Below are 440,851 nucleotides of genomic sequence, written 5' to 3'. Positions count from 1 at the left end.
TAAAAAAAAGACACATACATGTAAATAAAGATAAGAATAACAGCAGACATTTTGTCTGAAACTAAGCAAAAATAATAGACAACGGAGCAACATTTCCAAGTACTGAAAAAAAAAAATCTGGCCCCCTATAACCTCCAGCTAATGAGTCCTTTAAAACTGAAAATGAAATTAAGACTTTTTTTCAGATAAACAAAAGTGGAGAGAATTCATTTCCAGCAGAACTACATTATGAGAAATAGTAAAGAAAGTTTTTCTGGTAAAAGGAAAACAGTACCAGGTGGAAATTTGAATCTATACAAGCTATGAATAAAAACTAGAAATGTCTTTCAAAAAATTAATTTTTAAATTTTAATTTAAATTTTCCAATAAAAAAACTTTTTAAAAGATAATTGACCATCTTAAAACAAAAAGAACAATGTATTGTGGGGTTTATAGCAAATGTACAAGTAAAATATATGACAACAATAATACAAAGGATGAGAAGGGGGAAATGTAAATGTACTATTATGAAGTTCTTTATCATAATACACATGAAGTTGTGTAACATCAAAGGCAGACTGTGATATCACAACAAGCGAGGTGAAACTATTTTCTCCATAGAATTATCAGTAAATGTTTATGTACAATTTTGGAGTGACATTCCAGGCTTCAGTGCTTTTGCCAATGCTGTTTCCTATGCTAGGAATGCCTTCTCAATTTGTTCCCACACGTCCCTCTTCCTTTATGTTTCTAAAGCTCCATTCATGTCATTTCCTCTAAAAATCCTTCCTGTACCCCATTTCTCCTGCTTCTTTTCTCAATTAATCACTAAATCCTCCCTGTTCCCAGAGAACTTTACAAACACCTCTACTAGCACATATTTATTAAAAATTGCATTATATAAATATGTGCCTGTTAGTTCTCAAGGGTAAGGGCACACTTTTCTTATTTATTTCTAAATATCCCCGGTAACTGGCATGTGCCCAATAAGTAGAAAGTTTTTCTTAAAGCAGTCTTTGAAGAATTTTATGACCAGACTTCCCTTGTTCTTGTTTTTGCCCTTACCAGAATACTGTAAGTCAGTTCCAGAAACTTCTCTCACCTCTACCCTGGTTAAAGTAAGAGAAATGAGTAGCCATGTAAGCATCTGTATGTGGGCAAGGGTCTTTTTACTATTTTTCAATCTTTAAGGCTATACATTATTTAGCTATTTTAGTATTTTTAAGTTTCTTAAGTTATAACGTACAAGTAAAACTTACTTCTGTCATTAACTCTAACGGGGCATGAGTATCCTTATTAGTGTTCCCGTCTTCCTCATTATCTTCATCAACGGTATCATCTTCATCATCATCGTCTGTTGATTCAGACAACTGGATATCATCAATCTCCTGAGGGCAATATCCATTCTTTTCCTTCCGCTCTGCAATGATTACATCTTTGTTCATTTCACCTAAAGCTGAATATATGTAATTTAATCACTAAATATTGAAAAATATTCAAACATTAAAAATGGTTACTCCTAAATTATAATGTAGCTAGTGTACATGTTTACTATATGTCTTCCTGATCTGGAGGGTTTTGTTTTTTTTTTCATGACTAAACAGCACTGCAGTAAACATACCTGACTTCCATTTCCAAAAAAAGGTATTAAACCTGCTAAGTCAAAGAGGAAAAAGCCAGACAATAACACTGAGTGGATGTTAGTGTTAATTGTTTGGTGCTTGAAATGGTAATTAATGGAGAACAGTTTTGTTTGAAAAGAATATAATACTTTCAAGAAAAAAGAAATCAATGCTATTCTATCCACAGAAATTAATTTCTTAAATTGCCCTAATAAGAATGTAAATAAAGAAATAAAGAGCTTACAAAGTAGAAGTAAGACTGGAGAGGTTGAAAAGTGAATAATTATTAGGCATGTATGTCACTCCTTTGATCCTTGAAAATAAAGTTTTCTCCCTTTCTCTACACACACACACACACACACAGAATAGGAAAAGATACATGTGAAATGTTCTAGATACAACCAGATGTTACATAACATTATTGATAATTTTTATTAATGTCAAGTCACAGTACCTATGACCAAACATATATGACTGAAAAATAAAAAATAAGCACTACTGATTACTCATTCAGTGCCCAGGAACACAAAAATAAACCATCGCTGACCTCAGGGCACTCGCTCACATTCTAACTGTGGAATCAGAAACAATGGATAATGGTAACACTGTATGGGAGTACATACAAGTGATACAGACTTGTATCAAAGGAGAGACCCATCCTGGCCTGAGAGGACCAGTTTTCCCAAGGAGAGGGGACAGCATGAACCAGGGCAGAGAGAATGTGTGTGGAGCAACACTTTGATACTGCTTACGGGTCAAATTTGAGGCTGAAATGGTGACCAATGTGACCAGATGAGCAGGCAGGGGCAAGCTAATAATGGAGTCTTGTGGCCCAGCAGCCTTGGAGTCAGAACTTTATCCTAAGAATGAAGGGGCTAGTCATGAAAGATTTAAGTAGGGAAACAAGTATGGTCAATTCTGCATTTCTGAAGGAACCCATGGATACCAGGCTGGAAAATGTCTTTGAGGGGAAACCAAAAACAAAAAGAGCAAGGAGAGAGGTTAGAAGTCTCTTTAAAAATCCAGATGAGATAGACGGTTGATAGAGCACTGTTAAAATAAGGATGGAGAGGAAGAGATATATTAGAGAAATATTTAAGAGGTAAAATCTCCCTGGCATAAGCGACTGGAACATCTTCCAAATTTCAGTAATTCTTATACTATCTTCATCCATTTTGCCACCTGAGAGTATCACCTATACTATTTACTTAATACTTTTCTTTGAATCTACTTTTTTAACTTAGAAATTTTGCCAGATCATATTATCATCCATGAAACTGATGGAAGTATTTTTTAAATAAAATAACATATAATCATAGCAAATATTATGTCATTACTCTTCTGAATACTACATATATAAACTCATTAATTCAATATCCCAATGAAGTATGTACAATTTTTGTCCCATTTATAGTTGAAACTGAGGGACAGAGAGATTAAACAACTCACCTATCTTCACACCACTAGTTAAGGTAGATCTGGGAGTCAGTTTGGTTTCACAGTCAATACTCTTAACCAAGACTTGTATTATTTTTTTCTAATACACATTAAAATATACCACTTTTAAAGCAATTGCTTAAACAGTTTACCCTGTGTTTCCTAAAATTATCTCTTTGGGAAGCACTACTGAGCTTGCCAACTCCTTTGGCTCTACAGATGAACTTCACAGTTGCAACCTGCACTTGTGTTATCATCATCGCCTTCTTGTAAGAGTCTGAGTGTCTGGAAGTCTTGTGAGATGCCTTCTTTGATGGGAGTGTGGCCATGAGCTAGTCTAAATAATGTAGAAACACTAGGGTTAGAAAGAAGAAAATAAGGAAATGTAGGAAAGTGTGAGAGAAGACAATGTTAAGAAAATGCAGACCAAAAAAAGTTGGGCAAACTGTTGACTCTAAGCAAAAGTGCTATCCTCAAAAGGGATACAAAGTCCTTCCATGAGGGGGATGGTGGGGCTAGTCAGGCCATCTACCTGTTTCCTTTACAGTTGCCATCGGCTCACAACCACCCGACTCTTCCAATGTGCACCCAGCCTGTTCACCGACTTATCACAATGACATCACCAGGGATGGTCATAATAGGGGATTAAGAACTTTATGTGATGTCACAGGGACTCATTCAATTAACAAACACTCAGGATCATAAGATAGCTTTCCTGATTCCTAGATCTAAGGTGTCTTCCCTTCCTAGGGGCTGTTTATTTACATTACAGCACCCATCCCAACCTGTCATTGTCTTGCTTGTTTGTGATTGTTTATCATTATTATTTAATAGTTGGCTATCTTCTGAACTTCATAAGGGGAAGAACACTGCCAATTTACTAACTATTGTATCCACAGCTTCTAAACAAGTGCCTGGCACTCAGTAAACCATGTTGAATAAATAGAATTCGTTAATGCTTTCACAGGTATTTCAATTCATTCTGAAATGTATGTATATGTATGACTGAAACATTATGCTGTACACCAGCAATTAACACAACACTGTAAACTTAGACTTGAATTAAAAAAGGGAGAATTTTTTTAAAAATCTAGTACCTATCCTTATCATTTTATGTAATGTATACCCATGGATTCCCACCTGAGTATTGGAATCATCTGGTATACGAGGTTGAAAAATTCCTCATTCCCATGACTTATCCCAGACCTATAAGCTGTCAATAGCTCAAAGGTCCTAGAGCAGGAGGGCTGAATTAGAAGCTACAGTTACTTAAATAAAACAAATTATTTCAGCATGTTATTACCTGTGTTTTCTTTTACGAAGGAAGATGACCATAGCTTAGACTGTAGATTTGTTTCTATAGCTTTATTTTCAATCCTCTTTGAAGATACTCTGTTTTCAGCATTCTTTAAAGAGACTTTATTTTCAATATTTCTTGAAGAGATGCCCTTCCTAAATGTTAGAGTGGAAAAATACTTTTCTAAGTCACAATTATGTTTAAGGTTTTATATGGATTCATACACAAACATACATTTAATATAAACACAATATAATACACCAACAATAAATAACTAAAATGCAATTATCTTTGTGGAGAAGCATTAAAAATAATTTTTACTAATGATTAAAATTCTATTTCTACTAGGCATTTGTCACTGCGTAATGATTTTAGAATCTTTTCAGAGTTAACATAGAGCATTTAAGCGATCTATTATATGAATATCTCTGGCACATCATTGTGATATGACGGAATAAAATTATTTAAGGAATACATGCCTTCTGGGTTTTTTTTCTTTAAGTCTGTAAGTCAGTTCTTACCATTACGAAATGCTAGGTTTATTGGGAGAGTCCAACCCTAATACTAATCCCTGGACGTATTATAAAGCAGCCTGCTTTTTCGTTGAATGGCTAAAATTTAAATGGGTTAATTTTCCCTTTTAGCCTTTAAGCCTGAATTCTCACATCAATAGATAATGCATTGACACAGAGGATTCTTGTGTGGTCCACTCTTTTTACAAAGACAGGCATCCACCCTGGTGGAAAAAGAACCTCAAGTTCATCTTAATATTCTTTTACTGTGTCTCCTTTACTGAGTTTAAAAAATTCAATTTCTAGTTTGCATGGAAAGATATAAAAAGACGTAAAGTATATTTTCCCCCAAAGTTATGATGACTATGTTTTATGTCCATTGAAATGTGAATCTAGAACATTAGTAGTTAAATTAGTGGTTTTGTACAGTGAGTTAGCAAATACGCTGAACAGCTTGTTATATTTTTAATACTATGAGAGGGAATGGAATCTTCACTTCCCCAGTATGTGCTGCTAAAGCAAAATCCCTCTCTGGTAATGAAAAATGCACAGCAAAGATGATTTGCATTTGTTCTGCCTCTACCCTCCCCGATTTTCTAATTGTGAAAGAAAGAATCCGAGAAGAAACCCCACATATGAAAAGTTGAGAAGTCATTTTAGTACTCAATTTCTAGCATGGTGGGAGTCCTATTAAGCCAAAGGTCACCACAGTGATTACTAGAATTCATATGCTCTAATACCTAATCTATATAGGAGACTTTACTGCCTTTCCCACCATCCCCCAACCCCGGCCACAAATTACAGTATTTCATTGAATCTAAGTTACCATCTATTTGTTTCTCTCTTTTTAAAAAATTGAACTATAGTTAATTTACAATATTGTGTTAGTTTCTAGTGTATAGCAATAGCAAAGTGATTCAGTTCTACATACATACACACACACACACACACACACACACACACATATATACTTTTCATATTCTTTTCCATTATAGGTTATTATAAGATATTGAATATTGTTCCCTGCGCTATACAGCAAATCCTTGTTATTTATCTATTTTATACATGGTAGTCTGTATCTGTTAATCCCAAACTCCTAATTTCTCCCTCCCCCAACCCTTTCACCTTTGGTAACCATAAGTTTGTTTTCTATGTCTGTGAGTCTATTTCTGTTTTATAAATAAGTTCCTTTGTATTATTTTTTTAGACTCCACATATAAATCATATCATATATTTGTCTTTCTCTGCCTAACTTAGTTCACTTAGTATAATAATCTCTAAGTCCATGCAAAGATACCACATTACAAGACATACTGACTTATTACAAGACATACTTACAAGATATTTAAGAAAGAAAAAGCTCTAAGATCCCATCAATTGTAAGAGATGTTAAAATACAAACAAAATGTGTGTGCTTCAGAATCTACGAAATATGGTAATTATATATTCACTAAGTTATATCTCTAAGGAGGGAAATTTAGCTAGTCTAGTTCTTGGTATGTGAATAATTTAAAATACCTTTAATAATCTTAATGACACAACATACTCAACGGCCTGAAGACAGATAGGATATTACTATTTGGAAGCAGTGAATATGCCATAAAAATACATATGAGAAAGTGACAAAATCATCATTTTAACAGTAAAATATGAAATCCTTTTCTGCTCACTTTCTGACAGTCTTTTCTTGTATATAGTTTCAAAGTAGTAGAGGCCCAAACTCCAATCTCCTCTTCAACTGATGACTTCACTTGAGAATGTGACATTATTTATGGTAACAGTACCTCTAACCATTTAAGAAAAACAGATAACCAGTAGACTCTAAAAGATCTGTTTTCTTTAAATACAGTTTTAATTGAGGAAAGATTCAAATTTTTACTTTGAAGATGAAAGGCATTTAATTTAGTATCTACTAAGGTTAGAGAGTCAGTCAAGTTAGATATCCCACTGGAACATATTTATGCTAGAGAGCAGATAACCTAGACTTTGGAATTATTTCTTAGTTGGGGAGGGGATAGCTCAAGTGGTAGAGCGCATGCTTAGCATGCCCGAGATCATGACTTCAATCCCCAGTACCTCCTCTAAAAATAAATAAATCTAATTACCCCCCACCTCCACCAAAATAGAATAATTAGATAATACAACAACAAATAAATAAAATATATATTAAAAAATTATTTCTTAGTATGTTGAACACATTGGACATGTTTATGAAATGTCCCCAAACTTCTATTGGAGTTAATAATTTTTAAAAGAAGTTTATATTTTAAACTTTGTTTTCAAATGATTTATATTTATCAAACATAAGCCTGAAACAAAATTAATTAAAACTTACTTTTTTGAGGCTGTCTTAGATACAGTTAGAGAGACCTGTGTTGGTGACATAGAAAGTTTGCTTGCCAATCTTGGTCTGCGTCTAAAGAGGCATTTACTTAAAGTATAAAAATGGGAATAAAAAATAACATGTCATACATTTTAGAAGACATAAAACATATGATTATGGAATAACCTTTAGATGTAGGTTTTCAACCTCAAAGGGTTGAGTGCTGTGGGTTTGCTTTAGCAATTTTCCCCTCCCATCTTTAAGTGTACTTGAAAGCTTGACCAAAAAACCAACAGATCAAAGGTCTAAGACCTAGAAAACTTTGTCCAGCATTAAAGACATATGCTACTTTTACTGTTGAAAATAGTTTGCTAATTAAGTGCAATCTGTTGGGTAGATAAACTCTTTGATGGGATCCAGGAGGAAAAAAGGAAATGAGAGATTTGGGCTTTGTGTGCAGGGAAGTTTGAACTCCTAGTTTATAAAGTCCACATAGTCCTTGTGACGCAGATTAGAATGAAGAACCAATCAGAAGATTAAGGCAAAGAACTTGTGGGGAAAGAAAACTTCTCGTTTTCCCCACCCTAACCTGGCCAGGACCTGGTAGGAAATTTCACTTGCCAGTCACACTGTGGAGCCAGAAGGCAGGTGGAGAGTGGAATGTAAGTTACATAGAGAAAATACATCAGCTTTGCAGGTTAATCACACTGTTCCCCAAGTAAAGTTCCCCCCGTGATTTTCTGTTTTCCTATTTAATCTTTTTTTTTTTCCCCAGGATTGGCTCTGTTTACCTTCAAGTCTGGGTGAGGTACCTGAGGTGACAAAGTCACACACCTATGAAGTTTATTGGCTCCCTACCCACCCCTCCAGCTCCCCCACTCCAAACAACCAAACCCAACCAAACTCAAACTCTTCTCTGCCAGTAACGTGGCGGGAACATGATCATGCTGCCCTTGCAAAAAGTAGTCTGATAAGCAGATACAATTATTAATGAGGTCAAGAGAACAAGGAGCCAGTCTGCTTTCCTATTCTGGCCCAGACTGCATCTGGTTTATCCTCAGGATGTGGATTCCCCCTTGCTCCAATTCCAGCAGTGCTCATCACAGTCTAGAACACTGGGGTTCACAGACACAACAGTAATTTATTTTCATTAACGACTACTAACTCCCATTATTATTATTGAAAGTTATATCATATTTCCCTCAAAGACTACTAAAATTTTCTTAGACTTTTAATTTAAATGTTTTCAACCATGTAATAGGATATATAATACATAATTACATCTAGATTAATATACTTAATGGGGCATTAAATTTTTTCTGGTTGTCTATATCATTTAATCTGTAATAAACACAGATTCTCCATCACTGATCTGTAATACATTACTTTCTCTTTAACATAAAAATATATATTTAATATACAATTTACAACAAAAGCCAAGGTGGGCCATAACTTTAATTTTTACCCTTGACAATATGAAAATTAAAATATATGCTGCATAAGGTAGAATGTTCCCTAGCCAATAATATTCAGAATAAGTCAAAACAGTATCAATTTGAATAGAATCCCACCAGAATGGCACCTACCAATCTGTCAATAGTTGATCCCCATGAATATATTTTTACGATCAACTTTTCAAAGTGTAATTTTTCATGGAATAAATAATTGAAGTTTTTTTTCAGGGGGTTGGAGATGATCATATCAGGAAAGGCTTTCATAAATTATCAGAATCAGTGCCTTGAACAAAGCAGGTAGTTAATATTTAGCTATCAAATTAAAAATGGACTATAATTCTTTTTAACACCAATCTGTTCAACTAGTTGGTGTGATTATTTTCCTTACTTGATAGTAATGGTTCTTCTCATAGTAAATTAAGAATCTGTTTGATTTTAAGGTAAATATTCATTTAAAATTATATTCTCAAAGAAATGAGCAAGTATCAAAGGGAAATAGGAATAAGCAATGAAAATTATATAAGTAAAATACAGAATACTTGATGTTTAAGGATTTTAAAAGCAGATTTGAATATTATCCACACCTCTACACTTTTATAAAAATTCCTTTTTCATTTTAGATGTCCTTTTATCTAAGTAACAATTGCTTTGACTGAAGCAAAAGCTCAGTGCTAATCCATGCATTTCTGGCCTTTCAAATTTAATTGGGTGACAAATGATTGCATTATCTAGTTCTAATTGCTTGAAAGGCATGTGATAGATCAGATGCACAGCCAGAGACATCTTACTCTGATATTGCCTCATTTGGTTCAATCACCACTTTTTCTGAAAGAGAAGAAAAAAAAATCAACTCAGTATTTTACCAATAATGATATTCTTAATAGAAATTCCTGACTGGCAAATATTTAGGCACTGTTTGAATGACAGGCAATATAATAAAGGATTTAATTGCTAAGTCTTTCAACCACACTCAACCATCCCAGTAGACTGTCTTCTTAATATTCAGGACAAAAGGGTGGTCAAATATATTCTTTTTCAGTAATAAATCATTTACCCTTTGGATCAAGCACTGGCAATCTGCCATTCTGTTGATATTTTGGTGCCTAAAATAGAAGCAGAAATAAAAACTAGTATTATCAATATTATTTTAGTTTGCAGTATTTGAAATAATTCATTCATAGCCTTTATATAAACATTTCTATTATCTAGGCTAAAATGTAATTTTATACTTAAGCCAATTATTCAAAAACTATATAAACTGATGGTAAATTAGAAGTGAAGCATCCTAAAAAATAGTTTATATGTTTACCTTCACAGCATCTGTCTTGTCTAGATAATTCCTACAAAAACCAAACTATTTACTTCACAAGTCTTTAAACACTAGTATAAATTTATTATTATAAATACTAGTAAAAAAAATGCAGTATTCAGTCTGTTGGCATGGTAGTAAACACATATTTTCCTTTTGTATTTAGCAGCATTATTTCCATCCTAAGTGAAAAAAAAAAAAACAAACCATCATTTGTCTGGATAATGAAATTAGTTTAAAAAAAATTCTAGAGGAATCAACCCTTCCTCTTCTTCCCATTCACCTTGGAGTTTATGTAAAAAGAGTATAGGAATAATTTTATATGTTAGGAAAGTGATATATTAAATTAGCCTCTAATTCTCCATTACCTTTTTGGTTTTACGTAACTTGGACCCTAGATGTAGATCCAAATACAACCAATGGCAGGTTGAGGGCTCCCCTTTCCTACAGAGCTGACCCCAGAAACCATAAATTGAGCGTGGTGTATGTTTCTAACACCGCTTTTCTCCTCCCACTTTAACAAAGCAAAACAACATGTAACCCAAACCACCTGCCACACCCCAGTTCATCCATGTTATGAAAAACACCTTTGAAGAGTGTGTATTAGCCAGAACAAGATATTTTTCCATGATATTTCAAGAAACAGTATTTTCAATAAAATATTATTTCAACAAACGCATTTAAAAATTAACCTTTGATTTTATCCAAAGATACATTTTAAAATACAATTCTTACCTTATACATTCCGTCATGGGTTTATTAATATTTTCAAGTTACAATGTTTTCTCTGTGAAGGTTTACCTTTTTAAAGTTGGCCTATATAGACTGAATTGCCTACAATTTAGTTCTTTATATATCTGAATCAATTCCATTCTAATTGTAAAGATCAAAAATAAACTCTCAAGGTGTTGGGCTTTTTTTTTTAATGTGTGAGAGATGCCACACTTAAAGTTTTCGTAAGTAATAATTCACTTGCCCTCTCCTCCCCTAACATTTGTCCCCAGATCCCAAGCCAGGCTTTAAAAATTATTAGTAGTACACACCTAGGGATTTCTGGAATACAAAATTCAGGGCCAAAACTATAGACAATAAAGGAGAAGCTTCACTATTTTGCATTAAGTTTTTCTCTTTTTAAATCTCCCTCACACTGATTTTGTAACCATACCCTCTGCTGTAGCTCCTCTCTGAAGTACCCAGAGCATAGTATCTTATGTATATTTCAGATATATGCTAAAAACCACCACCCAAGGGAAGAAACTAACTACTTGATGATCGAAAGCACTTGGTCCCCAGACCTCTGGCACCTAGGGGTTGATAGTGTTGACCTCCCTGTTACCTCAACATCAACCAATCAGAGAACTGTGCATGAGCTGATCACGTACCCTATGACCCTCTCCCTTACCTGGCCTTTAAACATGCTTTGCTGAAAACCTTCGGGGGAGCCACCCCATCCTCCTTGCTTGGCCCTTCAATAAACCTTTCTTTGCTCCAAACTCATGTTCCAGTTTGTTTGGCCTCAAGGTGTGCTGGGCACATGAACTTGCCTTTGGTAACAATTTGCACTCTGGAGTAAAGCAGTATACATAAACTTTTGCCTCAAGCTTTGTTTTCTGATCTAGCCAGATATTATATATGTTATTAATTTGATTATCCCTATGAGAAGCTCAGAGAGAGAGCTAAAGTCCTTCAGAAAAGCAAGGCCTCTTTCTGGGAAAAACTGTTGTAGAAGACCAAACTCTAGGATAAATGAAAAATTTTACTCCTGATTCTCTAGGGCAGTAGAGCTCAGGAGCTGAAACAATCCAATAAATGAACCAAAGAAGGCCTTAACAAAAGATATCTGAGGTGGCCTCTCATGAGAGATACTTTCATGCTACAAATTTCCACAATCCTGTGGGTACCCATATGTCTGGTTAGACATCCTCTTTATATTTAGAGCTTTCTTCTCTTTCCAGCCCTAGGATCTTTATGGATTGCTACATTCTACCCTTTACCTGGATGAAACGTCAATGCATATAATTCTCCTCTCATTTTCACCTGATAAAGAAAAACCTAGGATGTGCAGATCCCAATCCTTGGTGGAAACCCAGTCTCTGCTAGCTCTGGCCTAGGAAAATGTTCATTTAATCTCCTCTCATAAAATTGAATTCTTGGTGGGGCGGGGCCTGCAGTATAGAGTAATACTCAAGAGTTGGAGCTCTTCAGAAATAAACCCACACACCTACGGTCAATTAATTTACCACAAAGGAGGAAAGAATATACAATGGAGAAAAGACAGTCTTTTCAGTAAGTGCTGTTAGGAAAGCTGGATAGCTACATGTAAATTAATGAAACTGGAACACTCCCTTTCACCATGTACAAAAATAAACTTAAAATGATTTAAAGACTTAAATGTAAGACACAACACCATAAAACTCCTAAAAGACAAAACATTCTCGAACATAAATCATAGCAATATTTTCTTAGATCAATTTCCTAAAGGCAAAAGAAATAGAAGCAAAAATAAACAAAGGGGACCTAATCAAACTTAAAAGCTTTTGCACAGCAAAGGAAACCATCAACAAAATGAAAAGACAACCTAGGGAATGAGAGAAAATGTTTGCAAATGATGTGATGACAAGAGGTTGATATCCAAAACACAAATAGCTTATATAACTCAATATCAAAAAAAAAAAAAAAACAAACATCTCAATCAAAAATGGGCAGAAGACCTAAACAGACATTTCTCCAAAGACATATAGATGGCCAGGATGCATATAAAAAATGTTCAACGTTGCTAATTATTAGAGAGATGCAAATCAAAACCACAATGAAGTATCAACTCACACCAGTCAGAATGGCTGTCATTAAAAAGTCTACAAATAATAAATGTCGGAGAGGATGTGGAGAAAAAGGAACCCTCGTATTCTGTTGGTAGGAATGTAAATTGGTGCAGCCACTATGGAAAAAACTAAAAACAGAGCTACCATATGATCCAGCAACTCCACTCCTGGATAAATATCCAGAAAAGATGAAAACTCTAATTTGAAAAGATACATGCACCCCAGTGTTCATAGCAGTACTATTTACAATAGCCAAAACATGGAAACAACCCAAGTGCCCATCAACAGACAAATGGTTTAAAATGGGGTGTGTATACACACACACACACACACACACACAGTGGAATACAATATATACAATGTAATATTACTCAGCCATAATAAAGAATGAAATACTGCCATTTACAGCAACACAGAGGGACTTGGATAATATCATACGAAGTGAAGTCAAAGACAAATACCGTATCACTTACATGTGGAATCTAAAAAATAATAGAATTGAATCTATATATCTTAGAAACAGACCCACAGACAGAGAAAATAAATCAATGGTTACCAACCAGGGTGCAGGAGGGATAAATTAGGAGGATGGGATTAACAGATATACACTACTATACATAAAAAAGATAAGCAACAAGGATTTACTGTACAACACGGGAAATTATACTCAATATCTTGTAATAAACTACAATGGAAAATAATCTGAAAAATATATATATATAACTGAATCACTTTGCTGTACACCTAAAACTAACACAATATTGTAAATCAACTATACTTTAATAATAAAAAAAAAAGAGTTGAGGCTCTTGAGTGAAAGACATTGGTTCACATCTCAGTTCTGCCACTTCCCTTGCAAACCTGGGTAAGTTATTCAAGTTCTGTGGGCCTCCGTTCCTTCATTTGTAAAACAGGGATCACAATGGTGCCAACTTCATTGGCTCATTTTAAGGATTAAATAGGATGATCTGAGTAAAGTGTTTAGCATAGTGCCTAGCATATAGGAGGGGCCCAGTAGAAACAACTAGATGGTTTATCTAAAAAAGAACTGGAAAGATGTCCTATGGGGCTAAGATTGCTTAGGGAAACAAAAAGGGGGCTGTATTGTTACTGAGACAAGCAGACTGGCTCTAAGGACTTTTAATTAATTAATTAATCACATAAATCAAAGTAATGATACTTGCTTAGAACGACCACTGACTCCAGGGAAAAAGAGTAATCAAGAACACAGGTAAAGTTAAAGCAGAGACTGATAATCGATCTGAATAAGGTACAGCCATTGCACAGATAATATGTATTTTTTCAAATGACTATTAATATGCAAAAAATATTTCTGAAAAGAAATGCTTTCAGAAAAGAAACATAGTATTGGTTGACTCTTGGGGAGGAAAAAGGGATGGCTGCAGGACTAAGGTGGGAGGGAGCTTTTTACTTTACATCTGTTGTTCCTCTTGAAATTGGAATAAAATAAATGTATCATCTATTTAAAAAAAAACACAACTTAAACTTTGCAATACTATTTGTGCCCACCTCTTTGTTTATTCACCTCTTACACACATGTGAGCTTTCCTGTTGGCTTTGTGCTACTTCAATTCTCTTCTCTACCCAGTGGTGCCTATTCAAATTGGGGTCATGGTATTCAGAAAGAACAGTATGTAAGTGCACACCCTGTAGATTCATAACCACTGATTACAGTTAATGTTAACATCACAACATTCATTTCATCAGCACTTTGAGTCTCTACCAAGTGCGCCCTCTGGCTTTTGGTACATGGGCAGACTCTCCTGATGTCTTTCAAAAATCCTGGTGGTAACAGGAACACAGGCTAACTCCCAAGTTTCATGTAATATTCAATGTCTATTTAAAACAAACCTTTGATGAGCACCTACTATGTATCAGATATGTCTTTAATAAGCTCTGGGGACACACGTACTAACTTCCTATGTATGTGGAACAGACCGAGCCTCAAAGTACTATACTAAATGCTTCCTTCTAGGGGCTCCAATGTAATTTCCATACTGCCCAAACAGGATCAGTCAAATCCCTTCTTCTTGGAGCTCATGGACTGGAGATATCCAAGGCGAGTCAGAAGGCAGAGGAGGCAGAATTGGAAAGATAGATGGAGAGACAGTCCAGTCAAAAGAGCTGTCCCTGAACATCCTTCCAGTTCCAGAATCCAGTTCTGAGGCCTTTTCTCTGGGTTTGCCATCCTCCCCCAAGTATTTTAATTTCTGCAAATATCCCTAGAATAAAATTTTGTCTGCCTATAGCCCATTCCCCCTTATGTGGTTGACAGATTCAGCCTTCCCCAAACACAAGAGCAGTACTACCCTAAGACAGACCAATCATGGTAATTCAGAAGCTAACACAGGGACTGGACCAAGGGCTGAGCCTGTGATCTGAGCTAAGCTCATCACAATCTTCCTCAGAGATTTTTCCAAGTGGAACTGTCACAAAGGGAAGAGAATATGAGTGCAGAGTTCCCAGCAGCCATGGTTCTAGGTTTCAGGGGAAAAGCAGCCTGAGAGTGTAGCAGAATATACAAAAGAATCAGGGATGAGAGATGAAGAAGAGAGAGAGGGACAGGGACGGGGGGTGGAGTGGGAGGGAGAGACAGACATCCCTGATATCTGAGCCCCTGTTTCCAGCTCAACCTCTGCCTTTACCACGGGCCAACTGATTTCCCTTTTTGCCAAAACAAGCTGGAGTTGTTTTGTCATTTGAAACCAAGAGACCTTGACTAATGTGGCTCCTACTCTTTGAAACCACAAGAGGCTAACACACCTGCTATCACGTAATAAGAGCCAGGACACTAGAGTTAACATAGGCCGTGGCAGCACAGAGTAAGAAGTGACCAACTCTACCTGCAGTGGGAAGCCAGACTGAGTCAGGCTTTGAAGGTGGCATTTACTTAACCAAGTCAGGGTCAAGTGGTCAGTCAACAGGAAGGAAGGTAGTCCCGCAGAGTGTTAGAGAATGGCAACAGATGAAGCCTATCCTGGTGGTACAGTCATTCCATCACTCTGTGCTTATCTGTCTACATTTTGCTTATGTGCATTTCCTTAACAGATATTTTCCTCCACCTGTGAGGGAATGGAAGGTGGAGAGACCAGTTAAGAGGCTGGTCCAAACAACAGCCCAAAGCAGGGCTTGGCAAACTACCATCCATGGACCAAATATGACTCACTGCCTATCTTTATAAATAAAATTTTATGTGAACTCAGACATGTTCATTTCTTTGTACATTGTCAGTGGGTGCTTTCAAGATACAATGGCAGAGTTGAAAAGTTCCAACAAAGACTGTAATGCCTACAAAGCCTAAAATACTTATTATCTGGCCTGTTACAGAAAAAGTCTGTCAAACCCTACTCCAAGGAAAAAATGATGTCCAAAGCCAGGAAGGTACACTCGGAACAAAAAGTGAGGTGAAACTGAGAGTCCATGGGCATAGAAGTGAGGGAGAACAAAAGATTTTGATGGTTCTAGATTGGATGGCCAGGATGAGTACCAAGAAAGGAGTACATTCTGGGGGATAATAAATTTGGTTTTGGAAACTCTGAGTTGGAGATACCTGTAGTCATCTGAAATCAAGTGTTCTAGTCTACTGAAAAGAGAGTTAGAACTCAAGAGAGAAGATGATGTATGAGATAGCTGTGAAAGAGTGGAGATGGATGGCATGGGCCATGCAGAATAAGAAAAGGCCAAGGATGGAATCCTGGGAAATACTAACATTTAAGAATTAAGAAGCAGGATGAAAAAAAAAAAAAAGAAGGTACAGGAAAAGAATCCATCAAGAAAATGCACATATAGCTTATGGTAGAATGACTGTACCACCAGGATATAAGTTTCTGGAGAGCAGAGACTGGCTCTTACTCATGAGTGTGGGTGCTGCACCACTTTAAAGGTATGCAGATACTGATTGAATAAAACCATTGGAATGATATAAAGCAATTTAACTGGCTTAGAATGCTCTTATAGTGAAAAAGAAAGGCCCATAGAATAGGGAGGGATGATTCTAAGAGGGGGGAAAAGCAGATATAAATTTATTTTTATTAAGGAAAAAAGTACTGAAAGAATTATATAGAAAGATGGGATAGTATTAATCAGAACATGAATGTATCTACTTAGGTTAAGTATATAAAATGTTCATGACAAAATGACTGAAAAGGCATAATTATATGATTACATATGTTTGAAAATATTCTGTGTATTATGTAATAAACACGTACTTTGGGGTTCAGGGCACAGCAGGGTGGGGGACATCATGGGCTCATTTCTAAAAGAAAGGTCATAGGTTTTGGCTTCTTGGCTGTATGAGCCTGGACTCTTGGTTGCAAGTTACAGAAACCATGCTCAAGGTAGCGTAAGCACAAAAAAGGAAGCGCTGGCTCATAGAACCCAAGAGTTGAATACTTATCTCTGTGGAAATCAGGACACAGTGGCTACAGGTGTGGTCAGGGAGTGGGGTGGGGCTTGCACGGGGGCTTTCCCTTGTTCACCTCAGCTTTTCCCTGCAGGTGGGCCTCATTCTTCTTTTTCACTGCAGACAGATTTTCTACACATGGTGTAAAACATGAGGCTCCCAGCAATTCTTAAGTTTTAGGTGATACAGCTCTAGCCTTCAAGGGAAACTTGACTTTCTCTCTCAACAACCAAAACCCCAGTCAACAGCCCAATTAGTTCAGCTAGTTTTTTGGCCTCAAAGAACAGATAAATTCAAGCCACTTAAAAAAAAAAAAAAATCTCTAGTACCTAGTGCACTCCATGTCATACAAATTGGTGCTCAATAAATATTTGTTAAACAAATGGAACAGGAAAGAAGAAAACAAGAAAGCAAAGGAAAAGAACATACTAAACTAGAGCTTTGCTGTCCAGTATGGTAGCCACTTGCCGTATGTGGCAACTGAGCACTTGAAACGTGGTTCGTTCACTTGAGATATACACACTAGATTATAAAGACTTAGTACCAAAAAAGAATGTAAACCATCTCATACCCCACTCCTCTCGGATTAAGTACTCACTAACTAGCAGCCAATAGTGCCAAATAGGTTCTATCTGGATTCTACAAAGCTTCAAAAAAAAAAACTTTTATAAAATGAGTTACCCATATTTAAAATTCAAATTTCACAAAATTCTCATTTTAGGTTTCTCTTCTAATACTGAAAAATATATTTTTTCTTCATCCCATATGTGCAATTATTTTATCCTGTTGTACTGTTTTTATAAGCTACCTTTTATTCTAATAGGCAAAGAATGATTTTATAAATAGTTACATGCTCAGGGCCTGAAATTGTTGTGAGAAGGAGCGACAGAGCTGATTAAGCACCATTGTCCATCTCAGAGAAGCTTAGTGGGGAAACAGGACAGCGGGCAATATTTCACTGCATAGTCTGAAACATGTATAAAAATGGTTTCAGAGACTATCACTTACATTCATATTTAAAAATGACTACCTATAAGTTTTATATATTTCCTTTACAGCATAATGTAGTGCTAGCAGCCCAGCTCTGGAGTCAGATTGCCTATGTTCAAATCCCAGCAAACTGTGTGATCTTTAGCATTAATCTCTCCATGATTCACTCTCCTCAACTGTAAAATGAGGTTAAAAACACTATCTCAGAGAGTTACTGTGAGGGTTAATATAAATAGCTGATAATAAATAATAGTATCTATCTCCTAATACAATTATAATTACAACTCCTCCTCTTCCTCACAGCCTAGCAAGGACAGTGCTGAAATTGAATTCTAAGGAAGCCAGTTCTACGTGCACAATTGAGTCTGGATGGGGCAATGAAGGGTGAGAAAACATTGGAGACTGAGCTCAAATGGTGGTAGTGAGGGGTGGGGGTAGGAAGCACTGGAATTCTATAGAGTGATGTAGTGGAATCCCTACAAATGTGTTGGAACTCAGCTTTGGTAAACTCTTAACATTGAAAAAGCAGTGCTGTTGCTTTCCTGAGATTAAAAAAACCAAAGCTTCAACTGGAAAAAAAAATTAACAAGGTGGATTTGGGGAATCATTATATCCGGTTTTTAGGGGACTGTAACAAATCAAAAGACACTTTCAGTGTCTTTTTCAGATTTATTTAAAAAAAAAAAGCAACTTCCAGGGGTCTCTTGGGGTAAAGAACAGATTCATCCAGTTCACCTGTGCCCTCTGGGAAGCCAGACGATAAATCTGTAATTATGCCACGTGTTAATTTAGATGCTACAGAGGCACAGTGTAGCGTAGTTTCAGTCAAAAGACCACAGTATCTTGATTTTGGAAATCTCAAGTCAATTCGTTCTCTCATAGAAGGCTGAAAACTGACCTCAGAAGTGATCCGTTGTCCAAGCCCCTCATTTTACATAAGATGAAAAGAAGGCCCCGGGAAGTTTAAAGATTTGTTCAAATTTCTCAGAAATTTTTTATGGTCGAGCAAGTCGTCTAGCGAGTAATGACGTAGTAGCTACAGCCATTGGCTCGCTCCTATTGGCCATTAAGCCGTTTCCAAAAAAAAAAAAAAAAAAAGTTAAGAAAAAAACGGGAAGGGGGTACCTGAGGCTCAAGGGAAGCTGCCGGAAGCCCTGGGATGGAAATTGGCCATTTTCATTGTTTTTTGGGGGGTGGGGGTGTGGGGGGGTGGGGGTGGAGGAATTGGCGCGTGCGAATCGGCAGATCAGAGAATGATGGTGTAGACACGCCTGTCAGAACTGCCCAGTTAGCACACCCACAGAGACTCAAGTATCCCTTCCTCAGTGCCCGACTACAGCCAGAGGAGGACGCCAAGTACGAGGTGTACCGGATCCTACCTTCTCGCGCGCCGCCTCGGCTGCCGTGGGGCGCCAGAGCCCGAACCTGGAGTGGGCAGAGAAGTTTGCGGGTTCAGGCGCCGGGCCTGGGGGAGTCTGAGGAGAGGGCTGGGTCAAGCTGCTCGCGGGGAAGGGGAGAGTGCGACCGTGGTCGACGCGGCGCCTCTTACCCGCCTCTCACGCCGACCATAGGAAGAGTAGACAGAAAGTCAGAGCAGCTCCTGGTCGGCTCCGTGTTGGGAACGTGGAGCGGTAGACGCCGCGTTGCCAAGGAGGCCAGACCGCGCACAACAGGAGCCCCGCCGCTGAGGAAAAGAGAAGAGGAAGGGGCGGGGCGCTCCCGGGGCAGGGGGCGGGGGCCGCGAGGGGGCGGGGGCCGCGAGGGGGCGGGGGCCGCGAGGGGGCGGGGGCCGCGAGGGGGCGGGGGCCGCGAGGGGGCGGGGGCCGCGAGGGGGCGGGGCCAGGGGCTGGTTACTTTCCGCGAGTCTCGGAAGCCAGTGACCCAGGTCCTGCAGAGGCCGAAGGTTAGAGGGATCCTACCAGGCAGAGAATTGAGTGCATACACCTTCGGACCCTCGTCTGCACGTGCACTGGTCACTTTGAGAAGGGCAAAATGAGGGGAGATGGAATTTCGATGTCCAGAGCTGCTTCTGTTCTTGGCGGGAAGAGAGGAAAAAGTCGGGTGGCCTCATTAGTGCTTTAAACCTATGGAGTAAACGATGTCTTGAATTGGGAGAGAGGATTGTCCCTGGATTTGGATGAACAAATGTCCCCTGCAGGACTTGGTCCCCCAACCTTAGGTCACCTCAAGAAGATTATGGGTTTCCGGGGGTGAGGGGGATCTTCGGACTCGTTTCTCCAGAGATCAGATTTGAATGATTAGAACCAGGGACCCTCTTCTCCCACTAGCAGGGCCCAAGTCCTGGGATGTGAAATTGACATTGGACCGTGGAAGGTTTTACTGCTTTAAAAACTGCTTTGGTCACAGAAGAGCATAGGGAGCATTTCTATTAGAAAATTCTAAGGGTCCCTCAAGCTTGGCTTCTAGGAAAGAATTGGTTGTTTTTCTCCACTTGGGATGCGGTCAGGCACCAGGCAACGTGTTTTGAAGGAGGGAGGCGCATTTATTGGAACAAGATCTGGATTCAAATTTCACCTGATATGAGATATAATTGCTATTTAACCTCTTAGGCGCTCTCTAAGGGGATATGTGCCTTTGTAGATGGTTGGGAGCTTCGAATGACATAAAGTATATAAAATTCTGACATATAGAGATGCTTAAAAATGGTAAATTTTATAATTATTATTAAAATGGAACCAGGTGGACCATTTCAGGAACCAAGAGTATATAGAGATTCTGTTACTTTAAAATTCTCTTAATCATCTCTTCACATTCACTCTAAATCTCCTTGGAGCCCTGGATGGCAGGAAAGAGGCAAAGGAAAAAAGCCAGAATGGAAGTTTCAGAACGGAAGTTTTTAAAAGAGCTCAATGAAGTCATTGAAGAACACATCCCTAGCCTGATAAGGACGTAGCAAACCACTATCTCCTCTATGACACGCATACCCTGATGTCTTAAGTTTGACTGAAGACATTTTGTTCAATAAAGGCAAAGGGAAATTCATTATTTTCTTGATCAATACCTTTTAAAACATTAGTTTTGATGGATTTGCTTTGTACTGATAAATGGGGTAATGTCTGACTGGCCATTCCCGTTGTCCTACTTCAAGGAAACGTAAGAAAGCCCCAAATCTGATCTGATTAAATTTCCTCTTCCTACCTCTCTTCCCTGCAACAGAAGAGCTCAAGTCCATTTGTAGAATGCATTGTGTTCCACGTTTATTTATTTTTCTTGAAAGAGGGACAAAAATGGTTTAGTGACCTTGGAGAATAAAAATATTTTCTCCACATGGAGGGGTAGTTAAGCAGATAAGGCTTCCACTTTGGGCCTCAGGGTCTTCAAGTGCAAAGTTGGGATGATAACGCTGTTTGTTCAGAACATGAATGGAGAGAAAACGAGCCCCTGGCACAGAGCCTGGCACAAGATAACTGGTCAATAATGCTTAGCTATTATTATTACTCTTACTACAATATTATGTATGTGAATAAAAGCACCTGCTTCCAGGGTAGTTGTAAGGATTAAAGATCATTAGGTAGAGTGCCTGGTGCAGGGCTTATCTGAACCCATGTTGGTTATTTTATTTCTGATAAAAAAACATTCCATTTCATCTTTGTGTGTATAACTTTAGAAATTAATTAATCTAAAATATTTTTTTCTTTATAAAAAATTTTATATCTACATGAGATGATGGATGTTCACTAAACTTATTGTAGTAGACATTTCATGATGTAGATAAGCCAAATCATTATGCTGTACACCTTAAACTTACACAGTGCTGTACGTCAACTGTATCTCAATAAAACTGGAAGAAAAAAAAAAAGAAATTATGAGAGAGACAGATAGAGAGACAGAGGCCCTGCCCTTCAATGTCCTGTGATTAGATGTCACCAGTGGTGTAAAATTTCTACCAGTTATGGGTTCTCTGTCACCATTCCTCAAACACTGAGTGAATCTAGCCATTTCTGGGGCCCTAGACCTTTGATGCTTTGTAGAACTTCACACTTGCAAGCAAAGGACCAAGCAATGAAGTACAAAATAAGCAGTATATTTTATAGTAAATAAAAGGATGGTAAGCCAAAAAAAAAAAAAAATGTCCATTAGTTCATCTACCTCTATAACTTTTGAATAGAAGTTATTTTTGGTGAAATTCTCGAAGGGAGAACACAGTTTAGCTCTGGCTGGTACATTCAGGCCACTGAATAAATTACCAAAAGTATCTATCTAGTGAGTTTATCCTAACAAAGTGAAAGGGAAAAGCCAAACACACTTATACAACTATCTAATTGCCCCACAACAACGATCTTTTATTAAACTCCACAGTTTTTAATGGCTGAATTTTCATCACAGATCTAATTGTTAGCAGAGCATCGTGGAAAAATGTTTAACAAAGTGTTTTTCTGATTATAAAAGTAATACATGCTCATGAAAGATAATTTGCAACATACAGAGAAGCACAAAGAAAAAAAACACCTCAGTCAATAATTTTATTTTTCCTACTAGCTTTTTTGTGTGCATGTATGTATTTAATTTATAAAGCTTGTATTAGATAGTGTACACATTGTTAGCATCCCTCTTCACTTACCATTCTCTCCAATGTCTTACTGTTTCCCCAGTGTCTTTGATAAATCTTCAAAAACATTTTAAATGGCTATATGTTATATAATATGTATAAACCACAATTTGTCCATAATTTATTCTACCAGTCTCCAATTTGGAAATTTCCAAGCTCTTCTCCTTCTTTCAAGAGTATTTATTGAGTGTTTACTATATATTAGACACTATGCTAGGCATAAGATTTAAGTAGTGAACAGTCACTATAAAAGTAAGGTTTTGATGAACATCTTTGTAAATAAGTCTTGAATGGCATTTTTCATTCTTAGACTGAATTCCTAGGATTATGAAAACGGAGCTTCAAAAAGCATTTTTTTCCAGCTTCAAAGACAAACTTAAGGAATAAAACTGTGAAATATTAACTTTCTGGAAAATTACCAACAAAAGAATTAATATTTATTTTGTGCAAAGTGTGAACTTACCCAGAAGATGCTTTCTCGTTAGTGACTGTGAAACATCAAGGGTATTTGAAGTGTATTGACTTTGGTTTTTACCTCTAATTCTTTCCAGGATTTGCAGATTTTCTCAATAGTGTGAGATTGTTTGAAGTCTATGCAAATTGCCCTACTTCCTCTTTGCTCAGTTAAAATGTTAACTATTTTATTTCCAAGCTTTCCTCTTGTAAACATAAGGCTTTTCTACAGTTCTTTCATTTGCCTTCCTGTGTGAAACATTTTGTGTCTTCACACTTTTTAACCTGAAGGCAGATTTTTTTTTCTTCTAAACCCAAGTTATAATGTATACATTTCTATAAGACACTGAATTTAACATATTCTGTAGTTAATTTTGGCCAAGAAACATCATTTAAGTTAACCAATGTATTTAGGGAATTTCATAATAGAGATTATTAAAAGTAATAATCAGCTCCCCAAACACACACATATACCCTGCTATTCTTTGACAATTAAATGTTCACATACAAGGTTGAACCATATAAAACTGCCAATTATGGATTACAAGTGGTCAGTTAATGACAACTTCATATGGTTCTGCCTATATAAATATTTCATTAACTAGTTTATAATTTTTCAACTTTCTCTGAATAGTGAACTTCCTGATTATCATACTAAGGATATCCTTTATCATTGCACACGATTATGTCTGCTTTGACTGTCATAAATGTTGGAATCTAGTCAGGAGAGCGCTGTAAAATGTTTGTTTATTATTGCAGAGACAGTAGAGGGAGCCTGGAGCCAAAACATTGTTATTTTAGGTCTTGCGTAAATGATGATTTTCTTCCAATTCTGGGTGTGTGGATGAATTTAAATATGTGTGAAATAGCAACCTTTTTTTTCTTTTTCTCTTTCCTGATAAAAGTTGGTTGTACTTAATCACTTTAATAAGATGGGACCGGGAAGGCTGGCTGTCAGTTCAGGTTAGACCCCATCAGAGTCCACAGTGGAACCAACCTGGATCCCATTGTTCTCTGCACTTCTCTGAGTCACGCTGGAGACAGCCCACTGCCAGGCTGACAAATCTATGCTCCACAGATTTCCTTCTTTCAGCCATAATGTAGATCACCTCATTTCCATGGGCATTACATCCTGATTCTTCTTTATTCAAGCAGAACTTCCAAAATACAACCATCACCAACTGTGTGTCTTAATTTAAAGTGATTGTAGTTTAGTTGATTGTTTCCTCCAGACACAGAGTAAGGAGGCACTTTGATCCTGTCTTCAACTCACATCCTTCTGGGAAGGCTTCTAGTAAATTACCAGTCCTTTCACAGAGCAGGGAAACTTCTTTTGCTTTAATTAAAGACATTGTCTCTTGCTGACCTCTCATTGACCACCTTTATCCTCAGTCCAGTCTTTTGCTAATTCCACCCCCTACCCTGGTGTTACAAAGGGGTGTCACCACTATTTGTCACTGTAGGTAGTCTAGGGAGGTCTCCAAGCCCCCAAGGTAACATGAGTCCCTAAATCTAGAGATAAGATGAAGACCATCTCTATTGTAAAATCTTAGAGGAAGTCACAGAACCTAGGTAGAAGCAATTTGCTGTGGCAGGGTTTCCTAAACTGGTGTTAAGGGGAAATTCTTTTGGTATGTTAATAACATCCAGAGAAAAAGAGATAAAAACCAAAGTCAATACACTGGGAAAATTTGTTTGTTAAGCAGGGGTTTTTGTTGTTGTTTGGTTTTTTGTTTTTGTTTTTTGCTTAAGGTAGGACGTCTCAGAGGCTTTAATATGCTGATATACTATGTCAGTTTCCAAGAGAGATATTCAACCTATAGCCTTTCTCAAGTTTGACCAGGGAATTTCATTTCTTTTTGTAGCGTCATTTGGGAACTCTTGAAATACTACATACTTCCTCTGTGATTCAAAAATAGCTCCAAGTGAGAAAAATGCCCTGTCCCTCCCCAACTTAATCAGGAATCAGCTAACCTAAAATTCTAATAGAAACAGCAAGTATATCTGGGAATTTAACCAACTCTATATTGAGAGGAAGGGTGATATTGTAAAGACTAAATACAAGTATAAGGATTTTTCATGAAAGCTGGAAAAACAAATGTTGGAAAACATATCCCGTTAGACCGTAACCCTCCATTTTTTTCCCCTACTACTTCTTTCTTCTCAATTAATAAACAAGCTTAAGTCAAAGGGCCTTAAAACAAAATGAATAAAAAAACAGAACACTTGGGCCTTGAAAGTGCCCTCTTTCCCTTGTCTCTCTGTGAGATTCTCTTTACCCCTCTACATCCATCTCCTAATGTTCAGTCATTGCCCAGCTTTGCTGAAATGCTCTAGCAAACAGTGCCAGATTCAGCAGGGGACCTTCTGGTCCTCTCCTGACTAGAGCAGAGGCTGCATCTGACACACTTTTGAAACACTAATCTTTGTGCTTTTGTGCACAGCTTTCTCCCGGTTCTAATTCATGGGCTTCTTTGTGGTGTTTTCTGCCAGTGTAGACCTTCTAAAAACCTTGGTGTGCCCCATATCCCCTCCCTCTCCACATCATCTTCCTGGGGAGCTTGTCTGCACTAATGGCTTTATCACCTCCATGCTGCCTAGTCCTAAACTTTCCACTGAGCTTCAGGCTTATCCTGTCTAACTACATGATGGACAGAGGTACTAAAATAGGCATCTCAGACTCTGTCTAAAACTGAACTTACCAATTTTCCCTCTGTCCTAAATGTCACTGAGTAATCACAACCTGCATGACATTAAACCCAATAGGAATTTTTCATCTTATTTGACCTTTCAGCCATATTTGACACTATTGGTTTTCCCTTATTCACCAAACACCTCTTGGCTTCTGTGGGTCTATTTCTTGTTGCTGACACCACACCTTCCTGATTTTCGTCCCATCTCTCTAGTTACTGCTTTCTTTTCTTTTTGCCAGATTTTGCTTCTCTACCCAATATTTAAATATTAGAGTTTCCCAAGACTCTTTCCTGGGTTCCTGCATCAATGAGTGGTCTGTTGCTTCATAACAAACCACCTCAAAATTTAGTGGCTTAAACATAGCAAATATTTTATTTGTTCATGATTCAGTGGGTCAGCAAATTGGGTTTGGCTGGGCTGAAGGGTTCTGCTGCTCTTGCCTATGGTCACTCACTATAGCCATCTGATGGCAGACTGAGGCCTGGATGATCGAACATGACTTACGCACCTGTGTGTGTTAGTGATGGCTGTTGGCTGAGCCCCTCTCATTGTCACTTATCCTCAAGGAGGCTCATCTAGGTATCTTTTATTTATTTTTTTTAATTGAAGTATAGTAGACTTACAATATAGTGTTAGTTTTGAGTATACAGCAAAGTGATTCAGAATATATGTATATTTCTTTTTCTCAGATTCTTTTCCATTATAGGTTATTCCAAGATATTGAATACAGTTCCCTGTGCTATACAGTAGGTCCTTCATCTAGGCTTCTTAGCATGGCGGTCCCAAGGTCAAGAGTGGGAGCTGCAGGCCTCTTGACATCTAGGCTCAGAGTCCCACAACATAATTTCCCTGCTCTCTGTTGGTCATAGCAAGTCACAAGGCTCGTCCAGACTTAAGAGATCTGGAGCAATAAACTCCACCTCTTAATGGGAGACAAAATCACACTGTAAAGGGTCATGCAAAACAGGATGAGAGGAAAATGTGGCCTTTTTTTTTTTTTTAACAATATACTACAACCCTCTTCCCATCTTACTCTGTGTTCATTTCCTAACAGAATCTACCCATTCATTTGGCTCATTGTTCATGAATATACTATCAACAATTCCCTAATATATGTGTCCTTCTCAGACCTTACTGCAAATTCATACAGCAGCTGCCTCCTTGACCTGCCTCTTCATTTGGGTAGCTCAATGATAATTCAAGCTTAGTAGCTCTCAAAATATAGTATGATCTTCCTCCAGAAATGTTGTCCTCTTTCAGTGTTCCCTGTCTTAGTGAGTATAACCATAGCAGAAAGCCTGGACAAACACCCCTGTTTTATTCCCCATTTCCATTCCATAACCCAGTCATGTCAATTTTACATCCTGAATAACTCTCAACAGAGGCAGAGTGATCTTTTAAAATGTAGTTTGAGAACTTTTTGCTCACGATGACAAACTCTGCACATGTTTATATCCTCTTCCTGTCAATATTCGTATTAAGATCATATTAGAATAAGAAATGGTTAAATCCACAACAAAGAAAATGGGGGTGGAGGAGTAACCATAAGATAGACTGGTCGTAGAGAGTATGATGAGTCAAAATCTATATAAAAATATATTACTGCAGAATTCAGTAGTGTACCGTGATTATATTTCTTTTATGAACAGTCTTTTTTTTTTTTTTTTTTTTCCCTGTTGTTCATTGTTTGCCTGTATCACATCTTTAAATCCTCAAAACCACTTGCTTGGTTAAATCCACAACCCTGGTTAAAGCCATTTCTCTACCTTCTTTATGCCTGTATCAGCCCAGCAGACTGTGGCTAATGGAAAACACATGATTAGTTTCATTTTCTGTTCATTACAGTGAACCTCAAGGGGGTCCTCCATGCTGCCCTACCATCACACCACGTGTCCTCAGTCCATCTGCTCTCCCTCTCTCCTGCACCAGTGGTCTTCAAACTGTCGTTACTTTCTAAGAAGAAAATAGTTTAAGGGAATCGGTTGGCTCCTGGATCCTCTATATCTGTACGGACCCTTTCCTAAATTTTTTCTGCTTCTCCCCTTGCTTTACAAACGAAAAGCATACCTCTCACACATCTCCCATCTCAAAGGTGGCCCCCGTGCTGTATAAACCTCTTGGACCAAGCCAAAGGGCAGTGACTTTTCGTGATGGATCAAGTCATCATAAACATACTGGATTGCCGATCTTCCTCTGCTCTAAGTATATTTCAGTTAGAGTGAAACCAGCATTAGAAATAGGGTATTCTGACCCACACTGAAACATTTTCAGTTGTGATACATCATAGAGTGGAGTGGTAGAAGAATGACAATTTTTGTTGAAAGATCTAATCTCCTCTACCCCCAGACTTCTGTCAAGAACATAGCTCATTCCTGGGGAGAACAAAGAGGATTGGTGAAAAATATTGAATGCTAAAAATGGCTTTTAAAATGTATTTAAATATTGGCAAATCTTTTTAGCTATTCTCAGTACTCATCCTTAGTCTAGTCATTAGCTAGAAAGAAAAAAATCTGAACAGGAAATCAGTGTAGGTTAATAACACTGATTCTTCACAGTGTAACTGGAATGATTTCTGGGACTACTAATTTTTAATAGATGCGTTAGATAAAAGCTACCAATAAAATTTTAATGTGATTTCCTTTGGATTAAGTGTACATTATTAAATACTGTAGTTAGTACCTATTTTATTAAATCATACCATGAAATATTTATTTCAATTACAGTTAATCCTCATTTTCTAAAATGTTAAATATTGTCTACCTCCTATTAAAAAACGGTTGCTAGATTCAGGTTTTTTTTCCAATTGGCTATATGTTTCAATTTCATTAAACAAATAGAAAAATGTAATTATGGTAGACAATGAAATGGAGTTATTTCAATTTTTATTTGAAATCTTTATTAAATTATTCTGAAAGCAGAATGCTAGGTATCAATATATGCACATAAATATAAATGCTGTTATTTAAATAAACAATAACAGGACTAGTAACAATGGCAATTAGAAATTATTAAGAGTAAGGCTACTTAGATAATATGTAGAAAAATACAACAATATTTTAATAATTCTTATCAATAATAATTTTGATATAGTAATTTAAAAAATCTTTTTAAAAAGTCTACATCGAATATTTCAATTTTGTAGACTACATTATTGTATATTTTTAAGATATGTAAACATATTTTAAAAGGAGAACATCAGGACAAAGTAATAATTAAACAGATATTACCTGTATTTAGTAAATAAAAAACAATGATACTTTCTTCTGTAGTAAGTTACTTTTAATTTGTTCCCCTTTCCAATAATGTTTCTCTGAACTGCCTGCAGCCTTTCAGATATCCATTTTTTTCTTTTATGTATCGGTAAAACTGAACATGTGCTCTGCCACTGAGCTATATCCAGCCACCCCTCTTTGCTCTTGTTAGAACACAACAAGCACATTCATGTCTCAGGGCCATTATCTTTTCTGTTCTCTTTGCCTAGAATGCTGTTCCCTTTACCTAGACAGTTGTTTGTCTTACTTTCTGGAAGTTACCTTCTCTGCTCTGTCTTCCTCACAGTACTTTCCTTACCTATCACACTGTACACTTTACATATTTATCTTGTTTATTGTTTGTCTCTCCACTGAAATGAAAGCTCTGTAGGGGCAAGGATTTCTATCTGTTTTGTTCATTGTGTTATCCCCAGAGCCTAGAGGACAGCGCCTGAAACACAGCAAACTCTCAATGGACACTCATCATAGTATATGCACTCTATTATTGATTTCCAAATATAGAATCAGCACTCAGGAAAATAACAGAAGATAATCACAACTATAGAAGAGAATGAAAATGCTCTCAACCTTAGGGATGTGAATGTATGATGCAGTGGTTTGGAGGTAAAAGGAGAAGTACAAAGAAGAGAAGGTCTACCAGTGTCTCCATCCTGCAAAATATCAGAGACAAGACATACTTTCTGTGATGGTTGGAAAAAGAAGTAAAATTCTAAGCACAAAATCAAAAGTTACAAGCATTTAACTAATAAAACTAAGAACAGTGAGTTCACTATAGAAACACAGGAGAAAGATGTGAGTGATGATCCTACGTCATAGATGTAAGTCAATAGATAGTATTGGCAATATCTGTCTCAGCTGATCCCCCTAGAAAACAGAGCCTGAGGCAAAGCTTAAGGGCTAATGCTTTATTAGGAGGTACAATCTCAGCTCTGCAAGAGTTAGGGGGAGGGGAGGACAGGCCGGGAAGGACTGACAGCAAATACAAGGTGATGCATTCCTGCACTGGCCATTGCTTCCTAAAGTGCCCTGAATAACCATAGCTGGTTCCTTAGCAGGTGACTATTCCATCACAAAGAACGTCTTTGGACAGTTTGGAAATATTGTGCCTGGAGCAGCCATCATAGGGAGAAAGGAAGAGAAGTGTATCTGCAACCTGCCTTTGCTTTCTCTCTTCCACTGGTCAAAATTTGCTGCCTGGAAAGTTACCCTCCCATGCATGCAGGTTGTGTCACCTGGCCCCTTTAGTAGCCACTGGGGACATAGATCTGGGCATGTGGCCTGACGGCCTCCTATGGTGGAAACAGAAGCTCAGACTGAGTTGGTGAGCACTGGGATGTCCTGGGTGGGGAGAGCTGAGAGACTAGGAGAAAGGTAAGTCTGAGGACCTCTGAGTAAGCATATCTGATGTAACCGGTACACTGTCCAAATTTGATAAATCAACAGACACAGATATAAGCATTTTTTTTTGTAGATAAGGAGGAAACTATCAGAAGAATAAAACCAATAAAGAGTTGAAGTGGTTGCCTCTGGGGTGGGAAAGAGGTTGGAGAGCAGAATGTTGCCTTATTATTATTATTAGGTCTTCTGTACAATATTTTTAATGCATGAATTATATTGATAAAAACTATTTTTTAAAACCTCACAAACTATGTTTTATCATTTCCTTTCCCCAAATTCTTCACTGATGTCCTATTGCTCTTAGTATAATTAAAACATGTTGAGCAACATTATTTCCAATGAAAAAACTAGCTCTGAGACACTGCAAGTTAATATTCTTGCTATCTCTATAGTCTAACTTTGTTCTATTATAAATGTACTATTCAAATATCAGTGATTTTGTATTAACCCTGCCACTGGTGCAGTATTTAAAGAAAGAAGCAGGGCAGGGTATAGCTCAGTGGTAGAGCACATACTTAGCATGCACGACGTCCTGGGTTCAATTCCCAGTACCTCCATTTAAAAAAGTAATAATAAAATCAAGGAAGAAAGTGCAATGGCCCATTTTGGATTTTGGAGGTTTCAGTTCTGCACTAAAGCCCCTGACTCTCATGGGTCTGTGGGCCTCTCCTGGCCGATTGCAAGCTATTGCCCCTAGCTTTCTGCTCAAAACATATTGGTTACCTTTCTGTTTTTTGGACACCACCCCAGTCCTCCACCTCAGGGTTTCTGCACCAGAATACTTCCTTTACTGCCCACGACCCCCCTCCCCACCCCATCCCTTAACACACCAAGTCCAGTCTTTACACTGAGCTTCAGGTATCCACCAACATCTACATGATGTTTGCCTTTTTTATGTTATGCCTACTGTATTATTTTATTTTCCATCTTTCTTTAAGTTGAAAGCTTTGTTAAACTTAAAAACATTTATTTTACAAGGAAACTTTATCTGCCAACAAAAATGGAAAACCAATTAACACCTGTCATAAACTGCACAAAAGTATACAATAAATATATAGTAAGGACAATAATAATATATCTCTGTACCACCAGTGGTTCATGCGACACCTTAGTTTAGTTACCTGACTTCTTCCTCATCTTTGGGTTATTAGCTTAGATATTGCTTTTTGTCAGGGAAATCGTTAATTCCCTAGGTAGGACCAAGCTCCTGTGTCGTGTACTTACACAGCTCCTGGGCCATTGTGGAGTAACACTTAAGAGCTTAGAGCACTCGTGGTTTTATATTTGTGGAATTATTTTTAAATGCCTGCCTCCCCAGCTGGGCTTAAGCTTCATGAGAACAGGACCTGTGTTAATTTTGCTCACCTCACATCTCCAGTGTGGAACCTACTGTTAATGCTTAAAAAATACTTAATGGAATGAGTAAATGAATACCTGTATGAGACTATCACCTGACATCAACCAACTTCCATCGTTTTGTCTCTGTGCCCACCAACCCATCTTCTAAGTACAACTGAGGGTCTTCAAACTCCTTCTGAAAGGAAGCAGGGTAAAAACAAGTAATATACGAATGAATGAGTAGAGGGGTGTCAGGAAGGGGTGGCCAGAGGGGCGGGTCAGGGTTACCAAAATGGCTGCAACAGTATCCACTATCCCATGTGTACTCATGCAGGGGGGCCCTGTCGCTCTCAAATTAAGAGGTGAGTCTAATTCCCTCCCCTTGAATCTAGGTTAGCCTTAGTGACTCACCGGAACCAACAAACGTGACGTCCAAGGCAAGGTCTGAAGAGGCTTGCAGCGCCCACCTTCCTCTCTCAGACCCTTTCGTGACTGGCTGCGTCTCTCGGGACACTACCTCACAGAGCCCAGCCACTGTGCGGTGAAGAGCCCAAGCCAGTGCTGCAGCCCCTGCTGAGCCTAATCTTCAAGTCACGCACCGCACCCCCACCAGGCATCAGAATATGTGAGTAAGGCAACCTCCAGGTGGGTCCCATCCACAGCCATTTAAGTTTTCCAGGCTGAGGCCCCAGATGTTGTGGATCAGAGATAACCATTCTTATTCACCCTGTCTGAATTCCTGACCCACAGAATCTGTGAGCATAATAGAATGCTTGTTATTTTATGGCATTAAATGCAATAGATAAACCAGAACACCTGGCTATATACACAGTGTTTGTAAGAATCATGCCATTTTAATCAGGAAAGGACCTCAAGAGATCATCCAGTCCCACTCTTTCTGCTTTTCAGATAAAGAAATTGAGCCTCACAGAGTCACATGACTTGCCTAAGGTCATGCCATCAGTTGGTAGCAGACCGAGAGCCTGAACCCCTCTTCCACTGCAGGACAGATGCATCTACCAGGCAGTGCAGTCACCTTTGACCTGGAACAGCATCAGCTGCTATTCAAGAAAGTTCCAGCTCTCTGGAGAGAGAAGGTTGTAGTTTTGGGCAAACCTTTAAGCTGAAGCTCCCCTTGGGGCCTGTCTGAAGAGTCAGCCCTTTGCAGGGGTCACATTACTAGGCTGGCCAACTTGCTTCTTCCTTTTTCAATCTTCCCTGGTCTCTCTCCCTCTCCTTCCTGTGGCTTCTCTGACTCCACTATTTCTTCCCTTTTCCTTTTTCAGCACCATGTCTTGAAACCTTGAAACCTAGCAATGAATGGCCCTGAGGGGCATAGATTATGCCTGGAGTTCAGGGAGTCCAGGCTCATGGAGGAGTGGAGGGGATCATCCAGCTGGTTGACGGTTATCAGAGCAGCTCAGGACACCTCATCTCCAAGGAGGCTCCTGAGGCATCTCATCAGCCACCAGGGGATTTGGAAACTCCTTAAGCTCCCTCCCATTTATAGATGGGGAAACTGAGCTGAGAGAGGTGAAGTGATTTGTCTATGATCACACAGGTCTTTGTGCCCCTGTGTGGTTCTCACAACTGAAATCCCCCCAAATCAAAATAGGTGCTTGTATTTTTCCCCTTAAAGATCTTATCTGTGGAAATTTAATATTCAAATCACTGATATTCAAAGAGTACATGTTCAAACACAAATTTAGACTGTATAGATAGTGGCCTGAAATTGTAGGGTTTAATGGAGTGTATGTATCTTCTTAAGATAGAACTTTAGTTGGATATGAAGGGAGGAAAATATAAATGAGGACACCCTTTCTAAAGGAAAAGAAATAGGCCTTATGAAGAAACAATACAGAAATTCAGATTCTTAAAGCCTGGGCTGGGAAGGTATTTGGGGTTGTTTAAACTCAAGTGTAGAGGTTGGCAATTAGTCCTGCTCCAACTAGGGAAGTAAAATGGAATCATTAAGTTTAAACCTAGTAGAACTCTTTTGGCTCTGTGTTTCTGTTTTCATCTGTATTTTCTAAGAAGCTTTCACATTTCTAGGAGAGAGAGGAGTGATTTAACTAAACACACAGATGGAAAGATTGGAGCACAAAAAGGCAAAATTATGTCATCAAGTCAAGGAGTGGCCATTTAAATCACCGTTCTGCTTCTGGATTATGAGTCTTTTAAAAATGTAACTAAGCTTTGGATCCCTCTCCCAAACAATGAGTACATTAAGAACTTGGCCATAAATATTAGGATAAATACAGACAACAGAATACCATAAAGCAGTTACAATGATGAACTTCATCTTCTATGTTTTGAAACGGAAAAATGAACATCACTGAAAGGGTTCAAGAAGTAGACCATAGAACAGCTACATATAAGTGGTATAATCCTGTTTATATAAAAGTAAGTATTTATATTATACATATAGCAATAGTATCAGACTTTTTAAACTAAATGCTTATTCTAAATTATTTGACCTATATTATCAAATTTAATCCCCCCCAACAGCCCTATAAATTAGGTACTATTTTTATACCCATTTTGCAAATGAGGAAATTGACCCTTCAGGAGTTAAGTAGTTTGCCTGAAATCATATAGTGAGATGTGGTACAAGCAGTTTACAAACCCAGGAGGAGACACACAGACACTTAAACTGGAAGCAACATGAGGTTAGGAACCATATTCAGTTTATTCAGCATCAAGGACAGGGCTGGGAACACTGTGAGAGAGCAGTAGAGATGTGCTGATTGAAGAAACTGAAATGTTGATAATGTGGTTATTTATGAAGGGTAAGGATAATGTGGCCCTTTTCTTTTCTACTTTATATATTTTTTATTTATTTGAATTTTCATGATGAGTGTGTTGGCAGAACACTGCTAGTGTTCAAAATATATCCACATGCATCTCTTCTGTTTTTCATCCCCCATGCATCTAGGTGTGTTCACAGGACTAAATCTCACCAAAGGGAAGTGGGTGGAAATAATGTGTCCCCTTCAGTCTGAGGCAGTTAAGAGACAAGGACTATTGGGGGCCATCTTTTAGGCTGGGTACCATGGAGACCAAGAACTATCTAGCAATGTGGCTGAGACTCAGTTTGCCTATGTGACCCTGTAGGGCAAGTGAAAATGAATTTCAGGTTGTTGTTTGTTTTATTTTATGATTCCCTGAATTATCTTATTTGTTGGTTTATTTGTTTACTGTGTCTTTACTGCCCTACTAGAATGTCGGCCTCCTGAGAGCGTAAAGCTGGTCTGTCCTGTTCACTGCTGTGTCCTCAGGCTCATGTGTTCGCCACATGAGAAAATCCCCATAAGTAGTGGAATAAATGAGTAACTGAATGACTGAAGCCCTCTGTGTATCTGAGCATGGGCAAAGCTGGAAAGCAGTGATGGAGATTTCCATAGCAGAATCCTAAGAGGATACCCGTTCCAGGGTGAGAACTCATTTTGAGGACTCCAGCAGACACAGCGTAGGTGGAGCTGGAAAGGTGACACAACGTGACATCTTTTAAAGGGATGTAATTCACAGCTGCCACAGGAAGACTCAGCAGGAGCCCTGCTAATGCCTGCCTCTGGGAGCACTGTATGATCCATCAGTTAGGATGTTGGTTTAGCTACTGTAACAGACTCCAAATTACAATGGCTTAAACAAGAAGGCTTACTTCTCTCTTATACAGAAGACCAGCTGGTAGGCAGCCCAGGAAAGCTGGGCTGCTCTACTTCAAGAGTTGGTCTGGGAACTCCCATTCCTTCTGTTTTGTTTTTCCACCTTCTTCCAGGATGTTGTGCTCATCTTTATGATTGAGCTGGATGCCCACCACCATCTCTGCATTCCAGTCTCAGAAGGAGGTAAGGAAGAAGGGGAGGGCATGCAACTTTCTTTGAAGGATGGTACTCGGAAGTGGCATATATCACTTCAGCTCACGTCCCATTGGTGGGAACTTAGTCATATGGGCTGTACCTGACTGCAAGGGAGGCTAGGACATGCAGTCTCTCGATGGATGGTCATATGCCTCCCTAAAACTTGGGGATTACTATTACTAAAAAGAAGAAAGAAAAGAGGGATGCTGGGGGACAACTGGCAGTCTCTCACCAGCAGGAAGCATCACAGCTGTGCTGAGAAACAATCTGTCCAAACCTTTATGGCCTATACATGTGACACCACTATTTTTTATTATTTTTGACAAGCAGTGTCACAGCGGGTGATAGGCATCCTGTAAAATGACTCCCATGGTTCCCACCTCCTCATATTCAAACCCTTGCATAATCCCCTTCTTTGGAGGAACTCTCTTCAAGTGAATAGACTGTTGACAGGCTGTCACTCTGCTGAATAGACTACAAAACATGTGCTTCCGACTTTCTCGTAGTCTGTACTGCCTTCCCGGCTTGCTTGTTTTGATAGCAAGTGGCCATGTTGGAGAGACCCACATATCAAGAAACTACAAGTAGTCTCCAGGCGACAGCCAACAAAGAACTGAGGCCCTCAGTCCAATAGCCCACAGACAACTGAGTCCTGCCAATAACCACTAAAGTTTGGAAGCATATCCTTCACCAGTAAGGCCTTCAGATGAGACCCCAGTCCTGGCCAAAACCTTGACTGCAGCCTTATGAAAGACCCTAAAGCAGAGGCTACCACTAAGCTCTGCCTAGACTCCTGGTGCACAGAATCCGTGAGAGAACAGATGTGTGTCGTCTCAAGCCTTTAAGTTTGTGGTGTTTGTGTGCAACAAGAGATAACTAATACAGGGGAATCTTTGCCAAGACTGTTGCCAAATGCTCTGGATCCGGCCTTTATTAAGAGCACCCTACCTGTCTCTTCTAAGGTGTGGTCCTTCTGTCTCCCCACATCCATCAATCCTCCACACGACACACCCACACTACTAGCAGCCCTTCCCAATCTGAGATGCTCTCCTCTCCTCAGCTCTGGCTTTTTCTACCCCCTGCCCTTGTGGGTTTTGCCTTTTAATAGTCACTTAACATAATCTTCTAAATGAGTTTAGATTTTTATAATAATAGCCAGGAAGACTGTGTTGGGGGGATGTCTTTAAAAGCTGCAGCAATGTGACTCAGGGATGCAAGAGAATGACTTAAGGCACTGGGAAGTTGAGATTCCCTCAGAGAAGGCACCAGACCTAGGGTACTGGATGGGTAGAGGAAGCCCAATAGCAGATTCCTAGGACCCACCACCCTACCTCTGCCCAAACAGCTAAAGGCAGAAGGGGATCCTGGTCTTTAACCCTAAGACACTTCTATTAGATGCTGATGGGGAGGGATAATCTTAGTTAACCTTTGGGATTCTTACTACACTGACCACACTTATCATACTACATTATGTTCAACTACAAAGATATGTGCTGAGTACATACTATGTGCCAGGCACTGTATTAGGTTCCAGTAAGCAGTAGTGAACAGCCCCTACTCTCCTGGTGCCCCTAGACATTGCCTGTTGACTTTCTATATCTCCTACTAGACTGTAGACTCCAGGAGAGCAAGTATGATGGTTACTCATGGTCTTTGGCATCTGTAAACATTGCATAAATATTTGGGGCATAAATGATCCTGCAAGTGAATGGAGTAGTAAAGAGGTAAGACATTAGGGAAGAGGCTAAGAATTACAACGCTGATTTTACTGAAATGCAGACTCCAAGAGGGCTAGAATTTTCTTCACTACTTGGAGGCAGAGGAAGAGGCTTATTCACTGTGAAAAACTTTGGAGCTATTCTCATTTATGTTACAAGCTTCCCTGGTACTGGTAATTCCCAGCATCTTTCTCTAATTCCAAAGGTCAGAGATAAATGTTTTTCAAAGAAATGTTACAAAATCATGTTCTGGTTTGAGACACGGCCTTGAGGTTTGCCTTGAGCAAGAAAGATCTGGTGAGGAGGAGAGTGGTGGGCTGATGCAGTGAAGCCAGAGGAATTGAAGAATCTGGGTTTAGATAAATATCTATAACTTCCTAAGTTTTGGCCTCTACAGAGGAGCCCTAGGACTCTACTTGGCTGTGTTGTGTTGGAATAAAAGCCATTTTAGCAAAACAGAGGCTTGAAGCAACTGCGCTTGTCTTTTGGATGTGCCATCACCACATTTCTGCAGCATGGAGGGTACACTCTTATACGTGCCCTAAGATAATTAGTTATTAGTCATAAAAACCAAACTGCTCAGTTAGCTGAGCATCCCTTTGAAGAGAGCAGAGGTGGTAAAAGTCACTGTTCCCTTTTCTGGGGAAAATTCCACTAAAATATAAAATATGATTTATGATTCAAAAACATAAATCTTCTATTTGTATTAAATTCTACTATAAAAGGACAGTTATCTACATAATTGTATGACATGCATGGAAGAATCACTCTGTAACTAAGACTACTGTTGTTTTCTTATCAGGTGTTAGAAAATTCTCAGTTGAGTGTCTCGACTGGGTGAGGGATTTCAGCCCAGTGGCCTTTCCATTCTCTATCCCCTAGAGGAGCTTGTCAGAAATACGTTAGATGTGAATTTGCTTATTTTCCACATGTTAACCTTACTTATTATTAAATGTACAATTTGCTAAATCAGTGTTTCTCAAACTTTGCTGTGCATTGGAATTATCTGCAGAACTTACTAAAACACAGATTGCTGGGCCTCATTCTCAGAGTTTCTGATTTAGTAACTCAGAATTGGACCCAAGAATTTGCATTTCGAACTAATTCCCAAGTGGCGTTAATGCTGCTAGTCTGGGGACCGCACTGTTTTGGATTCTCGGTCTGTGGAAAACCTAACTAGATTCTGAATGCGGTGGGTAGAGTTTGTGGACTGTTGTTTCTGAAAGCAGAATATCCACCTTTGGCATAAAATGGTTTAGCATTGTTTTACCTGAAGTAATTTCTCTTTCCTTTGTGTTTTAATGGGAATTTCGTTGGTCCTTTGTAGTGAGGCCTTGTATTACATGCATTTGTGTCTATGTCTTATCTCCTTTACGACTGTGAGCTCTTTGAAGGATTGTGTTCATCGTTGAATCCTCAATGTAACTTACATCATTGTAGACATCAAATAAATGTTTGGTGAATTGAATTTAGCTGATGTATACATGTTTTGAATTTATTTTGTACCGGGTCTTCTGCATCTAATAATTATAAATAACAAATACTGAATTAAGTATGCAGCTCATATATTCTTAATTTTATATATCAACTTGACTGACTTCGAGGATGTGGGGAAAGAATGGTTTCCTTAAATTTAGCCAGGTCAAAGTTTGTAAATCTAAATAATTATATCTACATAATTATTGAAGAGTTACCTATACTTTTCAATCCTGTCAATGTACTATGAAATGTCCAGACACAGAAACAGGACTTGGTGATGTGCATCACAGTATAGCATTTACAAAGACTGACCACCTCCCCCCCGAAGTGTTATTGTCAAAAACCAGTATTAAGATCATGTGACTACATTCTGATATTACTTGCAGAGAGGCTAACTGATTTGTTCTAAATTACTTTGCTCCTCTTTAATATCTTTAACTATTTAAGAATAAGCTATATTTTCAAAAAGCATATTTCCGAAATCAGAAGCCAGAATGCCAGGAATATCCTAGACACTACTGTTGCATTTTTAGTAGCCATAATAAAATGCATTGGGATTTTTTGATTTGCAGATTTTCAATTTGAAGCATTTCAGCTTTGGAAGCGGCCATAAAGATTCTCCAAGTCCAAATATTTGTCCTTAGTCAAGACCACGTCTCCTCTACAGCCAACTCATACCCATCTTTGGTTTAAAGAGAAGAGAACAGCCTGGGATGAGGGGGGGGCACTTCTCCCCCTCCCTGGGGGTCCTTTCTAACTTTGAGAAAGTGACCAAACCTTTCCTTTCAGCTTCTACCCAATGGTCCTATTTCAGCCCCTCTAGGAATATCCTATTAAACAAGATCTTCCAAATGTCGGTTAGTCCCCATGGTCATGTTATTCCCCATGACCTGTTTCCCTCTGCCCTGCTTCTAGGTCTCAGTGCTACAGGAGCAAGGGGGCAGCCAGAGCCCCATGCCTTTCCGCAGCTACACTAGCCGCTCCGGGTGCATGGCTTGCTACTGACAAGCCTGAATCCTAACTGATGAAGGGAGTACTTTCTCCTTAGATAACTTAACAACTTTCTACTCCAAATCCAGGCTCAGTACAAAATCTGTCACCACAATGACTTTCTCAGCAGTTGTCTACAGTACCATGGAGAGATGACATGGACTTCATCAAGGATCAGGGAAGAATAAAGGCTTTGAGAGAAAAAGAGGTCTCCATCAAATCTAATAACCTTAACAAGGAATAAAAATAGCTAAATGCCTATAGGTCTTAGTTCACATCCCCTTCATTAAAACTTTAGCTTAATCAATAAATGGACGTGTTTACAGATTTAGGTAATCTACTTCTTTCGTATGCTTTTTGCTAATTAAAATCTATCCAACCTGGTATTACCTCAAACCATAATCCTCTGTCATATTTTACAATTTTACTTTCCATTGTGTTGGAAATATTTTTCTGATGTTCACAAATGCACAGTAAACATCAGCCTAAATAAAACAGAAATAAAAAATAAATAGAACTATAAATGTAATTCACTCACATGCAAAATTTAGACCAAGGAATAGAAATGTCTATCAAAAATACAACATATTTTGGATAACTGGAGTTTAGAATCCTGTCAAGTCCTGCATTATAGGAAACAAAATCAAATAACAGGCACAAATAAACCCAGAGAAGAAAGAGAGACACATGACACAAAATGAGTTTCCATGCTGGAGATGAACATGGTTATACTGAAGACATGTGGCATCCACACATAGGGAGACACACAGATTGGAAAAAGAAAACAGTATACAGAATATAAGAATAAAACTTACAACGACAGAAATAACAGAAAGAAGTTTTCACAGTACCTTATGTAGAGTTTTAGGAAATTGCCACCAAATACTTTTCAAATTAAGACACATTTTCTCAACCATAAGCATAAATGAGGATTTAGCTTTGATACTTGCCCTGTGAATTGGATGAAATTAAGCTGAGGGCCAGATGTTCTCCATCCATGTTTTGGATTATGATAAACACAAAACCATTAGAAAGCATCCATGTGACTGAACGGTTTAACCTTGTGTTAAAAAATCAGGTGACATCTAGATACTGCTTTAGACCTCAGAAAATTTTAGTATATTCTTGACATTAGGATTTTGGCAAGTAATGAAAAAAATTAGATAAATAACTTTGCTGTAAAACAAATTCCATTTTATAATGGGCAAACTGAATCTTCATAATGCTGAAATAAATTTTTGAGGAGTGAATGCTGCAGATTTTTCATATACAGATGCCCTTGACTTAACGATATTTTGACTTGATGGTTCGAGTTATGATTTTTTGGCTTTATGATGGTGTGAGAGCGACACACATTCAGAGGAACCAAACTTGGAGTTTTGATCTTTTCCTGGGCTCATGATATGCTGTAGGGTACTCTTGTGATGCCAGGCAGTGGAGTGAGCCCCAGCTCCCAGAGAGCCATGTGGTCGTGACCAGGTAAACAACCAAGACACTTGCGATCATCCCGTACCTATATGACTGCTCTGTTTTTCACTTGCAGTACAATATTCAATAAACTGCACGAGAGAGTAACACTTATAAAATGGGCTTTGTGTTAGATGATTTTGCCCAACTATAGGCTAGTGTAAGTGCTCTGAGCACATTTAAGGTAGGTGAGGCTAAGCTATGATGCTCGGTAGGTGAGGTGTGTTACACACATTTGCAATTTATGATATTTTCAACTCATGATGAGGTTATCGTGAGGTAACCCCATTGTAAGTCAAGGAAGATCAGTATCAAACTAGGAGCTTGATTTATTTCCCCTGAACTGAATTTTGGTATTAGGTAGACAACCAAAATATATTAGTTAATATAGTTTATTATGTGTTGTGCAGAAACTACTGCAGTTCACATGCATGGACTGAATTATGAATTAAGTGTCAAATACTCCACTGGAGATTATGTTTCAGCATAACTGCTGAAGACATGGAAGGGAAAGTATAATAAAGTCTAGAAAGGGAAGTCATCAAAATGTCCGCATGAAAATGAATACTGTATCAATCATCACGTGCAAATCTTCAATTGGTCATAAATTGTAACAGTAAAACAACTGTGAAACTATCAAAAAAAGTTATGATGGTTCATAGCTGTTTGATTACATCTTTGCTGAACAATATCGATTATTCGTTATAGGAAGGAACGTTATGTAAGTTACAATGTCCATAAATTAATCTGAAACATTGCAGATTCTTCAGCAACAATCAAGGGAGGAGCAACTGACACAAAAATTTTTATGCAAAAATGCGTCAAGTCTGAACACCACCAGAGAAAAAATTACTGTTTACATTTATTGAATACCCCATTAATCAGGTTACCACTATTGGCCCAATAATGAAATTGTCCTTTTGGTGTACTAATCTAAATATATGCCTCCTTGCCAACATACATCTTTCTATCTAGATGTCTTCCTTATTTTTTCCTAGTTTATCAAACTATGTTGGCACATGTCCTCATTTCAAAGCTGCCCTTGGTCTCATATTCTTTTATGTTCCCATTTATCATGCAAACCAGAGGAAGCCAATGATATTTAATAGAACATTAGTATGATGTGTTTTGAGTGGCCCTCAATTTGGGACATCAGCAAAGCGTAATTATATTTACTTTTAATAAAACAAAGCTTGAGGGTTGAATCTGATTCCACATCAGATTCTTTCCCAGTGAGACAGTGTCAGTTTATCACAACTTGTCATTATTTAATGTGAGCTAATGCAATCGTTTGCAATTTTACAGCCCTAAACAACTTAGAAGGTGTTCACATGAGTGTGAAGGCATAGCTACTGCTACAGAAACATTCTGTGAAACTCTCTCCGCAGAACCAAAACAAATGGGAAACTCTGAAGATGCTGCTTTAAACTGCTTACTTAAAACCCAACAGTATTAGAATAGAAATGGAATGCAAATTGGGGTGAAAAACTGCCTTGTCTACAAATACTGCCTTTTCAAATAGGTTTCTGCAAGAAGCATGCTCAAGATTAATTTTCTAATTGGTATGTGTTGTTTGACTGTCTTAAGGGAAAGTAAATTAAAACAGCATACACAATATAGTTAAAAGTTTTAAACTCTAACTGAAACTAGAAAAGACTAACACATGGTGAATAATGCAGTGGTATTTTCTTTAACATAATTTAATTTCATTCATGACCAGAGCTATTCCAAATTAGTGGTCAGCTAAAGATAAATTTGCACAATTTTCTCTTGAGAAAAGTAGAAAACTATGGAGTGTTGTTAACAAGTTCAGAAACATAGAATTCCAAATTACCTAAATTACTGATAACTCAATTTCTCCATGTTTCTAAGTTTTTGGTCAAATGGTTCATTTGTCAATCATGTTAAATTTAATAAACATATCACACTAATTTTAGAATTTTAAAAAAACATTACACTTTACATTACATTTGCATGCTACTAAAACAGTTGTTTAAAAAATATAAAATGTCTATTGACATTTGTGGCCATTGTTAACATATTTTCTTCAACTGTTTTAAAAACTCAATTGTATTGGGTGCTGAGGTCTTTAAATAAAGCCTTGGATCCAGCTGGTAGATTAAACTTCTTTTTGATGTTGGCAAAATTCCAAATAAAAAATAAATTTTAGTTTACATTTAATAGTAATTTACTTCTGAATTTCATTAAATTTTCTGCTAACTGTGCTTAATTTACATCATTTCTGCATATTACTTCTTGCATATTGATTTATTTTAAAATAATTTTTAAAGTCCTAAATGAATGGTACTGTAGTAGGTTGCAGTTTTATGAGCCAAATAAAGCATGCAACAGCAATTCAGATTTTAACACATTTCTGCATCGTCAAACTTGTATTTCTGGGCATACAGAATTATGATTAGCTTTTTTTCAGTATAAACATGAAATGCTTTCCTACACTTGGATAATAATATCACATTATTGTGACCTCCTGGCTTCTACGTCGATACAGAAATATATTTGTCTAAAGTAAGTGGAACACAGACTTGCACTCACAATAAGGAACAGTCTTTCAGCTGTACCAAGGTTGTCTAGAGACTCTACTTTTACCAAACTTTAAAAATTTGCAGGTTCAATTAAGTGAAAACATAAGAACGTTATTTTGTCATCAAATGATTTCATTCTGCTTTTAAAAATTATATATATTGTATTTTTAGATAAATTCCATATATTTTATCTTTCTCTTAACAATCACAAAGTTATAAGGAAACTTTATCTTCAACACTTTGGATACTAAACAATCGTAGCTATCAATGCTAGCTGGCAGCTTCACTTCAAAATTGACATTTTTCTTTCTCTACCAAGGGCATTCTCTTTCACATAAGAGGAGCATTTCAATTTCTAAGTCCAGAGTCCTTGGTCTTTTCACTTTCTAATCAGGACTCCTCTTTCCCTATCACCTACTCCAAAATCTTTTCTGGCTCTGAAGTCGATCTCAGGGTGTGGTTCAGATGTCAGAGTTTCTGAAACTCTTCATAGAGATGATTCTCAAGAATCTTGATGGAGATTAGATTACACATTTAGATGTATATTAATGTTACTGTGTAGCAACTTTCTCATTACTATTTTTCTTTTTTGCAAAACTGTCAAACCCTTGAAGATTTAGCTAGCCCAAACTGCCCTTCCCAGGTAAAGAACCCTGAAGACTCACATTCCAATCTGCCATTAAATAGTTTAAAAATCTCTAATGAGGGTAACTGGTTCTAAGGCGTATTTCCACAATGATTTTAATAGTTACGACCTTGTCCCAAGTTACAGAGTAAAAATGCTATTTCTTAGGAGTATGAAAGTAATTTTCATCTCAATTATGTTGATGGTTGAGTTTTACTTAATATAGTAAGTCTCAAGCACAACCCTCCTGGCTTTTAAGAATTTACCCTTTGGTTTTACTTCAAACAAAAGGCAAGGTAACAGCAGTGCATAAACTGAAATCCTATCAATTTATATACACTTCTACTAACATGAAAAGATTATTCAGTTCCGTCCAAACTTGGCATTAATGATGCAGTCAGCTTAACATAGTAACAACATTTACAACAATTTCTTTTCTTTGCTAATTCCAAACCAGAAGATTAAGGTTTCAGTTTCAGGTTTTTAAAGTATTAGGAAACATCAGGGAGCCAGCTGAGTTGAGACACTTGAAAATACACCTGTAAAAGTCACATTGAAAACTTCACATTTTAGAGACATGTGAGAAATCTAGATAGGAGCATTCCTGGCTCCTCCCAGAGAAAATCTTAGTCTACTGCAATGACTGAAAAAAGAAAATCCCCAGATACAAAATGGGACTAAACTTCCTGGCCTAGGCAGAAATCACTAAGCGGCTACTGTGAAACAAGGCTGTTAAGACTTCCCCAGCAAAATGATTGAGAAGAAAACAAGCGAGACAAGGTTGTGCATCATGACGGGGCTGAAATACAGGAGTGGCGCTTCTTTCCCAGGCAAAGACCAACCTGAACAAGGGCCCCCAGTTTCTCTGCAACCCTCCAAAATTTCATCCGTGAACAGATCCTTGAGTCTCCAGCACCTCTCAAGACACCAGCATAGCCGGCTGCCAGGAAGGAGCAAGCGCAGCTCGCCTGTGACCTCTGTTCCGAGAGTACCCACGAATGGAAAGCCACAGCCAATTCGCCAGGTAAAAAGAGCGTGCATTGTATGTGCAGCAGGTATCAACTTTTAAGAGAAGCCCGACAGTCTCTGGTCAAGCCCTAAGGCCGCGTGAGAAACTCATCGTATGATTGGAAAATCTCACCCTAACCTCTTTACCGCAAAACTGACCCTGCCCTCCTTTCTGCATCTTTGCACTCAGCACGCTTGCCCAGAACCTTCCAAACCAAAGAAGCCTCAGACACAAGCAGCCTAGAGGAACCTTCAAATTCCCGGTGAAACCTGACCGTTTTGTAAAGCCTCCCGGAAGAAGAAAAGATCAAATGAGACCGGCCCAGCGGGGTCTTCCCGAGGTGACCCCGGAGTTAACGTATTTATTTTCACGCTGCAAATGCCGATTGCTTTACAGAGACATTTCATGCTGTAGCTCTGCATGGAGTTGAGGACAAAAGTAACATTTTAATTAACGTTATAATTATTATAATTATTCTATAAGAAAGCTATTAAATAACCTGTACAAAGCCCGGCCCAGTCCTAGCAAAAAACTCCCGAGCACTATTGCCAATCTCTCAAGGTCCGTTTCCTTTGCTTCAGCAGTGTTTCCTATATACAAAGGTCAGCCCAGGGTAGTCCCCCCAAACTGTAGGTCTTCCAGACGGTGGGAATGGTTCAGAGTCTGAAACCGCTCCTTCGTGACGCAGAGCTCTCAACCCTACCTCCCCTGCTCTTCCTGGGCACAAGGCCCCGTTCCGCAGGCCGGGCCAGGGAAGCTGGGAGCCGCGCGTCGCTTTGGGAGGCAGGCAAGCAGGAAAGGGCAAGTGCCTCTGCTGGGTCTCCCCTTGGCCGGCTGCCCACAAACCCCCGGAACCTCCCGGAAGAGGAGCTGGAAAGGGAGTCCGAGGCGGGAGAGGCCTTGAGTCGCCACCGCGTGGGCTTACAGGTCCCGCGGGTCCTCCCGCTTGACTCCGGCCTCAGCAACTTTGAGCTTCTTATTCTGGTGCGTCTTGACGTGCTTGGCGAGGTGGTCGCTGCGCATGAAGCGCTTCCCGCACTCGGGGCAGGCGAAGCGCTTCTCGCCCGTGTGAGTCCGCAGGTGCCGCTGCAGCTCGTCCGAGCGCGTGAAGCTCTTGCCGCAGAAGAGCCAGTTGCACACGAAGGGCCGCTCGCCCGTGTGCCAGCGCAAGTGAGCTTTCAGGTGCGACGTCTTGCCGTACACCTTGCCGCAGCCGGGCACGTGGCACACGTGCTGCTTCTTCTTGCCCGGCTCTGCCTCTGGAGCGCCGCCGGCCGCCTGGCAGTTGGGGCAGCGGCAGCGGCGGCACCTCCTGGCCGTGGCCGCCAGGGGGGCCTTGGTCTGCAGCAGCGCTGCGATCTGGCTCTGGTACTGCGCGAAGTCCGACGGGCCCAACACCAGGCCCCGCTGCAGGGCAGCGGCGGCGGCGGCAGCAGCGGCCGCCGAGGCGTGGAAGCGAGGTGCATGGGGGGCCCCGGCACAGGCACCGGAGAGGCTGCCCCCTGGAACCCCCGAGGTTCCCGGACCGGTGCCTGCCTGCGGGATACTCCACCACGGGAGGTCGTCGGGGGCCGGGTTGGGGGACAGCTGGCGGCACGCGGGTGGCGGTGGCGGTGGCGGCGGCGGGGGCAGCAAGTTGGAGTAACCCGGCGGTAGCGCGGCCTGGGCCGCGTAGGGCACGTAGGCAGGCGCGCAGCTGGCGGGCAGGGCCGCCATACTCGAGGGCAGCATCTTGACCGGTGAAAACTCGTAGGGGTAGGAAGGGTCGGCAGGGGGTGTGAGCGGCAGCTCGTGCGCCGCCCCGAAAGATGGCTGCAGGTGCGTTTTCTGCGGTGTCAGCCCCAGGCTGGGGTGCGGGGGCGGTAGCGCGCCCGGCGAGTGCGCGGGCATGTCCGCGGTCCACGGGTGAAAGAGCCTGGAGGGCGATCCCAGCGCGGGGTCGTAGGACACCGGCAGGAAGTCCGGGGGCGCCGCGGCGCCGGGCTGGCCTATACGGCTACAGGTGGCTGCTAGCAACGCCAGGGGCGAGTGCTTGCCCAGGTCCGGGGAGGCGCAGGGGGTGCGGTCCTGCATAGGCGGCGGCAGGGGAGGGCGGAGAAGAGACAAAAGGTTAGCGCTCCAAGCGCGGTCTCCCGGCCGGCCCGCCACCCCCACGCCAGCTATTATACCGCCGCCCCTCCCCCGTCCGGCTGTCCCTCCCCCGTCACTGCACCCCACGCACGCACCCACCAGTCCTGGGAAACTTTCCGTGCCTGAGCTACCTAAACGGGGAGCGCACGAGCGCTTCCTGTTAAACTACTTGGTGCAAAGAGTCGCCATCCAGCCTCAGAGGAAGCAGCCACAAAGTGGGAGGGGAGAGGGATCCGACGGGCCGCTCCCGGCTCCGCGATCGGAAAGGGTCTAGAAACACCCATGGCCTGCCTGCCCATTCGCCTTCCCTCCCATCCTTTAAGGTCTCTGTTCCACGCTATTCTCGAGCACATCCGCCGGTCTCAGGAGGGCTCAGCGGGGTGAGCTGCGGCCCGATTCTCAGCCAGATGCGCACCTCCAAATAACCCCCCGATCTGTGGGTCCCTCCCCAAAAGGCCACACTCTTCACACCAAGGTTAGGTGTGAAGTTGGTGTGGGCACCCCTAGGTCTGACTCCAGCGGCATCCACTGAGCGGGATTCTCTTTGAGAGTCAGGGTGCACAGAGTACCAGGAGAGATCTGGACACGACCCTTCCCACCTTTCCCGCGTCCCCTCTGAGCCCAGCCCTGACCTGGAGAAAGGCCTGCAGCGAGTCGTTCCGGAGGACGGCCACGGCGGCCATGGCTACGGCTTGCGGGCCGTTGGCTGCGAAGCAGGGCGCTGCCGAGGCATGGAGACCCGAAGGCGAGGACGAAGGGCCGCCTACAGTCCCTCCCCGGCGCCCGCTCTGCGCGCGGGGGCCCTCCCCGCCCTCGCCCCTCTCCGCACCCGGCTCGCTCGCCCCGCGCGCGGTCTGAGCGCTTCAGGATCACCTCCAAGAATTTGATAAGGACTTTGCTGGGCCGCCAGCCAGTCAGAGGGAAGATTTATGGCTTTGAAGTTTGCCGCTACCCAATCATCAAAGAATAGCGGCTCTTTCAGAAGCGAAAGCAAATCCTTTGAATCCACAAAGCTCCTATGGTGTGTTTGTTGGTCTGGATAAAAGAACTGATTATTAGGGGGGATGGGAAGGGAGGAGATAAAGGCGGGACAATTAATGAAGTAATCACTATGTGGGAAATGTATATACACAAATAATTGGATTTTCCTGATCAAAGGGGGCCTTGCCGCCTGGAGACCCGCGCTTGGGTTGCTTGAGACATTCGATCCCCTTTCCCCCCCTACTCCCCTGCAATTAAAGATTTGCACCGAGGCAGCGCCCAAAGTGACAAAGTGTCTTTGTTATCTCCAGAGAAATCTGTCTTCGGCTTCCAGGCGCGGGATTTTGAGACGAAGATGAGGGTAAATCTCTCCACCCCCAGCCCCTGTACTTACACACCCCGCACCGGACAGCACACGCACCGGCTGGAGCACACCGAGGACTCGAGGGAATTCCCGGGGCTGGGCGTAGGCCTCCTTGCGCCCCGCCCGCCTCATGCCCCCCCCTCCTCTGGCCCCAGCCTGGCCGCCACGAAGCGGCGGGCAGCGCTGTGACCTGGGGCGGGGCCGGGTGGCCGCCCAGGATGGCGGTGGGTGGCGCGCACGCTCCAGGGCCGCCCGCAGGACGAGCGACTCTCTTGCGACATTCTTGCTGGCAACCTGGAAGTTTTCTCGGGCCACAACTTTTGCAAATATCCTGGGAAAAACACCCTGGCCGCGCTGAGCTAAGCTTGGCAGGACACCCAGAGTAACCCGAGGGAAAAATGTTTGCTATCTTGCTCTTCTCTCTTTGGGTAGGCAGCTGGTCGCTATTAGGCCCCACCGAAAGCCTCCAGCGATGCTAGAAATCCGCCCCTCATCCCCCATCCCAAGCCCCGCCAGGCGAGTGCGCGCTCCTGCAAGCCGCACAGACCTTCAGGGAACTACTCGAAAAAAAAGTAAGGCATAGTGAAGGAAGACTTTAGTTGTTGAGCAAGCCACAAATAGTACTAGGGTGGCTCTCTAACCGGAAAGAAAAGTCAATAAAAACTGTTGTTTCCTTCACATTTGTAAAGAAAAGAAGGTTCTTCTGGCGCGGGGCTTGCTTCGCCGGGGTGGGGAAAACGATCTTCAGGGTGTGTTCCCACCAAACCCTCGCTGCCCGCCGTGCCCGGCCGAGGAGAGACAGCTGGCCACCTGCATTCCTCTGGCCCAGGGCTCAAGGAGCGTCCGGCAGGGGAGACGCGGTCACCCAGATCTCCTCACCCGGGAGAGGACAAAGGGAGAAGCGGGCGGGACGCCGGGGTCCTCATCGCGTTGGAGGGCTATAGGGGCCGGGAATGGCCGCTGAGGCTTCCCGCAACTGGCCATGGTCCACTTTGCTGCACTGCGGTTTGGGCCGTCTCGGCTTTGCCGACCCCGCTCCACGTGCGGCCTTGGGGTACACTGCCTCCTCTCTGCGAGGCCGCCGACGGTGCTGGGATCCTCCGAGCCTTCTCGCCTTGGGCCTTCTTGTGCGTGGTCCTCCCGGGGACCGCACAGTAGCCAGGACTGACACGCGAGGACGGACCCGGGGGCCCAAAGCACCGTGCGGTGCCAGCGGTTAGCCCAACTCCAACAGGCTTCTGAGACGAAGTCAGGGCTGTGTATTGGTGTTCGCCGCACTCCCATTAGGGGTCGGGACACTACGCCACCGGGCCCGCATTTCCCCATGCCCAGGGCCCGCCAACGAAATAAATATCTTGTTGGAGACGAACGGGTCGCATGAGAGCCCCAATACTAAGAGCACTTTTCATGCCGCGTCCTCGGACGTCCCTCTTTTCTACAACAAGGCCTCACCCAGGAACAGTAAGCCGTGACGGCACAGCTAGTCCCTCGCAGTCTGGCTCATGAAGAGGGGGTCCGGGTGCTCTGCAAGCCGGGAAAGGGAGGGAACTTAGTATTTTGCTCCGAGGCCCGGCACACCTACACATTTCCGCACCAGGTCCAGGGATCCATTATCCGCGAAGCCTGGGACGGGAAGGAGCCCCTTCCAGCATGCACGTCACGGGCCAGGGACTCAATGGCGCACACCCGCCCAGGCACCTGTCCGCACTGTCGAAGTGGGTCTGGTCCCTTGGCGAGTTTCCTCTCGGGCTACTTTGAGCTTTTCGACCCCCGCTATCGGTGGTTGGGCGGGGACGAAGCAGGATAAAAGGCATTCGCATTTGCCAAATTTGTACGCTATTTTAACAAAAAGGCAAGAGAAGCCAATTCACATCTGCACAGCTGTTACAGAAGAGAAACTTTTCTCAAGGATGTCCCATTAGCCAATAAACCACTGTGGGGAGAGAGAGAGAGAGTAGTAGTGTGGTGTTAAGAGCTCTGACTCTGAAAATCTGAAGGCAGGTTTCTAGTTGCCACTTCCTGGTTGGTGACCTTGGCCAGCAAGTTACTCGACCGCTTTGTGTCTGTTTCCCAATTTATAAAATGGGGTTATAGCAGTGCTCACCTTGTAGAGTGCTTGTGGGCTTAAAAGAGGTATCATATTCAAAGTCATATGGGCAGTGCAGGCTAACTGTAGGCCCTCCCTTGACTGTTCCAAGTCCTGGCTCTGGGCCTCACCTCCATTTGTGAAAACCCGCCAGGATTCCAGCCCTCCCGGGCAAGTTTGGAGAGAGACTTCTACGAAGTGCTGTTTAGCCTCTCTCCCTGTGCACTCGGGGCTCCTGAAAAACTTATTCTTAATGAAGTAATGTTCGAAGCGTCCATTAAAAATGCAACGCCGGGAGATCAAAGTACAATATTTATTTTAGAAATTTGTTGCAATCACCAAGAGATACAGGTATCAAGGCCAAATGTCAGTTCCGTTACACAAAGCCTCGCGCCCGGGAAGAGCGTGTGGCTGCTCTGCCATAATGTAAAGAGACATCAAAGACCAAGCGCGCTGTAAAAGTGCGCAGCCGGGAGGAGGGAGTGAGCCCGGGAGGGCCCAGCGAGCCCCAGACGGCGCGGGGGCTGCGGGGGCGGGGGTCAGTTCAAAGAGGTATCCGCTGGGGCGCAAGTTCACAGGAGGGAAGATTTAATGGGCTTTCTTTTGTTGGTGGGTGTGTTTGTGCACCGAGGACCCAGGAACTCCTCTGTGGTCCTCCAGCCCGAGGGAGGAGGCGGGGGCGGGGGTGGGAAGCGGCGAATGGGGAGAAAACTTTAACCGCGGCGGGGGGCGGGTAGGTTGAATACCAGCCTCCCGGCGGCGACTAGCGCAGCGGAGCCGCTCTCCTAGCAGCTCTCCAAGCAGCAGGGTTCCGAGGCTGGGAAGTTTGCCTCGCGGTTTCTTCGCGGGCAGGCGGCGAGCGCTGACCGGGTGCCACCTGCGAGGAGAGGCGGGTAGGTGAACCCGCACAGGCATTCACCGGATGGACGGACCTGCTGTGGGAGCTCCGGCATCCAGTACAAGAAAAAAGTGTTTACTGAGAGCTCTGGGGATGCTACTTCGCGCCCAAGCCTAGTACCTCGCCTCGGGCGTTTTCTTGCAGCAACCTGGAACCTACACCTCTGGGATGAATCCAACCGGCCCCTCGTCTTCAGCTGGTTTTTTAAAAAGTGTGTACACTATTTAGGTCATTTCAACAAATTCTTGATTTATTGGCTCTTTACAGCAGGGCGTTGCTTGACAGCCCAATCTCTCTCGACCCTCTCTGCCAAAGCCTCGACCTTCCAAGATGCTGCATCAGCCTAGTTAATATAGTACCAGTCTTTGCTTTATTAACGGTGCTGAGAGGGGAGGGGGCAGAATTTCCCTCATGCTTGTAGAGCAGAGTCGCAGGATGCCTGTGCGTTTCTTCGGTCATCTGCAACCAAGTATTCTTAGAGCAGTCACTTGGCAGCCTTCTGAAGTTGTGTTCAAGCCGAAAGCTGCTATTGTTTTCAGCTCTCAACAGGGAAGGGATCAAACTTTGCCTCTTCAATTTGAAAAAAAAAATTTTTTTAATGGTGGTGGGTGGGTAGGGGGTTTGCGATCTGACACACTCTAAGTTAACTTTGAGGATTTGGAGCTGTCTCGCAGTTTAAGTTGCAGACCAAATCACAGATGCCTGAACACTTGCTTCTGAAACAGGGCCTGGATCATTATTACAGCCAAGAGTATTCAGTTGCAAGAAATTACAATGCTGGGAATCTTTGGAAAACACTGACTTGGTTTTGGAAAGTTTCTTCAGCTGGAAACTTTGAGTTAACTTTATGAACGAGTGGAATTCTAAATCTGGGGGGGGGGGGCGGCTACTTTATCTTATCCGATTGGACTCCCCCATTTGATGGGAGGAAGAAACATTGTTGGCATATATGTGTCATGCCTGTACAGTGCTATGAACTGCAGTAGCTGTTCAATAGATGTTCATTGGTGTTGGGTGATACAATGGAATTTTGTGGACCAACATCTTCTACATGATGATTGGTGCTACAGAACACACAAATGCAACAGGGACTCAGGAGACCGCTGGTGAGGGCTGGAGTAGTTAAGGGAGGTCAACAGGGAGCTGGGGTTTGGAGGGGCCTATAAGGATGTATGGAATTTTAATTGGATGTATAGAAAGGAAGGCAATGGAGAGGGGAGAGTATAGCAAGGGAAGAGTACAGCAAGGAAAGAGAACTCCCTTTTAGGCAGGAGCTGAGTAACCATGAAAGAGGAAGTTTTGCATCCTTGATTTGCTGGTGTAGACAGGGTGGGGCCATATTAGAGAAGTCAGGGAGAAGAGTTTGGCCTGGTTGCTGTATGCAGTAGGACTTTATTATGGGCTTCTGAGCAGATGAATTACATAAATTCAATTCATTTCTTAAATGTTCTTCCTTAGGAGGGTTGGCTTGCTGAGGGCCTGGAAGGACAAACGCATATGCAGTTATCCAGGGGTGAGATGGAAAAGGCTTCGTCTGGAAGCTGGTGTGGTAGTGAAAGGGTGACAGACATTTTAAAGGGAAAAAGAGCAAAACTTGGTGACAGGTTGGAATAAGAGATAAAACAAAGGGAAAAATAAAAAAGATCCCTCTTTTGACAAATGGTGCTGGGACAACTGGATATTCACATGTAAAGGAATGATGTTAGACATTTTCCTTACACCATACATAAAGTTAACTCTAAATGGATCATAGATCTAAATGTAAGAGTTAAACTATAAACTTACAGAAAAAAACTTAAGTGTAAGGACTCATGACTTGAGGTTAGGCCAAGCCTTCCTACATATACCAAAAGCACAAGTGGCAAAAGAGAAAAAATAGAAAGTGGAAAGGCCCATAGAATGAGAAAATATTTGCAGATTATGTATCTAATAAGAGATTTGTATCCATAATGTATAAAGAACTCTTGCAACTCAACAGCAAATAACCCAACTGAAAAGAAGGCAAAGGATTTGAATAGACATTCTCCGAAGGAGATATAAAAAGGGCAAATAAGCACATGAAAAGATGCTTAACATCATTAATCACTGAAACACAAATCAAAACCAAATGAGATCCCAGTTTATGCCCTCTAGGATGGCTGTGATGAAAAAGATAATAACAAGAGTTGGCAAGGACATGGTAAAACTGGAACTCCCTATGTACTGTTGGTAGGAATGTAAAATGGTGCAGCCACTTTTAAAAACAATTTGGCAGTTCTCAAAATGTCAAACATAGAGTTATAATTCTACTCCTAAGTATAGATCAAATATAATTGAAAACATACATACACACAAAACTTGCACCATTGTTCACAATAGCCAAAAAGTAGAAACAACCTAAATACCCATCAACTGATGAATGAATATATAAAATGTGTTACATTTATACAATGGAATATTACTGAGCTTTAAAAGGTCTGAAATACCAATCCATGTTACAACATGGATGAAGTTTGAAAACATTATGCTAAGTGGGAGAAACCAATCATTAAAGATCACATATGGCATGTTTCCATTTATATGAAGTGTCTAGAATAGACAAATCCAGAGATACATGGTAGATCCGTGGTTATTAGGGGTCTGGGGGAGGGGAGAATAGAGATTGACTGCTTTTTTCTTTTGGTGGAGGTAAAATCATCTAAAACTGATTGTGGTGATGGTTGCACGACTCTGTGACTATACTAAAAACCATTAAATTTTACACTTTAAATGGAGGAATAGTATGATACCAAATTATAGTTCAGTAATGCTGTTAAAAAATCAAAACTAACCTGTGAGGGGGCAAGAATGGTTCAGTTGCTGACAAAAGTGGGAGATTAAGGAAGAATAAAGAGTGCTGAATTCAATTTGGTGCTGCTGAGACTTAAATGTGGGCTAGCTGTTCATGGGGAAATGCTTGTAGAGAGTTAGGAGTATGGGGAATGAGCAGGGCAAGGCAGAGATAGGGCTAGAGATAAGGACTTGCACATTTTGGGGAAGTAGTGGTGATGGAATAGATGCCCACTGCAGTGAGTGGAGGTCAAGCAGGTGGAGAAAAGCTACAGTAGAATTGGTGAGGAGACCCCAATCAGATGATGAAGAGAGAGAGAGGAGCCATCAAAGCAGCCAAAGGGTGGGAGCAGGGCTTGCCTAAAATGGCTGAGGTCCTGGGTTCAATCCCCAGTACCTCCTTTAAATAAACAAAGAAACAAACAAATGAATAAATAAAACCTAATTACTTCCCCTCCCACAAAATAAAAATTAAAAACAAAACAAAACAAAACTACCCCAAAGCAGCCAAAGGGAAGAGTCAGGAGTGGCCAGAGGAAACAAAAAGAAGTAGAGGTGGGAGATGAGCAAGAGGACTAGACAAGACCAAGAGAAGCTGGGTGGGAGGGTGAAGGGGTAGAGGAAAGGGTCACAAGAAACAGAGTCCATCTGGTTCAGGAGGAAGCTTTGAAGGTCCACATTCAGAGCTGAGCTGGGGACAGGAAGCAGATTATGAGTCTAAGCAGCAGCTAGATCAGATAGCAGGGTCAAGGCAAAGCACCGCGTTTGTGTTTTAGGATGTGGTTAAAAGGATGTGTTAGAAAGAGGGGGCAGTTGTAGGTGGGGAGCCTGGAGACTGGGGGTTTGCAGTGGAGGTGTGAGGGCCCCCTTTAATGAGGAGTGGGAGGGACCTCTTCTTCCTGGCAGAGAGAGGCAAGCGTCACTGCAGGAGGGAACTTCTGATGGGGGTGGTGCCCAGTGAAACTCAAGGGGGAAGCGCCTTATGTATACATTTAAAGGTATAAGGTAAGTAATTGCTGAGCGTGAAAGGAGGGGCATCCCACATTAAAAGTGCAGTCGGCGACGATGAGTTGCAGACCAGGTGGTGCTTACACCTCCTTGTGCCAGGCCTTGTCCTTTGTGTTTTACATCATCATGTTCAGGCCTTGCCCACTTAAGCCCTGCCTTCTAGTCCATTCTGCTGGCATTTGGATTTCCTCAGACAAGAATGCAGACCCTCTCCTTCCCTTCCTTTCTTGTAAAGAGAGGGCAGCACTAATGTCCTGCTGTGGGGCTGTCATGTGGGGCAGGGGAAGAAGCCTTGGGGTGCCACCCACCTTCCATGGGAGGGAGGTCTCCACAGAAACATGCTTTTTGTAGGGGGTATATCAAATTGGCTTTTTTGGGTTGTAGGCAAAAAAATTTCTTTCAACAGCACTGCCATGGACATGTGATCTTTTTTTCTTTAATGGAGGTATTGGGGATTGAACTCAGGACCTTATGCACACTAAGCGTGTGCTCTACCACTGAACTATACAGCACCCCCAAACATAAGAGTGACCTTTAGGTGCAGATGAGGCCCCCTTAAAAAGGACATGTCCTGGAAAAGATAGTACCAAACTTTCTTTCTGCAGAATATCTTTTCCTATTTTAGTTTATCCATTACTATTCATGTTTTTAAATGACCCTGTGTTTTGATTTGTGACAAAAAAAATCACTGGATGGCAGAAGACATAAAGGCACAAAGAAATGCAAAGACTGAGGTTACTGGAGGAGCCTGCAGAAGCTCAGGCTCATTCTGTGGCTCATCTCCCATTCTTCTTTCTTGGCACAAGGAACCAAATCTTTATTGAGTGCCGGGGATGTGTGTGCAGGTGAGCTCAGGTATAGTGGGGGATTCCAGAGATAAAGAAGATGTGCTCTGCCCTTAGACAGTCTGGAATCCAGTGCTGAAGAAACGAGAGATGGGAGGGGAGCCACAGCTGGGTCACAGGACCATGGGGAGGATACTGAAGGCAGATGAAGGAACTGAGGCCCAAAGATGTGAGTGGCTTCCTATGATCACAAACCATGATGGAAGAACTGAGTCGTGCGTACATTATTCTTCAATGCTGGAGTACTGAAAGGAAAGATTTTCCATGCCCTATTACCTGTTTGTGGGGGCATTTATTCCCTTAAAGATAAGAAAGTGATAAATCTTTCTTTTAAGCTACACAATAATGTTACACAGGAATTTTTGGAAATTTGATCTGGATATAGCAATAAGATGGAAATATACATTAATATATAGGAGAATTACTTTGGATGCAAACCTAATAGAGATTCTGTCTGCATATCAAGAAATGCAAATAAACTCTGGACCCTTGTTTTTACCTTCTAAGTCCAGCCCCGCTGATGGAGGGGGTAGGGGTGGCTCACGGGCTGGAGAAAGGGATGCTGGTGACGTGGTTGCACCATGTCTCTCCGGCGTGCTGGTAGTGGTCTCTGGGGGCAGTGGTGGGTGCACTGTCTGTGCACTGGGTGCTTTCACTCACAGTATGCTTATGTGACCATGTGCTTGGGGCCACACTGCTGCTGCCCATCACAGCAATAAAGGGTCTCACCCATCCTCTCACAACCCTATTTTATAGATGGGGGAATTGTGGCAAACAAGGGTTAAGTTACTTGCCCAAGATTCCTACCTCTTGTTCCTGGAATTGGACCTAGGTGGTGTTACTCCAGAGGACAGCCTTTTAACCCGCATGATAATGTGCCACCCTGAGCAAATGCAAATCTATTATTAGAAAAACAATGAATGTGTCTGTGGGGCTGCAGCAATAGAATTAAAGGAGAAGCCTGGGTAATTCATTGGCCATAGTACAGGTTGTTATTTGCCTTGTGGTTAAAATATCAGACCCATATGAGATGTCTGCTCTCTGTTTTACCCAAGGAGAAAGACAGCTTTGACCTCAAGGAGGGATGGCCTAGATCCATGACCTTTCTTTCCATGACCTTTTCCACACCAAGAGTATTGTTTGTGCCCTCTTACCCTCATCCCAAGCCACCAGGGGACACACAGAATCAGCTATTTACCTTGGAAGTTTTAAGGCTCCAATTTTAAGGATATGAGTATTAGTTCAGTATCTTTAGGGGTCCAGCTGGGACAGACTAACACAAACATCAGGTCTCTGCATATCCCAAGTTCCATTTAAAAGATCAGCTCACCCATGGGCCTGATGGTCTTGAGAAACAACACCTTTTTATGCGGGTTCTAGGATCATGGTTTGATTTCAAGTAGGATCTGTTCTTTCTATTCTGTTCCTCCTCCTGCAGAATCACTCAGACCTAGGTGTTCCCCTTTGGGGACCAGGATTGATCACTGATCCATTTGCTCTCTTCTTCTTTTCCCTTTTCATGGCTGCTCCCTAAAATCTCATTTTTCTAACATTAGCTTAAACGGTTGCTACTGGAGGCTCCAAGTCCTACACCAATATCCATACTGCCTCTTGCTTATGGTATTGGTAAGGGTTCAGTTAAGTGAACAGAATCCATTCTACCTTGCTTAAGAAGAAAGGGATTTATTACAAGGTAGTCTGTGTCTTACAGACTGACTAGAGGGCTGAAGAAACAAAGTCTCAGCTGGGCTTTCAGGAATGATTCCCAAAGCCACACCACAGGCCTGGGTTGACAAGGAAACCACTGCCTCTGCCAGGATCAGGAGACTGTGGAATTAGAAAGCTGCCCACCTACTGGGAAGCTGCAGTGACACCTGCCCAGCTTCAGAATCAAGCTGCCTCTACCAGGGTCTGTAATTTGGCTCTTGACAACTATGTACATGGGGCTGTGACATCAGGACCTCTATTACAACTGTCATAGAAAAAAAATGTACAATCACTGTGCTTACTACCTCATATTTGTTTACTCCTGTCTTCCAGATTTGGTAAGCTTCATCTGATCAGCACAAAATTGTAGATCTGGAACCCTAGCTGCAAGAGAGTCTGGGAGATAGAACTTTTAGCTTTCTGGCCTGGAAAGAGATTGGAATAGCTCCTGAATCAATCCAAGTATCTTTTACTTTTCACTGATTATGAAGTTGCTTCACTTTAATTCCTGGTCTGCATTCCCAGATTCTTGCTTCTCCTTTAGGGAATTGCCCAAGGACTGATATACTCTTTCTTCTCATTATAATCAGTAATTTTGGTCTAGTCACTCTGGTTCCAGCTACAGTGGGATTATGTTATTCAACCAATATTTACTGAGTTCCTACCATTGGCACTCCCTTGGCCATTTCCTTCTCCCACGACTCCCAACTGTCTCCAGTTTTAACCTTGACCTTTCTCTAGAGCTTCAGCCCTGAATTATTAACTGCCCTTCTTGATATCTCCTCGAGAATGTCCCATTAGATCTCCAAAACAAATATATCCCCAGGAAACAGCTTCTCCTCCCACTTTCCAAACCAACTTATCTTCCCAAGATTTCTGATTGGTGATTTTTAAATATGTTCATGTCCAAACTCAACTAGGCTTCCTCCTTCTTTACTCCCCACTTCTATCACTGCTGTCATCCATTTCCATTTCCATCCTGTCATCCAGTTCTTACTTCTTTCCATTTTCCTGGTTGATGCCTTCATTATTTTTCAACTCCCATTTTATGGCCCTTGTGGCAGACTATATTTACCAGAGATGACCCTGACAATATGTCTCATCCCACAGTCTGGCTGGCCTCAGTGACTTGCTTATAACCAATAGAATGCAGCAGAAGTGACTTCCAAAGTTGGGTCAGTAAAGGTCAAGCGGCTTCCACCTGCTTCTCTTGGAGTCCTCTCTCTCTAAATACTCCCCCTTGGCACACTCCCTCTTGGAACCCAGCATGAGAAACCTAAGCCACATAAGAGGCTACCTATAGGTCCCTTGGTCAACAGTCCCAGCTGAAGCCAGCCTTTGGGTCATCCGAGCCCAGGAGCCAATATGTGAATGAAGAAGTCAGGGGTGATTCTAGCCCCCAGCTGTTTCAGAGCCTAGCTGAGATTCCAGACATCAGAGAGCAGAGATGAGCCATCCTTTCTATGCTCTGTCCAAATTCTTGACCCAGAAAATCCATGAGCCCAATGAAATGGCTGCTGATTTACTCCACTAATTGTAGGATGATTTGTTATACAACAATATGTAGTCAAACAGCCTTCAAATCCATATTGCACATTATCCAATGAGCCCCTTTCTAAAATACTGAGCAGCTCATATTTTTACCTCACTCAAAAAACTGAAATGTCTCCCCACTGAATATGGAATGAATTGTACATTTTCCAGTCTTGCATTCAAGGTTTTGCATTCACAGTTTTGAATCTAGAGCCTACCTTAGCTTTCATGTTAACTCACTACCCATCTTTCATTCCAAGTCTTACCAGATGTTAAATCTTCTCTGGGCCATGCCTGCAGCTTTCCTCCCTCTATGAACTGTCACATGTACTGGACTTTGCTTGGAATTTTCGCTTTCTATATCTATCAAATTCCTTTCTTCCTTAAAGCCCAGCTCAAATGTCACATCCTCTATGACTGTGCTGTCCAATAAAGTTAAACTAATTAAATTGAAAATTCAGCTCCTCAGTCTTCTAGCCACATTCAGTGCTCAGTAGCTATATCCTACTGGATAGCACTGCTCTCAGAGTCTCCTTAGCTTTACCTTTTCCAATTAATCTCTCCTTTCCCACAGGATCTTAAACAGCAGTTTTAGTCATTTTGATCTGAAGGACATTTTGAAGGTCATCCAATATCATAAAATTACAGATACATCTTGGCTTTCTACTATTCTAGTGCATTGCTCTGTATATAGTAGGTGGGCTCAAATATTTATTGAGTTGCAAGGCAGTGATGATGGATCTATCCATACTAAGGGGTTTGGGTTAAATGACCTCTTAGGGCCTTTTCAGTAAAACAGTCAACAAACAACAAATCATATGTCTTCGACAACATACAGTCTTCTGGGAGAGCTACTTCTCAAAACACAAAGGATTTGGGGCGGGGTCTCTTGGGAGGTGCGTCTAGGTGTAGTCTTCCCTATTTCTCCGCAGCAGCTCGCTGTTTCAGGGATTTCATTATTTTGGAATGTGTGTTTGTGTGTGTGTATGTGTGTGTTTTGCCTCAAAGGATGCCAATTTTTTGCCTTGCCCTCATGACATCTTATTCTCCATGCCAACTCTACATATCATATCATAGAACCCAGGAGGAATTTCCTTCACACTGTCTCCTCTTTGACCAAGGAGAACATGGTACCAGCCAATTACAAGGTGGATGAAATTTTATTCAGTTGAAGGTCATTCCCAGTCCAAGTTATTAAATTCATACAAACAAGACACACAAAACTAAACTCTAAAATCATATACTATGTAGTAAGACTCCTTCATTTTGTGTGTGTGTGTGTGTGTGTGTGTGTGTGTGTGTGTGTGGAGAGAAAGAGGAGAAATTTTAAGGCTCATCATCAAAATTTTCACTTGTTCAATAAAGTGTGGTTATTAGGGATGGGGTAGATTCACTGTGTTCAGGAACACAGCCTTCCACAAGCTTTGCCGATGTTTATATGTGACACTACGTGTTCGTGTTAATAAGTGTTGGTTGTTACTATTGCCCTTCACTCATTATCATAGAGTGAAACTCCTATTTAACCTGGGGGCATTTTTGAAGTTAATATTTACTTAATCTAAACATTCTGTTTTAACAATAAAACTTGGACTCTGTACCAGAAGCAGTTTTTCAGTTACTAAATAACTTTACTTTTATCTGACAGTAATAAATGGGAATTTAATTACCTGTTTCTGGACTAGATGCTGAAAATAAGGGCACTGCTGCCTGGTTTTGGATTCAGTCCTTTTGAATACCTTTGGGCCACTCTCCTAATTTAGTTGTTCCTTTAGGATATTATGATTTCACCCATAATGGCAATAGTTTATGCTTATTTAGGTAGGATGAATTTTTAAGATACAGAAAGCATTGATTTTTCTTGATAGTTTAGAAAGGTGCCCTTAGGTCTCAGCACTTTGATGCAGCACTTCCCGTAGATGCCTTTGGGGCAGAGGCAAAGCAAAGCCCCCACCTGAAGCATCTCAGTGAGGCCCAGGGCAGGTAGGTCACTCCTGCCCCCCTACTCCTGGGCACCCACTGAAGGGAGGGCATCTTTGTCTTTCTTTCTCAGGGAGCCTTTGCCAAGTGGGTGGTGCCCTGAACTCCCGCCCTAGCGCCAGTGGAGGGTTTTAGTAACTTTCCATATCATTTGCCATCATGGTGGTATTCCTATTCAGACATCAACAATGTAAGACTATGATGGCTTAAATTTAAATATGAAAGGAAGAACTATGTAAAATACTGTGTATTTGTTCTCCACAAACCTAACTAATAATTGACAAAAATACATATTGCTCTGTTCTCTTGGCATAACATGAAGCGTTAACTTAATTTTCTTCTAAAAACATCAAGTTCTTTAGTTAAAGATTACAAAATAGTAAGGAGTCCAGCCCTCTGTGCCTGCACACTGGCACAGCTGTGTGACCCTGGGCACAGCTCGACCACTCTGGGCCTCATTTTCTTCATCTGTGTAATTAGGGACTATATATACATATATATATATATATATACATATACACACACACACATATATATGTATTATATATATATTTTGTTTGTTTGTTTGTTCCTGCTTTTCTGTCTTTCTTGTTTCCAACACACAGTAATAACCCTTTTTCTGGTATGTTAAATTTGAGCTTTTTAAAAAAAAAGTTTTAATTGGGCAAAAAACACAAAACATGAATTTACCGTCTTCATCTTTTTAAGTGTTCGGTTCAGTAGTGTTAAGTAGATTCACCTTGTTGTGCAACCAATCTTTAGAACTTTTTAATCTTGTGAAACTGAAACTCGGTACCCATTAAACAACAACCCCTCTTTCCCCGGCCGTGCCTTCGCAACCATCTTTCTGCTTTCTCTGAGTTTGCCCGTTCTAGGTATCTCACGTGAGTGGAATCATACTTGTCTTTTTGTGATATAATGTCCTCAAGCTTCATCCAGATTGTAGCATGTGTCAGAATTTCCTTCCTTTTTACCTTGGAAGCAATGATAATCCTTGTGTTTTATTTTGTTTGTTTGTTTTTTAAAGAAACTTTGTTCCTGAAGGTAGATAGGATCAAAACTTCTAGAGTACAGTCAGGCCTTGAAATCCAAGCTATTGTTTTACAGATGTGGCAGCTGAGGCCCAGAGAGGTTAAGTGAATCATACAAGGTCACCCAGCAGTTCCATGTAGAAGTCTGGGCCAGAACGCAGGCTCTTGGGACTTTCAGCACAAGTCCTCTTTCTACCACAGGAAGTGAGGAGCTGCATTTCAGTACATTCTGAGGGAAGGGTTATGAGATTTTTAAAGCAGCATTAGGTAGAAAGGAAAACAGTGACAGTTGTTCTGGAAAACAAAATGTGCACCTGGGAATTTGGGGCAGCACCAGGGGAAGGGATTAGAGTCTGAGGAAGAGATGGGAGAAGAGGAGTAGGAAGACTGACATGGGGAGAGGTCAGTGACCTGGGGGAGAAGGAGGGTGGGGGGAGAGAGAAAAGAGGGAAAGGGGAAGGAAGGATAGAAGCCAGATGGGAACTGAATGATGGTCTAAGACCCACACTTTGGAAGAGGTTAGGGAACCAACCCAACCTGCAAATACCTCTGCCCTAGAGCAGCTGAACCACATTGACTTCAAGCTCAGGGGCTCCAATCAGCTAAGTTTAATGAAAAATCATGGAGTCCTCTGTCGTCCACCCCACCATAGCCACCCATCTACTGATGCTTGAAATAACCTGCAAATAGGACAAAGGCTTAAAGTCTTAAACTGCAAATGCTTAGTTAGGGTAAGTCGACTGGCACTCTGCTCATTAAAGTATAATCAACCAATCCCTCAACAAGTGTAAGTGATTTCATCAGAAACTTTGGTGTTTGCGGGCAGAGAGTGAGCAGAAGGAGTGGGTTGCTGGGGTTGCTAAGAAGGCGGGTGTTAGTGCAGGAGAGCACGGGAGGGGGGCCAGGAGGAGGGAGATCGTGCACCCCTGTGTGGGCTGGGCTTCATTTGCCTGCAGTTGTTGTGGGTCTGGGCATTTGGAGGTAGATCTGCCTTGACCAGAACAATGGCTCTGGACCCAGAGGTTCACTTGATTAATGAGGATTTTACTTTTTCAACCCAGTTAATTCCTTTCACAAGAAAGTTTGTCCCAGATGATTCATAAGTAGTGGATCAGGCAACACGTGTTCCATGATATGTATGTTTTCTAGATACCCGAAACGCATTCGGGCACACCCTGGGAACTCTAATTGGATCTTCATTTATTTTGAGAGTCTTTGTTTTCCAAGAACTAATTCTTCAAAGACTTGCAGAAGAGAGCAGAAGCCACCTTTACGGTGGACACAATTTTCTTTCTCTCCTATGCCCGAACTCCTTGGCTGGCTGTAAAGCTACCAGGCTCATTTCCATATCAAACAAAGAGAAGGCAGAAAAATACTCCCCTGATCAACATAAAAAGACGCATGCATTCCTGGAGATTGTCTAAGAACTTGTTTTTATGGCCAAAATTAGCAAATTATTCACAGGAATAGGTGAGTCATATGACAATAGTGTTTAAGAGAACAAAGCCACTCATCAGGACTCCGACCCCAAATCTGCCCCACGGCGGGTCCCCAGCTGCCAGAACATCACTGCGTTCAGACAGCCAAGAGGCTATGAAAAAAGAAAGAAGAGGCAGCCAGGAAGTCTGCCACTTACCCAGATGCAGCTACCAGAAAATGCATTCCAGGGCTCACTCCTGCAGCTGCCCAGAAGGCTCCGTGGGTGGCCGCTGTGTTAATATGTGGACACACGTGGCTCCCAGCTCGCTAGTGGTCCCAGGGAAACCGGGGAGCTTCAGACGCCCCCTATCTATTTTCTTTTTGATTTGAAACTCTTCGGAGGTTTTGGAGACTTTCTGTGGAAACCTGAGCTGTCAGCTGCCAAGGATAAGGGCTTGATTTCTCGACCTGCACTTCATCAGTACCAATTTAATAACCCCTTGGAAAAGGTTAACGTCCACTGGGTTCCAAGGTGGTGAGAACACGCTTGACACCTTTCTATATGAGATCTGTCCCAGGGACAGCTTATCACCTGGTAAATCAGGGCTGGCCATCTGGGACTCAGCAACCCTGCCTACCTGCTGTGGTAAAAGATTAAATAGACAAGGCCTTGAAACTGTTCCTGGGGACTGGGGCTTCCAGAAGGAAAATCTTAAGGCAGGACTTGGGATCCATCTGTGGGCACCTGGGCTAAGACTTGCAGCGGTAACATCAGCAAGGAACTCGGCCAAATGAGCAAACTGGGAATTTCATGCTGCTAATCGCTGACCATTCCCTCTGCTTTAGGACATTCCTCCCTCCCCTCATAATTAATGAGGATCTGTCTGGTGTCCTGGCCTCTCAGAGACATGTCCTCTGCCAGGCGACAGCTAGCGAATCTCATAAATTTCCTCTTACCTTCTATCAGGGCCTCTTGAAGATAAGATCTCCACTCAAAAGAGTGCCTCCAACCACAGGATTCCAGGCACTGGTTCAGAGTAGCTCAACTGGCTGCAGGTGTGAATCACTGAGGGCACTTTTCAGGATACTCAGGCCCCACCCAGACACATTAAATCAGGATCCATGAGACACAGGTGCTGGCATTTTAAAGAAATTTTTAATTTCAAAATAGTAACAGCTTCAGTGGATGTTGCAAAAATAGTTCAGAGATGCCCCGTGTCCCCTTCATCCAGTTTCCACTGCGATTACATGACTGTAATATACAGAACCAGAAAACTGACACTGGTACGGTGTGTGTAGCCCTATGTCACTTCTTCGCATGTGTAGGTTAGTGTCATCACCACAACACTCAAGATACATAACTACTGCATTGTTGCAAGTCTCCTTCCTGCTACCCTTTACGGTCACACCCAGCCCCCACCCCTCACCATCCTCAATCTCTGGCAACTGCTAATCTCTTCTTCACCTCTCTGACGCTGTCATTTTGAGAATGTCATATAAATGAAATCATACGGTATGTGGCCTTCTGGCATTGGCCTTTTTCACTCGACATAATGCCCTTCAGTGGAAGCCATTCAAGTTATTGCACGGATCGATCGTTTGGTCCTTTTCACTGCGGGGTCCTGTTCTGCTGTATGGATATAGCACTGTATATCCATTCACTTCTTGAATGACATATTGGTTGTTTCCAATGTTTTATTATTACAAATAGGGCTGCTATAAGCATTCATGTACAGGATATTTTGTGAGGATGTAAGTTTTCATTTCTTTGGGATACATTTTTTTTTTTTTAAACCTCCAGTCATGCCAATAGGAAGCAGAGTTAAGAACTCTTGGACCAGGGGACAGTGAAAAAGTGGCTACCACACATCTCAAACATTTGTTAAATTCTCTGTGTGACATTGTGCTGTGCAGTAGGGAGTCTAGAAGCATAATACGAACACAGGTCCTGGAGTCAGACCGCCTGGGCTCAGATCCTGGCTCCACGGCTTAATGGCTTGACCTCTCTATGCCTCAGTAGCTCATCTATAAAATGGGACAGTAACACCAACCTCTCTGTGAGCATGCAATGAATATTGCTATGGACTTCATGTGTGTGTACCCCCAAGTTCACATATGTGGAAGCCCCAGTCCCTAATGTGATGATATTTGGAGGTGGGCCCTTTAGGAGGTAGTTAGGTTTCGATGACATTGTGGTTGGAACCCCCCTGCTGAGATTAGTGCTTCTATAAGAGAACCTGCTCTCCTCTCCTCTCTCTCTCTGCCACACGGGGATGCAGCAAGACAGCATCCCTTGGCATACCAGGAGAGCTCTCAGCAGGAACAGAATCTGTGGGCATCTTGACCTTGAACTTGCCCAGCCTCCAGAGCTGTGAGAAATGATTTTCTGTTGTTTAAATGACTCAGTCTATAGCAGCCTGAGCTGACTATGATAAATATAATTCAAATATAATTCAGGTGGAGGCTTAGAAGATAACATTAATAGCTCAATGAATATTAGCCCTTATTATTATTAGGCTGGGAACTGAACTTAGGGCAGGTAAGGTCCTGGCTTAAAACTCATCAAGGACTACTTAATGCCTCCCCTCAGATGTAAGCCCGCCTGAACTTCGCTGTCACACCCTACTCTGGACCTTTCACACGTGCTGAGAGCTGAGGTGAGAGCAGGAGGCACTTTCTCCCGAGAGCCTTCCCCTGGTGGCTGCCCCTCTCTGAGCTCCACAACACCCTTGCTTACCTGGCTCTCTTACACTTCCTGCTGGTCACTGGAACTGCCTCTTAATGTGGTTGACTTCACTGTATGTTCACTGTGGGCTCCTCGGTGGCTACTTGCTCACCGTCAAATCACCAGTGCTTAATATTGTGCTGGTCAGTAGGTTCCCACTGAATGTACGTTGAAAGAAAGAACAAATGAACGAACCAAGGGCCCTGTTATCATGTATGGCAGGAGAGGACTCAGCTCCCAGCTAGCTCCCTGAGAAGGTTGTGATCTCCTTGTTCAGGTGGTCGAGGTTAGGGAAGTCTGGGCAGAAGGCAGAGCCTTGAGTTAGTCACTGACCCCTGTGATGGGAGTTTCAAGGCTATACTGGGTCATATAATCAGTCCTCGGACAGGCTGAGAGGATGCAGACAAGGGCACCCAACACCAGCATCTTGAAGGCTGTCCAAGCAGAACAAGCTGGGACTTAATGTTAGAAGAGGCAAATTCAAGCTGTGTGACTTGGAGTAAATCAGGTAACCTTTCAGTGCCTGGGCTTATTTATCTATAAAATGAAGAAAATAACTGGTGTTATACTTTAGGCACAGATCCTGGAGCCAGGCTGCCTGGGTGTGAATCCAGCTCTGCCATTCACTGCTTTGTGACCTGGGACACTTTACTTAACCTCTCTGTGCCTCATTTTCCTATCTGTAACGGGGGGATAATAATAGTACCTACCTTACAGTGTTATGATGGTTAAAACAGTTCATAAATGTAAAAGGGTTTAGAACAACACATAAAATTAATGTTAACTACAATTTTAAACATACATACACAAATACAAGGAGAATAAAGGATTGTTGTGAGAATCAAACAGAAGGAAACTGAAGCCATGTTGCCTATGATTCTGGCAAGTCATCCTGAAAAAGATTTTGGGTACTATTTTAGACTACATTCAAAATTCCACACTCTAATAAATACCCGGAAAAGAGTGAAGCTGTCGTGGGGAGCCGGTGGACACCATGTACCCGATCCGCTCAGGAGGGACCAGAAGTTGCCACCATCTGATGTCTGTCTTGTGGCCGCATGAAAGGAGTTGGGGGTGTAAGTCCAGTTCCTAGTGGACAGGTGTTTGAAACCCAGAGCCATCCTTACAATTGGCACCCTTGGTGAGGTCTCTGCAGACTGGCGAGGATTAAGTCGAGGGGAGACCAAATTGCTCTTCCACCTGGAGCTGGTGGCCCCAGCAGGGCAGGGCTGAGGCTCGGTAACAGAGACTGGGCAGCCAGAGTTAAAACCTTCGCTGTTGTTGTCTACATGCTGCTTTGCAGAGAAATGTCAAGTTCTGGTCCCCTGGGCAGTCAATCCAACAACTTTCATAGATACTGTCATTTCACATTCTACTTCCATCTGGTCCCAACTGTTTCAAAGAATTTGATGCATCTCTTTTGTTATCAAAAGAATAATATAATTAGTGCAAAGTTTTAGGCTCTGAATTCTGCTGTCAGATATGAAGTAAAAAAAAGCAGTGCCCTGGACATTATCTTTTCTTTAGATGTCTTTATTTCAGCCAAAGAAAAGAGAATGCCAGGGAGGAAAGGAGTTTTGAAGTATTTTGTTCTTGTTTTCTTAGGAGTTCACTTTTAGAGTATTGATTTTTATTAATATACAGAGATTATTGCATTTTTGGAAATCTCTCAGACTACCAAGAAATTACTTGCAAATATGAGGAAACTGATTTTTCTCTCTGAAGTCTCATCTGACTACCACAGGATGAGCAGTACTCTAATTACTGGCGTTTTGCCCGCCCTCAAATGATGCTGTAAGGTCAGAGGATCATGGTGATGTGAATGCTGGGAACGATCTTTACGAATGAAGTATCTGTCAGTCAGGAGAAGATGCTGCTCAGCCAGCCTGACAGGAGCAGTCCTGCCTTCTAGGAAAACATCTCCCCAGGGAAGAGGGTAGTTGATGGAGCTGGTGCCCCAGGTCATCTGAACTCCACACCCTCTCCTCTGTGACAGACCCCCTTCGGAGAGTGTGCCTCAGCTCAGATTCCTGGGCCCTGACCTTGGAGACTCAGGTCAGTAAGCCTGGAGTAGAGCTTAAGGAAGTCCAGGCTAACTTTTACTCCTACTAGCAGAGTTTGAGAGTACACATTTTTCAGTATTCTCATTAACACTGGGCACTTTAAGGAAAAAATGGCCATTCTGAAAGAAAAAATGGCATTTTGTTTTAATTTGTTTTTACTGGAGTTTGACTACTTTTTCCATAGGCATCAATTTGTATTCTTCTTTAGTGAACTGTCTGTGCAGGCTCGTTTTCTTCATTTCATTTTTGGGATGTTTTTCTTTTTCTTAATAGTTTGTGGGAGCTCATGGATCTTGAAAGCAATACTACAACATCTTGATTTTTATTATATTCTTAATGCATCATAACAGTCAATACACATTTGTTGAATGAAAAAATAGTAAGGAGATTAATATAATTTATTGTACAGTGTCTTTGACATGGAGAGGCTTTAAAATTTTATATAGTCAAATGTACTATTCTTTTTCCTTTAAGTTGCCCTTGATAATACATTTAGAACAATCTCCCTTCTGAAAAACTATGCGAGCATTCATATACCTTCCTCTTAGATTTTATAGTTTCTTTTTCCTTTCTTTCTTGTTTTACACTGGATTCCTTCTTTAATCTACCTAGGATTCTTTTTAAATAAAGCACTAGATAATGACTGTTGGGAGAGAATTCTCCACGTGTCTCTCGTGTTGCTGCATGTCTTATGAGCAGAGGTGCTGACTGCCTTTGTTCTGAACCATTTTTTCAAGGATGCTTGTATAGTCAACCGCCTGAGAAAACAGGGACAGTGTCCTCTTAGGAGTAGAGGGTAGTTGGATAGGTTGTCCAATATAATAAAGATAATGCCTCATCCAGAGCAGAGGTCAGGCAGGCTTACTGCCCATTACAAAAGAATCAAGTTCCTTGAGTTTGGAGTTCTTCTCCATAATACACCCCACTGTATGTGCTAGTATTCCCTGGCTCTCTTTGCATCACCCTGTGGGAACTGGGGCTCGGGGAAGCAGTGAAATGCTGATCCTCCAGCTACCACTACTACACTTTGTCTCTGATCCAGGAGTCCTGTATCTTCTGCTAACGTCATGAAGCATGGCAGGCTAACCTGTTGGTTTGCAAGTGAATAGAAGTGTGAGACTCCTCACAGTTCTTGATAAAGACTGAACTTTCTTTTTTCCAAAAATTTAATTAATTTTCCCAGCACCATTAATTGAATCATTTCTCCACTGATTTGGAAGTTTAGCTTTATCATAAGAGATACTTAGATATACTTTTATTTCATATTTTTCTTATCTCTTCCATTTAAAAAATTTGCCTATTCTGGTGCCAGTAAGATTGTTATTTTTTGGTAATTTTATAGCATATTTTAATGTCCCCCTTTCTTCTTTATTTTTCCTCTTTCTTGTTTTCTTCTTTTTTCCCTATCATATAATCCCTATCATATAACTAATCCCTATTTAGTATTTTTTAACCTCTTTGTACCAGATGAATGGTGTCTGCTTTGTTCACCATCCTATCTGGCACATAGCAAATATTTAACAAGTATCTTTTGAATGCTATTAATAAAATTGAAAGCTATTTTGTCAAGTAGTCTATCCCTTTTGAATGTTTATAATTATGTTAATTATAGCAATTAAACTGCAAATAATTTAATTTTTGCATGCACTTCTAATTTGTTAACTAATTTGTTAAACTATTCCTTTAAATGTTAAGAATTTAATGGTTACTGATTATACAATTTAAGAAAATAATTTATCTTCTTAGAAAATGCCTAGTATAAACATAAAGGGTTCTTACACTATTTTTTTTTAATTTCAGAGTTTCCTGGATATTTGGAAATTCTGAAATTAATGACATTTCCTTTATGTCAATATTTATTTAATACCTTTTAATGGGCTTTATTATTTCATCATTCCCACTTTTCATTTGAATACAATTTTGCTTTTGTCTTTGCTAGGAATGTTACCATTCACTATCTCAGGAAAGATTTCTTGGAAAGAAAAGTGATGTCACAAATAGCATTTATTTATGGGAGAGCATTAAGGAAGCAGCATAAATATGTGGACCTAGTCTGTGATAAGAGCTTGGGTGCCACTGAGATTATTTCCAGGGTTGCTCCCTTTTCCATGAGCTACTCTGCTGGGCCAGAGCCACTGCTGGGACTCTGTCTGGCAGCTGTGGAAGTCAGCTGGGCAGCCATGGCCATGGGAGTCTAACACCATGGCCGGCGGCACAACCTCTGGATGCTTATCTCACCGACAGACAGGAAGCCTAACTTTGTTAACCTGAAGACATTTAAAGTGGCAACCAGTCCCAAATTCCATGTTGTTCACGAATCCCATATCCCCTGTTGATTTGATGTTATTCAAAGACAAAGTGTACTACTCTAGAAACTGAAGAATTTTCCAGCACCTGTAAAATCCACGAATTGCCTCATTCTTCTCTTGTATTTGTGGGAGCTACATTATAAATTCTGGAAAGTCTGGTAAATTGGTGTCAGTATTTAAATTGACTTTGGAACTTGTAAGTGGCTCATAATATATCAATGAAGGCATTGAAATTTTGGAGGTAGAGACTGGAATTAGATGAGAGAATCTGCCTTCCAGTCATGAGACCAACCTGGTTCTCAGATGCAGTGTTAATGCTTCTGTTTCTAGAAAGTAAAGCTCCATTAAAAATTTCTTTTGCCCACTTGTTTAGTCCCAATAATTTAGAAGAGCACTCTGTCATGTGTAAGGATAATGCCTATGACTTCTGGATGATCCTAGTTTAGTGAGGGGCTTATCATGTCTGTGTGAAACCAGCGACTGGCAAAAAAAATCAATATAATGAAAAGCCAGAGGCTTCACTAGAGGTTGCGAGGAAGAACCAGCAATTGCTTCTATCTCTTCCTTGATGGTTTTCCACTGCAAGTGGAAGCCAATCCCTTCTGCCTCACCTTTAATTGTCAAACTCATCTGCATCATTTAGATTTTTGTTAGTTGGAGAGAGCTTTATGTTTCTAGCATTTCTCTCATTCTTATACGGTGAAGAAATTATGAGCAGCAGTCTTGTCTCTATCTCGTTCACCTTGGGATCTCCAGCTGCTGGCAGAGTGCCTGGCCAATAGCAGGTGCTCATTAAAAATGTGTTGGATGAACAGTGGTCTGCTGTTACAGACTCTAGAGAAAGTACCCTCTAAGAACTATAATTTATCTAAAACATTTCACAAATCAAGTTAATTGGGGAAGCAGAAATGGATATCCTGTTAACTTGGGGACTAGCTGGATAACTGAACTTATCCTAGATGACTGAGCTAACTTATTCCAGGTAGAATTAGTCACTATTTCTTTCTCCATCAGCTACTCCTTGCTAACTGTTTAGAAGCCACACATCACTAGCAGTCCTGAAAAGAGGCAAGCAGGAAGCTAAGCAAAAGAGATTTACTAAATACAATGAAAGTTGCATATGCTTTAGGCATCTAAAAAGGTGTGTCTCATTTCTGCTAATTTAATAAAAGTTTACATTTTATTGTTGCAGTTTATTTGAGACAAACAGTCTAGGATCTATAATAGGCCTGTGGACAGAATAAAGCTTTGTCAAATGGAAGTGGCTATTGCTCAGCCAGGAATCATGGAAATTTGCAAAAAGGGTTGTGTTTGTGGCCAATCAGGGGAGATGCTTTGTAAATAAATGCTCTCTCCCATAATTGAGAGGTGCTGTTTAGTGGGGAAAAAAATGCCAATTTTACAAAATATTTTAGGCACAAAAGAAAATCTGTTAGGTCCTGTCCTGAAAATAACTTGACGTGAACATTGTTCCCATCCCCTGAGGTCTGGAGCTGGGCTCTGTGATGTACACGACATGATTAGGAGGATTCCATGCCATTTTAGACTAATGATGTAAGTTGGAGAGAATTCACCCCTTCGTTCATTATGACGAAGTATTTACTGCCTATGAACACTAACTTCTAATAAATGTTTAGTTTGCTTCTTTTTGTAATGCTGTGGATAGTTGCCTTAGAGTGTCATTTGTCAATGAGCAGTAAACACTATAACCAGGCAGCTCTTTTTGAAAGACTAAAATGAACATCCCAGATAAGGACACAATCCTAGATAAAGACACCGATACAAAATAGATTTTGCTGGCAGTGAGTCACCTAATTTGGCAGAGGGGAATTTGTTTTTGAACAAATTCCTTAAATGATCCAATGACAAGCACATAGTTGATTAGATTTTCCCCTTTAACTTTTCAGAGTATTTCCAGGCTTCACTACTTGGCAAAGACAATTCGGGACAGATTTCTTTATTTTCTCCTCTGGCCTAAAACAAAAAACCCCCACTTTCCAAACTGTTACCACCGAAGAGTTTATTAAATGGCTGAAAAAGACAGCTGGTCCCACCATCTGTTAAAATTTTTCAGGGGCCAAATAAAACAGGTTACACCTTTAGCCATGCCAAGTCTTGCAATACCCCCTTCCTCTCACAGCCTGGGGAGGGCTAATCTGAATTTCACGCTCTGATTTTGCTATTGCTAATGCCTGAGCTGCTTATGTGCGCTTCTCCGTGTTGCTTCTATTACCACTCTTTTTCAGTTACAAAGCGATTCTCACATTTCAACCAAGCTTATTTGCCACCATTGCCTTACACCTCTGTAGTTACATCCAGCAACTAGAAGCGAATCCACAGACACCTAATTTCTGACTTTTCAAGCAAAAGGGGAGAGCCGAAAGTACGTTTCTGTTGTTTTGCAACCATTTTTCTATAAATGCTAATGGAGGTAATTCAGGTTTTGGAACAAAGGCTCAGCCCACCACACATTGCAGGTGTGAGAGGGCTGAAACAAAAGAGATGCTAACCCTAATGGTATTTCTTGTCATTAACAATTCTTTGATGTTCACACTGGAGCCTCCCTTTTATCTTTTAGTTTTCCAGCCATCTTTGTTAACACGCAGCTCAATTGAATCTTTTTTTTTTCCACCTCCCCCTGGTCTTTAAAGACATCTGCAAAATGTTTATGCTAAGTTAGTTTCCACTGCATCTTTCAGTACCAAGGCAAAGTAAGAGGAGATAAAGCTTGTGAGGTTATTATTAAAACATCAGTAAGTTTCTATCATTAAGCTGAAGGGGAAGATCAATAAAAAGGGAGCACTTAATGTTACTTTAATAAGGATGAGTTTCCTGTAACAGGACTTGGGATTAACTTTAGTATTACTGAACTTGGCTTTACAATAAGGACGTTGCTGTGATGAGAAGAGTTTGACTTGCCTTTACCCAATTAAACGCTCTGCGAATACTTTGAATGTACTTGATCTATTCTTTCCTGTTTTATTGAAAGCTTTCATGATACAGCATATTTGAAGAATATCTGACTATAGCTTTTCCTTCCCTGTAAATCAGTCACTGGCAAGCTGTCAAAGACTTTCAAAGCCAGGTTTGCCTCCGTCTGTCCTTCTGTCCATTTCAGATTGGGGGAGGGAAGAGGTGTGATGACAGGGAGAAGAAATGCAGCTTCAAGAAAAGTTGAACTTGCTTTGATGACAAGAAAAGTAGGCAACAGTCAACACTACATAATGTCCTTGTCCTAAGCTATTCAGTAGCAGAATCTGCAGCTGGATACATGGTGGGTGCAAAGTACAATCATATTTTTCACACTGAAACAGCTCGGCTGATACTACTATTCATTAGTATATTTTGCATTGTTTTGAATAAAGCAGAAATGTTTATTAATTGCTTCTAAATTAACACAGCTTTCCTGTTAAATGTTGGATGGGACAAAATGTTTTGTTTAACTAGTTCATGGTTCAACCAGTGTAAGTGCAGATCTCTCTGGACAGTTAATTTGTTTCCACGTGACTCATTTCTTGGCAAGTATTAATTTGGAGCTGAGTTAATACTACCGTTCACAGCTATCATAAATGTGGCAACCGCCTCAGCCTTTATATATATTTCAGCCCCAAATGCCAAATGCTAGGAAGCAGATAGTAAGAAAAGATAAAATACAAATTAATGTTAACAATGTATCTGTTTTATGATTTTCCTCTCATATTATTTAATAATTCTTAGCATTTATATGATGCTTTTCATCTTCAAAGCACTTTACAAATGTTAGCTAATTAACCATGAGGTAATGAGGCCTGATAATAATGCTGCAGTAAATTCTCTCTAGCTCAGATTATAAAGTAAAAATGGAGATGTATGTATCCAGACATTTAAAAAAAATAACATTAGGTGGTCTTAGAGATTTTCTGGAGTTCGAGACTCAGGCAATTTATCTTCTATGTGTAATTTATATGTCTCCGTAAAAAATCTTGGAAAATTTAGATGCTCACAAACTGTAAGAATTTTCCCATTTGGCAGGTGGTTCGCAAACTTTCTTTCATCTTAGCCTTTGTCTGTTCTTATTCTTTGTTATTTTCACCTTGATCTCTCTCCTCGTATCCAATAACAGAGAAAGGTCCAAAGGGAAGGACATTCACTATTAGGAATTACGGATAGACACCCTTTTTGTTTTTCCCAACATTCTCCATGTTCTTTTCCCAGATGTTCCCCATGTAGTTTTCAGCTTGTGGACTACATGCTAAAATGCTTGTGCAATTTTACATTGTTTTGTATAATGGCACCAGTGAAGGTAAATTTCATTACTTGAGAATGGGTGTATATGTGCACTGTGACAGTCTGACTTTGTGTAAGTCCTAAATTACATTGTTTTTCAAAAGAAAAGCATACTTTATCCAATATGAAATATTACCATCTGATATAAAATGGACTCCAGTAAGGAAAATAGTTACTATTAAAAACACTGCAGTTCCTAGCAGACTTACCTCGTAAACTAATAAATACACTGCTTTGTAAGACTGGAGAATGAACTGCTACACTCAGGCTCTGAGGACAAGTCTTATTTTCCTGAACCCTTAATTTGGAAAAGCCACTAAAGTTAATAAGACTCTTCTTAATCATGAATAAGATCTTGACAATTCAGAGGGAATTTTATTTGAACCACAGAAAGTCCTATCCACTCTAGGTTAGGGAGATTTAATTTATCCACTCTAGGTTAGGGAGATTTAATTTAGCAAGCAGTTGTCCTATTTGTTAAAGGCATTCCCCTCTTCTTCCTATGAGTTATGGTATCGAGCTATGTCCATATAGCCCAAACCCGAGACTGATACGTGTAAGCTTCAGTCTGGGCACGCTGTCCTTCTGAGACTTGGGGAACATGCTGGTGCTATCTGGAAAAAGCCAAACGATGACTGGTGGTACACAGACCACCACGTCCAGATGACGACTGAACTTTTTCACTTCTCAGTCTATTTTTGAAGTCCTGAACATCCAGTATCAGCCTGCCTGCTTTCACAATATTAACAGATCATCAAAGAGAAGAATCAATTGCTAAGATATACTGAATCTGGTCCTATAAATGTCTCAGTGATATGGCCTCTTTGTAACGGAGCAGGACCTTATGGGGCCTTCCCAGGACAGACTCCACCCCCAAATCCTCTGCTGTAGCTCCTCTCTGAAGCACCTAGAAAACAGTATCTGATGCATACTTCCTGAGTTGTTTTACAGATGCTAAAACTACCACCCAATGGAGGAAATTAACTACTTGATGATCAGAGCCCCCAGACCTACGGGCGCCTAAGGATTGATCATGTTACCCATCCTGTTACCTCAACATCAACCAGAGAATTGTGCCCTAGCCGATCGCATACCCTGTGGGCACCCTCCCACCCGCCGCCACCTGGCTTTTAAAAATGCTTTGGTAAAACTCTTCAGGGCGTTTGGGGGTATACTGAACATGAGCCACTCCTTCTTGCTTGGCCCTTCAATAAAACTTTCTCTGCTCTGAACTCCAACATATTGGTTTGGCTTTACTGTGCATCGGGCACATGAACTTGTGTTTGCTAACATCTTCACCAGTGCCTGCTGACAGACTGCACATAAAATGGACCGTTATCATAGGACTAGTTTGCCCCAAAGAAATGAATTATACACTTAATTTGCTATGGCATAACTTGATCACCTGGAGCTTACAATACAATAGTCAGGGAGAAGTGTTTCTATTATAAATCATGACCTTGTCCCCAGCCTTTTATCCCTAAGGATACCCTTAGCGTAGTGTGTCATTGTGATGGCTCCCATCTTCAGGTGGGGGCAGGGGAGGGGTCAGGAAGAACAAGAAACGAAATCAAGACTAATTTTAATGTCAGTGACACCTACTTCCCCCTTTCCTAGTTGCAGGGGGAAAGGAATGAACCTCAGTGAAGATGGGAACTGAACCAAGTGCTTTCATGCTATTCCAATGAAATCTCTCAAACATTTCTTCACTAACTGATTTTGCTTCTGTTGAGATGGTCATTACCACGTATAACAAGAAACTAACCTGATCCAAAATGCATAGGTTAGTCTGTGGTTAATTAAGAAAATACTGCCAGAAATATATGTTGAAGCCTTATAGAACTTCAGACTCTCACAGTGTTTAATGAGAATTGTTTCTTGTTATATCTAGCCTTGTGTGTTTAAATATTGGGAAAAAAGTTTTTATTTTTGCTCCCCTCCTTTTGTTTTGAACTATACATGGCCCAGTAAAACCACAAGAGTGTGTGAATGAAGAAAACATTCTGTGTGACTCAAAAGACTAGCATTCTTTGCTGTCATTGATCAAGGGGCTGGTTTGGAGAACAGTAAATACCAGAGGTTTACATAGGTGGGAAGCATTACCCAACTAAATAAAACTGCATAGGCTCTCCCCAGGTTGTCAGTGATTCATGTGTGGCATGTGTAAATGCATAAAGTCCCTCTCTACCTTTAACATAAGTTGAGTACACTGAAAAGGTGATTTGACTGGGCATGTCAATGAAAACAACCAAACTGGTGTTTACACATAGACTCAGTCTGAACTGATGATAAGGTCAGTCATTCAACCAACTAGCCTGATCAATAAACAGTCCTTGACTTTACTGAGAGGTCCTCAATGAATCAAATGATTCAAACCACTGGACATGATTAAATATGGCACTGTGAATGAGTCATGGATACAAATAAGAATATACTTAAGAGGAAATACCTCAACATCCCTTTAAAATTTCTACTTCACACAAATTTGACTTAGGATGAAGACCAATGTAATTCAGTAATAGCTATGTAGAAAAGGGACACCATATGTAATTAAAAAAAGAAGAAATCCCCAAACATTTATTTTAGGAAATAGTCTCTGAACTTTGAAATGTATACATAAAATGGTATATATGATATAATAGTCTCTTCTTCTTGAAGTTTATGTTAACTGTCATCAGGGAAGTAGCAATAAGTACCTTATGAAATACCACAAATCAACAGTGGCAGTGTGAAAAGCCAACAAACACAGCCTGAACAAACCACCTTTCAATGACTGCTTTAATGTCAAGTGTATTACAGTCCAGTTATTACAATGATTTTTCACTTTTGAACCTCCCCTACTTCATTAACATAAAAAACTTAATCTCGCCCATCTCCAGCCTAAACCTCAATTCTAATCCTTCTCTTCAGCCTCTGATTGTTTCCATCCTAAAAATCTGGATAATCATAAATCTCCTTGAATTACCTTTCCACCCTTTTCCTTCTTTTTCCTACTAAGCTTCTGGAGAAGTAGTCTGCTGCCACAGGAAACTGAAGTGACTGTCCTAGTTACTAAATGATAGAAAATTTCAGATCTTAACCCATTTCTTCTGCATAGGGTCATCTTTAATTTGTCCTTCTCCACCCCTTCCTATCCCGTCCCTATCACTGAGCACATAAATGATATTTTTGCAGATGTATTTGTTTCATACCCCTTTCTATTCTCCTTCCATGACTTTCGCTCAGGTCTTCATGGCCTTTTGCTGAACTGCCACGTAACTCGTCCAGCTGATCTCCTTGCCTCTCACTTCTCCCTTTCTCGCTACTGCCAACAAGCTTTTGCCAAATCCCAGCTCTGTTCGCAGCATTCCTCTGAACAAAGCCCCCAGTGGTATAGACTTTTTTTCTGCTCAGTAGAGAACCAACTCCCTAGCACAGCATTCAAAGTCCTCCACAATCAACTCGCCAGTTTCACCTTTTAGACACGTTCTATGCTCTAATCAAACCAGAAAAGGACCCGAATTTTCCTGCTGCTTCAGACTGATTGGGCTCCTCCGGGACACGTGGTTGTCCTAGTTGCACAAGGGGGACTGGGATGGTGGGAGGAGGTGTTTTTCTAATTTACACTGAGGGCTAGCAGCGGCCCTTCAGTTTCACTTTATGGGATGCCAGTTTGTCCTGCCTCTGCCCGTCTCTCCTCTACCCACCATTCAAGATTCAGGGTAAATAATGCTTCCTTCATGAAACATTGCTTTATGCTCCCTCCTCTGATCGTGCTTACTCTGCCATTTCCTACTAAATATCTATGCCTGTGTCACATCTCCCTTTCTATATTGTAAGCTCCTACATCAGTTCAATGATGGTGTCTTAAAACAGTAATATCTGGAGGTTAGTCATGAGGTGTAAAACAAATCACCTATTTTTAATAATTGTTCAAATATATTTTACTGTACACTTTAAAATGGGGGAATTGCATGGTATGTGAATTACATCTCAATAAAGCCGTTATAAAAATAGAAGTTCAAATGTTATCGTAAATGATTTAGAATCATTTAAATAATTTTAAATCATTTAAAAAATTTAAACACACACATTTGTATCTTCTATTTCTTGAGACCTTATTTAAATGGCAGTAAAGAAGAACTAAAAAGAATAAACTCAAAATAATGATGAGAATAGAAGATGAAATCATCAAGGAAAAGATTTTAACATATTTCTGGAAGATGAAAAGTGAACAGAAGAAGATATCTGGTTCCAGGAATAAAGGACTAGATAATTCAAGCTACCTTTCTTTGAGGCCAAATACTAAGTTAGGACAAATTTTAAAATACACCTAATTGAAGGCATTGGAAAGCTAGCATGAGAGTGAAGAAATACTGTCTAGGAGAAGACAGAAATTCTAAGAGGATAGCTCAGCACTAGGGGCCCCTTTTCTTCTGGGAGACATTTGTCAATTCTAGAAGAGAAAACTAAGAAGCTGTTAGAGCAGTGTGGCGCCAAGGGGACAAAAGTTGGAGTCTTAAACACCTGCCTCCAACACACACACACACACACACACATACTCAGTCTTGGGACTGCCAAGAGCTCTGCTCTAGCAGATAGTGAACCAGATGTAGGTAGTTCTCACAGAGACTGTAGGTCGGTTTCCAACCATCCCAGGCTCTGAAGTTAAAGTGGTCCTGATTTATTCATGACCCCAGCAAATACTACTGTCTTATGGACAAAGAGAATATTATCCTGGGCTTCAAATTATCTCTATAAATAATTTTGCAAATATAATTGAAAGCATGTAACAAATAATAACCAACAAAGGAAGAAAACATGAATGAAAACCACATCATAGTAAAACTGCTAGAAACCAAAGAGAGAGGAAACCTTAAAAGCAGTCAGGGAAAAAGATTACCTTTAAAGGAACAACAATTTGGCTTACAGCTGACCTTTCAACAGATTCAGTGAGAACCAGAAGATAAAGTACTATCTTTAAAGTTCTAAGAGAAAATAACTGCCAATATAGAATTCTACACTCATCAAAAATATCCTTCAAGAATTAAGGTGAAATAAAGATATTTTCAGTTAAACAAAATCCTATAGCAGCAGACTCACACTAAAGGAAATACTAAAGAAGACTCTTTAGGCAGAAGGAAACAGATTCCAGAATAGAAGGTCAGAGATGTGGGAAGAAATGAATAGCAATGAAAACAATAATAATAATACCTTGTGGGACATAAAATATATATGAAATTAAGATATACCATAACAGTGGTGATATAATCAAGGAGGAATATATAATATAATAGATAGATAGATAGATAGATAGATAGATAGATAGATAGATAGATAGATACCATAGATAGTGTTTTAAGATCTTTGGATTCTTACATTATCTAAGAAGAGGGTATAAGTAGTCCAAATAATATTAGATTTTGACAAGTCAAGGGTGCATAAAGTAATTTCTTGGGTAGCCACAAGAGAATGATAAAAGTGTGTATTTATACCTAATAAAATAATCTTAAATTATGTAAAGAAAAAATTTGACAGAAATAAAAGGAGAAATAGGCAAATTCATAATCAGAATGGGAGGTTTGAAAATATTTCTCTTAAAAACTAATAAAAAAAACCCATTGAAAAAATCAGTAGATGACAATTACCAAACTTGACCTACTGTGCATATATTGCAGGCTGCAGAATACACCTAATTTTTGAGTATATATGGAATATCTACAAAAGTTTTATAAAAAAAATCATATGCTGGGCCATAAAGTCTCAACAAATCATAGTGAATTTGTTCTCTGGCCATAATACAATTAAGCTAGATTCAACAACAAAAAGAAGAGAAAAACCCCTGGGTGTTCATAAATTAATAAATAAAATTCTGGAAATCTCATAAAAAATGTAAAAAAAGGAATGAATGTTTGAAAACATTTTGAGCCAAGTAATAATAAAAAAAATACTTGTATGTTGCTGCTAATTTCATACTTAGAGGAAAGATTATAGCTTAAATGAATATGTTAGAAAGAAAGGCTTAAAATCCTAAGGTAGGAAAAATAACAGCAAGTTATATCAGAGAAAAGACATAATAAGTATAAAAGCAAAAGTCAGTAAAATAGGAATCAAATAGGTAATAAAAAGATGAACAAAATCAAAAGTTGTTTTCCTTAAAATACTAATAAAAATGACAAGCCTGACAAGACTACACAAGGAAAAAGAGAATATAAATTGTTACCATCACAAATGAAAAAGTGGACCTTACTACAGATTCTTCAATATTAAAAATATCTTAAGAGATATTTGGAATAATTCTAAACAAATTTGAAAATGTAGAAGAAAGGGACAAATTCCTTCAAAAATAAAATTTACCAAACTGACACAGGAAGAAATAGAAAATATTAATAGCCATGTTATTAAGGCTGTTAGTATTTGATCCATAATTGAAACTTTCCTTATAAAAAACTGCAGACATAAATATCTCCCTTAGAGAATTAAAAGAATTTTAAGAAGGAATTAATGTCATTCTTACACAAACTCTTTCAAAGAAAGACAAATTGGATATTATGAGAATTAAAATTTTACATCATGCTAATTTTATCATGAGCATAGCTATACAAATTTTTTTAAAAATTAACAAATCAAACGTGATAATATGTAAAGGGATAATACAACATGATTGCAAGAATGCAAGGTTGATTCACATTAGAAAACCAGCATAGCTCACTACAGGAACAAAATAAAGGAAAAAAATCATAGGTTATTTAAATATATAAAAAATAAGTATTAGATAAAATCAAACATACACTTATTAAAAAAAATTCTCTTAGGAATAGAAGGGAACAGCAAATATTTAGCAAAATACTGGAAGTTTTTCCTTTTGAGATTGGGAAAAAGACAAGAGTCCTACTATTAACCCTCCAAATCAACACTGTACTGGAAATATTAGCCAGGTCACTGTGGCAGATTGACTACAAAAATGATTCCAGCTTTCTCTCTCTCCCTGTACCCATGCCCTCTGTAACATAACTGACTTTGTAGCACCTCCCATCAAGGGATGGATTCTATTTATTCAGCTCTTGAATATGGGCTGGCCTTGTATTTCACTTTGTTTAAATGAATGTGGTGGAAGTGACAATGTGCCCCTTCTGAGCATTAAGAGTCTCCCCTCTCTCTCTTTCTCTCTCTCTCTCTTTTGGAGACAGCCACTGCCATAGGAGATAGCAGACAACTGAAGGATGAGACTACACTGAATAGAACTAAGTTAGCCCAGCAGTCCCTGCTGTGGCTCTAGATATGTGAGGAGCCCAGTCAACATCAGTAAAGCTGCTCAGCTGACCTGCAGCTAATTGCAGATACACAAGTGGCCCTGGCAAGAGCTCCAATCAGCAGAAATACTCAGCCAAACTATAGACTTGTGAGAAATACGTGGTTGATCTGGGTGGCTTATAGTGTAGCAGTAGATAATTGATACAGGGAGTAAGTCAAGAAAAAACAAAGAATAAATACTGAAAAGGAAGAAAAAGTCCATAGTTATTTGCTGAGGGTTTAATTGTGTATGTAGGAAAAAAAAATCTACAGATACAGTATTGGAATTAATAAGTAAATTTAGCAAAGTTGATCTCAAGTACAAATGATCAATTGCATTTCCATATGAGGACAACGTCTTAGTCTGTTCTGTCTGCTACAACAGAATACGACCGGCTAGGTAGCTGAAATAACAGAAATGTATCTCTCACGGTTCTGGAGGCTGGGAGCCCAAGATCGGGCGCTGGCAGACTGGTGTCTAGTGAGGGCCTGCTTCCCGGTTCACAGACATCCATCCTTTCACTGGGTCCTCACACGGCAGAGAGGCAAGTTAGCTCTCTGGGGTATCTTTCATGAGGGCATTCATCCTATTCATGAGGGCTCCACCTTCATGACCTAATCACTTCTTAGAGGCCCTACCTCCAAATTCTGTCACATTGGGCATTAGGTTTCAGCACATGAATTTTGTGGGGACACAGATATTTAGTCTATAGCAGGCAACAAATACAAAAAATTTGTTTAAAAAGTAACATCAAATTGCATATGGTACACAGGAATAAAACTAACAAAATATGTGTAAGATTTCTCACATAAAATTATAAACCATTATTGAGAGAAGGAATAACTAAATAAATAGAAGGCTATACCGTGTTCATTGATTAAAAAATTCAATATTGTATACATGACAATTCCTTCCTAATTGACTTAAAAGACTCAAGATAACTCCAAAGAAATCTCAACAATTTTCTTTTCCCAGAAGTTGGCTATTTAATTATATAATACACAAAGAGTGCAAACTAATCACGAGTGTTTTGGAGAAGAAAAACAATATTGAAGGACTTAACTCTGCTATATATCAAGACCTATTATAGAGGTATGGTATTTAAGGTAAGGATAACAGATAGACCAATGGAACAGAAAAGAGAATCTGGAAATAGACCCATGAACACTTGATTTATTTAAATGGTAGTAGTTTACAGCAGTAGGAAAAGGATGGCTTTCTCACTGAATCGGGCTGAGACAACTGAATATCCATTATAGAAAACCTGGAAATTGACCTTTACTGCACACCATTTGCAAAGTCAGTTCTGTGTGGCTTGAAGTGTTAAACGTGAAGGGCAAAACAATAATGCTTTCAGAAGATACTAAACACAAATATCTTTATGACCTTGGAGTACAAGATTCTTAACGGGCTATAAAAAAGCACTAATCAGAAAGGAAAAGACTGATAAGTTGTACTATGTTAAAATTTAAAACTTTTTTTTCAATCAAAAGGCACTTTAAGAGAAAGAAGGGGCAAGCCACCTAGTGGAGGAATTATTTGCAACACATATGACTAGCAATATATAATTCATTTCTTCAAATTAAAAGAAAAAATAGTTGATCAATTAAAAATGCACATGTAACAAAGGAAGATACTAAATGGCCACTAAACACATACAAATGTGCTTAATATCATTATTATTCCATGATGTGTGAGCTATAATCACAGTGAGATTCTACTATATACCCATCAGAGTGCCCGTATGAAGAAGACTAATAATAGCAAGAGGTGGTGAGAATGCAGAACAACGGGAACACTTTTCTATCACTGGTTTGACTCTGAATTGGTACAATCACTTAGGAAAACAGTTTGGCATCATCTACTAAAGTGAAGGTATGTGCACCTTAGGACCCTGCAATTCTAATCCTAGGTATACAGCCAACAGTGCATGCAAACATACACTAAGAGAAATACACAACAATGTTTGTAGTAGAAATTTGCAAAATAGCCCCAGATTGGAAACAATTCATATTTGTCTATCAAAAGTAGAATGGGTAAATCAATTATGGCATATTCATATACTGGAATACTATTACAGTAATGAAAATGAATGAACTACATTTACATTTCACAACACAGGTGAATTTCACAAGTACAACACTGAATAAAGAAACAAGACTCCCAAAATTATATACTACATGATTTTACTTATGTAAAGTTCCCCAAACCTACCAACAAGAGGCAAAACCTAACTATAGTGTTTAGGGATATATGTGTTTAGGGATATATGTAAGTGGTAAAACTATAAAGACAAGCAAAGTAGCGTTTACCACAGAAGTCATGAGATGCTTACCTTTGGGGAGGCAGGTGAGGGAGTAGTGATCAGGAAGGGACATGAGGGAGGCTTCTAGTGTGCTGACAATGTTCTGTTCTTGACTGTAGGAGTGGTGACCTAGATACTCACTTTCTGATAACTATTGAGCTGAGTCTTCTGATTTGTGCCCTTTTCTGTATATGAACCAGACTTTAAAAATTAAGTTAAAAAAGTGAATGGAGGCATATTTGCAGATGAACCCAAAATGGAAGAACAAACAGCAGCTTGGAACATGAATACCAGTAGTGAAATTTTAAAAGGTTGTTCTATTCTCAGAATTATTTCTATTTTGTCCAGGGACCATAATCCTATTTGTCTTGACATTACCCTTCAGTCTGTTGATTTTCTTCATGTCAGGTATCTCATAAAGATACTATCTAAGTGGCAAAGAAAAATTGGTGTTTAATTATATAATTTAAAAGGAAATAAAAAAATTTAAACACAAAATTGTAAGCACCAAAAGAAGCAGGAGAGAGGGGAGGCGACATTGCAATAAATGCACATCTTTCACAGATGGGGAGAGTAGATATTGTTTAAAATGATAAATCAAGAATGTTGAACCAAATTATTCGGAGACATGATGGAAACCATGAAAAGAATTAGAAACTGTAAAAAAAGGTTGCTTCTGGGAGAGGGAATAAGGTAGAAGCATAGAGAAGACTGTGTTTCACTATCAACCCTCTGGACTATTTGATTTCTGTTTCGTTTTTGCCATGTGCGTATTACCTTGGTAAATCTAGTAAGACATTTATGAGATTCCAGTTTATGTTATTCTCATCTACTGATTTAATACTCATTTACTGATTGCTTTCTGAGTTTGCAGCATACCAACTAGCCCAAGAATAATACCTACAGTCTGTCTTACCTATGCTGTAGCTGAATAAATACCACTTCTAAAGTACTATTAGGAGTTATAGCTGTGTCAATGACCAATTATTACAGAGCTTCTGAATTATGATTTTATAATTACTTCTATTTCCTATTATACTTTATTTATAGATTTATTTTAATTAGAAACAAGGCAGGTATACAATTACATTGTATATGGACAACTGGGAAGTTAGGAATATTATATTCAACAGTTTGAAAAGGCAGCTATGTTACCAAATCAAAAGCAGATGAATCAATGATAAAAGTGAAATTTCCAAAAACACTTATATTAATAATAATGCTAAAAATCTATACATTCTAGATACTATTTTCTAAACAATAAAATAAAATTTATTTGGGCTTCTGCTCTACTTGCATATCTTGTGAGCTGTACCTTGGGGGATAAAGATCTAGAAAAAAAATCAAGATTCATTTTTTAAAAAAAACTACTACATTTAACTACTGAATGATTGACAGTATTTCTTTTTCTAGTAAAATTACAATCACTGAGATTTTTAAATGCCTCATTTCATTATTTATGTTTGTAAAATGCTTCTTAGAACTCTCATTTAAAATTCTAACAATTTTTTTCTATTTCTTCAAGCTTATTTTTCTTAAAATCTGGTACTCCCATGTGTAGTATCTGCCAAATATTTTATAGTAAGAAAAATGTTAGGAACATCTTTTCCAGAGAAAGGGTCTTGTTAGGTTTTGACATCACACAGCAATCTCACATATTGTTTTGCACAGAGCAGTTACTCAAAAAAAGTTTGTTGTATTGAATCACATTAAGTAAAACATGATATAATATCATAACAATAGGACTAGCCCAAACTTCAATGAAAAATCAGAGCTTATGGTATAAGAAAAGTGATTCATCATGTATAACATAATAGAAAGTAACTTGCCTGTCAGATATGTTTGTTCTTCTTTTCTTTCTTTGAAAAGCTTTTTTAATGGGGGGAGGTAATTTTGGGTTTATTTATTTATTTTTTTAAACAGAGGTACTGGGAATTGAACCCAGGACCTTGTGCATGCCAGGCATGCACTTTACCACTAAGCTATACCTCTCCCATCCAGATATGTTTGTGTAACTAAGTCTCTCACTCACTGAAGGGTGGGTAGTCACTGGATGTCTACAGTGTGCCAGGCACTGTGCTAGGTTCTGTGCCCACAAAAAGCTTCCTCTGCTGCTACTCAGAGCCTTGTGGAGACAGCCAACGAGAGAATGGAAAGTTACAAAACAATGTGACACGGACTCTGACAGGTCCAAACTTTCTGTCTCACTCCTTTCTTTTTACTGCAAAGGTGATGGGGCTGTCTTGGTAAGGCAGAATCAAGGGGCAAAGCCTTTATCAGCGTAATAATTAGCAAGAGAGGGTTCATTTGCCTTACAGGAAGAAACTGAAAGATTCAGGCCTCTCCTCGTAAACACAAAACATTATCCTTGCCTCAGAGCCCTTGAGCGTAGCCCTCCAGGATGGGGACACTCAGCCACAGAGCCATGATGCTGGGGAGAGGAGGGAAAGGTAGAAAAGATCAGCAAAGGGGAAGGCAATGCAGTGGACAGGGAAGGAGGAAAGGGACTTCTAGATTTTCACAGGGGCAAGATTCTGCGTGGAATGATACGGTGGGACAAATAAAGAAATATTATCAGTGTTCATGAGTGAGATTGTTACCGCGTTAGATGTTGGGGGCATGAATGATAGTTGTTGCTGTAGTGGAGGTGGGCTCAGTGTCTCACAGGCACCCATGGGATGAGAAAAGGAGGGGCTGCCCAGCTTAGACTACAAAGCGGGTGTGGGGAGGGTGATGGAGGTAGGAGAAAATGGTTCAGAATCTGAAAATTATAGAGTAAGTCTCTGGCACAGACCACACGTCCAAAGACACTGACCCCGCGGCAGTGCTTTCTTATTACGTGCCCATCAGTTAATTACCATGATTGTTCTTACCCTCAGCAGACTTAGGGGCAGGAAGTACAGCTCAGTGCTGAGCAAAAGATGCTCCTTTTGAGGATGAGGGAAAGAAGAAAGGGTGGGTTGAATCATCCTCAGGGATAGAGTCCACAGGTGACAGTGACTTGTAATATTCATCTTCCCTGTCAAGCACTTTGATTTGGCTGCAACAAAGAAAGAGTTTCAGAAAAAAATGAAAACAAATGTGACAGTCATCAATGGGGTGGGTCCAGTCGTGTGAGTACTTGGAACAGGGCTGGGTCCCTACCCTGGGTCAGGGTAGGGGGCAGCTTAGAGTCCCCCAGCACTGAGGAACTGGGGTCTGACCCTCAAAGCCCTCCACCTCTGGCTCACACATTAATAATGGGCTCAATATAGCTGTGTCTGGAAGTTGTGATCAAATTGCAACTCGATTTCTGTGAATTAACTTGTCTGGTTCCCTCTAGATGAGAAAGTTCCCCTCCTGCTCTCCTCTAGTTCTCAAACTAGTACCAATTCCCTACCTCATTCCTATTCTCAGTCGCAATGCTAACAATCGAATCAGTCACAAACTCCTTAGTGTCCTCTGTCTACTCACTGGGGGAACTTCTCTTCGTGTACCTTTAAGGCTCAGGGGTAGGGGAATGTGGGAGGAACAGCATTATTTGCTCTTACTTGTGTGAGTGTTTATACAGCCTGATACATGCCTCAAATTCTGAGGAAAGTCCGATTCCCTAGGATAATTATGAGAAATAACATTTACTTTTTGGTGGCAATTTCAGTCTCTTCTGACAGAATAGATTCAAGTTTTGTATACTTGCTACTGTGAAAAGTAGTTTCCAATGCCAATAATAGTGGTGATATCCCCACTGCATATTTTTAGAAGTCTCTCTGGAAAGTTTGGCGTTTTCTGTAATATCACAAAGGACCCCTTCTGTTTACAGTTGCTTAGAACTAAGAAGACAGATATTTACCCAAGTTTTCTTGGCTTCCTCTTGCTCCCTTGATATTCTAGAGTTCCCTGTGGAGAGGGCCAAGAACACACAGTCAAAGCAAAGCAGCAAGTCGTTAATTTTTAATTCAAAGTGATTTTGTGTTGAATGCAAGCAGATGCTGATAATATCAGAAGTCACAGCATAATTTTTTTGATCAAAGGGCTCAAGTGAGCCTGATGAAGCATGCATCTTGCTCGTCTTTGATAAACCACATCAATTATTCACCGTGAAGGCACACATCCTGACATGAAAGCAACAGATAAAGAGCCTAAGCACATGTTCAAGACGAGAGTATAAGAGAGTGGGGGTGGGGCTGCAGGGGCTGGAACAGGTATTAATAACAGAATTATTAACTGGAAACAAAGCCAGGGAAACAGCTTTATGGCCACCTTGAACTCACATTTAACTGGTTATAGTACATGGTGTCCTCAGGGCTACTCAACATTTTGGGCTGCTGACATCTTCGGCGAGGTGTACGCTGCTTCTGTGCAAGATCATTTTTTGAATCTGCAACAAGACAGCAAAACTTGACTGTAAACCATAGGAAGTTTGGGGAAAATTAAGTGTAAAATTGCTCATCGCATAAATACACTTAGTAGAAACTGTGTCTCACTGTAATGGGCATGTTGGAGCTTTGCTAATAGTAGGAGAAATATCACTGTAAACACACACACACCCACGGGTGGGTAAGCGTAAACAAGGGCAGCTGTCGTCAACTTTGGCTTCATCCTTCTTATCTGAGTCAGCCGTCAAGAATGACGGAAAGCAAATTGGTTTGTCCATGCTAGTGAAGTAGAGGTTGGTGGTCAGCCTTTGTAGAGGAGAAGAGAGAGAACTCAGTTAAGGCAGTGAAGGCAATCTGGGACCGTCTGCACCACATCCTACAGTGAGAGTTTAAAGACATCTGGAGCACACACACCCTTGGGTAGATAAGAAGCAAACATTTTGGTGGGATACATTTTCAAGGGAAAATGGTTTGTGCTAGTATTTTCTGAAGCGCTTTGAACAATGCCATTGAGCCGTGCAGTCTCTGGAGGCAGCGTAAAGGAGAAAGGGGGAAGGATGACTGCATGAGTTCATGGAGACGCCTCTCCATGTTTGTCCTGATTTCAGAACCCTGGACCAAAAGGGCACTGGAGATCAAGAAACCATGTGTCCAATGAAGTCATGATTTTTTTTCCCTTCTAAGCTGATGATTTTCGTGAAATCTGCTGTCCTTTTGGCACTATATCTGAATGAGGGTTCAGGAGTTCTCACTTCTTACCAACACACACACACATACACACAGAGCTGATACAGAATACTGTTCATGAATGTCATAGTCTGGGGAAGAGATATCACTTCCTGGACCAAGGGTATATCATAATTATTTATAACAAAGAGTTGGAGATTTGTGGAATCATAGTGTCTTTTCATTAGAAGTTCCTCCTATACAAGGAAATTCTGGGGGAATTTTCTAAGTGAAGAATGACTCAGCAAGGACCAATGTGAATAGGAAATGATCAGTTTCTTTATCAGTATGAAGTTTTGCATCTTTATTTTTTTGAATTGGAGCGAATCTATGTTTGAACAAGACTATTAGAACCATACAGGACTTTAGGAGCCATCCATTTTTAAATACCCATTTTTTTTCAGAAAAGGAAACTGAAGCCCATAAACATTGAATGACTCACCCCAGAGCAAGTGGCAGAGTGGGGACCCAACCCTAGATCTTTTAACTCCTGTTTTGGCAGTTTTTTGTTTTTTTTTTTTTTAACTACAGCATATTGTCTATCTTGTTAACAAAAAACATTCTTTTAAAAAGTCAAAGTTCTAAGTAAAAGTAAGCGCCATGAAGAAATACTAATTAGCATAGCAAAGTGATGTTACTCGTAGAGGGTTCCAGTAGCCTTAATAGACACCCCTGACCACATCTTCAGGAACTGTGCAGAGGACAGGACTCCAGATGCTTGAACTGGCACTGTCCTCAGAGTATAAGGAATCCAGAACTGCAATGGGTACTTTCTGAGAGTTCCAACGTGTATACCTCCAGATGCTTTGCAAAGTCCATATTCTGTAAGATGGCAGAACATGAAGTTCTGAGGCTCTTGTATGTTATTTCCTCTGTTTCACAGACTAATGAACAGAAGTGTCTAGAGTTAAGGTTGCTGGTGTGAACATGCATTGGATATCTGACATCTACTCTCTCTTAGACTTTCTACTGTTATGGGACTTCCAACCTTGGCAACTCGAAAGACTGATCTTAAATAGTTTTTGGGTTCAGCTGGAGTTCAGCCCAGTTCAGTAGGACTTTATGTAAAGTTTACAATTGATTAAAAGCTTTTATTTATAGTCTCAACTGGGAATGCTTAATGTAAGATGTGGTTCTCAACTTTCGCTCTTGATGTACTTGCTGTTCCATAGGTGGGTATTCTTTTCCTGATTCTTAGAAAGAATTCAGTTACTGGAGAGAATTTTCTCTATGTTAACATTTCTCAGATAAATTAAAACAAACTGTTGGTGTCTGATGGTATCTATGCCATACTAGAATCTAGTGTAAGCTGGTATCTGATTTAGCATCAAATTTTAATTTTCATTATTTTAACTTTAATACCTCCATATTTCATGATGCTTTGCAAAAAGTGTCAAAATTTCCAGGTGCTTTGCTGTTGAAACAAATCTGGGTATCATTGATATATATGATTAATCACAGGAAACCAAATAAATAATTGGGAAATGTATCATTATTCCATTAATGTTATTGGAACAACTGGACAGCAATATGCAAAAAATACAACTTAAATACAGATCTCATTAAAGTTAGCCTATATGTAAGGTATGTTGCTGGATATTGTGGGGAAGACAAAGAGAAATAAGACAAAGTCCCTGCCTTCAGTCTAGTAGAGGACACTGAGTCTTAAGAGGTTAAATGATTTACTTACAGCCATAGCTATTGCTGCTGGAATCAAAATAGTTTTTTTTTTAATTCTAAATCTTTTACTTTTTTCAATGTACTTCTTGATTCTCACAGGCCACAATAAATTCCAGATGAGTTACACAGTTATACATTTTAAACATCCCCATAAAAACTTTAGAAGGAAGTGAAATAGACTATCTTAACAGTGGAAGAAGATATTAGGGACAAGGATGGGTTCAATCGCACTAAAGTAAAATATTCTACCTGGATGGACAGTAACAAAAACTTAAGATGAAAGAAAGTACAACAGAAAGATAAAAACAAATTTAAAAATATACACATAAAAATCTACTATCCATAGTGTGGGAAGGCTAAGGTAAGAGAAAGATGGAGAAATATTCATATATGTTGAAATGCAATTATTAAATAAGATACTGAAAAATGTTCAGCCACCCTGACAAACAGCTTCAATTAAAACAATTACTACTGCCTTTCTATTAATTAGGATAAATCAAAAGGTCAAAAGACATCATGGGATTAGACTCAGGTACATAGATGAGTCCATAGGCTCCACCTCCCCTAAAATAACTTGATAATAGATAACAAAAGCTAAGCAACTTGTTCCAAGAAACATGTCCCAATAAAGTAAACCAAAAGAGAAAAAAACACTACTGTATGAAGATGGATATGAAAGCACTTCCTGCAATAGAAAAAAGCTAGAAACATGGTAAATATTTAATAATTGGGAAAAAGTTAACTCTGAGATAGAAATACGATGTCATACCATGAAGGTATCTATTAGGATAAACATAGGTATGAAACTGATATATATATAAATTCAAAATTCAGAAAAAGAAGCAAAATATAAAATAGCACACAGCAGACTGATTAAATATGTGTGCACTTTAAGAAGTTTATCATGATTTTTTTCCCTTAAAAATAAAAAAATCAATGAGGCATGTAGGAATAACAATATTATCCTTTCAACTTATAAAGAAACTACAGGTAAGAAAGGCTAAATCTGCAAGTGGCAGAGTGGAAGCCTGCATCCCTGTCTTCTGGCTCTTGAGCCAATCAATTTGCTCATAAGAGTTGCAAAACAATAGGGTTATCTGGCAATTATCTAGTTCTTTTGACTAGTTTATATAAATAAACTGGCCAATTCAAGTTTGAAGATATCCATTAGAATATGTGTTATTTATTTTGAAGACAATGATGTTCATATTCATAAGTAGCCAACTTTCACTTCATATAAATATATCTAAGCCAAGCCACACTCTCCAGTTTGTGATACTCTGGGTACTACCTACCTATATCATGTTTTAAAAAAGTATATCATGTTATGAATACCAGTTTGCATTTAACATAGATCTCTTTCCTTTGCATTGAACTTAGGTCTTTGCATATGACACAGGTCTCTTTCCTTTCCAAGAATCCCTGAAACTTTTCTACCCCCTGAACTTTTTGATTTCTTGAGACCTTGAATGCATCTTTCTCTTCTGCGTTGTCACAGAATTCTCCAACACCCCAGACTTCAGACAATACTACAGAGCTACAGTAATCAAAATAGCATGGTATTGGTACAAAAAGACCGACATATGGATCAATGGAACAGAACAGAGAGCCCAAAAATAAACCCACAAACTTTTGGTCAATTAATCTTTGACAAAGGAGTCAAGAACATACAATGGAGTAAAGACAGTCTCTTCAGCAAATGGTGTTGGGAAAACTGGACAGCTGCATGTAAATCAGTGAAGTTAGAATACTCCCTTACACTATATACAAAAATTAACTCAAAATGGCTTAAAGACTTAAACATAAGACAAGACACTATAAACCTCTCAGAAGAAAACATATGCAAAACATTATCTGACATAAATCTCAGCAATGTTCTAGGGCAATCTACCCAAGAACTAGAAATAAAAGCACAAATAAACAAATGGGACCTAATTAAACTTACAAGCTTTTGCACAGCAAAGGAAACAATAAGCAAAACAAAAAGACAACCTATGGAATGGGAGAAAATGTTTGCAAAAGATGAGACTGACAAGGGCTTAATTTCCAAAATATATAAACAGCTCATACAACTTAGTAAGAAAAAAGAAAAAACCCAATCCAAAAATGGGCAGAAGACCTAAACAAGCTATTTTCCAAGGAAGACATACAAATGGCAAATAGGCACATGAAAAAATGCTCAATATCACCAATTATTAGAGAAATGCAGATCAAAACTATAATGAGGTATCACCTCACACCAGTCAGAATGGCCATCATTCAAAAGTCCACAAACTATAAATGCTGGAGAGGCTGTGGAGAAAAGGGAACCCTCTTACACTGTTGGTGGGAATGTAGTTTAGTGCAGTCATTATGGAAAACAATATGGAGACTCCTCCAAAGACTAAAAATAGACTTACCATACGATCTAGCAATCCCACGCCTGGGCATATACCTAGACGGAACCTTAATTCAAAAAGATACGTGCACCCCAATGTTCATAGCAGCACTATTTACAAAGCCAAGACATGGAAACAACCTAAATGTCCATCGACAGATGACTGGTTAAAGAAGGTGTGGAATATTTATACAATGGAATACTACTTAGCCATAAAAAATAATAAAATAATGCCATTTGCAGCAACATGGATGGACCTGGAGAATGTCATTCTAAGTGAAGTAAGCCAGAAAGAGAAAGAAAAATACCATATGATATCACTCATATATGGAATCTAAAAAAAAAGACAAATGAACTTATTTACAAAACAGAAACAGACTCACAGACATAGAAAACAAACTTATGGTTACCAGAGGGGAAAGAGGGTGGGAAGGGATAAGTTGGGAGTTTAAGATCTGCAGATACTAACTACTATATATGAAATAGATAAACAACAAGTTCATACTATATAGCACAGGGAAGTATATTCAATATCTTGTAGTAACTTCTGGTGGAAAAGAATATGAAAACAAATATATGTATATTCATGTATGACTGAAGCATTGTGCTGTACACCAGAAATTGACACATCGTAAACTGACTATACGTAAATTAAAGATATATATATATATAATAAAAAAAAAGAAAAAAAGAACTCCAACAAACTGGAGATAAATCTGTCAGAAAATGGAAGAAATATAGAGGAGTTTCAAGAGCACCAGGAAATGCACACTCTTTTATTTCCTAATTCCAAATCATTACACTGTGTGGCTGCACAGTTGACCAAACTCTTGGAGAGAGACAAACAGCTGAAATCAGTTGACAGCTTTGTTACATAACTGTGAACAACTGGGGTGGAAATTTAATATTTCAGTTTTCTTTATTGAAGGTATATCCCAACTAGAGTTGCCAGATCAAATACAGGGTACCTAGTTAAATCTGAATTTCAGATAAACAACCAATACCTTTTTTGTGTAAGTATATCTGGTGCAGTCAGTATTGGGGACATACTGATGTTAGAGAGTACGTGGTAGTTTATCTGAAACTCAAATCTAGCCCGGTGTCCTTTTTACCCTCTGATTCAAACACAATTTTAAGTCACAAATGAGGCTTATTATTCTCTCCCAGGAGATGACTTCCTCTACTCTGTTTGACTTGCTGAGTTATAGCTATTTTGGCCACAAATGCTCTTTCCTAACACTATCCCCTAACACTGAGTGTATCACTTTCCATCACGCACTCCAGATACGTTAGGTCTGGTAAATTTCCTGGCAGGATTGCAGTGAGGGAAAGGCCAACCCTAGGGAGGGCAGGATGGGGCATACAGCCCAAACATCCCCTGGTTTGGTGGGACAGTATGGATTCCAGGTCCCTGAGGAATGGACAGCAGTGAGCAGGGTTCCTGGGAGGGCTATAGTCTTTTGCATCCTCCCTGAGGGCTTGAGCAGACATGGATACTTTCTGAGCAGTATGACTGCTGAGTTGATTGCCTTTGTGTGGATGAGGCAGTCCCAGGGTCACTTGCCAAGTAAAACACCCTCGTGAAGCAGAGTGTTCAGTGTTCTAGATTTACAGATGGCAAATCCTATACAGAGTTATGAGATACACTCTACTCAGGGTCATTTTCTTCACACTACAGCAGCTGTTCAGCTTTTGAAAATACTAATGCCCAGATCAGGACCTACACATTGGTTTAGATATATATGGGTATATATATATACCCATATATATTTTAAATCTCCCTAGATGGTTCAAACATGCAGTCACGGTTGAGAGCCACTGTATTAGGCAACACTGAAGTTTTCCTTTCCAATAAGAACCATATTGGCAGAAAGTCTGCCATAACCTACACTATGTCAAAAGTGCAGTCTATAGAAAATTGTGGAATTATGACATCCATGAAATTAGGGTTGCCAGATTTAGTTAAAAAAAAAAAAAGACACTCGGCTAGATGTGAATTTTAGATAAACAACCAGTTTGTTGTAAACCACTTGTTCCTGATATGCCCTGAGGCATGGGCTCTGTCAAGGATGCTCAGAGCTTTGACAGGGAGCAGGAGGGGAGAAATCATGCCCTGGAAGTTCAAATTTTGAAAGTTAAGTCATGTCATGGAGGATGATAAACCCCCGTGGTTTGGCTTCTTGCTTTTACATCTAAGGGATCTGAAGCCCAGAAACCTTGGGCCCCTCTGCTGGGTCTGGGCTTGGACTTCAGACTTTTTTTTTTTTTTTTTTTTTTAACTTTTAAAGTTTATTTAAAGATTTTTTTGGGGTGGAGGTTAATTAGTTTCATTTATTTATTTTTTAATGGAAGTGCTGGGGATTGAACCCAGGACCTTGTACATGCTAAGCACAGGCTCTAACACTAAGCTATACCCTCCCTCCTGAACTCAGGTCTTTTGATTCAAACCCCAAGGCCTAGGCCATGGTTTCTGTCATTATACTTGTTCTTTAACTGAGATGTTTTTCTGAGTTTTCACCTTACCACATCTAACTTCAGGAGGGACTAAGGAATTCATTGGGCTTTTGTAAAACACACACACACAACCAGAAAGAGAGATTTTCTCCTGGGGTGCATGTAATTCAGATCTTCCTTTCTAAGATGAAAGGAAAGCTACAAATTTTCCCACTTGCCATGTTATGTCATGAACAATCTTCTTCAAAATTGCAAAACTGCTACAAAGAAAACATCCCTGAGTTAAATTAGTGCCTGTGGAAGACGGTGGAGTTATAAATTGTCTATGTGGAATTTTCTCCTTTTTAGTTAGACAAGAGGTAATAACTTCCCCTGAAACTGTTTCATAGCTCAGGGTTTGGCACACAGTCAACAAATAATGAATGAATGAACGAATGGTGACTATTCATCATTCTTGTTAAGATCTGTTTCATCAATATGGTCCACTCTTTGTTTCTGTCAATTGGGATATTATTGCCAAGGACTTTCCTATCCCGAGACACCTCTGGGGAACCTAAACCTACCAAGGAGGGGGATGAAATGAGCCTTTTAAAAATAAGGTTCATTAAGTATTTTTTCTTAATATCCTTTCAACATTTTTTAGGAATATGTTATTTACTTTTTTTAACCAAAAAACATTTAGTTAATTCATCTAAGTTGTTACTGCATTTCTCCACAATAGAGTCATAAATATTTTTCAATATTAACCTATTTTCAACACAGTATCACACTTTTAGAGTTACATTTTTTAAAGTAATGAATGAACCTGATGTTCAAATAAGTTAATAGTGAAAAACTATCTTTTACCCACCTCCGATCCCTTTCCCATAATAGTAGCAAATGCTGGAACAAGTTTCTTCTCTGCCTTCCAGATTAGCCTAAATGCCATCATTTCTGTTTATTTGGGGGAGGAGAGGTAATTGGGTTTATTTATTTATTTTTAATGGAGGTACTGGGGATTGAACCCAGGACCTCATGCATGCTGAGCATGCTCTCTCCCACTGTGCTATACCCTCCCCCCTCTAAATTGTATCATTTCTAATAGTTGCATGCTATTTCATTTAATGAATGAACCATGACTAACTTGTATAATTTCTTATTTTGGGGATGGAAGTTGTTTCCAATGTTCTTCTACAAAAAGCAAGGCTGTTAGGAACATATTCATAGTTTGATCTTTGATAATTCACATTATTTTCTTAGGATAAATCCCTAGAAGATAGAATTACTGGCTGAAGACTATACATAATTTAAAATATTTACTATTTTTCTTTCCAATTGTATAGGAATTGTGTAGCAAAATATACTTCTACCACCTGTGCATGAGATTACCTGTTTCTGAAGGCCCTTACCAACATGGGACAGCATCTTTAAGAAACAGCCTGACAATTCGATATGTGAAAAAATGGCATGTCATTTGTTTTGATTTGCATTTCACTGATTACTTGAGAGGGTGAATGTCTATCGTTTCCCCTCCCCATGGTTCTTACCCATTTGTAATAAAGATTCCTCTTGACCTAGAAGTAGCAGCAAAGTTCAAAGGTCCTGGCTGGACCAGAAAGGATGGAACCAGTTGCCTGTCTGGTGTGATGGAATGGTAGATGAGCAGTCCCATTGACTAACAGGTGTGGAGATGCCTATTTTTAAAATTGCCATGTTGTAGGAAAGTATTTCTTAAACTTCTGTCATTCATCTGCCACTTAAACTTTTTTTTTTTTTGCTCTCTTCAAGACACCTGTACTATTCCTTATTTAATATTTTAAAAACCAACCAATTTCTTTTTTCACTTAAATACATTTCTATAAAAATGAAACTTTATTCACTACTGTAAATGGAAAACAAGTGTCATTTGCTATAAAAAGAAGTAAACCATAAAGTCAAGTCAATGAGAACTAAACAATACTATCACACCCGAGTTAGATTCTGTTTTCCACAGAATGTTCTGGGCTCCTTAAAGATTTGTTAAAAAGACAGGTGAGTAAATGTGAGAGGAATTTAAGACATACTAATACCACTATGACTTTCTTTTTAATTTGAAACATTTAAACTGAGAATTGTAAAATGAGCAACTTTCTTTTACATAATTCGGTGTTACTTAAGGTCATACCCTCACACCATCTAAAATCAGCTAATCAACTTGTGGACTACCAGAGATGCATGTCCCACACTTTGAGAAACATAAATGTTGCAAAAGAAAAAAAAAACAAACCAAATGAATCAGAAAAACTTGAGTAGGAATCCACTCTCCAGCACTTGTTAGAGATCTGAACTTGCTGCTGATGATAGCCCAGGTAAAGTTGTAATGAGGGTGACAGATGACATATGAAAAGAGAGAACATGGCACCCGAGGCAGAGGACGGGTTGTCATAATTCTTGCTGTGTGAGAGTGGTTCTCCACCCTGGTTGTACATTACAGTCACCTGAAGGCCTTTTTAAAAATACAGATGACTCAGCCTTATTGCTGGACATCCTAATTCAGTTGGTTAGGATTAGGTCTCTGGCATTGTTATTGTTTTTTTTCTTTAAAGTCCCTAATCCTTTCCGATGATTTTAATTTGTAGGCAGGGTTGGGAAAGCCAGGGATTTAACCCTTTCCTAAGAGGTGAGGTTGATTTTGCAGATTAGCTAGCTGCCATCTTGAAAGGTGGGCATCGGGTCAGAGAAGTTTTGGCAGAGCAGACAGAATTCTGGGAAGGGGAAGCATCTCCAGCACGGCTCCCGGCATTGTCAGGCATCGTCTTTGCCCTGGAGGCCGCCTCAAATGGCTTGAGCCCTGAAGCCAACATTCATTTCCCTGGACACCAGGAAAATAATTTCTTATTCCAAGAGGACAACTGTGCTGATCATGGAAACAAGATGTCCAGTATCCGGAGGTCTGATGCTGCTCAGGGCTCTCCTGGAGGTTTCGGTATGAATGCCTGACAAAGCCAAAAAGCCATTTGGACCCAGTAAGACTCCCTTTAAAGCAAAACGTAAATGTAAGGCAATAACTCTGAGGTGTCAGGAGGTTTGGAACTAGTCAAAAGTGTTTTAAAAGGCGCAAGTTTAGAATCAGTTATAGAGATTCCAATGGGTGGCTGCTGTTTCCTTTCTTTTTGTTTTGCTTTGTATAGTACTCAGAACATCTGCATCATGTCCCATCTCTCTGCTTGTCGGAGTTTTTTAACTGCTTATTTTGAGGTCTCACAATATTCCTTTCCAGCTAGGTGTCTTCATGCAGGGATGGCTGACATCATCTCTACCCTCCCCGACAACTGTTCACTAACTTTGGTCTTCTAGAGGGGCAGGAAGTAAGGCCAAAATGGCCACCCAAACTGTGCCCCGTGGGAAAACAGCATTAATTCAGCTTTCTCAAAAATGTCAACAAGAAAAAAATCTGAGACCTGGATCTGATGCTTAACGGACCCACAACGCCAGGCAGCAGGCTGGGAGATGTCATTTCTGGAGCTCCTAATGAGATGCAAATCACCTAGTGAACTACTCGGGAGCTGGGAAACAATGTCCTGGGTAAAAGCAGATAAAAATGGAATGAAAGAATGTCTTTGAAGATTGGAACGACATTTTAAATGCTGGACGATATGGGACACCAGATAGTGCTGGTTTTACTAAACAAATTGTGACGGGGTCTTTGATTCCTTGTGGCAGGGGATCCTGGGGCGTTCATCCTCGGCTCTGACTTGCTCTCTAAGTTGGGGACCTGGTTCCAGTTCCTGCTGTTAGTATACAAAGGGCTGGTCAGTTGTAGTGAAACTAGCACTGGACTTGGGGTCAGAAGGCCTGGGCATAGTTCAAGTTTTGGAACTTACTGGTACGTGACCTTGGGTGAGTTGCATACCCTGCTCTAGGCTGCCACGTTTTATCTGTGACAAGGGGTTTGGACAGGTAGAGCGATTTTTCAACAGAGGATGTTGGTGTGGCACATCACATGTGTTCTTGCCTGGAGATTTGGAGCTGTTCTCTGTGGAGTCATGCGCCTTCCCAATGCAGGAGTGTTAGTGTGCAGTGGAAGACGTGCTGAAGGAGATTTGTTGCATAAAACCTACATCAAAGCAGGTAAACGGTGAAAATCACTAGCCCAGAGGCTCTTTAAGGTCCCATCCAACTTTAAGATGCTGTGACTACGAAGCTCCTGCCACTTGGCCTCTTAGTACCTCATCTGCAAAATGGACATAAATGCCATTGACCCCACTGGCTTGTTGGAATTTGAAGACAACCAATCAAGATGTATTCAGGCTTCAGGAGGAAAAATTCTCCACAATGACACCAGAACTTCATTCTAACACAATTCACTCATTTAAAAAGCAATGTTGCACAAGGTGGCCTCATCCTAACCCTTTTCTGAGTCATTTGGTTACTGATGGACCAAAAGACTACATTTTAAGCTCACTTATTTAGCCTTTTCCCAGCTGTGAGCAAAAACTGCAATGTACTGGTTAATATCGTACAGCTGTACAAACACCCACCCAGGTTCATAAATTCTAAAATATTTTTACAGGTAGAGAGAGCAGTCATTAGGATGAATGAGTTGGTTTGGAGGAGATTATACACACAAATGACTGGCAGGTGTGTGTGTACATGTATGAGAAATAGTAGAGGATGTGAATAATAGACAGAATGAAATCACAGGTATGACTTTTGTTTGTATTAAACTAATGAGATGCAAAAGTGAAATCAATGCAGTATTAGTGGTGAAAACAGATCACTCTGGTTCTTTCAGTTTTAATCTCCAAAAATCCCAATAAAATAGGAAGTATCTGGGGGAAACAAAGTTGAATAGAAAATAATTACATGTGGGTTATTTTCCTATTTTGTGTTTCATTTTGGAAAAAAATTTCTTTAGTACTCTGTCAATCAAATCTGGTCCAACTACCAGTAAACATTTAAAGATTTATAAAAATAGTGAGACACAAAGCTCTCAGTTCTCTCCTCAGATCAAGAGTTTAGACTTCAGTTCCTTAGGGTCATACAGAACTACTAAATTTCTTTGCCTTGTTTTCTTACAATTTGATATGAGGTTAATGAAAATCCACTGTGGAAACAATACACAGAATGATGACTTTGCATGCCCTCCACTTCCCTTTATTTTGTCATGAGGTGGTCGTAAGAGACCTGAGTTTCTCCAATGGACTCAAGATCTCTCAACAAATTGTCATCCACTTTTTTCCCTTTCCCTGGGTCACCTGACCAGTACAACTATAAGCACATTCCAGCATGTTGTAAAAAACAAGCCAAGTTCAACCAAAGTAAATACTGGCAATTCTTATCAGAATATCTGAAAAGGGGTATCTCCTGTGTTGTACAGTGATTTAGGCCTTGATACGGAAATTATCACCTTCACTCAGGCTTCTTTGCAGTGACTTTGTATAGTGACACATATGAGCTGCTCCGATTACCAAGGTCGACCAGACTGTAAGACAGTTCTCATGGAATTTAATTTTAAGTTTCCAGACTAACATATTTCAGGGGATTTATATTAGTAGTCCTCAACCTTTGAATCCTAAAGGAAACACCCTGTCAGGGTTTCCTGGCTTAGCCAAATGAAATATTAATAATCAGAAACCTGGTAGCATTTATCTGACAATACAGTGAAGATTATATTAACAGTAGCTCTACACTGGAGCAATGCTGGGCATTCACGATGGCGCTGGGAAATGTGCCACGAGCTCTGAATGGGCGGGAGGTCCTGGATGACTTGGCACCTTCCCACTTTCAGCTCTCACTGCCTCTCACCCTGCGTGGGGTGGGAACCCAGCAGAGAGGGGTTAAATGGGTTGAGGAGCCAGTCCAGCTGGGGGTCATTAGCAATCAAGGACCAGCATTAAAAGGCAGCAGGAGACTAAGGGTCTCTGACAGGCTTGGCTCCATGCACCATCTGGAAGGAAAGAGGCTGCTGGAGCTGGATTTAAAAAAGGACTTCATGGAGACCCCTCCTTGGGGAAAGAAACATGAACAGGGATGTTATTTTCAAAGTGGGTTCTTTCTTTTTGAGAGTAGGGCCAGGTAGCCACATTTCCACGTCAACCCCTGGCCATAATGGACCAGTCATTGGTACCTGGGGTGGGACCAGCCCAGGAAACTCTTAACAGTTTGATAGTAGCTAGTGATCAGAACATCCATGCTGGATAATGAGGTAACGGGCATTATGAGGCCTGAGGTGCCGGGAAGAGTTCATAGCAAATAACACATTTAACTGTAGTCTATGCATTAGAATACAATCCGTGACTAAAAAGAGAAAACCTGGTGACTTTACTTAGGATGTGCCCAAGTTGATCACTCAAGTTGTAATTTTTGACACAATAAAAATTTAAAAACAAGCCAGGGCTCTTTCTAAGATCATTCTAAGGCAATCTGCACATAGCAGTGGCAGATATAGGCAGTCATAGATGTCACATATTGCACATACCTGGTCACTGACTGGGTTCACATTACTCATTAAGTTGCTTTTCTCTCCTTTTCTTTTTTTTTTAGACTGTTGGGTGCCCCTCCCCCTTCACCTTATCTATAAATATGTGAGAAAAAAATGTTTAAAACACAGAATTGTATTTCTTTTCAGAAAAAAGGCTTCCAGAATAAAGAAGCCTCATAATGTGACCTTTAAGATATATTACAATACTAATTTAGAACAAGCTGCTAATCTCATTGCAAGAATCATTAATAGTATGGCTGAATTCAGAGAAATTTGCATTCCAGCTCATCATTGTGTGGTTCTAACATTTGACTTCAGTATACCTTTAGTTCCGATAACAAAGCAGCCAGTGTGAGGACTCAGGGCTATATTTGTTTTGACACGGTCAATGTATTTTTCTGGTATTGTTAAGAATGAATAGTAACTAAAATTATTCTCATGAAGCTTCTGGCAAGTTTATAGATGCCTGGGAAGAAGAAAAAGTAACAGGGAAGATCTAGGACACTGTAGAGATTCAGGGTTACCAGAGTAGGGTGGAGGGTCAGGCGACATTGGCTGTTGACTGAGGCAGTGGACACCATTTGGAGAGGTAATCAAGGGGGTTGGCAGACCAGCAGAAACATAAGATTCTGAGAGGTGGATGCGAATCATTTTTAATCATCCTATCCTAAACTTCAGACAAATTTATATTCATTATTGGCCAGCCTGTTAGAAACAGTGTTTTAATTAAAGGTCCTGTCACACAGGACAGAGCTTATTTAAAAAGAGACATGCAAATCCCCAGAGACAGAACCTTGTGGACATAAGGCATGGAGGAATCCTGTCCTGAAAGTTCTATAGTTGGGCTCGTGCTGATTTTGAGTTTTCTTAGGTGTATCAGTGTGACTATGTGAACGTGACTTTTAAATCATGGAAATCCAGCACTAATTAGAGCATGATTCTACCCCTAAACCCTCCCCCATCCCCAGGTCCTGCTGGATGGGGCTCTAGTCAAGACTTTAGGTGAAATGGTGGCCAGAAGAAGGGATGGGTCAGAGGAGAGGAAACCCAGAAACAGTGGGATAAGCAATGAGAGCACAGGGTGACTAGAGTGCCTGAGTTTTGGGTGGTGGCCAGTGGTGACCAGCGTGCAAGGCAGGCTGGAAAAAGTCAGCTTAAGCTATCAAACAGAATAATCTCTGAATCTATTCTGTTCACTGTGAAGTCCCATCAGCCAGTGTGAACTCAGATCCCTGGCAGGTGTGAGAAGTAAGTACCAGCAAGCAGGATTGTTCAGCACTCTAAAGTAAACGTTGGTGAGAGGTGGTTTTCATGCTTCTGAAAAGTAATTACTGAGTATGGCAGTGAGGTTAATAGAGATTCATCTAGGGTTGGTACATAGACTAGTTTATGAGTGTTTAAAAATACTGGGGTTGAGAGAAGGCAGGAGGCTACTGAAGAACTCCTTTCTTCCTCGTTACCAGATTCGTCTGCTCTGGCTGCCCTGAGTTGTCACCGTTGGTCATAACTGCCCATCTGGGCCTCTGCCCTTACCAGGGACAGATCCCTTCTTCTGAACCCAGCCTGTGGGACCTTTCAGTTCTCAAAAGAAGAATGTTTGAGTCTTTTGTGAAGTGAGGAGGAAGATAAGCACAACAGACGATGTGTCATGTGCTGCTAAGAACGGGTTGCTGGTGTCCTGAAATATTATGGAAATAAACAGACCTCTTGCTCATTTCACAAACATGGTGTCTTCCTCCCCTAGAGGACCTGCTACCAGGCTTTGTGGGGTGGGATGAGTTCATTTATCGTTGTCATGCTGGACCCAGAATCATGATTCCCTTCTAACCCAGCTCCATTGCTGAGAGTGGGTCAGTGGGTCCTTTCCTCCCTGATGCTGAAATCCTTCCCGTACTGCTTATTCAATTTTATTCGGAGCCTATTCTGTGCTGGACCTTGTTCCAGACACTGGGACTCTGGCAGTGAACAAAGATCTCTGCCCTTAAGGAGACGTAACAAACAATAAGCATAATGAATCATATGGTATATAAAATGTTAGAAAGTGATGAAGATTATTTTTAAAAAAAGAAGTAGTAGGGCAGGACCCAGTGAGTAATCTGCTTTTCCAAAGGTCCTGAGCACTGGCACTGCTGGACTTCCTTTCTCAAGGCCCAGTGACACCACTCACAACACATAATCATTTAAGACATACGACTTGTTCATAGAATCTTTATTTAAACACAATTCCCTAATCATGTGTACTGCATCTATGTGACATTACATTAAGTTATTTTGAGGCAGTGTCTGAGTCAGCCAAATCTCTGCTTCATGAGAATCTAGATGGTGCCCATCTAATTGCCAACAGGGCTGACCTGCTAATTCTAATCATTCCAGAACAGTTTGTTTGCAGTGCTGATGACTTTGCTATGCTCTTACCCAGGGCTGATCTGCAAGTCCTACACGAAGGTTAGTGAAGTCAAGCTATACTTATTCTCCTTCCCAAATAGACTCAGTGGGTTTTTCTGGCCTCCCAGGTCTGCAACTCCTTGCTCCAGAGACTTCTGTATCTTTTCTGTGATAACATAGCTTTGAAGAGTATATTTCCAGCTTTGTCTCTGTGTACTGAGAATTACATAAACTAGCTTCACAATATATAAATTGCTCAATAATTAGAACAGGCATCTCACATCAAAATATGCAATTCAGATTTTATCTGCTACTCAAATGCAAAATCCTCAAGAGTGCCGAGTTATGAAATTATTCAAATACAGAAGTATTTTAAAAGTTCTCAACTGATAAAAAGTACTGTACCCTGTTTTTTTCCCCTGGGTATGCTATAGTAATGGTAAGTACTAAGCTGTGTAGTACAAATATGTTCCATGAAGTAGAGTAACACTTAAATGTGTACAGGGATATAAAAAGAAAATGATTGTATTGGAGAGAGCCACCACAGCTGGAAAAGATGTCTCATTTCTGCTATTCCAGGGAATGAAACTGGGAGTTTTTATTTAGAACTTGATAGAAAAATTACTGACCACCTGATAGAGGGGTAATCAATTTTGTCAACAGAGCACAGACCTGCTGTGTAACCACAGAGATCTCTGCCTGAGCCTCTCCTTCTGAAAATTAGCTACATTCAGCAATGGAGCACGAGGAATATGATAGAAATAAAATTTTTTCCAAGTGGACACCGGTTGTTTTGCTCTAGCATCTCTCCCCTTCTGCTTTGGTAAAAGAGTTTTCTATTTTACCAAAGACCTGCCAGGAATTTGGATATAGTTGCCCTCCTCTCCTCTGCCTCTTTCCCAGACCAGGCTGAACATATGGCCCAGCCCTGGCCCAGCAGAGTTCCCCTTTCCCACCCACTAGTGATGAGTCCAGAGGTGGACACACCAGCCAGACAGGGCTGGAGTTCCTCTAAGAGATCTAAGATGTGGACACTGGAGGAGAGAGAGCCCTCTGTCCTTTGGGATCTCAAGTTCTACCTAGGGAAGTAGTCTCAGGACTGGCAGTGGCCATTTTACCAGCATGGAACGTAACAGCCCAAAAGGAGTAAGCAGCATCGGGAGAGGGAGAGAGACAGGGGCCTAAGGACATGGTTTAAACCCTAATCAACTGCATTACGGCCTAAGCTAGTCTGAGATGGGTTTCCGGTTCTCGGATCTAAATGAGTCCTTACTTAGTCCTTCCAGAGGAGTAACCTGCACCCAGTTACTGCCCTTCCTGCTAACTGTCAGCACTGACACCACACCTACACCCAGGGTGGGGCGCACCAGGGTCCTTTGTCAGCAAAGCCTCTTGGATGGGTATAGTCTGTCACGGGATAGGTCATGAGGTCCTTCTGAGGCACTAAAAAGTTAACACACAGAGGTTCCTTAAGAAATAGCATGCTTGTCTGGTGTGTGTGTGTACATGTATAGAGCATGTCATTATTTTCGTATTAGCTACAGGTGAAACAAGCTAAATGTGCCAGTGTGATTTGTGAGACATCCACTCCTTACTAACGAAGTAAACAGAGGCATTTGTGGGGAAGCGTGAGCAAGGCACACAGCAAGCACATGGGCGATTTCCCACCTGCATCAGATGAAGCATGAAAGAGCAACTCTTAATTACAACCAAATATTAGCGCCGGCTCCTGGGGACTCATCATCCCGTCTCAAGGTCTATCTTTATGAAAATTTAAGCAATGTCTTAAAACATGTTAATTTGTTCTTTGTTTATTTCTTTCCCTGACAGATTAATTTATTCCAAGGGACTTTGGTTCTCAAGCGCTAATGTATTGATCGGGCCCACAGGACGACATAACTAACAGCCTGGGGAGGAGATTTTGGTGGAAAACAAAAGTCTTTCTTGTAGTTTTCCTTAGGTAATTAACTTTGTACTTCTGGGCCCTGGAAGGCTTCCAGTTTTCTCTGGATTTGCATCTCTGACTTTTGGATCAATGGCAAATTTCATGAGAGAGAGGCTGGAAGCACCAGGGGGAAAAAAAGACTTCAGGCTTAAATGAGCCGGTCAGAGCACACTGAGGCCGGAAGAGAAGTTATGTTTGTTGGTTTGTTTGTTTTTCTACTGGTGATGTCTTTCCAAGAGCTTCTATGTATAGGACATTTAGACAGGAATTAAAACCTAAGTACTGGCTCTGGAGAAGGGATAGTGAGGAGGGTGTGAGTAATGCTATTTCTCATCGATAGAAACTTCTCTTGGTGAATTTTGGATCCTTCCATCTTGTCTAGTCCCACTGGGAAGTCAAAGCAATGACTTTCAAAGTGCCATCCTTTTAATGTCTATTTATCGATTATCAGTTATTTTGTAGCCCATGAACTGGACTGAGAAGTCTGTGGAACTTAAATATTATAAATGTCTATGCCTGGTAGAAAGGGAAAGTACAGAGCAAGGAAGAAATGAAATTAGCTCCATGCTGTTTTCCCACACCAACCTAATACCTGTCACTACTTACATCATGAGACTAAGTTAGCAAAGAAAATAGCCTTCAGAAATGTACCTGCTCCCAAATTTCAGGTAACTTCTTAAACATCCCTGGATTTTGTCTGTAGGTTGTTTTAAAGGTATACATGTTTTTAAAAGTACATCAAAGTCAGTGACCCCTAATGATATGATTTCCCCTTTACTAAACTAATCTTTCAAATCAGCGAGTTGAGTGATTTCTGTTACCCTTTAGAATTCCTGATTTCTATAAGCTTTGTTCCTTCACCTAGAGCTTCTCATTAAATACAACAAACCCACATTATTACTTATAAAATGCTAAATACAAGTCTGAACACTAAGGTAGATGTTTTTACTATGTACTATTGCTTTTGCAAATGGGCTAAATGGCACAAACCTAGTCCTATATACTGGTAGGACGTTTACCTGAAAGGTAAGGACCTACTATCAGGTGAAAGCAGTAGCTGCTCAGGATTACTGTAACAGATCGTGTTACTTTTATACCAAATATTCCTATTGCTATCATTGAAGTGCCCCTCCCAGCATTATCTAATCTATCCTGACACAATAGTTTAAACTAGATACATACATTTTATTTAACTATTTATTGGCTTGCACCTTATAAAATTGCCATTGGTAGTAAAAAATGATCTAATAGCAGTGTTAGAGCAGGCAGATAGCTAGATATGAGCAGAGAAAGAGGGGCATGGGCCAAATGGCAGAAAACTATACATCTTGCAAATAATGGGGTTTCTTGGGCAGACAAAGAAAAGCAAGAACCTTTGGACTGATAAGAAATGACATATTTTGGGTTGACAAGTGTCCTGGAGGAAGTCAAAGAAAAGTGGGATAAGGCAGGAATCTCCTGTATTCAAATGTAACCTTTTGCTTATTTTGCCCTTATTACAATAAAATTAGCCTTGCAGATTAGAAGTACCCATCATGTACCGATGCCATGACACTTTCAACCAACACTAAATAAGGGTGAGGATGGTGTAGCTCAGTGGTAGAATGTGTGCTTAGCATGCATGAGGTCCTGGGTTCTATCTCCAGTACCTTCATTAAAGTAAATAAGTAAATAAATAAACCTAATTATCTCCTCCCAAAACAAAAACAAACAAGAAACAGATGAAAGTAATTTTTAAAAAAGACCAAATAAGGACAAAAATCCCTCCTTCCTTTCTTAACCTCCGTGTCTCACGTCTGAATTCTTTTTGTGATGAGAACTTACTCTCCAGTATATGATTCAACTTATTATAACTGAGAAAAGCTTGAATATAAATTTGTATTCATGAATGTTTTTTCCTTCTAAGCTATAACTGCTTATTAAGAGAATAGCATAATTATTACTTTTATTTCCCTTTTATAAGGAACATCATAGCAGAGTTAGAAAATAGTCGCAATTTAAATACGCATGCCTAAATCCAGAGCAATATCAATGATCAATCGAATGTCTTCCATATGTCAGTTCCTAGGGATGCTTTGGTGAACAAGAAAGACACAATCCCAGCCTTCATGGAGATTTCATTTATTCTAGTAAATGGAATTCAGTGCTAAACAGGTAGATTATTACATGTGATCTTAAGTGCAAACAAAAAAACAAATAGGTTGTTTTAAGTCAGAATTACATAGGAAAGGAAAGGGAGCTAAAGGATAGGGTGGTTGGAGATGGCTCCCCTGAAGAGGTGATGGTTAAGATGAGGACCAAAGAAAGACAAGAGCCAGCCATGTGCTAGGGGTCGGGGAGCATTCCAGGCTGAGGGGTCAGCATATGCAGGCACCATACTTGTGTCCTCCAGGCAGATCAGATCCCACCAGTGTGGCTGGACCATAGTGAGGACAAGGACTATAACCTGAGATAAAACTGGAGAAATAGGCCATGGATGGCTCATATAGGGCTTTGACAGACACACAGGGAATTTTTTTAAAAATTATTTTTATTTATTTATTTGGGTGGGTGGTAGTTAGGTTTGTTTGTTTGTTTGTTTAATTAAATGGCAGTACTGGGGATTGGACCCAGGGCCTTGTGCATGCTAAGCGAGCATTCTACCCATGAGCTATACCCTCTCCCTCATACAGGGAATCTGAATTTTATTTTAAATCAGTGGGAAGCTACTGAAGGAGAATGGGAAGAAAAATTACACGAGAGAGTTTATTTCCTTAACAAAGATCATTTTCTCTGGTTGGAGTCCTATACATCTGGAGGCATAAGTAGGGAAGCAAGGAGACCTTGGAGGAGGCGACTAAGTCAGAAGTGCTGGTTGTTTGAATCAGGTTGTGGTGATGAAGAGGAAGAGAGGGGGGCAAAATCAAGATACGTGTAGGAAGCCACAACAAGAACAGACCAACAGACCTTGTTGACAGATGGGATGTAGAAGGTGAGGGAAAGGGCATGATCAAGAATGACATGCAGACTTCTGGCTTGGGTCCTTGAGTGGAGGGCACACCATTTATGGAAATGGGGAAAAGCTAGGAGGGTGAGTCTTCACACACACTGGGAAGAGGGAATGGCTTATGACGGCCATGGGAGGTGGAATAAGAAAAGGACAGAGAAGGTCCTCTAGATCTAACAAACTGGGGGTATTCGGAGACCCTGAAAGTGTGTTTCAGGAGAGTGATGAGCGCAAGGACTTCTGAAGGGGAGGAAATACAGGCAATAGGTACAGCCAAAAATGTTTTAAAATTTGGCTAAGAAAGGGAAGAGAGAAGAACGGTGAGGGAGGAGAACTCAGAATTAACAGTATTTATAAAAGAAAGACTATGAAAATTTCTGGACGTGACTGAATTTACCTGGAAGCTACCAGATTATTTTCTACCGGCAGCAAAAATGGAGGCCTGGGAACCAGTTAACCAGTTATAATCTTGCACATGTGCATTGTGTGGCCTCTTTTCTGAAATACCGTGTTCCTCAAGCACCATCTCCTCCTCCACTTTCTTTTCCTGTATTTATGAAAAATGCTGACCTAGCTGGTTTCTGTATCTCTCTCTGTACAGTTCACTTCCCTCTTAGCTTAAGGGTTATTAAATGAGAATAAATTTTCATTATAAATTTTAGTCAAAATAATGTTTAATTAATATTTTTAATTGAAAAACTTACACACTTTAGACATAGTAAAAAAGACAGTAATAGCACAAAAGATTATAGAATGAATAATAAGTCCTCTCCAGACCCCTAGTCCTCGCTCTAGAGGAAACCATTAGCATTACCGTATTGTGTGAAGTATTCTGTGTAGATACAATTCTAAAGCTATACCTCCTACTGTTAAAGCAAAACAAAATCCCCCAAGCCCTGCAAGTGTAAGCATATTTCTATATTCTATGCCATGCTTTTCTCATATTTCAATATAATAGGGAGGCTGTTCCATAGGAATACATATGGACACAACTCATTCTTTTCCGTGGCTTCATAGTATTACATTTTTATGGTTTTGCCACCCTTGTACTGATGAAGATCTAGGTTTTCATCAACACTTTAAAACCCTAAAATAGAAAATGTTTTTAAATGATTACACAAAAACTTTGCCCAAGAATACACAAACTTTTGCCCAATATTAATTAAATAATTGTTATCCCCAATCCTAAAGAAGGTTAAACTGGGAACAACTGCTATTTTCATAGTCTATGATAAGCAAGATGGCTGGCGTTTTTGTGACTTTTTCATCTATGACATCAAGAGATATCAGCAACCTCAGGCTTTAGGAAAAATAAGCAAAAGCCATAAGGAAGGAGTGCATATGAAAATTTTAAGACATTTAGAAAAACAATCCTTTAGAATAAAGAAACTTTATATAGGCTATCAGATAGCTTACATAGCACGCACATGGTGCTCTTTTTTTCCCCTTGGATAACACGTTACTCGAGTTTTTCAAAATGGCAAAGTTTTCTAAAGATGCTTTCTTTCATACTTTCTATTACATGGACAATTAATATTTTCAGTTTCAAACAATAATACTGCTTTTATTTGAGCAAGATTTTTCATGGGTCTAATTAATGTAATATGGAAGCAAAGGACTCAACATGCCTTCCTGTAGTATCACCACTAATTAGGAAGGTATGTTTCAGGGGCAGGGAGGTGGAGATTTGTTTGGAAACACATAAAATAAAGTTTGGTTGTAAAGGTTTGGAAGTCAATCTTAAAGATTTTGTCTTTTATCCTGTGAGCCCAAGAGAGGCAGTGAGGTTTCAGATCAGGACAATGGCATACAGTAAAGTCGACCCTCCTGTACCTGTGGGGGCACTGATTTGGGAATACCCCATGGACACCATGATCTGCAGATGCTCAAGTCCCTTTAGAAAATGGTGTGGTACAGTCATTCCCCACCAGCCCCTGCCAATCCATGGGTTCTGGGTCCATGGACTCAACCAACCTGCAGATGTGGAAGGCCTACTGCTGTAATTGGCAGTGGCAAGTAGAATGAATTGGAAGAGGAGCAAAAGGGAGACAGAAAGGACACGGTAGTGTGAAAAGTGAAAGGGCCCTGTGAGTGAATCTTAACCCTTTTTCTCTGCTCTAGCAACCCTGAGAAGACAAATCCCATTAATTAATAGCGATTCACTCTGTATTCAAAATTTCATTGTAAATGCAGCAGAAAACCCAATTAAAATGCTCAATCATTAAAGTGTGTCACAACAAATCATTGAAGTATATATAAACAAGGAAGCGACTGTCTTCAGTCTATTGCTCATGCTGAACGGGCTGCTGTGCCTTCTCTGACGCCTTCCAGGAGCCATCACTGCTATAAAGTAGCAAGGCAAGACCTCCAAGGAGGGGAGAGAGTCAGCAGTGATGACTGATTCATGGAGCTAATCATCTGTGCTAGGTAAATTCTAGGTAGTTTAAAGATAAACATTTTAAAGATATTGATATTAAATCGAAATGTTAAAAAAGTTTTGAAAATGATAAAAGATATGGGTGAATATATAATTAGGGGGTGGGGGAGATCTCTGTAAGCATGAGACTAAAGGCAGATACTCTAAAAGGAGTTGACTACATTAAGACGAGAAAAAAAAAAAAAACCACCACCAAAAAACTAACAAAAAAACCCCAAACAAAAACAGAAATAAATAAATGGCAAACAATAAAGTGGAAAAATATTTGTAACATCTATATTTGACAAGAGATCACTATGCCTATTGTATAAAGAGCTATTATAAATCTTTGAGAGGAAGAGATTTCCGACTCAGTGCTCTCTCTCTCTCTGCAGAGAATAAAGCAGACTGGACACGCCTCAAATGCCTCTCCTTTGATGTAAAGGCAGCTATAATTATCCAGAGTCTGGCCAAATGGATGCTCCCAAGTACTGACAGAATTATACACCTTTGCTTGATATAGTGCTTTCTACTGGTTAGTAAGGAGAGGATGACTAAGGACATGACACGGAGGTGGAGGAGAAGGTCTTACAGAGTGAAATGAAGACAGGATGCATGGAAACATCGAAGAAAATAGTAGAGAAATACTAAATCTATTTTTCAAGCCACATAACACAGTGCGAAGAATGTAACAGCATCTAAAACATAGAACCCAGCCTGCAGTAGGCACTTTATTAAAAGTGTGCTGAATTTAAGCAAAGGCATGACATAACTAGAGGCAAAGAGAGAGAGATGCAATCAGTCCTGCCTTTAATAATAATTACAATAATGGCTAATGATATTATTATGCCTTACCAGGTACCAGATTCTTTGCTTAGTTCTGACATGGGTGATTTCATTGAATTCTCATAACACCCCCTGTAAGACTGGTACTATTACCCCATTTTACAAATTTGGAAACTGAAACTCAGGAAACTGAAATGCTGTGTTAAGGTTCACATGACTAGAAAACGGTCAAGTGATTAAAATTTGACTCCAGAGCCCAGGTTCTTACGCTCTGCCTCCTTGTGGGCTAGCTCTCATTAGCAGGGAGACCACATGGGGTCTGAATGGCCCAGGTCCTCAGCCTGCAGCCAGCCACAAACATAGTTCCTGGTAGAAGGGCCATAGTTCTGAATTTCCACACAGGATGGCTGGATTCCCCAAGTGCCATGAAGCATCAGGACAGGCTAGGAGGGTGAGAAGCTAAAAAAGGAAGACTTGCCACAAAAGAAATGGTCCCTCTGGACCTTCTCCTTTCCAGTGACCAAACCACACTCTGTTTATTCAGATGGAGGCAAGCCCTAGAGCCAAGCACTGTCCATTGCATGGGAATTCGTTTGTGAGGCCCTTTGATGTCACGTGTACCCCAGGAACACCCAGCTGAAACAGGGAGAGCTGCTTCATGTTTATGCCTCTAAACAGAACCATTTGAGTACACAGACCAAAAGACCTGGTCCGGGAGTACTGCGTTTTCTCCAATAGAGTGATTCATTACTAATGTCTTCGTTTTGGACACTGCAGTTGAATGTGAAGCCATATGCTTTAAATTAAAAGCACACTAAGCAAATCACAAGTTTCTCAAGATGGTGCTTAAAGTCTGTTTTGGCATCTGTTGGTTGCCAAAAGACCCATATGATCCTGTAATTAAACAACAAATATTTTCTGCAAAATCAATCACTTCTCCTGTCCCCAAATGCTATGATTACGTTTAGATGCTATGCCGAGAAATAAGTTGCACAACTAGATCTTTTTAGAATTGTTTGTTCCCTACTCCAATATTGTCCTGCTGTTTCTCTAGCCATCTTATTCCAATTCATTATATTAGAACACAAAGCTTTTAAGTTACATGAGCAATAGAGAGCAGAGCCACAGAGCTAGAAATGTTGGCAGCAGAACCACCACTAATAGATGTTGTTATATCTACTTAGTCAGAAGATTCCTTCACCACGTGGCTGACACCAGAATCATCTACAGGTCTTGGTTCCAGTCCTCAGAAACCAACTGAGATCATCTTAAGTAAAAAGGGGAATTCACTGGAAGGGTGTCATGACTCACAGAATTGATGGGGCGGTAGGAAGCTCAGTCTGGATAATAGGCAGGACCCAGGGGCACTGGAGAAAGCCAGGGAGTGGAAAGCAGCCTAGTGGCTGCTGTGCTGGTGACTCCACCTCCCCAGGTCTTTGCCTGGTTGGTTCAAGAGTCCAGGGGCACCAGCTTGGCAGGGCTTCTTTTAAGAGCTGCTCCATGGCTGCTCTGTAGTGGAAGAGAAGAGGGGGTTGTCCACCCAGATGGCAAGGAAATTCCCCAAGGAAGATGGGAGTGCTGAGAGCAAGGCAAGGTCCACGCTAGGCAGTCAGAAATTCTGGTGCCCGCTCCTAACATGGAGACCATTTTCCATTGTCAGGCCATGCTTTCCTACCCACACAGAAAAATGAGTGGTAGAAAACCAACTCTAGGAAGGTCACAGAAGAGGTAAAGGTAGGATGCAGCCCTAATGAGCAGGGGCTGGCAGATGAAAGAGTCTCCTTCCCGAAGGAATCTAAACTTATTTGATAAGCCTGTGGCTGGTGACTATGTGTTAAGAACAATGGCTTCTTAGGCCTGCTTCAGCTTGGCGGTTGCCTTCTACAAAATGCATTATTTCTTATCCCTTTGAAGGGCCTCCTCCACCCTGGAGGCAGTGAGGTGGGTAGGGGAGTAGTGGTTGAGGGGCAGAGGAGGGAAAAAGAACAGAGGAAGAGATGCTTATTTACAATGGGTCGTTCTCCCTGCTACGAATCTTATGGGTAGGAGAAAACATATAGTCAGAATTAAGGAATTTCATGGCCAAATCAAGGTCAATTAGGAATGTGCAGTAATACTTAGGTATGTGGAATAGCAAGAAACAGCGTTCTGCACCATTTACGTAGTATTCTAAGGCCCAGCTGAATGAACTTAGGTAAAAGCAAGCTTGAATGAGGAGCAGACAGACAGAGTCCCTGGGGCTGGGAACTGTCAACAGAGGGACCACCTAGGAGGGGAGAAGTGAGGAGCTGAAGGGTCAGCTTTCTCTCAGGCCTGGAACCAGAAACGATAGCTGTTTTTGAGGAGGTTGAGGTAGGGTGCCCCTCAGAATGGTTGTGATGGGGCTTCTTAAGATTATTTTCACTATTCAAAAGTTTTGAAAAACCAGGCCAGCATCATAAACCGGCTGATTAGAACTTCAAATGTCTTCCTTTTGGCCTGAAATGAACTCAGTGTAGTGCTGTTGACTGTGTCATGCTGGTGGGTTAAGCCCTAATGGCAACCATTCCCATAATTCATAAAGTGGGGAAGTTAATTTTACTAAATAAACTATACCCTTGGGAGAAAATACAAATTTCAAAATATATTATTCACAAGAGAGAACAGAAGGTGCTACAAGTGGCAAGAAATGTTGAGAATGCCTGGATTCGGGCATTTTGACTACAAAAAGGTGCTCCACTAAGATGCAACCAGACTGAAGAAGAGTAGATTCAGTAGCAATAGCGACTACAGAAGCCTCAGTCATTCACTAGATGAGCTGCAGAATGAGTTGCAGTAAGAGTGAGAAAGGAGGCCTATGAAGGCCCAGATGGTATGTCCTTCGGAGCTGGGAGACCCTGGAATACCCTGAGAGCACTTAGAGAGTACCAGTAAACAAGGAGGAGTGGGCCACATCAGGGGATGGCAGACATTTAGGGCTAATAAAGGCTTCTACCTCATAATTTAGTCTGGCCAGTCTAAAGCTGAACTAGACAACTCACATCCTCAGTGGCCACGAACTTCCATCAACCATGCTGCCATGTTTAGTTAAGGCAGCAGTGCAGGAACGACCGCCATTTTCGAACACCTTCTACATGCGAGGGGCTGGACTGCCCAATTGGCAAATACCATCTTTTCTCCTCCCCACAACTTCCTGTTTTTACAGATGAAACTGAGGTTCCAGGAGGGTCGGTGACTTGCCCCCTACCCCAAGGCTAGTGACCGTTGGAGCCAGCGGTGAGCGTGAGGCTCCGGAGCCTGGGGCATCACCCTGTCCTTAGGCCCCCTCCGCCCAACCCTCTCAGCTGAGCCAAGTGCGGCCAACGAGGCTTTAATGATCACCTTCTGTGCCTGGTACAGGCTGCCTTCAGTCAAACAGAACAGAGACAGATGAAGGTGTGTAAGTGCAGCATGGCCCTGAGAGGGTGCATATACTGGGAGAGAGTGCACAGGCACGGAGCAGCAATGAAAAGCAAGGGGAAAGCTGCAAGGAGGCGGCAGGGACTGGAACACAGGTGGGACTGTGGTTGGTGTCTGAAGGGCTGCTCTTCAATTGAGACACAGTTTTACCTCAACACACCTGCCACCGGGTGGGGTGTCAGGGGCTACTTGGGACTGGTCACCTTCAGGGAAGTGATTTCGTAGCACAAATTGAGCCATTTTGTCCCCCTTACCCCAACACCCAAGGCAAAATTCCCTTTTGCTATTAGATAATGTGTTAGCTCAAATGATAGAAACCATTTCCAGTTTGTTTACCTGGCACAGGAAACACTGGTTTACTTGACAAAATAGTCTGGAAGGATGAGCTGGCTTCAGGTATTCCTGGGGGCTCACATCATGGAACCTGGATTTTCTTTCTCCTACTGTCTCTTATATGCTTGCTGTCCCCTTTTTGCTCCATCCCTAAGCTCTCTGCATTGATCACATTCTCTTTTACTTCATGCAGCCTTTCTCTACCTAGTGGAGGTGGTGGTGGGAGTGACAGTGCAGGAGGATGTGATTGGGGGGTGGGCGGTAGCCATACATAAACTCTCAGGTGGGCCTAACCTGAGACATTTCTCCCACCCTGGACTAATCACAGTGACCAGGCCTGGATCACATACCCAAAGTTTTGCCCAGAAGTTGGCATAATTCACCTGAGAGCCTCATCAGAACCACATGAAGGGTGCATGTTGGGGGACAATTTCCCAAAGGAAAAAGGTGACATGATCAGAAGCAGGGGAGAAGGAATGCAGACAACACTACCACTTGTTGGTTACAGTGTCGTGAATATCGCAGTGTATAAAATCAGTGAGCTCCGTGAAATAATATGGATCCTCTAGGAAAAATGGCCAGACGTCTCATGACACAGGAAAATCTCACAGATGCTCCTAACTAATGACTAGCAGGGTGCTCATCAGAGAGAATTGGAAACAAAACAGTGGAAAGCCAAGGCCGCATCGTGTTCCAGTGTATGGAGCTCATTTATTTTAAGATGTGCAGTTCTCTTTTAATTATTGATGATACCTCACAGCATATTGTAGGTGGATCCCAGTGTGTTTTGTGAGAATAATGACATCGTAGGATTAACAGACCTCACTCGGGTCTCTGTTGTCCAAGGCTTGCTAAGAATTGGGAGAAAGGCACTGAAAGTTGATATTCAGATCTGTTTATCTGCTTGGAGATGTATCTTTTCTGTGCTGATGTGTGACGCTATGGGCTCTGGAGTCAGTGGGCTTAGGGAAACTCTGTGAACCTGGGAAAGCTAGGTTGGGTCACTGAATCTCAGTTTTCTTGTTTGTAAAATGGAGATGGTAAGACTTCCTTTCAAGCTGGTTTAGGGAATTAATTCATTACTATGTTCAAACAGTGATGTTTACTGAGCAGCTAGCATAGCTGTGTGATGGGCACCAAGGATGCATCACTAAACAGCATGGACAGGATCCCTGCCGTCAGTGAGGGAGACTGATGAAAAGAAATGATATTTAAAAGACACCTGGCACTGAGCCTGGTACACAGTAAGTGCTCAATAAATGTGAATTGTCTTCCCTTCCCTTCTTCTGCCAATCCACTCACTTGTCTTGATCTAAAAATGGTGACAAATCTCTTAATTTCTTTGAGCCTCAGTTTTCCCATCGGTTTATTGAGAGGTTTGGAGAGATTTTCTCATGTATCATCTTGCTTTAAAATTCTGCAAATTTTTCATTCCCTTTCCTCTTCACCCAAGGCACAGAGAATGGGCTTATTAAAGGGAATCTCACTGGGGATGCGCACCTGAATCCTGTCTTTAAAGGGCAGCTTTTATTACTGTTGCAAAGCTGATCCCTACACTGTCAACCTGACCCCAATGTAAAAGCTTGTTAGAGATATTTTTACCCCACCCCACCTAAAGCAGTCTCAAAAAGCACTTCTATCAACATAAAGGCACAAATAAGAGTGATTTTACATTACACACAAAAGGCAGTGTGGTTCTGATAAGGGCTTTCATTCAGATAGATTTGGCTGAACTTAGCACTATTCAGGGATTTTGGACAAACGACTGAACCTCTTCATGCCTCATTTTCCATATGTGTAAATGGGAAGGAAAAAATACTACTTCCACAGGGATATTGTGAGGACTGAACAGGATAATGCACAAGGGGTGCCCAGTGTGGAGTGTATTAGCAAATGGAATATATTACCTTGGGTTGAGAAGTGACAGCATGTTACTTGTAAAATGGCAGATGTAAGGGATTTCTGCTGGAAAGTCAAGCACCTGCAGCTGGTTCTAGATTTGTACTATTAAGCTTAATGTGTTTTAAATGAGTTTAGTATGTAATATTTGTGCAGTCTGTGTACATGTTACTCTTTTAGCAGAGGCTGGGGAAGAGACACTAATAAAGTTAACCAGAGTGTGGTGCTCATCTGTGACACAAGAGGGCTGGACGAGATGAGCTCATGGATCCCTTTAAATTCTGAAGTTCTAGGATTCCAGACTTTGCTAAAAATCTGCGAAGGGATTTGCCAAAAAAAAAGATTAAAAAAAAGTGTTTTGTCCTGCTCTGCTTCACTGTCTCTTCCCACAAGGACTTGCCAACTGATGACTGTTAGCCATCCTTTGTTATCGCTGACCTCTGTTGTCATTAACATCACGTTTTCATAGAAAATTTTTTGTTTGCTGAAATGTGAAAAGGTGTGATTTGCAACCCTAACACCTCTTTAATTTTTTATTTTTGACCTCAGAGAAAGTGGTTTGAACTCATTTAGCATGATCATGAGAAATAACAAAGGCCCCATGTACCTTGAACACAGAGACCCAAGAGTTCTCGGCCTCCTGAGAATGAGATCAGTGTTTGTGAAGGTCTAAAATTGCAGGCACATATTGATACTGTTAAATCCATAGGAATCTGCTGGTGCTCAGAGGAGAGCAATCAAAAACCTAAATTAGTAATTGTGTCAATAGATTTTGCTAAGGAAAGAAAAAAATTATCATGCCTGAGGCTATAGGAAAAAAAAGTTCCAAGTAGGAAGAGAGGTAATAAAATATCCAAACACCCAGTTTGATGATGTTCAATTTTCAATGTTGAGAGCAAACATGGTTTTATGACCTCTTTCTTCTAGCAGCCCACTGTGGCAGGAATGTGTAGCTTCTGAATATTGGGACATATTCTTTCAAGTTAATTTATTCAAAGATCCCATTACAAAATCAAAGTCTGAGGGAACACGAGTGTGGAGAGAGAAGTTCAGAGAGTGTTCTTCCCAGCAGCACCTAGAGGTCCTGATGGAGAGAAGCCATTTGAACGCTCCAGTCCACACTCCAGGAAATTCTACGCTGGCCTCAAAGTGTAGCACCACCTCCCCACCCCACCTTCCTGGGTTTGAAAGAGAGCATGGACCATTTTCCCCCCTCCAAATTCTATGTCCTTCATAGAGACAAATATTCAAATGAAGAAAGGTCTTTCGGGTAAATGGATTTTGTAGGTTCAGAGAGATTTGAGGCAAACAAAAGAAAACAAACAAAAAAATGTTTCCCGATAATTGAAAGGGAAATGTTTGAAAAAAAAGTTTGAAGACATTATTAGCCTTAGCTGGTGTGAGAAGAGGAGTATTTGGTTGGCTCTTGGTCTACTTTGTGCCTGCTTCACTTATTACAGGTGGATTAAAAATAAGTTAATGTGGAGGTGGGGCCATAATGAGGAATTTCATTAGCTGTAAAACCAAAATGTGGAAGAGTATCTGTTTCCAGACAGTTTAGGATGTCAATTCTTATTCTCAAGGGAGAAAAGTTAGGATAGAACTTTTGAGAAAAAACTCTCAATTTTTAAACATTTGTCCTTTTATTCATAGGAAATATTCACTCTCCTGTGTCTTTTGGTTGATTTCAGAGAAAGTAACTATACCAAGAATTTTGTCCTGGAAAGTAATTTCTTATTGTTTTTATATATATACATATGTATATTTCTATCTGTATGTATACTTACATACTTATGTATGTATTATTTTTATATATATATGCTTTTATTAATAGCTATAAAGGAAAACACAAGTATACATATGTGTATATGTATGCATATATGAACATAAGAGTGTGTGTTCATGTGTGTGTGTGTGTATAAATATCACTTTTGCCTCTGAGTTCTCTATAATTTGGATAGTAATTGTGATAAAGAATATTAACTACAGAAAGTGACAAGTTTGAGGCATATTTCGACCAACCTATTACAGACATAAATCCTCTATGGTTTTGTGTTTGGGAATAGTTTTCTTTCCTTTACCTGTGTTGGTATGAACTCAACGAAACAATTAAAAACCCATGTCATGCACTGTTGCAAAGGCAGGTATATAAAGTTATCTAAGCATTCTCTGCTACAGCTGGTTGATTTATCTTTATCACAAAGTGCCCCTTCAGCAAACATGCTGAAATTCTCACTTTATTGGGAAGATTTGGCAAGACGGAAAACTAACATACTCATTTATTTTATTTTATTTTTTAAATATGAGCTGAGTTCTAAAGCTTTTACTTAAGTGTTGTTTACACAAACTGTTAAATATTTGGATAATCAACTGTCAAAGTAGCAGTTTCTGGAAGAATTACTTTCCACGAAGCTCCCCCAAAATCTGATTTTGACATCAAAATTAATTTCACAAAATTTAACATTTAGTTTAAATCAAATTGAGATTTGATTCAGAGCCTTCAATAAGTAAATTTTATGAGCACCCAGCAGAATTTCTAGTGCTTGGCAAAGTCTTCAGGACCACTGAAACTGAAAATTCCATCATGTGATCTTTATGCTGGGGCAGCTCTACTTTTAAATTAAGAACTTTTCATCTCACAGAAAATGAAAAATAATGAGCAATTTCTTTGGATCACGTCTCTCTGTTGCCAGAAAAAGAAAAGACATCAAATTTTTCAGTAACATACATAACAGGCACCATTTTTGCTTTTATGTAAAGTATCAATTCCACATGTAATTGGTGAATATTTTCTAAATTAAGAGCCCATGTGGTTAGCGGGTGCACACAAAAAGATAATCGGAAAAATCTCAGCATTAAAATATAGCCTGCAAGTAAAAACACATAAATCACTCTGTGAGGCCCAGGCCTGCTGTGCAAATGACGGCTCTCAGCCTCGGATTTCTGTTGAGTTTAGTGCGGAGGAACCCCAAATCACTGGGCCTGTGAACTTAAGGTCACAAGGTAAAGGCAACCAAAACAAACGGCCACATAGCACGAAGTCAAAAACCAAACGCAAAGCAACACAGAGACCTGCTCCTGGCTTATAACAGAGTCTGTGCTAGAAGAAGACTTGCAATTCCAGCTTTCTGCTTTTCATTCCACCACTTAGTGAACCCACTTTCCCAAGTGAGGATAATAAAACCTTCTCTCTCTGCAGAAAAACTGTGTGATTTCTTGAAGTGACTTTCAACTCCAAGAGCTGTGACTTTGCTTATTTCCTTATTTGTTTGGTTATTCAGAGCCTGTTGCTAATGAGGCCATGGCTCTAGGTTTTCTGATCACCTGGATCTGTTCCATTGTCCACAAATGGTACTCCTGATGCTGGCTTGTCATCTCACAAATGTCATCAGGGGCAAGCCTGAGAACATGTCTGTGCCCGATGTGACCCTGCATCCACTCCTGGAAAACCACGAAAGGGTCTCCAAAAGTGAGGGTGGCTTTGGGAGAATTCAAGGCTCTACAGTGCAGTGGGGGTGGAGGAGGTGAGCAGACTGCTCAACTACACTGCTTTCTGTTCTGAGCTTTCAGAGGATGAGCAAGGTATAAGAACTGATACTTTTTCAGTCCTCCTTAAAAGAAAGGCATGTTCAAGTGACTCCTGAAACTCTTTTGGCTCAGGACACAAAGGTTCACCAGAAGTAATGCATTATTCACCTGGGATGCATTATTCAGGCTAGTAGAAACATTTGCAACCTGAGGACATGCTGCGATTTCTGTGCAAGACTTATTTATCAGGTTTCCTCTCTGTGCATATCCCTAGAGCTGTAGTTTTCAGCTTTGGCTGCACATTAGAGTCATCTGGGGAACTTTAAACAGTCTTGATGGTCAGGCCATACCCCAGAACAATTATATCAGAATTTCTGGAGGTGGAACCCAGGCAGGTTGATAGTTTTTAAAGCTCCCCAGGTGATTCCAATGTGCAGCCAAGGCTGAGAAGTGCAGTAATAACAGGAGCACAGACCTGGTTGCTGAGAAGTGTGGAAATGGTTTTAGTTATGAAGACTTGTTAAAAGCGTCCCAGATTTCTGGAGTAACTATCTAGTGTCTACTGAAAAGTTATTTCAGTTTTCCTCTTTAAGAGTCAGAATCAAAGGCAGACAGCCTAAAAATAACTCAGCAGCAGCTTATTGCGCTGATGGAAATTTTGGAAGTTCTAGGTTGCTTTTTAGCTTAAGCTTATTGCCTTCTTCCTTGGAAATACTTGAAACATAAAGAAGCACCTTACAGATCAATGAAAGGTCTTCACTATGTTAGCAGGTGGGATTGTTCCAAAACAAGAGCCATTCCCTATGAGTATTCCCCAGTACTGACATAACCCTCTACCTAAAATGCAAGAAACACTTAAAACAGCAAAGAGAGTTGAAGAGAACTGTATTTCCTTAAAGGAATGACGAGTGATACATTTCCACATCAATTTCTATCTGCCCTTCATCTCTACAGGCTCAATTAATAAAAGTTATGCATAAATCATAGGAGAGATCATTAAATCAACCAGTTCACAGTGCTGACTAATTGGTAAATAAATACTTCATGAAAATGGTGATGGGTCTACAGATTCTGCTTTTCTTTTAAAAAGAGAAAAAAAAAAACCAGAAAAAAAGCTTTATCTGTAGCTTTGGCGGAGACACCCACACTGTACCCACCTCGACTTTATACTCTCTCTGAGTTTGCTGGAGGCAATTATACAAGAACAGAGCCCGCAAGGTGCCACAATCTTGAATGAAAAGTTTATAATTAAATAAAAACTCCAGATTCGTTTAACAAGCCAGATGCCCGGTAGTATGTACATAAGACATCCTCAGTCTGGGTGTTACTGCATTTTTGTTTTGGTCTAGTTGTCATTGTGTGAATATAACTACAGATAGGAAAAGAAAACAAGACAGGCACAGGAGAGGATGCAAATATCTCTGCCAGGATAACTGAAAACAAAAGAGGTGCTGTGTAAACTACCTTACTTTCTGAGGTTTAATTTTTTGATCTTATAGGGTTGCTGCTATATATGAAACATAACATCTTCAGAGAGAAAACCTTTTCTCCCCCTCACCGTGAGACCTGAGTTTGCGGTCAGGCTGTACTGCTTGCCTACTGTGTGACCTTGGGCAAGATACTAAACCTCTTTCCTCATCTGGGAAGAATAATGGTACTACTTGTAGAGACACTGTCTTATTTAAGATATTGCATGAAAAACATTTAACCCAGGAAAAGACACAGAGGAAAGTGCTCAGGAAATAGTTATTATTGTTGTTATTTACTATGGATAGACAAGCCTAGTACCCATCTTGGTTTTTCCAGAGAAATGCAATTCTTACAGAAATGGATCCCTCAGAGCAAAGACCTGGATTCAGATGTGAACAGAGATCAGTGACTGTAAGTAAAACGAAAATTTAGGAAAGTGATGTCTCCAGCCTTGACCTGTCAGGCAAACTGAGAAGGGATGCAGTGTTCCTAGGGTCCTTGGCAGAAGGCTCAGAGAAGGAGGACCTGGCCGCTACCCGAGGGCCTCTGCCTCATGATCACAGCGAAGCGGAGCTCTCCTCCGAGCACCTTCTCTCAGCTCAGGCCACAGTGAGGACAAGCGGTAGAATGAAACTTGGCCCCCACTCTCAAGAGTCTGTCAGTCTTGTAGGGGAGACCGGTGTTGGCTACACACACAAACAGGCTCAAACACTAAAACACCCATCGAGTTCCATGAGGATGTAGGGGGTGGGCTCTGCGGTCCAGGGACAGTGGGAGTGACTGGAGTGGCCAGAGGACCCAGGGCAAGACTGGGCCCCTAGTCCTCTGGCCATGGCTTGTTTTGCATCTGCGGAAAGCTCCTCACCGAGCTGTGACTTCTATATGCTTTGAAGTGAGGGGTTGCCGAAAAGGGTCTGTTCACCTCCAGAGAGTAAGCTCAGGAAAACATTCTGTAGGAGAGTGAAAGAAATGGCCCCACTGATCCTTGTCCTTGGGCTCCAACAGAGAAAAGCCACAGTGACGACTGTTTTTCTTAATAAAAGGTTTACGTATTGAAGGCTGAGAACTTATTTCACTATTCTGGGGTACCTGAAAGTCACAACTCCTGCTGGGATTTTTGTTTTTTAAACAAAAGGTGAGAGAGAAAGAAAGAAGCAGAGGGAGGAAAAGGAGCAAAGAGGAGGAAGGAGAACTGAGAAAAAAAAGTGACTGCGGGAGAGTGGAGAGTCCTCACTGGACGCCTGGCTTGGGCCGCCCGTCTATCTCGGCAGCCCTCTCGGAGGCAGCGGTTCAGCGCGGCCTCGCCCGGGGTGTGCGGTGAAACACAGCCGCCCCAGTGACAGGCCCAGAGCTGGAGAGAAGGGCGGAGAGGTGTCTCTCCTCAAAGACACTACTCTCCCCTCAAGGCCTGACCCCATCCTGTACACACTGGCCCCAAAGCCTGTATTATTTTGCTTCCTCTCCAGAGTCTAAGAAAGGAAGCAGTTGTAACTAAACTTCCCATCTCCACCCTCAACCCTTCCCAAACTGCTTCTCTGACTGACATCAAATCCCAGAAGCTCTTGTTCCTTTGCTTCCGGGGAATTTTCCAGACCTACTGGTAGTGCGTCTCCAGCCATCACCAATTTCAATCTGATTACAGTCCAACAACCTCTTCCTCACAGTTATGTTAAATGAAAGAGACTTTGCCCCTGCAAAGGTTTTTGTGTTTTGTTTTTCTCTTCTTGAAAAGTGAATAGAAGGTAATTTATAAATCAGCAGGGTATCTTACAACTGCTGGCCTGTCCAACCTTGGGGTATATCTTACATTAAATTAAGATGATTCTTGACTTGTGGGGTTGTTTTTACTTGCTAATAATGACACATACCTTTTAGCTTCTTTCCATTACATATTTTTAAATAGCTTTATTAAAATTGCCACAAATGATTCTTACATGAAAATTGCTAATTAACATACACTATCATCAAAAGCATAACATTATTATTGTACTTAAAATAAAAATTAGCTTTTATAATAAATCAGATAGAGGTTAAGTTGCTTAGCTAAAACTGTGAGGGTTCATCAAGACCCAGATTTGCAGAGGAGGCTGCAGCCAATCAGAAGGCCAAATGAGAGTTTGGGGCACAGCTCTAGGGGTCCCTCCCCACTACCTGCACCAGTATCCCTTCCACAGCCCCACTGTGAACAGACAGTCTTAGTATAAGCTGTGGGCCTATGGTGGAAACGTGGCTTCAATGCTAGTCTCCTAGCAGCTCTCCAGTCAGGCTGCAGTCCCTAGTATCTGCCCATGTGGGGATTCTGGAGCCAGCAATGACTATAGCTATCTGAGGAGTAGTGTTTGGAATTTTCCATTTACTGAGATGTGTAGAGAAAAGGAAATCCAATTGACTTTTGTATTATTAAATCGTTTAACAAACACTAATTAATCTGCCAGTAAGCAAGGAGCCCTATTAAGGTGTCATGTATAATATCCCAAATCCTTAGCCTGTTCACAAGACCTGCCCCTTGCCTCCCTCTCTAGGCTTATGGTACACTATGCACCAGGAGTACTGGACTTCTTCCAGTCCTTCAAGTTCCATGAATATTCCCTGCTTTCTTTTTTCCTCCCAGCTTTTGCATCATTCCCTGTGCCTGGAACACATTTCTTGCTATATTGTATGAGACTAATTTCCCTTTAAATCTAAGCTTATACTTTTTCTAGGATAGTCTTCTCTGATCCTTTGGACTAGGCTGTGTTAATTTTTGATCTGTTCCCATAGCCTCCTGAACTTTCCCTTTCAAATAATCCCTTTCGTGTATATCATTGCTTGAATCTCTTTCTTCCCATCTGAAATTTCATGAGGGGAGAGGCTCTCTGTCTTGTTTACAACTATGTGCCAATAGCCTAAAACTTCATGTCTAGCACATAATAGTTGCTTCATGTTTATTGAATTATTTAATTGAATAGAATGATTCCTACTTACAAGGGCTCCTACAACAAGAGAGGAGAAAAAAAAGTAGATAAGTGCTGGAGTGTATCTCTGTGTGCCTATTTAAGTATCCAAAATTAAAACCCAACAACAGCAATAATGAAGAAAAGAATTCCAAACCAAGACTTGGCAGTTTCTGGTTCTCCTAATATTGAGTAATATCATATGGGTTTCAATTCCTACCTATGGTCATTGCTATGCTTGCAGATATTTAGCCAGTGTTCGTGAGAATGTATAAAAGGAACTCAATCTCAGAGTACCAAATCTTGTTCCTCTATATACTGCAAGCTTAAAAATATACTTTTTCAGGGACAAAGCATTCAGTCTTCACTTAGCTTTCCCCACATAAGCAAGTTGTGTGGACTATTATGACTAATAGTGAGGTGACAGCACAGGGGCTCTGGCAGACCAAAAGCACCACAGTGAGAGAGCACCCGAGAGCTCTGTCAGTCGGGTTCTGCATACAAACCTCTGCAAAACATTTATTTAAGTCTCAGATTCCACAGAACTGTGTTAAGCTCTGAGGAAAAACTAGAAAACTATAATGCTTTATAGCATTATAAATTCAGTAGTGTATAAAAATACATTATGATCAAATAGAATGTCAGGATTTCGAGGATGGTTAAATATTTTTAAAGTCTAGCAATATGTAATACCAATATGCTACGCTACTTAGAAAGTTAAAGAACTTTAGTTCTGTGGTTCACCTAAATAGATGAAGAAATAGCTTTCGACAATATATAACACTCTTAAGTATTATCAAACTAGGAATACAAGATGATACACTTAATCTCATAAAGTTAACTTATTAAATTTATAGGAAAAATCACACACAGTGGTGAAACTTCAGAGGCATTCTCATTAAGGTCAGGAAATAGTCATACTCATTAGTTCTGCTAATACTGAATTATATTGAAGCTTCTAGACAATGTGATAAGGCAAAAAAAAAAGGAAGGGTATTATTGGAAATAAAGAGATAATTTTTTCTTATTTGTAGCAATGTTATAGGTTATATAGGAAGCCTGAGACAATCTACAAACTATTGAAACTAAGACGAGCCCAGCAAGTTGATAATCAAAATCAACATACAAAAATCAGTAGTGCTTCTATATCCCAGTAATCACCAATTTAAATATATAATACAAAACAGTCCCATTTAGAAAAGTAACCAAAAATATAAGTGTGGCAGCCTGCCTCCAAGATGGCCCCCAATGGATCACCTTTTCCCTGCCTTCCTGGTATTCCTGTGTAATCAATAGGATACTACAAAAATAACAATGTGTGATTTCCAAGGTTGGGTCATGTAATATACTGTGGCTTCAGCCTTTCTCTCCTGGATCCCTTATAGGTGGAAGTCAGTTACCATGGCATGAGGACACTAAACCAGCCCTAAAAAGAGGCCCAAGTGGTAAAGCGAAGCCTCTTGCCAACAGCCAGTAAGGAACTGAGGCTTCCCTACAATAGGCACCTTGGAAGCAAATCCTCCAGCCCCAGTCAAGCCTTCAGATGACTGCAGCCCTGGCCATACCTTGACTTAAATCTCATGAAAAATTCTGAACCAGAATCACATAGCCCAAACTGCTTTTGAATTTCTGGCTTACAGAAACTGTAAGATAATAAATGTTTCTTGTTCTAAGTAACTAAGTTTGGGGCTAATTAGGCAATAACAGATAAATAATTTTAACATAACTTTAAGAATGAATTTAAGGATAAATATGAAAGACTTGTAGAAAAAAAGTATTTTAAAAACATTACTGAATGACATAAAAGACAAACTGAATAAATACAATATTCTTTACTTAAGGATAGAAATTCTTTCCAATTTGAACTACATATTCAGGGCAAAATCCCAACCTACTTACTAAGCAGCTTGATGAGCTAATCCTAAAATTTACATGGAAAATCAGAAGAGCAAGAATATTCAAGAAAAAAATTGAAGAATAATACCAGGTGTGTAGAGGGGGATGAGGCTTGTCTCTCAGATATCAAAATTTATTATAAAGCTGTTGTAATTAAGATGCTATGGTACTGGCACAGGATAGACAAATAAAACAATGGAACGGAATAGAAAGCCCAGAAACAGACTTGGAACCTTGATCAAAGTGGTAAGCAGAAAAATGCCCACTTCCACCTACCCACCAAAAGATGTCCACATTCTAGTTCTCAGAATCTGTGAATATGTTAGGTTACAGAGTAAAGGGGAATTAACGGTGCAGATGGAACTAAGGTTGCTAATCAGCTGACCTGACTTTAGAGTAGGGAGATTATCCTGGATTATCTGGGTGAGCCCAATGTAATCAAAAGAGTCTTTAAAAATGGAACTGGGAGGAAGAAGAGTCACAGTCAGACGGATGGCACTGTGAGAAGGACCTGGCCTGGCATTGCTTGTTTTTAAGATGGAGGAATGAGGTCATGAGTCAAGGAATGCAAAAGGCATCAAGAAGCTGGAAAAGCAAGGAAATGAATTCTCCTCTAGGACCTCTAGAAGGAATGCAGCCCTGCCCACACCTTGATTTTAGCCCAGCAGGACTCATTTTGGACTTCTGACCTCAAGAAGTGTCAGATAGTAAATTTGTGTTGTTTTAAGCTACCAAATTAGTGGTAATTTGTTACAGGAGCCATAGGAAATGGATACAATCTATGTTATAAGTCAGTAGGGATAGGAAGTATAATTCCACAAAAGGAGTGGGACCCAATAAGGTTACCCATATAGAAAAAAAAGAAATTAGATCCCTCTTTCACATTACAGACAAAAGTAAGTCTGAAGTGGAGTGAGTACCTGCATGTGAAAAGCAAAATAGTAAAACTTTTAAAAGACATAAAGTTTAATATTTTTATGAGCTTGGAGTGGAAAGATTTTCTTAAGGCACAAAAAGCACAAGCCATAAAGAAAATAAATTGGTAAAACTATACTAAAATTAAAACCACATCTGTTCAGTAAAGGATGCTATACATAAATATAGAAAACAAGACAAAAACTAGGAGAATATATTTGTAGTGCATCTAATGTGCAAAAATTAATGTCTACAATATAGAAATAGTTTTTATAAATGAATGAATGAAGGACAACTGAACAGAAAAATAAATGAAGGACATGAATAGGCAGTTCATTAAAAAGCAATCCAAATGCCCATGAACATACGAGAAAGTAATATCCTTATTATTACTCAGAGACAAGCAAAGAAAGTCATATATCATCAGTGTTTCTGACTGGAAAATTTTTTTAAAAAATCTGATCATTCTAAAGATTGGTGAGGATATGGAGAAAAGGAAGGTTCACAGTTTTTGGCATGAGTGCAAATTTGTACTTTATTTTTGAAGACCATTTTGATAATCTTCTGAACAGTATTTGTGTATCTTGTGTGACCCAGTAATTCCGTTTTAGGAAGGTGTATGCCTTTGTACTTGTCCATAAGGAGACATGCACAAGAACATCCCTCACAGCGTCCTTTGTAACAGTGAACGTGAACAACCTAAACGTCAGCAAGAAAGAAAACAGAGGCTGTAGTGCATTCATGAGGTTAATAAAACAGTGCTGCAAGTATCAATGTGGAAAAATACTAGGAGCATTTCAAGAAAAAAATAAATTTGCAGAGTGATAAACAGATTCTGTACTTAAAAAGTTTAAAAACATTTACTATTTATACTTACACATATAGGAGATTTTGTGGGACCTGAAGCTTATATAATTTGGGGGAGTCCATTAAGGAAAACATTACAAAGAAAAGTTTGAAATATAAAATAGAATATAAAATTAGGTACAAAATTGAATATTAATTTTGAGTAAGAAAAACACAAATGGTAATTGTAAAAAGCTGACAAATACCATGAACAATAAAATCCAGAAAAGCAAAGTAATATTAATTATTTGATGTATTTTTGTATTTTTTCTTACATTTGTTAGGTTTATTCTCTTTGACTCCAATTTTGTAAAATTTCCTATAGAGAGTGTAAAAAAATCCCACCTTTTTTTCTAGTATGGTTGATCAGCAAATATAAGAAAAAATAATCCTTTAAAATAGATCCTTGTAGCATCACAACTCTAACTTCTGTCCATCTTGCACAGCAGAATGGTCATTTGACCTCTTCGTGCAGGGCTCCCAGGGCAGCCTGGATCAGTCCCTGAGGAAGGAGCAGATTCTTCTCTCAGGTGGAGGGGAATCAGAGGTACAGGGTCCACCAGCAGCAGAACAACTCTGGCTGCTGGGAGGCGACAGAGGTTGTCCTGGCAGCCCCAGGGCCCCTCTCTCTAGGCCCAGAGAGGCCCCCAGGCTTGGGTGGTACTCTAGACTTCCAGCCTGTGGGTAGGGCTGCTTCCCTGGCAATCTCTGGGCCTTGGAAGAGCAGTGGGAGGGGCTGCCCCTTAGCCTAGACTTCTTTAGTTTCAGGATAAACCAGCTTCTGCCGACTGTAGGGGAAGAAAAAGTTTTTCTCAACCCTCTTAGGGTCCCTGGCTGGGTCTGAAAATTAGACTGACAAAGATAGATTAACAGGAGAAAAGCAAACACATTTATTTAATATAATTTTACATTACATAGGAGTCTTCATCAGGAAATAAAGACCCAAAGAAATGGTTAAGCCTGAGTGTTTTTATGCTAGGTTTGTTGAGGAGTAGAAAGATGTGATTGGACAAAGATGAGCTACATGTAGTAAACTGGGGGGACTCAGCAAGGTGTGTTTGATAGATTCCTCTCTGGGTCCCTTCCCTTCAGAGGTAACCATGCTCCTTTCCCCCAGGCATATGGAGGGCAACTCCTGTATGAGAGTTTTACGATCTGCTTCAGGGGAGGGGCAGAAAGTCCTCCCTGCATAGACCATTTCTCAAATTCCTTCAGCTTGAAATAGTCAATATACCAAGGTCCCATATTTTGGAGTAGTGTGTCCTGAACCATGTCACTACACATTTAGCAAACTGTTAAAAACATGTTAGAGAATGAATGAAAATTCAGGACAGTGATTATCACAGGGATAAGAGAGGAAGGGTAGGACTGGGATAGGGTAATGCGGGAGTTTCAACAGTATTTGCAAAAAAACTTGAAGCAAACAGGGTGAGATATTAAAACCTATTACCGGGGTGTTTCATACTATTTTTCTTCTTTCCTGGGTGTTTGAAAGTATTTTATTACTTTATATATACACATATAAAAACCAAAGCACTGACTATTGAGGTTGTAACTGGCAGTGCCCCCATCATGCTCAGATAACTTGAAAAGGTCTTGTTTAAATAAAACATTATTTACAAATCACAGACCTTCAAATTTGCTGATGCTGATTCTCTAGTTCTTGCTGGTCATAGATTCTCCATTTTATTACACAACCAAGAAGTGTATTTTATTGCCTTTATATGAATAACTGCTTCTATAGTGACAAGCTCTACAAACAGGCTGAGTAATAAAATTCAATTCATACACTTTTAGTTTGCCCAGGATTCATGGACTAATTAGAAAATGAATTTCTTAAAAACAAAAATTTGTTCCCCATACTATGTAGAATTCCTGTAACAAAGTCATTTCTCTAAGAAAGGGCTAAGCTCTTTGGAGCTACTGCTACAGATTCAAGCCTTCAGTAAGCTTTCTGGGCCCTTCACGTAATGCCACCACCAGTGGGGGGGCAAAACAATTCCTTGGGGGTGGCAGTCTGTTCACTTAGACCATGATATCTACTCTTTAAAGCAAGTTTCACAAGAGAACAACTTGAAAATTTTAGCAGTTAGTTCAAGGAAATGAGTGCAGAGTGTGGATAATACAGCAAATATATTAACAGCCTAGGATATTTAATACATTTTTAACAAACTATAAATTATGTAAAATGCAAATTTTGACAGTAATTAGGAGTATTCACTGTATTTACCTTAGGATGCTTTTGAAATCCTTTAACAGAAAAATGTTCACTAACTTTCCAATACCCTCTCACAGGGAACTACTTTTGATATTATTTATTTAAAACAAAGTACTTTATAGCAGCTCCGGAGAGGGCAAAACTTCAAATACAGAACAGCTGTTCTGTTCTTAAACTTCAGGTCAGCCCTTAAAAAAAGGTGTGCTTTCGTATAACAGATCTAATTAAAATTAAGCTACTTGGTCACCTTTCTGTCCACCCCTGCCTCTTCCTCTAAAACCACTCATGTTGGGTCCCCAGACGTTACAGCCCCAAGAGAGCACAGCGACCTTGGGCGCATGGGGATCTGCTTTCTCGCAGGCAGACAGCTGGGCTGTGTTTGGGGGAGGGCACATTTCCCTCCCACTTCTTCCCAATGAACCCTTGAGAATACCCCAGACAGGTATTGTTTATGCAACTTTGTTTAGAGAGGGTCTGGGCATAATATTAGATTTATGCCAGAAGTATTAAACAGGGAAAACGCACGTGCATGAGTGTGTGCGCATGCACACATGTAAGTACACACGTACACACACACACACACACACACACACACACACACACGGCATTCTCACATACCCTGCAGTTGTAGAACACTTTGCAGTTAGAGCAAAATCTTTCCTCTTCGCATTTAATATCTGGAAATGCTTGAGGTTTGAGGAAAACATTTTCATTAAGTGTTTGATGTTGTGAAGGAGCTCCAGGCAGTGGAAGACTGCTTTGGTTCACATTTCAGAATCTCCTCAGGATTTGGGAAGAGAAGCTAATGAAATATTTCCCTGTTTCAAGTCATAGGAAAATGAATCTTCTAAAATTTAAGATATTCCACTTCAAAGTGCACAGTACTATTAAACACTCCCCGAAAGCCATGACACTTTGAAAGGGAGTAGGGAGGGACCCACCATCTCCTTTGGGGAACTCACATACTAATCTTCAACCCAGTACTGATAAATGGGGTGCTGAGTCACAGTTTACTAGAATTTATTCATAAGTCCCGAGACTGAAGGAACCTAGCTTTCATGTGTGAGACAGCAATATTAAAGTGAAAATGAAGGAAAGGTTTAGTTCTCTGGATACTCACCAGTTAGCTCATATCTAAACCATCTATCAATACATTTGGCCAGCATTTACTGACTGCCTATCAGGTTCCAGATGTTATAAAGGCTCCACTGGGCATACAAATATAGACCAGTGACAGACTTTGCCCACCAGGAGATTAAAGTCAAAGGTAAACATATTTTTCCAGGGGAGTAATCAGAGATAATGGGGCCATTCTGGAATTTTTTTTTATTATTATTACTTCCTAAGTAACTAAAATAGTTTTATATAGAATTTTTGCTTCTTGTCCCTAAACTTTCACTTCTCCTTATTTGAAGGTCTTGGTACCTAAGAGAGGAATCCTTCCACCAGGAGCTATCACAATGGTTCCATGCAATTAGAAGATGTGACTGCTCTTGGCATTTTGGGATCCTTATGCTACTGAACCAACAGGTAAAGAAAGGGATTGCTCTACTGGATGGATTGATGCTGACTGTCAGGGAATTGGGACGACACAATGGAGCAAAGAGGACTTTGTCTGGAACTCAGGATGTTCTTTGGGTACCTCTCAGTACTTCCACGTCCAACAGTAAAAGTTAAAGGAAAACTACAGCAAGGAGAAATATGCAGAACCAGTGAAGACTCCGACCCTTCGGGAATGAGGTGAAGATTCTCAAAAGGCTGGGCTCTTGGCTGAGAGACCACAGGGTAAGGAATAAGGAAATTATAAGCATCAACTATGGCTTTATGACCATTTCATTTATAGTAACAAAGACTACAGCAGATTTTCTTCTTGCGTTTCTTATGCACAAGTGTGTATACACAAGCACACTGACTTCTTTCCTCTCTCTTCTCGCGCTAATACTGTAACTCTCAGTTCCACGCTCTTTGTGCTGGTAGGATGGGACCTGACAAATCATATTTCTCCTTTGCTATGTGACTTCCTATTAGGTTCTGCCGACAGGGGGTGCCAGAGGGAGACTGTGATGCCAGAGGAGAAGGTGGGACTTGCTTCTTCCTGTTTGCTTCTTGTTCCTATCTGCATCACTGTAGCCACAAATCTTCCTCCTGGCAGCACTGGTTGATTGCAGCAGTCACACTCAGTTCCAGTTTGCAGTTTGCAGTGTCCTCACACTACCAGAACCAGCCTCACTGTATCCCCTCGGATACCAGAACCAGCTGGACAGAGAACCTACTCAGAGGTCTGGACTTGAGCTCTGTGAGGCCCCTCATCCAAGCTTAAGTTCTAACAATCACAACATCTTTTGTTCCTCAAGCTTTAGGAGTGGAAGCTGCTTCCTAAATTTACCATCTCCAGGATACCGTAGTGTCTCCCTTTTGCCTTTTCAGTTCTCTGATACTGATAACAACGGGAGAGTTAAGTTCTCTCTGTTGAAATAACTGGTGTGGTTTCTGTCTCCTGACTGGACCTTGACTAATAAAATGAACACTGTTGTCTCCCCTAAATACAAGCCACCCCTTCCACAAGGTATAGCAGTCATATTTGGGAGCAATGGATCTCGCCCCTGACCCAGGGATGGGCTCTAATAGGTCTAAGTCAGGGTAACCCCATTCCTTTCCTTACAGTAAATGGTGCATCCACCCCAGGCACCAGCCAATTAACTCACAGCATTCCCCTAGCCGCAAGGATTGGTTAGGGGTTGTCCAGTCCAATTGTGGGACATGGAAGCTCTGTCTCCACGTGACCAGGACTTTGTGTAAATGTGAAGTCTACAACTGCAGTAGCCATTTTGCCATCTTACGAAAAATCAAACTGACGTTGAAGCTGAACCAGGCAGGATGGCAGAGTTAAGGGAATCGCAAAGAACAGAGCCTGAAGTCCTGATCAAGTCATGCCTCATGACATTTCAATTAAGTGAGCCAATAAATCCTCTTTATTGTTTCAGCTAGTTTGAGTTAGGTGTGCAATTACTTGCCAGCAAAAGCCTTACAATGAAGTCATCTTGTAATTAAACATATGTGTGACTATAAAGGACCGTACAGGCTTATATTATGATGCAGTTTTACATCCATGCATTAAGTGCTCACAGGGTATATAACCCGTATGACGTGAATACAGTAAATATTAAAGAATGAAGAAGTCCTTCACTTTTGATTGGGTCTGTCAACCAGAATTATCCTTTATAATCTGTCTTCCCTCTGCACCTTAAAAATAACAACACTTTTATCTGAGTAGGAAAAGTTTTTATGCATCTTTTCTTTGTGGTCATAAGGACATAGAAACTTATTTTTAAAATTTTTTGGTTGGTATTTCTAATATTCCAGGGATATGAATTCAGAGCCATTTGAACACATGCAAGTTCAAATGAACCACAACTAGAAACTAACTTCCACCAGCTTTGCCTTCAGCTCCTTGTGTTGGCATGTTGATAGGCCTATCAGGAGGAAGGGACCTGTGGACAGCCTGCTCTTATGTCTGGAAACCTGAGATCCTAAAACTCCCCCAGGGCCTGCCGCTGCTTTCCTTAAACATTCATAAACACTGCGAAAGCCTCAGCTTCTGGTCTTTGACTCTTTAGTGAGGAACAAAGGCACCAATAATAAAAATCATCTCATATTCACATAGTGCTCCGATTTACAAAGTATGTTATACAGATCGTTTAATTTGGATACCCAAGTCCCTCAGAGGTGAACAGGAGAGTTACTGCCACTTTACTGACACTGAGGGCCAGGGCTATGACCAACTTAGCTTTCTGTCTCCAGGCCAGCCTAGCCAAGTGACATCGAGATGATTATAGGTGATCAGGAAATGCTGGTGAGTGAATGAAAAGGAAAGACAAGAGAGCTATGGCACAGCATCTCTTTCCTGAACACATTCTCAGGACTGTAGAGCTAAGTGGTAGAACTAGGACTGGAACAGAGACGCTCCCCTGGCAGGGGCTAGTTAGAGACACATTCTCACAGGGGAGGGCTGACAGTCAACAACTAACTGAGCCTTTATAAACTGACTCTTTTCCGGCAAAGCTGACTGTACAAACATTTCTTCTTCTAGCTGCCTCATTCCACACGTGGGACTCGCTGATGAAGGATTAGGACACCAGGTCCCCCTGGTGTTTTTGCATAACAGCCTACAGAATTGGCTGTGGGATTTAGAAACAAAAACAAGAACAAAAAGCAACTGCAAAAGAAAGGGAACATACAAAATAAAAGTGATTTGGAGACTAACAACAACAACAAAACGATGGCCCCCCTGATCCTGCCTACCGCTTATGGTGCCCAGGGAGGAAGAAGAAAGAGCCCTGGATGGGGAGGGAGGCTGGGCGCTTGCAGCCAGCTGTGTCTCTGCCGCTGATTACTCTGTATCTTGGGTGAGCTGTTAAGTTTTGGGAGTCTTCACTTTCTTTTGTAACACAAAGGGTTGGACTATTCATAAATCTCTAAAGACCCCTTCCACCCATGCAATTCTAGGGGGCAATGGGCATGGCAGAAAGGGGTTCTTTGTTCAAAAACTGCCCCTGCCACTTACCACTGGTTAAACTTGGACCAATTCTTTCTTTTAAAAACTACTTCTTATTCTTTTTTTTCCTATTATTAAAGTGTAATATATGTACTATAGAAAATATAGAACATATAGGCAAGAATATTAAGGAAGATAATAAGGACCTCTCATTGTTCTGTTACCCAGAGGTCACCAGCTCCTTTTGGGTGTTTCTTTCTATGGTGAAAATCAGGGGTTGGCAAACTACGACCCTACGGCCAAATCTCGCCCACTGCTGTTTGCGTATGGCTGGTGACCAAAGAGTGGTTTTTACATTTTTAAATGGTTGAAAGAAAATCAAAAGAATAGTAATATTTTGTGGCACATGAAAACTGTATGAAATTCAAATTTAGGTGTCCATAAATAAATAGATTAATTAGACTACAGTCATGCTGATTATTTTATGTACTGTCTATGCTGCTTTTACCCTAAAATAGCAGAGCCTACAGCCCAAAAACCTAAAATATTTACTATCTGGTTCTTCACAGAAAATCTTCGCTGACCCCTGATATGGATAAAATAAATATAAATATGTGGGTATATGTAAATGTATATGAAAATTATATAGCTTATATTCTACTCTTAACAAATACAAACACTTGCTGGTAACTGTAAATATTCTTTGTAAATATGATTTAGTTGCTTCTTAATATTACATCATTTAAGATGTACTATAATTTAAATATTCTTTTTGTTGGACATTTGGTTTATTAAAAATTTTCACTTAAAATTGCCACAAATGTCCTTAGGGATAAATATTTGACCACATCTCTGATTATTTCCTAAAATTAGATTCCTAGAAGTGTATTCCTGGTCCAGAATAAAGTGTATGAATAATTATAGAGACTCTGAAAATACTGTGCCAACTTACTGAATAAGAGTCTTATCTCTCCATACCCCTATGAGTAATCATCGTTAAAGGAGATGGGGGAGAGGAAGGGAGAGGATGATGGGGAGAAGGAGAGAGGGAGGGGGAGGTTAAGACTGAGGCTGAAGTTAGGTCCAGGTTCATTTCCTCTATGAGCATATTTCCTCAGTATATGGGGTAAGGGTTCTAGAAACTAAAAGGTATGCTTTGAGGGTCAAAAAAGATGTGAAAGCACTTTGTAAACTGTTAAAGCACAATCACTGTCTCAAATTATTATCATGATTCTATGAGAGCTATATATGTTAACTAGCCTGCAGTTCACCCTGAGGGGGGAAGAAACAACTCACCACAACTGTCCTTTTTACAGGAGAACTGGGTCTTAACTTTACAAAGAGCATTTCATCCTTGTGTTACATTCTTAAAATTAGGATCCATGTGTTTCTTTTAATTAGTATTTGATACAGTATTAATATTCTTATTTATCTTCTGCATGCCATATGGATTAAATTCTCATTACCTTTGATCTTAATACTTTTAAAATATGTAAATCAGCAGACACCCTCTTTAAAGCAGTGTTTGCATCCCTGTCTATTATTGCCTTGGGCAAAAAGGAAAATATCTGCATTGCAAAAAATCCCCAAATTGTGTTGAAATCCTGCAAACCATGGTCAATCTCAATAGATTAAGTAATGGCCAACTGAAAATGAAGCCAATTAGAATTAAATATTGCTTAAATCTGACGAAGGTTAATGAGAGCCCACCACGCACGCACTCCATCAAGATGGTCATGTTTCAGAGTCAAACTAGTTAAGGCTTTGTGATTCACCTAACTTCAATAAATAGAACACAGTAAAGCTTTTCTGATTAACAAGGATGTGCATGCTATATTAAGTGCGTCAGTGTTCTGAAGCAGCATAGGGTGAAAGTCTTTTTGTCTGTTTTGAGCAAGTCATTTCACTTTCTCAGACCTTAGTTTCTCCCACTATAAAATGGGGTGATTAGGCTGGTGAATTCTAAGACTTATTCCAGCTTTAAGCACTAATTAGAAATAATAACAGGGCAGTTATCAAACACACATTTTAAAGGAACTTTAAACTTAACTGGAACTATAGTTACTAATTAACTCAAGAAGGACTGGAGAGGGAAAAGTACAACTATGATGGAATGATGTAAGTTAATCCTAAAGAAGACCATTTATATATCCTATTTATGACCACACAGGCTTTTAGAAGGTTTTTTTTTTCTTTCCTTAAAAAATGTATTGTGAAACATATATTGGCATTATCTTTTCATCTCTTAACTTAAAATATTCTTCTAGCTTATTCTGGACAAGTCATTTCTTCCCCTTCAAGCTTATTCAATTAATGGTATAAAATATTTTTAGGGAATTTTGCATCAATCAAAGGTCCATAACTTGTATGCCACTAAATGCCACAAATTACTTCCTGCTTATTTTATAAGTTTCATTGCCTTTAGTCAGCTGTTCATTTTACTTGGGAAAATAGTTTCCCAGACTTATAATGGAGTTGACATCCTTCCTTACCGGAAAAATGCAATCGTGTGTTCATTTTGAATTAATCACCTAAATAGCCACTCTATAGTTTATTGGACTTTGACAAGCATATTACATCCTACTAGTTACTAGATAATGTGGTTTGATTCTCAATTCAGCCAAACTTTGCTGGTATAACATAGTCTACATACATACAGTATCTCTTGAAGCAGTCCCACTCCAGAATCACAAATGTCTTCTATAGAGTGTGGTTCGCTTTAGAGAGTTTATTATCTATACACACACACACACACACACACACACACACACACAGCTTTTACTTGAGCCCTATCCCTGACTAGTAACACACTGAGATCAGCTGCAAGGTGTAGCTGCAATATCAAGTATGGAAAACTGGAGTTTATATGATGAATTACTGAAGGGATAAGAGTTCTAGGCTTATCTTCAGGAAAACCAGTTGTGACAGATTATTTCTCATAATAGATTGGCCTGGAAAAATGAGAACCAGGCATAGACTCACAACACATATTAAATTGTGTATTTGTTTCCCCAATTTAGCCAAATATGTTTATAGATATCTATGTTTGTCAAAATTATTTCAAGAAGTGTATAGCTCAGTGGAACACCTGCCATGTTGCACCAGGGGTGTACTGCGTAAGTGGAGGCCAACTTTGACCACGATGGAGGGGCCTGTGCTGTTGGTGGGTGGAGGAAATGCCAACCTTTGATGGCCTTCTCCATTTCTCTACCACCTGACCACCAATGCTTCAACTGTATATTGAAAGACTAACCATTGGTTCACACTTATTGCTCTAGCATCATTTCATCATAACCTTAGCAGTTGCCACTGAGATTCACTGCCTTAAAAAGTTATTGAAAAGCCCTTTTCTACAATGTGTTCAGGAAAAGCACAAGCCAGAAACAAAGGAATCTCATTCCAGGTTCTCCCCACTACTCCCGACCATCTTATCAGTCACCAGGCCCTGTACATTGCACTTGTAGCCTCCCTATGGGAATCATTCCATCTAACTCACTGCTTTTTTCATTCTTACTTTTTACTGAAGTGTAGTCAACTTATAATGTCAGTTTCAGGTGCAAAGCAAAGCAGTTCAGTTATACATATACATACATAAATATAATTTTTTCTATTACAGCTCATTACAGAAAAATGATCTCACTACTTTAATTCAGGCCCTCATCAACTCTTGCCTGGACTATGGTGACAGCTTCTCCACTAGTCTCATCTTGGGTTTTGCCCTCATCCTATCAATTCTCCACGTGGTAGCCAGAGAGAACTTTCTAAATGAGTGTGCCATTCCTCTGCTTAATATTTTCACTGGTTTTCCACAACTTTCAGAACTAAGATGACACTCTTCAGCTCAGCACACAAGGTCCTTCCTGATCTGACACCTACTTACCTCTACAGCTCATTGCCTGCTGTTCCTCAGAGCTCAGCCTGTGCTTCAACACACAAACTCCGTCTGTCAGCCCTGAAGAACCATCTCAGGCTCCTCTTCTCCTAACCTCCCTAACTCATAAGTGCAAGTTGAATGTCCTAACACTGGGCTCCCATTTCAACCTCTATATATCAACATAATAACAATTATCCCACCTGACAGCAGGTATAGAATCATATTCATCTTTTTATTTCTGTGGATTAAATCAAAGCAAATGATAAATGAGTGTATATTCAAGAAATGAACAAATCTTTTAGTTGCTCTTGCTCAAAAACATCCACCAACATCCCCAATTCCTTTAGAAATTACTCATTGCTAGATGAAAGCCAGCTAGTCTGAAAAATTAAATCTATCTAAGTGTTATCTACCTTGAGGAACATAAGGTTATGTAAATGGCAGGCTTTTCAGAGATAATCCTAAATCAGCAACGGAGATGTTATTGGTGTGTCTTTCAGGAGGATCAGATAGACTCATTTATTTCACAAAGATTGAGTCCCAGCTATCTTCCTAGTCGCACACCATGGAACAATGACAGCGAGAGGCTTAAAGACAAGGCTGTGAGAATTTCAAATTCCTGCCTCTCACTTACAGATGGGCTGCTGGGGTGCTGCTAAATTGTAAAATAAATGTTTATATGATATCTGTGTAGTAATTGAGAACTGTCTGGAGATCTGCAAAATCACAAAGAAAAATTGCAAATAAAGAATCTAAAATCTTGGCCAGAATAAAACACAAATGGTTATTTCTTCAAAGACCAGTAATCAGAATGGTCATTTGCTAAATAAAATCAGCCCTGCCAGCCACGCAACATGATTAAGGAAAACCACCAAGAAGCAGGGTTAGATGTCTGCTATGACTAAAAGTTTGTGTCCCCCCAAATTCATGCATTGAAACCCTAACCCCCAACGTGATGGTATCTGGAGCATGGCTTTTGCAAGGTGATTAGGAGCCCGAAAAGGGCTTTGCGCCCTTATTAAAGAGACCCAGGGAGGTGAGGGTAGCAAGACCCCTGTCTGTGAACCAGGAAGCAGGCCCTCACCGGACACTGAATCTGCTGGCACCTGAATCATGGACTTCTCAGGCTCTAGAACTGTGAGAAATAATTGATTGTTGTGTAAGCCACCCAGCTTATGGTATGTCTGTTACAGCAGCTGGAACAGACTACGACAGTGTCTAACGACTTAAGTCAAGAAACATATGTTTGCCATGGCAGACGACAGAGCAATGTGGTTCAGGGGCCACACTTTTCCATGAGGAAACCCCGTGTGGAATCTTGGCTCCTGGCTGTGAGTGTGGGCAAGGCACCTAAAGTCTAGGAGCAGCAGTTTCCTCATCTGTGAAATGGGGATAGTCTGCTATTTCACTCACAAAGATCCAATATAAAAAAGATTAATTTTATCTCTAGTAACTTAAGGCTATATACCATAAGAGAAGAAGCTAAATAAAAAGGAAGACCCCAACACCCCAACCCTGTCAAACCAATGTTTTACAAGGAGGTTTTCTTTCCTTTAAGCCCCATTTCCATGCTCCTGTTACAGCAGCTGGGAGAAGCCGGTTTTCTCTGCAAACTGGAAAACTCTTTTTCTTCAGCCAAGAACTTGTGTCTGAGATCTAAATCTGATTTCACAACATTTGAAACAATAGTTCTGGCAGCTCAGTACATCAATCTTGGCTCTTCCTCCAGGATCATAGCAGTGTCTGAGTCTCCTTAATCCTCTTCCAAATTAGTTAAATTAGGTTTAGGTGGATGAAGCATTTACCAAATACTCTCGTGTTCAAATAATCCACATCACCTTATAATGAGGACACTTAAAAGAGCTAGATTCAGGAAGAAAAAAAAACCCAAAACAACAACCTGTGGTATTTTTTTGGTATCGTATTGAATTCTAGAATTTAGAAAATAAAAGAGCAAAACCTTTCCACAACTCTCAGTTTTCTATGGATCACAACTGAAAACAAGATAACCCAGTTTGGTTTTTCAGAGTCTCTTTCTCTCAAGGTCCCCGGAAGGAAATGACTCCTCTGTTTAGGGGTTAACACATAATTCAAGTGCTGTGTCGTAGCTTCCAGGAAAACATCCTTCAGAGGCTGTTGGTGATTAAGTACGTGTCTTATTATGTAACAGTCTTTACTGAGACATCAACCATATTAGTATGAAGAGAAGAACATATTACATGAATATTGCTGGAAGTTGCATTTTTTGATGGCAAAAAGCAAGGCTGAGACACTGACTTTAGGTAACTTTTGGAAAGATGAGTGAAGAGCCATGAGGTTAAAAGCTAAATACAGACAAGAGGAAACAAAGCTGGCACTCTAATGTTCCTTGGAATAATATTCAGGTCCCAGGTATAGGTATAACGATTAACAAACAAAACAGTGATGTTCACAACTTTATGAAGTTTCAGAATTAAAAAAAATTTTCCCCCTCTCCTCCCATCCCCTTCAACACCAAGGTTTTGAAGGGAAAAGTAACAGACTGGATGTCTAAAAGTACCTTTGGATATTAAACATCAGCTTATCTAATAGGACACATATGTCACTGACTTCATTTGTGTAGGCCTTGTCCCTGGCCATCCAATTTTTTAAAGAAACAGTTAGCTGGCTTTGTCAGCTCTAGTATCATGACCAGATTCCTACTACACTAATTGCATTCTGGAATCTAAATATCTAAGTTTTTGAGTCCATGGTCCACAGAATTTTCACAGCCTCCATTTATGCCTTAACCCTAATATTCCAAGATCCAGCTGAAACTACTGTTGAGAATCACTGTCACCTCACTGACAAGCGAAGGTGTTTCAGGGACAAAAGCTCTACCTTTGCAAATGTGGGGAGGCAAGTTACAGAATACAAAGCTGGGAGCTGGAGGCTTCAAGAGCCATGGTTCTCATCTCTTTTTTGAGCAAAGAAAGATCCAAACAAAGTCACACAATAGCTAAACCAATGCCATCTGTGTGGAAATCATATTTTAAACACAAACAAAATCAAACACTCCATATGCCCTCACTCCTGAACATATACTAGAACATTTCTGAGTATTTATTGTTGGAGAGTCGGTGCTGGTCAAGCAAAAGAAGCAAAAAAGCCCAACGGGAAGGGAAGTCCCCTGGACCCCCGCCACGTCCTTCCTCCACACTCTTCGCCTGTTATCACCACGCATGCCATGTGTTCTATCTGGGGATGAGACACTCTTTCTGCCTCTGTTTATTCACTCATTAAATAATTTTACATGTCTTTTGGAATTCAGGGATCTCTGCAAAGCAGGTTTGTAAAGCAGGCTTGCAGCCTTTGCTATGTCGTGATACACACAGGAAAATGATACTATTTCTGTGGCACAACCACTGAGGCACTCCGGGCACCCAGTTCTGCCCTACTGACTGCTTAGATATCTTGGCACAGATGTAACCCCGCCCACAATCCACCACGGTACCACAGTGCATCTCTTGAAGACCTACTGTAAAATGCATTTGTTTCTGGGTGATGTTAATACTACCACTTCTTTTAAAAGCTCCTAAACAGAATATGAAATTTTTATTTGCAAGCACGTAAGAATGTGCATGACCCTTCATCATCCCACTCCTAAATCTCATCAAGCTTTTCACAGATTGGGTCTGTGTTAAGACTACTGAAGACTTTACTTTCCAAATACTTGTAGTTACTTCTATTCCCATAAGAAGCAATAAAAGGTTTGGTTTTCCTCACAGTGACATTCACGTTGTGACTCTGGTCAGGCGTTTTTTAACATTGGACTTTCTGCCTGGAGGCATCTGAGCATTCTGAGAGGAGCGGTTGGCAAGTCATTATCTACCAGCCTCAGCCAAAGGCCCCAAACAAAGCATCATTTTGCTGATCAGAAGTGAAGCTCAGTGATTTGTTCTTTGCTGCTCTGATTGGATCTGTACCCCGTTAACTTTTTTAAACATTTCATTATGTGATTTTTTACATGAGCAAATGAATGTCATGTTTTCAGGTCCAAAGAGAGCTTCAAACATTTCTATAAATCCTTTTCTTTGAATCTCCCACAATCTTCAGTAACATCACCTAAAATCCATTGACAGTGGAGAAATTTAACGTTTGCAGCTGAGAAACTGAAAGAAATTCACAAAGATCTTATTGAAATTCTTACTGATTTCATTAACACTCATCTAGTTATGATTTTGGTATTAGAACAACAGTTTCAGTAAAATGTATTATAATTATTATTACAAATATATTATTATAATAACCAAGCTTATAACTCAACATCAAGTTTACAACTGAAATCATTTCCTCTTCCTTCTCTATTGCATCATTTTCCTTTTGCTCTCAGAAATAATCTCTGTAAAGACAAGACACCCTCTTCCTGACAATAAATGCAATAAATACAGCTCAAACTGTTGTTTTAGCTGAAGTTGCTTGCAAAAATTCTACAATCTGTTTCCCACATGCCACTGGGCTGAGTGTCTCATTTAAGACTCTGACAATATTAAAGGTTAGATGGCTGACAGATACCCGTGCTGAAGTTCTAAGGATCTGAGTCTGACTCGGGCATAGCCTGCTCCAGCTCCTCATCAGGTTACTGCTGTCCTCTCACACCTGCACTCAATCATGCCGAGACATGAGGAACGCATGCACTCTGCTAACCTTCCTGACTTTCAGGAGGGACCAATAAGACAGCAGGGAGCTAATCAGAAACATGTGAGCTTCAGAATTATATAGAGAAGATTTACTTACTGAGAGTGAGCCCCTCTTCCAAATGCCAAACCCATTCACACTTTGTAAGATTTTTTTTAAAAATTGAGCTTTCTTTTACCAGTATGATCTGATAACACCACAGATTCCAATACTTTTAATAAGGTCAGTGCAGAGAACTTTAATAAATTAGTCAGTGAGAAAATGCTGTTGAAGAAATTAGGATTTTTCTCACCAGCCACTTGTAACTTTCTCCATAAGATAGATAATAATATTTAGTTGTTGGAGTAAGCAGAACTTAGAAAACTTCAAATGATAGAATTCTAGCTAATGCATATTTAACATGAAACTCAAATTTAACTTTATTTTCACGTTATTGCCTACACGAGTCACATGGTAAAAATTCTCAGGCATTTACAATCAGTAAAATAATAATGTCATAGCCACATTCCAACACTCATTTTTTTTCTTTAGACACCATGTTATGCACCTACACTGCATTTTCTATCCAAAGAGTCCTTCTAACACAGCAGTGCTACATCATCCTTCTCTTTGTAACATAAACAGTTAGGAACAAGTCTCAACCTATTTTTGATGCTTTCTTACATTAAGTGATTTAAACACATTCTGTTGGGAATTGTTGAGAAAATAATGAAACTTGCAGAAGTTTCTAATTCAACATATTTTCATCATTAAAATCCAAGCATATTTTAATGCACTATAACCTGCTGATAGGAAGACCAATATTTCAAGTTGTCTTCACTGATTACTGTAGCCAAATTCTTTTGCAATGAAGGTTTGGGGATTTTTCTGGTGTGTTATGGGAAAAGTGTTTGAGCAGAGGAGGGGAAAAGACTTTAAAGCAAGCTACACCCTCTTTTCAGCAGGGCCTTAGACTATCTCTCCAGACTATGCAAATTTATCTAAAATGATTATGCTTGTCAATAAGATGACCTAGTTTAATTTTCTCTCACCCAAAACACTGCATAAGCTAAGCAAACCATAGAGCAGTGAGATTTGGTCTACCTGCCCCCTACAAGTTCACTACTAATCTCTTTCTCCAGTCTTGCTTGGAGACCACATTCATTTTGCTAACTGATTTTTACAAAAAAGAAAAGAAACGAAAGACAGATGAGCAGAAAGAAATCTCATCCCTGAAAGTCTCCCACTGTTCTAGACAGATGGCCGTGTCCCATCTCCTAAGCTCAAGTCCCATGGCTAAAGATGTTGAACAGAAATATTTACAACATGCGGCTAAAATACTTTGGGGGACAAAACTAATTTCTCCCATCTGAATTAATTTGTCATTCAATAAACAGTCATTAAGCACCTACTGTGTGCTAGGTACCATGTCAAGTGCTTCCCTCTTTCTCTAATTATCTACCAATATCTGCAGTGACTGGGAATGAACATCACTGGGCTCTTTTTATGCTTCAATACAACTAGTCACAGTATCGTGTAAACAGCTTTCAATGTGCTTATCTGATTCTGTACAGAAGGTAAGTTTATGGAGTAGGTATTGCTGGGACAAATGATATATTGGCAGATTTGCACTCAAAGAGGCTGCTGCCCCCACAAACGATACTATGAATGCCCTTGCTTCCTCGTTTTCCTGACACCCCAGGTATTATCTTTTTTCCATCATAGCCTGTTTGATAAGCAAAAGAGAACTTTTCATTTCTCGTATTAAATTTTGAGGTTGAACATTTTGGCATACAGTCATAGGTCATTTGTATTTTTCTTTTTATGAATTGCCCTTTAAAGCTCTTGGTCAGTTTCATTCTAAAGGGGTGTCTGGGTTTCTTTTCTTGCAGTCTGAGGTTCTGACAGACAGCAAGTCAGGAGCATGACTGCAATGGAGTAGAGTGTATAAAACCTACTGTTTATACTAGGTTGGGGGCTCCAGCCATTTCAGCTGGATATTAAAGGAAGAGAAACCTAGAGGACTGAGATACTCAGGCTAAACTTCATCAGAACCTTAGGCTATTACGGTAATAAAACCAATTCTCCCATGCTATCATAAATGCTTTGTAATGTAGTTTATAGTTATATACTACTCTATAATACAGCAGTATTGAATTAATTGTTCTCTTTAACTTTTTCTAGACTTTTTCAAAAGGCTGATTATGAGTAAATTATTGGGATAAAGGATCTGACCATTTTTAAAAAGGTCCCTCAATATACACAGCAAAATATTTGTGCACAAAAATTGATCCTTTATACTTGCACTAGCATGTCAGCAAAGTGTGTCTTTTCCATTTCTCCTATTTCTAGACTCAGATCAGAAAGAGCTTTATTTTGTTTGGACAAACTGTTTCCACAAGACACACTTGAATTTCTGCCTTAGAATTTTAAAAGCATCTCTTATAAGTGGTCTTTCTCTTGCCTGCAGGCCTTGGTATTCCATGAAGAATGATCCGAGGCTAAATCTGATCATTCAAGAGGGAATATTCATATAACTTAAAAATTCTCAAGTTCAGAAACCAGCATGAAACTATGCCCTTAGCATATATGCCTGAGGTGATTAAATTCTATCTTGGGTAGACACTACTAGCTGTCTACTCAACATCCATTTTTTCCTGCTTCTTTCCCAACAGAACGCTTATATTGTAGGGGCCACAGTGTGATGAAGTCAAATATGTTTTTTAGGTTCTCCTGCAGATAAAGGAGATGTAAACAGAAGTCATTGCATAGGGGCTCCAGGAAAACCCTTTTTGCCCATTCACAAAGAATGCAGCCATGATGACTGGAGCTCCAGCAGCTATCTTGGAACCATGAAAAAAAAAAAAAAAAAAAAAAAAGCCAAGAGAATCACAGAGGCTTGGCCTTGCCTGACATTTTTGATCTTCTGGATCAATACCAGAAACTGCCTACTCCACTGGAGTTCTCATAACATGAAGACAATATACATTTATCTACTGATGTCACCATATTCTGGTATTGGTTTATTTAAGCAGAGAACAATTCCTAACGGAGGCACTATTTATAAAATATCTTTCAGAGAGGTATTTTTTGTCTTTGTGGGAGAGGGGTGTGAACTTCATATTAGGAATTGAAGTTATGTTGGGTCCTTTTAAATGGTGTAGCATTCCTTCCCAGCAGATCCATTCTCCATCTATTTCTACCATGTTCTCTGACTCAGAAGATGACCTGTATGCCTTCCAGTGGTTTGGGCAACAGAGAGCCCTAGCAAGAAATCAGAAGGAAGGAAGAAAGTAAGGAAAAAGAGAGAAAATATTCTCTTATTCTGCAGCTCCTTTCCTGTGGGATTGTCTTGTATGGACTGTATTCTTGATTGAAGGTCATCTCTCTTCTCAAGACCCCTATACTCACATGGCTCTCTCCTTTTGGGTTCCAGATGCCATACCTTTTCCATGCCCTTTAGGTGTATGTGCTAATAGTTCTACTCTCACTAGGCTCCAGGGTACATAGGATTTGAAGAAAGGCCACAGGCCCATACCTGCAGGCCTCCATGTCAAGGTCAAGAGCATTAGTTGTAATAGGACAGGTAAGAAAACACTGTTAGGGGTGAGTAGACTCAAAGAAAGTGCATAAAATGTTATAATGGGGATCACAATCAATTTCTGAAAAATACTTTTATTTTTAATTGGAGTATATTTGATTTAGAATGTTGTGCTAGTTTCTGGTGTACAGAATAGTGATTCAGTTATACACTATATGTATTCTTTTTCATTATAGGTTATTATAAGATTTTGAATATATTTCCCTGTGCCATACAGTAGGACCTTGTTGTTTATCTATTTTATATATAGTAGTTTGTATCTCTCCCTCCCTTTGCCCTTTGCAAGAAATTCTGAGGTTTTTAAATTTTTTAAAAGGGATCAAGTTGTTTTTCTTTTAAATGAAGAAGGGACCACTATTGGAACCCGCCTTAGCATTTTTGAGAATGACTGCTCTATCTTTTTTGGACTACATGCATGTCTTCTACTCCCAAGGCTTTAGATCCTGGCACAAAAATTGAGTACAGCCACAGCTTTTAAGGGTTATTTGATGAATTAGAGAGTCAAAAGCCCGAAAGAGAAGTCTGAATGAGAAAGCTAAAACCATCTACAAATATTTGAAGAACTACCACATGGAAAAAGAAATAACAATTTTTTTCTTGTTCAGTTACTGGAAGCAAGAAGAAAAATCCTTTTATCAAGCTTTCTAACCATGAAATTGATAGTCTTTAACATTAGTCAGTTACTCTCACTAGCAAAGAGATTCTTAAGCTGGGATGGAGGCCCTGATGAAACCATGAAGATGTTTGGGGAGTCCTTGACATTATGTGCAAAATGTTGCAGTTGTGCATTTGCCCATTTTTCTGGGGTTAGGGTGCACGGATCACATTAGTTTCTCATAGGGGCTCTCACAGGTCTGCAAAAGAAAGTGTGAGATCAGCCTGGATAATGATTTGTCAGGAGTGCTGCAGAGAAGATAACTCTAAGGTCAATGCTTATAATTTAATGGTTACAGATAATGCAAGCAAAACCTTTATGTAGCATATATTCAATCCTCTAATCTCTCAGCAATTATTTACAGATTGTTCCCTATGACCATATGGGTTAATTTACTCAGAGTAGTGGGTGAGAGGGAGCATCTTTAATTTCACCTTTAAGGGGCGAGACAATGCAATGTACTTTTTTCCAGTGCCTTCCCCCAGTGTTAGGTAGAAAATGCTACATGAAGTGGGGGCTTCATTAATTAACTGAATAATAGGACGCAGTCTAGAACAAAGAATGGCAGCCCATAAAAGATGAGAAGAACTCGGTCCCCAGATGGCAACCCAAGCTGAAAATCAGAGGGCAGAGTGCAAGGGTGATGCTGTGAGCTGAACTGCTCTGGGCATGGGTAAATATAGCAGTGAATGACAAACAGAACCGACACTTTGTAATGTGACCCTTGGAGATTTGGAGTGGATCCTTGGGTGCTCTGTCCCCCACCCACACCCCAAACACTGAGGCCGTGGGTAACGAGTTAGCATGCCAACTGTCCTTTTGGAGGATGAATCAGTTAAGAGCTGAATCAAGCCTAGAGCTCTTTGCACTTACCTGATTTCTGCACAAATGCAGACTTTGGCATTTCAAGTTGGTGTGTGCTCATTGGGAGAGCCCAGCCATTGTGTCCTGGCATCAAAACTTCTCCTTTGATATCAGGATAGTGTGTAAACTCATCCCTTGAATGCTTTGCAGATCTCTTGCATTGTTTCTGGGGCCTGTTTGAATTTGTTCTTTTAAATAGGCTGCTTAGAGAAAATTCCTGGCACCAATGTAATGAAATGGGATATCATTAATTTCTTCCTTTCAAAAGGAAGGGTCCCTTTGGGACCACTGATCTTCATGTATATTAGGTCAGGCAAACCTAGCCTAATGCCAGGGTAGACTGGTTGTTCTAATTATTCACTACCAAGCAGCCTAACAACCCCTCTGGATAGCGGAGAAAGAAAATGGGGATCTGAGTTGGTGAGAAACCTAAATATTCCTTAAACCATTTAGGTGGATTAATGAAACATAACTCCTTCCCATTACACAAGTTGCCAGGCACAGAAAATACCAGCAAATTAGTCCCAGTCTTCTTAAATGTGGAAAAGGTTCAAGGTGATAAACTCTTGAGACTTGTGGTGATATCGAGCATAAACCAAATGCAGGTTGTAGAAATGTTAGTATACTCCATAAGACTCGACAATTGAACAGAAGGAAGGAAGGAGTTGTTAGCTTGAAAATTAAGTACTTTCAGAAGTGATTCTCATTTGAGGAGTTAGAAAACACAGCAGCAGCAGCAGCTAAACACATTAGGTGCTTTCCATATGCCAAGCTCTATTCTCCTGTATTAATCTGGAGTCTTATTTTTGAAGGGCAATTCCTGACCCAGAGTCCTCCCAAAGCTGCCAGAGCATCATACACACACATACACACACACAACACACACACACACAAACACACACACACACACACACATTCTTAGGAATCTAGGAACACAGGCCATAGAGCAGGGAAGTTCAGTGTAATAAAAGGCTTAAATACCAGCAAAGTGCTGGAAGGATGGGCAAAATGTGGGAGTGGAAAGGTTTGGGATGTGATGGACAGAACTCAGGAAGGCTCTGGTTTAAGATAAGAGTACCGTGGCTTGTAGGGGATCAGGTAGTCACTGGGAATTGTTTTCAGTTGGGAGAAAAACTGTGGGCTCATTTGATATCCATTGCTTATTTTGAAGTTCTCTTTCCTGTCATTATCCCACCTTCATATTCACAGTTTCATAAGAAATATGTCTGTTCCCTTTTTAAATCCCAAGTAATTGAAATCTAAACCCAACAGCAGTCAGACCTACATAAAACACTTAACACCTAATGCCAATAATCCCCCAGGCATGGACTTTATGTCCCTTATTTTGCCTTCTTGCCTTTGAGCCTAACCAGGATAGAGCTTGTGAAATCCTAAACTGTGACCAGTGAACAGTCAAATAACTTAAGCATAATGCAGCCGACTTCAGAGTCTACAGCTGAACTACAGCTAAGTGTTCAGGCCCTTGAGGTTCCTCTTTTTCCCTGTCTCTCTGCAGAGCAAAGGGGAAAATACATGGAAGAAGCTAAAATGGCCATCCAAAGAACCATCAAGAATGGCCTGGGCCCTAAAAGCTGTTCCAGAGACATCACTTCCTTGATATTTCTCTAGAGCATCGCTCTGGGTTGGGTTCTAGCTCTGGGAATACCAACTAGGACTCAGTTTTCTCATCTGTAAAATGAAAAGGTTGAACAAAAGGATCTCAACCAGATGCCCAGACACAGAAGGATGGATTCATAAAAGGGGATACTGTACAGCACTGAAAATAAATAAATTAATAATATTATGTTAAGAAAAAAAGAAGAAAGCTAGAAACCAAAGAATATATGCCGTGTGGTTCCAGTTATACTAAGTGTAAAAGCAGTCACCAGGAAATTACGACATTTAGGACGCATTCGCAGGAAGGTGGGGAGAGTCATCACCAGGAAGGGGCAGCAGGAGGCATCTGTCTTCTAATCTCAGTTGTAATTGTGTGGGGACTTTATAATAATTCATTACACTGTCCATCTCATTTTTAAACTTTTTTTTCTGTAGCATATTACATTTCAGGATTTTAAAATGTGTAAAAAACAAAACTACCACAATCTCATGCCACTTATGAGCTTTTCCTGGTGTGGAGAGGAAACAGGCAGAGGGCCAGAAACAACTTTCTGTATTCTTTGTCTGCCCAGTTCCTGCTCCCCCTTCACTTCTCAGGTTTGGTAGTAGCCCGTCTGACCCTTCTCCGCTCCACGAGATCCCGAGAGTATCCTGGTCATAGCACAGCTCCAGGGCTCACTCTTCTTAACCCCCTGGCCAAAGGAGATTGATTTCAGACTTACTTGTCCATTCCTCCCTTGGAACGTAAACTCCCAAGCGCAAGCCTGGACCTTGCTCCCTTATATACCACCAGCAGCCAGTGTAGCACCTGCCCCTTAACTACTACTCGATAAGTAAAGCTGACTGAAGCCCTGAGTGAATGAATGTTAAAGGTGCATTTCACTCTCTCCCAGCCTTCTTTGAATTTAAACTGATAATTTCTCTCTTGCTAAATACAGTTTTTATTGGAAGCAGACAGCCCTAGAGTCTTCCTGGTCATTCTCGGAGATCTAGTTACTTAAGGAGCACAAGTAGCAAAGAAACAGGAATGTCAAGTAAAAATGAAAACTGAGAGAAAAATCTTACCATGGTCCTGCACACCATCATATAATCACAGTTTTTTGGACTATGTCTGTCTTGCCTCCTCATAACACTTACACTGATCACATTTAATTTAGGGAACACACTTGTGTCATGGTTCTCATATGCTCAACTACCGAATAACCAAGTATCTTGTTTTTCTCAGGCTGTTTCACTTTCTTGGATAGAGAGTGGGTGCCATGCTGACAGTCAGGTATATTTAAAAACATTTTTCTCCCTGATTATAAACATGAAAAATTCATTACTGCTACAAAACACACTGTTAAGAGAATGAAAAGACAAGCCACAGACTGGAAGAAATATTTGCAAGAATATGTCTCTCACAAAGGACTGGTATTCGAAATATTCAAAGAACTCTTAAACACTCAAAATAAGAGAATAAACAACACAATTTAAAAATGGGCAAAAGATCTGAACAGACACTTCACCAAAGAAATTTTATACATGGTAAATAAGCATATGAAAAGATGCTCCACATTATATGTCATCAGGGATATACAAACTAAAACAACAAAGAGATAGTACTACACACCTATTAAAATGGCAGAAAGCCAAAACACTGACATGCTGGTGAGGATGAAGAACAAAAGGAACTCTCATTCATTGCTGGGAGGAATGCAAAATGGTGCAGTCACTTTGGAAGACAGTTTGGCAGTTTTTTATAAAACTGAACATACTTTTACCATATAATCTAGCAACCACACGTTTTAGTATTCAACCAAAGGATTTAAAAACTTACACCCATATAAAAACTTGCACAAAAAATATTTCTAACAGCTTTATTCATAATTGGCAAAACCTGTAAGTAACCAAGATGTCCTTCAGTAGGCGAATGGATAAACAAACTGTGGTATATCCATGTAACAAATCATTTTAGCAATAAAAAGAAATAAAGTATCAAGGCATGCAAAGACATGAAGGAACTTTAAAGGCATATTGCTGATTGAAAGAAGCCAATCTGAAAAGGCTACATACTATCTGATTCCAACTATATGATATTCAGGAAAAGGCAAAACTATGAAGATAGTTAAAAAAAAAAAAACAACACAGTGATTGCCAGGAGCTTAAGGAGAGAGAGGGAGGGATGAACGAGTGGAATGCAGGGGACTGTTAGGTAAATAAAACTATTCTGTGTGATACTGTAATGGTGGATACATGTCATTACATATTTGTCAAAACTCACAGACTGTACAACACAATGAGTGAACCTTAGTACAAATAACGGACTTTGTTAATAAAAATAAATCAAGATTAACTCATCATTGTAACAAATGAGCCACACTAATGCAAGATGTTAAAAATAGGGGAAACTGTGGGGAGAGGGAGAGGTAAGGGAGTATACGGGAACTCTGTACTTTGTCCAATTTTTCTAAAAACCCAAAGCTACTAAAAAAAGCATTAATTAAAAAAAAAAACCTCAAAAATTTATTACTCTTGATCTTGGAAAACAAACAAAAGTAAAAAGAAGAAAAATCACTCCACTCCCACTACACAACTGTGTATTTCATTTTAAAGTTGAAAAGAATCCTTTAAAATGAAACGAAAGAGGCAGCCAAGGTTAACAGTGAGCTTATGCAGTTTCAAACACATCAAGTAAGAAGGGAATTTAAAACCCAAATTCCTCTCTGCACATTTTATAGCCATGCCTTCGACATCCAATGCTGGAAGCCAAGTACCCTAACTGGACTCACACGCCCTGCCCCAGTGTTGTTTGGCAGCTGCGTTCTTGATGTCCTGGGTCAATGCCAGAGCCCAACTTGGCATCCACAAAAAGGGCATCCTGAACTCATAGACTCAGGAAAGCACCGGAAAAGTTCCTGCTGAACTTTTCAGACATGCTTGCAGTAACAACCTAAGCAGAAAGAATGTCCAAAAACTACCCAACTCTGTAACATGCTTTAACGGGCTGCGGGAAGGATTACAGGCTCTCACAAGTCTTTCCATGAGGTATGTGGCCTCAGGAACTGGGGCTAACAATTGACCTCCACAGCATCTACCTATCAGCCCTCACAGAGACAGCCACTTTCCTCTCCAGCCTCAACTCCTCAAAGGGAGCCAGAATCTCACCGGCTCAGCAGCTGAGGTGGTGCGAGGGGATGCAGTGCCGACCTATGTGGACCACATCCTTTCTTCCTATCATCCACACCCCCAAATTTCAGGGAAAATGGCTTGTCAAAAGGAATCTTTCCCTCTTGGTAGGTAGCCCACAGAATTCCTTCATTAAGCCGCAGTTCTGCGGAGCCTTCGGTTGGTGCACACCGCCATGACTACAGTTGAAGTCCCAGGCACTGGGCTTGCTCTCTCCCACCAAGACAAAACCACACTCAACTACCAGACGAGATCTAGAAAACATGAAGAAAGTCTTTTAAACAGAACAGAGAAGGTGAGCAACTAATATGAATGGGGCTAGGTTAGAAATTAAATTTTCTCCTTCCATCCCTCTGCCCTCATGTCCTCAAACCTCAAATTGTCCATTCCTTATGCTGGCCTTGTCTAAATTCTTCTGCAAAAAGCCAGGGCACAAATGTTATGGGAATGCCATACACATTAGAAATATGTGCAAATACTCAGATCTGATGGGCTTTACAGCAATTTTGCCTTGTGGAGGGCTGGCAGAGGCAGCAGAGTTTATAAAATAGAGATATCATTTAAAGGCAATAATCCCTAATAATTTTAGAGACTGAGACACGTTAAAAAGTCTGGAATACTCCCCTCCACCTCCACTACAGCAAAGTTACAAGTAAATGTAACTTGGTTCTTGACAACTTCCTGAGAATTTAATGACACTACTTGAGATAAATATGGACACTAAATGTGCTACCAAACCTGCTTCGGAAAATAACAGCTGCAAAGACCAAGATACTAGAATTGCATTTATCTCTTAAGTGTCTTGTTTCACTTCCTGGCCTGTGGTTGACATACAGTAGGTGCTCAATAAGCATTTGTTGAACGAATAATAGAAAGTTATATATATAAAGTTCACTTTTTCTACTTCAATGTAGTATCATAGAGATAGGGGATGTGGTTCTTAAAGGGCAGTCCCCCAACCAGCAGCACTGTATCACCTAGGAACACAATAAAAACGCTAATCTCCCCTCTCCCCTACCTCACACAAAATCGTAAACTGTGGGATAGGCCAGTGATCTGTTTTAACAAGACTTCTGGTGACTCTGACACTTACAGATTGAGAACCAGTAGTCTAAAAAAGATCCTTTATCAAGGAGGTGTTTTTTCTACCTCCCATGCTAAAGGTAGGAATTCTATGTCTGCAATTCCTTTACCATCTCACTGAGAAAAGTCCTGAGAGTGAGGCTCCATGATGAGGGTTTATGGTGAATTCCATGGCACCCAGGCAAGAAGAAAAGATGGATCAGTCCAATGGGAACCAAAAAGAGCAGGGATTCAAAGCACCAGAGACTACCCATATGTGAGGGTCCAAGAGTGGCCTCCAAGTCTTGTATGTGGCTTCCTGTAGTGGCATTGGGTGTGGGACAGGGAGGCCCAGTAGCCTTGCCTTTGTAGGGTCTGGTTTCCATGTGCTTTCCCGACAGGGATTATGTTGCCTTTGAGCCTCTGTAGTAGAAACACGCTCTCCCTGTCAAATGGGTGACATCTGAGTCCTTTATGATCACATTGGTTGCTTTTTGGCAAGCTGCTTGCATTGCCTTCCAAACACAGGCAGCCAGTGTAAGGTGATTCTGTAGTACAGGTCTAAGGCTCAGTCTTGCCTAATAGAGTGATCTAATTAAAAAAAAGTTCTCCCCCTATCAATTTCAGCTTTCAGTATTATTATCAGGTGACCACTTGTCCCAGTTTGCCTGAGACAGTCCTGGTTTTAGCACTGTAAACCTACATTCTGGAAAAGCTTCAGTCCAGGGAAGATCGAGATGTTTGGTCACTCTAAGGACTAAGAGTTTCAAGGATGAAATACAGCTCAAGTTTGCCTTCTGATAGCTGAACTTCTGCCAAGATCAACAAAATTTAGTAATGAGGAAAGGTAAGGGAAATGATGAAGTGATGGCATGAGAGAAGCAATTGTGTGAAAGGAAGTGTGTATGATTTGCTCAGCAAATCTGAAGAGCTGAAACCAGATCACTAAGGCCCAATGCTAGGCACTCGAGGGGACGGGGGTGGGGCTCTAACACCCCCCCAACATTACGCATGGCCAACTGCATAATGGAGGCTGGTACAATACAGCTTGCTCCTCAGCACCCTAGAAATGTTCCAGGTCCATCTTTAAAATGCAATGTAGTTAAAGTTACTCTCGGCAAGTGCAATGTTCCAGAATTATACACTTTATAAATACAATTTAAAACTTTTCTGTGGCTCAGTGACTCAGGATTTTCATTTCATTTCTGCTTCCATTATATTTCATCACAGCTTTGGATGCTGAAGAATTTGATTTGGGGACCTAGGCTAAGCTGTGAGAAGAGAATTCAGAAATGAAAAGATATGACCCCAAAGAGTTTAAAATCTATTAGGTGAATGAAAATAACTAATACAAGGCAGGATATGATTAGTACTAAAAGAAAAGTCAAAGGGCTCAGAGGGAGCCATGGTGGACTCTGAAGAATGGTGAGGACTCTGAGAATGAACAGCAAAGGATGACAGGTGGGGCAGACAGAGCAGCATAAACAAAGTCACAGAGGAGAGAAAGAACACACTGGGCATGCTTGGAGTATAGAGAGTAGTTTGGTTATTCTTAAGCTGAGAATAAGGGAGTGAGATCAGTGGAAGATAGAGCTAGAAAGGAAGATTAGGACGAGAACAGAGACAGCCTTGTATGTCATGCCAAGAAACTTAGAGTTGATGCTGAAACAATGGGGGGGCCACTGAAGATTATGGAGGAAGAGAATGTTATGATCAGGGCATGCTTTAGAAAAACTCTTCAGATATCTGTGCATGAGGAAATACGAAGAAGGAAAAAAATTGAAGCAGGAAGAGCACTTAGAATACTGTTTGTAACAGTATAAGAAGTAACGGTGATGGTGGCAGACTCAACGGAAAACCATCTAGACTGGAAGGAAGGAGCAATTCTGACAGAAAAGCGCGTGTGAACCATTTACAGCAAATCAGATGTGTAACTTACAAGTTTGAATTTGGGGTATACTTTCCTAAAGATGGGGAAAGATGATTGTAATCCAACAAGTCTCTTTAGTAGTTAATTCAAACTGTAATAAATTTTTACTCTTCCTAAACTATACCACCAAAACTTAATGCCTTACAATAAGAAATTTATATCTCTACCCATTTTTCATACTTATAGATTACCTTTGCATTTATATAGTATCAACAGTAATAACTATCACTGCAGCAGCTGACATTATAATGTACACTTAACTAAGAAACAAGACACCAAACTGTGCCCTTTACTTCTACGAGCTCATTTAATCCTTAGTACAACCCTATGGCTATGAACTACCATTTTCCTCATTTCACATGTGTAGGTATTGAGGTAAGGAGACGTTACATAGTTTCATTAACACTACACAGGAAAGCAGAGATTTGAATTCATGCAAGTCTGATTCCAGAATCTGTCTCTTTGGCTATTTAACCATACATTAAGTTTTTCTTTTTACATGTATTTTAAAGTAGAATGCCAAAAGAGAACAAAGACCAGATGCGAAAAATAGAAAACAAACAGCAAGATGATAGATATAAACCAAAATATATCAATAACCACATTAAATGTAAGTTGTCTAAACATCCCAATTAAAAGGTACAGATTATCTGTTTGGATAGAGAAAAGTGCCAACCAAATTCTTACACAATGGATTCTGATTCACCACACTATCTTTTCCCAAATTTTCCCTCTTTTTTTGTACTATTCCTACCTCTACCTCATTGTGGCCTGAACATTATCTGGCTGTGGGGAAAATCTTCTCTTGGACAGGTTTATCATTTTCTGCATAGCCATTTAAGAGGTTCTGCTGTAATACACTAATCTTCTACTGTCTTACTCCAAGAGTTTAAGTTCCATATGGACCGAAGGTCCTAACACATTTATTATGCATTTCCCACTTCACAGTCTATAGCTTTTTCACTGAAAAACAGGCTAAGAAGAAATCTGAAGAGACCTAAGAAACTACTGCATATTTCAGAAAAACAAATGAGGTTGACCATAAGTATAGTATCACTATTTTATGTTGAAAAGGTTTCTTTCTTTGGAATAGTCCACATTGTGCTTAGTATCTTCTAGGTCATGAATATTTCTTATGATCATGCTTCTATTTTATCTTCCAGAAGTCCTGATTATAGCCACACATAAGCCCCAAGCTGACTTTTACCATATTCTGTAGGAAAGAATTTAGAAAAGGGGCCAAAGATGCTATGTCCCAAAGGAGTGTGGCAAGATGTCTATATTCTTGCTGAAAGGATGGCTGTGTTGCCAAAAGGGCAGAACTACTCTTTAAATCCATATTCCTTACCAAGCCCTAGATTTTGACCCTGAACTATCCGCTCCACTGAAAGCTGGTCAACTGTTTATCTTTCCTTTAAGAAAATAAAGTTTTAAAGCATTTCCCTAACTTGAAGTTCTTACAAGTGAAGGGAGAAGTATGGCCTTTGATATTCATTTTCTTCCTTCAAAAAACTAAACCAGTGGCACAGGTGGGTGGTCAACTGCTACCTTTAATACCAGTCTTGCTTCCAGCCTGTATGGCTTCCCAAATCTGAACTTCTTGCTCACATTAGGTCATATTACTATCTGAGTTTTATCTTCTACACAGTCCTGCCTAAACAACTCATTAAAAAGTACAAAAGCTTGCAAATAGTAGAAGCAGCACATAATTTAAAATGTTCTTACCAGGTTTTGCAGGGGCTCCTCTGGAGGGACTCAGTCCTGGGTGGTCTGGAGCAGCATGGCAAGTCCGAGAAGACAGTGAACCAGTCCCAGAAACAGGGTGCTTCAGAAAGACCCATTAAAAGAAACATTATTTTTATCCTCTGATTAGGCAGCCTTAAGGACATGGCTTCCGTATAACTAAAGGACCCTTAGCTCCAATTGTACTGGGGGAAAATCTAAGTATCTTGAGGTCATGTGGGTCCTTTCTTTGGGGAAATTAGTTGCAAAGTCTCAACACCTTTTGCTTCATTCATTTATTTCTTCCTCTGAACAAATCAACCTAGCCCTCTCCTGAATTAATTATAGTCCATACAAAAACAGCTATATGCCGATTTTCTCTCATACTTAATTTTTATTCCTAAGAAAGAAAAAAGAAAACCTATAGGAAGGTATTAATCTACTTAACATTTCTAAGTACATCATCCAAAGGATTTTGTTTTTTTAATCTTACATATGCTCAGCAGAGTTACTGGCAAAAACTGTACATTTTCTTCATTTCATCCTTTCAACATCAAATAGTAGGCAGCAAAAATTGGATCAGACTTCAAAGCCTGCTGTGGGCTCCAAGTCACAGAGAGACGCCTCCATTTCACATATTGAATTCGAGCAGGATATCAAAGTGCTACCAAAGAACCTCAGGTCCTTACTCAAAAAGAGGCTCTAACATCTGTAGAGAGTGGAGTGCACAGACAAATCACCTCAGGGAGCAGCCAGCATTTATTCTCAGCAGCAAATTTCCAGGCTTTTGATTCTATCTTCACTGTACCTCCCTGTCTCTCTGCTGAACCAAAATTCTTTAGTGAGCTGGGCTTTTGTCTCAAAGACTTCAAAATATCACTAACAGTTCATGTTTGGATGGCCCAACCAAGCAGCCACAGACAGGCTTCATGACCACGGACTTGGATGAGTCTGTAATAAGGATACACAGTTACTTCAGAATCAAGATGTCCAGCTACCTTAACTGAATGTCCTGCGAAGACATTGTACCCTTTTGAAGAACTCTGGGCTTGTGAATGCCTAAAAATAAAAAAAATTATAATTTTTAGAACTTTGGAAAATGGTAACGAACAACAAAAAGAACTTATAAAGAGGAATATTTTCCTCCAAAAATGTATCAGAACATACTCTAAGCTTCCATTGTTTCCCATTCCAGTCCTTGGTTAAAAAGGACCTGGTCAACTTAAGGAAATGCATCCTACCTGGTGCTGCTCCTACATCCACAGTCAGCCTGATTTAAAAAACTGCCCTTTTTAAAGCTGTGTGATCCAATCCAGCTTACTATTGGGCGTTCACAAACTTTACCAAGAAGCCAACCAAGCTAGGCTGTACTTCCCACCCAGCACATTAATCACATTGTTAAATAATTCAAGATAGATTCTGTAGTCAAATAAGTTTGGGAAATGCTGAGCTGTACATAGCCTAAGAGGTTTCCTTACTGCAGGAATGATCTTTTACAATCGTAACGTGCATTTATGGATTTCTAAAGTTGGGGTGGGGTGATGCAGAGTTTTCTAAAATAAATTGATCAAAAATTTAAAAAACTGATAACCTATTAACATTTATTAAAACAGTAATGTTTCATGGAGCAAAGTTTGGAAAAGCCAATTGTGCTGTGTCCCAATTTCCAGAAATTAGAACACATTGTATAAAAATGTGATAATTATAACTCACTGATAAAACAGGATTTTACAATCCCTGTCAGATGGAACCCAGGAGAGTGGAAAGCACTGACCAGGGGAAGGGAAGTCTGGGTTCTAACTCCTGCCTCAAGATCCTTGGTCTCTCTCTCTTTCTCTGTCTCTCCACACACAAACATGACTGGGCAAACTTTTCTAGTATTCTGGGTTCTAGTTTTCCTCATCTATAAAATGAGGGGATTGAAATAAATTATTACTCAGGCCTCTTCTAGTTCTACATTTAAAAAATCTTATTCTTTATTTCAACTGAAAAATTCATTTTCTGAAATGGTATTATCTTCAAAATGCATCATATATATATAGATTATATGCAATATACTCATTTGAGAAGTATCACATCAGTACCTGGGAAGAGGGGACTGTAATGATATATTTATTTGTGTGAATATTTGTTTATCATGTGTTTCCCACTATGGAATGTAAGTTCCAAGAAAGCAGGGACTGGATCTGCTTTATTCTGTACTTTATACTAGCACCTAATTCTGTACCTGGTACACTGTAAGTGCTCAATACATATTTGACAAGTTGAATAAACAAAAGGATGACTAGTGGACCCCCAAAATGTGGGCCATGAAGATCAGTAATACCCTCTGAATTAAAATTAAATTAATTAGCATTTATACAGCACTTCATAGTTTTTAAAATGCTTCTACATAATTAATGAGAATTTCTCAACCATTTGAACTAAGTGGTTTAACTGTCCCAATTATACAGATGAAGAAATCAGCTCAGAGAGGGTAAGGGATTTGTCCAGGGATCATGGCATATACCTGGTAAAGCTAAGACACTTAATCCTGTTAGTCTGACTCCAAATCCTCTGCTCTTCCTCTGAACAATGACACCCCTTGTGCCTTGGGTCTCTGTGCATTGGCCCAAGAACTCATTCCTGTCAGCTTAGGCAAGTCCCAGTGGCTCTGGGACACCTATAGGACAGGTGGATTCAGGTCCTCTCAGAGTCCTGGTGGGCTTTGGAGAAAATCTGAGAAGAGTTTGGCTGCCGAATTACCATGGGGTCTCCAATTTTGCCTTTCCTGCCCCAACAAGGATATATAACTTTTTAAGAACTCCTCAAGCTTGCAAGGCTTTTCAGGATCCAAAGGCAAGTGCAGACACATTCCACCTCTTCACTGGGATCAGCTCATCAGTTTGATTACTTCCTCACTGAAGCCTCTGAAGAATCCAAGGCATCTCAATATAATTTTCACATGTCTTACTTGGTTTCTAAAAGGCAGAGGCAGGATGAGTAGTGTACATAGGCACTTGTACTTGATTTAACAAAGTTAAGCAGGTTTCTTTCCTAAGAAGATTTCCAGAAACTTTAACTTAATAATATGCACAATGGAACCTCAAGAATGGAAAAGAATAGGCAGCATTTCCCAGATGTAATCTTACCAATGGAACCCATCTCCCCTGAAGCATGTCAAGGGCCCTGGTTCTTATAACACGCCTTAGCAAACACTAATCTTAGCAGCCTTTACTTGAAACAAATTCCAGTTTGCCTTAAAAAATGGTGTAAGTCAGGTTTCTTCAAAAGTCTAACAGCCTCAACTGCTCTGCAGCAATTTTATCAGATACATTGTCATATGCTCCAGGGACCTGAGACTGGAAGCAAGTGGATGATGTTTTGCAAGCTGTCAGTTCCAAAATGAGGAAAAGCACATTCACAAAAATCAGCCAATGCTTAGTGCCTGCACACATGTCACCAGGCCACGGACAAAGCATGGATGCAGGGTTATCTCATCTACTATTTCTAACAACCATACTCATTTTACAGGTGAGGGAATTAAGGATCTAGAAGCTTAATGACTTGCTTCATAATTTGTCATAACTAGTAAACAGTGCAGCATAAAACCTGCTGACATAGAAAAGGAGATTCCAAAGGGGAATTACTGACCCAGATAAGAATTATCAATTGCTGATAAAACTTTATAGACAAAAGGTTGATGGTGAATAGAACATTCATATGGTGCCAAAATGCCACCACACAGATTCCTTCTTCAGGTCACAAAGGGAGCAGGGTAACTGCATATTGGAGAAATCAGGTTACCAGCTCAATTAGTGCCAGTCTTAGCACCACTAATGCCTGGACGACGTTGCCTTGTGATGGGAGGCAATATAAAGTATTTGGCATCACTTAAGATATTTCTATTTTTTTCTTTTGGTCAAAAACATTTAACTTAATCCAACCAAAGCTTTAGATATACCAAAACACAGGGTATAGAGGGAAAAGCTAAGACCGAAAAGAATCAAGCAGACAAATATAGATGGTGAGTTATTTTATAGGATAATTGGTTCATTAAGTCAGTTTCATGAAAAAAGGGAATACTGTATATCTATAGAGATTTAGGGACCTAACAACTTGATATAATGTCCTAGATTGGATCTTGGCTTGGACAAATCATTGTAAAGGACGATTCTTAGAATAATTGGGGGATGTTGACTGTGGGTTGGTATTAGACGATATTAAGGAATTACTCTTCTTAAAGCATGATAGTATTTTGTACCTGTAGGAAAATTTTTTTAAAAATAATACTATTCTCAGCCTCTGCTAGGAATCACATGACAGAAGCCATAAATTTGGTTATCAAAGAGTGGTGAATAGGAGGTAGTTGTCTCTCTAGATCTGATTCACTGCATATTTCTAGGGCTCCTCTAGCCTCTCAGAAGCCATAACTAAAGTCTCAAGCAGACCGCCTTCCAGGGCTTGGCCACTCTCCTACTTTACTGCAGTCAGTGCATTGAATTGTGGGTTCTTGGGAAGATGGAAACTCTGTCACTACTGAGAATCCTTCTGCTGGGCATCTGCCCTGAAAAAGCCCCCCAGACAAAACTCACATTGAATTCTCTTTTCTTAAACTCCAATCCCAGTGTGACCAGATGAGAGGCAGCGTGGAGGCTGGCTCCTGAGCCCATGGGGCCTGAGAATGCCCCAGCATCTCTCTTCTGCAGCACAGATCCACAAGGCCAGCTGGCTTGGTCATGCTGGGTTGGTGGCACTAGGTGAAGTCACCTTGGTCCAAAACTAGGGCTAAACTTTGCAGCCTCCAAAAGTCAGTTTGCTAGTTCATTGAGGGGTAATGATTTTTGGGGGGAGCTGAGTTGCACTAACCAAACTCAGAAGGGTCATACTTGAAAAGTAGAATGCCAGTGTGTGATTTTGTAGTGAGTACCAAAATCTGGACTATACTTTCCCTCTCACTAGTTGGCTGATAAACTCTGGAAACCAAATTACAACTTAGAATTAAAACATAGGAAGCAGGGTGCTCTTTGGGGATCTGACCAATCAGGCTGGTCCTGTAACTGGTCTTTTTCTCCTTTAGGGTTAGAATCAGTAACTTTTTTCTTGAACAGGAATAGAGACATGCTGACTACCCTTTGACTCTCCATTTTCTAATCTTCATTTAAATTTCTTTGTGTGGTTTTTATTAACTTTCATAAAATTTGTAAGACTGTGCCTTATCTTTGATCAATTGTAATTCAGAATGGCTTCTAGACAAACTGAGAAACCCATTAGTCGTTCTTGAATGAAACCTATTAGTCATTCACTTGAAAGCATATTCTAATTTCAAATCGGGCTAGGTTGTAGCTAATTCATTGTGGGTTGATTTTTGTTAGCTTCCTGCCATCTCCAGATTTGGGAGTAGTTCTCATGGTAAACTCCAGTCTTACTTGGTAGCCCTGGGAGAAAGGCTAAGCAGCATAACCAAGTAAATTTGTTCCTGCCTCTTTAATACCTCAGAGAAAAAAAAAATCTTCTGTACATGGAGCTTTTACTAAGAAGAGGTCAATCTGTTTTCCCCAAGAAGCAGCAGCCAATCCACCCTGCAAAAAATATGCTCAGACCAAGACACTTTAACACAGTAGGAGCCCCATGAATCTTGACGGAGGCAAGTTTCAGACAAATAAGTCATACAACTTTCCTTCTGGAAGTTATTACCATGAAAGATAATAGAAAACATAAACATCTTCAGAAATGGTTTCAATAAGTTCAAGTTCTGAAGGTAAATTAAGACATTTAAGGAATGACATCAGAGAAGAGGACATGGCCCTTTGTAAAAGATCCGTGCTAACCTGAGCGCTAACAGGGTTTCCATATGAACTGGTCATAGGTCGAACCCCAACTGGAGATTCGAACATTCTCATTTAGTTCCTACGAGGAATCTGAACAGTCTAAGGGCTGAGGGTATAAATGTGGAACACCCAGATCTGAATCTACCCACACTGTCACTACGTATCAATTCTTTCTTGATTTATATCAGCTAGATGTCCTTGCATATTCTTCTTACTGCTTAGATTTATTTAAATAACTTTGAAGACACAGAAGACTGGAAAATAATAAAATATTTTAAGAACATAAATTATCGTGTTAAGTTCGAAGGCACCCAAAATGTGTCAGTTAATGCATCTTTTATTACAAAAACTGGAAGGTTAGGATTTCTAGAATGCTTTGTTGTTTTTCAACTCACCACCACCATCACAATAAATAAGTATTTGCCAAGCACACACTAACTTCCCAGGGTTGTATTCAGACTTCTGTGCTTTTGCCTGGAATAATCTCCTCTCTTGCCCACCTGGCCATTGCATCCTTACCCTTTAGCTCAAGTGTCAGCTCTTCTGAAGAACCTTTCCTGCCCCACCCCCATCCCAGCCACCTCTTCCGGGCAGAGTTGGAGGCTTTTTGCTGTGTTCCCACAATCTAGTGAGCACAACCACACTGAAAACTCGGTTTTGTACCTGACTCATCTGGTGCCACATCCGGACCAATTAAAACTGTCTACAAATCATCTGCTGAAGGTGAGCTTTATCAAATTCTGATAAGGGGGGAGAACAAAGAGCAAGTACCATAAATCATGTGGCTTTTGAGATACCAGAGCTGTTCCTATTGCTGTGCTCATCTTTTCTTCTTTATATTTTATTTAATGAAAATGCTCCACACTCCCAAATGGTCTGAATACTTACCAATCACTAATCAATGAAAGTATAGCAATATCTTTCTCCCTAAAGTAAATGACAAAAAGAACTGGTGGCAAAATGTTTCCTTTTTTAGAAATCTTTTCTGATTAAAAAATAATATATACCCACTGTTGTACTGTATAAAATACAGATATTCATGAGAAGAAAATAAAGATCAGGGAGACTCTCTACACCCAGATATAATATCTTGCTGTATATATTTTCAGACACTTTTCTATGCATGTAATATGCATTAAAAAAATGATGGCTCAAGAAACATTTGCCATTTTCACTTACCTTTTGTATTATGAGCATCTTCCCATACATCTGTGTGGAATACAACATATGTAAGTGCATGTATGTCATATTTATAACATGTATAATATACAGCACACTGTATAATATTACAATGTGCTATATAGTATTACACTGGTTGATTATCATAGGTGATTTACTAATCTTTTTTTAAATTGAAGTGTAGTTGATTTACAACGTTGTGTTAGTTTCAGGTATACAGTAAAGTGTCTCAGTTATACATATATACATATATGTCTAGTCTTTTTCAGATTCTTTTCTATTATAGGTTATTAAAGGATATTGAATATAGTATCCTGTGCTATAAAGTAGATCCTTGTTGTTTATCTATTTTATATATAGTAGTGTGTATATGTTAATCCCAAACTCCTAATTTATTCCTCCTGCCCCTTTCCCCTTTGATAAACATAGTTTGTTTTCTATGTCTGAGTCTGTTTCTGGTTTGCAAATAAGTTCATTTGTATCATTTTTTTAAGATTCCACATATAAGTGATATCATATGGTATTAGTTTTTCTATTTCTGCTTGTTTCACTTAATAATCTCTAGGTCCATCTATGTTGCAGCAAATGGCATTATTTTATTCTTTTTTATGGCTGAATAGTATTCCATTATATATATACACACGACATCTTCTTTATCTATTCATCTGTCGATGGACATTTAGGTTGCTTCCATGTCTTGGCTATTGTAAATAGTGTTGCTGTGAACACTGGGGTGCATGTATCTTTTCAAATTAGAGTTTCCTCCAGATATATACCCAGGAGTGGGATTGCTGGATCATATGGTAGTTAGTTTTTCAAGGAACCTCCATACTGTTTTTCATAGGGGCTGCACCAATTTATGTTCCCACCAACAGTGTAGGAGGCTTCCTTTTTCTCTATATCCTCTCCAGCATTTATTATTTGTAGAATTTTTATTGATAGCCATTCTGATTGGTGTGAGGTGATACCTCATTGTAGTTTTGATTTGCATTTCTCTAATAATTAGTGATATTGAGCATCTTTTCATGTGCTTGTTAGCCATCTGTATGTCTTATTTGGAGAAATGTCTATTTAGTTAGGTCTTCTGCCCATTTTTGAATTGAGTTGTTTGTTTTTTTGATATTAAGCTATATGAGCTGTTTGTATGATTTGGAAATTAATCCCTTGTCAGTCATGTCATTTGCAAATATTTTTTCCCATTCTATAGGTTGTCTTTTTGTTTTGTTTATGGTTTCCTTTGCTTTGCAAAAGCTTTTAAGTTTAGTTAGGTCTCATTTGTTTTTGTTTTTACTTCTATTACTCTAGGAGATGGATACAAAAATACATTGCTGTGATTTCTGTCAAAGAATGTTTCATGTTTTCCTCTAGGAGTTTTAGAGTATCTGGTCTTACATTTAGGTCTTTAATCCATTTTGAGATTAATTTTTGTATATGGTGTTAGAGAATGTTCTAATTTCATTATTTTACCTGTAGTTGTCCAGTTTTCCCAGCACCACTTATTGAAGAGACAATCTTTTCTCCATTGTATGTTCTTGCTTCCTTTGTTGCAGATAAATTGACCATATGTGTGGGGGTTTATTTCTAGGCTTTCTATCCTGTTCCATTGATCTATGTGTCTGGTTTTTTGTGCTAGTACCATACTGCTTGATTATTATAGCTTTATAGTATAGTTTAAAGTCAGGGAGCATGATTCCTTCAGCTTCGTTCTTCTTTCTCAAGATTGTTTCTACTATCCAGGGTCTTTTTGTGTTTTCATACAAATTAAAAACATTTTTGTTCCTTCTGTGAAAAATGCCATTGGTAATTTGATAGGGATTGCTCTGAATCTGTATATTGCCTTGGGCAGTATGGCCATTTTAACAATATTGATTCTTCCAATCCAAGAATTCAGTGTATCTTTCCATTTGTTCATGTCATCTTTCTTTCATCAGTGTCTAATAGTTTTCAGAGTACAGGTCCTTTCGCTCCTTAGGTAGGTTTATTCCTAGGTATTTCATTCTTTTTGATATGATGGTAAATGGATTGTTTCCTTTTTTTTCTTTTTCTGATATTTCATTGTTAGTATATAGAAATGCAGCAGACTTCTGTATATTAATTTTGTATCCTGCAACTTTACTGAATTCATTGATAAGCTCTAGTAGTTTTTTGTTGGCATCTTTAGGATTTTCTATGTATAATATCAAGTCATCTGCAAACAGTGATAGTTTTACTTCTTCTTTAGATTCCTTTTATTCCTTTTCCTTGTCTGATTGCTATGGCTAGTACCTCCAATACCATGTTGAATAAGAGTGTAGAGTGGGCATCCTTGTCTTGTTCCTGATCTTAAAGGAAATGTCTTCAGCTTTTCACCACTGAATATGATGTTAGCTGTGGGTCTGTCATATATGGCCTTTATTTTGTTGAGTTATATTCCCTCTATGCCCTCTTTTTGGAGAGCTTTTATTATAAATGGATGTTGAATTTTATCAACATTAACATTTATTTTTGATTATTTGTTTCCAGTTCTATGACATTATAAATAATGGATTATTAAAGTTATGTGCATATAGTTATGAGTACTCATCTAATTATTTGACTAGGATAAATCTTAATTTAAAGCTATTAGGTTAAAGAGTAAACAAGTTTTCTATTTTAAAGTTTTTGAATTGTATCATCAAATTCTCCTTTAAAAAGCAACAAAAATTAACATTCACATCCACAAAAGGAAGAAAGGACCCATTTGCCATATCACCAACACTGGGTATTATCAGTCTTTTTAATCTCTGCTTTAGCAAAAAAAAAAAAAGAAAAAAAATTCCTCATTATTATTTTATTTGGCATTTCTTGATTTCTAAAGAGGAAAAAACATTATTCCTGGGCTTTAATATATGATATGAAGGAAATACAAAGAGTATAGGAAAATGAATATAACCATTATGCAAAATAAGATCACTATTACTGTCAGGAAAAGTAGGGAAACAAAAAATGATAATCACAGCTTTTGTATTTTTTTTCTCATTGGGTTTGGCTACTTGGTAACTTTTCTAACTATTTTGAATGCATATCCTGTATCTCACCCGAGTGTCATTACTGAATGAGCTGAATATACAAGTTATACTTAAATATATGGATATTTGTTTGCTCTTGGACACATTTTAAGTTTCAAAACATGGCTCAAGGACAAATTCATCATTGGGCTCAAAAAGGCTGATAAATGTTTCATAATGCCATTGCTCTAAGGTAGCACTACTAGTCTGATTTATGTACTTATGCTAATTTCCCAAATCCCGTTGAGCTCTTTAAGTTTGATTATATTTGTCTGCCTCATTGCTCTTCCCCAACTGTGAGCCTATATATCCTTAATCTGCCTGTTCTTGTATTCTCATTTCTTTTTTTTTTTTTTCTCCTTTAGTATTTTACTGCTGTCAGCGTCACTGTGTAAAGTCTAAGGTAGGAGCACAAGGCTTTTCTTCATTCTGCTGAGAATGCTTGCTTCATTGAGGAAAAAAAGAACACTTGACGGAGGGCCCTTAAAGTAACCCAAGCTTAAAGTAACCTATAAAGCTTACTTCAGTTCTTTGTCAGCAACCAAGGGAGCCAAGAGAAAACTCAGCTCTAGGCCTGCGGATGGAATTAAGATGCAGTAGTGAGAAGAGCCGTGACCCGAAGGAACACATGGCCATGGGCTGAGGGCCACAGCAACAGCCATAAGAACTGACCAATGCTTCACCATGCAGAGGACCTGACTGGTTCATCTCATTCCACCCTCACATCAGCACCAGCAACATAGGTCCCACCAGGGTCTCCATGTCACAGATGAAGCCTGGGCTGCTTGAGTGGCCTGCCAAGGTGGCACCCAGATACCCAGATACAAACCAAGATCCGAAGGACACAGAGGGTGTGCTCTTAGCCTCCAGTGCCATTTTGTCACTGGGCTCTTCCAGATATTCACACAATCGTATTTGGGACCTTAATCAAGACACCTGGAGTGACTAACATTTAATTCTGGAAAACTTGCCAGGAGGCAGATTAAATTAAATCCAAACTAGGTCTGAAGATAACCCTTAACCCCTGTCCTGCTGACCTTTTGCTTACCTTATGTCTATGGACATACATTAAGATTGTACACACCTGTGCTTCACTCAAGGTTCTAATTTGGTGACAAGCCTTCTTGAGATTCTGCACAATTATAAGAACAGCATATATTACATTGTGCAATTTAAAGTCCTCTGTAGCCTCCCAGACAGCATTCATTCATTCCACATGTATTTATTGAGCCCTTTTGCCCCATATCGTTACTGGGGATAGAGCAGTAAATGAGGAAATCTATGATTCTGAAGTTCATAAGAACCTACATTCTAGCGGGAAAGGCAGACAATAAACAAAAAAATAAGCAAACATGTAAGCATGTTAAATAGAATTAAGGGTCAAAGAAGAAAATTAAAGCATAGGAAGTGCTGGAGGCAGGGTCTGCAATTTTAGATTAAGTAGTTACAGAGATGACACTTGAGTACAGACCTTAGTAAATAAATAGGAATTGATGTCTTCGACTATGTTTTCAATTGAAAGCTCCTAAAGGGTAAAAAACATTAGATATTATGGCACACAGAGGCAAGAGGACTGTTGTAAACACTTAGTCAAAGTTTAGCAACACATTTTACAATATGTATTCATGATATACACATATATATTCATGATATGTTAGTGTCAAAGCACTTTGGTTAGTGTTGCCATATAAAATACTGGACACCCAGTTAAATTTGAATTCCAGGTACACAATGAATAATTTTTTTGGTATAACATTGTTCAAATACTTCATGGGACATACTTATGCTAAAAAGAAACTTGTTGTTTATATAAAGTTCTAATTTAAGTGGGTATCCACTGCATCTTTCTTTGCTAAATACAGCAACTCAAACTTGGGCAAATCAGCACCTTAGCTTCTTCATCAGCAAAATATAAATAAAAATTCTTGGCCAGTTGGGCCAAAGTGATTACATTTATGCTTTCTGGCAGAACATAATAAAAATATGACAGTAGGATTTTTAAAGGATTAAATTAAAAGGCCTATACTTGGCCTGAATTCAGAAATAAAGCACACACTTAGCAAAGTGTTATACTTGTTGTTTACAGTTTTGACTTCTGAAGGACAAACCTCTGAACTTGGAAACTTCAGGCTCCACGGGATGGAGAAGGACAATGACAATTACAACGACAATTACGTGGAGTGGCTTCCTTTCTGTAAGCTTTGTCTCTCCTTTAGGTGGGGTCACAAGGTAACTTGTGGGTTGAATTACAGTTCTAGCACTTTAAAGACTGAGTTAGGCCAGGCATAGATTTGTGATGGCAAAGGAAACATCATAGACCATTTACTACATTTTTTTCCTGCTGTAAGCAGGGAAACTGAGGCCCAGAGAGGTGATATGACTTGTCCAAGTGAGTCAGAGGAAGAGACAGGTCCAACATCCACGTTTCTTGGATGATGCTCTTGTCACCAGTGCATCTCCAGAAGATAACATTTAATCCACTTTTCCTCCTTTAATTCTGAAAGCAGTGCTCAGTTTGAGGAAGAGAAGCAAGAAACCCTGCAGTGAAGTGCATGACAAACAAGGAACTGAGGGATGGGACCCAAAGATGAGGGAGGGGGCATGAAGGTGGGGAGGAACACTTTAGGGAGTTTTTTAAAAACAAAGTGAAAAAGTCTAAACAAGATTGTGTGTGGCGGGTGCTGGCCAGTCAGTGATGTCACAGTGGAGAAGCTGGAGGACAGACCCCAAGCAGTGCCATGCTGATGTGGACAGACATGTAGGTGTGGATGGAGAAGTATCAGTTTCTAAAGAGAAAGTGGCTGATGAATTGCCCTGTTTAAAGGAGGAAAAAACCCAATCCAAAAATGGGCAAAAGACTTAAACAAGCAATTCTCCAAGGAAGACATACAAATGATCAATAGGCACATGAAAAAATGCTCAATATCACTAATTATCGGAGAAATGCAAGTCAAAACTACAATGAGGTATCAATCACCTCACACCAGACAGAATGGCCATCATTCAAAAGTCCACAAATGACAAATGCTGGAGAGGCTGTGGAGAAAGGGGAACCCTCCTACACTGCTGGTGGGAATGCAGTTTGGTGCAGACACTGTGGAAAACAGTATGGAGATTCCTCAAAAGACTAGGAATAGACTTACCATACAACCCAGGAATCCCGCTCCTGGGCATATATCCAGAAGGAACCCTACTTCAGGATGACACCTGCACCCCAATGTTCATAGCAGCACTATTTACAATAGCTAAGACATGGAGACAGCCTAAATGTCCATCAACGGATGACTGGATAAAGAAGAGGTGGTATATTTATACAATGGAATACTACTCTGCCATAAAAACCGACAACATGACGCCATTTGCAGCAACATGGATGCTCCTGGAGAATGTCATTCTAAGTAAAGTAAGCCAGAAAGAGAAAGAAAAATACCATATGAGATCGCTCATATGTGGAATCTAAAAAAACCAAAAAACAAACAAAGCATAAATACAAAACAGAAACAGACTCATAGACATAGAATACAAACTTGTGGTTGCCAAGGGGGCAGGGGGTGGGAAGGGATAGACCGGATTTCAAAATTGTAGAATAGATAAACAAGATTATACTGTATAGCATAGGGAAATATATACAAGATCTTATGGTAGCTCACAGAGAAAAAAATGTGACAATGTATATATATATGTTCATGTATAACTGAAAAATTGTCCTCTACACTGGAATTTGACACAACATGGGAAAATGATTATAAATCAATAAAAATGCTTAAAAAAATAAAGGAGGAAAACAGCACTGTCTTATTTCTTAATTTTAACATTTTATTTGGACTTAATTTCATATTTATAGAAAAGATGCAAGAATGGTATAAGGAATTCTTGTGTATTATTCAGCAGATTCTCCGAATATTAGTAATGTACACATTTGCTTTATCCTCCCTTGCTCCTTTTCTTGGTACATGGATAACTGATAACCATACACACAGACAAACACACAAAAAGTTCTTCTGAACGATTTGAATGTCAGTTGCACCTGATACTCCCTTAACCCTAAATGCTTCAGTATGTGTTTTTAAATCAAGGGCATTCTCTTAATATGACCATAGTGCAATTATCAAAGTCAGGAAATTAATATTACTACAATGCTATTGTCCAATGTATAGTTTGTATTCAGATTTTGCCAATTGTTTCAATGTTGTCTTGAGACAACAGAGAAAGAAAATTCTGGATCACACACTGCATTCAGCTGTCATGTTCCTTTAATCTCCTTTCATCTGGAACAGCTCCTCAGTTATCCTTTGTGTTTCATTTTGAAGCCTACAGGTCAGTTATTTTGGAAGAGGGTCCTTTTGTTTGGTTAGCCTGCTGTTTCCTCATGATTGAATTCAGGTTATGCATATGTGGCTGGAAATCCATGGAAGGTGATGTGTTCTTTTCGGTGTAGCCTATCAGGAGGCACATGCTGGCAATTTGTCTGATTACTGGTGATGCTAATTTTCATCATTTGGTTAAGGTGGTGTCTGCCAGATTTCTCCCACTGTCTTTTTGTAAAAGCATCTTAAGCAGATTTACTCTAAGATTATGCAAATAGCTTGTTACTCCTTAAACTTCCACCTACTAGTTTTAGCATCCATTGATGATTCCTGCCTGAAATAATGATTATTTTGGTAGCTGCCAAATGGTGATTCTCTGCTTTCATCATTCCTTTCACATTTGTTATTTCACATTTTATTGCAAGGGAAAGCCTACCGTTTCTTTCTTCCTTCCTCCCTCACCTTTCTTCCTTCCTCTCTCTCTCTTTTCAATCTCCTTCCCTCTCTCCCTCATTTCCCTCTTTCCTTCCTTCCCTCCTTCTTTCTATCAAGGTAGATTCCTGAATTATTTTATTCAGCACATTATATTCTTTAATTAACATTATTTACTTTGATATTGAAATTGTCCTCAATTTGGCACTGGCTTACTTTCAAAGGGTTGGGAGTAACAGACGTCAAAAATGAGGACTTTTGAGATTTGCAAATGTTAACCACTATGTATAAAGCTAGATTAAAAAAAAGCAAATTTCTTCTGTATAGCACAGGGAACTATATCAATATCTTGTAATAACCTTTAATGAAACAGAATATGAAAATGAATATATGTATGTATATGCATGACTAAGACATTATGTTGTACACCAGAAATTGACACATTGTAACTGATTATACTTCAATTAAAAAATAAAATTAGATTTAAAAAATTTTAAAAATGATTACTTTGGAAAGGAATGTATAATATGCAGGATTACATGAAGAAAGGTGAGTCCTCAGAAAGAACAGCAATAACTCCCCCAGTACTACTATTTATGAATGCTTAGTGTGTCAGGTGAGATGCTGTGTGCTTTTTCTTTTAAAATGTTTTTTTAAACCATTTTTCTTAAACTTTATTACATTTTGCGGGGGAGGTAATTAGATTTATTTATTTTTTAAAATGGAGGTACTGGGGATTGAACCCAGGACCTCGTGCATGCTAAGCACATACTCTATCACTGAGCTATGCCCTCCCCCAAGGTGCCATGTGCTTTGTACATGTCGTCTCATTTAACTTTCATGACCTGGTGAGGTAGACATTGTGCTGTTTTTATCTTCCATTTAAAGATGAGAAAATGGAGGCTCTGAGAAAATAAGTTCATCAAGATTTTACTTAGTAGTAGCAGGCCTAGAGGACTCCAGGGCCCCTGTTCTCAACCACCAGGCAATCCTACAAATAAGTGTGGAAACCTTCAGGCAAGGAGAAGGTCTGAGAAGCAAGGCTGCACTGTTACTGAGCGTAGCTGGACATTTGTTCTCGGATCAACAGCATCATCTGAGCTTTCTGCATTTTTATAAATGGTGCGCATTTGGAAACTGCCTACAAGCCTATCATTAGTCTAGGAACTTCCCTAACCTGCATTGTGGAAAGCATCCAACCCTGCCTAAAATCCTGGGAGGAAAGCATAAAGAAAGTGCTTATTTGTGCCAATGTCAGCTAACACAGATCCAGAAAGACACGTGTCGGCCAAGTCACCCAGGGAAGCCTTCCCATCGTTCAGGACAAGTGAAAGCCAAATTCAGGCAGAGAAAACTAAAGGAACAGTAGAGCAGAGATTTTTAAGAAATTCAGTGTCTGTTCAACTCTTTAGGTCCCAGGTGAAGACAGGGCTATATGGCCTCCCCCCTAGGCTAACCTACTAGATCATTCTTCCTATTACAACACCACCCCTTGTAATATCAAATTTCAGATTCTTTGAGAATGAACTTGGGTGAAAGAAGTATGTTGTATGCTAGTGAAACTAATGCAAACAACTGCCCTATCCTAGAGGAAAAAGCACAGTTGGAACAGAGAATAATATCCTTACCCTCCCAGGAGGAACAAACTAAAAATAAAAGTCAACAAGGTGCTCCCTGCCAGTCAGTAAATCCAATAAGCAAAAAGATGCCTCAGCCTGGCGCTGGGTAGTCAACAGTCAGCCCAACTCCCTCCACCGGGGAATGGCCATGTGGTTCTCAGAGCTAACAGCTGCCAAGCAGAACCCTTCAGATTAACCCATAGGTGGTGTTGAACCACTTCCCATTAAGATATTTGCAAAGTAAACAAAAATGATAGCCCCATTCTGAGCGCTGGGAGCTGGCCAGGAGCGCTGGCTGTTCTTGTTGACACAAAGAGCTCTCCGGGGAGGGTCTGGGCTGGAGTGCAGAAAGCCACTCCTGCCTGCGTCTCCAGACTGTGTTGATCTTAGGCCATTAGAATCTTGGTATCAGGGACTGTTTATTATCTAATTTCCTATCACAGCAGTTGCTAGAGTTCTGTTTCACCAGACCTCTCTATTCCTGTCTCCCTGACCTACACCATTCAGATGAAAAGAAAAAACTCAACCCTCCTCCTGTTTTGTCTATTCATCAAGGGGACAAGTCTGAGAAACTCCTAACATGCACATAGAGTGTGGTATTACTACTGCCAACAGCTTCTGTGGCAAACCCTTGCTCAGGTTCCTTCTTAATTTAAAGCGACTGGGGTGATGCTAACGGGAAATAATGGCATATTTGTGTTCTACAGGGAGGAGCAACCTGCCATTTAATTCACTAAATACACTTGGAACTGAAACACTAATATTGTCCCCTGGTAACCCAGAGAAGAAAATCAAATAAAGTTAATGAAGCTGTGGACACATACAGCTAATTTTCTTTCAACCTGAAGGGTTATAGTCTCAGTTTCTTGAAACACTTTTATATAGAATTCATTTTTACAAAAATATTGTTTCCTGTAATATTTTCAACCTGAGTAAGTTTTCTTTTCTTTCAAAACAGCCTCAATATGCAAAGTTCTTTTTTTCTTTTCTGTCAAAAATCCTCCACCTGCATGGGGTCCCTGCACACAGTGGGCAGGAATCAAACTCAGATGCTGGTAGGGGCTGGTCATGAATTAAGCGGGCCGGCAAGGTGGTATCAATGGAAAACAGCCTGTACTCAGTTCTAAGAGAACTGCTATGCTGCTAGATACTCCAACTTTTCAAGAGCCATCAGAAATTTGAATTATTATATGAAATGTTTCTATTTTTATATGTGGAAAACTGAGAATTTCAAAAACATTGTCCAGGCCAAACAAAATATCTCTGCAGACCATATTCTACCCGATGACGGTGGGGGTGCATCTTTCGCCTTAGAGAATAAGGTCCAAAATATTCACGCAGCTTGTAAGGCCTCCCATCCTGGCTCCCATCTGGCTTATTCCCTGTAGTTCTCTCTATATCACACCACTCCCACACTGCCGTCAGTCTGTGTCCCACCGGACATCTCACCCTCCCCAAAGTGCCCCTCCTCACCCCATCCTGCCTCTGCACCATGATCACTCTGTTCTGCCACCTGAGCTGCTCTTCTCCTGGCTCTGGTCTGCTTCAAGGCCTTGTAGGTGTTGCCACATGGTAAGACCTTGAGGGATGGTTAAATATCACCAGGTAAAGAAAGAACTGGCAAGGGAATTCTATTCAGAAGGAACAGCATGAACAGATATACCGAAAGAGGAAAACAAAAGATATTGAAAACCACCAAACAGCTCCAAATATTTTAAAAGAGGCCTCTGGCCCTTGGAATCTGGTCCTATAAAGAGAACTCTGACTGCTGACATTCTGGACATCCAAAATTCTTCTAAAAGGGTCCTTTGCATAAGGATCACTGATGATTTAAGGTTTGTTGAAATAGTTCAGATAAATATTTATGTACAGCCATAAGCAAATCCACAAGGAAAAATATAACTCAAAACAGATTTTTCCTTGAAGCTCTTTTCAGCTGGTGATAAGGTTTCTGGCTTCAAAAAGGTTTTGAAAATAAATGTTACCAATTAATATTTTGAGAATCTAGAAACTCTAAGAAGGCTCTAACAATCAAGGAAGTTCTGAAAGTTATTATTGGAGGGTGTGCCAGTGAAATCCAGGCCATATTGACAAGGGTGAGTCTTGGTTCCAAAGACGAGCTCAGATTTATCCCTGAGAAAAAAGCCAGGAACACAAGAAAATAAAATTTGGCTCTAAAGTCCAGGCTGAGTGTGAGCATAGTTCAAAGTGTCTAAAGTGCTGGAATCCTCAATGTTTACTTTAGTCCACACAGTGCTAGAGCTAAGCCAGAGGGGTCCTGATCCTTCATGTCCAGTTAGCTTTACAGGAACCTTTAAATACTACTACTGCTACTACCACCATTACTACTGCTGCTACTACTACTGCTGCTGCTGCTGCTGCTGCTACCCTATTACCACTGCTTCTATCACCACAGTCAGCAATGGCCTGCTATCGTCCCTTACTGAGCACCTACTATGTCTAGAACTGTGCAAGTTCCTTTGCATTGATTCTATCTAATCCTCACAATTATTCCCTTTTTGCAGCCTAGGATACTGACATTCAGAAAGATGAAGGAACTTGCCCAAGTCAAATCTCACAGTTTGTAAACAGTTGAACTAAGATTCAAACCCAAAGCCCATCCACTTTCTACAGGAACAAGATAACCCACAGCATCATAAACACTTGGTAAAAGGAGGCTGCCACCCCTACCTCCACTCCCACACCTGCTGCCTTTTCCATAGGAGGTTCCCTAGAAAGTCCTCTGATGCTTTAGTGCACTAACTTGGCCACAGGGGCAGGAAATTTGCTGAAGGGCACACCCTGAAGGAGTGAAATGGAAGCAGAAGGAAAAATTAGCATGGGAATTAAAGAGTGGGAGAGGAAACCTCCTTTCTATACTGATACAAAAAGAAAAGTTTGGTTTTGTTTAATCTCCTTAGCACTGCCCCATATTTCTATAACGACCCCCCAAGCAGTCTGTCAAGATACGTGGCAATCTGTACCTCACAGCTCACAGGAAAATCTGGCTCATAGTCGGCTCTGACGGGGAGGCTGTTTCTCTGGCTCATCAATTCTGAGGTCAGCCCAATTGGCTCTAAGCCCTGGGACCGCCAGGATGACACATGGGAGAAATACGTGCTCCTTTTCCCCTCTTGTGAGGTGCCAGCTCCCCTCAAACTGCCTGAGTCATGAAGCCTCCCACCTCTTTGAGTCTGAATCCTCACTGAAGTGGCCCACGACGAAGCAGCTTCTCTGGGGGTGTGTTACCAGCGGCCGTGTAAAAACATCTGCACCAGCATTATCAATCTCCTGCCTCCCTCGTAGGCGCTTCTTTTTACATGACAACGGGCTAGCTGTGCTAAAGAATGTCAAATAAAAGCCTTGTGAGAGCTTTGCCATATGCAGGCCAAATTAAATTAAGGGGCATAATCCTCACTATTGTACTTGTCAGCATTAAAATGGAGGATTACCATCATGGGAACAAAGCGCCGTGACATAAAAGACTACTTCCATCCTGTCATTCACTGTACAGAGTTGCAGGCTCATGTAGGGAATGGGGCAGAGAAGTGCCAGGCCAACCAATGACCTCCACTTGCAACATGAGGTTTCCTTCTGGCCAGCCAAATTAACCCCACCCCACTGTGCTTGGGTGGGAACACCCTTCCCAAGAAGCCAGAGGCTTTCCGTGCTGGAATTTTTTTCCACCAATCACAGGGTGAGAGTTTTATGACTATCAAAGTTTGTTCCTTAGCTGGATGTGTTTAAGGTTTGCTGCAATGACAGTTACAGAGAAGACAGAGTACAAAAAGCCTTGGGCGAGGCATCTGGAGCCTGGAACTGAGACAGGCTGGGACTTGAGACCTGCGACCTACCTGTGACCTCGGACCCTGGGCTACAGTGCTTGTACTAGGACAAATGTCTTCTCAAGCAACAGAATACAAAGAAACTATAAGGGACTAAAAATAACTGTGCATATGCACAGTTGGGGCAAATTGTGACCAAGATACAAAAAAAACAAAAACCCGACTGTCACTTCTAGGGTGTCTGAGCAAAAGTAGGGTAGTGTGCATGATCCCTGCACACAGCACCATCAGGCAGGTAGGGGGGCAGACCACCTAAACAACCCCTCCAGCCAGACCCCTGGACCCACTCCTACCCTCACCCCATTTAAGGGATCAGATTACCTCCCCCTTGGCAAGCGAGCAAGGGAACCTATTACTTGTTTTCGCTCCCTCCTGCTGCAGCACGAGTCCCAGTGCCCATAAAGCCTTGCCAGAGTTTCTCATCTGGCCTCTTACCAGTTTCTATTAAGGAGATCAAGAACTCTGGTCAATAACAGAACCTAGAGAGGCAGCAGAATGTATTGGTTAAAAGCATGGGCTCTGGAGTTAGAAGGCCCATGTTTAAATCTTGACTCTGTCACTTTACTGACTAGGTAACAATGACAAGTTTCCTGTGCTCTCTAAATGCCAGAAACTGTAAAATATGTACCTCTCCCATGGGTCGTTATGAGGGTTAAAAAGAATTGTGCATGTGAAAGATTTAGCACAGTGCCCACCAAGTTGTTAATGAATATCAAATATTAGTTGTTGTTATTATTGTTGGAGACAGATCCAGATGCAAACCTCAGACCTGCATTTATTCTCTGTGACACTGGGTGACCCCCATGCTAGCTGTCTGGGTCAGGAGTAGGTAAATCTGATGCCTCCAACCCAGCACTGGTCTCTGGTCCAGCATTTGTAAGCTACCTGATTAGCCTTCCCCAGGTTCAATTTATTTATCAGGAATACCACCCAAAAGACTGGTGTGAGAATTACATGAGGTTGTGGGAAAAGACTTGGCATCTCCATAAACGTCGGGTGAATCAAAATGATAACCCCACAAGCCCCTGTCGTTCTGATTCTTGCAGTATTTCTTGTCACGTCTGGGGGTCCTTACGAACTCTTCCCTCTGATTTTGCCTTCCCTTCATCTTTTCCCAGTACCTATCTGCTCCCTTCACTTCCCCTTCTGGACTCTTCTGGAACACTTTATTGGTTGCTTCCCCAAACCCTTTCTTCTTTGCCCACTTTCTCCTGCAGAAGCTGAAAATGCCCGAGCTCACTTCCCCAGCCTCCCTTGCAGCTCCCCTGTGGGGCCACCTCTGTAAATTCTGGCTGATGAGATGTGAGGGGAGTGCCCTGGGGACTTCTGGGAAAGGTTTCCTGCCTGTCAAACAGAGAGAGACTCCTGAGGAGAGCTCCCTTTCCATCCACTGCTTCCCCTTCCTGCTTTGGACAATGCCATGCAAAGAAGTGATACTTAGCACACTGCTTCAGCCACCTTATGCCCATAAGTGGGGATACTGCTGACATGCTAAGATGCTCAAGTCTGCAGAGGACAACAACCCCAGCTAAAGGTAGGCTCAGGTCACTTAAGTCAGCTCAGGCCAAGCCGTGGAACCAGCACTGGACACTGGGGGAACTCACAGGCTTCCCGTGCTTCAGGGGAGCCTTCATAACCTACCTTCTCTCAGGAAAGGTTTCCAGGCCCCAGCACCCATGCCACCAGGAGGAGGACAGACTACAGGAAGGAGTGGACCATGGCAAAGGGAGGGTCTGACTAGAATGAAGCCTGTCAGAAGGGGGAGAGATCTAAGCAAAAGGGAGCGAGGCAGCAGAGAGAGAAAGAGGTGAAAGCAGAGGGCGGGCTACCCGACAGCGGCAGGGCCTGGGGGGCAGGACACCACAGAGGAGAGGGCCAGGAAGAGAACTGTGGTCTTCCAAGGTGGGAGCAAAGGAAGAAAGGCCAGCTAAAGACAAGGAGTGACTCTATGGTGGAGGGCAGGGTAGTAGAAGTTGCTCGCAGCGACTGTCCTGACCTTCTGAGTGAAGTCAGTCAGCATCTGAGGTTGACGCGAGTCAGGCTGGGGCTGAAGCCATTTACCAAACTGGTTCAGTAATTTGTCGAAGATTAAAGGGCTGGAAAATGCAAGCATTAGGACCAGAACCCAAGTCTCCCACTTGCAAAGTTTAGTGGTCTTTCTGCTGCAACAGAAATTCTAAACTTTGTTAATTCTAATATAAGATAGCAGGCCTATAACATTTTGCCAAGTACCTGTAAACGAGCTATTCTGACTATTTGGGAAAGTACAATCTGCCATCTGGACCTGTGGGTTTCACGCAAATTCAAGGTTAGTTGAATGTGCAGATGCAAACCCACAGATACGGAGGGCAGGTTGTACCAGGACATTTTGTATGAAGGATTTGAGTATCTCTGAGTTTTGGTGTCCATGGAGGCTCGAGGACCAATATCCACAGATACCAAGAGAAGACTTTAGTCTACTTTAAAAGTAGCTCAAATAATTTGAGACCACTAGAGAAGTACTGAGAATTTGTCAAGTTTCAAAAATATTAATAAGATGTCTCAAAAAATTCAGAATTATTTTTTAAAGTTACAAATCAAGACCACCTCTTCTTCCAGGCAAAAAGTTTCTAATGGCCTGTTTACTTCTCCAAATCCTGGAGTAAACTTTTAATGAGAGTCGCCACAGTCAATGTGGGGAGAATAAGAAAGGCAGGCTTCATTCTAGTCAGACCCTCCCTTTGCCATGGTCCACTCCTTCCTGTAGTCTGTCCTCCTCCTGGTGGCATGGGTGCTGGGGCCTGGAAACCTTTCCTGAGAGAAGGTAGGTTATGAAGGCTCCCCTGAAGCACGGGAAGCCTGTGAGTTCCCCCAGTGTCCAGTGCTGGTTCCACGGCCTGGCCTGAGCTGACTTAAGTGACCTGAGCCTACCTTTAGCTGGGGTTGTTGTCCTCTGCAGACTTCAGCACCTCAGATGTACACTGACAACAGTGCACGATGGCCCTGGGCAAGCTCTGCTCTAACTCATTTTGAATTATAATTAACTAAAACTTGTGGGTAAACAGGAAATGATACTCCTTTTTTTGCATTAGCTTAAGCCCTCTGTTTTTTAACCTCAGGACTATTGTCATTTTAGGCTGGCCAAGTCTTTGGTGTGGGGGGCTGTCCTGTGCCTTGTAGAACATGTAGCAGAAACCTTGGCCTCTACCCATTAGATGCCCTTAGCACAAACCCCCCTTGCAAAAGTTGTGACAATCAGAAATGTCCCCAAGGGGAGGAGGGAGAGGAGCAAAATTACCCCTAGTTGAGAACCACTGCTTTAACCAAATGAGGCCAAATACAGGTTTCACCATGAGGAGAACCAACAAAGGAGGGCTGTGTTCAGGTTGCCCTATAGAATAAAGACTTTTGCCGACAGAATAAGGACCCCTTACATGGGAGAATCTGATGCGCAACATTTTTTGGCTCCACTCTTTCCAACTCACCTGAGTAACACAGCGTAAGAAATACTCTGTTTCATTGTCCATTGGAATGAAACTCTTGAGTTTAAGACTGGGAAATCTTACAGATAAAACTCACCAGTTTTTCTCAGTAATAGCAGGAGAGTAGCTTGAAGTCTCTGCATGGCAATTGTTGGATTCTGCTTGTGGACTGCTTTTATGGTCTATAGAGCCCCTCAGAACTGACAAAACAAACAAACAAACAAACAAGTACTTAGAGATCTAAGGATAGATTCAGAAACAGGCAGGGTTCCATCTCAGAGACCCACCTCCCCTCTCCGCAGCACCCCTCTCCCTGTGCTCATGCTGTTCGTGTGTGGCTGTGCTGGACAGAGTCAGGAGACCAGTTCCCAGTCCCGGCTCAGCTAGGCAGGGCTGCCTACTGATGAGGACAGAAGGTCAAGAAACACTGTCACAACGTGAGTAGGATTGATGTAAATAGGGAATCATTCCAGGAGCAACTCAGTTCTACACAGTGATTGAGGACAGTTTACTGATGAGGTTCTCAAGAGTGGGATGGGTGACAAATACGATTCCTCCTTTCTGTGACCACAGCAGCCATGAGTAATTAACCACGGCCCTCTTCTGCTGGACTTTAATTCGGCTCCAAGTTCCTTTCTAGCACAAGGCTTTACATCAGTGGTTCTCAAAGTGTGGACCCCACATCGTCACAGCTTCTTGAGAACACAGCACATGAAGCATCAACATCACCTAGTAACTTGTTAGAAATGTAAATTCTTGGGCCCTACCCCTGACCTAAGAGAATCGGAAAGCCCAGGGGTGGAGACTGGCAGCCTGTGTTTTTGACAAGTCTTTGAGGTACCCAGGATCCATGCTGGTGTTTGGGAGACATTTCCCCAGAGCAACAATTCTTAATCCTGGCTGTACAGAAGAACCACTCAGGATGATTTTAAATATTTCTTAGCCCAGCCCCAGAGATTCTGAAATTGACCTGGGGTCAGGTTGGCCTCGTTTTTCAAAAAGCTCCCTAAATAATTTTAAGGTGTGGCCAGGGCTGAGAACCATAGATCCAGAGTCACCATCAGTCCATCTGGGTAGGAGAGAGACTCTGCACCTCTTTGCTATCCTTATTTTAGATCATCTAGAAACAGCCAAACCAAAATACAACCAATGAAGATAATCTATAAATCTGTCAATTGTGACACATTGTGGAAGATGAATAAAATATAAAAGGTTGATGTTATAATGATGAAACATATAACAAAGATAAGAGTATAGGAAAAAATCTGGCCATCTATTGTTTTTGCCTTGTCTATTCTGGGAAGACTATGCTTTGATTCTCTGTTATTGGTTTGTTTCTTTAGAGATATTTATGTCCTCTGTAGAAGAAATGTAATCCTTTGAGCTGTCAGTGGTAGCTAAGACCATCTGTTGTTGTTGTTATTATTATTGCTATAAACACCAAAAGGCTAAAGAGAAAAATTTTAATGGAACATTATTACATTTTTATTATCACTCACACACAAACATTATGACCAAACGGTAAAACAACAATATTAAAAGAAGGGGGAGGAAGAAGCAGAAATCAAGAAAAATAGAAAGAAAAATTTCACTAGATGATTCCTTCCACTCCCCTCCCTGCCTTCTCTTGGTGGATGAACTCCTCCAGTTAGAGGACCAGGTAGGCTTCCCTGCTCCTGGGGATTCTAAAACACTGTTTGGCCCAAGCTCACTTGTAATACTGTGATAAGCAACATAAAAGCAAGAACTGGCATAAAAAGAAAAAAGAGACGCCCACTTCAGGGACACAAGTATCTGTTTCCTTATTAAGAAGGAAAATCATTTTTAACCTCGTTCTCTGGCCCAATTCAGCGGCACCAAGAGCTACCACTCACTGATCAAAGCCCAATGTTGCCCGTGTGGGACACTGAGATTGCTGTTGTCTGCACCTATTTTGAGATCCTTAGTTAAAAAAGGAGCAGTAGCAGTTTAACAGCAATTCAGAGAGGAAAAAGCTGTGTCCACCACCAGGAAGAGAGAAGGTGGCAACACTTCATGTGAGGCTTAGCAAATGCCCCCAGTTACTTTGTCTGGGTTTCCAATAAAAACCAATAGAATTTCTGTTTATGTAATTAAAGGGAAAACTTATCCTATGTTTCTTATTCACTTGCACTTCAGTCATCAAAGTATTGATTTTTGAGAGTTATCTGAAGTATAAAAACCGACAGAAACTTACAGAACATTCTTATTAAAGCTCACATAAAGTCTGCTCTTCCATCCCCCAGCTTTGCCAGAAGAGCAGGGATAAGAATTTGAGTCAGACTAAAGAAAGAAACTTAAATAAGAAGGAAGTAATCATTATGTTGTACACCTGAAATAAATATAATGTAGGTCAGTTATACCTCAATTGAAAAAAAAATTTTTAATGAATAAAAAACAAGGAGGTTATCAAACCACAGAGTTCAAAGCAAAATCCAAAACTGTCAGATATTTTTAACTATGTCCTGGTGACAGCTGGAATCACCTGGCATCTCTCTGGCACGGTAATTGTTAAACAAGAGATTGGAGATATGGAGAAAAATGGAAGAGTAAATTAGGGTGACTCCTTCTAAGTTAATAGATCAAATTAAAGGAATTAGACCTGTGACATGGCTGAAAAGTCAAAACGGTAAGCCTCAATAGCACAAATGTCCACAAAATACCAGACCTGAGGTACGCGCAGGTGTGATAACAGAGGCCTCTGAAGACATGGGTCTCCTATCTTCAGGGAAGCTTCCCTGAGGGTTCCTTCTGGTTTAGTGAGATAAAGAAACCCTGGGAAGGACTTCTCTGGAGGAGTTGAATCCTTCCAAAGTCAGCTGAGCTCTAGAGGCATTCATATTTCCCAGTAAAATTGATCTAATTCTTCACTAGACCATTTTGAAACAAGTTGAAAAAACATTTGACTATCAGGAGAAAGAAAAAGAAAATAACCCAGCAGGTGCTGGGAACTCAGATGCCTCTGGGGCCACTCAGGTAACACAAATGCGTGCAGTGTCGCGCAGAGGGTGGGGAGTGGTGGGGTCTGGGGTGAACCAGAGAATATACATCCCATCCAAAAACATTCAGGTTCAATGTTTTGTTGTTGTTGTTGTTTTACCTGTGTCTGGGCAAACTGAGCATACCTGTGTGCAGTTTACAACAGGAAGACCTTCTATTTCTGACTTCTGCTAGGGGGAAGGGGTCTAGATTGTATGTCAGTTATAGCTAGACATCCTTCTTTTGAGAATGAAGTGTCTGCCTCCATCCCCAAGTCTCCTCAAGTTCAAGAAACACCACTGCTCCTTGGGCTCCCCCTCTCTTTTTTCCCTATTCCCTGACCTCCTTGCCCCACATAAAGCTCCAGTTGTATAATTTCTTGAAACCCAGGCTGGGCAGCAGATTCCAAAGGAGCTGGAAGCGCCCAGAGCCCCACTGCTGGGCCTGCTGAGGAGACTGTCGCTACAAACTCTGCCGAAAATCCAGGGCTACTCATCCTCACTTTTCATAAAATGCTATAGCATTAGTGTTCAAGGTCGTATTTTAAAACTTGTAGCTTCTGCTTCAAGCAGAAATCCAGGAATCTTCAAACTGAAAAAAAGGAAGAACTCTAATTTTTTTTAATGTTTAAAAACCACCGATTCAGTCCCATTCTCTCATTTTACAATGATGTTAACTAATGAAAGGCTTAGACCAGATACCCAAGTTTTCATTTCCTGTCCACAGTGCTCCTTCCCCCCATGAATGTTCTCAATATGTACAAGGTCAGGGTCACTGGAAGGCCTTCCTGAGAGGCTAAACTTTCATAAGGACTTGAAGTAAATCAGATAGAAACATGGCAGCGTCTTCCCCAAGAGGGTGGGTTGAAGGGAGGCAGCTGGTAAGGAGAGCTGTGACTAGACCAGTTCCCTTAGTGGACAGCTTATCTTGGTCTACTCTCTCCACTTCTGTGAACTCACCTTGCAGGATCCCCCACAAGGCTGCCCCTGAATTTAATCAGCTGTCATGTGTAGGAAAAAAAAAAAAAGTGCTAGACAGAGGTCCATATCAGGTGACCATTTCCAGCTCTGGAGCCTTCTCTGGAGTATCCACAATTACAAGACACCCATTCTAAACCTCTAATGACCCCACCTTTGTGGTTGCCAGGCTCACGGCCATCCTGAACCTGGACGGTTCCTCTGGTGCCTGCTGCGACAGCGGGATGCAGGTCATGGTTCTGGTCTGAAGGGCGCCCTGTGGAATGCAACAAAAAAAGATTTTCTCAAGGTTGTGCTCCTACATCTGGACGAACTACCAAAGTGGCTGAATAGTATGACTAGGGAACTTGCTTATGGTTTGAGGCTCTGAGGTGATGAATCTCACCCATGGATTTGGTGCTTGTTTTGAAGATTTAATAGGGTATGGTTGTGAAAGGATATTATTATAGGCAACAGGAGAATTAATAACTGTCTTGGCTGGACTCCCTACTAGCTCGGTGACGTTGGGTAATTTGGGTAACCTCCCTGTCTCACTGATTGCATTAGTCCAACAGGGAGCTGGGTGGCAACAGAGGTCGAGTGCACAAGAACAGGGCTCCTGGTTTGACAACTGGATGGCTTTCCCACTGCCTTTCAGTTCTCCAGCCAGAGAAGCCAAAAAGAGGGATAAGGCCTCCTTCCTCCTTCTCTCCACACCTCTGCCTCCCGGCAGGCCTCTCCCTCCCTTTCATCTTGCAATCTTGTCCACTGTCACTGTGGGTCAACGCCATCATGGAAAAGGCAGGCTGCACACTGTTCTTTGTTGAGGAATGTCGCAATTGCAGCTTTTCATGGTCCAGTCAGCTTACTTCATGTTGATAAACACTTAAATACTTCTCTACCAAAACAGCTGACAGCTTGGGTGGAAAAGTGCAGAAGGGAGGTTCCCCATTGTTACATCTCATCTTCCATGCTCTGTGACCCTCAAACTCAGGATGGGTTGAAGATGTTCTAACATCTCAGACTGCCCCAAGTATCTGGAGAGGCCAGGTTCTTTCCAATTTGATCCCTTGGCTTTAGAAGAAACCATCCTGGCAGGGGCCCCCTCCTCTCCACAGAGGAAATGTTGTTCAGGCTCTGCCCTGAGGCATCAGCCCTAACTCTGTGCCATCTCCCTTCTCCCTGACCTGGGATCTAGAGCCTGTTCTCTCTCATTCTGCACCTCCTCCTGACTTGGGCAGTTTCTAATTCTGCTGGCAATACCATATTAGAATATTTGGGATCTCTGGCCTTTTTCCTTTTTTATTTCCTCAGATGTGTGTTTTTCATCCTGTCCCCTCCCTCCTGCTGGATGGCTCTCCTTCCTCAAGCACTGCCCTTCCACATGGTACCATGTCCCTTCATTCCTTTAAGGGGGCCCAGCAGACATTTCCATGTTATGTAATGGCAGCTGCCTCAGACCGCATGTAGGGAGGCACAGTCCCTACCCCCACAGAGCTTATACTTTGACACAGAGAGTTAGAATAAACACGGATGTCCACCTGGGAAGTCAGAATGTGACCTGACTTGGAAATAGGGTCTATGCAGATATAATTAGCTTAAAATGAGGTCCAACTGGATTAAAGTGGGTCTTAAATCCAATTATTAGTAACCTATAAGAAGACCATGTGAAGACACAGAGACAGAGAATGCATGTGACAACAGAAGCTGAGAGCGAGGTGATGGGCCTACAAGCCATGGGATGCCGACGATTGCTGGGATCCACCAGGACCTGGGAGAGGGGTGTGGGAAGGATGCTCCGTCAAAGCCTCCAGTGGAAATCAACCTGGCTGACACCTTGATTTTGGACTTTTCGAGTCCTGAACTGAGAGAGAATAAGTTTGTTGTTTTAAGCTACAAAGTTTGTGGTAATTTGTAGCCTTAGGAAACTAATATGAGGAGAGGGAGCTGACAGATATTAAGGATTTAAATAAAAGAAATAGGAGAAAAAGATCAAGTGTGTGTATTCAGCTTGAACTGGCTGGCAGGGTGGGGATGGGAGTGGCAGGTGGAGAAAAACTAGGAACAGGAGCTGGGGAAATGGCCATTATTTGTATTTAACAAACACAAATGTATGAATTATTATGTTCCATGCATTGTTCTAAGCCCTTTACAAAAATTAACTCATTTAATTCTCATAGGAACTCTAAAAGATAGAGACCACAATCATTCCCATTTTACAGCTGAGGAAATTGAGGCACAGGGAGGTTAAATGATTTTCCCAAGAGAGTTACACACAGCTGCAGATTGGCAGAGCCAGGAGTCTAACCCAAGCAGTTTTGTCCTGAAGTCTGAATTCCTAAATATTACAGGGGGCAGCCCCATTTACTTAAATATTTAGAAATCATTAACTCCCGCCTCTCATCTTTTCCTTTATCAATAGAAATAAAAATTCAGACTTTATTTCACTCACAGGCCTAGGCCTTTAAGGTTCCCACAGATCAGCCACTGCCGGGGGGCGCTGGCCTGGCCTGCTGTATGATGACCCACCCAGAGGACAGACCCCAGCATCGTCTGGGTAGATTCCCTGGTTGGTGATCTAGGCTAGGTAAGCTTTCCTGCCCTCACAATGGAGCTGGCAAAGGGTGCCCACTGTACCTAGCAGAGAGGGCACATACAGATGAGGCTCAAAAGCCAGCCTCCCCTTCTAACCACTGCTGGCCGATTGCATGAGAAACCGGTGTGGTTTCTAGCTGGAATGACAGCTGGTCAGCAGCCATCTTATCAGAGTTTAAAGAGGCCAACTTGTGGGAGGTCCAGAAAGCAAAGCCACCAAGAGCAACACAAAGTCGAATTCTTTTCTTAAAGTGGCACACTTTTTCCCCTTACGGCTACACCAGAATCCCTGGCCTCCATCTCCACCACACAAAACAGAGCTAGTAATTTTAGGACCATGAGAGCACTTTCCTCTTTGATTCTCCACTACTTAATTCATCATTATCCCAGTCAAACTTTGACAGGGTTCAAAGAAAGTCTTGCCTGGTTAATTGCTCTCTGTAACGTGGGAGCTAAGGAGGGAGGTGTCCTCTCACCCCAGAGCTCAGACTCCTGCCTGTCCTGGAGCATCACTGAGAAATCCCCTTTACTTCAGGCATCTAGGGACTGTTACTCTCTTCTTTCCTGACTCCCAGCCGCCTCAGACTGCATTTACTGCTTAAAATTTATGCCTTGCCAGCTTCCAAAAAGGCAGGGGGAGCTTCATAGATCATTTGTATCTTGTTAGCTGTGTCATTTGGCCCTCGCTTAGTACTCCTTTCCAGCCTGTAGTAGGTTTGTTGGTCCTGGTTCCATCTGAGACTATCCCCTCTTGTGAAAAAGTCTATTTTTAGAGCAGTTTTAGGTTCACAGCAAAATTGAGGGGAAGGTAGATTTCCCAAACACCCTCTGCCCCTCCACATACATAGCCTCCCCATTATCACCATCTCCCATCATCTGTGCATTTGTTACAACTGATGAAGCTACACTGATACATCCCAATTACCCATAATTACCCAAAGTCTGTAGTTTATATCACAGTTCACTCTTGGTGGTGTAGATTCTGAGTTTGAACAAATGTACAATGACATGAATCCATCATTATGGTACCATATAGAGTTTTTGCACTGCCCTAAAATTCCTCTGTGCTCTGCCTGTTCATCCCTCCCAGCAGGCCCCCGCTCCCTGACAATTATTGATCTTTTTACTGTGACCATTGTTTTGCCTTTTCCAGAATGTCATACAGTTGGGATCGTACAGTATGTATCCTATTCAGACTAGCTTCTTTCACTTAGTAATATGCAAGTAAGGTTCCTTCAAGTCTTTTGTGGCTTGATAACTCATTTCTTTTTAACACTGAAAAGAATATTCCATTCTGTGGATATGCCACAGTTTGTCCATTCACCTACAGAAGGACATCATGGTTGCTTCCAGGTTTGGGCACTTATGAATAAAGCTGCCTTAAACACCCCTGTGCAGGTTTTTGTGTGGACACAAGTTTTCAATTCCTTTCGGTAAATACTAAGGAGAGCAATTACTGGATCATATAGTAAGAGTATGTTCAGTTTTATAAGAAACCACCACACTCTCTTCCAAAGTGGCTGCACCACTTTGCATTCCCACCAGCAATGAATGAGAGTTCCTACTGTTCCACATTCTCACCAGCATTTGGTTCTGTCATTGTTCCAGATTTTGGCCGTCCTAATAGGTGTGTAATGGTATCTCAATGTTTTAATTTGCATTTCCTTGATGATATATGATGTGGAGCATCAGACTGTTCCCTCTTTGAAAGGGAAAAGAATCCAGTATTTTTATGTTGTTTTTGTGACCATCACAAAAGCTGCCAGCAGAGGGTTTTGCATAGACAGGATGTTCAGAATATGTCTTGAGGCAAGGACAGCGGATCAGGAGTTAGGCAGTCTGAATTGAAGGGCTGTTTCTTAGCCACAGTCTGTAAAATGGGATAAAATTCCTAACCTACTTCTCAGGATTACTGTGATAATTACAGGAATAAGGTTAGTGGAAGTCCTCTGTATGAACTGCACACTGCTATGCAAAAAGTATGCTATGAAAATAAGCATTTCTGTTGGTTAATCAAGAAGGAAACAACTACTTCTAGGATCATCCTGGCTTCCTATAAAGCAAAGTTATTTACTTTCCTCTAAATTTTTCTTAAAAAGATAAAGTTCTGAACATTTATAGCAGTTTTATTCATATTCATAGGAACTGGAAACAAGAGTCATTTAGCTGGCAAATGGACAGAATTGCGGTACATCCACAGACCAGAATTCTGCATAGCAACGAAAAAGAAGAAACTACTGATAAATGTAACAACACTGACGAACCGCGAAAGCATTATGCGAAGCAAAAGAAGTCAGACTCCCAAGTCTACATACTATGTGACTCCATTTACGCGACACTGTGGAAAATGTAAAATTATAGGGACAGGAAACCCATCAGTGGTCACCAGAAGGAGGGTGTGGGGAAGGAACGGATGACAAGGGGCACTAGAGAACTCTTTGGAAATGTTCTTTTTCTTGACTGTGGAAGGGGATACTTGACTCTATACGTTCATTCAGTTTTATCAAACTGAGTTTTATTGTATGTAAATTGTACCTCAACAAATCTGACTTTTAAAAAGTTATCAGAATTTTGAAAAATAAAAGAACAAGGCCTCCTCCTCAAGCTGGATTGTTCCTGGAAAGCAGGATCAAATGGCTTCTAACCCACCAGGAAGAGAGTCTGGTGGGGAGAGCCTGGCTGTTGACGAGGGACCCTTCATGACTGTTTGCATCGCTGATGGTAGCTGGTTTTGACACTAAGCACTTGGCTCAAAGTCCCTGAAATTAGCAGGCTCTGGTTGCTTGTACATCTCAACCATCACAACTTTATTGATGAGAATGGCTACCAGCTGTCACCTCCACCTCCGCCTCTGTACTTGGTGACTCAGACTTAACGGCCTCAGCAAATCAAGCCAGGGTCCTGCCATGGCTCTTCGTGTTGGGGTTTGAACTTCTGGCCAAATGGCTGTCCCTCAGCTGTTATGCTGCCAATCAGCCGTCACTGTGGGTTAACCATGATCGGCTCACCGACATCTTCCAATTCTGCAGCCATCTGAAAGGCAACTTGCTTTCCACACCAGCAGGGAGCAACTCTGAGTGATGTCTAACTCCTGGTTTTTAGACTTTCTAACTGCTGGAAGGAGGTGACAAGGGGACTTGCTAATTCACAGAACAAGTTGCAGAAGGGCCTCCAACCCATGATGTCAGTGGCACACCACCTAAGTCTTAACAATTTTGAGGTCACTGAAAAAAATGTACCTGCACAGACACCTTGTGGTTGCTCTCCCTTCTGAGTGAGACGGCCTGCACTCTGCCTATGGAATGTGTATCTACTTTTTACTTTAAACTGAGCACCCAACCCCCACACCTCATGGCCTTTCTCTTGCCTTCTGAAACAGCCTGCATTCTGTCTATGGAATATGTATCTCTGAATAAATCTACCATTACTCAAAAAAAAAAAAAAAAGTATCTGCACAAACGAATCAAGTTCTCAACATGATGGAGTGTAGCTCTTCACAAAAACCAAACCACAACATAACTACCTGAAATCTTTTCTGTGCTTTTGTTGTATTTTAATTTTTCCCTGTTGGATAAGCGAGACATAAGTTAAGATTTGGAAAATTCTCTCTTTTATAAAGGTTTTATTGTAACTGTATTTGAAATTTGACAGGTACTATTTTTTTCCTCCAAAAGTGAAAGAAATAGCTTCATCTTTTTGAAGTTACAATATTATTATGCTGATTATAGAAGAGTATTTCACAGGCTGATTTTTTTTCCTCTGTTAAGTTCATACGTAGGAAGAGTAGGAAATTGACAGAGAGGAAACTGACATTTACTGAATATCTGCCATGGGCCAGGTACCATGCAGGATACTTTGTGTACATTATCTGCTATCATCTTCACAACAGTCCTGAGAATTAGACCTTAAGGAGTCCCATTTATAGCTAAGGAAACTAAGGCTCGGAAGTTAATTTTCCCCAAACCATATGACAAGTGGTGGTATAGCCAGGATTTAAAGTCAACAGTTTTGATTCCAAAGTCCACATGCTTAGGATAGTATATAAGAGTCTCCCCAAAGCTTTGACTGTACCCTATGCCCATGTGCCACATCCAAGATGGAAACCAATCATAGAAGACAGTCTACAAGAAAGAGCACTGGGTGAAGACTCAGAAGAAGACTCCGATACCAATCATTAAGCTCACATAACACATAAGGGGAGACAATTTATTTAAACTATCTGTGCTTGTGTCATCTGTTTAGGGAGAAAACAAATTCTGTCTTTCTACACAAACTTTTGAGGAAACAAAAGCCTGATAACTCTTGCCATAACACAGTTAATTTTTCCCCTAAATATTTCTTTACCATTATATGGACAGAGCCCAGTAACTAGTAAAGGTTATAAAATGTGATACTATATTTTATGATTCTATATGAAAAAAATAATTTAAAGACATAAAGGCATCTCAAGTGTGTTGTGGATACCATTCCTGATCAATTATAATTGATCATAATAATGTTGCCTCACTCAGTGGTGAGGTGGTAAACATACCATTTTGGGCATTGCCTTTTTGTAGTCAGATTCTGGAGCTCTATGTGAGGTCCATAATGGAGAAATTGATTCAATACTGAACAGATTCTATTCATGGGCTTCCTCTGAAATTTAATCTTGAGTCTTGGGGTGCCAACTGCTGCACCAAAGTTTCATCTTAAGCACATTTCCATGCCAGGTCAGTATATCAGGCACAAGAGGACCTCAAGTCCACACTGGCTTTGAAGCTTCTTCTCTTTCCCCTCAATGGTACATTCACTTGACCTTCCTCTACTGTTTGGCTTGTGGTCAACAATCTGCTTATGCACAGCCATGTGAGGATGTAAAATATCTAGTGTGGTCATTTTTATCTTCAAGAAGAATGGACCAATGAGGATAATATATCCCCAGCGATATTTTATAATGATTCTGACTCTGTGTTGCACTGGAGTTTTATAGAACTCCCTTCCATTGAGTGCTGACAATCTAGAGCACCTGATTTACACAAACAGCATCCATTTGAGGGAGAGTACTTTTTTTAGGCTTCTGAATTGAATGTGGAAAATCTGCAGCCCCACATTAAATGCCATTGTTCACTATGGTAGCAGCTCTAGCATAAAGTAGGTAGCTGAATAAGTGAAGGAGAGAAAAGAAATTTCCTACTTTAAAATACAGTTATCCTGTGCACCTACGGATATTTCTGGAAATCTAGTTTCAGGAAATTATTGCAACCACCTAGTCATTGCCAACCCACCAACAATGATAAACGAACCAGCCGTTTAAAGTTAGAAAAGATGAGAGAAAGCCTTACTCTGAGCGAGGTTTAAAAGTTTACAGGCAGTTCTAAGCACTAAAAACTCAGTTCCGTCAAGTGTTGGGTCAGGCTTCTAGAAATTAACCCAGAGGAGAGGTAGAGCCTGTCTGGATGCGATGCTTGCTTTCTTCTCGGGAGCAGCATTTAAAACCGCTCCCATCAGCTGGCCTCATGTGATGCGCCCAGGGGTTCCAGCTGCAGCCGGTTTACAACGTCCCCTCAGTCTTGGCCGGGCTGAGGCTGCGGCTCCAAGAAGCATGCGCCCCAAAGGGCATCAGAAGGAGAAAGGGCTGTGGTTTTTAGTGCCGTTATCTCCTGGAGGGCCAAGGAGGGCATTAAGTAGGAAGCTGATCAGAGGACCGAGGGGAAGAGAAAACTACAGCCGCCACAGCACTGAAGCAATCAGCCGGAAAGTGCTGTAAAGCGACCGATGGGCTCTTCCTGCTCCTGGGGGCTGGGGGAGAGGGGAGGAAGGGGCTGCAGGAACAGCTCCTCCTGGGAGATACTAAAGTTCCATTCCCAGCCCCTAGGGCTCCACCGCCACCTACTCGGGGCCTTTCCCCTGTGAAACGGGGAGGCTAGCATTTGGCTCTCCCTTAAAAAACAGATCGTGAGTTAGAGGGCAATCTTAAAAAAAACTATGCTTTAAAAAACTCAAAGAATGAGACATTGCAGATCTTTAAAAAAAACTTCATTGCAACTTGTTTGTCTTGGTAGTATTTATTGAGGAATGTATGCATTTCTAGTTGATGAAATCTAGCTATATTCACTTTCCTAAACTTAAGAATTCATTTTAAAAAGTGACAGTTAGTAATGAAATGACATACAATTGTTAGTTTTTACTTAGAATACCCCATCTATCAGAGCACTAATATGTGCACAATTTTATTTTTCTCATTGAAAAAGTACATATTTTAAATTCTCTGGTGTTTAGAGGAGGGTTTTCCTATGGGAAGAGCCTATTATCAGCATTAACCAATAACAAAAGCAGTGAAACATCTCACCAAGGTGACATTCAAAGTTGTTCCCCGCCCTCTTCCCCCCAAAAAGAAACTGATTAACTGTACTTCTGCTCAGATCCTTGCTGGCTCTCCGTGTGACCCCACCACGTCTCATGAAGGCCCTTTCTTGGCGGCACAATGGTGCGCGCACGGGAAGTGTGTGAGCATGTGCCTGGCGTGTTTCCCCGTTTGTTTTCTTTTCCAGCTTTGCTTGCCGGCTGGTGAACTGTTCGGGCCCACAGAGATCTCTAGACCACCAGCTCATGTATTTGAAAGGCATCTGTTTATTTTGAAAATGCAAATGTGGCCTACCTCAAAGACTGGCAGGCAAAAAAAGACCCACTGAGCAAGGGGAGAGGTTTCCAATCTGGAGCCCTGTCCCTCCCTCTCTCACACCGAGATCACTGGCTGTCAGAACCACTTAAACAAGCTCCCGGAATCTGAGCGAAGGGCTCACAATTAAGATGAGCAGGCTCATCTCTCCCAAGATAGTCAGCTCATCCCTCACTTAGTTGAAAGTAATGATGAGGTCATGTTCACAAGGGCTCTGGGCCTTTGGGATGGTGGCTCCTAGGCTGAGGACTGCCTGGAGGAGGGCCCTGTAACTGGGACACCGGCCTCCTAACAGCGGCAGCCCGATCCTGTGGACGGATTCCTGGAGAAAGCTCGGGAAGGTTAATACCCTGACTTTGATCTCTGTCAAGGCATACCAGCAAGAATTAATTTACATTTCAGATGAAAAAGGTTGACAGCATGAAAAGGCATCTTGTTTCTGGTATGTGAATGTGCAGTAATAGATCGGGAATTCTGAAAGGAAGTTCTGAGGAAGCTAAAGGGATAAGCCGTGAGGCTGCTTTTATTGGGAAGGAGATGAAAGGAAAACAAATTTCAATACGCGCTGCTCTGCAGCAACATGTAGGCCAAATGCTTCCTTAATTTCAGGGGCTGCTCTTTTAGAACTATATAACATAGCTTAGCAATACGATTTAAAAAAAAAAAAGACTATAGGCCAAATCCTGAAATATAAACAAACACGTCACACAGGCTCTAAATTTCAAATGAAATGATTTATTGAAAAAAATGATAAAGAATAACCTTAGAAAACCACCAGAAATGGTTGCGCCGTGACAACGTCCCTAAGCTACTTTGCGCAGCCTTCAAAAGTAAGGGAACCCTATGTCTGGGGCTTACTCTACTCCACACGTCCTTGTAGCACGAAGAGGAGCCGTAATAAGAGGATTATGCTTTGGGAAGCACACACCCCAAAACAGAGACGTTGGAGTGAGTTGCTTTGCTTTTTTGATAAACATACCTTGCCTTCACACCTAAAGATAAGGAAAACGTTCTCAAAAGTAGGCTGCCCATAAAATTGCAAATGTTGTTATCCTATCCGAGTATCTTTACTACTAACAAAACCCGCACCTCAGTTCCTGTCCCTGGTGTTGGCTGAAGGGCAAAGAGACTCCTCCTGCTTTTGCTGTGGCTGCCATGTTCTCCTGACAAGAGGGCGAGGGAGGTGGCATTAGCACCATCCTCAATGACTTCCTGCCGCCCTGGCCCCTGTAGTTAATGGAAGTTCCCTAAGCAGGAATGCTGGCTGCCAGGCTACAGAGGGGGATGCTTGCAAAGCTAAAAAAGAGGAAGCTCCTTAAAGAAATGTGTTCTCTCCAGTCCCATGAAACAAAATCATCTTTCCACCGTACCTGTCCCATTGGTGCTGCATTGAAAAGATGCAGTCCTGACTGTCCTGATATGATGATGAAGTCCACTTGCCTGTTCTTATGCAGTGTTCACTTGGCAATAACTGAGTGCAAAAAGGGAGCCCTCTAAAGATGATTTTCAGAGAGGGAATATTTGATTTATGATCCTACATACCTTATGATCAGTGGATCAACAATATATAAGCTTAAAGTTTATATCTGAAAATATATGTTGGGCTTTGGGCCAAACTGCAAGATCAGTCCAGTATCCTCTCTTAACAAGGGGATTGTGCATGTGTGTGTGTTGGGAAGTGGACAAGTACAGAAAAAAAAATGCCCTGTTATCTTTCTTAAGCTGCAACTAGAATTGCAGTCCTTGTCCTGATGCTTTGAAGCTGTAGAGCTTAGAATTCCCAGGGGATGGTGTTCAAAGTTACACATTTGGATTTAAATGGTACGCTTTCCTCCCCAGTATTTTGGTTTTGAATGAAGACATCAGGCCTCTACAGAGCCAGAGAGTTCTGAAGAGTATCCCTGGAGCCAGGTTCTGGGCAGGGACCTTCTCAAAAAGATTGCAGCTGTTTTATTCAAAAGTTGCTTCAAGCGCAGGAGTATCTGAAACCCTATCCCTCTCCCTGCTGCTAAGTCCACTGGACCGGCCCCTTGTCTCTCATTCTGTCTCCAATTTCTTGTGCTCTCAGTGCTCCTGGTGTGCTCCGGGGCCTGTTTCTTCCAGAGCTTCAATTCGGCACATGCAGTTTCAGATGAGAGAGGGAGCCCAGCCTGGCAGTTACCGTGGTTACTGCCAAACGCAGAAGAGCAGCATGACCTGGGGGCTGGGAACCCGAGCTCGCAGGCAGCCCATGCTGAGCCACGTATGCTCACCTCAGCCATGTGCAGGCCTGAGTGCAGGAAACTCGGTTTGCCAAGAAGGTCCCTGAACTATTTTGGAATATAATCAGAGAATTCCAAGGTTGGAAGACCCCTTTCAGACCTTTTGAGTCACTGTTCTTGTTCACAGACGAGGGGCATGTGACTCCAAGAGAGAAAGGGATTGGTTCAGTGGGCGGTATGCAAAGTTGACTCCATCCAAACTGCCTGTGACCAAACGCTGGCTCTGCCACTGACTAGCTGTGTGATCATGGGCAAGCCACTTCACTTCTCTGTGCTTCCGTCTCCCCATCTATAAAATTAGGAACATAAGAGTACTGATTCGGAGCATCTTTAGCCAGGTTTGGCAATGGCCAGAGCTCACTAAGGGTTAGCGCCATCATCATCACCGGTGGGGGGTGTATCAGAGTAAGCACTAGAATCCCCGGCTAGAACTCTTGACTCCTATTCCAAGTGCTCCTGAATTATTAACCTTTCCACTTTTCAAAACTCATATGAACTTAATCACAGAATATTTCCAAGTGGATGCCATGAAAATGATGTTTTAATTACCTGCTTGAATATGAACAGCAGACTCATTCCTTCTGTTGCTTATTTTCTTAAATTTCCTCCGAGCATCATATCCTCTCCAGGCTAAAAATATAAAACCATGTGCAAGGAATGACATTAATTTCAGAACGTGCCAGAGAATTGATATAAGCTGTTCTCCCTCCAATCTATTACCCCTCTCCTCCTCCCTCCTGCTTCCTCATTAAACAAAATAAGCCAAGATACGTGAGCGATGGTGGCGAAGAGAGGCCTCTCTGTACTCTCAGCTTGGCTTCCAAGATGCTCTGAGAAGGAGGTATTTTTGTTCAGGCAGTGAGTTTCCAGAACAATCTGGATCCCACTTATGAATCACTTGGGACCCCTATCCAGGGGAGGTGGGTCCCTGTCACTCCCATCCATGGAAGGAGCTCTGTCTTCAGGACTTGGGAGTGGGAGAGGACTGAACAGCCCGACCCAGTCCATATTTTTTATGGGGAGGAAGGTGTAAACATGAAAGTCAAAGGAGAGAAAAATAAAGAATAATTATTAGTAGCATCACAGTTGTGTGTGGTGAGAAGGAACTATGTGCAGAATTGTGCATGGGGAGAGGAACGGGTTTGATGGAAAGGGAAAGGAAAGGTAAAGGGATGGAGAGAAGAAGAGAAAGAGAGGGAACCCTGGGGGCAGGGAGAGCATGTTGAGTCCCTCAAAGAGGGAACCGGGGCACTGAGCCTCCCACCAGGAGCGTGACCATCTCTCCGGTTTGCTCCCCCAGGGAGCATCCCATGGCTTTCCACGTCACTGAGTGAGGTCATGAAGTCCAGGAGTGGACATTATGATTCTGGGTTATAAGAACACAGAGGAAATCACTTGCTATGTTTGAGATCAGGGGCTTTCACAACCACACGATAGCACCAGAGGGCCAATGCCGTTTGTAACACAAGTGACGCACACATGGATGCAAAGAGGCACTGACTGGGCTGGGCGCCTGACAGCCTCGTGACTGACTGGTTCCTTTGGCTGACGAGCTCTGTCTGGGCTAGAAAAGCCTGGATGTGGCAGTCATCATTCTGATGTTGAAAACCCGGTAACGGACGTGAAGTGCACATTATGTCAGCTATCTGGGAGCTGGGGCACATGTCTGGATGATTCAGGTTTTACATCCATCCACCCACTGCACACCGTCTCCATCTTGCCACTCATCATAGTGGGTAGGGATGACTTTTTTGCTTATCCGCAGGTCAAGAACCGTGGTGGTTGTGCTCTCAGCTAGATCCCCAGCACCTAGCACAAGGCCTGGCCTGCAGGAGGTACTCAGTAAATATTTGCTGAAGCAAGGAATAAGGGAAAGAAGAGGGAAGGAAAGGAGGGAGGGAGGGAGGGAGGAGAAGAAACCACTGAGAAAAGCAATGAGTGAGTGGCCTCTAGAACTGAATGAAATGCCATGATTCAGGACCATTTACCTGACTGGATGGCAACGGCCCCCTTCTCTCTCTTCTCTCTGACTTTTTTGTATCTCCTGGCTCCAAGCCATCCCTTGGCATACGCCTGCAGCACAACCACTCTGCCTATGACTTCCCGCAGTAGCAAATTTAACTGCTCAACATGGTAATACTTGAGAAAAACCTGAAATGAGACGTGAGTTTTAGCATTACATATGGGCTCCCAAACAGAAATTCACTCTGCTCCAACATATTCTTAATATAAATATTAAAAGCATCATCAAAATAAAGTTTACAGTGACTTGATTTATGCTAACATTACTGACTTCTTGGAAGCAAATACAATTCCTCTTCTAAGGTCGAGCCAAAGTGTGACTATTGATATAAACAGACGATGAGGTTCACAGGGTTTTAGGAGATCCCACATGTTTTCCTGGCCAGCCTCATTTCTGCCACAAGTTCCATTTTCTCAGCTTGATCTCTGCTCTCTTTCCCCACAGCTCTGATGGAGGTCCCAACCAGAAAAACTGACCCACAGCTGACAGAAGTTTGGAGAGAGTGGGACCTGGGTGACACAGTGATATAACTTCCACCGAGGAGGGGCAGTGTTGTCATCACACTCAGGCTAAGACTGGCTTTATAGAGCAATTCAGAACGGACAGGGAGAAGGTATAGCTCAGCGGTAGAGTGCATGCATGCATGAGGTCCTGGGTTCTATTCCCAGTACCTCCATCAAACAAACAAACAAACCTATTGACCTCCCCCAAACAGACCATAAAAACCTGGGTTTCCACCAGGATGTGATGTTTCCCAAATGAAAAGTTAGACACGATGAGACTACTAATCAGAGTGTTCAGTAAATAACATGAGTCCAAAGAAAAATGGACAAAACTAAAAGATACTCATTCTTGTCACTAATATGACTTGTATATTTGCCTGCGGTGCTGGATCTCATGCTAGAAATGCTAAATGGTTCTCCAACTACATGCAGAACAGGAGGCAAACTCTCCTCCTTTGGTCCCTGAGGTTCCAGGACTCCTGAGCTAAGAACAGCAAAGATCACTGTTAGGTTAGGGTCTTGTTTGCTAAGCTACACAACTTACAGAGCCATTCATGTCATTGGTAAGAGACAAAGGTACACAGCAGAGCATCATGGGGACAATCTAAACAACAAAGAAAGAACTACCTTTGTTTTCCCCAGCAGCCAGTGATCTAATCTGGATTTTTCCAAGATAGCAACACAGCTCTCTTTGCTAGCAAGAAGTGTTTGATGTGTCCTGAAAGCCAAGTAATAATACCTACAAAATAAAAGAGTGAAATAAAGCATTTTTAGTCACCATTTGATTCAGTATAGTCAAATTGCTCTGGGCCCATTCACATGCCTTGATTTTTTTAAAGCAAGTATTTCTTGAGCATCAATAATCGCGTAGTAGGTAGTGGAAGATATACAATTCATGTTTATTGGCTCTTACCTACTTTTATATTTTCTGCTATGTGTATTTTCTTTTAATATTGCTTTATAATTCATATTCAGTGCATACTTGGCATCTTTTGCATGCAAAATCAAGGTATCTAATCCTTTCAGAAACTGAAATTTAGACAGCTCTCCTAGTGAAAGTCATTTTCAATGTTAGTATTACTATCATAAAAATAATTTGTAACCTCATTGTATAAATTTTGACTCTGCTTTGAAAATCCCACCTGAAGCAATGTGTAGATAGCAAAAAAGATCACAGCCTGACACTACTGATTTTGTCTGCTAAACTACATGTCTGTCTCAAGGTGAAGAGTTGTTTTCCTTGAGACAATCACCAAAACCACGTCTGTCATCCTAAATTACTCATTTTAATGAACTTCCGTACTTCCAGATGAGAGTTTCTGGGTAGATACAAAGAACACCACAAAAAGGATTTTTCTCTCCTTTTCTTTCTTCCTTATTCTCTTTCTCCACCCACCGCCCCCCATATATATATACACACACACATACATACATACATATATGTGTGTGTGTATATCCACATATATGTACATGATGCTGAATATATTATCCTTTTAGAGAAACTTTAGTTTTTCTTTTAAAAACTTTCAAGGATCTCTGCTCTTTGCTACCATCTATAATTAAATTAAACCCCCTGGAAGTTTAAAAATAAACTGAATTTCCTTGTCAGAGGATTTTCCTGCCATTCCTCAAACAAGGCTGATCTGTTATTTTGGAATTACTTTAAAATATAGAGCTCTTTTCACTTTTAATAAAATCACCAAAATATAAAATATGTCCTTCCTCCTGCCAAATATCCCCATGTCTTTCTGTTTATGGAAAAATAAATGTACCCGATTAGCACTTGAGTCACTGAACTTCATCTTTGTGCTACAAGATTTGTTTTATAAGTTAGGATATAATGCTGAATTTGCTGAAAACATTTGCATCCAGAGATCCTGGGAATGTTTCCAAGGCTCTGAGTCTCTGTTGCCACCTTTGAGGAGAAGGAGCAGTGCTCTCTCAGAACCCCTGATTGGTGGCCAGTGCCACACTAGGCCATGTGGCCAACCCAGGAACCTGCTCACAGCAGATATCTTCTGGAGCTAAGTGGGAGGAGGGACAGCCAGGGGTCAGGCTTAGGTCTGGGCAGTTTGTGGCATCGGCACAGATTCTTCAGCCCCAGGTTCTCTAGGACTGTGGTTTCCGTCATGGCTTCTTGGATTTGGCTTTGGCCAAAGCAAAACGATTGTGTCCTGGAGTGCATGGGGATGGTGGGAATAAATGGCAAATCTACATGAAGTGAATGTCTTCGGAAAGCTGAAGTAAAGATAGCCTAAAGTGTAAAAGTCAGATTTCCTACTCTCTTTCCTTTAGGCCTGGCCGCTTACTACATGTGCTCCCTTAATCAGCCAGGCTTGTTCAGGATGACTGCTCAATACTACTTGTGATGAAGTATTTAAAGAGAATCTAATGAATGACCAGCACTGTGCAGGATATGTTCTAGCTCTCCAATCAACGATTTATATTTGTTTTTCGGGCATTGATGGATGGTTCTTAGCAATTTCTAATTTCTAAATAGGCAGGCTGTATCTTGAACTAACATAAATATTAGAAATTAACTCTAATCTTTTGATCCTTCAACCCAAATCTCTTACTAATTTATTATGATGGTAACATTCAAATCTGGCTTTGTTCAGAAAGAGATGGGTAACAGTACTGCAAAGATGTGAAGGTTTTAAAAAATATTAAGGAAACATGTAAGTGATATGTCTACAGTAATCAGGTCAGGTAAGTGTAATGTGTTTCCTCCACAAAGTAATTTTGGATTCTAACAGATACCATGGTTTAAAAAAAAAAAGCACTTTGGCTGAGTTTCTGTGTGTTTCAATATAAGGGCAAAATTGAAAGGAACCAAGATAAAAGGTCTGCCAGCAAGGAGAGCTCTTTGGGGGATTCCACTCCCTTCTAAAAGCAGCTTGATGAGCTAAATAAGCAAGAGATATACAACAGCAAAATAATACATGTAAAGGTTTGTCTTGAGGGTCTGGGCACTTGAGAGCATTGCAAAGACCAGTTCTGCCCTGAGCTGTCTCTTGGAGGTAGAATTCATTTCTCAGATTGGAGTCTGAGCACCGTGTTAAGAGTGAGATGATCTCTGTCTCTAACCGTGGGTAAGTCACTTACCTCTCTGCACCTGAATTCCCACAGGTGGCAACGGAAACCAGATAAATGGTTCTTAACCTTATTTTTTTTTGGAGGCAGGGAAAGACTATGAAAATCTGGTAAAAGCTGTACATACTCTTTCTCAGGAAAATGCTCTTAACACAACACATTGCATACAATGTCAAGGGGTCCACATATCTCCTGTCGGCTCTCCGAGGACCTAGGAGCCATTTCCTGCTTCAGAACTCCATGGAAAGTGATAAATTTCCCAAGGTCTCATTTTATTAAAACATATAAGCTACAAAAATCACAAATATCCAGTTGGAAAATATCTCTATTCAAAAATGTTACTTAGTTTTCTGCCCAAAATGTTTTGTTTTATGGAATGTAAGCATTTCAAGGAAGAGCTTTTAAATATAACAGGCAAAGCAATTTGTAAAGTACTAGTAAAAACAATAGGCAACTAGAGACACATCCTCCTGGAATCAAATGGTAGAATCATGAACTGGAAGGGTTGGTAAGATCCTAGGATATATTAGTTTTCTATTGCTACATAACAAATTACTCCAAACTTTAATGGTTTAAAAAGTAGACATTTATCATCTCAGAGTCAGAGGGTCAGCAATTTAGGAGGCTTTATCTGCGCAATTCTGGCTCAGGATCTTTCATGAGGTTACAGTCTAGGTGTCGGCCAGGCTGAAGGCCGACACCTAAAAGCCTGACTAGGGCTAGAGGATCTGTTTTCAAGATGGTGCATCCCCAAGGCTAATGGTAGACAGCTTGAGTTCCTTTCTGGATATTGGCAGGATGCCTCTTAGTTCCTTGCCACATGGGCCTCTCCAGAGGACTGAGTATCTCCATAACACAGAAGATGGCTTCCTTCAGAACAAGGGAACCCAGAGAGAGAGCAAGAAGGAATCTGCAATGCCTTTTATGACCAAGGCTTGGAAGTGACACATCATCACTTCTTCTATATTCTTCTATTCATTAAAAGCAAGTCACTAAGTCCAGGCTACATTTAATTTAAGTTCTACCTCTTAAAGGGAGGAGTATCAAATAATTTGTGGACATGTCTTTAAACCACCACAAAAAATCTCTCTAGATCATCAAGTCTTCACTTTATTGATGAAAAAAACTGCTCTTAGTGAGACAGAATGGCTTGTCCAAAGATAACAAATAAATGACAAAGGCTAATATTATTATTTGTCTCTTGACTTCCATGTCATTAATTTTTTTAAAAAAGAATTGATATTAATCTAGCTGTTGAAGTTTAATTTTTGATGTAAGAGGGAAAAACAAAAAAGAGTAAAGGTAAATACTACTTCTTACTAGAAAAGATTGATAAATTTGCCTATATAAAAATAAAATTTTTCTACAGTGGTTTTTTTAAAAAATTACTATTATTATGCTCTCTCTAGGGAGCTCCCAACAAAAGGTATTGCTTGGATTGTAGGCATATCCTCCACCAAATCAATGGTGGTGAATTCCTTAGGCTTACCTTCAAAACCTATTTAACTTATTAATTTGAATAGTACCTTTGATGCAGAAAGGGGTTTTTATTTCTCCTCATTTCTCCCTTCTTGCTCTCACAGTAAAGAAACAGAGACTTTATTAAATACACTAAAGTTGCCCTATGAGACCTGGTCCATCTCAGCAAGGGGAAGGCTTTGGGGTCTCTTTCATGTTCCACTCAGAAAAGTGTGAGGGAATGTATGTCTAAGAAACCATAGTGACCAAATGTTGCCCTTCCAGGTTGGAGCCAGGAACAAAGCCTATCTGATCCCCAAGAATTTCCAGGTTTCCCCCAGAAGATGTAGGACTCTCAAGAGAGGGAAGAGAGGTAGAAAAGACTGAGGTGACTATGGAGAAGGAGTGAAAGGGAAGGTGTCCCTGTACTCTCATTGAGATGGGCTCTGTGTCTACTGAAAGGAAACTTACTTGCAAAAGAAAAGAAATATTTTGAAATTTTGGAATCTGGGTGTTCCTGATTAGCTGTTAGCAAGATTATCTTCTTTATTGTAAAGAGCTAGACTGGAGTTCTTCTAGACCCAATGTGGGCAAAACTGAGGGTTTACTCTTGACCAATCAGACTTCAGACTCTACCACCAAGTGTTGGGAGACAATGTAACCAAGTCAGCTAGAGTATGCAGGACAGAGCACCAGGAGAGAGCTACAGAGAGACAGAGAACCCTAGGGGTCTGTGGAAGGTACCTCAAGTAATAAGTAGCATAGTGATTGGCACAAGCATGGGAGGAAACTACATGGGAGGAAAGCTGGGGAAAGAGCCATTTGAGAAGATTAGAAGCACTAGTCCTGATGTTCATACAAGGCTGGGAATAGTATCTGTTTCTACCAGCCAGACCGGTTAACTTCATAGTCACAGGACAATGCGTACTTAGAAGGATCTTGCTTCAGTAGTGAGGAAATAATAGCTCTAAACATGGCTCTGCTTCTACCTAACAGATCTTAAAAACAAGATCCAAAAGGATGAAACTGTTTCCAAGTAATTTAACTGCATCTCAGAACAAAGCACAAAGATACTTACAGAGATACAAAAATACCCACCATCCAAAAAGATAAAATTGATAATACCTGGCATCCAGTCAAAGATTCTCAGGCATACAGGAAAATATGACCCATAATGAGGAAAAAATCAACTAATCAAAATGGATCCAGAAGTGACACAGATAGTGAAATTAAAAACAGTTATTTTAACTGTATTCCACATGTTCATAAAGTCAATAGAGACACAGAAGATATAAAAAAGACTGAAATAGAATTTTTATATATAAAAACTACAATGTCTGTGATGAAAAATATACAGAATAGAATGAGCAGCAGTTGAGATTGCAGAGAAAAGGATTAGTAAACTTGAAGACATGACAACAGAAACTACACAAAATGAAACACAGAGGGAAAAAAATAAAAAAATGAAAGAGCATCACTGAACTGTGGGACAACTTCAAGCAGCCTTAACACATGTAACTGGAGTCCCTGAAGAGGAGGGAAGACAGAAATATTTGAAGAAATAATGGTTAATATTTTCCAATTTTGATGAAAACTATAATCTAACAGATCTAAGAAGCTCAATAAAGTCCAAGCACACACACAATAAAACCTGAAGAAAACTACTCCAAAGGATATCATACTCGACTTGCTCATCAAAAGTAGTCATAAAGAGAAAATTTTAAAAGCAACCAGAGAAAAAAGACAAGTTATATACAGAGGAACAAAGATAAAAATGATAGTAGAGTCCTCAGCAGAAATAATGCAAATCAGAAGACAACAAAGCAGAATCTTTAAAGTACTGAATTCTACACCCAGTGAAAATATCTTCCAAAAACAAAGGCAAAATAAAGACTTTTTCAGACATGCAAAAGCTGAAAGAAGTCATCACCAGATGACCTCAATTAGAAGAAATGTCAAATGAAGTCCTTCACGAAGAAGGAAAATAACATCAGATGGAAATATGGATCTACATAAAGGAATGAAAAGTACCAGATGGTTTAAGTATGGTAGTAAATATATAAGATGTTTTTCTTATTATTTAAATCTTTGAAAAATACACTTGACTGTTTAACAAAAATAGTAACAATGTATTGTAGAGTTTATTACATACAGATACATGAAATGTATGACAACATAACATAAACAGTGTAAACATAACAATGGCATAAAGGCCAGGAGAAAAGAAGTTGAAGTACCCTATTGTAAGATTCTTACACTATTTGTGAAGTGATATAATATCCTTGAAGTTAGGCTAGGATAAGTTAAAGATGTATACTGTATACTATAAAGCAACTTTTAAAATAATAAAGCTACAGCCAATAAGTCAACAAAGAAGATAAAATTAAATCATACAAAATACTGAATAAATCCAAAAGAATTAGAAGAATAAAAAAAAGGGAACAAAGAGCAGTAGAGGCAAATAGGAAACAGATAGCAAAATGATAGATTGAACCTAGCCATATGAATAATAACGTTAAATGTAAACAGTCAAAACACCCCAACTTAAAGGCAGAAATTTTCAGACTGGATAAAAAAGCAAAGTGGAACCATATGCTGCTTACAAAAAATGCATAAATATAAAGATAAAATAAGTTAAAAGAAGAAGATATACCATGCCAACACTAGTCAAATTAAAACTGGACTGGCTATATTAGTATCAAAGTATTTTTCAGAATAAAAATATATTACTAGGGATAAAGAAGTTTATTTCATCATGATAAAGAGGTCAATTCACAAAAAGAACCTAAAAATTCTAAGCATGTTTGCACTTAATAGCAAAGCTTGAAAATACATGAAGCTAAAAATGTTAAAACTGCAAGGAGAAATAAACAAATACACAATTTTTATAGTCAGAGAATTCAATACCCACTTGCAATAATTGATAGAACAAGTAGGCAAAAAAAAAAAAAAATCATCAAGGATATAGAACGTTGGAAAAACCAACCTGACCTAACAGACAATTATAGAACATTCCAGCCAACAATAACAGAAGACAAATTATTTCAGTTACATATGAAACATTTACCACAATAGACCATATTCTGGGCCATAAAATATGACTTAATAAATGAAAAATATTCAAGCCACACAAGGTATGTTCTCTGACCATAGTGGAATTAAGCTAGAAATCAACAAGAAGATACCTGGAAAATTCCCAGATATTTATGAACAGACTTCTAAATAGTCCATATATCAAAGAAATCAAAAGAGAAATTAAATTTGGTCAAATGAAAATGAAAACACAACCTGTCAAAATTTGTGGGATACTGCTAAAGTAGTACTTATAAATGTATACCATTAATCACCTATAATAGAAAAGAATGGTCTCAAGGACATGATCTCAACCTCCACCATAAATTAGAAAGTGAGTGAATTAAATCCAAAGTAACCAGAAAAAAGGAAAAAATAAAGATCATAGTGAAAAATCATTAAAAAAAAAAAGAGACAATGAATGAAATTAAATGCTGGTTCCTTGGAAAGGTTAATAAAATTGGTAAACTTCTAGCCATATAGATCAGGAAAAGACAAGACGAAAAAAGAAAGAGAGAGAAGAGAAAACAAAACAAACCAAAAGTATGAAATTACTTATATTCTTTATTTTACAGACATTAAACATATAGTAAGGGAATGTTATGAACAACTTTATGCCATGGTAACAAGCTAAAAGAGAAAAAGCATATGGCCTTAATAAATGAGGGAAAGTATTTGACAAAATCCAACATCCAACCATATTTAAAAAAACCAAAACTTTTCAACAGGTTCATACTACAAGGGAACTTCCTCAACCTGAAAAAAATAGTTTCTATGAAAAACCTACAGTTAGTATCATATTTAACAGTGGAAGACAATGATGTTCCCCTAAGATTAGGAACAAGTCAAGGATGTCCTCTATCACCACTTCTACTCAGCACTATAGAGGTTCTAGCCAGTGCATTAAGACAAGAGAAAGAAATAAAAGGTATCCGTATAAGAACGGAATAAGCAGAATTGTCTTTATCTGAAGATGACACAATTGTATATATAGAAAATCCAATAGAATCTACCAAAACATACCAGAACTAAAAAGTGAATTTAGTAACACTGTAGGATAAAGATCAATACCCCCAAATTACTGTATTTCTATACACTACTACAATTGAAAATTGACGCTGAAAAAACAGTCTCATTTATAATATTTTAAAATGTGAAATACAAATGGATAAATCTTGCAATAAATGTGCAAAACCTACAGACTGTAAGTCATAAAACATTGGCTAAGAAAAATTAAAGAAGATCTAAATAGATGGAGAGAGGTACTATGTTTCTGGGTCAGAAGAATTAATATTGTTAAATTTTGACTAAAGCAGGTTACCCTCCATGATATGGTGAGCCTTATCCAATCAGTTGAAAGCCTTAAGAGAAAAGTCTATGGTCCCCCGAGGAGTAAGGAATTCTATCACAGTACTGCCTTTGGACAGAAGACTGCAACATCAACTCCTGCTGGAACTTCTAGCCTAATAGCTGATAGCTAGAATCTGCTTTGCAGATTTCTTACTTGCCAGCCCCCACAATCATATGAGCTAATTCCTTAAAATAAATCAACTTCTCTCTGAGAGAGAGAAATCTCTATGTATGTATGTATATATAAATACACACACACATCCTATTGGTCTGTTTTTCCGGAGAACCCTAATACAGTTCCAGGTCCCCTTTGCTGTTATTTAAACACACTGAATGGAGACAGAGCCAACTTTAGTGAGAAACTTCCTCCAATGTCACTGAAGGCAGAGGTAAGTCTTGTGCAAAACCAAGAGTTGGTAGGTTTCTTTTTTTAGTAATTTCCTTCCCTCTCTATCATTTCTTCTCTCTTTGTCACTGAACTTCCTAAGTTTCCCACAGATGTTGGGTTTCTGTACTGCATACTGGGGGTCCAGGACATCCAAATCCAGCTGCTTCTCCTCGTGTTCACAAACAGATCTTCCCTGTCCTGTGTCAAAACTCTCCGTGCCTGGGCATTGTTGCAGGGCCATCTGTGCAAGGGATTAGTCGGCTCATCTAATAAACATTTAGATCCTGAAGGGAACTTAGAGTCATCAATAAAAATTCCTACTTTTTTTTAGAGAGAAGGCCTGAGAGCCAGAGCAACTGGCTCAAGGTCACAAACTTAGTAAGAAAAAGAGCTGAGGCTTACCCAGGTCTTCTAGTTTCAAGTTCGAGCTTCTTTACACTCATCTAACCTACGTCTACTCTTAGCTCTTAATGTATACACTTGGCAGTATCTCTGACTCTCTAACAGGGACTTTTGATCTGCCAGCACTTTCCAGCTAATTGGAACTTACGAATGTCCATAGCGATCTGGAATATTCGGCTTTTGACTTAGGAGAGGTGTTGATTTCCTATGTTTGAACATCAGCTGTAAGGCACACCTTGACACGTGTGAGAGATTCAAACAATACTCTATTTGGATTAGTGTATCAGTAAGGTGTTGGTGTTTCAATGGAAAATCACATGCATTGTCTTTAGCATGCCCTCTATGGTTATCATATTCTAGCCCTGTTCATCTGTAAGTGATTTTGCAACTCTTTCTAAATTGTAGGTAACTGATAGATACATAAATTCTGTCCATTCTGGTGATTTTAATTTACTTCCTTTCCACTGTGGAAAAACCAGTTTTGTCTCTATTTGCAATTCATCTCATTCCTTTATTTCATCGCAGATCTTGGGTTACTGTTACCACATTTGGATCAGTCGGAAGTCTCCCACAGAAGCAGGAGCACCTGGAAACTCGTGCACATACCTCCCTACTGAATCAGACACTCTGGGGGTGGGGTTCAGCAATCTGTGTTTTACCAGGACAGCCTCATGTGTGAGAAAGCTGAAAGACCACCGACTTCAAGAAACAGAATCCCATGAAAGTGAAGTGACTTGCGTATAGTGACATAGTCTATTAAGGAAAGAAGCTGGCTCTTCTGTCTCTCTGTCATCTTTTCTCTTATTAGGCTCAAATGACTTTCTGGAGCACATCATTCTCCTTTGGGAAGGGCAAGTGTTCAAAATCTATCCTAAAGAAATTCTCACGCATATTTAATATTTAGGATTGTTTATTGAGCCTTGCTGGCAAACAACTGGACACACTGTCAATATCCACCAGGAGAGGAACGGCTAAATAAATATCACAGATTTCAGTGAGGGAGTTAAAAGGAATCTGTCAGAGCTACAGAACAAGAAGGATTTATCTCCAATACATATTGTTAAACAGTAAAGCAAGCTGCCAAGTGGTATAAATTGTGTGATCAAGTTAAGCTAAAAATTTAGGGCTTTTTCCCTTTTTCAATCTCTCTCTCTCCCTGTGTTTGTGTGTGTGCATATATTCGGAAAGGATAAAACTACCCAAAAAGATAATAGTGGCTACTCTAGAAAGGGGCCAGGATTGAGACAGGATGCTGGGAAATGGAATGAGGGCTATACAGATTTTACATAGATTTAAAAATTTTAGAGGAAAAGGTATTCATACATTATTTTTGCAATTAAAAATTAATTTCAAACATTATGTAAAAATTATTACAGTTTAATTACAGTGGGCCCAAATCCTGGTCAAAGTATCATGTATCACTAGTTTGATTAATCTCTCTTGCATCTAAGTAGGAACATCCTCAATCATATGGCAAAGAGCATCAATCCTTTTCCTGTTCCTTGAGGGACACTAAATCTATATCAGTGACCACCCAGATTGTCTACTCAGACACCCCAAATATAGGACAATTATCTGAACAATTCAATCCATGTAAATAATTTTCTCTTATGTAGATAATGGAGGGAACTGAGCTATTTTGGCTTGGATAATTTGATAATTACCTCCAATTGCCCATTTCCTTTTAGTGTGTATAAAAATCCAGATTTAGTTTATTAAGTTCTCTCTCATATTTACCATAAGCCCCTTTATTTTAATTTTTTCCTTTTGTGTTTGGCCTTCAGTTAAGACAGAACAGCTGGTTACCATCTGCTACCAAAAAAAAAAGTCATTATGTCCATTATATCCTTAGGAAGACTCTTCAAATTTGGACCTTGGGATAAAAAGTCACATTGATCTGTGCTATTAGATTGTGGAAGACCTGAGATTATAAATTCTTTCGAATTCAGTATTACTCACTATAGCATTTGGCATACACAACAGGTGCTTAATAAATGTTTCTGGTGCTATTGCTGCCTCATCATAAGCTCTAAATGAGAGGCTTTCTAAAGAAAAAAAACAAAATTAGATATTGAGGCTGAGTTTATTCACAAATTAATTTGTAACAGAAAGTTAAGCTTTAAACTGATTGTTCTATTTTACAGTCAGTAAAATTACTAACGTATTTTTTTTCTGACTGAATACTACAGATTGATTTTGTAATGACTTTTTGGATGTGTTCAACTGTGTCATTTATGTATTTTGAGGGGACAGGCTTTGAAATCAGATCAACTCTCACTTCATATCCTGATGCGACCACACACTATCTATGTGGCTTTAACCAGTTCCCTCATTTGTAAAACTGGCATATTTTCTTGTATCTGTGGTCTATTACCAGTGTTAAGTGAGACAACACATGTAAAGCACTAGCATGAAGCCTGCCATAAGCAGGTGGTCAATAAACGCTCCTCTCTCCTTTCTTCCCTTCCTTTCTTTGACAAAAATTTATTTTTCTCTTTCCCAACCCAAATGGTCTAAGAAAAAGTAGCTAACAGTCTCTCCTCTGAGTCCTCCCTAAGCCATGGTGCTCAGGGGTGGGCAGATAGGGACTGTAAAGTGAATGGAACATGCTAGAAGAGGAATGGCTAAGCGGTCAACTGCAGGTCAGCGGATGGACTGGGCAGTGGTTTCCTAGAGCACCATCTTGAGAGGAGTTCCAAAGCCACATCTGGGCTCTGAAGGAAATGTGCCTTGACTGAGGCACCAGGTCTGCAGCTGGGGCTGGAGAGAGAAGTGGTGGGCATTTGCCAGGAGGTTTCCTCGCATCCTCCCTCTCCTCTTCCACCTTGTCTCCTTTGTGTTCATTCTTTTCTTTGTTCTTTCTTTTTTCTGCTGCTTCATTGCTATTACCCCACATAAACTAGTCCCACTGAAATTTGTTTTAAGGAATCTCCAAGTAGGGACAGAGAATTTTAATTCAACCACTGATCTTCATAGAGTAAGTGGGGCAGCCAATCCAAAAGTCCAGAGTAGCCATCTTCTCAACTGCATTGATACTGTCCAACACCTTCATAGCATCTTTCTTTTTGTTTTTCTCCATTATTTCTTCACATACTGTTACCATAGCACGGCCACTCTTCCCTGTGTTCCTGTTTCTACATGGATTTGTCCCTATAACTGAATTAGCTCATGAGGCTGCCCACAGAGCAGACATTAAGGAAATCAGGAAAGATAGCCTGGGCTTATTACTCAGTATCATTGCGACTCAGTATCTTTGGAGAGCAGTGGGACTGATACTACCTCTTGTATCCACTTTTTGAATCACCAATGCAGACTTTAGGCTAAATTTGCAACTACAGAAATGATTTTTCCTAATACTTGAATAGATAAAAAGACAACTGTCAAGATATTTGAATAGATAAAAGACAGGTGTCAGCTGGGTGACTGTGGGCTCCCTGAGAAAGGGAGGACCTGTAAAGAATGAGTTATGAGATTTTGAATCGTCTACAGGCAAACTGAGAGGGATCCTTGGGCCAGGTATGGCCAATTTAAACCCATATTGCCCCCTAAGAATGAAGACAAGGGGTCACAGAAAGTCTCTTCAGTCTATAAGTAACCTGGAGAGTTACTGATACACCACCTCCTGAAGGTGGAGCCTGAGGGAAGCTACTTCATCTTTCTGGTCTCAGCTTGCTCATCTGTGAAATGGGAAAATTGAACCAGGCCATTTCTTAGAGTCTTTCAACGATATTGTCAAAGGTACTTTTAGAATGTTTTTTGTTTATTCACTAACCAAGGTTTTAACAATGGTTAAGAGAGAAAGGAAGTCATTCAAGGTCTCACCTACATAAAAAGCATCAACACACACAGTTGGGGAGGGGTGAGCAACTTAGTCTCTCAAACAAAAAAGAATGGGAATGACAGTGTACAGGGACAGCAGTTGTTAGAGATCCCTCTCGGAGAAAGCTACCACTCAACTGCTGCCTTGAGAAGGTAAATGCAGACTATTTGCATAAGCATGCAATGTATTTTACTCACAATGTTGAAGCTGTCCATTATCTTCCCTAAGTATTATTTCTTAACATGTCCCTCACTACTGTGTAAATCAATTTGCAGGGAATTAAGGATTCTGTTCACTTAGCTGCAGATATACTAGCTTATCTGAACGGCACATTAAGATCTATTTTATGTTAGGCTCTCACCTGTGTGAGAAAAGGTGGAAGAAAAAAAAAATCCAGGAATGTCCTGCAAGAAACAAGGCATGGCATAGCCATCCTAGCTCCTGGAGGATTTATGTTTTCTTATTCACTGCTGACTACTCAGAGAAGAAAGTAGCAGTTTTATTCTCTGAAAATTGAAATTAAGGTTTCAGTCTTTTCTTGAGATGGCTGGATCCTTCTGTGATGCTGATTATTCTCTCAGCTCCTGTCCTATGAGCCAGTACTAACCCTGGGTCTCTGTAAGGGGATGTCAGGGACCGTGTTCTCATAGGTGAAGTTTTCACAGTGATAACTGATGATATTCAGTTCACTTCACAAGAGCTAAAAGAATTTGTTGCAGGCTTAAAACTGCAAACACACCTCTCCATGGGAATAGGATTAAAGGGTCCTCAATTTTCTTGCCTGCTTCTACTCAGGCACTTTTTAATTCTTAAACTATAATCCCGAGAAAGAAGCTGGGTAGCAAAGAGTAGAAATGAGTGGGTTCTGAGGAAATGGAAGTATCTATTCAAGTCTATTCAGCCCCTTAGTCATTCAGTCACTCCTTTATTCAACTAATAAACTTTAGATTACTTTTCTATAATAAGCATAATTAGTGCCTCTCCCATTTCCATCCCCACTTCTTCCTGGCTAACTGAACACCAGTTTTTCTTTGGGTGACAATGAGCCCAGCCCCAGTCCTGTTCCTCACTTTGAAGCCCCTCTTTGTAGTTAGGAATGGTTATATGACTCAGTGTAGGCCAATGAGAGGTATGTGAAATGGTTTCTGGAAAGATGTTTTCTTTCCTAATAAAAGCAGGGCAAATGTAGCTGCCCCTTTCCTTTCTTTGTACCTTAAATGCAGACATAATGCCTGGGGAGGCAGCAGCCACCTTGTGACCATGAGACTATAAGCTAACCCATATACTAAAGACTGTAAAAAGGAATGAGAGGAGGTCAGAAGGTATTCAGGTCCCTGATGACATCACTGAACAGCTAAACTAGCTTATCTCTCAATTCCTTTTTGTGAGAATGGCAATGGTTCTCAATTTGGGTAATTTTGCCCCCAGGGGACATTTAGCAATATCTGGAGATAATTTTTATTGTCACGACTTGAAGAGGGGGGCTATTGGTATGTAATACGTAGAAGCCAGGGATGCTGTACACATCTTAGAAGGCACAGGGATAGACTTACACAACAAAGAATTATCTGGTCCAAAATGTCAGCAGTGCTGAGATAGAGAAACTCTGGCTTAAGGCACTAAAAATATTTATTTGTTTGTTATTCATACTCAAATGGATTCCTGACTAATAAAGTCCCTCATCTGGGAAACACTAAACACATCATGGGCCAGACACCATACCATACAAGAGACTAGGGATACAAAATAAGTACCAAGTCAAGGGTCATAATCCAAATATGAAAGACTTGACAACAAAGGTCACTCTAAAAATGTCTAGATGTCTAGAGTTGCTCCAGACTGGCTACTGGCAAAAATATCTAGATCTCAAAGGATTGCTCTAGAACCCAAGAAAGTCATCTGGTCAACTCTGAAGATATCCTCAGTAAGGAGTTTTGTGGGTATTGTCCCTTAGAGTAGAAATAGAAACTTTTGTCACGGAAATACTAAATCATGGCAAGAATTTTACAATACAAAAGGGAAGAAGCAGCCTTCTTGAGAAAAGTAATTACTAAAGACTATACTTAAAGTACAAATAGAGGCCAGGAGAAAGACTCTGACAAAGGAATGTGACATCCAACACAGTCCTACGTGGGACAAGAACACCATGACCCATACTGATGAAGATCAGAAAAAAATGCAAGAGGATGAATTCAAACTGAGCCAGAAGAGATTGTGAGTTTTTTCTAATCCCCAGGTGAAGAAGAGCTAAAAACTGTTTTCAGAAACCCACTGTATAGTACATCTGTGGTTCAAAGAACAACCCCTCCCCCCACCCCCCAAAAAAGCCAACCATGCTTAGGTTAACTTAATAAACTGTATATAGTTCTTATTCCAAAGCTAATATTGTTATTGTTAATGAAACTTTTATTATTCTTAGAAAATTTTAAAGACTTCCTCTAGGTAAATAGCTACCGGATTGGGGTGGACCTTTCTGCACTGTTACAGTTGATTCCAGGTAAGAAATGGTCAAACGAGGGGTAATGACGGCCTATTGCTACAGCCTATCCACCCTCCTCCTCTCCTTTCTTTAACAGAGCCCCTCAGACCATGGTTCAAATGGTACTTGACCAAAGACCCTGCCAGTCATTCTTCTGGGCACAGTTACTGGGTTAAGCATGGGCACGTGACCCAAGCCAAGAGACAGCTCCTCCTATGGGGACTCTCAGGAACTCGTTTGCTGCTGCTGTTACTAAGCCTTTAGGATGTTGCTAAGCCTTTAGGATGCTTCCTAAGGAGCTTCTTTGTCAACATGTGGGGAAGAATTCCTAGGTGACAAGAAACTCAAAAGAGGGAAAAGCAAAGCTGCTGAAAGGAAGACAATGGCTTGGTGCCCTGGATCCAGACATATCTTTGGACTTCCTAGTTATGTAAGCCAATAAATTACCCACTTTGAAATTTTGCTTCAATTCGTAAGTTTCAGTCACTTGTTATTGAAAGATTCCTGACTAGTACACCAAATAAGCAGCCTGCTTTTATATAGGCTATGGCCATAATAAGGCATATGTTGTGCTGTGTTCGGGAACTCTGACCGATTCCTTCTTTCTGGAGTGTCAGCCGAGAGGTGGGCAGACAAGAGAAAAGAGGCTGGAAAGGCAGGGAGAAGCCAGAGCAGAGAACCTCCCTCGTCCTATGAAGTTGGTGTCTTTCGGGGGAAAAAACATCAATGTTTTGTAGACAGAAAGAAAGCAAATGTGTTTAAATGTCACCTTTTTAATGTATTAAACTCTAATAATAGCATTTTCAAGCTGGGTTGGAGGCTTTTTATTAACTTTTATTGTTTCTTTATCTTTTCTAGATTAAGAGCTACTTATCACTTACCTGAAATTTTAAGGCTCTAACAATCTAGTTTCTACTTTACAATGCAGATTAAACTTAACCTCAACAAAGCCAGCTCCATATGCCTGTCATGCACTTCAAAACCACAAGGACCAAAGAATCAGTCAGGAGATGGTTAAAGAAGACAGTGATGAAGGAGAAGGAATACAAGTTTGATTCAATCAGTAAATATTTACTAAACATATTTTGTATCAGGCATTGTGCTGGACAGTACAGACAGGAAATTGGCTGAAAAATATCCCTGCCTCCGAGGTGGTTAATGTTAAAGTAAAAGACAGGCAGCTAGTTTCCACCTCAGTACAGAAAGTGCTGCCAAAGAAGCTCATCAGAAGGACTTCTAACTCAGCCTGGGAGAGTCAAGGAGGGTGTTCCAGAGAAGACAATGCCTGTTCAAAGTCCTAAGGAATAAGCAGGGTTAACCTGGTTAAGTCAGCCAACTGAGAACTTGGAGAAGGGGGATTCAGGCAACATAGCATAAGCATAACATGAGCAAAAGCACGGAAGCATGGAATGACTTGGGTGTTTATAGAACTTTAAGTAGTTCATTTTTTGGCTGGCATGTAAGCCAAGAGGTGGAAAGACAAGAGAGAAGAGACTGGAAAGGTGGGCAGGGTCCGTATCAGGGAGACTCCCCTGTATCAGGCAGAGAGGCTGGTGCTCACTAAGTGGAGGTCTGGATGGTCATTTCAACTAGGGATTTTAATTAAGGAAGAAACATGATTAGATAGGAACTTTCGGTAAATTGTATTCTGGTGGCTCTTTTGAGAACAGAATAGTCCATTTAGGAAGTTATGTCAAAAGGGTGAACAAAAGAGGTTTAAAAGGCTTGGAATAGACACAGATCAATGGAATAGAATTAAGAATACAGACATAACTTATGGCTGATTTATGGTCAAACTGATTTTTAACAAGGATGCCAAGACAATTCAATAGGGGAAAGAATAGTCTTTTCAGCAAATGGTGCTGGGAAAGTTGGAGATCTATGTACAAAAGAATTAAGTTGGACCCCTATCTCACACCATCCATAAAAATTATTCCAAAATATGAGAGTTAAAACTATAAAACTCTTAGAAGAAAACATAGGAATAAAGCTTCATAATCTCAGAATAAGCAATAGTTTCTTAGATACGACACCAAAAGCATAACCAACAAAAGAAAACACAGGAAAATTGGGCTTCATCAAAATTAAAAACTTTCATACTTGAAAAGGTACCATCAAGAAATTTAAAAGACAACCCACAAAATGGGAGATCACAAACACATATGCAAATCATATATCTGATAAGGAGCTAGTATCCAGAATACATAAAAAATCAAGAATTTAATGAGTAAAATCAAAATTTCTTCAAAGGAGATGAAAGAAATGATCAATAAGCACATAAAAAGATGCTCAGATTAGACAGCGGTGATGGTTGCACAACTCTGTGAATATACTAAAACCACAGAATTGTGCACTTTAAAAGGGTGATTTTTATCATATATGAATTATATCTCAATTAAGCTGTTGCCATTATTACTGCTGTTGCTTCTACTGCTACTACTATTACTGTTACTACTACTATGAAAGGCCTTGGGAGAAGGGATAGGGAGATTCCCAGTGGGACCTCGTTGAGAAACTTCAGCAGGTAAAGTCAGCAGGACTTTTGATGGACTGTTCCAAGAAAGTGGGGAGAAGATAAAGGTGACACCTAGATTTCTGGAAGAGAGAAAGTAGAGGAATAGAAGGGAGAATGAGATGGAGATACCAGAGGAACATGGCTTTCATGCCATAATGAGAAGAAATGGAAGTTCCTGATGAAAGAGAAGAGGCAACAGTTTCACTTTGTTCAACAGACACCGATTTAACAACTGTTATGAATTGGGTCCTGGGAGATGCAGTTCTCTCCTGTGAGCTCAGCTGGGAGGAATGGGCCTTTCTGGAAGACTCAAGAGACTAAGGCCCAAGAATCTGCATACAATCCCTGAAAATCTTTAGGATGTGCACTCTGTGTATTCCTATCTTCATATCATGTAGATGGTGAAACATCTTTTATAGAAATGTTAGGTTACTTGCCAAATACTGTGTCCAAAAGGAGACTAGAACTCCGATCTCCTCGTTAAATTATACTATTTACTATAATAGTTCAATAAACAAACCATACGACTTTGAACTAAGTCAAGTGTGCTGTCTGACCCTTTAGACATTTGCCAGAACACATCCCAGTACATGCAGTCATATGTGTTTGCCCCAATATAGACCTTCTGTTGGACTGTATTTCAGAGCCCATTGATTATGAAGCCAATGAGTGTTCACAGTCATTTTCTGTGATGTCTTAACAGAATGATTTCCAGGAGGTTTCAGCTGTCAGGTGGCCTCTCTCATGCCTACCTGAGAATAGATGAATGCTACCAACCCACATGGCCCCACTGATGAGAGGGTGTCATAAATAACCCTTTCCTTGAAGACTCCATGAATGGAAAAAAGGGAAGAAATGACACTTCCAAGTCATTTTGCCAGAAAATTCAAGGATGATGGGGCAAGGAAGTATTCTAGGTTTGGCCAAGTCTGTAGACTGATGACTTGAGGAAGTCTTTCCCCATTTGGAACCCGACAACATAATCCTCAAAACACTGCCTTTCAGGTGTGCACATCAGGATTTCAGTCCTGAATGCCAGAAAATACAAAAAGGTAAAGAGTAACATTAAACAAGTCTTTATCTTTTATTTACCTCCACCCGATAAGCCCTGCCTTTGATTGTTTTGTCTGCATATTTCCTGCTAAGAGTTTACAAAACAGCACTCCTGAACGGGAAGATAAGAGGCGCACCTATTTGTTGAATAACATCAAGAGGGAAAACTGCTAACTCATCCATTTTGTTGTTAAGTTGCTCAAAAGGATCAAAATACCAATTAACTTGCTGGCTCGGAAATCTTTGATACCCTCAGATTTACTGACATTTTGAAACTCCTGTTCATACTTGCCTAATGGCTTTCTGATTACGAACAAAGAAGTGCCAATCTGTTTAGCATTTGACCTGTTTTCTTAAATATTTTTATGTATTCAATACTTAGTGGCTAAAAATACTTGACTGGTCACATTCATGAGCTAAAATAATCTTTTTTTTTTGTTTGCTCCACCACCAAATTTAAGAGGAAAAAAGAGGCTCAAAGATACTTTGTTTGAAAAAGCCATTTTGTTCTTATTTTTAATTTAAGAGCTCTCATTGCAAGAACTTTTTTTGCCCCTTCTTCTTCATGGAATTTAGTGTCATTTGGAAGACCCATGAAGCAAACATATTAGGATCCATTTTTCCCTGAGAAAAAAATTAGAAAAAATGACCTTGGGTGTATGCTTCAGAATGGTGGTAAAAAGCAGCTTAACATGGCTGATGGGGTACAGCAGATTTTAGCCTGAATTTTAGGTTTCCTCTCTGGATAGCCTCAGACAGGAGTGCCTCTCAGAGATGGTTTGTTGTTGTTGTTATTGCTGCTCTTTATTTCGTCACAGAAAGTTTCATGAAAACTCCATTTATAACCATATGCACAAGCTTTGCATTTGCAAGGCATACCTATGGCAGTTGTTCAGAAAAGAGCAGCATTTCACTCTTAGGTAAAGGCAGTTTCTGGGTCTTAAAAGCTCTACAGCAATTTATTTCAGTAAACATTTACTGAATGCAGTAGACTGAGGAGATTCAAGTGTGGCTGCTGAAGTCAGACTTCCTGGGTTAAAATTTTGGCTCTACCATTTACTACCATGGGACCTTGGTCAAATCACTTAATTTCCTTCTGTGCTTCAATTTCCTCATCTGTAAAATGGGGATAATAATAAAGCCCAGCTTACAAGGACCAGAGGAGATTATATATTTGGGATATTTTAGGTGCTCTGTAGATGTTAGCTGTATCATATTGTGCCAGACCCTGGGAGAGGAGTGGGTGCCTGGGTGCATTTACATTTGCCAGAATCTTGATGCATTTATGGAAGGATGCTTTCATCATAGCAATCAAATAGCTGCAGATTTTGAAACCTAAGGACATATACACTTAAATATCTATGGACATTTTAATTTTTCAAATGTGATCAGAAGGGAGCTCCACCCACCCCCCAGATCACTGTACTTTAGTTGGAGCACAATAAAAACACAACATTTAAACAAGTAAATGGTAGTTGGTAATGAGCCAATTATGAGTTTGGAGGCAAACGGGCAGGAGGAGCAATCCCAGGGGACAGAATGGCCTTGGCAGAGCTACATTTAATATAATGTACTTCCCAAGATACCAGCCTGACCTTTTCACAAACTCTTCAAAGAGAATGCGGTGGGAATACCCCTGCTGGCGGATGCTGACCGTCTCCAGGATCCCTGTGGAGCGGAGCTGGGCTAGCACTCTGTCTCTGGAGAACTTCAGGGCCTCTCGGTCATCATTGGGTTTGATGCAGCGTACAAAATGGGGCTGCCCGACCACCATTTTGGAGAGCAGATCCATCAGAGAATACTACGAGGGGAGAAAACACACAACGAGGTTACCACAAACATAATGGATAATTATGAAAACAGGCCTGCTGGGCCTCCAGCACAGTTTGCTGGCTTGTAAACAAATCATGGAACTTTTTGAGGCCCAACAAGAACCTAGCAAAAGGAAATAATAATATAAGTTCTGAGAAGTACTTACAGCTGCCTGTGGACCCAAAAGCATTCTTTAAACATCAACCTAGGGCCAACAATATTCCCATTTGGCAGAAACTCAGCTGTCTAAGAAATCGCTTAGGTTTTCTCATAACTCCATCACCAGCACTAGGTTGTCTCTTATATTCCAAAGTGATGCTCCAGACTGTATCCATAATTTAAAATGTCCAGCTTTTAGGGAAGGGGTCAGTCGCCTCTTCAACCTAAGAACACCAGAAAGTCTAAGAAAATCTTACCGATACCACTGGCAACAAGGCAGAGGAAAAAAGAAAAATAGAGGGCAAAGAAAACTGGAAGGAAAAAAGGAGACGATAATGAAGATGAACTAACATACAGAGGGCAGTTGGCATGGGGCTCTTGCAGAGAGAACACACAGAAGAGCTGAGGGGTGGGTGCTGGCTGCTCCTCGTGGGCATCCCCTGTGGGAGGCTTCTCTTTTGGACATGCCTTCAGGGTCAATTACAAGGAACACACAAAATCAGTCCATTGTTCAGTAATCCTACCTCCTGCTGATTCAAAATGGTGTTACCTAACTTGGCAATGTGCCTTTTTTCTCAGATTTAGCATCTGGGGACCAGTATTTTGAGGACACCCAACTGGTTGTCATGGATATATTTCAGAAAATAGTAAGCTACAGGCTTCTTCTACTGAAAAAAGGACTCTCAGATCTTGAAGATGACCTCACAGAGTCAATCAGAGCCTTCAAATCCCATCACACACACACACACACACACACACACACACACACACACACACACACACACTAGGAGGATATAGCCAAGCCCCTAATGGGACAGGAGCAGGGTAGGTCTCAAGATGAGAAATAAGTGGTGATAGAGATTTCCAACTATGAGGGTGATGATGCATGGGCTGAAAACCCAGCTGCTGCAGAAGCTGTAGCAGGGATGGCTGCATGGATGGACTGCTGGACCCAAAGGCCACGGGGCCTCTGCAATCCACATCCTTGAGGCCAGTTCTAGTCTGCCTCTAAAGCACAGTTGCTTAGGTCAGACTTCTTGGCTTTAGATCTTTCTTAAACCTGCTAGCTTTTGGTGGAGCCTTCTGTCCATGGTGCTGGGTCTCAGATCCTGCCCTTCAGCCTGCCTGGTAACTCCAGCTCATGACCCACTTGACTGACCATCCATGCCAAGCCCCTTCCGTGGCAATCCCACCTTATAAACTTATTTTGTTGTCCCTGAGTTCCATCTTAGGCCTAACAGCATCTCCATCATGAAGCAGCCTGGACCTCAGTTTCCAGGGGTAAATGATCTCTAAGGGGCTCCCAACCCCAATGTTTCATAATTCGAAGATAAACAAACCTGTACAAATTAGTACAAGTAACTGTGTCTTAACTTTCCTTTCTAATGTGCATGTGACAGAGCCTTTCCAGAGATAATGTTTTTACTCGAAGGAGTCATTTACTGGACGAAATATCAGCAATTAGGGTAGCAGAGATGGGAAATAATTGGGCTCAGGCAAACAGTCTTGCAATGGGTCAAATGGATCTAGGGAAATGAAGTCAAAGCTAAGACATATTCTTTCATGAACCTGATAAGCCACCTTCTGGAATTTTATTAACTACTTTACTTCTCAGTAAATATGCTGAAAAGTGGCTGACTCCAGTACATTTAAGGCCAAGAAGCAGCTCAAATGCTAATAGAATCAGCACATTCAATGCACAGAACTATGCACCAGCGGCAGAGAGCCCTCTGCAGACACTGGAGATTTTATCTGGTCTTTCTGAGATCAAGATCACTGTATTTTCTCTCCCACACCCCCACCTTTCTTAACAAGGTCCTGGGCTTTGCTCTTGTTTCAGGGACTCTATGGTATCTGGGTCTCTTGTGGAAAAGGTTGGCAAGTCCTTTCTGAAAATAGGCAGAAGAGATTGAGAAGATTCCATACCCGGAAGTAGGAAGCCACGGTCTGCCCCTTCATGTTGGTGGTTTCCTCTGGATGTCGTATCACTTCCAAAGTGTCTACCTGAAGCACAGACAGAGGGAAGGGATTTGAGGATATAGACAATTCATTTTCTGACATCTCCCGCAATCTGAAAAGTTATTTGGCCAAATATTTGAGGAGCCTTGATGTTCAGGACACAATAGTACACAGCATGGGGGGAAGTTTTAAAGACATCTAAGAGAAAAATAGAATTTGCACTGCTCTACTCACTTGAAAATGACCACACTCTAGGAAGAACCATATGGTCTCAGTACAAGCCCCCATTAGTGTTATGTGTGTATTTATCCATGTTCTAACGGGTCCCTGTTAAGTTCTCCAATAATGTCACGTGAGATCAAACTACTTCTTAAAAGAAAACAGGGAACAACCCATGAGGCTGGGTAATTACAAAGACACAGGCCCAAAGCCCAGGCTGAACTGCAGGGAATTAGGTGAGCTCCTTGGCTTTCCTGCCATCAGACTCTCCTCTTCCCACAGTTCCAACGTGCTCACTGCATAGCAGAGCCTGGGATCCACCTGTGCCCAATCATCTACCCCAAAGACCTGGGCTGGCTGGAAGGAATTTATGAATGAAAATAATTGTAGCAAACAACTGCAAGCACCCTGAATTCTGTCATTTTACGTCAATAATGAAATCCCCTCTCCTGCACACACAGACCTATTTGGTTTGCTGGGTGCGTGTGTGGCGTTTCAGCACCAGCCTCCGCCGTGGCAGCTTCCCATCTGCTCTGAACAGGTGGCAAGGGTAGGAAGCAGGGACATCTGAACGGGAAGATGCTGCTGTCAGCACGTGTGTTCTGCTCAGTGAACTGCTGTCCAGGCAGCCACCTCCCCATGGGGTGAGGATGTATGCAGCCTTGTGCAACAAAAGTGAAAAGTGGGTGCTAGAAGGGATGGGGGCTTGGGGAGGTGAGTGAGTCATGAGGCTTACCCTGAGAGGTATTAAGAAGACTGTGTGCAAAATGGAAGAAAATGCTTCAATTGGCGTGGATAAAGAAAACAGGTTTGCTTAAGAAGGGGAATAAATGTGGAGCCAAGTTTTCAAAAACTAGAAAAGCAACCTAAATAGCAAGCAAGAATCTGAGGATATCTCTGAGTGAAGTGATGTCAGGGGAGCAGCACAGCGTTCTGTCTCTAGGCTGCAGATTGGATGCATTCCCAAAGCCATCATTTCATTTGAATGCAGCTGAAGCAAGAGTACAACTGCCTGTAGGATTGACTTTGGATTTTTTTTAATGAGGAAGAAGGAAATAAAAGCTCTGTGTTGCACAGAAAAGAGAAAAACACAACACACCTGCCCACCCCCTGCAGAGGTCCTATGCTGCATAGAAAGTTTCTTCCCCCATCAGAGCCCCACTTGGAGGACAGAGTTCAGAGCTGGTGAGGTTCAGGGAAAGTTAATTAGGACTGAAAGAAAGATCTTGGCTAGGGTCTGCCTTTGACCAAATTAAAATTCTGAGTTTTTAAAAACATTTTTTCTCCTATTTTCTCCCCCTCCCCTCCACCTTATCTACACACACACACACACACACACACACACACCTTTTGAGAATTTCCCCACTACTTTTTATTCAGAGATCTTCCCTGAAGAACTACATCTTGCTTTGAACCCTGCATTTCCTCCTTCATTTGCCTCCCTTTTTATTCAAATCAGCCAGCAAGTGCCAGCTTCTCAGGCTCTAATGCCCTGTAACAGGGCAGCTGAAATGCTCATCTGTATTTCTCTTATTAGTAGAATTTACCTGTTACCCATCCTCAGAATGACGGTGGACACTTGGCATTTGAGAATTTAACAGTTTAGTGATCAGAAAAATCCTTGATGTGTATTAATTCTGCCAAGACATAATTTTAAAAGTACATGTATTGTTTTCAAGATCAGTACCCGTTCCCTGCAGCAAATTGGAAAAAATAAAGAATAAAGCATCGATTTGCAATCCAAAAGCTACAAGGCTGGTGGGCTCCTTGGTCTAGCTACCTTACAGGACTTTAAATCCTGTCCTTGTGTTCACATACAGAATAACTCTTGGGAAGTAAGCAAAATCCTGTTCTCTGTTATATACAACTTAGAAATGTTAATGCATGTCTATAGTTCATCATCTAATTATTTGATACTATATTTTAAAGAATAAACAATATGCTATTGGGATATCTTCTAATTTAGGAATTTGGAAAGGTCTTGGGTTGGTCAAGGGTCACTAGGTTCTCCTGCACATGGGACAGATCTAAAAGAGGGAATTTTGGACAAAGGATATAACAGAAGGCACCTTCTCTTGGTGCCTCCCTTCAAATTAGGAGACCTCTGTCTGCACTGGGCCTGTCATGAACGCTGAAGAACTCCAAAAAATCAAAATCTAAAGAGACGAGAAGGTTGTTGTCTGACCTAAGAGCTGTCTTTCTGAGCTAATTTAGTTAGTGGTAGCCTCATTTAATTTGAAAAAAAAAAATCTCTTAGAAATAATCCAGAAAGTAGATTCTATTAAGGTCATCATCTAGCAAATAGTTCTTTCCAAAGGTGGGGATTTCACAATAAAAAGACCAGTCCTCTCCATAATACCCTATAAGTTTTTAGCCCAGATAGGAAGAAAAGAGATAGGCAGAAAAGCCTCCTGGGCTCAAGGGATAAGGACTGCAGAACACAGAGTGTGGAACTGTAAACACTGGGTTCAAATTCTGACTCCGCCGCTTACTAGCTCTGTGGACTTGGACTTGTTATTTAACTTCTCAAAGTCTCTGTTTTCCTCATTAGTAAAAGTCGTTAGTAAAAATCACTGCCTTGCACACAAGCAAGAAGCGGTCACTCAGTTCCCCTTCCATCATTACCATGCTTGGTATCATTACGGTTTAGTAATCAGTATTAAGGATGCAGGGTTTTGCTCCATGGAAGAAGGTACATCTTAGGTCCCATCCAACACAGCAAGGAAATCTTTTTTATTTATTGGGAGAGAAAATACTTCCAATGAAACCAATTTCAAAATGATCAGTAGAACCCATATTCTGGATAAAACCACTGTCTGTCTAACCCAGTATACCTTTCTTCTACAACCCAATTTATACAACAATATAAGCCAACTGGAGCTAAGAAAGCTTGCTTTTTGCCCACATGCCAAATGTCCTGCCTGATTCCTTGTGAGAGGTGCTGGTTGGCCTTCCAAGTAGTCATGAGTAAGCTTTACAAATTGTAGTACAGACCCTAAGCCCACAGAAAACGAGCAAGTTTCCATATACACATGGACTCCACACACGGAATTTCAGATGGCTATCAAAACATGAGAAATAACACATTTATTGCTTCCAATGTGAAATCACTATACTAAACACTTTGCCTACATTATGTCACTGAATTCTCAAAATGACCCTATAAGGTAAGCACTAGTATCACTCCTATTCTAAATATAAGGAAGTTAAGGCTCAGAGATTTTAGGTAAATTTCCTAAAGTCTTGCAACTAGTAACTGGCCATGCCTAGATCTGAACCCAGTTCTGTCTGACTCCAAAATCTACTTCTTAAACATTAGACACTGCCTTTCTACGTGGCTTGTTGTGACTTATAAAATTAGTCTGAAAGCATGGCATTATTAAAAAGATTTGTCTCATCTGTCAACTAAATTTACTCTAGGATAAAGACACAGACTCCAATGTCTCATAAACCATCTAGATTACAGCAATAAACAAAAAAATGAAAGTTTTTTTTTCTGGTCTTGGTAAGTACCCACTATTTGCATTCTAGAGCCTCAGAAGTGTTTATATTCATCTTCTTCACAAGACTTTTGTAAAGAATTTTTATTACTAGCAAGTGATCTGTCCGTCTCTTAAGGAAAAAGTCCCTACAGCAACCCTCCCCTCCAAGCCTCCACAGCCCTGAACGGGGAAGCAAGGCTGGCACTGACGCCGGCCAGTGTAGGGGTGCTGCCTGAGGTGGAGGGGATTTCCTGCAAGGCCACTTCTGCTGTTTTATCTTGGATAAGGCAGAGAGGAACTGACAGAGGTTTTTTATTGCTGTTGTTGCCTTAACTAGAACTTTCAACTCATCTTCTTTCCCAGCGAAAATAAATCTCTAGTCATTTTCACCTCACCTCTATATGTATTTATTACAATGATGTAAATATACATGACCCACTCGAGGGCACACTTCTTACACAGGCAGTGCAGGGAGGGAGATAACAGTGTGCTGATACTGAGTGTGGAAGGCAGGGGAACAGGTCCTGGCACAGTCCAGTAGTCAAAAACATCAAGCCAAGGAAAGGAAGGGAATATGGTTTGACAGAGAATATTATACAGGAGTCTTTCATCTTTTTTTTTGCATCATGATCCCTTTTAGAATCTGGTGGAAGCCAGTGACTCCAAAAACCATATATACAATTGATCCTCATTATTTGTGGATTCTATGTTTGTGAACTGCCTTCTTGCTGAAATGTATTTGTAACTTCCAAAATCAATCAATACTCAGTGCTCTCAGGGTCATTTGCAGACATGCAGAGCGGTGAAAACTTTGAGACACCTGATGTGTATGTTTCCAGCTGAGGTTGAAAAAGGTGACCCTCTGCCTTCCAGTTTCAGCTCTCATGCTGTAAACAAGTGTCTTTTTCGGTCTATTTAAGTGCCATGATTTTGCATTTTTGTGCTTTTGGTCGGTGATTTTACTATTTAAAATAGCCCCTAACCTTAGTGCTGAAGTGCTGTCTAGTGTTCCTAGGTGCCAGAAGGCTGTGGTGTGCCTCTTGGAAGACATATATGTGTTAGATAAGCTTCGTCCAGGAATGAGTTATAGTGCTGTTGGCCTTGAGTTTAATGACACAAACACTGTACTTGAAATACTGTGGTATGTAGAGAAATACTGCATATAATTAATTATTTGTAAGAAGTTTCTACAGTTGACCCTTGAGCAACACAGGTTCGAATGCATGGATCCACTTACGTGCAGATGTTTCTCAATGGTAAATAGTACTACTACATGCTCCATGGTTGGTTGAATCCACACGCGCAGAACTGTGGCTACAGAGAGTCCACTGTAGAGTTACATGTGGATTTTCGACTGTACAGAGAATGGGTTCCCCTAACCCCTGTGTTGGTCAACTGTATTAAATAAGGTGTCTCCAAGTAGAAACACACATAAAACAAGATTGTGTATTAATCAGTTGACAAAAGTGTTGTGACCAGAGACTTGCAGGAACTAACCCCTAGAAACAATGCTTCAATATTTGCTTATTCAGTGTTCACAACGACTTTATAGAACGTAACTTTCTTGAATAATGCAAATCAACTGCACTTAACACAAACAAAATTTTACATGTAATATCAAGAGGCTCTCAGAACCACTGAAACTCCTATGTAAATCTCTTCTAGGGGTCCATATAACTCATGTTAAATAGTCCTAATGTCTTGCCACAGACTCACAAGGTTGAAAAGTAGAGTATTCCGCTGGATTGTAATAACAATGTGGGTGTAAAAATCATTGTTAACAAAGATGCTCTGAATCCCTATGATGTGTAGGTCCCTCATCCTCAGAGCGAGTACGTAGAGACATGTATGTCTTTATCCATTTGGGGGTAATATTCAACAGTATTACATGTGGCTGTACTGCTTATTTTTTACTAAACAAATTATTTAATATTCAATGTAGACAAAAAGCTAAGGACACTCAGAGATGTGACCTGTTTATTACTCCATCACCTTCAAGATCACTGTTTCTCGGTGTCAGTATAGACAATGAACATTAAGCAGCCAGTCCTTGAGATTCTTGGTAAACACTAGCAGGAAGGATGGAACAGTTAAAACATTTTACAGTGGGGTATCTACTAACACTTCCACCACCCCCTTTGCACGGACAAGTGCACCACTCATTTTTCAGAGAGCAATGTGGAACAATAGGAAAGGGTTTGGTTTCTTTCCTCCTGCTGACTCCATTTGTTACCTCCCCTGCAGGTTGGTGATAGCTTCAAGGAAAAGTACTTTATCTCTTCCAAGATGGACTTTATTTTCAAGTGTCATTGTTCTGCATCTTAAGTGATCTTTCTGAGAATCAGGTCTGAGAAGGGGCCCAGAATATGCCATAGAGCATAAGGATTATTTTGAACTAAAGACATGTAAGAATCAACAGTTGCAAGAAGCAGCTTTTTCTGAACTCCCCTTAACTGCCTAAAAGCAGAGCCTCCCAAAAGAATTCAACTGTCCTAAATCCTCTCCCTGGGAGTTTTGCGACCAGGGAAGACTGACTCCTATCACCAGAGATAAAATGTCAGCACTGGGATAAGAAATTGCCTAAACAGACATTGTCATAAAACTACTGTACCTTCTATTTATTCTCCTAAAGGACCATTTATTTTCCCCAAAAGTCATTTGTTGTCTCAGAAATGTCCCTCTGCCTCTCTTCATCTCCTATTAAGCCTCAAAATCTAACTGCCCCTTTGAGTCACTTTTTTGGGTGAATTCCTTTATGTATATAATTAAAATACATTTTTTTCTCCTGCTTATCTGTCAGTTTGAGTTTAATTCACTGTTCCCCAAACACAGAACTTAAAAATAGAGGAAAAAGTTTTTACCCCTGACACAGGATTGCAAAGGATTCATGACGTTGTTTCAGATTTCCTAACCCTTGATTCCTAAATGCCTTCAATCTCTTTTCCAGATTGCCCAGGTAGTGGGTCAGATAAAGGAAACTAATGTTGCCCACCTAGGATAATCCCTAGGCCAGGAGCATCCTGTGGTCCACAGTATTTGGGGCAAAAACCTATTACTCACCTTTGGTCTCCCGGCACTGAAATGCGGAGGCAAAGATCTTGAGGCTGCTGTTATTCTGGCTCTTGTCTGGGCCAAGTTACCTGAGCAAAAAAACACAAAGAAGTTAAGACAAAGGAAAATTTAAAGCATAGCATCATGAGTAATTTTTCCCTTTGTGTCCTTGTATTTTTCAGAATGTTTTAAATGATCTGCTCCAAACTGGAAAAATTTGGAAAAATCTGAATTTTGAAACTTCAATGATATAAATTATAAGTCAAATATAATAATTATAAGTTATAAACAATTCATAAGAAAAATTGAATTTATATTAGCTTAATAAGCAGATAAGAAAGAACAGGAAGTCTCTAATTCACTTAACAAACTAGGAATAGAAGGAAATTACTACAACATAAAACGCCATATATGAAAAGCCCACAGTTCATGTACTAAACAGTGAAAAATTGAAAGTTTTTTCTCTAAGAGTAGGAAAAAGGCAAGAATGTCCATTCTCACCACTTCCATTCGACATAGTACTGGCAGTCCTAGCTAGAGAAATTAGGCAAGAAATAGAAATAAAAGTCGTCCAAATCATAAAGGAAGAATAAAATTATTTCTCTGTTCATAGATGACATTCTCTTATAGGTAGAAAACCCTAAAGATCACACACGCACACACGCACACATACTGTTAGAACTAACATAAGGATTCAATCAAGTTGTAGAATATAAAATCAACATATAAAAAATCAGCTGCATTTCTATATATTAACAATGAAAATCTGAAAAGGATGTTAAGAAAACCATCCCATTTACAATAGCATCAAAAATAATAAAATATTTAGGAGTAAACTTAACCAAGAAGGCAAAAACTTGCACACTGAAAACTATAAAACATTCTTGAAAGAAATGTAAGAAGACACAAATAAATGGAAAGCTATTTCACTACAGGGTACGAAAAAAGTCTTTTTTCCTCTACCTATCTTAGGTTTATTGGCTGAGGCCCTACAAGTCAGACTGTCAGAAGACAGAGTAACAAGAGAAAAACAATCAGAAGTTTATTAACACATGCATTACGCATATACACAGAAGTACTCAGCGATAAGTAACTCGCTGAGGGGTTAGAAAAGGGGTGGTTAGAACTTGGGCTTATGTAGCACCTTAACAAAAGAACAATAAATTTGTAAAGAAATGACAAGACAAAGGAAAAGAACTTTGAGTTTCTAGGGGCAGAAAATTGTGGGAAGGTAAATGGGGAAGCTAATAGACAATATATGGGGAATTTGAATAGACATTTCTCCAAAGATGACATGCAAATGGCCAACAGATAAATGCAAAGGTGCTCAGCATCACTAGTGGTCAGGGAAATGCAAATCAAAGCCACAATGAGGTATCATCTCACACTTGTTAGGGTGGCCATTATAAATCAAGTGGAGCAAAATACGCCTCTCTGGCATATTGATTATTTTAAACTGGTTGTTTTTAAGAAATAGCAGACACAGGTAATGCCCTGAAAACAGTAGAAATTACCTTTTTGTAAGGAACATGTACACTTATAAAGGCAATCTCCATATGTAAAGGTGTCGCCCTCGTGATACTAGGAAGAGAAGGATGACTCTAAATCTCTAGAAGCTCTTATCAATGGAGAAGGCACCAACTTAAATCTGTGAAACACCTTGCCCTCGATTACTGTGCTATTCCTAGTCATCACCCATAACAAGCCTCCTCATTCCCCAGCATCTTTTCTCTTTAGCTGGAGATAATATTTAAGGTGGTGCTTGGACCATTTTGGGGAGTTAGTCACGTTTTCCTGTGTATCTCCCATGTATACAGGAAGTAAACAGGTAAACATGTTATTAAACTTCTGTTTGTTCTTCTCCTGTTACTCTGTCTTTTTATTTCCAGGGTGTCTCAGTCAACCACCTAGCAGGGTAGAGGGAAAATTATTTTTCCTCCTTCACATAAACAACAACAACAACAAATAACAAGTGTTGGTGAGGATATGGAGAAATTGCAACCCTTATACACTATTGGCGGGAATGTAAAATGGTACAGCTGCTATGGAAAACAGTATGGAGGTTACTCAAAAAATTAAAAATAGAACTTCCACATGACCCAGTAATCCCACTTCTGAATATTTATCCAAAAGAACTAAAAACAGATATTTGCATTCCCGTGCTCATTGCAGCATTATTTGCAATAGCCAATCAGTGGAACTAACTAAATAGTCATCACAGAGTGAATGGATGAAGAAAATGTGGCATGTACATACAATGGAATATTTATTCAGCCTTAAAAAGAAGGAAATCATGCCATTTGGGACATCATGCATGAATCAGGAAGACATTATGATAAGTGAAATGAGGCAGGCACAGAAGGACAAATACTGTTTGGTTCTTCTTATATGAGGTTTCAAAAGCAGTCAAACTCATAAAAGCAAGGAGAAGTTAGTTGCTGGAGGATGGTGGGGGGTAGGGAAATGGGAAGCTGTTGTTCAATGGGTCTAAAGTTTCAATCATATAAGATGAAAAAGTTTTAGAGATCTGCTGTACAAAAGTGTGCATATAGCAAACAATATTGTATGGTGCACATAAAATTTTGTTAGGAGGGTAGATTTCATGTTATGTGTTTTACCAAAAAAATCTCCAAATTAAGGTACTACTAGTCACTGAAAGAGACAAACATGGAAGAAAAAATAGATTCTGGGAATTTTCCTGAAAGAGAAGGTGGGCAATATTGCCAAGATTTAAGATATATAGACACCAATGATCTGTTGGTTCAGGTCCCTCCCATATGGGGTGGGGGTGGGAGTTGGGGGAGGGAGGAACATGGCCACTTGCAGTGAACCGGCTGATGGAGGGAGGGAGGGAGAGGGGGGGAGAGAGAGAGAGAGAGAGAGAGAGAGAGAGAGTGAGTGAGTGAGTTAGGTGTGGGGAGCAGCCTCTGAGTCCTAAGGGCTGACCTCGAACAAGTTAATGAGTATCTCAGAGCTTCAGTTTCTCTCTCCATAACATGAAGACTGTACTACCTAATTCTCAGAGCTGTTATGGGCATTCAGTGAAATAACTCATGAAAAGCACTGTCAGCACAGGGCTGGTACAAGGTAAGTGCTCACTTCATATTACTAGCATTGATGATGATGATGACGATGATGATGATTTGCTGTGAAGAGTTCACAAAGGTCTCAGAGAGAACAGGGAATCTCACTAATTTGCTACTGTGAGCCCCAGTTTGTCAAAAAACAAATAACAGATGAGAAAAATGACAAGGCAACCCCACTTTGAATCTCTATGTCTTGGCCACTCTGATGCCTACCACTTTTGCCTTTGAAGGGTCTGAGTGGCCTCCTCAGACTCTCTCCTCCCCTCCTCACCACCTACCCTTCATCTCCTCTCTTATCCCTAGCCTCTCAGACGAAGAGATCTGTTCGTATTTTTACCTACAATGTCATTTGATTCTGTAGCCAAATACAAAGTTGTCAATGAAAGGAAATGCTGCTGTTTGTGCATATGCAAGACACTCAAGATTTCAAAGTTTTTAGCAAGTCTAGCACAAAGATGTCCAAATGTTTTCTCTGGCGATATCTTCAGAGGCTAAACTGTGATTAATAGCCCAGAAAGAACCCTTTGAAGCAGGATTGGTGACATCAAAGTCGTAATCCAGGGGTGGCAGGAGCTTTATAATGAGTGGGAAGCATTTTAACACATTTCAAAGGATTTACAGCATGAATAAACAATAGACCTCAGCAGATGTGCCACACACACCTTTCAGAAACATAACCTATAAGAAGTTTCCATTTTAATTTAAATGTAAATACAGTGTTCACACTTCTTTTGAATGTTAAGCATCCTCAGCACCTCACCCCCAGACAGCCTCATTGTCTCAGGATGCTTTATTGCCCCAGAGCTCCCTCCTACGCTTCCCAAACTGTGAAGAGAGAGAGAGACGACGAAAGTCAGAAGCATCTGATAGAATTTATATCCTATGTGGGAACTGGGTTAAGAAAGAATCTAAAATGGAGCTTGCAATGATCCCACATAATTTCCCTGCTTCCAACTTAAAGGGAAAGAGACAAGTGGTTTGAAGACAGAGCTGAAACTTTTAAAAGATGGCAATTTCCTGCCTGCTTCAGAGGATTTTCAGCTCTTGGAAGGTACCCAGCACCCATGATTTCATCTCCAGTTGCTGTTTAAGAATTGTCCAAAATGATGGGCTGCTGTTTTAAATAATCACGCTTGGAATTTGGCTTCCCTCTGCTGCCCCCTCTGGGTTTAAGGGAATCGGTTGAAGGGTTCTGGTGGTGACTGCTGGTGGGCATTTGCTTGAGAAAGTTTCCTGTTTTCATTTTCGATAGCACAAGGAAAAGGCTAATGAGCTCATAAACAATTATAAAGCAAGGCTGAAAAGTAAAAGGTGTGTGTCAAATTGCTACTCAAAAATGAGCCCCCCCCCCCCCCAAATCAAATGCTTCAGCTCTTCTGTTACTAGACTGGGTTATCTGAGTAGGCCTGAGAACTAAAACCAGGTATCCTACAATCAGCTTGGATACTGGAAACCAAAACCACACCTTCCTGTCTACATGAAAATAACCTTGTGCTAGTTCTGTCTCCATAGCATGACTTGCTTTTTCCAGGAGTCTCCTGTCCAGGCAAATGGTTTGATTGCTCATCACAAGAACTTCCTGAAAGACCCATGACCCATCAACACTTCAATGGAAAATGTCCACAGACAGCTTAAGTAAGCCCTGTGATTCTATGAATCTTTCGTTTCAGAATTCTCACCTTGCTGTTTCCACTGATCATGGACTCTTGTGTGTGCTCCTTACCCAAGCACAATCAAGCCTTCTCACTTAGAAAGACCAGCCTCAAGTCAAACTTGATCTCTCAACACATTCTGACCCTGCCTTTCTTTCTCCAGGACACTAACAAAGCTTTGAGAGGTGATGGTCCCCCTTACTGCAGTAAGCAACGAACTCCACTTTGTCTTATCAACAGGTATTGTGAGTAATATTCAGGGAATCAGCTAGGGACAGACCTATGTTGGTGTGATCTTTGCAGTGAATGAAACGTTCTAATTTCAGTTAATACCACTATGCAAGAATAAATCCACTAGTAAAAATGCAAGAAGTTAAATTCAGTAGTTGTATAAAACATTATAGTATTTTACATGATTTTTTAAAGTTTGTCTTTACATAACTATTTATCCTAAATCTATGTAACAAGGACTTGTTTTAGATTTGATACACTGAGGTAACTTAAAATTGTGACAAAAAATATGACATAGTTGCATGTACCCAGGCCGAAAGAAAAGTGTAATGTTAGATATTATTATGCAGTTTTAACTTTCTCCCTTGGTATTTATCTACGGCCTTGAGTGTTAATATCAATAAGTGGGCAGAGGGGAGGGAGGTAGAAGAGGTCCCAGCCCACTTAGTCTCTCAAGAAAAGAACATGGGTAACTTATATATACATGGAAAGGGCTGTAGTTTCATGGAGGGGAGAAATAAAGAGTAAATAATAGATCAGGCTGTTTTCATGAAAAGAGATATGCACAGATAGCAAATTCACTCTCTATTCTGAATCTGGTCTTTATCATGAATGTGGGAAGTTCAAAGTCCAAAAGAAACATCATCCCCATTTCTATATGAACTTTTAATTGGCATTTGTCCGGCATCTTAAGGAATCTCTGCATAATGAACACTTCTAGACAGTCTCCTTGAAGGAAGACAAACCAAGGCTTTTGCTGATTTTTTTTTTTTCATTTAATATGGGAACTACTGCTTTAAAGATCTGTGACCTGGAGATTTCAAAATTGTAGAGCTGAGAAAAAAAAAAAAACTCCTTCTTTCCTCCTTAAGCTTTAAAACTCACAAGCAGGATGTCATACCAGCAAAAAACTGTACCAAATCATCAAAATGTGTCAAGGGGGCAACAGGCTTCCCCTTCCTAACTCAGTCAATAGTGGAGCTGAGGCTCTCTGCTTGCCTTTTATTGCTGTGTTGGTGGAAGTTGCCAGTTCAGTCTCTCTTAGTAAAGACAGAGCCAGTTAAAAAAGCTCTGGGTATTGTTTGCCTTCCCCACATTCCTACAGGGAATTTGCTTGGAAATAACATGGCTGCCAAATGACATGACATGTGTTCCCAAAAGGACTGGAGCCTAGACTGCTGACATCTATCCAAGAAGCCTTAACCCATTCAGAGAAAAATGAAGTTCACACACACGTATCTGCCAGCACCCACGTGTCACTGACAAGTAAGAATCGTTTATTACAATCTCAGATCAACATCCTTATGAAGCAGAGTAGTTTTTAGTCCAATCAGGGCTAGTCCTGGACAAAACTGTTAATTTAGGCAGAGGGTGTATTCAGGTTCCCCAACATGCCTTCTTACATCTCTGCTTCCACTTCTGAAGCTGCAACATGGCTTGAGTGCTGTGTCTCTCCCCAACCCCAGCAACCAATCCTCTCAATTTCCTTGCCCACCCTTGAAATCTTCCAGGAAGACCTTCTCCATAGTCCCATCAGACCTTCCTGTCTGTACCAAACCTTCAGGTGGCTACTCCTCCCTGACAACTAATCCAGATCCAATTTGTTCATGGATAGATAAATATATTACTCTACTCAGGTGAGCTGTTTGCATGTGAAGGGGAGCATAATTTGCTACCCTGAGATACACCTCTTTGGCATAAGTATTATTTTAGGCTGATTATTTTTTTATGAAACAGCAGTCATAGGAGAAACTCTGAAAACTGAGTAGAAATTATCCTTTTGCAAAAAAATTTTGGAGGGAGAAAACATGGGAAGGAAGGCTTTAATAAGGTATCCTAAGTTACTGGTGGGACCATGGACAAATGCTTTGCTATTTTGCTTTTAGGTAGATACTTAAGATACTCATCCAACTGTGTGGTCAAAGGTGAATGGCCTGGCTTGGATTCCAGCCATGGGAGACTTATGCCTGTTAGTTACTACAAGAGTTAGTGAGACCATAGCCTTGAGTAAAATTTCATATGGGTCAGGTTGTTGCAACACAGGAAACTCACATTCCACAGTCCAACTCTAGAACCCTAAATAAAATGCCAAAGGAAGAGAGAATAAACTATTATGACAGATTAAAAATATCTCTCCCTAGAAGTGCTGCTCAACACATCTGATCTATTGATCGTGGGTCAGTTATATGATTTCCCTGCGTAAAGCATAGCATTATGTTTCCTTGTGTTTTCAATTAAGACTGAGGAAGCCACACAGGGCTTCAGAAAACAAGTGGCTGTTAACTTCGCATTGTGTAGCATGATGACTGAGTACTTGGAAATGTAAGTGCTTCTTTAAGTTTCCCTCTTTAGCCTGGAAGCAATGAAAGAACACTAGACTTGATATTGAGACACCTGAATTCTTATCCCAGGGTTGCCATTTACTTTAGGTCACTTCTAGGCTCTGTGATTCACCTGTATTACACTAGTGGTCCTCCACTAGTTTGCCGAAGCATTCTGACATGGCATCCATGGAAGAAATGCTTAGTGCTATGCAGCTGCATCTAGATCAATGTGTAGCAATGTGGTGTAAGAGAGTTGGAACTACAAGGAACAGCGTAATGTTGACCTGGTACCAAAAAAGGATTGTGTGACATCTGTGGCCAGGACATGTGAGAACTTCACCTAGGCTGCAAATTAGAGAGCTGGTCAGGGTAGTAAACAATACTGTTCAAAAATCAACATCACTCACAAAGAAGAAAAAAGAGAGAGCACAAATAAGCAAAATAAGAAAGAAAAATGGAGAAATTACAGCAAATAACATAGAAATACAGAATATCATATGAGAATATTATGAAAAACATATGGAACCAAAATGGCTAACCTAGAGGAGATAGACAAGTTTCTGGAAACACACAGTCCACCAAGACTGAACCAAGAAGAAACTGACCACTTGAACAAACCAATTACTAGAAATGAAATTGAATTAGCAATAAAAAACCTCCCTACAAATAAAAGTCCAGGACCAGACAGCTTCACCGGGGAATTCTACCAAACATACAAAGAAGAACTCATACCAATCCTTCTCAAACTCTTCCAGACGATTGAAAAGAAGGGAATATTCCCAAACTCATTCTATGAAGCCACCATCACCCTGATACCAAAACCAAGCAAAGACACTACCAAAAAACCGAATTATAGGCCAATATTACTGATGAATATAGATGTAAAAATCCTCACCAAAATATTAGCAAATAGAATCCAACAGCACATAAAAAAGATTATACATCATGATCAAGTGGGGTTCATCCCAGGGACACAAGGCTGGTTCAACATACGCAAATCAATCAGTGTAATACATCACATCAACAAGAGAAAGGATAAAAGCTACATGATGATCTCAATAGATGCAGAAAAAGCTTTTGATAAAATTCAACACCCATTTATGATAAAAAACTCTCACCAAAGTGGGTATAGAAGGAACATATCTCAACATAATAAAAGCTATATATGACAAACCTACAGCCAGTATAATACTCAACATTGAAAAACTCAAAAGCTTCCCACTGAAATCTGGGACAAGACAAGGATGCCCACTATCACCACTCCTATTCAACACAGTCTTGGAAGTCCTAGCCACAGCAATCAAGCAAGAGAGAGAAATAAAAGGGATCCAAATTGGAAAAGAAGAGATAAAAGTGTCACTATATGCCGATGACATGTTACTATATATAGAAAACCCTAAAAGGTCCACATAAAAACTACTAGAGCTGATTGAAGAATTCAGCAAGGTAGCAGGTTACAAGATTAACGTTCAAAAATCAGCTGCATTTCTTTACACTAACGATGAATCAAAAGAAAAAGAAAGTAAAGAAACAATCCCCTTTAAAATAGCACCCAAAGTAATAAAATACCTAGGAATAAATCTAACCAAGGAGGTGAAAGAATTATACATAGAAAACTATAAACCATTGATGAAGGAAATTAAAGAAGACTTTAAAAAATGGAAAGATATCCCATGCTCCTGGATTGGAAGAATCAATGTTGTTAAAATGGTCACACTGCCCAAGGCAATCTACAGATTTAATGCAATCCCTATCCAATTACCCAGGACATATTTCACAGAACTAGAACAAATTATAATAAAATTTATATGGAACCACAAAAGACCTAGAATTACCAAAGCATTACTGAAGAAAAAGAAAGAGGCTGGAGGAATAACTCTCCCAGACTTCAGACAATACTATAGAGCTACAGTCATCAAGACAGCATGGTATTGGTACAAAAACAGACATATGGACCAATGGAACAGAACAGAGAGCCCAGAAATGAACCCACAAACTTTCGGTCAACTAATCTTCTACAAAGGAGGCAAGAATATACAATGGAATAAAGACAGTCTCTTCAGCAAATGATGTTGGGAAAACTGGACAGCAGCATGTAAATCAATGAAACTAGAACACTCCTTACACCATACACAAAAATCAACTCAAAATGGATCAAAGACTTAAACATAAGACAAGATACAATAAACCTCCTAGAAGAAAATATAGGCAAAACATTATCTGACATAAATCCCAAAAATGTTCTCCTAGGACAGTCTATCCAAGCAATAGAAATAAAAGCAAGAATAAACAAATGTGACCTAATTAAACTTACAAGCTTCTGCACAGCAAAGGAAACCAGAAGTAAAACAAAAAGACAACCTACAGAATGGGAGAAAATTTTTGCAAATGAAACCAACAAAGGCTTGATCTCCAGAATATGTAAGCAGCTCATACGACTTACTAAGAAAGAAACAAACAACCCAATCCAAAAACGGGCAGAAGACCTAAACAAGCAATTCTCCAAGGAAGAAATACAAATGATCAATAGGCACATGAAAAAATGCTCAGTATCACTAATTATCAGAGAAATGCAAATCGAAACTACAATGAGGTATCACTTCACACCAGTCAGAATGGCCATCATTCAAAAGCCCACAAATGATAAATGCTGGAGAGGCTGTGGAGAAAAGGGAACCCGCCTACACTGCTGGTGGGAATGCAGTTTGGTGCAGCCACTATGGAAAACAGTATGGAGATTCCTCAAAAGACTAGGAATAGACTTACCATACGACCCAGGAATCCTGCTCCTGGGCATATATCCAGAAGAAACCCTACTTCAAAATGACACCTACACCCCAATGTTCATAGCAGCACTATTTACAATAGCCAAGACATGGAAACAGCCTAAATGTCCATCAACAGATGACTGGATAAAGAAGAGGTGGTATATTTATACAATGGAATACTATTCAGCCATAAAAACTGACAACATAATGCCATTTGCAGCAACATGGATGCTCCTGGAGAATGTCATTCTAAGTGAAGTAAGCCAGAAAGAGAAAGAAAAATACCATATGAGATGGCTCATATGTGGAATCTAAACAAACAAACAAACAAAAAACCCCATAAATACAAAACAAAAAGAGACTCATAGACATAGAATACAAACTTGTGGTTGCCAAGGAGTAGGAGGTGGGAAGGGACAGAACTGGGATTTCAAAATGTAGAATAGATAAACAAGATTATACTGTATAGCACAGGGAAATATATACAAGATCTTATGGTAGCTCACAGAGAAAAAAATGTGACAATGAATATATATATGTTCATGTATTACTGAAAAATTGTGCTCTACACTGGAATTTGACACAACATTGTAAAATGATTATAACTCAATAAAAAATGTTGGAAAAAAATAAAATAAAATCATTTATCCACAAAAAAAAAGCAACATCAGAAAAAAGAAATTGAGAAAGACCCATCTGATAAAGAATTATTATTCAAAACATATAAAGAACTCTTGAAACTCAACAATTAGAAAACAAAAAAAATCAGACTTAAAAATGGGCCAAATATATTAACAGATACCTCACCAAAGAAGATACACAGATGACAACTAAGAATATGAAAAGATGCTCCACATGATATATCATTAGGTAAATGCGAATTAAAACAATGAGATTAAACTATGCACCATTAAAAAGGCCAAAATTCTGAACAGAGACTTCATCAAATGCTGGTGAGGATGTGGAGAAACAGGAACTCTCATTCATTGCTGGTGGGAAGTGCAAAATGGTACAGCCACTTTGGAAGACAGTTTGGTGGCTTCTTACAAAAATAAACATACTCTTACATATTTTCCAGCAATCCTGCTCCTTGGCACCTACCCAAAGGAGTTGAAAATACATCCACACAAAAATGTTTTGCCAAAAATTAGAAGCAACCAAGATGTCTTTCAGTAGGTGAATGGATAAGTAAACTGAGATACATCCAGATAATGGATTATTGAGTGCTTAAAAAAAAATAAGTTATGAATGAAGTCATGAAAAGACATGGAAAAACCTTAAATGTATATTACTAAGTGAAAAAAGCCATCTAAAAGGGCTACATACTATATGATTCAACTGGAAAGAGTAAAACTATGGAGATAATAAAAAGATCAGGGGTTCAGGGAAGAGATGAAAAGGCAAGGCACAGAGGATTTTATGGGCAATGAAAATATTCTGTATGACACTATAATGATGGATATGTGTCATTATACATTTGTCCAATCCCACAGAATGTACAATACCAAAAGTGAACCCTAATGTAAACTATGGATTTGGGGTGATAGTGCTGTATCAATGGAGGCTCATCAGTTTAACAGATGAGGGGGATGCCAGTCACGGGGGAGGCTGCATCTGCAGGAGCAGAGGCTGTATGGGAAATCTCTGTAACTTCCTCTCAGTTTTGCTGAGAACCTAAAACTGTTCTAAGAAATAAAGTCCCTCTCTCCTTTTTTTTTTTTTTTTTTAAATAAAAAAGCAACCTCAAGCTGACCAACAAGCAAATGAGTAAGAGTAACAATTGTGGATGCAAACTGGAATGAAGAAGGTTGAGTAGTGTCGGGTTTCCATTCAGCTCTGAAATTCTATCCAGGGTTGTAAATACATCTTAAAAGATCGGTGAGGTGGGGGAAATAAGAAAGAACAAAATAAAGAGGATAAAACTAAAATCTTCACAATGTATTATGTTTTAGCAGTTTGGCAGGGAGCAAAAGACGGAGGGGTGGTGATGACAGTGTGGCTTAGATCAATGGAGGAAGCTTAAATAACGATTTGACTGAGGCCTGGATATTTAACTTGCCAAAGCTCTCTTCACAGCTGATCACCATGAGCAACTAACAATGGCTCTGTTCTTGTGGTCTCTTTCCAGTTACTCCTTCCCTTGCTGTTGTGGCTAAAGTGAGCTTATTCAGATCTCTAATTTTTACATCACTCTTCTTCCTTAGCATGTGAGAGAGGGGACAGAGGTCTAGTTTTTTGCTCCTACCCTGCAATGTTTTTAAGACTTAAGTAATTCAAGGTGCTTATCTGCAATATCTTCATACTATATATTCTCCTAATAAGAAATTATGCTTCTTTCAGTTTGCATGTTAGCAAATACCAGCCATTTTGAAAAGCTAGGCACCAATATGAATGCAATCATCACTTATGTAAATCCTTTTTCCCACTGAGACTCCGAAAGCATTCAAGGTTAACTTTTGATCTGTAGGTAGCCAAGCTTAATTTTCACACTTACCAGTTACTTTGTTTTCTTTCAGTGAATGACTATTTCCCAACATCTAGTGCTTTTTTAAAGGACCTCATCTGAACATTCCGGTCTATATCTTTGAGAGAAACTGTAGTAGCTTAACAGTCCAGAAAAGGAGAGGCATAGCGAGAAAGGCAATGCTCTAAAGGAAAGAAAGCTCGTAACAGAACTAACTGGCCAGTATGACTCATCTAAGCTACACTGCCACAGGATTTCTGCACATCCACACACCCACATTCTCACTCTCAAATTTGTGTTGTTCTTACCAATTCATAAAATGGCATTGATCAGAAAGATTCTTTTACTGAACTTTAGGTGACATGCTGTTGAAGGATGAAGTTAATGTAAGTTTTATTTCAAGTACAGGCTTTGCTATTTTGGAGAAGCTGGCTGCACGGAACTGTGATACAGCATCCAGAACAACTGTTTGATTTCCAAATCTGCGTACATTAAACTCTTACCCTATAGACATGGAACCCAATTAATTTTTTCTTTTAAAGAATAGAATCTATTGAGAATAAAGGCCAACAAAAAAAGATTTCTCTGTTGAAGGAACTCTACAAGCATCACAACTCTGTGCTAATTCTAGAGGCTGCAGCCAGTCAGTGCACTTGTGTCTGAGTCCTTTTAAGTCAGTGCAGTCCTTTTAAGTCATTTTACTTATATTGGTATTTATCTTTAGAAATGGTTTGATTCCTTATACAGGTTACAAGGTCTCTGAAGCCAGGTAATAAGCATTTCTATTCTCAGTCGTTCAAAAAATATTTCTTCTGCACCTGCTACAAGACTTATAAAGTGCCCTACATGTAGTAGATGCTAGAAAAAAGTTTAGTGAAGATGCTCCAGTGCACCAGAACAATATTTTAGATGATTTCTACCCTTGATTTTTATAGATGGATCATACCTACCATGTCCTGGCAAACTTCAGTATCACAGATTCTTCTTTCGGTCATCCAAAATCACTGTGGCTCATTATTCCAAAGAAATAGCAATTGACTGTGAACCATTTTACAGAGTTGGTGGAGAACCATGGGTGAGTAATAAGCCTGAATGAAACAGACTTATGATTTAAATGTTTCTAGAGAATGTCTCATCAAAGCCAAAGATGTTCCTGGTATGACACTGAAAGCTCCCCATGAATTATACCCATCATTAACACTGTCTCTTCACTGGAGTCTAAGCTCCGCTAGGGTAAGTACCAAGTCAGTTCTGCTTACCACTCTGTACTTGTAGTGCTTAGCACAATTTACCTAGCACACAGTAATCACTCAATAAATATATGTGAATGAATGAGCGAATGAATAAAGTATGTAGCCTTAAATTTTATTTACCATGACATTCAATGGCCCTCTAGGCAGACCCCAGCACACCTCACTTCCCTCCAAATACCCTGAACTTTTTTCTGGTTTCTGGCCATCCCTTCGTATTTTGGAATCTTTGCTCAAGCTATTTGAGGCCTGGATTGCAAAGGTAAAGTGGTTAAGATTGTGAGTTCTAGGGTCAAACCACCTGGGGTTTGTCTGAGTTCTGTCACTTATTAGGAGGCCTTGAATAAGTTACTTGCCTTTTTAGTGTCTGGGTTTCATCATCCAGAAGGCTGGATGAATGTTTATTGAGCTTTGGGAATAAAGTGTTTCTGTTAAATTTATAGTTAACAGAGTTTCAGTGGCGAGTGGAGATGCAGATGGTGCTGGTATAGGGAATTTGATTAGACCCACATGGAACCCCTAGAGGTCCTAGTCAGCTAAGGAGTTTTAGATTAAGCTAAATCACTTGACTCAGCTCAGTGACCATCTCTTTAGCATGTATTTTGAGATTTACAAAATGTTATTAATTAGAGTTTTTGGTTGATCAGAGTTTTGCAGAATATCCAATTTTCTCTTGCCTAGAGCCTCATTAAATGTTGGGTTTGATGACTAGAAAAGAAAATAAATAAACTGAGGATTTAAGGTTTGAGGGTTTATTTTATTCTTTTCTGTTTATCTTCTTAAGGTACTATTTTTAAAACATAGAAGTCATGAAAGAGGAAAGAGAAAGAAAGAAAGAAAGGAAGAAAGAAAGAAAGAAAGAAAGAACGAACTTACAGTATTGTATAATATTACCTACTGTCTTTTTAAAAATCCATCAACAATAAGGAAATACCTATAGAAATCCACTTATTTTGCCCTATATTTGTCCATCTGCTCCAGATCAGAAAACAGGTAGCAATACTTAAATACTAACATTAATGAATATTTACAATGTACTAGATATTGTGCTAAGTGTGTGAAAAGGAGTATTTAATATGACAACACTGCGAGCCATGTCCCCAGTTCAACAAGAAGGGAAATGGCGGCAAAGAGTATACATGTGTATGGGCCATATCTGCCGTGCAGAGCACTGAGCAGTGATGCTGAGACAACCCATCAACTAGGATGGCCTAATAAGATTTTGTGGTTGTTTCAGGGTTTCTGACCATATTCAAGGTAGACCACTGAGTAACCGATGGGACTGCCGCCTGGCTAAACTGACTGAACCCGACTGATTTTAGATGATGTCTGGATTGTTCAGTCATTTACACACGGAACTAGGTCAACCGCACAACGATTCCCACTAATTATCCTGCAATCACTATTCTGGCTAAGCCCACCCTGATCATCTGGAAAATAGCTGATTTGGTTTCTGGGTACCTTGACCTCTCCCTGTGATATCCTATAAAGAATGGAACCACTCTCCTCAACGCAAACCTTTATAAAATCTCAGCACTCCTCTCCTACTTCCAACTTGAGTAAAGTTAAATGACATTTTATTTAGTTTACTGACATCTCACATGTGCAAACCAGTAAAGTTCACAAGTGTTACTCCACGCAGCTGTGGTTTACAGCTTCTCTTCATACACAACACGCTGGCACCAGAGCAAAATGATTAACTTTTATGTGCTTCTAACATATGGACCAGACTGTTAGAAGCTAGTCTTATGTTCTAAAGAGAAAAATACAGTTTTTATTAACATGACCCAAATTCCTGGGGGAAAAAAAAGTGGTAAGTTGTGATCCATTTCTAAGTAGAGAGGTTCTAATTATGAAGGCTTTGTTTCTAATTCACTTGAAGTGCCTGGAGTTATCTTTTAGTAAGGTGGGGGGAAGGGGAGATGCCCTGAAAGCCCCATTATAAAGAGATTTTATAGTGGGATGAATTAATAAACTGTAAATGAGCTTGAGACTTTCCCTCCAATATGAGCTATGAAATAAATGCAAAGAACCTTTCATCTTAAATGGGAACATATTTATTCTCTATGAATGAGAAGGATGCTGGTGAAAAAAGCAGAATTTGTTTTCCTTGCATTTCTGACCATTTGAAAATTCAAAGCTGCCATATTTTCTGTATTTGACAAGATCATTAAAGAAATAAAGTGGCCCTAAACTGTACTGCCACTTAAAAATAAAATGTATATTCACTATCACATTTAGGAGCTACGAAAGAAGTATTAAAATCTGTTGAGGAAAGCAAGTGTATCTGATTCACAACAGATACTAACTTTCCCAATATTAGAGCCATTTTTATGACTCATCAGTGAAGGTTACTTTAGTTTTTGTTTTTCAAGGACATAGCAGCAACAGGATCTCTAGAGCTAGGAAAGCATGAGGAACTTTTGGAAATGGATTTAAGACTTACAGTGGAAGGTTGCCCTGAAAAAGAAAGATTCAGGGAGATGATCTGAACAGCATCGCCTCAGTGGGTCCCCTTTGACTCTTGACGCCATGGATACTTTTCACAAAAAAATGCACCTTGCTGGTTTCAGAAGCCCTGTACACGAGAGCCATCTCTTGGTATTTCTGCAGTAAACACACTTACTGTATTTTCAGACTCAGTATTCCTACACTTTTTGCCCACGGAAAGCTCTTATTCACCCCACATCTCATCATATCCCACAAACCTAGAGTTTCATGAAACACACTTGGGCAAACATTGCTCCTGATACTGATAATATGAGACCTTTCTACCTCTGTAAAGAGAGTCACAGGAACTGTTAAACAGTTTATGCTGGAACTCTGCAAACCCAGAACGGTGACTGCTCCCCCACACTGGGAAACAGGCTAAGGTCAAGTCAGACGCAGTAAGATACTGTTGCATGAAGAGACAAGAACTTATTTTCTTCGGAAAGCCAGCAAGAAGGCTCTCTGGTATCCCTGCGTGTCCCTCTGGGAGCAGGGACAAGGCACCCCGCAGCCTGGGTGGCGACTCCGCAGCCACGTTACTCAACATGGCAGCTCCTGAACACACGAGCTGTAGCTAGTCCGAATCGAGATGTAAATCGAGATGTGTGGTAAGATACACAACAGATTTCAAAGACTTAGTAAAAAAACAAAAAGATATCTCAATAATTTTTATACTGATTACATGTTGAATGATAATATTTTTGACATGTTGAGTAAAGATATATTAAAATTAATTTCATCTGTGCCACTAAATGTTTGTGTCCCCCACCCCCCCAAATTCTGATGCTAAATCCTAACCCCCAATGTGATGATACCTGTAGGTAGGGCCTTTGGGAATTAATCAGGTGATTCATGAAGGCAGAGCCCTCATCAGTGGGATTAGTGCCCTTATTAAAGAGGCCCCAGAGAGCTTCCTTGTCCATATGAGGACACAGTGGAAAAATGGCTGTGGAAAAATCAGGAAGTGGGTTCTCACCAGCCACCAAATCTGCTGTAGTCCTGGGCTTGGACTTCCCAGCCTCCAGAACTGTGAGACATACATTTCTGTTGTCTATTAGCTATCCAGTTTGTGCTATTTTGTTATAGCAGCCCAAATGGAATAGGACAACTTGTTTCCTCTTACTTGTTAAAATGTGGCTAACGGAACATTTTCTATCACACTGGACAGCATGGTGCAATAGACCGAAGAACAAAAGAGAACCCAGTGAAGGTTTTCAAACCACTAACTCCAGACAAAGTTTGGCCCAAAGATTACTAGAGGTTGGTCTGTTTGACCTTAAGCTTCCTTCTAATTGAGAGGTTATTCTTCATGCAAAGCCCTCACTTTGAATATAGGAAGGTGGTTTAGAGAACTGAATTAAATCTGCTGGATGCAAAGTACCAACCCAGGTCAGTCTCAGCATCCCAGCCTGTCTCCTGGCTTATAGTCCACAGCTCTTTATTCCACCATAGCTGATGGGGTAGAAAAAACTGCAGATAAACTTTTTAAAAGGAAAGAAACATTTAAGCTGCTTACATATGAGCAACAAAACAAACCAAACAAATAAACAAAAAAATAGCACATGGAGAATACAAATTCAAAACCTAGAGGCACTCAGGAATAGGAGGGAAAAAAAGCAAAATGAGAATTCCAAGAGATACTCTCTTACCCCTACAACCACACCACATGCACATTTTGTCCTCAACAAGCCTAACAAAAAAAATCAAAGATTCTTTGAGGCAAGGGCTGAAAAGCATTAACAAAGAGAGGCAGGAAGGTGTGAAGTTTCTCCTGTCCAGCTGTTGCCAGGACCCTCTGCCCTCTTCTCCAACCTGTTGAAGGGCAGAAGGGGATGATGTTCCCCACAGAACCTCACAGAGGCAGCAGAGTCCTCCTGACTGGTCCTCCTTGCCCGCTGTGGCAGTAATTTAAGGGAGTGGCCACACACGCACCCAGAGTCCCCAGGGCGGCCACGTTTCTGAGCGGGTACGTGGATCTCCTGTTTCCCAGCAAAGTACAGTCTGTACTATAAGCATGTGTGTGCTGCCTGTTTCTGGGGAAGCCCCACCCTGCCCACTCCACCAGGGAAGGGGGCTGGCAATCAATTTCAGATGCTGGATATAACTGCAATTGTAGCTGCACTTCCCTGGCCCCGAGTCCTAAGGGCTTCACACTCGTCCCTCCAGACTCATAGAGTAGGGAGTTCTAAATGGAGCTCTTTCTGAATTTCACAACTTCTTAAAATAAATTTCTGATGCTGGTGGGCTCCCAGCCACCACCATAAATCACAGGATGACCCACATTTCTGATGTGCTTCACTTGCTCTCAGGACCACCAGGAAATTCTGTTCACACACTTCACTCTCTGCCTGGACAGACAGACCGTCCTGAGCACCTCCCATGTGCCAGGTGCCTCTCTGGGAGCTGGAAAGAGGCACCAACTAAATGGACAAGATCCTGTCCTCATGGAAATGACATTCCTGAGGCCCCAGGGATTTCACTCAACCCAGACCAACACCCTCCTGGAGGAGGTGATGCTAGCTGGGGCTGAGTTTCAGAGGGAAAAAAAAAAGGATTAGGAGGCAGGGGAGGTGCAGGGATCAAAGATGTGCTGATGAGGGTAGAGGGACAGAATTAATCCCAGAAAGCAGAATCAGCATGGGTAATGGCGTGGAGTGGTGAAGTACTGTGAACAGTCCTGACTGTATGTTCTGTTTATCAGTGAAACAGAAGACACCGTCTTTGCACCCATGTAGCTTATGGTCTTCCCAAGTAGACAAGATAGTGGCATGAGGCAGAAATGCACCGCTGGGTAAACCAAAGTACAGCTCTGAGTGTAGGCTGCTGGAGATGAGGAGCCCATGCAATTAACATTTGCTAGTTCCATTATTCACAAGTGAACTTTAGTGTCATCTGCCCTGTTTCAGAGACAAGACAATAACTCTCATTCATTCCAGGCTGGTGCAGGGAGGAATCCCCTGCTAGTGATGAATCTGCCAGCCTACCAGGGTCACACCTGCAAAAAGCTCTGTGGTTCTCTGCTGTGCCCTGAGGATGAAATCAGGGTCCTGAGGCATCTCAGTTCACTGAGGTTAAATAAGAAAGAAACAGTTTCACTTTTTCCTGTGACCTCCCCACTCATGCTGAACCCTCACCTTCCCATGAGGATGGTAGTTCCCTTAACTATACTTAAGTCCTGTTTCACAGATTTTCAGGTATTTTTTGTTATTAAAGATTACTTCTGGTTTTGAAGATTCATTCTTATTTATTGTTAACTTTTAATAGTATCTCAATTCAAAGCTCTTTTCCCCACTGCCCCTTTCCCTCCAGGCTGGCTCACAGGAGGCGTCTCCCCCACACCTCTGCTCGGGCTAGCTCCTTTGGTGCGGGAGGAAGGAGGAAGGAATGGGAGAGGGTAGAGCTCTCTGTCTCTGGACGAGGCTGCACGCTCTCTGGCTGCTCACTGGCTGACCCTGGGCTGTAGGGGCAAGGCGGTGGCCCCACACGCCCCGCTGGGAAGGAGGTTCCTATTGAGCAGCTCCCTCAGCAATTAGTGATCTGTGATGGGCTGAACTGTCACCCCTTCCCCACCAAGTTCATTTGTTAGAGTCCTAACTCCTAGTCTCTCAGAATGTGGCTGAATTTGGAGCTAGGAACTTTTGAATGCGAGGAAGGTAAAATGAAGTCACAGAGGTAGGCCCCGATCCAGTATGACTGGTCCTGTAAGAAGCGGAGATTAGGACACAGACAATATACGCACAGACCAAGAGGCGACCACGTGAGGTCACTGGGACAGCAGCCAACTGTAAGCCAAGCAGAGAGACCTCAGAAGAAACCAAACCTGCCAACATCTTGTTCCTGGACTTCCAGCCTCCGAAACGATGAGACAATAAATATCTTTTGTTTAAGTCACTTTTTGTTTGTGGTGCCTTGCTTTGTCAGTCCTAGGAAACTAATACAGATTAGGAGTGAAGATTGGATTTTAGCCTTAGTTTCTCCCTTGCAGGAGTTACTGACTTAACAATTTGTTAGGACTCCTGTGTCCTAGGCATGGGGCATGGGTTGTGGAGTAGAGATGGATAGGCTAATGACAGCTCCCGAAGGAGACAGGGAAATAGGGTGACATGAGAGAGTGGGGAAGCATGGGGCTGTTTTCCACTGGGTGGACAGAGAAGGCCTCTTTGGTGAAGTATTATTTGAGCTCAATTTCTAAATCACAAGGATAGATGTGTAAAGATCTGGGGAATGTTCCAGGCAGAGTGAGCTGCTGGTGCCAAGTCAGGAAAAGGCTATGAATATCTGAGGAATAGAATGAAGGCAGAGAGTGAGGGGTGGAGTCCAAGGAGATGGGGACAGAGGCAGGCAGGGACAGCTCACATAAGAGTATTAGACGAAGAAAGGTGTTTGGATTTTAGTCTAGGTGTGATGAGGAGCCACTGGAGGCTTTAAGCAGGGAAGTGACATGATCAGATTTACATCTTTAGAAAGACGGCAGTTCAGCTGTCAGGCTTAATGAGGCAAGAGCAGAAACTCGTCTAGTGAGGAGACTCAGCTGAGAGCTGCTGTAGACACACCACCCTGCTCTCTGACTTCATCTTCACATGACGTTCTCTCTGTATCTCTGCCCAAATTTTCCTTTTTCATAAGGACACCAGTCATATTGGTTTAGGGCCCACCATGATGATCTCATTTTACCTTGATTGCCTCTGTAAAGACCCTATTTTCAAATAAAGTCACATTCTGAGGTACTGGGGCGTTAGGACTTCAACATATCTTTCGGTGGGGGGGAGGCATAATTCTACCCATCAACCCGTAACAAGGGGTTAAGAAGACGGAAGATATTATATTAATGAGAATGATTAACAAAGAGGAATAAATAGATGATACAAAAGAGAGGAGGAATACTTGCAGTATAAAAGTTCTTGTGAAGGTGACAGGGGAAGTAAGGTAGAGGACAAGTGGAGAGCTGGCTTCTAGTAAGAGCAGGGACAGTTCAGTCATTTGGATTAAAAGGAAAACAAAATGGGAACAGATGCAGGTGGATGGGTAGATTTGGTTCCACCATCTATTTATTTATTCAGCAAATACACAGAGAATGGCTAGTATATGCCAGGTATTATTCAAGATTTTGTGGATACAGTAATGGACAAACCAGACAAAAATCCCTGCCAGCTTGGGACTTACATTATAGTGGAGGAAAATAGAAAATAAATACGCGAAGTGTATGTAGTATGTAAGGTAGTGATAAGTGCTAAGGGAAAATATAAAATAGGAAATAGGTTTATAAATATTGAGTTGGCTGGCATTTTTATTAGGGTAGCTGGGAAAAATAGATTTTGAGAAAAGACCTGAAGAAAGTGAAAAAACTAGCCATGGGTATGTCTTGGGGAAAAATGTTCCAGATGGAAGGAATAGAAAGTTAAAGGGCACCTTCCTAAAACCTACAGCTAACATCATAATGGTGAAAAACTGCATGCTTTCCCTCAAGATCTGGAACCAAGCAAGATGTCTCCTCTCACCACTTCTATACGACTCTCTACTGAAAGTCATAGCCAGTCATATATGGCAAGAAAAAGAAATAAAAGGTATAAGATAGGGAAGAAAGATAAAAGGCTGCTTATTTACAGACAATATGACTGTCTATGTAGAAAATTCCAAGGCATCTACAAAAACAAAATCAAACAAAACTCTTAGAATTAATAACTGAGTTTAGCAAGGTTGTAGGAGATGAGGTCAATCTACAAAAATCCCAGGTACTTCTATACATGAGCATTAAACAGTTGAAGAGAGAAAAAACAACAACAAAATTATACTAGTTCTCCAAATTGAAATACTTAGGTATAAATCTAACAAAACATGTACAGGCTTTATATGCTGAAAACAAAATACTGATTCAAGAAATCAAAGAAGATCCAAATAAGCAGACATTCTGTGTTCATGGATTGAAAGATTCAACATAGTAAAGATGTCAATTCTTCCCAAATTTATCTACAGATTTCATGCACTTATAATCACAATCTCAACAGGATTTTCTAATAGATATAGACAAACTACTTTTAAAAATTTACATGGAAAGTCAAAGGCACTGGAATTGCCAAAACAATTTTGAAAAAGAAGAATAAAGTTGGAGGAATCACACTACCTGCTTTTAAGATTAACTCTGAAGCTGTAAGAGTCAAGACTGTGTGGAATCAGTGACGAGTCTGACATGCAAACCAATGAAACAGATCCACAGAAATAGGACCAATAGGTTTTTGACAAATGTAAAAGCAATCAATGGAGAAAGGGTAGTCATTTCAATAAATTATTTTAGAACTGGACATACTCGTTTTAAAAAATAAATCTCAACCTCACACCTTACACAAAAATTAACTCAGAATGGATGCAGATCTAAATGTAGAATGAAAAAATATTCGCTGAATATCTGTTCACACTCAGAGCCACACAGACTCCTTGGGGGCTCCTTGGTTCTCTCTAGTTAGTCTTTAACATCCCTGCTCAAGTTTTCCTTTCTCACCCACAAGCTGTTCCTTCCAGGAGCCATCCCTGACCACCCACAGCATTTCAGATCAGTGTCAGGGACTTACCATCGTTTTTCCAACCTGCTTCCCTCTCTCTGCCCTGAGTCCTTTGCTCCCCATCTTATTTACTTACTCATCCCTTTTCCACCTCCCTCTCCTTTCCAGTGCTGTAGACCTGGCTTAGAATGCCTTACTATGTTAAATTTTCTCTAGTCTCCTATTAAAATAAAATTAAAAGTAAAAAGAAAAGAAGCTCATCCTGCTCCCTCCCCATCCAAATAAAAAGGGTAGCAAATGGAAGTCAAGGTAGAGACTTTACTACTGACTTTTACTGCAAACCAAATTCCAAGGGAGAAACCCGAATGTCCTTGGACAGAAGAAGGCAATGGAGAGAAAACTCAGTTCCAGATTCTGAAGCAAAACCAGACTTTGGGCTCAAAGAATATCCCCTCTGCACTACTCTTGTTTTTCCTAGTTTCTCCCAAGTTCCTAACTCCTTTAAAACCCCAAATTACTATTTGGAAGTCAGAATTCATGATTCAAAGACAGAAATGGATTTTTTTCAAGTTCCTTTTGAAACCCCCTCCTTTCTTTTCTCCCCTGAGCCTTTTGAACTTTTCTCTAGTTTACTCGTAGCAAGAGGAGCATTCCCCAAACAGGAGAATATGCCACAGAACCTTGTTATAATATCCTTCCTTTTAATGTTTTTCTACCTCGATCATTCAGTTTGAAAAGTCCCAGCTGAAGGGTTAGAAAGCAGTGTTGCTGCCACATCAAATTTTCACATATAAAGTCTTCAGGGAATTTCTTATCAACAGGAAGGATTACAAAGAAAATTTCATCACGTCTGAAGTGGCCCATCTGTGGACCAAAGAGTGGTGGCAAAAGCAAAGAGGGAAATGGAGAGAATCCACACTGCCTGCAGCTGCCTCGTTTACTGGATGTTCACTCAGCATCTAGGAAGGAGAGCGTGCCTTTCAGGCAGAGGCATCTCCACTGCCAGGGGCAGCTGCACATCAGCAGAAACAGCTGCTGGTAAGGGAGCTGCAGGAACCTGGGAGAAGCTGACAACCCTGGGCCTCGTGATCTCATGCTCCATGTTTTATAACTTTTTCAGTGTTTGGGGGTGTCCAAAGTGAACAAGAAGGTGGGTACAGGAAATAAGAAAATGCCAATTGGATTACTCTCTCTGGTTTTATACAAACACACCCAGAGGTTAATCCTCTCAACTCTGATAAGAGATTAAACCAAGGACCAATACTTCTGTTTGATATCCACTAATGAAGGGACTGTCATCTGTCCAGGGGTCCAAAGAGGAGGCTGGCTGTTTCAAGGAATGTCAGCCAGAGGCTCTCTGATGCCTGTGTCTGAAAGCAAAGGACAGCAGCAGTCTGGCTGCCAGGACACTTCAACTTCACTGGACAGGAAAACTTAGACAAAAAAAATTAGAGTTTTTCTTTGCATTTTAAGATAGCTTCTCTTTCTTTTGGGGGGAAAATATTATTGTGAAATGGGCTGCACTTACAGTGTACAAAATATAAACATACAGCATAATGAATACTATAAAGTAAATATCCATGTAACTACCACCAAGACCAGCAGCCAGAGCATTACCAACATCCCATAGAGGTCTTCCCTCTTGAAACTGAGAAGCCCAACACTGGACCTCTTCTTTTTTTTTAACTGAAGTACAGTTGATTTACAATGTTGTGTTAGTTTCTGGTGTACAGCATAGTGATTCTTCAGTTATACATATATATATATTTCATATTCTTTTTCATTACAGGTTATTACAAGATATTGAATATAGTTCCCTGTGCTATACAGTAGAAACTTGTCTACTCTAGTAGATTTCTATCTGCTAATCTCAAATTCTCAATTTATTCCTCTCCCTAATTCCCCTTTGGTAACATTAAGTTTGTTTTCTATGTCCATGAGTCTGTTTCTGTTTTGTAAATAAGTTCATTTGTGTCATTTCTTAGATTCCACATATAAGTGATACCATGTAATATTTGTCTTTCTCTGTCTGGCTTACTGTACTTAGTGTGATAATCTCTAGGTCCACCCATCTTGCTGCAAATGGCATTATTTCATTCTTTTTATGGCTGAGTAGTATTCTGTTGTATTATATTCTTTATTTATTCATTTGTCAATGGATATTTAGGTTGCTTCTATGTCTTGGTTATTGTAAACAGTGCTGCTATGAACACTGGGGTGTATGTACCTTTTCAAATTAGAGTTCCCTCCAGATATATACCCAGAAGTAGGATTGCTGGATCAATCATATGGTAAGTTTACTTCTGCTTTTTTGAAGAATCTCCATACTGTTTTCCATAATGGCTGCACCAAACTACTTTCCCACCAATAGTATAGGAGAGTTCCCTTTTTTCCACACTCCCTCTAGCATTTATCATTTGTGGACTTCTGAATGATGGTCATTCTGATGGTATGATGGGGTACCTCATTGTAGTTTTGATTTGCATTTCTCTGATAATTAGTGATGTTGAGCATGTTTTCATGTGCCTTTTGGCCATCTGGATGTCTTCACTGGAGAAATGTCTATTTAGGTCTTTTGTTAGACCTCTTTTTTAAGTTTGGGGTTAACAGCCTCCAAAGTTTCCCAACTTTGATCTTTTTCCTTCTTTTCTGCAGTTCACCCCCTAAAAAAAGTTTGTAAAATAACCATCCCTGATATCTATGCTCACTGAACTAGTGCCCCATTTAAGAATTTAAGGGTTTGAGACAAGATAAATAAAAATTAAAACAACCAAGAAAATGGTTTCTCATGCACTGAAAATATTAGCATATTCTTTTCCAAAATGCCAGGATGTGTAGGACCTTGCTTCCATGCAGAATGCTGAGCTGGAAAGCCACGTCTCCCTTCATAAGGAATATACAAGTCTTTGCATTTTCACCAAAACAATACAGCCTATTTCTGTCCAGGAAGGTGTTCCCACTTTCAAAGGCTGTAATATAATAAAACCAAAAAATATAGAGTAGGGAGGTTTTAAAATTTAGAAGTTTAATTAATATTCTGACCTTCAACACAGGATGCACAATCTCTTTAGAACTGAGGTTTGAGGGCAAATAGCATCATAAGGAGATAAATTAGTGTTCAATTCCAGATAGAACAGGAAGGTAAAAGAAAGTTCCAGTTGCTTTTAGGCAAAGCCATACTATTTTTACCTCTATATTGCCCTTTGCTGCCTATACAGTGCCTTATCATTAGCAGCTGTTCTATAAATGTCTGTTGATCGAAGGCATTTTCACATGAGTAAGTTCAGAAAAAGAAAACAGAATCAAGCTTATTAGTTTTGATGTAGACTCGTGGCTTCTTAATTAAACTCAAAATGTGAAGAAAAGGAAGCTAAGGATTTCAAAAGAAATTATTCTGCATAATATACAAATCAGGAATACCAGGGAGATTGTCAGGAAAACACGTTTGCTCTAGTCTTATTTTTCATTTTTGTTTCTTCCAGGTGGTGTGGAGTACAGTTTCAAGGCAAGATTCAGAAAGCGTTACAAGGCATGAGGAAAATTCTTTTGCAGAAAACAAAAAATAAGGAGCAGAGTCTATCTCTTTGTTCCTGTTCCTCCTGGCTTTTAGGTGATCAAGGGCAACAGGAGGCTGGCTGCAGAGCTGACTTCTTGCATAGCGCCACCTAGTGGCCCAGACTGCAAACTTGTTTTCACTTTGCCAAAGGTTGAAAAATTAGAAATTCGAAAGTTGTGAACAGATCTGACAAGTCGTCACTCATATTTATGGGAGAGTATAAATGCTAGCTAAGAAGCTATTTGGATAGATTTTATTTCAAAGAGAAGTATCCTATTAATAATGGTCATGTCTTTGCCTCTGTACAGATTCACCTAGTGAGTCCATATGCCTGAGTGTCTGATGAGGGAGCACCAGTCCTGCCACACCTGCCCACACTCCCAGAAGTTGATAATGAATCAAATCCTGGCTATGCCCAAGGGAGGTATGGAAAGGAAGCTGCAGGGCAGCCTTCTGATGGGCACTCTACTATCTTTGCTTAAACGAACACGTTTGAGAAAAGCTGAGAACCTGGCTTCAAAATAAAGATGAAGCCAAGGTTGTAGACTGTGACTTTTTTCTTAACCAAGCTTTTCATTCCTTTGCATGTGGCTAAAATTCAGACCTGGCAACCACTCTCTTTTAGCATGCGAAGGCCCCATGCTAGACATGCTGTCAATGTTTTCACAAGGGACATGGAAAGAAAAGAAGAAATTATGCACAATGATAAAGAGGTTTCTTTGCCTCCTTTCTTAAAAGCATATCTGCAGCTGTTTCCAGACACAACCTGAAAAACAGAAAGCCCTGGAGAGGAGAGCTATGGGAAGATGGGGTCTGCTGCCCAGTCAAAGGCAGCAGAATCCCAGATAAACCAAAGGAGCTTGACCCAATTAGAATCCATTTGGTGAAACAGCAAAGACCAGGATGTTCCATTTATCGGCCCTAGTTTCCTGCTCCTGGTATGAGGACTGACTGAGCAACTAAACAGAAGCGGACTGTAGGTAGGCAAAGGCTATGTACGCAGGCCACCGACAGACCTGTTTCAGGTTGGTTTAGGAGAGTGGTGGGGTGAAGCTAGGTGGGAAGTTAGAACAGTTGACTCCTGAGGACCCCTTGATTGGATGATTTTGGCCCCAGTCCCTTTACTTGAAACCATACATAAATAGAAATAATCTTCCCAGTAATTCTAAGTAAATCAAGACCACTCTAGAGTGTTAGCATGAATTGATGATAACATATGGTTTTATAAGTGGAAGAATAAAAAGCAGGCAGAGAAAATGAGAAGTCTAAGAGCTGATGTTACGGAAAGTGTGTGAGTGTGTCTGTGTACACATGCATTTATATATTGATGCTGTGCAATTAGATGCAAAAGAAATAGTCATTTTTCCTTTTCTTGAACTTAGCTGAACAGCCCTTTACCCCTGCTCAAAGTTCAAAACGTGAGCAGTGCAGCCTCTGTAGTGTTTTAGATACTACGGGAAAACTCCAGAGGACTTGCAGAAACATTAGGCCTAGGGCTCTCAGAGGGGTGCCAAGTACCTGTTTTGGTCAAAGGGATTGAAAAGAGTTGCTGAAGAAGCTGGTTTTCTGATGTTCTCAGTATGACAACCACATCAGCAGGGAGAGTGTCTCTGTTTTTCTCAAGAACCCCAGAAGCATCATATAATACCTGCAACGTGAATAGCAAATCGCAAGTTAGTCAATACTGTCCATCACTGGTGACACTGGCATGCTGTCTGAGGTCGGTCGTTAATCTACCTCTGTATAAAATTCATCTTGACACAGCATGCTTTTAAATTCAGACCACCAGATAAGGGAGGAAAATTGTAATTTTTTAGAGGCCAGTTTATCTTAACTTCTCATTCAACTGTTCTTTGAAGAAGAGAGTCATATTGAAATATCAGATCAAAATACTTATATTGGGCACTCACAATATGAAGCATCCATCCTATGAGGAAAACACTGTTACTGTCTCCATTTTATTGGTGGGCAAACAGAGGCCGAGAGAAGCGCTGAATACTGTGCCCATGATCACACATTTCACCCGTGATGGGCAGGCAACCCCAACACAGGCAGTGTAGCTCCATGCTCACACCTACTGTCCTCTCACTGCTTCTCAAGGCAGTAGTGGCACCTGAGTGATGGCTCAGGGATTCTGAGCAGTTCTCAGTTCTCGGGACGGAGGGGATCCAGGTCAGACAAATTTTAAGGAATGCTCCAGGGAAGTAAGTGTTGAGTGGCAAAGGAATTCAGGAAAGGACACAGAGCCCCAAAGGAAAAGGATCCTTTTCCCCTTAAAATCAAGAAAAGAGAAGAAGAAAGAGGGAAGAGGAGGGTGGGTATGGAACAGGTATAAAAGGACAGAGAGATGGAAAGAGAGGTGCGAGGAGGAGGATGGGAGCAGGAGGCAGAAGAGAAGAACAGGGATGTGGGGGCCAGGGTGGGTGGGATGTGCAGTCAGGCTTCAAGGCTAAGGGAAATAAAACTTTTAAGAGCAAAAACTGGATTGCAATTTCTAAGCAAGATCCAAAACAGATATCATCTCATACCATGTGAGGAGAAAAACAACCCCTTCACTTGTATTAGACTGCCTTTCAACCAATGTCCAGTCAGGCAAAATTAATTTCAACGGCGTGATATGAATGTAAAGAATCATTTCAATAGGTCTCAAATCAACAAAATAATCCAAAATGCCTTTTGTTGAACTCCTACCACGTTCTGGGCCTGGGGCCTCAGCAGACCCCGCCAGAATCAACTGGCCATCATTCAAATGACTCCTTCGAGAGTACCTTGAGCAATGAATTGCTGGCTATGGGAGGAGAGAATTTCCTGAATCACTCACTAATCTGCTTCAGGAACATGAAATTGAGATTGAGCCATAATGTATGAAAAGTGGAGATTTTAGTTCATATTGTAAAAGCTTAACATCTGTATGATAAAGTGAATTTTCATCTAGACATTTTTGGGGCCCTGTAGACACACATTTAAAATACTAAAAATTGAGCCCAACTGGGATACTAACTCTCCTCTGTTACTCACACATCTCCAAATAACTTCTAAATGTGAACGTTCACCACTAAGCACTCCAAAAGCTGTGATACGTTTCTCTCTGGAGAGCTGTCACTTTGAGGCCAAACCTCAGGTGAGAAGCAGATAGCAGCTCTGTGGGCCACCCCCACGAGAAACTGCTTCTTTGCCAGGGGCGGCTTTCTGTGAGCAACACCACTGAGAAAGCTTGGGAATTATGATTAGGTTCTCAAGAAGAATTAAGAGGAGAAAGAAACTGGCAAGCAACTCCAGGAGTGGCACAAACAGCGTAACACAGACACTCACCCCTTGTCAAATTCAGGTTTAATAACTGACTCGCCTCACCTTCCCAGCATAGTGCTGAATGCCAAAGCACAGCTCCATCCCTTTGGGCCTCCAGAAGTATCTGCACCGGAGATTGTCTTCAAATTTATCTGCGTGGATTTTCATGTTTAAAAGTTACAACAGGAACTGTTCGCTCCTTCAGACAAAAATGTGCTCCTCGAACCACAATTACCCAGAATGAGGAATTTCAGAGTAGCCTGATACTATTCTTGGATGAACAATAACGGAGAAAGAGCCCCCCAAACCCCAGTAACATGGGCATTTACAATCAAGTCCTCTCTTCGTTGTTTCATGTTGTCTTTAGTGTCAGGCTGCTCCCTAAGATCTCACGTTCTGCTCTGAGAAGTCCTAGCATGGGCACTGATTACACCAGAAGCCCAGCCAATGAGCTTTAGAACTACGAAGATATCCCACAGAAGGCAAGTAACCCTGGTTTATACTCCTCTTGGCAACTTGTGACAATTTTATAGATAAAAAGGAAGCCACTGAGGGTGACAACCTCAACTCCTAGAAGTGAATCTCTCCCACAAATCAATTTTCCATCCTGGGAAAAGGCTTGAAACTTCCCATTCCTCCCTCAATAAACAATTCCGCTGTTGTTGTGACAGAGCGTCCACTGTGTGAGGAACTGCGCTCAGTAGTAAAGGCATGCGAAGACTGGGGTCTTGTGGCTCAAGGATCTCATAATATAAGTGAGAGATAGGATCATGTCCAACATTGAAGATTCAAGGAGGAGGAGGTGAAGGTCAAGAGGAGCACAGGTAGAGTAGAGAGGGTGTTTAACACCGGGAGGAGGTGTTTTATCATCACTCCATAGATAATGGTAACCCAAATGAAAAGGTGGCTTTAGGAAGAATAATGAGCTGGGAGGAGGGGTATAATATGACCTGGAAGCCAGGAGACCAGAAGGGGCTTTTATACAAACTTGGACTAAAGATGGATGGGGGTCCAGGTAGAGACATGAGAGAAGGGCATGAAAAAGGTGGGGGGGGGGGTAGAATTCTGTACTGGTTATAAGAAATAAGGGAGCAGAAGGTGTAAAATGACATTGACACAGGGCAAAGGTATTTCCATTTGCAGAAACAGGAAAGTGAGGAGGGTTTGACAGATGGTGACAAGTTTGCTTGATGACACAAAATTCTACCAGGACATTTGCTGAACATTTTAATTCATTAAAAGCAGGGTCTGTATTTTCACAATCACTGGGTGGCCTAAGTACCCAGGAAAGATTCCTTAAACCACACTCATTTGATGACATGAGCCAAGTAGCCAAGTTCTCTTCTGCACGTATAAGCCTTTTCCAAAAAGTACCTACCAACCAGGGTCTGGTCAGTTGCTTGGGGAAACCGACTTTCCTCATCCAACAGTGCAAGCAGTCCCAGGGGTTTCTGGAGGAACATATCCAAGAGTGGGCGATTGTCCTCATACTCCACGGGTATGGCGTCAATACCCTCATTCTGATATTCCATCTGGAAGGAAATGGATTGTGACTCTCTCCAGCCCAAAACTGGCCTAGGGACCACCAGCCTGCATGCACTTTCTGTGTCTGGCAACTCTGAACAGGGTGAGTAGTAAAGGACTTTATGTGAATAGTAAAGGACTCTACTGCATAGAATACTGTTGGAGCTTTGGGTTTCAGTCTGACCTAAGGGTGGCCTGGGGCAGGCAACAGAAGAGATGGCTCTCTCTCTCCCAAACACCGACTTGTTAACTCATAATTTAGAAACTGGTGTAGAAAGAAAGGGAAGCTGGAAAAATTTTATTTTGGTGACAAGTATAGTTGAAACCAGGAAGAAAGCAAACTTCTATCTCCTGCAAAGGAATCCTCTCAGACTAAAAAACTAGAAAACCTCCAGTTTTCCTGAGAAAATAAATGGAAGTGACCTGGACTGAAACAAGGTCTAGTTTTGTAGGTCTAGTTTTGTACAAGGTGGGCAGGGAGAGGAGTGTAATATGGATTTATCCAGTTCCAGTGATAAAACCAATACTGGTATTTTCAGTCCACGTCTTTGTGTTTATTTCATTACAGTCCAGTTTGTGTGTCCTCACTTCTGCATTAAAACAAGGGGCTTGGTCAGAATGTTCAGTTATTGCAACTACTTCATAATGGAGAGCCTTGGGGTTGGGGTATGGATTGGGGTGGAGGAGAAGGGCCCCTAGACTTTGGGTCCACTAGCTTCACACCTGGTTTTATTTATCATTAAACTTACGGTGAAAGACTTTCATTTTGAAAAAACCAAGAACAGATCTTACTACTCCCTGAAAATATCCATCCACTTCCTGTGGGACCTGGTGTGAAGGAGACAGGGGACAGGGTGGCCAGTTTTGGAGTTAAGAACAACAAGCACCTGTATCTCGAATTCAAGATCATCCTGTGTTATTTCAGGCATGATCATAGATATTTTTAGTTAAATAAAGTAGAAGAGAATGTAGCATTTTGGGCAATGCACATGAAACAGTTTGGAAACAACATTTAAATAATTGGCTTGTCACCAGCTTCATTCAAGTGAGGAAATGTACCTTTCCATAGAAATGGAGACCTCTTTTTTTCAGACTAAATTTAGACTGCCAATTTATTTTGACAGGATGGCCTCACCAGTGATTTTTTTTTTTTAAGAGTCTTTGACCTGTTAGCCTGACTAACAGGGTTTCTGCTTCAAACTCTGGGCAACCTGCAGACGCCTTCCCCATTGAGTTCGTGACTTCAGAGTTCACTGTTACCTGCTCGAGAGCAAAAACGTGCTGACTGAAATAGTACTGGATTTGCTCATTGGCGATGTTTATGCAGAGCTGCTCGAATGAATTCCTCTGAAAGTTCTCAAATCCAAAAATATCCAAGATCCCCACATTCATACCACCGTCAGCAGCGCTGCATGAGAGAGAAGAAAACCTCTTAGGGGAGGAGACAGCCATCTCAGGACAGTGAGAAGGTATGTGCCCGCGTCTTTATCAACACTTGCAGCCACTCAGGGAAAGCAGCATCCTGCCACCTGTGAGGGGGAAACTAAGTCTTAAACCATTTGCTCCTTGAGTCTCTCAACAGTACTGCCAAATTCTTTTTTTAAGGTAGTAGAATCCTTTCACATCTTCCTCAGAAGCTCCACCTATAGAGAAATTAAAGAGGAACCACTCTGTTTGAAGGGGCTGGGGCTGCTGCTCGTTCATTCTTCCACTTGCCCACCCACAAAGCTTAGCTGGTAGAAGACTTTTTAGAATTTGATGTTGTTAATTCTTCCACACTCCAGAAACGCTGATGCTTACTTATCAAAGAAAAAGTGGTAGTAATGATGTGAGATACTATGCTTTAACACTTTTCATGAACTGTCTCAGTTGATTCTAAAAACACCACCATGAGGAGGGCATTATCCTCATTTTACAGATGAGGAAACTGTAACTTAGAACTAGCACTGATTAAGCTGTGGAGCTTGGATGCATACCCAGTTTGCCCAGCTCCCAGCCAAGCCTGTTCTCTTCAACATATAATGGCTCCGTCAATTGTGTGCCTTTCAGGTATAAATGCTATGGCTCTCCTGGATCCCACTGTGTCTCTTAAAGGAGATAGCCTGAGAGCTTCACTAAAAGAAACTCAAGAGAGGACCAAATGCTTCCTTTTGCAAACTCTATGAGAGACCTGGGCCGGTGACAGCCCTCCCTAAGGCCTCTGCTCCCCAGGAGAACTTGCCATATGTTTTTGTCTGGCTGCAGGAGTGTATTGATGCGATTTACAATCCAGCTGAAGAGCCTCCCATACAAGGCTTTGGACATGGCATCTCGGACGTCTGCGGCCCTGTCAACGGTGTTGGCGCGGATGATGGTCTCACCCCGGGTGACCACACAGTGTGAAGTGAGGGCCTCTTGGAGCTCTTCAGGGCTGATGCAGAGAACAGAAGCAGCTAGAACAGAGGGTAAAGAAGACACGAGAAGATGTAGTCATCTATCCATCCATCCATTCATCCAGCCAGCCAGCATTTATTCTACATCTGCTACGTGTTCAGGCTGTATCCCCAGCACTTCAGATTCTGGGATAAACAAGCCCCGTCCTTAATCCCCAAAGCACCTAGACTGAAGCAGTACCTCCCAAACTTGTAAGAGCCTTTCACAGGTGTTAGATGGAAAAATGTGGAAGGAGGTAGTCGTGGTCAAATTAGTTGGAGCAACTGCTGGAGACTACCGTCTGCTCTTAGAGAGTCACAAAGCACATTAGTATACTAAAGGCCACGAAAAAGTGCTGCGGTTTAATACAAAAGGTGTCTATTTAAATCTGTTTTTTTTTCTAACTCAGAATTCTTATTCCTTGGGCCACCATTATCACCTGTGGAACTTTAAAAATAAATAGGTGGCTGCTTTATCCCCTGCAGATGCTGATTCAGTGAATTGAGTGAGGTCTGACCTCCTGCATTTTTTTGAAAAATCTGTGTATGATTTTCCAAAGCAGCCACTGTTGAGAATCACTGCCCAAAGTTACCCACCACAGAATTCTTTTCTGAAGAACATCTATTTGTAGTTCATGGAAAAAAAAACCCTGATGTTCTATAAAATAGCCTCTAGGAAATACTGGTTAGTGAAAAACCCCAGAGCCAATAGGACTATCAACAGCACACTGTATTTTAGAGTCCTGAAAAACTACCAAAGCGAAAGAAACATGCACTTTGGCAACTCACAGTGCAAAGCATCAAATAATTACCATTTTCCAAGGCTTCAGCATTGGGCACCTCACTTTTATCAGTCTGATGTTGAGAAGAAATAGCTGCAAACTCAATGTTTCCAATATTCAAAATCCCAGCCAAAATTCTGTACACTGAGTGCACTTCCTGAAAAGGACATTGATAGCCATGTTTGGTCATTGCCATTCAAACCAATGAACTACCAGCACTGGGGTGGAACCTGCTAGTTGTCCACCAATGCCCATCCTCACATCTTTCCTGGGCACACAAACAAATTTCTAAACCTCATTTGCATTTAGGGGTGGCCGTGTAACTAAACTCTTAACGAAGGAACACACACAATGATGTGGATCACTTCCAGGCCTGGCCTTATGGAAGCGAGACTGCCTCTTCCATGCTTTCTTTCCCACTATTGCTGCCAGAACTCCAGAAACCCAGCCTCAACCGTGCCATTGATTAGGATGCCTGAGACCAATGACTGGATGGAACAGAGATGTCTGGCAACCTGAACCTCTTACCTTGGGATGCTTGTATTAGAGAGAACTGATCTTTTTTGTTCTTTAAGTCATTTTTAGACTTTCACCCTAACTAATATCAGCTCCCAAATTCAGGTATGGTTCTTTCTTCAAAAAAAGAGAGGAGATACTTCCTTAACCTCTTTTGAATATAGCTTTTATGAAATAGTTGATGGTTCACTAGAACATTTTGGACTTAAATGATGGCGTATACATTACGAATGAGATCAGGAACTATACTGAAAGACTCACTGGAAATTATTTGTGATGTTGTGACAAGAAATATATTTACTTGATCTTCACAACAACTTTTGGCACAAGAGCTTCTAGGACCCTTGGAATCTTCTGAATGATAGGGGTGTCAAGAGTATCCTTTGTTATTCATAACAAGCCCCTTTCAACTACTCCTGAGTTTGTGCTAATGAGATGACTCTCTGAGGATGGGGGAGGGGTGCTGGTTGCCAGAGGAACCAACCACATTATTAAAGGGTTGGAACTTTTAGCCAAATCCTGGACCCCCTCATGGAGGAGGGGAGGGGACAGGGGCTGCAGATTGAGTTAATAAGCAATAAGCAATGACTTAATCAGCCATGCATACGAAATAGAGCCTCTATTAGAACTCCTAATTGACAAGGTTCAGAGCACTTCTGTTGCTGAACACATGAAGGTGGTGAGAGGAGGTGGTGCCCTCTCTCCCAATACCTGACCCTATGCATCTCTTCCATTTGTCTGTTCCTGAGCTGAATCCTTTATAATAAACCAGTAATAGTAAGTAAACTGTTTTCCTGAGTTCTGAGTCCTTCTAGCAAATCACTGAACCTGAGGAAGGGGTATTGGGAAGCCCTAATTTATAGCTGGTGCATCAGAAATAGGAGAATCCTGGGACTGGCAATTGGTGTCTGAGGTGGGGGCAGTCTTGTGGGACTAAGCCCCTAACTTGTACGATCTGACACTAATTCCAGGCAGACAGTGTCAGACTGAATTGAATTGTAGAAGAACTGGGTTAATGCGGGGGAAAAAACTTCACAAAATTGGCAAAATCAAAAGTCATGTGGGTAAAAATGGTTCAAACGATCGAAGTACTTTTTCTATATTGAAAGTGGAATATATAAGTAGTATTAATGGTAAAAAAAAGATAGTACATTTATGTATTCAAACAGTTGCATTTCCTATAAGTGAAAAATAAAATATATAGCCAGAAAATGTCTGCATCCTATGTTTATAGTGAAAGCACTTCTACAAAAAAATATTCAGGCAGGCAACTTGATTTAGTATTAGACACAGCAGCAAACAAATAGGAACTGTCATTAGGCCATTGATAAAGCATTGTCCCCAAATGGAGCCTTCCTGAAAACATTACTCAGTAAAGCCCAAAAAACTGAACACAGACTGTAATAGTGACATCTGCTGGATACCCAATAATGCTACAAAGACAAATGAGGATTTTAAACTGGGCTTCTCCTATACATAAATATTGTTCTCCAAACTTCTAAATCAAAGGCAAGATGTCATGTTTCTGACTTCAAGAATCACTATTTTAATCACACAACTTAAGAGCAGCTAAGGAGAACATCTACCAAATGGGCTTTCTGGGACTAGCCTGGATTTAACATGACAGAACCTCATTACCTTGATCAATACAGGGTGAGGCTTGCAGAATGCAACCAGCGACTTCCCACAGAAGCAGATCCCAGAGAGTGAAACAGACTCCACAGCAGTAAGTTCTCTGTGATTTCTATACCCAGTTATCTCAGGAGCATGTCTAAAACTCTCAATATACTTAGGGGGAAAAAGTATTTCCTCTAATTAAAACACACACACATATACCATGTGTAACCATACAAGCTATGAAACCTCCCAGAATAAGGCTTCCAGGCATTTCACCGCTCGGGTGATCGTCCCCAAAGGAAATGGCAGGCAAAGACCACCCCCTTGAGACCAGCATCTCACCCCGTTGCATCTTTGGCAACATCCTCTTCAGCACAATGCTCAGACATTTCCTCTTTTAAAGAGGAAGACTATCCATAACCTTCAGCAAAAACTTTGGGGTTCAAGCACTGTGCAAAAGACTGAAGTTAACAGTAGGCTGAGCTTCCTTTCTTGGTTCAGAGAAAGAAACTCGAGAAGGGGTGTCCACCGCTTACCTCATTATGGAGACACCAGCCTTACAGTGCCCTCTATGCTCCATATCCAGGCTATTCCAGTGGTCTTTAGTCCTACCCTTGGGTTAATTAGTTCTTCCTTTCTGGCCTAAGAATCTACATGCACTCTTGCGTTCAGGTCAAAACATGACCTATACAGTGGTAGAGTTCAATCAGCAGTGCGTCCATCTGTGGGATTGCTCCTCCCTCCCCAGTACTTCTTAATCCAGTGTCTCTCCTCTCCTCCCCACAGCTGGCCTGGGAGGGATTTTTCACTTTGTTCATTCTCTCTGGCCTCATCTCCAGCTTTGGACCCTTTCCTGGCATCCCTGCCTTTCCAACAGAATCTTGCTATGCAGTTCTCTTACCAGTTTCCAATTTTCTATATGATAAAATGGAATCACCTCACTCAGGAAAATTTTTTTAAAAAATTAAAGAAAAAATTTTTTTGATTTTTTAAAAAAATCAAGAAAACTAATCACTCCAGATAGGCTCCCCAGTTCACCGTTGATGCGTATGAACTCAGTTTCATCACTAATCAGCAAAAGTGGGGGAAGGAAGAGCATTTCTCCACCAAAGCCCTATTCAGAATGTATGGTCTTGACTTCTCTCTTTTTCTCAGACGATACTCCTTTCACTGAGGTAGAAATTCTCTCCATAAAGTTGAGACTAAGGGGGAAGTCAAGAAGAACCTTGGTTTCCTCTGTTAGCCTGGAGCTGATGTAAGGAAACTGCCCCCAGCCAGGATCACGGGCATCTCACACAGTTGTGTCCCTGGTATCTCCCTAGGAGTTTACCTGCCCTCTCAGTCTCTCTTTACCCTGCTCCTTTTTCAATAAGTCTTTAGTTTTTTTACCACTTATGCCCAAAGCACTACATTAGGCCCAGCTGAAGGGCCTTCTTCCTTACAGGCTCTATTCCAATGCCTTCATTCAGTTCCCTTTTCAGAGCCTAACAATATTTGTATCTTAAAAGTCAATGATCAGTTTAAAAAAATTTTTTGCAGGTCAATCATACATCAATAAAGTGTAAAAAACATGCTGAGAACTATAAAATACTGATAAAGGAAACTGAAGGTGGTTTAAAGAACTGGATATCCCATGCTCTTGGGTTGGAAGAATTATTACTGTTAAAATGGCCATATTACCCAAAGCAATCTACAGATTTAATGAGATCCCTATCAAATTACCTAGGACATTTTTCACAGAACTAAAACAAATAATCCTAAAATTTATATGGAATCACAAAAGATCCAGAATAACCAAAGCAATAATGAGGAAAAAGATCAAAGCTTGAGCCAGATTTCAGACAATACTACAAAGCTAAAGTAATCAAAACAGCATGGTATTGGCATTAAAAAAAAGACATATGGATCAATGAAACATAACAGAGAGTCCAGAAATAAACTCACACAACTACCATCAGCTAATCTTCAACAAAGGAGGCAAGAATACACAATGGAGAAAAGACAGTCTCTTCAGCAAGTGGTGTTGGGAAAGCTGGACAATTGCATATAAATCAATGAAGTTAGAACACTCCTCACACCATACACAAAAATAAACTCAAATGGCTTAATGACTTAAACATAAGACAGGACACCATAAATCTCCTAGAAGAGAACATAGGCAAAACATTTTCTGACATAAATTGTAGTAATGTTCTCCTAGGTTAGTCTCCCAAGATAACAGAAACAAAAGCAAAAATAAACAAACAGAACCTAGTCAAACTTACAAGCTTTTGCACAGCAAAGAAAATCATAAACAAAACGAAGATAACCTATGGAATAGGAGAAAATATTGGCAGATGACATGATTGACAAGGGCTTAATTTCCAAAATGTACAAACAGCTCATACAGCTCAATAACAACAACAACAACAACAACTCAATCCAAAAATGGGCAGAAGACCTAAATAGATATTTCTCCAAAGAAGACATACAGGTGGCCAATAGGCATACAAAAAGCTGCTCAGTATTGCTAATTATCAGAGAAATACAAATCAAAACTACAATGATGCACCACCTCATACCAGTCAGAATGACCATCATTAAAAAGTCCACAAATGATAAATGCTGAGAGGATATGGAGAAAAGGGAATATTCCTATACTCTTTATGGGAATGTAGTCTGGTGTAGCCACTATGGAAAACACTATGGAGAGTCCTTAAAAAACTAAAAATAGACTTGCAAATGATCCAGCAATCCCACTCCTGGGCATACAACTGGAGAAAGCTCTAATTCAAAAGATACTTGCACCTCAATGTTCATAGCAGCACTATTTACAATAACCAAGACATGGAAGCAACTCAGATGTCTGTCAACAGATAATGGATAAAGAAAATGTGGTATATAATACAATGGAATCCTACTCAGCCATAAAAAAAAAAAAATGAATGCCATTTGCAGCAATATGGATGATCCTAGAGATTATCATATTAAGTGAAGTAAATCAGAGAAAGCCAAATAATCATATGATATCACTTATATGTGGAATCTAAAAAGTGACACAAATGAACTTATTTATAAAACAAAAAGAATCACAGAGACAAAGAAAACAAAGTTATGGTTACCAAAGGGAAGGGAGGGGGGGAGGGATAAATTAGGAATTTGACATTAGCAGGTACAAACTACTATATACAAAATAGATAAATAACAAGGGAACTATATTCAATATCTTATAATAGCCTATAATGGAAAGAATATGAAAAATTATATACATATATATTATATATAAAACTGAACCACTATTCTGTACACCAGAAACTAATACAACATTGTAAATCAACCATACTTCAAAAAAAAATTAAGTCAATGGTTAAGTCCTGTAGTCTGGCATTAAGACACTAGAAATCCTCAACCCCCAATTTACATTTTAACAAATAACCTTCAGTCTATTCTCAGCAGTATTCTTCCAACTCATAATCTGTTTTGAAGAAAGGGGAAAAAAAATTGCCCTAATCTCAAAGACGTCTCTCTAACCGCTTCACCAAGGGATCTGCAGTAGAAGTCCAATCTTGACCATCACAGATAATCTGCCAAAAAAATCTTCATGTAGTATTCCATATAAACATATCAATTTATTTAATATGTTATGATAATTCATATAGCAGCAAGACAAGCACAATATTAAACAAAAATAGTATGGTTTAATTAAAAAATAAGAGTAGAAAAGCACTGATCTTCATAATAGGGTTTTAGGTATAAGCCCCACCCCGTCACCCCACCCCTCCACAAGGAATAATCAATGTTATTAGAAGACTCCTTACACCAGAGAAATTTCTTTACAATAAACCTAGGGTCAAGTGTTCTTTCAGATACTTTCAGCCTGTGTCCTAGAATTAAAATTCAAGCTCCCATGTTCACACTAAGGGTTTTGTTACTTATAATTTTGCTCTAAGGGCTTAAGTAAAACGGAAGGGCTTCCTGCAGGGAATTAATAACATTAAAAGAGAGGACAGTGACCATAATTTTTATTAAATTGACCAGTTCATTTAAGCTCTGTCTAGAAATGTCCCTCAGAAAAACTTAAGAGAAAGTTCTGTTGGCATCTGCTGCCTGACTACATTCAACTGAATCTTTCTCAATTAGTCAAACTAATTTGAGTTTATAAACATAAAGCAAACTGAGTCAATTCAGCAAAACAGGCTGTCTGTAGAGACAGAGACAAATATATAACCAAAGAATTTAGGATCAGAAAGATAAAATCCAGCCTGTTCCTTCCATTTCCAAGGTTGTTAACTGACAAAAATGATGTCTATTTCCAGTATGAATTAACATGGGACATTGTAAATATACACACATATATATAATTACAATCTAATTATTAATTTAACAGTCCAGACCAGGCACAAATTTAAAATGTTTACCACATTTTACATTTCCTTCTTTTCATATCTATTCATGCAGTCATTTCTACTACACTTTCTTCCCACAGATGTTAGGAATTGCTTACTTCACAAATACATACTTAGCATATTTAATCTTTTGTTTTAATATGTTATCTTAAAATTTTTTGCAGTACATTTCTAGCATGAGAACAGTGCCGATATCAAATACTTTCCTTTAGAGCTAGGACCAATCTCTTCACAGCATCCTACAGCCATCATTGTACTCACTGAAAGCACAATATTAACCCTACAGCTGACTTCTCTATTGTTCCTGTAACCTTTTAAGGAAGTATGTCCCTAAACACACTGACATGACACAGGTGACTTTAAATGGCCCTACGACTCTCTCCACCAAACACTGACTCTTCTGGTGATGCATCTTTGATAACAACCAGTACTATATATTAATAACCATGAAGGTCCTTTAATAATGCTGGAACCTGTTTAATTGCTCTCTTCTGAGGAGCCAAGGGAAATATATTTCTATTTTTACCTGACCTTTGGGATTTTCCACTGTCTGTCAGTTTAAAGTCTGTGGGAGGCTGACAGAGAAAATTAACAGCTGGCTAGAAAGAAGAAAGGTATTATTATGACTAAAATCAACCATGCTGGGGAGGAAAGGGCTGGCCATACTCATTGGATTACAAAAGCAATCCTTTATCCAGAGTGGCTGTCCCAGGGTAACTTGAGTGTCTTGTAATCTAATCCCTGAAGATTTAAATACTCTCACCTACCTCCTAATCATTCACCTCCTTTGTTGGAAAAGCAAAAGAATCTGTATATTTTACAAAATTGATGGCATGAAGCCCAGCAATTATGACATAAATGTATCACAGAGTAATATTTGAGCCTAGGGTTATAAATATTTTCTGTCACCCCTGGCATATATTTAATAGAGACATCCTGTACCTGCTGTGATAAGAACAGCACAGTACTTAGAGCTGCAGTTAATAATGTGCAACTGTGCACCACGGAGAAGGAAGTGACTGCAAGAAAGTTGAAAGGGTTGAATTTGTCTAGAAGCACAGGAAAACTACTTGTATAAATATATTTCTGTGGGTTGGGTGAAACCTGCATATTCCTGAACCCCTACTACACAATTCACTTCAATGGTTGGAACAACCCCAACTCAGGAAAGAACAGTATTGTTTTGGTGTCAGCTGTCATAGCTGGAGTGAACTGATGACAGTGATAGCAATTCATAGGCACATGGCACTTACAACAGTACTTCTATTTTAATGTTCACCCGTACATCTTACTAAAATGCAGATTCTGATTCAGCCATTCTTGGTTAGACCCAAGAGTTCACATTTCTAACAAGCTCTCAGGTGACGACAATGTTTCTGGTCCTTGGGTCCCACCTGACCAGCATGGTGTTTGAAAAGCAACCATCCTGCCCCAAGTTAGAACATTCACGTCTTCGCTCACATTGTCCAAGAATATTAACACTTGAGTATCCTTCTTTTCTAACAATCACTTACCTTGTCAGTGAACCCTATAATCCTGAAGCAATGCTGAATTGCTTCAAACTGTCTTCTGTAAGACTCCTTGGAAGTTATGTCATGCATCACCCTTCCAGTTTCATCAGCTATGTACCTACAAGGAGTATGATCAAACAGAATGAGCACTGACTTGGCAAATGGCATCTCAAACACTAGGGCATCATTGGGCATTTTTTTTTTGCAAGGTCATTTCCCTTACAGTCTAATTCTGTGATGAAATAATGGTGTACATGGCTGAATAAAATGGCTGCAACTGAGTTTTTGAACTTTCTAGAAAATTCAAAGGGAGATGTAGTTCCTGCCATTTCTTGTGGGTGTTTCGGCTAAAGAGACTGAGTGTCCAGTTAGGAGAATAGCTCTCCTTAAAAGTTTTATCAATTTCTAGTTGTATATTCATTAAAAATTAATAACTAAAACCCCTGACACTTACCTAGGAGGCTTTTCCTCAGGAAGTCTAAATTCAGAAAGTTTCTTTTGGTGATAAAGACCAGCGTAGATATAGTAAAATATGTGAAAATTTTTCTCTCCTCTGGAAGAAAGGGGGAAGGGACATTACTAATAACATATTCTGGGCTTCCCTACTCCCAATAATTCATACCATTTCCTTTCTGTGCAAAATATTCTGTATCAAATTTGCATTTACAGGCAATTAGATATGTTCCATCCCAATTACAGAATAGTAACAGTGATAGGATTAGTGTAGTAGTTGCCACAGTGTCGCACTATTAAACACTCATGTTTACTACATGCAGAAGGAAGTCTTAGAGAATGGAACATGTATAGGTAACAGCTCAGCTTACACATGTTTAGGGACCTTTCTATTCCAGACCAAATGACTATGCACCTGTGCCACACCTCTTCTGTTTGTAGCCCGTGTTGCTTCAGAGACAGCGATACCCAGTTTAGAGAGATCAGCTGAACTCCCTACTTTACGGAAGCCCAAGACAGGAAGCAAGTTAGGGAGGGGAACTGGTCCCAGAACTAAGGTCTCCACTCTCTCAAACTTGGTATTTTTTTGAAATAAAATTCAAAATGACATGCATCAGTCCCCCTGGTCTCCCGCTGTGCATGCTGGTCAGGGTTCTTTCAGATCAAGGCTGCTCAAAGTGTGGTCTGTGGACTGTGGTCAGCTTATGATGAGATAAGGAACTGGAAAGCAAATGTCTAGACATTTTATAGTAAGTGATATTGCCATGATACCTAAGAGTATGATCATTTTTCTGATAAGATGTTTGTTATATTTTGCTTGTTATATTTTATGAAGGCATTAGCTCACAATGGATTAGTTCAGAATGGATTGTGAACTAATTAAAAAAAACAACCCAGTCTTTCAGCAAAGATAGTTTGAGAAGCCCTGCTCTACTCCCTTTCTTTCTTTTGGAAGAGGACAGTCTCTTCTGTTGAAGCCCCAGGATTATGGCAAATTCTCACTTAGCTCTGTGGAAACAAACCCTGTCTTCCTTCTACTCCTTGTCCCTACCTGTGACATGGGCCCCATTATTTTCTTCAGAGTCTCCTGGAAATCTTAGTCTTCCTCTACTTATTCACCCTGTCCAAGCTCCTCTGGTACATTCTTAACTCCGCCCTGCATTCTAGATGCCTCTACTGGCCATTTCTCACCCATCTGTTCTCTCAATAAGTTTACTGAGTGCCAAGCATGGCAGACACTGCACCAGGTGTTAGGGATACAGGACTAAGAGGATTCACGCCCTCTGGAACTTCCTTCTAGTGATGGAGTTAGATGAATCAACAAGGAAACTTGTGACGAGAGTTTGAAAGAAACAAACAAGGGGCAAAGATGAATAACGTTGGGGGATGAGGGCTACTTGTGTCAAGTCAAGGGAAGGACACTCAAAGGAAGTAACACTAAAATCAAACTTTGAAGCAAGAGAAGGGACTGGAAGGAGCTCCAGAGAGAAGGGGACAAGTATTCCAAAGAGAAGCAGCAGCATATGCACAAAGGCTCTGAGCACGATATCCATGTAGGACCCAAAGAATGCTAGTGAGACATGGGCAGGCAGGTGGGCAGGGCCAGCCCACACACGGCCTCATCAGGCTATAACAAGCATTCTGTCTATTATACAATTAGAATTTTTTGAGTGTTTTAAATTGTAAATGTGTGACTAAATTGTAAGAAGTTAAGACGGATGTGAGGAGACCAATTAGGAGTGCTAGGTGAGAGAGCGAGTGGCTTAAACAGGGTAATGGCAGTGATGATGGAGAACAAGAGGAAGCTGAAAGACATATTTTGGAAAAACAACTGAAAGAATGTTCTGATAGAATGAATGAGGGTGGGGAGGGAAAGCTACCTGGAGGCTGCCTCCTGGGTTTCTAATCTGGGCATCCGGTGGTGGTAGCACCACTCACTGAGGCAGAAAGCCTTTACAGGGCTCTCTGAACTGGTGTGCCCAGCATGACTGTCACTTGTTCTTTAACCTCTGGCAAATGTGCAGGCAATGGCTGACCCATCTTGCTCTTACCCTCCTATAGTTTTTTTGCAGATACCTCTAGTTCTCAGTTCTTCTGAGCTTTTCCTGCAACAACCAATCCCAGCATAAATTCAATAGGTTTTCATGCCTGAAGATATCAGGATTGGCTACATTTGGCTGAAGTAACAAATATCCCAAGATCTTAGTGGTTTAACTCAACAAAGGCTTACTTCTTGCTCAGAGTACATATCTATTGAGGGCCAACGGGGGTGGGGTGGGGGGTTGTGCCCATCACAGTCACCCATGGGCCCGGGCAGATGAAATAGCCACCATTTTGTGGAGGGTCTTTCCATTAAACTCTCATTTGCCAGACCTGGTCACATGACCATATTCAGCCACAGGGTACCAAGAAGGTGAATCCTACCATGTGCCCAGAGGAGGACAGAACCAGAAAGGTCAGAGAAACAGGACCTATCTTCTCCTTATTCAGTGTCTTCAGTCTCTTTTACCTCATCAGTGCTATCACACTGACTAAATTTAATAATAATAATAAATTATGGCCTATTATATATCAGTTATGTTTCAGATTCTATACTTGGTATAAATCACACATTACCACATTTAATTCTCATAACAGCCCTGTGAGGTTGGCTTTATTATGCCCTTTTTGTATAAGAGGAAAGTAAGGCATAAGGATAGTTACATTAAAAAGTGACATACACAATAAATGATACAGCTGTGACTGGAACCCTCCTCACATTATCCTGTAAATGACCACTTGACATTTGAACATAGAAAACTATAGCTTCCATTCTGTCAGAGGTAGCTCCCTAAACTTGAACATCACCCTACTGGGGGAGAAAGAAGCAGGGGACCTCATAAACACTAATCAAGATGCCACAGGGAAGCTAAAATGACTGATTCTATTCTTTTGTGCATTTGTTTAATTGTCTGCAAGGGTATGATGAAAGAGGATGCTGGAGTTCTTAATCTACAACAAGTCCTATGGGTCCTAGTTGCACAAGATCTCTCAGATTCATCAGCTCCTCCACATCCCCACCTCCACCACTACCACCTCATTCCAGGCCACACTCTCTCTCACATGGATTTGACAACAGCCTCCTAGTGGTCTCAGTACAATAGTACTTCTTGCATCTCCTCCTATACATTTGCCTCCTTGAAGCCAGAGCCATCATTTCAAAATGCACATTGGGTCTTGTGACTTCCCTTCTTGAAAACGTTAAACGGCTTCCCACTGCCTTTAGAATAAGGTTCCTCAGCCTGGTTCCAAAGCCCAGCGTGACTGGGCCTTAGCCTCACCCCTCCTGTCCCCACTTCACTGGCTGACTCCTAGTGACCCTCTTACACAGGGAGCCCTCTCTTCCTGGACCAGGTTAGATGCCCTTTCCCCTGTTTTACCTTTATAGTACCCTACATTGCTTCCTGGTACTTATTACAATTGTTCTGCATTTAAGTTTATTTTTTTGTTTAATGCTTATGATCTAACCCCCTCCTCCCATCCCAAGTCCACTCCAAGCTCCATGAATAGGGGGACCTCATATTTTGTTTACTCTTGCAACCCCAGCAGGGAGCACAGCACTGGCCTACAGCAGGAATTCAATAGATAATTACCAATTAGTACATGAATGGAGCCATGCTCCTGAGGAAGTCTGGTGTCCTGCAACAGCTAATAATAATAGGAAAGGTGGCTAACTCTCTGATAACACACACCAACCCAGGTACTTTTTAAAGTAAGTTTATATAAACAAACTCACTAATCCTCACAGCAATTTGAGATAAGCTCTAGTAACATCTTCACATCACAGATGAGGCACAGAGAGGTTAAGTGACATACCCAAGGTCACACAGTAAATGTCAGAGCCAGCACCTGAACCAAGAGCAGGCCATGCTACTGATCACTATTGCTATGTTGCTCTTCTTAAAACAAAATATTTTTTTCCTCTCTCAATCTAGAGAAAAAATTAACATGTGGAATATTCTGGGGTTTTTTATAGGCAAGCTCAATTTTAAGGGACTTAATGATTTTTAAAAGTATGTACAATATTGTTAAACCCTACTTGGTAAAACAAACTCAGGAGAAATGGGCATACTTATCCCAAAGTAATCCCACCCAGCCCAGCCCTCTGTACTCCACTTGTAAACATCTTTTAGGTTAGAAATCATCACTTATCCTTTGCTTAAACAATCCCTTGCTCTTGGGGAGGCTAGGGGAGGGGATGGGGGACAGGGATGCTAAGAACAAGGATGAATGGAGCCATTAAAATTCCTGAAGCCTCCTGGTCTACACTGCAGTGGAAAACCAGAGTGATATAAAATAGTGCACTTACGCTGCCTGTTTTATAACTCTGGATTTTTCAAGGAGATATTCAGAGATTCTCGCCCCCATCACAGCTCCAGTTGGTGTAAACATCATTTCCAGATATTTTCCAAAACGGCTGGAGTTGTCATTGATGGCAGTGCATGCATTTCCAAAGGCTTCCACCAGAGAGTTGACTTGCAGAATTTTCTCTCTCAAGGTCTCATTATTTGCCTGTACCAGACAGAGAACAGTCAGGAGGAACCTCCAGAAACATTTCTCTAGTAAAGCTGCCATGCACCCCTCCCAGCCCACAAAATTCATGTTTATCCTTTTGGGAAAAACTCCATTTGGGGAAATTAGCATCAACCACCAGCACTGTTGTCTCAGACAAGCAACTCCCCAGGTGCATAAGCATCAGATGAGGCTAGATGAGGTCAGTTTGTATGACCAGCCACACTTCTCTTAAAACCCTTGACAGATAAGATACCCAAAGAATTTAGAAAGAATTTTAAATAAAGAGATCCCGTAACATTTCTCAGTTAGCATTATAATATTCAATAAACCTCATTTGTAAAAAAAATACTCCTTAAAGTTATTCCTAGTCACATAATACCCTAATTCTGCATGTAAGTAACTGCTGGGCTATTTTTAAAGCCATTCCTTTCATGTCCATTCCACCAAGCTGAAAATTTCCATTTCCCTCAACTTTCACTCAAAGATTTCTCTTTCCAATCCTTTAATCACCTTAGTGGCTCTCCCTGATCCTGTTCCTAATGTTTAACCACTTTTACTACTTAATGGCTAAATGTTTGTATTACATTGAGAACATGAAAAATTAATTGCCAATAATCTACTAAATTTGTGCTGGCACTGTTCTCACCACGTGAAAGGAGGAGGACATGCTGACATTTTAAAGAGGCCTAGCTATCAATCAGGAGGCAAACATAATAAAGATGGAATGTTTTTATGTAACCCCTAATAAAGACCAGTACTTCTATCCTTTAGAAAACATGCAGTTACTCTGCAGAGACTTCTAGCCACAGTACAGAAAGCAGGTGGGCAATACCTTTCCCAAGAAAGTCAAATGCTGAACAATCAGGTGGGCACTTTCCGTCTTCCCAGAACCACTTTCTCCGCTGATGACAATGCACTGACACAGAAAATGGGGTGTCGGTGAAGAATTCACAGCACAGTAAACGCCCTGTGTGCTCAACAATGGTTTTTATATAACATTCACCACTGTATGCCTTAACTTTTCACTGAACATCATCTCTTAGGAATCTTTCCATTTTAGTACATTGAGAGCATCTTCAATCTCTCAGTCCCTTGTTCCCTTGTACAGATGTAGCAGAGTCTATTTAACCAGCCCTACACTGATGGACACTTGAGTATTTCTTTACATCATTACAAAGAATACTGCAATGAATAACCCTATAAGTAAGCCATTATATTTATATGTAGGTCCATTTGTAGAATAAATTGCTAGAAATGGGGTTGTTGGACCAAAAGGTAAACACATTCATAAATCTGACAGATAGTACCAAATTGCTTTCCTAAGGACTGTATCAATATAAGAAAGTGCCTGTTCTCTTACAGCCTCACCAGCTGGGTATGTTGGATTTTTGCCAATCTGATAGGCAAAAACATTGTATCTCAGTTTTAATTTGTATTGTTTTTATTATGAGTGAGACTGGGCATCTTGTCATATATTAAAGTTTTTTAAAGAAAATTTGTATTTCCTTTTTTTGGTGATCAGTCCATATATTTGACCTTTTAAAAAATATTAGCTGTCTTTTTATCATTTATTTCTAGGAGCTCTTTACATATAAAGGAGATTAGTGGAAGTGGTATAATAAAAAACATATATTTGGTCTTTGGTTCCTGGCACTGAGCTCCTAAAACCCTTGGAATTTCCTGAGTGATAAGAGTGATGGAACATCCTTTGTTATTCACAAACAAGTCCCTTTCAACCAAACTAACCTGCTAACCAAGTGGTTCAAGGTGGAGCCCAAGATAGCTTCCAGATGGGGGCCAGTCACCAAAAAGACCAAATACATGATTAGAGAGTGGGAACTTCCAGCCCCACCTTCCCAACTTCTGGGGAGAAGTGAGAGGCTAGATTGACTTAAGTCATAAAAAGTCTTGAACAACAAGATTCAGAGAGTTTAAGGCATGGAAGCTTTGTACCATTTCCCCCGCTACATCTTGTCCTATGTATCTCTTCCATTTGGCTGTTTCTGAGTTGTATTCTTTATAAAAAAAAGAAATCAGTAAACATAAGTAAGGTGTTTTCCTGAGTTCTATGAGTCATTCTAGTGAATTATCAAACCTGAGGGGATTGTGGGAATCCCCGAATTTATAGCCAGCCAGGCAGAAGTGTGGGTAAACAGGGTATCCAATTTATAGCTGGCATCTGAAGTGGGGGTGGTCTTGTGGGACTGAATTTTGAACCTGTGCGGTCTGTGCTAACTCTGGATAGGTAGTGTCAGAATTGAATGGAATTGAATCACTAGACATTCACCTAGTGTCAGAGAGTTGGGGAATTGGCTGGTGTTGGAAAAGATACAATATTTGGTGTCAGAAGCAGTGTCAGAAAAAAGATAACACAGTGGGGTAACTTCTTAACTTGAGAAACACGTACATCTCCCTTCATTTACTTCCCCTCTATGAATTCTATGGACGTTTCACAAGTCTCTTGGAAAGGTAAGAATTTGGAGAAGCCAAGTTCCAAACCCATAGTGAATCCATATACTCCATTTTGTAACTTGCACTATTGTAATTTCATCTATTCCTCAACAAATCCAAAGCTGGGACTTGACAGGTCTCAGGAAATATACATACACAGATTCTCTCATAAAATTATCTCACCAAATTAGATTGTTTCTATTTCAAACAGAATAAAGACACAGGGAAAATATACATAATGAAAGTAAATGAAGGGCCAAAGGTTGGATATCCCACCGCTGTGAATCGGAGGTCCAGAAAGTTAAAATGAATGCTAAGTTTTGTGTTTAACTAGCACTGAGTTTAAGATATGTTCAGTCTTCACCAATCCATCATAACTTCTCAGTAGTTAAATGGTGTGGTGTATGACCACTGTCAACCTGTGTGCAAAAAGGACTGGACCATGAAATTTCTGAGACCTTAATAGGAAAGAATTTCATTTATATCATTTTATATCCTGTTTTTATTACAGTCACTGCCATGTCATCAGGTTTGTGTTAGCTCTGTTCTCATATTCAAACTAGAATCCTTATTATGTTTTACCAGGAAAAATGATTGTTCTTGATATGAATGTTTCACATTTCTTGAAAAGGGTTTTCACATTCTCTGGCTACTCTGGCTTTATCACTGTTCCTGCTCCACTGAACTACTGTTTCCTAGAGTCAGCACCAGCAATCAGAATGGAAAGTTTTTATGAAGACTTAGGTGCTGCAGAGGAGGACAGAACACATCCTCTTGTGGGACTTGGTAAGAAAGGATGGACAGTTCTTACCTGGTCTTTGTTGAAAGTGACCATGCACTGGTAAGCAGCATCTGCCGATGCAAATATGTGGGGGGGATTTGAGGCACGTTTGACTCCATGATAAAGTCTGGAAAACTGAAAAAAATTAATTTAAAACGTTCTCCCGGTGTTGTGCCTGTTGCCCACAAAACCAAGGCTTTGTCTTTTATTAGAGGAATTAGGAGGCATCAAGGAGGCTATAGAGCAGAGGCTCGGGAGTCTACAGGCCTCAGTTCAAATCCCAGCTCTTCACTTACTGGCTTCAGAAACTTGTGCAAGGGAGTTAACTTCACTGCACTGAGTCTCCTCACCTGCCAAATAGGCTTCATAATAGTACCTGTCACACAGGGTTGTGAGAAATAAACAAGGTGCTGTTCTCAAACAATCAAAACCAGTGCCTGGTATACAGTAAGCACTGAGTGAATGTGAGCTATTATTGCTACATCATACTTTAAAAAGTTCCTCCCAAAATGTAAGAATTCCATCTGTGTTGCATTATTACCTGCAGTCTGGGGTATGTACACCCTTAGGATGACATAATTTTATTTTCACTTTTCCCCCCTTTTCATTTTCCCTTGAGGTTTCAAATTTCCTTTGAAGGACAACATGCTCTTAAAACATCCCTTACCTGTGGAGAGTATATGCTTAGATTCTGGAAGGGGTTTACGGCAATTAAGATGTCTCCAACATATGTATAAATCAGTAAGTCCACATAACGCTTCTGCAACTGATGAATAATTGTATCCTAAGAAGAGGATAAACAGTGTTGAGAGTAAACATTATTTCCAGTCAAGGGAGAGATTCTAAAAATAACAACAAATTTATTTGTACAAAAATATTTTTCTCTAAAAGATTAAAACAGTCAATTTAAATCAAACCCTATTGATTAGGATCCTAATCATTAGGACCCTAAAGATACTAAATGCAGATATTTGCCTTGAAAGAAGAAAAAATTGTGAATATGCTAAAAGAATTAGGCCCACTTAGGACTTGCTAAAAGACATTGAGATATCCAACAAAGATTTTATTTGTATGACAAAAAAACTGTCTCATTCAATCAAAATGTTCTATTTAGAATTTGATTTAATAGGTCATTCCTATTGATAAAGACAAATTGTAACTTCATTTCTCAAAGCATTGCACTTAAAATTTATGTGGTGGAAATACAGAATTGAACACTTTTATATTATACTTTAGCAATTCATGCATTGTAGTTAAGGGTCCCCAGAGTTAGAATCAGCAGAAGCAGGTCCAGTGCAATTAACAGCTCTATTAAACATGCATATTTTAAATGGGGATTATCATAGTTTTCAAATTTAGAATTCAAGCTATATTAACTCCACTATTTCCCTAAATGAAGCTCCTCTTTATGAAGAACAAACAACTATCTTAATTTAAGGGTTAAGTTGCACTTTTCTATAAACAGAAAACAATTTGAGCTGACATAATACATCATTTAGGCCTACAATATAAAGGTCCTTGTTGGAAAAATCCAAATCCTTTTCTCTTCACTATTTAAGACATTCTGGGGACTATACATGAATACAACACAAGATCATAGTCACAGCAACGAAATGGTCCTCAAGCTTCACCCCAAGGCTATACAACCAATTAAAGTTTCAAGTGACCTTAGGGGAATATGGTCTACAACAGCAAAGTCAAACCGTTCATGTGAAACAAATGTGAAAATTATCTACTAAATATTTATTACCTCATCCAGAACCTCTAGATTGACCAAATCATCCTCAAGGCAGTATTTTTCAGCATCTTCCACACGATAGGGTCGTCTGGTATGCATCCTCTCGTGCCTAGAGTTTATCCAGAGAACATTAGCACTAAGGCAGTAAACAATGCAGCAGAAAGTAGGCAACAAGAACGATTCATTCACAGTCTTACACATGACATGTTCAGAGACTTCAGAGAAGGGGATGGGAAGAACAAGTCTAGTCCGGGTTTCCAGCTCTCCCCCATCACTGTCGGGCTCCCGGGGGTAAGGGCTGCTCCAGAGCTCAGGCTTCCACTGCAGTGAGGAGAATGACCAGGTGGGCCCATCTAATACTTCTATCTGCTTTACTTAAATGCCAACCACAGCACTTCCTCATATTTTTTTCTGTTCAGTGTCAGGCGTGTAGTTTTCACTAGGGTACCTCCCTTCAGGTCCCCTCACACTATCCCCCAACACCTTCCCCAGCACCACCCCTGAGAAATTTTTTAAACTACAGAAAACTTCAGAGAGTAATATAGCAAATACCAACAAATTGACAAATGCTCACATTTTATTTTATTTGCTCATTTGAAATCCCTTTGTGATCCATGTTCCGTCCCCTTTCCTGAGTGACAACTATTTGGGGTTATCCTTCCAGTCTACTTTAAAATGTTAGTCATACACGTATAGGCACCCATGAACAATATACAGATTTTGTATGTTTAATTATAAAAATGGTATCATATTGTTGGTTTCATTATACAAACTTACTCTTTTTCCATTCAACATCATGATTCCCCATCCCATATATATGTATGTATCTCCCCAAAGCTGTGATGATGGTGGGCATAAAAGGTGAGAGGGATACACACACACACACACACACACACACACACATACATGTGGGGGACAAGGAGAGAGAGATGGAGAATGAGTGAGCAAGTGAGTGTCACTTTAAACACTGGGTAATATTACATCATATAAATATGTACCAATTTACTTATCCAGTCTTATGCTGACCAACATTTTGGCCAATTGCAGTTTTTTGCTATTAGAAACAAAGCAGCACTCAATATCTTTATGCGGATCCTGTTGTGTATATATGTGAGATTTTCACTTGGAGGGGTGCTGGAAAAACTTGGTTGGCAATCAATACCAATCCCTTTGACATACTAAAATGTAGTTCTATAAGGTATGACATTAATTCAAAGTCAAAGTAGGCCTTCCCACAGTTCTCTTCATAAACTAATCACTATGCAGTGTGGTGAAAGGGGAAAGTACTGGCCCTGAAGTTAAGAGCTCTGGGTCCTAGTTTCAGGGCAGTGAATAATGTGGTGTGAGCAACTCAAAAATCCCTTAACAGCCAGCATCTCAGTTTTATTCATCTATAAATAGAATTACTTCTGACTAGTCTATCTTATAGGTGGTTTATACATCCCCAAATACAGTCATGAATATAAAAATGCAAAGGGATTGGAAAAAATGTACCAAATAATATTCTTATGTCCTTTTCAAAATTTGGAATCAACAATTTGCACAATTCACACAGTACTCAGAATCACATTAACTAAATAAAAATCACATGTGAAATGTCCTCCCAGGTACTGTAAATTCTTCAGTCGAGAAGCATCACTGCATGGTTCTTCCATATCACCTTTTATGCCACCATCATTACAGCTTTAGAGGATACTGGACTATCTTGTCAGGTCCTAGAGGCTGGCTTTACGTTTTGCTGTAGGTATCATGTGGGAGTCATGGCATCCTGATATACACACTATCCCTTGCTACACACATTTCACAAAAGTAGATTAAAAAGGAAGAAGCAGACTCAAGAGCTCTGCATATTCCTACAAAGGAAATGGGCAAAGAAAACACTGACTTTTTTTCTCCTCCTGTACATTAAATTATATGTTACTTCCTAACCCTTATTATTTATAGATTCGAAGAAGGAGTATTTGAAGCATGGTATTAGTCACCTCTAGTGCTAAAACCAGTTCTGCTGCTAATTCATACAAAGGTCCAAAGTAGATGAAGCTTAATTTTACTCAATAACATCAAATTTATAACCTAAGCATTTAAAAATTATTATTAAACAGAACAGTTTATTCATCTGTGTTCTAACATATTGGTGATGTCAAAGAAAAATCAGACTGGTTTGAAATACAGATTTTAATAAAAACTCAGAACTGCTTCTATCTAGCCACTTTGCTAAATAAAACAGCAGTTGAGTATATATTTCTGGCCAAATCCTCTTCATATACAACCTAAGCATTTTTTCCCCTTGAAGTTCATCACAAAACAAAATATTGCCAACAGATTTTTAATAAATTAATTAAATTCTCGTCATATTAAATTCAGCTAGTTTATCTCCTTCCTAAATTTATATCTTGCACTTATATGAACTAGGCTATGTTAGACTTTATTTCAAGCATGTTTCAGCAAAGAAAGTCAGGAATCTAAAAAATTATCCACAGCTTTGGTTTCAGTCAAGATGGAGTAAACACTCTACTCTGTCTCTACACTGAATGCAGCTAAATACCTTGGACAGAATGCAGGGTACTCTGAGAAGTACATGGTAACAGGCAGTTTGGGGAAATCAGAATTCAAAATACTACTGAACCAGTGGCAAGTTTCCCAGGGATTTTTTGTTTTCTTCCAGTAACTCCTGTCCTGGACATAAAGGCAGCCTGAACTGTGTATCGGGATGTCAGGTTTCATGCTAGATGACATTTTTTCAGCCAACTAAAAACGGAAGCACTGACAAAACTCACCTCATTTGCAACATCACAAATAAATAAACTCCATTAGAAAGTTATAACTTCAGCTGTGAACATGTACAATGCAATACCACCAGGATCAAAACTGTTATCTTCTGAACCCTGAAGCAGATTGTTTGCATGCTAATCTGTCTATCTCAGATTTAACCTCCAGAAATCATGCCGATGCTGTATGCAAATCTGAGCTTGATTCTCATAAAAATCTCCAATAAACAAACAACTTTTAGAATATTTTGCCTGGTATTATTAGCAATGTATGACCTCTTCCCATGTGTACAAGCAATCAAATTCTCTAGAATTATTTGCTCCCAAAATTGAAACTGGCAGTCTAGAAGTTGATGTAAACGCAAGGTCTTTTTGCTATGATAAAGACCACTTCATTTTCTCAACCAGAGGAAAAATGTATGTTAGCCCTATTTCTGTCTTCCCCAACTAGTCTTCTTTTGAAACTACTGCCTGTTTCATTTTCCTGCTTTGGCTATGGGTTTCGGAGAGAATGAAGAGAAAAAATTATTTATTCTAATTTTTACATTTTTATTTACATTATCTTAGATTATGTATACTTCTAAAAAGTGTTACATTGTTTTATATTTATTTTTGTAAAATTAATCAAAATAAATCTGGCTTAAATTTTTTAGTTTTTTTCAGTTAAATGATTTGTTGTCACTAGTAATTATCAACTTGAATTTTCTTTAAATTCACAAGCTCCACCTAGTGCCTTACTTGAGAATAGCATCTACATAATATATCATTTTGGCTGAAGAATTCACTGTTTAATATGAAAATGACAAATTTCCAACTAAAAGGTACTTGGATTAAGTATTCCAAAGCTTAGGGGAATGGAGAGATAGATAAATGGATGGATAAGCAAAAGGCATTCTATTAAATCAAGAGTATATGGTAAGGTATTAACAGTTTTAATGATTTAGAAGACATTTTCTAATTCCAACAGAGTCTACACTGCTTTTTGCTAGATTTCCTATTTGTTTTCTTGAAGTCTTAAGTATGCTGTCTGCCAAGCCTGGCTTCCCAGATGAGTGGAATTTGGGGGCTAAAGCTTAGAGAGAATGAGACTCAAAGCTCTAGCCTGGGCTGGTTCCTGGAGTTTGGATTTGGTGTGGTGTGGGGAGGTGGTGGTGAGTAGGGTTGACATAAGGATTAAGGGATCACTAAAGGGGGGAACTTGTGTCTGAGCCCCTTATTCAAATAAGGTGGGAATGAGGGCAAGTCTGAAACATTCAAGTCCAGGGAAATGGGTGGAGAGTAAGAACTGGATCTGAAGAGTGCGTAAGACAGAGCCAGAAGCAGAGGCTGGGAGTTCCCCTAAAGTAACAGTGGGACTGATGAGACAGAGGGTGGGAAGATTAGGGGAATGTCCTAGGCCCAGGGCATGAGTAGCAAAGAAGCTGCAGAGGGTATCAAGCTGGTTCAGACACTGGGGGAATGAATTCCTAAAGTGCTGTTGCCTTCACTATAGTTTAATCTCTATACCTGCATTGTGGTTAAAACCATTTCTGTGAATTCTCTTTAATATCTCATCACTGGGCCTGCAGACTCCTTTGTTTGAGCTGCTGGCCCTATGAATAATATTGACAAATATTACATATTTTGCCCAAAAGTGACTCCTTAGTCCCTTAGCCTGTTCCTGTCCATCAAGTATGCCTGTGGAAGCAGTAACTTTCATGTAGTCAGGTCTAAATGGGCTGCAGGTGCTTCACATAGGTGTGGCAGGATGCATTCTCCCCTTCACCTGCCACTGTGTTGAAGAACAAAGCAATAGAAGGAAGCCCTCTAAACTGAAACTCAAGGATGGGAAGGAAACAAATCTTTTAGCTTAATAATGACAGAGGATGCACTAGTGAGAAGTTAAACTCTGCACTGAGAAATGCCTGATGGTCTTTTAGACAGTCATCCTGTGGCAGGAGGACCATTGAAAGGCCGCCTCTACCTCTGCTCCTTCACACTCAGGATCAGAGTGGAACTGGAAGGAGTGGAAAATGACTAACACTCCCACCAGATTCCAAATAAGTAAGTAAAATCTGTTGGGGGTGGAGAAAAAGGGGGTAGAGAAGAAAAGGAGTAAGAGAGAGGTTCCAGGCTCAAAGGTGGTGATCCTCAAGAGTCTAAGACAAAGGCTTCTCTGGCCATGTAAAAAGCTCAGGGACAAGCTGACAAGCTGGATAGATTACAGGAACCATTCCCTTAACTCCACACCCAATGGTTTCTGTACAGTAACGAAAATGTTACTCAAAATTGGGGATAGAGTACTATCACTCCAACAAAGTTAATCATGTTAAAGATTTCTTCCAAATCATTATTTCCATTTCAGTATACCCTTTGATAACAAAGTGGAAGAAAGAGAAACTTTTGCCTATAATTGTATAATCATGGAACTAGTGTGAGAAAAATAATGGCAGACCACCTAGGTAGGTGTAATACCATTCTACTGAGAGTCAAATATGAATGAAGTCACCTAGATAACTTTAACTATGCAAGCTCTATCTTGACCTGGAATTTAAGTTTATATCTATCAAAAAAAAACATTATAATACATAGATTAAAAAATGCAAGAATTATTTGGGTGGAAATCTTTATAGTATCCACCTGTTTTTTCACCTAAGCAAGGTTTTGGCCAGAATTCCCATAAACAGCATCTTATCAATTATATTAAACTGTATTTGATATAGCCACCTTCTCTAGGAAGCAAGAATCAGTGACACCAGCAGAAAATTAGATATTCATTCATTCACTCAGTTATAGATAGAGAAAAAGATAGCATATACTAATTATATCAGAGTGTGGATTTATTTATCTGTTAGGAAAACAAGAAAATCCTTAACCTCCTATATGTCAAGCATCTTCAGCACTGATTAAGTTATCATCCAGAAGTCATTCATTTATTTACACAGGAGCTCAAGAACCAAAGTACATAATATGATGTGTATGTATGGAGAGGAGGGTTATGTGTGTGTGTGCACGCATGCATGCCCATGTTTCCAGGTAAAAGAAGGAGTGAGCAAGACTTACTGGGGAAAGCTCAGCAGTTAAGCAGTGACAAATCTGTTTTTAAAGGTCACTGCAGTTGGTTGAAAAGAAATCAGAAAAGCTGAGGTCATTGTTTCAATCAGCCTCAGGCAAACTGCGAGGGTAGAATCAAAATCCATTAAATAAAGCAGGAAACAATCAGCAACTTAATTCTTACACCAAGTAATTCTTGGTAGTAGACCCTTGACATTTGAGGGTTTGACATTTGTGGTTTCAGCTAGTCCCAAGCCACCTGCAAGTGAACAAACGACATGCTGGATCTTGCAATTTTTCTGGGGCTCAAAGTTGAGTCCCTGATGGGAGGCTGGAAGGTCACAGCACAGTCAACACATCGCCTTCCCTGCCTCAACTCCCATTCCAGACAGTGGTTTTGCTCTTCTCCCACTAACTCTTGCAAAGTTTTTTTTTTTAAGCACACTTTCATGTCTACTTCTCTGCATTTTGATGGTGACACGACATGCCAGATGATATTAATTCAGGGATTTGCAAAACTGACTGCTTTACAAAAAGGGGGAAAAGTCCTTTTGGAAGTCAAAGAAATGGGAGATGACGTAAAGGAAATGGCCAAATTGTTTAAAAGCATCCCTGACAGGTTAAGTAAAAATATAGCCCCACACTATTGTTCACAGAATATTAGGGCTATTTAATCTCCTTTGAGAGAGTAAACCTTGGATGCATAACCACTCTACTGTACCTGAATCGATGCTATGCTATGCAAAATTATAAATGCTATGGCATTTTTGCTATAGTAAAATTATATGCTATAGCAAAATTATAAATTACTGGAGAAAACAATGGTTTCACTCATACACTCTAATCAGCATCAGGAAACGGTATCAAATCTCAAATAGTACAATGCTACCTCTCTATAGGTACTTCATACACCTAATGTGAAATGGGAACAGATCATAGTCTGGCTTTCCAAAATAACTGCACCATTCAGAGAGCTCAAATGTTTAGACCCAGGAGACATGAGATGGGGCCGCACCATTCAAGCCTTTCTCTGTACAAGGCACAGCTCTGCCCTGTCAGTGAGCAAGCTCCCCAGGGTTCCTAGCCTTATTCCTGAATATTCATTTATCTCCTCATCATAGCTGAAGTGGACCATTTCCCTACAACATTCCTGCTCCAGCTCCACTTTCCATCGGCTCACGGTGAGGGGGTAGGGAAGAGCACACCCTCCCTGCTCCCCTCTGCTTTTTTCCATCCACTGTCCTCCCTAACCAATTTCTCCCTTTTAAAAAAGTATATGTCACCCTCTCGTATCATCTTCTCCAGCACTTGCCGCCATTTTCCTTTCTCTCTACCCCTTCCCCTGACACCAGTCTTTGGTTTTCCCATACCCTGCCAATCACTTTGTTAATTCTGATCCCAGGGTTATTCTTGTCAATTCTTTAAAAACTTTTAATTCTACTCCACTGAAGTTGACCACATGTTCAGCTATGACTACTTCCCAATCATCTCTCAAAAGTTCCCAAGGTCTCCATTCTACAATCTCTTTTCTTACCATCCTCTCACTGAATCTGCTCTATCTTCACTGTGACAGCCAGTCCCCTGACTCAGACCTGGACTCAAAGTCAATAAGCCACTTCTGGCTTCACTGTCCTCCATACTCCAAAAAAGATGGGTACTGTCCTACTCACTCTGATTCTCTTGCCCCCTTGTGTACCCATCACGTCCACCCAAGCCAGTCTCCAGCCTGAAGAAGCCTACAGTATTTGCTTTCTCTACTTCTATTCCTGTGGCTAAGAATTGCTAGAGATGATAGATGGGAAAAGTGATGGTGTTGATGGTACATTTCCTTAGAAGTTTTAGCGTGAATGCTCTCCTGAATGTTCTCCATGCATTATCTTAAATGCCTATTAACGTCACTACAATGGAATGCTATTTAGCGAAGTTCCACCCGGGTTTTCTGTTCTACTGAGCAATCATTACGTCCATCTTTAATGAACCCTTTATCATATTCCTCAGAATGGCTATTTTCAAAGATTTAACACTTCCCTGGAGTCCACAGCTCACTCCCAACTTTGAGAACACTTTGCTTAGGTTTTTTGGAAGCTAAAGGCCATTCAACATGAGTTTCCTCGTGGTACCTCCTCTGCCTCTCACCCCTTCCATCCCTCAAATTTTCCATGTATCTTCATCTAACCTTGCTGTGTCTTTCCTAACCTAGAGGTTCCTTCTAAGGTCAATCTTCCCCTTAGGTGCTTGATCCCCCTCCCTCTTGCTTCCTCTGTTACTGTCTCACTAGCTTCAATGTCTTCCTCTATCTGATATCCTCCCCTTCACCTCTCCGAGGTTTTCCTCATCCTTTAAGAATCTGCCTTCTTCTCTGCAGCCCCCTGAAAACACCAACTTCTCTCTCCCCTGGGTAAAGTTCTAAAGTGGACTGAACATTCCCTGCCTTTGCAGGAAAAGTAAAACCTTTTCCCCTGTAGACTGTAGTTCGCATTTCCCTGCATTAGCTCTCAAAACTAAACAGGTCTCCATAGCTAGTGGGCCAAGGACTCTTTGGACCACTGAAGAACCCTTCTTTTGGCAGAAAGCTGGAGGCTTTGTGTAATATCTGGAAATACACAGTATTGCATAGGACATGCATGCTGTTTAACAAGCTATGAAGAGGAAGCAAAGTCTTTTAACTGGTCTCTGAATGTCTTGTAATTTGTTTAATTGCAGTCTAAATCAGGGTTGGGAGGCAGCCCAAGTCAGGTAGACCCTGTGACACTTCTCTCTTTCCCTAATCTCTCTCATCCAATTCACCATTAAGTCCTGACAATACCATTGTTTGAATATCTTCTGTTGTTTGCAATTGCCACAATTTGTTCTCACTCATCTCCCAAGCCCCAGCCTTGTCCAGCTCCTTTCCATTCTCTACACTGCAGTCAGATCTTCCTAAAGCAAATCCCTGCTTGAAATCCTTCTGTGGCTCCCAAGTGCCTAAGGAACAAATCCAAGCTCCTTAGCCCATGCCCTGGCCCCTGCCCGCCTGTGTCTCCCTTCCCCCATCCCATGCCAAGCTCCAGCAATGCCAACTAATTGTTCACCAAATCCCCTAAACTCTCTCCAGCCTCTGTGCCTTTGCCCTTTGTTCATTCTTCTCTTCCCCCTTTCCCAACTATCTTCTATTTGTTCTTGGGGACAGTTTAAGGGGATCATCTTCCCTTCAGTTTCCAGGGTCTTCCCTTCCCAGGTACTCTAGGGAAGTACCCCAGGCAACCCTCTATCCAAGTACTTTTCACACTTAGCTGTTCTCATCTGATTCTTGTCTGGACTATTAGCTCTTTATCAGGAACTGTATCTGATTTCCCCTTGTAGTTCCTCTGTTCAGCAAAGGACTTGATACATACACACATATAAATGTTTCTGGAATGAATAAATGAATAAATTAGATTTTAAGTAAGAGATAAAAATTTATACTTTTAACATTTAGTACTTCAGTGCTGTTTATTTTCATGATGTTGTTTGGTAAGTAAATAGAGATGAATTTGCACAGATTAAGGCCAAAAGGTAGAATTTGTACAGATTAAGGCCAAAAGGTAGAATCTGCACAGATTAAGGCCAAAAGAAATGGAGGACTCTGCATTAAATAGACCACAACATATACAACTTCTACAACCACTGCTAACACTGACTGAGGTTTAACTCTATATTCAATCCTGAAGATTTTTAATGTATGAGTCAACCCCCAAAATAACCTCCATTTTATAAATGAAGAAACCTTGGGACAGAAAAATTGAGTAACTTGTCCATAAGTGGCTGAGCTGGGATTCAGACCTGGCAAAGCCAGGGTTTTTTAAACTACTGCATTGTACCACATGCTGTATGGCCATAATTGTGCATAAAAATGTAAATTGGGTATTCACCTCACTCATCTATGCACTCACCTAAGTGATTCTTTGTTTATTCCACCTTAACTTGGAAACTCACAACTTTAAATATATTGAATTACCAGCATCGAATGATATTTGAGAATTTTTCCAGATGGGCTTAAAAAAACACCTATTTATCCAACTCCTTGCCACTTGCTAAGAAGAAGTTATGGTGGAGGATACATGGTAAGTTGTGTCAATTACATGCATTGTGTTTCCTTTAGAATTGATATTCCTATCTCCTAAAGAAGTGGCTGCTTAAAGTTTTGATACCTATTTGTGAAGTTGTATTTTTTTCAATGATGTTTCAAAGAAACACAAACTCCTAAGTGAAACTGCAGATTACAAAGACCCTTAGAGAAGCCTCTGCCACTAGATGAGGCCTTTGACATCAAAGGAGTTTTACAATCTAAAGAGAAATTACAGAGGGTGTGGTGAGAGAGCCTGGAGTCGTGACTTTCTACAGTAGAAGGAGAAAAGTCTTTAAAAAGAGAACATGCATCTGGACAGGAAAAGTCAGGCAAAAGTGAAAAGCTGAATAACTTTGCAAACTAAGTCTCAGAAATTGTTCTACAGCAAATCGGAAGAGACAAGATACCTGATTCAATGGAGAGCATTTAAATGCCAGATTTGTTTTTCTCCTTGGTTTTTGTTTTATTTTATTTCATCTTCATTTTTGGCGGTGGTGCTCTGTGTGTGTGTGTGCATGCACGTAGGTGGATGGTAGAGAGGGGGTGGCTAGTGGATAGGAACAAAAGCAGAGGAGAAAAAGAAAATTTCAGTTCCCTCAGGTTTAAACACAAAATCTACTGTTTCAAAAAGCACCAAGTTGCAAGACTTTCTCTGCATTTCTCTAGCATATAGGCAAGCCATAGAAACAGAAACTGCAGTAGAAAAGAGGAAAGAGTAGGAAAAACTTTATTTTGAGCTATCAAAAAGGGAACCTGGTGGTGGTGGGGGGATCAGCAAAATATAGTCACCTTGAAACTATGCCTCTAGCTCCAAGATTTCTGATGCTTTTTGACTTGTAAACAGTCTTCTGCAGAATACATGAATATTTCCAGAATTTGTGACTTGTGATATTTTATTTTCTTCATCTCCAGTCCTTTGAATGTTCTTTTAATAATAATGGATTAGAGCTTATCTGCATCCTGGCCCGGTTTTATAAAACCAAATAATTGCTGAGCTGGGGAAGCAGCTTTATTTGCATTTAGGTTTTTTTTAAAGAGAAATTCTGCCACCCTCTGGACAGAAACCAAAGATCTATTTCTTAGACACCACCACAGAATAGCGTTTTAAGCAACTGCCCTTGGAAATAAACATTTATTTTTTCAAATCTACCCTAAAAAGGGGGGTAGGGAGAAAATCACAGTTGCTGTAGATAACATAGACAGCATCTGGGGGAAAAATCATTTAAAAATACTAAATTGCCTCTAAGGAATTTTAACTAAAGAAAATAGGTCCAGAGCATTTTAGAGAAAAACCCCCCAGTGTTCAACCTGTAATCTCTCCAGAACCACTTTAGAGCCTACATTTCTGCTCTCAAGCCTGCAAAGGCCAAGTAAAGATTTCTCACACAGTCTCAGCCACGGCTGCTTTCATACAGTTTCCTTCATTGGTATGTATTTTTAAAATCCACATTTATATTAAACGTAAAAACATATGAACTGGTTTTTAACTAGAACATGAGGGCAGAGTGAGATTTCAGCCACAGTTGAGAGAAATTAGCCACAAGAGCACAAGTGGGAAGCTTGTTTCTGAAGCTCTACTGCTCTCATCCACTGCACGTGGAGGACTTGATGTCATGTAAATGACACTCAAAAATGCAGGATGTGATCATCACCAGTAATAATGCTGGGCAAATCAAAACACAGGACATGCCAGTTTTATAAATAACCAAAGAGAGAAAGCAGGAAGAGTACCATACCTGGTTTTAACAACAGGATTTAGATGCTTCTGGTCTTGGAGGATCTTGGCCAGCTGTTTTTGCAGAAACAAAACCTTTCCATGGACTCCCTTAATAAATGGGTGGTCGAGAAGATGCGTGACGGAAGGCCGCTTTTCAAAATCCTTAATGAGACACCTGTTCACAAAAATCAACAAACAATCCAAAGTACAATCTTGGACACCTGGCTCCCCTATAAATATGGGTGAGAGCAGGAGAAAAAGCTCATTTATAAAACCTGATCACTAATCTTACCTAGCTCTTTCTTTATTCATATGTATCAGAAGATAGAAAAAAAAATTCCCTACTAGTTGAATTAATTAAGACATCAGAAATCTATTTTAGTTTAAGTACATATTGAAAACACAATCAATTTAATTTGAAGTATTCAAAACACTGAAAAAATAGGCTAGTCAGACAATTTTGTCTGAATTTTCATTACAGAAAAATGTTTACAAGGGAGTCAAGTTGGTTGGTCTGTGCACTTTATTTTAGTAGCATATAAAATCACATATTATCACTTAAGAAGTCTTAATATATGAAATGTCCACTCTTTGGTGGTAGGGAAAACATGTTTAGGAGTTTACAAGGATAAAAACGAATCATAATGAAACCTTCACAGAGAAAATTCAGCCCCTTGATTTCTAATATCTTCAGAAAAAGCAGAAAAACCTCAGAACAGGAAGTAGCTGCAATATAATTCAGATGAACTGGAAGGGAATTATTCAAACAAGGAACAAAAACTCCATTCAAAACGGGAAAAATTGGGTTGCATTTAAACTCCTCTGCAGTTAATTGATTAAAACTGCACCAGTGTAACCACTTTCTGTTTCAGATTCAATGCCTTTTTTAAAGTAAACAATTGACTTAGTACATTTTGCTGTATGCTGTATGTTTTAAAGATGATTCTGACAGGAGGAAATTTCTAGTGGAACTGAATCTGATGAATACCCTTTCAATCACCACTGCATTTCCATTCTAAGTAGCTGCCCTTGACAGGAGGCAGAAATTTCAACATCTGCCCTTTTAAGCTATCAGCCTTTAGCTCACATTGGAGGCTTAGGATAAATACTAGATGCCATTCTGCCCACTCCATGAAATAAACGTTTCCAGTTTTCCCAGTAGTGACATGCCAGCAACATCTAAAACACAACGTACTTAAAGTAATGAAATGCACTGACAAATGGTAAAATGTTCAGCCTCACCTTGAACATCCTTTCAAAACATTTAAGCAGAGTTCCTAAAACAATCCTCAACTGTTAGATTTACAAAAAGGCCTTAACCTTTGTGGTCTATACTTCAAGCCACTTTTGCATCCCTCGACTTTTAGTCCTGCAAGATATTTGATAATTCTCCAGTCATCCCGTTTTAGAATTGATTTCAGGGACTTCCCATCTACTGGAACTGGAGTTTTCAGCTAGAAAAGCCAAAAGAACCTAGATTATCTCCATTCTGCTGCCTGCACGTCTATAAATACCGCCTCTACCTTGCCATGGGAAGAAACCAATCATTTGACTTTTATAGGTCCAGGGGCCTTTTGTATAATCTAGCATTTTTCCTACTCAAAATAAAAAATCAGTGCACATGCTTAAAAAATCTATGTTCATGTTTCTACATAGCAATCTTCCCTGGATTCCATGTATATTCATCTGTACATGCATATGTGACTACCAAAGGAAAATAAATATGCTAACATTTCCCTAAGCACCTGGAGAAAAGGGAACCACTTGGTAGTTTATATGGACAGTAATACAGGTCTATGACCTCATCCTCCTGGCTGGAGGGATGGTGTATGAAAACTACCCCCATAAAAACTGTGTTCTCTGAGAGTTCCTACTGAAGATAGACATGGTGGCTTCGAACCCACCCCCAACCCTCAGAGGGCATGGGTAGGACAGGGGACCAAGAACATCTGGAACCTACAGCTCAGCTTGCCGAGCAATGTGGGGCAGGTCACCTTACATCTGGCCCTCATCACCAAACAGACACACCTTCTGTACCCAAGTATATCCCCAAACATGGGGAGAGCAATTTCTTAATAGGTTCCCCCCCGTTTTTTTTTCTTATTGGACAACACTCAACTGCCTGCTGACCAGTGCCAATACTTTAAATGAGTAAACTCAAGGGGGCTGAAAGAGGAGGCATAACAATTAATAGAAAATTCATAGCATGTGAATGGGAAAATGAGCAGGCGCTGAGTCTACCTGCTCCCTCAGGATAGGTGCCTTGGAACAATGTACCAGGTAATTAAAGCTCCTTGGATAAGATTTGAGAGAGGCCAGGAAACCCATATTCCAGCCTTATGATAATAGGTCTCCGCTGGATTCTGGAGATGCAATGAAAGGTGCTACATATTGTTTCATAATTTTAGCATCCAGTGGGGGAGCAAAGTTGCAAACAAGGTTGCAAGATCATTTGGTATATCTCTCTCTAGATCACAGAGGGAGCAAGAGAAATGAGCACTAAATAATGAAGTGAGATAATCAGACAAGGAAGAAACAAGTACATCTGTTGTCTCTTGGAGATCCAAAAAATAAAGATGGTAGGCATTCTACTCTCAGAAGCAATGATCTAGAGGATTTGTTAGTTCTCTTAGTAAGACCTAAGTGGGTTGAATGCAATACCATTGGATCGGCAAAACTGAAACTGAATGTATGTGGGAAGAATGCTAAGCAGAGTTGTGACATATCCAACTGCACTGGAGGATTTTTAGGAGAAGGACATGAAGACCTTGAGGGTATAGCCTCATTCTAAAACATTCTTGCATACTTTTTTCTCATGGGGAGCAAAGAATCAGAATGAAATGGAATTATTATTTTACCAATAAATAGGGGAAAGTTCTGTCTTAGGAACAGATATGGCTGAAAGTCATGCATTACTAGATACCAGGTATCGGAATCACAGCATTTCATTTGTTTAGCAAACATTTATTACACAACTGCTATTAGTCAAAATAAATCAACTCATAAAAAATCATGACCCTTTTCCACAAAGAACTACAATCTAATTGTAAAGATGGGAAGACAAAAGAAACATAGGGAAAAATGGAAGCCAGTGTTTGCTTATATATTTAGAATAAGAAATAGTCACACAAAAGTATAGTTTCAGAGCTAAGGGACCAAGATTTTTTATTTTAACCCTTCTTTTACGAGATGAGGAAGTTGAGGTCAAGTCCCGACAGTGATGAGGTCAATTCCCTGACTCCCATGAGAGAACTCCTCCAACATGTGGTTAAAAATGGCACAGATACACGGTGCAGAACAATACTAGGTTGTGTTGGGGCAGGAGGAGTTCCAGTCAGGGAAGACTTAGTGGAGAAGGTGAGAACTGAGTTAGATTTAAGGGGAAAGTTCTGGAACTAAATTGAACTCAATTGGTGGAGAAGATGTAGTAGAAGGCATTTCAAGGCTGGGAAACTGGATCAGCAAGACAAGAAGCCAGACTAGGCAAGCGGTGTAGCCAGGAACTCAGGAGGCCACCAGAAAGTTGACCTTTACCTCTTAAGCTGTCTGCTTTGAATGCCTCAGAACAATTCTTTGCTTTCATCCTTTTACCAACTTTACCTAGGGCATATACTTTATTGCTTAAGATGCTGAAGTTTTGTGCCCCAAACTAATACTGTTATGTTTGTCAGCTTGTCATTTCTGTCTTATTCTCCTTGCAGGCAGGGATTTGGTGGATTAAGATAGAATGGACTGCAGGGATTCATAAGAACTCCTGACAGCTTCCGTGTCCTTTTAAAAAGTATGATTAAATCCTCTAACTTGATTTGGAGAACAAACATGGAAAACTAAAGAAGTTATGATATGCTTATTCATTTCATGATTGCTTACAAAACAAGGAACTGCAAGTTCCAGATGCAGGATATTTTCTCCCAGCCAGGGGTTGAGCAGTTTTTACAAGAGAATGTTTAAAACGTTGACCTCCATATGGGAAATGAGGGCTGACCAGGGTGAGGTAAGTTGGTGAGACACTAGACACACAAGACATTCCATTGAAAAATATAACTAGTCTTCTGGTCAAAAAAGTTTGGGAAACATTGGTGATTCTCTAAACCAAGTAAGTGGAGTTTCACAATGCATGTGAACATATTAAATGTTATCAGAAGTAAGAAGATAAAGAAAACAGCTTAATTTTGTGTAAGTCCTTGTTTCTAAACTTACTTGGCCACAGATCCTTTTTCGTATCAATGGAACCAGGGCCCTGAAAATGAAATTCTTGGAAGCTCTGCTGTGAGACATTAGTACTAGACTTTTGGAATGGGCAGCTGAGCCCTCATCTCAGCGACTGAGGGGAGACACTCAGAGCCCCTAATTGTCACCAGCATGTCTGAGACACTTGTAGGCTGCTGTTTCTGCTGAATACAGCGTCTCAAACTGGGGAAATGCATTCCCCAAGTTCAGTTCTTCCCAGAGTCTTTTACTTTCAAAAAAAGAAATTGAACAAGGTCTGGGTTGATGGAAAAGAACTTTTTTTCTAAAATCATAAATAATTCTTTCCTTCAGTCCCAGATTTTTTAAAATCACTTTTTAAAATCTGGGTTTAGATGTGGTTATCCCTGTGCTAAGATAAAAAATGAATGAATAAAAAAATTAAAACTACCATGAGATGTATTACCTGGATTTACCCTGGGTTTACAAGTCCATGAAGGTTTGAATATGACAGAAAAGTCCACTAGAAGAAAAAGGAAGCAAATTTCAGCCTTGAAGGAAATTAATCCATTATGTAATCTGGAATTCTAGTATCTTCCATCATGCATTCTTGATTGAAGATTAATTCTCAGAATTCATTAGTGTCACCACATTAAACATAGGTTGTTGCAGACATTTGCTGTGATCTCTGAGCCTGGCTTCTGCCAGAAAGAGGCAAGCAGGAGGCATTTCTTAATGAGAAACAAGGTGGGGCTTCTGTGTTGGACTCTGGAGCTGGCAGTGCCTGTATTTATTCTGCTTCCAAATGATAATGCTGTTGAGACACAGCTGCCTAGTAAACTGCCATTTCATAACCAAAGAATCAGATGCCGGGCAAGGGGGAGCTATTTATCAAGAGTCACGAACAGGCATGTTTACTGATGAATAAACTACCCTTGATAAAGAGCAGCTGAAAAGTCAAAAACTAAAAATACTCATGAACTTAGTGAGAAATGCAGGTGAGAAAGCAATTTTATTTTACACATTGGGGCAAAACTAGATTAAAACTCAAGATTTATGTCTCTTCTCACTTCTTTTTTAATATGCTATCTTTTGTACTCTCTGCTGTTTTCTTGCAGGTTTGCTACTTAGGTTGTTAAGTGTTTCTATTGGTACTGAATATCTAAATGTTTCTGATCTGAGCAAACATTTCTCTGCCCCGTGATGCACTCGCTGCATCTGCAGTTCCTATCACTGTTGGACAGAAGTCTGAGTGACAAAGAGGCCGCTGCATCAAGAGGAGAAATCCTCCAGAGGGTACACTAATTATAGGTTAAATATCGGAGCCCATGGTGCTCTGTCTTGGAAGGAAATTTCCATTTTGGAAGACAGGACTTTGACAAAGGCAGGCATTTTCCCAAGATGACTAATGCCTCAAGAGAAGACAGGCTGAGAAACCTGACATTGTGTGTTATTTTAGCAAAACCTCACCTCCCCATTTGGTGGAATACTTAATGACATCTCGGTTTTCATGAAATTTACAAATATGGCACATGGTGGTGTTTTAAAGTCTCACTGGGAAGAACTGAAATTGCATACTAACTTCACACATCGGATGGGGAAGCAAGGTCCTCACCTGAAACAGAGGTGAGGACCAGGCAGACCTACTACAGTTATCAATCAGAGAAAGACAGTCAGTATTCGATGAAAGGAAAAAAGGCCTCAGAAGGTAGGATGGAGAGTTTCAGAACAGGAAGCTCAGTCTTTTTCATGGAGTAGGTAAGTGAGAGCAAATTCTGTGTGGCGAAGCAGGAGAGAGACTGCGGGGCTGCACGACAACAGGGCAGCTGCGATCTCACCTGAAATAACTAGGTGAGGAGAAGGCAGACACAGTGTTAGAAAGAACAGTAAGTCAGCCCCACCTATAGACAAAGCCATCAGCACCGAAGGTCCAGAGTGAGCTCAAGAGAACACAGGAAGAAAATGGAAATGGAAGAATATGGCATGTCCTGAAGCATGAGGCTGGAGACAGAGAAGAGCCAACTTTTCTCACCCAGAGAAGACTCAAAGAAGGTGAAGAAAGCAGCCAGAGAAAAAGTGTAGGGCCATTTGAAACCAAAAGATTAAAAACTAAGAGCAGAAAGGACAGAATCTCCCTCCAGAGTTAAGGAATGTGCGCTACGGTAGCTGGTGAGAGTCCCAGTGCAAAAAGAGGGTCCAGGACTGGAGGGCCCTTCCAGGGCAGAGAGCCACCGTGTAAAACCCATATGACCAGGGATGTAGCCTGTGTGACACCTGTGAACACAATGACCTCTTCACTTTACCCCTCTGTCTCTGTTCTGTGATCAATAGTAAACAATTAGAAAAACCCAACACTCCCAAACTCATTCTATGAGGCCATTATTACCCTGATACCAAAATCAAGACAATACCAAAACCAAAAATTATAGGCCAATATCTTTAATGAATATAGATGCAAAAATTCTCAACAAAATGTTAGCAAACTGAATACCACAACACATTAAAAAACACTATACACTATCAAGTGGGATTCATCCCAGGGTCACAAGGATGGCTCAACATACACAAATCAATCAGTATGATACACCACATAAACAAAAGAAAGGACAAAAACCACACGATCATCTCAATAGATGCAGAAAAAGCATTTGATAAAATTCAACATCCATTCAAGGTAAAAACTCTTACCAAAGTGGGTATAGTGGGAACATATCTCAACATAATAAATGCCCAGACTAACTCATTGTGTTCCTAAGGAAGGTGATCTGGTAACAGAAATTGTAGATCCTCAAGTACTGCTTGTCTAGGGGACAAGCTGGGGGCCATGGCGGGGAGGGGCTAAGTTAAAATGAGTTCACTGGATCAGGGACAGAGGACAGAATCAGTCCAGGAGGAGGAGGAAGGAGTAAAAATGCCAGGCAAGGAGGCAAAGTGAGGAGAGAAGAAGGGCCAAGAGGAACCAGGCCCAAAAGAAGGAACAAGTCAAGACGGGGCTCAGAGGACACAATAGCTGTCCAAGCAGAAGCCAAAGGAGAGCAGGTGGTGGAGGTGCCATTTTACTATTGTTGTTACTGCCACTTCCTTCTTCTGGTTCAGCTGTGTTTCCAAGTGTCATACAGCAGTTGCAAGGACTTGGGGTGAGCAGGCCCTCCAATGGATGTGCTGTAGCCTGATGTTCATGTTTTAGGACTAAGGCTGTCTTAAGGACTGTAACTGGTGGTTGCAGGTCACCATCTCTCACTCCTATTTATTTTCTTTGTTTCCTTCTTCCTTGGTTGGAAAAAGTACTTCTCAATTAAACAGATATGCCTCCAGGCAAGTCCAGCCATGTGGTTCAGTCAGGGTGCCCAGAAAAAAAACGAACCATCACTCCATTGCCCGGTCCCAGCACCTGCTCACTGGACTGTTAATCTGTGTTCAAACCCCACCCTCTGGTTCAAAGGGCTGGGGAAGGTGTGTTCCCTGGGAGATGGGAATCTTGTGATAGCTCCATCTCTCAGACTGCAACGCTGCCGCTTCCCAAGGATCTGGGTATTGGCTGCTGCTGCCTCTTGGGCTTCTGTGAGGGCTGAGGGTCAGCCCTAGACCCAGCCAGGAAACCAGATGTAGGCTTTGGCTTCCATTAGAGGTCTTTGCTTCAGGTCGAAATTAAGGAAATATCTGCTTGAAGCTGCCCAGGAAGATGAGGAGCAGAGGGGAGGGATGGCTGAACCCAGAAGGAAGGGGTTATGTAAAATATGGGTGAGTCAGTGCAAAATAACCTAGATGTTGGCAAGTCCATTTTTTAAAGTTATTAGTCTTTATGTTAATTATTAATTAATATAATAGAGATTCATATAATATATACTATATATGATTATATTTAAATTACTAACCTAGATATTTTAAATAGGCTTGATTTATTTAAATAACAGTATACTTAATCACCAAACCTATTATCCTCCTAAGCATGACACATGTACCCACCCATTTTAAAAAATGTTTGGTCCCTATCATTGGGGCAGTAATATATAAAGGTTTAAAGTTAGGGGTTAGGGTCAAACCTAATTCTACTTCTTATAGGTATGTGATGATAATATGCAAGTTAATTAAATTCTCTGGGCCATACTTTCTTCATCCGTAAAATGGTAATAATGTCATTGTGGGGAGTAAATGAGATAATCCATATACAGTGCCTGGTATACAACAAGCATTCAATAAATACCAGCTATGTGGACCAGCCACTGCACTAGGTGGTAGGGATACAGTCAGTCAGCCCACTGGAGGAAGACAGACATGGCATACCCAATTCCAAGCAGGATGAGTACTATAAAAAGAAATGTTAACGTGCAATGGCTTCTTGAGTCAGAGTTGAATAATACCGTGTCCATTAATTAGCTACTTTTCCTCTTAATTAGCTACTTCTTCCCACCACTCAGGGCAAAAATCACTATCTGATAGATGTCCTGATCAGAACTTTCAAGTTCTGTGAGAATGAGGACTTTTAGGGTCTAACAATTTAGCAAAAGTAAAGAACTTCAGCTTTTTCAAGTTCAAGCATTTGGGTACTCCTGTTTTTGACTGTCTGGCTAATATCTTTGATTCAAAAATCAATTTCCATTTTGAAAAACAGTTATGGTCTGCTTCTTAGTTCAGGTTTAAGTGCCAGGGAATACATGAATTTTAATCCTTCCCTTGATCCTACTTGCCACGCTGTCTGGAATTAAATCCATAATTCTCATTTGCATGCATTTTTTTCCCTACAAGAGGAAGCAATGGACAGTACCCAGCCATTCCCTATGAGAAATGAACAGACAGTTCCACAGTACATGACCATTACATGCTGAGGACTGAGGTTGGGGCTAGGAGAATGCAGAACAAACAAAAGATATTTCCTCCATAAAAATTTTATCTTCTGGGGTAATATCAACTTTCCACAACTGAAATATTTAAAGATCCAGGTGGGACTGAATTCATTGATTCATTCAAATACTTACTAGGTATTTACTGTGAATGGCATCACATCAAGTGCTTGGAAGAAAAGATGTCTGGAGTGAGACATTAGCTTTCACAGAACTTAGAAAGAAGTAGTAGAATAGATATAGACATAAATAACAATTATTAAAGACTAAAAAATGTAAGCACTAGAGTAGCTCAGATGAAGTAAACAATTCTAGCTAGGAGAACAAGTGTTTCACTTGACAGATAAAACTTGGGTCTTAAAGGATAAAAGGGATATTGACAGGAAGTGCAAGGGAGAATTCCAGATGGAGAGTACAGGAGGAATGGAGGTCCACTGGTAAAATGCTTGGCTCATAAGGGGAACGGAGTAGAACAGAACAATTCAGCTGTAATAGAGATAGGGTGAGAATTTGACCAGGAACATCTTATTCAGAACCTAGAAGGCCATGCCAGTGAGTTTGGATTTTCTTTCTTAGCCACAGTGAACTGGCCTTTGTGAGCAGGGAGATAACACAATTAGATCATTACTTTAGAAAACAAACTGGCACCATACTGGAGACTAAATTAGAGGGAGAGAAAAGGGGAGGGTAGAGATCCACTTAGGAAACATATAGTCTGAACTGAGGAAATGGGAAGGGAAAAATGATGGTTACAGCTGTAAAAGCTGAAGACAAGTCGAGAGTGTAGAAAGAAAAACAGATGCCAGTGGACTCTTAGGTCAAGTTAAATCTAAGATGAAGCTGTAGCTAAATCTTTGTGAACATAACAATCTATTTTTTACCTTCACTACCCAACTATAATCTCTCTCAATGGAAATGAAAGGTTTTTAAGTTACCAATTCCATGGTCTCTTTTCATTCTGTCCAAACTCTATGTTCACTGATGGCCACCGCTAACCTGCTCCATCTTAAAACATTCTCTTTCCTTGCCTGCAGTGATGCTACATCTTTTGGTTATTCTCTTACTTCTTTGACCACTTTTGTTCACTTATTTTCACTACCAGGTAGAATAAGATGACAAGGGAGAGGAGACAGGGTAGGCAAAGACAAGGAGGAGGAGAAGTAGAACAACAGCCTTTATGTCCACAGGCTTGGAACTTGCTCTGAACAACCATAGGCTTTGCCTAGTGGATCAACTGAACTAAATAATACAGAGAGAATTTGCATCCCATGGAGAAGACCATCCCTACTCCCAGAGACTCATAATCCCAAACAAGTCTGCAGATTCCAATGAAAATAAGTGGGTTTAACTACAGTGTACATATCTGGCACAAAGTAAAAATTTAAAGTGTAAGAATATCAGCAAAAACTACTCCATAAAATTTATAGCTGATAGATTGCTGCAAATAAGATTCATAATAGCTTTAATGGGGTATAATTCACATACCATACATACAATTCACTCATTTAAAGTTATAATTCAAAGAGTTTTAGCATATTTATACAGTTACACAGCCATTATCATAATCAATTTTTAGAACATTTCCATCATCTCCAAAAGAAACTCTGTATCCATTAGCAGTCACTCCCAATTTCCCTTAAACTTCCTCAGTCCCAGGCAACTACAAATCTACTTTCTGTTTCTATGGATTTCATAAAATATGTGTGGTCTTTTGTGACTGGTTTCATTCACTTTGCATAATATTTTCAAAGTTCATCCATGTTGTAGCATATATCAATACTTCATTCTAAATAATTGCTATATAATGATCCATTGTATAGATATACCACATTTTGTTTATCTATTCATCAACTGATGGACATTTGGGTTGTTTCCACTTTAAAGCTATTATGAATAATGCCGCTATGAGCAAGTTTTTATGTGCATATATGTTTTCATTTCTCCTGGGTATATATCCTAGGAGTGGAATTCCTGGATCATATGATAACTTTATGTTTACCCTTTTGAGGAACTACAAGACTGTTTTCCAAAGTGGCTGCATTATTTTAAATTCACATCATCAGATGCAATTGATTTTCAATACTTCATCTTGTTCTAGAAATAATTTAAGGCATCTTACTACAACATGTGCTTAAATAAATAAAGCTATGGATAACAGGCAAGATAAAATCAATTAAAATCAGAAGAGAAAAATGAAACAAAGAGGAAATTAGGAAACAAAAATAGGAATTAGAATTCCAAATAAACTACTTTGTTAGAAGTGGTCACAAATTTGGCTCTAGGTTTTCAAGCAGCCAGTGTAAAAGGGAAGATATCGTCTGTTCTATATTTCTTAAAATCCATTATATAAAAACATACCAGCCACTTGAAGAATGATGATGATGATGTTGATTGGTAAGGAGACTTGAGATATATAGCTTTCCTGAGTTTTCACAGAAATGTCTATATAATGTAATGAACATTATTTCCCTCCAGTAAACACAGGCATGCATTTCATAGGATTGTTTCTTATAAAAACTCTTCAACCTCAACTGGTATCTTCTATCAAAGAACCATCTCATAAAAAAATTCTCCCTGGGTAGCTAATTCAAGGAGGCACAGAGCTCTCTGATCTTAATCCAGGGCTGTATCTACCAGCAACATGGTGAATTTTTATACAGTAAAGTCTCTTAATTCCTAACACGCTGAGCACAGTGCCCAGATGCTGGCATCCATCAAGGAGAAGAAAGGTGGGGTGCCCAGATACCATGTGCTGTTCACTACAAAGAATGGAAAGAAGATTGCTGAAAAAGTTTAGCCTATGAATCAAAAGCCACTCAAAAAAGGGGAGGGGAGGTTGGGAGAGGGTGGGAAGAGGACTGGAGCACCACACACAAGTGGGCATGGAAACAACAGGACAGTCAAATTTTCCTCTTAAATGATGACAGTAATGGTTCCTACTGAAATTTCAGACCATAGTACACAGTGAAGGTGGAGGTGGGAGGAGATTAGAAATAAGAGGAAAGATAATGGCCTAGTTCAACAGTCTTGCTGGCATTATGTCTGCCCATATTTAGTGCCCTTCCTTTAACATGTGTTCTTCTGGTAAAGATTTAAATTGACTAAACATTTCTCAATTGCCAATTATATAAATATTATTGATGGTATGAAATCAAATTGGGGAAAATTGACTAAGCCAGGTTTTCATTAACAACCAAACCAGTACTGAACAATCTGGAGAAAATATTGTCGGATAATAAGTAGTTGTAAATATCTTATGCAAACCAGGGTTTTGCACAGCTACTGACTACCTTGGTTTATGCTCCTGAGGACACAAACTAGCACCATGCCTGTCTCCTGCCACCTCTCTGCCCAACTTTGACAAAAAACTTCCAAAGGCGATGAAGCACAAGGCCAAAATGATTGCTTCCGCTGCTCTTGAGAGAAAGAGTTTTCCCTGAGGAAGTAGCCACCAAGGGAAGCCAGTTAGTGCTGCACTTCTGTGCCTTTAGACCAAGAAGTGAACATTTCACCCCTCCCCCACCACCAGGGACGTCAATACAGTGCCTTGTTCAATCACTAAATTTTCGCAAGATAAAATATTTTCCTTTTTTAGGCAAGGGAATGAGTAAAGACTGTCAAAGAGAGCCTGGGGAGTCCTTAACGCCCTTCCATTAACATGAAGGAGCAGAACAGCTCCATCTATTACATCAAAGCCTCATCAGAGACCCTAATCCTTTCTGAAAGGCACTCTCAGGCAGCCAAGTCTTTAATTTGATGAATAATAGGCCCTCTGATTAACCCTTTCAAAGCAAAGCACAGATGCACAGATGCTGCAGGGAACAAATGTTGGGGGTGGGGCAGGGGTGAGAAAGAAAGTGGGGCAGGGGTGGGGGGAGCAGATATCTCCTACTCCCACTGTTAGTGAACTAACTCTATGCATAGGTTTGTAAATCATTAGCTTTCTGTTTTCCTTTTTCATTTTCCCTATTCTCTCTCTCTCTCTCTCTTTCTCTCTCTCTTTCTCTCCAGGGAACATGCCACTTCCCTGCTCTGGTACCGTGGTGTGTCCTGAGCTTCAAGCCACTATAACTCTGTGGCATTCATAGATAGGTGATGTGGAATGACTGTGTCACTAAATATACTCATAGCAGCAAATCAGTGATATAAAGGCTCTTTCAGGACCATCTGCCCACCCACCCTGCTCTACAACAAGCTACTTGTGCTCTGAAAAAAAAAAAAAAAAGAAAGAAAAAGAAAAAAGGGAGTAGGAACCCACGACCGGGGAGAAGGGAGAAGTGAACAGAAGAGAGGGAGTAATGTTAGCTCTGGCATTCCTCTGATCTGTTCCAACTCAACAGAAGATATCTAGCATTAAAAAAGCTGTTGATCCTCTTTGTGGGATCCTATTACTGGAGGTAGACAACAGTGGACTATGTTGCCAAGGGCAGGTAACAGGTTAGATGGGTCATGGATTTCACACTAATGTGTATTAATAAATCACATACATACTAGACTTCTGGCTCGTTATATCAGATAATGAAATAAATGACTGAATGTATGACACAGTGGTCAATTATGTGGATGATATAAATTCTATTGTGCTGAGGACATTTATCTCTGTATTGATCTGGCTTTTCTAGCAAGGATCATAAATTACTAGCCTTCCATAACGATATGATAAACACTCTAATAACAGAATGCCACCAACTCTTGTCTTCCCAATAAATTTCCATGTGGTTTCAGACAAGGAAAATGCAGACAATCTGTTTTTTTATTGCCAAAATTATATGTAGTATGAAGACTATGGAGAAAAGCTTGTCTATCCCAAACAAACAGCAGTGTGCTGAAGCCAGCAAGCATGAGCTCCCTAGGTATTACTGTTACATTTTCAAGAACTTTGTGAACTAACTGAGGTTAAGGTTACATTGGTAGCTTCAAATTGGCCATGGTGGGAGTATTTACACCAGGGAAATCAGTAAAATCAGTAAACAATACAAATCAGCTCTCCATTCCCACCCAGTCAGTTGTTAAATATCACTGCTTGGGGAAAATTGCCTGATAATTCAATAGCGTGGTCATATGGATAGAAATTTCTTTTTACCATCTTTTCCCTCTAATTTTTTTCTCATTTCTTGCCTTCTGTTAGATTAATAAAGTTTTCTATAAACCTTTCTTTCTTTCTGTTGATTCAGAAATTAGACATTATTTTCTATAGTTTATTAGTAATTACTCTACATGTTTAACATACTTGCTTAACCATAAAACTTCCAGTAGTTCTATCCTCATTTTGAGCAGAACCTATGAATGCCTCAATCATGCATTAAACACTGCCCCCCATTTCACGACTGTTCAGTTTTTACATATTTCATCCCAAATAGTTTTCCTTCCTATAGTTAATAGTTACTTATTTCACTCCTTCAGTCTGTTCCATGAACTTAATTTCATTTCAAATGAAATTATGCTTCATTTGTTGTGTTGGTGGGTTATCTTTCTTCACTTTAGACTTCTTCATGTATTTTGAAATATCAGTTGGCAGGCTCACTTTGAGGAGGAAGAGGATTTTTTTTCCCCTCTCACTTCCTCTGTGCCTACCCTCCTAGTCTAATACTTTTAGGGTTGTGTTTTCTTTGCTCTCTGGGTTTCTAGCCCAGAGCCAGGTTTTAGAATGGAATTTTGTGCTCCTGTCCCATGACTTTACTAGATATATGGAAGAGCCCATCCCTATAGCAGCAGAAGGCCCATCCTTCCACCACTCTAGTCAGAAGCTGGCGAAAAGCCAAAGTCCCAGGTGATGGTCAGAACTACACTAGATGATGCAGAACAACATGGAAGAAATTGCTAGTTAGAACATTGGATCATATGACCCACTCCTCTATCCCCTTCTTTTCCCAGACTCTTTTTATCAGCCCAGGAGAACCACCCCAGACACTGCTTCAAGCAGGAGTCCAACTCTGGACCTTAAATTGCTTAAAGCCTTCTTATTTCTTATTCACAGGAGCCAAATTTCCAGCCACTGCTTGCTTCTGATCCCAGTGGACCCATGATTTCAGCCCAGCTAAGCACTTTTAGCTTTTGTTCTATTATCATCTGTCACAATATTTAGATTTCTTCCTTCCCTCTTCAGTAGTATGTTTCTGACCTTTCTTTTCATATGTGGTCTCTCATTATTATGTGTTTGGAAAAGCATAAACTTGAAAAGCACCCTTGACAGAAAATATCTTGCATCTAAAGGCAAAAAAACCAAAAAAACCCTAAATTCCAAATTTATCCAATAATTTCTTCTGCTTACCACTATCCTAAATTTTTTTTTTAGTAATACTCATAGATGTGAAGAATGTATTAATCTATTAATGTATGTGGCCAAGATTAACATCTGTCAAACATGCCCCCGCTCTATTTTATAGGAAGGAGGCAAAGTTTAGGTCCTAGGCCTCAAACTCCCCCACACTTTCATGTTTACCCATCACACCTGTGTATTCCCCTAAGCAGTCTTGGTAAGGCAATGTTTACATTAGAAGGAAATTTCCAAAATCTATGGGATGCAGCAAAAGCAGTTCTAGTGGAAAGAGGGAAGTTTATAGCAATACAGACCTACCTCAAGAAACAAGAAAAATCTTGAATAAACAACCTAACCAACCATGCAATGGAATTAGAAAAAGAAGAACAAAGCCCAAAGTCAGCAGGAGAGACTAACAAAGAGGTGAAATATATAAAATAGAGACAAAGAAAAAAATCAATGAAACCAAGAGTTGGTTTTTTGAAAAGACAAAATTGAAAAACCTTTAGCCAGACTCATTCAGCAAAAAATCAAATAAACAAAATAAGAAATGAAAGAGGGGAAGTAACAACTGATTTCACAGAGATACAAAAAATCATAAAAGAATACTTTGGACAGTTACATGCCAATAAATTGAACAACCTAGAAGAAATGGATAAAATTCTAGAAACAAAATCTTCCAAGACTGAAATAGAAAGAAACAGACCAAGAAATAAACCATCTGAACAGACTCATCACTAGTAGTGAAAATGAATCTGTAATTTAAAAAAACCCCAGTGATGGAAATGCTAGGTATTTCGATTTTGGTGGTGGTTTCATAGGTGTATACATCTATCAAATTTCATCAAATTGTACACCTAAAATATGTGTAGTTTCCTGTACAGAAATTATACCATAATAAAGTTGTTTAAAAAACAATAAAAAATATTTTAAACCCAGTAAATGAAAGTTTAGGCTAGACAGCTTCACAGGAGAATTCTGCCAAACATACAAAGAAGAGCTAATACTATCCTTCTTAAACTATTCCAAAAAATTGAAGAGGATAGAACACTCTCATTCTATGAGGCTACCATTACCCTAATACCAAAACCAAAGACACTACAAAAAAAGAAAATTATAAGTCAGTATCTCTGACGAATAGAGATGCAAAAATCCTCAACAAAATCCTAGCAAATCAAGTTTAACAATACATAAAAAGGATCATACACCACAATCAAGTGGGATTTATTCCAGGGAAACAAGGGTGTTTCAATATTAGCAAAGCAATCAATGTGATACACCACATTAACAAAATGATAAAAATCACACGATCATCTCAATAGACACAGAAAAAAGCATTTAACAAAATTTAAATTCCATTCATGATAAAAACCCTCACCAAAGTTGATATAGAAGGAACATATCTCAACATAATAAAAGCCATTTATGACAAGCCCACAGCTAACATCGTACTCAATGGTGAAAAGCCGAAAGCCATTCCTCTAAAACTAGAAACAAGAGAAGAATGCGCACTCTCGCCACTTCTATTTAATACGTTATTGAAAGTCCTAGACATAGTACTCACACAAGAAAAAGAAATAAAAGGCATCCAAACTGAAGAGAAGAAGTAAAACTGTCAGTATTTGCAGATGACCTGATACTATACGTAGGAATCCCTAAAAATGAAATTAGTTCTATATACTAATAATGAACTATCAGAAAGAGAAAAAGCAAGAAAACAGTCTCATTTAAAATTGCTTCAAAAAGAATAAAATACCTAGGAATAAAATTAATCAAGGAGGTAAAAGACCTATACTCTGAAAACTATAAAACAGTAATTAGGGTAACTGAAGATGATACAAAGAAATGGAAGGATATCCCATGTTCTTGAGTCAGAAGAATTAATATTGTTAAAATTTTCATATTATCCAAAGCAATTTATAGATTCAATATAATCCCTATCAAAATATCTATGGCATTTTTTCACAGGACCATAACAAATAATCCTAAAATTTATATGGAACTATAAAAGACCCTGAATTGCCAAAGCAGTCTTGAGAAAAAAGAATAAAGCTGGAGGCATCATGCTCTCTGACTTCAGACTACACAAAGCTACAGTAATCAAAACAGCATGATACTGGCATAAAAACAGACACATAGATCAATGGAGTAGAATAGAAAGGCCAAAATTAACCCATGCACCTATCATCAACTAATCCACAACAAAAGAGGCAACAATATACAATAGAGAAAAGACAGTCTCTTCAATAAGTGGTGCTGGGAAAGCTGGACAGCTATATGTAAAAGAATAAAATTAGAACATTTTCTCACACTATATAAAAAAATAAACTCAAAATGGATTATAGACCTAAATGTAAAACCAGAAACCATAAAACTCCTGGAAGAAAACATAGGTGGAACACTTTTTGACATTAATCATAACAGTATTTTTTTTGGATCTGTCTCCTAAGGCAAAAGAAACAAAAGCAACAACAAACAAATGGGACCTATTAAACTTAAAAGATTTTGCACAGCAAGGGGGGAAACCATCGACAAAACAAAAAGACAACGTACTGAAAGGCAGAAAATATTTGCAAGTGATACGACCAATAAGGGATTAATATTCAAAATATATAAACAGCTCAATAAAAAAATTAAAAATTGGGCAAAAGACCTGAACAGTCATTTTTCCAGAGATTTACAGATGGCCAATAGGCACAGGCAAAGATGTTCAGCATCGCTAATCATCAGGGAAATGCAAATCAAAACCACAGTGATGTACCATCTCACAGCTGTCAAAATGGCTATCGTCAAAAAAAACTACAACTAACAAATGTTGTCAAGGATATGGAGAAACAGGAATCCTAGTACATTACTAGTGGGAATATGAATTGGTGCAGTCACTGCAGAAGACAGTACAGAGGTTCCTCAAAAAATTAAAAACAGAACTGCCATATGATCCAGCAACTCCACTCCTGAGTATATATCCAAAAAAAGAAAAGGAAAACACTAATTTGAAAAGATTCATGCACTCCAAAGTTCACAGCAGCATTATTTACAATAGTCAAGATATGGAAGCAACCTAAGTGTCTGCCAACTAATGAATGGATAAAGAAGACGTAGTATATACATACATACAATGGAATATTACTTAGCCATAAAAAGAATTAAATTCTGCCACTTACAACAATGTGGATAGACCTAGAGGGTATTATGCTTAGTGAAATAAATCAGAGAGACAAATACTCCATGTTATCACTTATATGTGAAATCTAATAAATAAAGCAAATGTATGTATATAACAAAAGAGAAACAGACTCACAGATACAGAGGACAAAACAGCAGTTACCAGTGGGAAGAGGAAAGGGGGGACGGGCAAGATAGGGGTGTGGGATTGAGAAATACAAACTACTACGTATAAAATAAATAACCAATAATGACATATTATACAAAGCAAGGAAATATAACCATTATTTTGTAATAACTTTAAATGGAGTATAATCTATAAAAAATTGAATCACTATGTTGTGTACCTGAAATGAATGTAATATTGTAAATCAACTATACTTTAATGTAAAAAAAAAAGAAATAGCCAGCTCTGTAGAATGTCATGTCACTGACTGTGGTCCTGAAACATCATGCGCTATGAGAACATGGCTTTTTCTCTTAATTCTGGATTCAGAAATGTCTCCTCTTCAACCTTTCCCTGGACTTCTGAACCAAGTGATGTATGCTGTGATGGTGGGAAATAAAAGAAGTGGACTGGGGTTGGGGTAGAGAGGGTGGGGGAAAGGGAGAGGAATGGGCAGAGGTTGTTGGAGAGGAATAACCACTGAGAGTGCCAGGGAGGATTTGTTTTGACATAATTTTCATACATTCAAAGCAACCAAAAAAGAATCCATAGCTAACCATGTAGCTGTCATCATTCACTTTTAACAGTCCTATCCTTTTCATGATAGCTGCAATTTTATTTTTGTTTTGGGAATGTGTATGTGTGTTGGGGGAGTGCATTTGACCACCTTTTCCACCCCTCATACTCTTCCTTAATATTTTGTTTATGGCTAGAAGACGTTGTCCAAAGATCATGAATCGTAACATCCAACTTCTAACCAGGTCCATCATATGCTGTGTATAATTTTGAAGATTTCACCTCCTCTCTAGAATTCCTGGTTCTTCAAAAGGAACTGATGTTTACTGAGCTCCTGCCATGTGCCAGGTATTAGAGATACAGTGGAAAAAACATTCTCTGCTCCCAAGGAACTCTAAGTTTGACTGAGAAGACAGACACACAAATAATTTCAGGATAGCTTGACCTGCTCCCTTCTCCCCTCCTTATTGCAAAGGTCTGTGAAAGGCACCATGCTGGCATGAAAGCATGAGGGAAAGGGTCTCCGAGTCTTCCTGGAGGAGTAACGGGAAGCCCCACTTATTCAACTGCTAGAATGTGCAGGGAGTGTGGAGGAGAGCACACTATTACATAGACAGAGTCTAGATCCTGAATCACTTTTTGTGTTGCCCTATAAGCAATAGGGAGCCACAGCCTGATTGTGAGGAGGGCATGACTTGAGCGGTTTGGGGTTTCAGAAAAGTCATGCTGCATGTTTGTGGAGGATGGTTAGCAGTGACTGCAGCTGTAGAACCAGGAAGAATAATATGGAGGCTGCTGCCCTAGTTGCAGCCCAGAGCTCAGTCATTGTCCAGGAACACTAGAGACCTGTATGATGGAATATTCTGGGCACATAAAAGAAGGCAGAGAGCAAAACTACCATCCTAAGTTGGGAGCAGAAAGGGAATACCACATATCCTAAGCTACAGTCAGTGCTCCCACTTCTAGAGCCTCTGGGTGCTTTGGCCTTGGACATCAAGGGGGACAGAAGACCATGTCCAAACACTCCTTACTTACACAGGTAAAGGGGAAGTGGAGGGGAGCAAATGTCACTAAGTGATCACAATCCTCTATCTGGATGCAGCCACAGAGTCCTAACATAGCATTCTAGGAAGGTGCCCAAGTGGTCAGTGGTGGGATGCAAGATGACACCAATTTGCCATCTCTTTCTATTGTAATTTGTTCCTCTCAGAGAAGCAATGCAACCATGAAATCTTAGTGCAAAATGTGTATTTGGTTCTTGAAGTCCTCAATAAAGACCAGCAAATCACTGACAATTACAAAATATCCCTGTTTTACTATTGGCTGATAGGCTTGGGAGGAAGTGTTTAACATAAACCCTTTACTTTGAGACATATTAAAAAAACACATACACATACACAAAGGGAAAGGGAAGAAAGGAAGGTAGGAAAGAAAGAAAAGACAAAAAGAAAGAAAACACACTATGGCTTTATGATGTAATACTAATGCTTGAGGTTGTGACGGACAATTTTACATTCAGTCCTCACTGGTAAAACAGTGGACACTGCTGTCCTCACCCACAGCTTGGGAAGCAGATGCTTGGACAGATCAAATGACTGAAGGTCGTGTAACCACCCAATCATGGGCTATAACAGTTTCCCAGGGTTGCTGCAGCAAAGTACCACAACTGAGTAGCTTAAACAACAGATATTTATTCTCTCACAGTTCTGGAAGCTAGAAGGCTGAGATGAAGGCTTTAAGTGGAGCCATGCTCCCTCTGAGAGCGCTGCAGAAGAATCCATTCCAGGCCTCTTTCCTAGGGCATGGTAGTTCCTTGGCTTGTGGTAGTGTAACTCCAATCTTCACATGATATTCTCTCTGGGTGAGTCTCTGCCCAAACTTCCCCTTTTTATAAACACATCAGTTATACTAGATTAGGAGCCCACCATACTCCAGTATGATCTCACCTTAACTAATTACAGGTACAATGGCCCTATTTCCAAATAAGGTCACCTTCTGAGATACTGAGGGCTAGGATTTTAATATATGAAGTTTTAGGTGAAACAATTCAATCTGTAACATGCGGTGATCAAAGCCAGGCTTTCTTTACATATGTGAGGAGCATTGTTTGAGCTCGAGGGTTTATGCTTTGGGCCTCTCTTAAAGGCAAGAATTCTCACTATCCATAAAAATAAAACCTTTTAAATAAAATCCTTCTTCCAAAAAAACATTCAACAGTCCTTCACATCAAAAATCAATTACTGGATTTTCCCCTCACTCATGAACCTGGTATATCCTACACTTGATGACCTTAGGAGGTTCCAAATTAAAATACTGGCAGGTCACCAGAAGCTGCAAACATACCTAAAAGGAGATGGAAGGGCCAAAGAAACTGTGATGACTTATTCTATTTAAAATCGCTGTTATAAATTTTGAACCCACTTAAAAAAAAATACCAGCCCTTTCTTCATTAGTGCCAAAGGGCTACGTCTATTATTTTTAATCCTGCCAGCAATTATCAGTGGGCTACAAGAATGTAGTACTATGATGTGAGCCTTCATTTCCAGTTTTAATTAAAATCCTCACTGACCCTCAGCCAGACTTGCTTTTTCGCTAAAGCCTGTGGAAACCCCACAGTGCAAACTACAGCAGCCAGGGGATGGAGGGGCAGGCAGGAAGCTGGGGTTTAGCATCAAGACGGAAGAACATCACAGCCCCTGGGAGACGACCCGGGAGGGGTGTCACCCTGGCCATAACATGCTCCCACCTTGTCCTTGCTGTCCTCATCTCTCCCAGGCCACAGGTCAGCCTCCGTGGGGATCGCAACTGCCCTTCCCCAAGATCCACTTCTACTGTGACTCATCACTCGATAGGCCCGCCTGGCTCTCCTTCCTGACTCCCACATCTCTTGATGGCACCACTAATGTGAGTTACAGTCATCATCATTGTCACTCACATTTGCTGAGCTCTCAGTCTGTATCTCACTTAATTCTTGCAACAATCTATATAGTACCATGATTACAGACTGCTACCCGTCCACACACTCTCCATTCACCTTAGGGATAGAGCCCTGGTACCAACCCAGGCATGTAGCTGCCCTGTTCAAAAACAGCATTTCTCGGCTTACTTTGTAGCTAGATGTGGCCACACGATAGGTTGCAGCTAACAATATATTGTATGAAACTGCCAGAAAGTCTTCTTAAATTAAGAAAACTTTCATTCTTCTCTCCTTCCAAATCTGCCTATAAATGTTGGAGCTCCAGCAGCCATCCTGGCCCATGAGGTGCCCTTGGGAATGGAAACCACACTTAATGGGGCGGCATGAGGGCAGGAGTCTGGGTGGCTGCCATGGGCCCTGCCAGACAAGCAGTACGTGTGTGGTTTAACTCCCAGCTTATTTCATGTGAGAGGAAATAAATTCTACCTTGTTTAAGCCATTGTTATTTGGAATTTTCTATCATAGCAGACTTGATCTTAATCCCAAGTGGTTACTATATAAGTATTAGTATCCCCATTTCACAGACAAGGAGACTGAGACTCAGTAACTAGATTAGAAAAATCTAGGTGGCAGTGCTAGAATACAACTTCACTTCAGATCCTGTGCTTTTAATCTCTCCAAGATATATTCTCTAAAGAGACCCTTTCCCACACTGTAAACAGTGGAGTCATATTTGACTCTTCCCTCTCTGTAGCACCTGTCTCCTCCTATAGGTAGTGCCACACACTGTGGGTTCTGCCTCCCATGGCCCTCGCAACCATGTCCTGTCTCACTGCTCCCTCTCTATGAAGAAATGCGTGGCTAATGACAGCAGGACAGAGGCGCTCAGCTCGGACAAGGTGTGCCCTGGGACAGGTGAGAGGTAGGGCTCTCTGTGTTCCAGGCATTGCTTCCCCTTGACTTCTGCTAGAGCCATTTTTCTCAGGCTGAGTTTGAGGGGACTGTGCTGTTGCCATTGAGAAGGGAGTGGGGAACGGGGTGTGTGTGCGTGTGTGTGTGTCCTGAGCTGTGGAAGTGAGTGAGCTGAAGTCTAAATAAAGAGAAACTGGACAGCAGACTGAAATATTTCAGAGGTGTTAAAGATGAGAAGGTCATTGACACTTTCCCTTTTTTCCTCAAACCAAAGGTCTCACACTCTTATTACTGAACCTACTAGTGCAAAGGCATAGAAACAAAGAGAAAAATAATATTCCTAGAAAAGCATGTCCAACTGTCCAGATAGTGGTGATGTTTTCAGCTCCATATGGGAAGACGTTATTGACTTTGGTATCACATGTGTGCCATCTCATGTGCAATTCCTTACAGACCCAGCTTAGTTATTCTCTAATGTCTCCTCTTGGAATTGTACCTGATTTTAAAACCAGTTTTCATGCGAATCCATTGGGGAATGGGACAATTCTGCTTTTGTTTCCTGGCCAGGAATTGCCTGATCCTGAAAGTCTTGTGAGAAGAACAGGGTCAACCGCACACACCACGATGATGGAGAGAGGAAGGGAGCCAGTAGTACTTTGAAAAAACAGCTGCCGAAGAGCAGCATGGGCCAAATGCAAAGGATAATAATAAAAACAACAGCCACTGCTGGCTGAGTATGAATATGCATGAAGCAAGTCTTCTGGGGTTCAATTCCTAGCTCCACCCCTTAACAGCTGTAGTCTTGGGACCTCTGGCCTCTTTCTACCTCAACTTCTGTAAAATGGGGATAATATTAGAACCACCTCATATGATTATGAGGATTAAGCAAATGATATGACGTGTAGAGAATAGAGCCTAGCATGTAAGAGTTACATATGTTAGTTATTATTATTATCTGCCAGGTTCCACATACACATTATCTAATTTCATCCTTATAGTAATCCTATGAGACAGGTATTTTCAGCCTCAATTTGACAATTGAAAACCAAGGGTCAGAGAGGTTAAATATCTTCCTCAGGGTTATAGCACTAGTAAGTGGCACAGCTGGACTGCACACACTGCCCTTCCATGACTGCCTCTTCTTGATAATGAGCCAGGCAGCCCTCAGGGGAGGGGCAGAGAGGGGACAGGCTCACAACAGATTGCGAGCCACGCCCCCACCTCCCCACCCCCACCCCATACACAAGGTACATGGACACACAGCACAGAGCTCACCATCACTTCTGTTTATTTCAACTACAGATTCTTTTTGATTTACATTATGAAATTCAAGTATGATTTTTTTTTAGAAAGTCAGTATGGAATAAATGGTACAGATGGTACATTCAGGCTAATCTTATCTAAAAATCACCTAACATAATGTGCCACAAGCACTAATGTGAAATCCATGACATATGCTACAGACCTGATTTCTCACAAGATCCAAGCTTGGCAATTATAGGAAAATAAACAGAATATGCTGACTAGAGTCTGGAGTGCCAACTTTACTATACTTTTTCCTTATTCTGGGTGAGGCTAAAACCCTCTGCCATGGTTCCTAGGACAACAGTGTATTCCAGGTATGTGCGGATGCTTCCCTGTGTTTCAAATAGCAAGTCACACTGAGTCACTTCTTGGTTTATACCATGAGAAAATCAGATTTTTATCAGCTGAGTTTACAAGTGGGGTATAAGTGAGATCAAATCGGGCCCTCAATGTCATTAGATGATCTATTGGATAATCTAAATTAGATGCTTTTCAGGGAGATATAACCTTGAAACACACAGCTTTATTTGTTCTTCTCATGAAAGGGGGAAAAAAACCCACAGTTTTTCAAAATGAGAAAGAAGTTGGGTTGCATTTATAAGTATGTTGATCAATACATGTTTGGAGAGGAGAGGAGAATTTGGGGTTTTTTAAATTAGAATATTTTTTAGCTTCTCTAAGTTTTTGTTAATTCACTAATTCCCTGTAGCTCAAGAGATGCTAATTAATTCAAGAAACCATAATAGCTAATCATTGGCTAAATAAATCTAAAATGGAGAGAGTCTGTCACTAGAGATACCACTGCTCATTCTAATTAAAGTTAACAATTTGTGAAGTAATGTAAATAAAGGTTATTGTATCTTTCTACTCAGGAAGTATTAACCCTGTGCACGGCCACCTGAGAATTCATTTGGACTTAAAAAGCCAAGAATTTTTGTGGAACTTAATCAATCACTGAGTTAGGATATTTATCATTCCTAGCATGTTGTTCATTGACATTATAAAGCCATGTGGAATTAAGCTGCCTTGAAACATCAAAATAGGGAATGGAGAAGGGCTGAGAATCGTTGCCCTGAAGGGACTACAATCAATGTCAAGGAAGCAAACACCCCAAAATGATTACCTTTATAAACATTCAAGCCTAGAGAAAAGCAGATGTTATAGGTCTGACTTTTAATTTTTAAGGAATAAATTTATGCAAATGCTCATTAATTTTAAAAGTCTTGCAGCTTGGAGTAATCTCACCTTGTTAACATTCCAGGGCAACTGCATAGCCAACTGAGTATCATTTGGAGGGATAGGAAAGGCCGCCTCAACATTTCATTACGAAATGGCAGGGCTTGACCACAATGCTCACTCTGGGAAATACACACCTGCATGCTTAGCTCCTCAAGCCAGCCAACCCTGGAAAGCAGGGTGTGCGTGGGCAACCACATAGTTCAAGTCATCGCAAAGTCCAAGCTGAGCAGTCATAGTGCCTTTGGTGGCTTTGCCTCTGACTAAGAGAAATCCACCTTTACTATCTTACTAATCAGTTCAAGAGCCACTGATGATGAAGTCCTGAATCTAATTCCTAATAAAATCCCCAAAGTTTTAGAGGCAAATGAAAAAGCATAGTCCACAGATTCATTTTGGCCAATGGATGGGAAAGTATTTTTGTAGATTAGTCCACAGACCTGAAATTAATTTGAACAGGAAAAAAGAAGTGACATTCTTCAGAACCAAGGTGAAGATGGCAAAGGAAAATTATTGTCATCTTATCAAAAGGCTACTTCTGAACGTAGGCTCCCGACAAAACAGAAGTCTGGCTGGGACCTGAACCAGATAAACTTGTTATGCAAATCGCTTTAGCCAAAGGGGAAAGGGCTGATAATGAAATCCCTACAAAGCCAACCACACATTACAGAGGTGACAAAAAACATCAGGCAGGGTCCTAGCATATGGATAAAAAGCAACACAGAATTTATGTGAGCATCATGTTTAATTTATCATAACTAAGCTGTCAGGAGTCATGCTTTGACAAATGCATAACTAACACATATAAATGAGTCAATTATCACTAACGACCAAAGGTTCAAAACCAAACAGGCTAATGTTTCCTTTCTCTGTTTTTAACCCCCAAAACAGGTTTACAGTAGGATTTCAGACCTTAAAATCTCTCCTACTGTCTCCAAATTAAGAAGGCTGGAAATAAATCTGAAAAACACTAAGCCACATCCTGGCACTTATACACCACCTCTGCTCCCACTCCATGCATTTATTTATTCTTTTTTTTTTTTTTTTTTTTCTCTCTCCCTCTCTCTCTCACACACACACATACACCCTGTCCCTTGTCTACACAGCTGTGATCACTGGGCTATAGCCTAGCCAATCCCTGCATACCACTGCAGCAACAATGAGAAGCCATAATGCCCTCTGGTGAGTGGTGACCATCATGGACTAAGAAAGATTGAAATTACTGAATCAACTCTGCTATGGTTCAGCAGTCACATGGAGAAAGGGTTTTAAAGGTTTTAAGGCTGTTAAAAAAATTTCTAGTCCTGTTTATTCTTTAGAAAGAGACCTAAGTTTACTTTAATACAATGTACTGTGGCTCCATCTACAATGGGAATTGAAGAAATTATCTGGATAACTCAGGCTAAAAACCTTTTCCTGAAATTATCAGATAATCATCTTCTCTCCTAAGCCCCAGCAATAATGAAAAGTTTATAAGCTGAAAGTCTTAATCCCCCATCCTTTCCCCCTTTCCTTCCCAATACGAACAAGGTAAATACATAAGCAAACCAAGGCTCATTCTTTAAATAGACATTTCTAACCCAGTGAGTGTCACTGTTTATATTTAATTAGAAATTTGAATAAATAGAATGAAATAGAAAATTTAAATTGCATTTGATAGGCTGGCTCCTTCATGAAACCAAAGGATATTATCTGGGAATAGGGGGCAGTTTTCTACCTAAAAATATAAAATACAATATTATTTCCTATTATATTATATTCCTAAAAATCTTATAAAAGCAAAATTCATGGGTGAGGAATCTCAGATGTCATGGGGAAAACAGGATTGGGAGGCTGGGGAAAGGAAAGAATCTATGAACACCTATAATATATAATAGTTTCACTAATAAACCCAATAAGGACAACTCATTAAATAAAGAGAAGATTGATGACATTTTCCCATATTTTAACTTAGTAATAAAACATACAATCACTTAATTTCTATTTACCTTCCTTGGTTTATCAAAAGCTTTAAAAACTCTCTCTCCTCTCCAGTTTCAACAGGATCTTTTTGCTTTGCCCCTGATGGTACACACACTTAAAGGCATTGTTTTCCATGTTGAGTTCTCCATTCTAGTATCAACATGTTTCTAACTCTAAAGTAACTCAGAATGAGCACATTTGGAATTCTCACAGTTGAAGAAAACATAAACAGCTTTAAATGGGCATAATTTAAATAACAGGATTTGCCATAAAGAAAAATCAGTGGTAGAGAGGGATTTCTATATTGTATTCAACACTGAAAGTCCCAATGCCATCATCAATTATGTACCTTTATTCCTAAATCTATCTAAGCAATACCATGCTTCATTTTAGAACACAAAAAATACTTCTAAAAAAATATAAAGAAGCCAAACTTTGGTGAGTCAAGTCACATTTTAGAGGCATCACAAGAGTTTGGTACAGGAAAGAGTACCTGTGAATATGTAATGTGGTTTTCTAGGCCGACAGCTTAGAGAAGGTCAGTCAAGGGCATCTGTGTGCAGCAGTGGAATGAAAAGGAAATTCTGAATCCAGCCTTTGCCAGCAAAACCACTGGAACTCTAGATTCCAGATTTCTTTCCCTAGGGTGATCTGAACGTGTTCTCAGTCACCAGAATTTCCACCTCCTTTGGCTTCCAAATATCAGGAAGTGGCTCTTCCTCTGCTCCAATGCGAGCGTCACCCCTCCTGCTATATCTATTGTTCTTCTCAACACTGCCTCATATCACCACCCTTGACTTGTGGCTGTTTTTGCATTGTGTATTCCCTGCAAAATCATCAGAGTGGGGACTGGAGGGGCAAGGCAATGTCCTCCATCCCTGACCTTGAACTTCATGGTCGCATTCCAAGACAGCCTGGCTTAGTAGAGCTCTTGGTGTTCTTTATTGCTCCTCTCTCCTGAGGAAGATGGCAAAAATCTAGGAGGGATTGACTGGACAATCAAACAATTTCAGGGACCTTGAGCTATGTTGCATTTGAGATGAAGATGAAATACAGGTTTACAGCTCTTTATACAAAACTCTCAGGGCCAAATATGTTTTGGAATTCAGAATTTTATCAAATTTTAGAAAAGTAAACCAGTGTATTTACTATATGTTATGTAACATCCCCAGCAGGATCTGAGGCAGCAAACTATAATCAAACACATTATTATATCTGCAGCAATTCACATGAATATTCACACTGAGTAGGATAAATAGTGACTAAAAATAGCCTCACTTCAGTTCAGGTCATGTGTTGCCACCAAATCAGTTTACATAAGGTTAGGGCTTGCGGCTAAATGACTCAAGTACAAAAAAAACCTTTCATTTTTCAGAGCTCTTTGGATTCTGGAATTGTGAACAAAGGATTGTATTGTGTTTAAGGAAGATGATCAAGAGACTCAGTTTGCTTCAATGCCCTGCCTCTCTGTGGAAGCACATAGGCATAAGTTAGAGAAATCTGTGATGACCTTTCCCTACTTCCTGTTTATCAGCTATTTTTGTCACTTCTTCCTCCCCACCCCCCGACCTCTGAACCCCTTGTTTGATATAGTAGACACTGAGAACAACTCTTCCTACTCCTGTGCCTGGATATGGCTTGTAATGCCATGTCTAGATTCCTGCCCCCACAGTTCACCAGGCCCCTTGCTTAGGGTCACATAGCCCTCTCCAACATAGTGAGCATCTTCCCCAGACTTGGGACCAGTGTGGTCCTCTGTCAGAGGGCAGGCCCAAAGCTCATGTTCCAAGCACTCAGTCACCACACTGTCAGTGCTGCTGTTGGTTCTGCTCCTGTCTTTGTCCCATGGGATATTGCCTAGTTCCTGGCAACATACCTCCTACCAGGTACATGACCCATCAGTTGAGTTTTCATCTTGTTCTCCACACCTGGGGCCCTGGCTGGGGCTCTTCACCTTGGTGCCTCAGGCCTGAAATCTTGCTTGGCTCCCTCAATCATCTTGGGAACTGGAGCCCTGCTCCCATACCACAGATCCTAGAGCAAAGCCCAACTTCCAAGTTGCAAAGCCTCTATTGAAGGCTGCCACCTTTTGTCCCCTCTCTGGCCCAAGTGTGGGTGTCAGACTTTGAGATGGAGTCTCCTCCCTTATTAAACAAGACCCATTGGCAGTATTTGCCCCAGGACAGAGTAAATAAATGTGACACCTATGATCAAGAGGATTGATTACAACCAAGAGTCAAATGGAACTCCTTATTTTTCAAATCCTGTAGAGGTAACTTCTACCATTTACTGGAACAAATTCTGTGTCATAATGTGCTAGAAGGCATAACAACTTCTAGTGCCAAGTCAATTCCACAACTTGGATTTCTCCAATCACTGTGCAAGGCCTTGCCGGATAAGCAATTTTCAGTGGAAGAAATACTCACTGTGAAATAAAGTGGTTCAATTCCTCACACCATTTTTCCGGATGAAGTAAAGTGGGTGGAGGGTTTCTGAAAAACAAAAACAATTTTTTTCTTACAAATAAAAAGGTTTGGTCAAAGGCAAAATATCAATTTGTCTTTACTGATCTTGTTCTAAATATCTCTGATAAAATCTATTCTTGTTTCTTCCTGGGCAAGAGTCATTCATCAGTGGTAAACTATAAAGCGCGAGCCCCTATTCATTTAGTCTCTCGTTTTTATTGACTGAAAGGCCTACTATGTCCACGGTTTTCTGCAGGACCTGTGAGGGTTACACCGATCAGGAACATTTTTCAGGGAGAGGACACTTTAACAAAGGGTAAGGCAAGCACACAACCACTACAGCTGAGAGCTGAGTATTATTAGTGCCATAAGAAATCTACTGCTAGGGGCTGGAGAGAAACAGACTTTAATTTTGCAGGATTTTCAGATCATTGTGCTACCATTTGAATTAATTCTGTGATGCATTTAAAGTATACTTATAAATTCACTGGTCACATTTTAAATTATTTCCTATATGTCAATCCTTGCAATAGGCACTGGAGAAAGCCAAACCGCTAAGTCAAGGTCCCAGACCCTGAGAAGTTCCTGGGTAGCGAGGAGGACGACATCCAATATAACAAAGGACAGGAGGTCCAAAAGAACTAGAGAACCGTATAAAGACTCTGGCAACCAGACTACTTCCGGTGAGAAGGCAGGAAAAGGAAAAGGTAAGAGCCCTGCATTTGGCTGAATATTTACCCAAAGAGAATCCATTTTAGAACAGAAGTGACATTCCCTTTCGTGGATAAGAATTCTTTTTTCTAGCCATAAATGGAAATAGGAGCCTGTGGGCAAGTCTAGTTCAGCAAATGAAGAAAGTTACATTTCTGCACACGTGAATTATGACGGTAAATCTTAAACCCATTATATACCTTTTATTCACTTGGGTTCTAGCTGCTTCCTAAAGACATAGATTTCTCTGAGGAAGGGGAAACAGCAAGAATGACCAGAAACAAAAAATGTATCAAATAATGTTATTATAAGTTGCCTCCCAATATCCATTCTTTTCTCATTTCTTCTAGTACAGTTTTTATTCTGGCACAATGCTGCCTATATATTTTCCTGAGTTCTTTGCAGCTAAATGTGGCTGTGTGACTGAATTTGGCCACATGATTTATTACTAAAATTGTTCTATGGTGTTTCCAGAAAGTCTTCTTAAAAGAGAGGAGACATGCCATCTTTCCTTCCCCTTTTCTACTTTCTGGAGCATGGATATGATGGCTGGAGCTTAAGCAGCCATTTTGGACATGAAATGAAAATGAGAGCTATGAGCTAAGTATGGCAAAGAAGGTAGATAGGAAACTGGATTTATGATGACACTGTAAAGCTGCCATACCAGCTCTAGACTGCTTCTGCCTGATCTACCTTAACAGGAAACAGAAATAAACTTCCATCTTCTTTAAGCCACTGTTACATGCAATTCATCCTAATTGAGCTGATCATATTTCAGAGTATTATCTTATTACATGATTAGAACATAATTTGACAAGTATATCACAAGCACAAAGATATGGGCAAGCATAATTAAGGGGCAATTTACCCAATCTGGGGAGTCACAAAAGACTAAAAAGACAATGAACTTGAGCTGGCCCCTGAAGATTGGTTAGATTTTTCAAGATAGACTAGAGGGAAGCCATTTCAGGCTTAGAAAACAATTTGTACCAAATCACAGAAGTGTAAAAAAGCCTCGTCGGTTCAAAGAACATAAGTAATTTTTTGAGCCTAGACTGCATGATTCTTTCAGATCTGGAGAGAGAGCAGGAGGGAAAGCTGAGGTGAAAAGAAAGAATAATGAGAGGAAATACATGATTTCCCTGTTCTGCATAAGAATTTAATTATCCTTCAGATCTTCTGATTCAAAGACCCAAAGGAAAATCATCTATGTACCAGCTAAAAGAGTAGCAGTTAAAGGTTGTCCTTCACTCAATTTGGAGGCTGCCTCTATCTCAATCATTCCATTCAGAGACATCTGCCTTCATCTTTCCCTTGCCTTTTACAAATAATATAAGTACCATCACATTATTTCTGCTTCAATACTAGTTTGGCTGCCCTGTTCTTACTGGCTCCAGTTATTTGAGACTGCACGTCCACACATCCTCCCAGTTCACCTCAGTGGGCTTCAGCACAGCATCTCTCAGTGAGCAGGTTATCCTAGGTCATCTCTACAGCCCTTTTCAGAACTCGAACTTTCCTTGTTCTCAGGTTTCCTGCTGTTCTGAGGTCAGTTTCATAGAGAAAAGCTGCTTAAACAATTTACTGTCTAATAGGCTTAATCCACCTCCAAAACCGTTAACTATGACCAAGAAGTCACTTGTAGACAGAGTAGCAGACTTGATTAAAACAACCCTAGTAGGCTCGACCGTGGCCAGCCAAGCACGGAGGAACAACCCTCTGCCACAATTAGAGAATGACCTGGCAGGGGTCCACTAGAGAAATGGATGGTAAGTGTCCACTCTCACGTAGAGAACACTGTCCCTTCCTGTCTTCAGTCTGTTCCTCAGCAGAAACTATGGGCAGGGGCTACTGTTATGTGTTGGCCTGAATCTCTGCCTCAGGACCCAGAAGAGAGCAGCAGATCACCACGTACCCAGGTCACTACCAATCCCTGGTGGCCTCACATGAACCTCACACAAGAAAACACTTTCTTTAAAGCTTGGCATCGTAAGAATTTGGTTTTAGATAAGCTCATTTGACCTTGTAGATGCCCCGCCTTTCCTGGAGTCCATCCATCATACTTAGGCTCAGTAAATTGAGGTCTTGTGAAAGATTATTATCTGAAGGTAATGAAAACTAAAAGGACTTTGAAGGCTTTACAGTACTTTATTTGCACTGGCAATATAAATTCTAGTTCTCCTGCCATCCAGGAAGAGCACCAAATAGTAACAGTGGTAACTTTTTGGTTCCTCTCAGCACAACAGATGTGAGCTGCAACCCTGCCCAAAGGGTCTCTCTCTGAAAAGAGGTGAGATGGTTCCTGTTCAGTGTGATAGGAGAATCAGTGCATAGCTGAGATGGGCAGGCATCACTCACCTATGCTTATAGATGCTGAGAGCCTGCAGGATGTATGAATGGTGAGGAGCTGAAAGACCCATGAACCTGAGAACAAGCTCTCATTTGGATGATGTTTATGAACATACCGAGGCAATGTAGACAAGAGATTAGTCAGTAAGGGAAAATGACTATATCTGATTTGAGGTTTGCATGCCTGGATTTTATCCCTGTGACTGGGACCCCAAATTAAATTTCTACAAAATGACTCCCTGCACACAGACAGCATTAGGGCTACAGCTAGGGGTGATGCCTAATTCTGACATCATAATCCTGGGTCCAGCAAATACGGTGGAGATAAAGTTAAACTTCTTCCCCCAAAGCCTCTGTGGAACAAAATGATTTGCTGAACAGTCAAACTGAATTCATTTCAGTTCCTGAAATAGAGAAGCAGCTGATTGGACCAAGGGGACACCTGACCTCAAGACAACCAATTCAAATTTAATCTGGTGACCTGTGCCAAGGGATGACTCAAAGTGATAAGCCGGGTCAACCCAATTCTCTTTAGAAGGTTGTTTTGGGGTTTTTTTTTCTACCTTGAACTGGAAACAAAACAAAACAAAACAAACCAACCTAGGAGAATGAGGCAGTTTAGTAATGGGAGCTGATGCTGAAAGACTCACGACAACGAAGCAGACAGAGAGGCAATGCAGCACACGGTGCAAGCTAAAGTTTTAGGAAGCAGACACCAGGAACAAAGGGAACCAGGGAATGAGGAAAAAGTAGACTAAGCATAGGAGAAAGGAGGAAATGAGCCACAAGGAACCCAGACCTCATGGTGGGAGACCATGCAGGTTACTCTCAGTTCCTTTTGAGAGTGCTTCTCCCTCTGGTACACCTAGAACAGCACTGGCCCCAGCCTTCTACTCTTAGCTCCATGCCCCTCCCCCACACACATTCAGAGGGCTCGCCATGTCAGCAGCTTCCTCATCTCTATCTCCTGCCTCCGTTTCTCCTCTGCCTTCTGGCTGGTACATCCAACTACTTACTAGAGTTCCATTTTGATTTCCCAAGGGCACCTTCAAGTCAGCATATTCAAAATCAAACTCATCTTCTTCCCCTAACTCTGCACTCTACCTGGTTGTTGAAGTCAGAAACTTGATTTCTACCCTCTCCCTTGACCTCACATCCAATCGGTAAAGGCAGGATAATGGCTCCCCCAAAGAGGACCACATTCTAATGCCCAGAATCTATGAATATGCTACCTTCCATGGCAAAGGGACTTTGCTGAGGTGATTAAGGTTAAGGACCTGGAGATGGAGAATTACCTTGGATTATCTGGATGAACTCAACTTGATCTCAAGTCCTTTAAAGCAGAAAAGAGAGGCAGAAAGAAAGAAGAGGCAGGAGAGATTCAAAGTGTGAAAGGTACTCTACTTGCCACTGTTGGCTTTGAATATGGGGGAAGGGAGCCATGAACCAAGGAATACAGGTGGCCTCTGGAAGATGGGAATGGGCCTCAGCTGATACCCAGCAAGGAAAGCAGGACCTCTACAAATTCCACAAATGGAAGAAACTGAATTCTGCTAATGACCTGAATGAACAAAGAAGTCAGTTCTCCCCCAGAGCCTCCAGAAAGGGGTGCAGCCCTGCTGACACCCTGGTTTTTGCCCTGTAAGATCTATGTCTGATTTCTAACCTACAGAACTAGAAGGTAATAAATTTGTGGTAATGTGGTAATTTGTTATGACAGCGATAGAAAACTAATACATAAATCAAGCACCAACACCTATCGATTCTACTTCCTGAAGTCCTTTCTCATCACCCTTTTCTCCCTTTCTCAGCCTAGTGCAGTCACTTATCCTCCCCATCAGACTACTCCAGTAGCCTTCTTATTTTTCTCTCTCCCTCCAACCTCATCTCCCTCCAATTCATCTTGCACTTGGCAGCTAGAATTTCTTTGTAACATACAAATCTGACCTTGTTATTTTCTTGCAAATTCTTCAGTAAATCCATATTCCCAGCATGATAAAAAAAATTTCAGCTCTTTTGCATGGTATACAAATAGCCTTGCCTGCCTATCTACCCAATCTCATCTCAGACCACCTGCCTATGCTCACCTGATGCTGAAGTACCATACTATGTAGAACTTGTAGCTCCTAAAGCAGGTCCTGGCTTTCATGCCTCAGGGCTTTTGCACATGCTGTACCTTCAGTTCAGAATGCTGTCTGCAATTTGCCCACCTAGCAGGCTCCTATTCATGCTTTGTGTGTATCTTTAGTACCCAGTACAGTAGCATTCAGTAAAGTTTTGCTGAATGAATAACTACACAAATGAATGCACACAAAACATACACATATTGTAAGTAAACTGAGAAATGATGCCAGGACCAAACATGACTTGATCCCTGAAACAGCATAAAATTCAACAAATACAGAACAACTCCTTTGGATGTACACAAATTCTGACTAAATTATTCAAAGCAAGTAGGGTTTGATAAACAAAGGAGTCTTCTTAGGTAGTGACTTGAGTTGGATTTGACAATACAAGCCTCATTCCTCATCATTTTGGCTATTTTTGATGCTCAAATGTCCCCAGGTCCCTCAATATACATGACTAAGTGAGCAAATAAATCACGATTTGAACTGCATTATAGACATGACCTAATGCCAGGACTGTCATATACATGTGCATGGGGGGCTGGAGATAGAGGGGGTCAATACTAATAATTATCCCGTGTTGAGTGCTTACTACCATACACCAGGCTCCATGCCAAGTGCTTCACATGTAGGGCAACAGGACATCACAATAATCATGCTCCTACTGAAATAACAATAGGAATTATGATTCCAGGTTCACAGGTGGGGAAAATGCAGCTTAAAAGAAGAAATTTTCTTAAAAACATCCAACTAAAAAGTGGAATGCTTAGGTTCTAAACAAGTATTTCTGTCTCCAACGTCCTTACACCTCACTGTCTTCTGTGTTTTACCTCATGAAAAGTCCATTACTTTGGAAGATGAATTAAGAGAACATATATGCAAAAAATGACAGAAAAACAATTAGCAAACACCTCTAGAAGGTACAAAATGAAGTCCTCAAATATTAAAGCACACTCAACCAAGCAAATGTTGAGTAAAAGATTTATCAACGAGACTGAGTTAATTAAAAAGGCTTCCTAGAAGTTGTGAATTTTGAGGCGAGTCCTAAACAGGGTACATAAACCAGCTGGTGCGAGGAGAAGGGTGTTAGGGAAGGAGAGGGAGAACTTGGGAGTATAATAATAAATAAGCAATCATTAACATACAGTTAAATCAGCACAAGAGTGTGCTCAAAAGGTATTCTATTGCTTTACTCATAAAAGCAATAAAGCAAGACATGAGAGCACAATGAAGTGCTCTGAGAGTATTAACCACAGCGACAGAGCTGCCACTCTGATCTCAAGTGGCAGATTCACTAATGAGGGTGAAGGGTCAGGTGTGTGTCTGCCTCTCATCCCTCGGCATCACCCGCAAGCCCTAGCCAAAGCTGTCTTTCGCTCTAAGTCATCGCTTACCTGTTCAAAATTAATTGTTTAAAAATTTTTACATTTATTTGTAATACATGGCTCCATCCTGATACTAAAAATTCCCCAATGCAGGAACGAAAGAAAGCAAAAAGCAAAATACCTCTTCAGTACCACCCTGATCCTAGTCTCCTTGGGTCAGATGGCTTGTATTCTCTCAGACATTTTTTTTCATTTTTAAACATTTGCCATAAATATATAATATATATACTGTTTTGTTGTGCTATAAATATACAGTGTAATAAACACAATATAAATCCTATGTTAATACTTGTATTTATAGTCGGGGACAGTAGAAATGGGATTATATGCTACATGTAAGTGTCCTGGTACTTATTTTTTCCATTCAATAACATGCCAACTTTGTCCCTAAACAGTATTCCACAACATGGACATTCTATAGTTCTTTCAGCCATTCACCCACTGATGGATATTCAAACTGTTTCTATTTTTTCCCACTGTCAGAAGGAAAGCTGAAATGGTTTACACAGGCCACCTGTCATATGGGCTTTCTAATTCTTTAAAAGGATTCTTAATTGGCAGACTCCTGTCAGTGAACATTTAGGATCCTGCCATGTAACTTAAATGCAGAAAGAGGAGGCACTGATTGTTTTACTTTCTGGAGGTAACCCAGTGGGAATTCCAGAGCAGAGGAGGATGTGACTGCCCAATGGGCCTGCAGGGCTGGAGGAGAGCCCTTGGGTCAGCACACCCTGGAACGCACTATGAAGGGGAACTTTGACTTATTCAACTCCACCAGGGTCGGACAGATAGCCCTGCTGCTGGGTCAGCTCTGCTATGTGCAGACATCTGCCAGCTGGTTCCAACAGTGGGTATCTCTGGGTAATTATCTTGACATATGGGTCACAGACCAAGGTTTATTCAAAATATACATCTAATTCTAGTAACAGGAATCACTTGAAAAAAATTATATAGTTGAAGATATTTCTTTAAAATCAGAAAATAGATGAGGTGAAAATGACACAGAATCACAACACTCTACATCCCCCCTCCGTCAGTGTGAAAGCCAGGCCAGGCTGGAAAAGACACCCATACAGAGTGCTGACTCCACAGTGAAGGCAGCTGCCATCAGGGGCAGTCCTTTGAAGCGGGGAAACGGAGGAGAGGAGGAGTTTTGCAAGGACAACACCAGATGAGAAGGGATCTGGGAGGAAGCAAATGTAGGAAAGGAAAAGTACCTTTCCTTCTTTACCTTTAAGTTCTCAACTGGAGCCTCTGTAACAAAGGACAGACAAGAGAAAAGCATACACATTTATTTAATATAACTTTTACATGCATGGGAGCCTTCATAAGGAAATGAAGACCTGAAGAAACGGTTAAACCTGAGTGTTGAAGGGTGGAGTCATGGAAAGCTGTGATGGGACAGAGTGTGAGCTAAGTGTGGTATACTGTGGAAACTTAGCAAGGCTGTTCATGCAAGTTTGCTGTGTCCACTGTCTTGGTTTTCATAGGTAAGGATGCTCCTTCCTCCAGGTATAGGGAGGGCACCTCTCACAAGAAGATTTTATGACCTGCTTTAGGGGAAGGTCAGAAAGTCCTTCCTGCACAGGCCATTTCTCAAATTCCTTCAGCTTACAATATTCACTATACCGGGGTCCCATGTTCAGGGATAGTGTGTCCTGAACTGTGTCACAAAATCAAACCGAATCTAAGTCACATCTCAGCCTTAGACCTGTCTATGAAGGTAGAGGTTTTATGATCAATACCCATGGATAACTTATTCTACAATAACTAAAGAAGTTACTAGAAAGCAGTGAGGAAAAAAGCAAAGATTTTTACTTAAATTTCAAGCTTGTTGATTCCTTTGATTCTGATTCTTAACAGCTTAATTTGCTCCTGTCCCTTAAATAATACCATTTTCTATGTTAAGCTGTAATCATTAAAATGTACAGTTACCCATCAAATCACATGGCCCATAATAGACTCATTTTTAAACATTTACCATGAGTAAGTGAAAAGATGTTCATTTCCTTTGGCTTTTCAGTCCAGCAAGCTTCTGTTACAAAAGACATCTGAGAATCTCAAGATTACATTATGTTCCCCATGTCAGGCCTATGCTTGAGATGGGGCATGTCATGGAGCTTTATTAACCCTTGGGCACTACACTAACATTTCCAGTGTTCACAAAAGGCATGAACTGCATTTTCTCACTCTCCAAAGCACGTTGGGGTACCTTTCCCTCCTCTGTACTCTCACTGTGTAAGCATGCAGGACACACAGGCAACTCAGCCATGCACGTAGAGTGCAGGGGGAAGTCAAGGACAACAGCAAGTGCTACATCAAGTGGTGTGTGGCTCACTGTCTGAGGCAACGTGGTCATTTGCTGACACCCGTTCTTCAATTTCCTTCTTCAAGAAGAACTCAGCAACACCAGCAAATCCAACTGTTAATGTCCAACGTATCAGGGAAGCAGACCTTGCCCAAGGGCTGGCTAATGACTCTTTTCCACAGTGGTCCTTTATGCCCAGAGGACAAGCCACAAGTCTATTTTTTTCTGCACACACGGTTTTAAATGCATACTTCATTAATTCATGATTTTAAGGAGATATGTTTCAAATAGGTGACATTGTTTTCTAAATGTTTTTCCTAGCCTCAAATTCTGGTCTGTTTATATGGGTTCTGTGGGATTGCAGTCATTGAAGGCGATGACTGTGGTGTGTCTAAGCATTCTGGAGATACAGAATCACTCCCTAATTAGGTTAGCATTTAAGGAAAAACAGCTTTATATACGGTGGGATGAGAGTCGTGGTGATGAGACAGTGGGCCAGGGCACAGGCAAAGCGAAAGAGCATGGGCTAGACATGTGTGCTTTTCTGGAACACCCATTTTTCTGGTGGTAAGTTACGTAAAATTGTTTCATATAAAAATCACTGGGGGGTGGGGGAGGGAGAGACAATAAAAAGTTGGACTTCTCCCTGCTTGGGTTCTGAACTAATTAAGAATCCAGAAAAAGTTCTCAGAAGATTGGGTCCAAAATAACGCCTTTACTACTGATAGAGTAATAAATATTGATCTCAGAGAATGTGGCTTTCACCTGTAGGGAGTAGGCTTTCTAAACCGAAAGACAGAGTTAGACAGACTTATCTGGGAGGTGCCTGACTCAGGGGCAGAGCCTTGGCCACTGAGCTGACTGCAGGCTGAGAACAGTCCCCAGGGCAGGCTGACTCTCAACAGAAAGGAGAGGAGAAAGAACTGGGACCTGCACGTCCAGTGCCTCCCCAAACTCAACATCTGCACGCATCACTTCTGATCCTGGAGTCTCTATCAATTCGGGTCCAATCAGAAGATAGAAAAAAGCATCATTAATTTGAACAGAGAAAATTGATTATAAAGAATTATTAACTTGAAAAGGGGGATTAGATGCTGAGGAGTAAAGAGAACTCTAACAAGCATACAAAGGGCAGATATGGGAGCAGCTACTACCTCTAGATGAAACAGAACATCCAAAGAAGAAATGAATTTGGAAGAGTTCCTGCCCCTAAACCCAAGGCTGATTCAGACCTCACTGGAAAAGATGTGACTATGGCCTATGGAGGTAAAGTTCTGTGAGGTGAGACAAGCCAGGGCTGGCAAAATGGAAACCACCTTCCTGGTGCCTAAGACTCACCAGGAAGCCACCTGATGTGCTGGTAAAACTCGCTGGAGGGTGAGCACCACTGGACGTCCCAAAAGCCGTTGACAGCCTCAGGCCACAGGAGCAAGCAGGAAAAACCACCTTGAAACCAGAAGAGGGCCCTATCATCTGGCAGTGTCCTTCCAGTGCCCTCTACCGACAAAGTTTAGCATCGGCCATACAGCAAAGGAAAAATGCTTATAGAGTCAAACTCCAGTATCACAAAGCACAGAAAAGGAGAGTAGTTTCGGAGCTGAAAGGCACTAAATTAATAATTGGCACAGGATATAAGTGAATGAGAAAACAGAGAGGCTAGGAGTCTTACAATATTCTTTTTTTTTTTAAGATGAAACATCAGATTTTAGGGAATTTCTATTTCAGGCTTGCAATAGGTAACTTCCAAACATGATCAACTGAGTAAGTTCAGTCTCCTCTGCCTTAGGAGCACTTGCTGGATATATCTGAGAGGTAATGAAGGATAATAATGGAAAACGTCTTCTTCCCCCACTTAAAAAATCTGTTTTGTTATGGTGCATGAAATTTCCTAAGATTCATGGCTTTCTATCACAGAAGTTCCTTCTTGAAATAGGAATGTTCTAGGAAGCACCCTATGGTAAACCTTTATTGGTGAAAACTTTACTTAAGATAAATGGCAGACAAGAATAGAAACTTAGAAACAGGAACCCAGAATAAGGATCTGTGAGGGGACAGGACCACAAACATGCAATTAATCTCTCTGTGGTTTTCCACTGCTATGATTCCAGCTCTGTGTGAGCTGGAAAAGTGAAGAGTCATGACACCTCTTTTCTTACTCTTTCCTGTCTCTGCCTCTGAGATTTCTCCCAGCAGAGAAAAAATGATTCAGTGAAAATCAGTGTGGTTTTTAAAACACTTATTCCAGGACCACGGCCACAGAAGGGGAACCCCTTTTTCTTCTGGGTCCCCTTCGCCATGAACACAGTCACAGGAGTGCTATGTATGAAACAGGCAGACGGGACCTGGGAATGATTCTTCCCCCTGTTCTCTCAACCCCATTCAGGAACCCAAGACTTTCCCTTAAGCTAGACCACTTTTCTGCACAGTCTAATATTATTTCTGGGGTCTGAATCTTTAATTTCTTGAGAGCTTATTATGTAAAAGCACTATGCTAGGAATTCACTCACTCAATCCTTACACAGACTCTCTAAAGCACGTTGCACAATTCCCTAATACAGCGATAAAGAGACCAAAGCTTAGAGCAGTTCAGAAGCTAGTCGGAAGTAAGTTCAGAAGTTCAGAAGTATGGCCAGACTTCCCATGCAGGCAGGCTGATCCCCAAGAACACAACTGCAGCCACTGTGCCATCCTGCTTCCCCACTTGGGAATTCCTCTTGGTTAATTAGACACCACAACATTTTTAGATTCTGCCAGAGCAATTTATGTCCTATTAATAGGGGAATATGGGCCCAATTTAATAAGCCAGTTGCCTTTCTAACATCCCATCAACTTAAGCACAGTACTCTTCAGATCACCAAGACATCTGCAGGCAAGTCCAAAGAACATTTTGTTTGGGATGCAGAATGATCAGTAATAGGGAGTATGAGCTGAGAATGTTCTCATCTGTTGAGTTTTATACATCCTCTGTCACTCAGCTCCTTCCAAAGTCACAGCTGGTAAAACCAAATGGGTCATTTTACCACAATCAGACTAATGTCACAGCTCAAGAAGCACCATTTTTCCTCTAAGGCGAAATCATGCGCCTAATTACAACACACTGTTAATAAATTTATAATAGACAAAAAGAAACTGACTTCTATGCATTTTTCTCCCTAGCAAAGCAAAACCATTTAAAGGGCAGATTGCACAGCTATTCCTTCTTTTATTGTTTCAATAAAGTTAGCAATATATTCTAGACAGGAAAAATCAGGGCAGACCTCAGATGAACAGATTGTATCATCAGAGCTACCACATTGTCTCTAATGGGAGAAATTAGCAGCTGAATATCAACACCTGTCACCATGAGCAGACCCTGGCACACACACCAGGCAGAAAGACTGTGCAGTTCCTTAGAGCAATCTGAGTCTGGACCACCAGAGACATTGCACATGCCAATGCCCACAGAAGCAGACTCCATTGAAAATCAAGTAGATATATTAAGTGCCAGGGGAGATGCAGCTGCAGTTCTAAGGAAGACTGGGTGTTAACAACCATGAGCTCTAAAGAGGTTTTATGGAGACTGTGCTAACTGCATGTGGAACCACACAGACTAAGGCAGAGAAACTCACCCCAGCAGAAACCACTGAACACTTGTCTGCTCGTAAGGGCAAAGGGAAGCACCCTCTCTCACACAGGGGGTGGCTAGAGTCATGTCTCCACTGAGCACATTATGACCAACTTTTCACCAACCTCAAGATGAATTGCAATCATTGAAACTGAATGGATTATGTTGAAAGTCCTGGCAGTTTGTGAGCAAGCCCAAGTAAACAAGCTACATTTATTTTTCTGATGTCGTAAGCATGTCTTCTGTTTACAACGGCTTTGACCAGTTTTCCACCTGGTTGCCTAGCAACCTTTGAAGGGACAGAAATATGGGAGAGGGATGCTGGAGACATACCAATAAGTGAATTTGTATTTATTTCACAGATTCCTTTTCAAAAATCAATCTGTTATCTCCTCCTGGGGTGAGGGTGAGTAGGGGAGGAGGGGCTGTATTATATTATCATAGTGCTGCTACTCTCATAGCAGGAACATACAATACCAGCAAGTATACTTATACAAGCATATTCAGCAAATGGAGGGCAGGGGGAGGTGTTACTGGTTACTGCATATTAATAAAGATGAAGAATAAATGCATCAACATCAGGTCATAAAAAATATACTGAGAAAACACAATGCCCATTTCACTGTCCTCTCTCAAGAAGGTCTCAGATTATGCCTGAGGAAAACCTGTAATGTCTTTCATTTCCTCCTGGTTGTAACTTATGGACAAGGCAGCAGTCTCATCTGCCTGGTATTCTTTCTTTTGCTAAATTATATTTCCCTACAAAAAGTACCCATTTCATTCATGTGTTCAAGCTCATCTGCAAGGCACTGAACAAAGTAGGATCCATGATTCTTTTCATTTCCTTTGTGACTGTGATTACTTTCCTCTTTTAATTTTTATTTTGTATGTTTAAACATTCTTTTTATGATTAGATTAGTTAACAAGTCATCTATTTTATTATTTTTAATCCAAAAAGCTAATGATTTATATATTTGTTTCCTATATTTTGCTTCATTAATTTCCAATTCTACTTTATTAAAGTATTTCTTCTACTTTAATTGAGTTAAAAAATTTTTTTTTTAATTTCTTGTGTTGGAAGCTTAATTCACTTACTTTCATTCCTTCTTGATTATTATCATTAAGTATTTGGGGCTATGACTTTGCCTCTAATCCCTGCTTTAACTATTTCCCATTAACTCTGATATGAAGTAATGTGATAATTACTACTTTCTATGTGTTTTTCAGTCTTCATTTAAATTTTCTTTTAAGCCTGAGTTGTTAAAGGTGGTTTTGTTTTTTCATACCTAGGTGGAGGAGAATTTTCGTTCCCTGTGTTTGATTATTTCCAGTTTGTCTACATTGTGGACAAAGAATGTTGCCAGTACTGTTTATACTTTTGGAATCCAAGAATGTCTTTGTAGCCTTTGTAGTAGGTACAAAATAAGCATGTAAATATACATACATATAATCTCAAACGTTGTCCCTCAAGAACAGAGAATGCTCCTTTTTTCAAGCACTCCTGAAACATTCACAAAAATTTACACTGTTGCTTACTATTATTATATATTACATTTGCCATGGAATGAGAAAGTTTCAATAAATAAGTTCTGTAACCACTGTGTATCTCCTTGTACTTTCTGTAGTTTGCAGTTTCTGATTTATGAATGTAATGCCATAGATGGATATACTTTTCATATCTTCATTAAAAAATGGCAACTATTAAAAAGTGCCCTTCTTGGACTAATTTAATGTTTTTGGTCCTGAATTCAATATTGCCTAACATTAAGAGCACAGTATTATAATTATTGCTTTACAAAATCATGTATCTTCTCAAGGAATTGAGAAACTGAGAAAAATGTATTTAAGGAGTTTTTAATATTACCCCACATGTTAACCATCTCCTATGCTCTTTATTTCTTCCCATGGACTTCAGTTACCATCTGTTATCATTTTGTTTCAGTCTGAAAGAAAACTTTTAGTATTTCTTATAAAGCAGGTCAGCCAACAACAAATTTTCTCAGTCTTTGTTTATCTGGGACTGCTTTTATTTTCATTTTTGAAAGACAGTTTCACTAGACATAAAATTTTTGACAGTTTTCCCCATAACTTTGAATATGTCATCCCACTGCCTTCTGACCACCATTTTTCAGGTGACAAGTCAGCCATCAGCCATAAATTACATTGATGCTGCTCTGCACATTATCAGTTGTTCTTCCCCTGCTGATTTCAAGATTGTCTCTTTGTCTTTCATCAGACTGACTATGATGTGGATAGATGTTTAACTTACTCTGGATTTGTTGAGCTTTTTCTTTGGTAAGACTAATGTTTTTCAACAAAGTTGAGATGTTCTTACCCTTTACTTCTTCAACTATTTTTTCAGGACTTTTCTCTCGCTCATCTCCTTCCTGGACTCCCTGTGCATGCATGCTGAAATTTATGATGGTGTCCCACAAGTCTTTGTGTCTCTGTTCCATTTTTCTTTTTCATTTCAATCATCATACTTTTCACTGTCATTATGGTTGAACAGAAGCAGACTAGCATAGAGGAAAAGAGCTTAAATGGGGTCAAGCTTTGTGACTTCAAATCTATATACCTCCATTTATTAGCTGTGTGACTTTAGGCAATTTACCTGACTTCCCTCTATCTCAAATTCCTCATCTATAAAATGGGAATACTAATAGTTCCTACTCTACAGCACAGTTTGAGAATTGAGATAATAATGTACAAAGTGATTAGAACAGAGCCTGCCCTAAAGTAAGCATTCAACAACTCTTTGCTATTATTGTTACTGCTGATGGAGGAGTCTGGTCATCACCAGCAGATATAGTCTGGAATTAATTTTATAATTCAAGCCTGAAATCTGGTATAAAAGGGACAAGCCTTGTATATGACCCTGTCAGCAATTCTTCCCAGGTTCCACTATGTTCCCTCAGTATGTTTGGGTTTCTCTATTGTTTTTCCAAATTACAAATTATGATATAGTTACACCACTAGGGCTAATGATCAGCCCACTTGTGAGAAATTTAACATATGACACAAATTTTTCTGGCTCCCTTCTCTGGAAGGCCTGGACTTTGATTCTCATGTGTATATAGGTGCTAGCCATCATCAGGCTCCAGCCCACACTAACAACTCAGAATCACATGATTCCACCTATTAAATGATGAGCACTGTTTCTGCATTAAGGCACCCACTGCTCTGCCTTTCCCACCCCCCACTATACCAGACCCCTTGTATGAGACTCTTACTTATTTGACCTGAAGGTTGTCCAAGCTCCTTGAGACAATGGAATTTGGTCTGAGGTCACCCATCCCATGGGTACAGCCCAATAAACAGCAACCCAGGTTCCAGTTCTTCCCAGTCCCAGCCCTTTTCATCCTGTTGGCTCATGGCCTTAAATATCTCCTTCATCATGAGTCACCACTTCCCAGTCCTGTCTCTGCACTGACTGCAAAGTATCCATGGCTATAATATTTAGTCAAATCAGTGTGTCAGTGGAATGATCTAGAAAGCTGTATTCTGAGAATTTCTAGTTAACTACTAATGTGGCATTAAGACAAACCCAGGTGAACTAAACAGATAAGATTTTCTAAGTCCCATTTGGTCAGTCTAGGCAAAGTATCAGCAGAGATAAAGACAAATTACCCAGTGTTCACTCTCCACTCTCCAAACCTGTGTGCAACTCACAAGTTTCCTAATGAATGTGACCCTCATAAGTTTCCCGGTAACAACTAGTGGCACTTTACACTTCACAAAGCACTCTGACAAATGTGTTTCATTCAGTCCTCACAACAACCCTGTGATCCAGGTTAAGTCACATGATCACTCCCATTACGCAAAGGAGGAAACCAACTCAGGGAGAATGAAGAACCTAGCCAGAGTTACTGAGCTTCTGGGTGCAGAACTGAGGTTACAAACTAATTTTTCTTGCTTTCAACTCATTGATTTTTTTCAGAGTATGTTCCATCAGTCAGTAGCCCTATGAAAAAATCTATGATCAAAAAGTTCAGGAAATGGTGAAGATTTTGTCATGATAAAATCTCTGGGAAACCTCACAGGGAAGAGATCTGGTTAATTTTGTTTTACACAGTGTTTCTCAGACTTATCTGACCATAGAACCCCTTTTTTCTAATAACTGTTGACATGCCATAGAACTTTGGGAAACAATGCCCTACATCAAGCTGCCTCATATGAAAGGCCAGATTAAGTGCAGCTGGGGGGTTCCTTAGAGCAGCAATTTCCTTCACCAAACATGACCCCTGTCTACAAGGAGAAAGGGACTCTGGTGATGGGGCAAAGTGGACTATTACGATGAGGACAAAGAACAAATCAAAATGCACAGATGTACTTACCATAAGATCAGGAATCTTCCCAAAGTGGCCCTGACTGAGTATTTTTCAAAATGGAGTTTACAGCAGTACACGTGCCTCAGAATCACCTAGGAAATCAAGTGAACATGAAGATTCCAGACAACATGCAGCCCTGAGGAAACAGAATCTCTAGGAACAGGGCCCAGGAATCTGCATTTTAGCAAGCTCATAAGGTGATTCTGTCATGATTAGAATCTGAGAAGCACAGCCTTAGGTAGTCAACAACAGATGTGAGCCACTCTTCCAATTAAATCAAAGTCTCAAACCAAAATGAAAATGACCTGAGATGCATCCAGTAGGGGACTATTTGATTCCGCAGTAAATAACCACATCTCAATAGGACCAGCCTTCCTGGGGAAGACTATTCCATGGTCTATCAGATCTCTTCATTAGGGAACTTCCCTGCTATTCCATCTAAGTAGCTTTCCTTAATTTGATCCTATTACTCCCATGCTTTATACAAAGCTGAGAATAGCAGTTATACTCAGTAAACAAAAATGCTATGTGAATGCCATTTCAGGCTCATTTTTCCATCCAATTACTCTCAAATGGCTACATCTCTCGACAAAGTGAGGGTCAACCTAACTGTCCGAAGCAAGCTTCTTTAAGTCTCAAATCTTGATTTGGATGAGAATTGCCATCTTCAGAGTCAAGGGTGCAGCCATCAATGGCCCCATTCTTGAAAACAGATGGTATTCTCACAGCTTCTCAGCCACATTACAAAAATTGGGACTCAGAGGGCTGTTCAAGATGGAGGCACTTAAGGAAATTGGAATGTGACCATAACTCCTGACACAGTAATAAAAAAAAAAAAAAAAAAAAAAAAAAAAGCTATGATTTCTTGGCTTTGGGAAAAGGACCACGAACAGATGACATCAGTATCATGACAATCAAACAGAAAGAGCCAAAGCAGCAGGAGAGATTTGGATTGCACATCAGGAAATATCTGCTGATTATCTAGATTATTAGGAATGGCATAAGCTGCCAAGATAGGCGGTACAGTATTCTCTAGGTCATTTAAAATAGAAATACAATCTTCCAAGAGGATTTCCTTCCCAGGCACAGGTGGGTAAACAAGATGACCTTTTCAGGTTAGAATAAAGATTTTATGAGTATTCAGAAGATGTATTTAAAGAAGGTTGTTCTGGGGAACCAAAAAAAAAAAAAAAAAAAGCTCTTTGGAAAAGTAAATGACCAATTTGGAGATCATTTGAAAAACTTCAATAGATTTTCCTGGGAATACCTTGGTTTCAGAGTAACTGGAAGAGAGTTCAGCACATTGATACACCTAAAATAATTACAATAATTAACTTTAAATCCAATACACCTCATCATTTAAACACACACACAATATACACATGTGTATACATGTGTGCATGTATGGTTGGAGTTTTGAAGGTTGTAACACTAGGAATTTTAAGTTTGGAATACTTGGCAAATTATTTCATCTAGAATTGCAGTAACAATCAATAGTAATCTTGCCTACAAAAAATAATAATGCTTTGAAATCATCTCTGAAATAGCTCAAAAATCTGTCATATCAAGGTGACATTTGTTTTGACCTGCCTACATCCTGGGAGATAAAGAACGTGATCTTTCCAGATATCTGCCAGGCCCATAGTTCCAATCACAGACAGAAGCTATGGCTAGGAGAGCCTGTAGAAGGTGGGCTCTGGAGTCAGACTGCCTGGGTTCAAATCCAAGTTCTACTGCTATTGTCTGCACGAGCCCGGGCAATTTCTTAACCACCTGAAGCCTCAGTTTCATCATCTGTAAAGTGAGATAGCAGTGATACATACACTATTGGGATCAAATGGGTTAAATAAAAATGATTCATGTAAAACATTAAATACAATGTCAAACACCAAGACATCATTCAATAAATGAATTAAAAAGATGTAAATTTAATTTAATAATAACATTATTATTAAGAACCATAAGTAAACCATGAGTCTCTTCACTCTAATTCTCCTGATTATTCCTGACATTGTACTATAAATTTACAAGGAATCAATCTGCAAAGTAAAGCAGACTTCAGGAATCATAAGTTAAATACTTCTTTTATTTCCTGAAACTTCAGTCTTTTCAGAAGCAAAAGAGACGAGGAATTGTATGCTGCTTATGAATTGTGAGAACCAAAAGTAACAGAATAAAAGAGTAAGGACACTAAGATGCATGGGATCTGAAGCAAAATTTGACTGTCCTAAAAGTGTCAGTCAGGGCCTTAACCACACAATACAGACTCCATACAGTTAATGAACTCCTTCAAGGAATGGTTAATATATGGTTACTGGTGGACCACCCCTGAGGAATGTAAGTGGGGCAAAACTGAATAAAGGTGAGTAACACCGCCTTCATGTGTTCTTTTATGTATTCTTAAACCGAGATTCCCTTCCAGCACAAGATGCTTTTCTTTAACACTTCCTATTCTAGAAGGAATTCCTGTCTCTGTCAACTAACCCAAATCTTACTCCTCCATTAGGACTTGCCTCTCCCCACAGCCATTCCAAGACATTTAGCTTAAAATACATTGTTCTTCATGTGAACATTCATTCATTCCCTAATTCAATACCACTTAACTCAGTGCCTACAAACAATACATAAAACTCAGTTTTCAGAGCTGATGTTGATAAATTTTTGTATATACCCTCCCCCTTTCTTCACCATAATCTCTGTCCTCAACAAGTTAAAGATGCAATGAAAGATCACAAGACAGAACAGCACAACCAGGGTAATTTGGAGGAGGGAGACAATGCACTGACTGGGATGAGCCAGTAAATGGTACCCTGGCCTGTTTGCAAGAGATGGTACTAGGCAGGGTTAAAGTTGGGATGGAAAGCACATTTTATAGGGAGGAATGCAACTTCAACTTTTCCCTCAGAATCTAACTCTTCGTGGCAAATTCATGACAACTGTTGTTTGGATGAATACATGAATTAATGAAATAGAGCCTACTTAACCTTTGTCTAGGGAAATACGCAAATCAGGTCCTGGCTCAATGTTATTGAGGCCTTCTGGGATGAAGTGCTTGGCAGAATCTGGCCACAGTACCAATTCTAAGCTGCACACTAAATAAGCATAATAAAAGATGTGAGTTGGGAGGGGAATGGCCAACAGGATGTTATTTTTCTAGAAGTGGCATGTGAGTAGGGGAAAGGGGACAGAGGGAGGAGGCGGTGGGGAGGGAGCACAGTCCCCTCCTTCCCTCTTATCATTAGGCTTCTGGTTTACTAAAACCCAGGCAGACCCTTGTTTTCCTCCTGGGCCAGTATAAATGGCAGTAATTATCCATGCAGGGCTCTGTGTGAGTCACGAGGCAGCGCTGGCTCCCATCTCCTTGCAATTTTGAGCAGCGTGTGTGTGTGTGTGTTTTTACCCACTACTATTGAGGGGTGGAAAATAGATTACAATTACATTCCGGCTGGCTTTTGAAGACTTGATAGACAGCTGGAGAGAAATCTTCCCTGCAGCTGCCAGGATGAGAGGGTGGCCAAGAGGTGGGCGTGGAGAGAGGAAGAGAGGCCTTGTCAGGAGAGGAGGAAAAAATACAAAATGGATTCAGTACATTCTCAGAGGAGTATTTTTAAAAGATCAGGGTTGCAAATATTTAAAAGGAATCTAGGGTCTAGGCAGCTGGTTGCATATCTGTGGGATGTCAGTCCGTTTCAGGAACAGTTTGAGTGTTCAGGCCCAAAGATGCTATCACTGGGTCAGACTTGGACCCAGGCTGGCCCTGAGGCTGGATTCAGCCCACAGCTCTCAGCCAGAGGACTCAGCTGTCCGTTTCTCCTCTGTATCTGGTATCACTTTTCTAGGTTACAACTGATTTGTGTCCCCAAGAGGTTAGATGAGATGATTCTTATATTCCCTTTCACTCTGCCCCAACTGGAGTTATACGTGTGGGGTCGGGTAGGGGTGGGTATAGGAACTCATTTACTTCCTGAGCTCTAAATGCTTGTCCCTAGGCCATATATGTTATCTACACATCCCTTATAATCCAGACCACTCTCCTGGGAGGGAAAGATCCTAACCCTCATTGCACAGAGGAGGAAAGAGAAGTTCCGAGAGGTGAAACAACTAGCACAAGGATGTTAAGTGTCAGCGCAAGCAACCCAGCCTGACTTCAAAGTGAGTCTCCCACCCACAGAGTATTGCTGAGCCTTAGGTCACAGTGTTCTGTGGTTCTCTGAAATATTATCTCACAGGCTATCAGAACCTAATACTGAACTTCTTACCCCATTACTGAGGAATTGTTGGCCAGTGTGTGAAACACAGGAATAGGCATGTACAGAAGAGAAGAGAACAAGGCAGGCCCCACGCACTGGTTATGGTTCTGGGAAAAAAGCTTATGAGTGGGGGACTGAAAGACAGGGATAGGAACTACAGGAGGAGGGCAGGGGACAGTCACAGGAAGGTCTCTGGAAATCATGGCAAAGCTGAGCTGCAAAAACAAAGTCAACCTATGTCCCAGCTTGCCTTAGACCAGCCCTGACTCTGGGTCATGTTTGCAGTCCTATACACACACATCCTGAACCACACCAGCCATTCTGTCCCTACAGCTTGAAGACTTTTCAAACTGGTAGGCAAGAGTACCCTGGTTGTGCAGTACAAGTATCGACCATGACCTATTCCCACAATGTCATCGCATGGGAGGCCTTTTGAATATATGAAGACCATAGGTATATCTTTAGATGAAGCCTGTTCACTGAGTCAGACAGCCTCAAACAAACCTAGGTATCGGGAAATCAAGGTCTAAGAACTGTCATACATGCCTCAGACTACAGGAGACTTTTTAAGTCTCCCTTAATCTGCTTGGAGTATCTCCTAATAGAATTATACCTTAGCCTCCTATTCAAAAAATAAATAAGAAAATGATTAAAGCAAAAACAAAAAAGATCCTGCTTTGGAGCAGCCGGCCCATGTCTGACCTTTTTCCTGACACACTGGAATGTGCTGGTTACAGGTTACAGGCCTAATGAGCAGGTGTGAGGCTTCATTTAGGGCCTGACCAAGAACTATTTATTCTTGTTTTGCTTTCAGCTTCCTCTGGACAAGGGCAGATAGATTTGGATCTCTAAAAACTGTGGTTAAGGTGGAAGGAGGGGAGAGACAAATATCTCATCACTTGCTAATGGTCACCCTCCAGGCCAAATGCAGGATGTTGATGGTATTTTATACAGTCATTCCAGTTACTGAGATGGCATGTCAAAGCAAGAGAGGCAGATCAAATTGGGCAGAACTGCAGTAGAGATTTTATTTTAATTTATAAAATATTACACAATATTTTATTTCTTTTATAATCAAAGAACCACAAATTTGGGAAGAACATCAATTAGTGGGAATAGTGGAGCAGGCAAAGTTAATATATTTATTACTTTTCTTTAAAATAGATACCCAGGTGTCCAGGTCCTACAACTGCACAGTGGTTAAGAAAATAAACACCAGGGTTACATAACAAATGATATACAGATAGCTCTTCTACATGTAATTTACATACATTTGCATATAAGTGGGTATAAAATTCCTACTCTACATCAGGCACTGGAGAAATCAGCAGCTTTAAGTGTAACTAGAACCCAGACAACAATTGCAGGTAAACATGGCCCCCAAACTGCAGGTAGGAATGACTTCCCTGGCTAAAAGATGGAAGTGATTTCAACAGTCTTCTAACCCCCAGGGAAGGTGGTTAGCACAGTGGTCTGACGCATGGACCACATGGAGCTGCTGAGTAAAATATTCGGAATAGGTCCCCTTATCCTTAACAACTGCAAAATAAACACTTCCACTCCTTCTCCCCAGCCTTCCATGCAGTTTATTTTGATGGCATTTTGCCTATTGGTTTAGATCAAACTTAAGTCACGATTTAAAAACTGGTTTACTAACCACCAGGAGCAATTCCTTTGTCAGTGGGGCTGGAATCCTTCCCTGGGTGCAAGACAACATTTACCTACATTTGGCCAGGGATTTCTTAGTTCAGTAATATATCAAGTAGGCATAGTAAGCTCCTACTGAAGGCCAGGGGTCGAATTAAATATCAGAGATGCTGTCCTTGCACTCTAATTGCTTACAAATTAATCACAGATAAGTAAATGAACCATTACAAAATGCTGTCTGGGTGTCCTAGCTGGATGGGTCAGAAAAAGATGCTGTGTTAGATTTTGGCTCCCTGCTATCACTTCGTCCTATCCCAGAACAGTTTTAGAGGTAATTCACATCATGAAATCACAGCAAACCCTAGCTACTCCCTGGAAACATCTGTGACTGTGAAAAAAAGATGAACACCTGAAGAAAAGTGCATCTTAGGACACTTGGCTATGTGAATGATGGAAAGGACAGAGAAGAAGGCATGCAAAGGAATGAGACAGCCCCAGCTACAAGGAAAAATAATCCTGTGCCAAAACAATATTGAAAAATAAGAACAAAGTTAGAAGATTCATACTTCCAGACTTCAAAACTTACTACAAAGCAATAGTAATCAAAACAGTGAGGTACTGGCATAAGGATGGATATATAGATAAAAGGAATAGAATAGAGAATCCAGAAATAAACTCATATATCTAATGCTGATTGATTTTCAACAAGGGTGCCAAGACTGTTCAGTAGGGAAAGAACAGGCTCTTCAACAAATGATGCTGGGACAACTGGACATCCACAAGCAAAAGAATGATGTTAGAACTGTACCTCATGTCATATACAAAAATTAACTCAAATGAATGCACTATCTAAATTTAAGAGCTAAGACCACAAAATTCTTAGAAGAAAACAAAGAAGTAAATCTTTATGACCTTGGATTTGGCAATGGATTCTTAGATATGATACTACAAGCACAAGCAACAAAAGAAAAAACAGATGAATTGTACTTCAAAGGACACCATCAAGAAAGTAAAAACACAACCCACAGAGTGGGAAGAAATATTTGCAAATCATATAGCAGATAAGGATCTAGTATCCGAAAAAATTTTTTAACCCTTACAACCTAACAATAAAAAGATAAACAGTTAACTTAAAAAATGGGCAAAGAACCTGAACAGACGTTTTCCCAAAGAAAATACACAAATAGCCAACAACCATGAAAACATGTTTAACATCATTAGTCATTTGGAAAATGCAAGTTAAAACCACATTAGGTACTTCAGACTCACTAGGATGGATTTAATTTCTCTAATGGAAAATAACAAGTGTTAGAGAGGATGTAGAGAAATTAGAATATTTATACAGGCATACTTCATTTTATTGTGCTTTGCATATATTGTGCTTTTTACAAATTGAAGGTTTATGGTAACCCTGTGTCAAGCAAGTCTTTTCCAATGGCATTTGCTCACTTTGTGTATCTGTGTCACATTCTGGTCATTTTTACAGTATTTCAAACTTTTGCATTATTACTGTATTTGTTATGGTGATAATCTTGATGTTATGGTAGTGGTCAGTGATCTCTGATGTTACTATTGTAATTATTTTGAGGCATCACAAACTGTGCCCACCTAAGACGATGAACATGATCGTTAAATATTGTGTGTGTTCTGACTGCCCCACCAAACAGCTGTTCTCTCCTTGGGACTCTCTATTCCCTGAGAAATAAAAAAAAAATGAAATTAGGCCAATTAATAGCTCTACAATGGCCTCTAAGTATTCAAATGAAAGGAAGAATTGCATGTCTTTCACTTTAAATCAAAAGCTAGAAATGATTAAGCTCAGTGAAGAAGGCATATCTAAAGCTGAGACAGGCTAAAAGCTAGGCCTCTTGTGCCAAACAGTCAGCCAGGTTGTGAATGCAAAGGAAAAGTTCTTGAAGGAAATTGAAAATGCTACTACAGTGAACACAAAAATAATAAGAAAGTGAAACAGCCCTCTTGCTGACATGGAGACATTTTTAGTGGTCTGGATAGAAAGTCCAACCAGCCATAACTTTGTGTTAAGTCAAAGCCTGATCCAGAGCAAGGTCTTAAGGCTCTTCAACTCTGTGAAGGCTGAGAGAGGTGTGGAAACTGAAGAAGAAAAGTCTGAAGCTAGCAGAGGTTGGTTCAACAGGTTTAAGGAAAGAAGTCATCTCCATGATATCAAAGTGCAAGATGAAGCAGCAAGTGCTGATGTAGAAGCCGCAGCAGGTTATCTGGAAGATGTGAGATTAATGAAGGTGGTTACACTAAACAACAGATTTTCAATGTAGATGAATCAGCCTTCTACTGGGAGAAGATGCTATCTAGGACTTTCATAGCTAGATATGGCCTGATTTGTGGTCCCTTGGAAAAAGAATAAGCTTGTTTCGTTGGCTCTTGGTGTTGTCTTTCTTGAAGGCTGGGGAAGGGAGGCATGTAATCACCTAATCAGGATAGGTCTATAGGAATGTGAGAAGGGGTCATTAACCATAATACAGAATTAAGATGGTATTTTTAACACATCAAGGAATAAAAGGATTCTTGAGAGAAGGGTAAGAAATGAAATCAACATAAGTGTCTGAACCCAGCCCACTTGGACTCTGAAGCCCAGAGACCCATATACACCCAGAGTATGCCCAGCACTAAAGACCCTATCTGAGATCAAGAAGAAGGCAGCATGATCCTTACACCAGTCAAGGTTGTTGTGAGAGCAGTGATTTTTGCACATCTGTTGACATAAATCTGGGCATGGAGAGTGCGATCTAATCCCACCAGGCACAGGGAGGTGCCTTTGTGCAGAGAAGAGAAGGGAGGGGCACACATCTCATTCTCAGCAACATGGCTACAAAAATAATTACAGGAGGCAATGGTTTCTTTGATTTCTGTTTTCCAGTTTCTGAATGCCAGAAAGGCCTCCAAAGGGCACCGCCTACAGCAATTACAGCATCCCCTTGCCATGCTGCTAGAACAGAACATTGGCATCTTCTCAGAAACTGAGAGTAGCCTATTATTACAGTATGTTCCGAGACAATGGGGTTCAATAGGTCAAACAAAAGACTGGAAATAGGAGGCCAGTACATTCAAATCATTGCCCTGGCCATTCGCTCAATAAATATTTATTGAGTTCTTACTATGAGCCAGAGCAGGCTAGACATGGGAGACACAGAAAAGAATGACTTCCCATTTTCAGCTGAGACAAATCATTCTCTCCATCTGTGACACAAAGTATCTTGTCTTCACACTTCAAGGCCATGTTGGGGGTAGGGAGATGGGAAGCCTAAATTAAATGGGATTTAACAGCTTGAGAGGGTCATACATACTGCTGATAAGCTATGAATAGTCTAACATACTGATAATAGTAAGAAAGGTATATTGGGAAGAAAACTGATTAATTGAACAGATCACTTTAATTGTCTCCCATTAAAGGCATAATTCACCATCTATTTTTGAGCACTCTATTCTGTGGTAAAAGTATATATGCCTTTTCAAGTCAGCAGTCAAGAAAAAGGCAGAATATGTCTGATCAACCTAAAATAAAAGATTTGGTGAATTACAGGGATTTTAAAAAGGAAGAAAGATTATATCGCCTGTGGATGAATGAGTGTAAAAGAAATGTTTTTCCCATTTCCATTTGTCTGAGAATACATAGAGCTAATTACAAAAAAAAAAAAAAGGATTAAAAAACAGTTTTTTGAATAGAGTATTAAAATGTCCAAAATGTGAACATGTACCTAATGACTTTTTATGTGGTAAGATGATATCACAGACTCAACTTGAGAAGAACCTGGACTTGTTTTTCCCACAAGTGGTCATCTGTCCTGTTGTCACATATTCAGACAAACAATGGCAGATGAGCTAATGTGGGGTCAGAACTGCAGAAGTCCTCCCAGCTCACGTGAGCACCATACCCCTGGCCTTGGGGTCACTAGTACAGTGCTCCAGGCAACAGAACTCTCCTTGAAAAGGACATTTGGCAAATCACAAGCCAAACTAATGGTAAGTCACCAGTCACTGTCTGATAACCAATATTTTCTAAGTCAGGGTGTTTGAATTTAAACTTCCCCACAATACTACCCACACACACATGCACATTAAGTTGTGTATGTGCACCCATGGAATTCATAAAATAATGAAGAACTCCTTCACATGGCTCTTGACTTGAGGTTCTAAATGCTGTGGAAGCATGTCCAAAATAACCATTAGAAACTGCCATATGCAAATATTTTGATGACACTCTTCCCATTGAGAAGTAGTGTCTGTGCCCCATAAAGAAGTGGGATCCATGCCCTCACCCTTGAATCTGGGCCAGTTCTGTGATGGCTTTGATCAACAGAATCTTGCAAAAGTGAGGCAGTGCCAATTTGGGAAACCGGACCTTAAAAGAACGGCAGACTTTACTTTCTGTGTCTTGAAATGCTTGCTCTTGGAGCCTTGAACAGCCAGGCAGTCTATCTCACTGGAGATCATACCCTTAAGGAGAGGGGCCCAACTGAGCCCAGGCTTTCAGACATTCCCACCAAGGCATCAGCTCATGAGTGAAGCCATCTCGGGCCCTGCAGACTGAACCAGTTACCAGCAGAATACCACTGAGTAACCCCAAGTGATACTGTGTGAAATGAAAGAATTACTCAGCTGAACTCTGGCCAAATCCCTGACCCCCAAATCATGAAATGTAATCAAATGTTTGTTGTTTTAACTCACAGAGGTTTTGAGAAGGTTTGTCATGCAGCAATAAATATGTGGGAAAGCTTACAGGTCTGAAGGCTGGGATTACTTGAGTGATGGGTATAGGGAGAAGTGTCCTAGGAAAGTATTAATTAGCAAACAAAGGGGAGTCTGTATCTCTTACCCTACCCCATTATTGCTTAAGACTTTATATAATGCTTGGTGACAAGGTTAACAAACTAGAAGTATAAGGGTTGGATTGAGACTAAATAATCTTCAATTCTAGTCTGAAGGAGACTGCCTCTGACATTATCACTACCACATTCTATAATGAACAGCCTCTGGAAGAGTAAATGTGGAAAAATAGCCAGAAACATTCTGGGAAAAAAAAAAAAAGTGAGAGAATTCACCCTGCCAGCTAAAAAAATATACCTTAAAATAATTAAAACAGTATGGCACTATTTTAAACACAGACAGAATAGAAAGTGCAAAAACAGATCCATGCATACGTGAGATTTCAGTGTGGGATAGACATTTCAATCACTGTGAAAGGATGAACTACCCTTTATAGTGGTAGAGAATGGAGGATGTTCCCTATGGTATTAGGACAATAGTTTACTCATATTTTAATAAATCTAATTATATTCTTACTTATATTAATCATAAAATAATTTCCAGATGGACTAAAAAATCTAAATATTTATATTATCTAAATAGAAAACCTCAAATGGTAAAGAATGCTTCTAAAATTTTGAGATAGGAAGGAGCTTCATGAGCATTACATAAAATTCAGAAGCCATCAATGGAAAAATTGACAGATTTAATTACATTAAAATTTCAAATTTGGTACAGAAAAAATACTTGAAACAAAATTAAAAGGTCAAAAGAAAACTGGGGAAAAAATACTTGCAATATGTAACAGCAAAAGGTTAAGAGCCATAATATATTATAAGGTTCTACAAATTCCTAAGAATATATAAAAACATCAATAGAAAAATGGATGAAGAAAATCAACAAGCAATTCACTCAGATGGAGTACAAATGGCCAAAAACATATAGAAATATGTTCAATTCTACCAATAATCAGAGGAATGAAAATAAGATATAACTTTACCTACCATATTGGTACAAATTTTGAAAACTAATAATATCCAGTGTTAATAAAATATAGGGAAACGGGTGTTCTCATACGCTGATAGAGGAAAATATAAATGAGCACAACCATGTTTTAGAACAACTTGGTAATATGTGTTAATATTAAAATAAATACATCTTTTGACTCACAGGTTCCACTTTTTACTAGCTATCCTACAGAAATACACATATATACAAATATACACACAATGATATTCACTGAAGCTTTGTCTATAAGAGCAACAAAAAAGAGAATACCCAAAATGCCCATCTAAAGGGAAAAGTTAAGTACATTACCAAACTTCTGTATCACAGGATACAATGCAGCCATTTTAAAAAAATAGGTTGATCTATATAAGACCTGACAAGGAAAGATATCTTTGATGAAACTGCTAAATGAAAAAAATGAAGTTAGTAAAATAGGAATGGTATGATCATACTTTGGTAAAAAAGCAAATTTACAAAGGAGTATGTGTATAAATATATATTAGTATGTTCACAAGAAAAATGTAAGTGTGCATAAACACATAAATATACGTACATATACCAGGAAAGAGAAAATGTCTGGGATAATATAAACCAAGCTGTATTCGGTAGCTACGTCTAATAGAGAGATTTACAGTATTCAGCATTATGTAATCTTTCTATAACAAGGACCTATCACAGACCTTTTGTGACAGAAAAACCAAAGAATAAAGTGATAAAAAAAAAAAGAGATAGTTAACAGGTTGAACCATCTTCTTTTTGTAGCTGCATCATGACACCAAAACTGCCTTTATCCTTGCCTCAGAGTCAATACTTCCACATTTTCGCCCTTTCTCCTAAAATATGCTCAACATCTGAGAGATTAACTAGCACATGAGTTGTTTTTGCAGGACCCATTCTCTAAAGCAGTGATCTCAATGAGGGTGACTGAAAAAGTTAAAACTACACATGCCTCCTGCCCTCCAGATAATATCCTTGTCCCTTCCCCTGCCATGACTTTTACTAGAATGCACTTCACAACCACAGAAAGTCCCTCCTTTCAACAGTACCATGTTATACCCCTCAGGAGTCTGGAGGCAGGAAGAAGTATGGGCACCATGCCTCTAAGAATTGGCTGGTTAGCTCCTTTGGAATCCCATGCTGAAACCGAGACTGCTGCCATTATATGTGCCGTCATATTTATTTATATTGTACAGTTCCAGACACAGAAAAACTCATTTCGATCGTGGAAAACAGATAATTTAAGGTTGGTACTTCTATTCCACGTAATGTTTTTTTTTCCCACTTAAAACTCTTCATAATTATATTAACTAACACTCATATATTAACTCTAACAGAAAATACCACATGGAGTGAGAGTTAAAGAAATATAAGACCACATGCAAAGTAAGACTTCTATTCACAGAATTTCAGCTTCAACTGTTATCACTCATTTTGCCTATTCCCTATCTAAAATAGAAGTCTCATCCTCTATGGCAGTGCTGTGGGCTAGAGGGATGCTGAGAGTTGCTGAAGGCTACATCCAGCTTGGTGGGAAGGTTGCTGACGCCTGCTCCCACACTTTGGTCTTGCTTCAGGGCTTCAGAGAAGTATCCAAAGCTCAAACACCTATCTATTTAGAATTTCCCAGTAAGGCTTTCATTTGCTTCCTGCTGCTGGCTCTAATTACCTAGTGGTGCCTAAGAGGGGAAATCCAGGCTCCTGCTTCCTCTCAGCCCCTGTGACAGCTCCATGTTGCTTGTTTCCTGTAGGCTTTCTCCTCATGCACAGACCCTGACACACAAAAAGGTCTTGAAATACTGAGCCGATGTGTCCCCACCATCACCTTCCGCATGACCATGCACCACACAATCAGGAAACAATTGCTCACGGTAACTATCATTTGTTATTGCGAGTAGACCATTAATGATTAGTCATTAAACCACCCCAGCAAACTCCCAACTGTTGTTTTGTCTCTTCATGGAAGCTGGGCTTCGGGCTAAGGGCATTATCCTTAAAGGATTCTGCCTCTTTCCCCTTCTGATCATTTTAAGCATAAACTGAATTTAGCAGAAGTTTGAAAGCAGAAAAATTTTTTAGTAACATTCCACCTTAATTTGACTGTCTTGTGCCCAGAGGTATACAAAATAAAGGATATCTATAACCATTATCGATTCAATTTGAGGGACTATGATTCCCTCAAATTTCAGGTAAATCATTTGATGTATAAAGTAACCTAAAACATCAACATCCCAAATTCAACAGCTGAATATATTATTAAGACTATGTTATTAAGTCTAAGATATCTTCATTAGTCAACTAGGATGCTTTTTCCCAGGATTTCAGTCACCAAAACAAAAGCTGTTGGTACAGATAATTAAGGGTCCTGTGGTCTCTCCAGTTCAGCTGAGGGAGGGATCACACACACTGACAAGTAAATTGGTCTAACATTCAGGGAAATTACTCTCATTGCCATTCAGTTGATTCCAGCTCCCCTGTCTGACCGAGCACCTTTCCTAGGCTGAGCTGTTTTCTCTACTGGCAGCCTGCACAGATGTAGCCTACAACAGTCTGGTGTGCCTGCCTGCCAGCACCCACCAGGGTAAGTCAACTAACTGAAGAAACCCTCTCTGTAATTCAGCACCTCTTCTCCAGATTTGTTTTGACTTTCCAAGAGATCTGGCGTATGGAAATCTGGTTCATTTTCACTCTTAGCTAGTTTTGAGATGGAGAACTATAAAAACAAAAACAAACCCTAACTCTCAAGTCTTACCAAATAAGTCATTTAAGATGTAATGTGGTGAATTTCAAAAAAGCAGAAAAATACCCTGATGTCTATCTCATTTTTGTTTTATGAGCACTAGTTGAAGTTCATTGCAGACTAGATGTGCTAGGATGAAAACAGCCAGCAGGAATTGGTTTCAATTTTGTCACTATTACTGTTTCCTGTAATGCTTGGCCCTCTATTTTTAATTTTTTTGAATTAAAAAAAATTTTAAACACCTTTATTGTGGTATGATTCCTGTACAGTAAACTACACATATTTCAGATGTGCAACTTGATGAATTTTGATAGATGTATATATCTATGAAACCACCACCACAATCAAGATAGCTAACATTTCCATTACTCCCCATTGACCCTCTATTTTTTTAAACCCCAAAGGTGAATAGGAAAGGAGAAATAGATATTCTCACATTTGTAGCACGAAGTCTCTTGTTCTGCCACTCTGGTCCAGCCACCAAGTGCCTTTATTACCAACCTCCCAGAGACACCAGTGCTTTCTGCATTATTACTCCCCAGGGGGACATGGTTGGGGCAGGAGTTGGGATAAGATATGCAGTATGATAAGAATTTAGAAAATGACATACCCTTATAATGAGGGTTGGAAATGAGTCTTCTCTCATGGCCTTAAGCCACCTAGTATGGTAGGAAATAAGGGAGGTGGTTATACGCAGATTTGTCTCCATTCTTTTAATAGGGGCCCTGTCCATGACAGTACTCTAGCACACAGGCTAACATAGCCTACACTATCAAGAAAGTTGTCCACCCGTCACAGGAGAAAGAGAACATGTGAATCGTTTTTCAAAGGCTTCCACCCAGAAGTGTCATGTGTTAACCTCCACTCACATTGCCTTGGCCAAAGCAACTCACATGGTCAGACCCTATTTCAAAGAGGTGGGTGAAGGCAATTCCACCCTGTGCCCAGACTAGTGGGCATACTGATCAGCTCTATGCACTGCGTACCTCAGTGGGGGTTAAGGATCACATGAAACAAGATACGAAAGTGCTTTTAAAAACTGCAAGCCTTCAACAACACTGAGTTCCACTATTAATGAGTGCCACACCACTGAGAGATTCAAGACCTTTGCCATGCCAAGACTGCGTAATCTCATCCTAACAACATAAGCACAAATGTTTTTTGATATTCAGAAAATGCTTCCTAGGTTTTTAGGCCTCATCAAAGACCCCACATAATTCCTCCTGTGATCTAGGGATGTACCTTTTTTCTTACTACCCTCCCCACACTAAAGAGCTTTTCATCCCTATTTCTAGGATCCTAGAATTAGATTCATTTCCATTTATACTCAATGTCCTGGGAACAAAAGAAAAGAAATGGAAGCTAAACTGCTTGGTTACAAATTCTGGCCCTAACACTTGCTAATTATGAAATCTTAGCCAATCTTTCTGAGCCTCAGTTTCCTTCTCTAAAAAGTGGGCATATTAATAGCACTCACCCTCCAAGGGTTTTGAAGGATTAAATGTCTATAGTAACATGTAAAGTGTTCAGCCCAATGCCTGGCTCATAATAAGCATTCAATGAATATTTTCCCTTTTTTCTTTTTTTAAGAAAAAAGAAACCTACTGAAAGAAAAGAAAAAAAAAGAAAATTCTAGGGGCAATGACACCATTGAAGGTAATTGTTATGTCAGCCAAGCCAGGGGCAATGTCCAGGGAGCAAGGAGGGTCCTAGGAAGTTGGACATACGTCACCTCAGGGGATTCATTCATTTAAGAAGTTAATCATTCAGGTGTTTATTTCCCATTCTCTCTATTCCAGGTACTGTGCTAGGCCTATGACTCCAGAGATAATTAAGACACTATCCTTCCTTCCATGAGGTCAGAATCTGGTAGGGAAAGCAGATACATAAATGTACTGTTTCAGAGCATGAGATATAAATCCTAAGTAGAGCTCAAAGTAGCTCCTAGTCACTATCCATCTCGAACTCCCATGCCAGGTTATCTTGCTTGAAATTCTATCCTAGAGTTCTAGTCCTTTGGTGTAAGAATTTATCTTTCTTAGTTAAAATGAAAATAGCCCTGAGGGAAGAACCACACTATTCTTACTTCCTCCCAGCTAAAACCAACTGTACCTGGGGTATGACGTGACTAGTCTCTGGGGAGGGTTGTATCCTCACACTCCCCTCCTCATTCCTGTCACAGTGCTCCATAATTCACTGTTTGAGATTCATTCATTTGGATCACTCTTTAGCCACCTGGGATCTGATTTGGAAATAAAACAAATTACCTTTAGAATGATTCTAATTTTCAGGAAGAAAATTCCCAGAGAATAAGCCCTAAAATATACATGGCACATATTTATACCAGCACATATACAAATACACACATTTATAAGCCTTCATCAAAATTCTATCAACTCTCCAAACAGTATTTCTAGAACACGATTATCATAATCATTATTTCCTCGCCTAATCATTTTTCCTTTGGATATTTGTGTCTTTGGTCCCATGATGGCATCTGTGATAGGCTAGAACTCCTTGTCAAAAGTACACTCACAAGCTATTCCTGTCGTATTGCTGCTGTGCTAATCATAAACACCGATTAAATATCTTGCAAGCAATTTTAACATTCATCAAACTGATAATGGCAAGAAACAAATTGGAGCCTTTCAGTGTTTTACCAAATATGCTCTCTAATTCCTTATTACTCTATATATTTCTGGAAACTATTTCTATACACAAACCAAGCTGAAAAGAAATGTGCTCTTTGCTGCAAAAATAAAAGAACAAGTTTAAGCTGCTTGCCACCCTGGGGATAATCACAATCACATTAAAATGCAGCTCGATGGCTCAGCTTTCGTCTTTCCCCTCTATCAGTCAGTAAATTAATTCCTTTATAGATATGAACATCAATATTCTATTTTTGTAAAAAGTGCCTTTTTTCAATTACTTCCTAAGAAAAGCAGAGTTACTATGGCAATCCCTGAATTTTGCCCTCTGCAGCCTTAGACTACCACTGCTTTATAAATGAAAAGCTGTAATTTAGCTCAATTCAGTTTGCAAGGTGCAAGGAGAACACCCACATGTTCTTAACTGTCTGTGGCAACAAAGTGGAAGAGGGAATAGGGAATGAGCCTTTTCCTAAGGTGAATTTTTACATCCCAGCACCCAGTGAGTGCCTCAGTCATACTGGATGCCAAGTAAGTTTGTTGAAGAGAAAGATAAGGAAGAAACTGCATATTTCCCCTGTGACTCCCTCCTATTAATAATCTTATTCATAATGTGTAATAGAGACCAATTGTTGCAAAAGTTTTACATTCCTTTGGGCTATGAAGAGTGGTTTCCTGGCCCATGAAGACCCCAATACCTCCCCATTACAGAACTCTGCTCAGTTCTGTAGCCTCCTTCTAATCACACACAGTGCTATTTTGCAGCTTCCCAAGACCTGGGTAACAAGAATCTTCTATAACAGGTCTGCTTTGATGAGGAGACATCTAAGTAATTCATATTGGAAAGCCCATTAAAACTCCCTTCTTGTAGTATACAATGTGGGTGTAGATGTATCATTAGTCACCAGTGGTTACATAGACGGATTAGTAACATCTTAGCAACTTATATTTCCACTTCAATTTCTACATGGACTGTCCTTTGGAGATGTCTTCTGCTTTGAAACAACTTTTTCTGTTTGTTTCTCCTTTCTCTTTCAGCTACACCTTAGATTAGGAAGACAAAAGAAACTCACTCAACCCACACATACTCCAGCTCTCTGCTTATCAGAGTAGGAGCTTAGAAATGGGAATAGGGCCAAAGTTCTACTTGGAAAGACAGTCTGCCTCCCACCTTTGGAGGTCCTATACAAGTCTTCTTAAGCTAGATGAGCTTCTGAATATCCATAGGCTTGCAAACTAATAGGTAACATTTTATCCATTTCCTAGGTAGAAGGTAATATGATTTTCAGGAGTCAGTCTCCTATCAGCTCAGGACCCCCAAAATAGGTGAAACCCATTGGCTTTAGCAGGTCTAGGGTGGGCTTCAGACAGAAACTTAGAGAAGGTGGCCAGCATACTTTGGAATAACATCTTCAACATACCAAAAAAGAGCTCTCATTATGGAATCCTATTACCAATAAAGTTATTTTTCAAAAATAAAGATGTTTTATGATAAAGAAGAAATAAAGACCTTTTTAGGAAGATAAAGACTTAGAGTCTATTACTCAAATACCCTGGAAGAACTATTTTAAACTGGACCTTGATCCTGAAAGGAAAAACAGGATACAAGAAGCTATGCTGAACAAAAAGATTTGGTAAAATGAGTAAATTTTTTAAAAACTGGTATGAGTTATGACTAATTCATGGATGGGGCATGAAAATATAAGGTATAGTAGAATATAAAAAAGAATTGAGAGATTTATATAGTTAAATCTTTTTAAAGTTAAATCTTTTTAAACGTTCTATTGTTTAAAGAATAGGTAAAGATACACTTTATGTTTAGATCTTATTAAATCAATATAGTATGTTAAGAATTTAAAGGTATCCACTAAAATAATATAAATCCAAATACAATTTCCAAACAATATAGAGAGGGGAAAGGAAGCAGTAAAGAAACTCAATATGATAGAATGTACACCAAACAAAATTAAAAGGAAAGAGGGGAGAGCATAGCTAAGTGGTAGAGCACATGCTTAGCATGCACAAGGTCCTGGGTTCAATCCCCAGTCCCTCTGTTAAAAAAAAAAAAATTAAGTAAATAAACCTAATTAGCTCCCCACCCCACCCCTGCAAAAAAACTAAAAAAAAATATACTCCCAAATAAATTAAAAGGAAAGAAAATAAAATAAATAACAGAATAGTAAAAATATATCCAAAGATATCAGGAACCATAAGTATAACAGAATACACTAGCCAATTAAAGAATCTCATATTGATTTTTTTAAAATCCAACTGTATGTTATTCACAAGACATACCTTAGCATAATGAACAACAATTTTGAAAGGAAGGAGACAATAAAATATAAGACAAATACTAACAAAAATTCAGTTGATAAAGTAAAAATAACACGAGATTACATAATGACAAAGAACTACTCATTAGTAATAAATAATAGTTCATATTTGTAAAAATGGAAAGAACTATAAGAAGAAACTAACCAATCCACAATCAGTGTGGGAATTTTTAATAGACGTAATTTAATGGTAGTATGTAGGAACTTGTTCCTTATAATTAAAGAGCACACTTTCTTTTTAAGCATACATAAGTTATTTTCAAAAGTTGACCATGAACTGTTTCACAAATTCTCAATAAATAATATGAAATTAAAGTCATACAAACCAGTGTTTAACCACATTGCATTAAAACTAGAATTCAGTTTTTTAATATAGCAAACTATTTGTTTCCAAGAGTAAAACAAACTTATAAATAATTTATGAGTTAAAGAAAAATATAAAAATAAAAATTAGGAAATATTTAGAACTGACTAACAATGAAAATACTACATATACAGAATCGTGATATGAAGTAAAAGCAATTTTTAGAAGAAATTTCATAACATATCTAAGTATATAATAGGGGAAAAAAGAAAAGATTGAGCTAAATATTCAATTAAAAATTACGGGGAAAATAGCAAGATAAGCCCAAATAAAATAGTATAAATTTTATTTTTAAGTAGAGAAATTAATGAAATAGAAAACAAAGAAATAATAGGATTGATGAAACCAAAGATATTTCTTTAAAAAGATTAATGCATTCTAGTTCTACATAAGATGAAGTAAACAAACTCTATCTTGTTTCTTACACCAAATGAAGCTACAAAATTTGGACACAGTGCATGGAGCAGTTATATGAAGAGTCTAAAAAGTAAACAGGGCCTGGTGGATTGGGGAAAAAAGATCAAAATTCTAAGTAGCACTTAACCAGTGGTGAATTTACCATTTTTTCCTTCCCTATCCCCTATCCTGATCCAAAGGCAGCCTGAAACCCAGAAGTGGATACTGGCACGGACAAAGAGAGCTTCAGGACAATACCTCTAATTCAGGCTTCAAAGGCTAGAAAGGGTCCTCCTGGCAGCATCCAGCACCTAAAACTCCAAAGGAAGGGAAATTTCTCCTCTGATCACTGGTGCTCTGGTCTCAACAAGGTGGAATGAATTCCTGTTCCTTTTTTTCTCTATCACCCAGCCACTTGGCCCCAGGCATAAGTGCAGTCATATAAAGTGTGTAGCCGAGCAGAGCAAATAAACACCCAGATTTCTGGCTGTAAGGCTGAAAAGAGAAACTCCAGGAAACCAGACAGTACCATGAAGATTACAGAGAAGAAAAAGCTTAGGAAAGCAACTCCATAAAGTTGTAAACTCATGGGCATATTCCCAAATTATGCATGTGTGGATCTGATCCTAAAGAGCATATCAAAAACTTTGTGAATTTAATTAAGAAATAAACCACCACCCAGGTCCCAGATTGGCCACAGGGTAGCGCACATGCAGGACAGATCTGAGTAATACTCTAAAGGTTTTGAAACTGATATTTAAATCACAAATCACAGGAAGCTGGATAAAATTTTTGGCCTAAACTCAACCAGGTCAACTGTCTACTGAAACAAAAATATCAACATTCTCCATAAGATTTAAAAAAGACTCAATCTTATAACATCATATTCAAAATGTCAAGCATAGTCCAAAATTAATCAGCACACAAAGAACGAGGATAATCTTGACTCATACAAGAAAAGACAATGAACAGATATCAATGTTGAGATGACACAGATTTTGGAATTATCTGACAAGGACTTTAAAGCAGCTATTATTAAAAGAGTCTATAAGTAAGGCCAAACACTCTGTAAATGAATACAAAGAGTAAAAAACTCTCAGCAATGAAATAGAAGAATATATAGACACACATATATGAATAGATGGAAAATTTAGAACTAAAAAAAATAAGTAAATTTTAAAACTCCCTAGAAGGGCTAAGATACAGAATGGAGATGACATAAAAGTAGATGAACTTGAAGATAAATCAATAGAAATTATCCAATGTGAAGAATAGAGAGAAAAAAGATTGAAAAGCTATTTCCATTAATATAATTATTAGTCATAATTACTAAGGCAATTCATTACATTAACAAATTAAAGGAGAAAAATGATCTACACAATGTTTAAAAAGCTTTTGATAAAACTCAACACTTACTCATAATTTTTTCAAAAGTAAGAAATACTTATAACCTAAAAGAGTATCACTACCAAAAAAATTTATAAAACAATGGAAGCATTCTCTTAAAATGGGAAGGAAGACAGATGCCCACTATCATTTCTATTTAACATAATATAAGAAATAAGCATTAAAACTAGTAAGAACTAGTTAAGTATTAGAACTAACAAGCAAAAATACCATGAATGTAACAACAAAAAAATTGAGTACCTAAGAATAAATCTTTTTTTTAATATGCAAAACACTTACCAAAAAGTATAAAATTTAATTGGAAGACATAAAAGAAGACCTAAGCTAAAGGAGAACTATGCCATTTTGATGAGTGGGAAGACCATTGAACTTCAGGAGAGCCAGAATTAATTCCATGAGATAGAAAAGAGCAATGGAGAGATAAAGCATTTCCTTTATACTACTATTAGCTGTTTTGGAAGTTCTATTTACCCATTCTCAAATCTAGACCAGACTCCATGACTTGGCTTATTAAGCCAAGTTTGCTTTACAGTATCAAGAATTATTATCATAGCATAACCATTTAAATTGTGCAGGGTATTCACACCAGGATTGTCAAACAGACCAATGAGTCCAAAGTAGGTCTACATAAAAATGAGATTTCGATTATGGTAGATATGAAATATTAAATCAGTGGGGAAAGACTAATCAATAAATGGTATTCAAACAATTGGCTTTCAATATAAAAAAGATTTCAGTTTCTCTCACATTAAATAAGAAGTGAAAATTCTAGATGAATTAAAATCCTTAAAGGAGAAATGCTACATTTTAAGATCTGCAAAGAAGAAATACGTAGAGAGCAACTATGATTTTAATACAGGTAATAATTTCTACAATACAAAAAGCATACTCAAAAGCAAAAAGACTGAGACACTTGACCACACTAAACTTAAAAGCTTCTGTACAGTAATAAATGTCATACAGTTAAATACAAGCCACAGACTTAGAGAAGATATTTATAAAACACAAAATAATAAGATTAATATCCATAATATACAAGGTGTTCCTATAAATTAATAAAGACAAAAAAACCTTTGAAATGCAAGTTGCTAATACCTGATTAAATTGAAGATACGCTGTTCTACTTCTAGGTATGTTTTCCAAAATTACCTTGTACATGTCCACAAGAGGAAAATTACAGTATTGTTTATAATAACAATGTAGATGTCCATCAATAAGAACATGGATACAAAAAGTAAGATATAGTCTAAGAATAGAATACTATGCAGCAGTTAAAATGAACAAATTATATCTACATGCATTAACATGGATAAACCTCAAAAACATGTTTTGCAAGCTACAAATAAGTATGTATAGAATGAAACAGTTTAGGTAACATTTTAGAAGAATCAAACTATGCCCTATATTATTAATATATGTACATGCAATGAAAGTTTTTAAAAGAACATGTGAAAGCTGCACACCAATTTCAGTGTGAGGGTCACCTCTAGGGAAGGAGAGAGAGGAATGAGATGAGTTGGGGCCCTTTACTCCTGTCTATTACAGTTTATTCATTAAGGAAAAGGAATTTAAGCAGATGTGGGAGGTTCACAGGTGTCATTACTTTCTAAGCTTTTTTATATGTTTTAAATATTTAACACAAAAATGAAGTCAAAATTTAAAAACCTAGGCCACTCTCTTCAGGGAATAAATTATTTTATCATAAACATCTTTCTCAAAGGTTCCTTTTTCTTTCGTCTTCTCCCCATCATTCACCAAAATTCTGGGTAGGCCTCAACTTCTCTGAAAAAATCCCTGACTCCTGACTGCCTGCTCTGCACCCACACTAAACACCCCCATGGGACTCAAACACTTCTCTGTTATCATAACTACCACACTGACATGTATTGGGCTGAACCACAAGAGATTGCTACTACTTGTAGGTCAAAAACATCTAAATGTTGAGAATGTCATACAGTTCCACCAGTGATTATGTTTACACAACTGCCTCTCCTACCAGACTCTGGGCCCCTTGAGTGTTCATATTAGATTCACTGCTTTGTGCAGGAGTGGCACACAGAGGGTGCTCAGTGGTTATTCATATTGTACTGATTCCATAAGGACAGGCATTTCCTCTCTGCCTCTCCTTCAGTCTCTTCCCCCTGGACTTAAGAGGACAGATGAATGGCATGGACATTTTTCTACTTCACATCAGCCAAGAGCTGTGGGATGGTTATTGCTGTGGTCTTTGTTTCATGGAGTTCTCTGCTTAGGGAAGGGACTAGAAACGGAGAATGTGAGCCAAGAATTCACAAGAACTGCTCAGCTGTGGGGCAAACGGGATTCCTGGGAAAGTGAAGCACCAGCATACTGCTACGATACTGCATGAAGGTGCATACCCAGGCATTTTTCATTCATTATTTCTCTTATTTATTTGTTCAGGATCAGTATGCCACTTATCAGGGAGACCCAATAACCCAAACATAATGTGCCACTTTAACTGCCAGTTTCAACTGGAAGCACCACTGCCCACCTCCAGCCTTCTGGCAGCTGCACAGAGAACTAACTAACCTTTCAACCCAGGAGGAGGCAATTATGATAGCTGTTAGTGGTAACAATCCCGTGTTTCAAGAATGAGCCAGTTTGTCCCTGCTTTACAAAGGGCCAAGGGATGGTCCACTTGTCTCCTTTCTTCTGTTTCTGTAAAACGATGTGTCCCATAACTGGTGTTCAAAGCAGAAGATACTCTAACAGGGAAGTACATCATAAAATGTAAACATAATGAATTCTTTTTAGTATTTAGGGTATTTGGAATCTTATTTAATAGCTTCAAAAGCACACAGCTTTTGTCAAAAATAGATGTGTGCTACTTTTATTCCAAAGGGCTGTTTTATAAGGGAAACAGAATGAATTGTAGAAGTGATTCTGAGTATAAACCTTTCCTACATCCCTGCTGTATACAGGACTATGACATTCTTAAATTTTCAAGCAGGAAAACCTGCTATGGTTACCTTGGTGATAAACTGGGGACAAAAATTACACATAATTGCTTCTGATGTCACTACTGCCAAATTGTTTCCAAGGCTACAGATTGTCTCCAAATAATTGTAATGCTTTGTGCACTGGAAGCCCACTCTGTAGGAAAAGGCTTAGTATTGCAGTTATTCTTTCTAAATCTATCTAATAAACCAACCATGGCCTCTCAGGGACTTGGGATAATTACAGAGATAAATAGGCATTGAAAATGCCTCTATCTTAACCTATTTCAGGCACAGAAACATAATTTGAAAAATCTAATATAGAGAAAAGTTAGTTTCCATTATATCAGGAAATTTCCTTCCAAAATACATTTCCTTTAAATGCTAGCAGGGAAAGCAAATTGCAGAAACGTGCGTGTGTGGGTATTCGGCACAAAAAATATTGGCAAATATCCAGCAAACTGTTGACAGTGGTCACCCTCTGAGGGGTAGGATTAGGGCAGACTTTCATTCTCCATAAGACATATATTTGAATATTTGCAGTCAGCATATATCACTTTTTTTAATCAGAAAAAACAGTACAGTTAAAACAAAAATCCTAATTCCCAGCAGAGCTATCCTTAAATCACCAGCCTAAAAGAAATGGTTTCCTAAGTTGCATGAATAGATGAAGCCATTTGTAACAGACACATTTCCCTCTAACCAGCTTTCATTTGTAAAAGCAGTGCCCAGTGAGTTCTTTGCACAATCACACAGCTACAGTACAGTTACCCTTATATGTTACATTACGCACAAATCAAGAATCTCTTTGAAAACCAGCAATTGTTGTACATTGATTTAATAACTTTTTTTTGCATTAGTCATAGATGTTGACTGCCCAAGGATTGCCACAGAACAGCTATGGTCAATGAAAAACACCATTAAATTTTAACTTCTTCAGAAATCCTATCTAAAGTATAGTATGCTCCATAAACAGTCCAGTAATGATGTGATTAACCATAACAAACATCAGAACAGAGTATCTGTGCTTCCAAAGCCACCAAACCTACTACTGCTAACCTGAGCTCCTAGGGTCAGCCACAGCCCCACATTTCAGATGTTCACTTGACTAGGAGCAGGCAGAGCAGGAGCCTTCTGTGCAGATCTCTCCTAGGGCTGCAAGGGCCTCGTGCTGCTTGATGGCACTGGGCGTCAGCAGTGACCTTGTCAGCAGGACATTTTCCACAGGAGCAAACCAGAGCTGGTGCTCACGTAATCTTAGCCACCCTTGCCTGCCTGAGCAGCAGGTTTTGCATGTAACAAGTTACCTTTGGAGCCCACCTACCACATAACACATAAAATGGCCCACATCTGGGAGCAGAGAGGGGCCTCACAGAACAGTCCTCATCTTTTAGATTAAAATATACAGAAACTGGAAACAGAATTATGATCCAGATAAACAAATTATAAAGTAAAAACACATCCCCTTTGTGTCAGAGTCCTGATTCTTTTTCTGCTGGTAAAATTTATGTTGGAAATTGCTGCTACAAAAGAGTGGAGAATTATGTTTACAAGAAAGGTAACTGGCTGTATTGGCCAGGCATTATATTATCCACCTGTGAAGAACTGAATTCTAACTACTCCTATTTGCCTTTTTGATGTCGTCACTTGAGTCTCTCATAATGATTTAATGATTTATTTCTGTGCTTCCAATAGCTGGTCAGGTACATTCCTATTCACACAGTTACAACCTACTAACAATTGCAAACTTAAGATGGCAGAAATGTTAAAGCTACAGGGTTTACATACTATATAAAATGTTTCCTCATTTTACCAAAGCAGATTTCGGAAGGTCTTAGATAACCATAAGCATATGAGTTCTACTCTAAAAAGCTCTTTAGGGCATCATGAGAGAAGAATTAATATAGCTTGAGTTTTATTAGTTAAGTAGTCTATAAATAACAGAGGACCCATTCTTATCGCTCCAAGGTTTTCTATGTGACCCATTTATTTGCCATTTCAATGGACCACACTAGGAATCGTTCACTTAGGACTTGAATCAACATTAGTTTCCACATCACCCACTCCTGACTTCAGCAAAAGTCTCTTTCTATGGCAGTGGGTGTAGATGGGAAATCTATTCCAACTCTTTGTATCACTTGATTTGTCCAGAGTTACAATCGCCATTCCAGGAATAAGATTCCATAAGTAATCTATGAATAATTCCTTCCAGGAGATGACACTGGCTAGCAGGAGAAAGTATGGAACTGTACCTCCAAGATCCTCACTCAGTGCAGAAAGGAGAACAGCTTGAATTTAGTAACGAGTACAAAGTTCTGCTGTTTAAAAAAACATAAATGATGGAGAGTATTTAAAGGCTCATGATCACTGTAACTATATGCAGACTCACTCAGAGGTGCTTATTTTTGTTTTGATCCTCCCCTGTGAGAATCTGCACAGATTTTACTGGTTTTATGGTACTATGTGTTTTCTGCAAAATAATTCCTTAATTAAGAAACATTCCTCAGAAGTTAAAACAAAAGGCAGGAAAACAATTCATGCCCTGACAATGAACCTTCCTTATAAGCACCAGAGACTTAATTGTTAAAATAAGCTAGTACTCAGCTAATGAATGTATTATGTGGCATAAACATGAATAAAAAGTTCAAGAGCTCCATGTCTTTCTAAAGTAAAACAAAATAAAATTCATGCAACCACACAGTATTTAGGACATAGTACACATGAAATAAGTCATAGTAACAATAATAATTCAATTAAATCAACTTCCAAAGCAAAGATGTAGGAAGGAGATGGCAACATCTGGAAATCTGGGATGAAACGGGATTGATAGTAATCTAAGACATCTGCAATCCTCAATTTCTCACTTCAGAGATTATATTCTAAGACATCAGGAAGTCCTGAAATAAGAAAGCCTGTTTATCTGATAAGGAGTTAATACTCAAAGTACATAAATAACTCATACAACTCAATAGAAAAAAATCTTTTTTTTTTTGCAGCCAATTAAAAAATGGGCACATGATCTGGATAGACATCTTTGCCAACAGGTACATGAAAAGATGCTCAACATGACGAATTATCAAAGAAATCCAAATTAAAACCACCTGTCAGAATGACTATGCTCAAAAAGACAAGAAACAACAAGTGTTAATGAGGATGCGGAGGAAAGAGAACACTTAAACACTGTTAGTGTAAGTGCAAACTGGTGCAGCCACAATGGAAAACAGTATGGAGATTCCTCAAAAACTTAAAAATGGAATTACCCTATGATCCAGCAATTTCATTCTAGGTATTTATCTGAAGAAAATGAAAACACTAACTTAAAAAGATATCTGACCTCCATGTTCACTGCAGCATTATTTACAATAGCCAAAATATGGAAACAACTTAAGTGTCCACGGACAAATGAATGGATAAAGAAAATGTGGTACATATATAAATACAGTGGAATATTATTCAGCCATAAAACAGAATGAGATCTTGCCATCTGCAGCAACATGGATGGACCCTAAGGGTATTATGTTAAGTGAAGTAAGTCAGACAAAGAAAGACAAAAAACTATGATCTCACTTACAAAGGGAATCCAAAAAACAACTCAAGCTCATAGATACACAAAACAGATTGGTAGTTGCCAGAGGCAGGTATTGGCTTGCTGAAGTGGGTGAAAGGGATCAAAAGGTACAAACTTCCAGTTATAAAATAAGTAAGTTATGGGGACCTGATGTACAGCATGGTAACTATAGTTAATAATACTGTATCACATATTTGGAAGTCGCTAAGAGAGAAAATCTTAAACGTTATTATCATGAGAAAAAAACTATTAACTATGTATGGAGATGGATTTAACTCGGCTCATTAGGGGGTGATCATTTCACAATATATACAAATATCAAATCATTATGTTGTACACCTGAAACTAATATGATGTTATATGTCAATAATGCCTCCATTAAAAAACAGAAAAACAAAAACAAAAAAACCTGTTTACTTTGTTTAAACCAGAATTTCCCAAATGTATTTGACCTTAGCAACCTTCATAAATTGTAATTGTTGTTGTTTTCAATCACCTTGTTTAAACATCCTATGAGCCAGTGTTTAAGTCTGGGAGGCTTAGGACAGTATAATCAATATTGTTTAAATATCTTAAATCAAATAGTTAGTAGGCAAAATGTTTAAATGAGGGTCTAGCAGAAGCTGGAGCTCAGGAAAGTGAACTTATTTCTCTTTAAACATAATCATTTGCTTCTAACACTACTCAGAACTAGAAAGTGGAGAAACAGTACCTTCCATTTTGGCAAGATTTTGAATAATGTCAAACATGCCAAAAAGCAAATCATGTTCCAAATCCCTATTATCTGGAGCTTAAGGTCACAGGAAAAAAAGAATTGAGTAAACTAAACATTAAAAAAGTTTAGAGATTCTTTATTAGGAAATTAATATGTTATGGAGGAAATCATTTCACTGTTTTTTCAATTGATTCATTTTTTAGGTCAAGTTTATTGAGTTATAATTTACATTAGGCAAAACTTTTCCTTTTTAGGTGTACAGTTCTATGCATTTTAACAAACATATAGAGACATGTAATCACCACCAGAATCAGGATGGAGAACACTTTCATCACTCCAAACAGTTGCCTGGTGCCCCTTTGCAGTCAGTTACCACCTCTCACCCCTATGCTTTTCAGTTTTGAGTCTACAGAATAATTTCCTGGATGCTTTGCTGCATCCTTAGTGCCTAGCGTTAGTTCACTCATTCAGTACTGACTAAGTGCCTACCAATAGCAGGCACAGTGCTATAAGGAACTGAGGATACAGAGAAGGGACGCCTTGTATCTTTCCTCAGAAAGCTCCCAGAGATGGACTAGTCAAAGCTCTCCTAGTTGCACTGAAGAAAAATTTGTTTCAAATAGCTTGAGCAAAAGGAGTTTTATTTAAGGCTATAGCACTACAATAAACCTGAGAACACAAAATTACATTCAGACAGGCCCCAAGTGAACCAGGCTGATAACAGGAAAGGTAAGAAATTTGGATCAGATTCCTAAAACACGTAGTCTCACCAACTCCTAAAGTCAGTTTAGTTCTCTTTTTTCCCTCGCCCCCCTCCTCCCTCTTCTCTCTCTCCCTCCCCGTCTCTCTTCCCCCCTCCCCCTCTCTCCCTCGCACTTTCCTTTTCCCTCAGCTGGTTCTACTTATCCATCTTGATACAGGTCCATTATGACCATCCTAGCCTCCACTCTTTCCAACCTTTCAGCTCATATACTGCTATAGACTGAATATTTGTTTCCCCTCAAAATTCGTATGTTGATACCTAATCCCTAATGTGCTGGTATTTAGATGTGGGGCCTGTGGGAGGTAATTAGGTCATGAGAGCAGAACTCTCAGGAATGGGACTAGTGCCCTTTTGAAAAAGATCCTGGAGAAATCCCTCACCCCTTCTTCCACATGAGGACGTAGTGAGAAGATGGCTGTCCATGAACGAGGAAGTGGACTCTCACCAGACACAGAATCTGCCAGCACCTTGATCTTGGACTTCCCAGCCTCCAGAACTAGAAGAGATAAATTTCTGCTGTTTGTAAGCCAACCAGTCTATACTGATATTATACTGCCAGTTGGAACGACCCTCTAAGTTAAAATTCCTAAGATAGGAAGTCATATTGGCCCAGCACCACAACCTATGGCATCCACAGCCCTCTCCCTTCAACGTGGAGTCTCAGACTCTTATTATTACATAAGGCCCAGGAAATTGGGGTCATTTTGAGTTTGGGAATATCTTACTGTGGGAATAAGGCAATTGTCACAAAAAGTAATTCTTAGACCAACACTATGTGATAAATACACACACATGTCCAATCCTGCCTGATGGGTTTGCAGAAGGTTTCACAGAGGAGGTGATGTATGAGCTGGGTTTTAAAGAAAGGTCACCATGTAGTTAGTGGCAGGGTCCAAGGGGAATGTGGAAGATGTGGAGTATGTGAGAGACAGTGGGCATGAGCATTCCCAGCTGAGGATACAGTATGTGAAAAATGTAAAGAACTATGAAAGAGGTCTTCCTCAGGAAACTTAATTTGATATGGTTGGAGAACAGGGTGCATTCAGGCAGTGTCAAGAGAAAACAAGTTGGAACCAGAACATGAAGGGCCTTACAGGCTGTAGCAAGAGCTCTGGACTTCACCTTGTGGGCAAATGTGGGTCATTCAGGGATCTGAGGCAAGAGGAAGATCCTAGATTTGTTAGGATAATATACAGCAAGGACCTGGGGTCTCAGAATTCTCAGATCTCTTCATTTGCCTCTAGTTCCCAAGAGAGAAAAGCAGGACTGCTCCAGGCTGCTCTGTTAATTATCGGCTCAGGCTTTGACCCCAACCTCCTGGACGGTCATTGTGTGAGGTGGGTCAGACTTGAGAGCTGAGAGGACCCCTTTTGCCTTGGCTCCAGGCAGCCCTCATGCTTATACCAAAAGCAGGCTCAGCAGCCTCTTTCAATCTTTCTTAGAGACCCACTTGTGAATCTTGACCCTCTTGATCCTAAATCTTAGATGGCAACTAAAGTTGATCCCAAGGAAAACACATACAAACCATACAACTTCATTAAAAGAAAAGGAAGAAAGATCAATTACCCAATATTCCCTCCCATAATGGTTACTACCTCCCACCCCACCCCACCCCACACCCATCAATATTGTGGTCTTATTGCATCCATTGCCTGGGGACACTCCCTGGGAGTGAGTGGATTAATGGGGGAAACTTGGGCTCCCTCTAGAGTGTTGAGCGCTCCACTGGTGACAAGATGAAATTCAAATTTCATTAAAAAAGCATACAGTGCTGTAGAGAATAGAATGGAGAGTTTGAAGGTAGGGAGATCATTTGGGAGGGGCTGCTCCAATGGCTCAGGTCGGGGGCATTATGAGAATCTGCACCAAGGTAATAGAGGGCTTGGAACCTACATCAAGGTAGCAGAGGGCTTGGAAAGGGACCCAGGTGTTTTCAAGCCTTAGGGAGCATCAGAATAGCCCGCAGGCTTGTTAAAACTCAGCTCACGAGGCCCTATCTGTAGAGCTTCTAATTCTGTAAGTCTAGGGGAGGGTCTGAGAATCTGCATTTCTAACATGCTCCCAAGTGATGTTGATGCTACTGGTTCAGGGAACAAGCTTTGAGAACCGCTGGAAAAGCCCATTCCATGTGCCAAATCAAAAATGAAATGTTTTCTTTTGTTCTCATTTAGAAACAGTAAGTCACTTGTGCTAGGGGCATTAAGATAAAATGTCGAAAAATAACAGTACCTTACCAGTCAGCTGGCACCTGCAAGGTTTCTAGACATAAAGAGCTATTTTCACTTTGTTGTATACTGAAACCCAGGTGCACACAGGCCACTCAAACCTACTAGTCCCCTCATCGAATTCTGAGACTACATTCAAAGCAATTTGAAAACAAAAGCCATTTCAAGGGAAGTTTCCAAATACCACTGTAGGTGACATCAGAATCAGTACTGGGCTTAACAGCAAGAACTCATTAAATTTGGTTTCTTTGTGGTCAAAATTCTCATTACGACTCAGCAATTTTCACTATTTCTTAGTAAGACCAGACAAGGAGAATTAATATATCACTTTTCACAAGATAACACATCTTCAGGAATTTCTGGGTTCACTGCATGTTAAAATGGTTAATTTCAGTGACTCTCAGCATTAGGCCATGTTGTACCTCATCCACTGGGTCAGAACTGACACAAGCAGAGGCAGCAGATGCAGGAGGTTAAACGTATCAAATACCAAAGTATCAGCTTTGCTAGGCCACCTCCCTTCATAATTTAGACCCTTCTGTTGGAGATTTGAAAATATATCCTAGACAGATGACATGTTAACAGAATCATTTCACGGTTCAGCATCCTCTCAGTGTGATTTATCCATATCTGTAGGCATCGGAGGCCCCCCATTCAGGAGATTTATGAGCTACCTATACAATTCTATTTTGCTGAAAAGAACTGTGTGCATTACTGAAAAATAAAATTATAATATTTTACGATTATGCCACTTTCCAATTAGAGGCCTTAGAGCTGAAACATGTTCACCACTTTTAAATTCTCTGTTCTCCACCCATTTCTTTACCCCATTAACAAATACTAAAATAACACCCTGAGAACAGGAAGAGGTCCTTTTCATTTTTGAATTCTTGGACCTGGACTTTAGGTTACAAAACCTGGATATTAATTCCAAATCTGCTACCTAGTAGCAATCTTTATGGGGCTTCAGTTTCCATACCTAGAAAATAAGTATAACACTTCCTTTCAGAGAATTAACAAGATAATGAATGTGGATACAGTGTGTAAGGGGTGAAGTGTTACACAACTCCACGGCTGTAGAACTAATAGGAGTAGCAGGAATGGTAGCTGAGGTAAAATTCTTCTCTTTCTCTTCTCTCACATTTACCATACAAATTCAAGGAGAGAAAGGCTGATGGAATCAACAATGAAAGTTACCAAACGTCTAAGTAAGTTCATGCAATGGCTAGCCAGAAGTTACAGCTCCCTTGGTGAGTAGCTCCCTTCCCCAGGTCACAGCTCTGACTCCTCACCTGCACCAAACCCTATCCTAAGGTACCATCCCAACAACCTTGCAACAGCTGCAGGTGACTCTACCAGTGACTGTCAGGCTATGAAGGGCTTTCACACGGGGAAGGGCCACAAGAACAGGGGCCCAAATTGTGCAAGGTGATAGCACAGGTTTAAACAGCACTGGGATAAGACCAAGGAGTAGAAACATCAAATCTACAATCTGAGAGAACAGTCTCTGGGAGAAGTGAAGAGGTGAACAGGCTCAGATCTAAGCAGCTCTGTGTCCAGAGTCTGAGAGCTTACCCAAACTCAAAGTGGAAACTTTGGATTCTGTTGCCCTATCACCTATCATTATCAGTCCTTCTCATCCAAACTCTAGTCCTATTTCTCTTAAAACTATTGAACAGACTTACTAGTTCTCTTTTTGTTTCTTTTTATAATTTCTTTTTAACATATGTAAATATATCCTCCTCGTAAAAAAACTGAATTAATACATAAGCATAGAACCAAAGTAAAAGGGCTGCCCCTTCTCAGAGGGAAGCACTGTTAACAGTTTGATGTAGCATATCTTTTGAGACTTTTCCCATGAGTTTATGTTCATTCAAATATGCAGAGACTTATCATAACTAGGACCATATTGTACATAAGAATCTTCAACTTGATTTTCTTCATTGAACGCTGAGTTTTGGAACAGTTGTTCTCAAAGGATAGACCCCAGATATCATCATCATCATCATGTGAGACTTGTTTAGAAATACAAATTCTTCCTGCGCTGCATCCCACATGACCTCCTGAATTAGAAATCTGAGGGCAGGGCCCAGCAATTTGTGCTTTAACAAGTCTTGCAGGTGATTCTAATGCACACTAAAGTTTGAGAGTCTCTGTTTTCAAAATCTTTCCAGGTCAGGACATACAGTTCTTCTTAATGGATGCATATCATTCCATAGAATGTATATATCATAGTTGTTTAGCCATTCCTCTACTGAAGATAGTTTTTCCTAATACAAAACTCCTGCAATGAACATTCTGGTACATTCACTTCAATGAGCTTTCGTAGTGTGTCTATTGGTGGATTTCTAAGAAAATCCCTGTGCCAAAGTGTCTTTTTATTCAGATTTTGATAGATACTGATAAACTACCCTCCAAAAGGCTTTACCAGTATTCCCATCAAGAATGGTAATGCTGGTTGGTTTCCCCACGTTCTCACCAACACTTTTCATTAGTAGTCTTTCCCAGTTTTACAAAAAAAAAGTGGCATAGTAAAATCACATTACTTGTAAGGGATGGAGTGTAGGTTCTAAAGTGGTAAGGCAAAAACCCACATATAGTCAAAATTACTTTGAAGATCTCTTAGGAACATGCTACTTTGGTGGCCTACACATACACTCTAAAATGGACTCAGCGAGCTTTTTTCTAAGCTATCTCTCGAGCTGCAGGTGAAATATTTGGGGGCAACTGTCATATGAAAAGTACACATCATTACATACCCGACCTACACTGTGTGGCAGAAATCTCTCATGTTAAGAACCCTTAATGAGACGTGCAACCACATGAGTAAACAGCAGATCCCCAGTTTGCATCTCACCATCACCTGGGCAGAGCTGGATTCACTTTCACACCCTATGAAGCAGCTCAAGTGTGTCCCATTAGTTTACTTCACATTTTCTTGATTTCTATGTAGAGTGATTTGAACAGTTTGAGCAGTTTTTCATGTTTCAATGGCCATTTGAATTTCTTCTGTGGAATGCCAACTTCTATCCCTTACCCTTTTTTTAATGAGACCACCTTTTTCTTACTTATTTTAAGGCATTATTTATATATTACAAATATTAATTTTTTTATCTGTTATATATGTTACAAATCTTTTCTTTCCATCTCAGTATTGCTCATTGGTCCTCCTTTATATACTCACATTATTTACCTGTTTCATGTGTTTTTTTAACTAGATGACTAGAAGACTGAAGAAAAGTGGAGTCTTACATTTTAAAATGTATCTCCTCATCCCCTCTAGCCTCCAAGTTTATGGTAGAGTAGGCAAAATTTTTCAATAAATTGAATGAATTACTATACAGAAAAGCAAAGTTTTAAGCATATAACCCCAAGTTACTCAACATTCAATTTAATGTTTTGAACAGTTTCCATTAGGATTCCTTCTTTCAAACACTCTGTCCATTATCGACTATTTTACACGATTACCATCAAGGAAAGCTGTTAAGAACAACACAGAACTGTCTGTAGCTCTTACTGAACTTCCTTTAATTTCTGACTCCATGGATGAGACTCCATGAACTCAGAGGTATGAACTCACTACAGATCCCTAGTTATTATGACACTTCCACAGAACGTGGGACTTCCTTCTCTCACTTGTGCAGTCCTTCCACTCCCCCACATGACAGAGAAAAGGATGATAAGCACACTCAAACACAGAAAGTTGACTTTAAAAAAACACATACACATAAAAACTGTTAAGAAATAGATGAGGAATGAGCCATAGAAAGGATTTCTTAAGAATATTCTAAAACAAGTCATAATTTCTGGCAGATATCCTACAAAAATATAATTAGTTTATAACCAACAATAAATCAACTTGATCAGTTACCCAGAAATCCATTTGTTTAACTCAAGGAGTATGCCAGGAAATGACATGGATTAAAGTTAATTTAAAAATTAAAATTAATTCAATATCTTGTAGTAATCTATAATGAAAAAAATATGAAAACAAATATATGTATATGTCTGACTGAACTACTATGCTGTACACCAGAAATTGACACAAATTTGTAAACTGACTATATTCCAATTTTAAAAAATAATAAATAGATAAATAAATATGAAAAAAATTAAATTAGATGCTTTATTGACTTTAGACATATTTTGTTTTATAGCCAAGGTGGGCATTTAATCTATTACTCTAGAAAATCCAAAAATTAATCTTGTATTAGGCCAAGCCACCAGAGAGCTTTATGTGTGAACTGCACTGTTTTATTAATTTTGACTGAATTTTTCTTTATAGTCATAATATCAATCTATGTTGAAAAACTTGTTGGATTTACCATGAAGATGATGGTGAAAACATTTTTTACTATGTTACCCATCCTCAGCACACTGCTTTTGTTTTTAATCTGAATACTGCAAATCATATAACTGATTCTATACTGCTTTTTGCCTTGGCAGCTAGGAAGCTCAAAAACAAATGTGTGGTCCCTGAGTAAATAAGAAAGTATGCTGTGCATTTTGTTTATCAACCTCCCCTTGGCTTAATATTTTTCCTATCTTTGTTTTCTATTCATGCAAAATTCCTCCTCTCATATGTTTTCATCTTGTTGTATAGTCTGTTTTCGTAAATGGCCTTAAATATCTTTTGGAATGAGACAAGTGATGGAGAGATGGATACTAACTAGAGAGAAGAGAGAAATGAAGGTGTAAGAGTGGAAGCTAAAAGTAAACCCTCAGTAGGATCACAAATTTTCTTCAAGCAACAAAGTCTGGCATTATCTGAACAGTAATCCAACCAGAGAACTAACGTCCTTTAACTCCCTGACTACCTCTCTACTTTGTGTCCTGGCCCCCACCTGGCCTGACCTTGACTGCCTTCTGCTTGTGACTACCCACACCTCAGCCTGGGCACCTAGAGCCTGGCTGTGTTCCTAATAACTCTAATTTGCTGATTTTGGCCCCAGCCATGCTATAATTACTCCCAAATTCACATATGATGAAGGTTTTGGTGTTTTTTTTTTTTTTTTAAATCACATTTACCTTCCAAGTTACATAGAAAAGTGCTTTCTTTTAGAATCTTTTTGGAATGCATGAACATTTTCAGAGTTTTGGAATCTCCAGTGATGTGATTTATAGGCAAAGAATTCATAGTGCTCTAAAATTAAGGCCAAGACTTACAAATCTAGAGGAGCTACATATTCTGTGTCTATCTCCAACAAGACAGAGACTTTGGGAGGCGAGAGGATTAGAGACCCCTCTATCAGGAAGTAAGAGAAGTTAAATAAAGAGACAAAGTCCTGTTATGAAAGCAAACCTCAGCAACTTTCTGGCTCATAATCACAACATTCTAAATACGAGTCTGTGAAATCTTAAGAAGCCTTTTTAAAGCCCTGCCCTCATCAATTATCTCCTCTCACATGTCATTTTCCACCTCTCCACTTGCCCTTCAGCTTAAACTCATTTTTCCATATGACAGACCCTTTCACTTTACTTCCCCCCTTCACTGCCAAGCTGAGCTCACTGCCCTCAAATCCACTTATGGCTTAACTTTTGCCACTGGCTTTTGCTCTTCCACTTCCACTCTCTTCCAAAATCAGGCAGATACCAAAGGTCTCTTAAATGTCAAATCCAATAGATGTGCTCTTTCCAGTTTTCATTTTATTTAGCTTTAACTGCACATGTCAGTAGTAATAAGAGTAGCCACTATTTATTGAGCTCCTACTACATGCCAGGGCACTTTGGCATATCATCTCTTTCCCTTACAGCCCCCGCCATCAATATTATCTCAGCTAAGGGAGTCCACATACCTCACCCAGAATCACACAACCAGCAACAGCAGACCCAAGATTCAAATCCAGGAATGTCTGTGTAGTGGCTTAAAGATGGCTGCACATTCTCTGCCACTCCTCCCTTGAAGAGGTGGAGTCTGTTTTCCTCCCCTTGAGTCTGGGCTGACCTGTGATTTGTTGTGACCGGAGGACTGTGGCAGAGTGATGTGTATAACTTCCGTGGCGGGGCCTTATGAGATCTGCAGCTCTGCTCTTTCACACTGGGAAGCTGGCCGCCACGTAAAACATCCAACGACCCCGAGACCATCGTGCTGTGAGGAAGCTGGGTGGAGAGAGGAGGCTGTGGAGGAGCCCAGGGCATGTAAGTGAAGACTTCCCAGACCTCCCGGACGACTCAACTGCTCACTGAATGCAGCAGCTGAGCCAGTGCTCCAACTGATTCTTACTCTGTGGAGGAGAAAAACCATCTACCCAAGACCTGCCTGAATCTCTGACCCACAGAATCATGATAAACTATCAATTGTTGTTCAAGCCACTAAGCATTTCAGCCACTAAGTGTTAGAGTTATTTGCTATGCAGCAATAAATAACCAAATAAATAAACCAAAGAAGTCTGATGCTAGAAGCCTACGCCACTTGGCCTCTCAAATTTTTACAGTCTCCTACTGTCTTTTTTCTTTGTTTAGGTCTTATACTTTTCCAGCAAACCAATTTCTCTTTCTATATTTTGAAACACGTTTGATGATACAGCTATGCTCAGTTACCTGAAAAACCAGTTTTTATTTTTAAAAAATTTGAAAACATTGTATGCATACAATTTCTTAGTTACTATGCCAGATACAAAGATTCAGAAAGTTATAGTCCCAGGCCCTCAAAGGCCCTTCCATCCAATCAGAGAGATGATCAAATACACAAATGACCCCCAATACACAAAGGAGTGAGCAGAAGTAGATGCAGGAGTGAGAACTTGACATGGCAAAACCCAGGTACATGGTTCTGACTGAGACCCCCAGACTTATAGGGAGGTCTCAGGACACGGCTGGGGGAAGCACGCCCATGAAGACCTGGGGAAGGATCAGCCCTGATTTCTACCTGGCCTGCAGACAGTGCCCCACAAGCATCAGTGAGTCCTGACATGCACGCCTCTACCACCCTGCGCCTCTGCTGTGCGCTGACTGCTTGGGCCCTGGCACAGTCTCTGTGTGCCCTCCTAGCCTCCTTACTCCTATTTTCATGCTTACTCTGTCTCTAGAAGTGTCTTACCAAAACCCAAGTGGAGTTCTTGTCACTGTCCTCTTGTCCTTCTGGAGAACAGTTCTTTGCAGTCCCAACAAAGTGCTCTGGATGGCCATCAAGACCCTCGGCGTGGGGATCTTGGGGTAACTTTCTAGTCCCATCTCTCATCCCTGCAACTCCAGACCTGGACCACTTCTGCACCACTTTTCCCCCACCTGTGCTTTCACTTCCCTTCTGAAGCATCACCTCGTCCATCTGTAATGGTTCAGCACTGGTACAAATGCAGACCTTCCTGGATCTCCTTGGTCAAAATTAGTATTTCTCCTCTTACATCTCCACATCCTTTACACCTTAATCTGTCTGCCTTCTATGTACTCTTCAATACATGAGGGAGTTTCAAATAGATTGTGAGCTCTGAGGACAGAAGCTCTGCCTGGCTGATCTCCGCAGGTTTGTGCAATCCTTCATACACTGTAGGCGCTTATACATTCAATTGATGGTATCCTAAATATTTACATATTTAACTTTGAACCTGATTAAGCTTGCCCAATCTATTTTATTCTTAGATATTTGTATCTTCAACCCCAAAGATACAGATTAACAGAGATCATCAAATCATCCTAGGTGGGACAAAACAATGCTAAATACTGTATCATGCCACAACCAGGCATGTTTCTCTAGAACATATTTTTCATACTGCATACATTTCATAATGAAAGACCGTATCATACACATAACATACACCATGGTCTTATGTGTGCATTCTGGAAGTCCCCTACCTAATGACACTCATACAAATGACCACTGAAACTTAGAAAATATATTCTTTATCTTCTCCTCCAGCTAATGTCCCATTTTTCTGATCCCTTTAAAGCAAACTTATAAAAAGAGTTGCCTATGATCACTATCTCAACTTCCCCGCCCTTTTTGAAGTGTTTATTATGTAATATATAATATAAAGTCTAACACTAGTGTAACCACTGCCCAGCTCAAGAAACAGAATATGGCCATCACCTCACACTCTACTCCAATTTGGTTTTTATCCCCACAGTTCCATTGAAACAGCTCTTGACAGGGTCACCAGTTTCCTCCAGGTCATCAGATCTAATAGTCAATTCTCAATCTTTGTCTTACTTGACTCAGGAGCACTTGATACAGTTGATCACTCTCTCTCTCATCCCTTTCTACTTTGGTTTCCAGAATACCACCCTCTTTTCATTCTCCTCTTGCCTCAATGGCCACTTCTTATCAAACTCCTTTCCTGGTTTCTCTTCATCTTTCCCATCTCTGAATGGGGGAGTAGCCTTCAGGACCTCATGCTTTCTTTATCTACACCCACTGCTCAGGTAAAGTCTACCAGGCTCATGTTATTAAATATCCTGTATATTCTGATGACTCCCATCTGATGACATCAGACCAGATATCTCCATGGAGCTCCAGATGCCTGTGTCTCAATACCTCCTCAATATTTCTACTTGACTGACAAATGTGTATTTCAAACTTAATATCTGAAACAGGATTCTTCATTCCTGCCCTATCCCCTCACCAATTCAGCTCCTCCCACAATCATTACCACCTCAGAAAATGGTTATTCCTGTTTTCCAGTTTCTCCAGCCAACATCTTTTGAGATTTTTCACTATCTCCTCACTTTTTCTCATGCCCTACATCTAATTCATCAGCAATCCTATCAACTCAACCTTCAAATTATATCCATAATCCAACTACTTCTTACCATGTCCACCTTGATCCAAGGTGCCATTCTCCCTTACCTGGGTTATTACAGCTTAGAGTATCTTACCTTGTCTCTCTGCCTCTACTCCTATCTCCCACCCCTAACATTCCATTCTCCACGTACTATCCAGAAGATCTCTTTAAACAGAAGTCATTTCATATCACTTCTCTGCCCCAAACTCTGATGGCTTTCCATCTCATTCATAGAAAAATAAAAAATCATTACAGCAGGCTACGTGACCTGTCCCCAGTCCTCTCTCTGCCATCACCTATTCCCTCCCTCCCTCCCTTTCTCTCACTGCGCTCCAGCTGCCTCGCCTTCCTCGCTGTTCCTAAAATGTGCCCACCTCCTTCCCACCTCAGGGCCTCTGCCCTTACTCCTTCCCCAGGCATGGCTTGTCCCCTCGCTCCTTTTAGACTCTTCCCTCTACCTTACTGGAGAGGCCTTCTCTCAGCACCTTATATAATAATAAATCCCACCCCAGCTGTCACCCTCTATTCCCCTTGTCACACCTTACTTTCTTCAGTTGGCCACTATCACCATCTAGCAGGTTATATATTTTGTTGCTTACCATTTCTCTCCCCCCTCTAATATAGAAACTCCATGAGGACAGGAAATTAGTCTTGTTCACTGCTGTGCCCGACACAGTGCCTGATCACAGTCTATGCTTGATGAATATTTATCAGATGATTACATAAATTAATTCCAAGCATCAATTTACAGTCCATTTGTAAGTAGGTCACTACTCCACACACATGCTTCTAGAGAACTAAAATAGTTTTAACTAGGGAACTCTTACATTTTGCCAACTCATTTGGCAAACTTTTTTTTACCCTGGGGTCATTGTTTCCTTATTTGTATTTTGTGCCAGTTATGTTGATTTTTTTCAACTCCTTTCCAGTCAGAGAGCTTATCATTACCAACCAAATGAAATATTTCCCTGTTGATATACATATTTAGTTACCCTTGAGGGTTTTTTTTTCCTTGTTGACACAGAAGTGCCAAAATGTGAACTTCTAGAAGGAAGTGTAGGGGGCGCAGGAGGAGGACTATGCTGTCCAGAGAAGCGAGTATCATTAAGGTAAAGGCACAGCGCACTTCCCACTTGTTCCTGTGAAGTCGCTGGCAGAATGGTGAGCTGTGCCAGATAGAGGTGGACCACCAAGGCAGGACCAGCAGCAAATCTAGTGATGAAGGGGGCAGGCCAACATCCCCACATTTACCCCTCCTGGGCTTGAAGTTGAACTGAGGAGTCAGAATGTGTGGGACTTGGCCACGTATCTGTCTTAGTAAGCCGTATCACCTAGGGAAACTCACTCCTAGCCTTTGGGCTTCTTCCTCTGCTCATGACTGCATTGGGTTACATCAGTGGTTTTAAACATTTTTGGGTCCTGAACCCCTTTCAGGGCTATGGGCCATTGTATTAGTGTCCTACAGCTGCCATGACAGCGTGTACTACAAACTGGATGGCTTGTATTTTAACTTGATTACCTCTGTCAAGACCCTGTTATCCTAGAGGGATTTGATGCTACTCTGTCAAGAGAGGAGAGCCAGAAGCTAACAAAAATGATGAGGCTCTGGGCACAAGTAGAGTTGCGCGGGGACCCAAGTGACAGAGTGTGGCTCAGAGATACTCAGGGGAGAGGCTACTTCCCTTCTTCTGGGGGGAACCAGTGCCTTGGCATCCCAAGACTAGAGGCTTTGGGGGTAAACAGAACCAGCAGCCCTGCAGGCAGGGGAGTTGGGATGGTGGTTGAGTGGGCAATAGATGTGGGCAAAGAAAAGCCAGACAGGAGAGAAATAAGAGGGCAGAGGTCACCTAACGATGGTAGCTCAAAATGGCTGTGGGCACAAGTGGTGCACACTCCTGAGGACTTCTAAGAATTCCTGGACAATGCTTTGAGGGGCAATTTAGGCAGAATAATGGACCTCGAAGATGTCCATGTCTTAAACCCCAGAATCTGTGCATATGGTAGATTACATTGTTAGGTTACATGGCAAGGGAGAATTAAGGTTGCAGATGGAATTACAGTTGCTAATAAGCTGATAAACTGGCCTTAAGATGGGAAGATTACCCTGGGTAGATTCAGTGTAATCAGAAGTGTCCTTAAATGGGGAAGAGGAAGGCAGAGGAGCCAGTGTCAGAGTGATGAGACATGAGAAAGAACTGACCAGCCACTGCTGGCTTTGAAGACAGAGGAAGGGGCCAAGGAATGCAGGTGCCTCTAGAAGCTGGAAAAGGCAAGAAAATGGATATTCCCCTAGAGCCTCCAGAATGAAACTCAGCCCTGACGACTTCTTGATTTCAGTCCACTGGAAATCATTTCAGACCTCTGACTTTCAGAACTGTAAGATAATAAGTTTCTGTTGTTTTAAGCAACTATGTTTCTAATAATTTGTTATAGCAGCAATAGGAAATTAACATGGGGGCATATTACAGGACCAGGACCAAGAAAGATGCTGGGATGCCCATCTCCCCTCTTTATAGGTGTGAGGCCCTTTGGGACATGAGAAGCAGATAATGCTGCTCCTTGGATCATGCTCCACACTGCTTGGCCCTGTCCAGGTAGATACCTGGATTTTTTGAGAAATCTTCACTCACCTCCCAATACCTGTCCCAGATATGTGATGGGACACCACAGCCACTTCTCAATGCCCCAAGTTCTTCTTCTACCATGGATTCTCTTTATTCTGAGATGCAAAGATAAAAGGTTAAGAACCATCTCCTTTCATCCTGTACTCCACTCCAGAAGTCCTAAGGATGGAAGAAACTCAGAGAAGAACCATAGAGCTCCCTTCTCCATGCTGAGCACTGCGGAAAAGAGGGGCTCTCCCTGCCCAGGCAGGGCTGAATGGGGAAGCAAGTCTTGGCTCAGCGGTCCAGAGCAAGGGAGAAGAGGATCTCATGTATCTACTTCCTACCTAAAATCAAACTGAGTCCTGCCAGGCATGTTCTGTAAGAGCGTCTTGATTTCTACAGGAATACTATCTGAGGGTTGATGGAGTGGAAGGCTGGCTACTCTAACCCTCCATGACACCCAGGACTCTTCTAGGCCAAACACCTCCCTCCTACCCCTAACCCCCCGACCCTGATCATACCTTAGGCATCCCTCCAGCACCAGCAGGCTCCAAAATAGATAAAATTGCTATATTTGTCTCCTTGGGCTGCCATAACAGAGCACTACAAATGAGGTGGCTTAAAACAACAGCAATTCATTTTCTCACAGTTCTGGAGGCCGGAAGTCCACAATCAAAGTGTCATCAGACCATGCTCCCTCTGAAGCCTCCAGGGAAAGCTCCTTCCTCATCTCTTCCAGCTTCTGGTGGTCCAGGCATTCCTTGGCTTGTGGCAGTTCAGCGGTCTTCCTTTGCGTCTGTGTCTTCACATGTTTCTGTGTGTGGGTCTATGTCCAAATCACCCTCTTCTTAGCGGGACATCAGTCATATTGAATTTAGGGCCTACTCTGCTTCAGCATGACCTCATCTTAACCTAGCTAATTATATCAGCAAAGATCTTATTTTCAAACAAGGTCAAATTCTGAGGTACTGTGGGATTAGGACTTCAATATATTTTTTTGTGGGAGACATACCACAATTCATCCCCCAAGTCACCACTGACTATTCTGCTGAAATTCTTTTTTCTGCTTTTACATTCTTCATAATGTCCAATACTAATTTCTTGATTCTCTACCATAGGGTAGGAGTAGGGAAGGCAGGGACCAGAATTTCCAGAGGAGATGCTGTAGTTTTGAAATATAAATAAACAAACACAACAGTCTGATAGTTGTTTCAGGACAGGGATTTCTCAACCCTAGTTGCACTTTAGAACTTTATCTGGGGGAACTTTAAAATGAAAAACAATATGCATATTATTACAAGTATTTATAAAATTAATTATATATTAAATAAATGCTGAGCTTGACTCCAGCAATTAAACTGGAATCTCTGGGAGTGGTACCCAGGTGCTGATATATTTAAAGCTCCCGGGAGAATCTAAGCCATAGCTAGGACTAAGGACCTCTGTGCTGGGTGAGGCTCACTGCTGTAGGGAGCGGCTCCAGCCCAGCAGTTGCTAACTACTCACAATCATCTCTGTGAGCACTCCCAGAGTACTGGGAGGATGCGGAAGGAAACACTTTACATGGGCCCTGTCATCTGAGTGCAAAATAATCTGCTTAAGGTTGGTGCCACTTATGCTCCTCTGAGAGGTGAAATGATGGACCGGTAAAGAACCAGAGCAAAGTGTTCAAATCTCTGTTTGAATGCCAGCTTCATGCCCATTAGAGTTCTGCCAGAGTAAGAACTTCTTGTGGCAGTTTGAGTGTGGTGCCCAGAATGAAGCTATCATTCCAAAGGGCTTCTGGTTGGGACAGAGCCAGTGTAGTGGTGGTTACCTGTTCTGACTTTAAAACCTCACGTTAACCATGCAAGACTGTCTTACCATTTGATCCCTATTGAACTTACAGCCACAATTAAATTCATTTCCCCCTCATTGCTTATTAAGCCATGGCTCTCTCAGCATATACAGCTCACCAGGGTTTTCAAGCCTAGTTGCTTAGAGAATCCCATTGTTCTTGGCAATAGAGGCCTTGAGGATACTAAGTCTGTCCTCCAGAACACCAGCTAGCCTTTCATGAATGTGACCAACAGACTACTATGTCCTCCAACTCAGTACACATTTTAAAACATTCAGCAGACAGGACGGTCAGTAGAGCCCTGCCCAAGGCCTCCAGATTTCCCATCATGTTGACACCAAAACATTATCCAGTGCTCCTTCCATACAATCCGTCCTAGGTTATGATTCACCGCTACCACCAATGCTCCAGCCTGTGTTTCCCCATCTTGGCCACAAAGATATCACAACAGATTTTTACCTAAGGGAAAAATTCCAAATATATTCTCTCTAAAACAGTCCCCATTTGTATTCGCCTGCAGTAATGCCAAACAAGGATATTAGACTGACATGGCTTATTTTTAGTGAACCCATGCCAATTCCTAGTGATCACAGTTTTTTCTTCTAAGAATTCATAAACTATTCAAGGAGGAGAAAAAAGGAACCTTAGTAATTAACCCAGCATAAAAGTCAAGCTCACCAGACAGCACTTTGCAGATCCTGTCTTCTTCCTCGTTTTTGAAGAACTGAAGCACACTCTCCCTTTCTACTCCTCTAGTGCTGTTCCTGTTCTCCAGAACTCTTCAGGATCACTGCCAGTGGGTCAGCAGTCTCATCCGGATATTCTGTCAGTCCCCAGGTATCATTCCTTCCAGCAGAGAAACCTGAACTCATCTGGAATAACCAAGTGCTCTCCTTACAATTCCCTCACCTGGCTTGGGTTTCGGTCTCCCTCTGCCAATGTTTCAGCCTTTCCAGGCTGGGCTGGAAAAATCATTCCCTCTGGTGGAGAAAGTGGTAGCAAAATGGAACCCAATCTTGAGTCAGTGTCCTCTGCCTAGCACTCCTACTATTGTCCCTTTACCTGGGGACAAGAAATTTCCAGAATCCAGGGGAAGACTGTACCTACCAAGAGGGCTGAAGGGACCCTGTAGAAGGAGGCAGCCAAGCCCCCATCACACAACCCACCCACCAAGCACAAAGCTGCCACAAAGATGGAATTGATAGGAAGGGAAAAGCCCTGCAGCCTCCCTTCTCTTCAAAGGATGACGGTATCAACACTCATTGTAGACATAATGGGAAGGGGGACTAAGGCCAGCTCTGCTCCCTAGTGGGCAGCCCTGTCATCACGTTCATGGGTGTGTATGGGGCTCCACGTCTCTTAGGAGTGTGTCTGTTAACAAAGGAGTTGTGACAATGGATATTCAAGGCAGGATCCTTCAGACAGATGCAGTGGCAACAGTAAGGATTTATTGAGAAATCAGCCTTTGTTTTCAATCTCCCATATAATCATCAATTAATCAATCTGCTAAACTTTCAAATGATCGATTTCATGGGTGGCTCTTTGAATGTGAGGTTTCAATTCTTGAGCTACAAGGGAAAGCAAATTCTACAATATAAATATTCTTTTGAGACTTTTTTTCTTTGATAGCATTCAGCAAAAATTGAATGCTTATTATGTACTATTCTGAGCACTTTACACCCATTAATTGCTCACAGCAACTCTGTGAGGCTGATACTATTCATATGTCCATTTTACAGAGGGAGAAACTGAGGTGAAGAGACATCAAGTAACTTGGTCAAGTCTGTACAGCCTGAAAGTGGTAGAAATGGTATTAGAACTCCTGCAGACTGACTATAGAACACTGAGGTAAATTCATTGTAAAAATAACCCAATCTTCAACCCCTTCCTGGATCTATGCTTAGAACCCTGTCACCAATGTGAGAACAGTCCTCCCTAGCCTGCTGGACAATGAGAAACCACATGGAGCACAGCCAAGTTGTCTAGTAAGGCCATCCTAGACCAGCCAGCCCCCAGCCAAGTCCCTAGCTGACCACAGATGCATGAATAAGCCCAGCCAAGATCTACCCCAAGAATCCAGAGACTAATGAGAAATAATAAATGATTGTGGTTTTAAGCAACTGAGTTTGGGTGTGGTTTGTTACACACCAGTAGATAACTGATACAAACACCAATGCTTGACCACTACACTATGTTTTCTTTCTGATGACACTGGCTCCAAGTGACTCCAGGATTCTCCAGGAATGGGTAACTCCAGCTGTGAAGAACCTTCATCCAGATTACCAGCTTATCACTTTTCACCCTTGTGTTGCCCCTGCCCTTCCACTATGCCAACCCATGAAGGCAGTTTATAACTATTCCTCACTATTATTCCCTAGTTATTTTCCTGGGATCAAGAGGAAACTCAGGTGCCTCAAACCCTTTGGTACTATTTTGAGCTCTATTTCCTTTCCTACCCTCTTTGCCCCTCTCTCCACCATTTAGGAGCTATATAAGAATTAGCCAAAGTGAGTGGTGTCAAAACAACAAAATCAGGGTAATAAAGGAGAAAGCACAGATAGTGCTTACAGTCAACCCTTCTCATTCTCTGGCCTCTCCCTTCTCTCAGAGTGGGCTTCTTACTCTACACGGATGGGGACCAGCAGTCCCTGAAGGCACGTTCCTGCTTTGCCATCTGATCCCCAAAGGAAAGCCTGTGCAGCTGAACTGGCCCTGCCTGCCAGGGTTCAGGAGGGGCAGCAAGCTGCACCTCCATAGGAACTAACAGCCCCAGCTGCTCGACTCAAATTAAAATGAGTTTGGAAACATGTTCCACAGAGCCAAAGCCTTCTGAGACATTTCTGCCAGCTCCCTCCAGCTACTGCGTTCCCACGGAAAGGGAGAGGATACTCTGGGGGAGAGAGAGGACCCCTAAGGTATCCTGAGGGATAGGGACCACAGTCCACTGACATGGGACTAGAAATCTCCCCAAGAAAGAAAAAGACTCATAAAAGACTACTGTTTTTCTACTGGAGTATTTCAAAACTTTTTTTTTTTTTTTTTTTTTTTTTTTTTTTTTTTTACTGTTAGGCCCTCAATAAATGCTAAACGATGCTAATTCTTCTAGTACTTCTTGCTTTATGATGAAGTTGGGATTGTGAGGGTTTGTTGCTCAGAGGCCAACAGCTAAGTGACTTGGGTTGGCGAAGAGAAACCAAAGTTCCCCCGGGGTAAACCCAGCCTTACAGAGCCATTAAATACCCAGCCCCCTCACCCATTACACTTCAATAATAGTTTAGTTTTAATTTCTTTTCCTCATATTTCACAGCCCTCATGGAAAACATCCTGTGACAATTCTGTAACAGTAAGACAATTACGGGTGACTCAGGACTCCCTGCTGCCTCTGCATCTTCTCACAGCTGAGGAGATGGCGTCCCATGTAGGAGCCATTTGGCTTGTGAATTAGGAAAGTCAGAATAAAAGGAATCCTTACCTTTTAAAAATGACAGAAATTCAGATAAAATTCAATGAAAATTCAGCCCGAGGATTCTGTTTCAGAACGAGAGTTGACTGTAAGCACGGAGACCCTGAGGGAAATCTTTCAGACAGATTCACACTTTCTGAGCTCCATCACCCACATCATCCAGGTAGCCCAAGAGCATCCTTTTTGATTCCTCCTCCTTGCTCCCTTTTTTTTCCTATTCGACTTCTGCCCGTTTCACTGTTGCCAGTGAATGGGGGAGGAGACAGTAAAATCATGTTCTCCTTGAGAGAAAAAACACTCAAGCCTGACTTAGAGTGAACAAAGTTAGAGATGCTCTACGCTGGACAGCATGGTCATTCCCAAATCCCAGGAAGACTGTGTTCCAAAGTACTTTTATAAATGCGTAGTTTAGAGCTTGGAAAGCATTTTTTCCCATAAGCATAAAGTTCTAGAGACAGGCTGTAGACTCAACTATAAACCTCCAGTTGGCCACAAGAGTCTAACAATGCACCAAAAATGAGAACTTCAAGTGTTCCATCGCCTCCTCCTAAATAACCATTTAAAATAGTTTCCATGAGAAAATGCATTCCAAATCAGGGTGCCAGAAATAGTTTTCCATTTACTCCACAACCAAAGCAAGGCTTTCCTACTGAAAAAAATAAGAGGAAGACGAAGGAGAAGAGATGCTGGCTCTATCAGAAACTGTCCTGACAGTCATGGCACATGAAGTTTTGGGAGGAGGGTGGGGTGGGACAGAAACTACTGGGTACCAATAATGATAACCTGAAATGCCTCTCTGCTGTTATGTAACATAAGTTCTGCAATTCACTTGTCTTAAGTGTTCTAAATTAGGAAATAAAAGGCAGTTGCTTGAAGAGGAGTTTGGAGAAGGGAGGGATTTCTGGTTTGGGAGTCATAAATCAATGAGCCACGGAGGGCCGGTGCTCATCTATGACAACACTTTTGATTTCTGTTCTTTAGTTCCTTGACTGACACAATCCCTGATGCTAATAAAATTCTAACTCTCAGTTTTACTATGTCAGTTTGAAATTGGGAGCATGGAGAAAGAAGTTGGACTGTAAGCTTCTTAAAGGCCAGGATATTTTATTCACTTCTTTTTTTTGAATGGAAAATTCTATTCGAGCCAATTTGAGGATTATAACCTGGGAACAGCCTCTCAGAAAACTCTGAGAACTGTCCCCCACATTCATTCTTTTATTCTCCAGTCCCCTCAGTACTTATTTCACAATTCATCGATAAATAAATATAATTTAAGGAAGGGCTTTAACTTTTCAATGTATTTGCAAAATGTGTGGGCTTTGGAGTCAAACTTCACAGGTTCAAATCACTTTCCCTCCATGGGCTTTCTCCCTGGGTTTCCAGTTTTCTCTTCTAGAAAAAGAGGTTATGACAGCACCTACCTCACAGGGTCATGTGGGGACTGAAGGCATTTGTGTATGTGAATTGCATAGCACTGTGCCTGCCACCTAGTTAGCACTCGATAAACCTAAGCTATTATTTTTCCATCATCATTTAGCTAGTCAGCTTATATTCTGCCCCTAAATTAAGATTCTCAGGGAACCTGGTGAACATGAAAGTTGGTTAGTGTAGTGGGTTAAATTGTGGTCCCCTAAAGGCAAGGTCCCCTTGGAACCTGAGAATGTGATGTCATTTGGAAAAAGGGTCTTTTGAAAATGTAATTAAAACAAGGATCTTGAGGCAAAATCATCCTAAATTAGGATGAGGCCTCAAGCCAATGATGAGTGTCCTTACCAGCAGACAGAAAAGAAAAAGACACAGAGAGATAAGAAAGAAAGGTGGAATGCTGCCACCAACCAAGGAACATCAGAGCCACCAGAATCTGGAAGGGGAGACAAGGATTCTCCTCTAGAGCCTTCAGAGGGAGCACAGCTCTACTGACATTTTAACTTTGGACATCTGGCCTCGAGAACTGCGAGAGAATACATTTCAACTGAGTTAAGACACCAGGTTTGTGGTGATGTTTTGTGGCAGACCTAGGAAACTAATGTGGTTGGGTACAGTTTACAACTTAAATTTGGTAAGGAAAATAAGCCCAAATGTAAACTGTAATCATCACGAGTTCCTTTCCCAGGGAAACTTCCCTTTAGGAAGGGAAAATCACTGACTTCAGTGACTGGGATGTTCAGGCCATTCTGTTCCATCCACCTCCAGCCAAGGTCATTTCTGCTGGGAATCTTGAAAACACTCTGCATTTTTCCACAGAAGTGAGGTGGAAATACTCACTGTGCAATGAGACACTGGACAGAGTCAGCTCCTATCTGGCCCCAAATACATGGGCAGGTGACACAGCTCTCAGTCCTTGTCCAATAAACACACCCATGCTAGTCCCCACTACTTTCCAGACCCCTATCTGTGGAGGTCAAAGAGGTCATTAGCCAAAGACATCACGCTAAGGAAAGATAACTGGTTACCAAGAGCAGTATATATTTGTGTATTTCTCCTAACTCTATGGGTTCTTGCAAATACATCTATGAAACAGATCTCCTTTTAAGTGAAAAATATATCCAGGTCATCTGCAAGATGCTTCTAAGCCTTTGGAATTCTAAACGAGTCTCTAGGAGAGTCGTGAGAGAGATGTTGTTGAAGCTGCTAATGCCCAGAGAAATGGTTTCATTCCCTTCCTCTCTTCTAACTCCTGGAGAAAAATAGCAATAGACAGGGCAGTGACTGTCAGAGAAGGGTGACTTTTTTAGAGCAAAGGCGTTAGACAAAATGACACATGCTGACAGGTTCAGCAAATAGTGGCTCCTCTGCCAATCAGCAGATAATTTCCGTGTGTTCATGATGTGGGAAGGATCTCAAGTCATGCAGGATTTCAAAGACAGGTCACGGCTACCCCACGTGTCATCTTCTAATGTGAAGGTCAAAAGAAAGGAGAAGGTGAGTGGAGGCGGGAGGGGAAGAGCAAGGAGGCCCGTGTGTGGGCACATCCAGCACATCCAGCCGGCCTCGCTTCCTGTTTGCTGACAGAGCCCAGGGAACCTGTGTAACCACCTGCTCCATAGACATCTGAGGCTCCCACCTCACATGGAACCAGCATGCCATTCATTTCTAAGTCCTTGGTAACTCGTGAAAGTCACTTCTTCCCTGACTCAGGAAAAGGTTTCTTTCCTTTCCTTACTTAGTAATTTACTCAATTTATTTCCAGTCAGGAGAGGGTTGTAGGGAAGAGGTGAGTGAGAAAGGCCGGGGGCCGGGGAGAGCCATGCACAGTAGTCTGGGCCCCACAGCACTCTGCCTGGACTTCACTGTTTAATCGGAGAGAATTCCAGAACACCGATAATACTCATAATCAAAGAGGAATAAAAAAGTTCTGGTGCCAAACAGCTGCAAAGGATTTTTGTTCACTATCTGCCATTTGCTTTTCTCCGTTAGGAAAGGAGATGCTGAAGTATAATGAAAGAGAGAGACCCATGAAACCCACAGGTGAATGATTCAAGTGCCTGTTTGAATATGTAAATGTTAAATTTCTCCAATCTCTATCAAGCAGTTTTCTGAGGAAAGAATGCATTTTTAGTGCTCACGATTAGGATAGAGTATACACTTGCCCACAAGCGCGCGCACACACACACACACACACACACACACACACAGAGTCAATCCACAGCCCTTCATAAGAGAACTGTGGGATTCTAACTGACAGGATACTTTTTAAGTAAATAACTTAGTATAAAAAGCTATGCAGTATATGCAAATATCCTACATTTTTTAAAAAAAACCTCCATCCTTCCTGCCCAGAAATGTCAATCCACCAGTAAGGTTGGGATAATGACAAGTGTGAGCACATAATCACACGCACGGCCTCCTGACCGATTAGTGTTGACCTTCCCCAGTTCAATCTGATTCATCACTTGCACAGGAACCAAGAGACAGTGAAAGGGAAGGAGGTTACACTAGGAGGAGAAAAAGAAAGTTTCAACCTACTTTGGGATACGGATCCTTGTCACCCCTAAAATCTTTTACTAACAATTGCCCTGTTCCTGAAGTTCATCCTGCTCCGAGGGAGTCAGTGGGGGGCATGGTTAATTGTGTTTCAGCACTGGAAGTTTCTCCCAAGATGGAAGAAGTTGAAGGGAGTGAGAGTATAAAGGTTAATAGAGGTCAGAGGTTTGGCTGGGCCACAGATGCAAGCTAAGAAGAGTCACTGGAGATGAAGGGTCTGTTTAAATATACACACACACACACATGCCCACACACACGCACCTTCTAAGCTGCCTCACGTTTATCATCCTATAAAAATTTCGAACAATTGGTCGAACACAAATGCACACTAAAAAAAAGAGAAAGGAAAAACATACCCAAGTAGATGATCTCTAATCAAAAGTACATACATCTTGCTAATCAGAAGCCACACCTTAATTCTGATATTTGAGAAATTATGTTGCTCTAGTATATAAAGAGTAAACCATTTGTAAAAAAAAAATCAGAGCACACACACAAATCATCCCAACACCATTTCTCATTTTCTAACATGTGATTGTATACAATACTGTTTTGGGGTCCTGTATTCTTACATTGTTTTGAACATTCACCAGACTATTAATGTGAAAAGCCCAGAGCTTTGTCTGTCTTTCTAATCACTATGACCTGTTTTTGTACTTTGGAAAAGGCCAAAAGACTAACTCTGACGGGTGGGAATCATTTTTGGAATAATGGTGAGTGGTGGTTCACATCTGGATTAGGTACAAAACGATAACATTGTGATGATGAACGGCACAGAGTCTCATCTACATATAAATAGACCTAATCAGAAATGCAAATTGCAATCAGGAGAAATTTTTAAAGGCTGTAATAGCTGTGTGATTGTGCAGATAAGGAAAGGTTAACACTTATATTGTTAAATGGCTCCTAACCAGCCCAGAACCTTCCTTTGAAAGAGAAATGTGGAAGGTACAAAGCTCTCAACCTGCAACCTGCCGGGATGAAGCTCCCCGATGGCTTCATTTCCCGTAACTGAAGCCTTGAGTTGGCCAAACATCAGCCCTATTCTGATGAAAGACAAACAACCAAACCTTTTGTACAAACCCGTAATGAATACAGACAATAGAAAATATACTGATATTTAAATACCCTTCAAACAGACCTCTTTCAGCACAATTTCCCATCGAGATGGAAATTAAGGGATGGAGAGAAAATCAGGGCTGATGTAACATTTATCTGATTTTTTTTAGTGCTGTACACATTTTTTATCCCTAAATTTTCCAAAATACTGGAGAAAGATACAAACTGGAAAAAAATGACCAGACAGGATTACATAATTTTAAAAGAAAACACCAGTATTTAGACAGATTACTTAATCCAAAACTGCATTTTTAGTCTTCTCTGGCAAAGCACAAAAAATAAACATCTCAGAAAAACTGGAGCACTGAAAATACACAATTGTTACAACATAGTCTACTTTCTGGAATATGTTATCTTTCAGGAACACATTCGTCCCCACCATCCCCCTCTTCCCCTTCCCCCTAAAAAAATACATTTACAATCAGGCTTTCTCGCCTTCGGAGAGAAATTGTTTACCAACTATTTATTATCCTTAACAAGACTCTTTCACAAAGAACTAATGAGCCAAGAGCGCCATCTTGTGTCCTACCTTGGAATCTTAAAGAGCGTTTTCACAGGATGCATGTCAAAGAGGGGAGGGTCTCCATCCCCCAGTTCAATGGCTGTGATCCCCAAGGACCAGACATCACAGCGAGCATCGTAGGAAGAGTCATACTGCTGCTCACAAGCAATGACCTATCAGACAAAAGCGGGACACAACACATGAAACCCACTGACACCTCAGATGTCCTAAAAGGCCCTTGGCCAATTTTAGCCCCCTTCTTAGTTCCCTTGGCTACAGTAGTATTGAATTTCAGTAATAATAAGATGTTTATTTTCTAGGCCTTATTTCTATGTGACTGATTTATCATCTGATATGATTAACTTTTAAAAATGTATCAGTTCAGTTCAATAAACACACATGGAACTCTCTAGGTATAAAGAACCATGCAAGGGAAGGCACAAGGATGAGTACCTCACAGTGCCCTCCCTGACATTCTTTAAGGAAAGGCTTTGTCTGCATCCTTCACCTCATTACCAGCTGCTGAATTCAACAGCGAGGAGCAGTGGTTCTGGAAGATGCTTGTCTCCTGTACAAAGTCCCTAGGAGTGTGGCGATTGAGCAGACAGATGTTGGAAGATTGATGTGGAAACAGGAACCACTCCCTCCCATTCCCTTTTTCCAAGGAAATCTGCCCCCTCCTCAAATCCCAACAATTGGTATGTGTTTCAGCAGCAGTGCCACTTAAGTTATTAGCCTGACTAGGTACAAGAGCAGGAGAACCAGAAAGTACCCCTGGGCCTGGTATTGGTTTGGAAAGTATGGAACCTTGTGGGGAAATCTTTTTCTATCAGCTTTTTGAATCAGACAGGAAGAGACCCTCTACTTGGACTCCGGAGGGTATCACAAAGGGGTTGGGAGAAGGCAGATGTGGGCCAAAGGATGCCAATTTGACCTGAAATCTGCCTCCCTGACTGAGGATGATCCATGGCTAAGAGCTAGTGGGAAGTTTTTAGAGTCTGATGATGTATTGGTCCAAAAAGCCTATGAGGTAGACAAACAGCATCACTGGAGACCACATCAGGGCCAAAGTGATGAGCCTGCCCGCCCTCTTAGGCCATCAGAAGGTCTTTGACTTTGACTCTAAGTTGGGCCAACTGGCTATGGGGAGTGGAGTGGAGTGACAGATCTGGCTCACATGTTAGGATCACTCTGGCTACTGTGCTGAGGATGTATTAACATGGAACATGAGTAGAAGCAGCCAAACCAGTTAAAATGCTACCGCAGGAATCCAAACTAGAGAGGATGAGAAATAATCAGATTCTGATTATGTAATTTTGAAGGAGAGCCAACTGGATTTGCTGTAAGGGGCAAGGGGAGTTGAAGGCGAGTCCAGAGTTTTTGACCTGGGCAATTTCAGCACGCAATTGGTATGGAATAAGATGGGGAAGACGGTAGAGAGACAGGTTTGGGGTGAGCAGCAGGAGCTCCATTTGGGACATACTAAGTCTGAGATGACTGTGAGACTTTCAAATAGAGAAGTTAATTTCAGCTGGGTGAGACTCGTATCCGACATCTGACCTAGAGAATAAACATGTGTTGCTTGAAGCCACTAAATGTGTGATATTATTATGTCAGCGACTGAAAACTAATACACTTCTCTCTGCTAGACCCAGTTAACTGGTCTTGCAATGTCAGACGAATATGCCTGCCATCTTGCCCGAGACCTGCTGCCCTCACTCCCGTAATGCCCTCTACCCTTCTCCTCTGGTTTCTGAACTAAAGAATGTTTTTCGATGTCCCTGCATCCTTGGCCTGATCCCGGCCCCATCCTCTGAATAAAATATCCTGCCATAGACTATCCTGTCACACTTTTAACACGTTATTTTCAAATGTGCATTCAAACTAAAGTTCAAATAATTCCAATTTCGGAAGCAGAGGCCATTCCATTGCCCCCGAAGACCTCACTTTAAACACCTCAATCAGGTGAGAAACTGCTCTATTTTAAAAGATCTCCAGAGAAAGCTATTCAACACCTTCCCTTTTAGAAATGACATTTCCAAACGTGTGAGACAAACATAATTTTACCAATCAATCAGCAAAGAGTTCACCATTCTCATACATTCCTGTGAGGGAAAGAGAAATGACTCTATTCTCCCCCAACAAGAGCTATGGCACATTGACATTTCAAGTGAACCTATAATAAATTAAATGGCAAATCATGACAACTATAAATGTCCTAAGACAATGTGTACCAGCATGTCCAATAAAGGACATGGGTTCCCAAAGCTTGGGATGTTAGCAGGAGACCAATTCAGGCTAAGCAAGACAACGAAAAGTGTCTAGTGCCCAGAGTCCACAACTTCCAAGAAGAAATTCAAATTGACTTCTAGCCATCTTGGATGAGATTCAGAAGGCAATTCCAAGAACCTATCCAAATGTGGGACTGGAGGTATCCTAACATTTCTCAACTGTTGTCATAAAATATTCAAAACATTTATCTAGTTTCCACTTCTCTTTATAGACAGACACTATCTTCAGCCCAGTCTGATTAATAGAAGAGCATCCTTTGACCAAATTCTCTTCTCAAAACTCAGCTTGTAATGTGACAAAGAAATTCTTTAAGCTTAGCCCTTCTCCAGTAAAATAACTTACAAATAATTCTTGAGTACCCATGAGCCAGGCAGGGTACTAGGCACTCGGAAGAAAAAGCCAAATGCACATTCCTAATCATTCTGAGGTAGGTGCTATTATCAGCTTCTGTAGGTGTGGAAATTGAGGTTTCAAACAGTTAAATAGCTTCCCCAGCGCCCATACCTAGTCATGGTCAGGGCCAGAACTTGAACCCAGGCAGAGGAGACAAGTAAACAAATCATCACAACATGGTAAGTATTCTAAATAATAAAGGTTATATTCAAGGGACAGTTGAACTGTCAGCCTCTGTACTCATATTTTGACTAAACTAACCACATTTTTGAGATTTTTGTCACCTAATCTCCATCTTCTCAGAGAGTGTCTGTCTTTCAGTCTCTCTTTACTGGGTTATGCGTGTGATGGGATTTAAAGAAGTATCTAAGAGGTTGCATCCCAACTGAGGGTCAACAAATCCTGGAATCAGATTCCCTATCAACCTAACATCAAAGTCTGCAACTCTTTCTCTAGGAGAAAAAGTAATTTCATTCTCCTTAGCTCAGCATTCTCCTTGTCTCTAGGTAAAATAAAGCTGAGTTAAGAATGTTTAGATGGTCAGCTGGTCTTGTCTGCAGGAGAAGGTGACCTCTCAAAAACTCTGAATCAGTTATCACAATGCTCCATTTAAAGAGGAAGGGTGGCAGTGGCAAATAAGTGGACTGCCCTGAGGCCAGGTTTCCCAGGTGCCGTTAAGTCGTATCAAAGGGGTGGAGAGAGTTGAGACTGAGACTGAGATAGCACTGACACAGGCACTGGACCCCAAACATTGCCTCCTCTCCCATCACTCCACCTCACCTCTACTGTCCCAAGGAGCAGACATGCCCAAGGCACGTGTATCCTCTCTTTACCTCGAATCGTTGCTTTAATCATAAGAGTACAAATGATGCTGGTGGCAGTGGAATGGGGAGGATAGAACAGGTATTGAGGGAGAGTTCAAGGGAAGACTTGCAGGACTTGAAGAGGGAGGCAAGGGAAGAGACACACCAAGGGAGACTAACATTATGACCCTGGGTGACTAGGAGAACAATGGTGCCATTTAGAAGACAGGGAAGTCAGGAAGAAGTCAGTTTGGTAGGCAGTATAACAAGTTTAAACTGGGTCTAGATGACCTGTTTCTTTCAGATGGACAGTCACTACCTGATAACTTCATAGCTGCCTATACCGAAAAGAACACCCCCGTTGTTTTTAGATTACAGGAGGGTTATGATCATAGCTACTAATTCATTGCAACCTTTATTACCAATCATCAGACATCATGCAAAATATCTAAATGCATGAAAAACTTTAGATAAAAGAATCTCTTCAGGATTATAAAATTGTAATATACAGGACTACAAGGATTTTAAAACATTGGATTTCATAAAGATAAAAATGCTTCATTCTATAACTGAATCACCCTCTAAATAAAAGTATCAAAAAATCTGAAAAAAATTGGGTCTAAGCTCTACCCCTAATGAAGTATAAAAAACTGATTGTGCTCTTGGGACCTCACTTCTTTTTCTTCACATGTAGAGGCAATAAGAAAAACAAAATTCCATCAGGATTAGAAGCAGAATATGCCAAAGGATAATAATACACTGATGTGTTTTCAGTGACTATATGGAGTTTTACATTACAGTAAATACACCTTACATTTCAGAACTCTGTGGATTTTAATCTCCCTATTGTTGGTTGCCAACACAACTAGTCAATATTTGTAGTTTTAATACATAGTTATAAGTACTAGAAGCAGACACCAAGTTGTATATTCATGGACTTAAACAAATTGGTGTACTTACCTTAACCCAGTGTTGTGAATAGAAGACCTGCTAAGGAATGTCAATTTTACAAAGTACGAATTCTCCAAAGTCCATTTTAAAGTCCCACAGCATGTTGAGGTTCATACAAAGAGGACAGACCTTCTGGAATGTTCCATGAGATGTGTATATCGACTGTTACAAAATATTTACTGCACCTGGCAAAGGCTAAGATCAAAGCACCAAGCTAATCAAAAGAGAGACAGAGTACTAGTGCAGTATTTGCCAGTGGCCTATTGGCTCCAAGATTAAAATACTATCTCGGTGAGTCTCAATGAGTTTCAAGATGTATAAATCCCTATAGACTTCTGCATAGTCACCTTTAACAATCTTCAACTCTTTGGCATGACATCCATGAGTGTTTATACTGTTTCTGAGTTTTAATGAGTAGTTTTATCCACTTGGTGTTAAACTATCATAAACCTCACCATTTCTTCTATGTTTTAAAGGGGCCCCAGTCTTATGATCTCATCAAAGTGATCCCTGAAGTAAACCGAAGTAACTCAGGGTGAGGATTACATCTTATCCTTCTTCCTTCTCCATCCATATCAATTTGTGGCATTCATCAGAGAAGCTGTGTTAAAAACTCTTTGGATTGGAATCAGAGAGTCTGAACTCCAGTAGTTACCAGTTGGGTCCCTCTGAGCAAATCCCCTGAAAACTTTGAACTGAGGCTTCTTTAGTCGTAAGGACCTCACTTTCTAGATCGATAAAATGGCAAAGCAGGAATGAATAATCTCTACCATCCCGTTCAGCTCCAGTACTCTATGACTACATGAATTCCAAATAAGTGATTTTGGGGGTGACATTTCAAATTAAGAGGCTAACCCCTCTCCATGTAAATTAGCTAGCAAACAGTAGATTATTCTGGCAGTAGATTATTCTGGATGGCTGGAATCTTGAGGGTATTTTATTGGCAATATTTTGTAGAAGGTCTTAAGGTCTATGAGAAGATGCTGGTTGCTGCAATAATGCCTCTGTTAAGGGAGATCAGCTTCAGTGACAGAGCAATTGTTTGGACGCTGGCTAATGGAGCATGTCCAGATTCCTACCTTGAAATGCAAACTTACAGCTTTTCTGATACACTTAGACTACACTGCTGCTTATTTTAAGAAGGGGAAGGACACTAATGCTCGGATTACTAGCAGTATCTGTGCACTAGCAGCCTCAGCACTCAATGCCAATAGCTATTTTACCCAGAGGTGGGCTTGAGCCTCCCAAATGGCGGTCATTACCACCTTGGCTGCCAAAAATTTTCTGAAGGAGACTGAGGAAAAGAAATACATTTTCACTATAGTTTAGCTCTACTGGTCTCTGTTGCAAAGGCTAGCAGTCAACTTTCTTTGTTAGGGCAGAAATCATTAAGCCTTCTTCAAGCTAAGGAGTTCCAAAGTTCCAGACTCTAAATCCGCCCCAGTCACTCCCTCCTGTCCCACAGAGGAAGCACCTCCTTCCCTCCCCTAAAGGAGTTTATAGGGTGAAACTGCACCCACAACTTGATACTACAACTTCTTTATCATCCACCCTTGGGCATGGTCAGCTGAGTCCCACTGAGGAACCATAAGCCAGAGAAAAATAACTGTCAGTAGCTCTTAGATTGTGAAAAGATTTGCACCTCTGGCTGGTGCAAGAAAATCCCAGAGCCAGGCATCGTCATTTGGGTTTTGCCACCTACTCCCTGGATGACTTCAGCAAATTATTTAATCTCCCTGTATCTCTTCTTCCCATGCAAACTGAGCAGCACTGTCCTAGTGGGCTTTTGTCTGAAGGACTGCTTATGAGATGCTAGTTACTCAGCTTTTCCTAAAGCACCAAAATGTGAGCAGTAGATATCATTGGGTTATTGATGTACAAGTAATATCTATTTCATTTACTTGCTACTTTAAACCTAAAATGTCTACAGGGAGCATGAATTATTTCTGTAACAAAACAAAGCAAATTTTGTCTATTTTTTTGTCTTGAAAACTAAGTATTAGAAAGTTTGCCTTAACCTTCAAGGGTATGTTTCCTTCCTCAGAGGTATTTATTGCCTCTGGAGATTCTTCATCAACAAGTTGGCAGATTAAAGGTGGTGTCTTGGTTGTAAAACTAGGGCCCCATGAATTTAAAAAGAATGAAAGAAATTCTCTTCTCAACTATATCCCCTTTTATTGTAAACACAAGGCTAGGGGTAATACTTTCATTTTCTCAGGCCACCATGATCCCATGAAACGTCCATGACTACAGCTTCATCTCAGTCCAGAACAAGAGTAGAACTTACTGATAAAGTTCCCAAGATAAGGGTGAGATCCACCCTCTATCTCTTGCAGAAAGACTTGGGCTATAAGAACTGGATAGAACAGTCTCCCCTTAACCCAAGGTCTTCATTATCTGAAAAGAACACCTGCATTACACTGGATGTAAAGGGGATAAAAAAAATAGTCAACAGATGAGCTCCTGCATTCAGAAAACCTATTCTCCAACCTATTTAACTTAAACCATTTATCAAATGATACATCAGAGAACTGTTGCACTGAAATCTCTTTCAATAATGTGATTTTAACTAATACTTTCAAGCAAGCAATATCATAGTACCACCAACTACCACAGGGAAAAATATGTTTAACTCTTCTAAAAAATGATTTACCAAACTTAAAAATCAATAGTCAGACTGTTTCAGTTTTCCACTAATATTTTTAAATGTCATTAAAAATGCAATTAGGTTTGCTTTATATGTTCTGATTTCTCATCTTACTAGAATTGATCGTGTGATCTAAAATTATAGCCAAAGGCCAAGATTAAAATTTCATTCAAGTACACAGGCAAAATGCTGTTATCTCAAGAGCTAAATTCAACTTAAGAAGAGGCAATGCAAGTAGACCTAAAGCTATTAATCCTTGGCTGACCTTGAGCCCAAAAATGCAGTCAACAGACTGGCAAATAAGATGGGCTGAGATGTAGGAAGGCAAATGGATTCTTAATTTTGCTTATGCAATTCACACAGCATAATTATTAATTTTATTGATCATAATGATTTCCAAAATAGAATTTCCCTAAAATTGTAAACTGCAGTTATAAACAGCCCAGTGACAAATATTACTCATCAGTTTTTACATACAAACATCTTAAAGTGTTACAAGCTGAGATACTGAATAAACATATGAAGTCTCTTCCTTTGGATGAAATATAACTCCAAGGGAGGATATATTTGAGATTTGTTTGAGGTTTTTTGCAAAGTGGATGTGGACTAGAAGGACTAAACTGATGGGGTTTTTTTGGTTCGTTCATAAAACTCAAGGCCAAAATAAGAGTCTATATTTTGTATGCTGAGAATTGCCAGAAATAGTTTAAATTATTCTGTTCTTACAAAATTCAGGAAGGTCTCTAAAATACAATGTTCTACAAGTCATTTCTCAGTATTGTAACACTCAGCTTATGTCTTTAGAAAAATAAAATAAAGTTTAAATTAAAAACACACAAAGCACACTTAGACAAAACCAACTTCCAACCATGGCTAGCAGAGGGCAGAGGGGGCTGGTTCCAGGTTTGTGGCTCACACAAAACTGATGTTTGCACTTAAATTCCCCAAAGCCCTGGAAACATTTCACTTACACTTAATTATGGGGTAAGCCCTCTCTCAAACTCAGGACCAATATCACAGAACTCCCTTGTGAAAGGTAAATCAGTAACTCTAAATTTTTGTATGTGTCCTTAGTACTCAGAGGCTCTGAAGGAGCACACTTGCTTTGAGACCCAGGATAATCCCACCATGCTCCCCTACTCCAGCTGCTTCCCTACATCAGAGATGGATGCTGGAAGGCATTTTGAGATTCATTAATCCAAACCCCTTATTTCACAGAGGAGGAAACTGAGGTCCTGGGGGAGAGTCGACTTGTTCAGAGTCACCCAGCTGGTCTGCAGCCAAACCAGGAGCAAACTCCACAGTTCCCCCAACGAGTGAGGCATCTCCTGGGAATCCTTAGAATATAGAGAATGCTAGGCCATTGCCAAAGAGATTTCCTGTTCCAGAAGCCACAGCCACAGTAACTTTCACACTCTGAGCATGTAAGCACACCCTCCATTTAAGCAGGTGGAGTCCGTGCCGCCTCTCCCTTCCCCTGTCCCCTCAACTCCCTTCCTTGCTGCCCCTTTCCTTGGCCAGCTAGTGCTCCACCAATTCCACCCAAGTACAGTTAAGGAAAGAATAAACTGGAGTTCTACAATTCAGTTCACTTTACAGATTGTTAGGTCAGGTGAAGAAACAAATTCAGAAAGGTTAAGAAATTATCCTAAAGTCACACAGCTAGCAGTTAACAGACTTGAAGCATAAGCCACAGTAAGAAACTAATGGGGATAGGGGGAGTTTTTCTTCCCCACAATACATCTGAAAAATAGGAAAGGAAGCAAATCAAACCAAATATCTGAATATTCTCCCATGGGCATCCACTTTATCTGTAAGGAGTCTCTGGATCCTGTCCTCTCCCAGGCGGATGTCACCATGCAAACCAGGACGCCCTTGGGAATGTCATACATTCCTACCAAAGAGTGATTTCCTGTAATTTTCTCAAACTGAAGAAGGCGTGGGAAAACCTGGGACATAATAGAGCACCATATATATTAGTCTGCCCCCCCCACCTGCTCCTGCTTCACCCCCACCCCAAAGCTCCTCTGGGTCCCATTCCTAATGCCGCCTGCCCGCCTCTCTTTGCTTTCTTCTGACAGCTTAGGGACCATTGCGCAGAGGAGCTAATGTAGTATTTGGCCTAGCAGTGAATGAATTCCCCTTCCCTTTCATGGCACTGAGCCTCTGTGCCCTGGGCAGAGCAGCAGAGGCAGTGACTAGAGGGTAACCACCAGGTAATGTGGGACTCAGAGCTCAGGAAGAGCATTTATTCAGCAATCACTTCTGCCCCTGAGGGAACAGCACCAATTATTCTTTGGTAGATGAAGAAGGGGAAACAGTAGGGGCCGTGATCCTTCTCACCTCCCCAGAGAGGGGTGGGAGGACAGCCTGGAAAGTTCCAAATGCCCACAGAGGCTATTATTACTTTAACATGTACTGCTTAGCACTGAGCAGAAATGGGGGAGGAGGGTAGCGGGATGTGAGGCTTCTGCACATCTGGGAGCTGCAGCCCTCTATATTTAGACGGGCCAAAAGGAGAGTAACATGTCACCAGCACCTCCAGGGCCAACCCTCCACCTCCACAGTGACAGATGACATATGACTCAACTTCCCTGCAGAGCTCCAGCTGAAAGGGGAGCTACTGATGAAGCCGGGGGTGAAAGCAGGGGCTGTACCAGTCAATCTTGCCCTTGCCCTGAGCCCATCACTCACCGGAGCCCTCAAGAGCCTGGGTGGTGCTTTAGGGCCCTTGAAGGTAGAACCACTCTGGGAATGTAGGCAGTGACAGCCCCAGAATAAGCAGGGAGGAGTCCATGCTTCTTAGAAGGTAACATAGGAATCTGGAGGAAACCAGGGAACACAAATGGCTACAGAATCTCAGGGATGAATCTCTTGGGGGAAGACACACAGGTCTTTTGGCCAAGGATCCAAGGTTCTAAACCCCTCACTTGAATCTCCTGAGCAACCAAAGCCTGCATTCCTCACACTGAAGGGATCGGCAAACAGGTCCCAAGAATCTCCAGCCTTTTAAAACAGAGTCAGGTAAAATTGGACCCTAAACGTTTTACCATAGCCATCACTTCACTCTCACTGAGAGCTTGGAGAGATCCTGCCTTCATTCTCCAAGGAAGACAAGAGGCATGGAATGTGAGAGCTGGAAGAGGCCTTTCTCTCTGGAAACTGTAAATATTCTCTGAAACACAGAAGGGGACCTGGAGGCAGAGACTACCCAGGTCAATCTCTTCTTTCATTTGAGAGCAGGTTAGAGAGGGTGGGGCTCAGGCAACAAGTGCCACCATTTTTTGAAGCACTTACCATGCTGGATCCTACGTCAAACACTTTCAGTACATCTTTTCATCCTGCCCTTTGAAGCTGTTTTTTTCCCTTCTCATTTTATCTCTTTTAACTTTTCCCATCTTACTAATCAGAGATACTCAGTAACTTGTCTGAGGACCATGGTTAGGTGGGTAAGCAGGTATCTATGATTTGCTGCCAGGTCTTCTGACTCTAAAATTTGTACACATCTTTTCAACTAAAATGAAGCCATACTGAAATAATTGAATCTTTTTTAAAAAATAAGTGGCAGAGTTATCATTAAAGTCCAAGTCTCCTAAATTCTATTCTAAAGAACTTTGTTATTTTATTTTTCCAGATCCTTCCCTTGGGCATTAATTACATTGGATTCTAGAGTCATGCTGAAATATTTCATTTCCTCAACACATTAGTAAATATAATTCTTATCTAAAATAATTTTGAAACTGAAAAAATAAAAGATTTTCATCTTACCTGGTACACTGGTGGTCACAATTAGACAGTCTGTTCTAGTAAAGTGGTTAGGAGGGAGGATATTGGAGCTAAATACCTGGGTTCAAATCCTGGTGGGTATCACCTAAAAAACTGTCCAAGAACAAGAACAGTATTTTCTGTGATTTATTTACTTTCTCTAAAACACTGGACTAGTAATAGCAGTGACTTTACGGGGTTGTTGTGAGGATTATAAATGAATTAATTCATACAAAGCACTTAGTGCCTGGAATATAGTAAGCACTCAACAAATGCTGTTAACTCTTATTCAGGTACCAAATCCATTAGCTAGAGCTTAGGGAACAAAATGGTAATAATGACAATAAAAATTTCAGCTCTGTAGTGTTTTACGGCTTTCTCAGCCCTGCAACACAAAATATCTCATTTGTCATCTCTAGTCCTGGCAGTGCCAAAGGAAATAGCATTATCGTATCATTTAGCTAGGAACGGCATAATTAATGATGGTAAGAATGGTTGCAAAAAGCCTGCGATATTTCCACACTGGTGTAAGCTGGTTGTTATGGCAACCATCCCCCTGTCAACGACCCTCTGCTACGCAGAGACAGACCCATTTTTGGAGCCGTCACAGCACATCTGTTTCTCTGCTCAGCTGATTAGCTCTTGTTTGCAACAATTAGCAGATGGAAGTAAAAACAACAAAAAAATTTTTCTAAAAAGAACCAAATGTTAATTTTAGCCACAAGTCTGCTTTCTAACACAGAAACAGACCTTTGGCTGTTTTAGGAAGATTCCAAGTAAACTGGATCCTTAATATACAGGCTTCTCTCATTGGGAGGATGGTTAAGTGTAGTCCACCTATAAATTACAGGTGATAGGTCCTTTTTGTACGTCTTTGAAAATGATGTGACTCACACTCCAGTTTCAGAGTGTTCTTCCCCCTCCTATCTTTACATTGCTTTGTGGTATGAGGTGTCTCAGCACACACTTCCTACACTGAACATCCCATATAAACGTACTAAAGCAGAAGAATACAAGGCTGGTGGGCTAGGATACCTGAATTCTGGGGCCCCATCTGCGCTGAACTAGAATGAAGAGTATCCTCTGTCTGCCTTAGTTTCTTCACCTGCAAAATGGGACTTGGATTCTCATGCTCTTTGAAAAGCCAAACAGCTCTGTTACCGACCAGATATGTGAATTTGGGCACAGTATCTCCTACACCTCTTTAAGCCTCACTTTCCTCAGTGGTAAAAGGAAGAAAATAATGTCTACTATAGAGAGCTGTTGTGAGAAGGAAATAAATTAATGTATTTAAAAAGCACCTACCCCAATCACTGGTGCATTAGTGGGTCCTCACGAAGTCAAAGCTTCCTTCCCGCTGTACACTTACTTAGCAGGCACACTATTCAAACTGACAATCAGCTGGCTTATGGCACTGGAGCTGGCCCTTGAGACCCCCTGCTTGCCAGACATCACCCCCTGTACTTGCTGGACCATCAGGTGGTCTTGGTGTCCCAGGGAAAGAGCTAGGCACCTCTGGTAACCAAGGAGCACTCAGTGGCTCTTGGCAGCAGCCATCCACCATCTAGAACAGAGGTATCTCAGTATTTTAACAATCAGCATGGTCACACCAGTGCCTATCGACTTGTGTTTAGAGTCTACAAATGTCCTCAATATCAATACAATATTGATAACTTTGGGTCCTTTTCTTGGGTTTTAGTCATTTATGCACATTCAGTTTAATTCTTCACTGTGTGTGATGGTGGGAAAGGTAGATTTAGGATCAACTACCCTTGACTCCCTGCCATCACCATAAGTAAACATAAATTAGGGTTGTATCCCTTTTGCTATATACCAGGATATGACCTGGCATGTGCTGAATGCAAACTCCAGCAGAGCAATATCAATACTGACAGTGGACATGAGTTGTTTTGGAAGTGCCTGAGTGCAGCGGGTCAGAACACTAAGATTCCAGGCACTGTTACCCCTCTACCCACCCAGTGCCTCTGGGCACTTAGCCTGGCAGAGCCTTGGATTCCTTACCTATAAAATCCATGTCATCATGCCTAACTGCACCCTCACAAGTAGGTGTGAGCACTTAAAAAAATAGTATTTGTAAAAGTTCTATGCATATGTGGTACACTTTTATTAATATTATTTTTTATAAGAAACTGGCTGCCAGGCGACAGTGAAGGAAAAAAGAGGCAATAACATGGGTAATGGGAAGACTGTGTTTTTTAAAAAAAGTCTAAGATACAAACCAAAGTTACAGACAAGGAGGGAGACCAGAGACTCAGTATAAACAGAAGGCTGAGGAACGTGACTTGAGCCAGACATCTCAGGAGATAATCAAAAAACGCTTGGCCAGAGAGCTGGTAGGACAGCACAAAATTCTCAAGGCCTTGAGGGCCCATTTGGGAAGGCAGCTTGTTACAGTACATCTAGAAGAACACAGGGTACATTCTAGTATATTCAGAAAGAACTGTGTTTGTCTCCAACACCTAAGGCTGGGAGACAGCACTGTGTGTATGTGTGTGTGTGTAGACAGGCAAAGCTGATCTCCCTAAATAAGCTAGCACTTGTAACATGCAGACCAGTAGGTTCCAAACGACTGACTGATTACCTTGGAAACTTGAATTATTTATTACAAAGGAGGGCTGCTAAGTTTTTGGAGGATTGTTGTAGGTTGAACTGTGTCTTCAAAAAAAAAAAAAAAAGAAAGGTATGTTAAAGTGCTAATCCCCAGGACCTCAGAATGTGAACTTGCTTGGAAATAGGGTCACTGCATATGTAATTAATTAAGATGAGGTCATACTGGAGCAGGGTGGGCCCCTAATCCAATATAACCAGGTGTCCTTATAAGAAAATGGCCATGTTAAGACAGAGATGCTCAGGGAAAACACAGTGTAACTACAGAGGTAGATGGATACTCAAGATACCCAGATGCAAGCCAAATAATGCCAAAGATTGCCAGCCAATCACCAAAAGCTAGGAAGAGGCAGGTACTATCCCAGAGGACTTCAAAGGAAGCATGCCCTGCCAACATCTTGATTTTCCAGACCAGAGATAATAAATTTCTGTTGTTTTAAGCCACCCAGTTTGAGCTACTTTATTATGGCAGCCCTAGGCAACTAGCAGAGTGGACATAGCTTTGACCCTAGGACAGGAGGAGAACCCACTTTAAATTCTTGGCTGGCCAAGAACAGCCCTAAGGGAGTCAAGGGAGCATCTGTTGGAATGTACAGTGGGCACTTTCACTGGTGGTTGCTGGAATGCTGAAGCCACTGCTGCCCCTTAAATACTCACAGGTGATATTGTCATAATGGCCCCCAGGTCTGTCCCTAAAAGAGAAGCCATGCAAGTTACAGTCACAGCCAGGGAAATTTAAGAAGCTGGGTTTTACTGAGGTGATGAATCAATAAGCTCTGGAACCACCTACCTCTGCACTCACAGGAGAAACTTCATTTTCTATTGCTAAAGTCATTTTGCTCAAGGTAATCTGTTAAATATGCAGTTTCTATCTTAAGCATTTTTCTTTCCCTCTTCAAATAATCTTCCCTGAGTCACAGTGTGCTACTGACATACTCAGTTTGTAAAAAACTGTACTGACCTTTGAGATGAACCCTTTTATACCAGCCAATATTCCCCCAGTAGCACTGTTTCAAAGTACTATCATACTTAGGGTACCACCTAGAAGTTTTCTTCTCCTACATTGCTGAGTTGATATTGCTTTTACCCAGTATCTTTCAACTTTACTAGTGTACAAATGAGATGGCAAGAGGAAGTAAGTGGAGAGTGTTGCTAACATGATAGTCAATTCATGCTACAGCTTCGAGCTGCCCTGGTTAACTGTGCATTTAGACTGCTCGTCAACATCTGACTGTGGTCTGGTCACATCCTATTAGCTACCTGGTTTGTAGCAAAGCCTATTTGAATTAAATATTGTAGTTACTTAAGCTGGTGAAATAAAAATGGGAAAATAATAATTTGGTTCAATTTCTCAAAATTAAAATAGGATCATGTATTTTCAAAGTAGAAGCACGGGTTGCCTACAATGGTTTCATTCCACGACACTGGCATTGCATGCACTGTTGTCATATTTGATCTAAACACCACTTATTCACACAAGCAGAAGTGAAAGCATATTAGGATCAATACACTATTGAGACCATCATATGAAGACGATGTTCATTTGAACCTTTGCTGACTATACCCTAAAGGACTCCTCTTGACCCAAAGCCTTGCTCACAGGGGAGAATATAAATGTTTGTTGAATCGAGTGGACAAACGGAAGATTTTCCCTGTGGACATTCTTATGGAGGGTTATGGAGCAAAAAGATGCTTCGTTGGAAAAAGTTAATTTCTCTATTTGGAAAATAAAAACATGAGGACTGTGTAGGCCTGAGTCCCAGGAACTGCAGCCTGGGTCCCAAAGTGTATTGGACGCAAGCACACATCCTGAGAGAATCTCTGAGGCATGCACATGGCAACTGGGCACTTGTCCTGAAAGGCACTGTCAAGGTCTCCACGCTGTAGTCTGCCTGCCCCCCAATTTATCCACTACAGCAGGCAAGATGCAACACTGGCTTTTCCCTGATAAGAAGGGAACCAGTTCCAGGCAATCTGGGCAATAGAAGCTCACCATGGACCACTAAGTTGCCCCGAATAGAAACACTCCACATATTTGACTCAACCCAGTTGAAATGGAAAAGTCACAAGCACCTCATAAGAAATGCACAAAGCCAAGGGCAGGCTTTTCTGATTTGTATTTTGTTTTTTTGTTGTGGATTGGAATGGGAACACCATCTTCTGAGCTATGCTGCTCTAAGTACAAGGGGCCTCAGTTATGCTTTCTTGTAATAATAACCTAATCAAAGTCTACAGAGAAATTTGCTAGTATCAGTAGTTGTAAAGCCCTCCTCAAACTACCCTCCAAATTCATCTTCTCCTTCGGCTTTTTTTTTTTTTTTAAACAACGTATCATTTATCCAACAGACACTTACTGAGCACCTACTTTGTATTAAGCACTATGCTGAGAGCTGGGTGTCCCAAATCCCTGCTAGGGTCTGTAGTCCTGTTGGGAGACCTACTAGACCACAATTACAATACAATGGTTGTGGTTTGCTAGTGGAGGGTGTAAAGACTGCAGTGGAAATTTAGGGAAAAGAGCCTCAGGGTTGGCCAACGATTAGGGAAGGCTTCCTGGGGGAGTTGCACTTGAGATGAAACTTGAAGATTGAGGAATAATGCTCCTAAGTTCCCAGGGCCACTCCAGATAATGTAACAATAAACAGAAGAGTTTAAAGGAATGATACATAAGGATGGGTTTGGAGAATTATCTGTTGTTCACTATTGCTGAGGCATTAAAAACAAGTAATTTAGGGAAAAGTAACCTGAGTAGAGGCTGGAATATGAAGGGCTTTGTTCTCCTTCCAAAGGAGTCTTGACTTTGTCCTATAGTGTCTCCCATGAGGTTCAGGGTTCATGAGATCCCTGTGACCATTTTTATGTTTCTGTTTCAATGATAATTTTATTAATAATAAAATGGGAGAAGCTGTGGTAAAAACACCTTCCAGATAATCTGTATGACCATTTGCCACATAATTTTGGTGCCCATACTTATGTTTATTATTAAACTGGCACCAAGCCAACAGAGATGTACCAGTTAGAGGCCAAAGGAGATGTTGTTTGAACAAAGAGATCACTCTCGCTGAAAAAGTAAAGTAGGGGGAGAACTGAGTCACCATATATGGGTGCATGGTAGTAACGATAACAAAATAACTCAAAATAATCTGTGCCATCATGCTCTGAAACATATTCATATTGCAGAGGACAACTGAATTTCACAAAACAATGTGATTTGTTACATTAAATTAAAGCTGCTTATTTGAACATCGCTGGTTTTGTAGTTTTTTCATAATACATGTTTTTAAAAAAAACTTCGGGGGGTAATTAGGTAATTATTTATTTATTTTATTTTAATGGAGGTACTGGAGATTGAACCCAAGACCTCATGTATGCTAAGCATGCACTCTACCACTGTGCTATACCCTCCCCTCTTCATAATACATGTTTTTCCCTTTGGGTTTTACAGTTCTATAAATATAAACGGCAAGGAATGTCTACCTAGTTTCATGTTTTTTTAAACCAACTTAAGAAACATTTAAGATTTAAGTAAACACAAATCTGCAGGAGTTTTCTTTTTCTCTAAATAGGTCTATGCATTACCCAAGTAGGAAAGACAGGGCCAAAGACGACGTAAGAAATCTGAGCATATTGGTGTGAGCCGGTTACTGTGTTAGGAGACCACCATGGTAGTCACACAGAGGAAGGACAGCATGGAGACAAACGAAGATGAAAAGGCCACTAAGGGGATGACTGCCTGAGTCCTCGTATTTAAAGAACCCATTTGCTGGATACCAGAGGGCTGCTCTCGGGCACATGCCAGAGTGCTGTGGAATTAAATGCTGACCTGACAAACCAAGCTGTACCTGTGTTTCAGGGTATGCAGATCTAGCTCAAAGACACCCCAAACTTCTACCTGTGTCATCTATCAGAGGATTCTGTGATGATGCCTGAACTAAATTAGGACCAAATCCCAGGTTTTACTAAGGAGCTTAAAAAGTACACAAGAGAAGTTTCTATGTATCTGGTAACAAAAAAACAAACAGGCCCATGGCACATAGTTCCGAAGGCCAACTGGAGCTGAAATCTGTCTTCACCAAGCCGTGTGTCACTGGAGCCGCATCTACCCAGGGAAGGTGATTTGTTCTAATTTACACAAAGGCTGGATGAATTTGACAAGTCACAACCCTTGGAGAGGGCCGCATCTTCTGGAGAGGGTATTGTATGAAGGTATCTTATGGGCCAGCTATGACTTAATCCTGCTTTTCTGAGATTAAGTGCCATCAATATCACTCACCAGAACTCTCACAGTTCAATGAGAACAAAGGATTTTCTTCTTCCTGAAAGTTTTGTGGCACATAATTTCCCATAAAAAGGCAAAGCACCAACGCTCTCAACAAACACAAAGAAACAGATGCCCTCTGCTTACCTCAGGGGCCATCCAGAACGGGGTGCCAACAGACGTATTTCTTCGTAGACGTGTACTGGTAAGTTGAGCTGAGACACCTATGAGAAAAGGGTGTCACAACTGGGCAGTGAGCAGAGGATGATGCTAGACCAGGGATGGGCAAACTTTTTCCATAAAGGGTCAGATAGTAAACATCTTAGGCTTTGTGAGCCTGAGGCTCTGTCACAACTACTCAACTCTGTCACTGTCGTGCAAAAGCAACTTAGACAACACAGAAACAAACAAGTGTGGCTGTGTTTCCATAAATGTTATTTATGGATGCAATATAATTTTCAAGTGTGATAAAATACTCTTCTTTTGATTTTTTCCCCAACTATTTGAAAATGTAAAAATCACTCTTCACTCACAGGCTACACAAAAACAGGAGGCTGGCTGGATTCGGCTGACAGGCTATAGTTTGCCAACTGCAGTGTAGAAGGATGCATCAATCTATCTAAATCACTAGAATATTTTTTTTCCTAATGAACATTTCTATCTATACTGCTGCAGAAGTGGAATCAAAAGAAAACAACAAGAACTAGGATCAACCCCAAATATCTTCCTATTATATTTCCAAAAAAAGTCACAAGACATTTTTCTTAAAATGGTGCTTATTTTAGGGAGGAAGAAAATGGATGTGCATTATCTATAATAGAGCGTCAGCATAGACATAAAAAGTTTTCAGTGCCTTATCTTACCTAGAAGCCTAGAAACCTGTCAAGAAAAACATACTTGTCAAATGGAAAAAGAAATTGACTAATAATATTATTATATAGGGCTCAGTGCTAGGGACCTGAATTTTAATATAATTTCAATGTACTCTGCCTTAGTCTTCAGCCAGCCCTCTTCTTCTACCACAAGGGATGTAACGGTACACGGGATGACTGGACATCAAAAGACCTGTTTTCCACCCCAATTATGCCTTTTACTAATTGCATGACCTCAAGCAGACAACCGCACTCTGAGCCTCAGTTTTCTCATCTTCAAACTGGGGATAATGCTACTCATTAGACCTAACACAAAGTGTTCTTCTTAAATACCAAGTAAGAGAACAAATGTGAAAAGAATTTATAAACTTAAATTTTTTTAACAAATACAAGGTATTCTTTCATACCAAGCAGAAGTATAACTCAGCACTTAAGAGAATGACAAGGTGCTGTTGACGATGAGAACTTAGAAACCTGGATATGTGTACTCATCAGCAAAGAACACACCTTTGAAAACATCAGGCATAGATTTGCCAAAGACCTATGGATTGTTTTGGTGGGAGAATAGTTGTTGTACTAACCATTTGCATTCTTATACTTTATTAGGAAGCCAAAGAGGGCTCTTTAAACTCTATTGGCCATGGATAAATTTCCTATTTTACCAAGTTCTCCACTACAATTTTGATTTCTAAAAATTATACTTTTCTGTTATTAATTTCTAGACATTTCTTTCACAGCAACTGGAAGATCAGGAACCTTCTGCTGGAAGACTAGGAGCCTTCACCCTCATGCCAAATCATAAAGCTAGTGAGTGGATAAATCAGCTTTAATCTCCATCCTTATCCTTCTAGGCTCTTTCCCACATAACATATTCATTGCTCCCAGATTCTGTGCAAAATCTGTCTGATGTTATGCATACAGCACATTTGCAGAGTTATACCATTTCTTAGAAAGAGGAGCTTAAGACTTGAGCAAAGTGCCCCTCTGCTATTTTTTCCAGTTTGTTTTTTAGTAAATAGACCAGTACACTTAATGTAATTTCATTTACTTTGGGGTAATTTCTTCTGAGCAAATTATTCACTGACACATTTTAACACTGAATTTCTTCTTACCAGTAAAACAATGAACATTCAAAATCATCAATCTTTTCTCCTACTATGCTGCTATTGATAAAGAACATTTTTAAAGTGCTTCTGTAAATGGTTCCTCATTATTTATAACAATCATGCTGAAGTACTAACTGTTGTTGAACTAATTTAGAAGATTAAACCAATCAGTAGACTTAAAAAGGAAAGCCAAATGGTTTGTTGGTTTGCGACTATCAATCCACTAATGTTGCAAGGAGATATTTAATAGTTCTCTGGCCTTAGGTGACACTGCTCTGACACTGCTCTCTCACACTTCCCTTTCCTGTTCATGTTTCCAGTTCAAGCAGCCTCACAGGTAGCAGCAATAATCAAAATTTAAATGGATATTAGCTTCCAGACCCAAAGGACTATTTTACCTTCTGCTCACTGGGGATAAGTATGCCTAAGGCTAGAGAAAGTCATTTGAAAGACCAAACTGCTTTCTCTTTTCACATGCAAAAGAAGAAATGGCAAAATGTAAATTATAGATGATTGCCCTGAGATGTGAAATCCTTCCCAGAAAACCCAAGCTTTTCCACCAAATTCTTTTGAAACACTTTTATATTCTATCTTTAATAAAATTGCTTCTAAAGTTGAAAATAGAGTAACAAACAGCATCTCCTAGGGTGATCCATCTGGTGCACCCCTCACCCTCCAGCCTGTGTGGGACTCGAAAGTCCCCCCACCCCCACTGCACCCCCACCTTTGGTGTAGAAGAGAGGCCCCAGTCTTCTGAGATTGCAATAAATTGTTGCCTTTGGCTAAACCACACACATCAAGAAAACAAACGACAAACAGTCATTACCAAAGTCAACGAGCTTAACTCCTCCTTCTGTTGTCAGAAGAATGTTATTCCCCTTGACATCACGGTGGATGATTCGGTTATTGTGCAAATGCTGAAGGCCCTGCATGGTGTCCCACCATCACCAAACACCAGGAAAGAGAAAGGGAAAATTTGCACGGTTACTTTTAAACAATTACCATGCTATTGAAATTCTAATCAAAGTCCACATTTGGCTACACCTCCCTGCTACTGTACACCTTGCAGACCATAAGGCAGTTTCCCCTTGTTAATATGGTATGGGGTGCCAAACAATGACAAACTGCCCCTTCTGCCTCCAGCTTGATGGGCATGCTTACCAAGAGGGCCCCGTATAAGATGTATGAGATCACTGCTTCATCCAGCCGCTGGCCGCACCTGAGTAGACCTTTGACCAGCTCGGTGACGGAGCCCCCATTACACAGCTGCAAGAGGAGGTGCCGGGGAGAGAGACAGCAGAACACAGACAAAAAGAAAAGAAAAAGATGTTAAGAAGAAAAGGCTACTGATTATTGACCCAATGGAGTAAATTTGCAAATCACAAAACTTCAGGTTGGAACAATTAAATTTCAAATTTCCATTACACAGTCAAATCTAGTTCTTTGTGAGTCTGTGTGTATGTGAGTGTATTTATTCAAGGTGATGATTTATGAGTGAAAGTGCACAACCAAGAAGTCGATTTTTTAAATTGTCAAGTGAAATATAAAAGCACAAGTCATTATTTAGAAATTCAAAAGTATATAAGTAATCATGGTGACTGATATTTTTCATTTTACATGAGTATTATCTTTAAAAAAACATGCATTTTGAAAAAAAAAAAAAAAGACCAAAAGAGGCGAGATGGACACCTTTGATATGTGGGAGGAAGTAAGTTTTATCTCAAACCTCCCCGGCTCCCATGCTGGCACTGCAGCATCAGAAGTCCAGCCAGCAGCTCTCTGAAGAGTTGACACCGCATGTCAGATGTATGGAGTGAAGCTGCCGCACATGTGCGTTCGACATTTTCATATTCAACTTCAGGAGTTCAGCAACTTTATGCACTTCTTTATTTTCCCTTGTAATTAAAAACACTGTAAAAGCATATCTTTCACATTTGCTCTTTGCTGTGTATTGTGTATTACTGAGATGTGAGAGTACATAAACCAGGTATACTATTCTTTCACAGTACCTTAAGGGTTTTCCAGGATAATTTTTACTAACTGCAGAAGGCAATGTGCAGGTTTGGGTTTGCAACATGCCATCTTAAATCAAGGGTTCTTAACTGCTGTGAGTAGGACATGGAAATACCTTGAAATTGCAGGAAGCACATTGTACATGCATCTTGCATTTTTCTGCGGAGAAAATTCAGAGATTTTGTCAGATTCTCAGAGCCATTCTGGTCCTTCTAAAGGTTAAGACCCTGCTTTAGAGACCTTGGTTCCTCCTGCCACTTTGTCTGCAATTTGGGAATTAACTAGTGAACAGTAGGGGAGTCCCCAGGGTTGTGGCTGCCTGAGTCAACTGACTTTTCTTAAGTAAGGATAGCTGAGGGAGTACAGATTAGCACCTTTCCTAAAAGAAGACAATTCTTTATTAGGATAATAATACATTAGGATCTATTCAACTCTAGTTGTGAACATCTGCAATGTTTTAACAAACGGTGCACAGATGTTTTTGTTTGATATGTGTACCATTCCCAGCCACATATGAGGCAGAGACCTTGCACACACATTAACAATCAAGATAACCTGGAGCTGAATCTGCCCATGTGTTTACCATTTAAGTTGCTCATAAATAACAGTATTTGACTTAAAATCTAATACAGAATTAGAAATCTTCAAAACTAGGAAAAAAATTACTATCTCTGAAGATGGAGTGAAATACACGGAGAGCTATAATGGTCCCATGAGTCTTGGATTATATAAAGTGTCCTTGGAATCCACTCTCTATCAACGACAGGTATAACTTGTAACTCAACACTGATCACTCACGTCCCTAATGTTGAGTACCAGGGTAATGTCTTCCAGAGGATTCTACAGTCTTCTGATTTCAACTATGTCTTACGTGACCGTGAAAGGGCAAATAACATTCAGTGTTCAATCTAATACTCTCTTGAGCAATGAATGCATTTTCAGTGTCATGATTCATAGAATAGTCTTAAAAGCTAAGCTTTTGACAAACATAAAATAATTTTCTCAGGACTCCCCAAATTTGATTCCATATTTCAAGGAACAAAACTTGGAGAATTCACCCCAGAGTCAAATAATGATCATGAAAGAATGTAGGACATGAACTAAGGGACGTTCTCAATCCAAGAACAGAAAAGCCTTTCTGGGGCTGACGGCACAGAGCTTGGAGAGCTTGAGAGAATAAGGTTAGAGTGAGGATGCCTCCTCCTGGGGAGAAGGTCTGTATAAAGGAATAATGATAATGAAATTTCATTTCTTATGAAGCTGTCTTTATTTGGGAATCTAAGGGGAGACCCCTTCACAGGAGCCTCGTGCCAACAAAGAGGTATCCATGTTGAGTGGGAATGACAGCAGAAGATGGTGAGACTCAGCAAGCCTGGGATTGTAACAGTTCCCTACAGCCTGTTCATGACTTGCAGGAGATTCAGAACTTTATGCCCCATTTGGGGACAGGGAAAAGGCTGGATTAAATAAGAAGGAAAGACAGTGAGGACTTCATGATAAGAAGGAATACCAGGGACCAGGGACATGGGGAGACACCAAAGGCGGACAGTAGAAGGACTCAGGGGTCACTACACAGTTGGAGGCCCCTGCCCTCACTGCCATGGCTTTACATGAGCACTTGCTATATCCAGATCCAGATGTCACCCCAGAGAAGCAAAGAGGAAGAGAAAAAGAGAAAACCATTAGAGAATGAAGTTCCTACCCGAATGACTAAGCTTTGAGCTGGATTGTGAAATGGGATATAAATTCTAGAACTTGACCCTTCCCAAAGAAACCACTCAGTGGACTAAGTTTAACAGAAAGAGTTAAAATCAGCTGTCTCCTCTAGGCAGGCTGGGGGCTCAAGGACAAAGTTGAGTTCAGTTATCAAAAAGCAGTTTACCTCTTTGCTCTCAACAGTGTGTGACTGTCCAGTTTTTATGACCCATTACTGCATCATGAATGCATCACAGTCCCTGCTGAGGTAGGGTGAAGAGGGAAGAGTCTGGGAAATCTCCCCAGAGAATGGAACATATACAGTGAGTCCAAAGGACAAAGGAGCTTATGGCCAGTGAACGAGAAGAAGGGCAGCCCTGGAAAAGGAACACTGTGTGTGCAAAGGAAGGGAGCACAAAAGACTGAGGGAGGTGTGTGTGTCTGTCTGCATGTGTATATATGTGTCTGTGTCTGTGTGTCTGTGAACTCTAAATGTTCTGCTACTGTTAGGACAAAGGGCCAGATTCCCAGAGCAGGGGGATGGGGAAGAAAGGTGGGGGACAGGAGATGACAGGTGTGCACTGCTAAGGAGTACGGGCTTTATTACTATACACACACTCATAATACCGTAATACACCATTAGATAGGAATGGTAAGCTATCGACAGGTTTTAGGTAGAGGTCTCTGTTCAGATTTCTAGAAAGATGATGACTTTGGTAGCAGATTGGAGGGTGGGCAGAATAGGAAGACCCTGGGAGCTGGACACCTAGTAGGAGATATTGAAGCAATCAAGAGAAGCAGGGTCAGAAAGTCAATAGTCTTGAGGACGCAGAATCAGGGGCAGAAAAGGGAGGCTTTTATGAAATAGAATTGACAGGAATTTCTGACCAACTGGATGTCAAAAGTTAAGAAGAGACAGAATCTAGGGATCTTGTGAGAATAAGAATATCGATAAAGTTCGTTGATTCTCTAAAGCCAAAGCAGTAACAGACCTGCAAAGCACTTTAACACCTTCATCAGAGCCACTCCTCAGCCTGGCTTCCATCTAAGGGAGACACATGCTTTACTGAATTGCAAGCATGCTATTAACCTTCTACCCAGAGAAAACTTAAAATTAAATGCTGGGTGATGAGTCAAGCTAACTCAACCCTGGAATTTTCCCCTGAGACCTCATTTTAAATTTGCCCTACTTTAAATCTGGCCACTTCTGCAATAGGAGCCTATTCAGTGGTATTTTATATAGGCGGCTAATTTATAAACTTCCTTCACAGCTCTGGAACCTATGGAAGGATTAAGAGCAGCAATTTTGTCAGCAGGATCAAAACTGAGCTGTGGATTTAAGAACAACAAAAGGATCAGACTCAATCGGTGCCTTTTGTTCACTAAATGTCAGAGTTTGAGAGCTGTCTGACTTCTTGCGTTCACAGAAACGTAATTAAACTGCCCAGGGCACCTTTAGAGAAAGTGGTCCTGTGAAGCTGATAAATCTACCAGCAAGGTTTTAAAAGGGCAGCCCATGGGAACAGGGAAAGGACTTTGGGTACTTGGATATAAAAAAGGAAAGCAGGTACATACTGACAATTGTCTAATAAGAGTAAATATTCAGTGAAATGGACTGAATATTTTAAAAGCATGACAAAGAATTATATTTAAATGCCTCAAATAAAATACTCCCCTTAGAGTTTTAAGTAGGCAGCCAAGCCTCCTACCCTACCCCTGAGGGTTGGCACCTGCAGGCTTTTCTTTCCGCCCACTCTGCCAGCCATAAGATTCAAATACAAAGGTATATCTCCATCCCTGCCTTTTTCCCTATGCCCTCAGCATTCAGGAAATGTGGCAGCTGGATGCATCTAGAACTTAATGAACATTTTGTTCCAAACCAAGAAAAATAGAAAAATCATTTACATTCCACATCTATTTTCCAAAACATCACTGAATATTGATTCAATCACAGTGTGTGCATTTGCTAAGATGGTCATAATTTCAAGCAATAAAATGTTCCTTGCTCAATAAGCCATCAACTTTCCTCCATGTTATTAAAGAATGGCCCATGCAACACAATCATCAGAGCTTTATTCTAGTCAAAGCTCCAACTTTCAAGTAGATACTGTACTGGCATGTTGATTTGCCCTAGTCAGAGGGCAGAATTAAGAATTTTTCAGTCCCTTTTGTTCAGTGCACTTTATCTCTCAAGGATGTTAGGTTCTACAGAGGGCATAAAGCAAAAAGTCAAGGATCGTCAAAATTACTCTAGAAGATGCCTTAGAGAGGACCACATTGGACACTGCTCACCTCTCAGGCCAAAACATGATTTTTCCTCCACACTATTGAGATAGATTGTGTTTATTTTACTGATAGCAGGTAAAAATCTCTGGAAGGTTGGGTGGCAGGTTGGGAAGACGCTCACACTAGTAGAGGGAGGAGGGCCCAAGACTTCCACCTCCCATTTCAGGCTCTCTCCAGGGCGCATGCATAGAATGGTGGGTGGGTAGAATCACTCCCATGCCTTGGCTTCTCACTCTTGCTTTTGCTGAGCACGTACAGCACACGGATATAGCATGCAATTCAGCTGCATTTCAATTTCCTCCCTTCTCCACTCCCAAGTGTTCTGCACATTCCTCTGGGCCCCCAGCATGCCAGTGACTCTCATTTTAGAACCCTGCCGGAACCTGCCATCTGCGTCAGCAGCATTCAGTGCTCCAGTATCTTCCAACCCTCTCTGACCAATGAGAACTGCCCAGGGCTACGCTCCAGACCATCACAGTGCCGCTGTGACCCTGCTTTGCTAATATGATTCACTTGATTCATGCCACATTATCGATGGGTGAAAATGGTTTAAAGTGTTAACTTGCAATGATATTGGGGCCTAGACTAGACTTTTTAGAGCCTTAAGTAAAATGCAAAAGCTGAACAGAAGTATCTTTTTCCCCCTCTGGCTTCTAGATACTGAACTTATACACAGATCTCTGGGGGGAAAAACAGATTTAAAAAATGATTCTTTTATCTGGTTTTAAAATATAAGGACTGTTCCTTTGTTTTTTTGTTTTTACTTTACATTCTTATTTATTAACACTCTAAACCCTAAACCAATTCTTTTCATTTGAACATGTGATGATTCATGTTGAAATGAACAGTATTTACATACTGAAGGTTTCATATTAAAAGGAAAAAAGGAAAAACGTATTTCATGTCTTAGCACATACTAGGCATTTTTTCTGAGTACTGTGCTTTTCTTAAAGGTCTTATATCTTATTATATTTCATTTAGGTAAGAGACGATAGGACTTACAGATTTTTCAGATTTAATATTAACTTAGAATAAAATTTATTCACAAATTTTCCAAAATATTATTATGTATGAGTGTTGTCTCTCCACATCTTTCTCATATAGTAGGTATCTGTCATGAAAGAAAGCTTTGCCTTGCTTTCTGCTAAAAATTAGTAATTAATTTCAGAAATGACATATTTATTTGCTTTTGTTTTCAGAGTTGTAGTGATTTAAGAGGGTTATTGATAACATTTTTCTATCCTCTAGAATTACTCTGTGGAATAGCTTCTCACTGGTCCTTTCATCGTATTTGACAAGGAAAGACCAAAGGCAACATAAATTTAATCTCAACACACAGGATGAGGGGGACAGTATTAAATGGATCATAGTTTTATTGTGCAAGTCTCCTAAGGCACTCTTAAAAAAGGTTGCAGATGGAGCAACATGGTCAAGGTGCTATGACCAAGGACTGTCATCATCTGCTCTGCATGTGTTGGAGGTGTGTGTGTATGTGTGATCAGAAACTGTTAGAGCAGGCAGATAGCTAGATATGAGCAGAGAAAGGGAGACGCAGGCCAAATGGCAGGAATTGGGCAAACAGGAGGCGCAAGAGCCAAATGCAGGAAACCATACATCATGTAAACAAGAAGAGCCCCTGAGTAAAGAAAGAAAAGCAGGAACCTCTGGGCTCATAAGCAGCCATTTTGAGGTGGCAAGTGGCCTGGAAAGTGGCCAAAAAAGAAAGGGGGCAAAAGGCAGGAATCTCCAGTGTCTGAACGTAACATTTTGCTTATTATGCCCTCATTTCAATAAAATTAGCCTTGCAGATTAGAAGTATCCATCATGCAACGACGCCATGACACTTTCGATCCAGGCTAAATACGGACAAAAATCCCTCCTCCCTTTGGAAAGGTGGAGTTGGGATGAAAATCAGGGAATATGACCCCAAACCCTTCCCTCCCCAATGAATATTCTGCTCATTCATTTTTTACACTCTATGTAAACAACTTGCCAAAGAAACTCAGGGCAGTCCCTCATGAGAGTCTGCCTGCTCTCCCCTTGAAAGTGTTCTATCTATCCCTTAATAAATCCTCACTTTACTTTTTTAACTTCCACGTCTTGTCTCTGAATTCTTTCTGGGGCAGGAAAAGAACCTAGTCACTGGCAACAGAACTACTGCCATCCCAACCAGAGGTCCAATGTTCCCCAGACTCCAAAGGCAGTGCCACTGACAGCAATAGCACATGATGGGAGAAAAATGCTGAAGTGTGGTTTTCCTCCAATTCTGCCATGGAACTCATTATGTGACCATAGGCATGTCACTCCTTCTCTGGGTCTCCTTTCATCAACTGGACACTAGGAGAGTGACCTGAAGGAAGGCCAAGGTTCTGGTCACCTCTAGGAGCCCAGGAATCCCTGTATCTATAAGCATATTGGAGGCACTGAACAAAACCTAATCCCCAGCAGCCTGGCAAGAACAGACCACTCCGGGACAGAAGAGACTGAGAACACTTGGTTCTCCATGCCATCAACTCTGGCATGGGCCAACACAACCTGCATAAGGTATAATAGCAGCATATTGTATTGCTGAGGTATGAATAATTCAGTGTGCCAGAGCAACCTCATTATCTGCACGTCGTCACCCTGAAAAGCAAGGATAGTCTGCAGGGAAGCATCTGTACAAGGCTCAGCTCATAGTTCTGGCTTCCTTCTCATCTTTCAAGGCCAGGTGTGGCCCTTTCTGGGCTTATATCTGGTCACTCCTCCTCAGGAAGAGCATTTATTCTCAAGGTGATCACAGATCTGAGCAGCCCATCGGCCCACCTGGTGACATGGAGGAAGGGAAGACCCCTTTTTTGACCTTGGAAAATTCCTGGAAGTTCCAGTTTTCTATGTCTGAATGCAGAGTCTTTTTGAGTCAGGGGGTAAAATGAAAAGAAACTAAGACTTCTTGGTCACTGTACTTAACATTATCAAATCATAATGAGGTTTAAAACACAGAGATCTTACACAGCTTAAGAAGAATATAATCAGAGACCCTGGAAACGACACTTTCCATGTCTCATAAAAATCAGCATTCAAAAAACTAATGTTATTCTAGAGCTTCAATGGCAGGGTAAAATCTGTAATATTCTCAGGGAGGGGTAGGAAATAATAAAATCCAAAAGATGATACTTTGAGAATGTGTTACATGACTTAACAGCCAACTAAACAGACAAAGATGGTTTCTGAAAACCAAAACCCCTTAAATCTTTATATTCTGAGGAAGGCAATTGATGTGACAGAAAAGTTCAAGACAGGTTCCCTGCAGATTATCCCACTGGAACAGAATAAATGAATTCCCCCATACATGGTTGCTACGGCAGCCAGTATACATTGTCTCATGCTCAGGCCCTCCCAGAGCCAGGTGGAAGGTTTTGACAAGAGACCCCAGATGGTGGGTGAATCGAGGGCTGGCCTCTCCTTTGTTGCTTCTCTCTTAAAGCTTTCACATATGTCCCTGGGCTCCTGGATCACATGTGTGACCTCAGGCATGGAGGCATATGCTGCCACAGAGGGGTGGAGTCCAGAGCAGAACAGGGTGGGCCTAGTGAGCATGAGGCAATATAACAGAGCTGTCCAAAAATACTGATTTCATATGTTGTCATTGTGTCTTTGCCATTTTAGGCCCATGGAGGAACTGGACTTGTAAGGAACAGACTCTTCTGCATCATACCCATTAACAAGGGAGAAGAAAAGCAATACTACAGTGGATACAGTGGTGCTCCCTTCAGAGCACATGCTGCCAGGAATATCAGCTGCTCCCTGTTCCCAGGTCCCAGTGGCACCTCTCACCAGGAATTGTGCCCAGCTACAGGGAACTGCCTCCCCCAAGGCCACACCCCCTCCCAGGGTGGCATGCAGTCAGTGACCATCTGATGCAGAGATAAAATCCAGGAGAACCCTGCAAGAGCATCCCAGGCCTTTGTCTCCCTGAGGACAGGCTGAGACCTCTGTGGCAACCACACTGCTGTTCAGTGTCTCCCTTCCCTAATCCCACCTTCCTCACGTCCTTCCAGGTCTAGCTCCTGCAGGAGCCCTCCAATACCCTGCCATACACAATTCTTAGAGTCTGTTTTCAGGGAATCCAACCTAAGATGATGATTAGTGAACATAAATGGGCTGATTCAAACTTGGCAAACGAGAAAACCTTGGGTTAACAGTTTTAGAAAACATGTTCCAATCAATTGGAACATGTTTTCTATGAAATGTTTCCAGCTTAGGGTAGAAAATAACATTTCCAACTATATTTCTCTGTTAGAAGAAAAGATTATTAAACTTTTGAAGCAGAGAAATGTGAACATTCTCAGCACACAGACTACCTGTAAGAACTGCAGAGGAGGACACCACATCTGGTGAGGTACCTGTGACATGCAGGAGGGACCACCTCCCCAAATGTGTGTCTTCTACTATTTAGGCAACAATGGCTCTGCTTGCCCTTGGCACTCTGTCTGAATTGCTGTTTACTCAATGGGAGCCTCTTACCTCCAGGACCAGCCACAGCTGTCCTCCCACACAGTGATCCGCCTTGTAAAACATCCCATAAAACTTTACAACGTTGGGATGATTTGGAAGAAACTGCAAAATGTTGTATTCTGCCTCAATCTCTTCATCCATATCCTACACAAGGTACAAAATGCATGTTGGATTAGGTATAATGTGTGGGGAAGGGTACAGGTATGATATCATGATCAAGCAACCAGTTAATAAAGCATATTTAGTCTGCATTTTAATGGCATCATTAACATATCTTGAAAAAACCTAACACTGGATATTTAGAGCCCAACTAAAGCTTTCTAACTATTATATCAACAAAATATCTTCATTACATATTTTAATAATATTATAAAGATTTTTTTAATTTAAAAATGTCTGAATATGCAAAGCAATTATGGAGAAATAGCTCAAAGGGACCCAACCAGGATAGGGCACATAACCACACTGTGCAAAACAGTGCACAGCATTATAACCTCGGTGTTCAGTATTCTGAAATAGGATGCCAAGGTAAGATGACTGAATACCACAAGTCTGGATGACTTTGTAACTTATTGAGAGACCAGCCTCTGTATAAGCCAAATATATCACTCTTTCCAAGAGAATAACTTTTGAAGAGCCCAGGGGACCAAAACCAAAACAATAGTAAAATGGACAAAAAAGGGAAAATCAAGGACAGTTTTAACTCCAAATGGAGTCCGTTCATTCAGATGATCTGAGGACGTATAACTCATTTTGAGATTTTAAGTCAGGTTTCATTATCCCTAGAAAATTATCCATAGAACCAGGAAAGAAGTTGAAAGCTCAGTGTGCATGAAACACTATATTGTGGTTATAATTTATAACCATTACTTACACTGATTGGATCTAGAATTTTTACTGCAGCCAGGCTCCCATCTCTCTTGTTAGTTACTTTGTAGACCTTGCCATAGGTGCCTTTACCTATGGTCTCTATAATTTCCCAGGTATCTGTAGGATCTGGAAGTGACTCAAGTCCAAGCATTGTGGGGTTGTAATGAAACAATCCATACAGATGTTTCCTGGTGGGAAGAAGAGTTTGTTATGTGCAGCAGATCACAGGATTATTAGCACCAGTGGGCTTCTGAAAAAAGAATATTTTTTTTCAATCTACCATATAGCACAGAGAACTATATTAAATATCTTGTAATAACCTATAACAGAAAATAATCTGAGAAAGAATATGTGTATGTATATGTATAACTGAATCTCTTTACTGTACATCTGAAACTAACACAACATTGTAAATCAACTATATGTCAATTTTTTTTAATGGGAAAAAATATATTTATTTCTTAACCAACAACCCTGTGATACTTTTGTTTTCTTTTCCTGTTCTGTTTTAACTAGATTTTTTTAAAAGGGATTTGAAGCCTCCTTAAGACATGAGGGTAGAAGACAGAGAGGTGGCGGACATGATTCTGAAACATCTTTGAAAACACAATTCTAAAAGGAGAGATTATATTCACACTGCAGGAGGGAGTAAAATGGCCAAAGAGGAGGTCCAGTCATGACCAGACAATCATCACTCTAGGTTGCTGAGTGGTGGCTGCTTTTGCTGCCAGTGAAAATGGCTGAAAGCCATAGGTCTAAGATCTTTGTGCCCAGGTTATAGTACCTAGACCAGGCCTCCCTGATGGTCACTGGAATCCAGTATCCAGCCTCTATGTGCAAAGTCTGGGCTGTTAGGAAGAAGGATCTGGTGCCCGTACCAGGCATCAGTCAGTGCACAGTAACCACTGCCATCCAGGTCTTGGGTCCTGCAAGGATTAGTCAAGCCCAGGCCCCATCCACACAGCAACAGCATAGTGTGGGAATCGCACTGAGTGGTTAACCAGAAGCTGCAAACTCACTCTGCCTTAGCAGTACTTGATTTAATAAGGACACAGCTCCGTGGAGTTTAAGACCTTTTAAGTACCAGCAGCAAGCTTGATAGGCAAACAAAGTCACCCGAGACTGATCCCACAAAAAAGCCCCGTTGCTCCCAGGCTAGAAGGGTCCCAACCCCAGTCTGCTTCTAACCCCAGGGAAGGGGCCATCAGGCTCCAACAGCACGAGCCACAGCATTCAACCCTGACACCGTGGCTGGGTGTCCGCCCAGGGTGAGCACTTCTGCCTCACGCTGGGCAATCCAATTTGTACTTCTAATACTTCTAATTCTAATTATCTTCTAGACTGCAGTCTCTCAAGACACAGCCTTCTGACTTGGAACAAAAATCTACTTTTTATCCTTACTCTTTCTGATGGGAACATTTCAAAGATACTGAAAACCATTACCAAAACAAAACAAAACAAAATCCCAATAGCTGTGGAGTTGATACTGGAAGGGAATCTGTCCTTCCAGGGTTCACCTGGCAGGTGTACCATGCTCTTAAGGGTCCTCCAACCAGCACCTCGAGAGACCAGTGCAGGCTCACCCTGGGCTGAGACACTGACCATAAATGGTCAACTGGACACACACCTCCTGCCTTTCAACCACTATTTCAAGATTGGAACAAACAAACCTTTCCTCCTGGCCAGCGTTTCACAAAATCAATCTTTCTCACCAGGTGTTTCACAATTTTTGCCACACGTGTACATTACCTGCACTATTAGTTACTAACTACATGTATATTACTTGCTTTTGCATACAAACAAATGTCCTTTAAAGGCACTTTATATCCCTTCCCTAAATCATTTGCCATATATCAAAATTATTGAAAAAAGATGATTATGCTAAAAACAATAGTTGTCCAAGTCCAGCCAGATGCTGTTGCCCTCTGTTCTGTTGGAGAAAGGAAGATCATGGAGTGACAGGGTGGAATTAAAGACTAGCAAATCTAAATCTCTAGACTAGAATCTAAAAAAAAAAAAAAAAAGATAAAAATTCTATTTACAAACCAGATTCACAGACATAGAAAACAAACTATGGTTACCAAAGGGGAAAGGGTGGGGAGGGATAAATTAGGGGTTGGGGAATTAATAGACACACATTACTATATACAAAATAGATAAACAACAAGGTCCTACTGTACATAACATAGGGAACTGTATTCAATTTCTTGTAATAACATATAATGGAAAAAATCTGAAAATACATATATATATATATATATATATATATATATATATATATATGTATATGTATAACTGAATCTCTTTGCTATGTATCTGAAACTAAGATTGTTAATCAACTACACTTCAATAAAAAATTTATTTTAAAAAGACTAGCACAAACTTTTCCCTAACATCATCAGAAGACATAAAAGAGAATTAGCAAGGGAATAATTTTGGCACCATATGTTTCAGTGTCCTTTATTGCAAGGTCACCAAAACCCCTCAACACTTTGAGAACTCCTCTAGGCTCAGCTTCTACAAGAGCAGAAAGCGGACTGGCTAGGGGTGCTGGTCAAGGCCAGACAAGAAGGGATACAGAGGGGAGTGAGATGTGCTTTCTAGAGGGAAGAACCGGGCCCATCAGCCTACATAGACGGTCCCTGTGGCCCCACCAGAAGGGACACTTGCATCTGGGCTCAGTGCCTTGACACAGAGGCGCTCAAGTCAAATTGCCTGCAAAACCCAGGCCCCGCCCAGACCAGCTCTGAGAGTAGCCTCATCTCTTTGCGCCCCATCATGGTGCTGCTGCATCCTACTTCACAGAGTCACTATGTGAGGATGAGGGGATGATGATAGAATAAAGTGGGCACAGTGAGCACTCAGCGAGTGTCATCTGCCATCACAAGGGCCCAGCACCAAGTTGGGCTTCAGAACAGGCAAGGCTTGACAGAGCTTCCTGCTGTTTTATTTCACCCTGAGCCACACACCAAACAAGAACCAAATTCGTTTTTCTCCAATCAGTAACGTGCTTCAGACCAGTGGCTGGAATTTGGTGTGTGTGTGCAAGTGAAATTAAATCAGGGAATGTGGCAGCGGGAAAAGACTGCAGAGGCCATCGAATCAAGTGGTTTGCTAATTATTTTTGGCCACAACATCCTTCTGTGAAATGAAATCTCATTTAGAATGCTGATGGACAAACTGAGAGAAGCAGTACAGCTCCGGCTGAGGCGGGCTGGGGAACCAAGTGCCTGTCCTGTGCCTCCTTCAGGAGACCAACGGGGTGACCAACCACTCCAGTCTGCCTGGGGCTGCCTCAGGTTAGCACTGGAAGTCCGTGTCCTGGGACACCTCTCAGAACTGGGCAAACCAAGACAGTTGGTCACTCGAGTCTCAGGGGTCTCCTCAGAGCATTAGAAAACCATTGATTGAGCACCCTGCACCAACGGCACCTCACCCCCTGCTATGGGATGGTCTGTATCCTCCCCAATTCATATGGTGAAGTCCTAACCTCCAGTACCTTGGAATGTGACTGCATTTGGAGACAAGACCTTTAAAGAGGTGATTCAGGTAAAATGAGGTTACAAGGCAGGGGGAGCTAATCCACATGACTGGTGTCCTTACAAGATGAGATCAGGGCACAGACATGCACAGAGGAAAGACTACATGAAGACAGGGGGAAGGCGGTCATCTGCAAGCCAAGGAGGGAGACCTCAGAAGAAATCAATCCCACTGACACCTTGACCTTGGACTTCCGGCCTCCAGAACTGTGAGAAAACACACTTCTGCTGTTTAAGCTCCCTAGCCTGTGGAAGTCCTAGAAAGCCAACAGACTCTCAACTTACAGATGAAGAAACTGAATCCAAGACTGGTGACCCACCTGTTTAGAGGCAGGACAGGCATGGGAATCCAGGCCTCCCTAGGCCCAGGACCTTTGCTCCACAGAATAGAATGAAGGGAGTCAGCTAGTTAACAATGGTTATTTCTGACCAGCTACACCAACTATTGACAAGGTATGCGGGGGAAATACCCTCAAACACATGGAGGCTACATGCCTCACAGATCTAATGGACAGCAATCCCTGCAAAACAGGAACAACTCACCAGAGGGATTCATCTACAGTCGGCACCAATAGTGAGTGAGCGGTAGGCAGACCAGTCAGGTTCCTCCGCCATGCCCATCACGTCGACCTGGGCATTCAGAGACAAGGTTAAATAAAGGTGTAACAGAACAGGTGCACATTAATCAGGTTGCCAGTCTTCTCTCTTTAAAATCAATACGTGACTCTATAAACTCTCTGATGATTGATTAAACAGTCAGCCCTATGAAGGTGGTGCTAATCTGCTCAGGGGAGGCAGCTGGAGCAGCCCTTCTGCCAGCTGAAAAGCCGCTCTTGGCCAGAACATTAACCCTGAGGGGAGACTGCACTTCTGCCTATGTTTGTGTGTGTTTGGGGCATGACAGGGCTGGGGCCCCATGGAACTAGCCAGAGTTGACCAAAGTAGGGCCAGGAGCAGTTTGGAGTGAAAGGGAAGCACCTGGGACCTCAGGACTCTAGAACCCTCAGAAATCCCCTCAGAGACAGATGGGGCCTCTGTCCTTTATTTGGACCTGAAATGATAGGGTAACCTGGGAAGGCTAGAAAACTCAGGTTTCACAGGCTACTCTCACTGAAAAACAAAGAGGATGAATCTATCTGGGAAGAGGTGAGTGATGGCACTTGTCAGCATAGGGGAAGCTCGTGCAGTTTACAACCCAATGCTGACATGGGCCTGGACATGTTTGTGTGTGAAGCTGCTCTAGAGTGAAGACTTGATGAATACTCTGACTCTGCATATAGTAGTATTAAGTATAAGTCAGTGCCACAAACGGATATCTGATCTACCCTCTCAGAGCAAGATTCTGCTGTCCCCCATCTTCCTGCTGCATCCAAACCCTTCCACTACTGGGAACAGCTATTAGCAAGGCAAAGAGGACATCACCTAGGAAAGATACCTCACCTCCATTCAGCAGGTAAGAGTAAAGGTATTAAAGGAATATTTTCCTATCTTTGCCTACATATCATTATTAATCAAATATCTAGGAAATACTCAAACTTTTCATTACTTAGGCCACTAAATAGATAGACAGGCAGATAGATATTTAATAAGAGACTTTATCCTTGTGGTAACAGAGACCCTTGGAAGTTAAGAACAATAGTCTATTTTTTTGTTTTGTTTTGCTTTGTTTTGTCTTTAAAAGGCAAACTCCTAGAGTCAGAGGCTGCATCTCTTTATGGCAGCTGAGAAAGCAGGCTGTCAATAATATTCTTTCTGCTGATAAGTACAAATGGACTGAACATGACCCCTGTTTGCAACTAACAGCAAGGGCAGGTCCTACTCCACCAGAGAACAGCTCAGCTCCAGAGCCCTCGCACCACAAGAGAGGGTCAACTTGCCAGGTTACACTTCACACTGCAGTGAGGAGTTTCACGTATGGCTGTAAACTAAAAGCACATCTGCTGCTTTATCTTATCAAGATTGGATGCCTGTAGACATCCTTAGGAGTTTTGGTTTCAGTTATCAGCAGAGGACATACTTTTAAAAATAAGCTGAAATAGTCCATGGCTAGGTTTTGCCAAACATTACATCATACAGATTTTGATTCCAGACATTTCTAGCATCACAAAAAGGAAGTTAGGCATTATGAATCCTGATGGAAAAACACACCACTACCTAAGAAAAAGTGACACCAAAAAACTTAAACCTGAATCTGACCAAGCTTCTAGATTACCAATTTATAGGAATGACACAGGTCAGAGCAACATGCTAGACAACACCGTGGGTGCACAATACACAAAATCCAGACCAATGAAGAAACTCTCAAAGACAAATGACCCAACTTCTTCAAAAAAAAAAAATTTTAATAAAAATAAATAAGTTGAAAGGGTAACCTGGATTAAAAGAGGCTTCAGATACACACCAAATATGAAATGAAGTCTGGATTCACAGAAAAGCTAAAAAAATAAGTTATGAGATAATTAGAACACTGACTATTTGATATTAAAGAAGTTATGTTTTAGTTGCAATAATTGTATTTGTGATTGTATTTTTAGTCCTCATCTTTTAACAATACATCCTGAAATATTTACCGGTGCAACAGCACACTGTCTGGAAAAATATGAGTGGAAAAAGTAAGGGGCATAACATGACACAAGATTGACCATAGAGGATTCTTATTGAAGCTAAGTACATGGGGGTTCATATTATGTTCTGTTTACTTTTGTATGTTTTAAAATTTCCTATTACAGAAGTTATTAAAAAGTTTTTAAAAACTCTGTGTAATTAATATACGTCAGTGCACATCCTGGCATTCATATACCTGGTCAATCCCACCCCTCCCCGAATCATTTTCCCACCACCAGGCTGGATGATATTCTAAGAAAGTCTCAAAGTCTCACATGGGCTAGTACTTTACTCATGTAGGAAATCGTAAACCACTAATATAAGGCCGAAAACAACCAAAAAAAACACCCTGGCATTTGATTCTAAAGTACCTACACTTGTATTGTCAGAAAGTCACCTTCCCAATCCACCTCTAGGTGACTGAAGCACAATCAGTCCCCCTTGGTGGCTGATGTCCTGGCCCAAACTGCCACTAAACGCAGAACTGTAGTTAGGAGAAACTAATGAACCGCTGAATGGCACAGGAAAATCAATAGGCAGAAGAAGGCGACCTTGCCTTCTTCTGCCCCTGCAACTTCTGTTCCTTCTTCCTGAAGGAGAAAAAGAGTAAGAATATCAATACACAGACACTGAAATGAACAAAGAGACTCATCACCACAGAGACCTGTAATCTTTTTCATCTGGTACCTGAAAAAGAAACTGCCCAATGTCATGAGGCTGGATCTGCCCAAGGCTAAACACAGTGTCACATAAAGAACAGAAAAACATTCACTAACTAGCTGGGTGGGTGGTCAGTGAAAGCCTAGAGCGAAAAAAATGAAGAACAGTTCAAGGTGAGCCTTGGCTTTGACAATAAAAGGAACAAATTTCACATGGTGTCCTTAAAACTGATGTGTTTAGTGAAAAGGGAAAAAACAAATCTACAGAAGAAAGGCACTCCTGATAAATTCCCTGCTCATTCACCTGTGTCTTTTTGGAGGCCCTAAGAGCTGATATACCAGAAGGGGCCAAGAGCAAATAGATGAGCTCTGTGCTTCTGGCACTGAAGTGAGCACTAAGCATCCCCACCGTGAAGTGTGGCCATTTCCTCCACGTCCCACTGCTCTGTCCTGGTGCTTTGCCCATCACCTCCTTGGATTAATCAAAACTAGACTTAGTGACTCCAAGGTGACTGTACATCATCTCCTCTTCTTCCAACAATAGGCCATAAATTAGACCAAACTACCATAAAGTTTATTATTTGTGCACTAAATAGTTATTAAATGCCAATTGTATGCAAGCTCTGGACTAGGTTCTACAAGAAATATGAGGAAGAATAAGAAACTTAGCTCTGCTTTTCAGGTTCTAAACTTGTTTAAAAAACTTTTGTGGGGGGATAGGTAACAACTCAGTGGTACAGCATGTGCTTAACATGCATGAGGCTCTGGATTCAATCCCCAGGACCTCCATTAAGACAAACAAACAAACAAACAAATTAAAAACCTTTCTGACTTCTGGGGTGAGATAGAAGGGTGAAGTCAGGTATCAAGCTTCCCTAAAACTAAGTGAATGTACATTGTTAACAGCAAAAATATTGAAATCCAGCAAACAAAACAAAAAAAAGTACAAGCATTAATCAAACAAAAGAAGGTATATAATTTCATGCCATCATCTTTGAAATAGCATCTGGGGAAAGTGAGAGATGGAAGATCCCAGGAATCACTGCTTGTTCTCAGCCCAGCTCTCTCTCTTCTCCTGGAAGTGTGGTAAATATTGGAGACAGAGATTGGACAAAATTGTGAGAAACCTCAATAACCCTCCATATTTAGAGAGAAGTAGACAGAGAGGGTGAATCAGCAACAGGGAAATGAGTTCAGGCTCATCACTTACATATTCAGTAAGAATTTATTAAGAATCTGTTTGCATATGCTCAAAACTAGGCTTCGTGGGTCATTAAAAGAAGTAAAAGAAACAATCAGGCTCTATTCTAAAACAAGTTAAACTTCCAAAGGTATGCAGGAAAATATGTCTCCTGCCAAGTGGAATAATGCTAGCACAGCATTTTAAACAATATTTTGGAAAGGAGAGCAAAGTCAAATCCCATCAAGCATGATTGCCCCTACTGTCCAACACCCATATATCTGAGGGCAAAGTGAACAGCCCACACAGAAGATTCTTGGTAAAATTACTGAATATCTAGGCAGAGAGAATTTTTCAGGTATAGAGGGGACACACGCACACGCACATGCACACGCGCACACACACACACACCCCAAAACAAAATGAGAAGCAAGTAAAACAGAACAAAAACTCAGGCTTCTCTCCATACCAACATTCAATACCCAATAAGGGAAAACATGTCAGTTATGTGTACAGAGTTCTCAGGGAGAAAAAAATGTGAACAAATATTTTTATATTTAGCCAAAGTGTTGTTCAAATATAAAGACAACAACAGACATTTTCAGACATACAAGAGCTCAGTGACTCCATGGGTCCTACTTGAAAAAAAGAAAAAAAAAAGATTTGAGTCCCAAACCCAGCAAACCAAGAGATAAATGTGGAGCTCTAGTAAAAAGTCTGACAGGAATAACTGAACCCATTTATATTTAGAAATGATGCTAAGCAACAGTATGAAGTACATTTACAGAAGGAAATGGTTATATATTTCAATAATAAAAAATAATAAACCAAATTCAGAGGAGGGGGAGGGGAAGTTTCTTCACTTTCTAAAGATGATAAATCAAGAAATTGAGATTTAAATATACCATTTAAGGTTATAAAGTTAACCAAGTGAAATGACAATATTAACAAAAAGGAGAAAGTATATGTGTTAATTTTCTTACTCATCTCACCAAGTCAATAATCAATAAATTTATAAGCAGAAGTTAAAACCATTATATAAAGTTATAAAAAGAATCTCTAAAAGACCAAAAAAAAGACTATAAATCTTTGACATTATCATTTAAATGTATACTTATATAGACACATACATATACCATAGGAAGAAAAGACAATCCATAGGGTAAGAGATGGAAGGGAGCATTAAAAATAGAAAATATAGACAAACAATAAAGTCCTACTGTACAGCACAGGGAAAGATATTAAATAGCTTGTAATAACCTATAATGAAAAAAATATATATAAAAGTGAATCACTATTCTGTATACCTAAAACTAACACAACATTGCAAATCAATTATATACTTCAATTTAAAAAAAGAAAATTTTAAAAATAGAAAATATAATATAAGTTAAGAAGCATTAAGACTGAAAAGATTTATTGTATCAATAAATACAGGATTCTTTGATGAGGTCAAAATATAGAACAAACCAAATCTACAAAGATCCACATTAAAAGAAACTCTCTAAGAATCCCTATGACTCAGAAAGGTTAAAAACAAAAAGGAGATAAAAGATAACAGTCAAATGGTAAAAACAACAACAAAAATAATCATAATATTAATATCAGAAAAGAGTAAATTCAAGTCAAAAACTACTAAAGAACACAAAGTGTTATTAGTACATTCGATAATGATAATTGAGCAATTACTATGCACCAGGTACTGTTACAATGACCAAAGTTTAAATTAGTAATGAGCTTATAAGTGTTATAAATCTTTCAGCACCAAAAACAAAGCATTAAAATTCATAAAAACATTACCCTCTAGAATCAACAAAACACAATAATAGTAACAGATACTGTCAACCATGACAGAACAAGGAGACAAAATAATAAAAAATATGTATAATATAACCAATACGGTTAACCCAGTAGATATACATCAAAGTGCATACCTAACATAAAACTTCAAGTACTGATGAAATACTTAATTTTAAAAATAAAGAATACATTAGTCCACAAAGTAACATCTCAGTGCATTCCAGGAAAGTGGAACTAGAACAATCTTCCCTGGCCACACTACAATAAAACTAAATATTAATAATAAAAACAAGAAAAAGCCTAGCCATCTGAAAATTTTAAAACTCTCTCAAATCTTGATGCAAAAGAAAAAGTTAAAATTAGAATATATAAAAAAAATAGCAATACTAAAGATACTACCTAGCAAAAAACTTAGGAAGCTGGGCTTAAAGTAAAACCTTATAGTTGTGAACATTTTACCAACCAAATTGTAGTCAAAATGAATGAAAAACCATTGTATTCAAAAAGGTAGAGATGGCTCAACAAATGTAATACAAAATCAACCTAAAGAAAGTATAATAAAAAAAAAAGCAGAAATTGATGAATTAGAAAACAGAAAAGTAATAAAATACATAATTAAAGGTATAGTTCTCTGGGGAAAAACAAAATAAAACATAATAATAAAACAATTTAGTCAAAAAAAAAAAAAAGATTGTTTCTAACAGAAAACAAGATACAACGTCAAGGTCCATGGTTACGGAGAGATTATATAATAAATCATAATAATTACATAAAATGAAATATCATCTAACCACATGTAAATACTTAAAGAAAGAAGATAAGTTTTGTTTTAAGTAATATGGAAAGAACGCCAAAATACACAATTATATGTTTTCAAAAATACTGAACATTGTGTAAAGGTAACGTGTGTAAATAAAAATATTTACATTTACAGCCATTTTATGTACATGTTTATGTGTGTGCATCTCTCTCTCTCTGTATCTTTACATATTTCCCAGAAGGCTATAAAACTCAAACTTTAGGGAGAAGTACCAAGAGTCAAAGAGGCTGGGAAAGAGAGAAATTAATATAATTTTTTAAAACCTTTTATCTTTCTATACTAGTCTTTTTTTTGCTGGTGCATATATTATTTTATTTTAAAAGATAATTTGGTTGAACAAATAAGAAATCTCTACAGAGGAGATTATTCTGGCCCAGATGCATGCTGAACATATGCAGGAACAAAAACCACATGAAGGTGTGGAAGGCCATCTTGGGAAGAAAAGGAAAGCCGAGATAGAAAAAACCAAAAGGACCATGCTTGGGGAGGACTGGCGAGTGGGTGCACTACAAATTCTGTATCCAGGCCCTCTGAGGCCTGCTGAGCTTTGCTGCCTATCCTTCAAAATCCATGAAACTTCCTACTGCATTCTTCTAAAAAGCTCGCCTTTCCACAAGGCATTTAAGTCCCTAACAGGCTGGTTTTAGTTCCTAACAACCCAAAGGAACCCGGCCCTCACCCTAACTGAATACCCTGCATTATCCCCTAACTGAATGCCCTGCATTATCCCACAGTGGAAGTACAGCCTTACCTTGCTGAAAATAAAGCAATCTGAAGCTCGTACCCTGTGAACTCCTGTGGTCAGTCATGCCTAGCAAGTATGACTTAAATAGAAACTTGTCCAGCAACATTTTATACTAGTGAGAGAATTCATGATGAAGATTTCCATTTCTGAGTATGTTACTCAGAATATTTTGTCTAAATGTTATAGTATGTTCTATATGAATCACAAATCATAAAAGAATAATTTCAAAGCTAGAGAACAGCTTTTAAAAAGAAATCAGAAAAGTGAACAGTTAAAGTTCAGAGGAAATTCAGTACAAATATTAAATGTAATGAGTAACCAGAGATACAAAAAGGTAAAAAACACAGACTACATAGGCACGAACAAGTTAGAGAATAATTCTAAACTAACATATAAACAAGTACACGATACAGTGGCAAAAGCTGCTAAGAGACTAGGCCCATTTGTAGGAACTGGTTTTTTTCTTTTTTTTAATTTCTTTAATCAGTTTTATTGAGGATATATTTACACACACATATAACCTATTTTAAGAATTAGTTATAACAAATATCTAATCTATATTTATATCCACTCATATAACTGAAACCACAGCCAAGATACAGAACATTTCATCATCTCAAAAAGTTCCAACTGACTATACTTCAATAAAAAAAAAAAAAAGTATCACAGATTTAAAAAAAAATAACCTTAGATAGTAAAGAATGTCTTAAATAGCACAGGTAAAGCATTAAACTAAAAAAGAAAAGATCAATAAATATTCAACTTGATTTAAAAAA

The 440,851-nt window shown here is 40.2% G+C and overlaps 4 protein-coding genes, 1 non-coding gene and 1 pseudogene across 8 annotated transcripts; all 6 read right to left on the bottom strand.

Moving 5' to 3' along the window:
• Positions 1-945: 945 nt before the first annotated feature.
• LOC106730172 (glutamate-rich protein 2-like) lies at positions 946-19,884 on the bottom strand. The gene is made up of 8 exons (XM_032479666.1): positions 19,718-19,884; positions 19,548-19,593; positions 9,679-9,727; positions 9,413-9,449; positions 7,183-7,278; positions 4,342-4,490; positions 1,239-1,435; positions 946-1,088 (listed from the first exon to the last, which is right to left on the bottom strand). The coding sequence occupies exons 1-8, from the start codon at positions 19,735-19,737 to the stop codon at positions 1,059-1,061; spliced, it is 624 nt and encodes a 207-aa protein (XP_032335557.1). The 5' UTR covers positions 19,738-19,884; the 3' UTR covers positions 946-1,058.
• Positions 19,885-45,906: 26,022 nt separating this feature from the next.
• SP5 (Sp5 transcription factor) lies at positions 45,907-49,522 on the bottom strand. Of its 4 annotated transcripts, XM_032479663.1 has the most exons (3): positions 49,090-49,234; positions 48,347-48,749; positions 45,907-47,651 (listed from the first exon to the last, which is right to left on the bottom strand). In XM_032479663.1, the coding sequence occupies exons 2-3, from the start codon at positions 48,395-48,397 to the stop codon at positions 46,506-46,508; spliced, it is 1,197 nt and encodes a 398-aa protein (XP_032335554.1). In that variant the 5' UTR covers positions 48,398-48,749; positions 49,090-49,234; the 3' UTR covers positions 45,907-46,505. The 4 variants fall into 4 exon arrangements, with proteins under 4 accessions (XP_032335554.1, XP_032335552.1, XP_032335553.1 ...); XM_032479661.1 differs by lacking the exon at positions 48,347-48,749 and having other exon boundaries at positions 49,090-49,522; XM_032479662.1 differs by lacking the exon at positions 49,090-49,234 and having other exon boundaries at positions 48,347-49,070.
• A 34,638-nt stretch (positions 49,523-84,160) lies between these two features.
• On the bottom strand, positions 84,161-397,793 carry MYO3B (myosin IIIB). Its single transcript, XM_032479659.1, has 30 exons — positions 397,680-397,793; positions 373,580-373,695; positions 326,775-326,840; positions 296,901-297,056; positions 285,289-285,385; positions 284,206-284,322; positions 283,569-283,673; positions 281,139-281,222; positions 280,101-280,303; positions 275,754-275,852; positions 275,303-275,417; positions 267,301-267,427; positions 266,299-266,509; positions 265,338-265,485; positions 263,932-264,085; positions 262,617-262,705; positions 260,784-260,913; positions 232,957-233,036; positions 226,163-226,240; positions 223,861-224,066; positions 203,263-203,374; positions 202,098-202,260; positions 200,659-200,739; positions 188,771-188,872; positions 184,740-184,842; positions 161,962-162,022; positions 160,967-161,066; positions 89,563-89,669; positions 89,142-89,188; positions 84,161-88,352 (listed from the first exon to the last, which is right to left on the bottom strand). The coding sequence occupies exons 2-30, from the start codon at positions 373,591-373,593 to the stop codon at positions 88,217-88,219; spliced, it is 3,291 nt and encodes a 1,096-aa protein (XP_032335550.1). The 5' UTR covers positions 373,594-373,695; positions 397,680-397,793; the 3' UTR covers positions 84,161-88,216.
• TRNAA-GGC lies at positions 87,233-87,304 on the bottom strand. The gene has a single exon. It is a non-coding gene; the product is annotated as a tRNA-Ala (tRNA).
• On the bottom strand, positions 320,293-325,243 carry LOC116663844 (annotated as a pseudogene).
• LOC116663659 (myosin-IIIb-like) lies at positions 397,676-435,297 on the bottom strand. Its single transcript, XM_032479660.1, has 8 exons — positions 435,247-435,297; positions 432,811-432,897; positions 428,733-428,916; positions 427,868-428,002; positions 418,529-418,633; positions 418,194-418,293; positions 415,537-415,613; positions 397,676-397,825 (listed from the first exon to the last, which is right to left on the bottom strand). Exons 3-8 carry the CDS (start codon positions 428,877-428,879, stop codon positions 397,676-397,678), a joined length of 714 nt encoding a protein of 237 aa, XP_032335551.1. The 5' UTR covers positions 428,880-428,916; positions 432,811-432,897; positions 435,247-435,297.
• Positions 435,298-440,851: the final 5,554 nt, after the last annotated feature.

The sequence above is a fragment of the Camelus ferus genome, chromosome 5 (assembly GCF_009834535.1).
Source record: "Camelus ferus isolate YT-003-E chromosome 5, BCGSAC_Cfer_1.0, whole genome shotgun sequence".
Lineage (NCBI taxonomy): Eukaryota > Metazoa > Chordata > Mammalia > Artiodactyla > Camelidae > Camelus > Camelus ferus.
Note: the sequence above shows the minus strand (reverse complement) of the source record. Positions and strands in the feature narration are given on the sequence as shown.

Coding starts and splice junctions, on each gene's coding strand:
- SP5 (XM_032479661.1), bottom strand. CDS start 49,191: ATGAGGCGGGCGGGGCGCAAGGAGGCCTACGCCCAGCCCCGGGAATTC. Junction 47,652..49,089: donor TGCTGTCCGGTGCGGGGTGT/GTAAGTACAGGG, acceptor CCGCCTATGCAG/GACCGCACCCCCTGCGCCTC.
- MYO3B (XM_032479659.1), bottom strand. Junction 280,304..281,138: donor ATTTGACTTTCTTGGGAAAG/GTATTGCCCACC, acceptor TGTCTGGTACAG/GCAAATAATGAGACCTTGAG. Junction 262,706..263,931: donor AACTGACCAGACCCTGGTTG/GTAGGTACTTTT, acceptor AAATCCACGCAG/ATAAATTTGAAGACAATCTC.
- LOC116663659 (XM_032479660.1), bottom strand. CDS start 428,879: ATGCTTGGACTTGAGTCACTTCCAGATCCTACAGATACCTGGGAAATT. Junction 418,634..427,867: donor AGCTGTGGCTGGTCCTGGAG/GTAAGAGGCTCC, acceptor CTCCTCTTGCAG/CTGTGTAATGGGGGCTCCGT. Junction 415,614..418,193: donor AGTTAAGCTCGTTGACTTTG/GTAATGACTGTT, acceptor CTTTTCTCATAG/GTGTCTCAGCTCAACTTACC.
- LOC106730172 (XM_032479666.1), bottom strand. CDS start 19,737: ATGGTCGGCGTGAGAGGCGG. Junction 9,728..19,547: donor CCGAGGCGGCGCGCGAGAAG/GTAGGATCCGGT, acceptor CTTCTATTTTAG/GCACCAAAATATCAACAGAA. Junction 9,450..9,678: donor GCCAGTGCTTGATCCAAAGG/GTAAATGATTTA, acceptor CTTCTCTTTCAG/AAAAAGTGGTGATTGAACCA.